The 550891-nt window shown below is 50.9% G+C and overlaps 2 protein-coding genes and 1 long non-coding RNA gene across 7 annotated transcripts; 2 read left to right on the top strand and 1 right to left on the bottom strand.

Moving 5' to 3' along the window:
* The first annotated feature begins 59238 nt into the window (after window positions 1-59238).
* On the top strand, window positions 59239-62061 carry TNFRSF17 (TNF receptor superfamily member 17). Its single transcript, XM_082714120.1, has 3 exons — window positions 59239-59501; window positions 59873-60004; window positions 61574-62061. The coding sequence occupies exons 1-3, from the start codon at window positions 59384-59386 to the stop codon at window positions 61849-61851; spliced, it is 528 nt and encodes a 175-aa protein (XP_082570246.1). The 5' UTR covers window positions 59239-59383; the 3' UTR covers window positions 61852-62061.
* Window positions 62062-64840: 2779 nt separating this feature from the next.
* LOC309854692 lies at window positions 64841-67322 on the bottom strand. Its single transcript, XR_014306354.1, has 3 exons — window positions 66894-67322; window positions 65109-66133; window positions 64841-64904 (listed from the first exon to the last, which is right to left on the bottom strand). It is a non-coding gene; the product is annotated as an uncharacterized lncRNA (long non-coding RNA).
* Window positions 67323-67340: 18 nt separating this feature from the next.
* Window positions 67341-545984, top strand: SNX29 (sorting nexin 29). Of its 5 annotated transcripts, none has more exons than XM_082714096.1 (21): window positions 67341-67468; window positions 86704-86768; window positions 88817-88869; window positions 110063-110187; window positions 127305-127485; window positions 130356-130426; window positions 132021-132269; window positions 134214-134589; window positions 141990-142108; window positions 148262-148337; window positions 149314-149396; window positions 185056-185119; window positions 187419-187547; window positions 250950-251032; window positions 314671-314777; window positions 380326-380442; window positions 411774-411829; window positions 415923-416004; window positions 464497-464637; window positions 501747-501886; window positions 541096-545984. In XM_082714096.1, the coding sequence occupies exons 1-21, from the start codon at window positions 67462-67464 to the stop codon at window positions 541223-541225; spliced, it is 2454 nt and encodes an 817-aa protein (XP_082570222.1). In that variant the 5' UTR covers window positions 67341-67461; the 3' UTR covers window positions 541226-545984. The 5 variants fall into 5 exon arrangements, with proteins under 5 accessions (XP_082570222.1, XP_082570223.1, XP_082570224.1 ...); XM_082714097.1 differs by lacking the exon at window positions 541096-545984 and adding an exon at window positions 514739-519954 and having other exon boundaries at window positions 67354-67468; XM_082714098.1 differs by having other exon boundaries at window positions 67355-67468; window positions 545159-545984.
* Window positions 545985-550891: the final 4907 nt, after the last annotated feature.

Here is a 550891-nt window from a genome sequence, read left to right as displayed (position 1 = left end):
GGACTGTTCTCAGCACACCTGAGGGCAGTGCTTCTCAGAGTTCAAGGCTATCAGATTTACCTGCGGGCTTGCTCGGAATGCACTCAGGCTCACGAAGAGGCTGGTATAAGGGAGCTCATTCTAGGGACAGAGTGTCAGGGAGGGAGTGGGGCAGAGAAGGGGGTGGCATGGGAGACAATGAGGGGATGAGGCAAAATCCAGCCCTGCAGAACCTCAACAGTAGCAATAGCTGTCTAGCAGAGCTCCCCCCGTGGCCTTGGCTTTCTCCATCTGTTCTCTGCACTGAAGCTATTGTCATCCTTAGTTATTCTTGTACTTAAAATGTTATGTGAGATGATTTCCCATTGCTCCCAGAGATGAAGGTCAAAGTCTTCATCATGGCCAATAAGGCCCTGCATCACTTGGCTCTAGGCTATCTCTCCGATCACTCTGTTCCCATCACTTGCTTGACCTTGACCATGTTAAGAGTACACTCACCTCAGGGCCTTTGCACTTGCTGATTTCTCAGCCTGCAGAACTTACACCCTCACTACCTACATGTCCCTAAACGATGACTTAGCAAAAAGGCCTTCTCCATAGTATTTATTATTGCCTAACATATAACTTATTTTACAGATTTAATTTCCTCATCATCTATATTGTAAAGGTGGAGATTTAATATCATGTCCCAGTTGCATGATGTAGTAGAGAGCCTCTCTGAAAAAGCAGGCTCAAACTAGGAGTTCTGTTTTTTTGTGTGTTTGTTTAGGAATTTTTTTTAAAAAGATTTTATTCATTTATTTGACAGAGAGAGAGACCACAAGCAGGCAGAGAGGCAGGCAGAGAGAGAGGAAGCAGGCTCCCTGCTGAACAGAGAGCCCGATGTGGGACTCGATCCCAGGCCCCTGAGATCATGACCTGAGCCGAAGGCAGACGCTTAACCCATTGAGCCCAAGCGCCCCTAGGAATTTTTTTTTAAGATGTTTTTATTTTAGAGAGAGAAAGAGCATGAATGGGAGGGACAGAGGAAGAGGGAGAGAATCTGAAGCAGACTCCGTGCAGAGCACAGAGGTGGCATGGGGCTGGATCTCACAACCCTGAGACGGCAACCTGAGCTAAAACCGATTTCTGGTTTTGTGTATATTTATACATGAAACATTATATTATATTTTATTAAATATATGCTATGTATAAATATGTAATATTTACATATACAATAGAGTATAATATATAACAATATAAAAATATATACATTTTAATAAATATATATGTATAAATATATATTTTAAGTAACTCTATGCCCAACATGGGGCCTGAACTCATGACCCTGAGATCAAGAGTTGTGTGCTCTGCCAACAGAGCCAGCAGGTATTCTGGAATTGTGTTTTTATAAAGACAACAACAGGGGCGCCTGGGTGGCTCAGTGGGTTAAGCCGCTGCCTTCGGCTCAGGTCATGATCTCGGGGTCCCGGGATCGAGTTCCGCATCGGGCTCTCTGCTCAGCAGGGAGCCTGCTTCCCTCACTCTCTCTCTCTGCCTGCCTCTCCATCTACTTGTGATTTCTCTCTGACAATAAATAAAAAAAAAAAAAAAAAAAAAAAAGACAACAACAACACCTGGATGCTTAAAATCTATAAATGTGCTTTCCTTTGCCAATCTTTTGAGGGAGGACAAACCCTTTCCTCTAGGACAGGTCCAGGTGTTTTTTTTGTTTGTTTGTTTGTTTGTTTTTTTGTTTTTTTAACAGAGAGAGAGAGAGATCACAAGTAGGCAGAGAGGCAGGCAGAGGTGGGGGTTGGGGGAAGCAGGCTCCCCGCTGAGCAGAGAACCCAATGCGGGGCTTGATCCCAGGACCCTGAGATCATGACCTGAGCCGAAGGCAGAGGCTCAACCCACTGAACCACCCAGGCGCCCCAGGGGTTCTTGATCTAGTCTGAGAGCTCTAATATCTACCACTGACTGTCTTATGCATGAGGACATTGCTTGGAAGGCTCTGTGGTGGTGGCTGAGTTGAGGGGAGCCTGGAGACATGGTCTGGGAATGGAAATGCCAGCGGGCTAAGACCTGGGAAATGCCAAAGACAGCCACTAGCCACTAGCATGGTCTGGCCAGCACACCCAGGTGGCTGTCACCTCTGCTCAGCTCACAGTTCAGAGACAGAGCTGCGGCTGGCCAAGCTCTTGTCACATGCTTCCCCCTCCCGCCCCGCCCCAGTGGCCCTTGGAAGGCGCTCATGGGGGACTGTTTGGCAGCAAGAGAAAGATTTCCCAAAAGGTATTTACTCCCTCAGCCTGAAATGGATGTGTTACTAGAAAGTGGGATGGATGTAGAATAAGGAAAAATAACAAATGCCTGGACACGGGCACAGCAGGACGAATGCCAGGACACGTCCACTCTGCCAAACCGGCAGAATGTCACCCTTCCTGCTTGGCCCTTCCTGTAACAAATGTTTAACTCAGATCTACCATATGCAAGATTTAAAGAGTATCTGTGAACCTTCGGTCATAAGCTGGATTCACTCTTGCCGATAACCAACCTTGCAAAAAGAATAATCAGAATTTTGATTCACCCTGTACAGGGCAAGGTATAGAGAACGAGATAAACCCAGGATATCGTGATGATCCCCAAAGAGAAGTGCCGAGAGTCTGTAGGTTTAAGAAGAGCCAGGGAGAAAAGGAACATAGTAGCAAGAGCCCAACTTGGAGTCAGATAGACCTGAGTCTGAACCTTTTTGCAGCATCGAGCTGTGTGACTTGTCAAATTACTTAACCTCTCTGAGCCCTTTTCCTTAAAGCATATTGCTTGTGCTCAGACAGTGGTAATTATCATATGTTAATGGACATGATCTTGATAGTAACTCCTCTATATTATTACTTAAGACAACAGAAAATGGGTTATTGCAAGACTGACTTGGGTCACACAGAAGAAAGAACTTTCTACTTGTTAGCATCTAAATGTGTGGGACTGAAGCCCTGGGGCTCAAGTGAGAGAGAAGGCAGGGCTTGGGCTACTAGGGTAACCAGGGGGGGATCACCTGAAGTAGGGGCTGAACATGGGGCCATGAGCGTGGCCTGAAGGGAACCCTTTGCCTAGAGGCACATCCAGGTTTTATGTAGGTGATGGGCCAGGATCTCCGTGGGCTCTCGGCACCAACCGCCCCCATACTACTTCTCCAGCTTCACCTCCTGCCTCTCTACCCATTGCTCTCTCTGCACTTGAGCAGCTCAGACCTCCTTTCTGATTCACCAGTTCTGCATGCTGGTTTCTCCTTCATGTCCTGTATCCCAGCAGCTTCCTCTGCCCCACCTGCTATGATGCCGGAAGCTCACACAGCAGGCTACTTCTCACCACTCGGGTTTCAGCTGAGATGTTACCTACCCCCTCCTCAGAGTGATTCCCAATCGAAAACTGTCCCCCCCTCCCCACTCGGCTGCGTTCTCCACCCCTTCATCCTGATTTGTGGCCACTCCCATCATTAGCATGCAGGTTCTGTATTTGCAAATCCGCCTACCCGCTGGAATTGATTTCTAACCCCCAGATCAACACTCAGAGCATTTTCAGTCACTGGCGGACAGACACAAAGTGGCAACAGATTTCAGTCTCCTGATGTGCCTGTTCCGCGCTGGTTTGCAGCAAGGCCATGTTCTGCCTTTTTTGCTTCTGCTGTTGTACAGTAAGCAAGTGTCCTTTTCCAGAGAAGAAGGGACACAGGCTATCTAAAATTGATTCATGTCTATGGGTCTTCTTGGTTATTGTTACTATTATTTTTTTTAAGATTTTATTTATTCATATGACAGACAGAGATCACAAGTAGGCAGAGAGGCAGGCAGGGAGAGAAGGAAGCAGGCTCCCTGCTGAGCAAGGAGCCCAATGCGGGGCTCGAACCTAGGACCCTGAGATCAGACCGGAGCCAAAGGCAGAGGCTTTAATCCACTGAGCCACCTAGATGTCCTATTGTTACTATTATTATTTAAAGATTTCATTTACTTATTTGGCAGAGAGAGAACAAGTGCACAAGCAAGGGGAATAGCAGAGGGAGAGGGAGCAACAGACTCCCTAATGAGCAGGGAGCCCGATGTGGGGCTTGATCACAGAGTGGAGCTTGATCCTAGGACTCTGGGATCGTGACCTGAGCTGAAGGCAGACACTTCAGCAACTGAGCCACCAGGTGCCCCTATTATTACTATTATTATTATTATTATTGCTCGTCTCTGGGCTTGGGGAACATACGTGCTCTGAGAGTCTCACCTTCCACATTCCTTGCTGTCCCCCTTACCCTACCAACCTCCTACCTGGTAGGCCCTTAAAATAAGTACATGTCGCATCAGTGAGTGAAACAAAAGAAAGAAAAGATTGGGCTGTCCCCATTCAGGAGGCAGGGTTAGGAGCCGGACGGGTCCACTGACGGGCAGGTCCACAGATGGGTGTGAGCCAATGGGAGCCTGAGTGATGAGGTGTGTGATGGGAAAGGACCAGGTGTGGCAGGGAGAGGCTAATCCAGAAATAGCCTTGTCCCTGTGGTTCTGCATACAGGGCCCGGGATGGAAGCCCTGCTTGGGTGGGCTTCTGAGCATTTACCAAGACACATAGGCTGTAGCCCAGAGGCAGGCGGGACCGTTGTCCCATCATTAACCTCCACGGAGTGGGCTGCTCTCAGGAGTCAGATGGCGTGCTGGTGTTTTGCCCCCCATGTCTCTTTCAACCACACAAGTATTGTACAGAGATGGGATTATCTCCTCGGACAGGCGGGAATCACTGGTGTGAGATCACTGAGCCACCGAGACCAGAGCTGAAATTCTTTTTTTTTTTAAAGCCTGTATATATTTATTTGACACAGACAGAGAGATCACAAGGAGGCAGAGAGGCGGGCAGAGAGAGGGGGGAAGCAGGCTCCCCGCTGAGCAGAGAGTCCGATGTGGGGCTCGATCCCAGGACCCTGGGATCATGACCCGAGCCGAAAGCAGAGGCTTAACCCACTGAGCCACCCAGGCGCCCCCAGAGCTGAAATTCAAACCTAGGCCAGACTGGCCCCAAACTGGGACCCCTTAACCACTCCTGATCTGTTTCTCACACTTCAGCCTTCCCCTGACTGCCATCAGCACTTACTATCTGTACTATTATTTGCTTTATGTTTTTTCTTTAAACCGACAGCCTTTCTTCATCAAATTTTTTATTTTATTTTTATTTTATTTATTTATTTGACACACAGAGAGAGATCACAAGTAGGCAGAGAGGCAGGGGGAAGCAGGCTCCCTGTTGAGCAGAGAGCCCGATGCGGGGCTCGATCCCAGGACCCTGAGATCATGACCTGAGCCGAAGGCAGAGGCTTTAATCCACTGAGCCACCCAGGCGCCCCCTCAAATTTATTTTAAAAGGAAATGGTTACTACCATTAAGGGAAAACAAGTGTCCCTTCTTAGGGAGAGAAGATCATTCTGACAGCATACACAAAGGAAACAAGATACGTTACCTGTTTGAGGCTCACTTACTTTGCTCACAGGGCAGGTTAGCAAGCCTTGGAGACGTATCAGGTGGAGGAGAATTCACCTACAGCTGTCTTCTAGAACTGATCAAACGGTATCTGAAAAGGGAATAATTGTCTTACTATGTGACTCGCTGTTATTCAATGCCACGCCTCTCCACCCGCCAGGATCTCCCTGTAGTCCTAAAATCAATTCAGGTGCCACCAGGCTTTGGGAAACCCGAAGGGGTAGCACATACCTGTGGCCTTCTGCCCTCTGCGCATCTCCTCTGAACAGCCTAAGGAGGCAAAGTTCACATGATGGAAAGCTGCGGAGGGAATTTAAGGAGCCAGCAATGCAACTCCTGGAGCTGACATTTGATCCAGGCCCAGGGAATGGGCCAAGGGGTCAGTGGCGTCAGACAGTGAGTGTTCTGCTGTGTTGGCTTTCCAGGGATGCATCGAAATGATGGATGGCTTTGAAAAGGGTCTTAAGGATCATCGGAGGGAATAACAATTCATAATAAGGGCAGAGTAGGGACAGTAGTCATTGAGGACTGACACACAGTCCTGAATAGGAGAGCCAAGGTAGAAGATTGTCTTCTTGTTTGTTTTTGTTTTGAGAGAGAGAGAGAGAGTGCAAGAGGGTGTTCATGAGCAGGGGCTGGGGGACAGAGGGAGAGGGAGAGAGAGAAGCCCAAGCAGGCTCCACGCTCAGCACAGAGCTGGATGCAGGGCTCCATCTCTCCCCTTTGAGATGATGACCGGAGCTGAAATCAAGAATGGAGCACGGCCCCATCCTTAGACATTTTAGAATGAACGTGCCCTCAGTTAATAGATGGGATAAGGAAAAAAATAAAAGGGCGGGGGGAGATACCTGGGTCACTCAGTCGATTAAGCATTTGCCTTTGGCTCAGGTCATGATCCTGGGGTCCTGAGATCAAGTCCCCCATCCAGCACCCTGCTCGGCAGGGAACCTGCTTCTCCCCTTCTCTCTGACTACCTCCCCGCCTCACCCTGGCTCATACTCTCTCTTTCTCAAGTGAATTAATTTAAAAAAAAAGAAAGAAAGAAAGAGAAAATGGGATAAAGAGATCCAAGGGGTCTCTTTCTACATTCCATTTATATTCAATTATTCAGCAAGCGTCACTTGTCCCTTACTACATGCCAGTCTCTGTGCTGACCCTGGGCAGCCAAACATGAGTAAGACAGTCCCTGCTCTCAGGGGCCTCATGGCCTTGGTGAAAAGATACTAGTAGTGACAAGCAGATGATGGTACAATACAATGTAATAGTTGAGACCAACGGGCTTGGGACTAAACAGACCCGCCTGAGTTTGGTTCTTGCTCTCCTTTCCAGTTGTGCAAGTTACTTTACTTCTGTGCATCTTAGTTTCTTTATCTGTAAAATGGGGAAATCCAGAGTACTGTTTTCGCGGGTTATTTATGAGGCTTAAATGAATTAATGCAGGTCGCCCTTGGCACAGAGCCTGAGAGACCGTAAGAGCTCCATATCTCAAAATTATTACTACTGATATTTTAATCAACAGACGAGTAAAAGGTGAAGTAGCATGCAGGAAGGAATAACTCTGTGGACAGCTGGGGAGGCTTCCTGGAAGAGGTGACAGTTTCTAAGTTGAGCTGTAAAGAATGACTGGGGGTGGGGGAGAATGACCAGAAGTTCTGCAGGGTTGCAAGGCATCCCAGGCTGACTGCATGGCTTGCACAGAAATGCACACTCCCTTCTTAGGTGCCAGTAAAGACACAAAAAGCAGTGAGCCAGGGACACAAAATAAGTTGTTGAAATAGTTTCCCATAACCTGCTGCGTTTCCTAATTATAGTGTGTGGAGGCATATAACTTCTTCAGCTTTCCAGCTCTTATTTTCTTCCTTTTGTTTCTTTCCTTCTTTTTTTTTTTTTTAAAAGGTAATTTTATTATTAAGTAATCTCTATACCCAATGAGAGGTTTGAACTCACAACCCTGAGATCAAGAGTCGCATGTTCTACCAACTGAGCTAGTTAGGGAGGCCAACCCCCTTCCCCAGCTCCCTTTTTCTAAGCAGTGTTCTCAAATGTTAGTCTACAAGAGAATCACTTCAGGAATTAGTGGATACTGCAGGGGTCCAGGCTCCCATCCTAGAGATCCTGGCTCAGCAGACCTGATGTGAGGTCTAGGGCTCTGCTTTCCAAATAAACGTCCTAAGTCATTCTGTTGCCAGGGTCTACCCCCGACACTTTGAGAAACCCTATCCTAAGGTTTCAGCTGTCAATTAAAAAAATACTCACCTAGATCTATGATATAGATAGAAATTACAACTAAGCCCATGAGTGAGGAGAAAAATGACATAAAATCATTTTTTTAAAGTAATTTTAGTGGGCTTCAACTATCTACTAAGAACCATCTCTTTGAGTATCTGTATATCCAGTGTAACTCCAAACCCATTATTTCCTTCAGCACTGAAAGTGTTTGCTGTTTCTTTGGTTCATGCTTGGCTTATGTTAGGGGGCCATGATGTTAAACAAAACAAAACAAAACAAAATAAAACAAAAAAACCACATATTTCTAAACCAGTACAATTTACTTTAAAAAAAATTTTTTTATAATCTTCTTAAAATTTGATTTATTTATTTATTCGAGACACACAGAGAGAGTGAGAACACAAGCAGGGAGGAGGGGCAGAGGAAGAGGGAGAAGCCAGCTCCCTGCTGAGCAGAGAGCCCGATGTGGGGCTCCATCCCAGGACCCTGAGATCATGACCTGAGCTGAAGACAGAGGCTTAAGCTACTGAGCCCAGCACAGTTTAGAAACTAGAACTTTCTGCAGTTGTGGAAATGTTCTGTATCTATACCATGACGAACCAGCACTCGAAATGTGGCTGGAGAGACTGAGGAACTGAACATTCCATTTTAATTAATTTAAATGGATTTAGATAGTCACATGTGGCTACCTCTCTGGACCGCTGGGTTCAAAACACTGCAACCATGCTCAGCATGGAGAACAGTCATGCTGTGAAAGTCCCAGGGGCTGACAGGACCTTGGGGATCAGTGAGGGCATGTCCCTCCTCCTGGGATCACCCTCTGGGTTCTGTGCTCTTTAAAGTGCATGGAAGGCAGACAGTCCTGCATTATTTAAATGGTGATTCTCTCTCCTCCTCACATACAGTTGGATGTACCAAATTAAATACATGTATAATATGACTCCACTTTTCCAAAGCATCCCTTCATGATCTTGTTTTTCTGTGACTTAGAAAAAATTTTAAAACCCCACAGGGTGGGAGAAAAATATTAGCCAACCACATATCTGGTAAGAGAGTATATCCAGAATGTATAAAGAACTCCTAGAACTCAATAGCAACCATGAAAACAACCCACCTGATTAAAAAACGGGCAAAGGACTTGAATAGACATTTCTACAAAGAAGATGTACAAATGACCGATGAGCACGTGTAAAGATGCTCCCCGTCACTAGTCCTTTGGGAAATGCAATTTACAACCACAGAAACCCCGCCTGATTGCCAAAAACAAACACAACAACCTCACGACAACCCCCAAGTCCACAAAATGGCAGAAAATTGCAAGCGTCGGGGAGCATGTGCAGAAACGGGACTCTTTGCACATCGCTGCTGGGAATGTCAAATGGTCTGACTGCTGAGGAAAACGGTGGGGCGATTCTTCAAAAATTACACGTAGAATTGGGCGCCTGGGTGGCTCAGTGGGTTAAGCCGCTGCCTTCGGCTCAGGTCATGATCTCAGGGTCCTGGGATCGAGTCCCACATCGGGCTCTCTGCTCAGCGGGGAGCCTGCTTCCCTCTCTCTCTCTCTGCCTGCCTCTCTGTCTACTTGTGATCTCTCTCTGTCAAATAAATGAATAAAATCTTAAAAAAAAAATTACATGTAGAATTACCAGAGGATCCAGCAATTCCAATTCTGGGCATATACCCAGAAGAAGTGAAAGCGGGGCCTCAAACAGATATTTGTAGACTCCTGTTCCTAGCGGCACGACTGGCGATTGCCAGATGGTACCAGGAACCAAGTGTTTCTGATGGATGGCTGGGTACACGCGCTGTGGTATGGAAAGGAGTAGATTTGGACACCTGCTACAACACGGATGACCCTTGAAGACATTATGGAGAGGGAGATAAGACCCTGACAAAAGGACAAACACTGTACAAGTCCCCTTACATGAGCTGCTTCGAGTAGTCAGATCCCACAGAGACAGGAAGTAGAAGGTGGTTGCCAGGGGTCAGTGGGCATGGAGTTTCAATCGGAGAGGGTGAAAACGTTCTGAAGAGGGATAGTGGTGAAGGTTGCCCAATAGTGCGAACAAACTGAATGCCCCTGAATTGTACACTTAAAAATGGTTAAAATAGTAATTTTTGTTTGTTTAAGATTTTATTTATTTATTTGACAGACAGAGATCACAAGCAGGCAGAGAGGCAGGCAGAGAAAGAGGAGGAAGCAGGCCTCCCCACTGAGCGGAGAGCCCGATGCGGGGCTTGAACCCAGGACCCTGGGATCATGACCTGAGCTGAAGGCAGAGGCTTAACCCACTGAGCCACCCAGGCACCCCCAAATGGTGACTTTTATTTTATGTATATTTTACTACTTAAAAAAAAAAAAAAAAGGCAGGAAGATCTTAACAATATCTGCCCATCTTTTTAAACCAGGTAGTTCACACACAACTATAAAAGATAAAGTCCAGGGCACCTGGGTGGCTCAGTGGGTTAAGCCTCTGCCTCTGGCTCAGGTCATGATTTCAGGGTCCTGGGATCAAGTCCAGCATTGGGCTCTCTGCTTAGCGGGGAGCCTGCTTCCTCTTCTCTCTCTGGCTGCTGCTCTGCCTACTTGTGATCTCTCTCTGTCAAATAAATAAATAAAATCTTCAAAAAAAAAAAAAAAAAAAGAGGGCGCCTGGGTGGCTCAGTGGGTTAAGCCACTGCCTTCGGCTCAGGTCATGATCTCAGGGTCCTGGGATCGAGTCCCGCATCGGGCTCTCTGCTCAGTGGGGAGCCTGCTTCCTCCTCTCACTCTCTGCCTGCCTCTCTGCCTACCTGTGATCTCTCTCTGTCAAATAAATAAATAAAATCTTTAAAAAAAAAAAAAGAAAGAAAGAAAGAAAGAAAGAAAAGAAGAGTCCTGGGAGTGAATGAGAAGGAAAGTATCTCTGTAGACAGCTTCTCTGAGGTAGGGGAGGAAAGCAGTAGGGGGTAGGTCGGGAGGGTTAGGGGGGTTGGGGGTTGAGGCGGGGGAATCCTAGCCGAGAAATTCCTCCAGCCTGATGTCCGTGCAGCTCACCTTTCCTAGTCCTCCCCCTTGGTGGACGTTACTGATTTACTTTTTGGGCAGACAGAGTGCATGACTGAAGATGAAAGCCCTTGAAAATAAACCACAGCTTAGAGTGGTTATTGTGGACCCTCTTGATAAACTGCTCCCTACACGAGTAATATATGCAAATATTGGAGCTCGGCTCACAATTACAATGTAATCACCTTATAAATACGTCAGTGCATCAAGTCGTTCGTGCCTCCGTTGGCACGATTTTTATTCATCCCTGTGGTTAGTCTGAAAACTTGATTTCTCTGATGAATCCAGTCACCTTGGTTTAGTCCTCTGTCTTACTCTGGTTTTGCTAGGTTGTTTTCTTGAATCTGTGAGTTTCATAGTGCTTATGGCAACTGTAAGGAGTATAATATGAAAGATTTTACTTTTTATAAGAAAGTATATCAATATATAGTAAAAAGGAAAGAAAAACTATATTGTTAGTTATACTTCAGTTAAAAAGAAAAAGAGGGGTGCCGGGGTGGCTCAGTCAGCTGAACTTCTGACTCTTGGTTTCAGCTCAGGTCATGATCTCGGGGTCCTCAGACCCCCACGTAGGGGTCCATGCTGGGCATGAAGCTTACTTGAGATTCTCTTCTCCCTCTCCCTCTGCCCCTCCCCCCACTCCCTTTCTCACTCTCAAATAAATAAATAACTAAATAGATTAGAAGAAAAGAAGAAGAAAAAGAAAAAGTTAGCTTGGACCGAGTAAGTGAAAATCTGCCTTACCACTCATCATTGGAAAGTTTTATAACAACCCTCTTTCTTTGAGTAAGCGCTTTCTTTGAGTAAGCGCTTTGAGTAAGGTTTATAAGGACTCTATGAGACATGTCGTAGTACTTATTCTTACCAATGAGGAAACTGGCCACAGAAACAGTAAACAACTTGCACAATATCACAACTCTGAAGTGGCAGAGGAAGGATTCAGGACAGACCCCAGACCCATATTCTCTTTTCTTTTTTACATTTTAGACTTACTGGAAAGTCGTAAGAGTATTATAAGAAATTCCTGGGAACCCTTTACCCAGATTCCCTAAATGTTAACATTTACTACATCTGCTTTATTATTCTCTTTATTATTATTGCTATCAGTTCTTCTCTGAATTGTTTTAGAGTACACCACTTTGCCAGTAAGTACTTCAACATGTGTGTTTCCTGAAAGCAAGGACAAAGCAAGGTCAGGAAATGAACGTTAATACAGTATTACAATCTAAAATACAGATGTCATTCAATTTCACTAATTGTCCCCCAAAATCCTATAGAGCAAACAAACAAATAAATAAATAAATTCTGGGTTGTGTTGCATTCGGTTGTTATGTCTCCTTAGAATCTTTGAATTTAGAACAGATAGATCGTTCCTTTATGTGTTTCATGTCACTGAACTCTTTTTTTAATTTTAATTTTAATTTTTTTATAAACATATAATATATTTTTGTCCCCAGGGATACAGGTCTGTGAATCGCCAGGTTGAACTTCTTGAAGAACAGTCTAGACTGTGATACAATAGCTCAAAGGATGCCGGCATTAATACCCTGAAGATCATCCCGCCATCACAGGGATCCCTCACCTTACCTTTCATGTTAAACAATTTCTTCTTCTTTTCTCTTTCTTTGTCTTTGAATATCCAGTTGCTCTAGCACCAGTATTTCCTCCACTGATCTGTCTTTTACACCTTTATTTTTTTTTTAAGATTTTATTTGTTTATTTGACAGAGAGAGAGATCACAAGTAGACAGAGAGGCAGGCAGAGAGAGAGGAAGGGAAGCAGAATCCCTGCTGAGCAGAGAGCCCAATGTGGGACTCGATCCCAGGACCCTGAGATCACGACCTGAGCCGAAGGCAGCGGCTTAACCCACTGAGCCACCCAGGCGCCCTGTCTTTTACACCTTTATTAAAAAAAAAATCAATCAGCCATGTTTGCGTGGGACTATTTCTATGTTCTCTGTTCTGTTCCATAGATTTCATGTTTTTATCCCTTCTTGAAAACCACACAGTCTTGATAACCATAGCTATATAGATGGTAGATGTATTCTCCCACTTTAGCCTTCTTTTAAGAACTTGTTTGAGCTGTTTTAGTCCCATAAGGAGTTTAGAATTATTGTATCTAGAACTATAAAAATAAATCTTACTTGGATTTTATTTATTTATTTTTTAAAAGATTTTATTTATTTTTTTGACAGAGATCACAGGCAGAGAGGCAGGCAGAGAGAGAGGAAGGGAAGCAGGATCCCTGCTGAGCAGAGAGCCCAATGTGGGACTCGATCCCAGGACCCTGGGATCATGACCCGAGCTGAAGGCAGAGGCTTTAACCCACTGAGCCACCCAGGCACCCCCTTACTTGGATTTTGACAGGAATTGCGTTATATGTTTATCAATTTGGGAGAACTGGCATATTTATTAATTGATATATTTTTAAAGATTTTATTTCTCTTTAATTGACAGAGAGAGAGAGTGAGAGAGGAAACATAAGCAGGGCGAGTGGGAGAAGAGAAGCTGTCTTCCCGCTAAACATGTTACCCCAAGAGGGGCTTGATTCTAGGACCCACGGATCACGACCCAAGCCAATGGCAGACGCTTACTGACTGAGCCATCCTTGTGCCCCAAAATTGATATATTTACTATGATGAGTCTTCTTATCCATGAACATGGTCTATCTCACCATTTTATTTAGATTTTCCTTGATTAGTTTTCAGTATAGAGGTCCTGTACAGTATAGAGGCTTTGTTAGAGTTCCACTAACTATCTCATTTAAAAAAAAAAGTATTATAAATGGTATTGTGTTTAAAATTGTGGTGCTCAGGGTACCTGGGTGGCTCAGGCAGTCAGCTCAGGTCATGATTCTAGGGTCCTGGGATCAAGCCTGCTTTTCCCTCTGCCCCTTTGCTCTTGCTTTCTCTCTCTCTCACTTGTGCTCATTCTCTCTCAAATAAATTTTTAAAATCTCAAAAAAACATTTTTTTTGGTGCCCATGAGTTCACTGATGGCCTGTAGAAAAGGCTTTAAAAAAATGTCTTGGTTTATAGCAGCAATGTCTACAATAGTCAAACTATGGAAAGTACCTAGATGTCCATCAACAGATGAATGGATAAAGAAGATGTGGTATATATACACAATGGAATACTATGCAGCCATCAAAAGAAATGAAATCTTGCCGTTTGCGATGACATGGATGGAACTAGAGGGTATCATGCTTAGTGAAACAAGTCAGTCGGAGAAAGACAACTATCATATGATCTCCCTGATATGAGGATGTGGAGATGCAACATGGGGGGTTAAGGGGGTAGGAGAAGAATAAATGAAACAAGATGGGATTGGGAGGGAGACAAACCATAAGTGACTCAATCTCATAAAACAAACTGAGGTTTGCTGGGTGGAGGGGTTTGGGAGAGAGGGGTGGGGTTATGGACATTGGGGAGGGTATGTGCTATGGTGAGTGCTGTGAAGTGTGTAAACCTGGCGATTCACAGACCTGTACCCCTGGGGATAAAAATACATGATATGTTTATTTCAATTAATTAATTAATTAATTAAAAAATAAAGTCTTGTCCTCCAGGTCCACCCCCAGAGATTCTAATCATCTTGTTCTAGGTGGAAGCTGGCACGGATGTGATTTTAAAGCAGATGATTCTAGAGTGAAGCCAGGGTTGAAAACCACTGTTTGAATGAGTATGGTTTCACATTCCCTCTTTTCAACTCCTAGAATCCTCTTGCCTTGGTAGCTTTGGCCTCAGGTCAAATAACACTCCTCAGAGAGACCTTCCTTGAACACGCTATCTGAAGGAGCTTGTCTCTTCCCTAAGATACTGTCTACCTACTACTTTTTTTAAGAAAAATTTTTACAGCATTTTTCACTGTCTGAAATGATCACTGCTTTATTTCCTGGGAATCCACCCCCCACTTATCCCCAAGAACAGGCATGGTTTCTAACCTACTCGCAGAGTATCCCCAGGGTCTGAATTGTGCCTAGCGCACAGTAGACACTCCATAAATACTGGATGAATCCATAATTAGGTTTCTTTATTCTCAGGGAGTAGGTAACTCCCTAATCACTTTGCCTAAACTTGGTATTCCCTATGTCTATATTGGTAACACATTTACAAACGATCTTTTGAGGTTTTTATTTTATATCTAGCTAATTGCAAGCTATATCTGTATTTTGAAAATGCTGAAAGTTGCACAAATATATGTTCATTATAGGCAAAAATAGAAGCAAAATCCTCAAGTTTAAAAGAAAAAACCCCCACAAAATTATGCTAGAATATGCATAAGAGGCACCAGGCTGGCTCAGTGGGTGGAACATGTGACTCTTTATCTTGGGGATGTGAGTTTGAGCCCCAAGTTGGATTAGATATTACTTAAAAATTATATATATAGGGGCGCTTGTGTGGCTCAGTGGGTTAAGCCATTGCCTTCGGCTCAAGTCATGATCTCAGGGTCCTGGGATCGAGACCCTCATCGGACTCTCTGCTCAGCAGGGAGCCTGCTTCCCTCTCTCTCTCTCTGCCTGCCTCTCTGTCTACTTCTGATCTCTGTCAAGTAAACAAATAAAATCTTAAAAAAAATTATATATATATGTATATATACATATATAATATATACACACACACACAAAAGTGGTTTTGTCTCCTCTTGGTCATAGTATGTATGTGTAGACACACACACATATACACACATACATATCCAAAATTTTCCCATATGTGTGTGTGTGTGTGTATATATATATATATAGGCACTTGCCCATGTATCTATACACATACACACACACACACACTTTACTGTTTTAACCATTTTTAAGTGTACAGTTTGTTGGCATTAAGTACATTCACACTGCTGTGCAACCCTCAACCATTACCACCACTCATTTCCAGAACTTTTTCATGATCTCAAACTGAAACTCTATCCCCATTAAACAATACTTCCCTGTTTCCTCCTCCCTCCAGCCCCTGGCAAGCATTATTCTGCTTTCCGTGTCTATGATTTTGACTACTCTAAGTACTAAATATAAGTGGAATCATACAGTGTTTGTCTTTTTGGTCTGGCTAACTGCACTGAGCAACAGGTCAAGTTCACCCACATTGTCGCGTGTCAGAACGTCTTTCCTTTTTAAGACTAAACAATATTCCATTGTTTGGATAGACCACATTTTGCTTAACTATTCACCCACCAAGGGCCATTTGGGTTGTTTTCCATATTTTGGTTCTTGGGAGTGAATATGGAACTATTGCTATGAACATTAGTGTAAAAATATCTGTTAGAGTCCCTGCCTTTTTTTTTGGGGGGGGGGGGGTTATATAACCAAAAGTGGAATTGCTGAATCCTGTGGCAATTCTGAGTTTAACTTTTTGAGGAGCTGCCATACTGTTTTCCACAGTGGGGACATGATTTTACATTCCCACCGACAGTGCCGGAGGGGAGGAGGAGCAAGATGGCGGAGAAGTAATATAATAAGATAATAATATAACACAATAATAATACTATATCAATAATATTATTAATTATAATTATCAATATATTAATATATTATATTAATTATATTAATATATTATATATTATTATAGAATAATAATTATATTATAATAATATAATATAATATAATAGTAAGTAGGAGACCTAAGTATCACTGGGTCTCAGGAGTTCAGTTAGGTGGTTATCAAACCATTCCAAACACCTACAGACCCAACAGGAGATGGAAGAGAGGAAGAGCAGCCATTCCAGAAACAGGAAGGCGACCACTTTCTGGAAGGTAGGATGCGCGGAGAAGTGAACCCCAAGCGCCGGGAAGACAGACCGCGGGGGGAGGGGCGGCTCCCGGCAAGCGGTGGAGCAGCGGGGCACAAAATGCGGCTCCACTGAGAGATGTCACGCCAGAGGCTAAGCGGGGGTGGAGCCCTGGCGGGGACAGTGTGGTCTCGAGTCCCGCGGGGTCACAGAAGGATGGGGGGGAGGTGTCTGGGTGTAGCAGAGCTCGCAGGTATCAGAGCAGGAAAGCCGGCTGCAGAGACGGAGCTGAGGAGGGAGCTCTCAGCTCGGGGTTACCTTAAACCGTGATCCGGGGCACAGTCGGGCCACTGCGCTTTGGGCAGGGACCCCACAAGCGGCAGATCTGGGGAGACGCACCTTCCTTCTCCGGAGGGAGGAATCTGCGGGGTTTGGAGACGCCAAAGGAGGGTGTATGTGCCAGAGACAAAAACGCTCAGTCGCAGGCCGGGTGAGCTGGGAGCGCGGCCGGAGACCTGGGCGACAGGAGGGACTGATGGCTTTTCTCTGAGGACGCACTGAGCAGTGGGGCCTGAGCTCTGGGCTCCTCCAGGCCGGAGACTAGGAGGCCGCCATTTTCCTTCCCGTCCTCCAGAGTCCTACGGAAAGCATTTGGGGAACAAAAGCTCTGCAGCCTGAACTCAAGCAGATTGCTTAGCTCGGCCCATGGCAAGGGCGGTGCAATTCTGCCTCCGGGCCAAGGCATTTGGGAATCACTCACTGCAACGGTCCCCTTCCCCAGAAGATCAGCAAGAACATCCAGCCAAGACCAAATCCACACATCAATGAGAACTGCAGAACGCTAGAGCCAGGGGAGAGCACACATAGAATTCATGGTTTTGTTTTTGTTTTTGCCTTTCAAAGTTAAATTTTTTAGGGACGCCTGGGTGGCTCAGTTGGTTGGACGACTGCCTTCAGCTCAGGTCATGAATCTGGAGTCCCGGGATCGAGTCCCACATCGGACTCCCAGCTCCATGGGGAGTCTGCTTCTCTCTCTGACCTTCTCCTCGCTCATGTTCTCTCTCACTGTCTCTCTCTCAAGTAAATAAATAAAATCTTAAAAAAAAAAAAGTTAAATTTTTTAAATTTTATTTTTTTCTCATTCTATTTTTTTTAAAAGATTTTATTTATTTATTTGAGAGAGAGACAGGGAGAGAGAGCATGAGCGAGGAGAAGGTCAGAGGGAGAAGCAGACTCTTCATGGAGCTGGGAGTCCGATGCGGGACTCGATCCCGGGACTCCAGGATCATGACCTGAGCCAAAGGCAATGTCCAACCAACTGAGCCACCGAGGCGTCCCTCATTCTATTTTTTTTAAACATTCTTCCTCTTTCCTATTTTAATGTTTTTAACTATTTTATCCTATCAATACCTTTTTAAAAATCTTTTAAAATTTTCATTATTCTAGTCATAGTTTATCCCTTCATTGTATTTAACCTTAATTTTTGTATAGATATAGGTTTTTCTTTCTTTAAAATTTTGGGATACAGTTTCTTCTAATAGATCAAAATGTACCCTAAATCTAGTGCATGGCTCTGTTCTAGTCTTCAGCCTGATCACATTCTTTCCTCCCTTTTTTTTTTTTTTCCTTTCTTCAACCAACTTCTTATGATCCCTCTGATATGAGATATTTGAGAAGCAGGACAGGGGGTCGGGGTGGGGTAAGGAGGAAAAAAATGAAACAAGATGGGATTGGGAGGTAGACAAACCAAAAGAGACTCTTAATCTCCTGAAACGAACTGAGGGTTGCTGGGGGGTTGTGGGGGAAGAATAGGGTGGCTGGGTTATGGACATTGGGGAAGGTATGTGCTATGGTGAGTGCTATGAGTTGTATGAGCCTGATGATTCACAGATCTGTACCCCTGAAGCAAATAATACATTATATGTTAACGAAAAATAAAACAAAAGAAAACAAAGCAGTGCACAAGGATTTCAATATCGCCACATTTTCACTAACATTTGCTGTTTTCTGTTGTTATTTTTGTTGCTATAATTGCCATCCTAGTGGGTGTGAAGTGGTATCTCATTGTGGTTTTGATTTCTAGTTCTCGAATGATTACTGATGTTGAGCGTCTTTTCATGGGCTTGTTGTTCATTTCTGTATCTTCTTAGGGAAAAGGTCTATTTAAGTCACGATTCTAAGTGCCTGCCCTCCCTACCTTCTTAATGTCTTTATGTGTTGGGGTAATAATATATATATATATATATTTTTTCCATTGTATAGATGTTCTGTGTTGACTTTTTAATCAATATTATTCATTTATTTTAGAGAGAGAGAGAGCCAGCAGGTGAAGCAGCAGAAGGAGAGGGAGAGAGAGAGAATCTCTAGCAAACTCCACACTGAACACACAACCCCACACAGGGCTGGATCCCAGGATCCTGATATCATGACCTGAGTGGAAACCAAGAGTCGGATGCCTAATTGAATACACCACCCAGGCACCCTTTCATTATTTTATTTTATTTTTATTTATTTATTTGACAGACAGAGATCACAAGTAGGCAGAGAGGCAGGCAGAGAGAGAGAGGGGGAATCAGGGTCCCCGCTGAGCAGAGAGCACAATGCGGGGCTCGATCCCAGGACCCAGGAACGAAGGCAGAGGCTTTAACCCACTGAGCCACCCAGGCTCCCCGCTTCATTATTTTAGATAATATGGTAATAACGCTCTTGTAGCCAAGTCTTCGAAGGCTTCCATAATTTCATAAAACTACATTTCTGGGATTGAACTTCTGGATCAAAGAATATATATATGTGTGTGTGTGTGTATATGAAATCAATTAATTAAATTTTAATATTAATATAATATATTTTACATAAATATTTTTATTTAATATATATTATTTAAGAATATAGAGCCTTTCAATCCACTTTGCCCAAAGCCCCTTGGAGCAGGAGTAATATTTATACTGCCCCCACGATGTAAGAGAGAAATACATATTGGTTTTGTTTGGTGTTCAAAAACACATTTTAAGTCTTTATCCCTTATAAATTATAATTACGTCCTATTTCTTTGGGCATTTAAATTGCCTTTGTCAGATTAGCCCAGCTGGTGGGTGCTAATCCTCATGGCTGTTCTAAATGCCACAATGTTACTAAGCTAATAAGAGAGGCAAGCTTCAGACTTAGAGCAGGTCCGCTTTTCATTTCCAGCCAGACGATTAGAGTCTGTTTATAATTGCTTGGTGGAGAGACTGGATGATTTCCAGTTAGCAAACCAGACAAATAGTACTCATTTGAAATTTTTGTTTGTGTACAAATTTAGTGTTTTCATAATTCACTTTCTAAAGTCAGAGGATGATAATTGCCGGACAGTTTCTGATACTTTCTGGGTAAATATTTGCACCCTTGTTATTTAATAATTGTCTCTGCAAATGCATTTGGTTTTTCTCCCCACTTGCCCGTAGTCTTTCAGCCTTGAAGTGTTAGATGTAGCAGGGACACAAAACACTGATCTGGGAAATGATGTTCAAATTGGAATGGAATGGTCACAGCGACCTGGCTATCACTTTTCTTTTTTTATTTTAGGGAGGGCGGGTAGAGGGAGAGGGGGAGAGAGAATCTTAAGCAGACTCCACACCCAGTGCAGAGCCTGATGTGGGGCTTGATCTCAAGACCCTGAGATCATGATCTGAGCCAATCAACAGTTGGACTCTTCACCGATTAAGCCACCTAGAAGCCCCCGGCTCTCGCTTTTCTCATGTCTACATGGCATTTATGTAATTCTGTCACATCGCCTGTTACAAATGGATGGTCCCATTCTGGGAAAATAGCGTAAAAACTAGTGACCTAAAGCCTGAGACTCAGAGACATTTGGCTCCACCAGGTATGAGCTGTGTGACCTTAGACAAGGAATCGAATCTCTCCGTGCATCAGACTCATCTTTAAAGAAGCGTTAAAATAATAGAAGTCTCCCTCTAAGTGGGAAAATGAATGTAAAAATGCTTAGCATCTACCAAGAATACAGAACTAGCTCCTCAGTAAATACTCAGTATCATTATCGCTGCCATTGTTTATCACTGCCTTCAAGATCTTCCTGTGGAAATTCACAGTGGAACCTTCGAGAACGAAACAGAGTAACAAGAACTGTATTCATAGTGACAACATTTGTTTCACTCTGTTCATGCTATTTTGGGTTCTAGCTTCCCTAGGTAAGGGGCTATGGAACTTGCTTTCAGTATCATCAGGGCTCTCAGTTCTTGCCAGAGATGTATCTTTTTTTTTTTTTTTTTTTTAAGATTTTATTTATTTATTTGACAGAGAGAGATCACAAGCAGGCAGAGAGGCAGGCAGAGACAGAGGAGGAAGCAGGCTCCCCGCTGAGCAGAGAGCCCGATGCAGGGCTCGATCCCAGGACCCTGGGATCATGACCCGAGCCGAAGGCAGCGGCTTAACCCACTGAGCCACCCAGGCGCCCCTGCCAGGGATGTATCTTATCACTCCTCGTCCTTCCGTGGGTTGAATCAGAATAGTTGAGCACTTGGCACTGAGTTTACTCTCTGGGGCAGTCACAGAGCAGGTGCTCAGTAAACACCTGTTGACTGTTGCCCAGGGACTTAACCATTGGGAGCTGTTGGTCCCACCATCACCATTTCATGTGTTCCCTTCTTCCTGTCTGTTTTGGGTAACTTCCCCCTTCTCTGGATGCCCCCCGCCCATGTTTCTGCTCTAGTTGATTCCATCCCCTTGCCACAGGTGGTTGAACTAACCCAATCACATCTGCAAGGACCCTATTTCCACGTAAAGTCATATTATAGGTGCCTGGGGTGGGATGGGGTGTGAAGGCTTCAACAACTCTTATTTTGGGGGGATACAGTTCAACCCCTAGGGAGGGGTTGTGTGTGCTGCTCTTTGGGGAACAACTGGAGGAGACCAAGGAATGAGGGCTCCAGTCCCAAGCTGATCCTGAAAAAGAGCATTTTGAGTCTAAGTCTTGGCGGGTGTCTTCATTGGGAAGGAGCTGGGTATGTCTGAGAAACAGCAAGAGGACAGCGTAGCTGGAAACGACTTCAAGAAGGAACAGAGTTCAAATAGGTTTTGGGGTGAGGGACCCAGACAGTGGAGGTTCAGGCTTCCCTGACAGTGTGGTGGACCCTTCCCCTTATTTCCCCATCATCACGCCATGGGGCAGTGTTGGCCAGGCAGGGCTACCCCAGTACCCATTTAAACAGAGGCTAGAGATCTAGATTTTTGAAATGGAAAATCTCCCAATATTTATTTTATTTTATTTTTATTTTTAATTAACATATAATGTATTATTAGACCCAGGGGTACAGGTCTGTGAATCGCCAGGTTTACACATTTCATAGCACTCACCCTCCCCAATGTCCATAACCCAACCACCCTCTTCCTATTCTCTCCCCCCCCAATCTCCCAATCTTTAAATGTTAATGATAAATTTACATAAAAAGAAAATTCGCTGGAGGCTGTCAGTTTGCAGGATAGAGTGGGAGGAGGAAGGGGAGTTGGCGAGGGCATTTCAGAGAAGGTTTTGGAAGCTAAGTAGGTATAAAAAAAAAAGGACATGTCAAAATACGGACTGAGGTGGCCCCTGCCTCCTCACCACTGGTCTCCTCTGCTCTCCTTTCTCTTTGGAAATCTGGCATTTTTTCCAGCATCCCCACTCACCAGCTCTGTGCTCTTACGGTTAAGCAATCCAGCTTCTCTGTACCTCCGTTTTCTCATCTGTGAAGTGGGGCAAGTCCCTTAACTTCCCTGGGCCTCCATTTCTGCTTTTAAAAATGACTGACCATGGTGGGAGCGGGGCAGGGCAGTAGGTGGGTAAGTTGTGTCAGTAAGATCCAGTGCCTGGTTCACAGTAAGTGGTTAATTACAAGCCAGTTCTTGGGATGCCTGGGTGGCTCAGCCATTCAAGCATCTGCCTTCAGCTCAGGCCATGATCCCAGAGTCCTGGGTTCGAGTCCTGCATTGGGATCCTCGCCCAGCGGGGAGCTTGCTTCTCCCTCTGCCTGCTGCTTCCCCTGCTTGTGTGCTTTCACTCTCTCTAATGAATAAACAAAAAAAAAAAATCTTACAGACAAATAAATGAGGGCCCGTTCTTATGGTCCTCAGTCCTCTCCACCTCACATCATCCCCCCTAGCTCACCTGTGGGATCAGCATCCCAGGCTCCTGAGCAGAGAGCAGCTCTGCCCCCATGAGAGGCACACAGGTACCGCCACAGGGCCCTGGCCCTGCTGGGCAGAGACTGCTGGAGGGATTCTTTTTTTTTTTTTTTTTTTTAAGATTTTATTTATTTATCAGAGAGAGAGGGGGGAGAGAGCAAGCACAGGCAGACAGAATGGCAGGCAGAGGCAGAGGGAGAAGCAGGCTCCCCGCCGATCAAGGAGCCCGATATGGGACTCGATCCCAGGACGCCGGGATCATGACCTGAGCCGAAGGCAGCTGCCTAACCAACTGAGCCACCCAGGCGTCCCTGCTGGAGGGATTCTCAACAGTCCCAGCGCTCGCCTTGTTTCCCCAGAGACCTGGCAGTGGTCCCAGCAGTTCTGCCTCGTGGGCAGATGAAAACCAACCATTCCCAGGTCAGAGGAGGGTGGGATCCCAGGATAGATGCCTGTTACTCCTCACTTCTGCCTGGATGACTCCAGGACTGTGACTGTAACTCTGTGTGTGTGTGTGTGTGTGTGTGTGTGTGTGCGCGCGCGTGTGCATGTTCTGTTGCTGAGTGGGGCCTGGAGGTGTGGGAAGAGGAACATGGAGATCCAACCACAAAAATGACAGGAATTTAGACGTTAAGTGCTTTTCAGGCATTAGGCACTCTGGGCTCTCTAACATCTTGGAAAGCTTTATCACTGATGGGGTCAACTTCATTGGTCAAGCTTTATCACTGATGGGGTCAACTTCATTGGTCAACTTCATTGGTCAACTTCATTGGTCAATATCAGGGCACCCAGATATTTGGCTAAACATTACTCTGAATGTGTCTGGAGAGCGTTTCTGGAGGAGAGAAACATTTGAACCTGTAGAGAGAGTGCACTGAATTGCCCTCCCCAGGGCAGTGGGCTCTTCCAGTTTGTTGGAGAACTGAGGAGAACAAAAAGGAGACTCGAGGGAGACGTTCTTGGAGCTGGGTCATCTGTCTTCCTGCTTTTGGACTTGGGACTCACATGGAAACTTAGGCCATCAGCTGTCTTGGGTCTCTAGCTCGCCAAAGTGCAGACATGAGGACTTCTCAGCCCCCATAATCACGTGAGCCAGTTCCTGATAGCAAATCTCCATTTATGTGTGTCTCCTGTTGTTTCTGTTTCTCTGGAGAACTCCGACTCATGCAGCTGCTTCACCATAACTGAAAATTTCCCCCCTTTCCACCTGTCACAATCCACAGGGAAATCTTCCAAATGAAATGAGTCTGTGGCTGGTTTAATTTGGGGAGTAAAGCCAATTCATTCATTCCTTTATTTAGCCAATGTGGGTAGACTGATGCAGTCTCCTCTACTGTGTACTCCTTGGGGGTAAGGTGTAATGGGTAGAAAATGCACAGGACACAGGTGCCCCTGGAACTGTATGGCTTGGCAACCCTCTACCTGTTATGTTAGGTCATGGCTGTGTGCTGGGTTCTGGGGATGTAGTCCTGAACAAATCTGACAGCTTCCTGCCGGTCAAGAAGTTCACCTTGACCTGTTGCGGAGTGCTGGAAACCAGACCAGTTTACCAGCCGCAGATGTGTCTAGCCTAAACATAAGGAAAATTAATAGGCTTGACCACAAACTGAAGGCTTGCAGATTTGGGAGTTTGTAGGGAACCACTTTGCTGACCCTCATACCCATCCCCTCAGCCTGGGTTGGAGGCCCCTCTCCTTGTTCCTTCTGCATTCTCGACTTCCCTGAGCACAGCATTTATCTTCCTGCTTGAACCTGCAACCAGACGAACCAGTTACCAGCACCCAGAGTAACTCTAGTTTTAGGAGAAGGCTGCCTGGCCAGAGCTGTGGCCTTTGGTGGAGAAATGCCATTAAGATGCTGTATCTGGAAAAAAGGGAGCTGGAGTATTAATACCCCAACCTCTTTCCTCTGGTGCTACTGTCCTGCTGGTGTCTCGCACTGGCTAACCCCCACTATAAGCAAGAGGGCAATGATGAACTAGTGTTGATGTAGCTTATACTCATCAGCTCCTCCTGGGGCAGAAAACTATGTAGAGGAGGTAGGAAGTAGATCTGGAGGCAGCTCCAAATGTCCTTTGCATGAAGGTAGAACTTCCTGACTATCTGAGAGAAGGAATGAGCCACTAGATGGAAGTGCACGGTGTTTATAGACATCCTGGTGGGGTCAGGCATCACCTGGGAGACTGGGGTACTTGACCATTCAAGTCCTTTACCAAGGACTTCAAAGAGTCAATGACCTTGTGAGATCCCCTGCCACCAGCTGCCTTTCTGCTTTATCCTAAATGGGATGACAGTCATAGTAATGGTAGTAGTAGTAGTAATGATCATAATATTAGTATTAACAAATCACCTCCACCACCACAGCAGACATGGAATTAATGGGTGGTGGGTGTTTGGTAGGCAAGACTCAGTGCTATGTCATTTGCACATTTCATCTTATTTCTTCCTCATAACAACTCTACAAGATTTTATAGATTCCATTTTGTAGATGAGTAAGTGAAGCTTCGAAAGAGGTTCAGTCACTTTCTGGGGGTCACACAGCTAGGAACTTCTAGAGTTGGGATTTGAACCCAGGCCTCTGCAGTGGGTTGGCACAGCCCAGAACCCAGGGAAAAGGAGACTCTTGCAGTGAAGCGTTGGGAGGATGTACAGAGTGTCTCTGAAAAGAACAGGACCCCCTGGAACACGCACCTCCAAGAGTGGGACCCAGTCTTCTGGGATCTCGCCTGGTGTACAGATGTATGGGCTTCGCTGGCTTCTAGAGCAGTGGAGATCACCAGTTTCAGTTCTTCCTGACTGTTCACGAGGCTTTTCAGTCTCTGGCCGAATCATCGCAACAGCTAAAAACACAGACAGAGCTTCCCGTCCAGCTGGGGAAAGGAGAACTATAAGTAATAAGCTTAAGGTTCCACGTGGAACCAGGGTCTCCTGGGAGGAGGACACTGGTGGCGGCCAAGGTCAGTCACTCTTCCTCTTTGCTGACTTCCAGGCTTGGTTTCTGCTTATCTGTGTATCTTGGCCCACTGAATGGGGATGATGCCCTCCAGGGGGCTTCCAACAAAGATCAGCAAATTCTTTGTGCCTATAGCCCATGGCAGAGCTGGGGCTCTTGTTTTTCTGAGAGTGGGAATACGGGCTCTGGGGCCACGTGACTCACAGTAGGGAAGAAAACGGTAGGATATACATCCATAAAATGGGGATCATAATGGGACCTACTGCATATGGAGGTAATAAGGGCTAAAGATCCCATGTAAGAAGCTCCTCTGGCACAGAGTAGTCAGTTACTCAGTAAGCATTGAATGAAAATGCCTCCCCTTCATTCCAGAAGGGGCACTGCTTTGTTATTTGACTTCCGTGTATAACATTATTGACTGAATGATACCAAAAGCTTTCTCTATGTGAAGTGTGATAATCATATGATTTACTCCCTTTAGCCTAATGGTGTCATGAATTACAATGATAGGTTTTCCTCTACTGAGCTATCCTTGTATTCCTGAGATAAACCCTACTTGATCACTTCATACTATTCTCTTAATACACTCTTGGGTTCATTTGGCTCATTTCCTAGGGAAGCTTTTTCCCTTTTTCTACTCCCAGGTTTATTGAGGTATAACTGACTATTAGGAATTGTATATACTTAAAGTGATAGACGTATTGATAGACGTATACATTGTAAAATAATCACCACAAGGAAGCTAATTAATATATTGACTATCTTCTTGCATGTGTGTGTGCAGGGGTAAGGACACTTGAGATCTACTCTCTTAGCATCCTTCAAGTATTCAATACGGATTTGTTAACTGTAATCACTGTCGTACATTAGTTAGATCTCCAGGACTCATTCATGTTGTGTAACTGAAAGCTTGGACCCCTTGACCATCACCTCCCCATTTCTCCCTCCCCTGAGCCCTTGCCAACCACCGTTCTACTGTCTGCTTCTGTGAATATGACCATTTTAGATTCCACATATAAGTGAGATCATGCAGTATTTATTTTCCTTTGGCTGGCTTATTTCACTTAGTATAAATTGCTCCCGGTTCATCCATGTCATTGCGGATGGCAAGATTTCCTTTTTTAAGGCCGAATAGTATTCCACTGTATAGATATATACCACATTTTCTTTCTTTTTAAAAGACTTTATTTTTAAGTCATCTCTACACACATCATGGGGCTTGAACTCACAACCCTGAGATCAAGACTTGCATGTTCTACTGATTGAGCCAGCGAGGCACGCTATACCACATTTTCTGAATCAAGAAGAAATAGAAGTCCTGACCAGATCAGTAACAAATAGGGAGATTGATCAGTAATCAAAAACCTTTCAACAAAAAAAGCCCAGGACCAGATGGTTTTGTGGCTGAGTTCTACTAAACATTCCAATAACTAATACAAACCCTTCTTACACTCTTCTAAAACTGGAAGAGGAACACCTCCAAACACTCCAAACTCCTCTTATGAGGCCTGATTCCAAAACCAAAGACACTGTAAGAAAACTGGAGGCCAATACTCCTAATGATCATAGATGCAAAAATCCTCAATAAAATACTAGTGAACCACATTTAGCCACACATCAAGAGGGTCTCATACCATGACCAAGTGGGATTTATCCCTGGACTGCAAGGATAGTTCAACACTAGGTAGGATTTTGGCCATCTACATTCATAAGTGAAATGGGCCATTAATTTTCTTGTGTTGATCTTCCCTGGTTTTAGAATCAAGATCACACCTGTCTCTGTTGTCTGGGAAGCTTTCTCTCTGTGTCTGTCTCATATTGTTTTTTGGTTTTTTTTTCTTTTTAAATTTTTTTAAAGATTTTATTTATTTATTTGACAGACAGAGATCACAAGCAGGCAAAGAGGCAGTGGAGAGAGAGGAAGGGAAGCAGGCTCCCTGCTGAGCCGAGAGCCTGATGTGGGGCTCGATCCCAGGACCTTGGGATCATGCCCTGAGTCGAGGGCAGAGGCTTCAACCCACTGAGCCACCTAGGCACCAGTTTTTTATTTTTTTTCTTTAAAGATTTTTATTTTTTTATGTATTTGACAGACAGAGATCACAAGTAGGCAGAGAGGCAGGCAGAGAGAGGTAGAAGCAGGCTTGATCCCAGAACCCTGGGATCATGACCCGAGCTGAAGGCAGACGCTTTAACCCACTGAGCCACCCGGGCGCCCCAATTAACTGGAGTTTAAATAAAATCTTAAAAACAGTGGACATGGAATTTTGGGGCAGTGGAGATCTTGGTGACTCTTCAGCTCCCTTAATGTTCAGTTTATTTTAGCACTCTTTTTTCTCATGTCTCTCTGTACGAATTCATCTATTTCCCAAGCCACTGACTGTTAATGGTTGAATAAGAGTTCATCTAGTTGAGATACATTTGTGTAACTCAGATATCAGCTGGAGAACTTCCCACCGCAAAATGCAAAACGTGAAACTGTCTTGGAGACACCTTCCATCCTATGCCCGAGAACCCCCAGAAATCCAAAGTCCTGCCCTTGACTTTTGCCTCTTCCTGGGAGGTTTCTGTTCTCCTGGTCACCCTTGCCGCTTGGGTTCCAGTGCGTTTGTGTGCTATCTCTTTCGCACACCACGCCAAACCCAGTGTGAATTCAGCTTCTTCAGTTTCTACAACAACAGGTCAAGTGGAGATTTTAGGAGATAGTGCGTAGCTTTCCACTGTCCCACTGGTTTCTCATTTCCTCTCCTCTTATCTCTTCTCCTCCTCCTCTCCTTCTAGAATTCCCCCTGGGAGCCCAGTTGCTTCTCTTTCTCCTTGTCTGTGTGGCTGCCCCGTCTCTGAAGCCTGGATACTATAGGAGCCTGAAAGCCTGGGGAGGAAGGGGAGGCTCCCTTTTCCAACTCAAGCGCTTACTGAGTCATCTTGACTGACAATTCCCACCCCAGCAGAAACTCTTATGTTGCTGTTAAAGCCACATAATTTTCCCCATTGTATTCTATCTAGCCGACTATTGGCTATCATTTATCCAATATCCTTCCAACATCTGTGCTATTGGGGCTTTACTGAGATGAGCAAAAGAGGACTGAAGAATGACGGATCCCGCGAAGATTCTGTAACGTTAATAACTGGGAGAGAAAGGCGCGTAACGGGCTGTATGTCCTGTACAGTGGAATTCATTCTGATGCGAATTTCTTGTTCTTTCTCACGAAGGAACCATTGCAAATTGCTTAGTTTGGGCTAAAATAATATTCGGTGCTGTTGTTCAGGTTGGTATCTTCTGGCCACTTGTAGTTCATTCTCTTCTTTCTACCTTTCTCCATTCTTATTCTTGGATGTCTGTGTTGGAGCCAGGTGTCTCCCTCCATCAACTCCTTTGTTCTACTTGAATTGAGTTCCCCCCCACCCCGAAGATTCTATTTATTTATTTATTTATTTATTTATTCGAGATGGAGACAGGAAGAGTATGTACAAGCAGGGGGAAGGGAAGAGGGACAAGCTGAGTTCCAGCTGAGCAGGGAACCTGACTCGAGGGTTGGTTGATTCCAGGACCCTGAGACCATGACCCCGGGGCGAAGGCAGATGCTTAACCAACGACACCGCCCCTGTGTCTCTTGAACTGAGGTCTTCGTCTTCCCTTGAGCAAACATGCAAAGTTCATCCCAAAGGCTCAGTCTCTGCACCAGCATTGATAAGGAAATTTGCCTCTTTCTCTTATACTCAACAAAGTGCAAGGAACAGAAAATCCAACTCAAACTGGCTTCAACTACAGGAAGGATTTATTGACTCCTGTCACTGAAGAAGTCTGAGGATTGGGTGAACTTTGGGTACTGTTCTGTTGGTGCTCTGATGCTGTTCCTTTGCAGCTTTCTGCGAGTTCTTCCCTTCTCTGGGTCATGCCCCCTAGGCTGGCAAAAAGGTCCCAGACCTCACATTTGTTTAGAAAGATCAAGGCTGGGAGCGCCTGGGTGGCTCAGTGGGTTAAGCCCCTGCCTTCGGCTCAGGTCATGATCTCAGGGTCCTGGGATCGAGCCCCGCATTGGGCTCTCTGCTCAGCAGGGAGCCTGCTTCCTCTTCTCTGCCTGCCTCTCTGCCTACTTGTGATCTCTGTCTGTCAAATAAATAAATAAAATAAAATAAAATAAAAAAAGAAAGATCAAGGCTGTTTCTTCATGCCTTGCTCTTAAGAGTGAGGAAATGTTTCATGAAGAGATGCTGAACAACATTCATCATTACACAAATGCAAATTAAAACCACATTGAGAGACCACTTCATATCCACCCAGATGGCTATAATCAAAAAAACCAGAATAACAAATGGCAAGGATGTGGAGAAACAGAAACCGGCACACACTTCTGGTAGGAATGTAAAATGGCGCAGTCACATTGGAGCAACAGGGTGGTAGTTTATTAAAAGTGTAAACAGGGGACGCCTGGGTGGCTCAGTTGGTTGGACGACTGCCTTCGGCTCAGGTCATGATCCTGGAGTTCCGGGATCGAGTCCCACATCAGGCTCCCAGCTCCATGGAGAGTCTGCTTCTCCCTCTGACCTTCTCCTGGCTCATGCTCTCTCTCACTGTCTCTCTCTTAAATAAATAAATAAAATCTTAAAAAAAAAAAAAAGTGTAAACAGAAACTTACCATCTGATCCATCAACTACTGTCCTAGTTATTTATCACAGAGAAATGAAGACATATGTCCCCACAAAGCCTTGTACAGGAATGTTCATAGCAGCATTATTCGTAATAGCCAGATGTAGAAACACCACCGGTATCCAGAAACTGATGAATGGATAAACATTGTTGAGTAATAAAAAGGAATGAATTATCGATACATACTACAGCACAGGGGAAAGTCGGACACATGCTAAGAGAAGAAGCTAATCATGAAAGACATTATTGATTTCACCCCTATGAAATGTTCAGACAAGGCTAGTCCATTGGGATGGAAATTGGATTAGTAGTTGCTTGGGGCTTGGAGTGGGAACAGAGAGGACCATAAATAGGCATGAGGTATCTTACTGGGGTGATTAAAAGGTTCTAAAGCTGTATTGTGGTGATGGTTGCACAACTAAATAAAAAAAAAAAAAAATCCCTGAGTTGGGGCGCCTGGGTAGCTCAGTCAGTTAAGTGTCTGCCTTTGGCTTAGGTCAAGTTCCACATCGGGGTTCCCTGCTCAGCAGGAAGTCTGCTTCTTCCTCTGCCCCTCCCCTTGCTTGTGCTCTCTCCTTCTCGAAAATAAATAAATAAAAATTAAAAATTAGGGGCGCCTGGGTGGCTCAGTGGGTTAAAGCCTCTGCCTTCGGCTCAAGTCGTGATCCCAGGGTCCTGGGATCGAGCCCCGCGTCGGGCTCTCTGCTCGGCAGGGAGCCTGCTTCCTCCTCTCTCTCTCTCTCTCTCTGCCTGCCTCTCTGCCTACTTGTGATCTCTGTCTGTCAAATAAATAAATAAAATCTTTAAAAAAAAATTAAAAATTAAAAAAATTTTAAAAAAATCACTGAGTTGTGTGCTTGACATGGCTTACGGTATGTTAAAGACGAAGAAGAAAAAAAAATGAATGAAGAAGTGTTTTTTCAAATACCACAAGCAAACCATGGCCTCGTGACTCACGAGCCCAGGTTGTGGCTTGGGGAATGGCATGCACTTACTGGCCTAGGCTTCGGTTCTGGAAAGGGGGAGCCCATCCCTGGAACTAGTGCTGTGATCACCTTCCTGGCAACAGTCAGAGCATGGTTGGGGATCACTATCACTACACAGAAATCAGGGCATCATGAGAACATGGAAGGGGAAGGTCGGTGGGGAACCACTAAGGTGTTAATCATACCCAAGATCGGCTGCTTAAAACCACAGCTCTATCCCAGCATTGTCTGATCTGTTACCCACATTTTGGCTCTAGGTTCTCCGTCCCATGCAGAGAAGGGAGGCAAGGGTCATAGGAAGAAGTGCTTCGTGAAAATGAGAAACCTCAGTTAGGGTTCCTGACTGTCCTGGTTTGCCGGGGTTGGAGTGGTTTTCCTGAGATTCAGGACTGAAGGCACCAACACTGGGGAAAATCCCAGGCCAAAATGGGCAAAATGGGAGGGACTGATCACCCAAGAACTCTTCAAATAGAAATACAGAAGTACTCGTAATGAGTTGGTGAATTCTGGGGTGCTGGCTGCTAACACCCCAGAAGGACAACGAGTCACTGTGTACCCCTCATGAAAGCACACTCAACACCACTTTTGAAAAAAAAAAATTGAAGTTTGTTTATTATTTTTAGTAATCTCGGTACCCAACATAGGGCTCAAACTCATGACCCCGAGATCAAGAGTCGCGGGTTCTACTGACTGAGCCAGTCAGATACCTGACAAATGAACTTAGTTCTTCAACAAATAAACTGGAAAGGGGGAAAAACAGAGGTAGAAGGGAACCTGTCGATGACAAGACACTTAAGAAACGTTATCAACCAGGGCACCTGGGTGGCTCAGTGGGTTAAAGCCTCTGCCTTCGGCTCAGGTCATGATCCCAGGGTCCTAGGATCGAGCCCCGCATCGGGCTGTCTGCTCTGCGGAGAGCCTGCTTCCTCCTCTCTCTCTCTCTGCCTGCCTCTCTGCCTACTTGTGATCTCTGTCTGCCAAATAAATAAGTAAATAAAAATCTTAAAAAAAAAAAAAGAAAGAAATGTTATCAACCAATTGCAATGCACAAATCTTAATTTGGATCCTGATTTGAACAAATTAGAGAGAGAAATTTAAACTCTAATAGTATATTAGGGGTTGTTAAGACGCTGTTGGTATAGGAGTGCCTGGGGTGCACTCTTGGTTGTGTGTCCGACTCTTGCTTTCAGCTGGGGTTATGATCTCGGGGTCCTGAAATCGAGCCCTGTGTCTGGCCCCACACTCACTGGGGGGGTCACCTCAAGATTCTCCCTCTCCCTGTGCCCCTTCTGCTTGTGTTGTCTCTCAAATAAATAAATAAATAAATATTAATGGGGCGCCTGGGTGGCTCAGTGGGTTAAGCCGCTGCCTTCGGCTCAGGTCATGATCTCAGGGTCCTGGGATCGAGTCCCGCATCGGGCTCTCTGCTCAGCAGGGAGCCTGCTTCCCTCTCTCTCTCTGCCTGCCTCTCCATCTACTTGTGATTTCTCTCTGTCAAATAAATAAATAAAATCTTAAAAAAAAAAAAAAAAGTAATCCACGGGCGAGAAGGTGGAGGTAGTGATAAAAGTAAACTTGGCCATTGGTGATCATTTTTGAAGCCAAATGATGGTATATTAGGGTTTATTATACTATTCTCCTTACTGTTTGAAATGTTGACATGTTCCCTAATCAGAACAATGAAAAGAAGATGGTATTCTCATCTTTCCTGGGTCCTAACCCTCCCTGCTTGGGATGGGGAGGGGTGCTGCCCTTAGTCCCAGGAGTAGGCCAGTGTCTCAGCAGAATTTTAGAATATCACACATCTGCGAATTTTCTAAAATTTTTTGGTGAAGGACAGAGTCAATTTTTCGCTTTGCTAAATTAAAACAAAACAGGGCTGGGGCACCTGGGTGGCTCAGTCCGTCAAGCGTTTGCTTTTTTAGGTTCAGGTCGTGGTCCTAGGATCATGGGATCGAGGCCAGCATCCAGACTCCCTGGTCAGTGCGGAGTCTGCTTCTCCCTCTCCCTCTCTCTCTACCCTTCCCTCCCCCACCCCCCTCCCCATTCATTCTCTTTCTCAAATAAATACATAAAATCTTAAAAAAGAACCTTCCATCTATGCTCAGCACCAATTCCTAAAAGCAAGAACCTATGAACACTGATGACATCATTTCAGAAAAGGTGCCTTTCAACTGAGGACGGACAGCCTCACAGACAAACTTGCTTCGGTAATCTTATTTTTCTCAGTTCACCCTGCACTGGCTCACAAACAGCCTGGGGAGGGGAAGGAAGACTGGGGGGCGGGGGGCGGCTGCTCTCACTTCCCTTTCCTAGTGAGGGAAGGACTCGGATGCTGTAGGACTTAAAACCCATAGCTACTCAAGGAGTGCAGGGGAGGGTCCCCCAGTACTCGTGGACCCACCCCCCCTTTCTTTTTTTTTTTTTTTAAAGATTTTATTTATTTATTTGTCAGAGAGAGAGAGAGAGCAAGAGTGAGCACAGGCAGAGTGGCAGGCAGAGTCAGAGGGAGAAGCAAGGAGCCCGATGTGGGACTCGATTCCAGGACGCTGGGATCATGACCTGAGCCGAAGGCAGCCGCTTAACCAACTGAGCCACCCAGGCGTCCCGCACCACCCCCCCTTTCTGAAGCTCTCTCTTTTTTTTTTTTTAATATTTATTTTATTTGACAGAGAGAGAGATCACATGTAGGCAGAGAGGCAGGCAGAGACAGAGGGGGAAGCAGGCTCCCTGCTGAGCAGAGAGCCCGATGCGGGGGCTCCATCCCAGGACACTGAGATCATGACCTGATCCAAAGGCAGCGGCTTAATCCACTGAGCCACCCAGGCGCCCCTCTGAAGCTCTTTTTTATCTACTACTTTTGAGTGCATAGGGGAGGGAAAGGAATTGCAGATTCAAGGCGGGCTTTCCTGCCTGGGGGCTCTCAGTGTGGGATATTTGGAAATGAGTTGCGTTTTTGCCCAAGCGATAAGTAACAGCAGGCCCCCAGCAGCGCAGGCCTTCTGTCGGTTGCTCGGCTGACACCGAGGGCTCCTTTGGAACCACAGCGGAGCACGGCCAGCCTTGCTGTTGGCATAGCTGGTGTGTGCGTGTGTCCCAGACACCCGAAACCCCCATTTCAAACACGGTAACTTGCTCTTCTCCCAACCTTGCCTCCTCGCTCCTGAAGCCCACCTCCCAACTGCTTTTGATGTCTTCCTCAGGGCAGCGTATTTCGGGATCAGATATGAGCCCGTTTTCCCTGGCAACTCAGGGGACGCGCGCGCGAGATCATTTGCGGTGGTGAAAATCTTCTGGAACTGGATAGAAGCTAGATTGGACAATGTTATGAATAGAGTAAATGCCACTAGTAGAAAATCATGTCATGTGTATCTTGAAATGAAAACAATAAATAGACAGACCGTCCCCTGGGTTCTCCTCTGGGCAAAGTCCTAAAGAAAGTTGTATGTGGTTCACCCCTCATTTCTTAGAGGAGCATCCTGAGGTCCACCCAGGGAAGGCAAGAGTTCAAGGACCCATCGCCTATTAGGCAGAGGAGAGGCAGGACTCCATATGTCCAATTTCACCCCCTACCGTGAACTCTAGGTCCTGATGAGACAGCCACAGGGGCCTGGTCTCCTTTCACAGTATTGGATTCTTGCCAGGGGATCTGGTCATCCTTGGTTCACAAGCAGGCACCAGACACGTTTCATTTGGCTGTGCTGTGTCTAATAGTCTTCAAATTAATTGCCAACATTTGAAATCAGGCAAGTTCTCATAAAAATCCAGATTTCCAGGGGCACCTGGGTGGTTCAGTGGGTTAAAGCCTCTGCCTTCGGCTCAGGTCGTGATCCCGCGGTCCTGGGATGGAGTCCCGAATTGGGCTCTCTGCTCAGTGGGGAGCCTGCTTCCTCCTCTCTCTCTGCCTGCCTCTCTGCCTACTTGTGATCTCTGTCTGTCAAATAAATAAATAAAAATCTTAAAAAAAAAAAAAAGAGGGGTGCCTGGGTGGCTCAGGGGTTAAGCCTCTGCCTTCGGCTCAAGTCATGATCTCAGGGTCTTGGAATCAAGTCCCACATCGGGTTCTCTGCTCAGCAGGGAGCCTGCCTCCTTCTCCTCTCTCTCTGCCTGCCTCCCTGCCTACTTGTGATCTGTCTGTCAAATAAATTAAAAAAAAAAAAAAAGAAAGAAAGAAAAATCCAGATTTCCAGCATCTTTCAAAGAGCAGCTGCTCCGGCAGCCTTGAACCCCCATCCCCATGTGGGGGTGATGGGAGCTGGTGGGGGGGTGTTTCCCGCTGCTCCCCACTGACTCCCACTTATCCCCAGGCCTCTGTTGTTTTTCTAATGCTCCCCTGCATTAGACGCTTATTCATTTCCACTGCCTGCTTCCTAAGGACAGGCACCCCTGCTTTGGCCCTGGGCTGGAGAACGGAGGGTCTCTGCACATTTTTCCTGGGTGGCATTGCAACGACAGGGCAGTGTTCACACACCTGGGGCTGTGTGTCTCAATCTTTTCTCCTCCACCTACACTGTGGTCCTGAGATGCTGCAGGCTAGTTTTGGCTACAGAATTTGCTTCTCTGTGGTGCCTGGCTTTTAAGCACCTTCCCCATTTTACAGATGGAGAAGCTATAGGAGACAGAAACATAGGGATATGTCCAAAGAAAAAACTCACCTGAAGCCTAGGGTTGTGTCTGAGGAGGTGTGGTCATAGAGGGGCATCTCCATGCAGTGGAATGTACTCAGCTGTGAAAAGGAATCACGTTCTGATACTTGCCACAACAGTGGATGGACTTTGAAAACATTTTGCTAAGTGAAAGGAACCCGTCACGGTGGGGCACATTGTGTGTGACTTATGCGAGGTGCCTAGAAGAGGCAAATTCAGAGACAGAAGGTGTAATCGAGGTTAGGAGGGGATGGAGAGGCAGGGATGGTGAGCTGGTGTTGCCTGAGCACAGAGCGTGATAAATTTTGGAAATAATGATAATTGTTGCATCATGCTGTGAACAGAAATGCCACTGAACTGTTCACTTAAAAGGATTTAGATGGGGTGCCTGGGTGGCTTAGTTAGTTGAATGACTAGCTCTTGGTTTTGGCGCAGGTCATGATCTCGGGGTGCTGAGATCAAGTCCTGTTTTGAACCCCATTCCAACATGGGGTCTGCACTCAGCTCCGAGTCTGCTTGTCTCTCTCCCAATGCTCCTTCCCTCCCCTGCTCTCTCTCCCTCTCTCCCAGATAAATAAAATCTTTTTTTTTTAAAGATTTTATTTATTTATTTGACAGACAGAGATCACAAGTAGGCAGAGAGGCAGGCAGAGAGAGAGAGAGGGAAGCAGACTCCCTGCTGAGCAGAGAGCCCGATGCGGGACTCGATCCCAGGACCCTGAGATCATGACCTGAGCCGAAGGCAGCGGCTTAACCCACTGAGCCACCCAGGCACCCCTAAAATCTTTTTTTTTAAATAAAATCTTTTTTTTTAAAGGGTAAAAATGGCACATTTTAGATGCTTTAGCACAATAAAAGAAATAAAAGAAAAATGTTACTATCAACAGGAACTTGGACGAGCTACCTCTGCCCCCTCCCCCGGTAGTGCTGCTAAATCTAGAGAAAGGGGAACACAATGTTTAAAAAGTTCTATTGTCATTAAAGACACCAGGGACAGGGAGAGTGAGCTTTCCCTCCAACTCTCAAGACGTGGTAACTCATGCTTGGTCCTCACACTTTAGCTTACATGTGGCTCACGCGTCTACCTGTGGCTCATATGTCCACCCGCGGCTGGCTCTCCTTGGTCTGCCCCAAAACATCCACGGAGCTCAGTGGACTTGTACTGTGTCCTCCTTCAGGGTGACGATCTGATTCATGTGTGTTCTGTAAGCATCACGGTATCATGTGAGCAGGGATCATGCCCAGTGTTTGGTTCAACATTATATCCCCAGCACATAGCCTGGAGCCTGGCACATAGTAGCCTCTCAACCAATATTTCATGAACACAAGACTAGAAGTTCATAAGACCCCAGTGTTACCCCGGAAGACCTGTGGTCAGCCTCCACCGTGTGGCCCAGATGGTTCTTCCTTGATGATTTCTCCTGCTGGGCAGGGGGGGTCACTCTCCCTTTCTGGCTTGCCTTATCCATTTCTGCTGTTTGCAACACCACCACCACCACCAACAAACCTTCCATGATGTAACCTCTCTGAGCCTCGGTTTCCTCATCTACAAGGTGGAGGTATCATAGCACCTTCCACTTATTCATTTTAATAAGGAGGACATGAGTGAACTCAGTTCCCCTTCACCATGATGAGGATGAAGAGGAGGAGGAGGAAGAAGAGGATGGGGAAGTTCGGACCATGCATGTCTTCTATTGCTGCTGTAACAAATGACCACAATTAAGTGGTTTTATTTTTTTTAATATTTTATTCATTTATTGGACAGTCAGAGATCACAAGTAGGCAGAGAGGCAGGCAGAGAGAGAAGAGGAGGAAGCCGGCTTCCCGCTGAGCAGAGAGCCCAATGTGGAGCTCGATCCCAGGACCCTTCGATCATGACCTGAGCCGAAGGCAGAGGCTCAACCCACTGAGCCACCCAGGTGCCCCAGTCCGTGTTATTTTTGGTAGAGCTGTCTACACGGACTAAGACACTGGTGTTTTTTTCATCTGGACTCTGGGGAGAAGGTTCTCAGTGTTAAACTGGTTTAGGGTCTGGAAGGTAAATTTTTGGTAAAATGGGGTATGGGACAGCGGAGGACACATACTCTAACTTCCCAGAGCTCTGGAGACATTGTATCAGTTAGAAGAAACAGGGTAGGGCGGTCCAAAGAACAGGAAATCAGCTTCCACGTTATATAGTTATATACCGTGGGAGCTGTTCCATGAAAGCATGAACCTTGCAGATCTTTCATCAAGATAGTAAAACGCAACTGCCAACAGCAGTAAAGACAGGCTGTGAGCAATTTAACTGAGTTACCTGGAAGAGAGACCTACCACTGTGCGTCTAGTTTCCAGGTAACTGACTCTGGGTCTGGTATGTTGGCTGGAACGAGCTGGATCATTCATTGGTGGGTAGTTACTTTTTCAACTGGTTTATCTGTCCTGGGATGTGGCCCATGCAACCCTTCCCAGACTAAAAATTGTGGTATGTGCCTCACAAAGCCTTAGTTGTTGTGTGTGAGCTATGTGACAAGTCCAGAAGTCTTAAAATTTACTTATACGCGGAATCTTTTCTTTCAAAATAGCTTCACTGGGGCGCCTGGGTGGCTCAGTGGGTTAGGCCACTGCCTTCGGCTCGGGTCATGATCTCAGGGTCCTGGGATCGAGTCCCGCATCGGGCTGTCTGCTCAGCGGGGAGCCTGCTTCCTCCTCTCTCTCTCCTCTCTCTGCCTGCCTCTCTGCCTACTTGTGATCTCTGTCAAATAAATAAATAAATAAATCTTAAAAAAAAATAGCTTCACTGAGGGGCGCCTGGCTGGCTCTGTAGTTGAAGCACGTGACTCTCGATCTCAGGGTTGTGGGTTTGAGCCCCCACATTGGGTGCAGATTACTTAGAAATAAAATCTTTCAAAAAATAGCTTTAGGGATGCCTAGGTGGCTCAGTTGGTGGGGCCACTGCCTTTGGCTCAGGTCTTGATCCCAGGGCTCTCTGCTCAGTGGGAGCCTACTTCTCTCTCTCTCTCTGCCTGCTGCTCTGCCTACTTGTGATCTCTCTCTCTGTCAGGTGAAGAAATAAAATCTTTTTTTTTTTAAAGATTTTATTTATTTATTTGAGAGACAGAGATCACAAGTAGGCAGAGAGACAGGCAGAGAGAGAGGGGGAAGCAGGCTCCCTGCCGAGCAGAAAACCCAATGTGGGGCTGGATCCCAGGACCCTGAGATCATGACCTAAGCTGAAGGCAGAGACTCTAATCTGGGGAGCCACCCAGGCACCCCATAAATAAAATCTTAAAAAATAAAAAAATAGCTTTATTTAGATATAATTCACACAGCCTACAATTCACCTATTTAAAGTAAATAATTCAGGGTCGTCCACGTGGTGCAGTGGGCTAAGCATCCGACTCTTGGTTTTGGCTCAGGTCATGATCTCAGGGTCGTGAGATCAAGCCCGGCATCAGGCTCTGTGTTCAGCCTGGAGTTTGCTGGAGATTCTCTCCTCCTCCCTGTTGTGTCACATTTCAGTACTTCGTTCCTTTATACGGCTGAATAATATTCCTTTGTATGGTGACCCCACATTCTGTGTATCCATTCGTCGGCTGACGGGCACTTGGATCATTTCCACCTTTTGGTTCTGAGCAGAGAGTAATGTGGGTTGGCGAGTAAAGCAGCTATGAACACATGCCTACACCTGTGAGTCGAATTGGAGGTCATATGGTGACTCTGTTTTAACTTTTTGAGAAATGGCCAGTTGCCTTCCAAAGCAGCTGTACCATTTAACATTCTCACCGGCAACGTATGATGGTTCTTTTTTTTTTTTTTTTTTAAAGATTTTACTTATTTATTGGACAGACAGATATCACAAGTAGGCAGAGAGGCAGGCAAAGAACAGAGGAGGAAGCAGGCTCCCCGCTGAGCAGAGAGCCCGATGCGGGGCTCCACCCCAGGACCCTGACACCATGACCTGAGCCAAAGGCAGAGGCTTAACCTACTGAGCCACCCAGGCGCCCCCGTGCGAGGGTTCTAATTTCTCTGCATCCTCTCCGACACTTGTCGTTTTCACTCTGCGGTTGTGGTGGGGGCTCTTTGATTGTACAGCCCTGCTGGGTGGACCAGATGTGGTATCTCATTATGGTTTCGATGTGCAGTTCCCTCGTAATTAATGAGCTTGAGCACCTTTTCAGGAGTTTATGGGCCATTTGTGTATCTTTCCTTGGAGAAACGCCTGCTTGGATCCTTCCCGTGGTTTGTCTTTGGGTGCGTTCACCTTGAACGGGCTCCATAACCGTTAAACACTGGAGGCGTTATAAAAACATGATTCATCCTGGACAGTCTGAAGCTGGTGACCTGGATTTGACTCCCAGCTTGATTGCTTGTTAGTTCACGACCCAGACCATTCTCTCTGGACCTGCTTCCTACATACAGTGGAGATAGAAATATTAGCTGATTCACAGGGTTGTGGTAAGGATCAAAATAGACGGTGTGCGTCAAAGGTTTCGTAAGGACTCGCATGTTCTCCGTCATGGTAATGACATCAACACTTACACTTACGAAGCTTTTCCTGCTTTATTATGTGCACCCGTGATCTTATTTAATCTACACGGCGATCTTGCGAAATAGGTATCATCGCCTCTGTTTTACCAGTGAGAAAACAGAAACTCAGGGAGATGAAGGAATGTGTGCAGAGGTTCCTACCCAGGAAGAGGCAGGACAGAGAGATTCCTACCCAGAGCTGGCAGAGCCTGGGGCCCTCGAAAACTGTCAGTCTGGGGAAACCTTTTAGCCTGAATTGCTGGCGTGTCCTTTTGTGGCTTCTGCTATTCCAATGCAACTGTAATTAAGCAAATGCCATCAGAAAGGAATCGGAGAAGAACCCGCTAATGAAATCATAAAGAGCTTCTGCAGCCAGAGAAAACCTACAGCAACCCCGAGAAAAATGTGCTCCTTTCGTTCCAGGCTGGCTTCTGTATCAAGGAGTTTTTCGCAGTCTTGGCAAGCGTTTCTTGTTTGGCAAAGGAGCTAGCGGGAAACCAGTGAAAGCCAAGAGTCCAGCATGGCCCACCCCCACCTCCCTGGAACCACGATTTGCAATTTCTGTGTAGTTCCCCTTGGCGACATTGGGTGTCACCTTTGAGTTGTCTGATGCCAATCGCCCCTGGAATGGACCAAATGCATTGTTTTCCAAGGGTTTTGGTGTGTGTAGGATCCAGTTTTGGAGGTATGCATCCCTAGCACGCCTGCCCCGGACTCATCCTGGATAACCTGGTTTTCCTCTTTGGGGCCAAGCATTGTCCAGAAAGAAGTGAAAGCCAAGGATAAGCTTTGAGTTTGAAAATGGTCTCCATGGTCATGACTTTTGCAACTGGCTTCTCTTCGGTTGGCGGAGGAGTAGTGAGAGACAGGGAATTAGAAGCCCAGTAGGGCCACCTGGGTGGCTCAGTGGGTTAAGCCTCTACCTTCAGCTCAGGTCATGGCTCAGGTCATGATCCCAGGGTCCTGGGATCAACCCCCGCATCGGGCTCTCTGCTCAGCTTCCCCCCTACCTCCGCCTGCCTCTCTGCCTACTTGTGATCTCTCTCTGTCAAATAAATAAATAAAATCTTAAAAAAAAAAAAATCGAAGCCCAGTAGCTCAGAACCCTTTAGTCTCAGACTTCTCCGCACCTTCCCAGAACAACTCATCTGCTCATACATCTGTGTCCCTGCTAGACTGTGAGTAACTGGGACAGCCTGGGGGCAGCAATTCTAATCCTCGCTCTCTCCCAGCCTCTGTTCCTGCATTCCATGCATGTTTCCGAGTAGGTATCATGTGCCAGAAACTGGGGCAAAATAGCAAAGTTCTCTTCCTGGAACCGACATTCTAATTTCCTCATTATCGTCATGTTCCCAGCACCTAGCACACAGCAGGCACTTAATAACTGCTTTAATGGCTTGTGGATATACTTCTCTTCCAGTCTTGTCCTATGCATATTTTTTTTTTTTGGCATATTCTTTTTTATTTTATTTTTTAAAGATTTTATTTATTTATTTGTCAGAGAGAGAGAGAGGGAGAGAGGGCATAGGCAGACAGAGGCAGAGGGAGAAGTAGGTCCCCTGCTGAGCAAGGAGCCCGATGTGGGACTCCATCCTAGGACGCTGGGATCATGACCCGGGCTGAAGGCAGCCACTTAACCAACTGAGCCACCCAGGCTTCCCGGCATATTCGTTTTTTAAAAAGATTTTAATATATTTGAGAGAGAGAGAGCATGAGTGGTGGGAGGGTTGGAGGGAGAGGGAGAAACAGACTCCCTGCTGAGCAGGCAGCCCCATGTGGGGCTTGATCCCAGGATCCTGAGATCATGACCAAAGCCCGGGGCAGGTCCTTAGCAGACTGAGCCACCCAGGCATCTCTCCTATGCATACCCTAACACATACACATGATATTTAAATTTTAGATGGAAAGGAGATTACTTTAATGCTATCCTGTGACCTTCTCCCCTACCTAATAGTATATTCTGACCATCTTTCTATGTTAGAACATAGAAATCGACCACAGTGTTTACATGTCCCCAAATGCTAATTGGGGTCTTTCTGCCCCTGGGAATCCAGAAGGGACTGGCTTGAACCCCAAGTCTATTCCCTGGAGAGTTTCGAGGTTAGGTTAGGACTGCTTGGGTTCTCCTGGTCACCTCCAGTCCCTGTCGTGGCTTCTGCTAAGTTTATCCCATCCAGGGTTTAACCAGTTGCCGATGGATGGACGCTTAGGTTGTTTCCAGTCTTTTGCTAATATAAACACTGTAGCAATGAACAACTTGTTTATCCTTCATTGTATGCACATTGAATAAGTTACTGAAGTACTGTTGGGTGAGTTTAGCAGTAGGTATTGCTGTAGATACAGATACAGCAGTATGAGCTCATATTAATGAATTTTCTTCACAGTGATGGTGCTAATTTTCATCCTGATTGGATGTCTTTGCAAACAGTGGTCTTTGTTTATCTGTGCAAACACACACACACACACACACACACACTTATTTTTCATATTCTTTGCCTTTTTTTTTTTTTTCTGGTGAACGGTTAATAGGAAGAAACGTTTTGTATATTAGGGAAATTATCCCTCTGTAATTTGAAATACAAGTATCTTTTCTTAGTTTATTATTTGTTTTTGCATCATTTTTCTAAATAGCTGGCTAGCATTCTATTAAATGGGCCTTTCTATTTGGTCTGTTTCCAATTTTTTGCTATTAAAAAGATTTTATTTATTTATTTATTTTACTCAAAGTCTCCAACCGATGTGGGGCTCAAACTTACAACCTGTTTTCGTGATCAAGAGTCATGTGACCTACTGAGCCAGCCGGTCGCCTCCCAGCTGTTGGGTCTTATAAATTGCACAGCTCTTTCCACCAATCTGCAGTGTCTCTGAATCTAGACTAAATTCCTAAAAGTGCAATTGTTTGGTTAAAGAATATGAACTTAAAAAAAGCCTTTTGATACATATTGCATGTGGATAGTATATTGAAAAAAAATTTGTTATTATTTTAAAACAACAAACATTCGTTGGTGTAAAAAAATCCCCCAGGTGCCTAGTCACCCGTCCACCCGGACTGGCTGGCTGGTCTGATCTATACTCCCACCCACTTCCGCTTCTTCCCAGTTGTCGTGGGGCAAATCGTCTGCAAAGATTGAAGGATTTGGAGAGAATCTATCTTTGGACGAGAGACTCACCACCTCTCCTCTTCCAGATGGTGGCAACGGAGAGTTACCCAACGCTGCTGTTTGGATGCCTTATGCCGTGGGGGGCTGGTCATGGGGTGAATGTGTAATCCCACCCTGATCGCCCCTTCTCTGGATCCCCGCTCTACTTTTGTAGGTGGGGGAGAGAAACGATCGCCCACGAGGATGACTCAGCCAGCCCCAGGCCATTTTGGTCCAAAGCAGAATCCCCACAGACCCAAAGGCTTTGCTTCGACCATAAGTTTTCACTTACTTTTGATTCATCCTGTCCCAGACAGGCAGGAAATAGTTGGTAGTGCATGAATCATGTAGGAGGCTTTTTTCTGTGCCCTTCCATTATTATTATTTTTTAAAGATTTTACTTATTTATTTGACACAGAGAGAGAGATCACAAGTAGGCAGAGGCAGGCAGAGAGAGAGGAGGAAGCAGGCTCTCTGCTGAGCAGAGAGCCCAATGTGGAGCCCAGGACCCTGAGACCATGACCTGAGTCAAAGGCAGAGGCTTTAACCCACTGAGCCACCCAGGTGCCCCATGCCCTTCCATTTCTATGTGGCTTCCTTGAACAATAACCCACCCCGGTGATGGGCAAACTCCCCCATGCTGTCTCATCTGGATGGACCCTGACATCTATGTCCTGGCTGGGCCACTGAGAGTCGGGGAGGGAACGGTCACCCAGCCTTGTAAGCGGGAGTGCCTGCCAGGGTCAGTGCCTGCCTCTGTGGGCTGTTTCCACTCTTTCCACCCCACACTGCATCTCAGAAACACTCCTCCCTGGGGAGGGGCTCCCTGTAGCCACCTGGAGGGGAAATGATGTCAAACAGTCTTCAGGAGCGTAAAACCTCCTTCAGGGAGTTTGTGACATCGCCCTTCATGCAGGCTCTCAAATGAAAAACAGGATCATCGGGGCGCCTGGGTGGCTCAGTGGGTTAAGCGTCTGCCTTCGGCTCAGGTCATGATCTCAGGGTCCTGGGATCCAGCCCCGCATTGGGCTCTCTGCTCAGTGGAGAGCCTGCTTCCCCCTCTCTCTCTGTCTACTTGTGATCTCTCTCTGTCAAATAAATAAATAAAATCTTAAAGGAAAAAAAAAAAAGGAAAGAAAAACAGGCTCATCTTCACTCTTCCCCACTCCCCACAGCCTGGCACTTGTCACTGTTCTTTCACTTTCTCTCTCTCTGACATTTCAGAACTTGCCGTGAGCCCTCCAAACACAGCTCACATCTTTTGATTCTTCTGCATGCCTGTGTCTCACGCTGGCCTCTCTTACTTGGGGAGTGACATTCCCCTCTTTTTTTTTTTTTTTTAAAGATTTTATTTACATATTTTACAGACAGACATCATAAGTAGGCAGAGAGGCAGGCAGAGAGAGAAGGGAAGCAGGCTCCCTGCTGAGCAGAGAGCCCGATGCAGGGCTCGATTTGAGGACTCTGGGATCATGACCTGAGCTGAAGGCAGAGGCTCTAACCCACTGAGCCACCCAGGCGCCCCGACATTCCCCTCTTAACTGTCGGTGGCTTCTTCTCTGTCTCTGCTGCAATCTATTCTCACAAAACAAGGCCGGAATGAGCTTTTAAAACCCACACCAGGTCTTCTCACCATTCTGCCTAAAATCCTTCAATGGCTATCTTCCCATCGTTTCAACGTAGGTAAAATGCAAACTCCTCTCCTTACCCTCCGTCAGGGAAGCTGGTTACTGCCTGGCCACAGGTCTCAGCTGCACTGTTTTTTGTTTTTGTTTTTAAGATTGTATTTATGTATTTGACAGAGAGAGAAGAGAGAGAGAGAGCATGAGAAACACAAGCAAGGGGAGTGGCAGAGGGGAAAGGGGAACCAGACTCCCCACTGAGCAGGGAGTCTAATGCGGGGCTCGATCCCAGGACTCTGACATCATGACCTGAGCTGAAGGCAGATGCTTAACCTACTGAGCCACCCAGGCGCCCCTCAGCTGCACGTTGTCGCAGGCATGTTGGCTGTCTTTCGTCACCCATCATTAGCACTGTCTGTGCAGCCCCAGCCCATTTGCACCTGTGGCTTCCTCTGCCTGGACTATTATGAATCCGGTCCTTCTCATCCTTTAGGACTCTGGCGAAGTGACTGTGCCCCAGAGACCCCTCCCTATCATCTGAGCAGATCATCCTTTCCCTCCTTTTATTTTTATTTATTTATTTTCTTTTTAAAGATTTTATTTATTTATTTGACAGAGGGAGACACAGCGAGAGAGAGGGAACACAGGCAGGGGAGTGGGAGAGGGAGAAGCAGGCTTCCTGCTGAGCAGAGAGCCCCATGCGGGGCTCGATCTCAGGACCCTGAGATCATGACCTGAGCCGAAGGCAGAGACTTTGAAACACTGAGCCACCCAGGCACCCCTTAATGTCAGCTTTTGTTTGGGGTTGATTCTAGAAGACCAAGGCAAGGCAAAATGAGCCCTTTGTTAAGAGGGGGAAAATCACATGTTCAAAGCTGGCTTGCCCAGCAACTGTTCAAAATGATGAAGAAGCAGTTTGCCTAGCATCTTAGCCTGTTGAAGCTTGGAGAAGTTTGAAAGCATGAGTCTGCCTGTCATTATATACACAAAACCAATACAGTAAGTGGAAAACTTAAAATAGGCTCACATTTATATTAAAATCATATAATTTGGCCCATAGACATAATCTTAGATATAGAAATATAGGGATTCATTTTAATCATGGCTCGGAATTGGTGTTCCTCATTTCTGCAAAAAACCTCTTAATCAGGAAATTCCAAAAAAAAAAAAATGTTTAAAATGCATGGGAACACATTTCAGAGCAATTCCAAAATTTAATGTGTGCAAATTATTCATATATTCATCATTTCATTATAGCACATCAGATTTGTGGAATCAAGTGCAGGGTAAAGAGAATATCCATTAGCTGCTTAAAAAAAAAAAAAAAAGACCCTTAAAAGCAATGAATTTAAATATTGTAACTACCGTCCTATTGGCGCAGAGCTCTCCCCAAAGCATTAGCCATTTAATAAGATTAGTACTTCTCATTGATTTGAGAGATTGGTGAGAAACCTTTCTTTTCAAGAAGTCAGGCTTCCTGTAGAATTGAACTGGGCTCGTACGGTCGGGTGCTTTGGTAAGAGTCATGGAACCTGACAGGGGGCTCCATCTCATGACCCTAAGATCATGATCTGAACGGAAACCAAGAGTCTGATGCTCAACCAACTGTACCGTCCAGGTGCTCCTTATTTGGGAAGTTTTTCTTTTTTTAGATTTTATTTATTTATTTATTTGAGAGAGAGAGCTGGGGGAGGGGCAGAAGGAGCGGGAGAAGCAGGCTCCTGAGCCTGATGTGGGACTAGATCCCAGCATCCAGGGATCATGACCTGAACTGAATGCAGATGCTTAGCTGACAGCCACCCGGGCTCCCCTCCTTCCAGATATTTCTATGCATTTACAAACACATATGTACATATGGAAATGTATAGAGATAATGCCTGATTTCTAATTTGCATCTTTTAAAATTCTAAGTTATACATGCACACAGCCTAAAAACCAAATTGTTATACAAGACCGTTTACTGAGTCCTCAAGAGCGCCAGGTTCCGGGCTGCAGTGGCATTCCAAGTCAATTCTAAGTGGTAGCAGGAGGTGACTACTGCTACCTTTGTCCCTTGGGGTGTACCACACCTACCTCCCAGTCCCCAGCCCTGGTGTCTTCAGTATTATCTTTTTTTTTTTTTTTTTAAATATTTTGTTTATTTATTTGACAGAGAGAGAGCACAAGTAGGGAGAGAGGCAGGCAGAGAGAGAGGAGGAAGCAGGCTCCCCGCTGAGCAGAGAGCCTGATGTGGGGCTCGATCCCAGGAACCCGGGATCATGACCTGAGCCGAAGGCAGAGGCTTTAACCCGCTGAGCCACCCACACGCCCCTCTTCAGTATTATCTTATTTGATCTTCGCCACCACTCCAGTGACAGGTGCTCTCCTTATCATCTGTCTTTTACAGACTAAGCAGTCCAAGCTCTGACCAGTTAAAGAACTTTGACCAAAGCCACATGACCCGTCATGGGGCAGTTTACCAGAATCTCCAATCAGGCCGTCTGTCTCCAGGACACCAGAACGTCTCCTGCGGTCTGAAGCCGCTCTAGGGTCTCCCTGAGGGCAACGCTGGGAGAAGGAATGTAGTGGAAGGTGAAGCATAACCGCCGTGACATGCTGCTTTGCATTCTGTGTCCCATGACACCTTGAATGGTGCCAGGACATCACACGTCCTCAGAGGCATCAGTCCTGCGGCTTTCTGTGCCGGGACAGGAAGCTGCCTGGAAGACGGTCATGCAGGAACAGCCATGCCCATGTCATCCCAGAACCCCGCCGCGCTGCTCGGACGGAGACCTGGGCTCCTTCTCCTCTAAGTCAGTGGCCTCCTGCGTTTTGTTCTTGAATCTTCGTCACGAGGAAAGCGAAGTAAGACAAGGGCGAGAGCAGCTCTTGCTTCCGACGCTTGAATGATTCCACTGCAAGAACTGAGGACCCTCAACTCATTCTTCGAATCCATTCATCACGTTGCAAATGGGGATGGTTTCAAGTTATTGATGGCTTAAGAAAGCCCCCCCTTTTTTTTTTTAAGATTTTATTTATTTATTTGACAGACAGAGATCACAAGTAGGCCGAGAGGCAGGCAGAGAGAGAGGGGGAAGCAGGCTTCCAGGTGGAGATGAATTTGGGGGGGCACTACTCAACCAATTACATAGCCCTCCTGCAGAAGTCCTGCACGTGGGACAGACAGCACGTGCTTTGTCTCTCCACAGTTCACCCCGAATCAGTAGGTGTTGAGACACTCGTGTATGGGTCTGCGAGGGCTGCCCCATTACACGTTATAGACCAAGGGCTTAAACTACAGGAGCTTCTCTTCTCACAGTTTTGCAGATGTCAAGTCCAAGAGCAAAGCATCACAGATTTGGTTTCTCTCAAGGACTCTTTCCTGGGCTTGCTGGCAATTGTCTTCTTACGTGTCCTCATGGGGTCTTTCCTCGCTGTCCTGGTGGCTCTTTTTATATGGGCACCGTTCAGATGGGATGAGGGTCCTACCCTGATGACCTCATTTTAACAGAATCACCTCTTTAAAGACCCCATCTCGGGGTGCCTGGGTGGCTCAATGGGTTAAAGCCTCTGTCTTCGGCTCAGGTCATGATCCCAGCATCCTGGAATCTAGCCCTGCATCGGGCTCTCTGCTCGGCAGGGAGACTGCTTCCCTTCCTCTCTCTCTTTCTCTCTACATGTCTCTCTGCCTACTTGTGATCTCCTCAAATAAATAAATAAAATCTTTGAAAAAATAAAAAAAGAAATTAAAAAAATTAAAGACCCCATCTCTAAATACAGTCACAGTCTGAGCTACGGGGTGGAGGGGTTGGGGGGGGTCCCAATTCATCCCATAACACTGCTTACTCGCAGTAAGCTTCACTCCCCTTGCCTCTCACCCTTGCTGGCTCATTGGCACGTCCCGAGTTCAGCATTAGCACCTTCATCCTTGCCTCCTGTTCCAGGAACCCGAGGCCAATATAGCATCATTAGGAAAGAAGACAAAATCCTGAGGTTTAGCCTCAAATCTATGTTCCCTGTCACAGTGGACTCAAGTGTAATAGTTTCTATGCTACATTGGATCAAAACACCACCTCCTGGGTAAATGCACCATTGACCTTCCTAATGACCTTGGTCTAAAACCCCCACTTCTACTCCTGCTGGACCCTGCCTAGGCTGTGCCCTGCTGACCTCCCTGTTCTCAACTCCAACCCGTGCCCTTTTTCAGGTCCTTCAGCTTGCCTGCCCCCTTCCTGGCCTATAGGGAATTCTGTGTCCCATGACACCTGGAATCGTGCCAGGACATCACACGTCCTCAGAGGCATTAGTCCTGTGGCTTTCTGTGCTGGGACAGGAAAGAGGGTTGTGCCTGGAAGAGAGTTGTGCTGGAATAGCCATGCCCGTGGCATCCCAGAACCCAGCTGCGCTGGGTTGTCTTTTGTCTTCCTTTCCCCAGAAACATTGTCCCCAGGTTGGCTTGCCCAGCTGCCTTTTCAGTCTGGTGGGTCTCAAACGGAATATTACCTTTTATATCCAGTTCCTAGGAATGCTATAACAAAGTGTCACAGACTTGGTTGCCTAAAGCAAAAGAAATGGATTGCAATGTTGTAGGTCCCAGTCCCCACAGGGAGTGAGGTGTTCATGGTGGTGGGGGGAGATGTCATAAGCCATGCCGGGACACTTCGAACACCTGTGCCCAGACCAGCAGGAGAGAAGGGGCATCACCATACTAGTGTGGGTCATTGGCCCAGTTGATAGGAAGTTGAGTGGGTCCTTGACTGTAATGGGGGCGGGGAGAAATATGCGTGTAACCAGGGGGTCTATTTGGGGGCACTCCCTTGTCCCCTCTGAAACTGGGAATGAACACATGCAGGGATCTGGGCCTGAGAAAGGAGTGAGTGGCTGAGAGTTCACACCTATCAGGAGCGAAAGTTTGGGCCACGTCACCATGTGAGCCCTCCAGAACAGCTCAGGTGATGGCCAAGGTAGGGAGCTGTAGGATGAGAAGTGGAGGGAAGAATGAGACCAGGTACAGTCCCAAGACCAACCGCAGTGACAAAGGCCTTTGTCTGAATCACTAACTTCCCTCAGGGAGAGAGGTCCATGGAAGTCATGGCGGGCTGCTCCCCGAACATGCATGGTTCCTATGATAGTGACTCTGTGATGTCCAGTAGGGAACACGATTGACGGTACTGGCTATTGTCGCTCACCACTGCTTCCTTAATATGTGTGTGTGTGTGTGTGTATTTATACTTACATATTTTAAGATTTTATTTAATTGAGAGAGAGAGAGAGAGAGAGAGAGAGAGAGATCATGAGCAGGGGTGAAGGGTAGAGGGAGAAGCAGACTCACCGCTGAGCAGGGAGCCTGATGTGGGACTCGATCCTGAGCTGAGCTGAAAGCAGGTGCTCAACCAACTGAGCCACCCAGGTGGCCCTATATATTTGTGTGGGGGAGAGGAGACAGCACGAGCTGGGTAGGTGCAGAGGGAGAGAGAGAATCCCAAGCAGATTCCATGCCCAGGGCCAATCCTGACTTGGGGCTCCATCCCATGACCCTGAGACCACGATTTGAGCCAAAATCTGGAGATGGATGCTTAACCAACTAAGCCACCCAGGGGCCCTGCCTTTATTAATTTTTGCTCTGTTTTCCCCACAAGACTGCAACCTCTGTGAGGGTAGGAACCCCACCTAAATGAAACTCACTCTAGCACCTGCTGCCTGGCACAGAGCCCAGCATGCCCTGGGCTCGTGGTCCGTCTTTATTGGATGGGGGGACTTCCTCTGTCGCTCTCATCCCTCACCGAAGCGGATGGCACTGTCAGCGTACTCTGGGCCTTATGGCTGTTGGTGTTTCAAGTAGGGACAAAAAAGCATCACAGGGAGGAGTCACGGATTTGAAAAACAAGAAACCTCCCTTCCCTGACGCCATGAGCCTGAGAACTGCAAGCAGCCAGGACCTTCTGGAAATCAGAGGGAAGCCACTTGGAGAAGTTCTAAAGAGCTGACAGGATGTGGCACTTCTGAGAGCGCCGAGGGAAAGCAGGAGTCCAGAGGCAACCGACTCTTCAAAGGGAATCTGCACCGGCCTCCAGCCTTGGCCCCAAATCAAATTAGCCTTTTCATGTCCGCAAGCAAATAAGGCTTCTGAGTGATTTATGGAGATCTGAGTGAGAGGAAGAGAAGGAGGGAGGAACATCTCTGGATTGGAATCTTCTGGCGCAGGGCTCCCTTTGTGGGGCTGCTGGGCTCTGAGCCCTTGAACCTCCTGCCTCTCCCCTCAGCGCAGGCCAACTCCCCCCAGGCTCTGTTTCCAAGCAAAGAAGAAATGAAGCCATCGGGCGTTTGTGGGCGCTCCAGTGAGCCCATGATCCTGGTTTGGGGGTTGCTGTTCCTTTGTGTCTGTGTTAGTTTTGTGTGCTTTTTGGGGTTCCTTTCAGTTTCGATTGTACAACTTGAGAAAGGGGTGGTTAGGAACAGTAGGTCTCATGACGAAGTTGTTAGCGGCAGGGAAGAGGCACTTCCGCCTGGTGGTTAATCCCATGGCTTTCCACTCTGTTTCAGTCAGGAGAGACGAAGCCATGTTGATGTAACAAAGACACCCAAATCCCATTCATGCTGTGCGTCTGGCTTGGTTCCGGCTGCTGTAACGAGGTGTCATAAGCTGGGCGGCTTCAACGACAGAAACTTATTTCTGACACTTCTGGAGGCTGGGGAGTCCAAGATCAAGTTGATGCCAGACTTGGCGTCTGGTGATAGTTCTCTTCCAATTTGTAGCTGGCTGCCTGCTTGCTGAGGGCTCCCATGGCATGAGATGGCTTGAGAGGTGTTCTCTGGTGTCTTTTCTTATAGGGGCACCAATCCCATCATGAGAGCTTCTGCTCATGACCTCATCTAAACTTAACCATCTCCCAAAGACCCCACTTCCAAATACTATCCTGTTGGGGGTGAGGGCTTCTACAAATAAAGTTTGGGCCCGTCGGGGTTTTGCTGTTTGGTGTGGCAGAGGGAAGGGAATGTGATGACTTGAGCACAGCCTCTGCATTCAAGTGACACATGTTTCTGCTGCTCATATGTTCTTGATCAAAAGCAAGTTACGTGTGTAACTTCAAGAGGGATATGGAAAATACAATCTGGTCTTGTCCTCAGAAGGAAAGAGCTGCATTATTGGCAATGGCTCTAATGATCACCAGAGTGACATGGTCTAGATGTTGTGGCGAGCGTAATTTTTAGATGTGACTAATATTTAAATCAACACACTTTGAGTGAGGCTGATCACCTTCTATAACATGGGTGGGCCTCATCTAATCAGTTGAAGGCCATAAGACTGGGGTTTCCCAAAGAAAGAATTTGGCTTCAGGAATGCCACATAGAAACCCTGCTCGGGTTTCCAGACTGCTTGGCTTGCCCTCTGAATTTTGGACTCGAGACTGTAACTATACCAAGTCTTTCCTGAATTTTCAGCCTGCTGGCCTGTCCTGTGGATTTCAGACTTGCCAGCCCCCACAACTGTGGGAGCCAATTCCTTAAAATATCTGTCTTGGCTCTTTTTGGGTCTCAAGGCTGCCAGTTCTTAGACTGGAATTTACACCAACACTATGGATTCTCCTGGGTCTCCTGCTTGACAAGGGCAGATCTTAGGACTTCCCAGCCTCCATTGTTGTGTGAGTCTATTTCTTATAATACATCCCCCTCTCTCTTTATCTATCTATCTTCTATCTATCTATCTACCTATCTATCATCTATCTATATGAATATATGCATATGTTTGTGTACACACACACACATACACACACACCCACAAACCCTGCTGGTTGTGTTTCTCTGTAGAACCCTGACTAATACAGGTGTAGAGTTCTCCTCCCAAGTAAAAAAATCTACTAAAGCCATTTGAAGAAACTGTGTACTTTTGTTTGGCGTTAAGAGCTAAAGGTCAGGGCACCTGGGTGGCTCAGTGGGTTAATCTGCTGCCTTCGGCTCAGGTCATGATCTCAGGGTCCTGGGATCGAGTCCTGCATCAGGCTCTCTGCTCGGTGGGGAGCCTGCTTCCCTCTCTCTCTCTCTGCCTGCCTCTCTGTCTTCTGTGATCTCTCTGTCAAATAAATAAATAAAATCTTAAAAAAAAAAAAGAGCTAAAGGTCAAATGTTGTGTTGATCATAGTTTGATAATGTGGGGAGAAGAATCTTCTGGTTGGAAGAACATGCTGATGGCTTTGGACGTCTGAGGCAGTGTCTGCGTCTTCAGAGCTGTAAGCAAGTGCAGAAGCTTGGGGTTGACAGGGATTGGTTTTCCTCTTGTGTTTTACTGTGTTGAGTGAGGTCAGACCTAGCAGTGTTTTGCTGATTTTATTTCATTGACAAACTTGGTCGTGAAACTTTCAAAAATCCTTATTTTAAATGTTGCTCTGCTAAGTCCCCAAATTACAGCCTTTGAGACCTGGGGGGAAATCATGGAGCTAATCTGGCCTCATTCTTCTCAAACTGTGTTCTGTGAAACATGCTCATAGGTGGTCCTTGAAAAAAGGGATTCCATGGCCAAGTAGGTTTGATAAAGACGACATATGCTCTCTCTAGGATAGGAAGTTAACACATTCAAAACCACAGAAGCAGATGAGATTACTCGGGAGAGGGCTTGGAAGGAAGAGGAGTGTGTGAAGTCCTGAGGTCCTGCAGCTTTCTTGTAACCATGAGGGGAGCCTGGAGGCAAGACCCAGAAGATGGCATTGCTGAATCAAATGACAGAGAGAAACCAGAATCCTAAGACAAAACTCAAGACACTAGAGCTGATTCTACGGATGGATTTCTCAACTGGATGCCAGTAAATTCTTCTTCTTCTTTTTTTTTTTTTCTCTTATTTTTTCTATAGAGGGAGGGAGAGGAGCAGGGGAGAGGCAGAAGGAGAGACAATCTTAAGCATGCTCCACACTGGGGCTTGATCCAAGCCCCAATATGGGGCTTGATCTCACCCTGAGATTATAAGCTAAAATCAAGAGTTAGACGTGTAATAGACTGAACCACGGTAAATCCTTTTTTTTTTTTTTTAAGAATTTATTTATTTATTTGAAAGAAATAGAGAGTGATACACACACACACACAGAGGGGGAGAGAGAGAGAGAATGAGTAAGAGTGGGGAGAGTCAGAAGAAGGGGAAGCAGGCTCTCTGCTGAGCAGGGACCCCGATGCGGGGCTCAATCCCAGAACCCTGGGATCATGACCAGAGCAGAAGGCAGACGCTTAACTGACTGAGCCACCCAGGCATCCCAGGAAATTCCTTTTTAACTAAAGTTTTATGTCATGTCTTTGAAAAAGAGTCCCGTCTTGTCTGACATCTCCCAACCTCTTCTCACTTATTTCTGTCCTCTCTTAGTGCCAGTTTCCTCATCTCCTTACCTGTCCTGCGGGGGAACCAGCTGACCCTAAGATTCAGAATTAATGAGTCGCTCCCATCCTGGGGAGCAAAGGGAAAGGCGTGACACCCCCCACTCATGGTCTGGTGTTGTCATTCGGGTGTGAGTTGCGCAATCAGCTAAACATCAGTTATGCGGTTCAAGATTTTATTTTTATTTTTGGATGTTTAGCAACCAACCCAAACTGACTCTGGCTCATGGAAGCCAGGAAACATTTACTGGAAGCATCACAGGCCTCCCGCCACCAGAATCAAAGACAGAGCTGGGACCAGCTGAACACCGGAGCCGGCAAAGGTAAAGCAACCAGAGCGGCCCTGGGGAGCCTCCTCAGGCTCTCCTTGAAATCCTCTCTGGGCTGACCACCGACAGGGTGCACTCTTGGTGCCGGCTTGAAACGGCTGGCAGATGGGTTATGTTCTAAGGATGAGAGGGAAGTGAGATGAACCTCTTGGCCCTGGTTCCTAGGGGGCCACCCTGCACATCAGAGAGGCTTGGTAGCCTGCCAAGGAGGGTCTGCCAGTCTTCTCTCAGGGTGGAGCCATGCCTGGGCTCCTCCAAGCTGCTCGAGGCCCCTAGGGGTTGAGGGACAACCTCTGAAGGACTTCGCAGCTCCTCAGGCCCAGGAGAGCGGCGGAGAGGCTCCCCTGGGTGCTTTTGGCTTTCAGGACTCTCATCGGGCAGGACTCTGCCCGTCAGGGGTCTCTCTGACATCTTTAATCTTTCTCCCTTTCGCCATGGTCTCTGCTTCTCATGCCTGTCACTCTGCTTTCTCTCCTCTTCCCAATGCCCCTTCTCCGACAGACTGAATATTTGCGTCTGCTGGAAGTTCATGTTGAGACCCAGTCCCCAGTGTGGCGGTTTTGGGACAGGGAGTCTTTGCCAGGTGAGTTAGGTCATGAGGGTGAAGCTCTCCTGAGCGGGATCCGTGTCCTTACAAAAGAGACTCTGGAGAGATTTCTTGCCTCTTCCGCCTTGGGGGATTGTAATAACAAGGTGGCTGTCCCTCCACCCTCTTGGCATTTTAGCTTTTCCCTTCAGCTTTCCTATTTGGAAATCCAGAATTCTGGATTCTTCCTAGGTTCAGGAAGTGGGCTCTCACCAGACCCCGAATTGCTGAGAAATATATTTCTGTTGTCTGTAACAGAATTATATTCAGTCTGTAGTATTTTGTATCGCAGCCTGAATGGACTAAAACACCACCCTTTAAAAAAAAAAAAAAAGATTCTTTGGGGTGCCTGGGTGGCTCAGTCGGTTCGGTGTCTGCTTTCAGCTCAGGTCATGATCCCAGGGTCCTGGGTTTGACTCTTGTATCCGGCTCCTTGATCAGCCAGGAGCCTGCTTCTCTCTCTGCCTCTCCCCTTGCTTGTACACACACACACACACACACACACACACTCTCTCTCTCTCTCTCTCTCTCTCTCTGATGAATACATAAATAAAAACTAAAAAAAAAAAAAAAAGAAGAAAAGGATAAAAAAAATTCTTATTTAAAGAATAATTATTCCAAAAATATTCAAAGAGTACCAATGATTTTTCAGTGATAGCTAAGTCTTTTTCTCCCCACCCTCGATTTCTTGTCTTTTGTCAGAGGTAGTAATTACAGTCCATTTTCTGGGTATCTGTCCAGATGTAACTTATGTCTGTATCTCTATATACTTATTATTTTATTTGTTTGCTTGTTTGTTTGTTTTTTTCAAGTACGCTCCACGCAGGGCTTGAACTCACAGCCCTGAGGTCAAGACCCGAGCTGAGACCTCCTGCCCCACCCAAGCGCCTCTGCCTATTACTTTATTTGTAAAGACAGAAGAACAGCTTACACACTTACTTGGTGACAAGCATTTTCCACTCAGTGACGTATCGTACACATCAGAACACAGCTGGTGCATTCTTTTTGATGGCTGCTAGTGTTCTACCGCAAGGCCCCACGGATGGACGGGCTTTTATGAATACAGATGATGAGGCAGCAAATACCCTTGACCCCTGACGCCAAGCACCCAAGCAAAGCACATCTGTCAGAAACAACAGTGCTTCCTTTCCCAGGAGATAGCAAAGCTTTGTTCTTCCGGCAGATTTCCTAGGCAGGGCCTACCTTGGCTGCTTTTCTCTCTCTTGACTCCGTAAGTACTTAGAATATGGCTTCTGCTCACGAACATTCTCAAGGGGCACCAGTGACCTCCTTCCTTAGGGGATGGCCTCTGACTCTTCCGTAGAACTTGTCCTCACGGGGCGCCTGGGTGGCTCGGTGGGTTAAGCCTCTGCCTTCCACTCAGGTCATGATCTCAGGGTTCTGGGCAGGGAGCCTGCTTCCTCCTCTCTCTCTCTGCCTGCCTTTCAGCCTGCTTGTGATCTCTCTGTCAAATAAATAAAATCTTTAAAAAAAAAAGGGGGGGTGCCTGGGTGGCTTAGTGGGTTAAAGCCTCTGCCTTCGGCTCGGGTCATGATCCCAGGGTCCTGGGATCTAGCCCTGCATCGGGCTCTCTGCTCAGTGGGGAGCCTGCTTCCCTCCTCTCTCTGCCTGCTTCTCTGCCTACTTGTGATCTCTGTCTGTCAAATAAATAAATAAAATTAAAAAAAAAAATTGACCTCACTGCCCACCCTGTCCTGAAACTCACCTTGGCCTGCTCTTCCTGTGACCTTTGTCTGCCTTATCACCCGGCAGGAGTTTGAGGGACTGGAACCAGCTGGGTTAGCCCTTGGCCCACACCCATTCACCTCACTGCCTGGACCCCAGGAGGAGTGGGAGGTTTTGATCCATATCTGAATTCACGACCTGTGCCCCTGAATCAAATAATACAATATACGTTAATTTAAAAAATCTGAATTCACACTCTTCTCTTTTAAGCTCCAACCCTTCATAAAAAAATGCTTTTAATTCCTGCACTTTATGTTATTATTATCACTATTTTAATATTTGCTATGTATCACTTAAAAAATATGAAAAGGTGTGGGGGCCTCTGGGTGGCTCATTTGGTTAAGCATCTGACTCTTGATACTGGCTCAGGTGTCGATCTCAAGGTTGTGAGTTCCAGACCTGAGCTGGGCTCCATGCTGGGTGCTGGGCTTAAGAAAAACTACGAAAAGGGGTTAATAATAACAACGAATACAACGAAAGAGGCGCAGAACAAGTACCAATGTATAAACCATTCTGCTTAATAAAATGTGACTGACACGAGCTGAAGTCTCTTTCGGACCCTGCCTGCAGCCCAGAGGTAATCACTGTACTGAATTTGGAGTTTGTCATTTTCTTGCATTTTAACTGAGTCCTGAATTTCTGAGGGACCTTCTCTGGATATCTCTGTGTGGGTATCCCACTCGGGTTAATGCAATGCATGGTTAAATGCAAATTCAAGTGATTCCATTTATGTAAAAAAGGAAAAATACGCGTGCCCTATCTTTCTATCTGTCCTCAGAAAACCTTCCAGAAAGATCTCTATTAGGGAGGGACCAAACAGAACACAGCAGCAAACCGGTTTGCAACTTCTGTGAGACATCAAAATTTAATTATTTCTGGAAGCTTGGCCTCGGGATGGTTTTTTTTTTTTTTTTTTTAAAGATTTTATTTATTTATTTGACAGAGAGAGAAATCACAAGTAGGCAGAGAGTCAGGCAGAGAGAGAGAGAAGCAGGCTCCCGCTGAGCAAAGAGCCCGATCATGACCTGAGCCGAAGGCAGCGGCTTAATCCACTGAGCCACCCAGGCGCCCCTCGGGATGGTTTTTGTATCTGCTCACTTGAGTTTTCTACATTTTAACAGTGGAGCATGGATTACTTTACTGCTTAATGCCCCAAACCTATCTTGCCTGATGAAGTTCTCGAACCTAGATGAGGTTCGGTGGGCTGAGGTCCGGAGCCAATGACCAAGAAAGAATTCTTGAGACATCTTTGGTGCAAAATGGTGGTTTATTAAAGCACGGGGACAGGACCCGTGGGCAGAAAGAGGTGCTGCCTTGGGTTGTACCGTGTGGTTGGGGGAAGGTGAGGGAAAAGGGGGGTTTCAATGGTGCCAGGATACCTTGCGGCTTGATCAATGTTGTCTTTTGGCCAGCCATTCACATCAAGATAGTTCGGAGATTCCTGTCCTGCAGGATTGCGATCTCTGCAAGTTAACTATTTGTTTCTTGTTTATGGCGGTCAGGGGTCATGCATATTACCGAGGGGAGCAGGTGGAGAGGGGGGTGCAAGGTGCCAGCTTTTGCTTTGTCCTCAGGCAGCCTCCTGCTCCCTCATCATCGCCCTCTACCCTCTTACCAATTTAGCTTTTACCCTAAACATCCCTATTTCTGTTGGAATTCTGCTATTCTTCACAGGTCCAAAACCTGGGAGGCATGCCTGATGCCCCTTTCCATTTCACATTCCATTGGTTCCGACTACACCTTGCCGCTGGGCGGATTTCTACCTCCCCTGTTAGATTTCAAGTTCTTAGGTGGCACAGACCTTATCTGTTTCCCTGGGGGCCCCTCACGCAGCACAGCTCAGACACAGATGGTCCAGAAGTGGTTATCGAACCTCTCTGCCTGATGCCTCAGGCTTGCCTACACACCTTGCAAGTGTTACCTGGCTTATTTATAGAAATTTCCTCTATAAATAAGACGTTTCTGTTTCAGGTGTGGTTTGCCTTTCATATTTACACTCCATCTCTGACTCTACCCCAGCCTCAAACTTAGAAACCGGAATTGGAGCTGGTATTCAAATCCTTAGCCACAGTACAAGTGGCCAGCCTCCCCGTAAGAGCTAAGTCATAGTGGTGAAGCTCGTTTTTTTCCCCCTCGACATTCTAGCTGCTGTCAGTACCTTTGCTGGGGAGCGCTTGACAAGAGTTTACTTGTCCTTCTATGCTGTTCTTTCTGGGGTTTCCTTGTTTCTTTTTGTGATCAGCTTCCAGATGGCCCAGCAGTGCATCCAAAACGAGTATTTTGACAGATTGCTTACTGCTTGCAAACCCTGTCACCTTCGATGTTCTAACACCCCTCCACCACCTTGTCAACATTATTGTGATGCAAGTAAGTAATACTGCTTGAACAATGAATTCATTGGGGTGACCTATTTTCTCTACATTGACTATTTATTCGAGGAATAGACATTCCGGAGGGGAAGAGGGTGAGATCTTTTCGAATCAAAAAAGAGAAAGGAAATAAGGCAAGTATTTAAATATTTAAATGCCAACGGAGCAAAGTAATTATTCAGAGCTGAACTCAATTCTATTCAGTGCTGTTAACAACCGAGATTTTTATCAAGTCTTCTAATTCATTGTTATTTAGAATTTACAAGTCAGTGCTGATGAATTAGGGGAATTGGATGGCCAATAGCCTTTGCTTTGATGTGGATATTATGTTGTCAGTTCATGATCTCTCCAATACTCCTTTTAATTCAGTGAAAGGAACAAATGCGGTTCTCTGGACCTGTCTGGGCCTGAGCTTGATCGTTTCTTTGACGGTTTTTGTGTTGATGTTCTTGCTAAGGAAGATGAATTCGGAACCATCCAAGGATGAACGTAAAAACACAGGTTGGTGTGATGGTCAGACTTTGAAATCTGTTTCCGAGAGGGAGCTGTTGTGAATTTCAGTTCCTTCAATCTCTCTCTCTCTCTCTCTCTCTATCTCACACCCCCCCATGTTGAGTAATTCATTTGGTTAGAGCCCTTTTGGGTGTGTTAGAAGACAGTTGTGTTAAATGAACTTTTGGGAAGGAGTGAGCTGTCTTCTTTTTGGTTTGTCTCTTTGCAGGTGCCCTGCATTCTTTCCTCAGTAATTACTTTCCTGAAGTTCTGAGATTTCTTTGGCAAACACCCATGTCTTTGACCAAAGTTAGCTCATTGATGAAACATCGTACTCCCAGAAACTGCTAGCCAGGTCTGCTGCTATCAGGAAAAATGTATTTGGCAAGATCCACGTGTATATTTTTAATACTCTTGTAAATGCTGTTTGCTTGGGTGATTCTTTTACCCAATTTACACGTTGCTAGAAATGAATTACCGGGTGTTCTTGGATGGATTTGAGCCGTCATTTTAAAGATTATTATCTTTATTAAGCAGCAGAGACCTAGTCTTGGAGAAGTGAATGTTCTTCTTAAAGGCTTTTTAAGATAAAAATATTTTTGTAGCACCTTGGCCCATGATCTGATTCCTGAACACTTCGCAGCCATTGGCCTTGATGCTTTTATTTTCCGTGTATAATCTGTAAAGCACCTCATTTGCAGTAAAGTGAGGTCGATGGCTGTTCCCCATAATTTACTCAAGGTTTTTTTTTTTTTTTTAAACTTGTGCCTGGGTTCTGAGAGACAGGTGGGGGAGTGATTTTAAGTGTGACATTTTGGAAGATGGAGTTATTCTGCGGGAGGCTGGGGAAGTAGTAAAGTTTACCTTCACCAGCATATAAATAGGGACATAATAGAGACTACTTCCTTATATGATCACAAAAGATTCATTATAAAAAAATTTTTGATTTGTTATCAAAAGCTCTGTAAGGGAAGCATCTTTACTTTGAATTCTAAAGTGTCAGCCAAAGGCTCATTTTGGTGTGCTGTAACATATGGTAATGGGTTATTTCACGGGCATGAAGTACGGTCAGTACTTCAATGTCTCCAAGGGCCAAGAGGGTAACCAGTGAATGCAATGGGCCGGGGGAGGTTTTAATAGTAGAGTAACCAATGCTCTTCCTCAAGGAGACAAGTGCTAGTGACTCCAGTGAATTGTTTCCATGTAGGAATGTCAGCTACAAGTTGCCACATTTTCTTTTTGTTGTTGTTGTTTTGTTTTTAAAGAGGCCAATTGCCTCGATTTGCTGGTGAAATCCCTTGAATTAAAAAAAAATCTTTTTTTTTAAAAATGCGGGCCAACATAAAACATGTAAGCAAACACTTAAAAACACTGTAGGGGCCTAAACAAAGTCTATCTTCAAATCCAGTGTGGCCTGTGGTCTGCCTGTGGGTGACATACTCATTTGTTTTGTAGGAAGAGCTCCCCCCCCCCACCCCGCCAACCCTGGTCTCTCGGAGCCCTAATGTGTACTGCTATGACTGTAAGGACCTCACCACCTGCAAGTTGAGGTTAATGGTTGTGTTTCTGTATGACCAGGCATGGCTCTCCAGAACAAGGAGAATGCTGACCAGGAGGAGGGCCGTGCTAGCAGGAATGGCGAGGAAGTTCTCTCGAGGGGCCTGGAGTATACAGTGGAAGAATGCACCTGTGAAGACTGTGTCAATTCTGAATCAAAGGTTGATTCTGACCATTTCTTTCCACTCCCAGCTATGGAGGAAGGTGCAACCATTCTTGTCACCACGAAAACAACTGACTACTGTAATAGCCTGCTGGCTAGTGTCACAGAGATGGAGAAACCCATTTTTACCAGATAATTAACCGTTTCAATGGTTGTAGAGCCGCTTTGAAAATTGTATGATGGAAGGATGATGATGTATCAGATCTCTTTAGGATGATTGTACTTATCGGTTGTCGATAGAGCTTTTTGTCCTGTAATTCTAGAAAATCTTTATGTTATATGGACTTCACTATCTTATTGAAATTGCCTTGGTTTCATGATTAAATTCTTGACTCACTGAAAAAAAGCGCTGCAGGGTGTAGAGCCCATGGTCCCACATTATTATGGCTAGTTCCCTGGTCTCCTATATACACACATAGATACTTCAGGTCAGATTGGGTTTTTCTCTCTCTAATGAAAGGAAATCAAGGTGATCCTATGTACTCCTGGAGATAGGAGATGCCTAGAATCAGCCACACAAATTTAGCGTGAGATGCATGAGGGCAAGGCTCCTGACCTTGTGAGTGTTTAGCTTAATGGAGACATCAGGCATTATCACTGTCCCATAAATAAATATGTAATTGCAAACCATGATAAAGGTATAGTAGATATCATTTTCAGATCCCAATGCAGGTAATAATAATGATAGCTAAAACTTAGCGTTACTAGGGGTGCCGAGGTGGCTCAGTTGGTTAAGTGACGCTTGGTTTTAGCTGTTTATGTTCTCATGGGTGGTGGGATCAAGTCCTGTGACTCAAGCTCTGTGATCAACAGGGAGTCTGCTTAAGATTCTCTACCTCTCTCTCTCTCCCTCGGCTCACACCACCCCCTGCTCACTTTCTTTCTTTCATTATCTAATAAGTAAATACATCTTTAAAAAAACAAACGAGGGGCACCTAGGTGGCTCAGTGGGTTAAGCCTCTGCCTTCAGCTCAAGTCATGATTTTGGGTTCCTGGGATCGAGCCCCACATCAGGCTCTCTGTTCAGCAGGGAGCCTGCTTCCCCTCTCTCTTTGACTGCCTCTCTGCCTGCTTGTGATCTCTGTCTGTCAAATAGATAAATAAAATCTTAAAAAAACAAACCAACAAATGAAAAAACCCCTTAGTCTTACTTATGTACCAGGATAGTTATTAATTAATTAATTAATTAAACATATAATGTATTTTTATCCCCATGGGTACAGGTCTGTGAATTGCCAGGTTTACACACTTCACAGCACTCACCATAGCACATACCCTCCCCAATGTCCATAACCCCACCACCCTCTCCCTCCCCCTTCCCCCCAGTCACCCTCAGTTTGTCTTGTGAGATTAAGAGTCTCTTATGGTTTGTATCCCTCCCAATCCCATCTTGTTTCATTTATTCTTTTCCTACCCCCCAATCTCCCCCCATGTTGCATCTCCACTTCTTCATATCAGGGAGATCATATGATAGTTGTCTTTCTCCGACTGACTTATTTCACTAAGCATAATACCCTCTAGTTCCATCGACGTCGTCGCAAATGGCAAGATTTAATTTCTTTTGATGGCTGCATAGTATTCTATTTTTGTATATATACACCACATCTTCTTTATCCATTCATCTGTTGATGGACATCTAGGTTCTTTCCATAGTTTGGCTATTGCGGACATTGCTGCTATAAACATTCGGGTGCATGTGCCCCTTCGGATCACTGTGTTTGTAACTTTAGGGTAAATACACAGTAGTGCAATTGCTGGGTCATAGGGTAGTTCTATTTTCAACTTTTCGGGGAACCTCCATGCTGTTTTCCAGAGTGGCTGTACCAGCTTGCATTCCCACCAACAGTGTAGGAGGGCTCCCCTTTCTCCGCAACCTCGCCAGCATCTGTCATTTCTTGACTTGTTAATTTTAGACATTCTGACTGGGGTGTGAGGTGGTATCTCATTGTGGTTTTGATTTGTATTTCCCTGATGCTGAGTGATATGGAGCACTTTTTCATGTGTCTGTTGGCCATCTGGATGTCTTCTTTGCAGAAATGTCTGTTCATGTCTTCTGCCCATTTCTTGATTGGATTATTTGTTCTTTGGGTGTCGTTTGCTAAGTTCTTTATAGATTTTGGACACTAGTTCTTTTTCTGATTTGTCGTTTGCAAATCTCTTCTCCCATTCTGTCAGTTGTCTTTTGGTTTTGTTAACTGTTTCCTTTGCTGTGCAAAAGATTTTAATCTTGATGAAATCCTAATAGTTCATTTTTTGGTGCCAGGGTAGTTCTATTGCTTTACCTGTACTAGGTCATTTAATGCATACAACAAATCACAAGGTAGGTGGACAATTATTACTTCCATTTTACAGATGATGGCAGAAACTAAGTCAGAGCAAGGTAACAAAAACCAGTAAATGGCAGAACCAGGATTTAAACCCAAACCTGTTTATTTATTTATATTTTATTTATTTATTTTTTTCTTCTCACATCAGTTTAAGTTCATTGAGTTCCCCATCTATTTGGGCTACAATTTTAGTCATTAGTGGGGGGAGATGGGGGTTCCCTTCCGGGGGTTGTACAAAGGTCCTGACGTGTTCCCCTTTCTGGGGTTATGCAACAGGTGATGTTGCCCTCTGATAATATGTTGACTTTGATCATTGCTAAGATGCCCACTGACACCACAGCACAGACCTCCAAGTCTTCGGGCTTTGTGGCCTCTGTGTCAGGTCTGGGATATGGGAAAACTTTGTGAACCCTTTTTACCCATTGGGGGCCATTCCAAGGTTCCATTCCAGGCCCTTGAGGACCACAGGAAACAATAAAGTACTAGGGTTAAGGTACTGGCTCTTGGAGCCAGATTGCTTGGACTTGAATCTTGGCTTTGTACTAGAAGACTTTGTACTAGACACTTCGGGTGACTGTGAGAGTTACTTAACCACTTGTACCTCAGTTTCCCAACCTGTAGAATGGGAATAATAGTATCTACTTATAAGTTTATTTTAAGGATTAAATGAACACACACAGACACAACCATTTGCATACATACACGTGTATGTATATATATATATATATATATATATGCATATATATATATATATAAATTTTTTCATGAAAGTATCTGGTTCATAATAAATACTTTGAGTTACATTGCTGTAATGATTTTTATTAATCCTCTTGAATTGTAGTCTGAAAGCAGACACACACTCCTTTCTTGTTCTTTTTTTTTTTTTTCCAAAAATTTATTTGAGAGAGAGACAGTGAGAGAGAGCATGAGCGAGGAGAAGGTCAGAGAGCGAAACAGACTCCCCATGGAGCTGGGAGCCCGATGTGGGACTCGATCCCGGGACTCTGGGATCATGACCTGAGCTGAAGGCAGTCGTCCAACCAACTGAGCCACCCAGGCGTCCCACTCCTTTCTTGTTCTATGGCTGTTACAGAAACAGCATATGGAATACTGCCCCTAGCTTCTCACATACCCTCTTCCTTCTCTCCTTCCCTCCACTAGCATCTCCTCTCCTCCTCCAAACTAAACGAAAAAGTTTAGTTTTTTAAGGCTAACAAGAGCTGTAGACTTTAAGCTTTTGATTCTTGTTCTTTGAGGACCTGGCGAAAATCTCAGAGGAAAGGAATTAGAGTGTTTCCTACTCTGGTTAGGAGTAGAATAGGTAAAACAAGCTCACAACACTCCATTTATCTTGCCTCAAGGGCCATAGGACGTACAAAAAGGTAGAACACATTATTCTCGCAACAACTCCATGAAGCAGGTGTGTGATATTCCACCAAGGGTCACAAGGCAGGAGGATCTAAACTAGGCTTCTGGGTGGGAGAGGCTGGGACGTCAATTTAGGCACATAGACTCTTTGAAGTAACAAATAAACAACAACTAGAGAGTATAATTTTGAAAATGGCAAAGAAATCCCACCAGCTAAACACACAAATACTTTCATCTCTCCATTCTCTCGGTCCATACACATGGCCATGTTTTGACACGATTGTAATCATAGCATACAGACCGTTTTGCATGGGACTTCTTTTTTTTTTTTTTTTGTACTTAATGCATTATCATTCGTCTTTCTCCATGTTTCCATCTTCATCATTAGCATTTTCAACTATTACAGGAGATTCCTTGTGAAGTGAGCAACGATTTGCTCAGCTCTTTTTCTGTAGTTGGGCTGGGGTGCTGTCCACTCCTTCGGTCTCATAAATAACGCTGCACGGCAAGCTTTTCCAAAGAGCTCTTGACTTCTGCTGAATCCAAAAGATACATTCCCAGGGGCCCAGAGGTTGCGTGTTGAGAGGCAGTGTACTAGGAAGACCATGGGACTGTGGGTCACACAAAACTGGGCTGGAATTCTGGCTCCATTTCCCTGTGGGACCTGTTCCTCAATTCACTGTTTTTGACTGCCGATCAAGAATTATTACCTGGATCAATCAACTGTCTCAGCACAAAGAAAAAAAAAGGAAGAAAGAAAAATGGAAGAGAGTACATTACCCATGGAATTGTTTTGTTAAACATCTCCTTAAATATATGCATGGGTATACTGGGTTGTGACGTAAAATGTATTTTTTTTTACTCATGCAGGCAAAATGCCCTTTCAACCTTTCTGGGTCCCCTTTCCCCCATGTAGAAAGTGGGATAGTAATCTCAGCTTCCTATTATGAACACAGGTTGGCACATCATCCATCCACCTTCATCTCTAACGCCACCCCCCTAGCCCCAAACATAAGTCTTGTTGGGAAACTGACTGCAATGGCTCCCTAACCAGGTGTCCTTTCTCCACCCTGCCCCACTACAATTCATTCTGAACCCAGGACGAGTGACGGTCTTAAGAGCTAATTCAGATCGTCTCATTCCTCTGTTTAAATTCTTGCAATGGGGCGCCTGGGTGGCTCAGTGGGTTGAAGCCTCTGCCTTCAGCTCTGGTCACGGTCCCAGGGTCCTGGGATAGAGGCCCGCATCGGGCTCTCTGCTCAGCGCATCGGGCTCTCTTCTCAGCGGGGAGCCTGCTTCCTCCTCTCTCTCTGCCTGCCTCTCTGCCTACTTGTGATCTCTCTCTCTGTCAAATAAATAAATCAATAAATCTTAAAATAAATAAATAAATAAATTCTTGCAATGGCTTCCCATTCCCTTACCCCACCACCCTCACCAGGCCCACAGGGCCCTCCACCCAGCTCTCCCACCTCCCCTCTCTCACCCTCCCTCTGGCTCCGTCAAGCCCTGAGGCAAGGGCCTTTGCCCTTGGTGATCCTTCTGGCACGTCGTTCCTGCGCATCTTCCCGGGCCCGTCTCCCAGCCATGGTCCAGGTCTCGGCTCAAAGATCGTCTTCTTAGGTTCTTCGGGGCGCCCACCGGTACTGTCCATCTCTCCGGTTTCCACGCTTTGGTCCATTACCCTTTTTTATTTCTCTTCTCAGCTCCTGCTGCTCTCTGGAACGGTGTCGACTCATTTCTCGCGGCCTGTTCACGGCCTCCCCAATACAGCTGTGGACCCAGGAGGGCACAGAAACGTCCAGTTCGGTCCCGCCCAAGCCGAGCCCACCCGCCCCGCGAGGGTCTCCGTCCTGCCAGGACCCTGCCGCGCCGGCGCCCCTGTTTACCTTCCGGGTCGGGGGGCGGGTCCGTGGCGGCGGCGCTCCACTTCCGGGGCGGGGCGAGGCGGGCGGGCGGGGCGGCGCGCTGTCTCCCGGCCTGTCTGGAGCCCGGCGGCGGCAGTGGCGGCAGTGGCGGCGGCGCGGCGCAGGCACCGGCCCGGGAGCGGCACCATGAGCGGTGAGTGGCGGCTTTGCCGCTGTCACCCGGCCCGGCTGCCCCGGCTCCCGCCGCTCCAACTGCACACTCCGGCCCCCGAGTCCCGCTCGCTCGCAGACCCCGGTCGCGTCTCTCGCAGACCCCCGGACGCGCGGGAGCCTGCCCCCCGGTCACCTGCACTTCTCTGGCGTCCCGAGTCCAGGCACTCCCCGTCCCCTGCGTCCTGTCCACCGCTTCCCACCGGCTCCTGGACACCTGTCCGCAGACCCCCCAGTCTCTCCCAGTCCTCTGACCCCCCTCGCCCGGTCACCAGTCTCCGCGTCCTCAGACCTCCCGGCTCTCAGTCCCTCTTAACTCAGGGACCCCCCCCCCCAACCCCAGACCCAGGTCCAGTTCCGGGCCCCCCAGCTCCGCTGTCATCCCCATTTCCCAGGCCTCTGGTGTGCAGTCGCTCCAGCCTGCACACGGGCAGGGTGTCGTCTCTGGACACTCCGAGTTGGCTGACCCCTGAACCCCGTGCCCCCCGTGGCTCTCGGTCCCCAGAGGACGGTGGGTTCTCCAGCCTCTTTGTCTTCCCCGCCCCTCCCATTCCCTCGTGCCCTGTCCCCCGGTGCTTTGCTGTGCCAGTCACCAGTGGTTCCCAGTTACGCTCGCAGTGTCCCTCTCTGGTCACTGCTTCTTAACATTTTGGTCCTTTTTTTTTTCCTACTCCCGCTCCTTTCAGTTCTTTCCCTAGCTCATTCGAGGTCTCCTTCGTCCAGTACCGCACCCCTTCCCTCCTTGTTCCCTACGGATCCCATCTGGGGACCATCGCGTGGCCCTCCCCGGCCCACCCTCCTCCCGCCCTCCGGGAGGGGTGTGGTCTTTGTGGGGGGGGGAGGCCGGGAGTAGGAGGGAGGTGGGTGTGGACAGCTTGTGCTCAGTGTTTCTGAAGTTTAGTCCCCAAACTTGGACGTGTATTCTCAGCCCTTCTCTGAAGCGATCTACGGGTGTTTTGGTGCTAAGTCATTCCTGGATGTTGTGTGTGTGCAGAGGGACTCCGGGAAGCCTCGCAGCCAGCCCTGACTGGGATCTAGATTTCCTTAGGAACACCCGCCTACCCTCACCCTGCCTGCTTTCCTCTTAACTGTGGAGTAGCCTCTGAGGAGTCCTTGCATCCAGCTCCCTAGGCCCTCGCCTTTCACCCAGGCGTTTCTGGAAGTTGAGGAGGAGCGGGAGGGCAAGGCGAAGGGGCTGTGTCTCTCTTAATTTTTAACTTTCGAGTTATCTCCATGGATTTTTTTTTTTTTTTTTAATTTACAAGTCATGCGCCTTTTGTTTTGATGTTCAAAGAGCAAATTTTGTGAACTTGTTGGTCCTAATGAAGGAGTTGGGAGGGGGGTTTCCTGGGAGATAGTCCAGTTTCTGTTGTCCGAGCACATGATTTTTGGCCTAATTAAATTTCTGGTCCTTGAACATTAGTGATCCTGCAACAAAGAGGTAATGAGCTGGTTTCCACCCAGAAGGTCCTACAGCCTGGTTGAAGTGCAGGCCTGGAGCCAGACAGCCTGAGTTCAGATCCTAACTCTGCTCTATAAAACTATGTGATACGGAGTGAGTTACTTGGCCATTCTGGAAATCCCAGCAAAGTGGGGGTAAATAGTCGTACCTGTCACCTAGGCTTATTGCAGTGAATAAATAACTTTATTTAGGTAAAGCTCTTGGTACTGTGATTTTTACATGGTATGTACATAGGGACTTAGACCAGTTGCTGTTTCCTAAGTATTGGGGCTCAGGTGGGTTTGTTTTCTGACTTAGCTCTGGGACAAGGGTTGGGGCTAAGTATGCCTAGAAAATTCCTTGCTTTTATTTTTTAAAAATTATTTAAATTCAGTTAATTAGCATATAGTGAATTATTAGTTTCAGAAGTAGAGTTTAGTGATTGCATATCACACCCAATGCTCATTCTATGAAGTGCCTTCCTTTTTTTTTTTTTTTTTTAAAGATTTTGTTTATTTATTTGACAGAGAGGCAGGCAGAGAGAGAAGGGGAAGCAGGCTGGCTCTTGAGCAGAGAGCCCCATGCTGGGCTCGATCCCAAGACCCTGGGATCAGGACCTGAGCTCAAGGCAGAGGCTTTAACCCACTGAGCCACCCAGGTGCCCCTATGAAGTGCCTTCCTTAACCCCCCACCCCCCACCTGCTTTGGCAACCCTCAGTTTGTTTCCTATAGTTAAGAGTCTCCTAGGGAAAACCTTTTGCTTTTTAATATGACCAAGGAGACTCTGCCTCAAGCTCAAGGTTCTGGACCATTCTCCTGCCTTGATCTTAGGAAGAAGTGAAATTGACAAGCCAAGGGAAATTGATCACCGCCTGCCTCCAGAACCAACTCCATACCAACAATAACAAAATATTAAAATTTGACTTAAAAAATCATTATAAAAAAATCATTATGAAAGGAAACCAACAGATGGCTTTTTTAGGAAAAAGCATTCAGGACGAAAGCCTTCTTTTGGAAAGTCTGTAATTGAGGCAGAAAAAGTGATTGCTGAGGACAGAAGGGAGGTCCAGGGTATTTTCAGTTTTTTCTTCCCCCTAGTTTTATTGAGAAGTAATTGACATGCATCACTGTGTAAGTTTAAGGTGAACAGCATGATTGACATATACTGTGAAAGGATTCCCACAAAAGGCCCAGCTAACATCCATCCTCTATGGATGCAATAAAAAGGAAAGAAAGAAGAAAGGAATGTAAGTTTTTTTCTTTGTGATGAGACTTTTTAGGATTTATTCTCTTAACTCCTGTGTTAGTCATCATGTTGTATGTGACATTGCTAGTGCTTATTTATTTTATAACTTGGAAGTTTGTGCTTTTTAAACTTTTTCCTCCAATTACCGCCTTCATGTGTCTTAATACAGTTGAAACAGGGTCTTCCCACCCTTGGGATTGATGATCAGCACACAATACAGTAATGTTGCATGGAAGTATTTCCTCTCTTTCCTCTGCACTTTTTTTCAATAGAAGATTTCAGACGTCTCCAAAGTGGAGAGAATAGTCTAGTGAGCATTTACCATCTCATGACCGTCCCCTATATAACTATCTTTCTTATCTCTGTCCCGAATTTATTTTTAAACAATTTTTTTTTTTAGATTTTATTTATTTATTTGACAGACAGAGATGACAAGTAGGTAGGCAGGCAGAGAGAGAGAAGGGGAAGCAGGCTTCCTGCAGAGCAGAGAGCCTGATGTAGGGCTCTGGGATCACGACCTGAGCCGAAGGCAGAGGCTTAACCCACTGAACCATCCAGTGCCCTCCAAGTTTATTTTGAAGCAAATCCTAGACATTGTATCCTTTCATCTGTAAATATTTTAATATGTATCTCTAAAAGATAAGGACTCTTAAAAAATAGCTCAATTTCATTATTATGCTTCTCAGAAATTAGCAGTAGTTCATTAATATCATCAGGTATTAAATGTTCAAATTTCCATAATTGCCTTATAATTTTATAGTGTGTTTTTTAGACTCAGGATCTAAATAAGGTTGAAACAATGCAAATTGGTTTGCTTTTTAAGTTTTTTAGTCCTCTCTCTTTTTTAGTTTGTTATTTTTTAGTGTTTAGTATATTCACAGAGTTGTGCACATATCACCATAATCAGTTTTAGAACGTTTTTGTTAGTCCAAAAAGAAACCCCTGTACCAGTTAGCAGTGGTTCCTCATTCTCCCTCCTCTTAGCCCCAGGCAACCACCAGTCTACTCTATCTTGCATTGATCGGTTTGGAATATTTCATATAGATTGAATCATACAGTACATAGTCTTTTGCATCTGGCTCTTTTCACTGAGTATTGTGCTTCTAAGCTTCATCATACTGTAGCATGTAACTATAGTTCATTCCTTTTTTTTGGAATACCGTTTCATTGTATGCATATTCTACATTTTGTTTAACCACTGTTAATGGTTGATGGACATTTGACTTGTTTGCACGTTTTGGCTCTTCTGTATAATGCTGCTGGGAACATTCACAGACAAGTGTCTGTGTGGAACTGTGTTTTTATTTCTCTCGGGTCGATATCTAAGAGTAGAATTGCTGGCTCTGTTTGAGGAACTGTCAGACAGTTTGCTGAAGTGGCTGCACCATATTCCATTCCCACCAGCACTGTATGAAGTATGAAAGTTCTGGTTTCTTCACATTCTTGTCAACAGCCTTTTTGATTATAGCCATTCTAGTGCAATGGTGAGATACAACCATTTTGTGGTTTTGATTTGCATTTCCTTAATGATTAGTGATGTTAAGAATCTTTTCATGTGTTTATTGGCTGTGTTTAGCTTCTTTGGAGAAATGTTTGTTCAGATCCTTTATCCATTTTTTTAATGTTTTAAAAAAGTTTTTATTTTTTCATTATGTTCAGTTAACCAACATATCACTTTAAAATTTTATTTATTTATTTATTTATTTAACATATAGTGTATTATTACAGGTATATTTATATGTATATGTATTATATATAATATATATTATATTTATATGTATATGTATTATTACAGGTATTTATTTAACATACAGTGTATTATTACAGGGGTACAGGTCTGTGAATGGCCAGGTTTACACACTTCACAGCACTCACCATAGCACATACCTTCCCCAATATCCCTACCTTTGTCCATTTTTAAATTGGGTTTTTATTGTTGAGCTGTAAGAATTCTATGTAATTTCTGGATATAAGTCTCTTAGATATATTACTTATAAAACTTTTCTCCCATTTTTTTTTCCTTTCTTGATTGTATCCTTTGAGGCACAAAGCATTTTTTTTTTAAGCTAATACGTTTCCCTTTCATCTCTTTCTTTTTACCCCTTGCAGTTTTTGTTGAAGGAAACCGTTCACCGTGGTTGTTGCAGGATAGGTTTGTTTCTTTGTGGGATTTTGCTGACGGTATCCTTTTGGTGTGGTTTGACAGGTCTCTTAGTCTCTTGTATTTCCTATAAACTGGCAGTTAGCGTCAACTGTATTTTGTAGTTGAAAATGATTGAGTCGTCAGAGGTCAGATGGTTTCAAGGCCAAGTGCATTAAGTGCAAATAATCAGGAAGTGGAATGCCTAGGTAATGCATATACAAGATAAATGAGTATCCTGAGGCCAGAAACAACTACGATGACCATTAACAGGGGAGATGATGTAAATATGTGGTGTGATCACATGATGAAAAACCTCAAAGAGGTTAAAAGGAATAAGATGGATTTATGCCCATCATTGTGGCTATATCTCAACATTAACCTTCTCTAAAATGAAGCAGAGTGCAGAATTATACTAAAATATATACCTTGATGCACCTTCAAACATGCACATGAAACAGTGTTTGTGTATTTGTACATGTTCGTAGAAGTAAACAAATCATCTGCCGGAAGGATACTTGCTACACGTGGGTGGTTGTCTTAGCAGTGATCCCTGTCATGATTTGTTTGTTTCTCTGTAAAGAATCCAGTAGGTAGGAATACTTGATTGCCAGCCTCTGTAAGATAAGGAATTATGAATTTCAGGTAATGTTTTTGCTCTTACTTAGAAAGTAGAACTTGAAGGGCTGGAAAGTGATTACGATTCTCAAGCACTGTATTTCCTAAGACTTTAGATCTGAACGTCCTTGATGCTCACTTCCATCAGTAATGAGTCTGTCAGGAATTTTTAAGTTAAAAACCCTGTTTCAGGGCGCCTGGGTGGCTCAGTGGGTTAAGCCGCTGCCTTCGGCTCGGGTCGTGATCTCAGGGTCCTGGGATTGAGTCCCGCATCTGCTGAGCAGAGAGCCTGCTTCCCTCTCTCTCTCTCTGCCTGCCTCTCCATCTACTTGTGATTTCTCTCTGTCAAATAAATAAATAAAATCTTTTAAAAAAACAAACAAACAAAAAAAAACCCTGTTTCAAGGGTCGGGAAAGCTTGGCCCAGAGAGGTCAGATAATTTGTAGAACCGTTAAGCTCTAGAGGCCTGATAGATCAGGGTTTGGGGCTTAGTAATTTATTGCTGTTTTTGGCCTGATGTTTGTGTACATTTTATTTTATTTTATTATATACAAACATAAATATATTTATAATCTATATCATATATTTATATATAATACATATATTATATATAATATATTATAAATACATTTGTATTTATATATAATTTATGTAATATATGTAAAATATATTTAATACATAAATATACATTTATTTAAATTTATTATTAAATTATTAAATCAAAATTATCAAATGTGTAAAAATATATTTAAAGATTTTATATGTAATATATAATATATATTTTATATATATATTTAAAGATTTTATTTGTTTATTTGACAGAGAGAGATACAGTGAGAGAGGGAACACAGGCGGTTGGGGGGGGTTAGTGAGGGAGGGAGAAGCAGACTTCCCGCCCAGCAGGGAGCCCAATACAGGGCTCAATCCCAGGACTCTGGGGTCATGATCTGAGCCAAAGGCGGACACTTAACAACTGAGCCACCCAGGCGCCCTGGTGTACATTTTAGCAGCTTTATCTTATTTTTCTGGAATGCTGAGAGTCATGGTTTTCTCTTTGGCATTGACTAGGTCCTTTCTAGCAGTAGCTTGTGTTTGGGATAAAGAATCAGCTGAAGCGAGAGAATGAAGAAAAGAATGTTTGTGGTTTTCATTCACAGCAGAAAAAGTGATGATATCAACTTTTTCCCCCCTAATGAAGGCACTGGGTTGATCTGTTGTGGCAGATTGTAAGAAGTAAGTGTTCTACCGTCAGCAAATATTTGACCACGTCTATGCTAGTAAGTGGCAATGGACTGAATCTCATTCACGTCACTTCTCCTGCTTTCTTGTTGTAACCAGTAAGAACTCAAGTTCTTAGCGCTCTTAAAATATGAAACCAAAATCCAAGATGTTATGGGCTTCTCTAAGTTTTGGCAATGTGGACAATAACTCCAGATAAAGTCCTCCATCCTGCCGCCGTCTTGCTTATAGGCTGTGCATTCTCAGTGGGAGCAAAAATTGGTTATTGAGGAAGAAAGAAATTTTAATGTTTTAATGTTGTATATGTGCAGTATGTAAAGAGATACACAACATACTTGTGTTATTAAAATTTCATGGAGGGGATGATCGCAAAAATGTCCAAAAAGGATCCCTGTGGGAAAGATAATGAGCAAAAAGGTTGAGAAACACTGGTATGAGCTGACGTCATGGTACCATTACCATATAAACTTGTGTTTTGCTCTTACCCTTAGCATTTTGGGATAAAACTGCCACATTGTTATGTGGTCTTCATATTGATCACTTTTACAGACCCTGTAACCCATTATTAATCCATCATTGTTGCATGTAGTATAATTTTAAAACGATTCGTTTCTACTTGTGGAAACTTAGCTTATTTTCCTCCCTTCCTTTTTTTCCTTTTTTTTTTTTTTTTGGTTCCTATTAAAAGGAGTGATGCAGTGACATTTTTTGTTGTTGTTGTTGTTTGTTTGTTTAAGGTAGTTTTCCTTCCTTTAGATTGATAGGTCTTTAGGATGATTTCCCTGAAATAGCCGTAACATGACAGTGTTGATAATTCTTGGTTGCTCTGGCTTTCACAGTGTTTGTAGTAGGTTAAGAGGCTGCTAGCAGGAGTGAGGACTCAAGTGGTAGCAGAGCCTGGCCAGAAATTCAGGGTTCAACATTCAGCATGTACTGAATGACAGTTCGGTGCTTCTAGTATCACTTAGCAGAGGGCTGTGCCCTCGGTGTCTGTTGAAGCACATTGAACAAATGCACCAAAAAATATTTTGTTAGAGTGATGGGTGTGTTAGCCACGACTCTTCAGTTGCATGTGGCAGAGTGGGAGCTGGTTTCAGAACCATTGGAGTTCCAAGTGGCTTGTAATGGAAATGTCTGGGGGTAGGGCTGTCTTCAGGCTCAGCTGCATTCAGGTGCTTAGAGAGTCATGAGGTCTATGTTTCTGTCCAGTTTGAAAGTCTGTTTTTGTCTCCGTTGGCTTCATCCTCCAGCGGCCTCTTCTCCATGGAGGCAAGGTGGCAACCAGCTGCTCCTGGGGCTCATCCTACAATGTAGCAACCCCTGAGCCGAGGGTGGGCCTCTCTCCCAGTCGCTCGGGCAGAAGTCATGAGGCTGACTCACAGCAGTCTGGCCGGCTGTGTGGCCATCCTCCCATCACTGTGGCTCTGGTTGGCCAGGTCTGGATGGCATGCCCAGTCCAGAGCCCAAGGGTGGCATCGGACTGCTTGTTGTTTGGATAGAGGATGAACTGAAGGGGGAATGACTGTTGTCATTCTGAGTGGAGCCATCAGGGGAGGCCTCCCAGGGGAGGTGACATTGAGCAGAGACCTGAGGGAGGGGAGGGTGTCTCCTGGGTTTTGCTACTGAACAGCTGCAAAGGGTAGGACTTGCCTCTCCCTCAGGTGGGAGAGGCTGTGGAACGTCAGTTTTGGGTGTGGGATGTAGCATTTGGAAGCCTTCAGGGGGAGTGAGGACTCTTTCCCAGGTCCTGACTTCCTGTGTGCATCCCGGAACCCTCCGGAGACCTGGTGGTGCTGCTCGTCCTTCTTGCCCCACCCTGTTGGGCCCAGACTCCCAGGCTTCCTACCCGGAGGGAACCTTGCCCACTGCATCTTATTTTTCCCTGCCTGTGCTGCATATTTTGGGATCTGCTCTTTCCTCCCCCATCTTTAAAAAAAAAAAAAAAAAAAGAAAAAACCCCAAAATGACATTAAAGATTATTATGAAAACATGGGACATCCCTATAAATATACCTCCCTAGAACATTAAATATTTAGATTTTTAGGTATTCCACTTCTGTCTTTGCTCAGTGTGTATGCATTTTACATAATTGCCTTGAGTCTACATCTGAATTAGTGTTTCCACTTACATTATAGCATTTATCCATGTGTCTTTCTGTCACAATTATTTAAAAAGGGTGCATAATGTTTCACCAAATGGATATACCATTGTAGGAAGAGAAAGTAAATTCCATTTACAATGTCCTGGGATGGAATTTGGCAAACGTTTTCTGTAAAGACGCAGATAGTAAATAATTTCTGCTTTGCGGGCCATCTGGTCTCCATTCCGACCACTCATCCCTGTTGTAGCATAAAGGCAGTATAGGCAATCAGTAAGTGAAAGGATGTAGCTATGTTCCAATAAAACTTTATTTAGGAGAACAGGCAGCAGCTGTTGGATTTGGTTGGATTTGGTTTGTTTGGATTTGGATTTGGTTTGTTTGCTGACCCCCGTTCCAGAACACAACCGGGAAAGTCTGTGTGCCCACCATGCCCTGTTTCGGCAGTCATTGAGGTGTAGAGGAAAAAGTTTGGGCTCCAACAGTCCTGGATTTAACTCCCCATGCAAGAGCCTGAGCGCGTTGTTGAGCTTCTCTGACTCTTAATTCCCTCATCAGAAAGTGGAAATGAAAGCAAGTGATGGACTTCGAGTCCTTACTCAGTGCCTGGAGGATGGAGAAACTGTGAAGTTGGGGCTTATTCCTTTTCTCATTTCCCCCCTTCCTCCCCTCTAGCTTAGTTTCCCAGGTGTCGGGAGGGTGTTTGGATATTCTGGTAGCTTTTTGTCTGCACTGCCATGTTGCCTTTCAGAACCCACCTCACTGGTGTGTTGTTAGTGGTGGTGTGTGCGAGTTGGCCCCTAGCTCTACCAGCATTAAATGTTCCTTGGTGAGTTGAATAGTTATATAATGATAACATGTGGCAGCTAATCTAGTAGGTTGATCATTTGCATTTCTCCAGGCTTGAGGGAAGACACACTTCTCCTTCAAAATGTTTGCACGGTGCTATTTTAGTATTTTTTCTAAGCAGAGATTGGCTAACTGTGCCAGCCACCTGTTTTGTGAATAAAGTTTTATTGGCACACTATTGTTTATGGTGGCTTTCACTCTACAATGGCAGAATTGAGTGGCCGTGTTGGAGACCTTATGGCTTGCAAAGCCTACGATATTTACCATTTGTTCTTTACAGAAAATGTTTGCCCAGTTCTGCTCCAGAGTAAATTCTTTGCCCGTTGATGAATATGCTGTTGACTTAGTCTTTGATCTTAGACTTCATGAGGCCACTTGGATGGCCTGAGGCCATCTATCTGCCTTGAAGCAGAGTCTGCCTCTTTCCATTGTGTGGCGGTGGACAGTCTTTCCTTTTGTCCTGGCCCAGCTGTGAGCTTTACCCCAGAGTACAGGGAATTAGCGCCTTGACTTTGGGGAAGAGTGGAGTCTGTTTTATCTGTTCGAATGCAAACGCTGAGCAGACAAAATTGCTGCCTCACTCAGCCCATTACACGCATGCACGAGGCAGCTGCTGTGTCCTTGATCATTCTGGGCCTCTCCCTTTGGAGCAGCCTCTTGGGGAGCCCCGAAACCTAGCCGCAGAGCCTTGATTCAACGGTTGTTGAGCTTCTGTGAGTCGGTGCTGTTAATGCTGGTCCACCCTGGAGAAGACTCACAATCTAGGATATGCGTGAGCCGTGGGTTTATAATTCCCCATATGTTTTCTATAGGGATCATACTAGGGGCATGATGTGGCTGGAGGGTCACGGGAGCGCCCTATAGAGACCACCGTATTGTGCCTGTGGCAGGAGGTTTTCTCACAGAAAGTGACAGTTGAGTCAGCCACTGGGAGGTTGGTTCATCTTAGTGGCCCTCTGCCATGTGGTCCCTGCCTGTAAGTTGGGCTGCCTGAGGTTAGCCTGGCCTTGTAGAGGTTGGCAGGCCTGGGCATTGGGGTAGAGTGTTGGGGTGCAGTTCCTGGGGCAAGTGATCAGTGTCTCTAGACTGCAGTTCCTTTAACTGTTACGATGGTGCCGTCAGCACACCCAATCTTACAGGTGGATATAAAGGTTTAATGTGTGCCTCAGGACAGGAAACTTTTAGCAGATCTGGCCCCTAGGTATGTCATATTTGGTTCACGCAGAGTTGGCTAAAACAGTGCTCTAAAAAGTATAATTAGGTGCCAACTAATTGACATGAACGTCTGGGTTTCTGGCTTCTCTTGAAAAACCAGAAGATGGGACAGCCGCTAGCTGGTGTTGCTGTGAGCTGTGATCCGCTGGAGCCCAGCAGCAGATTTCTAGAGAGACACCTGCCTTGGCCTCTCAGTCCCTCCCTCACCCTGCTTTTCCATTCCCGCCTGATCCTAGAGGTGTGAGGGTGTGGAGCAGGGGGGATGGTCTGATCTTGGTCTTACACATGCCTCTGGCCTATGCGAGGCCGTGCTTCCTGCCCACACCTCTTGCTTCTGCTTTGGAATAGTGGTGGATTTTGGTGGGGAGATGGTGGAAGTTACATAACAGAGCAACAGCACTGAACTCACCGTGGGGCTGAGAGCGCCAAGCATCCTGTGCCTGCAGATGGGACTGAGCATGAATTCTAGCAGATAGCACAAGTTGGTTTTTTTTTTTTTTAAGATTTTATTTATTTATTTGACAGAGAGATCACAAGTAGGCAGAGAGGCAGGCAGGGAGAGAGGGAAGCAGGCTCCCTGCTGAGCAGAGAGCCCGATGTAGGGCTCCATCCTATGACCTTGAGATCACGACCTGAGCCGAAGGCAGAGGCTTTAACCCACTGAGCCACCCAGGTGCCCCAGCAGCGATCACAAGTTGATGGTGTATCTGTCCCTTGCAAGGCGCCGGTGTGGGCTCCTGGTTCTAGGGTGAGGGAAGATGGGAACACGGTGGAGGTGTGGGTCTGTCTATGGTCTTCTGGGGATCTCCAAACATGTAACTGTCTTACTACATAGCGGGTGGTCGTAAAGTCTGCGGGCACAGACACTATTGTTTTAGTTTGTAAAACCCCTGTCTCATTAATTCTGCTAGGGCAGTGGTCGGCAAACTATGGCCTCTAGGATGAATCCAGCCCAAGGCCAGTTTTTGTGAGCAGCAATGCTCATTCCTTAGTGTATTGTTTGTGGGTGCTTTTGAGATTGGAGAGCAGAGTTGATTAGTTGGGACCCTATGACCTGAAAGGCCTAAACTATTTACCGTCTGGCTTTTTACAGAAAACGTTTGCTGACCCTGGTCCTAGGGCACGTTGAAGGTAGAGGTTTGATTCAGTGAAAAACAGAAATACAGGTCATCTGAGACAGCCCACTCTGCACTTTGGACTTGGTGGCAACCCAGTGTTCACTACAGTTTTGCAGGTTGCATGGAGGAAACAAACTCTTCCATCATCGAGTGTATCATGTGTTTGTTACATAGTGTCTGTAAGCCATTTGCTGCCACCTGTGCTTCCAGATGCCATGGCCGCTTGTAGATGATCAGTCAGTGCAGGATGAAGGCGGTGGAGGCAGGAGGGCACCGGGCCAGAGACCAGGGAGGCGGTCAGAGCAGCGGAGGCTCCCCTGGAGAGTCTGGCAGCTCCTGTGAAGGCAGAGCTGGCCAGGGCAGCCAAGAAGTGGGGTTGCAGCGGGAAAGGCATGTGCGCGCAGACGTGGCTTTGAGTAAACTTGGGGCAGATATTATGACATCCTCGTGTGCTGTAAGAATTGCATAGATGAGAAGAAAAAACGGACGGGGTGGGGCAGTTACTGGTGAGTGTCCTCGAGCAGAGGAGAGGAGATGGGATTCGGAGCACCTGTGGAAGTTCAAGTTATTTAGCCTCTGAGAACCTCAGTTTTATCATCTCTGAAATGGGATAATCACATGTACTTTAGGGCAGAATTCTCTAATTGCAGCACTGCTGACATTTCGGGCCAGATAATTCTCTATTTTGGGGGCCTGTTCTGTGCACTCACGGAAACATAGCAGCATCCCTGCTCACACCCTCTTGAGGCACCCTCCCAAGCTGTGCCAGAAATATCTGCAGACGTTGCCAAATCCGTGGTGGGGGCAGAATCACCCTGGGGGAGAATCACTTATCTGTACCCTCTTAGGGCCAGTCGTAACTACACCTCCCTGAACTCCCCTTATTTGAGTGTGTCCGTTGTTTCCTCTTAGTAGCCCCATGATCAGAAGTTAGGGACCTCTTAGCATCCCACTGTCTGGGTGTAATCAGAAATAGGATGTAATCAGAAATACGGAAGAGGATTGAGCCTGGGGGCTGGGTGCTATCTGGAGTCCTCCTGTCCACCTCCCAGCCCCCCAGGGCGAATCCTACTTGTCTCTTTGGCTTGGAATGTGCTCTGGGCCAATATTTGCCTCTGGCAGCCCTTCCCATAAACACATTTTTAAAAAAAATTGAAGTGAAATTAACATAACATAAAACCATTTATGTTTTTAATGCTATTAAAACCATGAATAATTGCTCAGTCATAGAATTAACAGTTAGTAAAACAACCATCTTAAAGTGAGAAATTCAGTGGCATTTAGTACATTCATAATGTTGTGGGACCGCCATCTCTGTCTAGTTCCAGAAGATTTTCATCCCCCCAGAGGGAGAGCCCTTTTCCATTAAGTAGTTGTGTTGTATCTGCATGGATTTACCTGTTCTGGTCCTTCTCATTTTTTAAAGCATAGCTCAAGTTCTCCCTTTTCCAGTGAGCCTCCCTTGGCCTCAGAAGAAGGGCAGCATGGTGTGGTGGAGGGAGCATTGGCCTAAGAGTCAGACAGACCAGGGTCTTAGCCTCTGATGTACGGTTTGCTTCGTCGTGTGACCTTGGGCAGAATTCCTGGCACGCTGTGGCGCCCGAAGAACATTGCCCTTTCTTTCCTTCCTTGCACTCGCGTAGTGAGTGCATTGTAAGGGTTAGCCTTCAACCAGAGAAACACCTGCCCTGGCTTCACTTCTGCCACTACAGAGAGGCAGGGAAATACCACTGTGTAAGTGTATATGTGACCTTGATCAGGGGCCCAAGTGACCTCTGTGGGTGGCAGCTGCATTCACTTTGACCTCCAGGGTTGTTGCAAGGATTAGAGAAGGAATATACATAGAGTTCCTGGTACATCTTGCTTGTTTTCCCCTCCCTAGATGCTACGGACCCTTTTTCACTTTTCCCACCCAGTGCCGCGAGCACAGAGGCCTGGACTGGGGAGCTTCCTTGTGCTTTAGGGAGAAAGCCAGTTGAAAGCATGTCTTAGAACCAGAGATTTTACATCTCTGGTGTATAGGGCTGCCAACCACAACAAGAATAATAAAAAATAACACGTGAAAAGTGCTTGGTCTAAGCTAGGTACTGTTGCAAGTGCACAGTCCACACTCACTTATTTAACAGACCCAGGAGGTACAGAGGGGGTCAGTAACTTGCCGGTGGTCACGTAGCTGGTGGTGAGGGTTTGAACCTGGACTATCCCATTCTTAACCCCTGCTCCGTCTCCTTAGGAGGTAACTGAAGGCTGGATGTTTGTGGTAAAAAGGAACGTAGGAGCCGAAGGATTCTAAACATGAAAGACAACGGGGATGCATGTGAGCTGGGTGATTAATTATTCACACGCACATGTGACTTCTGAGTTAGAGCCGCAGGGGATCACTGCATTTCTCTGATGGGTTTTGGCCCCCTGGGGATGCTCCCCGAGGGTGGGGGTGGGGGGGCACTTTTACATTTTCTGCTTTCATTTAAAAAAAAGTTATTTATTTATTTATTTATTTATTTATTTATTTTGACAGACAGAGATCACAAGTAGGTGGAGGCAGGGGGAAGCAGGCTCCCTGCCGAGCAGAGACCCCCAATGCGGGGCTCGATCCCAGGACCCTGGGATCATGACCTGAGCCGAAGGCAGGGACTTTAACCCACTGAGCCACCCAGGCGCCCGTCTGCTTTCATTTTTGATGGTGATCTAACAAGAAATTCAAAAGAAGCCTGTTGTGGCACATGTGGTCAGTAGTGTGCACTGAGGGCCGCCTTTGGAAAAGGAAGAGGCCGGGAAGGCTGGGGCTTCCCTTCACAGAGAATTACCGAGAAATCATCCCTGAGTGGCAGTGGGGCTTGACTGGAGCTTTTTGCAGGGCTGGAGAGCCAGCAAGATTTAGCAGACGGCCGAGCCTAAAGCTAGTGGACTTGACACTGAGTCTGTCCTTGGGTACTTCCCATGGGAATGGCCTTGGGTGCTCCACGCTGAGCCTCAATGCTCTGGTGAATGTGAGCCACGTTTCCTACGTCAAGGAATGTCAGTCACTTCATGGCTTCCCCACTGTTGAGGCTCAGTGGGTAGGCATTGCTTCCCTGCTCTCCTCTGGTGGTTGCAGCATTTGAGATTGAGCAGGGGTGCTGTCGTGTCCCCTTGGTCACTGGAAGGAGGCAGGAAGGACCCTGGTAACACAGATTGCTCTACCTGCCTGTTTGCACCGGGGCCCCATGTTCCTAACTGCGGAGCTAGGAGAGTATGATCTCATGCAGAAACCAGTGCCCAGAGAAGGGAAGTGACTGTCCCTGTCACATGGCCAGCAAGCGGCTTTGCTGGGACGACAACTCATGATGCCTTGTGACTTCCCACTGGTTCTCCTTCCGCTGCTCCTCATGGCCATGGCCTCCCAGGCACCTCTTGCTGGGTGCACATGCTCCCCCGCCCACCTGTGCTCCCTGCACCTTTTGAGCCTCCCTTTTCTGAAGCCCCAGTTAGGGCCAGGATGGCCCCTGGTGCCTCTGCTGAGGTCAGGCACCCTTCTTACCTGCAGAGGGACTGCAGCCAGGGACGGTGAGTGGAGGGCTGAGGGCTGTGCAGCCTCGGATCGTTCCTCTGTAGTGAATAGGCTTTTCTTCCCACCACAACAAGAGGCTTTGCCAGGTGAGGCAGGGGAGGCTGCTGACATCTCATCTAGAAAGAGCAGTGGATCAAGATACTGTAGACAAGATCAGGGATCATCTTGCATATCAGGAAGGGTAGGGTGCAGAATCCTTGCTGTGCGAGGGCGCACCTGGAACCAGCAGCTTCAGCAGCATCCGGGAACTAGTGAGAAATACCTAGCCCCAGGCCCCACCCAGACCGCTGAATCAGAACCTGTCTTTAACAAGAGCCCAAGAGATTTCATGTAAATATGAAAGTTTGAGAATCACTGCCCTAAAATTGATCAGTAATGAGATGATGGAGATTTTTCCTTTCTTTCTTTTTTTTTTTTAATGTTTAAAATGTTTTTATTTACTTATTTGAGAGAGTGAGAGAGAAAGAGCGAGAGAGCACACAACCGGGGGTGGGGGGAGCCTCACAGGGAGAGGCAGGGAGCCCGATGCGGGACTCGATTCGAAGGCCGGCGCTTAACCGACTGAGCCCCCTGGGCGCCCTGAGATTTTTATTTTCATTGTACTTGTTTTCCTGATTTAGAGTTATTCTTTTTTACACGAGTTACTTTTTTATTGTGGTAAAATACACATAACGAAATTCTCCGTCTTAAGCACCTTAGGCACACAATACATTCACACTGTTGTGTGGCCCGCATTGCTGCTCATCCCCTTGATTCTTTCCATCCTGTAAAACTGACACCCTGTCCTCATTAACACTAACTCCCCATCCTCCCTCTCGCCAGTCCCCGGAAAACACCATCATAATTTCTGTCTCTGATTTTGACTACTTCTTACAAGTAGAAGCATGTATTATTTATCTCTCTGGGCACTGGCTTATTTCACTTAGCCTAATGTCCTCAAGGCTCATGCATGCGGCATTGTGCAGAATTTCCTTCCTTCTGAAGGCTGAATAATAATGGTGCATCGTGTGGACAGACCCCATTTTGCTTATCCGTCTGTCTGTCAATCGACACTTGGGTTGCTTTCCCGTCTCAGCTACTGTCAATGATGCTGCTGTGAATGTGGGCGTACAGTATCTCTTTGAGAACCCGCTTTCAATTCTTTTGGGTGTCTGCTCATATCTGGAATCGCTGGGTCATATAATAATTCTATCACATAAATAACTTCTATGATCAAAAAAATATATATATAGCAAAGCATCTCAGGGTGAAAAACCTTGTCAGGTTTCCAGCTGGCGTTGCCCAAGGGCAGGTAGCGTTGTTGGATGCAGTGCTTGGAAGAAGGAAGAAAGCAAGTCTCACTTGTTCATCCTGGTGTCAAGAGAAGAGCAGAAGCTAAACCTGCTGAACCAAAAAGTAGGACGTACTGATAGTTATGGGCATCAGGAGAAGTTTGGGGGGCTTTGGGCATGGTGGGGGGGGGGAGTCTCCAGCCATCCTGAATGACACTCCAGAGTGGCCTTTCTCAAACCCCCTTTCTCAAAACCCTTCCAAGAAAAATAGCAATGACAGCGTTCGGAAAGTCACTTGCTGTCACTGTATGTCTGTGGCATGTCTATACCCTGGTTTCATCTGTGTGCCTGGAGCGAGGCAAGAGACTTGTGGGGTGACCCCCACACAGACTTTCAAGGGGCACTGTCTTGGGTAAGGATCACAGTTCCACCAGACAATATTCAGATTAGAACAAAACCTGTTATTTTGATTCACGAGGCCCTTTGTGACTGGCCCCTGTCTGCCTGTCTAATCTTTCCTTCCTCATTTTTGCTTTTTGCTCAAGTCACAGCAGACTTCCTTCTGGTCCTGGGAGACCAGAAGCCAAGCTTGTTCCTGCCGCTGGGCATCCGCCCTGGCTATCTGCTCTGCCTGGAAAGCTGGGCTCCCATGCCTTTCCGGGGTTGCTCCTTCTCTTTATAAAGGTCTCAGCTCACATGTCACCTGTGTGGAGAGGCCTTCCACCACTGCCCTGGTGAGTGGGGCCCTCTTCCTTCCTCCCTGTCTCATCACCCTGTTTGATTTTTCTTCCTGGTATGACTCTGACATCATCTCAGTTTAGGTTACTCAGGTGCGATTTTTGCGCCTTGGGAGGCTGGTTCTTCCATACCATTTCGCTCCCATGTCCCCAGCACTCAGCACATTGCCTGGCACACAGTAGAAGTCAAATAAATACCCAGTGGGTTCGTGCACACGCTTGCCATCGTCTCTGGGCTTCAGGTTCCCATCTGCAGTGTGGGGATCCTAATACTTCACTTGTCCGGGGACTGTAGAAATGGCACGACGTGATGCTGGCAGGGCGCTCAGGGCCTGGCGTGCAGGATGTGCTCCACACGTGGCCACTGTTGTGCTCAACTGAGTGGCCCTGATATAACTCAGATGAATCACTCACCACCTCTGCGGTGAGGCCCTGCTGGGACTTCCTGGTGAAGCCCACGGTAAATTGCCCAAGCGAGAAGCAGCTTGCTGGCCCTTCGGGGCCTGTGGTGTGGGGCGTTTGCTCTTGTGCTCCTGAATTGAGTCTCCTTGGAAATGACTGTGTTCTCTGTCCAGAGCCGTGTCTCTGTTGACTGAAGTCCCCGGGCCTCCTATTGGCCCTCAGGTGTAGCTGTAGAGCGCTCTGCTTGGTGCTCTGAAGTGTCCCTGCCTCACACCGTTTCAAATGGAAGTTCGGTGCGTGCCATGTGTATCGACTAGGAATGCTTTTGGTTGCAAGTAACAGCCTGGTGTCCAGTGGTTTGAGCAAACAGGGTTGCTTGCTCTGTGAGATGGGGGAGGTTTCTAGTATTGGCTCAGCAGTGAAATGGCGTGTCTCTGCAGTTCTCTTGGCCTTTCCAGGGGCTGTTGCTTATGGCTGCACGGTGCTGCTCTGGCCACCACCCCCGCCACCCCCAACCATGGTTATGATGAAGGTGTGAGGGGTGGAAGGAGGAATGAAGCCATTAGCGTGTTTTTGTTTTTTTTTTTTAAACTCAGGAAGGCATGGTTTTCCCTGAGCCCTCCCAGTGCCCTTCTCTTACATCTCGTCAGCTAGAACTTCTTAAGGTCAGCCTTCTAACAGAAGAGTAATTAGGCCTTTCAGCTTGTATCATGGGAGGTGGCATGGGGAAAGGATGCTGGAGTGGACGGTGAGGTCAGCCGATGGGCAGTGCCTGGCACGCTAGGGAACCGGCCTGGTAAGGCAGACTGCTGGTTCTCAGCTGGGGGCAGTTTTGTCCCCCAGAGGACAGTTGTGCAGTATCCGGAGACATTTCTGTAGCCACAGCTATGGGGTGTGTGCATGTGTGCGTGTGTGTGTGTGTATGTACACGCGCGTGTGCACGTGCGTGTGTTGCTCATGGTCTGGTGGGTAGAGGCCAGGGATGCTGTAGGCTTCCTGCACTTCACAGGGCAGCCCCCAGCACAGAGAGTGATCTGGCCCAAACGTCAGTGGCGCCAAGGTTGAGAAACCCTGAGTTAGACCTTTCTGGACACAGTTTTCAGATGTGGGGGACATGCATTGAGCTGCTTTCCTATGATGTAGCGATAGGCAGATGGCCAAACTTCACTGTAAGGGTGTAGATTTTTGGCGCCTTCATTACAGAGGAGGCTGATGCCAGTTGGGGACAGTGGCAGGAAGTCTTGGCAGAACGCTTATGTCTAACAGAACTAATGAAGCCTCGTTGCATTTTAGGATCACAGAACAATGACCTGAAAAGACAGTTTCTGCTGGAGCGTCTGTTGGATGCGGTGAAACAGGTAAGAGGAAAGCTCCCATTTGACTTGAGGTCCAGTAACACTTTCAGGCAGTGCATGTCCAAGTCCTTTCTGCCCTTCCCCATGTGCATGAACCTACTTCCACTTTTCTTCTGGGAGCTGCGAGGCTCGGAGTGTCCTGACTTTCTGATGCCTTTGGAGGACTCCGTCCTTTGTGATGTCCCTTTAAGAAGGGCATTGATGTCAGTTTCAGAGTCTCACTTCCACACAGTTGTGTTTTAGAGCAACTGTGCTATGAGGTGGTGGCTAGAGTTAGTGCCCTGTGGGCACAAGAACAGAGATGCTCAGGAGGAAGGAAGCCATGCCCGGGGGCGCGTGGTTCCTCCAGGGGGGCTCTGCTCTGATTGCTTGACGTGATTTTTGATACTGGCTTTTGGCTGGGTGTGGAAGCAAGCTGGGACACGAGGCTGACTTCGGTGTGCTTGCCTGCGTGTGCCAGACACGCGTCATTAACTGCACCTGCGGAAGTCCCATGCCAGGCTCTCTGCTAAGCGCTTGCCCTCTAATCCTTCCAATTGCCCTGTGAGATGGTTCCTGCAGTTCTTTCCAGTTTATGGACAAAGCAGCTGAAGCTCGGAAAGAGCCAACCATTTGCTTAAGGAGTTGGAGGCAATAAGTAGCAGAGCTGGGATCCAGCGCGGGGAATTCTAGGTCGCTCACGTTTTGGAGGGCGTGACTGACAGTGCTGTGTATGCAGTCAGCACATAGGGAGGTAAATAGTTTTGTAGAAACGCGTGTCCAGTGTTGATGTGAACTCTAAGAACTTGGCGTCTCCCGGGCCTCTAGGCATCCTGGTGTGGTGTGTGCTAGAAAGGACACAGGCTCTGGTGAAGCCGGAGCCGAGGACCAGCTTCATCTCAAGGCTGTGTGTCCTGGGCCAGCTCCTCCAGCCTCTCTGGGCATCCCCCTTCTCTGTCATCGGGTCGCTGCTCTCCAGAGGGCTGTCGAGGGGATTGCATTTGTTCAAGGAGCTAAAGGGCCCAGCAGTTAAGTACAGAGCCCACATGGATTTCTTTGTCCCAGAAGTGGGAAATGGAATAAGAAAATGAAGAGGCAAGTGGCACTGCTTCAAATGTAGCCATTAAACCAGAATACATTGGAGCCCATGCCCGGAGCTGCTGCTGTTATTATTGTTGTTGTTAGGATTTGGGGGGATGAAAGTGTTGCACACAGACCTTGTAGAAGTCAGTCTTCCTGAGGGATGACTGAGGCATACAATAAAATACACTAAAGTATGCAGTTCCATGAGTTTTGACATAGGTATCATTTAAAATCATTCATTCAGTGCTCGCTTCGGCAGCACATACATTAAAATCATTCGTTCATTCACTCATTCATTCATTCTTTGGAGAATAAGTTCTGGAATCTTGTGAGCCTGCCGCCCACAGAGGAGATGCCACATCTTTAAAAGACAGTGGTGGCTACTGCTGATGGTGATACAGTATTGCGAATTGAATGGTATATAACTAAAAATGGTTAAAAGGGTGAATTTCATGTTACCTGTTTTTTTTTTTTTTTACCACAATTAAAGAAGAAAGAATGGTTTGCTTTTATCTGTACCCACTGGGTGAACTGTCATTTGGCTCAACTGGATGACATGATTGAAGCTTGAATCATGCTGCCTTAATTTTATACGCAGTCATAACAACTTTGGGGCCCTTTCCAAAGGCACCCATCATCACAGATTTGTGTAAGTTTTAATTGTCCCTTTGGGAGCTCTCTGTTCAGCCAGCTGCTGACATAGGGAAGAAGCTTCCTAGATCATTCGCAGAAGGCTGTGTGCTTTTGTTTTCCTGTTGGTGTTGTTTTCCCACAAGGCTCCCCTCTGTATGTGTGGGAGATAAAGGCTTCCTGTAAGCAGCAGCTAGAAGGCTGGGTTGTCCACCATCTCACATCTTGGCTTGACACCCAGGGCACCTGGGGTTCGTGGCCCTGTGTGTCCCAGGCTCCTGAAAGTCTGTGCGGGCTGTGTGTGATGTCTCAGTGTCCTGTCCCAACTGCTGATCTCAGTGGCTTCTTTTTCCATGCAGTGCCAGATCCGCTTTGGAGGAAGAAAGGAGATCGCCTCGGATTCCGACAGCAGGTAAACACGTCCCTTCTAAAACCATTTACTGTCAAGACCAGATGGCGGCCGGGCATGACTAGTTCTGTGTTCTGCTTCTGCAGCCGCGCGGTGTGGTGATTCAGTCTGGGGGATCTGTACACCCACGCTGGCATTACCTGTCTGGAGTGTTTGCAGCTTCCGGTGATAACTCCCTCCCTTGAGCAGTCCATTCTGAGGGAATTACCTGAAATACCTTTCTGCACAAAGTTATTTTCAGGGTAATTGATCACGATGGCAACTCTGAAATCTAAGTGGTGGTTAATAAAGTGAAGTGGGTCAGTAGGATGGCATGTTAAGTAGCCGTTAACACTGATGTCGGGGGCGGCTGGGGGGCTCAGTCCTTCAGCGTCTGCCTTTGGCTCTGGTCATGATCCCAGGGTCCTGGGATCGAGCCCCGCATGGGGCTCCTTGCTCAGCGGGGAGCCTGCTTCTCCCTCTCCCTCTCCCACTTTCCCTGCTGTGTTCCCTCTCTCGCTGTGTCTCTCTCTGTCAAATAAATAAATAAAATCTTAAAAATAAATAAATAAATAAATAAATAAATAAAATTGACATCCATACAACATTTGTTTTAAGCAGAGAAATGCCTATGTGGTAATTTACAAATTATGTATGCAGTTAAAATGCAAAGAGTAAGATACAAAGTTCTGTGGATACAGAGTGATGCCTGCGATGTTAAACCACCACTCCGGTGAAACACACACCAGAGCGTGAACAGAGGTAATCCTGGGGTTGAGAATATTGGGAGTCCTTCTACTTTTTGATATTTTTCATATCTTTTACTGCGATCATGTGTTTCCTTTATGATTAAAAAAAGAAAAACGTCCTGAAAATCGCCATTGACCATGACCCAGGAAGGGCTGATGTAATTGCGTGAGCTTCTCACATTGGCTGGGAGGAGCCGGAAATGTTTTGGCAAAGGTAAGAGACACGCAGGCTTTGCTCTGTGAAGTCATTCCGGCCTGATTCACGGCGGCAGGAGGAGCGTTCCCGCAAAGGAAGGGAAGAAAGGGAACTCGCTTGCTCAGCATCTGGCTCATCCTGGAGCTTGGCCAACGGCCCCCCCGCCGCCCAGCAGAGCCAGTCCCCTGTCTGTCCTTTCAGACCCGAGTCTGCCATACTTGACCGGCCTCGAGCAAAGCCCGGAGTGCTACATGTTAATAGAAGCTGCTGGGACTGTTTGAACTGGTGCAGACTTAAAATTCTACCCCTCCTTTATTCTGTCTCTTTTTCCCTCTAGTTCTTCTCCCTAACACTTAGCACCAACAGCAGACTGTTAGGCTTTTTTATTTTGTTGATTTCTGCCTCTCTGTGTCATAATGTCAGCTCTCTGCGGACAGGGATGTTTGCTGACCTAATCGCGGCAGTACCCCTGGTGTCTGGAAGCATGGAGAAGGTGCTCAGGAAAGACTCACTGTCCCGGTGAATGTGAGCATTGCTTCGTGCCATGGTCAGGTGTTTAAATATCTGAGCCACCATGAGGTTTGAGCCCTGAGGGCAGAAAGGCAACTCCTCTGGTGTGTAACTCTCAGCATTTTGCATGGACATTTCATGCCAGTCACACGTTTGCTTCTCAGCACATCCTTGTGGCGTCAGCTCTCGAGTCTGTTTATTGCATCAGATTCTCCCGAGGCGCCACTCTGGGGCCCGGCCCTGGTCAGCACAGGGGTCCTGATTTGGGGATGCAAGGTCCCCCTGCATCAGAATTATCTGGGAGCCTTACTAATCAATAATGTAGCGTTCCATCCCGTCCAAGACAGCTGTGTGCACGTGCATGAGCGTGTGAGTGTGTGCGCGTGTGCATCCGTGTGGATGTGTGTGGGTGTGTGCATTTAGGACTTCTTCCTCACTTTTTTTTCCCCCATGATTGTCCAGTTCTTTTCCTGAGAGAGAGAATCCATCTCTAAGTGTTAGATTAATGTGTTTTTATATAATGGAATTTACTACTAATATTTTTATTGGGTGCAGCGATATGTTTTATAGTAGAAGTTAAAAAGTTAATTTCTTCAATAGGAGCTGTAGTTCAAGGCTAAAAGGAGATTGCTGCTTTATATTAATAGTAACCGCTATGGCTTCTTCTGGCCGCTCCGGATTCATGCTGATGCCTCGTCTTTGGGACAGGACTGGGAGGAGTGGTGGTGTTATTCCTTCTTTACAGATCAGGAAAGAGACACAGAGAGGTAGGCAAATCCAGCTTCAGTGGGGCATCTGAGAAAGTTAGACCTGCACGTGGGACCCCAGTTTCTAGGGCTCCAGAGTCTGTTCTCCCCATGTTACAGCACATTTAGTGATTTTGTTGATATTGAAGCTGGGTTTAAAAAAATTAGTTTTTCCCCTCACTTGAGGGTTCCTTCTCGATAACAGTCTTGGTCTTATCTTTGAAATGTGTTTGGGGAAAGGTGGCACGACCTTCATGTAGGAAAGGCTACATCACTGTCCTTATTCTGGGGGTTAGCTCAGCCTCAAGAGGGAAAGTCTGTGAACATTTTGTTGTGGGGTCTGAAAAGATAGTTGAGTCCCCTTTCTTCTCCACCGCTGACAACTGTCCCGGCCCCACAAGTGATCTCAAATGGATTCTCTTCTCTCCAGCTCCCCTGCTGTCCTCTTGTTTTAGGCACCACATCGCCCACAGGGCGGCTGCCAGAGACAGACTGCTCTTTTCCTTCTTGTCCTGCGTCCTCGGCACAAAGAGTCTTCTGCAGCATGCATGAGCCTTCCTGTCACCCCCGCCCCCGCCCCCCTCCCCGGGGGAGAGCCTTCCCCAGCTTCTCTTTGCTCTCTGGAAAAAGACTCACATCCCGAACACAGTCTCGCTCTTTGCTCCAGCTACCCTGGCCTGGCCTTTTCTATTTATGTCTTGTTTTATTTGTTTTTAAAGCCTTTTAATAATTGTTAGGGAAATCTTCAGATCTCTGACACCAATTCTCCATCCCCAACCCAAGTTCTGGTCATTTGGATCTTTTTTCCTTGCTCTATACCATGGCTCAGGAAGTATTTATATTTGTTCTTGGTCATTCTTGGCACTGAGCTCTAAAACCCCTGGAATTCCCAAAGTGATAAGAGCCATAAAGGTGTCTTTTGATGTGACTTTTAGAAACCGACTTTTAGAGAGTCCCAAAGGTTGGGGGCCGGTTGCCAGGAGAACCAACGCTGGGATCAGAAGGTTGGAACTTTCTTTCCCAGCACCCCCACCACTGGGGAGAGGAGGGAGGTTGGAGATGGAGTTCAGTTGCCAAAGGCTAATGACTTAATCAATCCTGCTTATGTAATGAAGGCTCTGTAAAACCCCAAAAGGATGGGGCTCAGAGAGCTTCCGGGTTGGTGAGCATGTGGAGGCGCGGGGACAGGTGTTCCTGGGGAGGGCATGGAGGCTCCATGTTCTTTTCCCTTACCTGGCCCTACGCATCTCTTCCACGTGCCTGTTCCTGAGTTACATCCTTTTATAATATACAGTAATCTAGTAAGTAAAATCCTTCTTTGAGGTCTGTGAGCCACTCCGGCAGATTAACCCACAGAGGAGTTTGTGGGAATCTTCGAGATACATAGCCAGTTGGTCAGAAATGCAGGTGATAACCTGGGCTTGCGACCAGCCTCTGAAGTAGGCGGGGATGGGTGTCGTCTTACAGAGCTGAGTTCTTCACCTGTGGGATTTGATGCTGTCTCCGGGTAGATGGCATCAGGATTGAGGTGAGTTGTAGGACACCCAGCTGATATCAGAGAACTGCTTGGTGGCGTGGGGGAAAACCCACACATTTGAGAAGGTGATCAGGATCACATCTACCCTGCCAGTTGGGAGGATTAAGTCAAAGACTGTGTGTCGAAGTGCCAGCAGGTCGGTGTTAATTTCATTCTACGGGGAAGGAAGTCTGGTGGGGACAGTCATCACTCAGCTGTGACTCCTGCCCGTGCTGCCTGGCGATGGGGCGAGCAGTCTGCAAATAGAAGGGAGGCTCAAGTGTGAATCAGTGAGCCTTATCGACGTTCTCTTTTGCTCTCAGGGAACAAGCGAAGATGGGAGATTTCTTTCCATGTAACTCTGGGTATCGTTCTCAGCCCCATTTGGAAGATGGAGCTCCTTAGTTTTGTCTTTTCCTGCATCGTTCTCCTGCAGGAAGCTAAGAACCAGTGTCCGCTGAGACATAATGGGTAATTGCAAGGGATTTTTTTCTTAAAAGGCCAAGTGTTATCTTTGAATGCCATTTTAAATTGACTGTCCTAGGCAAAGTTCTGTGCATGACTGGGCCTGGCGGCCTATGGTCACAGCTAAATTCCCGCCGGTTGAATGAACGTCAGTAGGAACCCTTGAAGGGACGGTCACAGCTGTTTCTGCCAAGGCTCTTTGGAAACAAGCAACAGAAATCCACTCCAGTTAAGGAACTTGTGAGCTTACAGAGTTGAGGGCCAGCCAGGTTTGGAAACAGGAAAGAGTCAAGACAGCTTTGGAAGGAAGCCTCCTAAGTTGGAAACAGAGGCCCAGAAATGGTCTTCTGGCAGGAATGGTAAAAGTTCTGCTGCTGAAGTGACCCTCATTCTGCTCAAGATTGACTTTCTGGGGAGGAAACACCTGCTTGGCCGGTCTCAGGTCACATGACCCCCTCCCCACCTCCGGCAGGAGGATTTCCCTCCTGGCCACCAGCAGGAGGAGTTGGCGAAGGAGCTTCCTGGGAGCCCACTGGCTTGCTCAGTGTAAGATGTCTACTTGGAGGGCACCTGGGTGGCTCAGTGGGTTAAGCCTTTGTCTTCGGCTCAGGTCATGATCTCAGGTTCCTGGGATCGAGCCCCGTACCTGCTCAGCCCCCTCTCTCTGCCTAGCTCTCTACCTCCTTGTGCTCTCTCTCTCTCTGTCTAATATATACATAAAAAAATCTTTAAAAGAAAAAGATGTCTACTTGGGTTCACCATCTCAAGACAGGATCCAGTGAGGAAGAAATAAACCTTCAAATTAAATCTGGGTGCTGTGATGAAGGTGGCTATTATGAACACGGGCTGCCCACAGTGCCCAAGAGCTGTCCCCTATTGCTACTGCTTTGTAGTGACAGTCTTTCTTGTGGCAGTACTGTGTGGTTTAAAAATGTTCATATCTCACTTGATCCTTGCAATGACCCTATAGACAAGCAGGAGCGGGGATGACTTCCCTACTTTTACCAGTGTAGAAACTTGGAGGCTGGTCAGTTATGCAGCATTAACTTAGTTCCTAGTACACTGGCGCTGCGGGCAGAGACTCTGCTTGGGTGGGTCACGTGGTTTGTGGGTCATATAGTTTGTGGGTGGTAGAGCGGGACTGGAGACAGGCTTTGTTTCTTGCTGCGGTGTTCATTCTCTGACACAACACCCCCTCCTGGTTTTCTAACACACAGTTTCCCTAAATGAGAGATTTGTTTCACTGCACGTGTAACATGATTTTAAGCGTTAAATGTCACGGTGTTAGATTCCTTTCAGTTGCCTATTGGCTCAGTGGTTTGCCTTTTCTTTTTCAGTCTCAATGATCTTGGTGGTGAGACTTTTTTATCGTTAGGTTGAATTCGATGAAATTGCTCATATTTGATCCTTCTGACCTACAAAAACAACACTACCCTCCACTTCAAAGTAGTATGTCTCCAGCACCCCCCTCCTCCCCTTTAAACAGAGGCTTCAGGCTCAGTCTTCCTCTGGCAGAGGGGCAGAGACAGAATTTAATATTTTAATTGCATTTATATTTACTCTGTGCTTACCCATGATGCTGGCTTTCCATGTATAAGAGTGGTAGTTTCCCCCTTTAAAACAGGCTTCTTGGGGCGCCTGGGTGGCTCAGTGGGTTAAGCCTCTGCCTTTGGCTCAGGTCATGATCTCAGGGTCCTGGGATTGAGCCCTGCATCACGCTCTCTGCTCAGCGGGGAGCCTGCTTCCCCCTCTCTCTCTGCCTACTTGTGATCTCTCTCTCTCTCTAATAAATGGATAAAATTTTAAAAAAGAAAAAAACAACGAAACAGGCTCCTTTATATGGAAAACACGAGGCAGACTCAAAACAAACAGTGCCTATCCTCAGATGAAACCAAAGCTGCCCGGCTGTTTGCGAAGAACTGAAGTCTGGCCCGTCTGAAGCAGTGTGTAGCGTCTGGGTCTCCACGATAAGCAGCACTGTTGGGCTCACGCCAGATGCAAAGCGTGAGGGTGTGGGAGGGAGATTTGTTTGATTTTCCGAGATTCCACAGCAAAAGGCACCAGTCCTTGTGTGAAGTGTCCATCACCCTTTACATGTGGGGACATTAGAGGCAGAGCTTGTTTCATCAGCTTCTGTTCTTAGAAACCTCCCCTGGAGGAAGTAGGGGCAGTCACTGGGCCCCGAAATGCACGCGTTTCTCCTGACCCCTCTCTCGGAGTTGTTCTCCTGCTCCGTGTTCCCCTAAGAGCAAAGACCCATTCCTGTGCTTCGTTACAATTATTCCGCAGACTGCCTGTCACGCTGGCTGATGACGAGGCTGTGACGTAGTTTTTGAATAATTTGCCTTCTAGAAATAATGGCTGAAGAACTCAGCAGGCACTGGAGGGTACCTCCAGGGCTAGATACGTTATTGTTCTACAGAAGCATCTTCTTCCCACATGGGGTTACTGAGCACAATCTGGAAGTTTCTCGTTGGAATCGTAAACAGCAGCCCCAGCTGCGGGGTGGCGGAAGGTGGCGTGGGATTTGAAGTGGGGAGTTTGAATCTTGGTGTGGCCCGTCCCAAGTGATGTCGGTCTGTGGGCAGGTTTTGTCTTTCTCGTGCTCTGACGTCCTCATCTGTAAATGGGTACAGCCCCTACCATCCTGACTTGGGGGGCTTGTGAGTTAGTTTATGTGGAGCCTTTCCAACAGCGCCTGGTGGCAAGTAAGTTTCCAGAAATTGCTAGCTTTTGTTACTTTCGCTGTAATTTCATATAAAGTATCTCTGCACTTCGAGAATATTCTCTGCACGCAGGGTCTCACTGCCGTTACAGGGAGGCAGTGGGCTGGTTTAGGATGCTTGTTTCAGAACATTGAGGACATGTACATTCTTGTGACCCTTTAGCTGACTGTGTCAGAAGAAGTCAGGAGCTTTTCCCCTCCTTTCAAAGCTTTCCAGGGAAGAGTGATTTGTTTTGGTGATTTTTCTTTACTTGTGAGGAATTAGAAACATTTCTGAACTTTTCAGGAAGATGTAAAACAAAACCAGCTGCCCTTTGCGCTTCCCTAATGTTATTCTCAGCATAGTTGAAAACGGTCGTATGTGTATTCCCCTGGACACTTGTGAAACCAAATGGCTTTTCCAAGCATTCCTTTTTCTCTTTTAAATGTCTCTGCATGTTCATCATGTGATTTTTGTCTTCAGTTTGTCATAGATTTCTTACCAATCTACTAGTCTGAGGTGTTGACTGGATATTCTAATTCTTCTCTTCCTGCAGAAGATCTTGGGGTTCCTTAGTGGGATTATCTCTCCTCCCTGTCCTGACCACTTCATTTCCACTTTGAGGATCTCTCATAGATAGTTCCACATTGCATATTCTTTTATTTTACTGTATCGATCAAATGAGTAGATTGCTTTTTTGGAAAAGATTATTTTTAGCTACTGGTAGTCCTAAGGCATTTAGCAAATCTGAGCACATTTCCTGGTTTGTAATAAATAGCTACATTTGTCTGGTTTGTAATAAGCAGTTATATTGTTTATTTTGATAGCTATGGGAAATAGTGCTTGGCCCATGGGAAACAATATGTAAGCACCCTCATTGCCAGGATCCTCCTGGTCACTGTCTTGATGGTGGAGAGACGGTGAGCATGAAGTATGAGCTTTGATATCAGAGGCCCACTCCAGCCACAAATCACTAATCACCAGCTGTGAAATTTTGGACTTAGCTTCTCCAGGCCTCTGTCATATCATCTGGAAGGCCAGATGATCATCACAGTCCCCACTTCCTAAGATGGAACAGTGTTTGATTGGCATAGCCGGTAGGAACTTACCAAGACTCGATACTTTTTCTTCCTATGACTGGACATACCAGTGTTTTGGCTAATTTGGAAACTGAAGGCTAGACTCCTTGCTCATTAATTCCGCCACCCAACAGATGTCTGTCTGTAGATCCCTACATTGGCATTGGGGATATAAACTGTATGAGTTGGGGCCCCTGGGTGGCTCAGTTGGTTAAGTGGTTGCCTTCAGCTCAGGTCATGTTCCCAGGGTCCTGGGATTGAGCCCCACATCGGGCTCTCTGCTCAGTGGAGAGCCTGCTTCTCCCTTTCCCTCTGCCTGCTGCTCTGCCGACTTGTGCTTTCTATCTCTCTATCAAATAAATAAATAAAATCTTCAAAAAAAAAAAAAGAAAAATTAATAAACTGGGTGAGCTGGTTGCTCTCCTCAGGGAACTCAGAATTCAATACAGCAGATAGGCATGTACATTGTGGACAGTCATGGTGGCCTGTAGTAATAATCACATAGTCCAGACGTGAGAGGTGAGTGTCGGGTCTTTAGTGGTCGAATGGGCAGGATGGGAGTTCCAGGCAGCAGGTGTAGCAATGGGATGGTGTAGGGAGGTGTGAGAACGTGGTCTGAAAAGTCAGGAGTTTCCTCTCTTACTGTCATAGGGAAGTGTTTGAACTTTATCCATTAGGGTATCCTTTCTTTTTTAGAAAGATTTTACTTACTGATTTGAGAGAGAAGAGGGCAAGAGGATGAGTAGGGGGAGAAACAGACTACCCATTGAGTAGGGAGCCTGAGTCGACTTGGGGACTTGAGTTGGGGGCTTGCTCCCAGGACCCTGGGATCATGACCTGAGCTGCAGGCAGACACTTAACCAGCTGAGCCGCCCAGGCGCCCCATAGGGTATCATTTCTTAAACCATGGCTGTTTGCATTCCATTTTCACAATGTTTGCTATTTCTGTATACCATCTGAGCCAGATACTGGCTTGCGGTGGAATGTGAAGGCCCTGTCTACTCTGGTCTTGTCATAAGTAACACTGTCAGTGAAATCAAAGACTGATGGCTGATTATAGTCTTTCTTGGAGCATTGAAATGATTAAACGTTCATCTCTGTTCCTCCTGAAATCGTGTCATGTCCTGTGCGCTGTGCGATGTGTAGTGTGAGTGGGAGAAAGAACAGAGAAGGACAGCGACATAGTCAGGGTTGGATTTCCGGAGGAGGGGCAGGGCCGGAGGGGGGCTGGGCAGGGTGAGATGGGGTCTGGCGAGCAGTGTGGGGTGGCTCAGTACTGTGGGCGGGCGGGCTGAGTGGTGGCAGTTGGGAGGAGAGACAGAAGGATTGAGAAGCCTTGTGACTGAGCCTTGATCACCCCAGGGCCGTGACAGGACTCGAAGAATGAGACATCCATTCTCTGGCTCTAAGGTGTGCCCAGAAGTCAGACCAATTGTGTGTTGTTGGTTTAAAGCAAGCTTTGGAGTGGAGTTTTCTTTCTCCCAGGCTGTGTGCCCCGACCAAGCTTTGAGAGCTTGTGGGCCATGGCTTAGCATCACTTCTGTTTCCTTGTTTCCCGTTTACTCACTCCTTCGGCGTCGAGGGACCTGTCGAGGGACCCGTGTTCTCTCCGTTCTCGTCTTCCTGTTTGGTGGAACCAGCTCCGTCTGCTGATTCCTTCCCGGCTGCCAACTCCCATTCCTGATTCTCCGAGAGAACCCCAGGCAGTGTTTGCGTCTAGACGCAGAGCTGGTGGTCTGTCTGCGCTAGGGAAGATAATCACTGGGCTGATACCAGTGACTTTGGAAAATGGTCAGAAATTGTGGTTTGACCCATTGAAGCGTTGCTTATTTTTTTTCATTTCTGACTCTTCTGATAGAACATTTATTTGATTTCTTTTTACACGCCTGTCTGCCACCTTCACACTGACAGTGTCTCGAAGACCAGTGCTTCGTGAGTTTTCACTGCTCTCCGGCTTGAATTCTTTCTCGTTCTTTGTCAACCTTTTTTTGGCCTCTTTTTTTCCCTATTTTATCTTCTCCCTCCCTCTGAGTACCTTGTGTCCATGACCCAAAATTATTTGGTCTGGCCACCCAGGTGCCCCATAAGTTTTCAGTGTTTTAAAAAGATCTACCCAATGTTATATTGTGCATGCAGTGTTTTATAAATTTTCTTGTGGGGGTGCCTGGGTGGCTCAGTTAGTTAAGCGTCTGCCTTCAGCTTAGGTCATGGTCGCAGGGTCCTGGGATTGAGACCCACATCGGGCTCCCTGCTGAGCAGGGAGCCTACTTCTCCCTCTCCCTCTGCCTGCTACCCTCCCTGCTTGTGTGCCTACTTTTGCTCTCCATCTTTCTGTCAAATAAAGAAAATCTTTTAAAAAAATAAACAAATGAACAATTTTTCTTGTAAGATTTTTATTGTTTACAGTTAAGTCTTTAATCTACCTAGAATTATTTTTCTGTGGCCTATGAGCTAAAACTAAAGCCAGTTTTAGTTTCTTCTAGTTGGTTGCTGTCTTTCTCACAGATCTTTTTGGTCCTTTATCTCTGGGCAGCAGTTAGCTTTCATTCCATTTACTTAGCACAGACAGAGCATGCTGTGGGCCACAGCACACAGCACTCATTGAGAACATCAGGCTGGCTTGATTCTCAGGTCCTGGGACCCCTGACCCAGCAAGGGATGGGGGAAGGGCCCTCGTATGCTGGTGCTGTCACACTGGGATGTGGGCCCTCAGCCTCAGTGCTCATGATTCTTGCTCTAGATGAATCTGCATGAATTTTCAGGGATGCTTAAGTCTACTCAAACGATGGTAGAAGGTTCCAGTGATTGAGAAAACATAATCTTTGGGACCCACTCCTTTCTCCTACTTGCGTACAAATGGGAGCTATACCATTTATATTACTCTATGACTTGCCCCCCCCTTTTTTAAATAGAGAGCATGTGAGTAGGGGGAAGAGGTAGGGAGGGGCAGAAAGAGAGGGGGAGAGAGAGGGAGAATCTTAAGCAGGCTCCATGTCCAGCACAGAGCCTGATGTAGGGCTCCATCCCCAACCCTGAGATCATGACCTGCGTTGAAATCAAGAGTTGGACGCTTAACTGACTGAGCCACCCAGGCACCTCAATGTTTTTGTTTTCAAACCTGGTATTACGGAGATTATTGCAGGTCAGTAAGTAACAGAATGGTGCAACTTACTGTCAATGGCATCTTCATGACCAAGGTCAACTTTAATCATATAATTTCATCAGTTATGAGGCACAGCTGGGTTTCAAAGATGTATGGGGGGGATGTGGTGCTTCTTAGGGTTGATTAGATGTGACCTCTCATTCTCTTTAAATTTCTGTGTAGTGTTTTGTAGTGTGGAGGTACTATAACTTATTTACTGTTTTCCTGTTAATGGATATTCAGGTTGTTTCTACTTCTTTTTTTGCTTTTGCTGTTGTAAACAGTGCTACAATAAAAATGTGTGTGTGTGTGTGTGTGTGTGTGTGTGTGTGTTTCTCTCACTGTCTTTGTCAAATAAATAAATAAATAGAATCTTAAGGTTTTATTTATTTATTTAAGAGAGAGAGAGCCCAAGCAAGGGGAGTGGCAGACAGAGGGAGAAGCAGGCTCCCTGCTGAGCAAGGAGCCCTACATGTTGCTTGATCCTAGAGCCCTGGGATCATGACCTGAAGCGAAGACCTTTGCTTAACCCACTGAGCCACCCAGTCTTCCCTGGTTTTCTTTTCTCCCAGTTTCCCATAGTAATAACACCTTATAAAACCCTAGCATAGATTTTTTTAGATTTCCCTAGTTTTGCTGGTCCTTATCTGTGTGTGTGTGTGTGTGTGTGTGCACTTGTGTGTGCCTGTGTGTGTGTAGTTCTTTGTGGCATGGTTACTGCATAGGGAGAGCTGTCCACCACCACCGTCGGGTAATGGAATAGTTTCATTGTCCCAGGATCCCCCCGCTGACCTTTTATGCCACAGCACCTCCCTCCTGTACCCTACTTCTCTGTCCCTGACTCCTGGCAACCACCAATCTGTTCTCCAGTTCTCTAATGTTGACACTCTGAGAGCATTATATTAGCAGAATCACACAGTGTGTAACTTTTGGGGATTGCGTTTTCCCCACTTGGTGTGATTCCCATTCCATGGTGTGGGGGACTAAACTCTGTTTCTTCATTAACTCATTGGAGGACATCTGGGTTGTTTCAGGTTTTGGCTACTGCAAATAATGCTGCTGTAAACATTCACGTACAGGTTTGTTTGTGGGAACATAACTTTTTCATTTTTCTGAGATACTCACCAAGAGTGCAGTTGTTGGGTAGGTGATATTTGCATATTTGGTTTGATAAGAAACTGCCAAAGTGCATTTACCTTCCTACCAACAATGTGAGTGATCCAGTTCCTCTGCATTCTTGCTAGCATTTGGTAGTGTCGTGATTTCCTCTTTTAGCCACTCTTACAGGTGTACAGTCATACCTTATGGCGGTTTTAATTTAAATGTCCCTAATGATGTTGAACATGTTTTCCCATGCTTGTATGCCTATATCCCCTTCGGTGAAATGTCTGTTTATGCTTTTTGATCATTTTTTAATTAGTAGTGCTTTTATTTTTATAGGATACATTCCTAGAAGTAGGATTCCTGAGTCAAAGTATATGGGGATTTAAAAAAAAAAAATTGTACTATCTAGGGCACCTGGGTGGTTAGTCGGTTAAAGCCTCTGCCTTCGGCTCAGGTCATGATCCCAGGGTCCTGGGATCGAATCCTGTGTCGGGCTCCCTGCTCAGCGGGGTACCTGCTCCTCCCTCTGCTTCTCCACCCTCTCGTGTGCGTTCTCTTTCTCTTTCACAAAAATAAATTTAAAAAATCTTAAAAAAATTGTACTGTCTGGTCTCTTTGCAGAAAGCTGAGTGGTTCATATTTATATTTTGAACAGTGCTTATTTACAGATATTCATGCTTGGTCTGTGATTGGTTTTAAAGCTTATATTCTTGAATTGGTATCTTAATACTGTGACACTTTCCTGGCCACTGGCGAGACTGAACATCTTTTCATCTGTTTATTGGCCAGTATTTCTTCCTTTCAGGATTTGTTCACTTGTTGAAAAGTTCATTATCATTTGAGTTGCTTGTCTTTCTCTTATCCTTTTGTAGACGCTCTCCATGTATTATGGCTTTTAATCCCTTTTCAGTAATACGTGCTATAAGTATTTTCTGGAGAAAATTTATTGTTTTACCATGTTTATGGTATCTTTTGCCATATTGAAAGTTAAGAATCTTATGCAGTTAATAATATGAACGTTTTTTCTTTTAAGTAGGCTCCATGTCCAGTGTGGAGCCCAGTACAGGGTTTGAACCCATGGCCCTGAGGTCAAGACCTGAGCTGAGACCCAGAGTCAGATGCTTAACTGACTGATCTGCCCTGGCACCCCGAATGAACCTTAAAAATTTTGGATTTAGAGTATCCTGTCCTGAGGTTTTTCCGTATGTTTTTCTATTATTTTTATAGTTTTATTTTTTCCCACTTATATTTTTCCTAATCTGTCTGGAATTTTGTTCTGTCTAGAGTTTGAAATACAAGTTTATTTTTCTTTTCTTTCAGCCTTGTAGCTGGCCACTTGTGTCATTGCCCCTGCTTAAACAGCCCATTTTTCCCATCTGAATTGAAGTGCTATTATTATTATTATATTTAATGTTTTCATATTTATTTGGATTTGGATTTTTTTTTTTTTAAGATTTCATTTATTTATTTGACAGACAGGGATCACAAGTAGGCAGAGACACAGGCAGAGAGGAGGAAGCAGGCCCCCTGCCGAGCAGAGAGCCTGATGTGGGGCTTGATCCCAGGATCCTGAGAAAATGACCTGAGCCGAAGGCAGAGGATTAACCCACTGAGCCACCCAGGCGTCCCTGGATTTGGATTTTTTATGACAAGTTTCCCTATACTCCATCTGTATGTTTATCCCTGCACCCAAAACCACACTGCGCCATACAATTCTCTTTGGAATTGTATTCAGTTTATACATTAATTGATATATGCACAGTTAACTTATGCATTAATTAATGAAATTTTTACTTTAATACATCTTATTCAGGAAAATGGTATTTCTATTTATTTTGACCTTTATACCTTTTAAGAAAATATTATGCTTTTCTTCATGTAGGACTTTTATCTTTCTTGTTTAAAAGTAGGATTTATTTTACTTTTGTTACTGTTGTAATTGAATTCCCTTGCCCCATTTTGTGTACTTAAAAAAATAAAATTTTAATGTTATAGTTTCATTCATTGCAATATTTTTTATTTGGGGGTTGGAATCACTTCTATATCTTTGAATAAGGAATCTTGAAAAAGATCTGCTTTTCTTGGCTTAACATAATCTAAATTTTTAAAAATTTGTTTTTTAATCTAAGCTTTTTAAAAAATGCTATTTCCTTTTTTAAAAGATTATTTATTTATTTATTTATTTATTTGACAGAGAGAGAGAGAGGTCACAAGTAGGCAGAGAGGCAGGCAGTGTTGGGGGGGAAGCAGGTACCCTGCTGAGCAGAGAGCCCGATGTGGGGCTTGATCCCAGGACCCTGAGATCATGACCTGAGCCAAAGGCAGAGACTTAACCCACTGAGTCACCCAGGCACCCCTCTTCTTTTTTTTAAATATAATTTAATTTTTTCAGTGATTCAAGATTCATTGTTTATGCACCACACCCAGTGCTCCATGCAATACGTGCCCTCCATAATACCCACCATCAGGCCCTCCCAACCCCCCACCCCCTTCCCCTCCAAAACCCTCAGTTTGTTTCTCAGAGTCCACAGTCTCTCATGGTTCATGGTAAAAAATGCTATTTCAAGTTCTCTGTAAACATTTAAAATAGTTGTACACTTCTTCCTCACCATAACCTTTATTTTTATTTTTAAAATTTTTATGTAGATTTTTTTTTTTAAAGATTTTTATTTACTTATTTGACAGACAAGTAGGCAGAGAGGCAGGCAGAGAGAGAGGAGGAGGAGGCAGGCTTCCCGCTGAGCAGAGAGCCTGATGTGGGGCTCTATCCCAGGACCCTGGGATCATGACCTGAGCCGAAGGCAGAGGCTTTAACCCACTGAGCCACCCAGGCACCCCTTAAAATTTTTTTTAAAAAAAATTGTATTTATTTGTCAGAGAGAGAGAGAAAGAGAATGAGCACAAGCAGGGGCAGCAGCAGGCAGAGGAAGAAACAGCTCCCTGCTGAGCAAGGAGCTTGCTTCAGGACTGGATCCAAGGACCTTAGGATCTTGACCTGAGCTGAAGGCAGATGCTTAACCGACTGACCCTCCCAGGCACCCTTCATCATAACTTTCAAATTGGATTTCTTCATTTGTTGTAGCGCAAGGTAGCAATATTTCTGGTTCTTGAGACATGAATACTTTTTTTTTTTTTTTTAAAGATTTTATTTATTTATTTGACAGAGAGAAAGAGAGAGGTCACAAGTAGGCAGAGAGGCAGGTAGAAAGGAGGAGAAGCAGGCTTCCTGCTGAGCAGAGAGCCCCATGCAGGGCTTGATCCCAGGAGACCCTGAGATCATGACCTGAGCCAAGGGCAGAGGCTTAACCCACTGAGCCACCCAGGTGCCCATGAATACTTCTTTAATGCTTGTTTTGGAAGGAAGCTAGGTTCAGAAAAGCATAAAGGCAAGAAAGACATCACCAGCAATTCTTTTACCAAGCAGCTCTTCGTGTTTTCACATAATTCCCTTTAGGATTTTTTTTTTTTTTTAAGCATAGTTGAGAGCATACTTGATATATATTTCATATCCTTATTTTTCATTTCATGTTACAAACTTGTGGGTTTTCATTATAAGCTCTTGGTATGAGTTTTAAGGGCTAAATAGTGTTCAATTGTAAGCTGTTTATTGAACCAGTTCCCCCAGTGTGAGATCCTTAGTGGTTTAACCTTTCTTCAGGTGTAGATAATGTTTTGAGTATCTTCATTCCTAAACCTTTACCTGTCTTGTAGATTGCGGTCCATGATTGGTATCTGCCAGGAAAATTTACAGGCTAAAGGAGGTGAACCTTTGGAAAATTTACTTTATTACACATAAGTGTAGAGCAGAGACCCCTGCAAATGGGTCCCCGTCTCTAAAGGCCAGTGGGGATTGTACTGTCCTAAGTCTGACATGTGGCTGATGCTGTTAATTGGCTGATTTTTATGGGTACAGTTGACTCCATTCCAGTTGGCATCAGAGCTTTCCACATGAGGATAATCTGGTCCATTTCCATGATGTGCTTAGTTTTCCCCCAAAAGGTTCCTGTAACACAGTGAAAGGAGCACTTTGAAATAGGCCCTTTTTCGTAAGGTTAATTTGATGTCGTTCGTAAAAATGCAGCTTTTATTGCTGATCCTGTCAGTTGTTCTGACATTTGCCATGAAAGGGTACAGGATTCTTAAGAACCTTATTATAGATTACTGTGGCAGGATAAGGAGTCTTGAAATACAGGTCAGAGCTCAGGAAAAACAATGCTTGCAGAATTTCTGCAGTAAACTAGTTAAGCTCATGCAGTGTCCACCTGGGTGGGTGTTGGTAGATAGTTTTAAATTCAGCAGGAGCAAAGTATTTAATTTTCCATTTCTTCGTTCCTGTATCAGGCTTTACTGAACACCTCAAGGGCAGTTTTTTGTAAAAGATTTACTTATTTGTAAGAGAGAGGGAGAGAGCATGTGTGCTTGATTGAGTTTGGTGCAGAGGGGCAGACTGAGAGAGAGAGAGAGAGAGAGAACTTCCAGTAGCTTCCCCGCTGAGCGCAGACCACAGCGTGGGGCTCGATCTTAGACCCTGAGATCACCACCCGATTGGAAACCAAGAGTTGGATGCTTAATTGACTCTGCCACTCAGGTACCAAGTTTCTTTCTTTCTTTCTTTTTTTTTTTTAAATTTTTGAGAGCTTTATTGAAGTCTAATTTACATACCATAAAAAAAACTACCTCTTGTGAGTGTACAATGCAGTGATTTTGAAAATTTTTTATTTATTTTAGAGAGAGACACACACACAAGGGTGCACATAAGGCGGTGGATGGGGAAGGGTCTTAAGTAGACTGTGCACTGAGTGCCGAGTCTACTGTGGGACTTGATCTCTTGACCCTGAGATCACCACCAGAGTGGAAACCAAGAGTCATCTGCCTAACCAACTGTGGCACCCATGCGCCCTCTGCAGTGATTTTTAAAAATCCATGTTGTACAACCATCAACACACCCAGTTTGAGAACATTTTCCTTATACCTATTTTCTATTCTGCAAGTTGACAGTTAATCCCCAATTCCAGCCTTAGACAACCACTAATTGACTTTTGGTTTTTAAATATGTACCGTCTCTCAACATTTCATGGAATCCTACAACATGTGGCTTTTGGGGTCTCACTTCTTTCCATTGGCATAATATTTTCAAGGCTTCTCTTTGTCGTAGTGTGTCAGTACCTCTGTTCTCGGTATTGCCGAGTAATAACCCATTGTCTTGACAATACCACATTTTATTTATCCGTTCATCTGGTCACCAGTTGTGTGCATAAAAACTTGAAGTGATTTTCTTGACTGGTGCTTTTATTTATTTAAAAAAATTTTAAGGAAGATTTCATTTATTTATTTGTCAGAGAGAGAAAGAGAGAGTGTACAGATAGGGGACGTACAGGCAGAGGGAGAAGCAGGCTCGCTGCTGAGCAAGGACCAGAGTGCGGGGCTCCATCCCAGGACCCTGTGATCATGACTTGAGCAGAAGGCAGATGCTTCACGGGCTGAGTCACCCAGGTGTCCCTTGACAGGTGCTCTAAAAAAAAAAAAAAAGAAAGAAAACTTTTGCTGTTACATTCCCCCACTTGATTACAAACATGCCCAGTTCACTGACTCACAGTAGAAGTTCGCTGTGATGAAATGCCATGGAGGCAGCTGACCCACCGTAGCGATGCCCACATGCGTTCGCAGAGAGCATTCTGGGAAATAGGAGAGACCGGAGGTGAGAAAATAGCCCCACTAGTACCAGGTGTTCCTTTCGCTTCGCAGGAATGATCAGACAACTGAGTAAAGATGAGAAGAAACGAAAACTTAAGCATGACGAGGTTATAAATCAGTGCCTGTCACGTGCCCACCTCGAGCTAAAGAGGTGTAGGTGCCTGTGGTTGCCAAATGTGTTCGGTGTGATTCCCTGGTCTTAACTGGCTTGGGTCCGGATTATAAATTCTATAAGATCTCCTGAGACGCATCTCTCCCCTAAATGTCCATCACATCGGTATTCTGCATGCCCCCAGGGCAGCGAGCATCTCAGTCCTCATGACCACGGTAGCCAGGCATTGTGCTAGGTGCTGGAACAACAAAGATGAATGAGGTCCGATCCCTGTTATGTGGGAGCTCCGGTCTCTAAAGCAGATCAGTAATGGGAGAGTTTGGTCAAGGGCTGCAGTAGAAAGAAGTTCAGAATAAGGAGGCACTCAGGAAGGCTTCCTGGTGAGGAGACCCTTGAGCTAAGTTTGGAATGACTTAGTATAAGCACACGTCCAATGGGGAAGTGAGAAGGGGACACGGGAAGGGCCATAAATAGCATGGCCTTTGGCAGGGTAGTCATCATAATAATTAATTATGCGATTAGTACTCCCCCTGAGTTTTCTGCTGTGGTAGGTTGGTCATGACCTGTCCGTATCTAGAAGATAATACAGATGATGTAACCCAAGCCTCGGGGGCTGGGTTTGTGCTGTTCATCTGCATTCCTTTCCCTTTAGGGGCCAGATATCTGGAGTTGGCAGGGCAGCTTCTGACTTGTACATTTGACTCAAGTAAACTAACAGGGATTGTTGATTCAATTTTTTATATTTGCAGCTCTGATTTGTTTCATGATCCAGGCTGTGTTTTTTTTTTTAAAGATTTATTTATTTATTTATTTGACAGACAGAGATCACAAGTAGGCAGAGAGGCAGGCAGAGAGAGAGGAGGAAGCAGGCTCCCTCCCGAGCAGAGGGCCCGATGCGGGGCTTGATCCCCGGACCCTGGGATCATGACCCGAGCCGAAGGCAGAGGCTTTAACCCACTGAGCCACCCAGGCGCCCCTTTTGTTAGGTGACCCAGCTTTCAGGAAGCCCTTAAATGTGGGCCTGTGTGAATGTGTAGAGAGAGTAGCATATGCACATCTCATATTTAAGAGTGACCTCTGCCTAGGAAAGAGGGATGTTTCAGTGTGCAAGAGTATTCTGGGACTCATGGCTCAAGATTACTCACTTACCTAGCCACAGAACAAGCATTTATGGAGTGTGTACTGGGTACCAGACTCTGAGCTCGGTGCAGGGGAGCCAAGGGAGGAGCTGAAAACCAAATTGTGTTGTTGAGGACAGGTGTTAGGTTTGAGCTGCCAATTAGGCTTCCTTCCTGTGAGGGCCAGCTTTTCTTTGGCAGTGGTGGCCTAGAAGGCTAGGATGGATTAGTGATATCTGTAGTGTTATGAGCACAGATTGGAGAGTAAACGTACTAGTGCTGGTTATTTGCTAACACTGTGTCAGGTTTTTCTGGTAAACACGGATGACTTGAGTAAAGGTGGAGTATGGGAAAGAGAGGGCATTTGTCTCAGAATCACCATGTTTGCCTTGGTATGGGGTGTATCTGGAAGCTGCTTTGGATCAGTTTGGGGTTGGGTAGGGCTGGAGTACAGATGTTGTTAATTATATAGTCTCACAATGCTGCTTATTATGTACTCATGTACTATCTCTTAAATGTATGTAGCCTGTTTCTTTAGGTGTAAAATGGAGATAATACCTGCCTCACCCAGATATAATAATGTGGGTGGGAGGAGCTAATGAAATAATGGGTATGAAAATAGTTTACTGCCCACAGAGCAGTAAACCCTTGGAGTATTATTACTACAGGTGTGGAGGTGAGTGGAACAGGAAATGCCTGAAGTTGGGCAAGGTTGAGCCAGATGGTGATGGCGTCAGGTCCTTTGCATTGGGTCCCTCTGCCTAGTCTGCTGTGTCTGTCACATCCAGGTTATGACTCCAAGTTACCTCCACTCAGGCCCCAGAATCTAAGCCTGTTCCTGCCGTGTCTTCACTTACCACCTCATCTGGTCTTATTTTCTTCAGAGTTCCCATTAACTGAAATGGTCCAGTTAGCATCTCTGTGCATCTCCCTCTGCTAGTACCATGCACATGTGGTGAGGCAGAGACCGTGCTCTCTGTATCCTCAGAGCCTAGAACAGTAGTGCCTGGTACATGGGAAGAGTTCAGGATTTATTGTTAATGTTTTTTGAGGGGAGAGGGCATGGGCGAGCACTAGAACAAGTGGGGTGGGAGGGCCAGAGGGGAAGAGAATCTTCAGCAGATTCCACGCTCAGTGTGGGGCCTGATGTGGGGCTTGATCTCATGACCCTGAGGTCATGACCTGAGCCAAATCAAGAGTTGAACACCTAACCGACTGAGATACCCAGGCGCCCCAAGGATTTAACACAGGTTATGTGAGCAAATGAAATGGAAGGGCCTTAAAGTCTACAGACTCAATGGGCCTAGATGCCCAGGAGCCCTGGGAGGATTGTAAAGAATAGAAGGTAGAAAAAAAAAAAAAAAAGAATAGAAGGTAGTAGCTCTGACTCCATCTCTTTGCCAAGATGTTTGTGAAGCTCTTATTTCTTTGGTTATTGAGAAATACAATTAATTGAATCTACAGTAGTAACTTAATTGAAAGTTCATTCCATCAAGTCTGGATCTGACTTCATACTATAATCCCTTACAACAAAACAAAGAACAAGATTCAGAATTCATATTCTTTTTTTTTTAGTGTATGTAACAGGGCATGAAATTATACAATGTTTCCAATTTGGCAGGCTGCTGCATTCAATCTCTTGAAAGATGATCTGGTTCCTTAAACTACATGCAATATGAATTAGAGTTGGAGTTTGTGAATTGAATACAATTAGCAGCCCACCCCTCCCCACGCCAGACTGATTTGTTTTTAAATTGGCTCTTGGTTTTTTCTCCTCTGCTGGCGGGCATCAATTCCATTTTTCCTCCTTTCTTGTGAGTTGTTACTATGCTTTCAAGAGTCTGATGAATATAACTAGGCTGTGTAGGGCTTCCTGCAGGTATGTGAAATGAACACACATGGAGAGGGGTGTAAGTCAATTCCATGTCAGTTACTGGCCCATAAATCCAGGTGTGTGTGTGTGCACCTACCTCAGGTTTAGAGATGGTGGGTGACTCACCCCTTTCCAGGAGGTGCCGGGGCTGCCCTGGTTGTCTCTCTCCCTGCACAGGTGGACTGATGAATCACTGGTTCTCTCGCAGGGTAACCTGTCTGTGTGCCCAGTTTGAGGCCGTCCTGCAGCATGGCCTGAAGAGGAGCCGGGGATTGGCGCTAACGGCAGCCGCGATCAAACAGGCAGCAGGCTTCGCCAGCAAAACGGAAACAGGTACTGCTTGGCCTGCTGCAGGGCGGAGGATGTAGTCTTTTCTAAAAGTTTTTATTTATTTTTTAAGAGCGGGCAAGGCAGGCATTGTATGGGACTGGGATGGGGTAGCCTGATGGTGCAGAGATCCATGTGTGAGGACGTCTTACCTGTTGTCCTCTGCAGAATTCTCAGAGCCCCATGTTCATCTCTGGGACCTCACGGTCCTGCAGCCAAGGTGCTTATGTCACCAGTGCCATGTGGCAGTTGCTGGGAGATTGATGATGTGTTTTAATTCCGTGCATGGGGATAGCAAGACATTTCGTAACTAAATCTGCCTTCAACACCAGCAGCAGGAAGAGCAGAATCAGTAGGTGTCTGAGCGGACAGCTTTGCTACTGTCCGTTTTAGCGTCACCCTAATAGTGTGCCGTGCTCCTGTGTCCAGAGGACAGAGACAGCGCTGATAACCTCTGCTAACACGTAGGAGCGCTTTGCACAAGACTGGAACTTCGTTAGTCTTTTATATAAATAAACTCATTCAGTTTTCATGACAGCCTTATGAGCAGTAGGGCTTTCATTTTCTCTACTGTACAAATGAGGAAGCTCTTTAAAGGATGTGCTCTGGATCTGGACCTAAAAGTGTATCATGTCATATAAGAAACATTCTATGTCCTTCTTCCCCAACATTTTTTTTTTTTTTTTTTTGAGAAGGAGCGTGAACGGGTGTATGGGAGGGGGGCAAGGGCAGATGGAGAAGGAGAAAGAATCTTAATTTTTTTTTTTTTAAAGATTTATTTATTTGACACAGAGAGAGAGAGAGACAGAGAGCGAGAGAGCGTGGGCACCTGAGCAGGGGCAGGGGGAGAGGGAGAAGCAGGATCCCCAGTGAGCGAGGAGCCTGATGTGGGACTTGATCCCAGAACCCTGGGATCATGACCTGAGCCGAAGGCAGGTGCTTAACCGACTGAGCCACCCAGGCATCCCAGGGAGAAAGAATCTTAAGCAGGCTCCACATCCAGCACACAGCCCAGTGTGGGGCTCAATCACATGATTGAGATCATGACCTGAGCCAAAACCAAGAGTTAGATGCTTAACTAACCGAGCCACCAGGTGCCCCTCTTCCTCAGCATTTTAAAGAGCAGGCTTTGGGGCGCCTGGGTGGCTCAGTGGGTTAAGCCTCTGCCTTCGGCTTGGGTCATGATCCCAGGGTTCTGGGATGGAGCCCACATCAGGCTCTCTGCTCAGCAAGGAGCCTGCTTCCTCTTCTTTCTCTGCCTGCCTCTCTGCCTACTTGTGATCTCTCTCTGTCAAATAAATGAATAAAATCTTAAAAAAAAATTATAAAGAGCTGGTTTTTTCAGACCCTGCTTGGGACTGCTGTGACAGATTCCTGACTCTTGTTATTGTGACGTCCGTGTCACTGTTAGTGCCCCTCGTTCCCAGCTGACCAGCCCTCTCCGTGTGTGGTGGAGGTGTCTGTTGGGCATTGTCTGCCAAACAAGCCCTTTCTGTTACTTGGGGCTGGTAGTCCGAGGAGCACCCGCATGTCTGTGAGGCGCCGCCAGCGTTCCCATTCTTGCCCTTTCCTGTCTCAGCACGATTTCAGCACCGCCTCCTGAAGAGAGGCTGACCAGCAAGCAGAGTCTCTTCCTTGTTTTCTGCTGTGGAGAGGTTCTGGGCGGCTTCCTTGCCAATTGGAAGCAGGGGAAAGGTCAGGCTAGCTTTGCTCTTGAGGGGGTTGCCGAGGGCTTCTGTCGATCTTTCCTGCGGTGCAGTTAACCATTCACTGGTGCTGGACGGTCCTTGGCTAATGAAATATCCCCGCTATGGAATGTTTGATTAAAAACCTCCTATGGGGAAGGGGCATGGGTAGGTTTTCAACTGCTAGGGGTTGGGAAAGATCAGATGAGTGGCTGCTTGGTTGCTCTTAAAGCCATCAGAGTGGCTGTGGCAGGCCAAATGGAGAAAATGAAATCGGAAGAGGAGGCGCGGGTGGGAATGGGCATGCCTGTTTTCCCTTGTCCCTGCTGGCTGCTGGCCTGGGCCCTTTCTGTAGCTTAGGACTTAATACCAGGCCCTAGAGTTGGGCGATGGGGTTGAAATCCCCTCTCCGTGACTCGTCACACATGAGCTCTCTGGGACATCCCCTCTCTGAGCTTCTGGTTCCTCACGCATAATAAAATAAGGCCACGCACAGGACCGGCTCCCAGTGTTGTGCTGGGGGCTTCCTGAGAAAGCACCTGCAAAGCCCAGGCCTCAATACAGAGCTCCTGGGGCTGGTGCTGGATAACATGGCAGCAACTGGCCAGTTGCTTGGATCCATTGCACTGAAGCCCAGATAAGTTCCTAAGCTGTTCAAGTTCCCAGAGCTAGTAAATGGCAGAGCTGAGGATTCTGGCCCAGGTCAGACTGATGTCAGATTCCTGGCTCTTCTCTGCGCCCCGCTCCGCCGGCGTGGCCCGATGCCCACTGCTGTTCCTCTGTAGACCACTCTCGCTCAATTAGCTGGATTGAAAGTGACAGGAGACCATAAGTAATGGTGAATTAATCCACAGGGCTGTTGCAGTAGCTCCGTTTACGGATGGCAAGCATTACCCTTAGAAGAGAGGAGAGCTGGATTCAAAGTAATGACTGAGCAAACGAGATTGTTGGAAATCACGCTGCAGTAGATAATACCGAGTCCGCCGGGGCGGGACTGTGGTTGGTCATCTGGGGTGAGGGTTGCCTGCATGGCTGAGTTCGGAAACTGGTGCCCTTGTACGGTGTCCACATTTATAAATTACGATATTTCCTGTTGAAATATGAATTTCTAGCTTTTGTTCCCCTTGAGGATCTGTGGCTCTGAGTCCACGTTTCCTGCTTGCTGTGGTTGGAACCCACCGCCCTGTGCAGAGGGGCCCCGTGCCCTAGTCCCCCACTTCCCGTACCTCTCCCTCCTGCCCCTGACAGCTTAGACGAATGCTGTTGTCATTTTTGTCCTGCTCTTGTTCTTCTCATTGTTCTCATGTGAAACTTAGCAGTTTTCAAGTGCAAACACCTCTCGCCTTTGAAGTCAGTTTCTGGAGCGCAGAGATGGTTATCATTTTTGTCTCGTTTTATAGTCACTTTCTGGGGAGAGGATCTGTTAACTTCCTCCTTGGATGTATAGCCAGGAGTCCCTTGTTTTTGTTTGTTTGTTTTTTGCTTTCATCTTGATTTTGAATCCGTCCTTGTCTTTGGCCTGTGCCTGGTGGTGGAGACCAAGTGTGGTGCTTGAAGAGTTGCGTGAAGCTCGCGATGATTCATCCTTCTCCGGGGGCGGGGGTCACTCCTGCCACTCAGGCAGGTAGGGTAGAGGAAGATCAGTTTACTCCCGTCCAGGATGGAGCCTTTCATACCTGGGCTTCAGCATTTGTGAGAGCTGACGTATTTCTGCTTTCACCTTATTGCCAGGATGTGGTCATTTGGGCTTTCCCAAGCGTATTCGTTTCTTAAAGCTGCCATGACAAATTGACACACCCTTGGTGGCTTAAGACAGCAGGGAGAAATTGATCCTCTCACATTTCTGGAGGCCAGGAGTCCAAAATCTAGGCGTTGGCAGAGCTGATTCCTTCTGGATGCTCTGAGGGAGAAAGCCTTCCCGGCTTCCGGTGGTTGTCAGCCGTCCTTGGCACCCCGTGCTTGTGGCCGCTTCCCTCCAGTCTGGGCCTCGGTCTTCCCATGGCCTCTTCCCTCTGGGCTTCTGTCTTCATGTCCTCTCTTCAGAAGAACAACAGCCCTGCTGGATTTCGGCCACCCTCCTCCAGTAGTCCCTCAGCTTAACTAATTACATCTGCAAAGAGCCTTTTTCCTAATAAAGTCACACTCTGTGGTTTCAGGGGGACGCTTCAATCCAGCACACCCTGGATCCCTGAGCTGTTAACCAGTTTCCGTCCTCCTCTGCTGGTTCTGAGCTCACGTTTTTTCCCCTTCCAGACCTCATGGGAATTCTGAAAGCCCTGCTTCACTTCTCATCAAACTCTGTAGCTGGAAGAAGCCCTGAGGGCCAAGTAAGGCTCTGAATGTAGGACTCCTGTCTGTGGGCTTGTCTTCTCTTGGGGATCTGGGTTCTTTGTTACTTGCCTTTGTAGCGCTCCCAAGTCCCCAGCTTTATTTTAATAACCATTTAAATAACTGTCCAGCTTTTTCCCTTGTTTTTGCGGGAGAGGTTGTCTGATCTGGATTCATCTTCCAAAGCTGAACGCGGCCCTTCGAGGCCAAACTCTGCATGCTTTTTCCTCTTGCTGCACTGCCGCCTGTGTGTGTGACCATGTCTGTGGCTTGTCTGGAGATCAGGTGGCAGAGTTTATCCTTCCGTGATAAACTGTAGCCTGGGGAAGGGAGCTTACAGGCAGAGTCCCTCCAGTTCTGGGAGGTTTTTAACTGGTGCCTGCATCCATCCCCCATTCCCAAGCTGGCTTGTTTGTCTGTTTGGTGTTTTTGTTTTGTCTTTGTTTTCACCTTAGCATTTGGGTTTCATATGTTTTTTTGTTGGTTGGTTTATGTGTTTTTGACTTGGGGAGTTTTTTTCCCTAACTCAGACATCCCTGAGTTAGGGAACATTGGTAGCATGGATGTGATTACAAACAGGCCACCAGCTCAGCTTTGTCACCATTGACGGTGGGCTTGGGAAGCGGGGTCCCTCCCCAGTTGAGATCCCGTTGAATCGATGGTGCCGACAGCTGGGGTACGCAGGACCCAGAGAGGCTTGGCATGAGGTTATGCAGTGTGTCTCCTTTGGGATCCAAGCGCCAGAAGCGAGAGTCTGCTGTGTCCTGGGGTGCTTTTTCCTCTTAGTTGGATGAGTGGCTGGATTTATCTCTGTAGGTGATTGATTTGGTGGTGGTCAGACGGGAGTCTGCGTTTCCAGAGTCTGGTCCTGCCGTCTTTGCGTGAATAATTACAGAAGGAATTGGTCATTCCTTACCCAGCAGCTCTGTCCCTTCTTTCTTGCTAATGGAATTCTGATTTTGTTCAGATGTTGGGTCGCCAAGTGCTTGAGGCTTGAAGCTCGCTCCAGGGGGAGTGAGTCTAGATCAGATCAGGCCAGCCATAATAATTATCAGCCTGCCAGTAGTTGCTTTCAGAATAGACACGAGACAAACTTCTGATCAAAGGGAAGGGAGAAGTCTGCTTCTTTTTTGTTTTATGGTGCTGGGTTGTTTGCGTGTGACTGTGGTGTTTGGAGCTGTGGCAATGATCTTGTGACTGTAAAGGAGGACAGGTCTGAGGACAAAAGCCAGTACACGAAGGACAGCAGCTCAGAAAGGTAGAAAGTACCTTGATAGCAGCACTGAGCTTCTGAATTAATGACGGCTAGACCTGCCGTACCTCTGGACTGAATGTTGTTTGGGGACAGTAAATTTCCTAATGTTGGAAGCCATCTTGAGTTGGATCTCTGTTTACAATCTTCCTAAAGCAACCTAACTTAAACAACAGAGAAAAGCAAGACAACTTTAATGGAAGTCAAAGGCCTGTGCTCCAGAAATGAGGGGACAATCATGACTAGCATGTTAATCTTGGATGTTTTCTGCTCCTTTTTGATAATTTGGCTGACCACAGGCCTGGCTTCCCTGTTTGCTGTTGACTCACACCGAGCAGCTCCCGTGAGCCAGGGCTTTCTTCGTTAGACCCTCTGTTCGTAGTCCCGTTTTATTTCTGAAGTGACTATGCGTCCGGAATGACAGTGTCCCCATTTTACAGATGAAGAAAATAAGGCTCAAAGAAATGAAATACTTTTCTTAATGCTCCAGACCTAGTAATTGTGACAGAGCCAGGGTTTTGACTTTGGTCTCCATGATGTGACTCAGAAGCTCTTCCTCTTTTAGTCATGAGGTCATGTTGTTTCCAGAGAGAGGGCTCTCTGGGAGACCATGACCCACTGCCCCCCCAACCCCGCCAGTTTAAATTCATGAGTAAATGAAGCAGCAAGTATTTTTTTTTTTTTAAAGATTTTATTTATTTATTTGAGAGAAAGAATGAGAGAAAGAGAGAGCATGAGAAGAGGAAGGGTCAGAAGGAGAAGCAGACTCCCCACCAAGGAGGGAGTCCATCCGATCCTGGGATTCTAGGATCATGGCCTAAGCAGTCGCTTAACCGACTGAGCCACCCAGGCGCCCCGCAGCAAGTATTTTAGGTTACGATCACTTAGAGCAGAGGTCAGCAAACCATGTCCTGCCACCTATTTTTATAAAGTTTTATTGGAAGACAGCCACGCACATTCATCTATGTACTGTGCGTGGCGGCTTTTAGGCAGTTGTGACTGAGACCATTTTTCTCTTAAAGTCTGAAGTATCTAATATTTGGCCCTTCAGAGAAGAAGTTTTCTCCTCCCTGTCTTGGAGAAGAAAGGACAGGGAATCCCACTTTACCTTCGAGCACCCTGCTCCCTTGTGAGTTGCCTGCCTACCTCACTTGATGATAAGCTTTGGGACTGCAGGGCACCATGTCAATGTCACTTCCTCTTGACTCTCCCGCTGCTAGCATAGTATCTGGAAATACATAGTTCTTCAGTAGAAGGACATTGATATTTCATGATTTCAGTTGGCACAGTATTGTATTGTATTTCATGATTCCCGAGGTACGTTATACCAGGGTCACTGCAGAGTGCTACAAAGGAAGTGATTAAGTTTGGAGGAAAAGAGCGGAGATTGATTTTTAAATTTACTAAAAATGAATTAAAAGTGACAGAAAGCTACATAAGCTTGGCTTGGAATTGGAGGGTTTTGCAGATGCTGGATGCCCAAAGTAGTCAGTACAGAATGCTGTGTGGAAAAATGAATGATTTTTCTTCCTGCTGGAGAAAGGAGAAAGAACCACCGCAGTCAGTGCCTGTCCTCGTCTGTTGGAGACTACCGTAACATGATGCCAAGCCTTAGGAGCTTATAAACAGCAGCCATTTATCAGGTTTCGGGAGGCTGGGAAGTCCAAGGTCAAGATGCCAGTGTGGTTGAGTGAGGACCCCTTTCCTGGTCCATAACCAGTGCCTTCTCGCTGTTCCTCACATGGTGGAAGGGGACAAGGGATCCTGCTGCAGCCGCTTTCTGAAGGACACTGATCCAATTCCACAAAGACCCCACCTTCATGACTAAGCGTCCTCCAGAAGTCCCCACCTCCTCATACCATCATCTTTAGGGGTTAGGATTTTAACATAGCAATTTTGGAGGGACACGTTCAGACCGTAGCAGTGCCATTTCATGAGAAAACCTCGTAATTGGATGCTCTTGTTAATAACTAATGGACCGCCATGCGGTGATGTGTGGGCAGTCCATTACAAGGTCATAGGCTGGTTCAGAATGGACCAGAGACACACCTGCTGTTACCCAGCTCTCTGTCCTGCAAAATTTAAGTCTGTTCAGCAGCCCTTGGCATCAAGGACCCTCTGACGTTGAAACACTGTTTCCCCCTCTCCTGGGGGGCCACAGCCTCCTGACATACTTGCTGGTGCTTTGTCGATCCTTCTTATGTATCATTTCTACGCCCCCAAATGGAACTATCGTTCATCTTCAGATTCTTTTGTTGCCTCTCGCTTCTATACACACACCTGCTGTCTGAGTTCTTCGGTAAAAATTGCTCTCCCTGTGTTGATTACGCGAAGTTCTGCCTGCAGCCCACATCACTCCCTGGGGCCCTTTCTCTGAACATGTCTCTATCCAGATGCACCGCAAGGTCCTCACAAAGACTGGATCCTCCTCTCCACCCTGGTTTTGCTCCTGTGTTCCTTGCTTTGTGAATGGCTCTATCTTTCACCCAGTTTTCCTGGACAGCCCTTGGAGCCTCCTTGTCCTTCCCCTCTACCCCGTTTTGTCCTTCTGCTGTCTATCTCCCTCCTCCCCAACCCACTCTGCATATTATGCCTGCGGGGGGGTTCTTCAATGACCAGCCTGCTCCCTGCCCCCTACTTAAAGCTCTGTCGTGGTTCTCTCTAGAGTTGGGACAGGGGACACACTCCTTGACATGGCTTTCATGGTCTGCCCTACCAACTTTGTCTGTCTCTAAACCCTACTGCACACTGAGGGCTAACAGGCAGTTGGCCGGCAAGGCATTGCAACCCTTCTGTCCAGTTGATAAATAAATCATGGCCTGAGTCCTCTGAGTTCCCCTCCGGCCGCAGCCCCTGCCTGGGGAACCCCTGGGACCTCTTCATAAGTCAGCAACTGAAGCGTTAATGCTAGATGCTCTTGGGGAGAAGGTTTTCAGTACCTCTATTTTGTCATTGCTCAGGGACCCGGTTAGGTGGCTAAGCCCTCAGTGTGGAACAGTGTGCCTGGCTTGTAGAATCCTGAAGCTGTCAGGTCCGGTCTGGAAGTGCTCTCTGTTCTTACCCTTCTGTGCCCTCCTTCCTCCTCAGCCCCTGCTCATACACTAACCACTCAAACGTCTGTTCTCGCTCTTGAAAACTGTGGCAAAGTACACATAACACAAAACGAGCATTTGAATCGTTTCAAGTGTACACTTCAGGCGACTGTCCCCGCCGCGCCTCTAGAGCATTTTCATTCCCTCATGTTGAAAGTCCGTCCGCATTAAACACGGACTCCCCGTCCTCCCTCCCCCAGCCCCAGGCACCTGCCGTTCTACTTTCCATCTCCATGGTTTGTCTTGTTGGTTACATCGTACAAGTCAGCCTTCTTATATGCCACATACCTAAGGCTTAGTTCCTTTACTCTAATGTCTTCAGGGTTCAAGCATTTGTAGTGTGCCAGAGTTTCCTTCTTTTTTAAGGCCGAATAGTAGTCCATCGTGTGTACACACACCACTTTGTTGATTTCCTCATCTGTGGATGAACACCTGGCATGCCTCCATTTATTAGTTGGCCATAAACATGGCCATGCTGCCATGGACACGGGTGTACACATAACTATTCGAAACCCTGCTTTCAGTTCTTCTGGGTAGTGCCCAGAAGTGGCATTGCTGGATCAGGTGGCAGTGGTACGTTTCACTTTCTGAAGACCCGCCAGACAGTTTTCTGTGGCGGCTGTGCCATTGTCTGTCCCCATCAGCAGTGCAGTGCACAGGGTCTCCAGTTTTCCACATCCTTGCCAATACTTGTTGTTTTCATGTTATTTCTTTTTTGAGACTAGCCATTCAAATGGGTGTGAAGTGGTAGCTCGTTGTGGTTTTGATCTCTTGTCTCTTGAAATTTCAGATTTCCCCCTCCTAAAGTCGTTCATAAGCTCCTCACCTGGTTTGGCTGTCCTGTGCTCCTCTTTTAGGTGTCTCCTTTCTGCTTACCCTCCCCCACCCCTCAGTAGTCCTGAGTCCTTCTCTCATCGAACTGATTTATGGCACTCCTGCTTTCTTGACTGTCTCTCTCGATGGTCAAGGCCTGCGTCCATTCTTGGTCTTCTCTGTAGCTCCGGTGCATTGCAAGGTGCCTGGCCACCAAACAGGACATTCAGAATAATGACTCCAGGACCCAGACTTGAGGACATGCTGCTTCTGGTCCTGGGAAGCCAGAATCCACCCTCTGCTGTCTGTCTGTCTTCTTATAATCAGCTGAGAGCAGGTGGTATTAATATACACCCAACTATAAAATTAGAGAAACTGACTTCCTTGGTTCTCAGTGGGGATTTTTGAAAACAGTTGATTGTATTTAACTCAAACCAGAATTTATATTTTGCTTCCTTGGGTCACTTTGGGTAACAATTTCATTTCTGTAGAAAAGTATTTTTGGAGGAAGCTTCATGTGCCAGGAGAAGACCGGGCCCATCCTTTTGCTTGTGAGGGGAAGTCCGCTCCCCCACCCTGCCATCCCTGTACGGCTTTCAGTTCCCTCTTTGTGTTTTTCTGTTGTATTCATGAACTTGCAAATCAGCTAGTCCTAGTACAAGAGACCTTGGAAGGATGTCGGTGTAAGATCCAAAGAAAAGACTGAGCCCAGCGGTGGTGATCAGAATGTTGAACAGCTGGTTGGGGACTGCTGGCTTTAAGGAGAGAGCCAGAACCACAGCGCTATCCCCCTCGGGCTAGGTGTGAGCCTGTGAGTTCCTAGATTATGGGGATGTCTGCAGGGCCCTGGGGAGGGTCCTCGACTGCTGGGGTGGCCGAGGGCTTGGGCCAGTGGCTACTTACGAAGGCACAGGAAACTGTCCTAGCGTTTTAGGATCTCATAGAGCCAACCTGTTGCCTCTTGGCCAAGGGTGACCTCTGGCTGTTTTAAAGGTGTTTGATCCTAAGGTCTAGTAAATTAAAACTAGTAAATTTGGCCTCAAAGTTGTCAGTTTTTTTCATAATTGTCTGGCTTTTTGGATTCATGGGTCTTTTGCTTTGTTCCCATCAGCCTGAAAATGACTCGTCAGCAGAGGATGGGGGTACATCCCTAAAAGGAAGCCAGACACAGCTTCTGAAGTCCTTCGTTTGGCACTAGAGAAGGTTCCTGCTTTGTAATAAAGGCGGGCTGTGGACTCTTTTAGACCAGGGGTGAATGCTAGGTGTGCTATGCTGAGTTGTTAGAACTCAGGTGCTCACTGGGGCCAGGCAGACAGCAGAGATAAGTGAGGCAGGCCTGCGGAAGGCCCCTGGGTTGGTGGAGACCGTGAGTCACCTGGCTCACGGGAAGCCTGGGAAGCATCCGGGGGTTCAGGAAGAAGAGAGATTTTGATGAGCAGTGAGGTCGGGGCTCACTCTTTTGTGCAGAACGGTGAGAGATTGTCTCTGTGGAACTTTTGAATAGAGACCTCAGGGAAGGAGGGAAGTAGCCTGGGGATGGAATCCTGTTCTGTTCAGTGGGTGGAAAAGCTTAGAGTCACTTGCCTCTTTTCTCAGATTTATTCTCTGTCCCTCCCTGCAGACTGTTTCCCAGGCTCCCTTGCCCACTGTCTTCCTGCTTGGCCAGAGGGAGGTGGTGATGAGTTTTGAAGGCGGGAGGCAGAGGGAGGCTGGAGCCTTTCCTCCACCTCCAGTGGCATGTCTGGCAGTGCCGTGCTCCCTCTGTGGTCCGTGGACGTCCTGTGTGGCCCACAGGTCAGGCCTCGGTCTTCTTGTTTTACTCTCCTCCTTGGTGCGTCTGCCACAGTCTGGCTGTTGCCTGTCAGGTCTGCGTTTAGGAGTGGAATTGCTCGATCCTATGCTAATTCTCTGTTTACCTTTTTGAGGAACCACTGAACTGTTGTCAACAGTGACCGTACCATTTTACGTTGATACTTTTTTTTTTCTTAAGTAGGGATGGAATTGCCTTTATTTCTCTGCAACTGAAATGAACTCTGCGATTAAATCCCCTTTCGGCGAGCTCTCACACGCTTGGGCAGCACCTTTTCCTTCTGTTCCTCTGGCTTCAGGGAAGGGTGGCTTTCTGACACTGGTACTCTCTGGGCGGTCTCATTGTCTCCTGTTTGGCTTTGTAGCTCTTCCTAAGTCTTTGTAACAGACGCCCCATGTTCAGTTCCTTCAGTGCTCTGCCTGGTGTGGTTTCTGTTCAGGGCTGGGCCGGCGGAGTGTGCTTGGCGTGTTGGAGCAGCATCAGGGAGATCAGCGAGGCTGGAGCAGGGGGAGTGAGGTGGAGCGCCGGCCGGGGTTAGAAGGCCACCGAAGGGCAGTGAGCGGCGGTGTATCTTCGGTGTATCTTCCTCGGCTGCGTTTGTTTTCCTGCTCTCCACCCACCTCCACCGAGATAATTGGCACTGTTCTGTGGAGTCAGCAGGAACATTTCGTTTTTAGATTTAAGCAGACTGGACTCTTCAGAGGTCACCCAGTATCTCAGATTATTGTGCATTTATTCATTCTTTAAAAATGTACCAAGTTCTGAATCATAAGCTTTAAAATGGTGGATTTTATGATAGGCCAAGTTTACCACAATTAAAAAATGAACCTGGAAGTGCCTCATTGGCAAGCATAAGGTTCTTTCTTTCTTTTTTTTCTCCCTAACTGAAAGGGAATTTAATAGCAGAGTTAATTTTAATTGCAGAGAAATAAAGGCAAAAAAAAAAAAAAAAAGTATTGATGTGAAATGGTGTAACCACCATTGACAAGAGTTTGGTGGTTCCTCAAAAAGGTAAACCTATAATTCCTGTATGATCCAGCAATTCCGCTCCTAAATACTGACCTAAAAGAACTGAAATCAGGGAGTCAAACATACTTGGATATGAATGTTCTAGAAGCATTATTCATAAGAGCTAAAAGATAGAAAAACCCAAATGTCTGTTGATAGATGAGTGGATGAACAAAGTGTTGTATATACACATAGTAGGACAGTATTGAGCCACAGAAACAATGAAATACTGATAAATACTAAGCCAAGGGTGACCCTTGAAAACGTTTCGGCTAAGTGGGAATAGCGAGACACAAAAGGTCCTATGTTGTACAATTCGACTTACATCAAGTACCCCTGAAAAGTGGAATGGGGGAGTTACCATTTCCTGGGTATGGAGTTTCTGTTGGGATGATGGAAAAGTTCTGGACATAGGTGGTGGTGATGGTCACACAACCTCGTGAATGTACTTACTGCTACTGAATTATGCACTGAAAAATGGTTAGAGAGGTATATTTTATTATGTCTATTTTACCACAAGTTTTAGAAAGAAAAAAAAAAAAGTCCAGATTACAGACTTTTTACAAGTCTTTATTATGTGGTATTTAATCCACACTTCCTGTCTTCTGGTTTCGGGAGGCAGTCCTGCGGTTGGTTGGGAGACGGCCAGGGGACGAGGTTACAGCCCCTTCTCGGGAACTCTGCTTTGCTGATCCGTTTGTGTCTTGTAGTCAGGCTCATCCAGATTTGGAAGTGACTGGGACTTGGGGGTACTTGTGCTCCCCTGTGTCTGAGGCTGGAATAGGGGACCACTTGGTGGCCTTTTGTTCCTGGAATTGCTGATAGCCTGTATGGGTGATTCTGTTAGTTTTTTACTTAAAATCCCTTCCCCGTTTCTTCTTTGGCTTAACAGAACCTTGATTTTGCTCTGGGCCGCGGATGTCCTCTAGGTAATGGATCGTGGGTGATGAAGCCAGTCTTGACATTCTCTATCTCTATTCCTCTTGGTTTTCTGGGATTACTTACCCTTGCCTGAAAAAAGGGGTAACAGAGCTGGTTTTATCTTGTCCTGTTTCTTCTCCGATTGTGGCTGTGATAACCAGGGTGGTGGCAGTCCTCTGGGACAGGGGGTGAAGGACAAGAGGTTGGAGATTTTGCCAGTGACAGTGCCTTTGAGCCAGCTGTCTACCTCCAGACGAAGTCCAGCCTTTCTTTGTTTACAAGGAAGGAGCCTAGTTCCTTGTAGTTGGGTTTTCTGTTTTCTCATTGAGCAATGCTGTTTTGTTTTTATTTCTTCCTGAGGATATATTTGCCACTTGTACGCCCGTAGGCACTGCCCAGTGCCAGGAGCATTGCCCCTCCTCTGAAATGATTGTCAGGTGACAGAAGAATGCACCCTATCTCACTGCATCAGGCTTCTGGTCGCAGGTGACAGCAAGTCACTTCGAAAACAAAGGGCATTTCCCAACTCAAGTAACTAAGAAAACTGGAGGGTGAACAGGATTCAGGGGCTCAGCATCCCCCGCATCTGTCTCTGTGTCTCTGCCCTGCCTTTGACCTGGTGGGTGTCCTATCCATGTGGGTGTGCTCTACAGGAAAGGCAGGAAAAGGGCCCGGTGGCTCCAGGCTTACATGTTTATCTGAGCTCCTGCTTCTAGAACAGTGGATGGCAAGCTGCCTTTTTAAGGGATCAGATAGGAAGTATTTGGACTCTGTGGGCCATGGGTGTGTGTAGCAGCTTCCCAGCGATGACTCTGTAGTGGGAAAGCAGCCGCAGGCAGTGTGTCTGCAAATGGCCGTGAGTCTTCCGATAAAACTTCATTTACAAAGACAAGTTGTGGGCCAGGTTTGGCCCTTAGACTGTTGTTTGCTGACTTCAGTTCTCAAGGGAGCCAAGGTCTCCCCTTTAGTGGTTCAGGTAGAAGTTGCGGGAAGAACCCTGTGGTCCTGGGTGGGGACCAGGCTGAGACCAGTGAGGCTCTCAATGTAGCCACGGAATGTATGGGAGCACCAAGAAACTCAGCAATCAAGAGACCTAACATTTTCTTGCAATATTTTTAAAAAGTCAAAATTAATGCAGAAAAAACCCAGTGGCACTCAAAATAACAAACAGGGTCAGGGGAAGGGTAGGGTGAGTGAGGCGGGTTGCCGCATACCCCTGCTCGGCCCGGTGATGGCCCAGAGTTTGGTGGTGCTGAAGGCAGGTTCACAGGGAACCAGATGGAACGCGGTTCTCCTAGGAAGGAGGGACGCAGCCCCTGGAAGAAGGGGGAAGGGTGCTGTTTGCTCGCTGTGCTGTCTCAGTGCGAAGCACTTGGCCACGGATGTTTTCTCATTTCCTCCCCCTCATCACAAACATCAAAAGTAGATACTGCAATCCGCATTTCACAGATAAGGAAAATGAAGGACAAAATAAGTTGCCCAAGGGCACACGGCGCCTGAACTAGAACTTGAGCCATGGTTTTTGTCCTCCAGAGTATGTTGGCATCTGTTATGCTGAGGCCTGTTAGAAACTTCGCCAGACTGTCAAATAAATAAATAAAATCTTATTAAAAAAAGGGGGGGGGCGCCTGGGTGGCTCAGTGGGTTAAAGCCTCTGCCTTTGGCTCAGGTCATGATCCCAGGGTCCTGGGATCGAGCCCGGCATTGGACTCTCTGCTCAGCATGGAGCCTGCTTCCTGCTCTCTCTCTGCCTGTTTCTCTGCCTACTTGTGATCTCTGTCTGTCAAATAAATAAATAAAATCTTTAAAAAAAAAAATAAGGAAAAAAGAAACTTTGCCAGAAGGCCTGTGGTGTTAGTCCCTCACCCCGTGAACAGGTGCCCCTGGAGTTGGCTGGCCTCAATATCCCCTTCACGGCTCTCGTTCGTGTGGGCAGATGGCGTTCGGGCGTCCGGAGAACCAGAAGCCCTCACCCTCTTCTGGAATGAGCCCCGGTTTCATAGCAGTAAGAGATTGGTTTATTGCCCCAAATTAAATTACGGACACTGCGAGTGTTAAGTGGCAGGTGAGCTGCACTTGAAACAGACCCCATTAGTGCTGGCAGTGGAAGCGGAGCCCTGCTGGGATAATGCTTATCATCACCGCCATCGCTTTGGCAGGCTGCAGAGGGATTCTGTGGCACTCAGCAATTTGCGAAATTGAAAGGTGAAAACACACGTTAAGTGTTTCGTGTGCACTCAAGGTCAGAGGGAGGTCACCCTGGTTCTCCAGAAAGACCCGATGCAGGTGAGAGTCACCTGCTTTGAGTCACGATGGAGATACAGGTGGTTGTTCGCGGTGTTTTGAAACAAAGCCCCCGTCCTGGTTTCTGAGAAAAGCACAGAGTGGAAAAAAGGCCGTGACACATTTGTGTGGTCTCGGCTGATCTCCTGGGCCTGGGAAGGGGATTCGTGTGGCATTTCAGGATTGAGTCAGAAGGTCGTCTTAAGTGAGCTGCCTTATTGGCTTTCCCAGTCATTCCCGAGCTGTTGATATGCACACGCGTGCAACCAGTTGTTGTTGACAGGGAAGGGAGAAGAGGAAACAGCACAGCTGCTCTCGTGCAAGATGGTCGTCAGTAAGCTGATGGCAGCCAGTCATCGTGGCCTGGCCTTTGTGCTCAGGCTCTGCTTCCCATTTCTCCAGTCACCCCAGTATCTCTGGGTGGTTCTGTACTTCGGGGCTCATTTGGAGGGAGAGGAATCTGGAGCATCGCCCGGCTGCCGGGGTCATTCTCTGGATTGGTCTCTTCACCCTCACCCAGCCCGCTGCATTGGAAGCTTTGTTACGGACCGACCCTCGCTGTCTGCCTGGTGGCCCCCAGCTTTGCCCAGTCTGTGGCCCCCATTAAGAATGCAGTCCATGCTAACTGAGCTGAACTGAATTATTCGAGGGAATTTACTAACCAGGTATCTAATTTATGGAGATGTGTGTGTTTCCGTTCTTTTAGAAGGAAGGTTGAAGGGTCTGTGAGCCTGTATAGCTTCTAGATTTGAATGCCCATCTGGCAGCAAAGACTCAGCAGTGTCTCCCTTGGGATATTGAGCATTTGTGAACACGATCATCTTGAAGAGGGTAGAGCCCTCCGTCCCCGCACAGGTTGTCCCAGTTAGTGCTTTGCAGTCAGGCAGCTCCCAGGTCCCATGCTGTCCTGCTGCTTAATCGTCCGTCACTGGGTGCAGTCACCTTCCTTGGCCAGGCCTCGGCCCTGGTCTTTGATAGGGAGCTGGCCTTGGTGCTTATGAGGACTGAGATCTGATGTCAGTTCTTGAGGGCAGGGGCGGGTATGTGGCTAGTGTTCCGCCCACAGTAGCGGGGCCTGCTGGTGGTACTGGTGTTGCCGGTGATCGTTGGCAGCCTGGAAAAGGTTTCATGAGCATATGTGAAGAAAATAGGTCACAAGATGAGGTATATACTAGAGTGAAAATTATGAAGAAGATCTCTGTGCGTGTGGATGAAAAAGGTGGGATGTGAGGAGATCCAATAAACTACCTTGTGGATAAAAAGAAACTTTTTTAGCTTTCCCTTAAAGGCTTAAATCTGTTCCTATTCTCAGGCATATGGACATCTTTTCTAAGGAACTAGAAATGAGGACAGTCATGGACAAGGAGGTTCAAAGCAGTAGTATATAGGGAAGGTTGGCAATACATCGTGTTCCCAGAGGTAGAGAAACGGTTAAAACATGTTTCATTGGGAGGCCATCAAAAGCCATGTTTTCAAACAGCTTTACTTTTTAAGAAAACTTTCAAAAGATTTTTTTTTTTTTATCGGAGATAGAACGAGAGTGAGAGAGAGGGAGCGCGAGTGGAGGGGAGGAGCAGAGGGAGAGGGAGAAACAGATTCCCCGCTGCGCAGGGAGCCCGACGCAGGGCTCGATCCTAGGACCCTGAGATCATGACTGGAGCCGAAGGCAGACGCTTAAAAGACTGAGCCACCCCGGTGCCCCCGTGTTTTCAAAGGTCTTTAAATGTTACAGGGAAACGTTCCTGTTCTAGACAAGTAAAGAAACAAACCCGGATGCAAAATTACACTCTTTGCCATCTTTCTTCTTTGTGCTAAAGAAGTAACTTTTTTACGCTCCTGAAAAATGCCTCGGGACTGTCTCTCTACAACCATGAGTATCGTTGCAACGATGTGCAGGCCAAGAGCCACCGTGCCCGTCCCTCTCTCCGCAGAGCCCGTGTTCTGGTTCTACGTGAAGGAGGTCCTCAGCAAGCACGAACTGCCGCGCTTCTACTCCCTGCGCCACATCGCGTCGGATGTGGGCCGCGGCCGGGCCTGGCTGCGCTGTGCCCTCAACGAACACTCGCTGGAGCGCTACCTGCACACGCTCCTGGCCGACCGCAGCAGGCTCAGGTACTGGGGCGGGCTTCCCGGGGGAGGCGCAGCCGACAGGCTAGAATCGCAGCGTCTGAGCGCCTCTGCTTGTATCCCAGTCTCCTTGTCGGGGGCTCGCAGGTTCCCTTCTTACAGTCCCAGCATGTTTGGCTGTGCTGGGGGCACAGAGGGTTTGAGAATGAGCGAGGGAATGAGTGCTCATAAAGGGCTCAGCGTGGCACCTGCATACGGCAGGTTCTCCGTAAGTGCTTGTGATTGAGTTGTGGGCTGTGGGGGGCGCTGCCATTCCAGGGTACAGCCTGCTCTCACTTGGTGCAATTTTAGTTTGGCCTCCTTTCAGACCCAGTTTCTTTCTTGGTAGAAATTGGGTGTTTAGAGCTCAGTTTTGTGTCTGTCTTAACTTTGTGCTGGGTTCTTTACGATTCCTTCTGTGTTTTTGAGGTTAATTCCGTCCCAAACTGACTGAAAGAAATAAGGAAACGTTGTGCTGGGGAGTAAAGTCAATTGTTATTTAACAGCAACAACAACAACAAACTGTTTTATGACGTTTCCTTTTTTTTCTTGATTGTAAGCATACAGCTCACCCTATCCATTAGTGTAGGTCAGTTTATGCTGCTACAACAAACAGCATAAAACCCTCCATGGCTCAAGACAGCCACCTTTTCTTCTTCCTCCTGATGCGTGTCTATCACGGATGAGTCCCGTCTCAGGGTCCCAGGCTGACAGAGGCTCCGTCTTGACAGATGCTGTCATGATTACAAGGTAGGAAGAGGGACGTGGTTGAACTGAGCACTGGCTTTTGAAGCTTCTGCCCAGAGAGATCCTTCACTTCCACCCACATTTAACTGGCCGCGAGTCACGTGGCCACAGCCCAGCTCCGTGAAGTGGGAGCGCGTGGCTGTCACCTAGCCGTGGGGGAAGGGCACTGATGACGCATCAGCCGTGGTACTGTCAGCCACGTTCCTTTCCGAAACATGTGACAGTGCTGTCATTTTCCTGTATTCGTGATGTTAGCAGGGACTCTGTCTCTGTCAGTGGCTATTACTTACTGCCCGAGAGTAGCGGACTAGACGTGTTGCTTTGTGTCACCCGACAGTGCAAAGTGATCAGTCCTGTGCTGGTTCCTTGAGTAGCTTCCACATTAGCAGTGCCCAGATCCTCAACAGTGAGGATTTAATTTCAGTGAATTAATTTAATTTAATCCAATAAGCTGGTATTTCATTCATGCCTTGATGCAGGCCCATGATTTTACATGCTGCTCTGCATTCCCTGGTTTGTCTCCTCTTCTGTTTTTTGTGCTGCTGGTGGTCACCTGTCTGAAGTTCTCCCATTGATGATACCTGTGGTGCCCTGTCCAGCTGTGTGCTCGGACTCTGGGTCTGACGTGGAAGGCATGGGGGCCGGGACTGCTGTGCTCACTGCACCCTGTGCTACTTGGGTCTGAGCCCCGAGGCTGGGGATATCTGGGTGCACCCCCTGGGCCTTAGGCAGTTTTAGTTGACGAGAACATTCTCCTGATTCTTACAATGAATTTTTTTTCTTTCTTTGTTTCTTTTCAAGATTTTATTTATTTGACAGAGAGAGAGCAAGCGAGGGAGGCGGAGACAGTGAGCACAAGCGGGGAGAGGGCATAGGGAGAGGGAGAAGCAGACTCTCCGCTGAGCAAGGAGCCCAATGTGGGGCTCGATCTTGGGACCCCGGGATCATGACCCAAGCCGAAGGCAGACACTTAACTGACTGAGTCATCCAGGCGCCCCTACCATGAATTCTCATGAAGCTCTTTCCAGTAGATCATTTGCAAGGAGTTCAGGGATGTACAGCTCAACACCAAGGTCGTCTAGAACAACGAGCTGTCGAAGTGAATCCAGATGTTATCACAGTAGAACTCACCCAGATCACTAGCCACTTACCTACCAAGATGTGGGAAAACCAAATTCATTCACATGCATGGAAATGGGCTCCGATTCTGAAAGCATCCCAGTCTTGGGAATTGGAGGTACAGTGGCAGTGGCAGTGGCAGTGCCAGCTTGAACGTGTAGTCTGCACTCGGGCCGACGCTCTGCTGGGTGAGTGCATTGGAAGTGGGGCGTTCCTGTTCTGTCAGTTGCTCTCAGTCACTTCCACAACGGATGCATCCTGTCCCCTGCTGCACTGCAAGTCCCTGACCACTGGCTGTGCTCTAGCCACGTGAGCTTTGACTGCATTGAGAGTTCTCTGACTTGGTAGGGAAGTCAGGGGTTGAAGATGCTTGCTTGCTACTGCTTAGCAGGTGTTGGATACAGAGCTGGGGAACCAGCCTGGGGCCCCTGCCTCGGAGCCCTGGCCGGACCGTCATTGTCGGCGAGCTTGGACAAGCCCCGTAGTCCTTGCTGACCCCTTTCCTTCTACTGCCCTTGAGATTCATGGGCCCCTTTGAGGTCTCCAGCCCTTTCCAGGGGTAACTTGGGCTTTAGGTCTGCAGCCCAAGCAGGTGTTACACACAAATGCTCCAGCTGATGGAACCATGGAGCTCTGTCATTGTTTCCGATTGTCTCTTGTGGTAGCCCAGGCATGGCTCCCAGGGGTCAGCTCAGATTTCCTGCCTGTGTCTTAGAGACCTTGCTAGACTGGATGCCACCTCTCTTCTCCTTTGCTGCTTCGTCAATAACTGCATTTACATTTCATGCCTGTTTCAGTTCACTCAAGCTGGGGACCAATGAGGAGGTTGTAGGATATATACTTTCAATCCTTTGTTTATTGCCGGAAGCTTTCGCTGGGCAGAGACCTTGGGTCTCCACTCTGGCTGAGCAGGCATGGATTTTCCAGGGAGCCCCGTGAGGGAGCAGTCTGGCGGATGGATGCTGAGAACCGCTGCTCAGAACTTTCCCCCTTTCTCTTTCAATTTGCAGCGCTTTTTATGAAGACTGGTCTTTTGTGATGGATGAAGAAAGGTCTAGCATGCTTCCTACCATGGCAGCTGGTAAGCCTGGTGCAGGCCAGGAGTGACGGGTCCTTGAAGCTTGGCGAGCAGAGTCGGCTGCCTGGGAGGGAATTTTTAGCTCCAGGAGAGGCTGTGATTTTTCCCTGTCGCTCCCCGACTCAGTGAGTCACTTGTCACTGTCCTTTTTTTAGTGGCGTGGGTCACTGAGTCCACTTATCTTGAACTGGATACCCTGGCAGGGAAAGCAGAGGGTTGGGGGGTTTTGGCTGTGGCTTTGCAAGACCTGGGGAATAGGAAGCGGGAGGCCTGGCTTTGAAGCCTGGCTCTACCCTTTCCTGGTTGGTGACCTGGGGGCAGGTCCTGTGAGCTCTGTCCCCCTTATTTCCCTCCTCTGCCGAGCGGTGACCCTGTTAGCATGGGACTCGCTTGTATAGGGCTGTGAGAGAATCAGGTGCGGTGAAGAGTCGCGTCCTCGGCTTGTCAGTGTGGAAGCCCCTGGATGGGTGTTAGTCGCTGAATCGTTCGGTGGTTTATCGTTTGCCTCTCACTCAAAGGGTGAGCCCCACAGAAGTGGGTCTCTCGCTTCTTTCTTTCAAGAAAGAAAGAAAAAGCCCTCCCCTGAAGGTTTACACTAAGTCCCACATAGCGAGAGTTACGTTCGTCTTGTCCACTGAGGAAGACAGAGGCTTTGATAGCGATGTCCTGGGTAGGCCATGCAGGGTTTTGCCCGAAGTGATAATAGTAATGATGCTGCGGCCCATGTTTGAGCGCTTACTGAGCCGAGTGTTTTGGTGAGTGATTGTCTTTAATACCCTGTGGAAGAGACACTCTTGTCCCCGTTTTACAGGTAAGAAAACTAAAGCTCAGGTTGTACGTGACCTGACCCACGTCTCCTAGAAAGCGGCAGTGCGGGGATCCCACCCAGGCCGTCTGAGCCCAGAACTTACGTCTTAACCTCCCTGGGGTTGGCCTCGTATTTGTCTTTGACCGAGAGGGAGAGGATTGGGAAAGACTCACCTGCTGGGATAGCTGCTGTCTGCTGACCCCATTCTGTGGGAGGTGGTGGTGTTTTTAATTTTTAATTTATTTTTATTTTTATTTTTTTTAATAAAAGATTTTATTTATTTATTTGACAGAGAGATCACAAGTACGCAGGGAGGCAGGCAGAGAGAGAGGGAGGAAGCAGGCTCCCTGCCGAGCAGAGAGCCCGAGGTCGGCTTGATCCCAGGACCCTGGGATCATGACCTCAGCTGAAGGCAGAGGCTTAACTCTCTGAGCCACCCAGGTGCCCCTTATTTTTATTTTTTAAATATTTTTAAAATTTATTCGACAGAGAGAGACACAGCGAGAGAGGGGACACAAGCAGGGGGAGTGGGAGAGGGAGAAGTAGGCTTCCCTGCTGAGCAGAGAGCCCGATGCGGGGCTCAATCCTAGGACCCTGGGATCATGACCCGAGCCGAAGGCAGACGCTTAACTGTCTGAGCCACCCTGGCACCTCTTGGGAGGTTTTTAAATCAGGGCTTCAGATCAGGGCGGCCCCTCTTGTGTACTGTATCATTTGCCGCTCACTTACCGTGTTGGAGGTGTGACCTCCTCGTGGCCGACGCTCCAGACTTTCCTCTCTTCTGGGCAGGTCTGAACTCCATCCTCTTCGCCATCAACATCGACAACAAGGATTTGAACGGGCAGAGTAAGTTTGCTCCTACCGTGTCAGACCTCTTAAAGGAGTCCACGCAGAATGTGACGTCCCTGCTGAAGGAGTCCACGCAGGGGGTGAGCAGCCTCTTCAGGGAGATCACGGCGTCGTCTGCCGTCTCCATCCTCATCAAACCCGAGCAGGACACCGACCCCCTGCCCGTCGTGTCCAAGCACGTCAGCGCCGGTGAGCGGGACCGGGTGTGGGAGTTTGAACCGAGGGGTCGGGTCCAAGGATGGCGGGCTGTGGCCGAGCGGGACACACCTTGTAGGCCGAAAGCGCCAAGGGAAGGCTCATGCCCTTGGGTTTTCAGTTTGCACTTGTGTTTATTTTTCTTCTCCTCACTCACTCCGAAAGGGACAAAGAGCCTTGCTGAGATGTGAAGACGATAGGGCTGGGAGCGTATTCAGCTCACCGACAGCAAAATGACAGTGACAGTTTCTTGGTCACATGAAGCCCCACGAGCCTCATCTCCGTTCGTTTGTTCCTTCCTCCATTCATTCATGTGTTCGTTTACTGCAGTCTGTGTGCTGGGCAGTGAACTAGGAAGATCTCTAGCGTTTAGCCTGCTTTGCAGGCTTTTCTGGGTTGGGGAACAATAGATATTTAATGACAGATTATACCAGATTATAAGTAATTATCCTTCTGATAAATGAGATGAAAGCCAAGCACGGGGTGCTGTGGAGATTGTGCACTGTGGGGGGGGGTGTGACATTTCAGTGGAGGCCAAGAGGAAGGGAAGAGTTGTCAGCTTCGTCTCTAGGCTGGGGATGCCAAAGAAAGTTGATTTAGTTAAGATCCATTTTGTGACAACTTCGTGATATGCCTTGAGCCTTCTGGGAGATCCAGAATGTTGCTACGGCAAAAGTGGAGATTTGGGGTTTAAGGACGTAGCGCTAGTATTCGCAGATCTCTTTAACAAGGTAGTCATCGTGGTCGTCTCCTTGGAATTATTAGTGATGGTGAAAACTCAGTCTTGTGGGGTCTTTATCCGTCTTGACCTCTCCTCCTCCATCAGAGACACCAGGCAAAGGACACAGGAAAGAGGACTGTGAGGGCTTTGTGTGACAAAGATGTTGGAATTTGTATACCTAAGAGTGTCCTTTTCACTGCTTTTGACACTGTCTCAGAGTCTGATACACAGACGAAGCCTCACCGTGTCATAGCTTGGCTTCGATTGGAACGGAATGTCGGGAATCAGCTCAAAGTGTCTCATGGCCAAGTTGGACGATTGCGATGGGTGAACTGGCTTCTCTAAGTACTGGTCACCAAGGCAGCATTGATTTCGGTTTCAGTTTAGTCTTTATTGTGTAACAGCTCCAAAATGTTATGGCTTGAAACAGCCACGATATATTATTATTTTCTTCATCAGTCTCTGGGTTAGCAAGATGGCTTGCTGACTCCCCGGACTCCGTCATGGGGCTGGTGGCTGAGCCAGAAGGTCCAAGATGGTCCCAGTTCCGTGGCTGGACCGTAGTGCTCACCATGGGCCGGACATCTGGTTGTCTGCCCCTGACCTCTCGTGCTCCAACGGGCTAGACTGGCTTCCTTTCCCGGGAGTTTCAGGGCCGTGTTCCGGGGGTGCATCCCCTCCTCGTGCCCGGGCTCGTGAGCTCACCGCGAACTCTGCTGCGAGCTATTGGCGAAACCCGAGCACCGAGCCAGCCCACACCCAGGCTGGAGAAGGAGGTGCGACCCTCAGTGGGAGCAGCAGCGGCGTCCCTTTGCAGACAAGGATGGACTGTGCCTGCTGAGCCATTGGCCGCCGCCCCAAACTGCTGTTGTTGGCTCCATCCATCAGCCAGGAGGGTATTTTCCCAAGTGAAAGTCACTTCCAGAATGGGAACTCCCTCTGAACCAAAGTGCTTGCAAGGGACGATTGTTATGTATGCTCTGTGGCACGTTGGTTTAAAGCAGAAGCAGAGTCCCACATCCATTTTGCTCAGTGTCCGGTAGACAGGTTGTGTGTGTGTGTGTGTGTGTTTTTCCCCAAGAATTAAAAAAAAAAAAATCTGAAATTATCTCATTTATTTTTCAGGAGAGTAGTAGAGGATTTTCCACACTCTAGAGGCAAAAATGGCTCAATCACGGCTTCGTCTGCTCTTCTTACACTGTATCTTCTTTTGCCAGATGCCAAATGTAGAAAGGAGCGGAAGAAGAAAAAGAAGGTGACCAACATCATCTCTTTCGATGATGAGGAAGAGGAGCAGAACTCTGGCGATGTTTTTAGAAAGATCCCCGGGGCCGGGGAGAGCTCGGAGGAGAACTCCGACCGCTCCTCCGTCAATATCATGTCCGCGTTCGAGAGCCCCTTCGGGCCGAATTCCAACGGAAGTCAGAGCAGCAGCTCGTGGAAAATGGACTCTCTGTCCTTGAACGGGGAGTGCGGGTACCAGAAGCTCGACGTGAAAAGCATCGACGACGAAGACGTGGATGACAACGAGGATGACGTGTACGGGAACGTGTCGGGCAGGAAGTGCCTGGGTCACTCGGGCTCACCCGAGAAGTGAGTGTCACTTGAGCTTCTAACGAAGGCTGGCGCGTTAATGGCTTTCTCTTTCCACAGCAGCGGGTGAAGTCTGAGCCTATGGTTCACGTGTGTGTCGGGCGTCGCTCGCTTTTCTGATCGGGACCGAGGCGGAAGGAGCCCGAGCTTACTGCTGCCCCTCCGAGAATGAGCAGGAGGGCAGGGCGTCTGTTGGAGGTACCGACTATGAAGTTGGTGCCAAGATGTGTGCCTTGAAATTCCTGCTTTCTGTGTTTCTTTGTTTTTGCTGCTTGGATATTCCTTGTATCTCCACTGCTCCTAGCACAGGAAGCTCTGGAGAGAGGCAGGGTTATTCTAGAGAACAGCGGCCCCCTGGCACTTTCTGTTTATCTTCCTGGGTGTGCACAGCAGGAACTCGCCTGCGTTTGCTGCTTTAACCCTGGCGGCGCAGTGGGTGGGTGTTCACGGAAGGGCCTTGATGCGCGAGAAGGCCTAAGGCACAAAAGCATAGTCTGGAGTGTGGGTCTTGGAATCAAGACAGCCTGGGTTCTTGCTGCCTAGCTCTGTGGCTTAGTTTGGACAAGCTTACTCCCAGAACCTCATCGGAGACCTGGGAGGAAAACAGCACCTGCTTTCCGGAGTCGTCATCGAATTGCCGGCATGATGCGGGTGGGGCCTTCGGCAGCACGAAAGAACACAGGTCGGCGCTGCTGCTCTCGCTGCTCTGGAAAAACTCCTGTGCTTGTCTTACTCGGAATGCCACGTGAGCGGCTGCCTCTTTGCCTGGGCCTTGCGGTGCCCGGTGCCATCCGTCACGGCCGGTGTCAGGCGGGCATCAGGCCTGCGTCAGACAGACCCAGCCGGAGACCCTGCAGCAGGGGGCAGGGCCCGGTGTCTCTGGTCCTAAGCTTCTGATGTTCTCGTAGGAGTCTTCTTCTTTCTCATGAAGCGATGCCTGTTTCTGATTCCTGCTGTCGTCGTCGTTCACGCGGGTACCCGTCCTGGCGGCGTGGGCTCATTGATCTTCTGTGGGAGGCGCCGCGCCTGCCTGTGGCAACAGCGGGAACTGGCCTGGGGGGTTAGTGGGCGCCCTGTCTAAATGGACGTAAGAAGGGGATTCCTCAGAGAGCGGAGGTTTGTCCGAGCAGGGGGCGAAGCAGGGATTGCGGGTAGCTTGTGCTGTGCTCCCGGGCTTCTGCTGTTAGATAGTTACTGTGTCTCTACATAATGGGGACTGTTGGTTGGTGGACAGATCAACACGTCATGCTTTGCTGACAGCCCCCCCAGCCAATGTTCAGTATGTAGCTCTTTGGCCTTTGCTGTCGTTCTTATTTTTGTTTTTTTGTTATCAGCCATTCTGAAGGGAATGTTTTCTCGCACAAGGCTTTTTTCTACTCCTGACGTGTGGGTCAGTGTCGCTTCCCTGAAGCATTGGCTCTGGCTCACGGGGTGAGTGTTTTCTACTGGAACCCACGTGTTGCAACCTACCGTGTGAGTCAGGGCCTCCAGAGAAGCAGAACCAACAGGGGGGACCCCCCCCCCACCTTATTCATGGGTCCACTTGCCATGGTTCCCTTTCCGTGGTTTCAGTTATCTGTGGCTGACCTTGGTCCTGAGCAGGTGCTGCTTCTCCTCGTGGATCATCACAAGGTCGGTGGTAGCCTGGCTCAGGTCATTCACCCCACTTTGTCCCACGGATGCTGGCAGGTGGGGTCCGAGGACCCAGAGGGCTCCCACAGGAACAGCCAGGGGGTTCCCCAGCTGCATGCAGGTTAGAAACCCAGTGCGAGCCAGCAGGAGGTGAAAGCAGAGTTCATTGAAGGCACAGAGAGTGTGCAGGTACACAGTGTGAGACCCAGAAAGGGTCTGGGGGTTTTTACTGAGGATGGTGGTCTGGTGTCTGCCACCTCTCAGGCATCCAGGAGCCAGAACAAAGATGAGGACCCAAAGATGAGGTGTTATTCCCGGGAGCCAGGGGGTCTCGGCATCAGGACGTCTAGTGCCTGTGGTGTAGATTACACAGATGATGACTTTCTCCGGTCACCCTCACCTGGTCCTTCCTTAGATGTTATCTGCTCTAAAGAAATCATTAACTCCTTGTCCCCTACAAGGAAGACGTGTGCTGTTTGCGTTAGGAGGCATGCGTAAAGTGGAGACCCAGGTCCAAGCAAGGAAAAGAGCAAAAAGCAGATTTTTAAAAAAAGATTTATTTATTTGAAAGAAAGAGAGAGAGAGCACAGAAAGGCAGAGAGAGAAGCAGACTCCCAGCTGAGCAGAGAACCCAGGACCCAGGATCATGACCTGAGCTGAAGGCAGACTCAACTGACGGAGCCACCCAGGCGCCCCCAAAAGCAGATTTTTATGGAGTCCTTCAGTTTCCCTGTCTCGTCATCTAATAGGCAGTTTGTCATCTCATGTCATCGCAAGAAGGGTGACTCCAATACAGATATTTTGAGAGAGAGAGGCCACATTCACATAACCTTTTATTGCAGATTATTGTTGTAATTGTTCTATCTTATTTTATTTTATTTATTTTGTTTGAGAGAGAGAGAGAGAACATGAATGAGGGGGCAGAGAGGTTTTTTTTTTTAAGATTTTATTTATTTGTCAGAGAGAGACTACAAGCAGGCAGAGCAGCAGGCAGAGAGAGAGGGAGGAGTAGATTCCCCATGGAGCAGGGAGCCCGATGTGGGGCTTGATCCCAGGGCCCTGGGATCATGACCTGAGCTGAAGGCAGCTGCTCAACTGACTGAGCCACCCAGGCACCCTGGAGCAGAGATAGTCTTAAGCAGACTCCACGCTGAGTGGGGAACCCGAGGCAGGGCCTGATCCCACAACCCTAAGAACATGACTCGAGTTGAAATCAAGAGTCGGGCATTTAACCAACTGCACCACCCAAATTCCCGTTCTATTTTCTTATTATTGCTGTTAATCTTTATAGTGCCTAATTTAGAAATTCAAGGTTATCAGAGGGGTGTATGGATAGGAAAACACAGCGTATGTACTGGGTTCAGTACTTGGTGCAGTTTTAGGATTTCAGGAATCCCCTGGGGGTCTTGGAGTGTGTCTCCTATAGATAAAGGACAGAACTACTGTCTGTCCATCTGTACCTGTCTGTCTAGATTTGTTTTAAGGAATTGGCTCACGTGATTGTGGAAGCTTGATGGGTCTGGAATCTGTAGGGCAGATCAGCAGCCTGGAGACCCAGGGAGGAGTTGCAGCTTGAGTCCAAAGGCCGGCTGTTGGCAGAATTTCTTCTTTGGGGGACCTTGGTCTTTTTCTGTTACAACCTTCAACTGATTGGGTGAGGCCCAGCTGTACTGGGGAGAATGATCTGATCTACTCAAAAGTCTAGTGACTGGAGTGTTCAGCTCATATAAACGTACCTTCACAGAAATGACCAGAAGGACGTTTGATCAGACAGCTTGCTACCATGGCCTAGTCCAGTTGACACAGACAGCCTCCACGTTCTGTGTATCTGTGGGTAGGCACGTCTCGGAGTCGATTCGCTCTGTGTGTTGTGGCCTCAGACGCAGTCATTTCTCTTCCTACCAGACTGTGCCATGGAGGGAGGCCTGAGGGGGAGGCCAGCTTGCGAGCCAGGGGAGCCGCCGCGGGCATTGTGATGTGTGATACACAAAACAGTGCAGGGTCACCTCTACAGGGCCCGGGCCCTTCAGGGCCACTGGGCCTCCTGCGGATTATGGGCAGCCTCTCCCTGGCGTAAGGGGGGATCTCAATCGAACATTCTGCGGAGCATCTTGGGGAGGAGCAGAGGAATGATGACATGGCCTACTGAGTAATCCTTTCATTTTGATTCTGAGCTAACGTTCGCACGCAAGGTCTAGGAGCCTGGAGGGGCCAGAGCCTGAGCAGCTAATAGCACCGCCAGGTTCGTGAGGGACAGGCGGCCCGGCCAGGAGACGCCCGCTGCGGATGCAACTGCTCTGGCCACGGCAGCGCGCCGATGGTCTCTGAAGTGCTCTGTTGGCCTAGAGCTGGGTTTACGTCTCTCTTCGCTGGCAATTAAAGCCCCTCCGATGACCGTGGAAAATCTAGTCCCTCCCACCTCGATATTTACCAGTGTTTGCTTTGCCTTTTGTTTTTGTTTTTCTTAAAAGAGGGTAATATCTATATTATAGAAAGAGGTTTTTCTGTCACTTCTTACGTGATCTCTGACACCTGTAGGGAAGTGGGTTGAAAACATGATTCAGGGTGCCTGGGTGGCTCAGTGGGTTAAAGCTGCTGCCTTCAGCTCAGGTCGTGATCCCAGGGTCCTGGGATCGGGCCCCGCATCGGGCTCTCTGCTCAGCGGGAAGCCTGCTTCCTCCTCTTCTCTCTCTGCCTGCCTCTCTGCCTACTTGTGATCTCTGTCTGTCCAATAAACAAATAAAATCTTAAAAAAAAAACATAATTCAAACAGAATCAGAAACATAGGGACAAACGTTACACCTCACTAGCAACTGAGCAAGGGCACAGTGCTTCTGGACACTGTATTTTGCCACGATTTAGAACTGGATGAAAGGAGAGCCCCCGGTTAGCACCTTGGGGGCGTGCTTGCTCTCGGCAAGTTATGTAGTATGGCGGGGCGCACAGGAGGCACCAGGGGGCGCCCTCACCCATCCTCGCTGCCGGCCTTCGGGAAGACAGTGTAATACAGAGTCCGGAGCCTCAGAAATGTTTATCCCACTTGATTTTGCCATTCCCCTGCTGGGACTGTGCCCCGAGGACAGAGTCTCGGGGAAAAAGGTGACTGCGCCTAGATAACGAAGTCCGCCTTTCAGGAAGCAGAACTCCGGAGCCGACCTGCCTTAACGGCCTACTGATGCGTACCTCCCTCTGGAACATTTTAACATTTCAGGTCGCAGACTTCTGTCTTTTTAAATTAAATTTTTCGTTTCATTTTAATTTTTAAATGTTTAAGTGTTGTATTTATTTGTCTGAAGATAGAGAGCGCAAGCAGGGGGAGCGGCAGAGGGAGAAGCAGTCTCCCCGCTGGGCAGGAAGCGTGAGGCAGGACTCGATCCCGGGACCCTGGGATCAGGCAGACGCTGAGGCCTCAGGCCTGAGCCAAAGGCAGACGCTTCACCAACTGAGCCCCCCCAGGCATCCCAAGTTTTTAATTTTAATCCCAGTATAGGTACCATAGTGGTCTATTAGTGTTGGGTGTCTACTGTAGTGATTCATCAGTTACCGGGACCCTGCGGGGTCTTGAACATTTGTAGTGACCTTTTAGAGTATCTCAGTAGTGTGAAGACCAGTTTAGGAATGAATATGGAATGACAAAAGCCAATGATAAATCCTTCACTGAGTTTCATTAGGACCTCCTAAAGAAACGTCTGTGTAGAAAGAGGGAAGCATGGGGTCTCCTGGGTGGCTCAGTCCGTAAAGCGTCTGCCTTCACCTCAGGTCATGACCCAGAGTTCTGGGATTGAGTCCCACATCGGCTTCTTGCTCGGCGGGGAGCCTGCCTCTCCCTCTGCCTGCTGTTCTCTTTGCTTGTGCTCGCTGGATCTGACAAATAAATAAATAAAATCTTAAAAAAAAAAAAAAAAAAGAAGAGGGAAGTGCTAAGGACAGAGTGTCTGAGTCAGTTTTGTTCTGGGTATTGTGGTTTTTGGTGTAGTCCCCGCCCCTCTCCTCTTTTTGGCATTTTCTAGGTTTTAAAATAAGCATCTCTTTTTCCTAAGGAAAAGCAACACCTGTTATCACTAAGCCGACTGGGGCACCCTGCTCGGAATCTGTCTTTGCCTTAGGAATCACTTCAGTGTAAATCATTTTGGGGGAGGCATTGGTCACATTTGCTTGGGTTCTCAAACCTCAGCTGATGCAGCCTGGCTTCACCTGTGCCCTGCCTGTGTTTCTGGAACGTGGCAAAATTTCCCCTCAGAACAAATGGTGGAAAATCCCACCCGCCTCGAGCAGGTCGTGGCCCCTGCAAGGACCGGTGGTTTTGCTGCCTTCTCCCAAGGGGCTCCCTGGGGAGTGACCTGTAGGATTCACGGACGGATTCCGCACAGGTCTGTTAGGGTTATTTCCCGTTTCTTGCTCAGAGCCTCACGTCTGACCAGAAGCTAGAAAGGACTGACAGGAAGATCTCGAAGTGGCCTCTGGAAGGCCCTGACAAAGCAGCCTCCAGGCCAGATCCGTCCCCAAGCTAAGAATGGTGGTGGTTACTCTTCAAAGGGCTGTCAACAGCAACCATGGAGAAGAGTACTTGTGTCCCTGAAGCCTACACTCTTTCCTGTCTGGTCCTTGATGAAAACAGTTTGTTGATCCCTGCTCTAAACCAAAAGAGACACTACACGCACCATGCCACACGGCGGGCAGCAGCCATGAAGCCCACTGTAATCGGACTTGGAAGGCATGGTCTCAAACCCTGAAGCCTCGGTCCCACCCAGGGTGCTGAACTTGGGCAAGTCCCATAACCTCCTGCACCGTGCGTCTCCCGTTTCCCTCCGCTCCGTTCCTCCTCCCTCCTTCCCTGCTTGCTCCCTCCTGTCTTCCCCTGTTAACTAGGTAGGACTGTGATCTGCTTTGGACTTTTTACAGCTGAGTTGCAGAGCGATTCTGTAAACTTTAATGTCCCCTGCAACTACAGCCTGGTATTTATTAACGGTTCCTAGTCGTCTAGTGGCAAACGCTTACAGTGGGCAAATCCTGAGCTGAACCAGCTAGCGTGACAAAGATGTCCAGGTCGCCTTTGTCCTTCGTGGATAAGGGGATGATGTAACAGGTCATATGAGCCAGGGTAATGGTTAACCGGACCCCCTTTCTTGGAAGGGAACCAGACACGATACAGTCTGGTTCTGCTGTTCTACTGACGAGGCTTTGAAAACCAGCGAGGTGATGGGACACTAACCCCAGGTCACGTGGCTGACATCATTTCAGAGCTGGGGACACCGTGCTTTCTCCTGCTTCAGAACTTGGCACCTGCTGTCCCCTCACCAGCGTCCCCCTTGTCCATCCTTCTCTTCCCTCTGCCCACCCCGTGCCCTCACCTTCAGCTCTCGCCTCTAACCTGTGGCCTTCCTGACCCGCTCCGCGACTCTGAACTGCTGTCTTACGTCTTGCAGGATTGTGTGATTCACGTCCGGGTCCCCCACCAGACTGTAAGCTCCCCAAGGGCAGGATAAACCCCATTTATTTGCTGGCGGTTTGGGCAGCACAGGATATATGTGAGCACAGAGCCTGGTCCGTAGTAGGTGCTCAGCGAACCCTGGCTGGAGGAATGGAGGCACACTGTCGGATCTGGACCGCACGCTCCCGCTCCCAGCCTGGGCCTCCCGTCTTCAGCCCCGTCACGGTCTGGTTGGTTCCCAAGAGGGAACTTAAGGGAGGCCTGGCAGATGCTTGTGGTGGTCTGAGCCCTCGGAGGCTCTTCTGTCTGTCACGCAGCTGTATTCTCTCATCTATAGGCCGCTGGATGGGGACACCCACCTCTCCCAGATGCACAGCTGGGCTCCCCTGCAGGTGCTCCACGGTGACGCCGATGTCCTCTTCCCGGTCAGCGGAGTGGGCTCCTACAGCCCGGCAGGTGGGTGCTTCCTGATTCCTCCCTCCCTCCATTCGTGTGCTTTGGCTGGAGTGTCTGGGTTCCATCTGCAGACAAAGGGAGCAAAGAGGCACGGGGCTCAGGGCAGGACTGAGGGTTTGGCTTCTCTTCTTGCTGACCCTGAGTGTTTGAGTTGCTCCCTCCCGAGGGAGGATTGGGCCAAACCAGCTGACAAGTCATGAAGGAGCCCCTGAGCCTATTTGTTTTCCTTACCAGTAGGTTTTGGGGAACTGGGCACGTACACACTGACCACAAGTGGTAACCATTAATTTTGCCTCTTAGGGAGAAAGTTAACAGAACTCATAGCTCGGAAGGCCCCCGTACCCTTTGCAGCACAGTGCTGGAGGGTCAGAGAGCAGCCTGCTTAGAACCTGCTGGTGGGGTGGTAAGCGTTTCCAGCACCTTCCGTTTGGTTGAACGTGCTCTCGTGTGGTTTGTCATTTTTTTTCTTGAGCTAGAGCAGGTCGCGGGGGGTGGCGGAGGTGGGGAGGAACGTACGTGTGGATGAGCCTGGTGTGCCCAGAGGGCGAGTGTGCAGTGCCGCCAGCGCGGTGAGCGGCACGGTGCAGCGCTGCTGGCCATCCCTGGCCCATGGCACCCCGCCCCCCACCCCTACACAGGCACCGCCACCCCCTCCCAGGGCCAGGGTTAAGAAACCTTCACGGTTTTTGGATGGCTCAGGAAGCTGTTGACAGTCTGATCACCAGACTCTCTGTTGATGGATGGTTGTTTTTGTCCCAGGCAGGGGATGGAAACTTGCTCAAAGAGCTGGGGTGCAGAGCAGGTGGGCCGCTGACCGGCAGCCCTCTCCAGTGGGGCTCAGATAGCCCCGCCCCAGGAGCTGCAGGAGCTGAGCAGGGTGGGTTACCTCTCCCGAGTGGCAGTGTCCTCGACAGACGCCGGGGCTCCTGCAGGGCAACATGACTCCGTCGGCTGGGCGCGTCTTTTCTCCGGAAGGTGTGGCTGCTGGTGGTGATGGCAGCTGGCACATAGCAAGCCTGTGGAGTGAGCCCCAGCCTGGAAGGTGGCCCGTCCGGACCAGGGCATCCTCTCTCAACCACAGCCTGGGAGGAAGGGCAGAAGGCTTTCCAGGCTGGCATGGGGCCAGGCACCGGCTAAGGCCCTGTGAAGCCTGCTGTCAGCCCTGCGGCAGTGGTGGGGCCCCTGCTGTGGGGTGTCTGTGGACCGGGAGCTGGTGGTCGGAACAGAGGGTGCTCCTGTGTCTCCCCTGCTGTGCGCCCCACACTTCCTTAGGGGGTCTGCCTCATCTCCTCTTTCCTTTGAGAGGCTTTGCTCTCTCTTGCCACTCTTGAGCCCTCCCCATTTGGCCTCGGCTGAATGGCCCCCCCCATACTGGCAGGAAATTCTTCCTGGGTCTCCACTGATGTCCCCTGGGGGTGCTGGGTTGGTGGCTCGAGCTGGTGTCTGCAGGCCAGGCCAGCGCCAGCTGCTGCGTTCCCCAGGGGACCACATGTGGCCCAGATGGCCAGTGGGTGGGCTTGGTTACCTTGCCAGGGCCCATCAGGGGCACTGCTCTCTCGGACAGGGTGTGTGAGAAGGGGCGGGGCTTGCAGAGAGCAGCCGGTCCTGACCCCGCTCCGGGACCACATGACTTCCACCTGCCGACCCAGGGCCCCAGTCGCCTTGTCTCCCTCCCCACCAAGGAGGCCACCGGTCGCTGGCATGTCAAGGTGCCTGCACTTGGTGTTCGGTTTTGTTCTTAGTAGCCCCTTCCTTTCTCAGCTGGGCTCCTCTCGACTGTCAGACCTGGGGTTGAGGGCCGTTCTCTTGGGTTTAGTCTTACGGAGCTCAGCGCTCTTCCTCCCTCTGTGGGCTCTCCTTCAGGGAAAGGAGCTGCTGGCCGGCCTCCAGCGTCCTCCTGGCAGCTTTCCGGCGGCCCCACCTCTGCCTGTCACCCTTCCAGACCCAGAGGCTTCATCTTGTCACTGCCGTGGGACCCCGAGCCCCCGCGTATCTTGAGTATCCTCATCAGAGATGCTGTGTGTGAGCCGGTCTGCCAACTTTTTAATTTACTGTAGTAACAAAGCTGCCAGGAGTCCTGGAAGCTGGTGACAGCCTCGGGGGCAGAGTCGCTGCGGGTAAGAGTTGCATAGGAAGACAAATGATGTTTGCGCTGCAGAAGATACTAGAATCCGAGCCGGGGGAGTCTGCTACCTGATTGGAAGGCCAGGTTGCTTCGAGTCCCTCCTGGCCTGATCCCCTTTTCCTTGGGGGGCCTTTCCCTGGGCAGCTGTGGGTGCACTGTCAGCATGTCTCTCTCAGACTGTGCTCTTTCGCTCATCTCTGACTGCTGTCCCTTCTGATCGATACCCTCCCACTCGATCAAGGTTAACAACTTATTCTCTCTCACTCTAGCCCAGGAGCCATTTGTGTGTCTCATGACAGCTTTGCACACAGAGGGCTCTACCCTTAGGAGACCTTCCCAGCATCTTTGAAAGTGCTGGTGGCCTTAGGGTTGCTACCCTGGGGGCATTTAGCGGGAGGGGGAGGGAGGCCCGTGGTGGAGGAGGAGGAGTGATTTGGTACCTAAATCTGGGAGGGAGAACGTGGCAGAGACGGGGGCTCTCAACACAGAAATATCTTCCTCCTGCTTCTTGGATAAGGAGGCTTTGTGGACAAGGGGGCCAGGCTTTGGAGCTGCGTTTCTGGGGTCCGAGGCTCCGAGAAGGAATACATCCGTCAGGGTCACAGGAGACCCGTGCGCAGGGTTCGCTCCAGTCACTCCTCTGGGCGTGTCCGTTACCTGCACACAGCAGAGGACGTATACCGTCATCTCTCTGAAGCCGCAGGGAGCGCACCCCCGAGGTTTCCCTCCACACGAGCACTCACTGGAGGTGGGCGGCCACCGCCTCTACCCGCAGCATGTGTGAGAACGTTACAGCTCCGCTCCTCCCTGGGGGTCCTGGGCTTAGTGTTGGGTTTCAGCAGCTTCAGAGTCCATTTGTTCATTTGAAACCTTGGGTCCCCTCACCAGGTGTAACGCTCCTCAGCTCCGTGTCCCACCGCGGGGCCAGCGGGCTTCCTTGGTGACGTTGGGGCAGCTCTGTGGCTGCGCTGCTCCACTCTGAGGTGGTTGATCTGGGCGCGTGCTCCTGGAGGGTGCTGGAACCGCCTGCGGTGGCAGGGGACTGTGGTGCCCACCCGGCCTGCGTGCTGCGGGGTCTCCGCCCCTCTCAGGGGGGCCCTGTGCCTCTCAGGGCTCATGGTTTTCTGTATGCCGCCGGCGGGGGGCCCTGCTCTGCGCCAGCACCGTCCTGGGCTCTGGGGGGATCCAGAGGTGACCCCCCCCCCGGAGTTTTGCAGGCAAGGGGGGGCCAAGGCACATCAACAACTCTCCCTGCTTCTACTCCTGCCCCCACCCTGGCTGTTCTTACAGCAACTAGAGGGATCTCTTAGAGCACACATCAAATTGTATCATTCCCTTGCTCCGAACCTTTCCGGCGCAGTGAGGATAAAATCCAGACTGGCGGCCCCCCAGTCCCCGGCTCAGTGCACAGCCTGATCTGTTTCTCTTTAGCTCCAGGCCCCTAGACACGCTGGCCTGCTTCCACTTCTAGTCTCTCTCCTCCTGCCCCCTGCGCACATCCTTCAGGAAGCAGCCCATGTGGTGGTGGCTCATTTAGGGCTCTTCTGTCCCCTCCTCTGGAAGCCAGGTCTCAAGTTCACCACTGCCAGAGACTTCCTGTGTCCCCTGTGCCCTGACCTCAGCTTGTAATCGAGTGTGTGGGTGTGTAATCACCTGGTAAGTCCTGTCCCCCTGCTACTCTCTGAGATCTGTAGGGGCAGGTCCATGTCTGCCTGGTTCCAGTGTGACCCTGACCCAGGCCAGAGCTAGGCGCACAGTGGGGCGCTCAAGGGTCCTTTGCTGAGTGGGTGAGTGGTGGGTGTGCAGAGTCCATGGGGATGGGGCATGCCGAAGGGAGCGGACACCTGGCAGTGGGAAATACGTGGTCCAGGTGGAGATGCAGTGTAGACGAAGGAATAAGGCAGGGAGTGCAAGGACCCGTGGAGGGAGAGGCTCGTAGCTCAGATCTGCTGTGAGAGAGGCCGTGAAGCGGGCAAGGACTCAGCTCTACCGCTGGGCACAGTGCGGTTCAGACCCTCGCATGTTACCTTGCGATCTTGGGCAGATCACTGAAGTCCTCCAGCGCCATCTCCACATCTGTACAATTAAGGCAGTAGCGCGCCCCTCAGAGGGCGCCTCGATGGTGAGTGACACAGCCTGTGTGAGCACTTGCTCTGTGGCCCCAGTATATCAGGCCCACTGCCGCGTCCCGGCTCACGGGCTGTGTTCTGGTGGGACGTCGCTGGGGCCGAGTAGGCCTGGGATCTGAAATGCTGGTGGGTGATGGCGGCCTTTCCTCCAGCTATGGAGTGCTGCTGTGCATGTTGGAGTCCCTGTTTTGCTTCAGGGAGAGGAATCGGACAGCTGTGAGTTGGATTAACAGGTGGGGCAGGACTGCGGGGACCCTCTGTGGAGACCCCTAGAAGGTATGGAGCCTCAGCACGAGGGTGGCGGTGGACACGACTGTGGACAAGGAATGGCGGACACGGGGCACCTTGAGCTCTGTGATGGGGGGAGGTGACGGCCCCGTGGAGAGGGTGTCAGACGGGAGTGCTCTGGACAGTCGTGACCAGGCGGTGGGCCCTGCAGGCATCCCGGTGGAGCTTCCAGGCAGGCAGCGAGCCCCGTGGGACGAGGATTCAGGATTGAGGTCCCAGCCACAGGCACGTGTTTGGGAGGTTGTCCTCTTCAGCCTGCTGGCAGCTGGGGCCAGGACCTTGTTGGGTTTGCCGAGGGGGACAGAGGCCTCTGAGCTGCGATCCAGAGATGTCTTCACGAGGGAATCCGAGAAAAGGCTGTGAGGCGGTGTGTGTGCGCGTGCGTGCATGCGTGCGTGTGTGTGTGTGTGTGTGTGTGATGGTGGCGGGAGCCTGTGGTAGGCGGGCGGCGTTCCCGAGCGAGTTGCGCTAGCAGTCCCCGAGCGTTCCCGCTGAAGCATGCGTGTGTCACAACACGAGTTTCATCACGCGTTGGTATTATGAAGATGTCGTGTGGTAGCCGCTGCGGTTAGCCCTTCCCTAGTCGAGGAAGCCGAGTCGCAGAGAGGCTCGGTTTAACGCTGGAGGCAGAGCCCGGCCCCGTAAACTCACCACAATGCTCAGAGGAGGGCAGGGGAGGCCGAGGGGGACACGCTTGCTGTTTTCCTCTCAAACTTCTTTAAAAAAAAAAAAGAGCAAGTGGAATAGCTTAACGGGGACAGCAGTGTCAAAGAGACGTTTTCTCTTGAGGGTTCCCTGAGTACAGTCCCTTAAGAACTGGGGGGTCTCCAGCAGGAGCAGGAAACTCCAGTGAAAACAGGAATGGCAGGGAGGCGGCCGCGGCGCTGTGGGCCCTGAGGTGTGCCCCCTTCCACCTCTGTGCCCCACCCCCCATCGTGGCCTGGCTCTGCAGTCGGCCTTGAAGCGGCGAGTGTCTCCAAAGGGCACGTGTTACCACGGCTGACCCCGGCCTTCATGTCACCATCCAGCCTAAGGGCCGTGGCTTTGCACTTTTTTCTGGAAAGAGACCTGAACAGCCGCTAATACGTTTATGAAAATCTTTAGTGCTTCTAGAGATTATCTGTGGGCTCCCTTCTTCCGAATGCCTTCCCCACACACCCCTCTGTGTGGGGAGGTGTCTTTCTAGAAAGCAGCAGGGCACTTGGTTTTGATGCAGACAGACATGGTCAGCGGTTGGACTGTGCTGCCCCCTTGTGTCTGTCGTGAGCCACTACAGCGAGAGCGGTTTTGTCCATCAGAAAGCTGATTATTATTCCCTGATTCTGAGGCTGGCTCTGAATATGGACTTCACGCACAATTCCAGGTGGCTCAAGGTCAAAAAGGTTAAGTGGGAGGATGGGGTCTCGTATCAGTGACTGCGGCCACATCTGAGATGATGGTCCAAAACACGAAACAAGTAGCAGATTAAAATCCACTGTGCAGGTGAGGAAACATTTTAAGTCGACTGATTTAGCAGATGAGGCAGTGTCTGCACTGTGTCCTTGCCTCACGGAGAGAATGAGATGAAAACAGACAGCTGACTTTCTCTCTGCGACTGCTCTCTCCGCACAGATGCCCCCCTTGGAAGCCTGGAGAACGGGACAGGACCGGAGGACCACGTCCTCCCGGAGCCCGGCCCCCGGTACAGGTCAGTATTCTGGAGCCAGATTGCCTTTGGGATTGAGTTGTCTTGTTCACAACTGTGCGTTTTATTCTCTTTTAAAGATCGGAGTACACCGGCCGGGTTGCAAGGTCAAGGCCTTATTTCACGTATATGTCCAGGTTTAGCTTAGATCATAGAACGTGAAGTTGCCAAGGGCGTCGGAACGGGAGGGACAGTGTTTAGCAAACTTCATTTGCATTCCGCCTTTGCTTTTATGGTTTTGGGGGTCATGCCTGGGTGCCTCCTCTCCCATTATGCTTGATGTTAGCATTTGATCACAATAAGGCACGGTTTGATTATATAATATCTGAGCCACCTAGCTCTCCTGTATTTGAGAAGTGCTGAGTCTGGAATATGGTAGTGAGCCCCATATGGGTTTTCTGCTTTTCAAACAAAAGTGTCTCAAAGGGAAACAGCTGCTCAAAGTCCCCGGATGTTGGGCAGTAGAGCTCAGATGGGCACTGAAATCTCCCCGATGCCCCGGAGCCTCGTTACTCTTCCAGTTGTTTTTCTCTCTGTGCTTTTAATTTGGTGCAAATTGGGTGAATAGGGATAGATCCCATCTGCATTTTCAGCCTTAGCTCCGGGGTGGGAGTCCCTGATGACCCCGAAGTGTGCTTGATATTATGGACAGGGCTCTGCTCCCCGACAGTGACAAGGCCTATAGATTCCCGAATAGTTTGTACACAGTCAGGGAGGACTGGGGTTACCAGGTCCCTCCAGGACACGGAGTCTTTTTTGCTGTTTATTTTAGACAAATACTGAGTATTGATCTCGGGGACATACACAGACTTCGGCGAGAAGGCAGATTTGCAAGTAGGGAATCCACACCTGATGAGAGCTGCCTCCCGGGCTTTTAGCAGGTGCACCTGAGTACCCTTACACCTGCTTGGTTTTTGAATGGTGAAGTTGTATATTTTGAGCGGCCGAGTGTAACTTCCTTCTGTCTGCCTTCTCCCAGTGTGGAAGCCAGTCCTCCCAGCCAGGGAAGCCCTCTGAGCAACCTGTTACCTTCCGCCTCCGTGCCAGAATCGATGACAATTAGTAAGTACTTTCTGAGTGTCCTCCACCAACACCGGGTGAGCCTTGGGCCTGCCCATCAGTGGAGTGCCTTTGCCCTTGCTCCTGTGTGACTGCGGACTTCATGCAATGCGGGGTAGAGCCAGGTGTGTGTGTGTACCTGGTCGTGGAGTCGAAGTGTGGTGTTCGGAGCTTAGCTTCCTGAGCTGCAGCTAATACTCGGTGCCTGGGTGTGTGCACGCTCTAGAGGACAGGCTGCAGAGACGGAGCAGCACTGAGCCAGAGGGAAACTTGTATTGTTTAAGGTTTGGGGGTTTGCATCCTGGAAGGTCATCAGCTACAGAGGAACTGTGCTAGTTGGATTTCCTTTGTAGCTCTGGAGGAATCCTTTTTGTGAGGAAGGAAGAGTATATCTCTATATTCGTCAGAGACTGGGACTCCTTCCATCTAGCCTCATGGTCCAAAATGGCTATTGTGGCTCCAACCATCCCATTCTCCTCCCAGGTAGCAAGAAAGGGGAAGGAGCAAAGGAGAGACTTCCTCCATTTCCATAGGTAGGTCTGAACTTTCTTAGGGAAAGAAGTTACAACTTTTTTCTCTAGCTTTTGCCTGAAATGTACATTGCCTTCAGTTATGAAGGTAGAAGCAAACCATAGAAACCATAGCAGTTTAGCAAAATGGGTGATTTTGCTTTGTGAAAGTCACAGGCGCCTGCGAGAACCATGACAGAATGTTGTTTCTCCTGGACAACAGTTTTCAGTGCGATAATAAGGAATTCTGTGTATTCCTATGTCACTTTAATTTTTTTACATTTTGATAGTTCTTTTTCAATAGAATCCATTTCCTTTGTAGTCTGGTGTGTTTTATGTGTTTTGAACTATTTTTTTTTTTAAAGATTTTATTTATTTATTTGTAAGAGAGAGAGAGTGAGAGCGAGCACAGGCAGACAGAGTGGAAGGCAGAGTCAGAGGGAGAAGCAGGCTCCCTGCGGAGCAAGGAGCCCGATGTGGGACTTGATCCCAGGACGCTGGGATCATGACCTGAGCTGAAGGCAGCTGCTTAACCAACTGAGCCACCCAGGCGTCCCAGTTTTGAACTATTTTTTGAGAAGAGGCCCATGACCTCACTGGACTGCAGAGTGGGCCCAAATAGGTGGTACAGAACAGGAGGCCCCATCGCAGGAAGTGCACACAGTAGCCCATCGGTATGGCCCGGATCAGCCCCATGGCCTCCCCTGGCTGCCAGGGAGGCAGAGTCCTCCTGCCCCCCAGTAGGGTTTTCACTGCTAGGGAAGGAAGAGTGGAGCTTGGGAGCTAGCCGGCATTCTCTGAGTCGGGGACGAAGAAGGAAGTGACCGGACTCTGTAGGGTGGCGCAGTGCGCATGACCAGTCTGTGTCTGTAATGAAAGTGTGTGGTTCGTCACGGCGGGAGTTCAGCCGTGTGGTTATCTGTAGATCGACACACATGGGGCACCCAGGCTAGAAGTCGCTGGCTTCCAAAGTTCTGTTACTTAATATTTCTTTAAAGATTTTATTTATTTATTTATTTATCAGAGAGAGAAAGTGAGAGAGAGAGAGCACAAGCAGGGGGAGCGGCAGGCAGAGGCCGAGAGAGAAGCAGGCTCCCCGCTGAGCAAGGAGCCCGATGTGGGACTCCATCCCAGGACTCTGGGACCATGACCTGAGCCGAAGACAGCAGCTTCACCGACTGAGCCAGCCAGGCGCCCCAGTTCTGTTACTTTACCACTGTACTAGTTCTTACCCTGCAATGTGTTTTTTTTGTTTTTTTTTTTTAAGTGGGTGCACTTAAGAAAACCTGAATGCCTTTACTGGAAAAGGGAACTTTGCACGAGTACAGTGAGTGGAGAGCCACTGTCAGTTGACGGAAATGGCGGGTAGCTGAAAATTAAGACATTGGAGAGGACCCAGTATGGAGTCGGCCTGGATGTCAAGGCCGGCTTCTGTCCGAGACCCCCTCCCATTGCCATAAGGAGAGGCAAGTGACTGAGCAGCAGCACGGGGGGCTTGGGGATATCCTAGTGCTAAACTCACACCTTTTTCTGGGAAGAAACCAGAAGGATTGAGAACACCCAGAAGCCCTCTTGTTGGGGGTCCCTGCTCCTTTCTGCCTCGTCTTTCTGCGTCTGCAGTGCTTTCTCTCCGAGTGGGTTACGCCCTGTGTCGAGATCCCAGACATGTTTCTGGCTCTCAGGTGTCTTTGCCCCAAAGAGCACCGGGGTTTGCCTTTACTTAGGTTTGTCTCGTAAAGAACGGCGCCCCCGAGCTTGCGGGCTCGCACACCAGGCCTCGCCCTTGTCCGGGTGCAGGAATCTTCGGGCGCCCCAGCGGTTACGCAGCGGCATGCTTCCAGGCGGGGTTCGTGCTCCCTGGGGAGGCGCCCCCTCCTGCAGCTGACCACCATGTCTGCTTTGTCCGAGGCTCTGGGGCCTCCTGGGCCACGTTGGGCTGGAGGAAGCAGGGGCCCTGCTTGGGCATCGGCACTGTGGTCATTCGTTGTGTGCTGATGGCGGAGATTTTGTCTTGTCTGCACTCGGATATCCCATCTTCCAGAATTGTCGATCTGGTTTTATTATTTGGTATCTTTGGCAAGGAGGGACCTACCCAGAGTTTGTCCCATGAATCTCCAGATGTGTCACCACACCCACATCTTGACCCTTGATTCTCTGTGTTAGTGGACTTTGTGGGGCGTGATGGTGCGCTGCCTGGGGCAGGGGCTGGTGGCACCGTGTCTCCTGGGTGTGCTCCGGATGAGAGACCTGGGTTCTTAGAAATTTGGGGTGGAAGGTGACTTTGATGTGTGTCTGCCTCGTCCTGCCTCTGCCCCTGTGATGTCCCAGAAAAATAAGAAGAGCCTGTCTGGGGGTCCAGGGTGTCTGCTGGGGTGGCCGTGACAGTACCACCGGCCGGGAGGCCTGAGCAAGTCTCTCGCGCAGTTTCAGAGGCTGGAGGTCCAGGTGAACTCGGTGCTGGTTGCAGGCGAAGCCGCTGTCCCTGCCTCGCAGGTGGCCTTTTCTGCCTGCTTCTGCATTCCTGGTGTGTCTTCTCTGCTTGCGAGGACCCCGGCCTACCGAAATGCGATCCCTCCCTCAGGACCTCATTTAACCTTAATTCCCTCCGTACAGGTCCTACCTCCAAACACAGTCCCTTTGAAGGTTAGAGCTTCCCATGGGGATTTTGGCTGGCAGGGGCTGGGGGGCTCATTCAGTCCTGGGGAGTCCTGAGAATGTGTCCCAAGAGCTGTGCGACTCCAGATGAAGAGTCCTATCCCAGCATGGGAAGCACACGGGCGTCGAGTCGGGAGATGCGTGACTCTCAGAAACCCCGCAGAGCCTGGCGGAGGGGCCCCAATTCTTCTCTACGACACAGAGAACCCTCCCTCATGCCCTGCTAGGTGCCTTCCCCAGCTGCACCCAGTCCTGGGTACGGGGGCTGCCCGGCACTGTGGTGGCACTAGAGCGGGGCTGTGTCATCCTCGGTGCTCAGGGATGACAGGCAGGTCCTCTGCCGTCAGCCTTCCCCTCCTGGGGGCCTCTGAAGTGGCACAGGGTGTGGTCCTGGGCTTTGTGGGTGTATGTTCTCGTCATGAAGTGCCCAAGAGAGGTTGGCGTGACCAGGCCCACATTCCCGTTCTTTCTCCGACGCCCTTTGGTAGTTAAGACCACGCAGAGCCTGTTGGGAGGAAGTAATGATTTAGCAAAGTAGTGAAGACAGTTGACGCTCAGGAGATCACCCATGCTTCTGCCTCCGGGCACTTGCCATTCGGGCAGGTGTATGTGTGTGTGTGTCTGCGTTCGGGGTGCGCGGGGCCGTCCGGGGGGTACTGCAGACCGCCTGGTGCCGTCTCGGCCCGGAGGGGCAGGCTGAAGGCCGGCTGCCCAGTTCCCCAGGCTCCCCCCGGGTCTCGAACCTCTCACGGCCTGTTTCCGTATCCAGACACCGGGATGCCGGAAACACCCGTTTGCTGAGAAGAGAATCTGCATCAGAGCGGAGTGTAAGTTGTGTAGATAGCGCTGCTTACCAACCTGCTTATGTGCATTCTGCTTTCTTAGCATTGTTTTCTAGCACTTTCCCCTCTTCATCTCCCTGGTCCTCCTGCTGAATGGCTGTGTAGTATTCCAGTTTGCTGGGGATTTTGGGGGGAGGGGGTACACCAGCCCCGTTCGTTTGTTTTCCCGCTGTCTTCTCTCACTGTAAGGAAAAATGAGAATCAGCACCAGGCTTGGAGGAAATTATTTTTTTTCTGCTCCGTGTTCCTTTGTGGTAAATTCTTGGGGTGTGGGGCGAGCAGGCCAATGGTGGGTCCTGTATTCATGGATTTGTTCTCAGCTGTCTCGTGTCCGGAGGGACCGTGTTGACAGCAGGATGACAGCTGCCGGTTCCCTTATCCTCCACCCTCCGTAGTCGCTAACATTTTTTTTTTTTTGTAGTTTTTTAAAAAAGATTTTATTTATTTGAGAGTGCACATAAGCATGGAGAGTGGCAGGCAGAGGGAGAAGCAGGCTCCCTGCTGCCTGACTCGGGGCTTGATCCCAAGACCCCGAGATCATGACCTGGGCAGGAGGCAGATGTTAGCCGAATGACCCACGCAGGTGCCCAGTTGCTGGCATTTTCATGCATCTGCTACTTTAAGAGCTGGGAAAGCGGCTGGGCGCGCCCTGGAGGGGCTGTCCTCTCCAGGCCTTTAACATTCGTAACCTCCCCCACACCCCAGTTACATGGGTTGCTCACATCCTTTGTTTTGGGATCTTCAGCCCTCCCAGCTCCCAACCCTGTTCTTCCTGGTGTGGAGACCACGTGGGAATGGGGCACAGAGTGCTACTTGCTGCTCCTGGCGCTGGTAGAGTGGCTCGAGGCCCCCTCCCCCCCCCCCCCCCCCCCCCGCCCCGTGCTTACCTTGGCCAGTGTGTTAGGCAGCAAGAGGCCAACAGCCTGCCCCGGGGAGTTGCCAGGCCAGAGGGGAGGACAGACACCGGTGACATGGACAGACACGTGAACTTGGCTGGTACATCGCAAGGGCTAGGAAGGTGGGGCACGGAGCAGGGGGTCTCGGTGTGTGTCATTAAGACGGGTTGGTGCGGCAGAGCTGAGGGTGGGGGGTGAGGGATTTTGGCGGTGGATGGAGACGGTGGAAGCGTGGCTGGGCAGAGGGGAGAGTCGAGCCGAGGATGCCGGAGAGGGCCCGCCGTCCGTTCCGATCCCAGCAGCAGTGGGAAGTGGGGTGAGGGTCTTAAGCCAGAGTCCTGGGGCCATGGCCACTTGCTCTTATGGCAGGTCCTACGGCTCGTCTGCTACCTGAAGTGTCCTCAGGAGCCTGCCTCCCGGTCCTTCCTGGAGGCCCCGCTGGCCCTTGCTTGCTCCAAGGCACTTGAAGGCCTCCCTGTGCCGCACAGGCTGGGGACTCCTGAGCTGACATGGCTGTCCCTACTCCTTCAAGCTGCCGGCAGCTCCCACGCAGTGCCCTGGGCCCCGAGCCCTCGCACGCGTCATGCAGGGACATGCTGAGTGCTGTAGGAGAGCGGGGGGAGGACGGCTTCATGTTGTGGGGGGCGGGGTGCGGCTCGGTGCAGCCACCCTGGGGTCTGGCCTTGGCTCCGGGGTTTCCTGGCTGGGTTTCCCTTCCTCTCTCTCTCTCTCTTTTTTTTTTTAACCTCCAGACTCTCTGGGACCCTGTTCCTCATATGTAACATGTCATATGTAAAGACACTTACTTCTGGAGACCTTTGGGGGGGATCAGTTTGGAGCCCATCCGGCAGCCCCAAGGGTTTAAGCTGTAAACCGCAGTTAGAGCCGAGACCCCTAGGATTGTGGACCTGGTCCCTGATGTTTCCATCCTGGTCCTTGGCCCGTCCATCTTCAGGTAGCAGGTCAGCTCACGAGTTCATACCGGTCTCTGGGGCAACTCCAGTTTCCGTCAAGGAGTGCCTAGAGGAGATTGATCGTATGCTCATCTCCATCGTGTCGCCTGTTGTGACCCAGACTGCGCTCCTGTTATCGCTCAGTTGTCACAGCATCCCTGCAAAGTGGGTGTGTTGGCCTCGCCTTCTAGTTGGAGGAAACAGGCCGAGGGAGTCTGTGGAAGGTCTGAGTGCCAAGATGTGGGGGAGCTGGGGTTTCCTTCCTCTCCTCCTCCTCGCTGCTTCTGGAAGCCCCCTGCGTCTGGGGTGATTGGCCCTCAGAGGGAAGTATTCAGGTCTGCAGAGATGTCCATCTTTTTTTTTTTTTTTTTAAAGGTTTTATTTATTTATTTGGCAGAGAGACACACACACAGAGAGAGGGAACAGAGCTGAGGGAGTGAGAGAGGGAAAAACCGGCTCCCCACAGAGCAGGGAGCCCGATGTGGGGGATCCCAGGACCCCTGAGCTGAAGGCAGACGCTTAACGACTGAGCCACCCAGGTGCCCCGAGATGTCCCTTCTTAAAGATGCCTCCCACCTCTGACCACACATCCTAAAGAGCTTGCCAGCACCACCCACTCTGTTCCTCCACGTCTGCTGATTGCAGGTTTTCAAAATGGTCCTGACCTGAACATACGGTCCGTTTTCTGTGTCCCCACAGGACGTGAGTTCCTTGAAGATGGCTGCTTAGCCTGCTCTTTCACTGCCTGCACCCGGTGCCTAAAATCCCGCCTGCCATGGCGCTGTGGCTCAAGAAATTTTAGTTGAGGGGGTGCAGGAACGATCCAGTGTTGATTCGAGTTCTAACAAGCCTGAAAACTTTTATTTATTAATTTTTAAAGTTTTTATTTTTTTACTTGTGTGAGAGAAAAAGAGCATGTGCAAGCACAAGCAGGGGGACCGGGAGAGGGGGAAGCAGGCTTCCTGCTGAGCAGAGAGCCTGATGCAGGGCTCCATCCCAAGACCCTGGGATCATGACCTGAGCCAAAGGCAGAGGCTTAACGACTTAGCCACCCGGGCACCCCCCTCAAAGCCTGGAAACTGTTAAAACATTTTTTTAAACTTAAAACACATTTTAAAAAATTTTCTATAACTTTAAAAAGTGTTCTGCAGGAATGACCCGCAAGCAAGTCCCATGATCACTGCTACATCTCTGGCTTGGTCTATGGCACAAGCCCAGGACTGTGAGTTACACGTGGGGGCAGGGGAGCGAGTGGATCTTCTACCTGCCCCACACCAGGGAGCAGGCAGCTGGTACTAGCAGAAGGAGCACTAGCTTGGGGATTGACAACTTGGTGCTGACACTGGCTCTGATAGCAGTGGGTCCCTTGGTCACTCTCTGCCTCAGTTTCCCCAACTTTAAAGTGGAGGAAGCTGCCCTCCAGGATTCCCGGCACTTCTGACCGTCTGCCCGGGAAAGGGGTCATCGTCCCTACATTCCCCTTTGCGACCACGGAAGAGCCAAGTCGTCAAAGTCGGGATGTTTCTTGTATCCTGCCTGGTCAGGCTTGTTGCTGTGTCACTGCAGGCCTCTCCTTCTCTCCGAGCCGACGGCCTCCTTTGCAGACGTGTTGACTGTTGAGCTGACTTTGAATGACCTTTGGCTCGGGAAGCTCGTAAGCATAAACCTACTGATACTGACATTTGGCCCGTAGTTTTCCGACTCCGGGCCAGGTGTTGGCCGATGCAGGAGGCATGGCTGTTTGGAGAGAGGCCGGGTGGGGTTTGTGTGAGTGCCCGGACGCCTGCGGACTGCTTGGAAGAGATGCTGTCTTACAGAGTTGGGAAGGGGCAGTTAACCTCTGTGAATGGCAAAGGCCACCTTTGGGTTTTGATTCTGGGGGGCCGGCAGCCCTTATCTGCATGGTGGCTGCCAGGTTTCTCTCACCAGTGCTGCTCGCTGAGACGTATAAGTTCTTTACGCATCCTTTATTTTCGCAGTATTCTGGCGTGGGTGGTCGCAGCTGAGTTGAGTTGTGAAGGCCGCCTTTTGGGGTGGAAAGAACACTGAGCTCAGGCCGACCGTCGTGTCGCTCTGCACGAGCTCTGTGACCTTGGGCAAGTGCTTTACCTGCTCTGACCTCTGTTACCCAGTTCCCGAAAGGACATGAAGTGTTAACCTGCTTACAGGATTCTTCACGAGGTCTGTGCAGTGTCTGGCTTGGAGCCCAAAGTATCTTGCTGTCGCATGTTTCCCTGGAAGCCGGTGGAGAGCTTCAGAGCCCGCAGAAGCCCTGTGATCGTGTGCAAGGGTGTTTTCGTGTGTTCGTGCTCACATGTGGATCTGTCCTGGGGAGAATTCCTTTCATCATTCTTCCTCAGAGGTTTCCGGACCTTGGGAAACAGGACCATGTGGATGCTCAGTTTGCGGAAACGGCGCATCGTGAGTCTGGGGGTGGTTATCCTTGCTGTGGGTCTTCCACGCCAACGTTCCTACCGGGTCGATCGCTGTCTTCTTACCCGCCTCCCTCCACAGCTGAGCAGTGGGAGCTCGGGCACGTTATGTGGCCTGCCTGTGCCTCTGTATTCTCATCTGTAAAATGGGGTGAATGATAGTCCACATCTAATAGGATTGTGAGGATGCAGTGAACTAACCCAGGACAAGTCCTGAAGATACTCCATGTGAATCATACCTTGGTAATAAACGGGAAAAACATGTCATGGAGAGCACCTGGCATGTCGTACGTGTGATTGTTGGGAACCTCGCTTGTAGGTTACATTGCTGGCTGACCATCGAAGGCAGTACCTGGGCCTTGAGCTGCCCCAGATGGACCCGATTTCCTGTTTCACTGGCACCCCCCTGCTGCACAGGCCGAGACAGTTCCCTCTGCCTGGCTCTTACTCCTTAACGTTTCCTCCTAGTTGAGAGGAGGTCAGTGTGTACCCTCTTTTCTGTGAGGCTGTAAGAATGGAAACTGAGGGTCAGATAGGACAGTGGTTCTCAGTGACGGGCACTTTCAGCCCCTGGAGGACATTGGGCAGCACCTGGAGACATTTTTGGGTGTCATGGGGGTGGGGATGCTGCTGGCTTCACCTGGGTAGTGGCTGGGGTGCTGCTAACGTCCCACCACACACAGGACGACACCACAGCAGGGGATGGGCCAGCCCCACAGGTCCGTAGTGCCGGGGCCGAGAGACTTCATGATAGGAAAGAAGGAGGCAGCGGGGCTGTTTTCCAGGAACCATATTTTATTTTAGACCTTTTCCTTTTTTTTTGACCACTTGCCTCCTGCTTGACTCAGGGAATGGAACTTAAGAGAAGGAGGAAGCCCAATGAAACCGACGAAATGACAGACCCCAGAGAGCGTTTGCTCTTGGGTGTGCCTTTGGGAGCCGCTTCGTTCCGTCATCACAGCGGGATGATTTAGCGAGGCTGGTGCATCAGAAGAGCACCTGCACAACACGCCAGAGTACATGACAGCCGGGTCATCGTCCCCATAGCTGCAGAGACTGTCAAAGGCAGCACGTGCGGCTCCTTGGGGCCCAGTTTCCTGAGAATTCCTTCCGTTGGTACTTACTGGCATTTACGTCAGCCGCACGTTCCTTCGCTCCCGCTGTACGAAAATGAGTTTCTACTCCTGAACTGAGCTCTTTGTTGGACCGTATGATCATTTGGGAGGTGGAAGGTGGAAGCAAGCGGCTCAGCCTTCCTTCGGGCGCAGTGCAGGAAGGGCAGCCCCGCGGCCACCAGGGGGCGCTCTGGCTCTTTCTCTGCCTCGCCCGGCCGCGCTCTCCTGCCGCCGGAGGTTGTTGCTGTTTGGGTTTTTGATGCCCAGCGCTTGGGCCCTGTTTTAACGGCGAGGTGGGGGTGGTGCTGGCCGCGGGAGCAAGGGCCCTCTCTAGCTGGAGAGCACTGGGCATGCACGGAAAGGTGTATCGGCCGTGAGTGCAGCGGCGGTTGCCAGTGGCTTTCTGTGGCGGTGTAGGTGTCTGGCCCTGTTTTGCAAAAGGAAAATAGGCTAATTAGAAAATATTTCTCCTTTGTCATTGCTTCTCATGAAACAGAGTGAATTATCCGTGGAGCTGTATTCATCATCGCAGTCCTAATCATTGCCTAATCTTTTCCCTTTTTGGGGGGCTGGGGGTGGGTTGGGGAGGGGTAGGTGGTAGAGAGGGGTAAGCCCAGATGCTCAGTGTGATGATTTCGTTTTGATTTCTCCTCACTTCTGATACTGAGCCGGGGCAGAGGGCAGGAAAAGCATTCGTGGTTGTCAGTGGTTCCTTTTTTGTCCCAGCTGTTACTGGACGGGATTCTCAATACCAGTGAGGAGGTCTGGCTCATTGCCTGGCAACGCGATTCCAAACATTCTGCAGCTTGAAGAGTGCCGTCGTAATGATTCTGATCCCGAGGAGGTGGCAAGGCCCCACGGCCAGCCCGTGGCTTGGCCCAGGGCTGGACGATTCAGATGGAGGCAGGGAGGGGGGTGGCCAGCAGGCCGCTGCTTTGCCTGTACAACGAGCCCCTTGCCCCCTTAAACACAAGGAGTGAATCCAGCTGGTAACGGCTGTCACAAGTTCTTGAGCTGGGCGAGTTTCTTTTAAGGGGAAACGCCTCACAGAAAGTCGCCTGCTGGACCAGCAGTCATGGTCTTGGTAGCTAGAATGTTCCAGATGGCATTTAGGCATGCCTCACTTCTCTGTTGATTTGTTTATTCCACCCACAAACATTTACCGAGTGCCTCTCACACGCTGGGCACTGTTCTAAGTGCCGGGGAGTCAAAGGTGTGGGAGATCCAGCTCTGCCATGCAGAAGCTCGGTGCCTCAGTTTCCCCATCATGAAAGTACAGGTTACAAGAGTTCCAGCACCCTGGGTTGCTGTGAGGCATTAACGTTACATGCTTATGGCAGTGCATTCAGCATTCAGCATGTGTGAGTTCTTGTTCTGTGGACCCTGCCCACAGGAACTTGAGAATCTCTTGGAAGTAACCGTGGTGAGAAAACCCACAAGTAAATGAGGAATGGCTGCACGGGGGACAGGAAGGCGGCTGGGTCATGTGGGGGGATGTATTCTTTGTAGCCTCTGGGCACTGAGTGACCGCCCCAGTGCTCGTCCCTCGCCACTACCTGGAATGAGTTCCCCTGGAGCGGGAAATCCCAATCGGAGTTTCGGATCAGGTAGTCCAGCTTCCCCTCCTTACCTGGAACTGGAGAGTCCTCCAGCCCAGTGCGGGGTGGTGTCCGTAGTGGACAAACATGACTGTTTCCCGCTGGTGCCGAGGGATGGGGGCTGCCGTCCAGGCGGACAGAGGAGGGAAGGGCTGAGGGGCGGGTGTGCGGCTTTAAGGCAGCCTTGGTGAGGAGGGGAGGGCTCTCCAGGGAAAGGGCGGCCGTGTGCAAAGGCTGTTGAACGGGCGTCCACGAGCCCCGCCTCCGAGCCCTGCTCAGAGCTGCAGGACACCCTGTGGGTCTAGAGGGGCTCGTCCCGCTGTCAGGAGGCCCTTGAGGAAGTGATGGCGATGCTACCTAGTCCTCCGTCCTCTGGCCACACGTACTCAGTCTTTGCAGGATCTTGAGTGTGGGGCTGCTGTTAGCCCATATTATAGAAGGGAAGTGACTGGCCCAGCATGGGGAGGTGAGGGAATGACTCACCGCCTGGGCTTGGCCCACGTAGGCTGTGCTTCAGCTGGCCTGTGTCCCAGGGCATGTCCAGGAGTCTGTCTTTCGGGGCGATCTCCCAGGGCATGTCCAGGAGTCTGTCTTTCGGGGCGATCTCCTGCTTTTGGCCGGCGTCCCTCCGCTGGGAAGCTTCCCCTTGCCCATCATAACCACAGGGTACTGTGAACTACCAGGACTTTCCAGGTCTCAGCATCCCAGGTCTCCTGGGTCTTTTGAGCCAAATGTGATTTTCGCCCTCTTTTGGAATTTCATCCTCCTAGTCTGAGGTCTCTTGTGTTCCTGCCGGCCCCCTTCACAACGCAGTCTCCTAGCTGGTTTACAGACTGCCGGCGCGGGTGCTTGTTGACCCTCAGCCAGGATTGATCCTTGGTCTGGAACCTCCTAGTGGGCTCTCGGCTGGGCCTGGCAGCAGCTTCTGTCATAGTCTGTTGTCCTTCCGAGCTGGCCTGGGCTCCTTGCTCAGGGGATGTAGCCCCAGTTAGTCTTGTTGGAGGTAGCAGCTCTGTCCGACCTGTGCCACGGGAGAGCCGGGCCAGCCCTGTTAGTAGAGATGTGCCCTGTTACTGGATTTGAAGTCGGGGTGGAGGTGGCAGGTCACCGGAGCACTGGGGCCCAGAGGACACGCCAGGCCCTGGGGGCTCATGTCCTAAAAGGGGGCGAGCGCCCACCTGTGAGAGGGCCTGAGCAGTATAGGGACGGGTACTTCTGCTCCGGCTCTGGCTTATTTCTTCCTTTTCTTCCACCTCGTCTCTCTCCTGTCCTGGATCTTAAATGTTACCCTTATTTATTAATTTTTTTTTAAAAGCTTTTATTTATTTATTTGACAGAGAGAGACACAGCGAGAGTAGGAACAGAAGCCCGGGGAGTAGGAGAGGGAGAAGCAGGCTTCCGGCCAAGCCGAGAGCCCGATACGGGGCTTCATCCCAGGACTCCAGGATCATGATCCGAGCTGAAGGCAGATGCGGAACAACTGAGCCACCCAGGCGCCCCTTAAATGTTACCTTTAAAGAGAACTGTTAAAATTGGTGCTGTGTATGTGAATATGTCTGCGTGGAAAAGCCCAGAAGATGGTAATGGGACACAGTAAAGAGCTTGCCTTCCCTCTGCTCCTACCCCAGCCTCCTCAGCTGCCCCCAGACCCCGGCCCCTAATCTTAGTGGGGTTCAGCCTCCGGAGGGAGACACTGCTGGACTTGGTCCTGGCTGGTTCTGATGGGACGGACAGGGCAGGCCGAGCATCTGCCCCTCCCTCCGACATGGTATCCGGTGGCTCAGCAGCGCTGGGCGCCTCAGGCCCCCGCGCCCAGTCAGCTTTCAGGGGCTCGGGATGCAGTCCTTGCTCGTCCTTCCCTTAGGAGCAGCCCCTCCCCCGGCATCCCCCTTGTGGCCTGGGGAGCGCCCCTACTTCTTTAGGACTCCGCTTAGGAGTCGGCAGACAGACAGCTGCGGATCAGAATGGTGGTCTCGTGGGCAGTAGAGCTGCCTGGAAATTCGTTTTAAAGCTGTGAGCCGGAGGACTCTCAAGGATGTCAACCCTGAGTTCACGGGTCAGGCGGAGGCCCCACAGTGCGGGGTCCTGAGCGTGGCCTGTGGGTAGGTGAGCAGCCGGAGGGCAGCGGGAACCTGCCGGGGGCTGGGCCAGGCACGCCCATTGCCTCCGGTGCGGCTCCTGAGCGGGACGTCACCCGTCCCTTGAGGGACCGTGCAAGAGGGGCAGAGAGATGGGGGTGGGAAGCTGGGGGCACCTCCTCCCCACGGAGATGGACGCTGAGAGACTCGGCGTCTCTCCAGCACAGAGCCCCTGCCTTGAGAAGAGATACAGGGTTCGGGCTGTGTTTAGGTCGGCGGGTGACTGCCCGAGGATCTGTTTCCTCTTCTGCAAAATGGGATCAGGAATCTCTGCCTCACAGGACTGTGGGCAGCCTTCGTGAGATGGAGCCTGGAGAATGGAGCCCGAGTGTGCTGGGTGACCGGCCGGGTGTCAGACCCACGACCCCTCTCACTGGTGGTCGGGCTGTGTTCCAGTGTGCCACCCTGTTCCTTGGTCCTTCTTTTGAGAGGCACATCTCCGGTTCTCCCTGAAGCCGGGAAATGGGAAGCAGCTGTAGAAATGGGGTCCATGTGTAGCAGGGAGGTTTGGTTCTGCTCCTGGGGCATCGGGTGACAGGCCGTAGCTCAGTATTTAGTGACCCTGACTTTGTACTTCCCGTGTGCTGGTGCTGGGGGCTTGTGGGGGGTAGAGCTGAGTGTGTGTGTATGTGTGGGGAGAACGCCGTGGCCCAGGTGGGTTTTGACCTCTCCCGCTGAGTTTTCTGATTTATTTAGCCATGAGCTTGGGGGAATGAGGAGGCCTCAGGGAACAGAAACGGATGTAGCCCATCTCGGGGTGGGTTGTCCCCTGCCTCTGGGTTCCTTCCACAGGGCTCTGCCGGTCTTGGCTCCCAGTGCGGGTGGAGCCCTCCTGGCCCCCGCCAGCCCCTGCCCTCTTGTTCTCAGGCCTGCACTGGGGGCTGGGGGAGTCGCCCCAGCTTCCATGCCCTTTGGGTTCAGGGCACGCTTACGGGTTGGGTTCTTCTGAGAAAGCAAGCGGGATGCCCAGATGTGCCCGAGCCTCCAGGACGTGGTGCAGACGTCGTGCAGCCCGCCTCCCTGTGCCCTCAGAGCCTTGCTCCTGGCGGGTTCTGATGGGGGCTCGGAGTAGAGGAGCCCGGACACCTACTGTTACGGACCGCCGAGGCCATGGGGACTCACACGATCAAGGTTGTACTCCAAGCGCTCTGTGTGGTGGGCTCTGCTCTCGGCGTGTTCCGTTTCTACCCCTCATCCCCGGCCGCTCTTCCCAGCAGCTCCGCGAGGCTGCTGTGTCGTTACCCCCATCTTACCGACGAGCAGGAGCTGGGTGTAGGTGGGGAAGGGGCCGCCTGTCTTCGCACAGGTGGTGAGAGTGCCTGTGTCCTGCTGCCCCTGGGTGCTCGTCGCTTATTCAGGCTTTCATTCACGGTAGGGGGCCTACTGCGTGCCAGGCGCTGCTCTGGGCTTGGGGGCAGGTACCCTCGGGTGGTTCTCTGCTGTGGGGCTCTGCTGGGCCTTGGAGGACTTCAGTAGCAGCCCCGGCCTCCCCCACTCGAGGCCAGCAGCACCTCCCCCCGATTCTGACGGTCAGAAGTGTCTCCAGACAGTGTGGATGTTCTGCGGGTGGGCACTCCCCCTGCCAAGGTGAAAACCACTGCCCTAGGGGGATAGCAGGCAACACGGAGCTTGCGTTTTAATGGAGAATTTCCGAGACCACAAAATAAATAAATCTATCAGGGGAGGCTCTGTCCTCAGAAGGAAGATGGAGCCGTACAGGACCGCAGATGGCCCGTGGCCGGAGGGGCTCTGTGGCCTGCTGCTGTCTGCGAGGGCCCTTCTGACGAGGGGCGGTGAGGAAGGGAGGCGGGAGCGTGTTGGAGGAAGAGATCCAGCAGCGGGGACAGCGGGGCAGAGGCCTTGGGGGTGCGAGGGTGCTGAGGGTGGCTTAGGCAGAATGAGCCAGGGGCAGCGTGACCGTGGGACAGAGAGGGCGGGGGTGGCTTTTGTGGTCACCCTGCGTGGAAGGGGACTCCGGAGCAGAGGAGGGCCGTGCTGGCCACTGGGTGGAGAGCGGATGGCCGGCAGACCGGGAGGCAAAGGAGAACAGCCGGTCGGGTCCAGGCAGCAGAGCCTGTGGGCTCTTGTGAAATTCAGCCCGTCGATGTCATTAGTGCCCTAGGTTGAAAGCCCGGGCCCGCTGCTGCCTGGCTCTCCCCACGTCTAGTCCTGTCCCTCCAAAACGAGTGTGTCTCTCTTCGTCTTTGAGCTGTTCCTCGCTGCTCAGGCCTCCTCTTTGACTGTGTTTCTTGACTCAGCATTTTTAGGCGAGCTCACTTAGCTTCCCGCTCGAAAGGGCAGGGATTGTGTTTCCCGACTGCCGCTGGGCTGAAGGAAGCGGCCTGTTCTGTTCCTCCTCCTGCAGGCCCCTGTTGCTTTCTCTCCTCGACATCCGGTTGCTCTCAGGGACGTTCCTGCTTCACGTTGCCTTTGGAGCCTTTTTTTCCCCTTGCTTCCCCTCGCGCTGTGTTTCTCTCGCCAACCACCAGATTATTGACCCCCTAATTCATTTTAATCATTTTATATTGGCAACTTTGTTGAGTCACAGCTGCCCCTTGGTAATAATGAAAGAGGAAAGTGTCTTAATGTGTCCTTGATCCCATTTATCATCTCTCCATGGTGTTCTTGTGATCATGAAATTATCGCTTAGCTCCAGAGGCCTGTGCGATTGGGGCCCTTCTGAAATTCACGGATAAAAAGATGAACTAGAAAAACAAAACAAAACAAAACAAAACAACAGTGACCTCTACTCACTTCAGTTTCCTGGAACTGGAAACCCACATCTAAGACTATCATTCAGGATGAGGACACAGGAAATTGGAGTGCGTTGTCTCCATCTGTGTCTATGACTTGGTCCCAGCCCTTCTGACAGGGGCCCGGACTGAAGAATCAAGGAGGTGGTTTGGTGCTTGTGGGCACGTAGATGTCAGGAGAATCTTCTCAGGGGAGACCAGATGCCGAGATCACCCTGGCTGGAGTTCTCTGGGGCCAGGTCTTTCTAAAATGTCCTCGCCACCCATGTTTACCTGGTCGTGTGGCTTCAGAATGGCTCCAGAATTCGCTTTGGGTTGAGGCCATCACTGTCACGTGCCACCGTCGAAGTGTTCTTTGTCGCGCAGGGAAGAGTTGACTCACGGATCACCATGAAAACTGGGAATCTGGTACATTTTCCTGTGCCAGTCTTTGCTAAATATAGTTGCTGGTCCTGGTCTTTCCTGCTGTATACTGTATTCAGAGCATCCTCTGCCTTCCAGAGATAGGTCCCAGTGGCAGAGTACGATGAGGAAAAGAAACTGGGAAGGATGCCAGAGGCTTGCCTTCTGCCACATCTGGGTGTCGGTGGGGAATGCCGGCCCGACTCCCACAGGTGGGATGAGCTAGCTCTGAACTTGGACCCTCTTGTGTCTGAGCCCTGCTCCTTTTTGCCGGTTCGTGGCTCATCACTGTAGGAGGGAGGTTGAGGCTGGCTTTGGGGGTTTTGGGGAAGTCAGCCTCCCTCCCCCTTCTTGTTTAAAAGGGCAGGTTTTCCCCAGTTAGTTAAACTCAAATATGAAGTTGACTGCTCTAACAACATGACTTGAAAAGAGCATTTTGGGGGGAAAAAAATCCATCAACATATCTTTAATGAAATGTGACCCTTTTAGTCTATGTTAGAATTTTTTCTCTTCTGAGTAGCCCTGATAACTTAGGGCAGCAGATTTCTTTTTTCCCAGGTGATAGGTGGGCCCTGAAAAACTCAAACACTGGTGACAAGCGCTGTCTGTCTGGGGCTCCCTGTCCCTTCTCCCCCTCTTCCCTGAAGCCTTCAGATTCGTCGTTATGGTCCTGTCACACGGATGAGTCACCGTCCCTGAAGTGACGAGATGGCTCTGGAGAGGCGAGTTTGCAGATTCCTCTCCGCGTGGATATTAGGTTCAGGTGATTGAGTTGAGAAGTTGGGCAGAAGCTGGGGCCAAGGGACCGCAGCTGTGTTTAACAGAGAGCTCCGCCGTGGGCGAGCGGCTCGGCCTAGCGCACGAGGAGGTGAAGAGCCACTGCTTTCCAGAGGCGGCCCTCCGCATCCCTCTTCCCGGAGACGGCTCCCTGGAGGGACGGGGCTCCGTCTCCGTCTCCATCACACTGGGGAGGAGGGAGACACACGGAAGCAAGATTGCCACAGCTTAATGCGCACTGCTCTCAGCAGGGCCCCAGGAGGTCCGGCTTCTGCAAATCTGCTCACTCCCAGCCCGTGTGGGCTGCGGGATGGCACTAAAAGGCCACCTTGCTAATGCGTTGGTTGATTCGTCAAGAAATGCGTATGGTAGCACACTAGGCAGGAGGTCACCGTGGCTGCTGTGACAAAGCCCCGCGGTAACGCTGGTTCAAAACCAGAGGGAATTTCGTGTCTTCCCACGTAGCAGCTTGGGACCTGCTTCCCCTTTTATGTGGCTGCCCCCGCCGTCTTTCACGCGCTGCCCTTGTCCGCGTGCCCGTGACATTCACCTTTCTTCCAGAGAGGAGGCATGGCTCCGCACTCCAGCGTGCCTTCCCGCTCCCCGCACCGCGGCCAGCATGGGTCCTGTGGCCGTGTCTCACTGAAGGAGACGGTGGGGCAGGTTTCCATTCTGAGCCGTCAAGTGGCCAGCTAGGGAAGCAGAGAAGGGGATTTGGGACAGTTGGTGCCTGCTCCAGGCGGATGTCCCATGTGACCATGGGACATTCTTTTTGTTGGCTTTAAAAAACTTTGTCTTGAAAGAATTTAAACCTCACAAGAAATGGTAAAAAATAGTAGATGATGACCATGTGCCCTTCCCCACCACAGTGTCCCCCACTGGTGCCATCTACGGAACCCGAGTGTGTTGTCAAAACCAGAGAACTGACATTGCTTGTGTGATCTCACCCGTTTTTGTGGGAGCTGGTGTGCGTGTGTGTAGCAGCGACACATGTTCTCACGTGTGTGGATCTGTGTGGCTTCCATGCAGGTGGTGCTTACCCTTCACAGGCTGCCCCCTGCCCCCAGGATCAAGTCCGGGATGCTGCAGGAGCCTTGGGTCCCTGCCCAGGCTTGAGCTTGGAATGCACACAGCTCACGGTTTGCGTGTTTACCCCGTGGTTCCTTCCCTTTCTGCCCCCACTTCTGCCCGTAGATTTCAAACTGGCCATCCACAGAGCGGTTTCATTAGGGCGGCACAGTGCTGGAAATACCTTTTTAGTGAGTGGCCAGCATTTCGTCACTGGGCGATTTTCTTGTTTAAAAAAAAAAAAAAAACACAAAACTGCAACAACAAACCAAACAACGTAACCTCAGTCGGAGAATCAGAACATCCCGTGACCTCGAGGCATTTTTTCCAAAGCATTCAGCTGGAGCCTAATGGTGGCTGCGTGGCTGCCTGTTAGCAGTCCCGCCTAGCCCCACCCGCCGGCTCTGCTCCCGTGTGCTTCCTGCCTGGCCTTGAGGCAGGTGCGGGTCCGACTGCTAACAGAAGCAGCTTCCTCTCTTACAGGGGGGTCTTATCTAATTTTGGGGAGCCGACTGCTCTAGTGGAGAAGCCCAGCACCCCAAGACGAGGAGGTTCCTGTGAGATGAGCATTCTTACAGGGCCCAAGATTTAACCTCTTCAGGTTCTAATTTCTTCATTTCTAAAATGGGAGTGATCTCACCTGTTTGGTTTCTTCCAAGTTTCAGGTGCTTTGAGAATGCTGAAGCTCATTCCCACGAAGCTCGAGCTGGCACCAAGTGCTGGGGGGAGGCTTCCTAGAGCCGCCGCTCCTGTGTTTCCAGCTGCTCCTGGTCCCGGATGGCGCTCTCCCCCCGTCGCTGCTTGGGGTGCCCCCCCAATATCAGTGGGCAGGTGGGAGATGGTGGTGTTAGGGGTCACCGGTGCTCAGTCAGTCAGTCCCGGCCCTCTTGGGGTCCCCCAGCCCCCACCCCTGCCCATGTCTCTTGCTACCCATCTTGGTATCTGAGCATTAGTCTCAGAGAAGACTAGTTTTTCATCTCCTAAGGTAGAACTTGGCACAGATTTCTCCAAATGAGTGGGCTCTGCCCAGATGCCCCAGGCCGTAGGCCGTGAGTAACAGAGAGGCAGCGTTCAGGGCTGGTGTCTGCCTGTTCAGGGCTAGTGCTTGCCTGCTGGGCTGGCGGCCAGGACAGGAGGGTGTTTCCCTGAGGGACACCGTGGGAGGGGTTGGGCGGCTTCACACACTGGTTTCCAGAAGGCTTAGGAGCTGGGCTTCCGGCACGCCTGTGGCCCAAGCTTTTGGAAACCTGCAGTCAGAGCTGACCGCCATTGCTTCTGAGGAGAAGCTAGTGTGGGTGGCCGCGGCTCTGCTCTCAGGCCCGGCAGCCACGCTCTGAGGTCTGCGGCTCCAGCCCCTTTACGACAGGCTGGCGGCCGAGGAAGCAGATGGTTCACACAAGGTGGCGTTTCCTCTAGAGCCCTCATTCTCTTCACGAGATGGTGGCTTCTCTGGGCAGAGGGGACGCGGGCACATCCAGACCTTCCTCTGCTTCTGAACCCTGCAGGGCCTTTTTCTGCACTTGGGGCAAAATCCGCATTCCCGTCAGGGCCTATAAAACCCTGCTCTTTTTTTCCCAAGTTCTGTGCCTGTCGCTCACTCTGCGGCCAGTCCCTCTGCCCTGCACGCTTGCCTCGGCCCTTCCTTCGGCCCGGATGCGCCCCCACCATCACCTTTCGGTTACCACCTTGCTTTCCCTCAGACTTGCCTGCCCACTCCCTCCTCCCAGGCTAGTTCTCCCCTCTGTTCTTTCCCTCCCCAGCCTGTTCGTGGCGATTTCCTTGGGGGACCCTGCCCCCCTCCGGTTGATGTCGTAGGGGACGCATGGCGGGGGCTCGGGAATGACTGCTGAATGAATGAATGATGGGTCTTGGGAGGGGCGGGCGCCGGACCGGGTGTGGGGTGTTGTGAGCCGCCCAGTGAGGGAGCTTGGGGCCGGCTGGTCCCCGAGGAGCTGCCCTTCCTGGAGCAGGTGGCCGTGAGCGGCTGCTGGCTTGTTCTTGTTGGAGGTGCAGGGGCGGGTGTAGGGGAGGTTGAGGCAGTCCATACAAGGGTCTCTTCTACCTGCCTCCCCCCCCCCCCGCCCTGTGGTTTTAGGAACTGTTGGCAGGTGTTTGGAAAGAGGCTGGATTTGGGCTCAGGGTGCTGCTCAGTTCTGTGTGGTGCTCATGGTGTGATGGCGGGCTGGCCCTAGGGCCCGGGTGTGTGCATGGGGGGGCAGTGTCTCTCCCCCTCCCGCAGGGCCCGGGTGAGTGCCTGGGGGGCAGCCCCGCCCCGGGTGCTGTTTGCTGGGGGGAGTGAGCCCGCTTGGTGCCCTCGGGTCATTCATAACACCTGGTCCCTGCCTCGTGCTCTCAGGTCATTCACATAACACCCAGTCCCTTGCTCACCCCCCCTTTTTTTTTTTTTTAAAGATTTTTCATTTATTTATTTGACAGAAAGCACAAGTAGGCAGAGAGGCAGGGAGAGGGAGAAGCAGGCTCCTCATCAAGCAGGGAGGCCCACACAGGGCTCGATCCCAGCCTGGGATCACAGCCCCAGCTGAAGGCAGACGCCCAACACCCTAAGTCACCCTGGGCAGCCCACCGCCTGCATTCTTAAGCCAGGAGAACGCCGGGCTTCTGGTCTGCGGTCTGAGTGCTCCATTGAGATCCGGGGTGTGCCCTTCTCTCTCCGCGTTTATTGGGTGGCGGCGTGGCGTCCGGACTGCAGGAATCCCCGTGAGTAACTAACACGTGGGCTCAGCATTTGGAACTCCCAATACAAAGAACGGCCAGACTGTAGGTTCGCATGGAAGGGAGCTGCAGTTGGGGGGAGGGTGGGGGTCATTCAGCCCCTGGAGGAAGTAGATGATGGAGCCGGTGGTCCTCATGTTCTGTCCCCGAAGGCCTCTGGGGAGGGGGCCTCAGACCCAGCTGCACTTTTGAGAGTAGGTGGGCCTTCCTTCTTTGGCTTCTTAGGTCTTGGGTGGTGGGATTTTGGAATATAGGTGAGGTTCAGTGCCTGAGGTCCGGAGCCAACAACCAAGAAAGAATTCTTGAGATGTCTTTGGAGCAAAAGTGTAGTTTATTAAAGCGTGGGTACAGGATCTGTGGGCAGAAAAAGCTACTGCACCGGCGTCTTGAGGAGTGGCAGATTATATACTCAGGAGCTGGGGGAAGTTAGGAGAAGGGAGGTTTTTGTTTTTTAAGATTTTATTTATTTGATAGAGCTAGACAGGGAACCCAGAGGTGGGTTTCTCTCTGAGCAGTGAGCCTGATGTTGGGGGGGCTCGAACCCAGGACCCTACCTGAGCCGAAGGCAGACACTTACCGACTGAGCCACCCAGGCACCGGGGAAAAGGGAAGTTTCAGAAGAGGTTTCATGGGCTAAAGGAGGACCAGCCCACAAGGTACCAGAGGACTTGCCGTTGTCAAGTTAAGGTTGTGTTCCTCCTAGAAAGGTGTCAACATGAAGATGGTTGGGAGACCCTTGGAAGACTGTCGCACATGTCTTGCCCAGGAGTGGGGGGTGGGGGGAAGATGCAGGGGGTCAGCCTCTGCTTTGTCCCCAGCTTGCCTTCTGCTCCCTCACCACTGGGGACAGGGATTCAGCAGGAGAGAAGGCAGAGCGTTCTGGGGCTGCTCATCTCCGGTGTAAAACCCCCAGACTCCACAGGGGGAGGAGAAGGCAGAACCTGCCGGGAGGAGGTTCTCCCCAGTTTGCTCTGTGAGTCTTTTCTTCCTTCTTCTTCCCTGCTCCTGTGGGGAAGGCAGCCAAAAGAAATTTGGCTGTCCAGATTTGGCTGCCTCAAGGGAAGGTGGTGGTCTCTCCTCACATCCTGTAGAGGATTTGATGTGGGGGGATTCTGCCCCAGGGTAGAGTGGGGGGGGAAGGGGGGAGAGGGGAAATGAATAGGTGGGGAGGGGGTTGGCTTTCCAGCTCCCCCTGCCCCCTGTTTTCCCAGGATCTCCTTTAATCCCCATAATGGCTGCGGGAGGTGCCTACTGCTCTGGCCATTTTACAGGCTAGGAAATGGCTTGAGAGGTTAAATTCCTCACCTGAGGTGACAGTCGGTCACTGATCTAAGCTCTTCTGACCCTCTACCTGGAGGATTTTTTTTTTTTTTTAAGATTTTATTTATTTATCAGAGAGAGAGAGGGGGAGAGAGCGAGCACAGGCAGACAGAATGACAGGCAGCAGGCAGAGGGAGAAGCAGGCTCCCCGCCGAGCAAGGAGCCCATGTGGGACTCGATCCCAGGACGCTGGGATCATGACCTGAGCTGAAGGCAGCTGCCTAACCAACTCAGCCACCCAGGCGTCCCACCTGGAGGATTTTTTTTTTCTTTGTTTTGTTTTTGTATTTTTGGCCATGTTGCGCTGTCTCCCCAGGACGCTGGTCCTTACTGAGAACCACTATGTGTGGGTGATGGTTCCATCCTACCAAGGACTTCATCTCCCTTAGTCCCCAAGGCCAGCGGAGGTAGTGGGATCCCCATTGTCCCAGACGGCGACTGGAAGGCTCTGAGAGCGCCACTAACTCCATTCTCGGCGTTCTGCGCGGGGTTGGGCTTCAGGTGGGGCAGATCCCAGAGAGGGCGGTGGAGGCCACGAGGGCATGTGTCCTTACGGTGCTCGAGGTGGGCGGGCAGGTAGAGTGCAGGGAGGCGTGTTTTCAGCGCAGGGCACTTGAGCACCCCTGTCACCCGTGTAAGCAAGCTTCCTTCCTTCCTAGAACAGGAGGAGGTCAGGAGGTCGGTGGTCGCTGGCATGGTTTCGGGGGCTCATTGCCACCATGGATTCCGGTTCTTTCTGCCCCAACTTCTTATCGTTAAGACTAATAGTGTCATATTCATTCCAGATGTATAATAGTCAACCCTTTCTTAGTGCTCCTTGAGATAACTGTACTCCTAGCCCCTTGATCTGCTGACCCCCTGCCTCACCTTCCCTGTGGCTACCACCAGCTCTCGGTTCCCAAGAGTCTGACTTTCCCTTTCGTTTCGTAAATTCCACATGCAAATTGGTGCGGCACTGGGGAAAAGAGTGTGGAGGTTTATCGAAAAATTAAAAGAAATAACCATGTGATCTACTAATTGCACGATTGGGTATTTATGCAGAGAAAATACAGACCTTAATTGGGGAGGAAAACACCCCCCCCCCCATGTTGATTGCAGCATTATCTGTAACAACCGGGAGACGACAGCTGCCCCAGACTTCTTCAGTTGTTGGTTTTCGTCCCAGCGTTTGCCGCCTTGGGCTTGCAAGCTGGTTGCTGCTGCTCTGAAGAATCACCTTCATCTTGTAGACTCCACAAGGCTTCCTGCAGGACAGGGTGTAAAGCTGAACCAGGAGTGAAAGCGCCCTCCGTCCAGGAACTTCCGAGGCCTCTGATGGTTCAGTGTCTAGTTGCGCTCTTCTAGTCTGGCTGGTTCTGGAAGTCCTCCTGCTCGTAGCTCACTGGAGTCTCCGTTACCTGCCCCGGGGACAGCCTCCCTGTATTCTGCCTGCAGTTAGGGATGACCCCTTGTGGGGAGCCTTCTCGGGGCTCGGGGAGGCCTGCTTCCCGGCAGCAGCAGCCGTGGAAGAACCTGGTACTCGGGACAAGGTGTTCGCGGTGTCAGGGGAGCCCATCGATGGCCGTTGCTCATTGGAGTCTTGTGTTCAGAGTGTCTCTTGTCTCTCTGCCTGTTTGGGCCTCCCGTGCCTTGACTGTAAGATTTGCGAACATCCTCGTGCTTCCCCTCCCTGCTGTTCGTGCGGAGGCCGCGGGTGGACGGCTGCTTAGCCAGACCTGAGTCCCCCACCCTGCATTCGTGGAGGGCCTCCTGTCTGCTCTCCTGTCAAGTCTCCTCACTTCAAAGGTGGGGAAACTGAGTCTGGGCCAGTGGAAACCCCGCGACTATGCAGGAAGTAAATGGTGCTGCTGGGACCTGGCGACAGGGAGCTCGTGTCCTGTAGAGCAGACCTCAAAGTGTCAAAGTGCGGGGCTGGACAGCAGAGAGCCGCTGGACCATCTGGTGTGAGATTGGCCCATGTCCTCTGTAGCTGCGGGCTTCTGATTAATTGCAGATGATGTGTGTGGACTGTGCGGACTGAGAATTGGCCATACGCAGGATATCACGGCCTGAGGGCGGAAGGAAGCTGTGCAGCTGATGTCTTAATTATTTATGGGTGTTTCACACGCAATTAATCTTCCTTGCCGTCAGTGAACCCCACCACTTCGCCATGCGTGAGGCCAATTGCAGCACATGTTGGTGCGGCTGCCCTCAAGGCCACGGAAGGCCGGGTGCTGCAGACAGGCCCGGGGCCCGTTGATGCTGTCCGCAAGGGGTGGTCCAGCCAAACACAGCTAGCCGGCCGAGAGGAGCAGAGGACGGGGATGCCCGATGCTCTGTATTTGTCGGCAGGAGGCCCCTCTGCTGTTCCCGAAGAATCCCAGCCTCTCAGAGCTTGGCAGATTCTAGAGGACTAGCCTGTTGAGCCAGCTTGTTTTATAGGTGCCGACTTTGCCGTGAGATGCCTCAAGCACCTTGCTCTTAAGCTGAACCAGCCGAGGACCTGGAATCCTTACTTGTTCCTTGTCCTGTCTCCCATCTTCGCTGGCATCCTTTTCCCATCCCATGTGTTCCCCGGCTGGCTGGCCGCTTTGTTGCCAGGGCCAGCTTGCTGTAGGCCCCAGATGGTGGCTTGTGGGGTCGGATCCATGGGTCACAGGTGCCAGGAACCAGCTTCGGTCCAGTAAGGGAGTATTCATTCCTTCTCTCCTGCCTCTGGCCCCTGGCAGCACCGTGGCATGTGGAGAGCAGTGGAAGCCCAGGACCTGGTGGTCCGGCCTCCCTCCTCCTCCGCCGGGAGAAGCGAGCCGAGGAAGGGGGGCTCAAAGCATGTCCACAACCTCTGGCCCAGCCGACTCCGGCTAGAACCTGCTGTGGCTTTGCTTCTGAAAATCAGCGATGTTGGCCTTTTTTGGGGGTGTGTGCGTAGGGATGTATACCAGAGCTGGTTTGGAGCCCTGGCCTCTTTCAGAGATGTGCCCTGGTTTTGGGGACCCATAGGTATCACGGGGTAGTTCTGGTTGTGGGTCTCCTTGTCATGTGGCCTGGGTTCTGGTCTGTGTCTCTTTGCTTATTGATAAAAAATGAGTTTGATTCTAGACCTTGCTTCATGAGACTGTTTGGTGGGCTTAATGAGAACATTCTTTACAGTGTTTCAGCCAACGTCTGGTAGGAGGCATGCGTTCTGCTGGCTGCTGTTACTGGCAGAGCCCTGATTGGTTTTCCCACCTTTAAGATGGGGGAGGACCCCATGAGCCCCATGAACTAAGGGATTCATTGATGGCGTTAGTATAGCCCAACCTTGACCTTCGTTCCATGGTTAGCAGTAGATACAAAATTGCCGCATGCAGGAGAAGGCTAGAACCTGGGGCCCTGTCTCCTGGGTGTCTGCTGTTTCCTTTTGGCTTGCTCCCTGTCGCCCTGAAACCCCAGGCTGCCTCTGGGGGCGCTGTGTCTCCTTCAGGGTCCCAGCGCCCACATGAATACCTGAGAGCAGGCTGGACTGGCTGATAGTTGTGTGAGTGTTGGGGCACATCCTGGTCACCTTTCTCCAAAGTGGCAAAGCTCCCACAAGCTTCCCCAGAGGAACCCTCACGATCTTTCAGGACAAAGGACCGAGACCTCCCCATCTGGCCCGGCGGCCTCGTGATTGGTAGCACAGGCTCCCAGCACAGTAGGCTTCCCAATCGCCTGGCTGTGGGACCCCCAGCAGGTTATTTAACCTCTGAGCCTTCGTTGGCTCATCTGAAAAATAGGAATGGTGACCTGTTAGACCTAGGGGGTTGTTGGGGGGCGTCTGCAAAGTTCTCTGGACAGTGGCTGGCCCCCAGTGGGAGCGTTTGGATGTTGGCATGTGCCACTGCCGCGTGCTGGGGCGCGTCCAACTGGCAGCCTGCTGCTGCCCAGGGCCGGCCGCGGGGTGAGCCGAGGAGCGTCGCATGGATACTGAGGACTGGGTGCCACCCCTGGAGATGCTGGGCCTGCTGGTCCCGTGGTGCAGTCACAGCTTGGTTGGGGTGTGTGTGTATGTATGTGCATTTTGTTTTGTTTTTGTTTTTGTTTTTCATAGCTTCCTGGGTGCTATGGTGTGTGTAGCCCAGCCAGGCTGGCACACCATTACTCCCCCAGTATCTGCCATCATCTGCTCTGCCCTGGGGTGGCTGAGGCCATCTGCCCTCACTTGGTGGGTGCCGCCTTACCCTGTCTAGGCTCTGCCGGGACCAGGCCCTGGGGAGTGACATCTGGGGATGGAGGCTTTGCTTTCCCCAGGGGCTGACGCCAGGAAAGCTGCTTCTGTCAGCAGAGACTTTATTCTCCATCCTCGCGCATGACTTAGCACCAGGGCAAAGCTCTTGGACCCATAAAAAAGCTGCGCAGGACAGAACAGAGTCAGGGGCGTCCTCTTATCTCTTCGTTGAAGGCGGTGCGCAAAGTCATGGAGACGGACTGGATCTGGGTCACTCCCCGGCCACCGTTTTCCAGAGAGGACCTACTGTTTTCTACATGTGTGTGACCTTGTGGGAGCAGAGAACTCTGGCAGCCCTGTCTCAGGAGTAGCGGGGAGGCTGCTGTGTGTGCTACCAGCATCGTGTTCCTCAGGGTCAGAAACTTCTATGGTAGGGACTGTGTTCTCCACATCAGAGGGAGAGCGTGGTGTCTCTGTTTATCCGGGTCTTCTAGACTGCTGTGGCTTTGGGAGTCGGGCCGGTAAAAGCTCAGGCAGGGTGGGGTCGGGCGGGAGAAGACCCCTCAGTCTAGAGAGCTTCAGAGGGATTCTAGCTGGGCCTCCTGCACAGCACGGGGCGTGGGGTAAGTGGCTCCTTTGGCGTCGTGGCAGGGTGGCCCGTGTTCTCATGCCCGTGTGAGCGCTTTGGTAGAAGGTACGGTTTCCTCACGGGCACCTGGGCACCTACTGATGCGCTGTGGGGCCGGGAAGAGCAGGTAGGCCCTGCTTCCTAAGCTTTGCATTTATTGGACACCTTCTAATGAACACCTGCATTTCACTGTTCACCTTAACACCAGGCCCTGGACTGGTTTCCGCTGTTTCTCACTGGGCCTTTCTCTGTAGAAACACTCCAGCCCGTAAGCAGGGCTGCCTGCCCAGTGGAGAGGAGCACAAGGTCCGTGTATGACTGGACCCGCCGCACCCCGGGTCCTCCCCGCTTCGGGGGCGGCCGTCTTCCACCCCGTCCGTCTGCACCGCCTGGTCCTCCCTGCTTCGGGGGCGGTGGCCGTGTTCTGCCCCGTCCGTCTCCACTGCCGGCCTCACCCCACGGTCCTCCCCGCTTCGGGGGCGGCCGTCTTCCGCCCCTTCTCTCTCCATCGTCTCCTCTGGAGTCTGGTTTTGAACTGGATCTGTAGTGATTTCTTGTTTTTAAAATATACTTGCCCTGAATTGGGATGGAAGTAGGAAAGGTTGGAATTGACCGCGCTGGGAGGGGAGGGCCTGGCTTTCTGTCACGCACATCTGACCCCTCCTCTGGGAGATGCGGTGAGTGTGAACCGCTCTGCGGCCTCCCCGCGGGAAAGTGGTTTGGCAGTACTCCAAAAAGTACAGTAGAATCACCCCGTGACCCCACAGTTCCACCCCCCAGATGTCTGCCCCAAAGATCTGGCAGTCAAGACCCTACCAAGTACGTGTACGTGACCGCTCGTGCAGCGCTGCTGGCCGTGTGCCAGGTAGCCGTGGCCCATGCATCCCATCAGAGGATGACGGGTGAAGGCCGTGCGGCGGTGCGGAGGAGTGAGGGCCGATACATGCTCCGATGTGGGCAGACCTTAGAAACCTCCCAAGCGGAACTGAGGAGGACCAGAAGGTCACCTGTCGGAGGGTAGGCCTTGGGGTCTGGCTGGGAGAGAAAATGGCCTGGAGCCAGAGAGCAGTCTAGGGGCCACCAGGGGGCGGGGGGTGGCGTAAACTGCTGCTGTGCTCGTTTTACTCCCGAGGGGGAAGGGTCTCACAGCTAGAGCGAGGTCCTGTCTGCTACCAGGTGTGTGCTGGGCACAGCCGAAGAGGTCACTTTCACACTGGTTTCACGTTCTGGGAGTTTCACCTCCGTACTTGATAAAGACCAGCCATGACTGGACCCACCCCCACCTCCCTTCTCGCCAGATACGTCCCTCTGTTCTGTGTCTTCTCCTTGAACCTTTAAAACCGTGTTTAGTTCTTAAGGCAGATACCTTGTAAACTAAATGCTGTGCTGATGGCTTTTTCTTTTTAACTTTGGAGAAGAAATGAACAGACGGTTCTTTTGTTCCTGCCCTAGGAGACCCTTCCCTCCCCGCCCGCCGAGTCACCCCTCCCGTGACTGGCACTGGCAGTGTGTGCTCTGGTGCTGTCGTGTCCAGGGATGGCTGGGTGGTGGGGAACGACGGGGACACTAGGACCCTTGTTGGTTCCCAAGTCCATCACTTTGAGGTTCCTAGGGAGTTTCCGGGGGGGGGGAGGTTCAGCCCCATCTTCGGCCCCCTTCCAACTCCTTACTTCTGACCACCTCTAGGAGACCTTTTTTTTTAACTTTATTTTTTTTAATTTTAATGGCTCTATGGACCTGCCCTACTTAGGCGGTTTGCCCGCTAATGGCAGTCAGGGGCTTAGCGTTGCAGCGGCGGGGGGTCACAGAGTGGTGACCCGTAGCCATGGTGTGTTGGGCCTGCTTGGTGAGAGCCTTGTCAGCTGCATTTAAAATCAGATGTACGTGAAAACGTGGTGGCTGGCTTCTCTTGACAAGTCAGAAGTGGTGGTATCCTGGGATGGTGGCCTGGAGGCAGGGGCGGCTGCCTTGCTGGGCCGTGGCCTCCCCTCCTCCCGCCGGCCCCACACTGCGGTGTGTTGACAGACGTAGGGCCCTGTCTGTATTTGCTCTGGGGATGCTTGCCTTAAAGTTTGTATTGAAGTCACTGTAAATGCACTGTGTGTGCGTAAGAATGTGTGTGTACGTACACAAATAAGAGAGAACCCCCACATTTCACATGGAGAAGGTGACGAAGATCTAGAACTTGATCATTGTTGTGTTTTTCTTCCCCTTGTGACTGTATTTTCTCATTTCTCATTGAGGTTCCCATGGGTTCCTCAAACCTTTTTCTTTTCTCGGGATGATGTAGAAACCCTGTTAAGGGTAGGGTGGGGTGGAGATTTTAATCAGATTCCTGACTTGTTTATTTTTTTTCCCCTAGTAGGCAGAGGTTGGGGGAGTGGAGGCCCTATGTGGGGGGGCGTGGGTCTTGAGTGTGCTCCGTCCTGCGGGCCGGCTCGGCCTGGTGCTGCCAGTGCAGGCTGGGGGCGTGCTTCCCAGGGAGGCTGGCTAGGGTTGGGCCTTGTCTGATTGGGTCCAGGCTCTGTGGCCTGTGGCAGGAGCCTTTTCTTGGGCATTTGTTTCCCCATTCATGGAATTGGTGTAATAAGCCTTGGTTCTCTGGAGGTGGCGAGAATTCAAGGAGATTGTGGATAGACGGTGCTGTGTTCTGGCTGGGCACACGATGGGAGAAGCTGCAGGGTCCCTGCTGGCCCTCCGAGCCCTGGCAGTACATCAGGGGGCATCCCTCCCCCCCAACCCCCAGTCTTAACAAATTGCAAAGTAGAAACCCTGGGTTGACAGGGGAGAGGGGGAGGCCGGAAACAGAACAAAAGGCAACAAGGGCCGGATGGATTCTAGAAGTTACGGAGGAGCTCGATATAGTTTATCCTTTCTCCTGGAGATGAGCGGGAGTGGGTAGGCAGAAAAAGATATAAAAAGCAGTAAGTTAAGTTTGAAAAATGACGGTGTAGGTTAAGTATATAGCCGTAGAAGCATATTATTTATTTCTGTGCCTGTGCCCTCGTGAGCTCTCTTTAAATATAACTGAGTATGGGCCCCAGGGGAGCATTTGTAAAGGCTCTTTGAGGTCTTTGGGAAGAGCTGCTATATAAAGGCAAATAATTATCATACAGATCTACGTATATGCGAGAGCGTGTGCGCGTCTGCACCCATACGTCCCGACAGACAGCGTTTAGTTAGCCTAGTGCTTGCGTTGGCTCCCTCTTAAAAGTATCTTTAACTCCTTTGGCAAAATTAATCTTAAGATCATTCCCCCCGCGACGCCCAGGGCCTTCAGTGGCTGAGCACGGGCCAGTGCTCCCCTCCCGCCACGGTCCCTGCCCCCGTACTTGACAGTGGGGCCTCTGACCCCTCATCCTTGTGTGAAGGGTGCTCTCTGTACTGTGTGTCTGCCTCTGGGTCGGTCCCGGCTCTGTTTGAAATCTGGGGTTTGCGAGGGTGGAGTCATGGGCCGGAGGAGGAGGGGGAGGGTCCGGTATTGGGTCCTGGTGGTGATTGCGGTATCTGTGCCCTCCCTTCCGTTCCCAAGACCCAGTGGAAAAAACTGGGTTCGATCCTGAATCCCCATCCCTGGGGCAGAAAATTACAGCTGTGACTGCAGTGGTTAGTGTTTTCTGGGGAGGTCTTGAACTTACCAAGCGCAGTTGATGTTTCTACCTGGCCCATCCCATACTCGGTTCCTGGAGATGGGCAGCCGTGGGAACCAACTGCTCGTGAATTCATCCCCCCTTTCACTCGTTCTTAAGGTCTTGGATGTACTGTGGACAGGGGCTGGCACCGGTTGGGGGGGCCCCTGCTTCTGGCCGCCCTTCCCCTGCTCTGGGCTGTGTGGGGACTTTGCTGTTTTCAGGCTGGTATGGATAAGGTGTGATGAGGCTTTAGGGAAAGGCCGGTCTTGGTGGCTTGGTTGGCTGTGCGGAGCTGGGACAGCGGAGGTTTGGGACGCAAGGGCGGGTTAGCAGGGGCCCCTAGGGCCCTGGAGTCAGGCGGGAGCTGGGGTGGCCCTTCCTCCATGTCCGTGTTATTCCTGTGGCTTTGTGATCTCTGCAAGTCTCTCTGAATGGTCTTGGCTACTACATTTGTGCACCTAGAGACCAAGTCAGCCAATGGTAAGTTTACCGAGACCATAAGGATTCTTCTTAGAGTTTGCGTTTCTCTGTGGCTCTGCCCTGGTGGCAGGTGGCAGGGTTCCATGGCTCGTGCTTGACACTTCAGACACCAGCGCCTTTACAAAACTCCGCGTTTTCTCTGCCCTAGGTTTGCCTGGACGGGTTTTGCTGGCTCTTCTCTTTGGCAGACTTCTGCCCCTGTGTCTTTTTGCTCCTTTGTCCCAGGCCTGGCCAGCTGTCCTCAGCTCAGCTTTTAGCACATGGGTCTTGGTGGAGCAACATAGATTCGTTTGTTCTTGGCCAGATGCATTGCTCCTACCTACTTCCCCCGCCCCTTTATTTTTAGTCAGAAACTGGCCTATTCCAGACTTCTGGAGAATTCCCTCTGATGGGCTCATTTGAAGGTAAGCAGCCACCCAATGTCTCCGTGGCTGCAGCTGGAGGCCTCTGTGGGCAGAGTCCACGGCAGGGGTAGGAGTATGACTGGGTGGGCCTCCTGGCTCTTTGGCCGCCCCTGCTGGTGGGGGAGGGTGTCACAGAAGAGGTGATCCCTGGCCGCTGCCCGAAGGAGGCTCTGAGTCCCTCAAGATAGCCTGTGCCAAGACCCAGAGGCATGAAAGAAGGGGAGTGGGTCTGCCGCGTGTCAGACAAAGTAGGGAGGAGTGCAGGAGCCAGTGGGGGTGCGAACCACACGAGGGGCCGGTGATTTCGTGCTGGAGCATCAGGCATCTGCGGGGGGCAGGCAGTGGTTGAGCCCTGGGTGTAGACACAGCCGCCCCTGGGGAACCCCTGGAGGCAGATGAAGAAGATCCAGGGCAAGAGGTTGAACAGGGACAGCTGGGGGGCCAGTGGCAAAGCCGAGGACATCCCCGGAGTGTCTGAGGCAGCAGCTGCTCCCCTGCGGGCTCACCTCTCTTGAAGCCTGGATGACAGTCTGCCTGCGGTCTGGCCGGTGAGCTCCACCGCCGGGCGTGAGTGTCCCATGGGTCCCCTACCTAACTCCAGACCCCTACCTCCAGCCCTGCACTGGAGGAGGCTGCTGGTGAGGGAGCGGAGGGCAGAGTGTCTAGATGTCCTCCTAAGACAGGCAAACCTTTTCTTTTCTTGTTAAAGATTTTATTTATTTATCTGACAGACAGAGATCACAAGTAGGCAGAGAGGCAGGCAGAGAGAAAGGGGTGGGGAAACAGGCTCCCTGCTGAGCAGAAAGCCCGATGCGGGGCTCGATCCCAGGACCCTGGGATCATGACCTGAGCCGAAGGCAGAGGCTTTAACCCACTGAGCCACCCAGACACCCCTCAAACCTTTTCTGTAAAGGGCCAGATGGCAGATATTTCAGGCCATGCGATAGGACCCTCCATTCCGGTCCCGACAACCCCGCTCTGCTCCTGTCATGCAGAAGCAGCCGTAGACCCTATGAGAACGGGTGAGTGTGGCTGCGTTCCAGGAAGACACTGTCGTCCCTGCCCTGCCCTGCGAGGCCGAGGGTGTGAGCAGCAGTGTGGCGGCTGAGGGGTTGACCGAGGTCCCGGAGGGAACTTGAAGGGTCTGGGATTTGATGAGGGAAACCTGTGTCTTTTTCCTGCTCTGTTGGATACCCCTGAACAGGGTCAAGTTTCCTGGATTAGTTTTTCGTTACATGGGCCCTCTATGGGCAGAAGTTGGAAAAACCAAACCAAACATAATTTCGTTCACGTACTTGCTTTCATGTTAAGGCCTCTGTTGCAAGATGGCATAAATGTTTGTTCCCATACTTCTAGTGTTTCAGGGCCGCGCTTCACAGTTAAATGATTCCCTTGGATATTTATTTGGGTACATAACAGAAGCGGGGATGTACGTCTTGTTTCTTGCTCCCCCAATGGTGACCTTTATGGACAAAATCACCCTTTCCACAGTGATTGGAAATGCTGCTCTTTATGCCAGATCAATTTCCTACGGTGAATATTTTTTTGCGTACTTGGCCGGATTTGCTTGTTGGGTCTCGGAAGCCAAGTAGGGAACCGGTTTTGAGGTTGACGGACCTCTGCCTTCCGCCTGGGGCGAGGGAGACCCCGGCTCAGCCAGGCTCAGCAGAGGCCGCACTGCACAGAGGCCACTCCGTTGTCACTTGAAACGTGTGTTGTGGCCAGTGATAAGGAGGAAGAAGGTGACAGAGACTGAAACAGTAAGGAGATGGGCGGTGCCAGGGAGAGGAGGGAAAATGACAAGTTAGGGAGTGCCCCCGCCGGCGTGCGTCCCCCGTGCTCAGAGAAACAGCATGCTTATGTGATCTGTGAACACCAACCCCGGAGTTACCGCTGGCTGTGCTGCCCGAGAAAAGTCAGCCAGGTGAACGCGTGTGGAAGTAAAGTCTGTCCCGGCGTTTGCTCGTGGGTCGCTGCCAACTTGGGGCATTTCCTGTGTCCTTGTGACCGTGACTGTGCGGCGGTGGTGGTCCGGGGAAGGCCAGAGGGATCGTCTCACAGCCTTGTTTATCCTTCTGGTTCCTGGTGTTGCGGTGGTGAGCTCAGCCTTGGTCATTGCACTGTCTTTCCATGGGTGGCCCCTGGGTGGTGTGGTCGGGTCCCTTCAGGGCGAGCCTGTGGCCCAGCTCTCTCATTCCAGCGACTGTGACTTTTGGCTGGAAGAAGATTCATGTTTTCTGGGACTTTCTGAGGACTGCTGCCTCCTCCTAGTTGTCCTTCCTCCGTGGAACACAGTTTCTAGCTGTCATGAAGGCAGTATCTGGGATCCCTTGGTGCTGTGTCCCTAGAACCCAGCCGCTCTGTCTCTTCCAAGTGACACCTCAGTCTTTGGGTCTGATTTCTCACGTTGCCCATGGTGATCTTGGTCGACACTTAGAGAAAGTTCTATTACTTAGTTTGCTGCTCTAGGGCTTAGACCCCTTTAAAAAAACTTTTATTTCCCAAGGTTGAGGTACACAGGAACTCTGTAAAATCTCCTCACTCCTGAAAATGTGCTTGACTGAACCAGTTCCTGCTTGTGTCGTCTCTGCTACCTCGTCCCCCTCTTGCTGTTGAAGGAACCGCCGCTAATTACAGTAACAGGTAACATGTTGAGTGTCGACTATGTGCCGAGCCTTTTCTAAGCACCTCGCTTCCATATTACAGACTGAATCCTCAGGACGCTTGTATGAACTAGTGACTATCGGGACCCCATTTTGTAGACAGGGAGCTGATGCTCAGACAGGTGGTTTAACTTGCCCAGAGTTAACTAGCTGCAGAGTCAGAATTTGAACCCGGGTCCTAGGTTTTAAAATTCAGGACGCTGAACCACTCTCTGCATTTGCTGCCGTGTGTCTGCCAGGCCGGGAACTCGGATTGCCTCCCGAATTCCTCTGCAAGGAATGTGGCGTTAATACCCCTCTGGATTTTGGCAGAGGTGGAAGCCCGCTTGAGGTTACCCGGCAGGAAGTGCCTGTGCTGGGGCTTGAAGTTGGATCTGCCCAGCCTGAGAGCCTGTTGAGGGCAGCTCTTTATGGATCCTTGCCCCCGTCCCTGGAGTGGAAGCTGCTGCCCCTCCCAGCTCCCCACTAAAGGGACTTCTCTCCGGCTCTTGGTCCTGCCAAAGGCCTTTTCCACCATTCTTGGCTTTGGGGCGTGGGAGGTGACTTTAGACCCTATGGCCTTATCCCAGTGTAGGTTTCCGCTCTGTACTGGGCGTCCTCATCCTGTGGTCGTGAAAACTGACACAAGACAAGTCAGGTACTGATAGTTTGCACGTCGGAAGTGCTTGTTACAGGGCAGCTGTTACTCCTGTTGTTCGTTTCCATGGTTTTGTAGTTGGGTGTGAATAGTTTGCATTGCTCATTGTCCGTGAACCTGTACCAAGCACCAAGCACCCACCGTGCTGGACTTCTGGGGACCCAAGGTGCCTGACCTGTAGTGTACCTTTAAGGAGCTGTAAGCTAATAGTAAGAGGAAGGTGGTTCATTCTTGCACGTTCTGCTGTTTGTGAGGGGTGGGGAAGTCACGGAGGGCTCCCTGGACGGTGTGCCTTTTCACACTGGTTGTGACCAGTGTTCTCTGCCTTTTCAGCTGGGCCTGAATGAAAGAGCGGCGTTTTATCAGACTGGACATTGGGCGTGAACATAAGAAAAGACAGGTTCTTACCATGAAATCCAACAATTTGTGGATAGGGTCAAAACAGTGCAGTTAAAACCATCTGGAGAGTCTGAGGACGGCCTCTGGTCAGAAGCTGCTGTCTCTGCAGTTGAGGCTAGGCAGAGGGGCTGGTGATGCCTGGTGACCCCAGGAGGGGGGGGGCATGACACACGTGTCACAGGGCTCATGCGTGTGGGTGGTGAGTGCTCCCTCCCGCAGAGGCTTGGCCGCGGAGTGTGCTGCCTGAGGAGAGCCCTCCACGCTCCTCCCTCTGCCGGCCCTCCTGCTTCCTGCGGCTAGGGAGGGATGCGCTGCCCCCTTTGGGTCTTGGAGATTCATTTTGACAGGGGAAAGGGAACTTGGCTAGACAGCCTGCCCTAAATAGCACATAAACGAGCTCGGTGAGGGGACAGTGAAACAGGCGGGATCTGCTGATGAATCTCGACTTTCTCTCTTCCCTCAGGTGAACTGCGACAAGCTATTGTGGCCATGATGAATAGGAAGGACGAGCTGGAAGAAGAGAACAGGTACTTGCTGATTTTTCAGGCTCGGGGAGGAGTCTCTCGGACTCACCAGCTCTGGGACAGAGTCTCACGGATGCGGGAGATTTTGCTTTGACAGGGTTGTGACCAGTGTTCTCTGCGCGTGTGGGATGTACCACTTGAGGACTGGCGGGGACTGAAAACCTCCCAGTCGTGGCTCTGCCTTACAACACAATAAGAATTTGGTAAAGCAGCACTCTCCAACATCTTTTTTTAAAAAGGGTCTTTGAGATATAATTCACACCTTATGTAATTGAACTGTTTCAAGGGTACAGTTCAGTGTCAGCAGACGTGCAGCCTTCACCAGGGTCCTCTTCTAGAATGTTCTCACCACCTCACAAAGACACCCCCCCCCCCAATACCTGTTAGCTAAGTTCCTCTGAGTGCTCCTCTCAGCGCCCACCCCCCGGGCCCCCAAGCAGTCTTCGGAGTAACATTTTTTTTTTTTTTAAAGTTTTTATTTATTTATTTGACAGAGAGGGATCACAAGTAGGCAGAGAGGCAGGCAGAGAGAGAGAGAGAGAGAAGCAGGCTTCCTGCTGAGCAGACAGCCCAATGCGGGACTCAATCCTAGCACCCCGAGATCATGACCTGAGCTGAAGGCAGAGGCTTTAACCCACTGAGCCACCCAGGCACCCTCGGAATAACCTTTTATTTGAGGGCCTATCTTCTTACCATGTCACAGGCACTCAGATACTTAGTTTCCTCAAATCAGGGATACCTAGGGCAAGATGGTATTTCGCTTCCTTTTGGCTTGTTCAGAAGAAGCCCGGTTACAGACCGTGAGAAGGTATTGTGCTGGGTTCCCCGTTGAAGACAGTGGTAGCTCTCTGCCCCGCACTAGCTCTGCTGCTCCCATCTGGCTGCCTTCAACGGGAGCTTCTCGACTGACTAGGGCTGTTGGTGGAGGGATTTGCCTGCGGTTGTAGCTTCTGTGAGCCTGATTGTCCTGCCTCCCTGGGGGTTAGCGACGGGCGCACATGTGCCTGTGGTGATGTCGTCATGTTGCTTTCTTACTCTTTGACTCAGAGCTGGAATTAAGTGTCCATGGTGACAGGCAATCATGAGTGTCTTTTTTAAACCTTATTTTGGGCCGTGCTTGACAAGCTTCTTCCTCGTCCTTAATGGAAACACGTAAAGGCAAACAGCATGATTCCTAAAACAAAGATAATTTTTTAAAAGAGAAATCTGAGACAGCACAATTTTCCAACTAAAATAAACTTTGAATGAAGGGCTTGTAGACAACACAGGATTCTTTTTCCTTGCTCTAGCTGGAGCTGCTCTCTTGGCAGAAGCCATAGGTTCCGTCTTACCTTGTGAAGAACAATAGTTCTGTCAATTCCTCCGAACCGATGGGGGAGATAATCGCACCACGTTTGTGTCTTGGGGTTCCAGGCCCCAAGAAGAGAGTTTTTCAAAGCTTGGCAGGAATGTGGGCCTTCGAGGCGAGTGAGTGATTGGGGGTGGGGGTGGGGTGTCTGCCAAGTTCATAGTCACACTTCGGTCTCTCTCCTGATGTCACCTGGCATATGTGCACTAGATTTGGGATGTAGGTGCCCCAGAGTGAGTAAATGTTCTCTAGAAAGAGCCTTTTGAGGTCCAGAAGTAAACGGGAAGTCTGAACCATGTTTGGCACACACCTTGGTGGCAGCTTCCGGCTCTTTCTGGAAGAGCTGCCATCTTGTCTGCTTTTCAAGACCAAGGATGACCAGTGGATGTGTTTTGGAGGGTTAACTCCGAAACATGACACAGAGCAGGATCGCTGTGGTGTGAGACCAGATAAGGCTATAGAACGCTACGTGGGCTTGTGTCACCTGGAGATGCTGTGACCGGAGGCCGGTGTGCTTGGTGGGTAGAAGTGGAAATGAGACGAGACCTCCGTCTCCGACCACTGCTGCTGCTCACGGGACCCTGGCATCCCTGCCCTGGTTCCGTCTCTTCTTGTGTGGCTGTGACAAAAAGGTCTCCTTTCTCGCGCCGCTCCTTGTGGTGGGATACCTTGAAAGGGGCTTGCCTGGGGGTCTCTCCACTACTTGTTTGCCTGTGACTGATGCTGCTCATGGGCCATGGGGCGGGGAGGCACAGAGCCTGGGCCACCTCCTGGCTCTTACTCAGAGGCTCTTGAGCAGACTTCGGGGTCTCTGGGTCCCCTTCCACGAGACAGACTGGAATGAGGGCTGTGCAGACCCTCATGGGAAACGAAGGGGTGCGGATGTAGATGAATCTGTGTTGTGGTGTGGCGGGCTCTGCTGACTGTGTCTGAACAGATGGTCCCTCTGCCCAGGTCTTTGCGGAACCTGCTGGACGGGGAGATGGAGCACTCGGCAGCGCTGCGGCAGGAGGTGGACACCTTGAAAAAGAAGGTGGCCGAGCAGGAGGAGCGGCATGTCCTGAAGGTCCAGGCGCTGGCAAGGTAGGCGGAGCAGGGGGCCTGACAAAGAGGCGTGGGGCGGGCCATGGCTTTGTGCGAACCCCAAGCACACCCTTTGCCCCGCTTAAAATTAAACAACAAAAGGCAGTGGAAATCTATGCATTTGAAATGTTAACTTAAGCTTTGCGCAGTGGCAGTATCGTAGCCAATGAGGTTTATCCGAGGCGCGATTATTGCTAATTGAAATGTTAACTTAATGGATAGTTATTGCATAATCTGTATGCATATGGTTCGAAATACAATGGTGCAGTCCCCTGGAAGCAGGCGGTGCTAGCTTATCCGAGCTGCTCCTTCGCCTCCCTCTGTCTTCCCTTCCTTTGACCCCGTGAACGACGGTCATCTGTCCCACACCCCCTCCCCGGACAGTGTGGAGATGGTTCCCTACAGGGCTACATGGGGCCGCCCTCTTTCTGATAGCTCATGATCAGGATTGCTGGTCATTGTCACCAGAGGGGGTTCAGCGAGGGTGCCGGTAGCCAGGCGTCGTAGGTTTGTAACGATGCCAGCGTGCACAGCCTTTGCGTTCCTCACTTGGTTCTCCTAAATTCGTTGGAAAAATTCCTGAAGGTAGAACTGATGTGTCAAAGTGCAGTGGTTTCCTAAGGTGCATAAAGGTCAATCCTTCCTCTGCCCTTCCCGCCGCACCCCCTAACCTTAGAGGCCGAGCTACTGTGTGTCCCGCGGCGGCGGATGGGAAGGCCTGCTTCTGCCCAGCCGTGCCTGCTGGGGTCCGGTCCCACTTCTGGGTCCCTGCTAACCTCACAGATGGTTTTCATCTGCATCTTCCTAATGAAGAATACAGTTAAGCCTGTTCTCAGTAAAGAGTCATTTTATTTCCTTTCCTCTGATTGAGTTTATATCCTATTAAAGAAAACTCACAATCTCAAGTCCCATAAAAATGTGTGGCTTTTCCTGCGTTTCTTCACATGCAAACATTTTTATGGACTGCCCTTAAGATCTATAGCCTGTCATTTCTTAGTCTGCTTCTCTGAAGCACTAAGATCTCATCTTAGTGGCTTTTATGTGCCTGGATGTGGTATTTCATTGAGGTAGTGAACTGCATGAAAATCACTTCCATTTGTTGGACATTTGAGTTTGAGTTTTTTTTCTGTTTTAGGTAGGATAAGCAGTTTATTGGTGGCTCTTTAAAGCTACTTTAAAATAAGACCAGGAGGGGCACCTGGGTGGCTCAGTCTGTTAAAGCGGCCGGCTCTTGATTTTGGCTCCGGTCGTGGTAATCTGGGTTGAGATCCAGCCCCGAGTTGGGCTCTGCGCTCAGTGGGGAGTCTGCTTGGGATTCTCTCCTCCTGCCCCCTCCCTGCTCGCATGTGCTTTCTCTGTAGAAAAAAATAACAAAAACCAAACCACCCCAGGAGCTGGGGTCCTGTGGCTATGCAGGGCAGTCCAGAGCTCGGGCGTTCACGCAGACTTACCGCCCAGGCACTGTCCAGTGACATGTGTGGCACTAGTGGCATTGTTACATATACGTAATCGAACGTGGTGCAAGGATCTCGTATCTTTTTTTTTTTTTTAATTTCTTATTTTTTATACACATATATTTTTATCCCCAGGGGTACAGGTCTGTGAATCAAGGATCTTGTATCTAGTTTTACTTGCAACTTCTCTGCATTCCTCATACTTTGAAATGCCCTCTCGAGAACGTAAGAAAGTTGAATGACCGTGATAAGTACAGTCCCCGGTGTTTTCCCCAGGGGACCACCATTCAGTTTGGCCATGCCAGGGTTTGGGAGTAGAATTGTGCGTGTTTACAATAAAGGCTAATGTCTGCTGAGACTGGTTCTGAGTCACAGGCTGCTTAGCCTTGAGCCCCCGCTCCGTTGCTTGGGGATTGTGTTTCTGGGTCAGGGCTGAAGGTGAGCAGGTGCGCATTTCCTCATTTATGAGATGAGGAGATGATCTTCTGCACCAGAAAGGACGAAATGAGAGCTGTGCCGGAGAGGACGGGAGGCTCTGGAGAGAAGCGGTTCAGTGCAGCTTCTATTAAGTGTGTTTTAGTCTATGGTAATTCTGAGGAGAATTTTAGCCCGTGAATGGAATAGAAAAAGCAGTCTCTGAGGCGGTTTTTAGCATCTGGAGTGTCCCCACTGGAACCACAGGTAGCTAAGAGTGGAAGGTGTGTGAAGGTTTGCGGTCTGCAGGTGTGAGGAACCTGTGTGAAGTGGCACGTACTTGAGCAGGAGAGAACAGGAAGGAGGCCGCCAGAGCCGCTGGATGTGTGTGGTTCTGATACCGCCCAATTGCTGAGCCGTTCCAGAGAGTTCCTGTGCCCCTTGGCAGAACTTTGATCAGGAGGCTGCAGTCACTTGAAGGCTTGGTTGGGACTGGAGGGTCCACTCTTGTTTGTGTGTTTGAGAGGGCGCACATGTGTGCACCAGAGGGACAGGGGGAGAGGACCCCCTGACTCCCCGCTCAGCTCCAGCACCCCAAGATCATGGCCCAAGCCGAAATCAGGAGTTGATGCTCCACTGATGGAGTCAGCCAGGTGCCCCTGGAGGGTCCACCTTCAAGTTCACTTGTGTGGATCTTGGTTCCCTGCCCCGTGGACCTCTTCAGGGGGCCTGTGCACAGCACAGCAACTGGTTTCCTGGAGCGTGAGTAAGCTAAGAGCAAGCGCACACGCCACATGGAGGACATGGTCTTTCACAGCCTGGTCTTGGGAATGAGACCCTGTCCGTTTCCCTGTTTCCTGTTGTCACACAGATCAGTCCCGATTTAGTGTAGGAGGGGGCGGCACAGGGATGTGCCTTCTGAGAGGCAGAGGTCTTTGGGGGTCAGTTGAGAGCCTGTTTTCCCGTGGCCATCAGGATTCTCTTTCTCTCTGGGGTGGACACTATCCCAGTCCTGATGGGGCGTTCTTCCTTCCTGTTCTGTGGGATTTGGCAGGACTGAGTCTACCACCGCCTACCTGGGCTGCAGAGCACGGCAGTGACGCAGGCTTGAATCGTCAGCTGCTTCTATTGCTTGGTCACGGTGACTGGGTCACAGAAGGTGTGCAGCCACGTTGACCGGTAAAAGGCAGTAAGAGCATTCTTGAGAGGATGGGCTGTAAGGCAGGCACTGTCGGGAGCAGTCTTTGCGGCTATGGGGGTGGATCCTGACCTCAAATGGCGACAACACGGTGGAGAAATGGGTGGGGCAGGGGTGGGGAGAGAAACAGGCTGGTGGGAGTTTTGTGTACCTTGAGCTCCTGGATCCAGTCTTTTCTTGAGCTGTTGTTCCTCTGGACTTAGCAGTCACGCGAACTAATAAATTCCCTTTGTTACTCGAGTCAGTTTGTGAATGGTCTTCGCTGTTACAGTCCTGAATCCTAACTAACCAGACTTCTTTGACTGTGTGAGAGGGGGGTGGAGGGAATTGTGTTTCCTTGGCGCCCAAGTAAAATTCCTCCCTCAGCCATCAGCCTGCCGGGTCCGTGAGGACGCGTGCAGCTGGTCATGATACAGGGCCAGGGTAAAGAGTGTGTCCTGCTGAGAACACTCTCTGGGCCTTGGCTTCCTGTCTCCTGTTGGGACCAGCCTTAGTGTTACTACTGTTGGTCACATCGTCCTCTCCTGTTGGGGAGCTTGGGTGTGCAAAGGAGAACAGAGTGGTTGTGTGATGGAACTGTATCTCTGACCCTCCGAGCCTCTGGAAAATTTAGAAGGTCGTGGGTCTTTTCTGTATCTCCTGCGAGATGACAGAAAGCAGGCCATGGTGTGGTGTGTGCGGTGAGTGCTGGCTTGTAAGGGCTGTGTCTAACCCTTGGCTATGGAGGTGGCACAGTGACTGGTCCTGGCTGGGCCACCTCGAAGTTTCTCACATCTTCCTTTCTTGGCCCGTGAACTGGTGCATAATAATCTGAACTAATATTAATAAGCTTTTTGCTGCAGAAATCAAACCAAATGAGCTTGGCTCAAGGGGGGGAATTTGATGGTGGTGGGGCCAGTCATTCTCCCCAGGTGTTGCTGGACCCAGGTTCTCCTTGGGACCAGTCATTCTCCCCAGGTGTTGCTGGACCCAGGTTCTCCCGTGAGGTCATTGCTTTCTCTTCCCTGCTCTTGGCTCTGTGTGTGTGTCCTTGGGTAGGGCCTCTGCACATAGCCTCAAATTGGTCTCTGGTAGTGCCAAGCCTTGTGCAGAACCAGAGAGGAGAGACTTTCTTATTTGTCCATGTATATCCTCTTAGATCTTCACTGTGGCCAGGAGTGAGCAGAAGGCCGTGATGGGCTGCCTTGCCAGGTCTCCAGGGCAGGCAGTGGGCAGATAAATCTCATCTGTTACACTTCCTCATAGGTTTGTGGGGAAGGTGACAGGAGCTAATGCTTCTGAAGCCCTCAGCAGATCTCCGGGCTCATCGTAAATGCTCAGTGGATGTTCCCGGATTTTGTGTGAGCTGGTATATTGGCCGTAGGTGGCTAGGGCTGCTGAGGCCTGGCAGAGCTAGTGGAGCTGTCCCTTGTCCTAGTTTTCCCCTGTAGTAAGCATCTGGGAGCCTTGGGCCACTGGCCTTCACTTGACCTTGAGCTCTTCCCAGTATTTTTTTTTTCCAGCCCTGTGTGCCTAGCAAGTGTCCCTTTGAGTTGTTGAGTAGTTACCTGCCGTGACCACGTCCTGTGTGTGAGACAGAATCGTACTGCTCAGTCTGTAGGGGAAGGCTCTCTGAGGCTCTCTTGGGCACCCACTCCCATCATTCTGTCTGGCCCCTCGGGAGACCTTCACTGGCTTTCCCGTCTCTGCCTTTTGTTGTTTTTCAATTAGTGAAATGCAGGAGGAGTATGCTTTTAGTGAAAAAGGACAGTAAATGTCTTCATTGATGATGGTTTTCATCCCAGCAGTCCAGTGGTCAGAGTGGAGAAGGTCAAACACAGTCTCTGTGTCCTCTTTTCTGTCTTGCCTTTGTTTGGATCTTAATGTCCAGTAATAATCTGACCTCCTTAGCAAGCACCGAATCTTGTAGACTTGCAGTTCCCAGGCTCTAGAAGAGTCTGTATTCTTTTTTCTAAAATAAAAATAATTGGGGGAAGAAATTTGGGTCACGTGCCATTTATTGTACTGAAACAAAATGCATAGCTACGATAACCTACGTGTAGAAGTAATTCTTAAACGAGAGTAACACTGTGATGGCTACAAAGGAGAAAGAAAAGGAACTGAATCCATGGTAAAAAGTAGATTTTAAAATCTCTTGGCTGGGTATGGCTTTGCTGGAAAACATGCAGTTAAGTGCTTGCCCCTACTCAGAATGCATGAGTTTGGATTAAAGCACTAAGAAGATCACAAAGCATTCTTTATAAGAACAGAAAACGGGAGAGCAGAGTATGGTAGGTTCTAGGGTAGAAACTAGTGTGTTGTGTGGATATTGAGCTAGATTGTCCGGTCAGACTAGAAACAAATTTTGCACCCACGTGAAGGGCCCACGATAATTGCAAGTACGACAGTATGTAGGTCACTCCTGGGTGCGGGACCGCCTTGTCCCTCTGGATAGCCAGTGTCTCAGGCCCCGCTGGATAAATGCTGGTGACGGCCGTAAGTGTCTCCACACTTTTGTGTTGCGCCATACATGAGTCATCGGGGAAGCTTTAGAAATGACGATATGCACACCTCTAGGAGACAGTGGTGTCCCAGTGAGAATCCCTACCTTAGCCCTTACCCCGTGTTCTCATTTTCAACACAGTTTGCAAATACGCCATCAGAATTGGGTGGGAGCCTTCTGGCCCATTTTGAGTTGGCTTAGTCTGATTGGCTTCGACTGAGAACTAGACCCTGACCACAGTGAATTGCCTGTTGAGCTCCCACTATGTGTCCTGGCCTACTCTGGTGCTTCTGGGCCTCACTTCCCCCTGGGACACGAAGCTTGCTTTCCGCAAGGTCGCGGCTCTTGCTGTTGGCCGAGTCTTTTTAGCTGATGAGCTGTGCCCTTCCTCATTCTTCACCCTGTCCTTATCAGCCACTGGCAGGTCCTTGATGACTTAAACCAGAGCAGTCACGGATTGTTAAGTGAACGGGGCAGGACGAGGAGGAGTAGAAGACGTACGCGTCAGGGTGGGAGACAAGATGCTTAGGGGGAGCTGGGTTCCTGAAGCTTAATGCTACTGAAATTGAGTGAAGAGTGGTTTGTACTTATGTGTTCATGTGTTGGGTCACTCCCCTGGCATCTTTTTTTTGTTAAGCATAGTCAGTCAGATGAACAAGACCGAGCTGACTTGAACCTGTAGGTATGAAAATTGAGGGAGGTGGGATACGCATAAACAAAGATTTTAACCCTTGGCTGACACTTGCTTATGCTCCAGTTGAGTTGGCAGGAAGTCAAGGGGAATGGTATGGGGCAAGCCTTGGATTCGGCCCAGCTTCTCAAGGTCAGGCATAGGGGAAGGTGAGTAAGAAACTCATTCTGAGGGTCCTGCCGGTGCTTCTGCCACTACTAGTTGGGGGCTTCCTGGTGGGAATTGTACCCCTAACGCTTCTCACCTAGAAAACTGGGACAGTCGTCTCTCCCTTCTAGATGCTGTCGAAGAGATGATGCATGGAAAGCGCTAAGCACATTGAGCGCCCTGAGTGAGTACTGGGTAAAAGCCAGCCGTGGTTGTTCCGGTTTCTTGCAAGTAAATTATTCCTCCATCCAAGCTTGCAAAGAGTCATTTTTTTGGAGTTAATCTAGCCTGCTGTTGCTCAGATGTAACTAACCTTCTAATAAAGAATTCTTTGGGTTGAAGAGCTGAATGCCTCACTTAGAATTGGCTATATACTATATTCACCAGGGGAGCTTTTAAAACTGTGTCCAAAACCCCAGAAAAACCAACGTCCAGGCTGCCCCTGCAGACCAACTAGGTCAGCCTCTGGAAGTGAAACCTGACCTGGTGCAGTGATTCTCATGCTCAGCCTAGGCTGACCATCCAGTGGTTCCCAGAAGCTCTCCTCCAACTTCAGTGTCTCCCCCGGGTGCCCCTGGTGATCACGGTAGACTGCAGACTCGGTTTTGGCAGCGCTGGGCAGAGCCCATTAGCAGGTGCTTCTCGAAAGCTCCAGGTGACGCTGATGCCTCTGGTTCTTCCAGACCCTGTACGGGGAGGTTCTCTGAGACTACATGGGCTTGGCCGCAGCTGATGGCACCTGTAATCTGTCTTTCACAGCCAAGTTAAGGCGTTAGTTTTGTATGCTGGTTTGAAAAACAACACGCTGATCCACTAAGGATTAGCACCGGTAACATCTGTCTTTGCTTTTGATGATATTTTTAAGGTTGATTTATTTGAGATAGCATGGGAGGGAGAACGGGGAGAGAGAAACTCAGGCGGACTCCACGCTGAGCGCGGAGCCTGATGCAGGACTGGGTCCTGTGATCCGGAGATCAGACTTGAGCCAAAGTCAAGAGTCAGGCACTTAGTTGATGGTTGTATCCAGGCGGCCTGATAGACTTTATTTTAGATGGGGGTGGAGGGGCAGAGGGCGAGAGAGAGAGCGTGCCTTAGGCAGACTCCACGCTGAGCACATAGCCTGACAGGGGCTCGATCTCCCAACCTTGAGATCAGGAGCTGAGCCGAAACCCAGCGTCGGTCGCCTATCCGACTGTGCCACCCAGCGCCCCTTTTGCTGATCTTTTTAAGCTGATGATCAGTACCAGGCAGGCTGGCTTTGGGTGGGTGTCGGAGGCTCTGCATGTGTGGTATTTAGCATGAACCCGTTGTCCTGCAGCTTGACCGGCTCTTCTGATGTTGACTTGGACACTCTCATGTGCAGATGGACGCACGTGGGGCTCCAGGGCAGAATTCTGCCATGACTAGTCAGCTGGAGAGCTCCTGAGAAAGCTCCTGTTTCTGTGCTGTTCAAAAAACAAACAAAAAAACCCCACAAATACCTTTTTAAGGTGTAAACGCAACATAACCCAAAATGGGAAAGAACATCCCAGATCTCCCAACCCTAGCATAACTATTATTTCCCCTCAGTCCATTTAAGGACAATTGTTTCATAGTTCTACCGCCTCAGTGTGCGCATGCTTTTTTTTTTTTTTTTTCATAACGTTTTCTTGTGTTGCTCTGTAGATTTCAAGTTACATTTAGAGATTCCCCTCCCCCGCCCCTTGGAATATAAAAGTAATTTACAAATTACAATCCTTGAGTCTGAGAATAAGAGCAGTTTAAAGGAGGAAGTCCCCTGGACACGACTACCATTAATGTGTTTTATTTCTTATTTATGAGGCATTTTATTCCAGTTCATTTTATGGATGTATTCATTTTACATAATTCAGATCATTCTGAATCTGTAAGTTGGTCTGCTTTGAAAAGCAATTAGCGTCCCGCTATGAACACGTCCTCGTGTTATTCCCTTCTGTGGCTAGCCCTTTCAGAGGCTGTGTGGAGTTCTGTGTTGGGTTACGTCCTTGTTTCTCATACCACTTCCTTAGCCACGCCTCTTCACTCTTCTCCCTCCTCATAGGAGTAGGATTTCTGTGAACATATATATTTTTTTGGTAAACCTTTTTGTCTTTTTTGTTTTGAAGTCTTTCGTCTAGATTTCTAGAGGTGGGACTCCACTGTTAGAAGGGCTCTGTAAAGGGATGTTTGGTGGCTCAGTGGGTTAAGCATCTGCCGTGGGCTCAGGTCATGATCCCAGGGACCTGGGATCGAGCCCTGAATCGGGCTCCCTGCTCCATCTGCTTTGTGCTGTCGCTCTTGCTCTCTCTCTTAAATTAATAAAAAATTTTTTTTTTTGAAAAAGACAGAGATCACAAGTAGGTAGAGAGGCAGGCAGAGAGAGAGGAGGAAGCAGGCTCCCTGCTGAGCAGAGAACCCGATGCGGGGCTCAATCCTGAGATCATGACCTGAGCCGAAGGCAGAGGCTTTAACCCACTGAGCCACCCAGGCACCCCTCAAATTAATAAAATCTTAAAAAGGGGTGGGGGTGGAATCTGTAAAAGCTCTCTATCCATATTGCCAGAATACTCTCCAGGGAAGAGGTGACATCTGATACTGTGGGTGGAGGACCCGCCTCTTTGTCCTTTGCGATGGCTGTGAAGGTCTCTACACTTGACTTGGTGGTTTCCACATGGGCTCGTGTTTGGGCTGCTTCTAGTTCTCTGCGATTCTAGATGCTGGCTGAGAAGGTGTCCTTGTGCCTGTCACTTGTTTTCCCGTCTGTGAACGTTTGTCTTCTGTCTATACCGGCAGGAACAGGATCACAGGGCAAGGGATATGAATGTTTTCACGGCCAAAGTGAGGGGTTGCTGTGGCCGCAGGGTGACGCGGGAGGACTTGGGAATCAATTTTTTCACCCTTCATCACCACTCGGCTCCTGCTTTGGGGAGTGTGGAAGGTCAGGGTGTCCTTGGTATGGGTGATTCCCCGGCTGGTTTTTCTTGAGGGAGGAGACACGGGGATCCTTGCTCCCCCAGACACAAAGGTGGAAAAGCCAAATGTGTTAACAACTGAATTTAAAGCTATGGCAGTACCTTCTGAGACACCAGGAGCAGCGGAGAGTCTCTAAGTTCCTTCACGCCCCTTTCAGAATTTCATGACCCATGCGAGTTTCCTAGATACCTATTCTGTATGAAAACCACGGACGGGGAACAGGGGAGCAGGAGCATCACGGCATCTGCTCGAGCAGTCACGTACGAGGGAGAAAGCATGTGCTTGTTTATTTTCTCTAATGCTCCCAGAATCCAATCAAAGACCCAGGTTTTGTTGATGAACTAAAATTCTTAGGGGGAGTAAGCAGCAAGGTATATTTGCACGAACAGCTGCATCTCGAAGCACGTGCCCACGTTGAGTGGTTACGCCTTAGAGCCATTAGTAGTCGGTGCCAGATGTTCCCCGCAAAATGTGCATGGATTTGGGCGGTTCATCAAGATGCGAAAAATCTGCAGCTGCCCGGGGAGTAGGGAGAAGGTTGCGTCTGAAACATTGCTGCAGCTCAGCCCGTCCCTTTTCCCACCAGAGCGCTGGAGCAGGAGATAGAAAGTTACCCAAACCAGTAAATACGAAAGAACTCTGATTTAAAGGTTATGATAATTATCCACGGCAGGGGGCAAGGTCCCGCCCCTCCCCCCTTACCATTCATTAATGCTCCATTTGCTGCTATATGCTAATGAGAAGTAGGTAGAGCAATCTGGAGAAGTGTATAAAAATAACAGAAGGGGTTTGAGGAAGACAGAAGAGCCAGGAAAAGGAGACTGATTGGAGGAGAGCGAGCCCACTATCCAAAGTGAGTGCTGGCACTGGTGCTACCAGAGAGAAGGGGTGGAAATGAACCAGTCAGACCTGGCTGGTCCTGGAAGCGGGAGCCCTTTGCTCCGCTGAATGCCCTGGCGTTTCCTCTTTGTCTTGGGAGAGGCAGAGCTTGGAACGTGGTTATTTGTAGGAAATTTTTTGAACCTCGCCTTTCCGGTACGGTTCACAAGGTGGCAATTTCCATGTCACTGAACATGAAGCCCGGCTCTTAAATAGAGCCAGCATGCGAATGCCCTACAGGCGGTGACAGTGGCGATGACATCACTGCCAAGCTCCTTCTGGTTATTTTGGAGTCCGGGAGGGGAGCGACAGGAAGCTCGGGGGAGGGGAGATATTCTTGGCAGCGGCAGAAATGCAGTTTAAAGAGAGACAACTGTCAAGTTGAGGGATTCTGGAAGTTGGCGAAGTTTATTTGCTCGCTGAGTGAATGAAAGTTCGTGAAGTTTGTTCTGGGTTCCGAACACACACTCACCTGCCATCATGCGGCTCCTACAGCCAAACCACCGTCACAAAAACATTTTAAGCCCAAGATCTGTTTCTCTATCCCCCCTGCCCCCTTAGTCAGTTAGCCAACTTATACATCATTAGTTTCAGATGTAGAGTTCAGTAATTAATCATTTGCCTATAAACCCAGTGTCGGTCGCATCATATGCCCTCCTCAGTGCCCAGCACCCAGGTTACCCCATCTGCCACCCGGCTTCCCCCCAGCAACCCTCAGTTTGTTTCCTGTAGTTAAGTGTCTCATGGTTTGTCTCCCTCTCTGGTTTCTTCCCTTCCCATTTTTTCCACTCTTCCCCTGTGAGCCTTTGCGCTGTTTCTTACATCCCACATGCGTGAAACCGCAGGATAAATGTCTTTCTCTGACCGATTTATTTTGCTCAGCTCAGTACCTTCCAGTTCCACCCACGTCAGTGTAAAAGGAAAGCTTTCATCCGTTCTAATGGCTGAGTAATATTCCGTTGTCCTTATACACATCTTCTTTATTTTTTCATCTGTTGATGGACGTCTGGGCTCCATCCATAGTTTGGCTATTGTGGACATCGCTGCTCTGAATATTGAGGTGCAGGCGCCCCTTTGGATCACGACATTTCTGTCGTTGGGGTGAATCCCTACTAGCACAGTGACTGGGTCATGGGGATAGCTCTGTTTTTAATATCTTGAGGCACCTCCATGCTGTTTTCCAGAGTGGCTGCACCCGCTTGCATTCCCACCAACAGTGTAGGAGGGTTCCCCTTTCTCCACATCCTTGTCAGCATCTGTCATTTCTTGACGTGTTAATTTTAGCCATTCTGACTGGTGTGAGGTGTGGTTTTGATTCGTATTTCCCTGATGCCGAGTGATATGGAGCACTTTTTCATGTATCTGTTGGCCAGTTGTATGTCATCTTTGGAGAAAGGCCCGTTGATGTCTTCTGCCCATATTTTGATTGGATTATTTGTTGTTTGGGTTTTGAGTTTGATAAGTTCTTTATTGATTTGGGATACCAGCCCTTTATCTGATATGTGATCTGCGAATGTCTCTCATTCCCTAGGTTGCCTTTCAGTTGTGTTGATTGTTTCCTTTGCAAGGTTGCAAGCCTCACAGGCAGGGACCATTGTCTCATTTGTTCTTGGATCTGTCTTTTGCTGTGCAAAAGCTTTTTATTTTCTTACTTGATTAAAACTCTCCACAGTGTAGGGACAGAAAGAACATACCCCAGTATCCTAAAAGCCTTATGCAAAAAGCCCCCAGTGAGGATTATTCTCAATGGGGAAAAGAATACAACAGGGAGGTTCATTCTCAGCACTGCTGTTCAACATAGTTACTGGAAGTCCTAGCCTCAGCACCCAGACAACAAAAAGAAACAAAACGCTTCCGAATTGGTGAAGAGAAAGGCAGACTCTCAACCTTGCAGATGACGCGCTCTTGTAGGTGGAAAACCCAAAGGACTCTACTCTAAAATTGCTGGAACTCACACACGAATTCAGCACCGTGGCAGGATATAAAATCAGTGCACAGAAATCATTTGGATCTCCATACACCAACAGTGAAGCAGAAGAAAGAGAAATTAAGGAATCAATCCCATTTGTAATTGCACCCAAACCTGTAGGATCCCTAAATAAACCTAACCAAAGAGGTAAAGGGTCTAGACTCTAAAAATTCCAGAACACTTACAAAAGAAATTGAGGAAAGATGGAAAAACATTCCATGTTCATGGATTGGAGGAATAGATGTTGTGAACATGTCTATGCTACCCAGAGAAATACACACATTCAGAGTAGTCCCTATCAGCAGTTTTCACAGAACTGAAATAAATAAGCCTAAAATCTGTATGGAACCAGAAAAGCCCCCCTGAGTACCCCCAAGGTATGCTGCGGAAGAAAACCAAAGCTGGGGGTATCACAGTGCTGGGCTTCATGCCGTTACAAAGCTGTAGTCCTCGAGACAATATGGCACTGGCGCAAAACACCTAGATCAATGAACAGAAGAGAGACCCCAAGAAATAGACCCTGAATTCTCTGGTCAACTAATCTTCGATAAAGCAGGACAGAATATCCAATGGAAAAAAAGACAAGTGTCTTCAACAAATGGTGTTGGGAAAATTGGACGACCACATGCAGAAGAATGAAACTGGACCACTTTTTACACCATGCACAAAGATAAACTCAACATGGATGAAAGGCCTCGATAGGAGACAGGAATCCATCAAAATCCTGAAGGAGAACACAGGCAGCAACCTCTTCAACCTCGGCTGCAGCAGCTTCTTACTAGACACATCTCCAAAGGCCGGGGAGAATTGGGACTTCATCACGAGGATCTAACTGTTTCTCCAAATGCAGTATGTCTGAGGTGCTCCCAGTGCAGCCCCACGGAGTGCGGAGCTGTGCAGGCTAGGGGTTGGGGGTGTGTGTGCCTGGGACACCACCTACCGAGCTGTGATAAAACCCACTTGTGAATCACGCTGCCTGAAAAGACAACTTGAAAATGATCACTTAGGGTAGAAGAGGTTCGCCATTGAGTCCAGTTCTGCCTTGTTTCTGCTCTGTGATCCACACATGGCTTACGCATCTCTTCCTCACCCGCTGGGGCTATAGCCCAGCGGGGTTCCCCCAGAGCCAAGTTAATGGCATTTTTTCTTAGTTACCATTTTCCCTCTTCATTGACTCCTCTGTGAAATTTCCTAATGCGGTCTCTGTCTTGCCTGTCTTCTCTGCTCCCTTATTAGCTGTTTATTTCTCCATAGCATTTGGCATCATCTAGCCCATTGCTTACTGTGTTCACGACGGCTGCCTTGTTTTTTTTAGGTTGCAAGCCTCACAGGGCAAGGACCATTGTCTCATTTGTTCTTGGATCTGTCTCAGGGACCAGCACAATGCCTGGCATGTAATAGGGCCCAGAAGTGTCTTGAAAGAAATGTGTGTTGGATAGTTGTTTCTATGTTGTTGCCCTGTTGCAGTTGGCTTGGCTTTCTAAGGTCCTTTCATGGGCTAAGAAGGCTGCCAGAGCTCCAGCTGTCACATCTGCATTCTAGGCAGCAGGAAGGATGAAGGGGAGTGGAGGGGGGGGAGAAAGTGTGTTGACGTTGACGAGTACTTCTTTTTTTTTTTAAATGTTTATTTTAAAGAGCATGAGTGTATGGGGAGGGGCAAAGGGAGAGGGTTAGACTCCTGAGCAGGTTCTATGCTCAGTGCCTTTCTTGCACACAGTCCTCCCTTATTGGGAAGTCACTTTTGTTTGGGTGAGTTTTAGTTTTGTGGTTATTGGTATATTTCCTTGCCCCCATGGTGATGAGTAAAATGGCTTTTTAAAAAAGACATATTTATTTCAGAGACAGCATGTGCAAGTGGGGAGGGGGCAGAGGGAGAACGAGATGGGAAGCAGACCCCTTATGAGCGGGGAGCCCAGGGTGGGGCTTGATCTCAGGACCCTGTCATCCTAACCTGAGCTGAAACCGGGAGTCACATGTTCCGTTGACTGAGCCACCCAGGCTCCCCGCAATGGCTTTTGAGTCTGAAAGACCTTGGCTCAGAGCTCTGTTCTGAGCACCTGTGTAACACACTAGCCGTGTGATACTTTATCTCTGTGAGCCTCAATTTAAAAAAATCTTTAGAAAGGGATAATAAAGAGCCTTTTCATGGGTGATGGTGAGGACTGAGGAACCTAACCAGGTGCGGTTCGGTGGCAGGACATGGTTTAGCAAGGTCATGGTTGAAGGCTGTTCTGTATCCTCCTGTGATCTCTTTCTCTCTCTCTTTTTTCCAATATTTCATTTATTTATTTGACAGAGAGAGATCACAAGTAGGCAGAGAGGCAGGCAGAGGTGGGGTGGGGAAGCAGGTTCCCCGCTGAGCAGAGAGCCCAATACGGGGCTCGAACCCAGGATCCTGAGATCATGACCTGAGCCAAAGGCAGAGGCTTAACCCACCCAGGCACCCCTCCTCCCGTGATCTTGATCACCATCGTAGCCAGTGATGTTTTCCACACGCCAGGGATCCAAGGATGACAAAGACATGGTCTCCGTGTTCTAGAAGCTCATAGGAGAGTCTGCTAGGCAGATGAGTCAGTGCACGGGGAGAGAGGCACGATTCCGGACGGTAGGTTGAGGAAGCTCCAGATAGCTTGGGGGATTGTAGTCTGGGGTCCTGCAGTCCAGGGTGTATTTGGGGAATGATGAAGGGACGAAGAAGGACCTAGAGACAATTCCACAGGTCCCACGGAGGGGTCTGGCCCTGATTCTGTGAATGGGGAAGAGCTGACAAAGGCCCTGAAACAGGAGGGTTCTTGATCAGGTTTGTCCTGTGGGCCGTTGCCTCTCCCAGGCCCTGTGGAGAGCTGGACGGGAGAAGCCGGTCTTGGAGGGATGAATGTGGGCCGGAACCGCACGGGCCAGTGGTGGTGGCCACATCTACGTAGGGCCAGCGATTCTGGAGAGATGACACAGCAGTGAGGCCGCAGTGGGGTCAACAGCGAAGGGTAGGAGGCTGGTTGGTCCGCACGTCGGTTAGGGCCTGTCTGCCCGGCAGCCTTCCTTCCCTGGGGGCAAGCGGGAGGAGAAACAAGCCGTGAAGGAAGTATAGCAGAGGACCCTACCCAGCCTGTGGCCTGGCTGGAACCAGTGTTCTCACTGCAATGTTTAGCTCACGACTGGGCATCCTTTCTAGTAGCGAGTGAGGCAGCGTGGGAACGCCAGGCCCGGTGCCGTGTGCGGATGCGAGCCTAAAGCCTCCGCTGACGAGCCCGTTACCGCGCAGTGAGGACGTCTTGAGGTGGGGCGTGCAAGCCTGTGTTGCCTGGTCGTTCCTGTGGTCCCGACATCAGCAGGCCTCAGGAGGAGGTTGTTCCTTGGTCACTGGGGCGGTCACAGCTTGGGAGTTGGACTCACTGGTGCAGAGTGAGCTAATGTGTTTTTGACTCATTTATCTGACTTGAAAATGGCTCTGCTGGGCAAGAGATGTGGTCCTGTAGCAGACGGACGTGCTGTGATGGTGTGCATCAGGGATGTGACCTGGATTTTCTTTCCGGGTTGGCTGCTGATGAGGTTGTGACCTTGGCTTTTTGAGGACCTAATCAGGCCAGGATAGCCCTGCCCTTCTCTGCCACATGGTGACGGAATGAAACTTCATATCTGTTTGCTCCTGTTTCTTGCTTAACTGTCTGATCTTGTTATTTGCCAAACACATGGGAGCAGAAGAGTCTAACCCACGGCACCCAGCCTCAGTGGTTACTAACATTTTGTCACTCTGCTTCTGCCCATCCCTTCACGCTGTTTGGTGTTAATGCCGGAGTGCTTCAAATGCTAGATACTAGATCACCTGTGAAATTGGTTGTGTATGAATCTCTAACAGATAGGGGCTTGTGAAAAAACATAGCCATATGCAGCACTGTTAACATCTATAATACCATTAGCAACAGTCTGTTGGTACTCTCGAGTTTCCAAATTCAAAGATACTTGGTTGTCTCCGATTCTTAGAGTGGCTTCGTTTGAATCTGTTTCGATTTACATTTAGAAGTATAAATCGGCCCACGCCCTTCTCATGATTGAAACCCTCTGCATTCAGGGAAAAAACCAATTCGCACCCTTGACCATGGCCTGCCAGCCCTGCACGAGGTCACCTGTGCCTACCTGCCTCCCTCTGGGGATCTTTGCTGTTTCGTGAGCCTGGAACATTCTGCCCGCCCCTCCCCCCGCCGTCTTGGCACGGCTGCTGCTCCTCGTGATCTCTGAAAAGAGGACAGCCTTGTCTAAGCAGGCTCCCCCTTCTCCAGACCTCTTACTACCTTCAGGTCCTAAACTGCTGTACACCTGTTGTTGGACATGTCCTTGTGTTCTCCGTTTGATGTCGACCTCCTTCCTACGGGTGTCTGTCCCCGAGGGCGGGGGCCAGGCCTCTCTGACTGCTCCATTGTCCCTGGTGCCTGTTACGTGAGTGGACACGTGTCTGGCACAGCCCCTCCGCACAGCGTGGCCAGGAAGCCTGTTACCCTCGTCTCTTGCCGGGAGAAGGTGTGTCTGTCTCTCTTTCCGTAACCGTGTTGGGACGATTGCTCAGGCCTTCAGAAGCAGATAGTTATTCGTTCTGTAATAACACTCTGTAGGTAACGCGTAGTAGAATCTTTGGTTTCTGTCACTCTTTTCTGTTAAGAGCAGGGCCTGAATGCATATTGACACCCTCAGCTCCTACGCCGAGTCTGGGAAACTGGTTAGCAGACTGGGAAGTCGGGACCCCTGCAGGTGGGCGCCTCAGGATTTCGTCTGCTGGCATCTGGAGAGGAGACGATCTAGCCTGGCGGCTTGTGCCCCAGACTTCAGAGCAGAGCTGTTTGGGAACCCTGTCTTTCCTGTGCTATGTAACTGAGTGCATCCCTTCCCCGAGTTGCATGAGATGGGGTGAGCCAGCATCTCCAAAGCAGTGGGCAGCAAGGCCTTCCTTGGTCTCTACGCTTGCTGCTCGGAGACTGACGCCTGCTCACAGCATCAAATTTGCTGACTGTTAGGCTGGGAAAGGAATAAGCACACACTGCTGAACAGAAAGATGCTGCCCATTAATTAGGGTTAAAACGTGGCTTAACATCTTTTTTCCTTTTTGTGGTTCTTTTTTTTTTTTTTTGGACTGGAGATTGCTTGTTTGGTTTCTTAGCAGCTCACTTACCCCCGACAGTGGCCATTGTGTTGGGTCCTGTGCTTCTGTGTTTATGGGAGAGAGAGGTGCCTGGATTGGGCAAGTTGCCCAGGGTCACACACACACAGCAGGCTGGGCCCAAGGCCAGATACATCACTGCTGGGCTGGGCTGGGATTTGAACCTCTGCCTGCCTCCTCACTCCGGCAGGTCCCCTTGACCTCCCTCTCCACGGTCATCAGGGTGGCGCTAATACCGTGCGATGGTCACAGTGTGTCTCTTGGGTGGTCTGCTTTTTGTGTCTGTCCCAGCCCTGGCTGCTTGCAGTCCATGATAATGACGGTTGATAAAGGGGCGACCTCCTGCTTTTCTTAGTTCCCAAATAGCATCTCATTCTGAACCTTCATCTTTTTGCCCCTCGAAGTCTCCTGGCTGGTCTCCTGGTATATGTGGCACAGGCTGAAAGCTTCTGTTGCCTGTGCCCATGGATTGGTTTTCCCCGGATCTTCATGGGGAACTCGAGAATGAAGCTTTCTCAGAAAGTTCTATGTAGCAAGACAGTGTGACAGGAAGACAAATTGTCGGGCTTTAAATGGAAGAAAAACAGGAGGCAATTTGTCTGATGTGTTCCAGTTCTGTTCTTTTTACCTTCTTCTAGCCTGAGTTATGGAGACAGTTTCTTTTCACTTTGAAGGTTAAACTGCTGGGAGGTGTTTTATCAGGGAATGTTCTGTTAAAGCATTAAGAACAATTAGACATGGAGTCCTTTTTTATTTTTTTGCAGATTTTGACATCTAAGTTATTGGAAACTTGGCTCTCTTTGGCTCTTCCTTAAAAGAACTGTGAGAACGCTGGAATGAGATGTATTTTGGTGGGGGAGTTTGGCAATGGGCTACTGTATTTGCCCAGAAGGAGAAAAAAAACATTTACTTCTGGATGTGGAGTCTCTTCCCCGGGCCTGAGGGGGCTTCGTGGGGCAGCTGTGCCCTCTCCTCTGAGACCTTTGAGATGGATCAGGCTCGTCTTCTGTAGATCTGGGAGGCTTATCTTCCTAGCCCTGACTCTGCTTTTTAATGAAATATTCGGGGCCTCTCTGAAGATGATCTGTCTCTAAGGGGCTCCGACTCCCTTGAGAGAGGGGGTCCCGGGTTTGGCCTCCTCTCTGTCTGTTCAGGTCTGAAGCCTGTACCTAACTTAACACAGGGCATGATTGGCATCTGGAGTATTTGAGGAATGAATGAGTGTAGCCTGATTGACCCTTGTCCTCTTGCTTCCTATTCCCCACCCTCGTCCTTGTACCTGTGACACCCTCTGCTGGATGCCTCGGTCCGGACGGAGCTCAGCCCCTTCCCACTACAAGGCCACTCTCCTGCCTGTTGCATCGGTGCTGAGCAGAAGAGAAAACTCTATCCCAGGAGGAAGTGAATTTGGTGGGAAGGCTTGTGACAATGTAATTAGATGTCTGTGACTGCCTGGAAATATTCTGTACATTATGTTGATAGAAGAATACTGTGTTAAGTCACTGAATTCAGAAGAACACACAATTTAGCAAGCCTTTGGGAGCAACAGCTAACAAGAAGAGCTCCTGAAGGTTTCTCTGCTTGAGAGCATGGGAACAAGGCGAGCCAAGGACACAGTTGCTGCCAGTACAGGGAGGGATCTAGTGTGGGCTGGAGGACACCAGGTCTCTCTGATGGGCTTGGTGTGAGACTGGTCTATGCTTTACTGGAAGAGAAGAGGGTTCACTGGGCTGGGGGGCTGCTGAGAGCGCTAGAGGGACCCAGAGCTTATCTGACTGCCCTCTCGGAGGGGCCACAGCAGCATGAAGACCCTGAGTGATCACCAACCCTTTGACCTCTTCCTGGTGTTCTCCGGACAGCACTGCAAGGACGGGACCTGGGCCCACAGGCATGACACGGTGTGCACTCAAGAGTTCAGTTGACCTGGGTGTAGTCATTTCCCTTTGCTTCATGCTGTGTGACCCGGGGCACCTTCGAACCTGTTCCTTCGTTTGTAATGTGGGGGTGTGAACAAGCCCTTAGCCTTGTGCTCAGTGCGTGGTTTTTGCCTACGAAATCCTGAACTCCAACCTGCTTGGCCCGGTGAGTGCCCAGGACGTTGTCTTCGAACACCTGCTGCTGGGTTGGACCGTCCTCCCGGCAGGGGGACCCCTGTTGTGGGTGTCTGCAGAGACCACCTCTTGTTCGCCGTCATAGTAATTTGGACAGATGAAGCTGCCGATGACCTCTGCCAAGGACACTCTTCCGGCTGAGGGCTTCTTTGGCTCCCAGGAGTGCTTGGCATCTCCACACGTGTGTTGGCGACTTTTTGCCGAGTTCATCCTCAGTTCTGCCAAATTGCCAGGTCCTGGCAGAGCCTCCAGAGAACTCCAGGGAGCTGGCTGCTGTCCCCCTTGGTCCAAGGACAGTGGCTCAGCTCTCTGTGGGTTTGAGCAGTCCCCGAACAGGAGAGCTGATTCCTGGCAGTCTCTGGGCCCAGCATGGGGCAGATCCGAGAGGACCTGGAGAACCCCAGTCATTCCCGGGGCTAGACTTTGGCTTCAGATGTTTGACTCCACCTGTATCCCTGTGGAGATGAGGAGTTTTCACCAAGCTGGAGACTGCCTCTCCTTGGAGCCAAGCGGAGTGTTAATTTGTGGTGGAGGAGGGTAGGAGCGTGCAGCTCCAGGATGCTGGCCAGGAGGGATGTCGGCATGAGGAGCTTGCTGCCACTGCTGTATCCTTTGCTTCTGGCAGACGTGAGCCCTCAGTCCCTGCCCTCCTTGATGTAGCCCCACGATCTTCATAGTCCCAGGTCTGGGCATCCATTCTGACCAGAGTTGGTCCTTTAGGGAATATCTCTTCTTTATCTTTCCTGTGTCTCTGACACCTAAGAAAGGCCCTTTCCAGAAAAGGTTAGAGTAGCCAAACATCTTCAACAAATGGGCCCAAGTCCACCCGGGGATGAAGAGCTTGACCCGAGCCCAGAGGAGCCCCGACCTTGTCATGATGAGCAGGCCTGGTCCCAGGGCCACGGCACTGGTCGAGCTGACGGTCCTGCGGGCCCCTGAACGTTGCCTCATGTGCCTTCCTTGCCGGGTTCGTGCTGTACGTGGCCGTCGTAGGAAAAAGTGTCTAGTCTTAATGCGAAGAAACTTGCCTGGGTGGAGAATGCTTGACTTTCACCTTGTTGGGGTTCATGACCTGTAGGAACCCGTGTCTGGGGGCTTCCGTGTCCTGGTGAGCAGCCCAGCCCACCAGCTTCGAAGGGTCCTAGCCAGAAAAATGTCACAAACAAAGCTCTGAACGATCACTCAGAGCTATTACGATTCTATATGTAGGTAATTCCAGGATAGGCAGATTTGTCAAGACAGGAAGTAGGTGTTTGGTTGTTGTTGGGTAGCTGTTGGGAATGACTGCTAATGGATACAGGGTTTCTTTTTAGGGGGATGAAAATGTTCTGGAATGAGTGCCCATGATATTTGGGCATATTTATGAACTGCAGAACTATACGCTTTCCAGGGGTGAATTGTGATTTGTATCTTAATGAAAAATGTGGGACAAGTGCATGGAGATTTTAAGCAAAACAGTCCACTTTTACGAAGAGCTCCTGTTTAGTGAGTACTTAAGACAGTAACTTGGTGATACAAATGCTGTGCCATTCCCTATTTCTGCTTCTCTCTGGACCCTCCCTGGGGAAAGAAAGATGGTGGGCTTTCCCTTTGCGGCCACAGGTAGTAGAAACTTGAAAGCTTTCGCATTACTGACCATGCACACAGGACAATTGACTACACCTGTGTGGTTTTGAAATATGCAAACTATCCTTTCCTCTCTTGGGTCCTCTTTGGAATGTTGACGCATTACAACTGATCAAAGTACACACTGGCTGCTTTTTTGCCAGAGCGGCTGTCATAACTTCATCTTTTGTTCCCACAACCCTTCTTTCCGCCGAGGAGCGCCTCTGTCTGTCACCGCCTCTGAACATCCCGTGCAGTTGAAGTTGTCCCCATGATGGCCACTGGAGTCCCATTTTCACCTTCCGACATCCAACGGCTTCCTTATCAATGATGTCCTCTCCTGTGGCCTTAGCATCCACTCTTCCCTCCTCGTTCTGCACTCCAGAAACTGCACGTGGATGGACTCCATACCTGTGCTCCTCTGCCCCCTACCTTCTTCCAGTGGGGGTTCGGTCTGCTTGGTGGATGGGAAGTGGTGGCATGGGGGAAGACGAGGTGGGGGCACTTATTCCTCTGGCTCCCTCCCTGCCAGGCCTCAGACTGGCGGTGACCGTGTGCCTGTCCTGGAGACCACAGGTCCTTAGGTGTCTGCCCATGTCATTCTGGGTTCTGGTCACGGCTATCTCCCGTTGACCTTCAGGCCTGTAGGAGTGTGGCATGGTGTTGCTTCCCACTATGGCCAGCTCCTGAGTCTGTGACCATCCCTTGCTGGTTTCTCTTCACCTTGCCCACGTAAAGAGCTTCTTCATTAAACCCCACGATCTCCCCCTTTTGACTGTGCTATCATCTGCTGGGCTGTGACTGAACTGAGCCAGGCCAGGTTTGATCCAGCTGCATGGCTTGGCACTTGGTTGTTCCTCTCCCAGAATCCGCTTTGCCCCAGATCATGGCAGATACCCAGGCTCATGGTAGATGTTACCACCTCGAAGGGGGACTCATCTGTCTACACTCCTACCCCTTCTGTTCAAGGGCCATGACTGACATACTTAGAGCACTGAGACTCCTGAAATCATCTTTTATTTCATTGGTTGGTCTTGCCCAGGGTATTCTGGCTCTCCCAGGCAGACAAGGGGTTAGCAGACTTTTCCTGTAAAGGGCCAGAAAGTAAATATTTTTGGCTTAGCAGGCTGGGCGGTCTCTGCTGCAGCCACTAAAGTCTGCTGTCCTAGCAAGAAAGCAGCCACAGAGACGAAATGGATGAGCTCGTCTTTGTTCCTGGAAAACATACGAAAAACCGAGCAGAGACTTGTGGTGGGTAAATGACCTAATACAGCTATGACCGAACAACACCAAAATAAGTGATGAATTTGGCCCGTGGGCCATTGTTTGAGAACTACCAGCTAGACTGAAAGCTCCACGAGCATTGGAACCGTATTTGTCATGTTCACTTTGGGCCCCAGGGGTTCGAGTGTGGACCGACACGGAGGAGGTGTGCGGCAAACGTTCACCAAATGCAGACACTTAACCAAATGCCTGCTCCGTGTAGGTCATTGTGTTGGACAGTGGGATCGGTGGTAAAGGAACACAGTCCTTGGCCTTGAGGTCCGTGGGAGACCGACAGACGTGCTTTATTGTGTAACCTACCTGTTGGTTCCAATGGAAGGGGATGGCCGATGGAGCCCGCAGGTCAATCAGCTCACTCTGTTGGGAAGGTCAGGGACCGGCCTCCAGGAGGAGGGACCCTCGAGGTGCATCTGGAAGGATGACAAAAGGGTTGGCAAGGGGTCAAGATGTGGTGTGTTTGGGGGACAGGGCAGAAGCCGGGTCATAGAGAGGCCCATTGTGCCGTCATTTGGTCATTGTCTTATAGGCTGCGGAGAGTCACTGGTTGAGGCTAAGCTGAAGGAGTCCCGTGATGAGAGGCTGCTGTTGAGAGCAGCGTGGAGGCTGGCCTGGAGGGGGCGGATGACAGCAGGAGGAAGCGTCTTGCCTGAGAGGGGGTGTGGGTCTGGGGCAGGGTTTCAGGAGGATGCATATGTCTTAAAGCTGAAGTGGATGCTTAGCCAGGTCTGGTGACAGGTCCCTAACGTGGTATAGGAGGGAATGGACGGGAGGCTGATGTGGACTATTTCTGGCTTGGGGCGTGGTGGTACTGCTCCCTGGTGCCGGAGGGGGAGCAGGTGTGGATGAGACGGGGGCGTGTTCAGAGTTTAGACAGTGGTTGGGATGGGGTGGAGAATGACAACAAGTAAGACATGGAAAGAAAAAAATAAGATTTGGGGGAGTGCACATATCAAGAAGACAAAAGATGGTTGAGATGAAGCTGCTGGGGATGTTTGGGGAAAAGCTTCCACTTTCCTAGTGAAAGAAAGCCTGTTGGTGGTTGGAGGGGGGGACAGAGGAGCTGAGGTTGGAAGGATGAGAGGGAGCCAGTTCTCTAATACCTGGGGGCAGCCCGTTCCAGGTAGAGGGAAGAGCATATGCAAAGGTCTGGAGGTACTAAGGGATATGTAACCTGTGCAGGAATGGAGAGAAGGCCAGTGTGACCAGAGCAGAACATAAGGGGAGTGAGATGCAAAATTAGACTGGAGTCACCAGTAGGAGTCCCATGATGGAGACCACTGTGACCCGTCTGGGAAATAGAATTTCTAGTTAATCGAGACTTGTGGTTTTAGGCCAGCTTCAGGAAAACCCATGCAGCAGTGAATTGTGTAACAGATTGATAAGATGTGCTCGGGAAGCCTTGACTGTGTAGGCTGGAGGCTTTCAGAAGTTTAGCCGCTACATCTTCCCTTCTGGCCCAGCGTGACGACTTTGAGGAGATTCAGTACTGTTTACAACTGTGTTCCTTCCCGGTTGATAATATTTTTTTAAACTTCTCACTTGAGAATGGGCTGGCGTTGGAAAGCTGTACGAGCAGTCTGAGCACTTGGCTTGTTTTTAGTCCTGGGATTTTCTTATTCGGGCAGTGAGACTCGGATGGAGTGTGTTTATTCATGCTTCCTTGACTGACTTCTCCCACGGCTCTCAGTGAATTTGCATCGCCACCGTAGGACTGAACCAAGGATTTGTCACATTCAGGCTTTTGAGGAAACAAATAAGAAACATTTACCAGAACTTTGGGGAAGGTATGAACTTTTTGCTAAGTGCAGAACAGACAGTTCCGCAGAGAAGTGAGGAGAACTGAGCAGGCCTCTATTTTGGCTTCAGAGTCATTGTGAGTCTGCCTTGCAAACGTGGTTTCCTCCAGGTGATCGTCCCGAAGGACAGAGGAGCTGGGGCTGCGGCCCATCCTCAAACCTCTTTTCCCGTATTGCACGGTGCTGGCTAACCGTTCAGTGGCACACACGTGGCTTGTCAAGCCATTCGGCAGTTCAGTGGCATGAAAAGATCCCTCGCCTGTCATTTTCTGTCTTGGGTCAGCTCCCTTATGCCTAAGGAAAGGGACAAAGTGATGTATGTAGTAGAAATTGTCGATCCTTCAGTTTCTGAAAGCTTACTCAGCTAAATGTTTTTTGTAAGCTTTCTTTATAGACCTATTTTTATCATTCAGACAATAAGAAGGAACATTGATTCCCTGAGCACTTCTGGAGGGGTTGTACATCATTTGGGGCTCTTGATGGGAAATGTCAGGAAATCTAATGCAAATTGACCAGAGCAGAAAAGGGGATTCCTGGACTCCTATGACTCAGCTAGATTTTGTCTTCAGGCATGGCTGGATCCAGGGTCCACCTCTGTTCCCCTCCCTGGATGGGCCTCATTCCTAGACCCAGTTTCCACTGGCAGGCATGGGACAGTCATAGCAGCCCCAGACCTCCCACGTTCTTAGTTTTATGTCCAATAGGCAGGATAGAGCTTCTTAGGTTTTTAGTAGTCAAACAAAAGTCTTAGGTTTGACTCTGGTTGGATCCTACTGGGGCTAAATGTGTGCCTGTCTCTGCGACAGTCCCTGTTACTGGGGAGACTGAGGAGCCAGCTCTGAATTTGGTCTTGAGAACGTGTAACCCATCGAGTGTGTTGACGTTTTAGATTCTATCGCTTATGACAAGATGCTGTTAAATGTGGGTCAACTTAAAGACATTGAGGAAATGCTAGCATGGGTGTCATAGAACATGGTAAGATGTTACAGTAGAAGCACAGTAATGGTTAAGAGTCGGGGTCTTTGAGCCAGACTGCCCAGAGTCAGCCAGCTGTGCTGCACACTGACTGGGTGACCTTGGGCTGGTTGCCTCACCTCCCTGGGGCCCCATTCCCAGCTGTGGACTGGGGCTGCCCTGGAGGGCTGTTGGAAGACATGTGGGAGAATTGCAGCAAGTGCTTAATCACAGTGTTGAACACGTGGCAAATGGGGAGTTGCTCTCAGCTGTTGTTCATAGCGGTAGCACAGATAAGGCTCAAGGTTAAAAATGTGTCATGGAGGTTTAGTGAAGTACAAACGTGAATCAATGAAGCATTTATTGGGCACCTACTGTGTGCCAGGCCCTGAGCAGAGTATTTGGGATAGAGAGTGAAGAGAGGCAGGGCCCTCACTTTTGAAGGTCATCTAGGCTAGCGGGAGAGACGGGGAAGCCATGCCGGGAGTGCTCCGAGGGCATTGAGGAGAGGGTGCTGTGCTAGCTCAGAGGAAGAAGCCTACCCAGAGGGGCAAGGGCTAGAGAAGGCTTCCAAGCTCTGCCTTGAAACTGCAGGAGCCAGCCAGGGAAAGACAGTGAGGGAAGGGCACTCTGCCTAGAGGAGCTGGGGTGTGCCAAGGCAAAGGGCCTCGACAGCCGATCTCAGGGTGTGCCGGGCAGACTCAAGTACTGGGGGCAGCACAGTGGGGCACTCAGTGTAGTTGGGGCTTTGTCATTTGGGGCATTCCTTCATTACATTGCTCCCTCCCCACCGACTTTGCCGGTGACTGCTTCCTGTTGGGGGAGTAGAAAGGGGACAGACTGTCCCATAGCCACAACTCACAGAAACTCAGAATAATTCTGTGTGCCCTTTCTCTCTTGGAGACCTGCCACCACTCGCTCCAAACCTAGAGTGTGGTGTGCACGTACGTCGGAGAATATGTGTGCGCTCACAATCAGGATACGGGATATGGCTTTATCGTGTGGATCCAGGGAACCCCTGGTCCATCTTAACTCTGTGAATTTAGTAACTGTGATTATTGGTCTGTTTGGGCTACTTACTGAATTTGCAAAACAGAACTAAAGCCCTACTTAAAAATATTATTTATTTAGAGAGTGTGTGTGAGCTTCGGGGGGCGGGGGAGAGTCTCTGAGTTCCTGCTGAGTGTGGAGCCTGACAAGGCGCTCAGTCTCACGACCCTGAGACCTAAGAGTCAGACGCTTAACGGACTGTGAGTCCCCCAGGCGCCCCAAAGCCCTGCTTGAAACAGTGTTTCCATCCTTGCTTCGGGTTGCTGCATGCGTCTCCCCTTACGTGCGGGGTCCGCCAGTAGTCCGCGATGGCGGTAAACCAGGGACAGTCTGGTGCAACTTTGCACATGGCTCGTTAGCACTGTCCCTGTCTCATTTGCATCCCAGGGATTTTTTTTTTTTTTTTTTTTACTTTGTGGGGGACCATGTGATGAAGTCTTAGGTTCGAGGGCTGTACTAGGAAAATGGATTTCCTGGCTGGCTCTCAGCCAATGAAGTCATTGTCCACATTTGGAAATGGAAACACCATGTCCTTTGTCCCTGTCTCCCTGCCTCTGGAGGAACTGGATTCCTGTGGCCTGGGACTGCACCTGATGATGACCTGGCCCAGAGCAGGAGGCCCCCAGGGGGTGCTTGTCTGCGCTGGCCCAGAGGGGACTGTGGTGAGCCGCCTGTCTGGCGTCCATACTGTCAGGGGGTCTGTGTGTCCGAGGAGATGTCTGGGAATCCCTTGCCTTCTCCGAGCTTACCCAGTCGCCTCTTTGCTCGTTAGGGTCGGCCTCGCGCTCCTCCTTGTTAACGGGCCGCCTTCATGGCAGCCGCTGTTCCTGAACCGCCGAGGGTGGGAGGCGTGGGCGTTGATTCTGTCGCCCCTAGCACGGTTAGCGACAGACAACCTTACCGACGACGGGGCTCCATTTGTGGAGTGCCACTGTGTCCCGGGCACTCACGGACCCCTCCCAGATCTCACTGAGGTCAATACCGGTATCCGGCCATTTGACTGGAGACTGAGGCACAAAGAGGTTCAGTGACGTGTCTTGGGGGCCATTGCCAGGAAGGGGCTGAGCCAGGATTGGAATTCGGTCGCTGACTATAGAGCAAGGACTGGCAGACTGTGGCCCACCGTGCTGCCCTCTGTTTTCGCAAACACAGTGCTCCTGTCGCACAGCCAGGCCTCTCTGGTGATGGACTGTCCCCGGCAGCATGGGCCCCCACAGCAGAGCTGAGCAGGGGCAGCGCAGCCGGCCAGCTAACGACACCCGAGGCATTGACTGTCTCACCCTTTACGGGGAGAGAAAGCGTGCTGACCCCTGTTCGAGAGCCCAAACTCTCTGTCACCAGCCTATACTGCCTTTCAGTTTGGAAAACAAAACCCAGGAGTTCCTCCGGGGTGCAGGGAGCCCTGGGAGTCCGCGATCAGCTGGCAGACACGTCTCACGTTCTGGTGGGGAGGCCGGCGGTCTTCGGGCACTCACCTCAGTAAGTGTCTGCTTGCGGGCAGAGTCGTGCTCTGAAGCGAGAGTGCAGGCCGTGTCAAGGCTGGAAAGAGACTTTGGTGCTGGTAACATCCGTGATGGTGGGCTGCTTCAGGGAGGGTGTTCTTGGGAAAGGGATGCGTGGGCAGATCAAGTCAAATCGAGGAATCCTCAGAAGGAGGCAATAGGAAGTGCAAAGGCCTGGAGGTGAGCAACAGGAGACAGGGAGAGGATAATTCTGGATAATTCTCCTTTAGATGAGGAAACGGAGGCTCAGAAGCCGAAGTAACGCTTGTCCAAGGTCACACAGCAAGGTCATGCGGGCATTTGGACCGACTTTGATTCTAAACTGTGTGTAGTTGCTTCTCTTCTGTGTTCCTCTGTGTTCCTGTGAAGTGTCCATCTCCTTATGTGCCTTATCCCGCCTGAAGCCTCTTCCCAGAATGGGATAGAGTGAGGGGCGTCACAGTGACCCTGCAGTGAGGCTTGTACCCTTAGCGGGCAGCTGTGTGGCTTAACCCGGGTTTGGAGACACTGGCGTGCCTTTTCATGGTTTCCTCCTTAGGAACGACTTCTTGGGGCTTCTTTTCATCCCTTTTTCACAGTGCGGCAATTTGAACACTTTCCTGAGTTCACCTTTGCTGCAGAATTTTTTTAATGATCCATCTTGAGATATTCTTAGATTGTTACATAAATTCTTATCAGTGGGTTCTGGTAGGTTGCCCTCTGAGGAGATCCTTTAGGAAGATAACAGGAGTTCATAGAAAAAGGATCTGAATGAGTTCCAGTTACTTGAATGCTGGTTTCTTCTTACCCCAGATTCTTGCTGGAAGAAGCCGAGCATGGCAGCTGGGGGCTGCCATGGGGGGGCGCTGGCCCACTTCTGACGGGTGCCAGTGGGGGCGCGCATGTGCGAGGAAGGGCCCACATCCGGAGAGACCGTGCCCTCACTGAAGGAGGGCTGCAGAGGTGACCTTAGCACCATGGCCACCACTAACGGGTGTGGCTTTGGGGGTGGTGACCTGCCCAAAGACGGAGCGTGGTGCTGCTTGCACTAAAAATCATGGATTTACTGTGGGCAGTGGGTATGCGGTATGCTAGGTGACTTGTATCTCAGTAAACCTTTTAGTGGAAACAGGGACTGGGCGGGGTGGGGGGGACCCCCTTGAGCTCATTCAGGCTCAGAAAAGGAGTTAGGGGGGCGTCTGGGTGGCTCAGTGGGTTAAAGCTCTGCCTTGGGCTCAGGTCATGATCCCAGGGTCCTGGGATCAAGCCCTGTATCCTGCTTTCCACTCAGCAGGAAGCCTGCTTACCCCCCTTTCTCTCTGCCTGCCTCTCTGCCTACTTGTGATCTCTGTCTGTCAAATAAATAAAACCTTAAAAAGAAAGAAAGAAAGAAAGAAAGAAAGAAGGAAAGAAAGAAAAGAAAAGAAAGAAAGCAAGGAGTTGGGGGCACATGAGGTTAGGGTTGGAGCCCTCATTGCCAAGAGGGCTTGTCGGGGACCTTGGATGGGCTCAGAGCCGGGGCCAACTGCTGTGTACACAGGCCTCCTGAGGCCGCTCGGATGTCAAATACACCAGAAGGTGCCTCCCATGTGTGGAACCCTTGGAGCATTTCCTCCCAGGAAAGAGCCCAGTGGGCACAGACTCACTGGGCCTGGACCAGGCCCTGGCTTCTCCGGCCTCCTACCTGAGAAACTGTGGTGCAGTCCCTTTCCCGTTGGGCTGGACATGTGCTGAGTGGGAGGGCACAGTCCGTCATCAGTGAGGGAGTCCCTCTGAATTGCAAGCCCCCCCTTACCCCATGCAGAGAGGGTCAGCTTCCCTGTGCTGGAGGATGTGGGGCAGCACGTGGGGGAGGGCGGTGGCCTGCGGGTGAAGGGCAGCAGGGCCTCGGGGAGCTCCAACACTCAGCGTGCAAGGTGGCCACTGGGAAAGCGAGCCACGGGCACAGCGGATGCAGGCCCTGGAGGGGGGTGCCCAAGGAAAGCCTGGTTCCCCCTGTTGTTTCTGGGGCCCCAGGAGCCAGTCTCGGCTGTGATGTGGAGGGGGCACCGTGTCTGCTCTACTGCCACGGGAAGGATAGGGCTGTGAGTGTGTGGCGCTCGGGTCGCCTGCCCGTGCCATGTGCCCGAAGCTGGCACGTGGAGAGATGGGGCCTCTGCCGCGTGGGGGAGCTCCCAGCAGGCCCGGGGCTTGGGAGGGTCTTAGGAGGACATGACCTTCGATGGATGGGAATGTGGGGGGATCGGAGGGAGTGGTGTTTACTTGCGTGTATGTGCTTGTGTATGTGCGTGTGTACACACACGCTCCTGCCTGCTTGGTAGAGCCTTAGGAGAAGGCCTCTCAGGCACACGGGTCATGCGAGGGGTGCCCGAGCCCAGAGGGACCACGGTATGTTTGAGCTGCTGCTTCTGGCTCCCTGCGAGTGAGGGTGGCCTGCTCTGCTCAGTGGGACGAGGCTGGCGTGGCAGTCGGGTGGAAGCAGGGAATCCGGGGAGGAGAAGGTGGTGGTGATCCTGGGGGGTCCTGTGGGCTGCCCCTAAGAGTGCTGGTGGGACACAGAAGGTCCTGTGAGGAGCTGAGGAGGAAGGCTCCGGGAGCTGGGTCAGTTAGGAGGAGGGAGCGGTGGAGGATAATGGGGTCTCTTAGGAGACAGTGTATGGGTGTGTGTAGGATGCCGGCCCGGGGCTTCGCAGGGAGATCTCCGGGACACCTTGATTTCCAGGTAGACAGTGGTGGGATCTACTTACAGCTCTGGAGCTCCGGAGAACAATTAGGTTTTGAGATGCTTTTAGGATCTTTGGGGAGGTGATGTGATTTTTTTTTTTTTTTTAAAGATTTTATTTGTCAGAGAGAAAGAGAGCGAGAGCGAGCACAGGCAGACAGAATGAAAGGCAGAGTCAGAGGGAGAAGCAGGCTCCCTGCGGAGCAAGGAGCCCGATGTGGGACTCGATCCCAGGATGCCGGGATCATGACCTGAGCCAAAGGCAGCTGCCTAACCAACTGAGCCACCCAGGCGTCCCGGTGATGTGATTTTTGAATCAGAGATTACTCTGGTGGTTTGGAGGAGAGCTGGGAAGACCTTTCACTCGGGCCAGGCTGCATGCTGGTGGTCTGTGGTTCCTTCTCTAGCTCCTGATAGACCCCGCAGGAGAACTCCAACACTCCTCCCTGCTTCAAGAGGCTCTCTGACAACCTGGTGGTTTCCTCCAGAAATGTATGACTGCTAATCATCAATGAGGGTTTCACAAAATTGCTTACATCATCATCACATTCTCAGTAAGAGCACCAAACTGATCCCAGTTCTGGAGCCTGCTGTAGTATCACTAAAGGCTTGCCAAAAGGCTAAAATTTATTTAAAAAAAAAGGGGGGGGGGACTGCTAGGAAACACTCAGTTACTTTCCTCTTGTAATCATCCTGAGTCAGGTAGAGGTAAGTGTATACTTCAGTTAGGTCTCTGCCAGAGCATGGGTTTTCTCCCTGCCCCCCCCCCCAGTGTTTTTGGGGGACTCTGGTTGTGAGCCTGTGTGTTTAAAACCATCTGCTGAGAGAGAAGGCGGGAGCCCCCCAGCTCTGGCTGTGGCGGTATTCCAAAGTCTCTGTGGTTTCTTTGCCAAAGAAGAGTGTAGGGTTCGGGGCAGTGGCCTGTGGGTGCTGTCCCTAGGAATGGCAGACACAGAGGAAGCGCTGTGTGTGAGGGTTCTGTGGATTGAGATTTAAAAAAAAAAAAAAAATCCAATTAGTTTACATACGACAAAACAAAACAAAAAACCCCCCAAGGAATCTATTGGTTAATGTACGTGGGAAGCCCAAAAGGATGGTGTCCACTTCTGATCTGGATCTGGGACCAGGATCCTGGAACTTTCTCATTCCTGGCCTCTAAGTCTTAGCCCTGAGCGCTCTCTGTGGACTCACAGTTTCCTCAGGTGGGTGTTCTTGAGAGGTGGTAGACGTGACCTTGAGCAGCTCCCGGCTTTCATTCTTCTCGAAGGATCTCTACAGAGTGAGGGACACCGTTCTTCCCCAGAAGGACCCTGGATCAGTCTTTGTGGGTCACTAGTACCTCCCCTGGCTTGGCTTTTAGTTCCAGAGGGTTGGGCTAGCCAGGGTGGGGTGCCCACCCCTGATAGGTAGGGAAGGTGGGGGTACAGGATTGATAGATCCACTAGAATCTCAGGAAGGGCAGTCTCCAGAAGGAAGGGAATGGGGTGACCCCCCAAAGCCGGAGAGTTTCTTCCACCCGGAAGCATTGGCAAATACAGGATCCTGGATTTCTGGCCTTTAAAGTGAAGAGTGGAGGAACTTGTCCTGGTCACAGGGCAGGGAGCCCAACTTTTGAGGCTTAATTACAGTCTTCAGGTCAAATTCACGTTTGTCTCATAATCCTCACAGGGGTTCACTGTTGACCTCAGCCTCTACTGTCTGTGTCCATAGCGCAGGGTATGGCGGTTGCCGTTGTTAAATCTGGCTGAGGACTTTGTCCTAATTCTCAGCTCTGCTCCTTATAAGTTGTGGTACTGCAGGCAAGTCTCTGGCTCTCTCTCTCCCTCAGTTTCCAATGAATGCCAAAGCCTACCTACGTCACGGTACTTTTGTGAGGACCAGATGAGAACCCTGACTTGGTGAACCGTGAAGTTGCTGGCAGACCCTTCCACGGCTGCTGCCCGCTGGTGGCGGTCTGGTGCCCACATGGGTTTTTTCCGCCGTCACTTAACCCCCAAATTGCAAATTTTTATTCTGGAAATACTACACTTTCTGAGAAGCTGTGTGCGCATGTGTGTGTTTAAAATTTTACTTTTTACATACTTAATACTGTGAATGTTGTGCAAGAGTGAATTTCCGCTTGGTACCTGAGAGGGCTCTCACACAGCTTGGCTTTGCTTACCTGCTGAGGGGAAGTAGGTCACGTATGTGTCTTAAAATAAAAGGTGGCGTATTGTTCTTGGCAGTTGAAGGGGGAAGGGAGTGGAAGGAGAGAGAGGGGCCAGGTCGGAGGAGGAGCGTGAGACAGGGCAGAGGGTATCAGGGTGGCCTGGGTGGGGCTGAGCTCTGTCCGTGCTCTGCTCCGGTGGGCAGCACCTCCACCCCGGCCCCTGGGCCTGCAAGAGAAGGGGGTGGCACGTGGACTGGGAGCTGGGGCTGAACCTTGGTGTCTAGACGAGAGGTGTCACCTTGGTCACCATTCTTCTCTGAGCCTCTGGTTCTTATCTGTAACATGGAATCAAACCATGATCTTCCTCTTAGGGCTGTTGTACGGTTTAAATAAAGTAATCGGAAGCAAGGCCTTAGAACTCTATGGCAGATAGTAAGGGCTAAGAGTATAATGTTAGAACGAATGAATGTCATTTTTAGACGGACAGTTGACCATGCAATTCTCACTTGAAGGGTAATGGACACTGCGATCCGGAGATTGAGAGTAACTTAAGTGAGGTGTGTCGCATGGCTCATGAGGCCATAAACTTCATCTATAAAGGACCAGATAGTAAAGACTTTGGCATCTGTCGGCCACATGATCTCTGTCGGAACTACTCAGCTCTGCCACTGTGCTGTAAAAACTGCCACAGGTGACACATGGGTGAATAGTTGTGGCTGTGTGTCAATAAAACTTTATTTACAAGATACTGTTACTAACAAAACTTGATATATGATGGTTGTGGCTGGTTTTGGCCTGACGCCTCATTTTGCGCTCCCCCCACCACGACCCTCCGCAAGGGGTATGTTGCCAGGTGCTGAGTTCGCTGGTCGCATCTGGGCCTTGAGCCTTCAAATTCCAGCCCTTTCCCACTGTGATGTGCAGCTGCCTCCTTGTGCTTATTCGGAGAAACTTGTCCGCCAACCAGGAGCCAAACACCTGCTTTTGGAGCCGGCGGGACCCTCTGGGAGAAGGGAAGGGTTCATTTCCCAACTTGGGAGATGCTGGTAGAGTTGTGTCCTCTCGAGTGTTTAAAGTATTTTAATTCCTTGGGTGCTGGCCCTGCTGCCGCAGGTTGATGGCTCAGCAGAGGAGAATGGGATTGATAGGAGTCTTTATCCGCAGTGGCAGGCTCCTGCTAACTGTCCCTAAGACAGCAGAGCCTCAGACTCCAGGTCAGCATCTCTCTGGTTGTCCCACGGCTACGGCGTGCGTCTCCTGGGATGCAGCGGGGCCATTGGCTTTGTGTTCCTGAGCTGCCCGAGTGACCACATCAGGGGGGTGGTGGAGCTGAGCCCCTTGGGAGAGCCCCTGGCTCTCGGTCATCCTGTGACTGCTCCACTCAAGGGGCAAGAAGTCATTGGAGTTTTTCTAGCCTTGGACCTCAGCTCAGAGGAAAGGGTGGAAAAATCGGTTGCTGCTGCCAGTGTCTGCTCTGGGCACGTGGGCGGCGGAGGGGGCTTGTCGTTGGAGTCCTGCTAACTGCACAGCAGGTTATGGCCAGGTGCCCGGGCTGGGTGGGAGCAGGACAGAGCGGTGACAGCACCCTGCCTCCTGCGGCATTCACCAGCAGGCAGGGCAGCCTCAGGCCCAGCACAAAAGAATCCTCAAAGCTCATTTAAAAAGCAAGGGAATGGGTGTATTTTCCACGTGATGACACTGTTGGTGCTTTATTAATAATGAATAGTAGGAAGATTAGGAGGTTGCACAACGAGATAAACATGGCATCTTTGCTGGGCAGCTTGTTGGAAAGTGGCTCAGTTCTCCCTCTTCGTCATAAACAGCATGTCGAAGGAGATTGTGTGTTCCGCAGTTGAGCTCTTCGAATTTTTGGAGGAGGAAAAAGGTTCTATAAATTGCAAATATTGTTCATCTATGGCAAATCTTAATTCTTTGTCCCTGAGCTAGGAGGGACATAGCTTAGTGTCCTCTCCTGAGGAGCCTAACAGGAAATGTTAATTACATTTCGTTTACCGCTTAGGTAACATCCAAAGGGAGACGGGCTTTGGGAATAATTATTTGGGGATTTTTCTATTTTTAAGGCTGATGTGTGGGGATTATCTAAATTGTTACTAATCTCACTGGGCTGCATGTTACTCCCTACCTTGCTTATAAACTTGCCGTGGCATTTCCCCTGTCAGAAGTGGGTCATTATTTGTTAAAGACCGAATTAGGTCCTCCCAAAATTCATATATTTGAAGTCCTCACCCTTGATGCGACTTTATATGGAAACAGGGTCTTGGAGTAATAAAGGATAAATGAGGTCATAAGGTGGGACCCTGATCCAAAAATGATGGATGTTGGGTTCTTAGGAGAGGAGAAAGAGCTAGCAGGAAGGAATGCAGGCACAGAGAGGAAGGACGGTGTGCGGACACTGGGAGAAGGCGACCATCAGAAGCTGAGGAGAGTGGTCTTGGGAGTGAACAAAACCTCCTGCACCTTGGTCGTGGTCTCCCAGCCTCCAGACTGCCGGGAAATAAATGTGTATTTTGTAAGCCACCCAGGCTGTGGTATTTTGTTATGGCAGCACTAGTAGACTAAGACACAATTCACCGATGGCTCTTGTCCCAGCTTCTAACAGGCGTGGGTTCAAAGCCTCGGTCCACGGCTTCTTAGCTGTGAGGACTTGAGGCAGCTTAATGAACTATCCTGTGCCTCGTTTTCTGTTTCTGTAAAGTGGGGATATGTCCAGGAAATGGTGTATTCTATGATGGTGTGTTGTTGGAGTGTGGAGTGGGAGGGGGTTTAACTCCATCTGAGCCTTGTTTTCCGATGGCAATCCATGTGCTGGTATTCCGTGTCCCCTGGTTTTGTTTTTTTGTTGTTGTTGTTTGTTTGTTTAGTTTCTTACACTGGGTTTCCTTGACTCCCATCTGTCAGTGATGGAGGCAAATGTCTCCCTAGCATTTATGGCCACAGTGGTGTGGTACGGGGAAAATCAGCTGGTGCTGGGATCAGGCCGTGTGTGTTGGGGAAGGGGCCTGTTCTGGCACACTGGTGTCTGTCTTATAGCCGTAGTCGGCTCAGCTGTGTAATGGGGCCAGAGTGGAGCTGGGCTGGCATTCTTGGGTGTTACACAAACTAGGATTCTGTGACGTCATTTTAATCCATGCGGGGCTAGATCCTGCGTGGCTGTCCTTGCGGTTTTTCTCCCCCTGTTGAGGGGGGGTGGGTTGTATTAGTCTGTGGAGGGTCTTAATAAAAGACTTTATTGATCTTCTTTGGAGGCAGGCCTTGTGGGTTTTATTCCTGCGCGTCCTCGGTGCCTGGTCTAAAGCAGGTGCTAGTTTATCTTTATTAAGTTGTGTCGATACGCGATTCCCATGTGATGGAATTCATCCGCCTCAAGAATGCAGTTCAGTGGTTGTTAGTACATTGGCCGCATGGAGTTATTTTCCTGGTTTTTATTATGAATAAAAATTTAATATGAATGCATTCGCAATCTGGTGCTTCACTTGGAGCACTCACTCATTCCGTCAGCGTTTGCGGAGTGTCTGGTAGGTGCCCGGTGAGGGCTAGTTTCAGCCCTGGAGATCCAGCAATATCCTGGGCAGATGAAATTGCGTGCCTTCATGCAGTCCACATTCTTGTGAATTTGGGACGACACACGCCAGGATTTGGCAGCGGTCGGCCTTCCCTCTCGCATGTAGCTGCTGGCTAGCTCTTGAACAGGGCTACCTAGCGATAACTCTGTCTTCCTGACCTTAGACTTCCTCGTGTTTGCCATTCCAGACATTGCTAATGTGGACTCTGTCATTCTTTTCATCTGATCAGTAATCACTGGATGTGGGGAAGAGACCAAGGTCAGGAAATACCAGGGTGGAGGTTCCATGCGTCAGTGAGCTCTGGAGATGAGCCGTGAAGGGCCCTTCCAGATGGACACCTGGTTACAGGGCGTGGCTGCCACGGGGGGTCGACAGCGCCGGTCTGGTGGTGATGTTCTCTTCCATCTGCCGTGATCTGTGGGTGGTTATTGTGTTGGAAGCGGGCTGCGGTAAGCTGTAACTACAGTGGGAGGTGATGAGAGGCTCGAATAGGGCTCATTTGAGAGCAGGGCTGGAGAGGCTCATTGGTGCTGTGGAACACAGAGCTCAGGACATAACAAGATCCCAGATTCTGTGGACTGTCCTGGCTCTGCTGTCTTCCTCTTTCAAGTCAACCCAGGACCACAAAGGGCCAGACTCCTGCAGAAAAAGGCCTTGTGGTCCTGGAAGCAACATGGAACCCTCAACGATCAGGACACTCATTTAGTAGACCGTTTTGTCATTTTATTTCAGAGAGGGGAATGGTAGGTGAGGGTCAGATTCACCAGACATGAGTCAGAACAGAGCTTTCCATTGTAGACCATGGGCTCCTTTCCTCCTTTTTAACTCTCAACTTGTGGCCGTGGTCACTTGTCTTTGTGGGTCCTGAAATAATATCCAAGAGCTTGGAATTTGAAGAGTGCAGATGAGCTGGAATGGTGTTTTGTTTTCTTTGTACAGTTCTGTAAGCATGTGGACTTGGAAGGATGGTATTTGGCTAAATGGACACAGGGGCTTCTTGAGTCCCACCCGGTGGTGGCGGTAGTCTGGGGCTCTTGTGTGTTTGCCGTCTTACGAAGCACAGGAGTTATTGTGGGCTGTCCTAATTCCATCATCCTGTGGATCCTTGACATACTTTGTATGAGGAGAAAAGCATATACGATCTAGAAGAAGGTAAGTAAACTCTGTAAAACTGAATTTGAATTGGAAATAGCAGTATAAGTAATGAGGTATTTTATCTTAAAAACATTAATGTATATATGTATGTAGTCCTATATGTAATTTGTGAAGGCTCAGAATAACACCAGTACTAATGCCACAGTATGATAGTTGACAACACAGGAGATTTTGTACATATACTTTCTTCATTCTTGAAAAAAAATCCTTCTGCATCGGCATTACCTGAGCTGATAGCCAATGACCTAGTTCTTTCCTTTCATCCTTATTTAGTCTTAGGTCCGTAAGTTGTTGTGAATTCCGTAAGTTTTTCTTCTAGTCCTTTGGCTGTCTGGCTAGTCATTTGGGCTCTTGCAAGTTCTCCGCCATTTTGGGGGGGGCTGGTAGGATGGGGTGGTGTTTCCAGGAACAACCTGCTCAGACTTCCTGCATGTTGCTACTAGTTTGTGTTCTTTGTACTTGAAAATAAACTTGGTGGATCCAAAAACCCTTAGATCACATTTTCTTGATGATCTTAAATAGGTTACCATGTCTTTCGGAAGGACTCCTTTGGAAGATGGATGATAACCTAATTTTCTTTCCTTTAGAAGTCACTTGCCCGGGGTGGGGGGTTCTTCTCTTCAGCCCATGCTCAGTAAGTTCACTAGAGTGCATCTTGGTGTTAGTCGCTCAGAATCCATATTCTCAGGTACGTGGCATGCTCTGGCAATATGTAATAGCAAATTTCTTGTGATAAAGTTATTTTCCTTTCCAGGGGCTTCTGTTTTCTCTATGTTGGATCTTACTTGTCCTGAGTTTTTGTCACTTTCTCTCAAATCACTTTGATCCCTTTATTTCCTTTTAGCTTCTTTTCTTGATTTTTTTAAGTTTTTTTTTTTTTTTCTTTTTTGACCTTTTAGATGTTCCTTCTAGGTTGGTCTTCATCTCTGAAGTGTTTTCTTTAGTTGACTGTGTTCTGTCACCTCATGACTGACTCTAATTCTGCTTCATGTTGTTGTTTCCTGTGTTCTGTCATTTCTGTGTGTCTTTGAGTGTAGTTCGAAATAGAAAGTTGCAGTTACGTGGGTATTTCTGGCATGCCTTCATTACCTGTAGATACATTCCACTTGGTCCTCTGACTTCCTAGAACTTTGGGATTTTATCTAGATCCTTCTCTTGCTCTTCATGTGTAGTCAGGAAAGTAAACTTCTGGAGGGAGGGGAGTTTGAGGGCTGCCTTTCCAACTCGGCAGCACTCCCTCTCGTGTTTTGACGGCGTGATCAGATGCTGCAGCCTTTCCCCTGATGCTTCCTCCCCTGTCCTGCCACCCTGCCTCTACCTTTGTTGTCTTCTCTCAATCCTGGTGTGTCTCTGCTCCGTTATGATTCCACTCCAGTGGGTGGTGTCTTCATTGCAGGGCCCTGCCTGGGGAGGAGTCTTAGTGGGCCCGTTTCTAGAAGGAGTGGAGGCTAGACTGCATGAGCCCTGCCAGCCTCTCTGTAGGTCCCTTGTGCTCACTGCTGCTGGGAGGAGGGAGACTCACCATGTTTCTGTTCTTGATGGTTCAGCATGTTTCCTTCCCAGGGGGTACCCGTGGGTGGTTGAGGGTTTTCTTGTCGTAGGGTATCTTACCAGATGCCCTTGTTGCTTCCCTCCGCACTCTGCTGTGCAGAAGCTGATGCCGTTGTGGCTGATGGTTTTACCTGCTTATTAGTCACCCAGCTTTACGTTATCCGTAAGCTCGTGGTTGGGGTATTGAGTTATTATTCATACATTTAGAGAGACTTAACAAATATGCTGCTGTCCCTACTGTTTTCCTAGAATCTCTTCCTGAGTAGACCTTTAGAAGAATCCTAATAAACCTCCTCCTCTCTAAATAATGATTCCACCAGATAAAGCACGAAGAGAGGAGTTGCCAATGGATGTGAAATTGAAGGTAAATAGTCAGCTAGTAGCAGGCTCATTGATGACAGTGGTTCAGAGCTCATTTTCCTTCACAAAACTAATTGTTTTAGGTCCTGAGCATTTTCATTCGTTCCCAGCAGTGCTTCCCAGTTTTGCACAGGACTTCCGGGGGCCAAGGCTGTGCATCCTTCAGCCCGTGACATTGCCAGAGGGACTGAGGTGCCAGGAGTCTCTGGCCAGTCACCTACAACCTGAGTGGCATCATCGATTCCTCCTCAGTGGGGCATAGAAAGGTCATTTTGAGTTCTGTTGAGTCACTGGTAACTAGCCTGACCAGTCACTAGAGTGACCAGTGGTTAACACTTAGCACAGTTATCTTCATTCCCACTTTTTAAAATTTAAATTCTAGTTAGTTACCATCCAGTGCGATATTGGTTTCTGGAGTAGAATTCAGTGATTCATCACTTACAATATAGCTGCTCATCGTAACAAGTGGAATCTTTAATGCCCATCTACCCATGTAGCCCATCCCCCACCCACCTCCCTCTATCAACCCTCCATTCCCTCTTAAGGGTCTTTTATGGCTTGTTTACTTCTCTCCTTCTTATCCCCCCTTCCCATAAAGAATTTTCTTTTTTAAATGCCACGTATAAGTGAGATTGTAGGGTATTTATCTTTTTTTGATTTATTTTGCTTAGTGTTATATACTCCGGTTCCATCCATCTCTTTTTGATGGCTGAGTAATATTCCATTGGAGATAGATATATAGGTATATGTATCTATAGATAGTGAAGTATCTATAATATATATATATAGTATAGTGTATATATATATATATATTTATAGTATCTATATATATATCTCACATCTTCTTCATTCATTTGTCAGTCGATGGACACCTGGGCTCTTGCCATAGTCTGGCTACTGTAAATAATGCTGCTGTGAACATCAGGGTGCATGTACACCTTTGAATCTGTATTTTTATATCGTTTGGGTGGATACCTAGTAGTGCAGTTGATAGATCGTAGGGTAGTTATATCCTTAACTTTTTGAGGAACCTCTACACTGTTGTCCATTAATGGCTGAACCAGTTTGCATACCCACTAACAGTACAAGAGGGTTTGCCTTTTTCCACATCCTTGCCAACTTCTGTTGTTTCCTGTGTTGTTAATTTTAGCCATTCTGACTGGTGGGAGGGGACATCTCATCGAGGTTTTGATTTCTGTTTCCCTGATGATGAGTGATGTTGAGCATCTCTTCATGTGTCTATTAGCCAATTGGATGCTTTCTTTGGAAAAACTGTCTATTCATGGCTTCTGCCCATTCTTTGACTGGATTATTTATTTTTTGGGTGTTGAGTTTGATAAGTTCTTTATATACTTTAGATACTAACCATTTATCAGAAGGTTGTTTGCAAATATCTTCTCCCATTCCATAGACTGCCTTTTGGTTTTGTTCATTGTTTCCTTCACTTTGGGAAGCTTTTCATCTTGATAAAGTCCTAATAGTTCATTTTGGCTTTTGTTTCCCTTGCCTCCAGTGATCTGTTTACCAAGAAGATGTTATGACTGAGGTCAAAGAGGTTGCTGCCTGTGTTCTTCTCTAGGATTTTGACAGATGCCTGTCTCACACTGAGGTCTTTCATTCATTTTGAATTTATCTTTGTATATGATATAAGAGAATGGTCCAGTTTCATTCCTTATGTGGCTGTCCAGTTTCCCTCACGCCATTTGTTGAAGAGACATTTTTCCCATTGGGTATTATTTCTTTCTTCATTGAAGACTAGATGACCATATAGTTGTGGGTCCAGTTTTGGCTTCTCTGTTTTGTTCCATTGATTTATCTCTGATTTTGTGCCAGTACCATACTGTGTTAATGACTACGGCTGTGTAATAGTGCTTGAAGTCTCAAATTGTGGTGCCCCTAGTTTTTTCTTCAGGATTGTTTTGGCTATTTTAGGTCTCCTGTGTTCCATACAAAGTTTAAGATTGTTTGTTCCAGCTCTGTGAAAAATGCTGAGGGTATTTTGATAAGGATTACATTTAATGTGTAGGTTGCTTTGGGTAGTGTAGACATTTTAATAATATTTGTTCTTCCAGTCCATGAACATGGGGTATTTTTCCCTTTTTTTGTGTCATCCTCAATTTTATGTGTTTCATGGTTTCCGGAGTACATCTTTTAACTCTTTAGTTAGGTTAACTCCTAGGTATCTTACTGGTTTTGGTACAGTTGCAAATGGGATTGTTTCCTTGATTTCTTTTTCTGCTTCTTCATTATTGGTGTATAGAAATGCAACATATTTTTGCACATTGATTTTATATCCTGTGACTGAGCTAAATTCATGTACGCATTCTACCATTTTTTTTGGTAGAGTATTTTGGGTTTTCTGTATAGTGTCATTTTAATCTGAAAGTTTGACTACTTCCTTGGCAATTTGGATACATTTTATTTTATTTTTTATGATTGCTAAGGCTTATAATGGTGAGAACGGACAGCTTTCTCTTGTTCCTAACTGTAGAGGAAAGTCTCTGAATTTTCCTCCACTGAGTATGATATTATCTGTGGGTGTTTTGTATATGACCTTTATGATGTTGAGGCATGTTCCATCTCTTCCTACTTTGTTGAGTGTTTTCACAAGAAAGGATGCTGTATTTTGTCAAAAGCTTTTTCTGCATCTATTGAGAAGATCATATGGTTCTTACACTTGGTTTGTAATATGGTGTTCCATGTTGATTGGGTTTTGGAGATAATGAAACCACTGTTGGAGCCCAGGAATAAATCCCACTTAATTGTGGTGAATGATTCCTTTAATGGACTGTTGACTTTGATTTGCTCCTATTTCATCGAGAATTTTTGCCTCCATGTTGATTAGGGATAATGGCTTGCAATTCTCCTTTTCAGTGGGGTCTTTGTCTGGTTTTGGAGTCAAGGTAATATTGGCTTTGTAGAACGTGTTTGGAAGTGTTCCTTATATTTCTATTTTTGGGAACAGTTTGAGAAGAATAGGTATTAACTCTTCTTTAAATGTCTGTTAGAATTACCCTGGAGAGCTATCTGGCCCCAGATTTTGTTTGTTGGGAGATTTAAAAAAAAAAAAAAGATTTTATTTCACTGATAGAGACAGAGAGTAGGGGAGGGCGAGGGAGAGAGAATATGAAGCAGACACCATGCTGAGTGCAGAGCCTGAAGTGGGGCTCAATCCCATGACCTACAAGACCATGACCTGAGCCAAAACTAGGAGTTGGTTGTTTAACGGACTGAGCTACCCAGGCGCCCCTCTTGGGAGATTTTTGATTACTGATTCAGTTTCTTTGGGGGTTATAATCTGTTCAGATTTTCTGTTTCTTCCTGTTCCGGTTTTGGTGGTTGGTTAGCTTCTAGCAGTTTGTCCATTGCTCCCCAGTTGTCCAGTTTGTTGGCGCATAGTTTGTCATGGTGTCTCTTAAAGCCGTATTTCTCTGCTGTTGGTCGTGATACCTCCTCTTTGATTTGTGCTTTTATCTCTTCGGGTCCTTTCTCTTTCATTTTTGATAAATCTGACCAGGGGTTTTATAAATTTTATTAATTCTTCCAAAGAACCAGTGCTTAGTTCACTCATTTGTTCTACTGGTGGTTTTTTTTTTTTTTTTTTTTTTGGTTGTTGTTTCTATATGATTTATTTTTGTTGCAATATTTATTTTTTCCCTTCTTTAGTTGGCTTTGGGCTTTATTTCCTGTTCCCTTTCTAGATCCCTAAAGTGTCACGTTAGGTTCTGTATTTAAGACTTCTCTCGCTTCTTGAGGTAGACCTTGCAATATACTTCCGTCTGAGAGCTGCTTTGCTGCATCCCAAAGGGTTTGGACTGTTGTCTTTTCATTTGCATTCATGTATTTTTAAAATTAATTTCCTGGGCAACCCATTTTGTTTTGTTTTGTTTTGTTCATCTCTTCCTGTCTTGTTACAGTCTTCGGTTTATATAATCTCGTTTGTCTGATTAACTATGGCTACTCCAGCTTTCTTTTGACGATGTGCATTGGCGTGATAGATGAATCTCCGTTCCCTTGCTTTGGATCTGCAGGTGTCTTGGGTCTAAAATTAGTGTCTTGTAAGCAGCATATAAATAGATCTTGTTTTTTTTTTTTTGTTTTTTTTTAAACCATTCTGATACCATGTGTCTTTTGATTGGAGCATTTAGTCCATTTACATTCTGAGTGAACATTCAAAGAGATGAATTTAGTGTTATTGTGTTGCCTGTAGAGCTGGAGTTTCTAGGGATGTTCTCTGTTCCTTTCTAGTCTTTGTTGCTTTGGGTCTTTTTCCCCCACTCACAGAGTCCCCCTTAATATTTCTTGCAGGGTCATGAACTCCTTTACCTTTTTTTTTTTTTGGTCTGGGAAACTCTTTATCTCTCCTTCTATTCTGAATGATAGCCTTGGTGGATAAAGAGTTCTTGACTGCATATTTTTCCCATTCAGCATGTTGAATATTTCCTTTCACTCCTTTCTGGCCTCCTGAGTCTCTGGACAGACCTGCCACAACCTGATCGGTCTTGTCTCGTAGGCTTTGCTTCCCCCCACCCCCTCCTCTTTCTGCTTTCAGGATTCTTTCTCTGACTGTGTATTATGTGAATTTGACTCTGATAAACCTTGGTGGTGGTCATCTTTTGTTGAATTAGTGGGAGTTCTCTGTGCTTAGGTTTTGGCATGTGTGCGTATATACGTGCACTTCCTCAGATCAGGGAAGTTTTGCTTGTAATCTGCTTGAATAAATAAACCTTTTTCTCTTTCTCTTTCTCTTTTCATCTTCTGTGACTCTTAAGATAGGAATGTTCGTCTGTCTCAGTAAGCCGCTGAATTCCCGAATCTGCCTCTGTGATCCATTACCTTTGTTTCCCTCTTCCTTTCAGCTTCATTACTGTTCCTGGTTTTATCTTCTTTATTACTGACGCCTCTGATTTCTCCATCCTCTTTTTTATGGTATCCGTTTGAGTCTGCCTCTCGGTTGTAGCATTTTTAATTTTGGTTTGACTAGATTTTAGTTCTGTCTCTGCAGTAAGGTTTTCTCTAGTATCTTCCATGCCTTCTTCAAGCCCAGCTAGTAGCCTTAAAATTGTTTTAAAATTCTAGTTCAGACATCCTACTTAGATTTACGTTGATTGAATCTCTGGCTGTCCTTTATTCCTGTTCTTCCTTTTGGGGTGAATGCCTCTGTTTTTTCATTTTGGAGGGGAGGGGAAAGGCAAAAGAAAATAATTTAAGAAATCAAAAAAAAAAAAAGGGAAGTACAAAACAGAAGTTAGATGCTAGGTGTGTTTTGGTCTGCTTGTTACAAGAAGCTTGTTAGATAAGTAGGAAGGAAGAAAAAAGAAAACAGGAAAAAAATTAAAATATGTAATATAGAAAATTTAAAAATGGCCTTTTCTGTATCTAATAAAAACAAAACAAACAAAAACCAAAGACAAAAGAAACCAACCCCCCAAAATGCTAGATCCTGTTTTCCCTAGAGCTGAAGCTTTGCAGCCCTCCGTGATCAGTAGACTTAGTGTGGGTGAGGGGTTCATGCTGGTCTTCTGGGGCAGGCGCCTGTTGTTCTGATTCTCAGGTGGAATTGCCCTATACAGTCTATTGCTTAATAAAAACATAAACATACACATATATTGTATATAACATTTTTTTCTGAAATATTGGAAAAATGGTTTCAGACATGATGATTCCTTACCCCTAACTCCTACGTTTATTTCCCAAGAATAAAGACCATATTCTATATTACCATAATATTATGATACCTAAGAAGATAAATTCACAATATTTAACCTGTAGCCTGATGTGGGGAAACAAAAGACAAAAGGAAAAATTAAATTTTCTTCCTATAATTTATCAACAAGCTTGAAACAAGCAGAGTGACATTTCTTTAGGAACTTAGATGCCTCGAGATTAGTACATTGCTAAGGGCAAGAGGCAATTTTAGCCCGTCCCCCCAGGATTGTTTGAGTCTTCTTTAATACATAAAGATTCTTTTGGGAACTTCCTTTATCTCTGCCCCCCAAGATACATGTTATAGCCATTCCCCAAGCATATGACCCACTGGTCTCCATCTGAAGGGTCTCATGACTAAGGTTTTATTAGACAGTTCTAAATGACTTTTGCTAGCATGACCTTTGGCTCCCTCCAAGTCCTGGAAACCCCACTTCCAAAATTCTGAGAATTTTTGTCAACTTTAAAGTATTTAATCAGCCACTCCTCCAGACACAAGTGCAGCTCTTTCTGCCTAGGGGTCCTGTCCCTGTGCTTTAATAAAACCATCTTTTTGGGGCACCTGGGTGGCTCAGTGGGTTAAAGCCTCTGCTTTCGGCTCAGGTCATGATCCCGGGGTCCTGGGCTCCAGCCCCACATCCGGCTCTCTGCTCAGCAGGAAGCCTGCTTCCCCCTCTCTCCCTGCCTGCCTCTCTGCCTACTTGTGATCTCTGTCTGTCAGATAAATAAAAACAAAAAAACAAAAAACAAAAAACCATCTTTTTGCACCAAAGACATCTAAAGAATATTTTTCTTGGCCATCAGTTCCAGACCCCAAAACACTCCAAAATGACATCACTCCCCATAGTTCTAATTCCTTTATTGTTCCTAAAATGTCTTCTTTTTTTCCCCCAAGTAATTACACCCCCCCACCCCCCACCTATTCAGGTGCTAAATGAAGTGGATGTTCATGACCTTGGGTTGTCAGACCCTCTCTGAGCCTGAGTTCCGTGCTGTGCGCTCCGTGCTGTATCTTATACAAGGCCAAGTTCCTGCTTCTCAGGAGCCCCTGCCTACACGCAGCCATGTTACAAATAAAAGCAAGGAGGGTTTGGACCTCTTAGAGTTTGCTGCTGGTTGCTGTATTCCTGAGTTGCAATCGCCTTTATAGCAAAAGGCCTCCAGTTCCCTCCTGGTCTGGAAGACCACGGTGCCTCGTCCGCTTCCTGAAGGGCGCACGATTTCATTCACCTGTGGCCACTGACCTCTATAAAGCCATTTTTCAGAGCTTTGCAGGCACATTGTTCTGGGCTTCTGGAATTTTCTGGGAACCTGGAGGCCAGAGAACAGACATTGCTTATAGTGTCCTTGATAGTTTCTCCTCCTCAAGGTGTGTGGTGGAATCGAACATGGTAGGAAAATGACAAATGACAAATGAAAACTGACAAGCAGCAGTGACAGACAACTTGATGGAGCCTGTTTTGGGGTTTGTTTTGTTTTCTTTTCTTTTCTGCTCAACTCCGGTCAACTTGCAGTCATTATCTGTTCAGGGAAAATAATTGTGTGTCCTCGGAGCTGTGTTTTAGTTGGCCACACCCTGTGAGCTGACTCTGCGTCCAGGTGAATGGGCCTGTTGGAGCAGGCCAGGGGAGAGTTGTGCTGTGGTCACGGAACCGTAAGCCATCGCGTGGGGAGAGCTGTTGGTAGGAACCTGGACGTAAAACTCTGCGGTAACCTAAGTTTTAGATCCCATCTTTGCTTTGACCCAGAAATTGCTGTCCCGCAGTGGTCTCTGGAATTGGTTGGAGTGCCACTGTTTATGGGCAGTGGGGCTGGGAGGAGGGCGTCTCAAACTGGAATTCCTCCAGGGGCCAAGTGGATAACGGAAGTGAAAAAAGCACGGCACAGGAGAGAATAGGGAGTGAGGGGACCCTGGGACACTGGAAAGCATTTGCCCTGCGTGAGGGGGGCAGCCAACTACTTGTTGCTACCCACGAGTGGCTCCGAGTGCCCGCAGGCCATCTGTGGTCACACACTGGCCTTTTTCCAAGATAAGTTGAAAACCTGGATCTTGGAGGGGATACCTGGATTTTTAATTACTTGAATCTAATAAAGCCACATCATGCGCACACGCGCATGCACGTGCACAAACACACACACACACACACACACACACACACACACACACAGACCCTCTATTCGTCCCCACACCCCAGCCCCCTGAGGGTCTGCAGAGCTGGTCTTCCAGCCACACAGCTCTGTATAGTGACCTTTGTCTTTCTCTCTCTCTGCTTCTTGGCCTCCATGGTTGTGTTTTGTTGTTCCCTATTACCTTTGGCTTCGTTCAGTATTTCCTGCCTGTGGTCTCAAGAGGCCGGGGTTTGATGAGACCATTGTGACTTCCTCACGAGCCAAAATGGGCGTTCACCTTGGCATTCAGGTGCAGGGTGCGTGTGCCTCCCAAGGCTTCAGCAGTGACACCAGGTCCTCCAGAGCCTTTAAAACCCCCAGACGCCACACCCCCTCCCTGAAGGAGGGCAGCGTTCTAGGCCTTCCCCCGCCCCCCATCATAGGCAGGCTGCACAGTGGTGGTGAGCACCCCTGCCCCCACACCCAGATGCCGCCGGAAGTGTTGGCTCGGTTCAGCAGCAGTGGTCCTGTTGGCGTTGGCACGAAGGAGGTGAGTGGGTTTCATGAACCGCACCCCTCTCAACTGCGTTATTTATCAAAGTAATAGTACTCGCTGGGCCCTGTTCCTCTCAGATCCTCTTTAATGTGCTGTGTTGATAAAGCACAATTTTCTGGCTTTTCAGGACCCAGTATGCGCTACTGAACCCTTTCAGCCCTACTTATTGGGTTGTTACTATAAACCTATGTTTTCATTGGTTGCAGGCCTGTTTCTTCTTCTTCTTTTTTTAACATGTATTTTTACTTTGAAAAAATATAAAAACTGCTGAAGAATTGCGAGCATAGTGGAAGGACTCCCATGTACCCTCCAGCCAAATTAACTAGTCGTTGGCATTTTGTCAGATTTGAAGCAGATTTCTCTCTATCTATAAAAATGTTTTCCTGATCATTTTTAAATGTTTGTGTTTCCTAAGAACCAGAGTATTTTCATGGATATCTATCATGCCAAGGTAAAATTCACGAATTATATCCCTGATCATGATAGTATAGTACGTGATGCTCATCTTCATGTCTAACCAGGGAGGCCAGTTCAGCCTTTTATGGCCATTTTCTTGGCCTGATTCAGAATCTGGTCCAGAATCTGGCATTGCTTTGAACTCTTGAATCGATTAGATCCCTCTTAATCTGGAGCCCTTCCACACGGTCTTTGTTTTTCATGGCCTGGACTTACGCATTCCTTTTCTGGCCAGTTGCTTTGGCGACCGTCCCTCAGTCTGGGTTTTTCCGCTGCTGCCTCATGATGAGAGTCAGGTTATGCATTTTTGATGTGTTCTTCCCGGGACCTTCTAAAGGGAACGGTTGGCCCTTTCATAGCTGTTCCTCCCTCTTTCGGGAGGGAGGTGGATTTACGTGGCTCTATTTACTGTTAGTGGCGCGGTTTGCATTCACTCTTACTAAAGGTGGCTCGTCACATAGAGGACCTTAGGGTGTCCCGGCCTGGCTCCCAGGGAAGCCGAGCTCAGTGAGAGGCTCCTTCAGCTCCCAGATAATGTGGGAAAGGCTCCAGCCCTAGAGGGGCCTGCCCCAGCCTGGGACGAGTATTTTGTGAGGGGGTGAGGTTGAACTGGTGATTCTTCCAATTAGGTTGAGGGAAGAGGATTCGCTGTCGATGCCTGACCATGAAACACTCCAGGGCGGACTTGTGTGTTATTGAAGGTCCTTCCCTTGCTTGTCGTGTCCACAGAGAAATCCTTTTTTTTTTGGGTTAGGAGACAGTGATGCTAGAGCTCCCGTGTATAGTTTGTAAATAACGATGACGGAAAAGAACAGCTAACATTTACTTAGTACTTACGTACTTACGCACCATACACCTGTCAGATAGTTATACTTACACGCACAAACACACACTTATTTTAATTGTGCCTTTACTATCTGGAACAGGTGTTTCTCTTCTCTTATTTTATAGGTGCTAAGCCAGGGCCCAGAGAGGTCAAGTGACTTGCCCAAAGTCAGAAAGAGGCAGGGCTAGTGTTCATGTTCGGCCTGTTGGACCTCCAGGCAAATACTTTAATGACCTAAAGAACTGAAGTTAACAGTAAGCTGCATTAAATCCGTGCCTTAAAGAAGTAACTCGAAAGGGTTTTGAGTGAATGTAAATGACAGTCAAGTATGATTCCGGCTGTTAAGTTTGGAGCCCTGTGATTTTCCCGTTGTGCTCAGGGTATTTTGGGTATGTGTCATCTGCAATTAATTACCTTCATGAGTTGCTGGAGCTCTTTGGGCTGTTTCCCTGGCTCTGGATATGAAATGTGGGGCCAGTGTGCCATTCTGAGTGGAATTTGCCAGGTGGCTAATGAGATGGGGCTTATAAAAGAAGTAGTGAAATGGTGGGAACAGGGAGAGAGCACAAAAAATCAAACAAGCTTTTTACGACTCCTCTCCCCTCCAGCTGACAGATGAGACCCCACACAGCTCGTCAGACAACCGTCAAGAGAAACGCAGGCTTCCTGGAATTCGGGCCCCCTGGGCAGTCCTGGCCCTGTCTTATTAAAGAAAATGGCCGGAAAGACCGAAGTAGTCAGATTTCTTTCTTTAACCATTTTCCATTTGTTATTAAAGACTTTATTCATTTGATAGAGCACACGAATGGTGGAAAGGGGCCAAGGGAGAAGCAGGCTCCCCACTGAGCAAGGAGGGAGACATGGGGCCTGATTCCAGGACCCTGGGATCATGACCTGAGTGAAGGCAGACGCTTAACTGACTGAGCCCCCCAGGTGCCCCAGTAGTCAGATTTCCTGTGCAAAGTGAAGGACCACTGTTTTCTGAACTGCATGCATTGGGGGAGTGTGGTGGTGCCTTGGTGGGCTCTTGTGCTGGGAGAGTGCAGTGTAGACAGTGCAGCGCAGGGAGTGGTGTTTGGGCTTAGGGGTGTCCCAGAAGTGACCTGGAAGCTGGTTAAAATGCAGATCCCAGGCCTCCTCCAGAATGCAAATGTTGAGTTCTACAGCAGGGCCTGGGAATCTGCCTCAAGGCAACTTATTATTTTTTTTTTTTTAATTTTAAACTCCTGAATACAGCTGTTTGCTAGAAACAGAACATTCTTCTCCATAATGCATGCAATCATCCTAATCAGAAAATTTACATTTCTACCATCTAGTTCTTTCTTTGCATTCAGCCTTTACCTATTGTCCCAATAATGGCCTTTCTTGTAAAATGATTGATTCCAGAATGACTTGTTGCATGTAATGTCTCTGGGCTGGAACAGATATTTCCCCGGGATTTCCGTGACCTTGACAGTTCTGAAGACGACAGGTCAGCTTACGGGGCAGAATACCACTCGGCGGGTTGGTGTGTTGTTTCTGAGACGAGCTTTGAGTCCGTGCATCTTGGTTACTGACATCACCGAGGCAGTGCGTTTTCTTCTCTGTGCTGCACGCCTTCCCTTTCTGCTGTAACTGACGGCAGGAATTTTGATCCCTTGATCGCTCTCGTGTCTGCCACCCTTCTCCGCTGGGAACACTTCCCCCATTGTGGCTGCTCAGTATTTTGTGGAGAGGTGGTTGGAGTCTATGTAAATACCTCATGATGCATTAAACTTTCCACTTACTGACAGGTTCCCAGATTTCTGTTTTATTCAGTGGCTCATCATCTATTATTATCAGCATTCTGATGGTCCAGTTGTTCTGGATTTGTCTAGCGGCAACCCTGATGAGTTGGCTTCCGTGTCCTTCAGAAATGACCCCATGAGTTGAGATGGCCGCCGCCCTGAATTCCAATCTAGCCCCACACTCTTGACCTCCAGTCTCCTGACTTTATGGATTTGTTACTCGTCTCTGAAGCAAGAACCCGGCTCCCACTGTCAGTATGTTTAGGTATTCGTTTACTTTTAATTAAGATACCAGAGTTTTTATTTCTATGTATTTCATTTTTCACTTTAAGTTTTTACTTTAATTCCAGTTACCATACACTGGAATAATTACTGTTCAGGCGGACAGTGCCGTGATTCAGCGGGTCCACTCATCCCCTGTGCTCATGATGATAGCTGTGCTCCTCAGGCCCCTTACCCAGCCCCCCGCCAACCTCCCCCCTGGTCCCCATCCGTTCTCTCTAGCTAAGAATGTTTCTTGCTTTGACTCTTTCTCTCCTTGTTTCCCTTTGCTTGTTTGTTTCTTAAATTCCATGTGAGTGAAATCATGGGGTATTTTTCTCTTATTTTGCTTAATATTCCACTCTCTAGCTCCATCCACATCATTGCAAATAGCCAGATTCCATTCTTTCTTACAGCTGACTAATACTCCATTGTATATCCACACCACACCTCTTTCTCCATTCATCAGTCCGTGGACACTCGGGCTGCTTCCACATATTTGCTACCGTAAACATCTGCATCACTGAATGATAGATACTCTTTGTCTGAATGCACCAGTTCGCTGATGCAGTCACTTCCGGAAAGATGGCTTGGTTGCTTCCATGCTCTGGCAGTTAGGCATAGGATGGCGAGCTTTTGTATGGTTGTAAGTTTCAGCTCGTTTGGGTAAATACCACGCCGTGTGATTGCTGGACCTTATAGTAGGAGTGTGTAAGGAACTGTAAGGAACTGCTAGACTGTTGGGGAGTGGCGGGTCCATTCTGTGTTCCCGCCAGCACCGAAAGAGAGTTCCTGTGGCATCACGTCCTCCAGGGTCGTCTGCTCTTGTCAGTGTTGTGGGTTTCTGCCATTCTAATGGGTGTGGCTCGTGTGAGCTTTTATAGTCCTCGTGGTCTCTGAAGTCCGTTTGCTGACTGAGCTGCACACCTCCCCTGTGAGGATCTTGTTTTCAGGAGGGTAAAGACCTAGTCTGTCTGGTTACGGCTACATTTCCGTTGCCAGAATAATGCCCAGTACGTAGTAGGTATGTGGGAACGAGCTGAATCAACGATAGGCTTTCTACGACATGCTGGGTAAGTCCTCAGTATTCTTCCTTTGTTGAGGTGCGTGAGCTGAAGTGCGGAGAGGGTCATCATGCCGCACACGTGTGGTTAGAAATTCCTCCCGTGAGACTCTCGCTCAGACAGATGGGAGATGGGCTAGGAGAGTTGGTCGTCTTGGGCACGCTGTCTTGTCACCTCTCACCTTGCTCTTACCTCTGTTTCTAGGCCTAAAATTGAGGCTTAAAGTACCTCAAAGAATGGTTAGGATTAAATGAATTAATACTGTATTAGTTCTCAACAGTTAATAAATTGCCCCAAAACGTAGCAGATAAAACAACATTCTCATTCTCTCTCTCTTTTTAAAAAGGTTTTATTTATTTATATGTGAGAGAGTTACAGAGAAAGCATGATTGCGGGGAAGACGTACAGTGGGAGAAGCAAACACCCCGCTGGGCAGGGAGCCTGACGTAGGACTCGATTCCAGGACCCTGGGATCATGACTTGAGCTGAAGGCAAATGCTTAACCGACTGAGCCACCCAGGCAACCAAACAACACCATCTTGTCTCCTGGTTTCTATGGGTCCGGAATCTGGGCACCACTTAGCTGGGTGCCTCTGGCTCAGGCTGTCAGGAGGTGGTGGTCAGGGGTTGGGTGGAACGTTTCATCATGTCAAGGGACCCCTTGGCCTGGATGGTCTTCCAGCCTGACTCACTGGGCTGCTGGCAGACCTCCTCCCTCATGAGGTGGGCCTCTGCACAGTGCCCTTCAGAGGTGGCCTATCGTGAAGTCTTGAGAACAGAACTGGGTAGTCAGGGAGCACTGTGTGAGCTGCTGCCCCTCTATCACCACCTACTATGACCACCACCACCGGGACCACCACTGCTGCTGTCCCCACTACTAGCTGTTGCCGCCCCATCACCTACCAGTGCTACCGCCTTCCTTCTGTGGGTGTTGTTAAAGAGCTGGTCAGAACTGGAGCTGAGAGTTGAACCAGGTTTGTCTGTTTCTAGATGTTTCTAGTTGCCTCTGCTACGCACAGGAGTTGACTTTTCTGCTCTGTACCTTGGTTGCCGGGGCCGGTCTTTTTGGGCCCCCCGGATTGTGAACTCCTGTTGGGTAGAGAGTCCTTGGCTCTTCTGGGCACCCTCCTGCCTTCTGCACCCAGCCCTTGTGGAGTAGATGCTTTCTGATGACCTTGTTAGTAGACCTCCAGCACCCTCCACCGAGTCACATGGAAAACTAAAATTGGGAAGTAGAGGAAGCTCCGAGAGACCAGGGGGTTGTGTCACTTTTGTTGACTGACGCCTTCCCTTCCCCGACCTCTTGCCTGACAACCAGTGAAGTTCTGCCGAATGAATGAGAACAGACTGAAAGCTTTCGGGCGCCGACACTCCAGCCCCTGTCTGGAAGGGGGGAAGCGATTGACCAGAGCTGCGGTTGACCCGGGGCCATGCTCAGTTGCCTGGCGATGCGCACACCCTGCTCTGTGGTGTACGGAATGGAAGGCAAGTGATGCTCTGAATGTGAGCAATTTTCAAAGAATTAGAAGGGGGCAATGAAATAGTCGAATCTAGACTTGACCTTGTTCTTGGATTCTGAAGTCAGGTCGGGATTTAAGAAGGAAACCTCCGTCTTCCGCGCAATCCAGAATAGTGACGGTGCTGCTCTTGGGAGGCAGTGTGGACCTCTGCGTGATGGGAGCCTGAGCAAGCCAGGCTCCACTGGGCTTGCCCTGCTGAGAGGTCCTAAAACGACTCTTATCCATGGGTCACTCAGTCTTCGGAGCCGCATTTCTAACTCAAGCTGTGCATCGGCGACAGACGGCCTCATGCCCCGAAGATGTGTTCACACCTGTCGTCCCGTTGATACTGACATTTGCCTGGTCTCCTTTCTTCAAACCGGAAGGGTATTTATCACAGAACCCGAGAGGAATGCAGTTCTGGGGACTGGTGGGGCGTGCGGTAGAGGTAGGAATGGGGACTTTTTGAATGGGTACAGTTTCCACCATGCAAGATGAACAAAGTTCTGGAAATGGCTGCACAACAGTGTGCATATACTTAATGCCTGCACTGTACCCTTGAAAAAGAAGAAGGCAGTCGATCTCAGGTGTATTCTATTAAAAAAATAGACAAAGGCTGAAGAAAAGGTACAGAGAGATAGTGGCAGGACTGCAACTTTGTCACTGTTTCTTTTCCTGTCCCCTGCCTGCAGTTGGCAGCTTCTGGCTTTATGACGTTTGCCTGTATTGTGGATGCTGGTCAGTGGGGATGCCTCCTAGGTGGGCACAGCAGTGAATGTGGCCCTATCTTCTCCTCTGTAACTTACTTTACTTTTTTTTTTAAATTAACTGTTTTTTTGGTTTAATGTACATGCAGTACAATTCACATTTTAATTATCTTTTTTAAAAGATTTTTTGTTTATTTATTTGACAGACAGAGATCACAAGTAGACAGAGAGGCAGGCAGAGAGAGGGGAAGAAGCAGGCTCCCCACTAAGTAGAGAGCCCGATGCGGGGCTCTATCCCAGGACCCTGAGATGATGACCTGAGCCGAAGGCAGAGGCTTTAACCCACTGAGCCACCCAGACACCCATGCAATTCACTTTTTAAAGACGTTAAGTTATAAGACTTAAGACCTGCACAGATGAACGGAACCCCACTATCGCAGTCAGCATGAACAACTGTTGGCTCACCTCCAGAAATGGTCACCGGCTTCCCCTTTGCAGTCAGACCCTTCCGCAACACCTCTTGCTTGTCTCCTGGTGGTCTGTTCCCACCCCCGTCATTTGGTCTTTTCTAGAACACTGTATACATGAAACCCTAGAGCGTGTAGCCTTTGGAGACAGCTTCTTTAATTTAGCAAATGTTTATGAGTTTCATGCAAGTTGTTCGGCATGGATTTTGTAATGATAAGTAGCATTCCTTTGTGAGAATGTGTCCTGGGTGGCGCAACCCTTTGCTCACCGCAGGGCACTTGTTCCCAGTTTTGGGGGGGGGATCATGAATAACATTGTTACAAACATTCATGTAGATATTTTGTACGAACAATACATTTTCAGTTTTCCAGGAAAACCTTGCAGAAGTGAGTGGCTGGGTCCCTTGACGAATGTCTGTTGAACTTGATGGAAAGCTCTTGTACCGTTCCCCAGAGTCGCTGAGCATTTCCACATCCCACGCAATGTTTGAGAGTTTCAGTTTTGCTGCATTCCCCCCAGCACTTCATAGCATCAGTAGAAAGTTTTTTTTTTTTTTTAAATAAGCTTCTAGTGCTATCTCACTAGATTTGATTTGCATTTCCTTAATGATGAATGATGTTCAGCATTTTTGTCTCTGTTTACTGTCTGTGTATCATCTTGGGTGAAATGTCTCTTCAGATAGGCTTCCCCTCCCTATATGAGTAGGCAGTGGTATTTCCTTGAGTTTGGAGAGTTCATTATATATTTTAGACACAGGTGTTCTGTTGTCTGTATGATTTATAAGTATTTTCTCCCCATCTGCGGCTTGTCTTTTCATGCTCTTGTCAATGTCTTTTGCAGAGCAAATCCAGCTTAGCTTTTTTTTTTTTTTTTTTGGCTATTACAAATCACGCTTCTGCTGTTAAATGTGAGAACTGTGTGCCTAACCCAGCTTAGGCAGGCAGAGTTTCTCAAACATTGCAGGCTTGTGTATTTTGCATTTATCTGTTGTACAGTTTGGGTTAATATTTGAATAAGGTGTGAGGTATTAGTTGAAGTTCACTTTTCTGCTTATGGATGTGCAGCTGTTCTGAAAACAAGCATTGGAAAGACCATCCATTCTCCTGAGTTGCCTTTGTGCTGTAGTCAGAAATCTCCTGTCCAGAGGGACCTGGCTGGCTCAGTCAGTGGAACATGGGACTGTTGGTCTTGGGGGGTGTAAGTTAGCGTCCCATGCTGGGTACAGAGATTACTTAAAATCTTAAAAAAAAATTTTTTTTTTCCACTTGGCCAGATTTGTGACTTTATTTCTGGACTCTTGGTTCTGTTCTGTTGGTCATTGTCATTCTGTAGTGCTCCATTCCCGGACTGCTGTACTCTTCTAGAGCCTTAAAATTGGGTAGTGCACATCCTCCACAACTGTGCTTCTATTTCAAAATGTTTTTTTTTTTGTTTTTTTCAAAATGGTTTTGATTATTGTAGTATCTTTGCCTTGCCATATAAATTTTAGAATCCACCAGTGCATATCTATGGAAGAAAAGCTGGCATTTTGATAGGGCTTGCAGGAAATGTGTGGATCAGTTTAACTGACATCCTGTTTCCAGTCTGCCAATCCAGGAACCTGCTAATTCTTGCGTATGTGGTTGTGTTTTGATTTCTTCCATCAGTGTTTTATAGTTTCCAGCATACACATCTGCACATTTTTAAAAAAGATTTTATTTATTTATTTGACAGAGATCCCAAGTAGGCAGAGAGGCAGGCAGAGAGAGAGGGGGAAGCAGGCTCCCCACTGAGCAGAGAGCCGGATGCGGGGCTTGATCCCAGGACCCTGGGATCATGACCTGAGCCGAAGGCAGAGGCTTTAACCCACTGAGCCACCCAGGCGCCCCTGCACATTTTTTTTTTTTTTTTTTAAATTGGAGTTACACCTATGCATTTCTCCTTCGGGAGCTAGGATGAATGACTTACGATTTTGCTTTTTAATTGTTCGTTGCCAGTGGGTAGAAATACAGTTTCTGCCATCTGACCTTTAAAAACTCATTCTTGGAGATGTTTGTGGATTCTTGGGATTTGGTGTGTAGAGTAGTCTGTCACATGCCAGCAGGGGCCAGTTTAGGTCCTTTCCAATCTGGATGCCATCCTTGTAGCCTCAGCGCACGGGGTAGGACCTCCGGTGCTGTGCTCAGTGGGAGTGCTGAGAGTGACTTCTTTGTCTTGTTCTCCAGTTTCCGGGAAACCATTCAGTCTTGCACCACTAAGCGATTCTAGGTAAAACCGTTCTCTCCCCCCTCCCTTCTCCCCCGCCCCATGTTAGATCTATCTAACCTTACTTTTTTTTTTTTTTTTAAGTTTTTAAAAGATTTTGTCAGAGCGAGCATACAGTCAGGGGGAGTTGCAGGCAGAGGGAGAAGCAGGCTGCCTGCTGAGCAGGGAGCCCAATGCTGGGCTCGATCCCAGGATCCTGGGTTCACAACCTGGGCCGAAGGCAGACGCTTAGCAACTGAGCCACCCAGGTGTCCTGATCTAACCTTACTCTTAAATGTACACCCCCTGCCCCGTTCACTGGTAAAGTATATTGTTGGAAAACTTGAAAGTGTCTTCTCATTCCATCATTCAGAAATGAACACTGTTAACATTGTGGTTTATATCTTCCTATTGCAAACCCATAGCAAACTGTATGTAAGGGGCTGTCTTAGGTCTGCACCTTCAGTACTCTGCTGCACTGACATAATGGCACCTCACAGATGTTCCTCACTGAAACACACGCACTACTCCCAGCTGTGTTGCTCCCTAGTGTCCTGCTGTAGGTGGATGCACAGGAGTGTACCCACTCCCCCGGCCCCCCCCCCCCCGCCCCCGACATTTAGTTTGTAACCAGTTCTTTTCGGATATATTCACAACACCCTCATGTGGGTGTTCTGAGACTTCTCATTCACGGGCTTTGGCTTTCTGGAAGTGGACTTGGTGTCCTGTTCTGGAGGCTGTCGAGTCATGTTTCCTAAAGCTCACCTCTGACCTGTGGTCATGGCTGGCAGAGGCTTGCACTGTGTGACTCTTGGAAGGTCAGCGTCCCTCTGGATGAAGCTCGCTGGTCACATTTGCCCAGGAGTCTACGCAGCCGAGGGAATCTGCACACCCAGGCTCAGCCGCCCTCATGGTTCAGTGGGGTCTTTCAGGGCCTTGCAGTTTTGACTTTGTACTTCCCTAAATGTATATGGAACAATGTGAGACTTTGGAGTTCATGGAAATGGGTTTGAATCTCTGGTTTGACTCCCTGAGCCACCACTTTCCCATCTGCAAAATGGGCACAGTGAAACCAGCTTCCCGAGGTGCTGGGGACCACGCGTGTGACAGAGTCAAAGAACATTGTGACCCTGCCTTGAACTCTCCGTGTGATCCCCCCCACCGCTCCCAGGCTGCTTAACCTCTTGCAGACTTCATTTCTTCATCTGCAAAGTGAAAGGTAATAAAATTTGGGGATAATACCAGCCCTTCCTGCAGTCTGCCCAAAGAGCCTGTGTATGACATCCCCCCACGCAGAGGCAAACCCGATGTGTCGTAGAGAGGAGAGGGGCTCGCCATTATATGTGTAGGCCCAGCTTTTACCTGTAGGAGGCCTTGGCCCTGAGCTGCTTCTCCCTTCTTAGCTACCACGGAGGAATTTCGAGGAAACCCTAAAGCTTCCAAGTGCCCACCTCTGCCAAGGTCCGTGCGGGCCACATTTTTGTAACAGAAACTTGGTTGTTTGCCACTAAAATTGGTCTCCTGGTCTTGGGGGCTGTGTCCAGTCTGAATAAGCCGCACTTCAGTAGCTGTAGGCTACCCAGTGTGCATGAACACATCAGCAGCTCTGGGAAGCCCTGGGGCGGCCGTGGGGTGCGGCGGAGAGAATGAGGCTGTTGAGCCCATCTCTCCCTGACCCTGTCCGCCTGCGGTCCCCCTTGTTCTCTTTCCGTGGCCTTTTGTCACCCCCTCGAATGCCGTTTAGGACGTGTACTCGAAAATACCTGCTCTTCATACCTTTATTTTAAAGCGTAGATTCTCTGCCCCAGATTTGGTCACTGTGCCCCGGCCTCATGGTTTGGGCCACGCCTGTGTCCCAGCTGCATTATTCTCTCTCTGGTGTTCTTTCCGTCCACTTGTGAAAACCTTTGTACTTCTTTTCAAAAGATTCTTCCTATCACGGCAATATATGGAAAATCAGTTTCTAAAAAATCTACTAGAAGAATATCTCCGTGTTTAAAAAAAAACAATAAAAAGGCAAGCCTCTAAACCCACATTTGGAGGGTTCTGTTTAAGTTCATTCTCTTTGTGTGCTTCTCCTCTTTGATGGAACTGTGAGGAAAGTTAGGTCCCACTGCCCGTGAGAGTGCAGAGAACTGGGTAAGTTCTCAAGGGTGAGTGGGGAAGGGGGATTTCTGCAGATTTGAGTCTGTGAGGTTGGTTTTCCACTGCAGTTGGCTTTGGCCATGACAGAGCGGGTTTGCCTGACGGAACCCCTACCCCTGCTCCTCCTTGTTCTATGGTTTTCTCGCCGCTGACATTGTGATGGCTGAAGGTGCCTCCCAGCAACATCTCCTCATTGGAGGCAGGTGCGTGAGTTACAGCCTGAAGGCCAGATCCTCCGAGAGGTGCTAGTGTTGATGGGTGGATCCCGACAGGTCGCCAAAGGGGTGAAGCCCGCAGCTGACCCGGAGCCCTGGGGACTGCGCTTAGGACTCGGCCTCCCAGTGGCCCACGTTCCTGGAAGGTCTGAGTGTGGGCGGTCCATAGCAACAGTAGCATCCCCGCCCCTGTTGTTCTAGGTGGTCTGTCAGGGTTTGGATATTAAATCAACTCTGTTGGTTACAAAAAGAAGCTAGATATGGGAGGGCGGTCTTCAGCTGGGCAGTGGCCTCCTGGAATCAAAGAAGGGGAAAATCCTGAGAAATGGAGAAGAGGAAGTTGCCCTAAGCTCTTCACGGATGGGGTGGCAAACACATGTGCGTCCTTGCTCGGAGCTTTCGGCTACACAGGCTCACGCGGCACTTATTGGCAGTGTAGACGGGGTGTGGTCCCCCCCCACCCCACAGGTGACAGGTGGCCTGCTCCGTAGCAGCTTCAACTTTCCTCCTCAGCGTTGTCTTTAATTGCTCTTAGTAAATTCTTTAAGTTTTACCAAAAAAACAAACACAAAAAACCAAACCTGAAGAGACTCAGCTGTAGACGTGTTCTTTGCCTGCAAACCTCACTTCGCTGTAGAAGATTAGGGAATGTAGCTGAGCAACCAGAAGAGAAAAAGGCTCAGAGTAAGACCTGTGACCTCATGGCTCAGAGGAGTCTGTTGGGATAGTAACCGCATGCACAGCTGACAGGGCCGTGTGGTGCGCACACTCCCTCAAGTGTGCACACACTTCGGGGGGTAATGAAGAGGGGAGGCCCCGTGGCTCCGAAGACCCAGCCTGTGAGCGGAGGCACACAGGAAATCACCCAGAGCCCTGCTCATCGGGCCCCTTACCTGTTGAGGCGACGGGTACCTGGTGAGGGGACCTGCGGTGGCGTGAAGGCCCTTGGTGGGGGAGGGGGTATGAGGGAGCCTGCACCATCCTGTCTGTGTTTTTCACCTGCTCAGAGAGCCTCGAGCCTCTCTATAGTCAGGATTCATTTAGTTAACTAATGCATTCTATCATCTCATGAGGTGTCAATTGAAAAGGCATTTTTAGATTTGCTAATCATAATAAACCTGTGTAATAAGAATGATGAACTCTCTTTGGCTCTCCGAGCTGCGGATTAACATCCTGTCAGCTGCTTGCAGATCAGTTGTCCAGAGGCTGGGAAGTATTTTGTTGGCCTGGTAATGTGCTTTTAAAGTTTATTTTTGTTAGCAATCTCTCCACCCGTCGTGGGGCTTGAACTCATGACCCTGAGATCAAGAGTCCCATGCTTTTCTGACTGAGCCAGCCAGGAGACCCAGTAATGTGTTAAGTTAAAAATTTTTTTTTTTGGTGGGGCAGGAGCTCCCTAATTTTCATAGCCTCCTGCCCCCTACTCACTCTTCATCCTGGTTGACTCTTCTCCATGGCCTGGCCTGTATGACTGCAGTGGCCACAGCCTTCCACATTCCGTCTAAAGAGACACCGTGTGGGAGAGGATGCTTAGGAGCCTCAGTGAGAGTAGTGGGCTGGACGGGACTACACACACACACACATACACAAACACACACACTTTGCACCCCTATCAGACTTCGGGTTTCGCTGCTGCCGTGTGGTGAGGTAAGCTGCAGCCATCGGAGGCCCGGGCCAAGGGCGGGGAAACTCTTGCTATCATCCTTGCATGTGAATCTCTGATCATTTAAAAAAAAAAAAAAATTGAATGCAAAGGGCCTCAATTAGGTGTTTGAGTTTCTTTCATAAAGCGTTCCAGTGCCCGGAAAGTGTTAACTCCACCCAAAAGACAGACACGTTCATGGGTACAAAATTGTCTGGGATGAATTTATGGTCCCCAGAGGTGCGTAGCCAGTAGTTGGATGTACTCTGCAGTTTCTCATCTTGATGGAGATCAGTTTATATTAAAAACCTTGGTTTTAATCTGTTACATCTCATTTTGAGATAGAATCTCTAAGACATGATTAAAAAATCCAAGCCAAAAGGAAAGCAGCCACGGGAAACCTGTCCATGGCAGCTGCAGAAGCATAGAGCACCAGGGCAGCCGAGGCCTGACCCGTGTGCTGTGAGCAAATCAGAGCCCGGCAGCAGACGTTGGCACGGCTCACCTGTCAGTCTGCCTCAGTGAGCCTGTGTGTTCCGATGCGTGGGAGCTGCCATGAACCCTTGTTAAATGAGGCCGTAGAGAAATGCAGAGAAATTGCTTTCTCTCATTTGCAGGCCCTATGTGACTTGAATTCACACGTAGAGATGAAGAGTAGGTTGGGATGAGTGACAAGACTCTGCTGAAGGAATCCAAGAAAACAAGCTGTACGAGCCACGTGTATCGGGGAGCATTCCCCTCCCCCCATCTTTCCAGGACTTGTTAGTTGCTTGGCTTCAGACGTTTGCTATTCACATCACAGATGGAGGAAGTTGCAGACAGCTTTACAAACATCCGTGAGAGGTGGTCTAGGAGGAGGGAGGGGGTGATAAAGGGGCTCCTCCGTGGCTCATTCTCTAGGGCTTCCGAGATGAACGTAGCATTCTCAGGTGACTCCTAAGTCCTGGGAGAGTCTCCAGCTGATGATGGTCTTTTCTGCCAAAAGGGCAGAAAAGCAAAAGGGCAAACAGGGCTGAGGTGTTGTCAGATGCATGGAAAATAGTACTGATGATGGCCAGTCAGAAGTTCATACCCTGAGCAAGTGTGTGGTGCACAGCCTTACCCAGGAGCGGCGTACGCATCCATAACTAGATGGAGTTAGAAACTGCCTGTGTGGTGAGTGTTCAAGGGGACAGCCCAGCTGCGGAAATATGTATAATACCCGGTTTTACAAAGTAACTGATACTCGAGTGTTTTGGGTTTGTAGTGACGACATGAGTGTGGAGGAAGGCTTGAAACATATATACTGGGTTTTCAGCGTTGGTTGCCATGAGAAAGGGGGGATGGTTAGTGGATCAGTGAACAAAGCAAGAGAAGACTTCAAACAAAAAAATGAAAGGAGTGTGAAAAATGTTTCATCCAGGGAAAATAGATTTACTTCACATGTGTGCGCACATGCCTGGAGAGAGGTATGATAGGATAGCTACGAAAATGTTGCTGGGTTGGATTTCAAGGTGTTGGGCTTTCAGCTGACTTGTCCTCGGACTCTTTTGCAAAGAGCATTTAAATTTTTATGGTTATAAAAGAACCCCAGTCTTAAAGCTGTTCTCATATTGAGGAAGTGTTCTCTCCTATTTAAAGGCACTCAGACTCAAGACCTTCCGGTGGGAGTAGTAGAATCAGAAAATGTGGAAGAGGCAGCACTCCCTGGGGACAGTGATGAGAAACCAAGTTTGAATCCCTAAGGAAACTGAGCAAAGCTCTTTGGGGCCTTGAGGACAGAGCAGCCTGGGTTGGTGTCTTGGCATTGTGCCTTTCTTACGACCTTGATCTTGGCCATGTGACCTTAGTCACAGACCTTAGCTGTGCCCCCTCTTCAAAACTGAGAATTCTATTGGGTCATTGTGCCTAATACATGACAGGCATTTAAACCGTTTCCCCATGAATGAAGAATGAACCAATGCTGCTTGATTCAGTGACGTCAGGAAGGCAAAGTCTCAGCTGTGTGGTCCTCAGTAACTGGTTGTTTTTTCCTTCTGATCCTTGTGTTTTTTTTTCCTCATCCCGTGTACCTGGGGGAGTGAATTGCGTAGAGCAGGACTTTGATTGGGCCTTGTATAGAGTCTTGTGTGGACGGGGGTGTGGACGAAGCTGCTGCTTCTCCATATGATTCAGTTTCCTCATCTGTAAAGTAGGTGTTGCCATGTGATGCCTGGCAAATACCAAACATTCAGTGCCTGTGGCCATTAATAAAAAAGTGAGTATTCCCCAGGCTGAATAGGTGGTTCTTGTGTGTTTTTCTGTAAATGGAGAGAATATTGCCAAGTGCCTACCACCCAATAGGCACCCAGCAGCTTGACAGATTCAGATAGTCAGAGCACAACCCATGTCCTCATCCTGACTTGGTGGGAACTGGAACCAGTTAACACTAGTTATGGATGAGCAGTTTTTGCAGGCATTCTGCAAACGTACCTTTCCAAGTGTAGTCTTCTCCAGTGAGGATCTCTAAAACAAAAAAATGTACTAATAAGGTGAACCTTATTCTTTATAAAGATTGCCCCCCCTTCAGTCTAAATTGCCAGTTTTTAAAAATGTATTTTTTTTTTAACGTTCTTGTACCTGCAGAGAAAACGAGGTGCTCAAAGTCCAACTGAAGAAATACGTAGGAGCTGTCCAGATGCTGAAAAGAGAAGGTCAAGCAGCTGAAGGTGAGGCGGAGACCGAGCTGGGGTGCGGAGGGGGCCCAGCTTTTTAATTCTTATTAGCCCGCGTGCCTGGTGCACAGGAGCCAGCCACTCAGCGCGGGATGAGTACTCATGCAGATGAGGTCGAGAAACCGTGCTGGTCACGATTCTGGAAAACAAATTAGACGGAACATCCTGTTGTGTGTTCTTGCTGCGTGCAGAACGAATGTCGTAAGACTTACTTGCTGGATCACTAGCAAGGGTTGTGTTAATTTGCATACTCAGGAAGTTTTTTATCTTGGGTCTTGAGGTACTTGCCAGGGAGAAAGCCTTGCAGCATGGTTAAGTCCTATCAGGCCAGGGGTGAAAGCAACAGAACCCCAAAGTGGTGGAGAACCAGAGCTGTGGAGTTGCGCTGACCTGGTCCCAGCCCCAGTTCTGGGTAAGCCCCTTTGTCTCTCTGTACCTTAGTATCCTCATCAGTATAATGGGCTTAGTTGACAGTCCCTACCTCGCAAAGTAATCCATCTAGAAATCATAGCATGATGCCTAGTATCGGGTAAGCACTGAATATATTTTAGCTGTTGATACTCTTAGTCAGAAATACAAGTTGATAGAAAAATGATCACTTGACCAAGATTGCACTAAAGGAGGTGATACCATATGCTTCCTCTCTCCGCATTTTGGCTGCAGTGTAATCAACTAAAAAATTCTCGTTTAGTTGCAGGAAAGGGTATTTCCCTTTGCCTGAAACGTCTTACAGCCTTCAGCCAATTTGCCATTAAGAGATTGACTTAAACACAAATGAACTCTTGGGGTGTAGACACTGTAACAAAGGGGTGGACCCTCCAGGCTTACAGGTCTTGGGAGTCTGCCAGACTTGCCTCTGAATCCAGGCGCACCCAGGGTCATTTGAGGTGTTGGAGTTATTTTGCCATCTGGAAGTGGCAAACCTCCCACCAATGGTAGTGGCGTGGATTGACCGAGACAATGAGTGTGAAGTTTGCAGTGTGGCACCTGGCCCATCATGGGCGTTCAGTAAGTGGTGGTTATGTTTCTGTGGAATAGAAGGAGGCAGCATTGGAATCTGGATGTGGGTTGCATACTAATAACAGAAAGGCTTGAATTTTGTTTCAAGCTTTTTTTGTGTTGATTACGGTCTCTGATCGGCTTCTCCGTGTTGGTGATCATTATTATTACTCTTTTATTACATGCCTTGCTTTGTTCGTAATCGGTCTCTAACTGTTACTGGTCTAGGGGTTATCACTGCAGAATTAATCACATCTTCCTCTGTGAGCTCGTCCCTTTTTCAAACAGACATTGCTGTTATGGTCCTGAATCTGTGTCACGTGTGTTCTGTGGGTGTTGGTCTTTCGACTTTCACTCCTCATCTTTGTCTCCCCAACACCTCACTTTTGTAGGTGCTCATTCCGTCCGTGATGTGTCCTGAATGAGCAGTATTTGTGTACCATTTACCCTTCCCGGGCAGCTTCTAGTCTGTTTCCTTGGGGTTTTGTCACCCTGTGAAGAGGAGGTATTTTTCCTGTATTTTAAGTTCTTGATTTTTCTTTATTTTAGAAAGTTTATTATTGGAGACTTAGGAGAGCTTAAGGGACTCATACGTGTATCCAGGGTAGAAGTGAACTCAGGGTCATTTTCCTCTGAATCCCTGGTTCTTTGCCTTACACAGTTCTTAAATTAGAGTCTGCTGAGGCCATCACCTGGGGAACACACTAAATACGACTGTTCTCAGGTAGGAAGAATGCTATTCTTTCCACCAGTGGTTTCGTGGATCTAGGATGGGCCCCACAGTTGCACTTCTAGATACATGACTCTAATGCCCGTGATCCGTAGATGGCACCCCACTGCCTCCTGAGAAATCCATACTTTGCCTTCTCAGAGCTAGGTTTCGGTGCACTAAGGATATTAAACCTAGGAAAAAAAGAAGCACTTGTTGGGCTTGTGTTCGAAAAACCTCAACATTATAAAATACCTTTTGGAGTATGAGCATTATGGGAGTCCTTACCCTGTGGGTACATGTTTGGATTTCTTTTATCCTGGCGTGTGCTGTCTGCTCCCTGTCTGGCCTCACCGTGATGGCATGTGGGGCGCTGTGTCCTCCGTGAACTGGCCTGACAGTTGAGCTCGTGGCGCGGCTCTTCCTGGGTGTTTCCTGAGTTCTTTTGAGCTCCAGCATTTCTGCTCTTTAGCACGCGGCCCTCTCCCTTACAGGCGGAGAGCGGGAGATTGCTCTCCAGACTCATGTTTCCGTCAATGGCTTCCCTGAAGTTTGAAACCTCCTACATCAAGTTGGCGTCTTGCCTGGAGAAGGCCTTCTGGCAGCTCCCTGAGGGGCCTGAGGGGCCTGAAGAGCCAGTAAACCCACTCAGATACCCGCTAGGTTGTGTGGACACGACTGGGTCATTCTCTCCAGAGACAACTCACGTCAGTCAAGCATGCAGGGAATGATGGGTCATCCGAAGGGCAGTTCATTCATTGGTAGTGAGAAAGCAGATGGAGATTGAACCAGGAGCCCATACATGATGCTCAGGCCCATCAGTCCTCTGGGTTTACCAAGATGGGGAGCTGGGGTCCCCCTGATGGTGGCCAGTGGAGTCCAAGAAGGGGGACCTAGTTGGCTACTTCATCAGACGAGCTTTCCAAAAGCTCCCACACTGAGTGAGGGGAAGGTCTCGGCCCTACAAGCCCGTAGAGATGCTGTTACCCTCGGGCTCTTTACATGGCCCTTTTTCTTTGGCCTGTGGTTTAATGGGGTTCTGTGCTAGTTCTGTCAGATGGTTGTTGATGGTGAGAGAGAGAAGGTGCAGGTGCGGCTCTTCTGTGAGATACTTAGTTTCTGCTTGCCTCGTAACCAGTGGTCACCAGATAACTTTGTTTCAGTTTAGAGATGATCATTCGTCAGGGCTCCTCTCCTTTCCCCTCTAGTTCCCTGAATGACGCAGACACAGGACTCTCCAGGACACCCCAGGGTAGCCGTAGCCTCCCTTCCCTAACACACTGCTGCCCACTTGTAGACCCAGGGACTCCCCTTGGGAGACGCTGTTGGGTCTGTAGAAATCTCGCGCAGTGTGTCTGGAGAGGAAAGAGAGTCCGTGGGTGTAGGTAGTTGACTTTTTAATCAACTCCACCCAGTTGAGAGTCTCACCCAGTTGAGGTATTAGGGTGGGGGGTGAGGCTGAGTGCGTTTGGCTAATGAACGTCTCCACAGGGAAACGCAGCCCCTGGAGGGAGGCTGTCTGCCTAGAGCTTTAAGGACGGCTGCAGAGGCCTCCTGAGCGAGGTCCCAGCAGGGCTGCCTCGGGGGCGTGGTGTGGCAAATGGGCACCCCCTGCATTGCATTGACTATCTGGAGAGAGAAGGAAGCCACCTGCTGTCAGGGCCGGGTGTCTTTGTCCAAGGGGCCACTTCCTCCTGCGCGTGGCCCATGAACAAGAGGGTCACGGCCACAACATCTGGGAGACCCAGCACGCTGCGTGATCCTAGCAGCTGACGCTGGATGTGGGCACGTGAATGACTTCCGTGGAAGGACACTGAGGACTCCCCTTGCACGACTGATTTAGGGGCCTGTGACCTTTCTGTGACTCCATTTCTTCCTCTGTAAAAAGCGAATTGCAGTCGTGACTTGCTCACGGGATTTTGGGGGAAGATGGAGGTAGGTTATACACGTGAAGCACTTAGCATCTTGTCTGACACTGGGCACTCAGTACGTACTGGCCACTGGTGCTACTGGTCGCTAGCTCTGCCTCTCTCAGCCCTTCTGTATGGTCCTAAAGTGAGGAGGAAAACCGTATGTACTTCACAGGCTCTTGCAAGGATAAATATTAATTAAGGGAGGTAGTTGAGAAGACATGTCCATGTCCGAGTCTGGGATCTAGAAGATGCTATAGTGGACAGAAGGATGGTCCCCCCCCAGCGACATTCATGTCCTGGTACACAGGACCTGGAGACACGCTTCCTTAAGTAGCAGGAGAGACTTTACGAATGTGGGGGAGTTAAGGATTTTGGTAAGGGGAGATGATCCTTCTCCACCCAGGTGAGCCCCAATGTAATCACGAGGGTCCTTACAAGAGGGAGGAGGGCCGGGGAGGGAGAGATGGGGCAGTAGAGTGTGGAGCGAGGCATGGCCCCAAGCCAAGGAGTGTGGACATCTTCCAGATGGTAGAAAGACCAGGACCTGGGTTCTCCTCTCAAGCCTCTGGAAGGAGCACAGCCCTGCTGACTATAGCCTTTGAGATCCTCAAGATTCCTGGCCTCCTGAGTTCTAAGAAGAAATTTGTGATGTTCTAAGCCACCAAGCTTGTGGTTGTTAGAGCAGCGGTGAGAAAGGAACACAGATCGTAGTTGAACCGAGACATTAATTTCACCCCTGATGGGCATGGGGACCATTGTCGTGAATGCCTTTCTTCCCTGTGTAGGTGGTTGAGGTTTTGAAGGTAGGGTTTTTAGTCAGAGATCCTGGGTGGACAAAACAGGACCTCAGGGGAGATCTGTGGCCTTTGAGTGGCTGCACATGCGAGACAGGAGAGCCCACTGTCCCTCGTGCACGCACATGTATGGTGTGCTTGTCTGGCCCAGCGTGGATGGTTGCCATCACCGTCTGCTCCAGACTCGGAGGGTGACGCCTCCGGGCTCTATGGTTGGGGCCTCGCTGTCTGGTGGACCCTTGGTGTTAGTCTTTCCGTGTGGTCAGTGGTTGTGTGTGTAGCTGCGGAGGCCGGTTTCTCAGTGTCCCACAGGAGGAGCTCTTAGCGTGCGTGCTGCCCAGCACAGGCTCAGCAGAACCTTGCTTGGTGCTGGCTTCTCTTGGCCTCGCCTGAGGAGCATTTCCCCAGGAATCAGAGCTGGCTTTTGGGACAGAGTTAGAGAGCTGGTCCTGCCGGCAGCACACGTCTTTCCTGTAGGGCTGGGAAGTCTGGGACCGCTGTCGTTCTCTTGTGTCCGAGTGAGGCCAGCGCATAGCAGGTGGAGCCGAGCCGGTGGCGGACAGGAGCTGAGCTGCTGGAGCGCCTGAATGCAGCTGTGCTGGATCTGACGGTCTGGCCCTGAGCTTTTGGTCACTAAGAGCGCTAATTCTGCCGATCTCCCCTGCCTATTTGCAAGCTTGCGTTGGGTTTCCGCAGCTCCTGTGCTCGTGACAAACTGGTAGTTCTTTCCTGGCTACAGAGCCCATCCTGTCCTCATGAGGGCCTATTCTTTGTTGGAGTCGGTCTTTCCAGATGATGCAGTGTCTGCTGTGTCGTGAGGCTCTTGCTCCCACTCTCCCCCTCGTTATGTACCTTCCGTTCGCTGTCCTCTCCCGCCTTGGCCCTTGTATCTTACTGTACCCTAGTGATGGATCGAAGGCGACATGCTCTTGTCGGGGGGCTTCATTTAAGTAATCTATCACGGGTTCAGGGACAGAGGGGGAATAAAATGGCCCATTGTCTGTGGCCATCAGAGTCATCAGCGGCAAGGCAGGTTTGTCGGAAGAACTTGACAGATGAGAGAAGTTGGGGAGCCATTTAAAAAAGCTGACTCTAAGAAACAGAAGAAGTTTGAAAACAAAAAGCCAGTGGCCCACTCACTGATCCCCTGTTCAACACTGTGTGCTTCCTGTTCTCAGGGGTCTCTGTTTCCCGGGGCTCCCAGAACGTAGGGCAGGACAGTTGAGACCCCCTGATTCTATGGAGATGGATGGCCACAGGCAAAGGGGATTCCTAGAGCCTGCATGTGCTTTGGGCATGTGGGGTGTAACTTGGGTGGCCACTTGGGTGGCCTCGAATTCCTGCTCCTGGTGAGGGAGGCAAAGCTGTCTTGGTCTGAGGCAGGCTTCTTGGGTTGCAGGAAAAACTGGCTTATGACTGTGCAAGTGCTTCTGTCACGTTGGAAGAGGATAAGCATGGAACTTCATGGAAACATACATCAGATCCCATCACTCTGCCTTAAAAATCCACTGCACACCTTCTGATGATGGCTTCCAGTGCAGGCTGTGGTCTGGCTCTTGTTGTGTTCCAGCCCCACCTCCTCCGGCCCCAGTCCTCCCCCTACCCCACGGTGCCACCCTGGCTGCCAGGCTCTTCCTCGGACGCCCCAGACCAGTTCCGACCTCAGCGCCCCTGCAGTGAGTTGTCCCTCTGCTGCAATGCTCTTTCCCACTGTCTGGACGGCTGATGCCAGCCTGTCGGGCAGGTCTCTGCTCAGCAGTCACGTCCTCTGACTACCTTGTGTCACACTGTGTCTTTTTCTTTTTCTTTCTTTTCTGCTCCCTTTTTATTCTGTTTTATTCTGTTACTTCGTCTTCCTCACAAAGATTATCCGTACGTCGGAGTGTCTCAATGGATCATCGCCTGTGATGTTTGCTGTCTATGCCCCCACACTGCCCTGTACAAACCCCAAGAGCAGGGACCTGGCCTGCTCATTGCCCTGCTGTATTCAGAGTGCCTTGAGCAGTCCTTGACCCGTGGTGTGTGCGCCACGAATGTTCATGATGTGAATGACGAGAAGTGTCAGAGGAGCCGTTAGAGGACCCGGCCTCACGGCATGTACGTGAGGGAAGCCCCGTGGCAGCTCTAGAGAGCGCGGCTGGGGGCAAGTGGAAGGTCTTCATTCCAACGCCACGCCAGCCGTGTGCCCGGCCCCATGTAACGCTCCTTAAGCTTGCACCTCGAATCGGGTTCTTCTCATCACTCGTAGTTTGGCTTTCTCATAACTACGGTTCACATATGGCTTCACCTTTCCTATGGTTTCGTCATTCAGAATTCTTGACTGCAAGAGTCGTAAAATCCAATTTTATTTGGCCTAAACAACGTGTTGCAGTGCCTGTCTTCAGAGAGGTCTTGATCCAGGGGTTTCAGCAAAAGCAGGAGGTTCCCCCGCACCCCCATTTCTCAAGTCTGTTTTTTTCTCTCCCCAGTGTTGGCAGTGTGTATGGGTGTGTGTTGAAGCACCAGCCCTCTAGGGAGAAGGGCGTGATTTAGGGTGTTTGCTGATGCTTGTGGTGTAAATGCCCCCACTGTGGCTGACTCCTGGCTGCCAGCACCGTGTCACTGAGGCCCGCGTTGGGAAGAGTATGAAGAGTATGCACGCTGGGCTCCTGTGAGCTGCTGTGCCCCAGCCCCTGCGCCCCACCGGGTGCCCCCTCTCAGGCAGGCATTCTCACGTTGGCAAGGGGCGCCTGAAGCTCTGGGTTTAATCATCTCAGCAAACCAGCCGAACAGTGTGCTTCTCTGACCCACTCGTTTCCTTGTAAACGTCTCCGCCATCTCCCCCACCTAGAGCACAGCAGTGGTTCTCCACACTGAATCCCCTGGGGAGCTGTAAAAACTCCTGTGCTCCGCCACTGGGAACCACTGCTCTGGAGGACACCGATTTCAAATTAATGAACTTCAAGATCCGCCAGGGTGCTACAGATGTGCCAGCCGTCTGATTCCTGGCCAGCGGGAGATGTCTCAGATCAACTGAGGCTCTGCCTTTCATCTCCGATCCAGGTTTGGCCTCAGAACCGGTCTTCACAGAGGTTCCACCAGTTAAGAAGACGGTGGGTGGAGGGGGGGAGGGGCATGATAGAAGGTTCTCGGCACTGTTGAGTTAACATGGTACTCGGACCGTACTCACCCTGGCCCCCCTCCAGAATCCACAGTGGGCGTCAGGCACCTCTCCTTTCTTTCTCTAGTCTTCCTCTTCCCCTGCAATCTTGGCTCTTTCTCCTTGTGCCCAGTGTGCCCTCCCTCTGGGCGCTGCTCGTGATTCTTCGGTGCCGTCTGGCCGTGCGTCCCCATCCAGACCACGTCCTGGTCCCGGCTCTTCGCCCAGCCAGTCTCCCTCTTCTGGGAATGCCCTTTCCCGTCCACCCGGTCAGGCCAGATGTTGCGTTTATTGTGAGAGTCACTCCTGTCACCAGAGAAATGTAATTCCACTGATCCTTGAGTTTGCCACACTCCTGTGCCACTTAATAAGCAACAACCGAGGCCTGGCATTGGATGGCTCACTCTTGGGGGCCTGTCATCCTGTCTTTTGGGTAGGTGGTCCGCCTGACCGCACAGAGCATCTGCGTGGTTCTTGTAGACTTAGTTTTGTTTTTGCGTGTGATGAAACTTGTTGCCAGACTCGTCCAAGTAGTCGTAGGAGTGATTTCAGAGGAATAGGCAAGTTGGTATAGACGGGAACAGAGTTACCTGAGAAAGAAGAGCTGGGTGAAGTGATTTTCCTTAAAGAGAAAGAGAATTGTTGTTCTCCCTTTTCCCAGGAGTGACTTACACCACTCTGCCCGCGGCCCGTGGCTGGTCCCACCCACATGCAGAAGTGTCTGGGGACTGTCGTCTCTGGCTGGTGGCAGAGGAGCCAGAGGAGCCAGCAGCCACCCACTCAGGGGAGCAGGTGCTTGTGCCACTCATGCTGGGTGCCCATTTGACGCAAGTGGTATCTGTCGGCAAAGCCAGTTTTGTGGTTCCTTAGAAAGAGATCTCATACTCTATGTGCTTATTTTGGGCCTTACAACCTTTAGAGTCTGGGAAGGAATGCTTGGTACCTTGTAAAAGTCTGTGGTAGAAAGACTATCCAAGGGCACCTGGGTGGCTCAGTGGGTTAAGCCTCTGCCTTCAGCTCAGGTCATGATCTCAGGGTCCTAGGATAGAGCCCCACATTGGGCTCTCTGCTCAGTGGGGATCCTGCTTCTCCCTCTCCCTCTGCCCCTCCCCCTGCTCATGCCCTCTGTCAAATGAATAAAATCTTAAAAAGAGGGTCCAAAAACATGGCAAAGAAGTGTCTGTAGGAAATACTGATTCCATAGGAAATACTGATTCCATTGTCAGTCATTAATTGGGATGAAGAGACCATGTTGTACCCACCCATTATTGAAAGATGTTTCTGGTGTCCCCTACACATCTTGGCTTGTTCATGGTAAGAAAGGATGCCCTTGGATTCACTCAACAGATAGGAGTTGAACAGTGTCCATGTGCCAGGCTCAGTTTTGGGAGAACTCGAGTGAATGAGAGATAAGAGCTCCAGCCTTGAGCTGACCACTTAGTGGGGGAGACAGTGAGAAGGTAGACAAACAGATCATTGCAAATGGTTCTCTAGGAATCATCCAGAGAAATCTTTGGTTGACAGTGAAAGAAAAGGTCCCATCTACTGGGTACCTGGAAGGTGCTAGATCCTGGGCCAAGTTCTTAGCTACAGCACCTCTGCAGGACTGGTGCTTGTGTCTTCCCCATTGGACACGTGTGGAGAAAACAGGGCTCTGAGAGATGGGTGTGGGCAAGGCCACTGTATTGGGGTGCCCTAGAGAAACACTGCGTGCACACACACATACTCTGCAACCACACGTGTGTGTACAAACAAGCATATGTAGAGATGTGCATCTGTGTATACACACCTGAGTCCACAGGCCTGCCTACACCTCTGTCGAGATGGGACAGATTTAAGGAATTGGCTCCTGCTGTTGTAGAGTCTGGGAACTCGCAGGGGAGACAGCAGGCTGGAGACTTGGGGAGGAGTTGGTGGTGCAGTCCTAAGTCTGAGACCATCTGGAGGCAGGAGTCCTGGGGAACTCAGTCTTTACTCTTAAGGTCTTCAGCTTAAGGCCTGCTCCCCTTTCATGGATTGAGGCACACCCACATTATGGAGAGGAAATTGCCTCAGTCAAAGCCTACTGTTAAAATGTTATTTTAACAGTATTTTAAATGTTATTTAAAACGAAGGTAAAGTGAATACCTTCATAGTGGTATTCACACTAGGGTTTGGCCAAGTCCCTGGGTGCCATGGCCCGGGCACATGGACATGTGAGATGAACGTGCCAGTCCTCTGCCTAGGAAGAGGCCAGGCCGAGGTTCTAGCCAGGCCTAGGCTGAGAGCGTGCTTTTCCCGCCAGCCCTCCAGCTCTGTTCTCCCGGTGCTGTCATTCGTGCTAAGGTCTCCTGCACCATCTTGGGCCTCAAAGGTGATGGTGTGCAGCGGCCGGCCAGGTACTGCCTGCCTGTGTGGGGCAGCCAGTGTGGGGGGCAGGGGGGCAGCATCTACCCCTTCACTTTATCCAGGGAAAGCGCTGCTCCCCTTGCCTCTTCTCCCTGGAAGACCGAAACCCGATGGTGTGCTGCCAGCCACAGAGGGAGCCGGCTCAGAGCAGGGGGGCCTCGGAACTGGCCGTCAGACTCGGGGAGAAACCACTTCTTAGTAGCCGTGGAGACCACACGTGCTGGGAACATTTCTTTCTTTTTCTTTTTTCTTTTTTTTAAAAGATTTTATTTATTTATTTGACAGACAGATCACAAGTAGGGAGAGAGGCAGGCAGAGAGAGAGGGAAGCAGGCTCCCTGCTGAGCAGAGAGCCCGATGTGGGACTCGATCCCAGGACCCTGGGATCATGACCTGAGCCGAAGGCAGAGGCTCAACCCGCTGAGCCACCCAGGCGCCCCATTTCTTTTCTTCCTCCATGAAGGCTCCTTCTTCCACAGTGAAAGGAGAGGAGGCTTGTGGAGGGAGGCCGCCCAGAACATTGAGGGAAAGGCAGACTTCGGTGTTCCAGCTGGTGGGATCTGGCTTGAACCTCTGTGCTTTTGACTAGTTCCAAATTCTTGGAGTAAGTGTGGTGTTTTGTTTTTCTTTATTTTAAGATTTTATTTGTCAGCCCAAGCAGGGGGAGCTGCAGGCAGAGGGAGAAACAGGCTCCCCACTGAGCAAGGAGCCTGATGAGGGACTCTGGGGACCCTCTCCAGGACCCTGGGATCATGACTTGAGCTGAAGGCAGAGGCTTAACCAACTGAGCCACCCAGACATCCCTGGGAACAAGTTTTTAATCTCAGAATTTAAGTATGTTCATTTGAGGAGCAGAAATGATACTGTTGGCTTGATGCAAGCTTTTGAAGTTTCAAAGGGATGACATATGTCAAGTGCCAGGCAACTGTTGACGTGATTTTGGATTAGAGATGCATTTTGAAGGGCATCCAAGCTGAAGAAGGTCAAGGCACATTAGCAGAACACCTGTACATAAATTTCTCAAAGTGGGTGAATAATTGTGATAATCATAGAGTAAATGTCCTTGAAAGCTTTATGGTGCTGGTAAAACAAAATTTGTCTGATCAGCTGGTTTTTTGACCTTTAAATAAATAACTGAACTGGTAGCTCAGGGTCCATCCCCAAGGCAGTGCTCAGTATGGCAGGACCCAGGGAACCATTCCTCGGACAGTGGCCTGAACTCAGATTTTTTTTTTTTAAATGACAACTTATTGGCAAAGTCTGGGAAATGATGTACCCAACACCTAGTGTGCCCCCCATGCAGCTGAAACTGATACTTTTCCGGATTGATTTCAGATCAATAAAAAGAGTTAATTTATAAATGTCACTTAGAATATTCTTACTGATAACATCTGTGTGTTTCCAGATGACCGCTGGTGGCCCAGTTTGGGTGGCCTGCCTCGCTTAAGCTAATCCTGAGGATTTCATGGGAGGGTTAGAACTTGGTTGAGACAAGCCAGGCTCCTCACGTGCCCCCTCCTGAAAGGGGGTGAGGTTGGAGCAGTGTCTCCCAACATACTGAACTGAGAATGGGAGGGGGGCAACAGCCCTGAGATAAGGATGGATACTGATGTTGGGGGTCAAAAACCCCAATGGCTCTGCAGCTAGAGTGATGTGGGAGATGGAGCACCTCTGGAATTTTTGTTGAGGAGAGGTTGGGCGGTTTTGTTGGGTAGGGGTTGGCAGACATTGTCTTGACCCTGAATTTGCACAGCATGCTGTTTTCATTGAATTTGTATGTTCGTTTGGGCTCGTGTATCAGGTGGACTAGGTTTGGCTGCGTTAAAACCAAACCAAACCCAAACAGTGACTTCCACAAATTTTTTTTCTCTTAGTTAACACAAATCTGGAAACAGAGTCTCATCTAGGGCTAGTGTGATGCTTTTATGATCATCAGGAATGCAGGGATGCAGGCTGCTTTTCCTTTGTGCTCCGCCGTCTTCAGGACACAGTGTTTTACCTTCTTGATTGCCTCATGGAACCCAGGTGGTGGCCGGTGTTCCAGCCATCACACCTGTATTTCAGGTAGGTAGAAGCAGGAAGTGGGGAAGGGCAGAGCGGGCATTTCACAGCTGAAGTCTATAAGGATTTAAAGCTTGGAGGATAATCTTGCTTTAAAGAGCTTCTCAGGAAACCCCTCCCCCCCATAACTTCTACATACAGCTCTTGGGCCTCCCCTAATTGCAAGGAAGGCTGGGAATCTTGACGGCTTAACTGGCACATGGATATTGGGTAGGCAGTCCCTGCCCCAGGTGACTTTGGGGAAGGTGAGGCTGATGGAAACTCGGGGAGAAGTTGGCCGGGGTCGGGGGTGAGAGGGTACCAGAGCTTCCCCACCCCCCAAAGCAGCCCTCAGTCCTGTCAGCATTGAGGAAAGCTTCATCGAAGGTACAGGGGTCGTCACTGCCAGGAGATCTGGTCCCGGTTACTAGAGGTGCCTATGTGTCTGGGGACTGCCATCAAGGATAATGTTTTATTTGCTCGACTGGATTTCATCTTCTGCCGGATACTTTCCCCTCCTAAGTCATTGCGAGAGCAATTGCCTGGAAATGCCAGGGATCGATTCGTGAGTTTTGTTCATTTCTTTTTTTATTGTTTGGTGGGAAACAAAGGCCCAGAAACAGAGCAGGAGAACTCCTGGGGCCTCCGCTCCCCCTGCGGAGGCAGAAGCCCAGGCCAGACGTCTCTTTATCATTGTCGCTGTTTCTTTTCAGGGCAGCGTCAGTGTTGGGATTGTTGTGCAGTTTGTCAGTCAGTGTCTTGTTTGGTGTCTGCTCTCTCCTTCCAGGACGCTGACAGGGGGCTTGTCGTGTTAAATGCCACTGCGGTTCTGAAAGCTGTTGTAAGTTTCTAATAATAGCTTTCATCAGGCATCCGGTCACTGTGCTTTGCTCGAGTGGGTAATGATGCCTTGTACCTCAGATGAGAGTGACTTGTCGAAATGTGTTTTCCTCAGACCGAATAGAAAAACAGACATCGCATGAAGGGTTAAAGCTGATCTCTCGGTCTGGGGCGATTTCACTGGTTTACAGCCTCAGTTTCACTCTGCGTTTCCTTAGAAATATGCTCCCTCCCCCTCCCTCCTCAGTGCAATGCCTTCTCACCTGTGTGCCTTCTGTTGACTCCGTCTCGCACCTCCCTGCTGCCCAGCACACCCCCATTCCCAGGCACCTCTGCCCCCGTCATTGCGTCCAGCTCTGCAGTGTTGCTGCCCATTTTGTATTTTAGAATTTTTATTTCTCCCTTTCTTTCATGAGCTACTCAGTAAACACGTGTATCGGGATGTGTGCTTCTCCAGAGTAGGGACGCACTGGGTTTTGATGCTGCTGTGACCCCTGGGGGTGGGGTGCAGCTGGCTGTTGGGCGAGGGAGGGAATGCAGGTGTGGATGAGGCCAGCGGCAGGCCCTGCTCTAACTTGGCTGGCAACCCCCCTGTGATGCCGGTACTGTTACGGGCCCCCCTCCACGGGTACAGGAAACCAAAACTTTGAGATGTCAGAGCATGCCCGCCGGGCCCGTGGATGTATTTGCTGTTCCTGGCAGCAGCACGGCCCGGGGCTTGGCTCACAGTGCGTGGCGGCCAGATGCTGGGATGGGCGTGGGTCCCGACACAGAAGTGATTGACACACAGTGTGTACCCCCTGGAGCCCACAGCCTGGGGTGACTGGGCGGCTGCAGGAGAGGGAGCACCCAGATTTCTCCCAGCCAGCCACGCCAGGGGGCACAGCAGGCTGGGATATGGACAGGGAGCCATGCGCCGGGCTTCCTGGGCGCCTTGGACCAGAGTAACTGGGAGGCATTTTGCGCTCGGGCTCTACATGGGACTTCTCACCGCGCCGCTGTCCCCATTACGCTTCCATTTCTCTCTCACTCACAGGCTCCCCTTTCCTGCGACCCAGTCTCTCCAAAACGCACCCTCCTTCCCCCAGGTGAAGCCCATTAGGCCAAGCTCCGCACTCTCTTCAATTACTTGTGCCTTTGCGTGCATCTGGTCTCATTATCCTGCCGTTAGCCGAGTGCGGGGGTCCCGCTGCTGGGCAGCCGGGAACGGTGCCTGCACAGTTGGAGGCCTTGCTTCTGTGCTCTTGGCTTCCTCCTGAGGGGTAAAATGAAGCATTTGGAATCGATAGTAAGCAAACATAGACCCATGGGCCAAGAGCCGTCTGCTGACCTGGTAGCTTGCCTAAAAATTGTTTTTCAGCAACTTTATGGTTGAGCAGCAGTTTGTGCTTTCTTGTTAAAAAAGAAAGTGTATTCATTGTAGAGAAGGTAAGAAGAAAAGCTAAGCAGAAAGGGAACAGAAAAATCACAAACTGTCAGGTGTCACCAAGAATCTGGAACCTTTCCTTGTAGACGGGTGCTGTGTGACTCTCCATGCGGAGAAGCCCTCCCCCACCTGAAGAGCCCAGTAATCTCTGACCCCGCTTGACACACGGGCCGCATGGGCTAAGAGACAAACTGATGGCATTCAAAAACCACACATGATAAGTAATTTCATAGTAAAGCCAGGCGGTTGTACAATACCGCTGTGAGTTACAGCAGGTGTCCGTCAGCGACCCGTCATGTGAGGGCCGAGTGCCTGGGAACGGGCTGGCTTTCGGGGCGCAGTCTGGCCGCTTGCTGTCTTTCCTCTTTTCTCATTCTTCTCCAGAGTAGAGTGGGACAGCGTTCATGAAGGCGGCCTCTCCTGGAAACTATTAGAACGTGAGAGCGAGACCATGGGTTTGGCCTGGAAAGTCCTAGCTTTGCGCTTCTCCAGCACGTGACCACATTGGCCAGCGATGTGACGTGGCCTTTACTTTTCTGTCCTTGTGTTTCATTTTGGGTAGTCTCTGTTATGAAGTCTTCAGGTTCACAAACAGTTTCTTCTGCACTTTCCCGCGACACGTTCATGGGGCCCCGCCGAGCCGCAGGAAATACTGGGAAGTAGTTCCGGTTGTCCATCCCAATGGCTGGGCACCCAGCACAGAACATTGGTGTTCTTGCTGAGGAAGGAAGAGCGGCTGTTAGGGGACACAAGCCATTTCTGCCCCGCTTCTGGACTAGCAGCCACTGTGCTTGGGGACTGGAGGTGCTGGCTTTGCCGGCTGCGGCCGTAATGGGGGCAGTGCCAGTGGAGAAACGGGAGAAGTAAAAAATGTGATGGAAGATTTCTGCTGGATACTTCTGAGCTGTCACCCTAGGAGCAAAACAGGAGTCCTCCTTCTCTTGGTGGTTAGGCAGTAACGCACCGATTTCTTTGTGTCCCTGCTTATTTCCGCTGTGAATCTTGGGTGGCCTTGTGGTGTGCAAGTTGGGATCAACCCATGGACAGATGGCCTGTTGATCAGCTACTGGTCATTGCCGTGTAAATGGGGTTAAAGTAGGGTTCGGACCCAGGTGTGAGTCCTGAATTAATGCTCAGCTGGTGTCAACTTTTGGACCGCATCCACTCGGTCACTCTATCTGTAGGATGTGGACAGTGACCGCCTGGTACAGTGAGCAGTCGCACGGGCTGGAGTCTGAAGCTAGTCTTCCAATACTCTTTCGTCTCCCTTTGGGAGGGGAGAAGCAAATGAATCCACTCGGTTTCCCATGACTTGGTGTTACTCTTCCCACATTTTTCTTTCTTTTTTGCGGAGAAGGGGCGTGGTTTGTAGCTGGATAGTTCTTTGTAGGACACTTGGCATCCAATTAAACATGAATAGCAGAATCCCTTCTCTTGCAGTAATAACAAATGGTTAAATGTGTTAGAGAATTGATTTTAGTGAAATCAATCATGACATACCTTGTCCTTCCTACCTTGTTTTTAAATAATTGAATATTTTGTTGGAATCCTAAAATTGAGTAATACTTTCTGAAACAAGGCCAGCAATACAGAGATGTACGAAGTTCATGTCAACCAGCGCTACCCATTTTAAACAACCAGAGTTCATTGACATATGTCCGCTTACATGGGTCCTGACAAAGGTGTGTCCCTCCCCACCACCAGCAGTGCGATTACAGTCTCTGTCGGAAATTGGCACACTCTGGTCCATGGACACACCGGCTATTGGTGTAAATAAAGGTTTACTGCGACACAGCCATACCCAGTTTTTATGTATTTTCTGTGTGATTTCTCCATAGAACAGCATGTTGAGGAATACAACTGAGAACAATAAGGCCTGAAAAACTGAAAATACTTTAAAGAAAAGGTTTGCTGACCCTTGATCTGCTTGGCTGTTCTTAGGTAATCTTGTATCACGTAACAGTCGAGAATCTTGCTCTAGGTCAGTTGATGCAGATCTAAATCTTTTAAAAAAATTAATTATTTTTAGTAACATATAATTTATTATTTCCACTAAATCTATGTTCTTAATAACTTCTGGTTAGAGTCCAGTTGAAAGTCTATTTTTTTTTAATTTTTATTTTTTAATTTTTATTTTTTTAAAGATTTAAGAGAGAGGGAGGGAGAGGGAGGGAGCATGTGAAGCAGGGTGGGGTGTGGTAGAGGAGAGAGAGAGGGAGTCTTAGATGAACTGTCTCCGGTGAGGGGCCAGTGCAGGGCTCCGTCCCGGGACCCCGAGATCGCGACCTGAGCCAAATCTACAAATCCAATATTCAACCGACTGTGCCCCCAGGCTCCCCAGCTTTGGTAGAATTTTAAAGCCCACTTTCCTTCAGATGGAATTTAGGTCATTTCCAGGTTTTTTTTTTTTTTATTAAGATTTTATTTATTTGACAGACAGACAGAGATCACAAGCAGGCAGAGAGAGAGGGGGAAGCAGCCCCCCGCCGAGCAGAGAGCCCGATGTGGGGCTCGATCCCAGGACCCTGGGATCATGACCTGAGCTGAAAGCAGAGGCTTTAACCCACTGAGCCACCCAGGTGCCCCCATTTCCAGGTTTTGCTACCACCAATGGCAACCCCGTCTACGTGTCCTTATGTTCAGGGGGCTTCATGTTGACAGGAAGGGTTTACAGAGGTCCAGTCACTAGGTGTAAGCCTGAGTTCTAAGCCGGCCAGTTGCCTTTCAGTTTAAAACCAATAACAGAAGAGGTTTCTCAGTCCTTTTCGACTATGGCTCATAAGAAGGATGCGTGTGAGTGCACACGTTCATGTATTAAGGCACTGAAGCAGTACCTTCCTAGAGCAATACTTAACCTTCCTTGTGTTTTAGCTCATGATGTCTTTATCCTTAGTTAAGGTGAGCACAGACCAGTTTCCCATGGAAGTGGCAGTTGTCCTTTGGTCTCCATGGTGCCCTCAGGAGAATGACTTTGGGGCTTTGCTCTAATGCATTGTCGGTTCCTGTTAGCCAGGCCATGTCACAGGCAACTGTCCTTGCCTGGGTCTTGCCCAGTCCCTCCTGCAAGGATCCTGACCACTGTCTGACCCCAGCATTCACACACACAAATATCCCCACCCCGCGCCTCAACTCCCCATGTGCCCCCCGTTGGGTACCCTGAGTTTTGACCCGGATCCCTGTGAGTGCTGTGATTTTGCTCTTGTCTCAGGGTCTCAAAGGTCCCCAGCCTTATTTTAGTAATAGAACATTCCCCCCCACCTTTGGCAGACAATAGAAACCAACCGAAGCCAGTAAGCAAGTATATTATCGAGTCAAAATAGGTCTACGGTGCAGGTCCGGCTGGATCCAGATACGCAGAGTTGACCGGGAGTGTGTCTCTCTCTGCCCCGTGGTTCTGCTTGCAGCGTAGGTCTGTGTCATTTCCCACAGGTGTTTTCTCCGGGAGGCAGGAAGAGGCACGAGATACATGGGGGTCAGAGTCAGCAGCACTCGTCTGACCTGTCGAGAGGTGTGGATTTTATCCTTAGGCTTGGGGGGCCTGGTGAAAAATTAAAAGCGGGAAGTGACATCAGCCAATTTCCCTGTCTCCTCCTCTCAGATGAAGATCTGCCCCACGTGTTGTGTTGTTTCTGTGCATGACAGAAATGACTCTGCCTTTAGAGGGCCGGTTACTTTTAGACACCTAAAATATTTTTCTTTTCCCTTTTTTTTTTTTTTTTTAAATTTTCTGACATTGTTTGAATTTAATGATTCATATTACGAATTATTCATGAAAATGATCTTTTAAGCTTCTTATAATAGCTGAAATTATCCTTCATTAGATACTGACAGGTCCTGTGATGGGTGTAATTATAAAAAAATATTCTTAGGCTAGCTATATTCTGCAGTGTTAAAATTACGCAAATGAGCAGGGGATAAGAATAGAAGCTGAGTAGGATGGTCAGATTTTATGGGAGCCGGAGGGGGGGAGGTGGCAGCTTTTCCAAATTTTCTAAAAAGGAATAAATATGTGCTGTACACAGTAAGTACGTTTCTATTACAGTCTGCCTCGATGCTTACCCTTTCTTCATCGGCAAGGGAGCGAATTAATTTTAGCGCCTTGAATTGTTTGTAGCTCCTGCCCATATATGAATCGCACGAAGGAGAATTTTTTTTTTTTTCCCCTCCCCTTCCTCCTTCTTTCCACTCAGCATTTTCTGCAGGGCACGCTGTAGTAGTCTGACGGCTGTGAGGAAAGGCTTGTCGCCGTGACAGAGAGCTGAACGGGGAGGGGGCAGCAAGTCTTGACCTCGGGCCCCGGGGTGGCCCCCGGGCTGATGGGGCCTGAGAAATCAGAACCTCCTCTCGTTCAGGCCCCCGGGGACGGCCACATGGGATGTTCATGCCTTCTATGGGGGTCCGCCTGCTTCTTGGAACTAACTGTGGCGACTCTGTAGGGAAACACTGGGCGGGAAAAGCACCAAGCCATGTTGAATTTGTTCAAAAACCACGGTGCCCCGTGTGACCTGGTCCTGCCTGCCTCTCTGAGGACTCTGTTGGTAAGGCCACCTTTCTACCTCTTCCTCGGGTGGCCCCACCTTTGTGGGGGGCTGTGTGGCAGAACCCCCAAGAGGGGGGATGGTTAGCAGGGTGTCATCGCGGATTGTACGATCTCCAACCAACTCGCAAGGAAAGCCGATAGAGATGGAGTGAACCCTTAATACCGCATCTTTGAGCTGGCTCATTCGACAAAATGTTGGGTAGAGAGAGTGGAAAAAAAGCAAACACTGAAGTGGTGTTTGCTCTGTGTCAGGCACTGTTCGAAGAACTGGCCTCTTACTCCGTCTCATCTTGGGTGGTAGATGGTGTTGCCATCTTTGTTCGGCAAATGAGGGAAATGAACAGAGAGCGCAAGTCGCTTGCTCCGGGTCACACAGCAAATTAGGAAGGCTAAGTAACGTTGGGGAATTTCTACTGACGGGGGTGGGAGCACGGGGAGAAACGCCTGATTTGCCCACCCAAGAGGTTTGCGGCCAAGCTTGGGTTCTCCTTTCTCTGTTAGCTCCCTTTGTCCGCATCCCGTCTCCCATCTGGGCGGTGAGCGCCCGCTGTGCGTGTCACCGTAGGAGGCACACGGCGCCATGCTCTCCTCACTTTGTACCTGCGTGCCCCTCCTTGCTGTTTGGGTTTCTTCCAAAATGTGCACAAAACCCTCCTGCTTTCAGCTGGCAGGAGGCGCGTGCTCACTTCCTGCTGTGTCTCAGGCCAGAGCTGAAGGCCCAGAAGCAGATACTTTAGGGCCTGGGGTTGGCCAGTCTCCTTGTCCTCGTCGACTTTCTGCGCTCTTCCTCCTAGAATGTGCGGTGTTTGCGGCACAGCGGACTTGAGGCTGGATCTCACCCACAAGGTGTATTTGTCAACCTTTGTGACAGACATTGGTGTTAAACCACCTCTTTAAAAAAAAAAAAACGGAGCTGTCCTTGTCCTTGCGGGTCTGATTTTTGCCTCAGGTTTTTCTTCTCCCCCTTATCATGTCGCCTCTTTTCCCTGAAGGGCTGTGGATCCACTTTTACGGTTCCCCCATTCCCCACTGATCCCCCCTGCCTCTCTGGCCTGTCCTTGTTTTGCTCCGGCCACACGGGTGCTCTGGAAATTTCTTAGAGCTACAGAGCTGGTGGCATGAAGGGTGATAGTGATTTGCTTTCTCATTCTTTTCTTTCTGTAGTTTCCATGGTAGACATGCATTGCTGATACCAGAAAAAAGTCTGCTTGATGAAAAGAGACCCACCCCCCCCCGGCCCCCCGCGCCAAGCCTCTGTGTTGGCATCAAAGGGATATTCATTTGGGACAGCTTCTCCCCAAGCTTCCAGTGCAGACGCGGAGAGCGGAGTCGGGCCGGCCAGATTCCTGGGGAATAAAGCTTTACGGGTTGCAGAGTGTTGTGCTGTCCTCGATCCTTCGGCAGCCTTGTGTCCTTCCTCCGAATCTGTGTGTGGGAAGACAGAGACACAGCTCACGCTTCTCCCGGCTAGCCAGGGGGCACAGCTGGAAATTGAGGGGAGGTCTTGGGATTCCACATCTGGCGTTCCTGCCGTTGTGTCCTCAAATCCCGACTAGTTCTGGAATGCTCTTTCTCAGTGTGGCTCAGGGCTGAGAGGAGGGTTTCTGGAGTCCGCCCGTGTGGAGGTGAGCCCGGCCCTTCAGCTCAGCAGCCGTGTGATGTTGGTAAAAGCACTTCCCCTCCCTGGACCTCTGCTTTCCCACGCCTAAGGTTCGAGATGATGATAACAGTGCTGCCCTTATGGGCGTGTTGGGACCGTAAGATAGAAATCAGTGAGACCATGCCCTTGAACAGTACTGTCACTGCTATTTCCTTTCATAAAAATTTTTATCTGTGTAAAATACGTGTAACAAAATTTACCATCTTAACCATTTGTTAGGTGGGTCCTCGGGTAACGTCAAACACAGTCACGCTGTTTCTCAACCAATCTTCAGAATTCTCTTCATCTTGCAAAACCAAAACTCTGAACCCATTAACCAATTCCCCATTCCCTCCCCTCCCCCCACCATCCTTGCTGTGCTTTTATTTCCCCATTCCCTCCCCTCCCCCCACCATCCTTGCTGTGCTTTTCTTTATTTTATTTTTTTTGCTGTGCTTAACACACACACACACACACACACACACACAGGTGAGAGCAGGGTGCCCTTGATGGAATTGAAAACAGCTCTGCGGGTGGACGGTGGTTGTGCTGTGGGGTGTGCTGTGGGGCGAGGCAGTGGCCGAGAGGGGCCTCTCCCTCCCCGGCTGCCCTGGCGCTCCCCGGGATCGAGGGCCTGCCCTTCCCCAGGCTGTGGGCTGAGCCCCTCGTGGTCTGCCCTGGCACAAGCCCTCACACAGGACTTTCCAGCGTGTCCGCCCAGTGGCCCTCTGAAGAAACGGCCTCCTGCGGGGACGGAGCAGCTTACTTGTGGTCCTGGGGCTCACAGGGGCCGAGGGACGGAGGGGTAGAGCCGGAGCTCTTCACCCTCACCTGGGGAATGGCTTCACTTTTGCTGGCATCTCATCCCCACTCAGTCTGTTGTCGTCAGAGAGCTGTGGTGAGATTTGTTGCTCATTTTCCCCCTGAGCCTGTGAAATACCAGTCCTCTCGAGTAGTAGGTGACGGGGGCATGTGTGTCAGACTGGAAGACTGGAGTAGGTGAGTAGGTGTGGCGAGGGGTGCGCCTCCCTCCCTGCGGCTCCCCGTTGCCTCCTTCCCCGTCCTTCGTGTTCCTCTGAGCCCCTGTCCTCGCGTCACTGAGCGCTCTGACGCGTGTACCTGGGACTGGTCGGTGGGGGGGACGACTGTCACACACCAGGCCTAGTGCGGGTGTGGGGCTGCGGACACGAGACACGGTCCCTGTCCTCGGAGCTCACAGACAAGAAGTGGGGAAGTCACGGTATGGCAGGCCATGTCCCCTGAGGTGACCCCGAGAAAAGGCCAGGTGTGACAAGAAGGGTTCCTGGAGAAAGTGCCGTATGTTTTTTTTGTTTTGTTTTGTTTTTAAAGATTTTATTTATTTATTTGACAGAGATCACAAGTAGGCAGAGAGGCAGGCAGAGAGAGAGGAGGAAGCAGGCCCCCTGCTGAGCAGAGAGCCTGATGCAGGGCTCGATCCCAGGACCCTGAGACCATGACCTGAGCTGAAGGCAGCGGCTTAACCCACTGAGCCACCCAGGCACCCCAGAAAGTGCCGTATGTTTTGAGTGTTGAAACTTGAAAGAAGTTCTGCAGATGGAAAACGGAGAGATGAGGTGGACAAGGAATTTTGGAGAAACTGCAAAATGTGCAAAAGTGGGAGGATTATCGCAACTTCCCCGTTGATCGGTTTCTCGCCAAAAGATGAATGTGTATGTGTTTGTAATGTAGCCAACAGGCACGGAACCAGACTGGCGTAAGGGTGTCCCAGCTCTGCATCCTCCTAGATGCTCCACGGTATTTCATGAAAGAGCCCAGGGACTGTATCCTGGGGGGGAGGATCTGTTAACATTAACCAGGGATTCCGATCGGGGGCTGTCCACGAGGCCAGTTCAGAGGCCAGCCTGGGCGCCTCCAGAAGGGTGGGTGCTGTCAGGTCTCTGAGATGTTCTGCTCTCACGAGCACCGAGTTCCTAGCTAATTCGTCAGCTTGACCCCCACTTTCTTCAGTGAGGAAGCTTTATGAACACCTGTTATTCTAACTCACACAGCCGCAGGTGGTGCTGAGAGGTAAAGATGGCCTAACGCTTAGTACACCTATCTTGAAAAGGCTTCTTTTGTCCAGGTTCTTGGAGGTGTCAGAAACTTGCAGTGGGCATCCAGGGCTGCCCCTGCCTGGCACGGGATGCAGGGTAGAGGCCGCATGGGACATTGAGGCTCCTTCCCCCGAGTTGTCGGAGCACTGGAGGAGCTGACATAGGTTCTGCCCAGATCTCAGCCAAACTGTCAACAAGTCTTGTTCTTAGGTCTGAACTCTGCTAGCTTTCTTCGATCTACAACAAGCGTAGACTCTCCAGCATTCAGCCCCTCATCTGCCTTGCCATCTTGATTTTAGTTAAGCCGACAGTAACACACTGGAGCTAATGAAGAGGGCCTCCTGCCTTTTAACTAATGTTCGTTAGACAGATGAAGCACTTGAGCCCTGCATTTTGCTCTTGGAAGCTGGCCAGCATCTAGCCCTCCTCCTCCCTCAGCCCGGCGCGAGGCAACTTCATCCACAGAGCGAAATCCTTCGCATACAGACGACTTCGTGGTCGTCTCACCCCTTACTAACAATTAATTCTGGTCATGGTTCATCTTTTCAGTCTTGCATTCTCCAACAGGCAGTCTTATTCTGTGTTTGGGAGGGCTGAAGAGTGCTCTGTGGGTTTAACGTTAATATGCACCTCTCAGAAAGGTGCAGAACTAACGGGATTAATATTGTCAGAGAGTTTGGGATGCTGGAGCCGGCGGAGGCCCAAAGTGAGGTGTGAGCTGGTGGGAAGCATGAATCACCTCGCAGCAACAGGAGAATGTTCTCATGATTTTTTAATGGCCCTCTGAAAATGAATGTGCACTATTAAGGTAAACTCTTTAAAAATTAAGGCTTTTTTAATTCTGTGAGTTTGAAAGGGAAAAGGAGAGAGAGAGGAGTCTGTAGACTGTACGAAGCGTGAGAGGCAGCCCTTGGGGCTCCCTGGGACTGCACAGAGCCGTAGAGGCTCTGTTTATTTTAGAAAGGGGCTTTGGTTTCCAGGGAAGCTGAATGCCTTGGACTGAGCCTCTAGGTTTGGGGAATATTTATATAACACCAAGTCAGCTGGCCAGCTTACTCCTTCTGCACACAGCTGGGTCTGGCTATGACTCCTGATTCCGAGCTGATTTAGAGCTGCCTTCAGGAGGGAAATTTGGACTTTAGCTGATGTTCCCAATAGGATTATGGGCCAGGAGTGTGGCTGGGTCCTAACCAGGGATGCATGCTACCGTTTGGGGCTTCTGTAGGAGCTGGCGAGGCTCTCACCATGCAGTGCGGCTGGCTTTCCAGCAGGGGGCGCGGTGCCGCTCCTCTTTCTTGGCTTACTGTATATCCCCGCGTTCGCGGAGCTTAGAGTTCAAGAATAACCCTGCGGTTAGAATCATTCGTGTTAGGCAGAAACAGATTTCTAGCCTTGCGATTTTTGGAGCCCTCTCCCCCAACCCCAAGCAAACGATTGTCCCCTTGATAAAGGAGCAGTGGCCCCACAAAATATAGACCCTACGTAGATGCAGTGCTGGTCATACTCAAGGGGGGGTGCTTTTTGGGATCAGCTATCCCAGGGATCTTGGGGCATTCTTTTTGTAGCAGTTGAGGCCTTGAAAATCTCTTTCTCTCTCATACACACACACACACACACACACACCTCAATTCAATCAGCATTTCTCGAGGGTCCTGTGTCAGGCCTTGTTGCTGGTGCTCAGTCCGTATAAATTCTTGGGACAAAAATGAGTAAGTCGTGTGGAGTAATGGTGCGGCCTCTGGAGCAGCAGTACTGGCATCACGGGGGGTGGGGGGCATGTCTGGAGTGCAGGTGCTCAGGCCCTCCCCGACCGCCATCCTTCCAGAACCTGCACTGGCACTGACGCTTTCCAGGCGAGTTGCCCACAGGTTACAGCGGGAGAAGCACTGCCTGAAGTTTCCGTAATTGGAGCATGGATACTGACCTGTGTTGCTCTCAGTCCTCCGCCCCTGCCTGGTGCAGACATCACTCGTCTGGCTGGATGCTGCTTCCCCCTGAACCCTATCTGCACTTCACGTTCCTTCTCACACAGGAGTCCGGGCTCCCCTTGGAGCTGCTCAGAGCAGGCCCCGGGGATCAAGCTCAGCCGCTTTAGCCCCCACCAACCCCAGTCCGCAGTTACCTCTCACTGGCCGCGGCCGCATCCTGTTCCCCCTGCTTCTGCTCTTGCCCCCGCACCCCCCCGCCTTTCCCTCCTCTCCGCAACACAGTCCTCTTCTCGAAACACAAAACAGCCCTGCCTACAGCCCTTTAGTGCCGTCCCACTCCGGTGACAATCAGACCCTGCCTGACTGGGCCTCCTGGCCCCGTCTTGTGTCCGCTCTCCCCCTGCCCGCTCTGTACTGCTTTCTGGCCTCGTCTCCGTTTTCTGGAGCATACCCCACTCTCTGCACAGCAGGGCTGGGATGAACGGAATGTTCTGTCTCCCTTTGTCTCCCTGTTGTTCTTGTGAGAAAGCCGAGGAGCCCAGTGCCCTGGTCCGCCTGGGGCCACCGAGCCTGCCAGAGCCCCAGTAGGCTCATTTCAGGCCTGAGCGAGCTGCTTATGGAAGTTAGCCCCCTCAGCTGACCGCACCAGGGAGCTGTCAGCAAGCTCTCTGAGTCTCCTGTGCTTCCTGGGTCTGCAGCGTTGCGAATGCTGCTCTCCACCACCCCCCTTGTGTGGCTCACCCCTCCTCTGGCAGGACTGGCCTTGGGCCCGTCACCTTCTTACAGATGCCCTCTCTGGCTCTTCCTGTCAAGGAGCCGCCCCTGTCCTATCTCAGCATCCCAATTGTGTTCTCCAGAGCACTTGTCATAATTCGTGATGAGTTTTATTTATCTGTTGTTTGGCTTGTTTTCAGTCTCTCTGTGGTGGTAGGAATTTTGTTAGTGTTATTGGCCCAACACCCAAAGCAGTGTCTGGCACACAGTCAGTATCCAGTAAATAGAATTTGGGCTTAGGCTTGAATGAATTAGGGAAGTGGGAGGAGAGCCCTAAAATTTTAGCCTTGGTCGGGACCCAAGAGAATGTCTGAGCCAGTCTCTGCATTATGCAGATGGGAAAGCTGAGGAACAGAGGTCTGATCTTCCCGAGGCCAAATGGATCTGAGCTCATCAGATCCAGGGTGATTTTACTTAAATACAAGGACCCTTTTGAAAGTTACCTACCCCCAGTGGACCATACCAGCCGCAAATGCCCTATTATTCATGCCCTTTTGAATTATTTATCTTTACAAAAAGCTTGCATAACACTTTAATTACCGCATATGTGCAGTTTATTTATGTAAAGATTGCCACAGAGGCAACAAAACAAAGCATTTATGTAAATATTATCTGGTGGCTTGGTATCTGAAAGCTCAGTGGAGGTTCCCTAGACAGGGACGTCTCAGACCTCACCGAGAGCCCCAAGAGAACACTCATCCCGAGGTAAGGATTAGTTGAAAGCTTTCGGGTATATTTCATTATTAAATAGATCTGCTGTGAAATTGCTTCATACCTTTTTTTTTTTTTTTCCCAAAAGATTTATTAGGGAGAGAGCATGTGAGTGAGCACGAGCGGGAGGGGCAGAGGGCAAGGGGGAGAGGCTCCTCAAGCCAACTGCAAGCTGAGCAAAGAGCCCAGTGCCGGGCTCGATCCCATGACCCTGAGGACACAATCTGAGTTGAAACCAAGAGTGGGATGCTCAACCAACTGAACCACCCAGGCACCCCCAGGCCCTTCTCATCTTATTTCCTTTGAAGAATGGTGTCTTTTTAGACTCTCACATGACCTTTTCCTCAGTCAAGTAGGATGCTTTCTGTGTTGTGCAGAGATGTTCCGTCAGTGAACTATGTAGAAGTTGAGGTAGGGGGATTAGCTTTTCTCCGATGAACAGTCTCCGTGGGGTACTGCCCTGAGCCAAATCGGAAGGGGTGAACTGTGCTGCCTCTGACTTCTGCAGCCATCCCTGTCTCATGCTGAGATCTTGACAGGTAGCTCAGACGTGTCTCATACGAGGTCTCTTGGGACCCATAAGGTAAGTCACATGAGTTACCTTCATTCTTCGTAGGACAGGGTTCAGCAAACTTTTTCTACAAAGGGCCAGCTTTGTTGGCTACATGAAGCTCTGTGAAAACTACTCACCCCTGCTGTCGTAGCACCGAAACAGCCCTAGACGTTCTATAAATATGTGGTCATCATTGTACATCAATAAAACTTTATTTGCAAAAACAGTGTCAGCCCTGATTTGGTCTGAGGGCCATAGTTTGCAGATGCCTGTTCTAGGATGTCCAAAATAAAAATCAAAAACAAAGAACTTCCAAAGTTAGCTTTTTTTTTTTTTTAATTATTTTTTTTTGACAGAGAGAGACCCAACGAGAGAGGGAACACAGCAGGAAGAGTGGAAGAGGGAGAAGCAGGCTTCCCGCTGAGCAGGGAGTCCAGTGCGGGGCTCGATCCCAGGACCCTGGGGATCATGTCATTAGCCAGAAGCAGACTCAGCCTTTGGCTCATGACTTAACGACTGAGCCCCCCAGGCGCCCCTGTTAGCTTTCATTTTTTCAAATCTGTGAAGTACCTTGAGATGGCTTTGAGGCTGCTGTTCTTTGGATCAGGACCAGGTTCTAAAACTTGAGAAACGTTGTTTTTGGCTTTCTGTTTGGGCAAAGAGTCAAGCAGTGATTTATCAGGTGCAAAAATAGTTTTATTTTTCAAATAAACAATCTCATTCTCCTCATTAGTAACCCATCTGTCGGGCCTGCAGCAGTGTTGAGGAAAGATTCCTTCATAAGCGTGGTAGAGAGCAGGATCCCATGATCCCACAAACCCTCATCACTGAGCAACAGCCCAGTTTTGGAAACTGGACTGCTCTGCAATGGGGTCCATCATCTTTGCCCAAGTGCTGGGAGGGCCTGTTCATCAATTAGCGAAAGTGCCAGTCCCCTTTGAGATAGAACAACAACAACAAAAAAGGCTGCACGAATAGACCAATGTCAGCAATTATGTTTTTGACTCAAGAGCAGTTGGCAATCCTTGGATGCCCCAAATGCCTTTGCGTGGGGGAAAAATAGTGTATCAAACCCAAAGTGAGAATTATTGTTACTTGTTCCCCTAGAAAAGATTGGGGCTGTAAGTAACTGTGTTTTTTGTTTGTTTGTTTTTGTTTCTTTTTTTGTTTTGTTTTGTTTTAGAATAAGAATTTATTTTCCCTTGGAGCAAGTCATTGAGAAGTTACACTGGCCAAGGAGGACACTGTTTAACCACATTGCTTAAATAGGGTCCAAAGTTGACTCCCTTGGGTTCCAAAGCTTGGTCTCTTTTCGCCACACTATGCCGGTTCATTAGAGAAAATAAAACAGCGTTTCCTTCAGATTTTTCAATTTAGAAAAATGTAGAACTCAGGCCGTGTATGCATTTTTGTACCTTGCTTTTCCCAGTAATTGTCCATCTCAAGACTTACAATCCTTTCAAGGAAGCCTAACTCCAGTTTGTAACAACTGCGTGACATGATCTAGTCCATTTCCCATTGTTAGCCTTTTTTTTTTTTTTTAATTTTTAAAAAAGATTTTATTTATCTATTTCACAGAGAGATCACAAGTAGGCAGAGAGAGGGGGAAGCAGGCTCCTTGCTGAGCAGAGAGCCCGATGTGGGGCTCCATCCCAGGACCTTGAGATCATGACCTGAGCCAAAGGTAGAAGATTAACCCACTGAGCCACCCAGGTGCCCCTCAAATGTCATTTTACTGAAAGATGCAGAGAATGTCTTTTGTATACAGAATTTTCCCGTGTTTCTAGTTACTTAAGGAAAATGTGGTGCCGTGAATATATTTGTGGCTTGAAGTGCTATGTTTTTTCTGACTTCCGTGATAGATTACCAGGTTGCTTCTCAGGGTCACATCCATTTGAAAGTGTCCCCAAGCCAGCAGGACTGGTTGGCTACTCTGTCCAGCATTAACGAACGGCTACCATTTAAACACCACTAGGCAAAATCTAACTGGTTGTATTTGATTTGTATTTCCAGAGTTGCTATGGAGATGGAATACTTTTTTTTCTATATTTATAAATTGAATTTCCTTTCAGTGAATTATCAGCTCCTTTCTTTGGCGTGTGTGAGAATTTCTCCTATGGGTTATATGAGGGCTTGGCATCAGTAAAGATGCTGGTTCTGTTTTGTCACCAGCTGTGCCTCCTCTGTTCATTAACCCTTTAGCACCACAGTAGCTGGCTTTGTTTTAGTGCGTTCCCAGTTCAGACGTCTTGGCATAGTTCTAAATTCTCCTCCCCTTCTCGAGTGTCCTGAGTTTGGGTGTTGAAGCAGCTGGCCCGATACAGGCTCTCTGACAGTCCATACTTTGAGAATGGAACCTTCAAGCCTTGGTTGGAAGGAACTTAGAAGAGCTCAGGGTCATTAAGGGGGAAAAGCATCTCTAAAACCATGTTGAAATTCCCCTGCAGTCTTCCCTATGGCATAATTGCTTTGGTAGTGGATGTGGTTTAAAAACTTGAGTCCTGGGCTTACTTTTCCTTTGGTAAAGGAAAGAACAGCTCTGGTTCTTAATCTCCCAAAAAGCCTCACAGTGGGTAGCTGAAAGTTCAGGAAACCTCCCTAAGCTTCTCCGAGCTAAGCTAGGAGGAGGCGATGCTCCGTTACTGTGCGGAACCCTTTACCCTGGGAACAAAGCAGGGCTTTGAGCAGCCTCTGCCGGAGTGTGGATGGCCGACGCTCTTTGATGAGCCCTTGCTGTGTGAGCCCTGGAGGTGCTGGAGGAAGAGGCTCCCCGGGTCAGGCTGGCTGCCCAGTGGGTCCTGGCCACACCCCCTTCCCCTTTTGTTGTAAGAGCAAGACAGTGAGTGTGTGAGGTTGGGGGTGGGCCGGGCAGGGAGGAGAGAGAGAGAATCCCAAGCAGCAAGGTCCATGCTCAGCGCAGAGGCCAACATGGGGCTCGAGCTCAAGACCCTGAGATCACGACCTGAGCTGAAATCAAGGGTTGGATATCTGGGGCGTCTGGGTGGCTCAGATGGTTAAGCGTCTGCCTTTGGCTCGGTTACAGTCTGTGGATCCTGGGATCGAGCGCCACACCAGGCTCTCAGCACTTGGGGGAGTCTACTTCTCTCTCTCCCTCTGCCCCCCAATGTGCCCCCCCCCCCCCGGCCATGAGCACTCTCTCTGTCTCTCAGAAGTGAGTAAATAAGGGTGCCTCAGTAGCTCAGTGGGTTAAAGCCTCTACCTTTGGCTCAGGTCATGATCCCAGGATCCTGGGATGGAGCCCCGCGTTGGGCTGTCTGCTCAGTGGGGAGCCTGCTTCCTCTTCTCTCTCTGCCTGCCTCTCTGCCTACTTGTGATTGCTGTCTGTCGAATGGATAAATGAGTGAAATCTTTTTTTTTTTAAATTTTTAATTTTTTATAAACATATATTTTTATCCCCAGGGGTACAGGTCTGTGAATCACCAGGTTTACACACTTCACAGCACTCACCAAAGCACATACCCTCCCCAATGTCCATAATCCCACCCCCTTCTCCCAAACCCCATCCCCCCCAGCAACCCTCAGTTCGTTTTGTGAGATTAAGAGTCACTTATGGTTTGTCTCCCTCCCAATTCCATCTTGTTTCATTGATTCTTCTTCTACCCACTTAAGCCCCCATGTTGCATCCCCACTTCCAAATGAGTGAAATCTTTAAAAAAAAAAAAAAAAAAAGTCGGATGTCTGACTGATTGAACTACCCCGGTGTTTCCGCATACCCTTTTTGGAGCTGTCTACCCCAGGCAAGCCGCTGTTCTCAGCTTTATGTTCCTCGTCTGCAGGGTGGGCACCAGTAATGTTTGCCTGAGGACTGTCCTGGCCAAGATCCAGTGAGGGGAACCGCTGTCGGCCCCGTACGGCTGGGAGGGCCTCTGCTCTTCCGCTGCCTCCCGTAGTCCATTTCATACCACATGCCCGGAGTTCATGGTGTCCATCGCATCTGCCACCTGCTCGGGTTGTGCAGATAACGTCATGGGTTCTGGTCTTTGGAACCTACAGGTCGAAGAGACCATCCTGTTGCTGTGTCAAAGCCTTCATGGCCCCTCATCGCTCTTCACAGCCCCTCTCCTCAGCAGAGGCCGGCCCGTGGTCTTCGCAGCGCCCTCCCCATGTCCACGCCCCGTTCCCTTCTCTCTCTGCTCCAGCCACCTGGGCTGTCCGTGCTTACACTTGGCAGAAGCACGTCCTTTTCCTTTTGGGGGCTTTGCATTCACCACGTTCTTCGCTTGAAGGGCCCCATACCCTGACCCCGAAATAAGATACTGCCAACCTCTTCCCCTTTCTGACTCGCCTTTAGGCCCCAGCCAAGGGTACAAGGCCCAAGGGGCACGGGGATGGGGCAGTGAGAAGGGGTGGGGGCAGATGATTTCTCTTACCCTTAGCTGGATTGTGGTTAAGCCTTTTACGTAATTCGGGGCTCCGGTTCTGTCTTCCTCATGGGAAGCGGCCGCTCCTTCCCCTGCCCCCAGCCCCGGCAACCGCGCATCATCTCTCTGGATTTGCCTGTGCTGGCCATGTCCTAGGATGCGAGTGGTAGGATGCGTGTCTGGCTGCTTTCCATTTGGCGTGCGTTTTCAGGATTCATCGAAACTGTAGCACATAGTCGTGCTTCGTTCCTTCTCCGGACTGATAGTAACTGGTTGTACGCAGGGACCACATCTTGTTCATCCGGTCTTCTGCTGTGGGACGCCGGTGCTGTCCCTGACTGTCGTGGGTATGGCTGCTTTACACATTCGTGCACAGCTTTCGTGTAGACATGTCCTTTCTCTCGGGTCTGTGTGTAGGACTGGCCTTGCTGGGTCACATGGTAACTGACTTTCTGAGGGGCTGCCCCACTATTTCCGGAAGGTTGCCCCCCACGAACAGCGAGTGAGGATCTCAGTTAGTCCGCATCTCTGCCAGTTAGTGGCCCTGTCTGTCCCTCTTACCATAGCTGTCCTAGTGGAGGTGAAATGCTACCTCATTGTAGTTTGGCTTTGTGTCGTCCTGACCGCTGGTGATGATGATGATTTCTCTCTCCTCATTCGCATAACTTCCTTTTTTTTTTTTTTTTTTTAAGATTCTATTTGTTTATTTGACAGAGTTCACAAGTAGGCAGAGAGGCAGGCAGAGAGAGAGAGAGAGAGAGGAGGAAGTAGGCTCCTTGCTGAGCAGAGAGCTCGATGCGGGACTCGATCCCAGGACCCTGAGATCATCACCTGAGCTGAAGGCAGAGGCTTAACCCACTGAGCCACCCAGGTGCCCCTGCATAACTTCTTTAGAGAGCCCTCCCTTCAGAACCTTTCCCTTGGGTCGAATTGTTTGTCCTTTATATTGTGTGTTATTTGTGTGTTCTGGACAAAGACCCTTACCAGGTATGTTATGTGCAGATATTTTCTCCCACTCTCTAGGTTGCCTTTTCATTTTCTTGCTGATGCCTTTGGAGAACAGTTGTTAATTTTGGTCAAGTTCAATTCCTCTTACTTTGTGGTCGGAGCACAGGCATTCTGGGTGTCCGACCTCATTGAGTTTAGTTTGATAATTGGTGTTGCTGTCCATTTCATGCCTGAAATTTATTTACTTATTTAGGCTTAAGTACTCTCTGGCTCTGGCCCAGTGGTTTGGGGTTATTTTGGATGGAGAATTGCTTGTTTCCCACCCGAACTCACCACTGTGCTGCCTGGACACACCCCTCACAGTCTGGCCTGCTTTGGGCACCTCCGCATCCCCACTGAGCACCGTAGTGGGTGTGCCCAAGACAGCTGCCGAATGTGCGGCGGGAAGCTGAGGTGCTTACTCCGCTCCTCGGGTCCCCACCCAGCCCGTGCGGCTCCCTTCTCTGTTCCTTGGGTGCTTTTCACAACCCCACTCCCCTTCTCCTTCTTCCTCTGTGGCTCACTGTCTTTAGGTGATGGCTTGGTCTCTTTATTTACCTCAAATCTCTCTGTCCTCTCTTCATTTTTCTTCTGGTTTTTCTTCCGGTTTACCCCACCATGATCTTGGCAGGTGATTGGAAGCAGATCTCTCTCCCTTTTTTTCCTTTCTGCCCTGGATTGTCTCTCCTGTTGAAATAAGTTTGGGGAACATAGATGCAAACTGTTGAACTCCTCATCCTGGCTCTGCCCCCCGGGTTGGCAGGTGTCGCTCCGAACCAGCTGGCACAGTGCTCAGGTCGGCAGCAGGCCATGGGCGAGCTGGTCCCCCAGGCCTACGTGGCTTAATTTGAAATTTGGTTAGGAAGCTGCACAGCTGCAGCCCTGGCACACTGCGAAGTCCATCTTTGGCCTGTCGGACGGGAGCAGTGCAGGCAAAGTTTCCCCCGTGCGCCACTGTTGGAGTGGGGAGCTCTATGATGGAAATCTCTAGTTCTGCCTTTCCATTTTCTCGAGTTACTCTCCTGTATTGGTGCATTTTTACCTGCACGACGTTGGGATATTCTTCGGGCCTCTTGCTTTCTGATTGAGTGGCAAGCCTCAAAACAACACAGGGGAAAGAAATGGAAAAAGCCTCTGGGTAACACAGATTTGCACTCCATGCTTCTCTTATTGAAAGGAAAATTAATCAGTGTTTGGAACAGGAAACCTTAAACACAATAAAAGTGGATGAAAACCCAGGTTGTAAATTTGATCTGGGTGTGTATGTATATGTTTGGAGGATAGATTTTGATTCATAATCACAGTTCTTTTTGGCAGGATATAGAAGCCTTAGAGAACTAAGGAGAAGCAGGTAAGGGTTTGGAAATAAATAACAATTAAGGGGTTATTGGAAAAGTACAGTTTGCTATTTCTATAGGACTTGTTTCTGCTCTGGGGAGTATCGGAGGGGACATGTGTGACTTAAAACCTGATCTTTCTTTTTAATATATGCTGCCTCTGGTTGCATAGATAACCCAGAACTGCTTTACATAAATATTTCCCAGTGCTGCGGGTTTTGATTTTATATGTCTAGTTTCTTCACATCAGTCTGACACAAATCTCATTAAATAAATGTCCATCAGCTGTGTTCCAGCAATTACTGCACGCTGTGGTTTAACTGAAAGACTGGACGGGAGAAGAAAAGGCAGTCAGTTTCAGTCTGCGGGTATTTATTTAGAAAAAAATCTTCCTTTGAATATGGGTCTGCATGAACAGGGCTGACGGCGGCTGTCTGTCCTTTGGTAAAGGATAGCTTTCTCCGAGGCCCCATCTAACAGCTTGGGTTTACAGCTTCCTGTCTGGTCTTAGGTGAGGGAGGAGCGACCTGGTCTTTTGGCCTGGAGCGTGGCCTTCCTGCGTATGCCTGGGCTTCCGCCACGAGGGAAGGAGGAGGCAGTGGATGCCAGGCAGGTTGCCCTGCCTGGGCTGTAGAGCTCGTGCTGGTGGTAGGTCGTGTTCATTGAGTGGTGCTGGAGGCCAAGAAGTCCACCAGGCGCGGGAGACCTGTTGCATCTCGGTCACCAGATGGAGCTGATCGATATCTGCCTCTCCGTGTAGGGTTTGGTTGGCTCAGAGCCTTGTTCATCGTTAGCACCATCTCCTGGGTTGTCTCTAGCTCGCTGGACTGGAAACATCCTGAGGACAGGAGTCCTCACATTTGTTCCTGCAAGAACACAGCGAGCTCAGTGCTGTGTGTCTAGGAAGTGTCCACCGAATGTTGACGTGCTAAACCAAGGCTATTTCTACTGAAGTTTGTGTGGATTTTCTTTCTTTATCCTTTTCTTTTTTTTTTTTTTTTTTTTTAAGATTTCATTTATTTCAGAGAGAGAGAATGAGAGAGGGAGAGAGAGCATGAGAGGAAAGAAGTCAGTGGGAGAAGCAGGACTGCGGGACTCGATCCTGGGACTCCAGGATCATGACCTGAGCTGAAGGCAGTCGCCTAATCAACTGAGCCACCTAGGCGCCCTTGTGTGGATTTTCTGACTGTAAAGAGCTGTCTGTTTGTCAGAGATGAATTTTAGAAGCAGGCACTGGGACGGAGAAAGGAGAAAAACAATCTCATTTCTCCGATGTAGCCACTGCTAAGATGTTCAAAGTACCGGTTTTCAGTCTTTACTCTTTGTGTGTCTGTGTAAAACAAATTTGGATCATTCTATGAATATCACTTTGCGTTCTCCCGTTTCACTTGGGATTACATCATGAGCTTTTTTGCAGGTCGTTAAACACTTTGCCTCCTCAGTCTTGGTGGCCACATAACGTCCCCTCCTTGCTACGTCCAGGCATTGGTCGTGTTTCATTGTTACGCGGCTGTGGTGACCATCTTTATGTGCACTTATGTTTTGATTCTCATGACTTCTCTAGAGTCCGCTCCTACAAAGAAAATCACTAGGCCGTTTCAGGCTCTTGGCAATGATGGCCAACACGTGTCTGTTGTGGCCTTGTGGGTGCCCCTGAGGAGCTTCACTCCCGCTGGTACCGAGTGGTAGCATCTTTGCTCTCTGCTAATGGCATGACAAGAGCTTTGTTTCTGTAATGGTGGGATTTTCCCCAGGTTTTAACCATTTGTGCTTGGCTTGTTGCTATGAAGAGTCCATTTGTTGTCAGTCTTGCTGTTTTTTTCCCCCCATCAGATTTTTAGGCTTTCCTATTTTTGTTTTGGTTGTGCTTCTTGTTGATAAGAATTGTAACACTTGGCCGTATTTGTGGCAAATATTTATTTTCCCTTCATTTTTCCATGTAGTGTTTTTTGACGTATAGCATTTTTAAATTTTCACCTAATAAAATTGGTTGACTTCATTATTTTGCCCATTGATGTGGAAAGTTCTTAGAGCTCCCGAGAATGAAGGTTTTCTTCTTTGACCTGCTTTAAGTTTTTAAGGCTTTTTAGTACATTTGGAATTTATGTTAGTTTAAGATGTAGAGAAGATGTAGAGATGTAGAGGCTCCTACTTCGCTCCAGTCTCCCACACCCACTCACTAAATAAGCAATTACTTAGTTCTGCTTTGTTTAGTAACACTTATGCCTTAGGTGACTTTTAAGAGGATTAATGATTATTGACTAAAATTCTCATATGGACTTGGTCTGGTGGTCCTGTAGAAGTCACTTTTGTAAAAAAAAAAAAATGGGGGGAGGAGAAAGGAGAGGACAGTTGATTTAGTAATTGAGTCAAGGAATCCTGAAAATAACTAACACTCTTTTATAATAAGAGGGAGTTTATTGATTTAGGTAAAAAATTTCTCTGGCTTCAGGCAATGTGTCATCAAGGTCTTGGTTATTATTAGGGCCTAATCTGTTTGTCTTTGCTTGTGTATCTGCCTGTATTGCTCTGTTTCTCTTTGTTTGTCTTTATTTCTCTTTCTCTCTTCAATCTTCAGACAGGTCAGGCTCCCCCCATGGCAGTAGGATGATTACAGGAGCTTTGGGACTTGGATGCTTTTTAGTTTGGGTCCAGTCTGGAAGACGGGGGAGAGCCTGTGCTTCCATGTCACAGGACCGTGTCCCTGTTTCCTGGGCTTGCGCTGACTCCAGCATGCCTGTTTGAGAACCAGTAGCTGGCGAGGAAAACTGCAAGGCTCTTGTTTGCCCAGCCCTGGAGCCGGGGCTAAGGTCAGCCCTTGGGTGGAGTCAATGGTGAGTGAAGGTTGGGGGAGAACTGGCTTCCCAAACCAAAGTTGGGTGCTCTTTCGCAGGCCGAGGAAATGGAGTCTAGGCTTCTGCTTTGTAGTGCATGTCCACAGTAATTCCGTGAGTGTTGGGGTGTTCACCACAAGGCTATCTAGAGAGTGCAGAGGGCAGACAAGAGCCCATTGGAGGGAGCTAGCAGTGCCCTGACTTTTTCAGGAGAGGGGGTTATTTTCAGTCCTGACCCCAAATCCTACGAGCACTGATACTTGCAGCCCCCTAGTCTCCTCTCTGGAAAGCTGCTGTATCTTCCAGTCCTGGCCAGAGGAGCACGAGGCTGCTCAGTTTCCCGTAGAACAGCATCGATCCCAGGAATTCACTTAGGTCTGCTTTGGCTGCCGTTCGTCAGTGCCTGAGAATCCACATCACAGGTAGCCCGCCAGAAACTGCAGACACCCTTGGCATTTTGGGGCTCTCCAGCAGCTGATTTCACAGAGGAGGGGAGTGGAGCAGACATGAATGATGGTGTTGCCGCAGAGCAGGCTGCCCGTGGATGGTCAGCGTGAAACCCCACCAGGCCCTATTAGGTTACCCGCGTACTCAGGAGGAGGGACAGGCGCTTTGAAGAAGGCAGTCCGTATAAGCTAAAGCAAGAGGTTTCATAGAAATTTGTCACGTTGTCAAAAAGCAAAGCTAATTGTTGGGCTTTTTTCCTTGTCCTTTGTGTTTCTCCAACACATAATTCCATGGCCTTTGTGTTCCTGTGACAGGTCTTGCCAAGCTTCCCAGTAAGGGACTCTGTAATTGAGTCATTGGTGGGCTCAAGGGACACCTCTTGTATGCTCAAGAATGATGATACCCTGTTTGGACCTTCATGCTGGCCCGGACACCTACTGGGCATTTAATTGAGTTAAATAATTGTGTGGTTGGGTTTTGGGTCCATCCATTTAGAGTACACCAGAGGCCTTGGTTCTGTCCTCATGGGGTCTGGGCAGGCTCTTCAGCATCCGTAGGTAGTACTGTTCTGCTGCTCGAGGAGAAGGGCTGCTGGAGGCGGGCTACCATCTGTGGAGGCTTTGGATCTGTGTAAGTCCAGCAAGTCCGCGTCTGTTACCTGGTATCACAGAGCTCACTGTGGCTCTTGTAGAGGCTGGGCTCTCACCAGTCGGGATGGTAAGAGTCCCCACTAATTAGAATTACTCTGGAAAATGCCTTGGGGCAGGTAGCATTTCATGGATGCTCCTGCTTCCAGCAGTGGAACCGACTGTTGATTGTGAGGTCAAACCTCGCCCCCAGAGGCTGGTGGGCACGGAAGAGCAAGGTTGCTGATAAACAGCCACACTCTTTGTTAAACCCTCCGGCCTGTCTGTTGAGTAGGAGACCCGAACCCTGAGAGGCACGTGGCTGGAGACACTCCTGGGGGGTGGTAGTCCACATGTGGGCTTCGTGGGTGTCCTGGCCCGAGGGTTCAATGGGTGGCATTGTGAGGGTGGCACCCAGTGTTGGGCTGTTTTTCTCCTTTATCTTTCAGCGCAGGCCGGGTATCGCATGTCCACACTGGTCCGTGCACCCAGCTGAGCGTGGATGAACTAAGGGTGTACTTGCTGCTCCTCTAGCAGCACATGCTGCACGGAACCAAAGCCTGGGTCCCCGTGCCCAGGTGGTCACGCAGCTTGTGAAGTGGGTTCCTGGGACAGGTTTCCTGTGGGGCCTGGCTGACCTCCCAGCCCCGGCTTCTCCTGCTCTGCTGCCTGGCTCTTGGCATCTCCTCTTGCAGTGGGTGATAACCTCTGATGCCCTGTGCTGAGTTTATTGAAGGGTAAAGGAGGGGACATCAGGCTAAGTGTCTTATGGGATCACTGGGTAATGGAACTGGGATCCTGGTGCTCCGTCTTCTTCCCTCAGGGTGATAAAGTGGGTCTCGAATTCTGAGAATGGAAGAAGTTTCTGTTTTTTCCCTTTGTATCCTCACATAAATCACACACGCTAAACAGAATTTCTTACGCTTCTTAGAAGCAAAGTCCTCTTCTCAGTACAGATGGGGACAGTGTCACGTAAATGGAGGATGGTTTATGTTTTTGAGAAACCATTCCACGGCTCTGGGAACTGGCTGCGGCCCACGGGTTAACGCGGAGGATGCCGGTTAATGTTCCAGCGCAGGTGTGCCTAGCTCCTGGAGCCCTGTGTCTCACCATTTGTTGCTGTTACTTAATTTGAAATGACAGTTTTGTGTTCTCTAAAGAACAGTCACGTTTCTCCCTCCAGATCTGTTGTGGCAATTTATTAGCGGATCTAATTATAACGTTTTATTCCGTGCGGCCTCAGGTATCGACCCCCTAAGTGGTAACAGCACCGCTTTAAAACTAAGTCTGAAAGGGCATGTTTTTCTTCCAGTGATACAGAACAGTGATTTTATTCCCCCTCCAATAAAAATTGCTGGTGGGGACAGAACTAATCATGATTGGTTACAGCTAATCCCTCCTCCTTTTGGTGTGGGTCACAGCTCGGAGGACCTGCACCAAAAACAGTGCTAAGCTTGGTCATTATTATTATTATTATTATTTTTTATCTATTTATTTGATAGAGATCACAAGTAGGCAGAAGGCAGGCATAGAGAGAGGGGGAAGCAGGTGCCCCGCCGAGCAGAGAGCCCGATGCAGGGCTCGATCCCAGGACCCCGAGACCATGACCTGAGCCGAAGGCAGAGGCTCAAACCACTGAGCCACCCAGGCGCCCCAAGCTTGGTCATTAATGACTGAGTCTCAGAATCGAAGGGTAGCCTTTCGGTGTCACCAGCACGGAAGGGCCAATTTGTGATTTCTGAGAAGGATGACCCCAGCCCACTGGGGTCACTGTCAAAAACCACAGCTGCAAAGCATCTGTTCGGGTCTGGGGGTTGGGGTGTGGGTCAGGCCTGGCTCCTGTGAGGAAGAGATGTGGGAGCTCAGGCCTGAAGGGAGGAAGGCGTTGCCCTTCCCACCTTGTCTAGTCGCCTCCCAGGTGGAGAAAGCCCCCTGCAGGAGGGGGCAGCCGGCATCAGAAGAACTGAGGAGAGGCTGGTGTCGTCAGAGCCGAAAGTGGGGGCATTGGGGGGGCCCCAGAGCACTCAGGGCCTCCCTCCTATGTCCCAGGAAGGGGTTTGATCTTTATAAAAAACGGAATGTCTTTGAAAAGTCCTAAATAGGGCTCCGATCTGCACTTTAAGTCTGTCACCCCCTCCCCACTGTGGAGAGAGAATTGAGCAGGGCGGAGGCCTGCGTGGGGTGAGCCGTTGGTTGCGGCAGCTGTCAGCCACGCCGGCTACCACGGTCGGGTCGGCACTCGGGGTGGGGGTGAGGGGATTGAAGGGAACAGGAAAGGGTTTGGGAGCGGGAGGGGACAGGACCAGCAGTCCCCAGCTTGCACGTTTGGACCGAGCTCTCTCCGACCAGACTGCATTCTTCCTTTAGTCTCTCTGCCTTTGCTTCATTTCCCGATGGCCTGTGCAGTCCATTTCCCTCCGCTTTGCCCTGGAAATGATTCTGTGGGTAACAATAACCTTCCACCTTCGAGCAGCTCCTCTTCCCGATGAAGCGAATCAATGAGTGACTGAAACCCACAGTGATTTGTAACGAGGAAGGAACCGTGACCCGTGCTTTGACACAGGTGCAGGCTTTCCTCCCGGAGGGCCATCGGGTCCGAGACCCCTTTACCAAATGCGCAGCAGGGCCCGCGTTCTGTAGCGGCCTGACTCAGCTGAGCTCTACAGTATCGTTTAGTTTTCTTTCAGTCTCAATTAAGGCTGAAAAAGTCCCCCTTGCAAGCGGTCTCCAGACTAGATAGTGTTCCTAGGATGGTGTGCTCAGGCGGCGCCATTAGAGCCAGGCTTAAAAAAGAACGCCACCTGTGACGGCCACATGCGCCGTGACTCGTGGCTATTCCAGCCTCGTGGCTGTGGAAGAGTGACAATCGAATTTTCATCTCCAGGGAAGGCAGACGAGAGTGAGACCACCAGCTCTGGGCCAGCTTGGCTCCTCAGCAGCTACTGCTGGGGCCCCGCGTCTGCCCTGGTCACCCTGTCCTGATGGTTGCATCAGGTTGGGCCCTGTCCCCCAGGCCTCTTGGGCTTCGCTTCCTACTTAGGACACAGTTAGGCCCTGAGCGCGGCCCTCACAGCCCCACACGGTCTGGCCATTCATTTTCCTGTCTTCCCTCCCGCCGTCCTGCCCCAGAACCTCCCCTGCTCCTCCTCTGCCATGTGTCACTCTCCAGACACTTGTTCTTGCCGGCCCTTTGGCCTGGAATGTTCTACTTTTGTGTGCCCTTCTCCCCTTTCCTTCAGGTCTTCCTTTAGGTATCCCTTCACCCAGAGGCTCTTCTGTCTGTCCTAGTGCCCCTGACACGGCTTCATTTTCCTGTGCAGCTCTTGGCCCTGCTTGACGTGAACACGGATTTATCTGGAATGTGAGCTCTCCGGGACCTGGGGCTTTCTGTCTCTGCTCCTCTGCCGGCTCCTGGGCCCAGACCGTGCCTGGCACACAGTGTGCTCCGTGAACATTCCCGCTAGGGACTGAGTGGTCACCGCACAATCCTGTCTGGGAGAGCAAGGCAGTGTTTCTGTACTGGTTTTTGCTTCACAAATCACCCCTAGAATTAGTGGCCTGAAACAATCACCCTGTTATTTCCTCCCATTGTGTGAGACAGATTTAAGCAGGCCGCAGCCGGGACGGCTCCTCTCTGCTGCCCTGGGCCTCAGCTTGTGCCTCTCAGAGGACAGGGGTCCGGGTTGGGGGTGGCTGGGTCCGGGACAGTACCGCCAAGGCCTCTGTGTCGTTGCCAGCATTCTGGCTGGTGGCTGAGTCCCTTAGTTCTGCTTCACCTAAAGCCTCCACGTGCCTCACTGGGGCTCAGGCACACCTGGGCATCTCAGACTTCTAGGGGAGCGTTCCCAAAAGACAAGCCTGTGTGCAAGGCTGTTGGGCCTTTCCTTGTCTCATGCCTGCTTATGCCCTGTTGGCTGGAACAAGTCTCGTGGCCAAGTCCAAGTTCGTGTGGAAAGTGCCCGCACAAGCGCAGGGATATTGGGAGGGGTGGTTTGTGGGGGGTCTCTGCACACGGTGTGCCACTGGCCGTGCCATGTGCGGCTGCAGGGGCAGAGTTAGAACCAACCTGCTGGCCTTGCATCTGTGCTTATCTACTCTCCAGTGGCAGGACTTCAGGTAAGTCCCCTGATTTTTCTGTGCTTGTTTTTCTCATCTGTAAAATGGGGCAGAGGCAGCTTCATTGGGTTGTTACTGTTCTGAACATGCCTCCTGAGCCGTAGTCGACACCAGGTAAGCCACCGGGTGCCCTGCTGCCATCTGGGTGCTGGACTGTTCTGTGCTCCCATGTCCCTGTTCTGTTCTTGGCTCACTCTTCATTTTACTTCTCAAAAGTTTATTAAGCACCTGTGGGTACCAACCCAGTGCCAGAGCTCTGGGATGCAGGAGGTCCTCGTGGGGCTTGCAGGAGGGCGGGGAGGGCCAACGAGGAGGCCACGAAGCCACTTCAAAGCGTGAGGTGAGCCGGGTTGGCGAGCTCCAGAGCTCAGGGAGCCCCGAGTGGGAGACTCCCACGTAGGCAGTAGTAGGGATGGGCACGTACGGCTTCCTGCGGAGAATCACTTAAAACAGTTTCTGCAGGATAAGACATGGGCAGCAGGTTCAGGTGGGTGGAAGGGTGTGTGCAAAGGCCCAGAGACAGGAGGAAGCAGGTAGACAGAGGACCTGAAAGAATCAGGGCAGGAGGGGCCATTGGTCCTGTCCCCAGCACACACCTGTGGTTCGTTTCTTCATCTCAGTCCGAGGAGGCTGGGCGGCGAAAGAAGAGATGTTGGGGAGAGCCTCAGGAGAGAAGCTGCAGTGGCCAGTTGGCTCTCAAGCTAGAAGGCCTTGCAAAGAGAAGAGGTTTCTAGAAGGAGTGGAAGTAGCTGTCAGCTGGCCAGGAGCTAGCCTGAAGTACAGATGGGTTAGGTGGCTGGGGGCTTGTCGGGTGTCTCCTTGTGCCTGCTGGTCGAGGCTGGTAATGCATCGCCTGCTCGCTTCGTTTGCTGGGTGCAGCCTCTTAAAGGAACTGCAAAGGGACCCACACACGTCCTTGGGCTGTGTTTGGGGGATCAGATTATTGTTTGTTGCCATTCTGTACATCCTGACTTGCCATAAAAGCAGATCCACGTACGGATGGCTGGATTATTGGGTTGCACTGAGCCAGTTGTACCACACGGAAGGTAGAGAGAGCAGAGAGACAGGCTGCTTCCTGGGTAGGTCAGGGCAGGCTTCCTGGAAGAAGTGACATCTGGGAGGCCAGCTTGTATCCATTGACACGGTGGGAGGTTCTCTTCCACGAGCACTCAGGATCACTCTTGGCTTGGCAAAGCACATGGACCGCAGAGCTGGGGAACTGCAGGTACTCACAGAGACGACAGGGTGCTGGGGGAAATGGTGCAGTCGGGGGCTGCCCACGGCCGCCTGCTGAGAGCTGCCGCGTCCCTGGCCTGACCTCTAGGCCCTTGCCCATCTATAACGTGGGGGCAGTAATAGCTCCTGCCTCGTGGAGCTTTGCTCAGGTTTAAATGGGATAGCGAACTTAATATAGTTGTTATTGTGACTGTTGATACAACACATCCTCAGCAGACTGCTTTTTAGGGCTTTTCATGCCTAAACTCGATGATGCAGAAGCCATTAGGTAAATATTTCGAAAGATAATTGCAGCCCTCCCCCAGCTCCCACTTGTTGTTACAAATGATCCGTAAGGATTTCCAGAAGCAGTTAAGTGACACAGAAAAGTGTCCACAAGCCCCCCATCCTCAAACCCGGAAGTGACAGGTGTCAAGGAACCTACTCCCACCAGGCCCCAAGGTGTTTGACCTTCCCGGCTGTCCGCTGGCAACCTGGGGGCTTCCAAGAAAGACTGGAATGGGGGTTCCCATTTAGGGATCTTATCCAGGTACCCCTGGAAGCCTCAGCCATACCTGGCCCCCTTCCCCACCTGCTGGCTTCTTGACTTCTTGGGAAATGCGTCTTCCAGTCTCCACGATGGGGGACTGTGCATCCTTGAGAGGAGTGATGAGGGCGTTAGATCAGGTAATGTAATTGCACAACGATTTGTGCTTACCGGCTCTCGGTGAACAGGGGCTCCTCTCTGGTTCCGCCAGCGCTGTCTGTTTGTCACGCCTGTCCATGGAGGGCCACCTGCCACGCCGGCGTCAGAGCTGCCTTCAGGTGCTGGCGGCCGTGCCTTGGTCCTTTGGCATCTCTGGGAAAGCTCTCCGCTTCCCTGGCTCACACCTCTGAGAGGCAGCAGCCCCTGGAGGGGGCTCTGGGTGCCCAGCCCCACAGAGCCTGTGGACCACCAACCAGCTGCTTCTCCGAGTGCCATGGTGCCCACATCGGGGAGCAGCTGCCTTTCCAGCTGTCTAATTGCTCACCAGATGCACTCGAGCGCCGGCATAACCAGTCTTACTCCTTCACCCCGGACGTCTTTCTCAGGACCTGAACCACCAGCTGGGAAGGAGGGGTGGAGGAGGGTTGGTGTGTTGGGTTTGAGGAATTTTCAGACCCAGATGGAAAGCTGGTGGTATCGGGGTCTCTGAGTCTTGTCTCTGGGTCTGACGATACCAAAGAAATGGCCACGTGTTCATTCAGCTGGGGCCCTCTAACCCTGCCACGTGCTGGGCGTGTTGTGGGATGAGTGATAGAGAGATGGTGGGACACAGTCGTTTGGGTCCTAAGCCCCTGGTGACCGAGCACTTGCCTAGAAGTACTTGTTGATTATTTTATTTGTCTTTCATTCACTTACTCCTTTTTAAAAAATAAATATTCATTAGCTGGTTATCATAGGCCACACTCCTCTTGGAATTGGAGCTGATGGTGAACAAAGCAGATTTCCAGACCCTGTCTTTATGGAGTTACATTCTAGTTGGGGGGAAACACTCAGTTATCAAGAAATAGGATAAAAAGTGTATGTCAGAATGTGATAATTGCTATGGAAGAAAAGGAACAGTAGAGGACACTAAGGGGGCCTGGGAGTGTGGGAGAGTCCGACGTTAAACAGGGGAGGATGAGCTTCATTGGGAAGGTGGTGTTTGAGCCCTGCCTTGAAGGAGGGAGCAGTGGCCATCAGGTGGGAGAATGTCTGAGGCTGAGGGGGTGGCCTGGTAACAGCCTAGGGCGTGAGTGTGCCCGGCATGCCCAGGGGCAGTGAGAGGTGACTAGGAGGAGGTGAAGGCACAGAAGCTTCCAGTGGGTCAGATCCTGCAGGGCCTTATGTGCTGCTGTGAGGAGGTTGTAGTTTTTCTCTGTGTGGAATGGGGAACCACCTGGAGAATTTCGAGAGAGCATTGTCATCTGACTTAAGTTTTTGAGGGTCACTTTGGCTGCTGAGGAGACCAGAGTGCAGGGGAGCAAGGAGGAGCCCAGGTGGGAAGCGATGGCCCAGAGCTCGGGGGGCGGTCAAAGTGGTAAGAAGTGTCTGGGCATTGACAGCAAACCCAAAAGGCCTTCTTTCTTTTTCTTTTCTTTCTTTCTTTCTTTTTTTTTTTTTTTTTTTTAAGATTCTATTTATTTATTTGGCAGAGAGGGTCACAGTGAGGGAGGAAACATATGCAGGGGAGTGAGAAAGGGAGAAGCAGTCTCCCTGCTGAGCAGGGAGCCTGGCACAGGGCTCGGTCCCAGGACCCGAATCATGGCCTGAGCCAAAGGCAGATGCTTAATGACTGAGCCCCCCCACCCCCACCCCAGGCGGCCCCTAAAAGGATTTCTTGGAACTTGGGCTGTTACATGTGAGTGAGAACAGCAGAGGATGGATGCCATCGCCATTCACCAGGATGGGGATGGCTGTGGCAGGGCAGGTTCTGTGGGGGCCAAAGAGGAGTTCTGGTGCAGAGATGCTGAGTTGGAGATAGCAGGACAGGCTAGAGGAGACAGGCAGGAGACCTGTCTATCCTGGGCTGCAAATACAGACATGGAAGGTGTGCTTAAAGCCCCAAGACTGGAGGAGATGCCTGGGAGACTGAATGTAGACGGGCGGGACCAGCCCTGGGGCCTCTCACATCTGGAGCTTACAGGGAGGAGGAGGGACCAGCAGAGGTGATGGAGAGGGGAGTGCGTGGGGAGGAAGAGGGACACCAAGACTGGGGTGTGTGTGGGTGGGTCGGTCCTGGAAGCCCAGGGAAGATCGCGCTGGAAGCTGGAGACTGAGCAGCAGTGTCAGATGCTGCCGACAGGTCCTATGAGATGGGAATAGTCCGGCGCGCTGGGGAAATGCCATGGCCTTCGGAGTAATCTAGTGGCAGCCGGTGGTGACATTGACAAGAGCCGGTCCGTCAAGCAGATCGGGGAGAGCCTGGTGGGAGACCGTTGAAGAGAGGAACTGGGCACAGCTGGTGCAGGCAGCCCTCCAGAGGAGGCTGGCCGCGGATGAGAGCAAGGAGTGGGGGCAGTGAGGGCAGGGATGAGGAACGAGAACTTTCTTTTAGTAGTCATCACAGCCAGCGTGCAGCCCAGTGTGGGGCTCGATCTCACGACCCTGAGATCAGGACGTCAGCTGAGATCAACAGTTGGGCGCTCAATGGTCAGAGTCACTCAGGCATCCTGAGAATAGTTTTTCTTTTCTTTTTCTTTTTTTTTCTCTTTAAAATACACCCTACTGTTGTGTATTCACTCCACCTGCCTTGCCGCTGTCTGACTTAGAGTGGGGAGCAAGACCCACTTCCGGAGTATGTGGGCTTGACATCCACTGGAGTTGATGGTGGAGGAGGCAGGTGTGACCCTTGACCTCTGCATGTGTGCGCGGCCACCTGCCCTCTGGTCCGCTGGGCTGGGCTTCTGCTCACTGAGCCAGAGCACTTGCTCTCCCCACCCGGCCTTGAATTCCTCCCCCGTCTTCCCAGTCATCTTAGTTTCCTCTTGCCGTGGTAACAAAAGGTCAGGACCTTGGTGTGCAAATGTATTAGTTCACACTTCTGGAGGTCAGAAATTTGACACTGATTTTCTGGAGCAAAGTTGACATTTTGCCAGGATTGTGTTCTTTTCTTGAAGCTCTAGGGAGAACCCATTTCCTTGCTCATTGAGATGTTGCAGCCGTCACTTTCGAGTGGTTGTAGGACTGAGGTCCCCGTTGCTTTGCTGGCCATGAGTGGGGCCACCCCTAGCTCCGCGGCAATCTTCCAGGTCCTGCACGCGGCCCCTGCTTCTCTAGACCAGCAGTGGCCCACCGACTGCTTGTCATGTTTGCAATCTGACTCCCTTCTGCTGCACCTCCGCTGTCTTCCAGCCAGAGAAAGTTGTCCTCTTCTGAGGGTGTCTGTGATGAGAGGGTCCCACTCAGGTCATCCAAAATAGTCTCTTCACTTGGTGCTATGCTGGGTAATGCGTTCACTGGAGCTGGGGATTCACCTCCCATTTCCACAAGGAGGTCTTGTGTGTTCCACAATACACACCAAAGATAAGCAGAGGTTTCTGGTCTCGCTGCCATGAGCCTGGCTCAGGCCACCACCAGCCCTTGCTGGAATGTTGTAATAGCTCCCGAAGAGAGGGTCTCCTCTCTTCCAGTTGTCTTCTTTTACCATCCATAATTCACATGGCAATCAGAGTGACTTAAAAATAAGCAAACAGATCGTGTTATATGACCTCCCTGCTTGGAATCCTCCACTGGCTTTGACTGCTCATGAGAAGATGATGGAACATTCTTCTTCTGGCCCCAGAGGGCCCTGTGGGATCCAGCTGACACCCGCCTTCTGTGCTTCTGTCCCTGTGCTCCTTGTTGATCATGCTTCAACCACAGTGGCCTTCTTTCTGTCCTTGGAGAGGCCCCCCCACATCCTGTGCCACAGCATTCGCCATTCCTTTGCCAGAATATTCTCCCCTGTAGTAGTTCCCAACTGATCTTGTCTCCTCCGAAGGCCTAATCTCCCCTGTCTAAAGAGCCCTTCCCCCAAGACACTGCCTTCTGGTTATTTGATTGTGCCTCACAGTTACTACCATTGGAAAAATATCTCCTTTAATTGCTCATTGGCCACAAACCAGATGTTAGTTCCTGGCAGGCAGTAGCTTGCATGTCCTGCTCCCCATGGGGTTGAGAGTCTGACCCATGGCCACCACTCGGTATGCATGTACTGTGTGAAAACATGTGGTTGCAGCATTAGAATTCTAGAACGCTTTTGGAGAGTGAGTTGTGTCTCTAAAAGAAAAAATGCTTTCTTCTACTTGATTTGCAACACTTCTACTCAACACTTCTAATGCCGAACGTGTACGGACTTTCTCTGTTCCAACCGATCCCCAAATTTGGGGTCCTACCGTGTCCTACAGTGCAGTTCAGTTCTGATAGACTAGAGTGAGTGCAGACAGCACAGCCTAAGGGCACAGTCCCAGCAGATGGCCTCCATTTCAGACCTCGGTCTCCAGCCCTAGGTCTCTGCCTGTGCTTCTGACCAGCGGGCTCTGAATTAGAGTTCCACCACCCCTTCCTCAGGTTCAGCGGTTTGCTCATAGGATGGCTCCTCGGACTCAGCGAAACATTTATTTACATTTACTGGCTTTATTATAAAAAATATTACGAAGACTACAGTGAACGGCCAGATGAAGAAGTACACGAAGTGAGGTTTGCTCAGGTCCTGAGCACAAGGGCTGCTGTCCCTGTGAAGTTGGGGCTCATCCCCTTGCTTGTACGTGGACATGTTCACCAACCCTGAAGCTCTCCGAACCCTATAGGTTAGGGATTTTTGTGGATCGTTGATTGCATAGGCTTGAGGGACCATGAGCTCTGTCTCCATCCCTCTCCCCTCTGTCATGGAGAGTGAGTGGGACTGGAGGTTTCACGCTTCTAAGCATAGCTTGGGCCTTTTGGTGGCCTGCCCCCGTCCTGTAGCCCACCAAGCAACACCTCATGAAAACAAAAGATATTTCTGTCAGGAAATTCCAAGGGAGCTCTGTGTCCAGAACTAGGGTCTAAGACCAGGGTGTGTGTGTGTGTGTGTATGTGTGTATTTTATATTTCTTATTATACAATTTATCTGTCTTTCCACCTCAGTAGCTAAGAGGAAGAACTACTCTTTAGCTGCCCATGTTGCATGGGACTTGTAATAGTTGAGGAGTTAGTTCATGCATCCGGCATCTCCTCAGAGGTGCCAAGTGTGGAGAGTGGTAATTTTTTCTTTTTAATCTAATATACAATCAGACACCCTTGGGGACTTCTAATTTGCTTTGGGAAATTTCCTTGACTCTCGGGAAGGGGGAGGACTTCATTCTTATGTCGTTAGGTCACTGTAATAGTCAAGTACAAAGAGACACCCGTAAGCAGACCAGAAACATCCCGTCAGTACAGAGAGGTGGATTCAGCCCTCCGGCTTGGAATGTTCCAGTTCCTTTCCCAGGTTCCTCCTCCTCCTCTCCCTTCTGTCCTCTGCTTACCCCAAATCTTCTTTGCTTTGGCTTCTTAGATATAATAAAGATTTTCTGGGAAATTGTCAGGGTTGCAGAACATCTCTGTGGGCCTTTAGAAATAGCCTCCTGGTTTGTCATATATTATCATGTTGTTCCAAATATGTCAAAGTCTGTTTCTCACGTGGGAAGGAACCACACTCAGCTTCCAGGTGTCCAAGGACTTGTTTAGAGCACAGAGTGATCACAGCTGGGCCACCGGGACCTTCTGCCCCATCTGAGCAGAGGCTGCGTGGACTCCTTCCGAGCTGGGTTGGGTTGGTGGGGTCATTGGCAGGCATGGCAGCCTCTCTCTTTCTGCATGCCTTCACCTAGACCAGGCCTGAATTAAGCTGCCTATGGGGAGTGCCGTGGTGCTCTGGCTTCCCTCCCCCAGCAGCTGTGCTGAGAGCTGTGACCGAAGGCCCCCTGCCCGGTGAGCTTCACGGAGCCCTGGGGAGCCGGGTTATGGGGACGAGCCTTGGAAGGTCATGTGTGGCCCCACAGGGTAAGCACTTGGATGTGCTTGTTGTCCTGTTTCCTACTTAGCATCTATAGGACATTCTTTCATGGCTTAAGGCATTGGTTGTCAGACTTAGAGTGTGCTTTGAAATCCCCTGAATATGTATTAAAATGCAGCTTTCTAACCTTCCCCTCAGACCTGTTGAATTAATTCTGGGAATGGGGCCTTGGACCCTGCATTTTAATGCTTTCCACCCCCCTCCCATCCCTGTCCAGTGATTCAGAGGAGGGTGGCCCATGGTCCACCCTTAGAGTGGGGCTGGTCTGTTGGACCTGCCTGGGAGGTCACGACATTGTCCGTGAGCGAGCACCTCTCCCTCCTCCCTCCGGGGGTTAGCAGCCTCTCCGGCCCCTGCTGCACTTGCCTCTGTCCCACGTGGACCTTTGCTCTTCCCCACAAGCATCCATTTTCCTTGTTCTTCTGTCACCTTCAGAGGCGGCCACCATGTTGAGACCTTTCCTGGGCTTTCTGTGTGGCCCCTTTGTTCTTTTCATAGTGACTTGACCTCATGGCATTCTTTAGAATTCATAAGGGACGTGAGCTTTCAGCAGGATTTTTCTTCTCAACCAGCCAGCCATGTCCCCCTACTCCCCCCGCCTCCACCTCCCTTCTCAGAACATCAGCCATGACCTTGAGTCTTAGGGATAAGGATTCTTCTTTTATGCTTGTATTCTGGGCGTCCCTGTTTCAGCCTTGACATTGTTCTGTTGTGGGTGCTTGGAGCAGAGACAGATTTTGAGCTTTCAACATAAATTGTGTGAGCTTTAAAAAAATCTCCGCTTGACAAAATTCTCTTCCTTAAATCTTCTGTTATTACGGGCTTCTGTTGACCGGCTTTGTACTTCAGCTTCAGGTGTGAATGTCCTTGGCCCCTGCTTGAGGTGCCTGCTGGCGTTACCTGTGGGTTGGATAGGTCACTGCTAAGAGCCCGGCCTTAGGTGCCTCACCTTGGGGATGTGGGTCTGTCCTGCAGCTTGCCAGCCTGGCGGCTCGAGGACCAGGCGCATTGAGCACGTACGCTTCAGCTCTCTGGCGTCCCGGTCCTCTGGCTTGCCTACCTTGGCCTTTCTCGGCCAGGTGCCTGGCTGCAGTGGCTGTGGGGTGAGCTCAGGTTTGCCATATGCTCCAGCCCCCGCCGCTGTTTCTGTCATGCGTCCTCTGGATTTTGTGGGCTACAGAAGGAACGGTAGAGCTGAAACTGACACCGAGTCTCCTGCTCAGTTTCACTGCCCCGGATACTGAGGCCCATGGCAGTGAGGCGGCAGTTCCAGGTCACAGAACACTCTGGCAGTCAGGGGGAAGGGGGAGCAGAACCCTTTTTTAGGTAACCCTTTTTTAGCCACGCTTACTCTTCCACCCATTAGCTCTGGTCCCAGGAGTTCGAAGAAAAATCTCTACGTATGCCCAAAGACAGGCACCAGGCTGTGGATTGTGCCCTCACTGGACGTGGGGCCTGTTCCATAGACTAGTGGAAGCGATGGTTTTAGTGCCGTCTGGTGTCGCAGTGAGGAGGAAGGAAGCTGGTCCGCCTGTGCTGGCAGGGTGTGGTCGCCCAGGCTGGCCGTGGGGTGACAGGTGGCTCTGCAGCCACTGCCATTTAGGTAATAAAAACCCAGCCCTGCAGGGATGCGTATGTATGCGTGTACCTGGGCGTGTAGTGAGGGGACAACAGTGAGGAAATGGGCATCGATGGGGGGTGGTGCAGGACCCTCGCGGTGCCCTCTGCTTGGGCACTGGAATTTTTTGATTGACCTAGAACTTATGTCACATACAGTTCGCCTGTTTCACGGGCACGGCATACTTGCAGTATATTCACCAAGACGTGCTCCCATCACTACTCTGAAACTCCGGAACGTGTTCTTTACCCCCAAAAGAAATCCTTAGCCCATTATAGACCACTTCCCACCCATGGCAGCTACGGAACTACTTTCTGGTCTGTGGATTTGCCAGTTCTGGACATCAAATATACCCCCTCCCCCCATATCGGAAAACAGGATGCTCTGGGGAGCCTTCTGTAAGCAGAAGCAGTGTCAGGTGCAGAACTCACCCTGCCTTCTAGAAGTTTGTGTCGTGCCCATTGGCATTCACAGCAGATCTGCATTTGTACAGCAACAGCTTTTTTTTTTTTTTTTTTTTTAAGGGAAGACCTATGGATTTCTTCTACTTAGCAAAAACAGGTGGTAATTTAAATCTTTTGTGGACGCGAAGTGGCATAATGAAAACTTGGGGAAAGCGGGGGTACCTGTGAACAGAAACGTCCTGTGTGTGGACTCTGGCCTCTGGTGTTTTCACTTAGTGCAATGTTCCCAAGGTCTATCCTTGCAGTTACAGGTATCAGTACTTTAATTCCTTCAACAATTTTTTAAAAAGTTTTTAATTGTGGTAAAATATAACAAATTGACCTTAAAGCATCTTGAAATGTACAAATGGATGGTATTAAATACTTTGAATCGTGTCACCTCCCCCACGGTGCCTCTCCAGAGTGAATCCTCCCAGAGTGGAACTCTGTAATGCCCCACTCTTCCTCCAGTCGGTGGAGACCACCTTTCCTCTTTCCAGCTCGGTGAGTCTGACTGCTGCAGGCACCTCATGTAAGCACACCCCTGTAGCATTTGTCTTTTTGGACTGCGGCTGGCCTCTTGCCCCGAGCTCAGCATCCCCCAGGGTCATCTGTGCTGTAGAGTGTTAGGCTTAATAACTTCCTTCTTACACTGGATGTGTAGACCGTGTTTTGCTCATCCATTCGTCCATCGGCGGACACTTGGGTTGCTTCCATGTTTGGGCTCTTGTGAATGAGACTGCGGTAAACATACGAGTTCTCTTGGGTTGCATTTTTTAAATAACACGCTTGTGCTCATGTACTTTTAATTTATAAGGAAATGGGAAGTAGAAAATCCATGGTCACCTCTAGAATTTAAATGTTTGTGGTTTCTGAGTGTCTCTGCTGGTATGGGGCACTGGCATGAGGGGAAAAAAACATCTTAGGGAATAGCATCCTTAATTTGTCTGAAGCTTCCTCAGGCCTTCCCTCTGGAGTCAGGAATCCTGTCAGTCTCTGCCAGGCCAGAGTGATGGGGTGACAGGGAGAGGGGCTGGAGTTCTGTGGGGTGGTGTGATGTGGGGTTAAGATGTGCCTCCCCTGCTTGCAGACGGGGAAGGAGAATGAAATAGGTTAGTGCTTGTGATGCGCTTACAGTAGTGCGGGGCCCTCCGTAGGCATCCCTGCCGGTTACACCTGCTGTGAAGTTACTGATGTGTCTTCCCTTCTTGCATAGTTGGCCGTCCATGAGTAGAGAGTGGGAGTGGGTGTCTGCACTCCTTTGAGAGAATATAAACTTTCTAGAAATACAGTGGCTTAGCCTACGACCTGCTGGCTGGGTTGAGATTTATTCCATCCATGTTCCTGTTTCTTAATTGTCTCAGGTCTAGTGCATCTACCACAGGGGTGTGAAACTACAAAAACGGATTTTTTCCCCCCTGCAATGGACATGTGTTACTTTTACAATTTGAGAAAACAAAGTTATTGAAGAAACGGAGAGAAAACACAGAACAAGACCAAGAGCCATGCTAAAGGTACCTTGTCAGTTAGACGGCTTCTCCAGTAGGAGTGGCCAATGTTGGCTGACCGAAAGTCTTGGTAAGTTGGTACATTCAGATTCAAAGACGTGTTGGCCAGCCAGGCAGGAAGTATTGAGAATCCGACTTGTGCCCCATCTGATTTTGAACATTTTGTGTGTTGAGAGAAACAAGATGGAAACTTGAAGGAGCTTCTAGTCTAGGTGGACAGACAAGACACACACCCTTGCCACATCCAAAGCCTGCTTTTGGTGGCCCTGCTGGCTGCTTCACCTGCCTCCTTAGATCCTCCCCTGGTACCCTGCAGGGTGGATGTGATGATCCCGTTTACCGACCAGAAGGCCCGGCTTCGGTCAGCTAAGTTCCTTGCAGGAAGTGGCCAGGTTGGGGTCGGAAACCAGCTGTATCTGACCACAGCTTCTGGGTCATTTGCTCTGTTATGTCTCTCTTCACTGTACTGGTGTGTTCCCTTCCTAAGTGCATAAGATGGAATGGCTTAGGATACGACACTAAGTCCTAGGATTGAGGCAATTCAAAGAAATTGTCCACATGGGCTTTTGAAATTCCAGGAGTTCCTGCTAAAGACCATGTTGTGCAGTGATTACCCAAGGATGCTTCCATCCCCATGAATCCAAGCTTTACAGGTAACCCATTTCTGCCTTTGAAGTACGTAGCCATGCTGTTTTAAGAACAAATTACAGAAGTCATACGTGATTGTTTGAAATAAGATGATTTAAAGTCTTAGAATGAAAGTACTGATTGCTCTCTACTGCCCCTACAGCCCAGGTTTCCAAGGTCGACGTCTTGGGTGTGCCCTTTGTCCTTGCTAGGATAACCAGGGGTGCACCTCGGTGGGGTCTTTCCGAGCTGTTCCTTCTACCAAAACAGAACCATCCGTATTTCTGTGACTCAGTTAATGCTTGAACGTCAACACATTTGCATTTTAAAATGAGCAATTTTAAAAGCTTTGGAACCTTCCATGTCACCTTGTCTCATTGCTGACAAGTGGTCTCCAGATGAACCTCCACAGAGGACGGTCTGGCCCAAAGCTCCGTTGAGCCAGCACTCACACCACTTAAATCAGGGAGAGAACTCATTGTGTCTGGCCTGCCTAGCTGCGTGTTTCACTCCAGCAGAAGTGGTTTCCACTGTCAAACTGCTTTTCACTTAAGGGGAGGAAACACAACTCTCACATTTCTGTCCGAGCCTCTGCTGGACTCCACCACGTGAGCGGGTGAAAATGTGCTTGGCGAAGGGTGTGAAGACAGTTCTGGTTTCTGCCGCCGTCGTCCCCAGCTGTCCCCGTGCGTGTGATATATATTTAGATGATCTCTCGGAAAAGAGCCGCGGCTTCTGAACAGGTGAGCATCTTTCTCTGGAAAGACCTATGCGAGACAGGAGCTTCTGCTGAAGACCTTTCTGCCTTGAAAGAAAAGGCACCCTATTTTTAATGCTCGGAGTGAGAATATAAAACACTTGAGCCTTTTCTCTCGTTGAATCTTTGCAGGAGGTACCCTCCCCATTTTACAGAGGAAGAGACGGAGACTCATAGCAATGAAGTCCGAAGTCTAAGGTCTCGCTCTCCTTGGTGGCAGAGCCAAGATTTGAACCTAGGGCTGCCCTGTGTGTCTGCCCACTCTCCTGATCACACATCAGTCCTCGTCTGATACTAGAAACAATAGCCCTCTCAGTCCCTTGGCTCCTGGTCCGTATGTTGAGGGTGCAGAGGACTCTGTCCTCTTTTGATAGATCTTGTTGGCATGGCCATCCCATACGAGGCTGTTCTTTGAGTAACATTTCTCTTGGCTTGAGTCTCACCACACAAGCCCCTTGCCTCATTTTTTTTTTCTTTCTTTTTTTTCTTTCTTAAACCAGTGAATCCTGTCTGTGAGGTGGGTGGGTTTTTATCAAGTGTTTGAAGAATTTGGTTTCGAGTTCTGGAGAGCTGGCAATTTACAGTATTCTTACACCATGAGGCAAACAACAGTGTCCCGGGGGGGGGGGTGTGTGGTTGCATTTAAGATAGTAGGTCTCCTTGCGAGTTTTGGCACAGGGTCTTGGAATTCTGACATCGTAGGAATTGGTGCCGTGTCGGTGAGGCGGCCCTGTGGGGCAGGGAGGCACGTGGTGAGTGGGGAACGCTGTGGGAGCTTGACACCAGGGAGACTTTGGTCTGTATAACTTGGTCCATCATTTACAGTGTTATTAAAAAAAAAAAAAAAGGCAAGAAAGAAACCCACCCAAACCTCTCTTTTCTCATCTCTGAAATGGAATTTGGTGCAGTGGTGTTTTGAGCCTTAAATGGCTCTCCCTCCTCTGGGAGGTGGGGTGTCATTAGGGCTCAGTTCTCAGGAGCCCATTCAGCTCCTGATGGCTGCCACACAGGTGTTCTGGGCTGCAGCCTGTGACTGTGACCGCACTGTACGGTTCCCTGCTCCCGCACGGAGCCACCATTCCTTCTCAGTGCACCATTGCCTGTCTGTCGATGCCACCTTCTTCCCCAAGGACTGTGTCCCGGAATCTTGTTAGAGACTCTATATTAGATAAAGGGTTTTTTTTTTTGTTTGTTTGTTTGTTTTGTATTTTTTTTTTTTTTGCTTTTGGTGACCTTCTCCCCACAAGAGTGAAAGTAGCTGAATAGCAGCTGTGGTCATCGGTTGCCCCATCGCTGGCAAACCATAACATGTTGAGTGCCAAAGGGAGCCAGCCCGCCATGGAAGCTCCCTGAGAGATTCCAGAAGCTTGCTGCCCAGGGGGCACCAGGGTGGTGATGCTGGAGTGGGGTGGGGGCTGGTGGCAGTGCCCCTGTCTCCTGTCTGAGTCGCAGCCCTGGGGCAGGGAGAGGAGCACTGTCCCCTCCCAACACGTCCCCCTCCCCCGGGCCACCATCTGGCCCGAGTTCTCCTTAGCTTTTGGACCCCCTGAATTCCTGCCGGACCAAGATCTGAGCAGGGAAGTGAGGGATTCTCCATTACTCAGCCGCTGACGCTGATGGGGACGTTGTTCTAATTCTGTCACTTGATAGCTGTCTGCCCTTGAGCAACTCAGGAACCCCCCTGGGAAGTCAGTTTTGGGGGCTATCACTCTGTCCCTCGCACGTGTATTGTGAGGACAGGAAATACTGCAGTGGAGCTTGAGTCCCGTGCCGGGCTGGTAAGCACCGCGCTTGGCTGGTGAGTGCCCCTCGTCCAGCATTTACTCCTGGCCGCACCGGGACATGCACTGGGCCGCGTGTTCGCCTGCGTCGGGTGGCTCATCCCACAGCTCGTGGAGGTTGGCCTGTTACTGTTTTACAACAGGAGGAGACTCTGCTTCCAAAGGATGGGTGATTTCACCCAGTCCTGCTGTTTCCTCATCGCTGCCCCCGTGACTGCTAACTTGATTTCCCCAACTCCCCTCTCCCTGGAACTCAGGCTCCCATGCTGCTATGTTCTGGCTGCTTTTCCTCAGACGGTTGTGTCAAACCTCCCTTGTCTGCAAACCAGACTCACTCCCTCCTCCCTGTCACACCGCCCCTTCCCCAGCTCAGTACAATGGTAGCTGTGCTCTTTGAGGTTCCCGAGACCAAAATTATTGGCGTCAGTGTGACTCCTGTCTTCACCCTATTCCCACATCAAATACATTAGCATCTTTTACACATGTGGGGGGTACTCTAGCTGGAGGTCGTCTGCTAACTGCACTCCTTGCAAAGAACGGGCAGTTCTTCGGTGAGGGGAGAGCTGAGCCGTGCCCCCTGCCCCTGGCCACTCCACCCGCTCTCTCTGCTTCCCTGCTTACGCTGCCTTCATGTGACTGGTAGAATGATTTTTCAGAAAAGGTCTGGTCATCCTGCCTTTTGTTCTGAACCTTTCAGGGGCTTCCTGTTTTGCTCAGAATAAAATAAAATATCCTAGCCTCCCACCCCCTGCCACGGTCTCAGTTCTCTTGTATCCATTGTCCTTCAGCCTCGTGGCTTCCTTGCTGTTTCCAGAGCACCCCAGGGCCTTTGTACTTGCTCTTCCCAGGAATGCAGTCCTTCAGCGCTTGCATGGGTCTCACCACCACTTTATTCCGGTCTCGGCTCAAATGACATCGCCTTTGTGAACCTTTCCTTGCATTAATTAGCACGCACACACCCTCAGTGCTCATGTTTTCACCGCCCCTGTTAGCACTTCTCACAGCCTGCTCGAGTAGATAGTTACTTCTTTATTTTCTGAGGCTCCACTCAAGGGTGAACTCCATGTTGGCTTTCACAGTTTCCCCGCTTAGTACACCCCTCTCTGTGGTGCCTAGTGCCTGGTGTAGAACGAATCTTCAGTTGCTAGTTGTTGCGAGAATAAATAAAGACCCATTCAAGGTCACTCACGGGGGAGCGATGCAGCCAGACTTGGCACTGGGTCTGATTGCAGAGCCCACGCTGCCTTCTCGAGCGTGCTCTCCCCTTGCCACAGCCGGCACATGGAACATTCTGGACGCTGTTATTATGAAGAGTGTTTCCTTGGCTGGAACAACTGTGGATCCCTGCTGTCTGGTAGGGATCGTTGTCACTGCACCCGGGAGGGACCTTTCTTCTTTAGAACCTTTGGATGTCCCAGATTTCCCCTCCCGCCAGAACAGGGCTGCCGTTCCAGGACCTGGCACACTGCCTTGTGCCGTCAGGACGTTCAAGGGAGCCATCTCGGAACTCAGAGTGGTTCTTTATCTTCTTTAGCCACCGGTGTCTCTCTCACACTGTTTGCATCTAGGGTCGTGCTAAGCTTGTTGAAATTGAAAGCAAAACAGTAACCTTATCATACTGTTTGCCATGCTGCTCTCCATGGTCTTGGAAGTTTTGCTTAAACTAATTTAGGCAGAAAACCCCATGTGTTCTCTGGTGCCTGCCTGTGAGACCAGCACAGTGTCTGCTGCTTTCAGATGACTTATCTCAGACACCCCCCAACAGTAATGGCCAGCTGCAGGGAGGGGAAAAACTGTGTCATGCTCGCTAAGTTTAAATGACCTGCTAACGCAGCTCACAAACCCACAGCTTTTCTGGAACACGAAAAATAGTTCTGATTGAAAGTAAGTGTTTCTGTGCTCCCACCAAACACAGTTTCGGTGTCTGTTTGGATTAGAAAAGAGAAGGCCTCCTGGTTGGACCAAATTTTTCCATTTGGAGTCTAAGCTACCCAAAGGCCATAGACCTCTTGCCCTCTGGCCCGGGCTTGAGACAGCCAGATGGAGTCGTGGACAGAGGCTGCAGTGAGATGGTGCCTTTGAAGAGGCACGGTGACTTCTCCTGTGCTGGGTCCCCTGCAGGGCTGTCACCGTTGAGTCTCCGTGAGCTCCCGCTGTCCGTGGACGTCGCTCTCAGGTTTTGTCCAGCACGTGAAACATGGCTCTTCCTTTCACGTTTGGGCCTGTCTCTGCACTTGGGCTTTTTCAGTACAATTTCAGTTCCTTATCTGAAATGGAGATACCCAGCCCTGTAGATGGAAGCTTCTGTCTTATTGGGTCGGGTCCTGCCCGCTGCCCTTGGCTCGTGGGCCTTGACCGGGGCAGGCTGTGGAGGTGCGGATGCCGGCTGGTAACTCCGATCACGGGCCAGAAATGTCCACGACGGGACTGTAGGCTGAACACTGCCCCGCGGACCAGTTTTCAAGCCTGGCGTTCTTGAACTCAGGAGCGGCTATAGCTGATAGGAACACGGAGCTGTGTGTTCCTCTTGGCCGAGTAAGTCGGCGTTCTCTGCCTTTCAGACCAGTAGATCCCTCACAGGAGACGTGCGTCTTTAAAGCCCCCATCACCGCCTTCCGCTGGACCCAGCGCAAGTGTTTGTGTTGGCTGTGGAGACTGGACTTTCCGAATTCAACCACAGCTGACCCTCGCCCCACGGAGGGCTTGGTTGGGGGATGTGCACAAAGTGTGGGATGGGGGTGTAACGTGCCGTTTTTGGCTCTCAAACAACTGGATGTCACTTGGGCTTTGACTGCGTTGCCTTCCTTGAACACTCAGATGTTCCGCTGTTCCCACGGCAGGTGAAATCTTTCTGGCTGAAAAATGAACAGTTGAGACTCGGTGCTTGTAACATTTCAACTGATGAGATGACCGGCCTCTCCTGCCTCACCACGTGCTCGCCTTGCCAGTGGAGAGGTGGAAGGTGTCTGACCAATTAAATGGCTCCTTTCAGTTTCCTAATAAGCCTTACGCCATGGAGATAGTTCGGCCAAGTGCACCTCTGCGTTGTCCTTTCCATAAGCGTCATCCGCGCGGAACTGTGCCCTCGTCCTTGCAACTCCAGGGCCCGAGTCAGGGGCCCGCCCACAGTGCTCCCTGGGGAAGTACCCGTCGAATGATTAAAGGTACTGTGTTGTTAGTCTTCTGCCGTGTAACAAATGACCCCCAAATTCAGCTGCTTGATACCATAAACACCCACTGACTTCCGTTTGTGAGGGGGAGGAATCCCAGGAGCGCTCGGCTGCATGCTCTGACTCTGGGTCCCTGCCAGAGCTGTGGTTATGCACTCAAGGCTTGGTGGGGGAGGGTCTGTGATCACTCGGGGGGCTGCTGGCAGACCCCAGACTGAGTGGATACACCGTGGGTCTCTCCATAAGGCTGCTCCTGAGATGGCAGCTGGCTGTGCTCACAGAGTGGGTGCGGGCCCCAAGACAGAGGCTTGTAAACTTGACCTTAGACGCGACGACTCATTTGCGGTGAGTCCAGCCCATGCTCACCGGGATCACTGGGAGCCGTCGGAGAGGCCGCCTTCCGGGGTGGCGGGGGAAGCCTGGTACAGCTGGGGTTCGTTACTTAGCATTTTATACACGGGATGGAAGTTTCTGGCCTGCTTGTTAAAGCTGTGCGAACTGAACCCGGGCAACAGGAGGTCACATAGTTGGGGGCGAAGGTCGGCTGGTTAGTTTCTAAGAGACCTTTTATAAATTCATGATTGTCTGGGGTCTGTTCCCTCGTCTTGAAGGTTAAAAAGCTTCCTCACGCATCCGCCTCCTTCGGCGCTGGACTCTGTGGCCCTCTCTTAGAGGCGCCTCCAGAGGGCCTGCTGTCTGAGGGGCGAGGGCCCGCGGCTGGCTTTCAGACCGCGAGCGGTGCAGACGTGAAGCAGGTTAGATGGCTGTGTCTTGCCGATCAGCAGGATCTCCTGGTGGAGGAAGGCCGCCTCGCTCAGGCACAGGTCAGGTCACTGGGAGCGCACCGGCCGGCAGGCCCTGCTCTGCACACACCTGTCACGCCTTGGATGTGTCCTAGCGCCGGGCTTCTCGAGTCAGCCTCACATAGCTTCGTGCTGGGGTGTCTGCCCTGCCTTGGCGGGCACTGCTGCTGTCCGGCCAAACTTTTCTAAGTGCAGCCTCCTGTCAAATTCTGTTTTCCTACTTAGAATCCAGTGCGATGTTCTGTTGTTGAAATCCAGCGCTGGCGCGTCGCCTTGCCATGGAAGACCCGATGCTCCCAGCCGCCACACCTCTGCTGTGTCCCTCTCCCCGCAAGCAGCTGCTTCCAGCCTTGGAACAGGTGGTTCTGGGAGCTCTCTTGGTGTTTCTGAACAGTATTGTCTGCTGCTGCTTGTTCTTTTCTCTGCTGGATGTGTTCTCCATTGATTTCTGGCTGTGGAACTCGAGGGGTCGCTTTTCTGTCCCTCCAACCCTCAGCATAGGCACACCATCATTTTGCTTTGATTCCTGGGCCATGAATACATTGCTAGGACTCGGAAAATGTCCTCCAGCTGAGCTGGGAGGTGTGTGAACACTATTTTCACACAACTTTTAAATTTCTTTTGAGTTGATATTTGAAAAAACCATTTTGGTTCATGTTGTATGAACTCATTAATAACTCAAATGCAGGTGCTCTCTCACGGAAATTTCTGTTAAAAACAGGGCACCCGTCCATTCGATCCTGAAACAACCTCTCCTGTAGTCCTAGGACCACTGGGACTGGAGGAGGTCTGGCTGCTCCACAGGCTGGTTCCTCTGGTTCGTGGCTCCCACTGCTGCTCCTTTATTTCAAGAAAGTTCTTGGGCTCTGTAGTCCCCCCTTCTGGAGTGCATGATCTGCACAAGGTTGTGCCACACCCCACCTCTCTCCGAATCCAGTGTGTTCTGTCACCTCAAAGAGCATCCCTGTCCCCATGAGGTCTCTCCCCCTTCCCGGTTCTTGGAAACCAATACGTGTTGTTGACACTGCACACGAATGGGGTCCCGCTGTCTGTGGCCTCTTGAGGCTGTTGTGGCGTCTTCCCCTTCGCAGTATGCTTTCCGAGCGCAGCCGTGTTATGGCAGGGCTCCGTGCTTTGGTCCTTTTATGGCTGAGTTCTAGTGCATGGTAGGGACAGACTGCAGCGTGCTGACCTGCCCATCATCTGTGATGGCCGTGGGGGTAGTGTCCACTTTTTGGTTGTTATTAGCAATCTTCTCACTTTTGTGTTGTATCCTCTATTTCTTAGAACATCTGTTTTTTCTTAGATTTCTTCTGTTTTGTTTGGGGGCAGGTGAAGATTTTGGAAAGTTTGCACGTCTGAGGATGTTTTCACCTTCTTAGCACTGGGCTTAGCTTGGTACAGAATTCGAGGTTGGAAATACTTCCCCTCCTGATGATGACAGGATCACTTCGTTGTTTTCTAGTGTATGGCGATGGTGTTCAGAGACCCCGTGTCCTTTCTGGTTGTCCTTTGTGAAAGGGCTCCTCTGCGTGCCCCTTGTCACTCATGTTCGGACACTCCCCTGCGAGGCCTGAGCGTGGCTCCCCCGCTGCGCCGTGCACTCGGCAAGTTCCTCTGTCTCCACACTCCTGTCTCTCAGTCCTGGGGCATTTTCTTGAATTAAGTTTCTGATTTCCTTGTCTGTTAACTCCCCGCCTCCCCCATTTCTTGGGTTCTTCTGAAATGATAACTCTCCATTTACCTTTTTTGTTTTCCGTCTTGTTATCCGTTGGCTCTCTTTTCTGGAGATTTTCTTACCTTCTCTCCTTTGTATCCAGTGTTCCATTTCCTCTATCACAGTTTTGCTTTGCAGAAGAGGTTTTTTTTTTTTTTTTTTTTCTTTACCCTCTCTGTGTGTCCTCCTTTTTCTTCTTTTTAAATACCTCTCTGTACCTTTTTCAACTCTACCATCTTCTCGCTCTGGGATTATTACCGATCGTTTGCTTTTCGAGTGTTCTTTTTCCCTAACTTGGGTCTTTTTCTTAGAACTTGTTTTCCTCTGTCTTTCCTCCATCGATTCTGGTCCCTGTTTCCCACCTTAAGAGCCCATCACAGCCGTGAGGTGCTTTCCTGCCAGTCACGCAGAGCTAGGCGTGGGACACTAAGAAGCTGATGTCAGGCTGTGCTCAGCTCCTGGTGGGGCGAGCCGGCTCTGCCATTTCACTGGAGAGCGCCCATGGGTCCCTTTGGGCCTTTTTCTTAAGCCTCTTACCTTCCCAGGACCACGTTGTTCACTCCCTGCTTAGGTGTGTGCTGATGGACAGCTGCTCTGGGCATTGGTGAAGCATGCTGGTTCAGCAGTCTTGTTTCCTCTGTTTCCCGTCGGGTACCCAGACCTCAGCTCGGTCCAGTGCTGCAGGTTTACTTTCTCCGGGGAATAAACCCCTTGTTTCCTGCAGATGGCTTCTCAAACAGACTCTGTATCTCTTCACTTTGAGCACCATGTGTATCCCCACGTCTAGAAGTGTCTCGTATCTACCGTTTTCAAGTTGCCGCACGTTAATCAGACGGAATGTTGCTGCGGCCCCACTGGAGCCGAGAAGGAAGCTTTCGCAGGCCTGTCACGCGCCTTTGACCAGTGATCCGCCTGCTTCTCAGCTACTAGAATTTTGTTGTCTCGTTTCCTCTCTCATTTCTTGTTTTTCTCAAGGGTGATGCTACGAGAGTTTTAAAAGTGGGTATTTTAATGGGACTCTGAGAGGATGTGAAGATGAATTAATGTATCCAGGAGGTCTGCTCTAACGGGAAGCCTTTGACATTTTCTCTTCATACCTATTTCGGGTTGTGGAGGGTTCCTGGGGCACAGTCCGCAGCCGTGCCTGCAGCCTTTGGGATTGCTGGGGTGGGAGCGTCTTCAGGTTGGTTCCAGCATCTTGGATGTCATCATTCAGGGCCGTGCTGCTTTTGGGCTTCGCGCTCATTGTGACCTGATGGAGGCTTAGTGGAGGGAGCTGACAGCAGAGCTGCAGGAACCCCATTTCTGCTCAGCCTTGGCCCACTTGACCGTTCTCTCCAGGCCCTCAACTCCCTGTTGCGGGAGGGCCGGCCTTCATGACCATCTGCTCACGCTCTGGGGGGCATCTGGGACTTTGCTCTCCCGGAACACACAGGGAATGGAATCTGCTTAGTTGATGCTTGTTTTTGGACTGGGGGCTAATCCCTCTTCCAGATACATGCCACTGGGGGACGTCCTTCCTGCCTGTGTTCCCCTGATTTTCTTGGAATTCGCCTGCTCACTCCCGGTCCTAACTTCCTGCTCTTCCCCACGAAGTGAGCATGTGTGGATGTGTCCCTGAAAGGAGGAAAAACCACCCACTGGTGTCTACTGTGCTAATAATTCCCACATTGATCTGGGAGCCAGTCTCTTGTTAGGATGTCCTTGTGTTGTCATTATGCATTGATTTTAGAGTTTCTCCCGAAGCTGCCTAGCTTCCGCTCAAAGTATGGTTTATAAATGGCAGTTCTTAGCGGCTCTACCCGTACTTTGACCCCCCTCTGCCATTGACGTCTGCTGTGGACAGACGATGCTGCTCTGGGGAACTTTCTCGTTAGAGAGAAAGAAATTGAACCACTGCAAAAGATGGAAGCGTAGGCTCTTCTGTTAATGTGTCGTCTGTTGTGCCCTGGAACTGGAAGTAGTAACAAGATTATTCCCCAGACTCACGTGCATCTGTCTCTGTGATCGTTCTTCCATTTGTAAATACAGTTTATTATTCACTTCGTTGTACTCGGGTGAAAATGTCGCAGAATTGAAGTCATTAGTAGCATGATCGCTGGGCTCACACCCCCTGCTCTCCCCGCTGCCCTAAAAAGAGCTTTTCTCATTGGAGAAAACATTTGGCAAGAAGAAAAAAAAATTTTTTTACTGGGAGAATAACTTCCAATGACTGCTAAAACATTTACGGGGTTTCCTTCTTTCTTTCCCTAAAGTTGTGCCGAATCTTTGGAGCGTTGATGGCGAAGTTACAGTCACCGAGCAGAAGCCAGGCGAAGTGGCAGAGGAGCTGGCGAGCTCCTATGAGAGAAAGCTCATCGAGGTAAGGCTGGCGCTGGCCGGTGTACGTTTGCTCCCAGGGTCGGCTGCCTTCGGGACGTTGTGGGAACAGGTCCAGCCCGTTCTGCAGATGTTAGCAATATGAATCAGACACTAGTCCTCTTGCACCACCAACGAGACAAAACACAACCAGGTAAAAAACATTAAACTTGGTGAAGAAAACTAAGAGCTGGTTCTTCAGAAAAATATTAAATTAGAGACTTCCGGTGCCTATGGCAGGGAAATAGAGAAAACACAAACATGTCATGTTAAACAGAGGAAAACAAACGCGCTCTTGAATTTGGAGGAGATGAAAAGCGGGAGAGGCTGTCACAAACAGCTTCGATGCTGATGAAAGTACAAATATGGGTGACATGGGCTCTTTCCCAGGACAGTGTCTGTTTATCACAATTAATTGAGGGTGTAGCCTACTTACCTGGAGAGCATCCAGAAATGGGAAGGAAGGTATAAAAATAAAGCTGGTGCCCTGGGAGGTAGCAAACCTGAGTGATTTCATAGCGGTTTCTAGAAAGTCTTTCAAGGTATGCACAAACAGCCCGTTGCTCTTTGTACCTCTCTTAAAGCCTTCTCTGTATCTTTACGTATATCTGTGTCTCTGTATCTTGGTTTCAGTATGCGTTACTTCAGAAGAACAAAAACTGCCAAAGAGCCTAGAAAAGAAACCGTGGACCAGTCTCACCTGTGCATCAGGGTATAAAAATTCTAGCAAGGTATTGCCCAGTCAAATCCAGTTATATATGAAAGGACCGATCCCCATGAAATAGGGATTAATTTAGGATTTCAGGGATGACTTAACGTTAGGAAATTCATCAAGTCAGCTCCGTGATAGATTAAAGGCTAAACGCCAGATAGAGATCTTGCTTGGTACCAAAGAGTCATTTGATAACATTTCTCATTCCTACCTAACAAAATACTTTTTACTGAAGTAGAACTGACACACAGCGTTGCATTACTTTTAAGCACACAGCATACTAATTTGATAGCTCCCTGATAAACATATTCTTGATAAAGGGGAGGGGCACCTCTTTGATAGGATAACGTGGTGTTTTTTTTTTTAATCAGAAATCGTTAATTGCTGCCATACTCCGTGCTAAAGCTAGAAGGCTACATTTTCAGATAGGCAACTGATCGATAGAATATATATGTATACGTCAGTGTGTGTGTGTGTGTGTGTGTGTGTGTGTGTGTGTGTGTTGTGGTCACAGGTGTGGCATTCACGACGAATTGTGTATTTTTGTACACGTACGTGCAGGTGTCTACACTTGAGTCCTTTGTGAATATTCTGCAGTATATTTGATGTGTGGAATCAGAAACATCCCTGCCATTGCCATGGAGACATAGCTGACCTCAGGTTAGGTTTTAGAGGCCAGGCCCTTTGCAGCGGAGCCCCCTATGCTTGTTCCTGGTTCAGCCTCACAAGCTCACAAGCTTGCTGTCTGTTTCACTGGGTTCCTGGTTACCTCTAAAGAAGGGAGGCGAGAAACAATTTGAATTCTAACTCAAGGGAGCCCAAAGGGGCATGAGCTGGGGTTTGGTCTTAGCATAATAGGCAGATAGGGGAGGAGTGACAAACCAGGATGGAAGGACCCGGTCCCCTCCTGGCCTGTCCCCCATGCCGAACCTCACAGGCTTACCCAGTGGCATCACTGATCGCAGTCGGCTGGGGCCGGTGCCAGGTGCTGGATCTACATTCTGTTCTCAGAACGCCTGCGTAGAGAGGGGAATGGGCCATGTACCCTCAGGGTTGTGTCAGCCTGTGTGTCTCCCCTGGGACCTCTAGTCCCTGGAAGGCAGAGACCATGTCTTTTTTGGCTGGGTATACTCAGCTACCATTTCTTGGCAAATGGTAGATGCTAAGTAACCCTCGAGTGCAAGTATTTTCACGTTCCCTTAGGACAGGTTTGCTGAATGAATGCAGAGCTGATGAGCTCCCATGGCCAGGTGCTTGGTTATAAGGACTCGGGCAGGCCTGCACATAGTTCGGAGGCTGGTACTCATGTCCTGGGGCTCCTGTGAGCATGCTGAGCCCTGGGTGGAGGGTGGGAGGGGCAGTGATCCACATGTAGGTTCCCCCAGGTAGGAAGCCGATGGGCTCATCAGCCACTCCGGCTCTGGAGGGCTCGAGAAGACTGTGACTTGCCCCTTGACCCACTGAGCAAAGCACCATAGTTCATTGGTTGGGTGGCAGATATGTCAGATGATCAGGTGCTTTTTGAGTTCCTGCTCTCTGCACGGGGAATGGCCAGGACAGAGGTCCTGCACAGGGAGAGTCAGCACATTCGAGGAACAGAAAGGAGACCTGCTAGGTCTGGCGCAGAGCAGGTGGGGAGAGCAGTAGCTCTGTGGCTGCTGTGATGTGGGTGGGCCAGATGATGGTGCCTCGGAGGCTGTGTAATGGCTGTGCTACCGCCCTCTTTGATCGTGACAGAGTCTCAACCATCTCCCTACAGACTTGAGTGATGCAGAGAGGATGATGGCTTGATGCGAAGCGACTGTCCTATCCCCGTGCATTGGTGGTGTTCTTAGCTGTCACATCAGAGGGAGTGGTGGTTGGGGTGTAAGGATCTCTCCTGTTTGCCTTCCTGTCTGGTCCTCCGGGACCCCCTTTCCCAGTAGTAGAGTGGGTGGCTGTCGTCCAGGAGCTGAGTGAGATGGGAGCCTGAAGCAGAGGTGTTCTTTGGCATTTACTGCCCCGGGCTGATTTTTCATTGCTTCCTGATAGCAGAGTGAGTGGCCAGTGATCTTTCCTCTGTGACTGTTATTAGCATCTCATTATCCCGAGACCTGTGTGGAACACTTCAGGTTGGCAGTAATCAGGCGCTTTCCAACGTTCTTTGTGAGGCTTATCTGTCATTTAGTCAATGGTTGGTTTTTAACCAAGGGCTTCTAACACCATTGGCTGGAGTAATGAAAGCCTGTGGGGGAAGCATTGATGCACTTCCTTCCGTAGCAGAAGGGCAGAAGAAGAGGCATTGCATTTTATGTCATAGGACTATTCAAAGAACCCCAATAGTAAATTATTCTTTTGTGATTCATCCCAATGAAGACGGAGTTCCTGAACATTCTTTCTCTAGATGCCTCTCAGAGCCCTAAAACCACCTCATGTACCTACACACACACAGGCTACACACGCCACGTGAGTGTTCAGTGACCTGACCCCTAGATCCCCGACGGCGGTGCCCAGAGTCAACAGGATGTAAGCCATCCTGTAGTGGCTGGAGAGCGTCGGGGACCAAGGACTGGAGGTGGAGAGATTGTTCTTGACACCCTATGATGGTTCACTTTTGAAAAAGAGAAGGAAAGAGTAGTGCTGCTGGTGGAGGTTCATCTGGCAATAGCCACTGTGTTGGGGCAGCCAGCGGTCAGGTGCACACCCGTTTCCAGGCCTTGCACTCAGGCTTCCACGTGGATCAGCTCACATGGTGCTCAGCAGACTTTCTCAAGGAGGGTGCCGTTGCCAGATGGAACTTTGAGAAACTGAGTAAAGTGCCCAAGATTTCTCGGCTTGGGTAGGAAGCAGGCAGGGCTGGGTTTGATTCACCCAGGCTGTCCAGCAGTATAGCACGAACCTGGATTCTGTCTGCCGGCTCTGGAAGGCCACGCTCATGGGAGACATCAAAGGTGGACCTGGCAGAGAAAGGACCAGCACTGGTCACGGTGGAGGGCATAGGTGCAAGGAGGAAACCCAGCAGAGAAGAGGGAGGCTGCGGCCCGGGCAGAGGCCAGCAGCGCCGGGAGGGGCACACCCCGAGCTCTGAGTTACAGCAGAAGGGAATCAGCTCCCAGAGGCCGGAATTACCCGCTTCTGAAACAAACGTAGTAGAATGCCAGGCTGGGAGCTCCTCGAGGGAACTGTAGATGATAACTTTTTAATTGTGTGTTAATTGCCTAACACGGTTCCAGCATCCAGTAGGCGCTCAATAAATATTGAACAGAACGACCGTCTCCTGAGAGGTTCGGCTCTTCAGTGTCATGTTTAATCGAGTGGCAGATGGGACTTGGGAAGTCCTGGACGGAGCATGCGTAGTACAGGGCCCCGTAGCTCAGGGTGGAGGGCTCAGGGTGGGGGTTCGCTGGGTTCCTCAGAGGAGGCCGGCTCTTCGAACACTCAGTTTTAGGAGGAGTTTTAGCCCGGAGAGTCTGGAGAGCACCACGAGGGACTGATGGTCAGTTCCAACAACTTGAGCATGTGTTTATGGAGGACCTTCTAAGTTAGCCCAGCTTTGTCTTCCTTCCTTCCTCCTCTTTTCACGGTTCGCCCCCCCCCCCCCAGCAGCAGCTGAGATGATGCTTCCACGAGGTGAGTCACGGAAGATGGGAGTCGAGGCAGCGATGGTCCGGAAAGCGCATTTACCTGCCTAGATGGATTTTTCTCCTTTCTCGATGGCAGCGTCAGGGGTGTTGCATCAGTGGGTAGCATTAGCTCCTCATTGCCCCCAGGCTGGGCGTAGGTCACAGTGCTGGGTGTGAGGCAGTGCCCGTCTTGGGGAGGCTCCCAGCCCAGAGGGTGAGACAGACCGACTGAGCAGCGTCCCGCAGCTGGGCTGAAGTGCAGACATGCAGTGAGGCCTCGTGGGGTCCTTGGTGAGAGCCATGTCCTCGCCGTTCTGCAGAACTCAGGCCCTTTATAGGAGCTTCTAGAATATGTTCCTCACTTTTTCTTTGGGGCTGTTAGTACTGAAGTTTGGGATTTTTGCTGTAAACTTCCCCATCTGTCTTGAAGATGCAGACATCAGGGGAATTTGTTGTCACCAAGGGTTTTGAAGAGAAAAGATAACAGATGTGCCCATGAAAGCCCTAGGATTCTTCTTTACCTGTTTTAGTGTAATTCCTTTGGTTTAGACTCCTGGCAGAGATGTTCCCATTCTCCTCCAGCAGTTGCTGTCAACAAAAACGTAAGGGAGTTGAGGGAAATTGGAAGGGGAGGTGAACCATGAGAGACTATGGACTCTGAAAAACAATCTGAGGGTTTTGAAGGGGCAGGGGGTGGGAGACTGGGGGAGCCAGGTGATGGGTATTAAGGAGGGCACATATGGCATGGAGCACTGAGTGTGGTGCAAAAACAATGAATACTGTTACGCTGTAAAGAAATTAAAAAAAAAAAAAAAAGATACTGGGAAAAAAAAAAAGTTAATAATAAAAAAACCCAAAACCGTAAGGCCCTTCTCTGGCCCGGGGGCAAGAGTGTGCCAGATTGCTCTTGTGGTTCTTCTTGAACTTGACAGAGCTGTTCTGGTTCCAGTCCCTTCTCTGAGCCAGTTTCTCCCAGTTCTGTTTACAGTAATTATTGTTTCTTTATTAAGTTCTCATCTGTTTTCTTTTACTAACATCCAAAGTGCCCTAGCTCATAGGAAGCTTTCTATCTACATACAGTTAACCCTTGAACAAAATGGCCTTGAACTGAGTGGGTCCACTCACAGAGGGAGTTTTTGGATAAATACAGTATCATACTGTATTTTTTTCCACACTTTTTCTTTAGAGGACTTTAAGTATACAGCCCATACAACATACACAATGTATGTTAGCTGACTCTATTCTCGATAAGGCTTCTGGTCAACAGTAGGCCATCAAGTTTCGGGGGAGTCAGAAGTCACCTGCAGATTTTTGATGGTGCGGAGGTTGTACCCCCAAAGCTCCTCATTGTTCAAGGGTCAAGTGTGTGTGGGGGGGGGAGAGGGGAGACAGAATATGGTTAGTAGATGATGTCATTTCCCCGTCTGGCCTCTATGTGCTGGGGCTCCTTTACACCTGCCTTCTTCTTCTTCTTCTTCTTCTTCTTTTTTTTAAAGATTTTATTTATTTATTTTTTGACACACAGAGATCACAAGTAGGCAGAGAGGCAGGCAGAGAGAGAGGAGGAAGGAGCCTCCTTGCCGAGCAGAGAACCCCATCATGACCTGAGCTGAAGGCAGAGGCTTTAACCCACTGAGCCACCCAGGTGCCCCTACACCTGCCTTCTTTGTACCTAAGTTTTGATCTAGAGCCGCATGTCCGCGCTGTGGAGTCACCTGGGGGCCCCGTGTTGCAGTACTGCCTCTGCAAACAGATCTGTGCTTCCTCCCATGTGCCCGGACTCAGCGAGCTATTGATTGATTTTTCAAATTACAGGATACTTATCATTTACTGTATGAGTGTAGTTAGTCCCTGAATTTTTGCTCATGGGTGAAATAAATGGTATATTAGCAACATTTATTCTCATTATAATGGCAGGTTACTATTAATGGGAAAGTAAGCCCAAGCTGGTAAGGAACACATTCGTAATCACATGCTGCAGATAACTGTGAATGTGATCATCATTTCAATAATATGTAAAAGGTCCTGAGGCAGCCAGGACCTTGGGAGTGGTAATACCAGCAGCGCTTGCTTCATAAATTGGCGCCAGCGGCATCCATCGTGCCTGATGTGTCAGAGTCCTCTTTATATAAAAGAAAGATGAGCTTTTGAATAAAGTATTGGATTCCACGTAAGGACTCAAGCTAAAGAACTCAGAGTTGAGATCTACATTAAACTGATGCTCAGAACGAAAATCGCGATGTGACTTTGTTTTCAGTATTTTAGTCGCAAGGTGCTGAGTGATGGAGACCAGGCTCTCACCTCCTTGGGCAGGGGTTGGGCAGGGGGAGAAATTTTCTCATGAACCCAAACAGTTGAAGTGCTTTTTAGATATGAGTGAAAACTGGTGAGGAGTTGGGGTAGGTGTAATTCTCACTAAAGTATGAATGACTAACAAGACTAAACCTCCAGGGAATTCTTAAAATCTTCTTATGGAAAAGTCGAAACATGTACAAAGCCAGAACAGTCTCATGAGCCTCTGTTGTTGTTGTTGTTCTTCTTCTTCTTCTTAACATTTTATTTATTCATTTGACATGGACAGAGAGATCACAAGTAGGCAGAGAGGCAAGCAGAGGGCAGGGGGGAGCAGGCTCCTTGCTGAGCAGAGAGCCGGATGCGGGGCTTGATCCCAGGACCCTGAGACCATGACCCAAGCCGAAGGCAGAGAGGCTTAACCCTCTGAACCACCCAGGCGCCCCAAGCCTCTGTACTCCTTACACGGCTTCAACAGTTAGACGTAACTGCTGACCGTTTTTCCTTCATCATGATCCCAATCTACTCCACAGTCTCTCGTGGTATTTTGAAGCAAACCCAATTTCATTCTGAAGTATTTCAGAATATACTTGTAAAAGCTAAGAGCTCTTAAACAAACAGACCCACACAGTCCCCTTAAAAAGACGTATAAAGGAGGCCTCTGCCAGTCCTGGTGAATCTCAGATGGAAATATCAGTAAGGGACTTCTTTGAATAGGGCACCTTTTAGGGGGTCTCTTGCTTTTGTAGATCCCCTTCTCAGGGGAGAAGGAACTAGGTCACTAGAGAAGCCTCTAGGTCATGCCCTGCCCAGCCCGTTTCTTCCTCTCTACTCTGCCCCTGACATGGCTCGTACGGTGCTCGCAGTTGGTTTTAGCCATAGCTGTGTCAGCAGAGCAGCTGTCCTGGCCCTTGGGGGTTGAGGAATTTGAAGATGAGGACGAGTAACCACGGCCCGCAAGTTTTTGCTGGCGCCATGTGTTCCCAGGCCGCCAGTGTGCTGTGGCTGATAAGGAAACTCCTTGCCTCATGATGGCTTCGGGAGAGTCAGGTTGTCTCCCACAGGTGGCTCCATCACTGTTTTTTTAAAAGGATGTTTTTACTGTGCACACTTGAAATAAAGGTAAGAGTAGACAGAGCAACATATGAACTTCTGTGAACCCATCACCCAAAACCGTCGTGAATCAGGGCCAATCTTGCTTCATCCGAACATCTTTCTGCTTTCCCAGCTTTTCATAGTCTTGGAAGCCAATCCAAAGCGTGACTTGATTTCATCCCAAGGTATTTGGGGAGGTATCTCAAATGAAACATAAGGGCCCTTTATTTTATTTTTTTTTAAAAGGAAAACACTCTATAATATCGCTACTGTACCTACAAGCCAGCGATAAGTTCTTGATATTATCAAGTATCTGCTGAGTGTTCACATTTCCAGTCCAGATGGATTTTTAAAAAAAAAAGGATTTTTTATATTTATTTATTTGACAGAGATCACAAGTAGGCAGAGAGACACGAGGGGCAGGGGCTGGGGGAAGCAGGCTCTCTGCTGAGCGGAGAGCTGGATACGGGGCTCCATCCCAGGACCCTGAGATCATGACCTGAGCTCAAGGCAGAGGCTTAACCCACTGAGCCATCCAGACGCCCCTCGAGACGGATGTTTGAGTGAGGTCCACCTGGGGTCCGTCCACACACTGTGATTGGTTCACGCACCCCTGCAGTCTCTCTCAATCTACAGGTGTCCCACCTGTATCTTCCCGGCCCCTTTCCTTCTTCACTTGTAATTCATTAGTTGCAGAAACTGGAGAGTTTCTCCCATCAGTGTTTTTTTGAGGGCTTATAATGGACCTTGACTTTTCAAACTACAGGATATTTATCATTTTCTGTATGAGTGTGGTTATTCCGGGAATGTTTGCTCATGGGTGAAATAAATGGCGTATCAGCAACATTCATTCTCATTATGATGGCAGCTTACTGTTACTGGGAAGTAAGTTCCAGCACAAAGCTCACGCAAACCCTCTGTGATCTGGCCGGCTTTTGGTGACATTCTGGTACAGAAGAGCAACCGGCAAACGATGATGATGGCGATGATGATGGTGATGGCAGTTAGCATGCACTGTGGGCTTACGCTTGTTTCTAGGCCGTGTGCCGGCGGGTCATCTCGTGTGCGGGGCATCCTTAGAGAGGAGAGTGCGGGAGGCTTAGAACACCCTGTCCAAGGTCACAGGGCTTGCATGCATGGAGCTAGCATGCGACCCTGGCCGTCGGACTCCCCACGTGCTTGCTGTGACATGTGTTTTGTGCCCGTCCCGTGGCTCCAGTCTGCTCCTGTGGGGGCCGGGTGTGACCTGGTGCAGACGGAGAAGTTCCACTTGTCTCAGCACCACTTCTCACTCACAGATCTTCCTCCTTCCCTTCGTCTCCCTGGCCTCCTGGTCACACATTACTCTAGCAGGGGCACGTCCAGCCACAGGTGACGCTGGTGTCCCCGTGTGGCCTGCGCCTGCTCCAGAACTCATTAGCGGCTGTCCTTGCCCACCTTCTCATCTCTCCGGCAGACCTCTGCATCCCTTGTTCCCATTTCATGGTGGGCCTGGTGCCCTCGGGTGACGGCGCTGTGGGCCCTGCTGTGGGCTCAGCGTTTCTACCCTGCGTGGTCCCGTCGTCTGCCCGTGTTGAAGCCTCCTTCCTGCTCGTGCCTCTGCTCCGGGAGCCTGGAAGACCAGACAGCCAACAGATGAACTTCCGTAAACGTCAAGGAGAATGATCCACTAGTCCTTCCTGGGCTGTAGAGAAAAGCAGTTGTAATTAGGGTGGCTGGTTTTTAGCTTTTCAGACCCATGCTCTCTGGGGACTCTTTTATATTCACTTTCCTCTTCAGAAGTGGGAAGTGGCTTCTTGGAGCTACTTCGGGGTCTTAGGAAGAATGTTCTTGTCTCTGGAGCGGTGGGCATGGGAGGTGCTGTCCTGTCGGGGCTGGGCTCAGTGTTGAGAATACGGCCGGTGAAGGCCCAGCAGTGTCCCAGCCCACCCCGAAGGAGGAGGAGGCATCACTTGTGGATGGAGCCCTAGCAGCGGGGGAGGGGGTAAGAGGTGGGAGTTGAGACCGGGAGGAGGGAGGCATTGACTTTAATGCTCGTGGACCTCATGGGGAAACTGGCCATTGTCCTGCATAAACACGAATGGCTCACCATTGCATTTAGATTCATGGAAACGTGACACTTTTTTTTTTGTATGTTGACATAAGACACTGCATGTTCTCGCTCCCTCGCTCCCTCTCCAGACACAGGTCTCAGCTCCCTCCCGGTTCGTTCCCACGCCCAGATGCACATGTTCTCCCCAGGCTGGTCCGTGGGCTGGTCTTTCCGCGGATCCCTGCCCTGTCTCCAGCTTTCCTCCCCGTTTCCCCCGGCTGCAGCCTTGGATCCTTGAGATGTGGCCCCACAAGCTTTCCCCGGGCACCCTGCTGCCCTGCTGAAGGCCGGGTTCAGTTCCCCAGGTGGCTTGCTGCAGCCGTGTCCCCTGTCCTCGTCCCGTCAGTGCCGTGTCGTGTGCTGCCTGGCCTGTCCGTGTCTTTGTGGCCCTCATTCCTCCTCGCTTGTTCTCGGTCATCCTGACGTGTGCCGCGATCCCTGCCACCGCAGTGCACCGAGGAACCTTCGGGCTGCAGGCGGCGGCGTCTCTGCCATGCGTCCATCAGGCCTGTGTCCCTGCTCTCGTCTGCTACCGAAAGGATGGAGGCGTTCCTCTGTCTCCCTTATGGTCAGGTCGGGCCCCTGTGACTGCTGCTGGCCGCTGGGCTGTCAGCAGACGTGAGGAGCGACATCCGAGAAGAGGTGGTGTGAGTTTTCTTCGTGTTTCTCCTGCCATGGTGCCCTTGGAAGCAGGTGACCAGAGATGCGTAGTCTGTGTGGCCTAGCTCTAGGATGACACGAGCCGGGGACCCTGAGTCCTGGCTTGGAGGGTGCTGCTGTGCCGTCCTGTTGGGGCCACTGCAGGCTGTGTGACAGCAGGAGCAGACAGAGATGTGTTCAGTCCCTGAGCTGTCAGGGTTTGCTTGTTAACTGCATCAGAGCCCCGTATACCCGGACTGTTCCCTGGAAGAGAAGTCCTTTATTGGAGGGACAGTCTGGCTTTGGGTGTGGCTGAATCCTGGGCTGTGAGCATGTTACCAGGCTCCTGTTACACTCTCTGGCCCCTTCTTCTACCATTTCTGGGTTGACAGCATTTTCCTTGGCCCTGCTGCCCTCTGCCCACTCACCCCCGTCACACCAGGCTGTGATAACCCCTGGATAAAGCTTCTTCTGCCCCGTCCACATTCGGAGCACAAAGCACAAGAGTCTGTTTCCTTTCCCTGCAAGAGCCTTGAGCTGACTCCGAGACAGCGGCTTAGATCCCAGCCTCCCTTTCCAGCCCACCGTGGGGTCTGGTTCATGCACTAGGCTGAGGGAGGGGCCCTGCTCACACATAGAGAATGAAGGAGGGTTGGTGGGGGACAAATGAACACCAAGATCATTGCTAGAAAGGAAATGGGTGCCGGAGAGGCGATGCCAGTACCAACGTCAGTGTTCAGTGAGGGTTTGTGTGAATGTATGAAAGCACGAATGACTGAGTGCGGATGAGTGGACGCGTGGTTGAGTAGACCCTGGCTCTTCCCCTAGGGGCTCGCAGCCTGTGAAGGGGGTGAAACAGTAATTTCTAGCAGCAGGGGGTCAGTGAGCCAGAAAACCTAACACAGAGAAGAGGGGGTGAGCTGTGAGATCCGCTGGTGGGAGGGCTGTGGTTTGCCATACCCTGGGGAGAGCACTCCGCTGCTCTTCATTTCTGAGCTGGGTTTTAAAGGCAGAGCAGGGATGTACCAGAGAGCCAGAGAGGAAGGGCAGCCCAGGGCCATCTGAAAAGCCGGTACAGAGGTCTGAGCGGGTTGTGAGGAGGACACGGAGTAACAGGTGATGGGGGCAGAAACAGCCTGGGCAGAGTTTCTGTACCAGTGCTAGACATTGGTTGTGTCTGTTAGAGCCGTCCTCCGTTCAGTTGCTACAGTGAATGTTTCTTTTCTTTCTTTCTTTCTTTTTTTTTTTTTTTTTTTTTTTAAAGATTTTATTTACTTATGTAACAGAGAGGCACAGGGAGAAAGGGAACTCGGCAGGGAGCCTGATACGGGGCTTGATCCCAAGACCCTGGGATCACGACCTGAGCTGAAGGCAGATGCTTAATGACTGAGCCGCCCAGGCACCCCGAATGTTTATTTTTCTAAAGCGGTGTGATTGGAAAATGTTCTCTTTTCTTGGCCTTCTTCGGTCTGCTTCCCCCAACACAGGTGTCCATGGGCTGCCACGCCTCCCACCCCTTGGCCACTCTTGGCCCTTGGATAAAAGCCCCTTATGAAGCCCAACCAGCCATGACTTGTTCAGGAAGATGGTAGTTTTATGGATCAAGTCAGTGCTGTCCGAGCCTTTGGTTTCATAAAAAAAACCCCTGCCATTTGGTCCTAAGGGACTACACCGAAGACTCCTAGCTTGAACAGTGCATCGCGGTCTGGCTCAGTGGCAGTAACTGGGAAACATTTTGTGAAAAGTGTTGCCGGAGGGCGCCCTGTTCATTTTGGAAGTGGGACTCAGCTTCTGATGGCTTGATGCTCTTGTTTGTTTAAAGCAGCTAAAACTGGGTATCACCTGCTTGCTGTTTCCCCCCGAGAGGCTGACACAGCCCCGTGATTCTGGTGATAGGTTTGCAAAAGCTAGAGGTCCAGCCGTCTTCGTGTGTGTGTAAGTGCTGCTAACGTTTAATCTGAGCACTTTCCCATGTGGAATAAGTAGAGATTTTCCCCAAAGTGGCTCACTCACCTAAAAATGGAGGAGTAAATGAAAGAAAGATTAAATACAAATGAATACAATTGTTACCAGTGAATATACTCCTTTTTAATGTGTCAAAAATCGGACTGGGGCATCACACGATCCTTTCATTTAACCAGTAAGCAACAGGTCAGGAAACAGGCTCCAAAAAGTTGAGCAGACGGTTCTGAGTCTCACTACTTGGGAAGTGGCAGAACTGGCATTTTCACTCTGTTCCAAGGCCAGCAGGGGCTGCGACCCCCCAACCTCACCATTCAAAGAGAACTTTTATGTACGAAGGTATCCCTGGGATTCGACGGCCCTTGCTGGAGGCTTAGCTTGCCGTTTGTTTCCTGACACATTTTATGACTGTCTTCTGGTGGAATACTTTCCTGAAACTTGAAATAGACCCGAAATTGGACTGGGAGCAGCTTTGAGGTTTGCTGGCCGCTTCTTGCTCGTCACAGTGCAAATTAATCAAATGAATTATGTAGCTCAGCTAATAACTTGCTTTGATCCAATAGCTCTGTAGAAAGAACGCGTTGAACATTTTTATTTAATCCACTTTGGGGGCATAGTTGAGTGGATTAAAAAAATTAAAAGCACAAAGAATCCTTTTTATCCATTAATTTTGAGTCTTTCTGTTCTTCTGGGCGGTGTCTTCCTTCATAATTGTTAAGATCTTTGTCAGCCTGGCTAGCTTGCATGTGTTCAGTGTCCAGACTGTGCTGGGTGTTTTTCTGAGCATTTTGTCTCATTCAACCCGTAGAGTCGCTTGCTATGATGATAATACTCTCATCCACATTTTCCAGAGTAGGAAACTGAGGCGTGGTGAAATGACTCATGTTAGAGGTCCAATGGACACTTGGTGGTAGAGTTGGGATTTAAATTCCAGACCTGAAGCTTGTCACCAGTCTCTACTGGAAAGAATCCTTCCTGAATATTCATTACAAGTAATGGTGGAGATGGTCTGTCTCCGGGTTGGCCAGAGTGTGAGGGTTCCAACATGGCCTTATGTGTGTGCCTTGGCCCTTTTACCCATAGCCTCTGGGAGCCTTGGCTGTACTCATCTATGGTCTGGGAATCATCATGTCTGATGTGTTGCATTTACACCTTGAATGAGGAATGGTGGGCGTTGCTTCCTGCTGGTCCTCTTCTCCGTGGGTGGTGAGAAGGAGACTGGTCTCATTTACCTGCTGGGGGATCGAGAGTGTCCCTCCTGAGTTGAACAGCCTTGAGCTCCACCCGTCAGGGAGTAGCTAGGAGTCTAGTCTTCGTGGGCCTTTCTCTACTGATGGGCTGAGAATGACCCGTGTGCTTACTCAGGGACCATGAGCTGTTGCCGGTTTCTGAGGATGCACCCGTTCCCCCTGAGGCCAGGGACGTCCCCAGGGCTCACCTCTCCACAGTCGTTGCAGGATCTGGTTGGCTGTGGGCTCCTGCTGCAGCCACTGTATGGCGGAAAGGCTCATCTCTGCACCCTGAGAGCTGGTCCTGGCTTCCTGCCCTGTCTTCTTCTTGGACGTCAAGGCTGGTCTCCAGGCTGACTCCTCCCTCCATCCCAGCTTGCCATCTTGTAGCTGAGGGCCACTTGGTCCAGCCCTGGCACTGCTCTGTGGCTCTCTGGGACTTCAAATCCAGGCCCAGCGCAGGCAGAGCCCCCGGGAGAAGACGTCTCTCCGTTCCCACCTCCTTGGTACTCCACTTCTCCTGTCCGGACAATGATGGATGAGGATGAAGAGTGGTGGGGTCTCTAGTTCCCTTCAGGGAGACCCCCAGCCACACAGGGCCCCCTGCTTCACTTCCCGCACTGTTCCCTCTTATAGCTTCCCCAGAGCCCTCTCCAGGCTTGCTCCGGGATAGGCTGCCCAGATCCCTGGCCACTCCTCCTCTCCCTACCGACCTCAGCGTGTTTGCTGGCTGGGCTGCCCGGCGCTTGCTGTGTTCTGCTTTGGCCCCAGCAGCTCTGTCTACAGCTTCTCGGGGGGCTGATGTCACCTGTGAGGTTACGAAGGTAAACGTGACCGGTGGTGTGGGCGCAGCGAGGAGCCAAGTGGGCCCTGCCTGCTGCCTTCTTCCGTGTGAGACACACGCTCCGTTTCCAGGGAGGCTGACTGAGCTCGGCCCGGGCGACTGTCAGCCCTTTTTGCACCGTGACAAGTCCTTTTTAAAAGTCTTTTTTCCACCTTCCCAGAGCCTTCAGAATGCCCCCCATTCACTTACTTCCCTGGGCCGTGTACACAACTCCGTGGCCCGTTTTGCACGAACAATGGTACATGAGCAACGGAGATTGAAATTGGGTTTTGTTGTGTTTGTGTTTTTTTTTTTTTCCTTCCCCCTTCTCAGGTGCTTTAGAAAATGGGTTTTTAACAGCCTGGAGAAGGGAGATCAGTCTGAGAGAAACTTGAACTTGTGTCCTACAAGGAACAACTTCTGGGCACCAGCTCTTTGACTTCCACGCGCCCGAGATGAATGCTTCAAAAAAGCGGCCTTTAAAATTCATTTCTCCTCCTCTAAATGGGATGCGTTCGGTGGGGGCGGCCCCGTTGCTACCATGTAATATGTAGAAATTATTTTCCCTTTGCGAGGAAAACCACATTTAAACGCTAAAACATTACCTTTTTGTTTTCTTGAAAGATCTTCTCTGCCTTTGGTAGAAAAAGCTTTTAAAATTAATGGAAAATTCCTCCATCCATTTTCTGGAGCTCAGGAGGAGGGCAAGATACCGGCTTCTCTGTAAGCAACAACTGCCTTCCCAGCGTTTGAGGTTTGAACTGCCTCAGCGTCATGTGTTCTAAAGCAAGGTGGTGGTCCATTTGGGGGAAAGTGATAAAACTGAGTGGGTTAAATTGGCTGTCAGCCATTAAAATGCCAGTTTGCGTCTGAAACTTGATGGATGCAGGGAAAGCAATGTAAGGTGCCCACAATTTTTTTTTAACCCATAAGAATTAGAACTCTGTGTGTGTGTTTGTAGCTCTTGACAATTTCTAGATCATGGTTCTGTACACCTTTTCAGTAAAGGGCCAAATGAGAAGTATTTTAGGCATCACAGGCCACATGGTCTCTCTTGCACCTTCTCAGCCCCCGCATAGGGGTGCCCCAGGGCAGCCCTACAGGGTGTGTGAGCAGCTGGGCTGGTGAAGCTTGATTTAGGAAGTCAGGGGGCAGGGTGCTGGTCCCTGATCTAGAAGGTTCTGCTCCTTCATGGTGGTGGGGCTGCCGTGATGTGGAGCTCACATGTTAGCATTGCCCACCATCACGGGTCAGGCATTGGGCGTGTTTAATGCTCTTAAATGCTTGAAGGAGGGGGGTGGTTGTTGCCACTTTATAGAGGAGTAAAGGGAGGCTCATCGATGTTCTAATAAAACTTAATGAGTGCCACGAAAAAGTAAAAATCTACCAGTGCAGTTCAGAGACCTACTCTTGGAGATCTTGTGCACAGACCCTGTAATTTTCCATTGGTGTGGATTGTGTTGTCTGCTCTGCGGTCATTCTGGGACCTTTCCGTCAGGGGTAGTACCTTTGGCCCAGCATAGTAGACTGTCTTGGAGACACTCAGGGTGAACACATTTTGAAAGACCTCTCACTATTTTCTTAAAAAGTGTTTCTTGTTGGAGAGGATCCATTTTGGGCTCTGGAGGACAAAAGCCATCACAGATGAAGGGTAATTTGATTAGTCCCATTTTCAGGTCACCAGAAAAGAAATAACATGATCGATCATTGGGAGGAAAAACCCACAGATGAGTAAAACTTGAGAAAAAGATAATCGTCTTGAAGTTCTTCTCAGAGATAGTCACTGTAGACACTTGGGGGTTCGTTATGACAACATTTTATTTCCATGTATAGATATAGTTACCTGTATCCATGTATAGATCTATAAATAGAGGTATTCTCAGTCACATAATACACTTACTTTTGACTGGAATATATTGAATTTTTCAAACTTGGAATCCTACTCTCTGCAGAGTTGTATCACTTTAACGTTGAAATCAGATAACCTCTCTGGAGGCGTTGGCAGCCGTCGGTGTATTAATAGTGCCATTTCTGAGCGCATAATGTGGCCCCGTAACAGCCTGTCCGATTTCCTTCCAGCTCATTTGGCTTTGCAAGGGGGTCAGGGTCTGTCCTTGGTCAGTTGCACATATGTCTTCCCTCTGGGTTTGTGGGAATGAGTATAAGGTCAGACTTTCTGCTGTCCAAAAGTCTTCAAAAGCTCATTCTTAAGAAGTGGTATTCACCAACCCTGCCCGAAGGTCGTATGGTCTATCCACGTGAGACCCTTTCGTCCTTGAGTTAAGCTAGATCATGGGCAGGAGCAAACGGGATCTGAATAGCTTTACTGCTGAGAGGACTGACTCACAGTTCACCACGGAGCTTTCCGCTGCGCTGAAGACTACAGGCCCGCAGCTGACAGCGTCCAACCCATAAAGAGTCAGTCTACATAATGTTCTTTTTTTGATTGGAAGTAGTTTGTCCATTACTAAAACCTAGATTTTAGCCCCATCCTAAGGAAGCACTTGCCCACACGCACTAGGAAAGACACATACGGCCATGTCCCTTGTATTGCTTATAACGGCAAGATGTTCGATGCAACTCAAAATACCCACCAACAAGAGGATAAATTTAGAAAGTAATGAAATGTGGCCTAGAAATCAATGTAGCAATGAAAATGGATGATCGTCAGCTGTGTACCTCATGAAGGTGGGTTTCCTGAATATTAGTGGCCTGAAGAAGGCAAATTGCTGCAGAGCTTATTTCTAGAAAGACGAGAAAAGTGTAGAATGGAACAGGAGATAGGTTAGGAATTCACACTTTGGGGTAAACTATACAGAAAACCAAAGGGAGGACGCATTTTTAAAATCAGGGCACGGATAACGGGAAGAGGGTTTCCAAAGTACCAGAAGGTTCTGGATCTTAAGTGATACAAGCAGGGAGTTGGTACATTCGTGTTTGCTTTATTTCAGGTCCTGTTTCCCAGAGCTCTGTGTTCTCGCACACCGGAAACATTCCATAATTGAAAACTGGATTCTCTGGAAGCTCTGAGCCCATATTCCCACACCGTGGCCGTTGGCTGGAGTGGACTTAGACCTTCCTGTTTCAGATACTGCACAGACTTCCCAGCAGTTAGTCCTTAACTACCTGCTGTCCCTTCTATTCCCCTGGCTCAGTGTCCCCAGCCTGTTTTCAGTGGCACTTGAATTTTAATCTGTGTCCTTGTTTTGGTGTTCAGAGAATACAGTCTGCTGAAAATCCTCATTTTTTCTGCAACTTGTGGATAAGGATATTGTGGGTTGCTCACATTGTGTGTAATTTCTATGTCACAGAAATAGCTCTCGGTAGAAGGTACCAGGAATGATTTTCTTGACTAAGTAGTCTGTTCTTTTGGGTGCTATGAATGTCGTCATTGACGATATTTCCTTCTTTGCCTTGGCTTCTAGGAAGCTCAGAGGCAAGTATGGGCTCATCCCTAGATAAACTGGAAGTGTTGAGGCATGTTTTCGATTCTAACATTACTGTGGGCTTCTTCTGTTTTCCTGCTTCCTTTATCTCCTCACTTAAGGTAAAATTATGATTTCATAATATGCCTGTTCATAAGTGGCCGTATTCTTTTTTTGGGGGTGAAAAAGGGATATATATCATAAATTCTCACTTAGTATGATGGCAGAATATGGGTTTGTGAGAACATTCTGGAAATCTGAGCTTTATCCTGAATGTTTTATTCACAAAGCTGCCTTGATGATCTATTTCAGCCGTGTGGGTTACTAATTTTCCACGAATGAGAATATAATTAAAATACACTTAACGCTAAAATGCAACTGAACATAATTTGATCTCCGATAATTTAGAAGGCAGTTAAGGAACTTGCCTCGCCTCAAGGCCATAATTACAAACATCCATTATCATAGTGTGACACTACCAAAAAAAAAAAAACCTGGCTATTTCAGCTTTCTGATTATTGGAAATCTTTCGGCAGTAGAGTTGAGAGTCCGTGTGTGGTGTATGTGCAGGTCTTTTGAACGCCCCCCTAGGGAGAGTTCCTATGTGATTTCACGCCAATGAGCGTTAGTAAAGAGGAGGTGCATGGGTCACAGTGGAAAGGGTTCCGTTCCCCACTCATACTAGGTAGTGCCTCCCTGAGTGCTGGGAAGAATCCCTGCCTTTCGGTTGGGTGCAATATTTGAGAACATAAATAGGTGTATGGGTCAGAAGCGGTGAGTGCCTTGGCGGCACAGGTTGCTGTCCTACCTGTCCCTGAAAGGAGTCACCGTCGGGAAATAGCACGTCCACTGGGAGGCAGAGTGTGGATGGGTTGGGGATGTGGATGGATCTATGAAGGCCTAAAACAACCTGGTTTGTTTAAGGGGCTTTCCTCTTCTTTCCTCCTTATCCTCATGGTGCTAAGGGGGTGCTGGAGGGGTTAGTGCCGGGGAGGGGGCAGGGAGGGCCACGGGGAGGCTGGTGTCAGCCTTGATTGGGTACTGCTGGGCCAGGCACTGGGCTGCGCGCTCCACACTCACTGTCGCATTCAGTCCCTGTAGCGACCCTGTGAGGTTGTGTATTTTTTGTGGTCTCCATTTTGGAGGCAAGGAAGCCAAGGCCATTCCCCGGGAAGTGGGAGTGACCAGGCGGTGGCCAGGGGCTCATTTTCTCTTCTTCGGCTGGTCACTCAGGCCTCCACGACCCAGAGGGCCCCTCTCGGAACCCCTGGTGTTGCTTTGGCTTTACCGAGGTCACAGTGACGTACGTAGACCTTAGGTCTGGGTCAGAGGCCTATAGTGTGACAATTCGCTGCACGTGTATATTTTGCAATGGCCTGCACAATAAGGCTAGTTCACACCTCCATCCCCTCATGTAATTACTGTGTGGAGGGGCGGGGGGGGGGGACTTTTAAGATGGATTCACCTAACACCTCTCAGGTAGGTAATACAGTGTCTTAATCCTAGCCACCGTTCTGTCCATCGGCCCTGAGAACTCCTCTTACAGCTAGATGTGTGTATGCCGGGGTCAGCTTGTCCCCGTTACCCACGCCCCCTGGCAACCTTTACTTCTGGTTTCGTTGAGTTCGGCTCTTTGAGATTCCACAGAGAAGTGAGACCGTGTGGTATTTGACTTCCGCTGTTTGACTCTTTTCACTTAGCATATCGCACGCAAGGTAGATCTGTGTCATCACACGTGCGGGGTTTCCTTCTTTCTTGGACCTCCCTGTTTAAACCTGCTTCCCTCTCCCCCACGGACCACTGCTCCTCTCTTACCCCTGCGTTGCTTTCTTCCATAGCCTCTACCTTCTGGCTTACTCTCGGTCTCCCCTCTTCCGCTGTGTTTTCCCCCCGGAATGTGAACTGTGTTAGGCTGCATGGTTTCTTCTGTCCCCTGCCATGTGCCCAGGGCCTTAAGGAGCGCCCTCCTGCGGAGGGGCTGATGCTTGCCGCAGACCTCTTGTTTCCCCCACCTCCTCGTGGGAAGATGGGCGCGCTGTTGCAAAGACACTTCTTTAAGAGGACTCAGACACATCTGGGTTTTTTCTGAAAGCTTAATTTCAAAGTGCTGGCAGCCGATATTAATTTTAAGTACCCAGGGAGTCCGACAGAATCCAGTTGCTTGCTGAATTCAACTTACAGGCTGCCCGCTTGCCCCCGTCTGTCAGTCTGGGAGAGGCACCTGCCGCCTGGAGGCAGGGGTGCCCGGACAAGGTCTGTGGGTAGCGCTGTGACATCAGGACCGGAGTAGGGGCAAGGAGGCTGGGGCAGTAGCCCCACCCTTAGTGACAGGGCTCCCGACAGCACCGTGCAGAGGCCCTCAGGACCTGGACATTTTAGTTACCACTGACCTGGTGACTCTGGCAGGTCCCTCCCCCTTTCCGGGTGTGTCTTACTGTCTGCAGAAAGAGGAGCGGTGCAGAGCCCAGCAAAGTCACAGCCGGGGCTCAGCCAGAGAAGACAGCAGTACTGATCCTGTCTGTGTTTATAATTCTGCTGTTTCGTTCGTTAGAGATTTTTTTTTGCATTAATTTTGGTTCTTCAGAATATTGCATTAAAACATTATTTGTCACGATGAGTGAGGTTTTTGGCACCCCCTTAAGTTTCACACCTGGCTCCTGCTCACCCCGGTCCCACTCCAAAAAGCCAAACCAGATTGCTTTTGACGTTGGGGCCCATCAGGGCTCTGAAACCTCGGACACAGTACAATTACGGTTTTCTAATTATGGGCCTTGTGGCTTTCAAGAGGAAGAGACAGCATTTCCACCTAGAATTCTGTTGACTCGGTTGTCCTGTGATGTGGCGAAGCCAGGTACCAACAAGCCTTTCTAACTGTCCCGATTTATGGTCTGCCTTGAAATACGTTTTGTGATTTGTTGCAAGAGCCAAATCTTCGACTGGGGAATTAGATTATTATGGAGCGTTTGCAGTCTTTGTCCTGTCCTGGCAAAGGCTGAGTATGTGAATATCTTTGAAGGCATATTTCTCCGCCTTTACAACCATGTTCCTTTCAGCCGAAATCGAAGGCAACTTCTGTTTAATGATGATTGCTCTGCGTTAGCCCACTGCTAATGGCAGAGCTCCTGCTGCAGTGGCCTGGCCTTTGGGGATAATGGCAGAATGTTCGATTTTGCTTCCCCAGCATTTTGGAACTTCTTCACAAAAGTTATTACGGATCTGACAGCCAAGGGTAGACTGTTTGGGCGAGCTGTCCTGTTGAACTCACTGGAAGTGGGATCCCCTAGTTGAGGCAGAAGGTTCGTTGTGGTTGGGGTTAGATAGAACCATTGCTCTTCAAGGCTTTGTCTTAAGACAGCATCGAGGGATTATGGGAACACGCCCCATGGGCCCCCTGTGTCTGTGGGGGGTGAGATAGGGGAGAAGCAGAGTGGTGTCCTAGAGAGAGCATGACGTTCGGAGGGACCCAGGCTGGGTTCGCAGCCCTGGCCCTTTCGGGTGGGGGTGCAGGTGACTGGAATCAGGCCCCTCCCTTCCCTGCTCCTGTTTCCTCATCCTTCAATAAGGGATGAGTGGGCCCTTCTAATAATGGACTGCAGAAGGGAGCTCTCTAAGCTGTAACAGAAGGATACAAGTTCAGAGTCTGGATGCCCTAAACTGCTTGGAGTCAGAAGTTTCTCCTCCATGAAACGGAGTAGTGATGCCAACTGCATACTGTCGCGAGGATGAGTGAGTCCGAGTGTCAGGTGCCTGGCAGACAGGGTGTGGGGTGGGCAGTGTGTTGTGCTGTTGGGACTTAGGGAACGGTTTGCCCTTGGGTGCGACGAGGATGCCTTTCCTGTCACCGCATGGGGTGACGTTATGAAGAGCGTAAAGAGCAGTGTCAGGCGTGTGCAATTACCCCGCACGCACATCGCGTGAATGGTGGATGGGGGAGCGGATGCGTCAAGTCCCTGCCTCAGGGGTCCGGTCCGGGTCTGTCTTTGTCCTCTGTCTGTTCTATCCGTGTGTCTGGCACAGAGTGGGGCAGCTTTTAGTAGGTATAAGCGTCTGCCAGATGCCATCTAGGCCAGGAGGAGACCAGAAGCCATCACTGGTGGCATCCCCGGAGGCTTCTGGGGCTCCTGGGTGGTCTTGAGTGTATTCGAGGAGAGAGTTGCTCTGGGAAGCCTGCAGGCCTGGCTACATGTAGTCCGTACCTGGCTGCCTTTTGTCAGGTACTGATGGAGCCGTGCTGGTCGTTAAGATGGCGAAATACGTCCCCCACCTGTTGGCGGAGTGCTCCCACGAACTCCCCATGTCATCCCTCACTTCCCCAGGGACCTTGACTCTCTGGACTCCTGGCCTACCAGCCACCTCTGCTCAGAGGGATTTTTACAGCTAGCGGTGGAAGTGCCCCCTCACTGGCCATGCTGGCCCTCAAGAGGCCGATGCCTGTGGCTCCTCTGTCCCCGCAGCTGTTGTTCTACCCCGTCTCCTTTGGTAGCAGCTTTTGGGACCTGCAGCCTCTGCTCTGTCCCATACCGATTATTCCCCACAGGGACTGGGATGGTCCCAGGTTTATTTTTTTATTTTTTTAAAAGATTTTATTTATTTGAGAGGGAGAGAGCATAAATAGGCAGAGCTGCAGAGGGAGAGGGAAAAGCAGGCTCCCCACTGAGCAGAGAGCCTGATGCAGGGCTCCATCCCAGGACCCTGAGATCATGACCCGAGCTGAAGGCAGAGGCTTAACTCACTGAGCCACCAGATTCTTCATCCCAAGCACCTCTGGGCTGGGTGCTGTCATCGACTCTTCTTTGTATTCCTTGCGGTACTCTACAGGCTCTTAGTGCTTGTGGCGTGCAAGTCTCTGTTCTTGGGTGTCAGGGATGGAATGAGCAACACAGAGAAGGATCCTTGACTTCATAGGTAGAAGGCAGATTGTTGAAATGCATGTATAATATTCCCTGTTGCTGTTTACACATAAGTGATATTCTAGATGGGCCCAAATTATAGACCGCTCCATCAATTTCTCAGCTGGAGAGTCTTGACAATATGTAAGGACTTACTTACCTAATGAGCGGAAGCAATAAAGAAGCCTACAAGGTACGACAGTCCTAAGCGCGATTATGTAAGCTGTCGATTATGTCAGCATACATTAGGAACCTATTAAACCTGTTGGACACAGAGAAGAGAGGAGTGAATCAGGGAAATGCAGGTCACGGATGGCTGGGGATAATGGGACCAACATGAATGCTTATAGCAGACTATTTAAGAGGAAGCCTCGCTGTGATGGAAAGGTTGTCTGTCTTTAGGGGCTTAGCGTCGACAGAAATTTCTCTAAGATAAGATTATCCACCAAGTGTGTTTGGGAGTGATCTTGTTTTCGGAGGCCCTGCTGTGATTTCTGTGCATCCTGAGATGGGGATGGGGGAGATCGCAAACCAGCGCTTCCTCCACGAGTTGAGGGGCTCTTGGAATCGTGTTCAGCTCCTTGGCTGTTCGGTATGAACAGAGGGTATGTTACTCTTTGAGCAAGGAGACCCCTTCTGCCCCCGCGCTCGAATGGGGGAGATGTGGAGATCCACACTAACGTCCAGCCGTTTATGGATGGCGGAATAACAGGTGCCTGCAGGCATTGCCTGGTCTCTCTCCTGACGTCTGCCTCTTGGCAGGTCCTTCTTCATCCTCCTTTCGGAAGTGACCTGCCTTCTCCACCCTCCGCCACAGACTTGTTTTTTGTCCCCACACCTGGCACATACGTTTAATTGTGTCCCCTCTCTGTTTTTGTCAGCTTGCCTGTCTGCGTGGTGTGCGTGTGGGGACCGCTTTGCTCACCGGGCTATCCCAGAGCACCCCCCCCACCCCCCCCCCTACCCGCCAGGAGTAAAGTACCCCCTACTCCCGGCAGGTAGTAGGTACTTGGTAGATGTGGACTGAATGAACACACTCTCACAAGGACTCCCCTGAGGGGAGGGCTTCCAGTGTCTGCAGTGACACTGGGGCCTGGGAGCTGAGTCACACCGTCAGTCTCTCTTCCCAGTGCTTATGGGGCTGGAGGTGTTGTGCGGTATGGAGAAAACTGGAAGATTGCCCTTAGAATGGCAGGGGGGTGGAAGGTTCGGCCGGAGCGTGCCATTGGCCTGAAACTGACGTGCATCCCCTTCAACTACACGGCCTAAGTCACAGCTCAGTGCCAGTTGATGCTTTGTCTGCATGCTTCTTGAGCTAAATGTGCAGGAGTCAGGGTTTAGTCAGAGAAGCAGAACCACTAAGAGATTGTCCACGTATGAGGCATTTGATACAGGACCTTGGGCGGACACAGGAGAGGTAGACCAGAAGGTGGAGGATTTGGAGGGTCGCCGCACTGAGTGCATAGTGCGAAAAGAAGAGAAAGCCCTGAGAGGCAGCTGAGCATTTGCTGGAGAATGTGGCCCCACAAGCCAGGTGGTGGGTTCCGATCCTGCCTCTCCATGCGCACCTGCTGTGTCCTTCATCGGGGGCGGGGTCACTCCAGACCGGCCTCTCCTTGTCCTCAGTGTGGCTACGAGAGTCATAGCTCCTCACAGGACTTTGAGCGGATTAATTCACGTAATAACCGGGAGGTGCTTAGCATAGCCTGAGATTCACAGGAAGTGTTCAGAATGTCAATACCACAATGAAAACATATACCTTTGCGCTCTTCTGGGATCCAGCCTCCCTCTCACGTCCAAGATCATAGTTGGGCTGCATTTGGGGAGAGCCAGCTAAATGCTAGTTCCAGTGCTGGAGCCTGAAAAGAAAGACGCACCAAAGGGCTCCGGCTCTACCTGCCAGGACAGGGCTGTCTTTGCGCTCTGAGGTTTTTATCCATGAAAAAAGGAAGTAGGTGTCCTTGCAAAGACTTGTGCACCGGTGCTCCGAGCACCTTCAGGTGTGGTAGCCCGAGGCTGCAGACACCCACATAGCCATCACCAGTAGGTAGATGCATGAAGTTCGGTGCTCCCGAACCAGTGGTATGCTCCAGGAACACGAGGGGTCCCAGTTACGCTGAGTTTAAAAAAATAAATAAATAAATAAAATCAGACCAGAAAAAAGAGAATATACAGTATGATTCCATTTGTAGAAAATTCTAGAAAAGGCCAACTACTGTGCAGAGTGCGAAAGCAGGTTCGTGGTTGCTTGTGATGAGGGCGCGGCAAGGGGCTGGAAGGGAGGGGTTGCCAGAGGGACTATCTGGGGTTCACTACTTGGGTTGTGGTGGTGGTTTCGCGTGTGTCAACCTAGGTCAGGACTCCCTGGTTACACACTAGGTCGACGTGTTGATTGTCTGTCAGACGTACGCCAGTGAAGCTGCTTTAGGGGAAGACACGGTGAGGTTCGTGTGGCCTCGGCTGTCCTCGCACGTGGGGGAGCAGCGGCCTCACTGCAGGAGCGCTGGGTCGAGGGGACATCTCGGGGAGCCGGCGGCGCACTCGGCAGAGGAAAGCCCGTTATTCCGTAGCCACGGTGCGAGGAGGGAAGGGGAGGAGGAGACCGGGGTGAGGCCTCCCTGGGAGGACCGCAGGCTCGTTATGAATTGCAGCAAAAAGAGAGGGAACAGGGATTCCTCCAGCAAGCCGGGAGGGCTGGTCATGAATGATCCCCACCTTGGGACGAAGCTCTGTGGCCACGGAACCAGGTTGTTCATCTGAAGCGCTGTGGGGGACGTGGAGAGGGCTTGCTTTCCGAACTGCTGCTGGGCGAGGCGGCTTCCTTCCCTGCTCTTCAGTGTGGGCTCCCAGAGCTCGCTGGACCTGTGTTACGGTGTCGGCCACCCGCTTCTGTTACCAGGCGGACAGGAGCTGAAGGCTCGGGGGTGTCCCCCGCTCGCCCTCTGTGACCCGCGGTGGACGCTGGGACCGCGCCCGGTGCACCTCTCAGGAGTCCTGTCTTTCCGCTCGTGCATCGTTTCAGATCTTCGTCGCTGGTGGTTTGCGGGAGCTTTTGGTTTTCTGTCCATTTTCCTGCCGGACCACAGAGCCCCACCTCGCCGAGTCCCTGGCCACTGCTGGTTGAGGGAGCGAGTCCCTGCGCTACGGGTACGCAGTAAACGGAGCCGTGTGAGTTGAATCCCACAACTGGGGCTTCCCGTAACACAGAATATTTGTGATCTTATGGCAGTGGAGGCCTGGGGGCCGTTGACGGCCGACCCCAGACTCACGCCCGTCCTCGGTGTGCAAGCTCACCCTGTTCTTTCACACCTCCCTGCCATACTTGTTCTGGAAATAGGTGGTGTGATCCAGAAGTGTGAGCTGTCCACGTCACTTGCTCCCGACAGGGAGGGAGGGAGGAAGTGATGGTTGGGTCACGAGCGCCGGAGACCATGGGTTGGAATCTTTGCTCTTTGAATTCATAGCTGCGTGACCTTTGCTGAACTACTTAGCTTGTCTGTGTCTCCCTCTGCTCACCTGAAGATGGAGCTCAGGACAGCGGCCGTCTCCGTGAGTGCCAAATGAGCTAGTGGACCTGAAGACGTTTAGGGCAGTGCCCATGCCCAGAAAGTGCTGGGTCTTTGTTTAAAAACAAAAAAGTCTTTGCTTTAAAAAAAAAACTAAAATCAGGTCCTCAGCATCTTCCCTGTGAGCTTTGGAAACCAAGGCTCTTTGACACTAATTGAAATTGTGGTTGAATAGAAAGAAAAAAAAAAAAAACCCATGAGAGGTCTAGAAGCCAGTCATGTCTGCAGCCTGAATAGATCTTCATGGAGAAAAAGTGACACATAAGACATCACTCTGTCTGGCACCAGAAGGGCTGGAACAGCAAAGTCTCTTGTCTTGGGAACAGTCCTTAAGTGGTTTCTAGATTATGAGAGGGCTGTTAGCAAGCCTGTGTCCTGTCAGCCTGCGCTGGGGCTGGCATCTGGGGGCTAACTGAGTTCCCTAATCCCCTGGGTATATCTCCTTGTGACTGGGGGCTTGAATTTATAATCTCAGGCTGCATGTTCCAGAATCTCGGGAGCCTTAGTGGCTGACGGCGGAGGGACCCAGCTCGCAGTGATTGTGAAGCAAAGTGACAGTACCCAGGTGCTGTGGACGGGGCTTTAGGTGGTGTCCTCTAATGGAGAATCCTGGGGACAGAGGAGGATCATTGTGACACATTGAACTTGATGGGGCTTTGTTCTGGACTGGAAATCCACAAACTTCTATGAAAGCCTGGGTAGTAGATTTTTCATGCTTTGTACATCGGATGCTCTGTGTGGCAGTGACTCAGCTCTGTCGCTGTAGCATGAAAGCAGCCAACGACCCTATGTCAACACACGTGTGCTTGTGTGTGGCTGTGTTCTCTGAGGGCTCAGCTGTCTCAGTTGTGTAACCTCCCCTCCCCCCACGTGCTGATGTTGAATCCCTAACCACCCCCGTGTGACTGCAGGTGCAGCGAGGGCCTTCAGGGAGGTAATGAAGGTGAAATGAGGTCATAAGAGTGGGGCCCTAAGTCAGTAGGACTGGTGACCGTAGGGGACATTTGGCTACGGAAAGAGCCATCAGGGCTGTGTGCTCACGGAGGAAAGGTCACACTAGGACCCAGCAAGAAAGTGGCCATGTGCTGTCCACAGAGAAATCAACCTTGCTCATACTTGCGTCTTGGGCTTCGAGCCTCCAGAGCCGGGAGCAATACTTTCAGGGTGTGTAACCCCCAGCCTGTACTATGGCATCCAGGGGGAGGCTTCCTGCAGGTCCAGTAAAGCTTGGCCAGAACAGACGATGAGCTGCATTTGGCCCACCCTCTGTAGTTGCCTGGCCCAGCTCTAGAGGACGGTCGGCCCTAAAGAAATCAGTAAGAAGGTTTTGAGCACACGCCCTGAGCAAGGTGCTGGGGACCTAGGGGACTAAGAAATTAAGCACAAGTTATTTGCTGGAGTGGAGTTGACATTCCCAGGGGGAGACCGACAGCACAGCCTGCAAATGCACAAAAGTAAACCCAAGCTTTATTTATTTATCGGTTGACTTACCAAGCTTGTTCCTGCTCCTGCAGACAACGGGTGGGGTGAGCAGGTGACTGCTAGGAGGTGGGGGTGGAGGGAGGATGGTCTGGGGGCTCTGAGACGGTCATGTGTCAAGTGCAAAGGTCAGGAGTAGTGTCACAGGCACAGAGGCAACCACAAAGGCCAGAGGCAGGAATGAGCTACTCAGCTGGAGGGACTGGCAAGAGCATCAAAGATGGAAAGATTCGGGCGAGCTTCCGTGGGGATGAGACTGACCTGCATCTAGACTCTTGTCACGAGGAAATGGTGGCCCGTTTTTACCAGAACCCAGGCGGTATTCTCTGTCACCTCTGTCTCTGCCCTGCGGCCCCTCACTGCTGCGTCCCGTTCCCCACCTCCGAGTCCTGCTCCCTGTGGGCTCAGAGCGGGCGCATCTCCTTCTCTGCCATCTGTGCCTGCCTTCGCCCCGTTGCTCTGCGAGCTTTTCCCTCTTGGCTCTTTCCCATAGCCCTCATGGGATAGAACGGTGAGGACAGGCCTGGTGCCCAGTAAGCTGGGAAGGCGGCAGAAAGTGAGGTCCTCCAGGCCCTATGGGAACGCACTGGAGTGTTTGGAGCAGAGGCAGGTTTTAAAAGGCTCATTCAGGCTGTTGGACTGAACACAGACTCCAGAGTGGTGGCGAGTGCAAAACCCAGGTCCCTAATTCCTGGTTTCCTAATTCCCAGGTCCCTGGGAATTAGAAAGGATGCATTTCATTTTTTTATTTTTTATTTCTAAATTAAGGAATTTTGACTTGTCCTTTTCTTGCCCAGCTTGTTTCTTAACCTGCTCAGTTGGAGGAAATCTAATCAGTCATTTTTGTTCCTTTTCCCCCAGAGAAGTTTGTCTTTCCACTTGGCCTTCTGCAGGAACCCAGGGCTGCTCTAGGGAGGGCACTGGTACGCAGGCTTCTGGTCGGATGTGCAAGGAGGCAGCTGCTCCCAGCGCTCCATGCCCAGGCCATTTGCAGGCAGGAGCTCTGCTGGGGACTGCTACTTTCTCCAGGCCACTGGGCCCTAGGGACATTACCACAGGCTCTTAGTGTGGGCTTCTTTTACATTCCCATCTCGGGGTCCGGCCCCCTGAGCTCGGAGGGGGACCTTTGCTACTATCCCCTCTTTCTTTCTCTTGGTATCTGTCTTGGTTCTATCCCCAGATCCTCACAAATAACCTATCTTTTCTGGCCTTGTCCCTTCAGTGATGGGGCTTTGTGGCTCATCCTGAGGTGGGGAGTGCCAACAGCTGTGCTGTGGAGCCTAGGACCTCTGAGAACCCGGTGGCCTTTCTGGGGTTCTGTCTTCAGTATCAGTTGCCTCTCATCCCCTAAAGCTGGGAGCACGCTGCTTGTAAAGCCACAGAGAACAAATCACAGGGTTTAGATGCCCACACTCTGCTGTATGACCTGATGACTTCCTTGCCTTGGGAGCAGCTCCGCGTACATTTAATTCCATGACGGGGTCCATGAAGGGCAGGGGACTCTGTGACTCTGTGTGTATTGCGAACCATCATATGTACAGTGACCTGCATACGGTGGATGGTAAACATGGAGTGACTGTGAAATGAGTCAAACATGCATCACTAACTGGGCCACCTTTGACATGGTCCTTAGCCTGTTGAAGCCTTAGCTGCTGTATCTGCAAGACGGTGATGCTCCCAGCACACCCCTCTCCATGCTCGGACCCAAGGGGGTACACCGGGCACAAGTGTTCTGCAGGAAGAGAATGGAGTTTACGTTCTAGTGGGAGAGACCGACAGCTCCTCCCGGGTTGAAATGAGGTATTGTAGATGAGGCATCTGTCCCAAGACCTGCTTCTTGGGAGCAGTTTCTAGCTGCTGTGGGTGGACCACACGTGGTTTTCACGGTAACAACAGCTGGGTCAGTGGTAGAACTCCCCAGTATGGCCGTGCTCTGCCTGGAGTTCTGACCTCCTAGGAGGCTCGGAGCTGGCCGTGGGCACCCTTGGCTCTCAGCAGTCCTGCGATGGAGGCATTGTCAGCCCATTTCGCAAAGGAGTATCTGGGGCACTGAGAGGGTGAGCCACTTCCCTGGAGTGTGCCGTCCGAGTGGCTGGAAGGCAGTCCCATGTGGCAGAGCCAGGACAGGAATTCCCATCTTGGAGTGTGCACACACTTGGCAAGCCTCATGGTCTTGCTGGAATCAGCAGCAGGTGGGGCCTGGTTGGACCGTAAGCGGCAGCCTGGCTCAGACGGCTTTCTCTGCGCTGAGATCCTTGGATGTTGTTCCTCTTGGTTTTCTGTGGTGACAGAGACCCCACGCACACTGTGTTTTGTCCAGGGATGGGTACATCGTCTGCTCAGGGTGGAAGGAAGTGGCAGGTAGAGAGCATCTGCTTTCCTTCTGCCTCACGTGGGAGATGACGTGTAATTGAGACTCCACATGGAGGGAAGGCAGCCTGGGGAGCTCTGGTCCTGTTGCGTTAGATAAGGCATGGGATCCAGCGGTTAGCATCTGATTTCTCAGGATGTGCACTTTCTCCCAGCACATATCAAAGGGCGCAGAGTGTAAAAGTTTAGGGCTCCCATCCCACTGCTTCAGAGGGTCCCTCGTCACAGTAACAGCAGTGTTTTAGCTGTCCCGGCTTGAGTGCTGTTGTTCTGAGAACCAGGGAGACAGTCGGCCTGTGATGCTGCTTTTACCCATCCCGGAGCCAAGAGAGGTAGTAATCGGGTACCCACCTTATAGATGAAGCCGACGCCGCAGGAGAAGGGGACATAATGTTGGCAGCAGGCACACGATGGCTCTGCTCTTCCCACACGGGAGCTCAGGTCTCCGCAAGAAAGCTGAGAGATCTGTGTCCTTCCTTGCATTGCGAATGGTGGAGGCATCAAGTCAGGAAGAACCTTCTCTTAGGAATTTCCTGAACAGCAAGGACTGCTGGGGCTCAGCCATAATTAGCTTCCAGGTGCAGGTTTCTTTAACCTCCCCCATAGGAGAACTCAAAGCGTAGGGTGACGGTGCACCTTCCAGCCAGCTCCAGGCCTCTCTCTCCACCGGCTTCCCCTGCTCTCTAGGAGTGGAGACCTTTCGTCCGTACCCGCCCCCGACACAGTGGGTAGGACCCCGGGTCAGCACAGTGGCTCCAGGCTGACTTGTATTTAAAGGAGTATTTGAGGGACCAGTGAATAGAGCAGATGGGTGGATCATACTTTTTGGCGGAATGGACAGAGGACAAGTGTTCATCCCTGCATTCCCAGCGGAGGAGCTGAGACAGGTCTCCTAAGGCCGGTCACACTGCTGGTGGCCGTGAGGGAGATTCCGGAACATGAACATGAACCTCCATCCCACCCAGAGCTGGGTGGGGTCACTAGCCCAGAATTACACGGGGTCCCTGCTGGAAATTGGAAGCCATCCCTAGGAAGGGCAAGGAATGGATGCCACCAAGTGACCACGATAGGTCCCCTGGGGTTCTGCCCCCTGGGAAAATGCAGGGAGTCTTGTCCTGGGGTGGACGGGCTTCCTTGATCACAAATCCCCCTTCAGAATAGGAATCTGCAGTATAGGTGTTCGTTTGCAATCTACCTTGTTAGATAATTTATAACTATAATTATAGTTTATAATTTATAAAGCAAAACCAGAAACTTAAAGGCGATGAGTAAGAATAACTCTACATTGGAGCTCTGCTACTTTTCAGTGCCTCAGAGAGCTGCCGGGAGCAGGCTGCTCTGCGGGACCCTGGCGTGAGGCCGCGAGGAGGTCTGAGTCGTTTCACGCGCCTGTGTGTCATGCCGTTGCCTTGAGTCATTCCCGATTTCCCGTCAGGGCTTGCGCTGTCTCTGCCCACCAGCGCTGATGGAATATTTTCCTTAAATTGGCTCCTGCTTTTTTAACCTAAAGTCAATTTATTTATAAAGAAAAGCAGTATTGTTTGCCACTGGGAGAAAAATTTCCTGCAGAAGCTCCATGATGAACACAAAACAGTGGTTAGTTTCCAGCCAGAAGCTGTCGGCTGCCCCAAGGTGAAAAGAGAGACAAGCACCGAACCAAGATCGTGTTCCTGAATCCTCAGGCTGGGCACGTCCGAAGAAGAAAGGGGCTTTGTCTCTGGGACTCGGCATGGCCTCTGGTGTCCAGATAACACCATGTGCTTGTCCTCCGTCCCGAGATCTGTCCCGGGAAGGGGGTGACACTTGTGGGGTTAAGAGTGTGGGGAGGTTAAGAGCCCTGGTGAGGGATGGACAAGAGTTTGAGTATCACTTCCCTGCTGTGCCTCTGTTTCTCCATCTGGAACATGACTCTCCCTCACCACGTTGTTGGAGTAAATGGAATCGTATTTTGAAATCTTTTTTATGTCGTATGCAGTTGATAAACACAAGGTTTTATTATTATTGGTTTGAATTATTTGAGCTGCCCCATGCTGTTTAGGAACCACTTTAGTTTAAAAACATTAAAATAGGGAGGGATTTTAAGTGCTCTTTGAGCAACCTGACCAAACCGAAGGATCTAGTGAACTTCCTCAGTTTCCCCATGGGACCTGAGATCATTCTGGTTTTCAGCAACCCGACTCAAGCCATCACTGGTGTCTGTTTCTTTTCCCATGTAAGTATAACTTTCTCAGGGGAAACCAGCATTCTGTGGGCTCTTGGGGGTGCCCATAGTTGACTTGAGAATGACGTCCAGGGAGCCTCAGGAAATGAGGCAGCCCCTCCCCAGCTGGGCTTGGGGTGTTGGCAAAGCAGGCCCCAGTACTGTTGCGAGGGTCCAGGCTGGCAGCATTCAGGACGGATGGAGGACAGGGGGGACATAGGAGGGTCGCAGTCTATCTGTCTGGGAAATGACCCTCCCCCACTGCCTTCAAGCAACCTAGACACCTTTCTGAAGTCCCAGGAACTCCATCAGGTGGTGAAAGATGCCCAAGGAAGTTAGTACACCAGCGGCAGCAGCAGCAGAGTCTCACCCAGGACCCAAGCTCAGAATGACTTCACTTCACAGGCTCTCCCCTCCCCACCCCGCCTCTCCTGGCCCTTTGTATGACCCCCTGTAACGGTAGCCAGATGACAGCACGTTGCAGAAGTACTGCCTCGCAAAAGGTACTGAAAACACGCAAGGACTCCAAAGTTTGGACTGCGTTTCCCTTCCCGGATTTGCCCTGCACGGGCTGTTTGTCCCGTCGCCGGTGGGAAGAGGGCAGTGGAAATCTGAAACGGTCGCCATTCCCATCTGCCCCCTCTGAAAGGCGTTCTCAAGAAGGAGCCCCACTGCTGGAAGGCCGCAGGGCGTGCTTACGGTTTCATACCAGATCTCAAGCTGACAAGGCGACTGTGCCTACCAGGAGGGACTGGAGAGCCAGCGCGAGGTGATTCGGAGAAGGTTTGCTTTGCAACAATTAGTTAAATGCATTCTGGCAGCTCTTCTTTGAAGGGTAATTGTGATACTGACTGTTAGGGAAAACCTAATTAATAATAACAGGGAAAAAAAAAACTACATTTAAGTAATATTAAGGTTGTGACAAGCACTTTATAAAACCAAGAATTCAACATTAAGGTTTAGACTTGATCTTCCAACCTGTGGCCCATTGTTCCCAGGTGGTGAAGCAGATAAAATGCTTTAATTAAATATTTGGAAGGCACTTTGCTGGTTCTTCTTATTTATTATCTTGTGCAAGGTTGACATCTTGGCAATTTTTGAGAACAAAAGAATCCACAGAAAAATTGGTTTGCTCTTTGTTTCATCAGTAGGATTATATTTAAATAGAATTTTTGTCTTTTTTTTTTCTCTTCTCTTTCTGGGTGCGAGGGGGCAGGCAGGGTTGGGGAGAGTCCAGAAGCACTGAATTGGATGGGCAGGGTATGGGGTCAGTTGTCTAGAATGAAGTGAGTGGACTTCGTGGAAAGGGCCAGATGTTGAGTACGTTCGGCTCCATGGACAAAAGGTCTCTCTCGCATGCCCCTCACTGTGTGGGTGCGGCTGTAGACGGCCCAGAAACAACCAGCCACGTGCAAACACAGGCAGCAGGGCTGGGTTTGGGTAGCCAGCCCCAGCCGGAGAATCTGGACTCCGGGGACCTGGGTTAGGATTGAGGTCACTCCTGAGACTGTGATCTTGGAGAAGTGCTTTTGGTTTCTTGGTGGAAAAAGAGGTTATAATAGTACCTAGGGCATGGAGGCTTGTAGTGTGGGGGGCTGTGTGCGAGTGACTGTGCCTGCTGGCAGGGGGCTGGGGGGCGGCCCCATGTAGGTGGAACGGAGGGCATTTGTCCCCAGGAGCCATTGTCCAGGGAAATGCTGGACTCGGGGTGCAGTGCCCACTGAGGCTGGGGGAAAGCCTTGCAGCTCCCTGCTGGGCTGTCTGAGCTCTGGGCTGCTGTGTTAGAGAACTGGAGGGCTGGTCCTGTAGGCCTGGCCCCTGCAGGTGGCCCCAATAACTCCCTGGAGGAGGATTCAGGCTCTTCTATTAGTGGCGATTTCCCTTGGTTGGTGTTGATAACAGCCCCTTCCTCTACAGGAGTTCAAACACGTTGGGGTCTTTCCTGGTTTCTGAGCGGCCTTCAGCCTTCACAGCAGGGTGGGAGCTGCTCCAGCTGAGGAGCTGGGTTGGTAGATTCGTCTGCTCGGGCCGCCATGACAGCGTATCAGACTGAGAATGTGGGCCCATTCCCATGCGCAGGGAGGATGAGGAGGAAAGGTCTTCAGCGGGGCCACCTGCTGGGCGCACTCCAGTGAGGCGACCATTTGGGATTGGGTCTGAGTGACACTCACAGAATACCAGGTAGCCTGAGCCCTTCACGCCACCTGTCTGGGTAACGGCGTCATTCTCCCGATGTACCCAGCGCCTCCCTGTGTGCGCACCCCACCCTGGGGACCTTATTCGGACCATGTCACGTGGCGGCATGAGCTGCAAGTATCCTGGGGTCCGAGTGGCTGGCCTGTGGCTTGCTGCGTGCCCTGGCGCAGGCCGCCTGTTGGCTAAGCCTCCCGTCCTCCACCCACCTTAAAGTACTGGGGACGTGGAGGAAAGCGGCCATGAGAAGTGTGTACCTCTGTGCCTCCCGCTGAGAACCTCCGTAAGTGTTAGCTCTTTTTGTTGTTAATTCCTGCTTTTACGGTTTCACTAGTGTTACTGTTTCTCTCAAGCAGAGATGTTTCTGGCTTGTTGGCGTACCCTTGGTCTTTCAGATAAGAAGTGTTTGTTAAAGCCGCTAACCCTAGAGCGGGCTCAGCGATGGGCCCACGTGTCTTAGCAGGGGTGAAGGAAGCTCTTCGAGACGCGGAACAGCAAGCCCCTCATGTCCCCAGGGACCGTGACTCCTGTGCTGGGAAGGGCTCTCGGAAGACAAGCACGGGCCGTGAGCCTGGCCCCAGAGCACTTTGCTCTCGGCCCGGGAGAGGCTGCAGCCAGCAAGGCTGCGTGCAGCTGACTGATTCCTGACTGATTCCCTGGTGCCTGTCCCCAGAGGACCCAGCTCTCTGACTCATCTGTCAGTCGCCTCCTTTGTCTTCCACGCTCAAGCCTCTCTTGAGAAAGATGGTCGGTCCCTTCCCTCGGGCACCCTCTGGATCAGAATCCCTTTCTAAAACCGTTCAGCCGAATGTGCTTGTGTCTTGCTCTGTACGGTCGCATCTCAGACATTGGGCTACTTTTTTGTTAAGATTGCACGAGACCCGTCTTAAAGTGATTTGGGCCTTGTTTTAGCCCACTTGATTGGCCTCATGGAAGGGTGGTGGTTGGCCATGGGCGCTAAGGGGCTGGCTGAGGACGCTACCGCCCTGTTTCTCTGCCAGCTCCCCTGCCCCAGCTTCGTTCCCAGCAGGCTTCCCTCCTGAAGCGCAGCAAGTCCAGCTGATGGCCTGGGGTGGGGTCTCAGTGGCCCCTTGGTGGGAGGGGGCGGGGCTTCCTGGACGGGTGCGAGCCTGGAGCAGGTGTCCGCCCCTGGAGTCACACACGCCGGAGGTTTCCCCAAGCAAAGTCTCTGTCCTGTTGGAGCAGACGGGAAGGAGATGCCCGGCTGTGGCGGCAGGGGACATCCTCCCCAGCCTCTCAGGAGGCGGGAGCTCTGGCTCCCTGGCTTTTGTTGTCCCCGCCCCGTGCAGAGCCAGTGGCTGGTGAATCAGAGGCATTGAACAGAGTGGTCGTGTGAAGATAATTGGGAGCCTCTATTGGACCTCGTTCTGCCAATGGCTCTTGTGATTATTTCAGTGGCATAAATGACTCGAGAGTGATTTGTGCCGTCAACAGGCCTGTGCAGCAAACAGGGATGTGTATTATGTTAGCGTCTATGCTTGCCAAACGCGGAGCCCATTTCCCGGCCTTCTCAAGTTCACGGTTCACTGGTACCGAGTCCTGCTTTATGTCCCTGGAGAGGCGGGATAGAGATGTTGGTACATGGGCAGTGGCCGTTCTCCGTTCAGCCAACATTGAATGACTTCGCTGGTGTTTCTCCTTTGTCCTTCCTGCCCTAACACAAAGGACTCTTTCCAAAGGGAGGGAGCTGTTTGCAGTCATGTGTGTCTGTGTGTACCGCGGGGCTGCAGTTTTGAAATGGATCATGTGCCAGGGGTCGTCTGGAGTCGGGTTTGTAGGCTGCTGTGTAGGCGGTGCCTTTTCCCACAGACAGATGTAAACGTGTGGTCTGCGTAGACAGGCCTACCTTGCCCCTCGGACCCGAGCAGATTTTCCTGAGAAGCACGAGCCAACTGCGAGGAAATACATCTGCTCTGTCTCCCAATGAAAAGGGATAAAAATGCGCCCAGTAGGTGCCTCCAGTGGCCTCGGCTTCTTGTCTTCAGATGCCACCTAGGCTAACCTTTCCCAGTCACCCATCACAACAGATGAAGCACCCCAGGGTCAGGGCCTGTGCAGAGGGGCTCCAGCCCATCCCAAAACCTGGGACAGGCCAGCCTGGGGAGTCTCCATGTGGTGGTGGTGGTGGTGGAGATACCAGGCAATGCTGGGACACAATTTCGGTTGTCCCAACTAGGAGGGGATGCTAGTGGCTACATGAGTGGAGGCCAGGGGTCCTGCTGACATCCTGCAATGCGCAGGGCGCCCCTGCAGCAACGATTTACTGACCCCTCAAAGTCTGTGGTGCTGAGGCAGGTACCCCCTGGGCCAGTCTTATCCCTGGTGCACATGTGAAGAAACAGTGAAGGACGATGAGATGCTCAGTCATTTCCCTCCGGTCATGCAGTGGGAGTGGCGGAACCCCAATGGGACTCAGGGGCGGCGGCCTGGTGCCCGAGTTCCTGCCATCCCCTGCTGTGCTGGCCTGGGTACCCTCATAGTGGTGAGCAGTTCCAGCCTCCTCCTGGTATTCTGAGCTGCAGAGATTGATAAAGGTCTCTGGTTTCTCTCTCCTTGAGGCATCTTAGGCTTTGCGGGCCCTCAGGTTTCAGGCATTGTGATGCAGAAGACGCCCTAAACCAGATGTAAAGGGAGGGCCATGGCCCTGTTCCAGAAAGGCTTTGCGTGGAGATGCCGGCCTTGGGCAGAGGGCTGTAGCTTCATCCCCCCAGGCTCCCACCATGGATCCTAGGCTCATGCGAGCTGGGTAGGGGTAGGGCTCACTTGCCGGGGCCTCCTGGCCATTCCCCAGAAAGAGAGAGCATCTTGGCCTCAGCTGCTCGGGGCCAGCTTCCCAGGCAGCTGGCCTTGGCTCTGCTTCATTCTTGGGACCTCCTGCTTGGAGATGGAGATAACAGGACCAAAGGAAAACTAGCACCCTCTCCCTGTGCTCTGGGTTGGTCTCCTTGGGCACAAGTTGCTTTGGCCTTGCTGTGCCAGAAATGGATTGGAGGCTGCCCAAAACTTGATTCATTCATTCCTCCTCTGTCTTGTCCTGAAAAGCACTCGAAGCAGCCTGTCTTACATACGGGTGCTGGAAGCCTGAAGTGTCCCGTCAGGTATGCTGTGTCCTCGTGGACATGTTGCTTTGCTTCCTCCAGCCTCAGTTTCCCTCGCTGTGAAAGGGGAACAACAGAAGACCTGTTACAGGTTGTTCTGAGAATGACGTAATTGGTAACACAAGTTGTTTTTGCTGCTGTTATTGCTGCTGTCAACATCATTATTCTTCACCTCTGAAAAGAAGATGATGGTCAAGGAAGATGAACTTCTGTTCTGGCTCAGAACAAGGGGTGTGTGTGCGTGCATGGGTGCTCGCATACGTGTGCGTGTGTGTGTGTCCCCCGACCTCACTGCCAAATGGTCGCATCAAGTTTTTCTTTGATAAAGCGCCGTCATCTTCCTTGGATTCTGAGCAACACTTACGTTTTGCTTGTAGCCGAGGTGGCTCGTTAGCAGTCATGCTTGTTGGGGATGTCTGGTTAAAGTGGCTTTAGGGGTGACCCTTTAAAAATGTGTGTTATTCTCCGTGTATCTCTTTGGCCTTGTTGGAGTGATGCCCTCAGATCGTCTCCCGTCCTGATGGTGTTTAAGGCCGTGGTTCTCAAAGCTCGAGAAAGACTTGGCACTTGGTGGGACGACTGTGGGCTCCCCCGGGATCCTTCAGCCGGTGCTTCGGGCGGGCGAGAACTCCATCTTCAGGCCTGCCTTCTGGGTTCCTCTGCATGGGCAGCCCCTGATGGACGCCCTGCCTCTGATTGCTCGCCCAGCCTGACCTGTCGCCCTTCCCTGTTGTCTTGCCTTTTCCCGCAGATGCTTCCTCTGCCCTCATAGTCCTGTCCGTTCTCCTGTGGTTTTTCCACTGGCTTCCGTCATCCTCCTCCTCCTCCATATCCGCTCGGGTCATTCAAGCTCAGCTCCACCCTTCGGAGCTCTTGTCCTAGGCCAACTCTGAGACCCTCCTGGCAGCTCTGCTCCTGGGCGGAGTGTGTGCTTATGCACGTGGGCTGCTGGCGTTCACGCGGGAGAGAACAGAAGGCCGGAGGCGGAGAGGAGGACCGGGAGTCCTGGGAAGGAAGGACCGGGTGCCGTGTCGTAGGGTCACCCAACGTTACAGCCTCTCGGAGCGCGGTGGCGGCATTTTTCCTGTTGGAGGAGAAGAAACCCAAAGTTCAGAGAGGACATTGTTTGTGACATGAGATGATGAAGCGTTGAATTGAAGCTCTGTTCATTTGTTCATTCATGCACAGCTTTTCGTCAAGCACCTTTGGTGGGTCTGGTCTTGTTGCAGGTGCTGGGCTTGTGGCTGTGAACAACGGCTCTCCCCGGGGGGGCTTACGGTCCAGATCCAAACCCAGTCTGTCCGAGTCCGTGTCTGCGTATTTTTGTCACTGGGTCGTCCGGTGAGGATTTCCTCCCAGGCAGGTGTTAAGGTCCTCCTTGGGCCACTGCATACACCCCCCTCAGAGCCTGTGTTTGGGGGTCTGCACAGGAGTGGGGAGCTCCCATGATATTTCACGACAGATTAGGGAGAGAGCATGGCACGCCAAATCCAGCCTGGTTGTCCCCAGGGACCTGCCTGAGCATAGTGGCAGCAGCCGCTGACCTGGATGTGTCCGGCCTTTCTATGTCCCAGGCTTTTGTCATGTGACTGCATTTCATGCAGCTTCCTGGGATGCTGGTTTCCTTCTGGAGCTGGTTGGTCCATTTCTTCCACATCTGGGAGATTTGTTGTCTTGGGTCATCTTTTAGGAAAGGTAAAAACAGTGGAATCCCCCCTTTCATCGAAAAAGAAATAAGGACAAAATCACACTTCAGCAGCAGTGTCCCTTCTAAAACTGCCCCTTGCAGATCTTCAAGTTGTGGCTGAGGCCATTGTGCGGAGATGGTAAGTGTTGATTTGCAACCCTCATGTGGAGATACTCCGGATGGGTAGTTCTAAAACCACACACAGCGCGGGTGAATCCTTTTCCTTTGGGGCATCTCTAGTGGTATGTGCTTGTTGACGGGCTTTTCGGTGGAGAGACATTGGAGACCGAGGTCTGGGGCTTTTCTTCTAGCAGGCTCCATCGTCTTCTGTGGGGAGTCCCACCTCAGGGACAAGCAGGACTAGGCTGGGCTTGAACATCACCGTGTGCTGGGCACCGTGTCAAACACTGTGTGGACAGTCTTTTCCATCCTCGTGGGCACGCAGATGGCTGAAGAAGCGGTTGCTCTGATGACAAAGGGTTCTTGCCCTTTCAGAATCTGATTTGCCAGACTCTGTGCAATCAGAGATTCCAATCTGGCAAAGTTGTCCGCATCTGGCTCCCAGATCTGTTTCATTTGACTGATACATTTTTTAAATTGATTTTATGGACAGTGTTCAACAACCAAGACATTCTCCATAAAATCTTTGATTTCCAGTTTGTCTTAAGAGAAAAAAAAAAAAAAGGAGAGAGATCCGTCAGCACCAGGTCTGTGCTTGCCTGGGGCTGGGTAGTGGCCACCCCTTTTCCAGGAGATGTGTCCTCACCTGGTCTGTCTCTCATGGTTTAGCCGCCCGGACCCTTTGGGCATTTAAATTGGCCCTTCTGCTTTAAATGATCAGCTTTTCCAAGTCCTTTTAAAGCAACAGTTTCTCAGATTCGATTTATTATACAGACTGGGAGGTGCGTCATTCATTCAGCATTCATTCGGCAAGTACGTCCCAGAAAACAGAATCTGCCGAGATGCTCGTAAGGGGAGATGGACTGTTGCTTGCCGACTTTTTCTGTGGGGAATGACTTCAGTTGCAGCGGGAGAGGCCAGTGGGACCCGCAGCAGCACTTCCCATAATGATGTCCCGTGCAAGCGTGGTTTCTGTGGGCATCTCTGTGTTTCTGTTTGGCTGTCATCTTACATGGGCTGGGTCGTAGGTCATAGATCCCAGAGAGCCTAGGACTGCAGGCAGGGCTAGGGCGCAGTGAGAAGCTGCTTCTAGACATGGAGAAGAGTCTGCAATTTTACTTGAAACTGTCATTTGTGGAGTAAGAGAATTCACTTCATCCATCAAAAACGGCTCTGTGCGGTCGTGTTCAGTAGTAGCTAATGCTCCGGCATTTGTCCTGTGTGCCCAGCACCATGCTAGGTATCGTACCCCAGTTGCATCCATTCCTTCTTAGGGCCCCATAGAATGGGGACTGCCATGATCCAGGTTTTATTAGTGAGGATGTCAGGGCCCAGCGAGTGTCGGTCCTGCACAAGCTCATACAGCCTGCTGCTGGCAGGAACGAGGTTTAACCCCAGGGTCGGACCTGTGCCTCCACCTTCTCCTGCCTCCAGAGGAGTGGGAAATCTCCAAGAACACCACACTGTAGTTCTGGGTCTGTGTATGTAACAGTGGTCAAGACACTTTGTCTTCGTTGGACCATTAAATCCCAAGAAAAACCAGTTGGCGTTTCGGAAGGTAGAAAAGCAATACTTAGATTTCAGATCAGGTCAGTGAGACCATCACCAGAGACCCAGAGGCACTGACTGTTCCTAGCAAAGGCAGCAGAAGGTTGAGATTACTGAATGTTGCCATCTTGCAGCTTTCAGGGAGAACGTTTTGGTTTGGAACTCAGTGTCACACAGGTCGGGGCAAGCTACTCAAAGCAGAGTCTCTACTCAGTGTCCCATGATGGTGTGGGAGCCATAAAAAATTTTGACTGCAGAGCTGTTCATGGCAGGACTTTAAAACACACACACACACACACGCACACACACACGCATGCACGCACACACACGCACACAAAACTTGCAGCGGGGGACTAAAGCTCTGTTCGCACTCTCCTGTATCTGTCGTGACGCCGTTCAGATGGGCTTGGGCACGTCCCCTTGGCTGCTCCCGGTGTTGTGTTTCCCATTCCTAACTGGAAAGTGATGGGGATGCTGTGTTCTCTGTCCAGGTCTTGCGTTAGAACTGATGACCTTTTACTTCTTGGGTCCTTGAAAGGGTGGCAAGTGAGCAACCCTTGCTTCTCCCATTCTAGAGCTGGAAGACCAAGGTACAAGGAGGCTCCGTGTCCTGCAGCCGTTCTGAGGCTGGCGCTAGAGGAAGCCATAGGAGGCAAAGGGGCTGAACATTAATGGAATATGGCACCAGCCAGGGTCTTGAGAATTTTTTTCTCGGCTTTCCCTTCTATTTCCTCTTCTTCTTCCTCTTCCTCCCCGCTTCCTTCCTGCAAGCATTGGGGGAGGGATGGGAGAGGGGGAGAACTGTAAGCAGGCTCCACACCCAGGGCAGAGCGTGACACCGGGCTTGATTTCCCAACCCTGATTACCTGAGCTGAGATGAAGAGTCGGACCCTTACCCGACTGAGCCAGCCGGCCTTCCCAACCAGGTGTTGCCATCTTGACTGCTCCCTGCTGCCTAGGGTAGTTGGCTGTTGTGCAGACAGGAGCGGAGTCCGTGACACTGAGTGTAGGTGATGTTAGCTGTTCAGGGTCAGCTAGCAGGTGATGGAGCTGGGAGGCAGATCTAGATTTTCTTGCCTCTGTGAGTCCTGTTCGTGGTGCAGGGCCACATTGTCCCTAAAGCTATTCAACGGAGATCTTTCAAGGGACCCACCGAGGGTCTACCTTTCCCAAGGCACCAGTTTGACTCTGGGCTTTCACGGCAGTCCTGGAAAGGCAGCTGCAGATGAGGCCCGGCCCAGCAGCTCATAGGTGGTCACAAAGGACCACATCCTCCCCCCTGCCCCTCGAGCTCCCACGTGTGCATCTCTGTCTCCGTTTTTGCACCCCCTCGCCAGCTCGGGAGCTCGCAGCCTCCGGTCATACCCCCACGAGGAGGCAGAGCCAACCTCTCCTTCCAGAAGCCTCTGCAGGCATCTCCCTGCCCCCTCTTGTACACACTGATGCTGCTGTTCCCGAACCAGTCACTTGGGGTGGAGGGGCATCGATCCTGCCAAATGCCTGTGGTGTGAAATGGGAGAGGGACCCTTTCATTTGATAATTTATAAGAGCCCATTGTCACCTGTGTTATAGAACTATTTCCCTCATATCTGTCATTTGCCTGTCGCGTGGCTGGCTGTATAATTTGCAGGGCCCAGCGCAGAATAAAGTGCTGATCTTTGTTGAAAAAACAAGATGAAAGTGTCTTCCTCCCTTCCACAGTCTCTCACTTGTCCTGTCAGGGTGTTTTAAAAAATTTTTATTTGCTCTTGGATGTCATGTTCCCTTGGGTATAGGGATAGTCGCCGGCCAAGTATGTCCCCTCGCAGGCACCAGGAGCCCGGGGCGTTGGCTTGACCTGTGCGGGCACGTGCATGCCCAGGCCCTGGTCAAGAGAGGATCGTGGAAACACTTCCTCGGTGGGTACAGGGAGGCAGGCAGCTGAGAGCCTGTGTGTTCTCTGTCCTTTGCCCATCAAACCTCACTTAGAAAGCACTGGCTCAAAGGTAACGTTATGAAGGATTTCAAGATGGTGAACATGGAGTGTTCAGCCCCAGTGGCAAGGCCACCCCTTCGGGGCACAGGTCTCTGTGACCACACTGGTTACACACCCGTGAAGCTGGCCCTGGACTGTTGGCTTTGTGTATCTGGTCATTTCCATGCAAAGCTAAATATGGTCACTGTTCATTTTATTTTATTTTATTTTTTATTATTTTTTTTAAAGAATTTTTTTCTTTTTTTAGATTTTATTTATTTATTTGACAGACAGAGATCACAAGTAGGCAGAGAGGCAGGCAGAGAGAGAGAGGAGGAAGCAGGCCCCCTGCCAAGCAGAGAACCCGATGCGGGCCTCCATCCCAGGACCCTGGGATCACGACCTGAGCCGAAGGCAGAGGCTTTAACCCACTGAGCCACCCAGGCGCCCTGGTCACCTTTCATTTTAGTTTCTGGATTTTGCAAAGGCAACTCGAAGCTTCTGTTGTAAGGGGGAGTCTGGGCTGGGCAGTAAGTAGCAGAGTCCACTGCAAGGAGATTGCTTTGGAAGGTCAGAGCTATGTGTGTGTGTGCGAGCGCACGGTATTTTCAGAGAAGGGGTGAGACACAAGCATGTTGGCTCTTGCCACCGTACTAGCTCAGACGTGCCTGTTTCAGGTGAATGTCGTCCCCTCAAAGGCTTGGTCTTTGCACAGTGAGTATTTTCTTCGACTACAGCTGCTCTTTCTACTTGAGACTCTCCATCCTTTCAGGGGGAGAGAGGCTCCTACCTCCCTTTGCAACTGAGCAGGTAGACAGCCAGCCCGGCCCCGCACATTCCCGGGCTCCTGAAACCCCTTCCCTTCAGGCAGGGCCCCGATGGGAAGTGAAGAACAGTGAGTCCCACCCCCCCCCGCCCCCCTGCTCAGCCTGGCCCAGCACCCAGGTGAGAGCTGCTGCAGCCACATCCCCGCCCCCAGTCTCTCCTTGGGATGATTCCTTTTGGCTGTACTGAAGGCAGTGGAAGTTTGTGTTAATGCTCCTGGCAGAGCAGCGAGTTGTTTTTAAAGAGCTGTTTTGTTGTTAATTTCCGGCGAAATTTACAGAGCAACGTATGCGTCATTCTAGTCTGTCAGGACTGAAATCCCATGCCCGCTCCTTCCCAGGAATGAATGGCTCAGAGACACGGGACATCTGCAGAGCTGTCCTGACTTTTCAGACTAACTTGACCGAGGCAGTCGTTTGGTGGTCGGGGTAGTGTGGCGAGAGGAGCCCTGCTTTGGGAATCAGATGGACCTGGCTTTGTATCTGAGCAGCAGGGTGACCTTTGGCCAGTTCCGGCAGCAAAGCAGGGGCTCCCTTTGCTCATCTGTAAAGTGAGGGGCAGTAAGGCCTGCCTGATGGCGAGAGGGTGAGGTGAGCCAGCTCCTGAAGACCTGCGTGTTACCCGCAGCGTCTGCCGGTCCCTCTGACTCACCATGTACAAATGTCCTCTGCAGCATGTGCGGCCCCCCAAGGAGGGGGGGTTCCAGCGGACAGTGTCCCAGTGTGACTGATGTCACGGAACCCTAACACTGGAGGGAGTGGGATGCGGAAACCTCCTGCTCCGGCCCAACTCGTGTGGAAATTCTGTTGATGCTGTAGTTTTCTTTTCACAGACACTGAGCGCCTTTGCCAGATGTGGGTGTGTGTGCCCTTGGGCCCAGGAGCACACGGGATGGACTTGGTCCTGCCCTTGTGGAGCTTATGTTCTGGCAAAGGGACCAGATGAAAAAGCTGTTAGTGAAGAAGCTTGTGTAGACCTATGAGTTGTGGTTACTGTGTTTTAGGGGGAAAAAAAGCCTGCTAACTGTGATTGGTTTTTTTTTTTTTTTTAAGATTTTATTTATTTATTTGACAGACATCACAAGTAGGCAGAGAGGCAGGTAGAGAGAGAGGAGGAAGCAGGTTCCCCGCTGAGCAGAGAGCCCGATGTGGGTCTCCATCCCAGGACCCTGGGATCATGACCTGAGCCGAAGGCAGAGTTATAACCCACTGAGCTACCCAGGTGCCCCAAATGTGGGGTTTAAAACAACGTTGTGGATATTTGCAGCAAAATTTGCCATCCCAGTTGTGGATGTGCTGGTCTGTCAGTGCTGCGTCACAGGCCGGCTCTGCTCTGGGTCTTAGGTCTGCACTGGTCGGGGGCCGTGGACAGCCCCTGGCTCCTTGTCACCAGGTGTCTCCTGAGGACGGCCCACACATGGCATCGGCCTCCCCACCACGCCCGCCGAGGGAGCCAGTGAGAAGCAGAGATGAGGGACCGAGGGGGCGTCTGTCTCTTCTCAACCTGGTGTCTCATTGTTTTTGCCGCTTGGTTCAGCTGTAGTCACGGGGTTGGGCCCACACTGAGGGGAAGGGATTTTGCGCAGGCAGGAGATGAACAAAGATGGGTGCTGGGAGGAGGCTCTGTGAGCAGGGTGGTCAGGGAACAGCATCCTGAGAAGGCGACAGCGCTGAGCTTCCGGTGAGGGGAAGCAAGAAAAAGGAGGGCCGACAGCAGGGCTCCTCGGAGGGGCTGGGAGACTTGCACCAAGGGCGGAGGGAGTTTAAAACCAAAAGTGTGAAATTAGGCTGAAGGGGTTGGCGGGACCAGTCTTTGCTTGTTGAGATCTTGTACTCAATGGGGAGCTTGTGACCTTCCAGAACGGCCTGTCCTGTTGAGGGTTAAATGTCAACGTCAGGAGTTCTGCTGGGACCGGTCGTCTGGCCCTGGCCCCCAGTCCCTGGTCCTGGTGGCCTGTACTTGAGCCGTGAAACTTCTGGACACAGCAGGCCACCACCGTGTGGTACAGTGGGCTGGGCATCATGGCATTCCTCCTGAGGTCAGCGTCATGTCATGGCCTCCCTGAGCTCGGGGAGCTCACAGGGCTGGGAAGAAGGGCCCCGGCTCAAGGCAGAGGTGGTAGTGCACCCACCCCAAGGCCACCTGCCTCTGAGCCTGCCTCCTTTCTGCTGGCCACATACCTTCTTTCACTTTTCCAAAGACTGGGGCCAGAAAGCGTCACTGGTGTCCATATAAAACATCCCCAAAGAAGGTGCTGGAACCTAGGAAGCAGGCATAGAGGCGGGCTTAACCTTTCTGTGGAAGAATGTTAGAGACACGGGATCTGCTGAGGGTTGAAGGGACTAAGGATGGCTGTTGGATGGGTGTGTAGAGGCTTCTGGAGCAAAGTGCCCTGAAGGCATCTGGCGGGTGGGGTGCCGAGGGAGAGCCAGTATGTGAAAGGAGCGAACCGTGACCTCAGAAAAGCCGTGCACCAGCCACTGGTACAGAGGGTGATGGAGCCAGACGTGGTTTGTACCTGTGCAGGCCCGGGTCCGTGATCTGGGGTTGGGGGGCAGTTTGCTCAGCTGTGGGGGATGCCTCAGAGGTGATGTCGTATTTGGAAGTTCAAGTCACGTCTGTTGGAAAGCTTTCCTTGAGTTTCAGAACTGGCCTTTCTTAGTGTGTGCCCTTGGGGAAGCCAGCAGCCAGCAGCCAGCAGCCAGGGACTGGTGACCCCTGTGGTGTTTTCTTCTTCCTTCCTCACTCCTGCCAGATGTGTGTTTGCTGTATCCCAGGAGTTCCCTGGAGCCTTCTGTGAGCAGTTGGATTATTCACACCCAGCGAGCGGGCATCAGTGCCGTCTTTTCGGGTGGGACCTGAGGCCCGGAAGCTCAGTCAGCCTGTCCCAACCCACAGTGGGCATCGTGGAGGTACGCCCACCCCGAGGCCCCCTGCCTCCTAGCCTGCCTCCTTTCTGCTGGCCACGTACCTTCTTTCACTTTTCCAAAGACTGGGGCCAGAAAGCATCACTGGTGTCCATATAAAACATCCCCAAAGAAGGTGCTGGAACCTAGGAAGCAGGCATAGAGGCGGGCTTAACTTTTCTGTGGAAGAATGTCCTGTGAGCAGATAGGAATGAGGGCAGGCATTTCCTTCACTTCTAGATGGTTCCACTCTCTGGGCTGTTTGACCCACCAATCGCTTTGTTGGTGATTTCTGAGCATGAACTGTGTCAGGAACCACGATTTGTCCCAGAGATCCAACAGCAAACAAGACCAGGGTCCTTGCCTCAACCACACCACCTCTGGTCTGGCACGAGACTGCAGTGCACAAGAAGGGTTAAGGTTGTAGGCTCAGTGCTGCGACCAAGGACAGTGGAGTAGAGCCACCATCTGCGTTCCCACTGGTGATTCAGTGAGCTGAACTGACATTCGGCGAGCTGGACAGGACCCAGGAGCCCCAGCACCATCAGCGGGCGCAGTGTGAGCTGGGCCAACCAGGGAGAAGTCTGGCTGTGGCCTGAGGCTCGTGGTTCTCGTCACCTGGGAGACCCCCCTCCTGTGCCCCTGACAGAGGGGTCTGTTTTGATCTGTTCAGGCGGTTGGAGCAGTAGCACTGTGTGGGCAGCGGACACCAGAGGCTGGAAGGTTCCAGCAGATCCATGTCTCAGTGAGTGCCTATCTCCTGCTTTGCAGATGGCTGTCTTCTTCCTGTATCCTTATAAGGTGGAGAGAGTGAGCAAGTATTCTGGTCTTCTCTTAGAAGGGCATTGCTGTGGTCTGAATGTTTGTGTCCCCACCACATCCATATGTTGAAAACCTTGTGCCTGAGGTGATGGTATTAGAAGTGGGGCTTACGGAGGGTGGTGGGGTCATCAGGACAGAGTCCTCAAGAGTGGGGTTAGCGTCTCAGTAAAGGAAGCCCTGGTGCCTTCCCCCCTGTGAGCACAGAACTGTAACCTCATGTAGGGCTGTCACCAGAGCCTGACCATGCTGTCACCCTGCTCTGGGACTTCCAGTCTCTGGAACAGTTGAGAAAAACATTTATTTCTGATAGTTGACCTAAATTTTGTTAGAGCAGCCTGAAGAGACCAAGATAGGCATGAATCCCGTTCACAGGGGCTCCACCCTGGTGAGCTGACCACCTCCCGAAGGCCCCGTCTCATAAACGCATCATGTCGTGGGTAGACTTGAATCTATGAATCTTGACCAGGGGACACATTCACTCCGTACACTAACTTGTATCACGGCCAGAGGTTCTGGGTGCAGATCGCTCACTGTGGAAGTAAATCTGGGCTCTAATGTTTGCTTTTCTAACACATGAACATTTAATATAACATTTAAAAAATGCTTAGAGGTGATTTCTCTTCCTCTCTCCCCATGTGCTCCATTCACTTACTGAGCACTTACTGTGTCTGAGCCCGTCTGGGTCACTGGGGTTATGGCAGTGGACATAAGACCAAAATCACTGCCCTCCTGTTGCTTACTTCTTGTGGGCATGAAATGAGTGTGAAGCAAAGTAGTCAGCTGGTAGGAAAGGTTATGCTGAAGTCAGAACAAGGTTGGGGAGTCTTGGGGGTAGGGAGAAATAGTTTGTACAGTGTGGACATGCAAGTTCATACTGACATTGGCCAGGAATAAAGACCTGTGGGTGGGGGAGAGGGTGAGCCAGGTGTGGTCTGTCATCTGGGGGAGGAGAGTCCTGTGCAAAGGACACAGCAAGTGCAAAGGCCCTTGGTTTAAAGAACAGAAAGGAGGCAAGTGTAAGGCTGGTGACGGTGTTGAGGGCCATGGTAGGAGGCAAGGGCAGAGAGGAAGAGGTTGGTCACGGTGGGCTTCCTGGTCATGGGCTATGACTCTGAGTGACAAGGGAGCCACTAGTGGATTTTGAGCAGGGACAGGGCAGATGCACTGGATGCTCTGTTGAACACAGGTGGATGGTGGGCAGGGCAGAAGGCAGCGAGCCGTCCTGGGGACTCTCGCAGGAGCCCGGGGGGAGACTGCTTGGTGGGTTGGGCCAGCGTGCTGGTGGGAAACAGTGAGAGGGCGCTCGGGTTCTAGACTCACTGTGGGAGGAGGGCCATTGGATTTTGCTTTGGGATGCATGCGGGGCTGTGAGAGAAGGAAGGTCTGGGACGATTCTGGAGTTTCTGGCCCAAGCACAGTGGCAGTGACTTGTCATCTGGTGTAAGGGGGACAGCTACAAGGGGAGGAAAATCAAGTTTGGTTTTCAGGCCGTTTACCTTGACGTAAATGAGTGAGCAGTTGAATATGTGCGTCTGGGTTCCCAGAAGGAGATAGACATTTATTGGTTCTCCACGTACACATGATGTTTAAAAAGACAGGACTGGCTGAGGGCACGTAAAGAGGTTTTAAATCTCCCTGTCTGAGCAGAAGACATGCAAGCATGTCTTCACCCATGCACCAGATGTTGAGCGGAGAGGTCGATAGCCCCTCTCTGTCAGGTGGTGAGGGGTGGCCTGGCTCCTGGAGGGCCCCTGGGACCTGGCCTTCCCCAGCCGGCAGCTGCCGTGTTCAGCATCTTCCCTAGCCATCCCGGCTCTGGCCCCATCCGGTCCCGTCCAGTCCTGGGAATGAAAGCACCAAGTGAGCCTGCGGAGTTAGCCCTGGAGCTGACACAGAGTGGAACTGCTGAGTCATGCTTCCCTGCCCGCCCTCGGCTGTGTCAAGTGGGACAGGCTGCATCCTAGAGCCAAAGTCTCCTTTCCCCGCAGCGCTTCTCCTGGAGCCGGTGAGGCTCCTGCCCTTGGAGAACCTCCAGTCCGTTGCGTGATGAGTTCTTCTTCTTGGCATAGTCAGAACGCCACACACATGTGCCCGAGGTATTTGTAGGCACTGAGTCACGGTGAGGGTCGGAGGTGGATGAGTTGTTCGGGCCAGACATTGCCTTTTTTATGTGCCAATGGCGAGGCTCTGTTTCCTTTGAGAAGAAGAGTGTTGGTGTGCAGGCTGCGTCCTTAACCGGGTTGGAGGTTCACGTGAGGCCAGGGGTTGCAGGGAAGGAGGGGTGCCCTCTTCAGAAGCTGGCTTGGAAATCCTAAAGCTGTTGCGTCATTTCCGGAACGGGGCCAGCCGAGGAGCCATCCTTCGTTGGCTGCCTGCCTGCTGTGATATGTTCCTAATAACGACACTCTATGTTTTTACACCGTCGTTATGTATCAGGTGCTATGCCTTGGGCCTCACGTTCTGTTTACAGCTCTGGATAATCAGTATCATTGGCATCCCATTGGATAGATGGAAAAACCAAGGCTCAGAGAGGCCATGTAATTTGTGTAGGGTCTCACGGTATGAGGACTGCCTGAACCCCCAGCCCATGTTGTACCCCCATGGCTTCTTTCTGAATAAAGGACATTGTCCTAAACCTCTCGATTTACCCAGTGGCAGGGTCTGGGAGATGGGACTGTATCTAAGTCTTTGTACCCCAGACCCTCACCTTACACATGGGAGGCGCACGTGTGTGGCCCAAGACCATGCAGCATTTCCCAGGGGACAATTCGTGATGCTGTCGTGATGCCTAGCGAATCCCCTTAAGTAAGAAGATACTGTGGTTGGAGGGATGGCGCTTTTCCCCAACCTGATTCTCAGGCTAGGTCCTAGGACTGTAGGCAGAAAGGAGGAACGTGCCGTCATCACTGTTTGGAAATGAATGGTAGTGAATTTCTTGTAATGGCGTTTAAGCAGAGACTAGACATTACTTGGTGACTCTGGGAGTCAGGACTCTAACAGGCAGAAAACCCAGTACAAACTGGGTTTTAACAGAAGGTGAAGTCTTGCGGTTCATGGAAACCTTAGGTGCCCACCCAGGGGTTCATCTGACCTTGGGCCAGGCAGTGTCCAGGTCAAATGATCCAATGTGGGTGTGCTCTTCTTCTCTTGCTTGTCTTTGTTTTCTTCTCTATGGTGTTTGCTCTCACGCAGGCTCGCTCGCTCGCTCTCATTTGGTTTCTGGCAGGTCCAGCTTACAACCCGTGAGCCTAGCAATTCTGATGATGAGCTTTTTTTTTTTTCCATTATCTATCTCTAAGATTCTTAGAATTGAGCCTCCCACTATCCCTGAAGCAATAGTGATACTTACTGATGGGTACCGTTGGGGCAAATGCTGACTGGGACCAGGGGTGTATGGTCAGCCGCCCAAAGCTACTTGAGCTCACAGCGGAAGAAGGGTAGTTTTCCAAGAAAACACAGGGTTGCGTTGGCTGAAGAAGAAGGGAGTGGATTCTGGGTAGAGAAAACCAGGGACCATTTCAACATGAGGGCCTCTGGCAAGAGGTCTTCGAGCATTAAATGCGGAATATTGGGGATGATCGCTTTGAAAAAACTTTTTAATCTAAGATGTAATGATCAGCTTGATTTCTTAGCCAGAAAGTGTTTGCTGCTGCTGCTGCTGCTGCTGCTTTTCTGTGTCACCTCCGTGTCCTTCTCCTTTTCTGGGATCACTATGAGGAACAGAGTCCGGCAGCCGGGAGACCTGCTCATTGCCTCCGATATGCAGTCAGAACCCTGCAGGATCCCACTGGGAGCTGGATCTCTTGTTTGTAGCTCCATTCCCCATGACAGGGCACAGACACACTGTCTCGTGGTCAGTAAGTGCTTGTAACCGTGGGCCCTGGGAGGCAAGCTCGCGGGAAACAGATTTGGGGGCCGTCTTTTCACTGCTGTGTCCCCAGTGTCTAAGACAGTGCTTGGCACCTAGTAGATGCTCTGTAAACACAGAGCATCTGTGGGAGGCAGAGTGGGAAGAGCATCATTTGAAACTGGACAGATCTGGGTTTGAATCTGGAGTTTTGGTGGACGTGATCTTGGATCCACCTGATAACGAGTGACGACAGGGGGACATGGCGGCTGCTGTCATCCCAGGTTCCTGGTGCCCAAGAGATGAGAGGCTTCATGCCCCCGCACAGTTGGGAGGGCCCAGAAGGGGTTATCTCCCCACAGCCCCTCTCCCTCCTCGAGGAAGGAATGTGTCTCAGAGTGTGATTTGAGGTGACCCTGACTGTGTGGGCCCTTGAGGGCCAGGGATCCTCCAGTAAAGAGTGTTGCTGAATCTCCCATTCCATAGCTGTTTGTGGGGAATATCTTTCTTGCCCTCCGTTAAAGGAACCCGTGCCCTCTCCCCTTCTGTGTCCACATCCCTGTGCAGCTCTGCCTGTAGTCTCCATAAGCCTCCGTTTCCTTACCTAGAAGACGAGACCGTGTCTCGAAGAGAGGTGAGTATTACAGTGGAGGGATGTTGGTAATGGGCCTTGGACCGTGGAGCATGAGACGTGTCCAGCCTGCGGTTCCAGTGCTCAGTGGAGCCCACGGAGGACCTGCATTGCGTTCAGGCCCCCCCTGACAGTATGTGAGACAGCGATGGAAAACACTTGCTGGGCCCGTGAAGCAGACACAATAGAGACCTTGGGGAGGGGAGATGTGTGTTCAAACTGTGGCCTCACCACTTGGTATTTGTATGGCCTTGAACACGTGGTAGAACTTGTCTGAGTCTAGTTTCCTCTTTGAACGGGGAATGTGATCGCTCCTTCCCATGGATTTGGTAAGACAGCCTGTCCCAAACTTCTCCAGACTCTGTGCCATTCTGCAGACTTCCAGGCCCTTGGTGAGAAAGACCAGGAGAAACAGGGTTGTTTCGCTGAAGGATGGTGTCTGTCAGGATGGGCTTGGCTCTACTGCACTGAGCAGCACCCCCAGTCCCAGTGGGGTAACACAGTGAAAGTTGTTCCCATGCTGTGTGTCCGGCATGAGCTGCCCAGGGCCAAGGGTGGGAGTGGCCTCCGGCCAGTAGTCACTCGAAATCCTGGGCCGACCTGTTCTGCAGGCACCTCAGGGAGAACGTGGCCTTGGAGCTTAGTGTGGTGGGGGCAGAGACAGCTGCAGGAGCCCAGGGCAGAGCCCCTTGCTGAGACTCGGGAATGACATCTGTCACTTCTGCCTGGCGCCCGCCGGCCAAAGCAGCCAGGTGCCTGTGCCCTGCTGAGCACAGGGAACAGGAGACACGAGGGACCAGAAGGGTGAGTGCTCCTGTCTCAGCCACAAGGACTCCTTTGTCTCTGTGTCGTTCCCATGTCAGGGCCAGCGCAGCTGTGGGCTTGTGACTTCAGTCCACGACCAGACCCGTGCTTTCTGCTAGGAGGGAGAGATATTGGAGTCCTTAGCCTCTCCTCGCCCCCAGCTGCATAGGTGTGCTGAACACATGAACTCCCTTTTACTTCTACCAGATTTGGGGGACGTGGGCGTGCTCTCACTGGGTGACTGATTGCTTGAGTCCTAGAAGGCAGAGGGAAGTCGCATTTGATGACCCCTCTGTAGGGGTTGATTGTGGGGAACCGCTGTGCTACTGTTGCTTTTATCCTCACTAAATCTGTCGTGGGGCTGCAGTGACCCAGAGGAAAAGTTACGTCCGTAGCCCTCTGTGGGAGGAAGAGGGGAGAGTGATGTTTGCACAGTGCTGCCGCGGGCCGGACTGTGTTCTTGGTGCATGCCCACAGTGTCCTGGTGGCATGGCACCGTGCCCCTTGCAGGAAAGAGAGTTCAGCTTCAGCAGTGGGACTTAGAAATGTTCAGCACTGGGGAGAAATGATAGCTGCTTCTGTTCCCCTAGTGTGGCCCCAGGATCAGACCCAGTCTGTCTGCCTCTAAATTGCATGCTTTCTGTTGGTTTGTTTTCTAAACCATTCTACCCTGTTTTTGTATCCTGATGATCCTGGGACCTCAAGAAATGTTACCAGTACACACATTTTCGTGTGTGACCAGGAGCTACAAGAGTCAGAATCCTAGTTGGGGCACTGGCGATTGAGCCATCATTGTGTAGGAGCTCCGGTCCTAGTGGCCCTGGGACATAAGTGCTTTTTGGTCAGCATTTTAATGACGCAGAAGTTGAGGCCCAGAGAAGCTGAGTGACTTGTCCAAGGTCACCTGGCAAGTCACTGGCAGGTGGGGTTCCCCATCCTGGATGTCCAGCTCCAAGTACATCCTCCAAACCACTGTTCCACACTGCCTCCTTCAACGTGAGCCTGACCTTCCTTCCATACAGGTGTCTGTGTCCCCAGCTCACTGCTCGGCAGGGCAATGGTTACCCGAAGGGGGCCCCTCTTGTTTGAGGCGAGTGCTGTGCGGTACGAGAAAGGGACTCTCTGGGGAGAAAAACATTTTTTTGATGCTCATAAAATGTAATGTTTTTCATTTACTGTCTTTGTTTTGAAACTTGGGCATAATATATTGAGCCATGTCTGAAATATTCAGGAGGTCTCTGTATTCCTTCTGATGGAGCATGATTAAGAATGCATGCTGGCCTCCCTTCCCTTCTAGAAGACATTGGAATATGACAAAGAGCCATATAATTTCAGAATTTACATCTTTATATGAAATTCTGTGCTTTCCAGCACTGCACAATAAATGTAAAAGCAACACTCCAGGGTGAAATAATTTCTGAAGAAACCTCTGGAATGGGGAGCGGGTGTTGGGTACGGGGTATTCTATAGCTTCCTGGGTCTGGCGACCAATTCTGTGGAATAAGAAGCAGCTGTGCCCTGGTGAGCGCCTCCACGTGCCACCGTGGGTGCTCTGAAGTCTGTTCCTGTCCTGCTAGGTTGTCCCAGCAGCCCTGCGTGCTCTGTGACAGATGGCCACTCCGCAGCTGAGGAGACCGAGTGCAGGGTGCAGGGGCTTGGCGGTGGGGCCTGGGTTTTACCTGGTTTTCCTGCCTTCTGCTCCCTAACCTCCTCCCACCCTACAAGCTTCAGCTTGGTGGAACTTCTGGAATGCTCCGCTGGGCCTGGGCTGAGTCGGGCCTCCCCTCCTTGTTCCCGCTGCGCCACTGGCCACACTGTGTGGGGACTGTCGGAGTCCGAGTCCCGCGGAGAAGGGAGCTCCCTGAGGGTCCCTGCTGATGCCCAGCACCCAGGACAGCACCTGGCACACCCACGAAGGGCCAGAGACGCAAATGTAGGGACGCACACCGGACCTCAGGAGGATCTTTGTAGAACACTGACCCCAGAGCTGCGAGAGAGTGTACGTACCCCGTGGTAGTCAGGAGCACGGGCTCTGAGCTCTGATCCCAAGTTCTCTGTTGGTCGGTCTTGACGAGCACTTAGCCCCTGTAAGCATCCAGGTGCTCACCGGTTCTGGGCCCGGTAGCTGCCATGTGGAATCCCCCCGCGCAGGGGTTTTATCCTTTCGGTGGGCCGCTGTATCCGCAGTGCTGAGTTACAGGCCTTGGGGGAGGGTAGATGCGCCGCGGAAACTTGTCGAACGGATGAGTCCGAGCGTTCTCAGCTCCAGCAGAGGGGTTTTCAAAGAAGGGACTGTGCTGTGCCTGGGCTTCCCGTGCTCTCCGTGCATGGGCCGGTGATGGTGGGTAATGCTGAGAACTGGGTTGGCGCAGAGCACGTGCCCGGTGGATGCTCCCTCCTCCTGATGAGGGCTTCCCCTTCTCCTCCTCCACTGCCTTCCCTGCCCTCCCTGCGGGCTGGGGAAGCTTTCTGTGCTGGGAGGTGGGTGAGGCCACCGGCCCGCTGCCTTCCCACTCTGCGATCCTCGGAATCAATAGTCTCCGTGAGCCAGCCTATGCTAGTGATGCTTTTGAAAGGAGAGGCCAGCAAAGCTTTCTAAAGTAATTCGTGACCCATTTTCACAAGCTCAGCCAAACACAGTGTGTTGTACTCGTAATGGGTTATAATTACAACCATTGTGTGACGCCCGGTAAACTGCATTATCTCCCGTGTTAGCAGAAGGGAGACTTTGTCCTCCCCTCCACCGTTGACCCTCCTGTAACTGATCCGGCAAAGAAAAGCCCGGAAGTGTCAGGTTTTGTTGCTGACTTTGGCAGTGATAGCAAGTAAGATGTGTGGAGATGGGTGAGATCCTGTGCTTGGTTCCAGGACTGTGAACTGTGTGGGAGACAGCCTTGTCTGCTGGGTGCACGAAGGCTGGCCATGGCATGGCCACACCACCTTCTGCGGGAGCTCTTTGTAACAAAAAGAATGTGGATCTGTGTGTTAGCTATCGCAATAACCTCTCGGTGATTGTGGGCAAGAATTCTAGATTCTTCGGCTCTCATCTTCCTCCCCTGTGAAATGGGAACAACGGTAGCACCTGGCAGAATGTGTAAGGCCACTATGTACAGTTGTGCAGGTTGTTCACTGCATAAGACTCACTGTCCAGTAAGAGCTGTATCCAATCCATGCCCCACTCACTGAGCTTAGGCCCTGTGAGGCTGTAATTACCCAGACTGCACACCTTTTGCACAAATAATCATTTGTGCAAAAGATCCTCTATCTGTGGCCCTGCAGATGTTTGATCTGTATTAAGTGTTCAGAAAACAGCAGCTGCTGTAGCTACTGCTGATTCATCCTTTATGGAGACGATGTATGAATGGATCACAGGAGCTGGGGAGGGTGGTAGACTGAGATTGGAGTTAAGCTTTGAAGGGTAGATGGAGTTTTAGGAGGTGTGTGGGGGGAGGGAGTTGGAGGAGGAGCCCATAGTCCCATTTGGTCGGTGTCAGTCTTTCCCTTGAAATGTTTCCTCCTCTCCCCTTCCCACCTCATCCCTCCTTCTACCTCATCCCACCTTCCATTGCTTGAATCCTATGTCAGGGAAATGAACGGGAGGCCGCTGAACGCTCTTAGTAAATTTTGGGTTCTGGAGAAATTTCAGAGTAGACCAAAATGGTGTTCCATCTCTCCCTGCGCCCATTCCAGGCCCCGCCCCCCAGCTCCTCTCCAGTACCAGTCCTTCTGTGTGCTAGCCCTCCTCTGCCCCCTCCTCCGTGTCATCTTGAGGTCACTTGCAGATGTAGTGTCACTGTGTTTGTCAACGTCGTTGACAGGTGTCAGGCTGAACAGCGTGTGATCTGGGTTGGGGCTTTGAGGGGGAGCTGTGGGAGTATCAGCTTGGGAGTGGGGTGGAGAGCAAGACAGGCAGTGGGGCTGTCGGGTTTGTCCAGGTGGGAGATGGGGATGCTTCTGACCCAAGGCTCGGCTCGCCGGTTGGAGAAGAGGGAGCGGACCTGAGAGAGGTCAGCTCTGTACATGGTCCAGGGCCGGGGGCACGGATGCTTCTGTTGGCGCCTGGTTCACAGCACACAACGCCTGTGACGGCGTGGAGTTCTTCGTGTGCGTGGTGCTCTGAGCTAAGCATGTCTTACATCTGAACTCCCTTCGATCTCATAGAAGCCCTGTGAGATGTATACTGTTAGCAACCTTGTTTTATGGATGAGAAACTGAGGCCCAGAGAGGTAAGAGCGATTTGGCTGTAGCCTCTGCTAGGAAGGGGGTGGCGGGCTCCTGACCCCAGGCACACACGTGGACACCGTGCCGGGCGGCCTCCCTGCAGAGGCTCCAGCAGGAGGGGGACAGGGGACCGGACCTGTTGGACAGCCTCGCAGCTGCATCACGCCTGTGTTGCTCTTGTGTGAACGCGTCTTTCACAGACGGCTGGAGCTCAGGGTTTTGTTTCGCTCTTTCCTTTTTTTTCTTCTCTTGTCATTGCTCATTTGTCTCAACCGCTGGGAAGGTGTTGGCTGCACCTTGATAATCACGCTTCCTGTATATCCTGCCTTTGCTCTTTAAGGGCCATTAGCAAAGGCAGGAGAGGAAAGGTGTTATCTAGGCTGTTCACGGCTGCTGCTCGGCGTGACCTTTCTGCACGGCTTTGCCGCGTGTATTCTCCGAAAGGTCACGTGTCAGGAGAACCGAGGACCAGCACTGGGGACTGGGAGCCAGCAGCTCCTTGCCGGGGCTGTCACAGTTACCGGAACATCTGTTTCTCAGAGGCATCCCATTATTAATTGAGCTGTTGTTTGTTCTGGGTGTTTCTTCCCCCCATTAAATCGTAATCCCAGCCAAATGTTTGCAAGTGTTACTTCTCTCAAGCTCGGCAGTTCGGAACACAGGGGCGCACTACAGAGGCGATTAAGGGAGGCTCTTTCAAGTTGAACTTATCAGCAGGGTTGCCTTACAAGCCTCTACTTATCTCCAAGCCCACAAAGCCCTATCTCCGTGGCACCTGAAGATGGGTCTTTCTCAGGCTTTGGCTGAGCGTGTCACTTGACAGCTTTATGATGTGATGTCGAGGGGGACAAGCCCTGTGTTCGCAGAGCTGCTGCCTCATCAGGGGTGGGGAGGGTCGTGGGGAGCCTGAGCAGCTCCTGGGCTCAGCACCCCCCCCACCCCACTCCATCCTCTGCCCAGCAGGATCACAGCAAAAGCTGCCTGGAATGAAGGAGGAAACTGGAGAGGCTCGGAAGACAGGAGGCTCAGGGTCATGAGCTTTGGGGTTACTGACCCCCCCACCCCTCCTGGGGTTACTGATCCCCCCCACCCCTCCTTATAGACTTTGGACAATTGCTTGCCCTTTCTGAACCTTGGTGTCGTCTTCTGTGAAATGGGCATAGAGCTGTACTTCCCAGATTGTAGTATGTGCAAATGAGGAGAGGTCCTGGAACGCACCTGACCCTAGAAAGGGCTTGTCGTGGTTACCGAAGGATTGTTCACCAGGGTCGGCCCTGGGGAGCTCCCGAACTCTTTCTTTGCTCCTGATGATGCACCTGAACGATGAGGGACAGTGTCCTTATTTGACAAAGAAGATAGTATGAATCAGAGATGTGAAAATGCCTACTCACGGTCACACAGCATGGAGTAGACGGATCCTGGATTGGGCCTCCAGACCCCTTGTTTTTCTGTACCCTGTCCTGATTATGACTGTCCGGAAGTAATACCTGACAGTTCCTTGGGATGTCTTCATATTGAAATTGTCACCTAGAAACTGGTTTCCAAAATGTCTTCACATGAAATAAAAACCACTTTGTAGAAGGCCCCTCCTGGTGCCTGCATACTGCCAGAATGTTCTCTGGGCTTTTCTCCTTTGGACCCTGAATGCCACAGTAGGGCCTGCCTTAGCAGAGGTTCTTGCTTGTTCTGGGGACTGAAGGTGGGTGTCTGTACAAACAGCCTGGGGCTGGGCCTGTGGAGGCTCTGAGGGCCATGGGAGCAGTCGGAGCCCAGACGGCTGTATTCCGCTGCCCACTGGTGGCAGCCGCCCCCTGTAGGGTTGACAAGACCTTTTCGTCGGTGTGTCTCTGCTCACATGCATGCACACCCGTGTACCTGCAGTGTTGCCCTATCCTCGGGGGTGTGTGCACCTGTGTGTGTGACTGTCGCTTTCCTGGTGTGTGTGTACGTTACTGTGTGCACCAGTGTATGGGTGACCGTGCATTGTCCTGGGGGTGGGGGAGGGAGTGTGCTGGTGTTCCTCGCCTGGGGCAGTGCTGAGTCCTTGAGCCTAGGTTGGTCAGCCCTGGCAGGCCCCGTGCCGTTGAGACAGTGGCTCAGCATCCTGGTGGTGGTGGGTGGAGAGGCCTGGTAGAGAGTCGGAAACATGGCCTCGGAACTTTGACTCTTGCTTGCAGTGTGGCTGGGGGAAGGTGCTTATTAGCCTTTCTGGGGCTCCGTTTCCTCAGCTGTGATATGAGGCAAAGGAAGAGCATTCACCTGCTGGGGAGCCTCAGTAGGGCTTCCTGGGGAGAGTGGGGAGCAGCCCTGGGGCAGAGGAAGTACCGTTGTTCTCTTCCTCTCCGAGCCTAGGCTTCCTCTCACTCCAAGCGGTCCCAGTATTTCCCTCGCTGGGTGATTTATCCATCACCCGAGGGGTTGAGTGATGGAAAGAGTATGGGGTTTGGAGCCAGGAAAACCGGGATCAGATCTCAGCTGTCACTCATGAACTCTGTGGCCTGAGACTTCCTCAGCCCCCGAACCTCACCTTCCTCCCCTGGGAGATGGGCAGGGTCAGGAACCATAGGACAGGGTCAGCCTACCAGGGTCAGAGAGGGCCATGGCCGTGAGAACTTTTCCAGGACTTCTGAGACCTGTGTGTCCTGGGCTGGGGGTGGATACTCAGTATTTTACTTACTTTTCCTAATTGTCTTAGTTTTCCAGTCCAGATTGACACTATACAAGAACACGATGTACATCCATCTAAAGGAAGGACAGATATTGATAGCATCGGTGCTATCTCGCTTTTTAAAAAATCTCTCAAGTCTTAAAACGATCCTATTTTGGCTTTCTTTTTTCATCATCATTCGTCACGGTTTCTGATAATTACCCTAAGACGTCGTTTCAAATACAGCATCTGTGTTGTAGATGGAGGCCTTTCAAACTACCGGCGATGAAGAGCTGGGTCTTTAAAAACATTTAAAACATTTAAAAACATTTCCATGTCATTGCAGACTGACATGTACAATTAAAAAAAAAATCTAGAAAAACCATGGAACTCGTGGATTTCGTAGCAGTATGAAATTGTGGTAAATGTTTGTAGATATTTACTGTCAACTCCTGTTCGTCCTTTGTCCCAGATTGGTAGCTCCGCCCACTGTCTGCATCTTGGCACGCCCGCCCCCCCTTAGCCTGGCTGCAGATGGGCCGCACCGTTCCAAGCGTCCCGCTGCACGGCTGCTGTCTGTTGTCAGCCCGTGGCTTGAGGTAGTTTGTCTCTGGCTTGTAGCTTTGTTCATCTCAGTGAGAAGTTGGAAGCAGACAGCTGACAAGTGGAGAAGCTTCTGTGACATCACTGTTTTGCAAACTTGCAAAACCCAAATAACTTTTCCATAACTTGGGGACTAGCCTACCTACACGTCATAGCTTAGCATGTGCAATGCTTCCCCTTGGTCTGTTCAGGTGACTCCCAGATCTAAGTGAATCGTGGCCAGTGGGTCTTTTAAAAGCATTTCTTTGGATTCCCTGCCCCACAGAGTCAGCTTTTGAGAGTGAGGACCGGAAATCTGTATTTTTCGAAAGCCCTCCAAGTGGCCAATGATGAGCTCGTTTGGGGAGCCACTGGTCCACACTGCACTACTTGCCTTCGCTCTGAGGGGTACACTCATCTCCTTAAGCCCCGAAGGGCTCAGCTTGTCTCCCGTAGCCCAGGATGGCGTGCAGAGAGCATAGACCGTGGCCATCGCACCCCGCCACTTCCTGACTCCCATACCTCAGTCTCACAACCTGGCGCCTCGGAGCCCCAAGGCTCATCCTTAGGGAGACAGGCCCAGCCTGCGGGAGGGATACGAGTGAGGGTCCTGTGAGTGGACAGATAGAATCCCGGGAATAAAGGGCTGGAGCGCAGTTGGTGCCCGGAAGTGGATTAAGAAAGATGGGCACTGACAGGGCCTTAGTCTTTACCTGGTGCCGTGTCCTCATCACAGGAAGAGGTTCTCCACTCCTCCCTGCAGCTTACGTATGTGACACCAAAGAGCAGCCTCTGCATTTTATAAGGCTTAACGATGCCGAGACCTCGACGTGAATGTTCTCGCGTGATTTGGGGCATGTGACCAGAAGGACCTCACTTGCCGTTAGAATTTGGGGGTTGTCTTGGTCTAGTTAATCAGGGAAGTGTCTAATTAGGTAGCTGAGGGAGGGAGTAGCATGATTTGCTTGAATGTGATTAGATAGAATGTTCCGATATCAAAGGAAATGCTAGAGGCTTTTTTTTTTAAATTTATAATTCTTTCGTGATTTGGCAGGTAATTATGATAATTCCTGGGATTTTCACAGACTTAAAAGCCTTTTTCACAGCCACATTATTTTTGGAAATCGTCTTCTCTGATGCTCCAGCTGGAATGGATTGCTCAGTCTTCTGAACTTCCAAAGCTTTCGTCTTCCAAAGCCCAACTCAAATGTCACCTTCCCGATGACGCTTTCCCTCATCGCTTATGCCAGGGATTCCAAGTCTGTGTCCTCCAGGGGCCAGGTCTCTGATCACCTGGGAGTGGCTGCCTGAGCGTATCTTTGAGGAAGGAGTGCAGCAAGCGACTAGTGATGTCTGCCACGGACCAGAGGTGGGAGAGAGGGGGGTGAGTCCGATCAATTTTCCTGATCCCATGTGGCTGAGCATTTAGGTGGGTTCCAGCCATTTGGAGCTAAACCAGTGCTTTGGGCACAGATGCAAGTGGAGGGGCTGGGTAATTCCCCAACAGAGATTTGCCAAGTCACAGGGGAGTGATTTTAAAAGTTTGATCGATGTTGCCAAACAGCCTGTGACTTAGAAGGGTCAGAGGTCTACTGTCTTCTCTCCAAACTCGGAAAGTGACTGAGAAGCACCAGGGTCATGAGCTGTGCACTTGGAGAGGCTGCCTCTCCCAAGGGCCCTGGGCATCATGCGAGGGGCTGGGGGCCGGGGCTGGGTGGAGCTGCCAAGGCTGAGGGGAGAAGTGAGGGACTCCTGAGTGTTCTGTCTTGGGGGAGGCCTTCCATGATGTCCTGTCCTCTTTCCAGTTCTCCTCTCTTAGTACGCTCTAAGTTTTGTCTCTAGGAGCTAAACCCCATGATTTGCCTGCCCTGCTCCCCCACCCCCAACCAGGCCTGGCGTATGGTTAGCAACTCTCTTGGTGACATTTCCTCACTGGGGGACAATGAGTCTGTCTCCACAGCGGAGTTTAGGCACCTGTGGCCCCTTTCCATCTGGCTGCTATAGACATCCCTGTCCTCTACTCCCCTTTGACGTGATCGCCCACCCTGTACACCCAGCTCTCCTTCACCGAGCACTTGCCACACCCAGACCCAGTGCCCAGCCAGTTAGGTGCAGCCGCTCATGTCGGGCGCACAGTGGCCCCATGCCCCAGCTAGGGTTTTGAATCCCCATTTTGTAGGAGAATGGCTCTAGGCTCTCCAAGGTTGAGAGACTAGTGCCAGAGCCAGCTGTAAGTGATCGAGTGCAGGCCTATCTTGCACCAGAATCTGAGCCCTTAACTGCCTGTCTCAGCTGCTCCCCTACCCCAGCCCCGGCAACCTCTGGGCCTTTGCACCTGCAGTTTCCTCTGCTGGATATGCCTTTCTCTCTCCCATCTCAGGGTGACCTCCTAGAGCTCACCACGTTTGTGGGACATAGAAGACCTGTGTCTGAGTGACTTTACATGCGGGGGCAGGGGCAGGTGATGGGGTCAGAGAGGTGGGTGATCATGAGGGTGTTTGGGTTTTACTTATCCTTAGGACAGTGGGAAGCAGTGAAGGTTTTAAACAGCAGGTGATGATACCAGATGTTGCTTTGGGAAGATCATTTCATCTGCTTGGCCAAGAATGGACTGAAGGGTAGGTAGTGTCTGTCTGTCTGTCCCACTCTCTGCGACTCTCTGTGGCTGCTGAAAACAAGGACTGGTCAGGCAAGACCTGTAAGTGCCCCCAGAGCCTAGCAGCATCTCCAGCCAGCAGTGGTGGGGCTGCCTGCCTTTGTTTCTATAATCTCTACTTCCTTTTCTGAGGCTCTCAGAGTCTTGAATCCATTTCTGGTTACACTAGACTTGGGAGGAGTTATTCAAGGAACAGTAAGCTCAGCATGGTTTATGTAAGATCAAAGCTGTTGGTCTCAATGGCTGTCTGTAGGGGTATCTAATCTAGAAACTCAGTTTCAGAGTCTTGCTGAGTAACAATGAATATTGCAGTTTTAATGGTTACTTGGAATTATTTCATCAATTTATCTCCTTCCTTCCATTGGATCCCCAGCCCAGCCCCCTATTTTCCAGTGAAAGGAAAGCTTTGTCGGACGTGGTCAAGTCACTCTTTGGCTGCAAAAGAGAACCAGGGTTTTGACAGCTCATGATAAATACCATTGCAGGCTGGGATGTTTCGATGTTTTATGCATTTATGGAAAATCGTTTTAACACTCTGGCTTCCGCTGCAAAACAAAGAAAAACAAAAACAAAGCAAACCGTTAGCTTTGCTTTGGAAATGCCGGTGGCATTTGTTGAAAGCTCTGTCTCGTGGGGGTCCAGTAGCAGACATTCAGCACTAATACTGGCAGCGGTGTGTTTCCTGCTTGCCGTGTGGTAAAAGGATTCTCTGCCCCGGGGAGGCTCATGGCGGATTTGGGTGGTTTCTGTGTGAAGGATCCGCATGGGCCTTATTAGGAATATTGTACTTGCTTGCGAAAGACCCGAAGAAGATCGTCTTAAGCTTTTCCAATACAAAAGGAATAACACAACTGGGAAATATTAATTTGAGGTCTGTACCAAAAGCTGGTAAAAAAACTCAAGTGACTTATTCTGCCGTTGTTAATTGCACGGTACTTGGAAGATCTTCTGTTTTGTTCTCACTTAGCATTTCACATGGGTTTGAAAGAGGTGGGCAGCTGGGGGGTGGGGGGCTGCCACGAACAGGGTGGAGATTCACAGAGCAAGCTGCAGGAAGCCTCAGGATGTGATTGGGAGCCCCGTGCATTTTGTGCTGATAGTACCACAGCTGCCTTTAGTTTCAGGTGAAGAATTTTCACTCCTTAAAGGGCCCCAGTGGTTCTACCCACTGATAAATGGAAGAGTGTTCATTATCGGCAAACTAAAAAGTAAGGAAAAGTAGAAAAAAATGCCAAGAAAATCTGTCCCTTGACTATTGTTAATATCTTGTGTATTTCCTTTTATGCCTTTTACCTTGTATATAACATATCATCAAAAAAAAAAAAAAAAGGAGCCCCTCCCTTTACTCCTCCTGAGGCCCCAAGACTTAGGTTAATGATCTTTTCTTTTCCCACAAAACGTCTCCTTATACCCCTTCTTGATTCTGACATTATGTTTTAGATTTCATATGTAGTCCTTATTATAAGGCGTCTGATACTAGGTTTGTCTTAAATAGAATATAAAGGAGAGGTGGTCTCTTGGGAAAAGCAGCGGGGACAGGGCTGGGGAGACTCTCTTGACCTCTAAATTCTTGAGGGATTCTCTTTAAGATGGTAGCAAGGTTCTTGCAAGGTTCCTGAAGAGCATGACAAGATGACATCTCACATCTCTCCAAAATGTTTAAATAAATTGTAGTCGAATTCGATCTTAAGCCACAACAAGATCACTCATGTAATCAGAGAAATTACTCTGTTTTGCCCATATAGGGTATCATTGGTCTTTCCGTAAGTTGATAGGTGGAAAGACTTGGGGTCCATTTTGTACATCAGTGATAGACTGCTTTATGCCGGCCTCTTCTTATTCCATTCGGATGAGCCAAAAGTATTGAATAAATGTGCCCAAATTCGAGGGCTTACAGCAGGCCCGAGCGGGCTGCACGTGGGCAAGGTGTAAGGGGTAGAATTGTGACGTCTGGCCCGGTGGTCGAGAGCCAGGTCCCCGGAGTCAGCCCTCCATTGGCGGTATGACCTTGAGCTAGCTGCTGCTACTCTGACGTCGTTGCCCTTGTGTAAGGCAGGAATACCAGCACCTGCCTCAGGAGCAGCATCTTGAAGATGCGGGGAGCACTCGGAAGGGATGTCCCTGGCAAAGATGAGGCGGTGACCGAGGGCTCATTATGCCGCTGCAGCAGGCTCTGTCACCATCACTGTCACCATTGCCATGAGGCTCTTGCTCTGTGTTCCCAGTTTGCAGAACCGAGGTCCTGAGGAACAGAAGCATGCCATTAGCTGAGTAATTCTTGGCAGGCACAACTCAGATGAGGAAGAGAGCCTTTGCTAGAGAAGTGTCCATGAAGGATAAAAACCGAAGGCCCCAAATGGCCTGGTAGGGACCTCTCCTGACCATGAACTTCAGACCATTGGTTCTATAGTATTCACATCAACCCAGTCACAGATATATTTGGCCTAGAGCCAGGTTTGCACAGTTCATAGGTAAGCAGTATTGTGTCTCCCGCCCGGACAGCTTCCTGCGGCCTCGCTGATGACTGGCAGCCCTGGAGAAGGTGGCTCCCATGCCTGGGGGTGGGGCGCGGGTCTGTCCTCTGAGCCTCACCGTGTTTTGCTTGTGTGTTCCAGGTGGCGGAGATGCACGGCGAGCTGATTGAGTTCAACGAGCGCCTGCACAGGGCCCTGGTGGCCAAGGAGGCCCTCGTGTCCCAGATGAGGCAGGAGCTCATTGACCTTCGGGGACCGGTGAGTGCTCCCACCTGGGAAGGTCCCCGACTCGCTCTTCTACCTGTTTTCCGCAGTCACACTGTTAGGTTTGCTCAGTGCTGGCAATGTCAAGGGGACCGAAAGAGTGAGCTGTCAGGTACCCACCATCCAGATTTTGCATGCATTAACCTTCTCTGCGCTGGGTTTGCTTTGGGCGGGAACGGGAAGAACAAACACCATGATACCAGTTCTGTTAGGAGCCTCCCCTTTCCGATGTTTCATGCCCCACCACATCCCATCGTCAATATTCTGAAATCTGTGTATAGCCTTCTCCTTCCTGTTTTTATATTCACTACTTAAATTTCCCTGAGCAGCAGGCTTGGATTTTGGGTAACCTGTACTAACGTAATGGTTACTCATGTTGTAACCGTTACTGACGTAGTGCTACCTGTTTGTATCTCCCTGACCCTTGTTTTTAAGTCAGTATTGTGGTTTTCGGACTGTCTCACACAGATCTAGTAGAGGACTTTAACACTGTAGCTCCCTTCATTCTTCGGGTCCCTTAGGCTGGTCCCCCAAATCTGTGGTTCCACTTGCCACGATCTGGAAGCCGATGACCCTCCTTCTGACGACTTGTCAGAAGGTCATCGTTAGCTGACCGCTGCGTGACAACGCCTCCGTCACTCACCTCCGTCTCCTCATGTCGGCGTTGTGTCCTCTCACGTCACCACGAGCAAGGAGGGAGAACAGAGGACAGTAAGATATTTTGGAGACAGGCCGCATTCACATCTTGCATTACATATATTATTAAAATTATTCTATTCGCTGTTGTTGCTGATCTCTTAGGTGCCGAATTTACAAAGTAAACTTTGTCATAGGCATCACATAAAGGAGAAAGCAGGTTGTACGTAGGGCTCAGGGCCGTCCACAGCTTCAGGCATCCACTTGTTGGGGTTGTTCTCTGCTTTCTATAGATGTTCAGCAGCACCCCTGATTTCTACCCACTAGAGGCCAGTAGCATCCCACGCCGTGACAACATCCAAGAATGTCTCCAGGCATTGCCAGCCGTTCCCTGAGCAGCGGGGCCAAACCCCCATGGTTGGCGGGTCGGGGGGAGAATGGGGGGGAGTCCGGTCTCGTTCATTCAGTTCCTAGACTCTTGAGTTCCATCTTGAAGGAAGTACCATGATAAGCGAAACCCAGTCCCATTTTAATGGATAGTCAGGTTGTTCACATAATTTTGCTTTTGCAAGCCATGATGCTGAGAGCATTTCATCCTCTTCTAGGGTTTATAATACCTTCTTCATTTCGAAGGATTCTTGTGTGCTGTGTCAGATGCCCACAGATGAAAGAATCTTACGCAGATTCGTCAAGTAGAGCTGTCCTCGGTGATTGTCTTGTTTGTGTGACCGCACCTGCCTCTCCCCTCTGTATTGTTTTCATTCAGATACTAGACATTACTTCCTCTATAGACCACTCTGTATAGATCTTAAAATCTTTAAAAAAAAAAAAAAGGAAACCATAAATATATCACCATCTCTCCATTACCCTCCATTCTTTTATACCATCGGATATCTGTGCTCAAACTTCTTACTGTTCCATAACTTTTTATAGTTTCTTAAAGATTGGATCCACGTGAGGTCCGTGTGTTGTCATTGGTTATGTCTTTTGTGTTTTGTGTTTCATTTTAACACGTTGTTCTGACTTGAGTAAAACAGAGGCTGAAATGTAGCATCCTAGCCAGTCTTCAGTGCGAGGTGGTGTGGCCTTAGGTGTGACCCGCATCGCCCCTCCGTCTCCTGAAGCTTGTCCTCTGCCCCTGATGTCCCGTTGCTCCCTCCTCCGACCCCTGTCCACAGCCGTCACAAAGCAGAGCGCTCGCTGATGTTTCCGTCCGTGCGTCGCGCCCTCCTCCGGCTCTCCTTCCGCTCTCTTTCTTGCCACGTGTTTGTGGGAGACCCTGGGTCATGTCCCCACCCGGAACTGGCTGATGGCATCTCACTGCCTTCTTTTCACGCCCCGTGGTTGCTTGTGTCTTCTTGGATTGGCACTTGGCATCGGGGGGCTGGGATGGAGCTTTAATTCTCCTGTGAACATCGCTGTCTCTGGGGCGGTGTTTCTCTTGGGACGCGCACGAGCTCTGCCAGTCTCTTGCCCATCGTGGCGGTCCCGTACTAGCCCTTCCTGCATCGCTGCACGGCGGTTCCCTTGACACCTGCGCCCGAGGGCGAGCTCGCTGAGCTGCGCGGGACGGTATTTTAAGCGTTACTGAGCTTTACTTGTTTTTTGTTTTTGTTTTTTCTTTTTAAATACCTGTTTCTGATTCCTCTGTCAGCATGCAGGGGTTCCTGCCAACACTTAGACATCCCTACCGACACTTCTGGGTGTGAGGCGGGTTTTAACTTGTGTTTCTCTCATCGCGAGTGAAGCCGACCACCTTGCCGTTGGCCAGCTCGTTATTTCGGTTCCCACCTCTGTGATTTGCTGCCTGCTCCTGTTTCCTGTCGGGTTGCAAGTGTTTTCTTGCCGATTTCTAGAGGTTTTTTACCTGTCTTTTTATTTATGCATGTTTTGAATATTCCACCAGACTATGGCTTATTTGCAGCCTTTTAATAAAAGGGGGACATTTTGTGGAAAAGGAGAGAATCATTAAATGAAACCCCATCATCACTCAGCTCCAGCAGTAATCAACTCCGGGCCGTTCCTGACTCATCCTTACTGGGGTCAGCCCCTTCCCATCTCAGATTATTGGGATGCATATCCAAGTTGCATTATTTCATCATAAATATTTCAGTATTTATCACTAAAAGATATTTTCAGTACCATCATCCTACCTAAAGAGTTAACGATGATTCCTTAATATTCTCAAATGTCCCATCAGTGTTTGGTGTTCTTCATTTGTCTCAAAATTTTTTTTTATTTGTGCTCAGCAGGGTTTTAGCGCCGTGCAAACAGTGCAGTTGGGTGATAATCTTTTCAGCTTCCTAATTGGTACCGTACCCTCCATGTCCTCCTCCTCCTGTTTCTGCTAATATGGAAAAACCTGGCCTTTTGAACTGTTTTCCTATTTAGTATTTTGTTGGCTGCAGCCCCACGGTAACCCTTACCATGTTCCTCTGTCCTTTGCCTTTCCTTTGAATTGCTCATTAGCTGTAGAATCTGGATGCGAGGAGGTATTTTGGGCAGGGGTGGGGGTACCTTGCCCTCACAGGTGGTGGTGTGTACTTCCTTTATGTGACATCAGCATGTGACTGTCACCGCCTGTGCTTACTGCCCTGCGGTGCAGTCCCCGACTGAGTTGGTTTCTGTCACCCCTCACATGTCCAAAATGTGTACAAGAGCTTTGTAGATTTCTTTCATTAGGGAGAAATGCACCTTCCTAAGAAGGAAGCACATTTCCTAAGTACCTGTTTTGTATGAAGAACCCTCCATGGGAGTTATTTCATCTTCGTCTTAAAGCTTGACTGAGGCTTGGAGAGGTCCCGAATCTTCCAGACAGATGATGGAGCTGGAGTCAAACTCTGCTTATCCACAAAGTCTGTTTTCCTTCTCCAGTTCTGCCGGCTCTGGGGGGCTGGGGAGAACAGGTATGGGTGGGTTCCCTTGGGTTACGCATTGCCCTTCCAGGCAAGGTCCCGAGGGCCCCTCTCTGTGTCCTTCCCAGCTGTGTCTCATGTAACAGACTTGGGCAGTGTGGCTTCTCACTTTCCTGCCATCAGTGGCCCCTCGCTGAGAAGGGACAGTGGGGCGGCAGGAACAGGGAACTCGCTGTGCTGACTTGTGTTTCGGTCTGTGAGTAGACCTGGTGTTGGGGGCGGGCAAGTGGCTCCTGTGTGTCTGCCTCCTGGCATACTCCAAGGCCCGCCTTACCGGAGCGGGACTTGTTGGCAGGCGAGGACCAAGGACTGGTCCCGTTCCTGAGGATAGGTTCAGTGTGGACCTTGGAGGAGTGCCTGTGTGTCCTCTCTGCTGGAGGGAGGTCAGTGACTCCTGGCAGGTGTGTTTCCAGAAAGTGCCTTCAGTGTGGCATTCTCCTTCCGGGCGATGAAAACAGTGAATCAGCAGTTCCAAGTCAACAACTCCTGTTTTAATAGGTTGCATGTATTGAGCTCTGCCCCAAATTGAAATACTTTTAAGGTTTTAGTGCTCCATTTAATCATCCGTGACCCTGGAGGTAATTGCTATTATGATACTCTTTCGGGTAAAAGAAAACTGAGGCTCCGATATGGATTAACTCAGCCAAGGTCCTACAGTGAGAGCTGACAGATCTGTGTGCCTTCTAGGACTGGAGTTTTCTTTACACAGTTGCAACCTGGAAAATTTTGGACATTTGACAAATCTTGGTAGACCCATGCTAAAAAGCCAAGTAACCTAAAAGAGCTTGTAATGAAAAGTACGTGAGTCTCTCTCCTATCACTGGCCCCCCAGGATTCCCCCGAGAGTCAGTAATGACCCCTAGTGTTGGGTTTGTCTTTCCAGAAATGAGTGATGCCGGAGTGAGTTGTGTACACGTTCCCAAATGTTTTAGTAACCAGTTGCCTGTTCTAGTTACTGTTTGGAATACGACTCCCCCCTCTTCCTCAAGTTAATAATGTAGTTAAGACATTTTTAAATTTTATTTTACATACAGGTCCGCCTCATTCTTTTAAAGAGCTACACTGTGTTCCTTTGAACTGGTAATCCAGTAATTTATTTAACCAGACCCCTGTTGATGGATACTTAGTTTCTCATTCTTATTTTTATGATAACGGGGAGCATGACATTCTTGTGAAATCCTGCATTTGGATTAGAAGGTTGTCTGGCAGTCCGTGGGACTCCGCTCAGCTGGGTGAAGCCCCAGAGATCGTGCCTTGGGAGATTTCCATGGTCCTGGAGAGGATGATCACCACCTTCCATTCTCCTCCACCTATTGGAGGAAACCCTTTGGTGGGGCGGTGGGGGAGCCAGCATCCATTGCTAGCTCAGGATTTATCAAGTTCCCGACAGTGTGTCAGGTGTGCACTGGGTCTTCATGCTCATTCTAATGTCACTTAATTTTGAAGAGAAGCCTGTGACAAATGGGGGTGTTACTGTCTTTTATAGATATGGTAACTGGGGGACACCGGGTGGCTCAGTGGGTAAGTGTCTACTTTCAGCTCCGGTCATGATCTCAGGGTCCTGGGATGGAGTCCTGCACGGGGCTTGGAACCTCCTTCTCTCTCTGCCTGCCACTCCCCCTGCTTGTGTGCTCTTTCTCTCTCTCTGGCAAAAATAAAGTCTAAAAGAAAACTATGCGGCAGATGAGACAGAAGGGTTGAGGCCCCCGCCATGCCTCATTATGGTACCACATTGATTGTTACCTGTCTTCTCTGCTCCATGAGAGCAAATTCTCTGTCTCCTACGCCCTTGGAAGCCCAGTGATTCCTGTGCTGGGTGCGAGGTAAGGTGGGCTGGCTCACTGAGTAGAGAATTGGGCAAATGAATGAAAGTTGCAGGTAGGAGGTGGTCGAATCCAGATTTTTCCTGGGCCCCTTTGACATACACGCTTACCTTCTCTCGGCCAGGCCACCCTCCTTTTGCTTCGAGTCTGGATGCCCTTAAGGACAGTGACGTCCCTTCACACAGAGGCGGTCCTGACCGTCATCCTTCCCCGCAGGCAGGTTGTGATGGCCACAGGGAGGAGAGAGGAAAGTGGTCATTAAGGACCTGAAGGCTGTGGGAACGGCGTGCCATTTGGTCAGTGAGCCCCAGAGGACACCTTGACCTTGTCATCATTGCCTCGGGCCCTTCTGCTTAGCTCCCCAGAGTCAAACAGCAGGGGCCAAAGACGGAGGAGGTTGGAAGCTGGGTTTCAGTTCTGGAGGCTTCTCTTCGTGAGAGGCATGTGTTAGGGAATCTCAGCCTCTCCTCCCTTCGTTTCCATGGGGTCTGGCTCTCTGCTGCCCCCGGGTTAGACTTCCTCCCACACCACCCTGGTGTTGGAGGGCCTCCGGGGCAGCACAGAGTCAGCTTTATTTGGAAACTCCTATTTGCTCTTCTCTGAAGTGGGGAGTAGTACGGCACCCCTGGGGACTGAGCCGGAGACCGCTGAGGCAGGGCCTGGGCGTTTTCATCTCTGAGCACACAGCGCCTGGCGGCACGGTGCACCCAGTAGGTTCTCCGTGACTGCGCGGCTCCATCCGCGCAGAGCCCGAGAGCACTGCATGGACCAAATCATTTTTTGCAAAGATAGGAGCCAGGACATGGTTTGCTCGCAGCGCTATCTTTTTGTGATATTACAGACTTCTAAGCCAAGTCACTTATTTTAAGAATGAGTTTGGGATTAGGGGTTGAAGTTTTTTCATTTTCTTTTTTTGAATGTAAGTATTTTTAGGACTCTGCTCATTATTCTTTCTCCCCCTCTGGTGTAAGATGTGAATGAGTGCCGGAGTTTTTTTCTCTCTTTCTTTTCTTTTTTTTTCCTTGAGCAGGATTTGATTACAGCCCTGAGAATTCTCTGGGAGCACAGCTCCTGCTTTGAATAATAAATGGAGACAGAGAAATAGAACCTTGTAAGATTGTAAGGCAGGGAGGTCAATTAAAGTCCTCAGCGGGGAGAGCTGAAGGCCAAGCGACTCCTTACCTGCGAGTTTGTCCCCGCTCGGGAAGCAAACTTGGTCTCACTTTACATAATTGAAGCTGGATTCCTCTTTGTTTCTGCCCCTATGGTGGGTCTCTGTTTCTCTGTCCCAAGCACCCTTAAATTGAATCCCCTCTCCTGAGGCGGAAGAAATGACTGTGGGGTCTGACTCCAGGATGTGTGACGTCACTGCCCCGTTCCCCCTGTCCCCAGCTCCCTGCACCCCATTACTGCTCTCTTACCCGTACCCTCTCTGTCTGTTTGGAGAGGGGACTCCCCCTTGGTTAGCCATTGACCTTGTGCTTGGCGTTTCTGTGCATTTGTATCCTCTGCGCCTGAGAGATGCAGGTTTTCCGCCCGGCTAACAGCAGGGGGCGGGGTGGGGGTGCTGGGGTGGGCAGAGAGGTATCATGACAGCCCGGGGCACGTGGCTCCGTCGTAGCCCCAAACGCGGACCCCATCCTTTGTCTTTTTTTAATACCATGCCGCTCACTCTTTTATTTTATTTTACTTTTTTCCTTTTGTTCGTTTCAAACAAAATGTGGTGTCTGTTGCGCTCTAGGCCAACGCACTGGGTGGTTTTAGAGACGGCCCATTCCTCTGTGGTTGAAGCTCACACGGCCACCGCCTTCCTGCACAGTGGATCTCTCCCTTCCTTGTCTCCCCGTCTCTCTTTGTACATCAAAGTGGTTTTCTTTTTTTAAGCCTCCTAATCCGTTCATCCTGATATCAAAAGGGCTCTTTTGGAAACTTGGAATTGAGAGGAGGCAGTTTCCCAAAAGTAGAACAATGATTCAGAGGGTGTGCAGAGTTGGTGCCTATAGGAAAGGGGGGCATGGTGATGGAATTACCTTGAAAAATGTTAGCCTAGAGCATGTTCCGTGGGTTTCTCTGCTGTAGCACTTCTCACCATGGGGCCTCCTAGCTCTCCAAAGGGGGTAGACAGAACATGCGCTATATGCGTTATTTCCTAGCATTATTTCCCCAAGGAGCATCTTTGCCAAGATGTTTTTGGAGGAATGCATTTGGGAAGGTTAGGGCCACTTTACCCTCGTACTAGCTAGCGAGGGGATCATGGACGTATGGTTTGTCTCATGGGACTTCCCAGGCAAGGAGTCCCCAGGGACTGGAGGGGAGGCGGTGATGCCTGTGGCTGTGGGGTGCAGCGGGCTGGCTCTGACTCACCTTCCACATACCCCCAGCTGGCCGGGCCCTCGGCCACGTGAGCTGCACCGTAGCCGGGACACCCACGGCCTCCTCCACGGTGGCCCTCCAAGAGCAGGTGGTCCTCGCTCTTGCTCTCCTGTTCTGTCCGTTTCCTCTCCAGCCCCCCTCTCTGCTCCTTCTTCTGTCCATTGTGCTTCTCTCTCTCTGTTCCTGCGCCTGTGTCTGCCGCTCTGCCGGCTTCTCCCTCTCCCTCTCTGCTCCTCTCTTTGTCCCTCGGCCTCTGCCTTTTTCTGCAGCTGTCTTTCTCTGCCCCTTCCCATGTGTGCCTTGGTCTCTGTCTGCCTGCCTGTCTCGTGCCCGTGCCTGAACCTTTGTCTGCAGCTGGCTCGCTCTGTCTCTGCCCTCCCTGCTCCTTCCCACGTGTTCTCCTCCCGTGAGCACTCACGTTGCTGCGTGGCATGGAGAAGCTCGCTGTCCGTCGCAGCTGTCTTGACAAACATTCCACTTCCTCTTCCTCGGCCAACTGGTGTGGTTTGCCCAGGGCCCCCGTGAAGCGACTTGCCTTAGAATCAAGTTCCCTGAAAGCCTGTGTGAGCTCTCCCCTCTTGGCTGCAGCCCTCCCAAGCCCCTGTTGAGCCCCTAATCGGTCTTTCCATGGCTCTTGGGGTGTCAGCGTTTGTCACACTCTCTTACCACTTTGTGCTGAACTTTGTTACACCTGGAGACCGCTAGCTTCCCTGAGACAGGGGCCCCGTCTTCCTCTCCCTCTTCTCGGGCTCGTGCATGGTGTCCCTCCTGGTGCATGTGGTGTGTAAATCTGACCGTGCACCTGTGGTTTCCATGGTAACACTGTTAACCAGGAACCTTGATTATCCATTAAGGTGCCTTCCTGGCTCCTACTGGATAACAGACTTGCTCTTAATCCTTGCTCTAAGCTGCTTGGTGTTTCCACGGGACACCTTCCTCTCCTGTGGAAATGACTGAGCCAGTGGGAGAGGAAGACAAGTAATTTAAAATTCAGGGGCGAGATGGATGGAAAAAAAAAAAAACCCTCATCCGAAGTTTTTTAATATGGCGTACTTTGAAATGAAATGCTTCCTGGGACTTTCTTGGTATCGTTAAAGCCTTCAGAGGGAGTGATCTCATTTGGGGGCTGATGCTATTTAAGTAGAGAAGCTTAATAAGAAATATATTTTTCAGCTGGGTGGCACTTGCAGAATATCTAATGATCAAGTACCAAATTGTCTGCAGCCCCACAGCAGCTCTAAACATCGTGTCCCAAATTATAAGAGGCTTTTAAATTCAGTACTTGGACCATCAGTGTTTTAATCGTCTACCGTCTTGAAGGAGATTATTTTTAAAAGTGCCATTTAAGAGAGGCTACTAAAAATATGTCTCACATAGAGGCTTAGCTTAGAAATGTTAGTTTTTTGACACAAAATCATCCAGAAAGATGCTTGCAGAACCTGCTTTAGACCTCTCTGGGCCCCAGAATAAAAGCCCCTCTTGGAGCCCAGCATCTCTGTCCCAGGCAAATACCCTGAGTGAACACGTGCTCCTTGCTCTTAAAGCAGAGGGCCCTCCAGACGGCCAGTCTGTCTCCCCCGACGTGCTAGGGTTAAACGCTGGGCCCTGCATTGTGGCTGGCTATTTTGTCCCCATGGGTGGTTGGGTTTCATGGGGGAGCCCCAGAGGCTCCAGCTGACAGTTCGGGCAGTTAGCGCCTGCCTACCCAGGGCTTATGGGTACAGAACTTTGAAAATACATTTTCATGAAGATAAGAGTTTTGTGTCTGTTGGCAGATGCAGCATGTGCAAGTTTTGCCCCAAAGTGGGTCTCATATTGATGCAAATAGGAAACACTGGCGAGGTACAAAACAGTCCAGATTGATACACCTCGTGCTCTGTGATGATTTCAGCTGTGCATGGAGAAGGGGAGTGGCGTCCCTGGCTTCGGCTGCTTTCGGTTGCTCACGTGCGGTCTGGCTGGCTTACACAGAATGTGGCCACGTGGCAGGGCTGTGGTGGACATGCAAGATGCGGGCTCTGCCCTTGGGAAGGTCAAAGACGAGAATCTGTTTTACCTGATTTGCATCTCTCTGGTTTGACTGCTTTGTGGTTTGGTTGGAGATCGAGGTCTAGATGGGATAACTTGGGCACCTTTCCTGGCCCTGATTCTGAAGGAAGAGAAGCCAAGGTCAGGAGGCAGCGGCAGGCGGTGGCAGCCAGGATGCTCTGGTGCCCACGGGACCTGTGCCCTCTTTTATTTACCAGCAAGCCCTTCCTGAGATGAGCCCGTTCTTCCGTGTTTGTTTTCACGTGACCCAGATGCTCATGTTCGGGCGAACCAAAGTTCTGTGCTCAAGACCGCACACAATGTTGGTGCCAGCAGCACCCGTTCTGATTTATGTCTTAAGGTAGCTGTGATCTCACTCCACCGTCCGTGGAAGCGGCTCCCAGGCTACACTTGGTCTTCTCCGGGGCGGGGGGTGGGTAGCAACCTGCAGACCCTGTGTTGCTTTATTCCCGACAACTGTGTGTGTGTGTGTGTGTGTGTGTGTGTGTGTGTGTGTGTGTGAAAGATTTTATTTATTTATTTGTCAGAGAGAGAGAGAGTGCACACAAGCAGTGTGTGTGTGTGTGTGTGTATGTGTGTGAAAGATTTTATTTATTTATTTGTCAGAGAGAGAGAGAGTGCACACAAGCAGTGTGTGTGTGTGTGTATGTGTGTGAAAGATTTTATTTATTTATTTGTCAGAGAGAGAGAGAGTGCACACAAGCAGGCAGAGTGGCAGAAAGAGAAGCAGGCTGTGTGTGTGTGTGTGTGTGAAAGATTTTATTTATTTATTTGTCAGAGAGAGAGAGAGTGCACACAAGCAGTGTGTGTGTGTGTGTGTGTGTGTGTGTGTGAAAGATTTTATTTATTTATTTGTCAGAGAGAGAGAGAGTGCACACAAGCAGGCAGAGTGGCAGGAAGAGGCAGAAAGAGAAGCAGGCTGTGTGTGTGTGTGTGTGTGTGTGTGAAAGATTTTATTTATTTATTTGTCAGAGAGAGTGCACACAAGCAGTGTGTGTGTGTGTGTGTGTATGTGTGTGAAAGATTTTATTTATTTATTTGTCAGAGAGAGAGTGCACACAAGCAGGCAGAGTGGCAGAAAGAGAAGCAGGCTGTGTGTGTGTGTGTGTGTGTGTGAAAGATTTTATTTATTTATTTGTCAGAGAGAGAGTGCATGCACACAAGCAGGCAGAGTGGCAGGAAGAGGCAGAAAGAGAAGCAGGCTGTGTGTGTGTGTGTGTGAGAAAGATTTTATTTATTTATTTGTCAGAGAGAGAGAGAGTGCACACAAGCAGGCAGAGTGGCAGAAAGAGAAGCAGGCTCCCTGCTGAGCAGAGAGCCCGATGCAGGACTCCATCTCAGGACCCTGGGATCATGACCTGAGCCGAAGGCAGCGGCTTAACCCACTGAGCCACCCAGGTGCCTCCATTGTGTGTTTTATTGACTCGTAAGTTCTCAGGATCATGTCATTAGCATGGAAGAGGGGTTCCTGTGATCGAGCCACCCAGCGGCGTGCTGTGTTTGATCTGTGGACCTGGGTCTGGGCTGGGACTTCCATCCCACGTGGTTAGACCATGGCTAGCACTGTCTGGACCGCTTTTTGTCATCCTTGAAACATAGCTCTGACCTGTTCCGTTCTGTCACTCCATGTCTTACTAGTCTTTCCCATCAAGACAAACCCATTGATCCCTAACTTAATCCTGTTTCTGCTAAGTTAACACACACAGTATTTCTAAGGGTACATAACCACACGATAATAATTGTACAAACCCTGTCACTAGATCAATTATATGTACTTATTCCTTAATTTAATAAATTTCCCTCTGTGCTTCTGATTAGTTCTAACTTCTTTTCTAATTGCATGTGACTTTCTCCTTTTTTAAAAAAAACCTTATTTCCAATTTTTATAATCTTTTTCTTTCTTTCTTTCCTTTTTTTTTTTTTTTTTTAATAAAGGCCCATCTCCATTTCTTGTCTCCTGGCCCTTTATAAACTCAGGGCTGCTGCATTGGGCAGTAAGCAGTTTTAACTCAGGGGCATCTAGGTATCAGAATGACCTTACAGTTTCCTCCGGAAGCTTTCCCCATCTTATTCAAGTAGATTTATGTTCTTCCAGAAAAACAAAATACTGTTTTTGTTGTAGGTGTCATAGAAATGGAGTCCCTGGCTGGTTGTTTTGTGGGATTGAGAGTATTTTTTGCCCAGATATGTTGTGGTGTCTCTCTTCTGGGATACCAGCAGATTATGTGATTGGATTGGAACAGATGCATCTTGGTTAAAGGGATCCCTGACGAATTGGGAAAAAGTGGAACTGCTGGCTCCGTTAGTCTGTTCTTCTGGAAATGACCTCTTCTTGAAGGACAGGCGCCATCTTGGCCTTGCCCACCATGTTCCTGAGCCCCTCTGCCATGGGGACTGCAGAGTGGCTGATCTTACTTTGAAGGAAAATGATCTTATCCACCAGGATTCAAATGGTTTTCTACCAGATACTCAAAAACTTGTGCACACCAACATGAGTGGTTGTGGTTTGAGGTGTGCCTTGTGTTGTCAGTTGGACATTGAAGATCTGACTTGGCCGAAGTTTCTGATGACATTGGAAAAGCCCAAGTCCCCCCTTGGATTTTTTTTCCCCTTGGGGAAAGTGGTTTTCTTCTCTTCTGGCTGTCCTGGGAGTATCCCTCCCTTTGACAGCATGTGTGTGTGCGCCTCTCCTGGGCATCATCTCCTGCCATCACAGCAAGGCCCACGACCATCTGTCACGCCCAGCACCCTGACACGGTGCTGATGTCTCTTTCAGCTTTGTTGTAAAAAGAATCTGGCAGATGCCGAAGCAGCACCTGACTCTCACCTCCTTCCTCGCCGCTGACTGTTGGCTCTTGGCTCACGGAGCTCTGCCCCTGCATTTATGTGCACCTGCTCTTCAGACTCTGTGCCCTGCCTTGCTTCTCCACCTTCTGTCTTTCAGAAGACATGCTTCTAATTTTTTTTTTTTCTAACTTACATAAACAAGAATATATTTGGGAAAGAAATGAAATAATACAGACATAAACTGTATGTTGAAGAGAGGACAGGATACAAGTGTCCCTCTCCTAGAGATCTTTCTAGGAGGTGGCTTGTCTCGGTCCTTCCAGATGCACTGTGCGTTTACACAAAGACAGAGGTATATTCATGAAGCTTCCCTATTTCTGACATTTGGCTGAGACATGGCTTTCTCCACGCATGAACATGACTTGGCGTCTCCTTCCTTCCTGCTCTTTTAGATCTTTCCCTGGGGGTCCAGCTTGTTTTCCAGCCCTTTGTGGCCCTGTCAGGACTGAGTTGTTTTTATCCATGACCCCCTCTGAATTCCTGTAATCCTTCTTTCCCCACTGGGCCACCGATTGTGTGTCTGCCTTTCTGGTGCCCTCCTGCGTTTATGAGTTGGTTCTGTTGAACTCGACCTGGTTAAGTTTTCTGCAGCTGGACGCAAGTTGGTTGGGCAGTGGAGGGGACCCAGAGACAGCTCACATGCATTTGTGATGGAGTGTGATGATGTGTGACAGGTGGTTGGCTCCCGAGACACATTGGTTGAATGAATTTGTGAACAAGAGACGGAGTTCTATAGAAAGGCCATCCATGGTAGTAGCGCAGTGATGGGTTAAGTGATTGATGGGGCTGGTAGGGAGGGCTTCAGAGGGGAAATGGTGGAGTTGGGGTTTGAAGGATGAGTAGGAGTTGGTCAGGAGGACGGGCCTGGTAGGCAGAGGGCATGCTGGCGTAGTTAGCATGGTTCCTTTATACGTATTATGCACCGGTTTGGTGGGGAGTGTCTTCCTACTTTGGCATCAGGTGATGAAGTCCTTAAAAAAAAAGGAATGGTGGTTATACTGCAGCCTACAACAGTAGGTAACATTTATTGAGTATTTAGTATATACCAGATTCTTTCCTAAGTATTTCATGTGCGGCAGTCTGCCCACAAAGGTAGGTACTCTCGTGTCCATTTTAGGGACGAGGAAACTAAGGCACCAGTACAAGAGGTACTGCCGCCAAGTGCTTGTGAGCAGGAGGTGACGGGGTAGATAAGCAGCGTTCTTTTCCAGTCTTCACATGCTCGTCTGGAAACGGGACTGGGGGTGCCCACCAGAGAGAGTTGTATGAGGTTTAAATTAGATGAGCTACTGTATCTTAATTATCCACAGTAGGGGGTCAGATGCCGTCTCATCGTGCTTCCATAAAATAGCACCCCCGTGCTTTCTTCTTCCCAGCACTGACCGCTAGCTGGCATGGAGGTGCTGGTGCGCTGTCTCCCTCCTTCATCCTTTTCTGCGCGCCTGTGTCCCCAGTGCCAGGTGCAGACTGTGGGACACTTGCTGCACGAATGACTGGGCGTTCCCACTTCTCCCTGGAGCGGCCTGTGCATGGGTGCCCAGAAAATACTGGGTGAACGTGACCGACACTACACAGTCTGTGCCGGTTCCAGACGCCGGCGAGGGACCACGCGTGTCGGTGTCAGAAGACGATCAACATTGCTGTTTTCTTTTTTTATTTGCTGTCATGTGTAAGGAGCTATCATATGTCTCCCGCCCCTGATTTTCCTGATGTCTCGATTTAAACGGTTTCCAATTTGAGTATGAGATTTTTCGTCCGTCACAGAGAGAACTCGTGCTTTCCTTGGGGGCTGTCAGAAGAAGCCAGAGCTTTGTTGGGAGAAATAGTTGTTGGGAGAGCCGGGGCTGGCTGGAGGAGACGGGCCCCCTCTGTCCCGGGCCGGCGTGGAGAATACCGCCTTTTCCCCTGCCTGCTGGTCTTGGTTGTGCCCACCCCCCCCGATCCAGTGTGGGGGACTCCTCGCTGATGGGTTCTGTAGAAAGGCCATGGTAGTAGCATGTCCGCATTCCCTGGGTGTCAGGCCCCCGGAGGGCCCAGGCTGTCCCCTGGGCCCTCCGTCTGTATTAGGGAGGGAACCGCGTGTGAGACACCCACCCCATGACCCAGGGGTGTCTGAGGCTCAGAGATCCGGTGATCTTGTGAAGGAGTCCCCTGGGGAGGACTGCCCAGAGAGGAGCCTCGGCATGGTCCTTGGATCCACACTCCCACAGTGGGGTTCTGTGGTCCTGCTGTTGGGCAGGGCCATTTCCGGTGGCTCGAGTCAGGTGTTAAGCTCAGTGGGCCTGCAAGGGAGGGGAGTTGTTTTCTTTTTAGGGGGTTGGGGGGCACTTTCAGCAGCACTGGTGCAGCTTTCCTGCCTTTGTCACTCTGGGGTCCCTACCACGGTAGGTGTGGGCCTTGGGTCAGGGTGCTGGTCAGCCACTGTAGCTGGAAGTCTTGAGGCCGTGGTTGCGCCCCCCAGGCCGGCTGGAGGGGAGCCTCTGGACTGGGGCCAGGGCCTCCCAAGGGAGTGTAACACAGGCCATGTTCAGAACCACAAACACATCGAGTGTCCTACAGTTCTGCACCCGTTGGGTCCGTTTTGCTTTCTGTGTATAGCCGGTAGCGCTGGTCTGCTGTTTGCTGGAGTGGATCCATTTTTAAGTAAATCTTCTAAGTCAAATAGGTATGTTGATTTAAGACAGAACATTGGTAAACACCAGTGCAAGTGGTGGATGGATGGAGCCCCTCAGCCTGGAGCTGGGCTGACGTGCGTGACGTCCCCGGGATTGACCACAGTCTCAGCGTGTGAGGGCCCGGGACAGCAGCTCCCACAGGCCCCTCCAGGCTGACTTGGCGGTGTTCCAGCTCTTCCTTAAGGGACGGCACCAGCAGCAAATAGCGCCCACAGCTCACCAGCCCATTTGTTCAGGGATTGTCCTGGTTCTTTTATTTCTGCGTAACAAATTGCTACAAACCTTAGTGGCAGAAACAACTTTCTGAAATAACCGTCCTGACGATCTTATGGTTGCTGTGGGTCCAGAAGCCTCTGGCTCCCAGGCCACAGTCAAGACGGTGGCTGGGTCTGCAGGCTGCTCAAGGCCCGGCCGGGGCAGGCTCTGCTGCCTCGCTCACCTGCCTGGTTCTTGCACGGACGCCTCCACTCCTCGAGGCCACTCAGTCTGGGAGCTTCAGCTCCTCTTGGGCTGTTGGCTAGAGGCCCCCTCTTTTCTTTCTACCTGATTTCATGGCAGCTGTTTGCTCAATCAGAGTGAGCAAGCCGTGAACGCAGAAGAGACCGGCAGGGGCAGAGGAGCTGACCTCCGGAGGCGGCACCTCATCGCTTCGACCCCCCCCCCCCAGTAGGGCAGGCCACCGGGGCTCTCAGTGCACTCAGGGCAAGGGGACCACACCAGGGCAGGAAGGCCGGGAGATGGGGACCACCGGGAAGTATTGGAGAAGGCTGCTTAGCACCGGGGACTGGCCGAGCACATGTGCTCCTTCACCTGGCTGTCCCCTCGCGGGCACCATGGGGGAGGCTCTCGTCAGTCCAGCGCCGGGAGAAGCTACACCGCTTCTGAGCAATCCTGGGCTGTTTTGTGGACAAACAGGATCTTATAACTGGTTCTGGTTTACTCTACGTAGACTCTGTCTACGATGCATCGGAGTCAAAATTACTGCTTCTCTCAAGTCGATGGTATAGAAAAAAGCAGTCAAGTGTGTAGGAATGTGTGGTATGGGACTTCTGTGGCAGGGCTTGACTTCTGTTCAGGACTTCTGTACCAGGACTGTACTTGGGCCTCCCTGGTCCGGCCCTCAAGTCCTCCTTCTGTCTCTCCCCTCCATCCTTGTTGCTTGCTGTATCCTACCCCCTTGGAAGTAGTCTCCAGCCTGTGACTTCCCCCGTATGGGGGTTGGGGGAGCCAGGTGTGTGGGATGTGGCCGTGCTTTAGGGCAGAATGTGGGCTTCTGAGACACAGAGGTGACCAGCTGCTCTGTTCTGGTGCCTGCGGTTTCCAGCCAGGAGCCCTGTGGGCCCGGCTGGCAGGGAGAGCCCCATGCTGGCTGGCCAGGAGGGTAGGCACAGCTCCTCAGAGCCCGAGGAACAAGGGCCAAGGCTTCCCGTGTTCCCACGCCTCTCTGCCTCAGTAACAGCATGGTTTCGGACAAGGTGTGTCCCCTCTTTGAGCCTCAGTTTTCCCATCTATAAAATAGGGGTGGGTGTGTAGGATTCAAGAGTATGCTGGGTTATGTTGCAGTGACAAACAGCTCCAAAAGGTCAACACAGAAAACAAAATAGTATGTCCCATTCGCATTACGTGTCCCTTCTGGGGGGCCTGGGCTTCTGCCATCTCTTCACCTTCCACACCCAGACCCAGAGGGAGGGGGAGGAGCAAGAGAGCCAGGCCACGCACACTCTGTCTCCAAGCCCCCACCCAGGTAGGACACACATTGCTTCTCTGACATTGCAGTGGCAAGGTAAGTCCCCCAGATGCATCTCAACACAGGTGGAAGCGGGAGTGCGGCCTCGCCAGGCATCTGGAAAGAGCAGAGTTCTTTGTGGGCGCCCCTGGGGACCTCCAGAGGTGGCACCTTCCTTCTCAGAACAGTTGTGAGGATTCCATCAAACGGTATGTGCTGAGCTCGAAAGCCTGGCGCCTCCTTAGTGCTCCCGGGCAGTGACGCCCAGACATGGTCATGGCCGTGACTGCGTTGCTGATCACAGAAGTCCAGCTTATCCGGGGGCCCATGGATGAAAAGCCTTTGTCTTCGTGATCTGGTCCTTCAGTGCCTGTGTTGGGAGGATTTGGGGTTCCCGAGTTCCGGGTACTGTGCTTTGAACTGGGAATCAGGGGTGACCCTGCCGTGGTCTGTGTCCCCAGCCAGCTCCCAGGCCCTCCGTGGCAGCAGGGGCGGAGGGAGTTCCTTTGGGTTTTCCTCGTTAGGGCCGGACCTCCGTAGGAAGGCAGACAGAATAAAAGAAATGCTGGAACCTGGAAGGGGCCATTGTCTCTGTATCAGGATGCTTTCAATGAGAGAAGCCCAGACCCTGAGCCGAACCAGGGTCAGCAGAGCAAGGACGTGAGCTGTCAGGTAACTGAAGAGCTTCGAGCCTGGTAAGCGGTGGTGCCGGGCTGCTCACCCTCCCAGCCGCCGTGAAGAGAGAGAATGCGACTCTGTCCAGTGTGGCCCCCCGAGCGCCCTGCATTCTCTCCGATGAAAGCGACTTTGTGCATGGACCAGTGTTGAGCCAGGCACTAGCACCACGAGGACAGAGTCTGCGGATGGAGCTGAGGTGCCCGGTGCTCATCCTGGGGCTCATTCCGCACACAGCTCGCGGTAAGGGGGTACCCCAGGCTGCCAACAGCCACGGTCTCCCCCTCTATCTTGCCCCTTTGTTTCCTTGGGGCAAAAACGAAGCCCAGCACAGAGAAGTGACCTGGCTGCTGTCACCAGCGTGTGAGAAGCAGAGTTGGGGGCGGCTGTGGGTACGGGGCTGTGCGCCCTTGCTGCTTTGACGTACCTCCAAACGCATCCTTGCGAAAAGTCGTCCACTTCAGAGGGTGTTGGGGAAACATCCCATGTTGCAAAATGGGATCATAAAATGGCTTTTAAATGGCCCCGTGCCTGGCGTCTGTTCATTAGCAAAACTTCATTATTTACTGCCTATTGATACAAGACAGATTGAAAATCAGGCTGATTTCTCGCTGGCAGCCCTGCTCCTTGTGTTCGATCTCTGTGGTGACAGTTTGGGGCTCTAATTGAGGGTTTCGCTGATTGGCTTCCTCAGTCATCAGCGCCGGCGAGTGGGCGCTGCCCAGTGGTGATGAGGCCATTGTGTAGCTGGTTGTGGGAGGCACTGGTGTGTGTTGGGGGAGGGAGGGGTGAGGTTTCCAGAAGGTGCTGTTCGGGAGTTCTGGCTAGTCTCCAGCGTTGACCATCACAGGGCAGGCTGTCCAGGAGGTAGGTTCTGGAATGTGCTGTTTTGGTGTTGGTGGACAGAGAGCTCAGTTTCAGTTCGTTCTCACTTTCCGTTCTCAGTGCCATAATCCCTGGAGTCCTGCAGCCTGGACTTTGAGGGCTTTTCAGATGCCTCAGCTGTTCTCTGGGACTGATGTGCTTACCCCCCCTGCCCCACCCCTCCCTCCCACCCATCTGACATTTCCCAGAGCTGACAGCACAGCGGGCCGGCTTGGGTGAGCTGAGGAAGTGATTTGCTGCTGTAGTCATCCTGTTCCTCGTGGACGGGTATGTCTTCCAGCCAGCCTCCACCCCCAGCTTCTGAAAGGGCTGTCCCTAGCAGCAGATGACACCGGCACCCTCTCTTGCGTATTCCTTCAGGCGCTACTTGGGAGCGCTGCATCTGGGTGGGGCCTCGGGAGATGACAGGGCAGGATTTAGTTCCTCTCACGGACGTCGTGGGGAGCCTGGCAGGGCGCACGTATCCACCTCCTTGGTGGCGACGGAATGTGAGGCTGGAGAGGCCCAGGCTCTGGCCAGGATGGCAGGGTGGCGGGTGCAAGCTTGGGCCTGTCTCACCCCACGGCCGTGCTCTTTGGGGACGGTATCCTACCCTGCTGTGGACTCCGGAGCCCACACTACCTGGTTCCCTCCCAGCTCTGCCGCTTACAGCCCTGAGCCCTTATGCAAATCAGGTCGCCTCTCAGAACCCGCTTCCCCATCTGTACGTGACGTGTGTCACACAGAGCCTGGCACGGAGCAGTACAGAGCAGATACCCCCTACCCCAACATGTGACACAGGACCACAAGTCTGGTGACTTGCGACAACACAACACATACTTGTCCTCTCACAGTCATGGAGGCCAGAAACCAGAAAGCAAGGTGTCGGTACCAGCAGGCCTTGCTCACTCTGGAGGCTCAGTGGGGTGGGGGCGTCCTTCCTCGATGGGGCTGGCATCTGGCGCTGAAGGGGCAGCTGGCTCTCCTGTCCCTGCTCTTCATCCCTTCGGCTCCGCACGGAGCCCCTCAACCTGCGGCCATCACATTGCTGTCCGGTCGGGCAGCTGTGGTGCTGCCAGTAATGTTGCGGTTCTCGGTCAAATGCTACCCACGGGGCTCCTGGGGCACGCAGTTGGTTAAGCGTCTGACTCTTGGTTTCAGCTCAGTTGTGATCTCAGGGTCATGAGATCAAGCCCCGCGTCAGTCTCTGTGCTCAGCGTGGAGCCTGCCTGGGATTTTCTCTTCTCTACCCCTCTCCCTGCTCGCTTTCTCTCTCTGTCTCCAATCTTTAAAAAAAAAAAAAACCCACCATTCAGGAAGTGGGGGCTGCTTTAAAATCAAGGGAAACCACGAGGCTGTAAGGAATGGAAAACGCATGGGTCCATTTGTAGCCCGGGATACATCGTTCCCGAACATGTGGCAAATGCAGATGCCGGCTCACTGTAAATGACAGAGATGAAGGCTGAGAAAGAAAACAAAAGCCTTTGTTCCAGAAGCAAGGACAAGGCAAAGAAAAGGGAGCAGTGCCTGCGTGTGCATTCGGAGGCTGGAGAAGGGGTCACTCGGACCTTCGGTGCCCTGGCACCCGTGGGGGAAGGCGGGCGGTGTCGGGTCTCTGCTGCTCACCGCAGGGCTGAGGGGCTCTGAGGGGCAGGGACCTGGGAGAAAGCCGGCCGCCTGCTGGAGCATCCCAGCCTCTCCACGTTGTGTTTGCGGTGGCTACTGAGCAGGCGTCAAGATGTCCCAGAAAGAGGAGACAGGGTGGCTTCTGGATCCTGATCAAACATAAACTAAAGGGGCAACTATAAAGCACGGAGCGGCCTGCACCTGCCTTCCTGCTGTCCTAGTGCGGGGGGCAGGGCGGACAGTGTGGGGTGGCGGGGGGAGCAGTGGCCGTTCCTGAGCTCTTACTAAGCCGCATGGGCAGCGTGCTGGGCAGCTTGCAGACCTGACTAGGTTGTGAGCGCTGGCCCCATTTTATAGACAAGGAACCCGAGGCATAAGGAGTCACTGTTAGTACATGGCGAGACCCAGGACCTCCTGACCTTAAGACACCAGGCTCTCTGTCTTTCCCTGAGGACCTCTGCAGCCAGAGTCATCAGTACAGAGCTGATACCCCCTACCCCAACCTACCCCAGCGGCCTGAAGCAGCATCCAGAATGTGGCTTTCTTACTGGTAAGCTTCAGAAATCAAAACCCTGCAAGAGTCCTGGGAGGAAACCGTCCGGAGCCATTGCGCTTTGATTGGAGAGGGAGCACGCCTGCTCATCTGCAGACGTAATCATTGCACTTGAAATGGTGAAAAACCGTCCATGTGTGTTGTTAGCAGACAGCGCAGGCCGTCCCGTGGTCTGAGGGCCCGACTGACCCCTTCTCCAGCCCGATCTGGGGCCTCCTCTTGTTCTTCAGACTCTGGACCTCATCTCACGAGGCTGTGGGACTCAAACATTTCTTCCTCCCCACCAGGAAGAACTGAATGTTACCCTGAAATCACCCATAATTTTTCTGTAGCTGCTCCGCTGTCCGTTGGAGCAGGAGTTGGCCAAGTTTCTCCGTAAATGACCTCCAGGTCATACGTGTTTGAGGAAGGGGGGCCACGCTGTGGTTGTCGTGTACCCTCAGCTCTGTGGATGGAATATGAAAGAGCCGCGGGTGATAAATGTTGTGTACATTTCCCTGTGTTCAGTGAAAATCCATTCACAGAAGCAGATGGATTCGGCCCCTGGGCCATGGTTTGCTGACCCCTGATCCTAGAGTAGGCGAGGGGCTGAGTTCAGGGCTGGAGGTGCTCGCGTGGAGGGTTTCCCCAGTGACACCCCTACCCTTGCATGCGCACGGGCTGGGGGATGTCCTGTTTGCAAGGAGACGGTATTGGAGGCGACAGACAGGACGGGTTCCTTCCGTTTGCTTGGCAATCTGATGTCTCCAGCAGGGCAGTCTCCAGCAGGGCAGCCCTGATGGACCCACATCTGTTCCCGTCGGTGGTAAGAATTGCTTAGACCTGTGGCTTAAACATCCGTCATACCTTTTCCTGCTATTAAATGCTGTGTGGCAGCCCCTGGCAGGGTGCCGACTGGACATTGTGGTTGGCAGGCACTTTGGGAGATCCTACATGGGCGCCCCTCTTAGACCGCGGTCCCAGGGAGAGTGGCTCTGGATGCTAGGGTTCGCACAAACCCCAGATGGCTTTGGTGTAAATGCTGTTGCTGCAGAAAGGGGTGTGGGGGCAGGGGGGCCTGTGGCCATGAAGCTCTGGAGACGGCTACTCAAATCCCAGGAACCTTCCAGAAGCCAGTAAGAACCCCGTGCGTGGTGTGAGGTGGTAGGAGCCTGCAGCTAAGAGACACAGTCCCCGCAGGGCCGTTCCTTCCTCCTCAGGCCTCTTGGTCCTCGTCTGTAGCAGGAGTGAGCTTGGGTTAGTTGGTGCTCGTGGTGACAGGCCTCTGTCTTTCCCTAGAGTTTGGCTGAGGATTCTTGAGAATCGCTTCACATCTTAGTAAGCTAAGTCTGGAGACACCGGAGACCGTTGTCGATCTGTGCTTGCCCACGTCTGCGGGTGGATGGGCTGTGGGCAGAGAGCTTGGCAAATCCCCTCGTGTGCCGTCGAGATGGGGGGTGTGTCCGTGAGAAGCGCGCGGCTCCTGGCTCTCCCCGCTCGCTTCCTTCCCAGGCACTGCTTTGCAGCCGGAGGGACTAAGCAACAAGCCAGCTAGCCCGGGCTCTCCCCTGCTTACCTCCCCTCAGGGGCTTCTCGCTGTTTGCGGAAGGACCAGAGTCCCGCTTTTTTCCCTTGTTGCTTCAGCCTCCTGTCCAGCAACCTCCCTCCACGAAACTTGGCCCTGTCTGCCTCCCAGACGCCGTAGCTGCCCCTTTCTTCTCCACGGACTTGCACACCATAACAGTGTTGGTAGATCGTCTGAAGACAGTCTCCCCTGCTGGAGTGGATGCCACGTGAGCCCCAGGCTTTCTGTCTCCCATTGGCTGCCGCCCCCCTGGAGCCAAGGTGTCTGACCCTTAAGAGGAACTTCGTACAGTTTGTGGACTCAGTGTCTGGGCGGCTGGCAGGTGTTTGCCTCCATGGGCTGGAGCAGTTGGCTCACTTGTGGGGCAGAGTCTGCTGGGTCTCAGCCTTCTCTCTGTGCAGCACCCTTGAACTCCACCCAGGGCCGACGGGAGCAGGTGCTGCTTAGCAGGCTCTTGTTCTCTGCCAGGCGCTGGCGGGGTGGGTCCTGAGAGGGCCCCTGGGACCCCTCACAGCTGTCCCATGGGAAAGACTCGGTTGCCCTGTTGTACTGGAGGAAGGGGGGCTCAGAGAAAGCCGGTGACTTGTTTGAGGCAACACCATGAAATCAGAGCTCAGTCCCAGCCAACCGAAGTCCCGATCTAGCCCTTCTTAAAAAATTATTTACTGATGAAGAAATCACAGCACGTTTTCATCTCTAAAGAGCTGATAAATACTGCTATAACTCAGAATCCAGAAACACAAAGTAGTTTTCCTAAGCATCTGACACACTTCTCTAATGCTGCTTCTCCCACATGTTTTTTTTTTAAAGATTTTATTTATTTATTTGACGGACAAAGATCACAAGTAGGCAGAGAGGCAGGCAGAGAGAGAGGGGGAAGGAGGCTCCCTGTTGAGCAGAGAGCCCCATGTGGTTGTCGATCTCAGGACCCTGGACCATGACCTGAGCTGAAGGCAGAGGCTTTAACCCACTGAGCCACCCAGGTGCCCCCCACCCCACGTTTTTAAGCTGGATCCTGTGATAGGCTCTTTGTAAGACAGAGACATAGTGTCATTTTTCTGGGCAGAGGCTAGAAAAGTATTTCAGTCATTCATTTGATCATTCGGTTGATCAAAACTTATTTTTTCTAACATTCTACTGGAAAGTTTTGAAACAGCTCTGTTAATTTCACCATGGACACCTGCGCACCCACCACGAACATTCCGCCTTTACCAGTTCACTGTCCTTGCTTTTCCCTCCGTCCCCGGCTTTCCCTCCCGCCCTTTATACCCCATCAGTTCATCTTTTAAAATGCATCTCACAGTGAAGTGCAGGTATCGGTACACCCGCATGGCATGCTCTCTGCGTTCTGACAAGTGCCTGCACCTGTGCGGCCCGAGACCCAGACCTTTGCCATCACCCCAGAATGTTCCTTGATGGGCCTTCCCAGTCGGTCCCCACCTCCTTCCTCAGACTTAGTCACTGTCCGGCTTTTCCCCCCATCACAGACACAATAAGTTTCCCCTTTAGTTTGAAATCTCCAGGTTGTGACGTTTATTTTTGAAAGGGTAACTACTCTTAAACGTAGTAAAACTTGGTAAGGTATAAAGTTGTACTGTGAAAAATACCTCTGCCTTCCTCACACCCTGGCTTTTCAGAGCCATCCCCGTACAGGCATCCACGGTTGGCCATTTCTGGTGTCTTTCTGGAAATGGTTAATGCAAATGTGTGTCTGTCTTCGGCTTCTTGATGAAAATAGGACTTTATCTGACCTGTTGTTTTGGGTCTTGCCCTTGTCACTTGTTGTCATGTCCAGGAGGTCGTTTCATGTTAGCAGAGGAGGTCCGTGCCGTGCTAGTACTTGTGCCGCCGGGATCTGCTGGTACCATCTTATGGAGCCGTTCCACTGCTTGCCCGCTGGCTCTTACTGCTGTCCGCGGTGCTGCCGTGTCGTCCTGGCAGAGCTGGGCTGCTTCTGTCGCCCGCGCATCTCCGTTACTCGCAGAGAAACTTGACGTTCATTCTTAGTCGACTGGGTACTTTCCTCTCCCTGAAATTCCTTTTGCTCCAACATTTACTGAGCAACTAGTGTGTGCCTGATACCGTCGTGGGCTCTGGGAATACTGTCCTTGAGACCCTCATAGTCTTTATGGAGAAACTGACCCGTCAAAACCTAATTCACAGAAGTGTTGCAGTCCACACTGGTTCACGTTTCCGGGGCTCTCAGACGATAGTCTCAAAAACTCCTAAAAGGTCTTGTTAAGCCAGTGGTTTACTCACAATGGAGAGTCTCGGACCTTAGCTGATTTCTAAACCACACGAATGCCTCTCATTGTTCATAGAACAAAACAACAAATGAACAGATAAACCTAGAAGCCTGAAAGTGGTCCAGACCCAGATTGGGTGTCTCCTACAGGCCCAGAAAGCCCAGGCTGACCCAGTGCTCAGAACACAGGCTGGGGCCCGTCTGTCCTCTGCCTTGGCTCGCCATTCTGGAAGACAGCCGTGCCACTGCACATTTTGTTCCTTATTTTAAAAAATGAGAAATTGGGGTGGGGGAGCCGGGAAATAGTGGTCGTTTTTGGCAGTGCAAAGTGAGGGCTAATTGCTTAAGGAGAGGCTATTTGCAAAGATCGATGAGGGAGAAAGTGACCCTGGAAAGCATAAATCATGGGTGTCATTTCATGATTGGGACAGAGATTGGTTGCTCTGTGATATCTGCCTTTTGCCTTTTTTTCTGAACTGTAAATCTGGGAGCCGTGTAATTAGAAGAGAGAGATGACAATTCTCTTCCTTTGATTTTTTTCTTATCTTCAGACCGAGTTATCCTTCTCATGCGTGAAGATGGTGAATTTGCTACAAAGCAGTTTCAAAATAGATCGACATTTCAGTGTGGAAATACAGCTTGTATCATCATTCATTTCATCGGTCACAAATACCGATTCCATGTCCACGCTGGGCCAGGCACCGGGCCAGGCCGCTGTGTGTCATGGGGCATGCATCCTCCCGCTCCCAGGGAGGGCGGCTGGCTACATGGCATGATCTGGAGATGATCGGAGAGGTGGCTGTAGGGAGCACTTAGTTTTGCCCATCGGGGCAGCTCTCTCCTAGGAATGTGTATTTTAGCTGAGTCTTGAAGGGTGAGACAAGGGCCGGCTGTACCGACATGTTGGGAGAAGAGAGTATGGAAATGTGACTTGAGAGAATTCTTACTTCCCACGCTATCTGAGGATTAAAGGTGTGAATACGTTGGCACATGGTAGGTGTTGAACACACGTTGGACGGGGGTCCCCTCATCTTTGTCTTTCTAACAGGGCACTCAGAGGTTGTCAGAGATAAGGAAGTGAGGAGGAAACCAGGGTTTGTTGAAGCCGGGTGACATGACGGTCAGTGGGAGCCTCCCTCATGGTCAAAATGCCCAATTTTCTGCTAGTCCATGGAGACATGATGTGTTCTGCTTGGAGTCTGTAGGCTGACGTGTATATCCAAACATGGGAAAGGACCTGGGCTTTCCTGGGGTGAAAGCCAGCCACCTTGGACTGGGTCAGGCCTGTGCCTTGTTCCTCTAGGCTTGGTGCCTGCCCAGAAATCACCCTGTGGTATCAAAGAAGACAGGCAGTAAGAAAAGCGTAGGGTTTTAGACGCATGTGTACACCTGTGCACATCTACTCTTTTTTGTTTTTTTAAAGATTTGTATTTATTTATTTGACACAGAGAGAGATCACAAGTAGGCTTAGAGGCAGGTAGAGAGAGGGGGGGGGAAGCAGGCTCCCTGCTGAGCAGAGAGCTCGATGTGGGGCTCGATCCTAGGACCCTGGGATCATGACCTGAGCCGAAGGCAGAGGCTTAACCCGCTGAGCCACGCAGGTGCCCTGTGCACATCTACTCTTGAGGGGCTGAGACTTCGCAGACCTTCTTCACTGCATCAGAGCTCTCTGCACCAGCAGAGCCTCCTCACTGTGGATCTGGGTTACTTCAGTTTCTGTGCTTCCCAGAATGCAGAAGCACAATGCAAAGACCCGGGACTCTGGCACAGGAGGCAGCATAGCTTGGTGACAAAAAGTGTAGACTCTGGAGCCAGACCCACTTGCATTTGACACGCACCTCTGTCACTTACCAGCTGAGTGGCCCTGAGAACGTTGCTTTTTGGGCTGCCTGGTGCTCCGCTGAGTGGTTTCGCTCTGACGGGTGGGGCTGCCGCCATCCGGGGCTCCACTGCGCTGAACATCCAAGATGGCACACCAACTCCTCTGGCAGTTGGTTCTGACCTCACGGCATCTCTGATTCTTCCATTCATCCACACCGAATCCTCTTGTCCTTGCCTGGGAAATGGGAGGGATGCCTGTGCTCACCGGGCTGTGAGGAGGAGGATGTAGGAAGAGTTTGTAAAGCAGGCAGCCTTTGACGATGCCCGGTGGGGGTGTGAGTATGTTCGCAGCCCCCCAGGCCTGGGAGTGAGGGCAGCTCCAAGGAGGGGGAGTGTCCACCTTGGCTGCCCCTGCTCGGATCTTGATTCTAGAAGTAGAAGGAGGGAGACTTTTTCCTGTGGTGCGGGCAGTTGCCTGATTAGTTCTTACCTCTCTTCCTCCTTCCCTTCTTATTTAAATAAGCATTTACTTAGCACAACTGTCATTCTTTTTAGCAGAATCTCTGTTATCTGAGCTCTTACCCTAGGCTTGAAGAGTTCCCAGTCAGAACACCAGGGTAAACCAGTGTCTGAATTCCATGTCGGCATCCATGTGAGGGGCTGTGGTTAGCTGTTCCCACCATCCCCCCCCCACCAGAAAGCCAGGAAATCCTGAGTCAGGAGAGATGGGGGAAGCTTCTTTGCTGATGTACCCCAGAAGCGGATTCTCTGCGAGTCTCACCTGTCCCTCCCCATCCATGGGTCTGTAATACCTGAGCTATTTGTCCAGGAGGACCTGGGAATCATGGCTTCTTTGTTCCTCCCAGAATGGACTCGGCCTTTCCTGTCCCCACGTACTGCTGTGTGAGTCCCCAGGCCACAGGCTGCACAGGAACCTGCCTTGCCTGCAGGGAGGAGGGAAGGGGGGCATCCATGCTGCTCACCCCTTTTTTATGTTCCCAGCTGAGGGCGAAGCAAACAGGCTCAGTCCCAGGTCTGTCCTCCAGGATCGCCTGCAGCTTCCGGGGTGTGACAAGGGGTGTTTGTAGCCAATGGCAATAGAAAGTTGATTTTTCTTACAAAATACTCCCTGCCCCACACTTTTTTCATTCCAGACTGTGGAGTAAAATGTGCTTTCTGGATGAGGACTGTAAGCCCCAGAGACCGGTGGTACCGGTCCGGACAGACAGCATGAAAAGACAAAATGGTAGAACCGCTCTAAGTTTGGGTATCAGTGATCAGCACGCAGGTGCTGTCGAGCTTGGCCTGATTTGCTAGAAATATTCCGGAGTTTGGAAAGGTGACAGCTTCTGTTCCATCCAGCCTCCCCGGAACCCACCGAGACATGTCAATGTCTCCTGGCTCGCTGATGCCGATAATGCTGCATAATGAGAAGAAAAGCTCCTAATTCAGGAGGGTTTAACGTCTCCCAGCCACACAGATCCATTGTCCAAAATGTTCCCTAAAAATCAGCACCCCTGAGGGTTAACTTCTCTGTGAAGAAAACGCCTTCTGGGAATGGATGGTTTTAGAAGCAGCTTTTTTGTTCTTAGCATCGTAAAGTGATGTCTGTCCTTAAAACCCTCACCTCTTGAGTCCTCCTGGTCACCCTTTCCCTTCAGTTCTGTGGGGTCAGCCCAGTCAGAACCTTCCCTGTTCCCTCAGGCGATTTCCTGGGTCCAAGCTCTGTTCACGTCCAGTCTGAAATGAGGTAGAGAGAAAGGTGGCGGCATGATGTGCGTTAACAGTGCGGCAGGTGTCTTCAGCCCAGGAGCCCCTCCCCCAGTCTGCTTACCTGCTTCTCACATCATGCACAAACAACCTTCCCCAGACCCAGGTGCAGGCAGGTAGGCTCAGAGAAGAGAGGCCTGGAGCCGCCCCACAGCCATTCAGGAGAAGGTGCTAGAGTCCTGGCCACATCCACGGGGCTCTGCGAGGAAGCGCCAAAGGGAAGGTGATGTCTGCTCCGTGAGGTGCCTTCCGAGCCTCCCCCTTGTCCTTTTCCATCCTGCCTGAGAAAGAGAAGAGCGCTGGAAGGCAAAGTGTCTATTTTCTGGCTTTCTGCACTGCAAGTGCATTTTTGTGGCGGGGGCGGGTTGGAAAGAGTATCTTGTTTACTTTACACTGTAATACGAGAGATACTTAGTATATAATAGATGTCTGTTTATGGTTGTGCGAGTCAGGCAAACAGGCGCTTCCATCCGAGACAGCGCAGGAAAGTTCAGGTACATCCCACACATCTGTCTGCCCTCTCTGTCCTGAGCTCTGCCAGGGTCATCCTTCCGACCTGCTTCCTTCTCACCTCACTGATACGGGGACATCCTAAGTCACAGTGGTACCCCCCCACTGGGCATGTGCAGCTCCCACGGAGACCAGGAGCTGTTTGCTGTGCCATTAAAAATGTATCGGAAACCCTCTTTTGGTGAGATAATAGGTTTTTATTTAAATGTTTAATTGGCAGTACATTATTTCAAAGCTCCAGTGATGCAAAGGAATGCTTAATAAAAAGCTTCCTTTCCAGTGTGTGCACCCGCTGTGGAGGCCGCCACTCCCACCCCCTGGTGCCCACATGGTGCCCCTTTTCTAGGTGTCTTCAAGGTCACTGCTAATGCTTCTCTATGTAAAAATGAACACAACTTGATAGTCTTAACTCTCTGCTTTGGCGCCCCAGGTAGTGTGTTAGACTTGCCATCTGCACCCTGCTTAGGCTCTCACTTGATCTGTCCTGGCGATCTCATTACAGCACACAGAAAGCTGTTTTGTTCTTCAAATCACATTTAACATTTTTTTCTAAAGCAATTGATTCAAAAGATACACTTTTAAAATCTTAATGGAAATACAGCAAATGAAAATTCAGCCTCTTTCTCTGCATTCCCACTCCTCCTGCATTAGCAATGATGGCCTCTGTTGGTTTTCTTATGTATTCTCCAGAACTATTATTATGCTTGTACCCTCAAGGGTGTGCATGTGTAACTCCTTTTTTTTTTTTTTTTTTTTTTTTCAAATCTGGCCATCTCATACAGACATGTTACAATTTCCTGAATCATTTCTCTATGGTCGGACCTTTAGATTGTCCGAAAAATTTTTTTCAACGTACCTGAACAATGGAAAGAGGAATGGTTTTTGTAAATCCTGGTTCGTGTCTGGGATTATTTTCTGTAGATAGATCCTGGGAGTGAGCTGTCTGGGCCAGAGCATGTTGATGTAGGGACTGTGGACACGGCCTCATGGCTTCCCTGGTAGATGAAACCACCTCTCACGCCAGCCGTCCACGGGAAAAATGACGCTCACCCTCACAGCAGAGCCACACTCAGCCCCAGCCCAGTTTTTTTTTTTTTTTTTAACTGTGCCTGTTTTGTTTTTTTTTTTTAAACCTGAGCTTTTCTCAGGTTGGCAGTAGGCAGGTTTTATCCTTCCTGGGTTTGGAGGAATCGCTCAATAGCGGCTCGCTAGCAAAAGCTGCTCTTGGACCCCATTGTAACTGCTTAGCTCCACACACGAGGGGCTCGGGTGGGGTGCTTCTCGCTCCAGGCTGCCGTATGTGGGGTGAGAGATACCCTTGGGCTGATGGAACAAATTCTCTGTTGGTGTCAAGGGTAATAGAATGCCCTGCTTTTCTCAATAATTGCCAGGTGATTTGTACAGTGCACAGTTCCTGAGAATGTCACACCTGCCAGGCTCTATTGTGCATAATCTGCAGATGGCATGTTTTATGTTCAGAACGATCCCATGAGCTGTAGGATCGTCCTGCCTATTTTACACGGGAGGACAGTGTGGCATAGAGTGAGCAGGTGTTGTCTCCTGGCCACAGGGCCAGAAACAGCTGGAGCGGGGGTTGACCCTGAGTGGTGTATCCCCTGAGCACAGCCTCCATGACCATGGCCTTCTCCTGATTCAGAAGGGGGTTACCTGGGAAGGGTTCAAGTTTTACCACCTTCAACCTTATAGCTGGCTTTCCCTGCCTTTGCTGAGGGTTTGGAGCAGAAGACCCTTTGAAGTTGGACAGACCTGAACTCAGATCCCCTTCCTGCAGGTGTGGCCTTGGGCAAGGTCTCAGCCTCCCTGAGCCTGTTTCCTCATCTGTGAAGTGTGTTTGTGTGTTGGGGCGGAGGGGGCGGGACCCTGCCCCTCCCTGAAATTGTTAGGGAAATGGACGAACATGGCAGGTAACACGGAAGTTCTGACAGGTGCAGATTGAAGTGCGTGCTCTTGCCCTCGAGAGCCCCCAGCCTCCCTCTGGTCCTCCCATCCTTCCAATTGATGAGAAGCTCTGTCCCCGGACATGACTGTAATGTCACCATTTCTGGAGCAGCTACTAGTGCTGAGCATTTGGCGATCTGCCTGACGTCGTGCCTGCCATCCGTCTTTCACCCAGTCCCGCTCCCGTGGGGCCCGTCTGAGTCAGCAGCCACAGCTGTGTGCTGCCTTAAATTGCTCCCTGCATCACGGGCGGCAAGGGGAGAACCGTCTGGAGCCGACACTGGCCTTTCGTGTTGACGTCCTAGGTGTGTCTGTGTGTGTGATGTTCATCACGGGGACAGTTGGATATCTTCCCACTGCTCATTTGATCCCTCGCATCTCAGACCCTAATCAGGCCTTTAGAGCTCCAGAATTACATGCTTCTGCAGGCCTACTATTATCTCAATAGGATTAGCGGTCCTCTCTCCGCGAAGAGAACGGGACCCCTCACCGGGCCATGTTTCCATTACCAGAACACCGTCTCTAACCGTCCTTCCACAGAATCACTTGTGCTTTCCCAGTGACTGCGTTTTTACCTTGGTCTGAACAGGGAATGTTCAGGGAGCACTGAGAGGCCAAGTTCTTGCATGATGGTGCAAAACCGCAGTAACCAAGATGCGTTTTTCTCTCCTCCTTCCCCCTCTCCCAATGGCAGGTTCCTGGAGATTTGAGTCAAACGTCTGAAGACCAGAGTTTGTCGGATTTTGAAATGTAAGTCCATGGCATCTGCTCACCAGGGGCCTTTAGAAATAGGACTCTGTTGTTTGGCTTGTGTCCCAGAAGACCACAGGAGGTACTAAAATCACTGTTGCAGGGTACACGGGCTGATTTGATATCTTAGAGGTGAGAAGTTGTTCGCCTGCAGCCCAAGTCTGGCCTTCAGATGTGTCTTGCTTCTGTTGCTGGGTATTGGAGAACAATTAATTTTTTGGGTCAACATTTAGGATTTGGAAGCTATCATATAACATGTACATTTCACTTAAAAAAAAAAAAAGTCTCCGCTCCTTAGCAGGCGACAGTGGGAGCTGAGTCGTGGCTGAGTCCCTCACACGGGGACACACTGTGCTGGGGAATTGGAGTTTACAACCCCTGAGTTACTGGAAACAGCAGTGGTTCGGGGCATGGGTCTGATCTGTTACTGGATGTGATTCCGTCGGGAGTGTTTGACGGTAAACTCCTGAAGTACTCAGTTGGTCTTCAGATGAGGTTGCCTTGGGGTTTGGACAGGTTGTCCCCTTGGATTGCTAAAGCCAGTGGAGCGGGTCCCAGGTTAGGGCCCAACAGAGCCTCCCTCTGCTGTCACTCAGTTGTCCTGAGCAGAAGGTGGCCCAGCCTGAGAGAAGGTGTCATTGGGGCTAAATCTGCCTTTGGAGGGCTAGGACCAGGCCTCGGAGCATTGACCAGAGCCAGGCTGACCTTCCCTGCTCTCCTGGCTACAGGTCTTACACCGGCATGACCTTGGGCCAACCTCTAGACCTTGGGCCCAAGTTGCTCGTTCGTACAGTGAAGGTCACGCTACCCTCCTCACAGGGCAGTGGCGGCAGTGACAGGGAGGTGATGAAAACACCGAGGGTTCAGGAGGCTGCTCAGTCCTTGGGCAGCTGTCAGGCTGGTGTAGGGTGAGGGGGGTGACGTGAGGTGAAGCCATGAAGGATGGAAATCAGGTGTGAGCTTGCCTCCCATGCGCCTGTGGTGGGGGGTACAGCGTGAAGAGGATTATGGGATGGCAACCCGGTGGGGGGCTGGGGTCGGGACAAGCTGGGCAGAGAGGTGAGAGCTGTGGAGGAGGGTTTCAGTGACCGTTGTGAGGCAGAAGGCTCACCATTACAGCTAAACCCATCAGGCACTTCCTGTGGGGAGGGGTCCTGCCAGGTCCCTGATGGAAGCCATGAGCAAGCCACAGTCCCTGCCCTCAAGCAGCCACTGCCTGGTCCGGCTCCATCATCTCTCTCCCGAAGATTCGCAGCTTCCTCCCTTGGGTTTGTGCATCTCCACTAAAGCCAGAGGGAAGCGCCATTTTTCTCTCTCAAGATGGAGGCCAAAGTCCCTCACGTAGTTTGCACAGAGGCCACCGCAACTCCTCTGACTCATCCTGTCTTCCCTGCTCAGGATCATTCCTCCCAGACCAGGTCCTCTGTGCCGGGCATTGTTCTCACCCACTGAGTCCCCTTGACAGCCCTGCGACATGGGTGTCGTCCTCCACATGACGCGTGGAAGCCAGGATTCCAACCAATGCAGACTTGATCTGGGCTGTGCCCTTCACACATGTCAACTCCCTGCCCGAAGCACCTGTCCAGCCTCAGCCTCTGTGATGCCTCGGACCAAAGCGACACCTCAGCCCTCCACCCCACCCCCACCAGTGCCTGTCACTGTCCTGGGATCCAGGATTCCTTGGTGGCACTAACAACAATGATAACTAAATGATGTCTCTTATAATTAGAAACATGTAGGTACCTAACAATGGATCCCCAAAACTCAGAATGTTAAAGTTGACAGAAACGAAGGGAGAAGCTGGAAACTTGAATACCCCACTTTCCGTGTGGAGTCCCAACAACTGGAAAGAAGACCAGCAAGCGAAGAGAGGACTCGGGCAACCTGTGACCCAGCTCGATCCAACAGGCACATGGAGATCCCTCACCAGAGGACACTTTCTTCTTCAGTGTACTGGAACATTCTCCAGGCTAGACCATACAGTAGGCCTCAATACAAGTGTCCATAAACTTAAAAACATGGCCGTTACACAAAGTGTCTTCCTCGATCTTGGTGGAATAATCATTGAGGGAATGGTCTCTCTTCCTCTCCCTGAGGGTGGGGACTGTGTCTGCCTGCTTCCTTGTTCCGTCTCCAGGATCTAGAGTAGTGACTGATGCGTAGTAGGTGTTCAGTAAGTGCTTGCTTTATGCACGAAGAAACAAATGAAAGAATGAACAGGTGAATTAATGTCTAGGAGACAGATGGTCATGTATATCATTCCTTTAAGATTTTATTTATTTGAGAGAGAGAGAGAGCGAGCATGAGCAGGGACAGAGGGAGAAGCAGATTCTGCTGAGCAGGGAGCCCGACACAGAGCTTGATCCCAGGACCCCGGGATCATGACCTGAGCCTTAGGCAGATGCTTAACCAACTGAGTCACCCAGGCGCCCGTCTCTTTTTTTTTTTTTTTTTTTTTTAAAGATTATTTATTTTAGAGAGAGAGAGTACACAAGTAGGTGAAGCAGAGGGAGAGGGAAAGAGAGAATCAGAAGCAGACTCTGCTCTGAGCGTCAAGCCTGAGGCAGGGCTTGATCCCACAACCCTAAGATCATGACTTGAGCTGAAACCAAGAGTCAGACTTTTAACCAACTGTGCCACTCCAGTGCCCCCATCATGGAAACAATGCTCTGAAAGAGAGAGATGCCTAAGGCAGCCCAGGGTGTCTCGCCCTGGCCAGTCAGGAAGGTTAACGAAAAGCAGATTGTTTGGTCCATTTTTGCACTGCACCCATCCCCTTGACAGAAATGTAAGGGGAGCACTTAGGCCCTGGTACAATCTAAGGGACCTTTCTAGGAGGCAAGCCATTACAGGTACAAGCCAACTTGATGGCTCAGAATTGCAGTTTTTACTTGGAGCTCTGAGGAAGTGATGAATTATTTTTGTCCCCTGAAGGAGGTCTGCACCTTGTCTCAGAGCTTAGAAGGAAATGCTGCTTCAGGGGAGAACCATTTCTTTGTGAAACTGAACTGCTCCCCCCTGCAGAGATGGGGAGGCCACTGAGTCACGGAATCTTCCACCATCTCAAATTGGCTTCTAAGCACAGGAGGCTGGCGTGTGGCTCTGAGCTGCTCTTGAGAGAGGAGGACAGTTCAGGAAAAAGCATTTAGCCCCGGAATGACTCTTAAGTAGAGGCCAGGACTGGAACCTCCCAGCCCTCCCAGAATTGTGCAGTACCGTTTTGATGATCGCCAGGGCTGATTTTCAAGCTTTAGTGACAGTCGGCACAGCTGTCCTTAAGCCTTGGATTCCGCTGGTGGAACATGAGCGGTGGTGGGTGTGTGGACCCAGAGACTCACAGTTGGGTGAAAGTCATCTCATAAGACAAAACTCGCAGAACTGACAGAACCAAAGTGACCCTTGAAGACCCCTTAAATATCCTGTGAGGACTAAAGGGGTTACTGTGGGTAGAAGCGTGGAGTCCTACATTGTAGGTTCTCAGTAAATGATTTGCACTTGAATTTAAGTCTTGGCTTACTGGAGCCGTACACAGTGTTTCTGGAAAGTTGCAAGAGGGGTGTCTGTGCCTGCCCTCCGGGTTTCCCTTTCCCCACCCCAAATAGCTGCTGCTTGCCTAACTGTGGACGCCCACCTCCTGAGCCCTTTTGCAGAGTCTGATCTTAAAAATGGGTGCCAGGGTCTAGATCGAGCACAGGCAGGAGGGGGTGCGACTCCTCTGGGTGGTCATCCGCGCATGTGACCCTCATAGCCGCCTGGGGGCTTCCGATTATCAGCCCCCTTTTCAGATGAGGAAATGGGTTTAGGTAAATTCTGAGTCACGGTGACTCAGTTGTAAGAACGGAACGAGCCCTTGCTCGTTCGGAAGTTCAGATTGTGATTGTAAAGAATACACACGCGCGCACGCACACACACACACAAGTCCCCGCAGAACAAGGCTAGGGGCTGGCTACGCACGCCCACACTGGTCCCACGGGCTCCTGTGTGCACTGGCGTTGTCGTCAGTAGCTTGCCGGTAACGCCTCTTAGAGAAGATGGTTTCCTCTCACTTTCTCAGCAGATTAAAATGACAACTTGGGATCTTTCCTTTGGGCAGATCAACGCGGGCGCTGACCAACGTGTGGATCCCGGCGGTGTTTCTCCGGGGCAAAGCGGCCAACGCCTTCCACGTGTATCAGGTGAGTCCCGGTTTTCGGGTGGGGGTCCCTGCTCTGGCGGGATGGATAGCTGTTGGTGGCGCTGTGGTGCGACTGCCTGTCGGCGGCGGAGTGCTGTCCCCAGGCGGCATTCCGGCCGCCCTGCCTCCCAGAGGAAGCGGTCCTTCCCTCGTCCATACAGGAGCGACCGGGTGCGGCTCCTTCCAGCCCATCAGGCCTCTCGGTGTGGCCTCTGCAGATCTGAGCTCGGACTGCTGGACCCAAGATGGGGTCTGTCGACTTGTGTTGTAGCCACGGGGTCCAGGTATCGGTGCTGCCTCGGGTGTGCTAGGACCTGTGGCCGGACATTCGCCACTTGGATCCCGTGCTCAGGTGTCCTCTTGGGGCTGGTGTTCTCTGCAGCTTGACGGATGACACTCTGCCTACCTGGAGGGTTTTAGCATCTCTCCAAGAAAAAAAAAAAAAAACAGTGAACTTGAAAAGAGGAGCCCTGGTTTCCATTTTCATAACCTTAAGTGAATCTCTGTTTCCTCATCTGTAGGTTGGAGACAGCCCTACCACTTAGCTTGCAAAGCTCTTGTCAGGTTGAGGGACGTCTGGCACCCTACATAACCTCCGTGTTCTCATCTTGATGCTTCTCAGTTCCCAGATGCTCGGCCTGTGTGGTCTTTGGGGGCAGGCCTGTTGCGGGGGTATGATTTATAGGCACAGGCATCAGCCTGACACATGCATCTCAGCACCTCACGGACTGATGCGCTGGGGTAGGGCAAGGCAGCTCACGCCAGAGTGACCTTAGTTTACGTGTTGGTCTGGACAACAGCAGTTAACAAGTAGCAGGTTCGTGAGTGTTGGAGAATCTGAGTGTTTGTGATGCTCTCAGCTCGGGCTTGGAAAGAGAATTAGACATGACGGACTTCTGTGGGTCCCCTTTGTTGTCTTTCTTCTCGAATGCCAAAAACCAACCAAACACCTCTTCCCTGAGTTCTCCGTTCGAGTTCTGCTTTGCGGTCATCAGAAAGCTGGGAGGCGTTGCCCGGATGCTGGAAGGGGTGAAGCCGACAGCTTTGGTTCGGAGCAAAATGAAAATGTGATCTCACTTGAGAGGTCTCCTTGGCCTTTCATGTCTGCCTCTCCCCACCCCCTCTCTGCCCCCAGCCCAGGATGGGGTCTGGCAGGTTGTAGCGTCTAGAAGTCAGTTATGAAATGAGACGGACACAGCCCATGTGCCGTTGCCTGGGAGATGGTTGCCACGGTGGTCACAGTGGCATCTGTGCCCCTCTGCCCCTGTCCTTCATGGCTTTGGAGCTTTCCTGGGTGCAGCCCAGGAGTCGCCCACATCAGCCAGAGCCACTTTGTCTCACACGGCGGGCTCTCCCAAATCTTCCCGATGCTATCTCTGGAATGCCGCTGTTTCTCCTCTTCGCTAACAGTGCTTCTAGCTGGTTTCTTAAGAGCAAAACCCGAGCTTGTGTTTGGAAACATTATAGAAAGCTTTTGGTTTGTGGTGTTTTTTGTTTTTTTAAGATTTTATTTGTTTATTTGACCGAGAGATCACAAGTAGGCAGAGACGCAGGCAGAGAGAGAGGAGGAAGCAGGCTCCCTGCAGAACAGAGAGCCTGATGTGGGGCTCGATCCCAGGACCCTGAGGTCATGACCTGAGCTGAAAGCAGAGGCTTTAACCCACTGAGCCACCCAGGCGCCCCTGCGGTGTTTTTATCATAAGCGATACTGGATAGAAGGTGACTCATTTAAAAATGAGGATACCATTGGACATTATTTTTCTTAGTTTAAAAAAGTGCATTCTGTATATCTCTTCTAAAGATTTGAGATAATTTCCAAAGAATTCCTGTAAAAGAATGATAAAATAGAAGTAAAGAGAGGAATAACAGGGTTCAGGAAAATGTGAACTAGGAGAACTTGAATTAAGGAAACTCAGAATCACACATGTCTGTCACGGGCCCCTCTGTGATTATTCTCAGAGGTTGGTGAATTTCCTGTGGGCTTCCTGGCAGTCTGTGTGAAAATGGGAAGGTGGCTCTTTTGGATAATACCATGGCTAATGAGAAGAAAATAAGTCAGCTCCTCAAAGGAAGCTCCAAGAGAAACTTGTGCGTCAGATTAAGCAATACTGAAGGATGTAGGAGACAGTCCCCCATTACATCCCTGTGACAAATCGCTGTCACACTTCATCAGATCCCCCTCACAGGGGCCAAGGGCATAACCTACAAAAGGAAGCAGTTCATTTGATGAGCCAAGAGGAAAGGCTCCTCCGCACGTATGATTCCCTCGGTAGATCTGGGCTTTCCAGTACAAGAGCCACTGACTACGTGTAGCCATTTAAATTCACGTGAACTAAAATATAATAACATGAAAAAGGCAATTCCTCAAGTCTGCTGGTCACATTTGCGTGCTCAACAGCCACACGGCTCAAGGCCACTGTGCAGGGCAGCGCAGACACAGGATATTTCTGTCACTGCAGAAAGTTCTCTGGGGCACTGGGGGCCTAGAACAGTGTCTCCGGCCCGAGCAGGCTACGTCAATGTGTGCTTGGTCAGGCTTTAGAAAGACAGAGGCTGGACAAGAGCTACCAAATCCTGCAGGGAGGAAGCCATTTCCTTTTCAGCTGTTCCCAGGTGGGTTAGGAGGAGACCCGGAGCGTGGCCCCCATGCCCCCCGCTCTCTTCAGTCTTGCTGTTGAGCAGAGACCAGAAGGCCCCAGAGGAGAGCCTCAGCAGGAGCATACTTGAGCCTGATCGTACACGTTGTTTTGTTTTTACTGTGTTTATTTATACATTTGCCTTCTAGTTATGGCACAGAATCCTGTTTTCCACCCACCACGGTGATGCATGCAATTTTAAAATAAAGTTAAGAAGAAACAAAGCGAGACTGGTTTAAAAAAAAAAGAACCAAAAACCAAAGCAACACTATGTGAATGATTATGTAAGCAGCAAGGGTTCAGGGCAGCGCTACATGACCAGTCGTGTTTGGGAAACGTGAAGCGGAGGGAACGGACAGCGTACGGTAGCTCACTGATGGTGACAGTCCCCCCAGGAAGCCACAGTGGCCGCTACCTGTGGCTGGTCTGTGTGCGTTCTGTCCAGGAGCTCACTGAGCCCTCACACCCACCCCGAGCACAAACGCTTCTTACCACCATCTTATCAAGGAGACAGCGAGGCACGGACAAGCATCTCCCTCAGTAACACGTTTTCGCCCAAGTAGCATTTTTCTCCAAAAAGGTCCTAGTTGGCAGAGGTTCTGAGAGTGAGGGTGGAGCTCTTCAAAAATTCAAGAGGTGAGGGGATCATGCTGGAGAGCCTGCCGTGCGGTCTGGAGAAGGAGCTCACGGGTGCCAGTGAGCTAAGGGTGGCGCCAGGGCTGTCACTGCGTATTGTGAAGGGGTCGGGAGTTGTGTTTTGCGCAAGGATTTCTGGGGAGAGGTGCCGTCCTCGGACACGGTTGAATGCAAGATCTTAAAAAATGGTTTGTGCCTTCGAGTGCTGTGCTTTCTGCACTTGGCCCCCACGTCCGAGATGGGGGCCCGGCATGTTCAGGCACTTGGAGGAAATGGCAGCATTTGAACAATTCTCAGAACACCAGTAAAATCCATGTCCAGAACTTTCACCCATGAATATTTCTGACGCTTCCGGCCCCTGCTAATGCTTGGCTGCCAGCGGACACCAGCCAGGGTACAACGACTGAACCGCAGCAAATAAAATGGCAGAAACTGTTTACTAACCGGTCTTGCAAGGTTTTTGTCTTTCTCGCTGTGTTAACACAGCGTTGCGCTTGTGAGCTCCATTTTCTGTCACTTCTGTGTGGAAGTTACGTTTATTGTTAATCAGTTCCTGGTTTATACCTTTGCAATTATTTGATCTTATTCCCCAAATGGCCTGACCTCCAAACAAGATTGAGGTCCACTGTCTTTAATATTCTGCTGTTGGGTTTATAAAGGGAGGTTAGGCCTTTAAAAAAAAAAAAGAAGAAGAAGAAGAAGAAGAACCTGCCTATTTTTCTCCTAAGCAAATATTACAGCCACTAAACTGGTATGAAATCATCCACCAGTACCCTTACTTTCTGAACCCTCAAGTCTTCGCCTTTGAAAAGAACTGTGAGCTCTAAGTACAGCCGAAACCTGTCCTCTATGTGGGACTAATTTCAGCCTTTGAACTTAACCACCGGCAGCACTGGCTACTGGACAATATTCCGTCTGCACAGCCCAGCTAATTAGGTCTCCTTTGTATTAAAAAGGAATGTCGCTTTGTTTCAGCAAAGCTCTTCCCTTCTTGAATACGTCCCCTTTCCTGGAGACCACAGGGTGTCCCTTGGCTCAAAGGAACGGCAGTGCCTGGGAAACTCCCATCCAAAAGGAAACCGTGTCCCCTGGGCAGCCATTCGGAAGGTTTCTTCCAGCGGAGCGTCGTTTTTTACACGACACGGGGAATCCATTGTTTCTCCTGTTAGATCACAGGGCCTGGGAGGGCTGGGAGGCCGCAGGTGGCGGGGAGGAGGGCGACATGGTGGCTCTCAAGGTGGCGGACTTCTCAGCTGTTCCTTTTCAGCCTCTTCCCCCAGAGGCTTCGCCCGTGGGTCCTCGGGTTCCGTGCCTGTGGCTCTGTGCTTAGGCTCACTCCGTCCTCGGGAGCTTTTAGGCTGTGCACCGCATGGGCTCGCCTCCGGAGCCAGCTGTGTGGAAGACACCTTTATACCAGAGTTTCTCTGACGGGATAATTCTTTGTGCATGGGGGGAGCTCGCCTGTGCTATGTTTTTCTGTTGTTGATCGTAAATGGGACCCTATGATGCATGCCTTCCTCCTGGGTACACAAGTCTCTCCCTCCCTTCCTCCTTTTAAACTTCTGCACGTTATTTCCTAGAATGAGGGAACCATTACTCACTATTCTGATGCTGGACATTTCGATTTTCATTTCCTGGCCATAGCCTACAAAGCCGCCAGATTGTTCTAGTACAGATCTCTTTGTACATACTGTAGGCATGTCTTATGGGTAAGTAGTTAGGGAATTTGACGAGGGGGAGAATGTATACATTTTTTATCGTAATAGGCCTCGGTAAATTGCTCGTCTGAAGGCTGAATCACTTTTCAGTCATACCAACAAGGTGAAAGAATGTTCTGTCCGCATGTCCTTGCCATCATCGGCTATTAGCAATCTTGAAAATTTCACCATTCTGATAGAGGAAAAAAATTACATTTCCTTGATGTTTGAATTTGCATTTTCCTTACTGCTCAGGAGGGTGGGCTCATGTCTTTGCTTTAATTTGCCCTTCGTGTTTTGTGTGTGTGTGAATTGTCTGTGGATGTCTTTCCTGGTTGTTTCGCGGCATCGTCCATCGCTTCATTACCCATGTGTAGGAGTGCTGTGGGCAGCAATCCTTCATACCCTACCTTTCAGTCTTTGGCTTGTCTTTTAGCCTGACGAATGAGGTTTACTGAGTCTTCCTCTGTTACCCGGTCTTCTCATCTTGGGAAGCAAGGGGTTCCTTGACTGACCCGCTGGGGTCTACTCTGCCTTACTCAGTTGTTACAACAGCCCCGAGATCTTACAGATGTCTTTGCCCACCTTTAAAATGGAAAGAGCATGTTCAAAATGGTGAGTTAATAACTCGTCCAAGGTCTTAGAGTAGAAGCATCCGAGCCAGGATCACTACTGGTCTCTCTACTCTGAGTCTAGGGCTTTTTCCTAGATGCCCAGGCTTCCTCCAGAGGACAGAGTGGAGACCAGTGAGCAGAAGTTGGAGAGAAATAGGTTTTGGCTCATCTACTGATCCCTTGAACTGACTGTTCATCTCTCTTTTTCTCCCCAGCCATCCTGCAGTAGGCTGGGTGCTGGGGATGTTGTGAATGACAGAGATGTAGTCTTGGTCGCTGACTTCTTGATATGCGGAAGATTGAATGTAGAGAGCCCATCAAAGGCAGAGTGGTCTTACCAAGTACTGATCTTGACAAAACCCTGCCCCCTGCCACATTTGACCCTGTTCTATGCTAGAGAGACCAGATGACCTCTGAGGCCCCTTTCCAAGTTTGTAAGAACTGACACATATATCTGGTCTACATGGGCTAAAAGGACTTTTTATTTTTTTTTAACTGTCCTGGCATGAAAAGTGGATACACAGTTACTCCTACATCTGACTCTTCCATTACTACCCCCGGTGCAAGAAGCAGCCAACATACTGACTGCCCCCAGCCTTGGATTTCTTGGAGGGGGCTTTGTCTGGGCCCCTCGCTGCCAGCAGAGTTAGGACAAGAGACCGAGACTTGCCCCCAGAGCAGGGTGCTGCTACATTCCACACCTCGGGGGCTCAGCAGAAGCCAAGGGCTTAGGTTCTCACCAGGGTTCTCCCGTGGTCGTCATGGCTGTGGCTGCCGTGTTTACATCTCTGGGTCTTGCCCTGAAGCCTAGGCCCAGGTGCGCAGTGGGCCCTCCAGTACAGGCTGTGACCTGCAGCTCTGGGAGGCACTGCTGCTCACCGGAACACCGGTTGTTCACCTGCCGGAAGGTCGGCTCCACGAAGCCACAGCTGGGTTGTTTTTGCTTGCTGCTGTATCTCCAGTGCTTAGAATAGGGGAGCAAGCTCATTGCATGACGAATGGATGGATGGATGGATGTATGGACCGAACCATTTTGACTCCAGTTCTCCACCCGAAGTAAGATTCTGCTAGGCGCCTCTCATCAGAGTGAGAAGTTCTCACTGTGTTGGTTCTATCAGACTCTTCTCTAAACTCCCCGGTCCTTCCAGATTATTTCTCTTGGCATCATTTCAGCCCTGCCTCAGTTTTCTCACTGATGGGAACCACTTTCCTCCGTGTTGATAACTGGCCCGGTTGTGGTTGAGGAAGTTTCACCTGCCGCAGGTACTGCGCTGCTTTGCCGTGGAGCAGTGGTTTAGTTCTCTAGAGCTCAGCGGCCGAGGGTGGCCTGGATCGCCAGCCATAATCCCCAGACTCTCCCATAATCACCCGTAGGCCGTCAGGGCCCCCGTCCCAGCACCTGCCCCAGGATCTCAGGTACTAGGAGTAAGAGTTCAAGTTTGGCAAGGTGGGGGCCTTTAAGAAGGTCAGACAATAAGGATTCATTGACTTCTTGTGAATCAGGCACTGTGCTAGGCCCCCTGAGGATACATTCGTGAACATTATGTACATGATACCCACCGCCCCACTGGAGTTTATAGTTCTACCAGAAAAGACACCTTGAACCTGTTAATGTACATGTAACTCAGAGATAAATACATCATTACAAACTGTGGATGTGCAATGAACGAATACTACATAGGGTTCCAGAGATTATAAGAAGGGGCCCACTTAACCTGGGGGTAAGAATGGGGTTCTTTGAGAACATCCGCTCATCTTCTAAAGGACAGTTCAGAGTTAATGACGTAAGTAGAAGAGGGACAGTCCAGGCTGAGGGGGTTGCCTCGAAGCAGGAAAGAGCTTGGTGCGTTAGAGGAGCTGGGAGGCTGATATGGTAGGGGTGGGGAGAGAAGGCAGAGAGGCTCAGGGTGCGGCCCCCAGCTGGGTCTTCCAGTGAAGCCTGCCTGCCTGCTTGCCTGTCCGTCCACTGCCCCATCCACCCATGTGTCCACCCGCCCAACTCTCCAGCCAGCCAGGCACCCACGCACACAGCTGTCTGTCCACCCGTCCACCCGCCGCCACCTGCACACCCAGTCGCTATTGCAGGAGCCCAGGGGAGAGGGAGCGCCGGTGGAGACCTGCACATTGGCCACGGAGAGCAGAACAGGTGATGTGTCTGAGGTGTGGGTTCATCCGGCTTTCCGGTACCCGGGGTGGGGAGCAGGCCAGATGTGGACTCTAGAGTCAGTCCCAGTGTAAACCCCCGTGTGCCTCTTTGTTTCTAGTTGGATGACCTCTTACGGTGGGGTCTTTATCATTCTGCTAAGGTCCCAGTGTTCTCACCTTGAGAGAGATTATTTCCTTCATAAGGTTGTTGAGAGCTTTAAATGAACACACGTCTTAGAAGTACTTAGCGCAGTACTTAGCCTACTCGGTGAATGGGAAGGACCCAGAGAATGCAGCCAGTCTTTTTTTGTTGCTGTTAACATATAATGTATTATTTGTCCCCAGGAATACAGCTCGTGAATGGTCAAGCTTACACACTTCACAGCAATCCCCATAGCCACACCCTCCCCAATGTCCATAACCCCACCACCCTCTCCCTGCCCCCCCCAACCACTTCTGGCAACCCTCAGTTTGTTTTGTGAGATTAAGAGCTGCTTATGGTTTGTCTCCCTCCCCAGCCCATCTTGTTTCATTTTTTTCTTCCCTACCCCCGACGACTGCCCTGCACTGCCTCTCAAATTCTTTGTATCAGAGAGATCATGTGATAATTGTCTTTCTCTGATGGACTTATTTTGCTTAGCATAATACCTTCTAGTTTTATTCACGTCGTTGCAAATGGCCAGATTTCGGGTTTTTTGATGGCTGCATAGTATTCTTGTGTGTGTGTGTGTGTGTGTGTGTACCACATCTTCTTTATCCATTCCTCTGTTGATGGACATCTAGATTCTGTCCACAGTTTGGCTATTGTGAACATGGCTACTATAAACATTAGGGTGCATGTGCCCCTTCGGATCACTGCGTTTATATTTTGGGGGTAAAAACCCAGTAGTGCAATTGCCGGGTCGTAGGGTAGCTCTGTTTTGAGGAACCTCCATGCTGTTCCCCAGAGTGGTGAGTGCAGCCATTCTTACCATTGCCCCACCAAACAAGTGTGTACCTCGGGCACACACCTGTGCCTAGGATTTGATATACACGTCTGTGACATGAGTCTTCACACCCGCACGTAGGCTCTCTAGACACACGGTGGCCCACAGCCTTAGAAATCTGTTCCTCTCCGGGAGGGACCCAGAGCCCCTGTCACCCTCTCCTTGATTGCACCTGGTTGAGCACCCGGACTCAGGGTCTGCCCGTCCCTGTTCTGCTGACACTAGAACACCCGAACTGGACCTTCCAAACCGGGCGACGCCATACTGCGGGCTCCTCACTGGGAAACGGCGGGACGGTGCCCCCCCTCCCCTGCCCCCCTCGCACCCCACACTGAGGTGGAAGGGAGGCGGTCCGGGGAGACGGTTGATGAGCAATTAGGCAGCTGCTCGAATGTCAGCTGTCACGATTTATGTTTGTGTGACGAATGTGTTCCCAGGCCCTAGGGCATGGGAATAATAACTCTTTTATTTCTGTGTTTAAAAAAATAACTTGAGGGGGAAGAAAAGCCCAACTCGGTGCACTGGTGAGTAAATGCCTTTGCTAGCACGGGTGAGCCCTCCTGGGATCTGTAGGACTTGAACTGCGCTGGTGTGGGAGGGCTTTCCCGTCCCCGTAGGTGCTCTCCGGAGCCCCCGCACCGACACCGGCGGGGCTGCTGGGTTTTGTCCATGAGCCGGGCTTTCAGAAGCGCTGGGCTCCGAGCAGAGTACGAGGGGTGGGGCTGTTGCTTGAAGCTTTGGATTTTTTTCTCCCCACCCTACACCATCAGATCCAGAAAAGCATTTTGAATCCAACCTTTAAAGGTTATCTCCTTGTGGCGGCGGCAGACTCATCCCGAGAGACTGTGAATTCCAGCTCGTTGCCAGACTTGCCCGCAGAGTGAAATTCTGTCAGACCGCCCTGGCTGTCTGCGGCAGGAAGCAGCCCCGCGAGCTGGCGGCCGTGTGGAGGCTGCTTTTCGGGGCCGGGGGGAGAGAGGAGTGTGTGACAAGTGGGTAGCGTGCTGGTGGGGGGGGCGGTCTCAGGAAATCTCGAAGGATGGTGTTAGGACCGTGAGCGTGGCATGGTGGAGACGGAGAGCGGGTTGCATCTTCCCTTTGGGGTTGTGTTGCCGCTGGTCCACTGTGGCCCAGATGACAGGAGGCTGGTGTGGAGGCAGAGGGCCCGCAAAAGATCGACAGGGGGACGAGCTTCTGACACCGCAGTTGCCAGAATCCTAGAAAGGAAAACAAGCTGCACTTGGCAGCGTGTGATAGAGAAGATGCCGCGTGCTAGAACCGTGGAAGTCAGTGCGTCATGTTACCAAGTCTGCCCCTCCCCTGCCTGCTTTTCCTTTAATCTATTTATGAGATGCTAAATACGGGAAACATACAGAAGGCCACTGTGAAAAGTAAGCACTGGTACCTATTAAGCCTTTCCCGTACCTCCTTCTGATCCGAGAGGAAGCATTTTCCACCGCTGTTGACAGATGGGGACGTTGAGGTCAGAAAGCGCAGTAAACTGCCCAAGGTACCACCAGTGGGTGGCTGTCAGGGGGACACCGCAAACCTGAATGACTCTCCAGCTCTGGGTTGTTTAAGAGAAGAATGCCGCTTTATTCTTGTTAACTGAGTGTCCCAAAGAGGGAGAATGTGAAATAAAGAGACTGAGAATGGGGATAGTGGTGATGGTGGCTGATTGTTGGTGCTGGAGGTCGGTGAGGAGGAGGATGGTTAGAGCAGAGGGTGGCTGGTGGTTGGTGAGGGTGGCGGGTGATGGTGCGGATGGTGGTTGTGAGGAGGAGGAGGGTGGCTGGTGGTGGCAGCAGCTGTGTTTCCCATGTGCTAGACATTGTGCCAAGTTCTCTCCATGTTTTGTCTCCTTCAACTCACAAAACCGATGGGAAAGTTCTAATTATAGCTGTAGGAATAAGAAGAGCCCCTTGTTTTCCTCGAATACCCCATTTGTGTTAAGGAAAAGCATGTCAAGAAAGATCCTGGAATCTTTTCACAGCTGAGAGAAATTTGTCTACACATTACAGCTGGTTTTCAAATACTCTTCATTAAGGGCCTGGCAGTGCCTGGGGGACTGAAAGCCGTGGTGAGTCTCCAAACTCCCTGACGAGATGTTTGCCTGGACGTGCTGAGCGCACAAGTCAGCTACTCCTCATTTCCATCCCCTTGACTTTGAGGACTAACACTCAGCACTTTGGGTTTTTAGCTCTTTTAACGTTGACAAAGGAGTTGTGGCTGGCTTGGCTTCCATCAGCCCGTCTTCCAGACACCTGGGCCTTTGCAGCCTCGAGGATTGGAATGTACTTTACCCACCTGTGTTACTCACCAGCTGTGTGTGCCCACCAGATGGGTTCCTCGTCTGCACAGTGTAGCTCCCGGGCCTCTCTCGTGTGGGACTGGCATGAGAAGTAAGCGAGATACATAGGAAAAGTGCCAGGCGCTGTTCCTGGCCCACAGTTGATGCTCGAGCGACCCGTGTCTCCGTGTCCCCATCTTACTATTGAAATGCGGTGCTTAATCTCCACGTGTGGGCTTGCTTATTTCTCTCGTACTTTCTCCGTGAGCACTAGCTTTGTTTCCTCCTGCATCCCGGGGCCTAGACCAGTGCCTGAAGTTACTGGCTGTTTCAGGGGACTGGTTGGTCAGGGAGGAGGACCACAGGCAGCCTCAACCATGCGCGTATCTCAACTAGGGCCTCATGGGTCTGAGGCTTAAAAGGAAGGAGGACATGCACTTTTCAGATTCGGGGAGCCAATTTCTGTTCCTGGCGAAGCAGTGACTCTCAGTGACTCTCCAAGTCACTGGCAGAGCAGTGACTTTCTCCCTTTGGTCTCTACCAGAGGTAAAAGCAAGAGCCCTTCAAGACCTGGTGTGGAGACCATTCAGGGTGGCTGCCCAAGGCCTGAGTCCCGCTCCAGGAGGCCCGGTGCTATAGCACATCATCTTCTCCGCCTTAGGCCCGAGTTTGGTTTTGTGTTTTTAAGTTCCTGCCAGTGCATATTTTACAAAGAAAACTGAAGCGGTAATTAAATTGTGAATGGTTTTATCTCTTGAACGTGCTGATAACATGAAGATGAGAATGTTCTGTCTTAGGGCCTGTCCTCAGGCAAGTAGAATCTTGATAAGCTCCCGATTTTAAGAGCCCGAGTCTTCTAGTATCTGTAAATTTTTACTAATAACTAAAAATCTTCATTGGCGGTAAGGGGCAGGAATCATATAAGAGCCTCGGGGCGTAATTTAATGTGAAATATGTAGGGAGAGAATTTTTATAGCAAGCAGGACCTGGGAAATTACTTGATTGTTGGAACAGACCTCACCCCGGGGAGTGGGGTCCTGTCTTTGGGCGCACTTGTAACGCGCACTCCTTCCTGTGTGCTCCCTCCCTCCGTCCTTTCCTCCCTTCCTCTCCTGTTACGGTCTGGCCCTGTGCTAAGGAATGAATGATGGTGATGAGAAAGTGTAGGCCGGCCCCTTGTCATCACGGGGCTACAGTCTAGGGAGGGGAAAACAAATACTCATCAACCACAGAAACAAGTGCAAAATAATAGGTATGACCTGTCGGTCCACGGGGGAATGGCTCCGCAGACCGTGGCGTGTTTTCATAATGGGACAGTGGTCAGCCAGAGCGAAGCTGTCCGGCTGCGGCCGCGCGGAGCGCTCTCACAAACGCTGTTGAAGGAAAGAAGGTAGATCAGGAAGAATGAAGGAGGTGTTTGTGTCAGGCGATGGCGTTCATCTGAATACAAAGGCAGGTGAGATGAATCCGTGCTGTGGGAGGTGCAGGAGAAGCAGACTGGGCCGACGGGGCCAACTGGCCATCCTGACTCCAGCTCCCGGACCACCACCGAGTCAGCCGTGAACATGACAGAAGACAGCAGCGTGCTCGCACTCCCTGTGGATGTCGAGGCCAATGAGCATGCGGCCCCGCAGGACGTGAGGGAGCTCTGAGACACTGCCCTGGCTGAGGTCAGCCCTGTGGTCGTGCCTTGTTCCACCTCATCCTCACTGTGCTGCTTTGGATGTTTCCAGCAAAATTGGCATCTTCTTAACACAAAACAAAGCAGGGCCTATGGGGTCTTGGTAGTAAGCTGTGGCTGATGGGGGTCCCTTAGGTGAGTGGGGCACTTAACAAATGCCCTAAGGTTACAGGGCCTCCTTGACGACTCCAGCCTCTGGATTATCACTGTATATTTATTATTTGGTCAAGGGAGAGCAAGTTGTTTTGGCTCCAAGACCAGAAGGCCCTTGGAGAAGAACCAGAGGTCTTGGTGCCTCAATGCACAAGTTCAGTTAGATGAAGTTTATTGACAAAACCATTAAAAAAAAAAAAAAAGGTGGGGGTGGGATAATGGAAAATGTAAGCAGGTGTACAGCGGGGAGAGAGAGAGACCTGGTCCAGTTTGAACCCGAAGCAGGCGGCTTCCCCTGCCCTGAGAGCGTGAGTCCTGGAGCGTGTGAGCAGGCAGGCGTCTGCTCTCCCCTTGGTCAGTCTTCCTTCTGGGTTCTTTTCATAAGCATCGTGCTGCTTCACAGTACTTGCTTTTGTTACTGCCTTCTCGTACCCTTGGACACAGTGACCCGTGGCCGCTGAGACAGATAGCTACCTATGTCTTGGCCATGCGCCCAGCTGTGTGACCTGCAGGGCCGGCTGGCTGGTCCCAGGCTACAGCAGCAGCGGAGGGGACACGGAGCCACTGCCCCCGGCTGTATCCTGCCACTCCCCGTGGGGCAAGGCTTGGGCACGGGCCAGAGATCTTCGTAAATGGCTGTTTGGAGTTACTTTCAAAATGTTTCAGTACTGGGACGCCTGGGTGGCTCAGTTGGTTAAGCAGCTGCCTTCGGCTCAGGTCATGATCCCAGTGTCCTGGGATCGAGTCCCACATCGGGCTCCTTGCTCCGCAGGGAGCCTGCTTCTCCCTCTTACTCTGCCTTCCACTCTGTCTGCCTGTGCTCGCTCTGGCTCTCTCTCTCTCTGACAAATAAATAAATAAAATCTTTAAAAAAAAAAAAAAAGAATGTTTCAGTACTTGAGCGCATCAGTCAGCTGAGGCTAACTTCTGCGGTTGTAACAAACAATCCCCAGATCCCAGCACCTTATAGTGTTGTGCTTACTACATGTCTGTGGAGGGTCCCTGACTCAGGATGGTTTGACCTGGGAGTTTCCAACTTCCTGATGGCGTGCAAGTGACACGCACTCAGGAGAAGCTGTACTTTGCAATTTGTGCTAGCGTCTACTCTTGGCTGGTGGTTGGTACGATCCTTTTCCGTGTCGCAAGGCAGCAGCACCTAGCACAGCTCCCAGTCAGCCCTGAAGTCAGGAAGGTGAACTAGCGATATGCTGAAAATCATTCTGTAGCCATACAGTTGTCCTGTCTTGTCACTTTCAGTGCAGTATTCAGTAAATCACCTGACACAGCCAACACTTAATTCTAAAACAGGCTGTGTGTCGGGTGATGTTGCCCTGCCGTGGTGGGCTGGTAGAACTGCTTTGTGGTTCACGTAGGCTATGCTAAACTGAGGCATCCCGTAGATGAGGCGCCTTACGTGCATTTTCCACTTGAGATACTGTCGCTTAGATTGGGTTTACTGGGGCCTAACCCTATCCAAGTCAAGGAGGATGTGTATACCCACTTGTGCTACATGTCCATAGGTCAGCGATGGTTAAGCTCCGTGTTGAGGAACCCAAGCAGAGAAGCAGTCCTGAGCTGGGACATCCCTCCTTCTCATGGTAGGGGAGAAGTGAGGGCAGCAGACCATGCTTGCTTCTGAAAACTCATGCTCGGAAGTGGCAAGACACAGGACAGGGCAGGAAGAATAATCCTCTTACAGACAAGGGACCTTCACAGAGGACAGTCTGGTGGAGGAGTAGTAGGACAGACCTCAAAAAGTAATGCTCCCTCATTATGGAAAAAACCAGGAAAGGTAGATAAGTACTATATAGCCATGAAAAATGATAACACAGATTTTGTATCTCAGCTTGGAGATACAACTGTGATAAACTAGGAAAAAACAGGTAACTAAATAGAATACATAGTGTCTTTAAAAACCTAACCATGACAGACTGTGGACTCCAGGAAACAAACAGGGTTTTAGAGGGAAGGGAGTTCGGGGGATGGGCGAGCCTGGTGGTGGGTATCAAGGAGGGCACGGATTGCGTGGAGCGCTGGGTGTTCTACGCAAACAGTGAATCATGGGACACCGTCTCAAAAGCTAACTGATGTACTGTTGGGTGACTAACATAACATAATAAAAAAAAAATTTTTTTTAATCCTAACCAAAAACTTGAAAAATGTATACATTAGTTTAGAAACATGAAGTGGAAAGATCTAGACCAATCGTAACAAACCTCCGTGTCTGCAGAGCCCAGGCAGGAAATGAATCAGGTCAGCTGCTTCTCAGTGTCCACTGGTGGTCACTACACAGGAATTGGGGCTTTGTTTCCCCTCGTCTTCCAGGCTTTTTAATTTCTGGAACTCTGGAGTTAGATGTTAAAAACTCTCATTTTTAAATGTTGGCAAAGGAATGAAAATGTTGAACCTGCAAACATTATTGGTTTTGCAGTTTTCTACTATGAACCAGAAATGATTTTCTCTGGGCGGTGGGGATTTTGCATATTTTCCCCCGTCCTCCTTACCTGTTTTCTAACTTTACCTCAACACTGGGCATTTCTTTGTGACACATCATGCGAAAACAAAATAATTACTAGAAGGAGAAATACATTGTAGTTCTAGGAATTGCTCTTGACTTTGTAACTCTTTGTTCAGCTGATAGTTGGTGGTTAATTAAAAAACAAACAAACAAAAAGCACGGGTCATCCTCGGAGCTGCTCCAAGGATACAGTCTGGGGACCCATGTCTGTGATCAGGAAAAGTGAAGCCCCAGGAGGAGGTTGCAGGAAAGAAAGCTTGCGGTCCTTCTTGCGGACCATAAGTATCAGGAATCTCCGCACTGGCTTGCCCAGACCCAGAAAGATGGCAGCTGTCTTACTGGGAGGAGGGAGAGCCACTGCGAGGACCAGCTCCCAGAGCAGTTGCTGAAGGAAGTCCGAGAAACCCTTAGACTCCCGCCTGGCGGGGGATTTCAAGTACAGAGTTCCTCCCCGCACCACCCACCACCAAAAAAAGGAGATTGGCTGGGTGTGGGCCTGCACGTGGTAGGAGGCCCGGGGTTCCGAACCTGCTGCTGAATATTCAGGAGCGGTTTTCATTTCTCCTTTTCCCCAACTGTGATTCCCTGCCTCACCACCCATCATGCAAATGTGATTCTCGTGCATTTTCTAGTGTTACTCTTTTCCTAAACAAGTAATCAAAACAAGGTTTTGAGCTGTATTTGAGCTGCAAATAAGTTTAGTATAAAATGCAATTATTCGCCTCAAAAAAATCAGAGACAATTTGGACATTTGAAAGGACTGAATTACCCTTAATCAGAACTCAGAATGGCATCCATTCCAAGGATTAAAATAAACTAGGACTCAGCCCTAGTTGATAATAGCCAGTTTCTTTAAAAGAAAAAAAAAAAAAAAAAACTTTAAAAAAATGCTTAAAGTAGTATATGCTCATTATAGAAAAATTGGAAAATAAAGTTAGAAGGAAGGAAAACAAATGACTCTTGGCTCCAATATACAGATGCAATTAATGTGTCTTTTAGTCTTTATGTATTCTCTCTTTAGATGGAAGTAGCCCTTGTGTGAACTGCTGTGTCCCGCTCTTTAGCATAAATTTTGCCCACGTTCCTCTATACTTTATGTCAAAACCCGCTCTCACCGCTGTGTAATTCCACCACGGTGGTGACATACACTTTCTTGGATCCCTCCCTTAAAAGGTAAACCGTGTCCTGTGAAAAGTTGTGAGAGTTTCTTGGAGCAAATGTGGATGCCCATTGAGCAGCACCAAACCAGAAGGGGTCAAGAGCATCCCACGGACAGGAACTGGGGCAGAGTTTTTTGGTTTTTGTTTTTTTTTTTAAAGATTTTATTTATTTATTTGACAGAGAGAAATCACAAGTAGACGGAGAGGCAGGCAGAGAGAGAGAGAGGGAAGCAGGCTCCCTGCCGAGCAGAGAGTGGGGCAGAGTTTTTATGGGAGAAGATGTAGAGGCAAAGCAGAGAAATGACTTGGTCAGCTGTACCTTGAGTTATTTGCATTGTTTGGGAAAGCCTGGTTGGCTGTTTGAGATCGGTGGTTCTTAACCCCGCAGCTTTTTCAGGAATGGACTCTGGCGGAGGTTTTGGTGTTCTTACGCAGGCTACCGGGGCGCAATGGCCACCTCGGTCTCCTGGTCTTCTTGTTTCATGAATTTAACAAATGCTTTTTGCTCAGCGTTCAGGTGTTTTCTAAATTCTCACTGTCCTAAACAGTGAGGGAGAACCATGTTATTGTTATCCTACAGGCACGTCAGGGACTGTAGCTTCTGTTTTTTAAATAGGTCTGCGGTTGGAGGAGGGGCGTAGCCTCTCTGGAGTCCTGAATTCGAGTGGATTCAGATTCCAGTCCTGATCCTACTGTGGGCGTGCTTTGTGGCCGCGGGCAACTTCATGCACCGCAGGTTGGGGGCGCTCTCCTGGAGCCACTTGTGGGGTCATCATGAGGTTGAGAATCATGACTGTGAGCCACCGGCCACCTAAGGGACACTTAGGTAACTCGATATGCTATCGGCCACAAGGAGCAGAAGACCCCATCGGCCGTGACCTTGAAGTCAGATGCATCAGCTTTGGAATCAGGTCATTCAGAGTTTACATCTCGGTTCTGCCCTGAGAGAGCAGCGACCTTGCGCGGGTTCCAGGACACTCCTGGGGCTCAGTTTATTTTGTGAAAGACTTTTTATCTATTTATTTTAGAGAAGGAGAGAGACAGAAAGAGGGGGGAGGAGCTGAGGGAGAGACCATCTCGGGCGACGCCCCGCCAAGCGCGGAGCCCGACTATGGGGCTCAGTCTCACATCCCCTGACATCATGACCTGAGCCGAGATCAATAGTCAGACGCTTAACATCCTGAACCCCTAGGCTCCCCGGCTCTGTTTATTTCTTTGTAAAATGGGCATAGTGGACCAGAGCTCACAGTAGGCTTATGAGGATGACAAGGAACTGACAAAATGAGATGATGTGGATATTTCATATTTTCGCTCGGACCCTGCTGGGGGCACAGTGGCCGTTAGAGCTGCTCTCTTAGTCCTTTCAGCACTGCGAGGGACCGCTGCAGAGACTGCTGTGGGGAAATAGGGACACCCTTCAGTCTCTTTGCAAAGGGCACATGGGAGGGCACAGAAGCTTCCAGAGCCAGTCCTTCGCGCTGAGCTGGGGCAAGCCAGGTGGGCGAGAGAGGCTCCCAGCCCCCAGATGAGAGCCGACAGGGGGCTGGCCGGGAGAAGGGGTCCAGATGCAATGTCCAGGACTCCCCCCCACACACACATGTCTGATCAGTGCAGACCCCAAGAATGTCACCCCAATGCACGGAGCCAAGAGGGCTTTGAAGAAGAGAGTATTCTAGGGTTTTATTTTTAGGGGCCGGAGCCTTTCTCTTGTTCTTCTCACTGTTACTAACCCACAGTGTTTAAGAGTGCTGCTCCCCAGCTCTGTGCTGTAAGGAAGAAAACTCAACTTTGAGGCAACACAGTTGGAAAGTAAAATACTCCTGCCCTCCTTAAAGAGAAATCTGATGTTTGGCAAAGTTTCAGAAAAACAAATCTCATCCGTGTTACGTAAAGTGCCCTCGGATTTTCTCCCTCAGTTGGACAAAGTCACAAGATAAGGACATAAACCATTTTCTGCTTCGCAGTGTTGAAATTTCAGTGCCCAGTGTCTTCTGAGCTGTGACCTAAAGTCTGCCCCATGAGAGCCATCGGCGCTCGCAAGCTCCTTTATGGAAGCTTGTTTCATTCGTTCATTGATTTGTTGATTCTGTGAAGCAACCAACCGAGGAACCGACCAGCAGTATCTGTGGGAGCCCCTTCTGTGCCAGGCTCTGTCCTAGGCCCTGGGAATATACTAAGGAGCCCAGCCAGGTAAGATCCCTGTGCCCACAGAACAACACATTCTAGCGAAGAGGGTCAGTTAGCAAGTAAGCAAGTACTACAGTACTTGCTTATTTGTTCAGTGAGCGCTAGGAGGCAAATAAAATGGATATTTGGGGGAGGGGATGTAGAAGTTGCTGCACATAGGGTCAGCCCAGAAGGCTTTCATCATTGGTTGGCTTGGAGTATACGTCCTTAAGCCTATTGGCAGCCAAGTGAATTGGTCCTCCCCATTCAGAAATTCAACAGACGGTTATTATTACTGTGTCCTTCTGTATTCTTTCTTCCAGGCTGGCAAAGCCAGTGGACAGGGAGCTCTCGCCTGTGCTGTGACTGTGTATCACTTTAGGGAAGGACTTAGTGGGGGCTCCTCTTGAGTGAACGTGGCTGGCCTCTGGACATAGGGCATGGGATGGTGGGCCGGGCCTGGGACTGTGTCCTGGAGGCCAAGTTGTGGGTGGAGGGGCTCTGCTGGTGCCACTGGGATGATGTGGAACAGTGTGGAGGTGGCTCTGGAGGAAGGGGTGCCAACTGGTCAGAGCTCACCATGCTCTTCTGAAAAGCGTGTTTGCCCCATTCATTTTGGACCTTTGCAGAGATCTGCTCCCGCCTTGAAGGATGGCAGGTGTCCCATCTGGGTTAGCTGTGGCTCTGGGCAGTTCTCATCAGTTTGGAAAAAGAAAGAAAAAGGAAAGGTGTGGGGTGCACTGTCATGGGGGAGATAGTGGTCTACAAAGTGAGCCTCCTCCCTCTGCGGTCAGGTGCACTTGTTGGAATAAATCCCTTAGTGGGTCTTCTAGGAGAGATGTCATGAGAGTGGTAGAGCTCAGAGGCCCCACCCAGCTTTCTGGCATTTGCATGAAAACATTCCCACATCCCGGAAGAGAAATCGACGTTTAGCAGTCCCCGTTATCCACTCTCTTAGGACTTTGATTCCAACCATAGCTGCTTTGCTTCTGAGGATTGTCTCCTCTGCTCGACTCATCTGCCAGGGTGTGTGTGTCCCATCCCTAATTTTGAAATTCTCTTACTGGGCATCCTTTTTATACCTCTTATGCTCATTCCCCGGTCCGGGGTGATGGTCAAGTCTTCCAGGTGCCATTTCCTTCCTGTGTTCTGAGATGCTGGGACAGCAAGACCGGGCTCCGGAGGCAGACACCCGCTTTCGAGTCCGGAAGAGCCTTGGGCAGCTTATTTGACTGCTCTCGGCCTCAGTTTCCTTCTCTGTAAAATGCAGCATGGCTTTGGTTTCTCCCATTTTGGTGGTAATGAGGACAACTTTGTAAGATGGTATGAAGTATTATGTAAGATAACGTATAACATAGTTTCTGCAACGTGGTAAGCTCTCAGGGACCACCTTCATTTCTTTGTCCACAGTGAGAATCGGTGAGCCCCAGGATTGGTGGGCCCTGCGTTCTGCCTGCGCCCTGAGGACTGCCGAGTAGGGTGTTCGCTGGCAGGAGGGGGTAGGGCCACGGTGCGGGGCAGCTAGTCTTTTACTTAGTCTTTTGTTCCCTGTCTCCGAGCTAGAACAGCATGCCCTGATGTGCCCTCCGGCCCAGGTCGTAGGATACCTCCCTCCCAGAGCTGGCCCCCACTGCTGCACACCCTTGAACGGCTCTGTGGTATGCTGGGAGCTTTCTGGGTCCTCTGCCCTGTGACTGTGCTTTCTACATCTGGCATCAGGGGACCTGCTGACCTGACCCTGAGAGAGGAGGGGGTGTCCATTTGCTCCAGGCCAGTGAGAACATCTGTCTGAACCTATAAGAAGGGGCTAGAACGGGATGTTCTCCTGGGTTGGCTTTCCCACTGTGCCAGCGACCTTTTTGTTGGAGAACTACATCGGGCCCTGGTGGTCCCCGGAGAAGGGAGCCATCCCTGGGTGTCTTTGCTGTCCACCCTATTGGCCATAAAAGGCAGGTGGCGGTGAGCCTTTTGAGGGAGAGAGACTGTGTGTGACAGGGTTCCCGTCGTTCGGCCCAGGGTAGGGTTGGACGAGTCCTCCGCTCTGTCCTGGGGCCCATGCAGCTCCTCTCTCACCATGCCGGCCTCTCCGCCTTGAGGTCCGCTCAGGGAACCACCGGCGGGACTCACCTTGTGGTAGCTGGGGCCCAGAATAAAGACTCTCCGTGGGAAGACCGCCTGCCTGGCACGTTTCTTAGAATGCTGAACTGTTCGCGTGCTAGCTTAGAGAAAGATCCCACTTACTAAACTGACGAGTGCCAAGGTGATGGTCAGGGAATTTACTTGATCGAGGAATTTTGGGAACTGCCCATTCCTAGACGACCCTTGTGGAGCCTCTACAGCCAAAGGCATAGACGAGGCCCTGGGAATGTGCTAGAGACCCTGAGCATGGCTTGGATTTCTTCCGTTTTTGTGAATACCTTTTGCCTTCTGTGAGCCAGCCGATTCAGGACACTGTACAGAAGACACTGGTTGAGGCAGAGATTCCCCCGACCCCCAGTCCCCCCCTGATTGACAGTTCTCTCGAGTGGCTCATCCAGGAGCAAGGGAAGCCGGGAAATGGAGCGTTTTCCACTTAGGCACATTGCCCTGGGTCCTCTGCCATGAGCTTCTCACTTCCTTTGTTCCGGCGAGGCTCTGGATGGAAGAGTAGAGGACCCTTGGCTGCTACTGTCACCTGCTCCTGGGGCTCCCTGCGTGAAGTCCACTGTCTTTTGAGGACATGGGAGTCCAGGCCCCCGGGCTGGTCACGGGGTTGCAGATTGGCCTTCTTCACTGGGCAGCTGGCAGGCTCAGAAGAAAAAGGGGTCCCTGGTGCTCAGCCAGGGCTCACGTGTCACCCCACGACTTGTATACTGAGACGCAGCCCTCTCTCCAGACGTGTTTTCCAGAGGAGTCCGGGCTATTCATTGGGAAGTGGCTGAGCACGCCGTCGCGCTCAGCCCCAGCTGTCGGCGAGTGGCGTAGGCGTGCTGGAGGGCCCGTCTCCTGCCTGGGCCCAGGCGTCGGGCTGGGGACAGGAGGCGGCGGGTTAAGGAGCTCACAGACTGATGTTTCTATTCAGAGAGTGGGGAAGGAACGAAGACAGGAACGCGGCACCATTTTTAGTACAAGGAGACGTGACAGCTTGGCGTCAGCACGATGCACGACAGCTCCGTGTGTAAGGTGCACTGCGGCCTGGCGGAGCGCGGAGCGAGCACCTGGCTGCTTTCCTCCCTGCCAGCTGCCACCTCGGGACGGCGCCTGTGCTGCTCAGACAGGCGTTCACACCCCCGACTGCTCAGCCGCTGACCTGGCTGAGGGTTCAGGGAGGCTGAGGGGGCCTCTCCGACCTCCTGTTGGATCCAGAAGGACTCTAGTGGGTCCCGGGTCCCTGGCCCCTGTCCGCCGTGGTGTGGCTCTTGGCCCAGGCTGCATTCTGTTCAGGTGACCTTGGCCTGGCCCTTCCACTTCTCTGGGCCTCACTCTGCCTTCCTTGTCTGTGAAGGTGGGGTTGGCCCAGGGTGACACCTATGAATTCATGAAAGGAAGGTATCAGACATTCACCTTTCTCAGATGTACAGTCAATCACTTCGTAGTAGATTCACAAGATGGTGCAAAACTGTCCCACAGAACATCCCAGAACATCTCATCAGCCTCCAGAGAAACCCTGGGCACGTTAGCGGGCAGGTTAGTGGGCACGTTAGCAGTCTCTCTCCACCACCGATCCCCCCGCCACTTCCCTGAACCCCTGGAAACCAGGAGTCAACTTTTCTTTCTTTCTCTTTTCGTTTTTTTCTTTCTTTCTTTTTTTTAAAGATTTTATTCATTTATTGTAGAGAAAGTGCATGAACAAGCGGGGGGAAGGGCAGAGGGAGAGGAAGGGAGAATCCCAAGCAGGCTCCACTCTGATGAGCTCTGATGCGCACGGAGCCTGACGCGGGGCTTGGTCTCCCACCCTGAGATGGTGACCTGAGCCCAAACCCAGACTTGTCTTCATAGGTTTCCCTTTCTTGTGACATTGCACGTTCATGGAGTCACGAAAATCACACATCACGTGCCTTTTGTGTCTGGCTTCCGTCACTCAAGGTAGGGTTCGCGGGGTTCATCCCCATCACAGCCTGTTGGGTCCCCCCCGGCTTGTGACAGCTGACGACAACCTCGTGTGGGTGTGAAACCTCTGTGTGGACCCAGTCACCCACAGACGGACTTGCGGGGTTCTCCTTTTCAGCTGCTGTGAGTAAGGGACCCGTGTTTGTATTCAAGTTTTGTGTGGCTGCTGAGTTTAGTTCCACTGGGGACGACACATAGGGCTGCAGTTCCCAGCTCGTGCGTCCCTGTCGTTGGCTGTAGCCATCCTGGCGGTTTGAAGGAGCCTCACGATGGCCCAGGTGGCGACTTTCACGTCCTAAAGGTCGACGAGGCGGAGCGCCTTTTCACGTGTTCACGGGCCATTTGTGTAGCTGCTTTAGAGGAATGTCTGTTCCAGACCTCTGCTCATTTTTAAACTGGGCCATTTTTTAAATTTTAGTCGTGAGTTGTAAGAGTTCTCTTCTCTCTTGTGGATGCGAGGTCCCGTCAGGTACACGTTTTGCAGACGTTTTCTCCGTTCTGCGGTTGTCTTCCCACCGTGCTGATGGTGTCCTTAGAAACCCAGAAGTTCTTAATTCTGATTGCTGTCCAATGTATCTAGTTTTTTCCCCCTTCTGTTGTCCAGGTAGGTAAGAATTGATCCATATAATATTGATTTGAGTCTTCAGGGTGTCCAGGACGAGGCTAGGCCCCAGGAGAGCTTTTGTTCTTGAAATTCAGAATTCCACTGTCAACAAACACCCACTAAGGCAGACTTCGGGCCATTTACAGAAGAAAGCCAGGCAGAAAGGCCCCTGCAGTTCCTGCTGATGCCCCGTGGGCTTCCTTGAATTCCCTGTATGCTTCGGGAATCCTAGATTCTGTTCAGGGAGTGGTGCTGGACTGTGGGGTTTATCTTAGGTAACCATTGGAAGCACGTTTTCTAGAAACCTTCCCGTAGTTGCTTCCTGACAGCTGAGTAGAGACTCTCCTAAGTCTGTCCGGAGGAGCAGGACACAGGGGACGGAGGTGAGCGTCAAAGTGCCCACGTATTTCGCACTGTCTGTGGCTGCTTTCCTGCCGCAGCACGAGAGTTAACTTTTGGTGACAGGACCTGTATTTGTCAGAAAGCCTAAAATATTTACTCTCCGGCCCCTGACAGAAAATACCCCCTGCTCCTGCTCTACATGTCCCCCTTCAGGACGCTCAGACAGCGGGGAGGCTACGTCCATTCAGCGCTGCGTGCTGAGAGTCTGATCCCATGTCTGATCCCAGAAGCTCCTCGAGGGCACTGGCTCTTGCCTCCCCGGCCCCGTCTCTCATGACCCGGATGCATCAGCTTTCTCATCTGCAGAAATGTGGCCTCCGTGTAGACTTGGCGCAGAAATTCCCTGTCTGCTGCCCATCAGCTCCCTCCCCAGCTCTCAACATGAGTAGATGTCCCCGATCAAAGCGGCCGACACTCCACATGGTACCTCCTGTGAGCCTGACCCTGTACCGAGAGCCCGATGGACATTAAGCAGCCCCAGCCTCCGGACCGCCCTAGGAAGGAGGCGCTATTACTCCTTTTCTGCGGGGAGGAAATCGCACACTGGGGCGGCTCAGCGGCTTCCCCAGGGTAGCCAGCTAAGAAGATGCATGTGGTGGGGGGGAGGGGGTTGCGTTCCAGTCCACGTGGTGGGGCTCCAGAGGGCACGCTTCTCGCAGGGCACATCCTGCCTCTTCCGCAGCCCTGAGTGTGCAGCTGAAACTGCAGCTCCTCGTTGTGCAGCTGAAACCGCAGCTCCTCGTTCCGTTTGCTTTAGGACAAGGAGCTCCTTTCAGCTTCTCCCCTTCAGATCTTAACCGCATAGCACAGTCGGTAATTGTTCCTCGTCATCTGCTGGCATATTTAGCGCATTAACCTTCTCTAATTGAACGAGTAATTCAGGATGGATCTAGCGCTCCGAGAGGCACCCATTGTGTGCTCAGTGAACAGAAAGGGGAGCTGGAAGAGCTTGTTAGGAATATTCTCCAAGTAGGAGCTAGCAGTCAGTGCTTGCCTCTGAAGGAGCCGGCGTGGGGAGCGGGTTCCTGGCAGGCTCGTGTGGTGGGGAGCCCCTCGGATTCCTTAGGAGCTCTGGTCTTGCCTTTCTGGGGGTGTCGTCGTAGGCTGGCTTCAAGGTTAGGGGAAGGGACCCTTAAAGCGAGATTGGGATGCTGTGGCCCTAGGAACATAGATATACTGGGAAGGAAAAGAAAAGCCAAACAGACGAGAACATGGGCTCCCGTGGTTGGTGACTAGATCAGGAACTAAACTACTGTAGTGTGTGTGCACGCACGCGTGCGGTCTTACTCTTTCATTCACTCATTCTCTGACTCAGTAAATAGGCTGATACTGTTAGGTGCTGAGTAGACACTCATGAGTGGAAGGCTCCCATCTGCTGTTTTCATGGGACACCTGGCCCAGGAGGACACCTTGTGGCCCGGGGAGCAAGCCGCTGGTTAGAATCTCTTCCATATTCCAGGGCCCGGGGACTGCGGGAGGAATTACGCAGTGACGGGACTAAGTTAGGGTGGCCGGATGTTGGCGTCTCCCAGTAGGGACAGTCTTCCCAGTGCAATCCGAGGGACATCCACGCTAGTGGCAGAGAGTCTGTACCCCTGGGACGCTGGTGAGAGGGCAGCGCCAGGCCTGCTTCCTAAAGCTCCGCATTGTGCCTCTTACACAAGGATTTGGATGAATGACATGAAAATGCTGTTTTGGGGCCCACCTTCAAAATGTGACCCAGCCTTAACAGATGCCTCTCTTCGGGTGCCAGGCTGAGCTCACAGGCTGGTGTCCCCTCCCTTTCTAGAAGGTGTCCCCTGTTCGGATCCATTAGGTACGGCTTCTGCACTTGAACTTCTGAGGACAGCCCCCTCCTCCCCCCTCCAGGTTCCTGAGGAAGAGTAGCTCATGTTGCCTTCGCCTGCCAACTAGTAACAACTTCACTGGCACTGGGTAGGCTAGGTGTGCGCAGTGGTTGCACGGACTTGCTGGGAGCCAGAGCCCAGGACACGTGCTCCCCAAATCCGTGTGAAACATCAGTGCCACGTTCCTCTGATTTTAGCCAAACTGTTCTCCAAACAGTTCCTCTCACGTCTCGGGTCTCTTCAGAATTCAGATGTTTGTTCTGCTTCTCCCTGGTCCCTCCCTGTCCTCCAGCCGGCCTCTAAGACTCTGCTGGCGGCCTCTGGCCTGGCAGGTTGTCACTTGCTCTCCTGTCCATCCCCGTGGGACTGTTGGGACCCGTCTCACAGCACGACCCACAGTCCGTCTTCAACGGCACTGATTTGGGCATGTATGCCAGGACAAGGCAGTTCGGGCTTTGGGGCCTGACCGCCAGGGTTCTCTCGCTGTGCAACCTTGGACAAGTGACTTCACCTGTCTGTGCCTCAGGTTGTGAGGATTAAGCTGTGGAAAGTCCTTTGAATCAGGACTGATGTGGACTAAGCTTTCAGAATGAAATGGCTCTTTATGATATCCTGCTTTATTACATGTGTCACTGCAAGTTGGCCTACATTCTTTATTTTAATAGGACAGGAGATAAACGCTCGGAGTACCACAGACTAGGCTCTTTCTTTCAGATAATGACTGTGATTCCCAAAGTATTGAGGTAGGTGAAGAAGGCCCCCACGGGCGTCAGCGTGAACCTTGTGTATCTTTCTACTGGGCCTTTTTCTAGAGATGGACAGAAATACAGATTCGTGGCTGTTTGTTGCTAGCAAATTCTAAAAATCAAAAACGAAAGCCTGGTGCCCAGCCTGGTCCTGAACAACCTGAAGACTCTCAATTGAGAATTTATGGGTCAGTTTTTACCTCCTGTCAAACTTCATTTTTAAGGCACAAAAATGAAAGTCTAGAGAAGCCACTTGGTCACGGCAGAGATTTCGTGAATGGGGAAGAGGCGGTATAAACCAGCAGCCCCTCTCCTCCCTCTTAAAGCAAAATCAATTTCCTCATATTGTTGTAGCGAATTCATGGAAACCAGTTGGTCAGGAGGCCTAATGGGGTATGTTCTGGAAATTCTCCATTCTGAGTTGAAATGCAGGTTAACAGACAAGGCTGTCAGCTCCTGCGTTGTTTTTCAGAGCTCACCCAGGAGATTGTTTTTGTGATGTGACTAATTAATAGCGCTTGCTTTTACTGCACAAAAGCTAGAACAGCGCTGCCACTCAGAGAGCCGGGCCTTCCCCGCCCCACTTGACAGAACGCAGAGAGTCTCCATGGGTGGCAGGGGTGGACGGACGGGACTGGGGGGGGCTGTCAGAGAGTGTGCTTCATGTAGTTACCTAAGAAGAAAAACCCCTCCAGCTCCGGGACAAGTGCTGAGGCTGCTCTCACGTAGCCCAGGGAAGCCCGGAAGCTGGGCCTGGGGAACATGAGGACAGCAAAGCTGTTGTTCCTACTGCTGGTCATCCTGAGCATCTGATCCCTTTGCCTTGCAACGGCTCTGCTGGGCACCGACAGAACATGTCAGAGAAGAGCACCGAGGTCTAGAGAGGTCAAGTGAGCTGAGCAAAGCTGCACAGCTTGTAGATGACCAAACCAGGGCTCGAAGCCAATCTGTCTGTCTTCAAAGCCTGTGCATTTCCAGTGAACCAACCCCAACTTCAGCAAGTCACCCCAGTTCCTGTTGCTGAAATCTCGTCTTGGTCAGAGGTGACAGTGACCGTGGCAGATGCCAGCTAAGCCTTTGACTATGTTTTTCCATGATTCCTCAATGCTGTAGAACAGCTTTCTTAGAATGCAGATTATTAAAATTGTTCAAGGTCATTGGACACTCCTTTCTTAAACCACCAGCCAGTGATCCTACTTGACTGCTGGGTGTCCTCTACTGGGGCATGTCCTGTTTGTGTTGCAGCTCCATATCTGGAACGTACTTAAGGTTCTGAGCCAATGATGGGGAGAAAGGAGGTCATTTTTCCAGATACTGCTCTGGCCACAATGCTACCTAGCAAAGCCTCACCCCACCAAGGACCTCATGCCATTCATTTGGGCTTTGGTACGTGGTGCTAATTACAGCAGTGGCTACGCAGCGCCCAGAGACAGAGCTGAGACTTAGCATTAAGTGTCTCGTTTAGGGTTGTGTCTGTCTGTCTGTCTTTCTCCAACAAAGTAGGCCATTCCGATGAGGTGCTTTGCATATTCGACCTCGTACCAACCCTATCCGTCATCTCATTTTCAATTAAGTATCTTCCTTTCTCTTTTAGACAATAATGACTTGCTGGGCTTACACAGTCACTGGACTGTTTGCTCCCCTGTGATGAGTAACCCAAGGTATTGAAATGCTTCCTTGCTGCCTTGAGGTTTCCAGTCTGTTCACATTCAAAAGACAATGTCCGAGTGGCCTACTCCCTGCTAAGAGTGATGCTCAAAGCAAGGGGTCGAGAGATGAAACATAGCTCCTTACCCTGGGTGGCGCTCAGTCCAGCTAGGTAGACAGCACACAGGCCCAGCAGCAGGTGGGGGGCGGGGAGGGTCACAGATAGAGGGTAGCCTAGAGCATCATGGGAAATGGAAATGGGATACTCCTGGGAGCAGGAGGAGAGGAGGGCAGGTTATTCCAAGGAGACAATGCTAGTGGGCAAAGCTAGCAAGAGGAGTAGGATCTCACCAGGCAAAGAAGGCAGGGTGGGGAGACGTGGGGAGCATAGGCTGAGTAGAAAGGATGTGGCCCACATGGGGATCTTGAAATTAGCTGGTTCAGCTAGATTATGCAGTGCAGAGTGGGTGAGGTTTATATCTGGCACTTCCCCTTAGAAATGGTAGAAAGCTCAACCCAAATTGGCTTCAGCAGAAGGGGAATTTATTAATCCCTGTAGGTGACTAGCCTTGGCGTAGGGCTGGCTTCAGGCACAGGTTGATCAGGGGCTCAAGCAAGGTCTGCCTGCTCTCAGCACCTCTTGTGTTCTTCTCTCTGGGCACGTTCTCAGGCAGGCTTTCCTCTCACCAGCAAAAGTCAACTGTGGCAGCTCCAAATCTGTTCTACTTTGGGTCAGTGATAAAAGAGAAAGAATCCCTTTGCCATTGTTCCCAGCAAAAGCTTCAGGAAATCATAGGCAGTCACCAGCCCATTCTTGAACCACTTGCTGTGGCCAGGGGACTGAAGGCGGGAGCTGATGGGCTTACACTTGGGTCACAGGTACCGTCCAGAGCATGTGGCTTGAGAAGGCAGGTTGCAGCTTGTGAAACCACGGATGGGCTACAATAACCAGAGGGACCTGTGTGAACCAGGTTGCCTGAGGCAAGCCACCAGCATGGGCTGGCGAGGGCACTTTATCTGCCATACTGGACAGCTCGGACATTAGCCAGCATGTCAGGAGGGCCCTGGGAAGTGTTTTAGAGGGAGTGACACACCTGATGGGTGACGGAAGCCAGTCCTTGTAGCAGTGGAGAACTGGGGTTGACGGCGTGCCACTTGGGGGTCCTGGCAGGAGTTGATGAAGGACTGAGCTCTGGAGTGGAAAAGAGGGAGTAAACCTAAAACACACGAGAAGGCAAAAGGGGCCACACTCAGTGTGCGCCTTTGTCCAGGGAGAGCCCAGAGCGGAGCTGTCCCGAGCAGTCCCATGGTGGACGTAGCCCTGGGAATTAATTAAGGCTTTTGGTCTTGGAATTGAAGCTGATTGCTTAGCTCATGCAAGCAAGGGGGAGAGTCCGTGTGCTGTCAACACCGTGGCCTCTTCCTCCTTGAGTCGAAGGTCTCCTGAGAGACCCAGTGCTATTTTTGTTTATCCAATAATCCTCTACCCAGCGGCCCACCAACCCTTGAGATTTATGTCCTCATCAGTCCTTACCACATTGGTCTGAAGCACATACTAGGTTCATACACACGATTTCAGATCTCCGTGAGAAGGAGATGTGCTGTGACGGAAAATTAGCCTCCCCGCCAGCTCTGCCATGCTTCAGATTCCATTTCCTTTGACGGCAGTATCGTTGGTGGGGGGCAGGAAGGCGCCTTCGGGTTAGAAGTGTCAGGGACGACTCACCGAGTGGTGGCCGCCTCCTGTAACCCGTCATTTACCCGTGCGACAGTGGCCCAGTGTGTGGGACAACCCGTGACCCTCCACGTTTCACTTACCAACAAAAGCTCTCCCAGGCAGCAGCCTTTTGACGCTAGGAGACTTCCCAGAGGCCGTCATGCAGCCATCATCTTGCTTCAAAGAACAGATGGTTTCCGACTCAAAAGACCTTGTTGGGCATCCCCCGCTCTCCCTGTCCTAAAATGAGGAGCTCGTGTATCTGACCACAGGCCAGCAGCTTTAGCCGTCCAGGTCTTTTGGTTCCAGTTCTGGGGAAGGGCAGTTTTCAGCTGTGTGGGTCAGCTGTTGAGCTCCTCTGAGCCTTAGTTTTCCCATCTGTAGGTTGGGGGTGGCTGTACCCACCGCGGCCAGTTATTGGCAGGTATGAATGAGCTTTTAGAACAGCTGGGAGGAGCTTTGCCCCAGCTTAGTACCAGCTGTAGGTCTCTGGGCGAGTTGCTGGATTTCTCTGGGATAATGGCCTTCAGAGATGACCGACCAGGAGTGGTCTGGCCCTTAAGGCAGCGTTTGGCAATGCCTGGAAGCACCTTTGGGTGCTTGGGGGCTGCTGCTGGCCTGCAGCGGCTCGTGCCTGTCCTGCAGCACATGGGGTGATGCCCTCAACGGAGAATGGGCTGGGGTTGCAAAGCTCTGATGTAATAAACAAGATGCTTAGTATACTATTGGCTGCAAACATTTCGGTAACGAGTAGCTATCCAGTGATGGGTGCCAAGGGCCAGTGACCGTGCTAAATTTAGCCAGCCAGAGACGGAAGATGGACGGCTACTGGATGGTGGTGAGGACAGTGCCAGAGTTCGGAGGAGAGTCACCCAAACCACCCGGGGCAGTGGAAGGACTCAGGGACCCTTTTGGAGGAAGGACACTCGAGCTGAGTCTTGAACTTGGCATGAATCCTTTTCTCTTCTCTCCTCCATTTGGCCTGGCTCATGTCAGAAGAGGGACACCAGCCCTGGGCCCTGGGATGTGGGGGCAGGTGGCCTGCTTGAGTGACTCCTGGCCCCCTGAGTGTCTGTCCCATGGGCCTGTGGGAGTGAGAGGAGGGCCCAGGCGGTGAGGGCGTCGGCAGGCATGGCACGCCAGGATAGGAACTGTTCCTGTTGAAGATCGTGGCTCCGTCCTTTTAAAGTTGGGTTTTAAAATAAAATAACATCTTGTTCCGACTGTAGCTGTCACTTCTTTTGTTACTTTTGACACTGTTAGAAAGAGACATAATTTAGGGCTTGGCAGCGGCCTTCATTTTGGCAAGTTGCTGAGCACCCACTTTCTCAAGGCACAGGGGCCCTAGATGCACAGAGGATTCTCAGCAGCAAGACCTGGGGCCACCTCCCCAGTGGCCGCGTGTGCATCCCCTCTCATCCTCCGCATATGGGGATGTCAGAGTGCAAATGCCGTGTTTCTGCAGCACCTAAGTAGCCTCTCAAGCAGGAGCCTTGAGCTCAGGCAGGCCCCAGGGCTTGCCCCATTACCGTGTCCATGGCAGGCATAGCTAATCAATCACCACCTTGCTCAGCGAGCTCAGTCCCTTTCTTAGAATCCATCACACAGCACCTCCCTGATCTAATGGATCAGAGTAGGCAGGCAACTCTAGACGAGGCAGATCTGCCATCCCTGTTCTAGCTCCTTACTGGCCAAGTGGCCCTGGGCACATCACAGGGCCGCTCTACGTTTGTGGAGGCCGCTCCTCTGCAAAATGTGGATCATATTACCTAATGTGCAAGGTTGTTACAAACAGTAGCGGGAGATATAGCTAGATTAAAGTGCCTAGCATAGCCCCCTACTATATAGTAGGTGCTTGGTAATGATTAACTGCTTTCCTGTTTGCATCAAACTTACCCTTCACAGACTGCAGTAGGAGTTGTGGCCCATTTTTTCCCCACCCGATAATTGCCTTTTATCTTTTCAGCTGTATTTTTGTTAGTTCTCAGACTGTGGGCATTCACAGAGCAGGGGAGCTGTCTTAGGATTCGTCTTGTCTTCTGGCCTTCCATCAAGATGTGGTAGTTAAATTACAGGACTATGGTAGAGACTGCTTTTTGTTTGTCCACAATAGCCCTTTCTCACTTCCCTCCTAGTAACAGAGCCCTGGACAGTGTGCCCAAGTGGGAAAGACCGCATTTCTCTGCTTCCTTTGTGGCTTCAGGTGGCCATGTGACTGAAATCTGTCCAGGCAGATAGAGACAGACATGTTGGGTGTGGCTTCCCGGGAGACTTGCTCAAAGGGGGGAGCCTCATCTGGGTGGTTCATGCCTTGCCTTTTACCTCTTCCTCCTTCCTGCTGCTTGGAACTCAGACGTGATAGCCGGAGCTCCAGCAGCCATATTGGCCCAGGAGATGATCTTGCAGGTGGCAGAGCAGCAGGATGGAAGGCACTTAGGGACTTCGTGGATTAGCCATAACAAGTCCTGGACGGACATGAGAAAATAAACCCAAGATGATACTCCCCTGCTGTTTGGGAGCCAAATGGAATTCCTAATAGCTACAAAGATTTCTTAAAAGGGGTTGAGAGGATTGCATGCCCAGAACCCTAGAGGTGCTAGGCACACATTTAGAGACCTTGAAGTTTAATTATTTTGACAGCTGTTTGAGTTCCCACATGTCCCAGGCGCTGCAGGGCAGTGTGGCTCATTGCTGGGTTTAAGGTGGAGACAGAAGAATCTGGAAGGAGAAGTGGGCAAGGGAAAACCATGCTGTGCCCTTGAAGGCAAGGGCAGGAATGTAGACTCACTCTTGAGCATGATGGAGAGCCACAGAAGGACCTCTATATGTGCTTTGGAACTGCTGGTCTGGCTGTGGCATGGAGTAGGGGTGGGAAGGGAGAGAGCTGACCCGATGCATGCTGACAAGGGTTGCTTCTCCCTCCTCGAAGACCTGAGCCCCATCTGCCATCTATGAGGACCCCTCCCCCCCCCCCGCCAGTCTTTCCACACTGGAGCCCCGAGTTTTACTTTAGTGACCAGTCAGGTCTTGGTATATTGGTATATTTCTGGCATTTTCTAACACCCCCACAGCTCTAGACATGGTGGGCTGGGCCTTCTAGACCTTGGGTCTGGCCCTGTCAAACTCTTTAATTGAGAAGCTCATGGTTTCCTGGCCAGCCACCGGCAACGGCTGTTTGCCCAGGCTCCGCTCTGTCCGTGACTGACCTCTAGGTGGCGGTGGCTGCCTGCTGCTGCTCCGGCTCCCCTGGCCATGGCCACCGGAAGTCCTCCTTCCTCCCCATGAGCTGGTGTTGCCTGTCTCTGTCCTCTCTGAGTTTTGGATCCAGACACCTGTTTCTCTCTGTCTTACATGCTGTCCTTTGACGTCACAGTTTCCAGTGCTGTTAACATCATGTGCCTTCTTTACAAAGTCTCTATTTGTCAGGAGGGCTGGATGGGGCGTCACACACATTAAACAAAGTTGCCATATGTAGACTTTGGTCCTGCCTGTTGAAGACCTCCATCCGTTGCTCACTGTCAGATAGTCGCCAGCGAGGATGGGCGTGTTTACCTGTAGGTGAATGATGTGCCCGGCCCCCCGCCTGCTTTCCCCTAGTCTCCTGCTGCTCATCCATCCAAACATGCAGCCCTCTGTCCATTCACTCCTATGTCCTTTGAGCACCTCTTTTGAGCCCTGAGGATTCCCAAGAGCATCTCAATCATGGGTTGTTGCCCTCAAAAAAAATGTATCCCCTGCTCGAGGTAGAAGGATTTGTAAAGGTCCAAATGGAGGGAAACATTCAGGTGACGTTCATTTGTTCCTTCAGTCACTGAGCACAGTTTCCTGGGCATCTGGGTTCCAGGCACGGGTCTGGGTCCTGGGGCACAGTGAGTAAGATGTGGGAGCTTCCCTTTTCGTTGAGAGGAGGCAGAGAGCATCAGGAAGTATGCAGAAGGATTGCTAGTTAGGCCACATGCTAGAAAGAAACCGAATAATAAGGGTAGAGGATGAATTTCGGGCGTGGTATTGATAAAACCTCTAGAATCCAGTGAGGGGACCCATTGGGGAAGGTAGAGAGTTGGGTGAACTTGAGTCTTGGGAGGTGTGTAGGGTTTACCAGGCAGACTGACGAGGGAAAGACATTGCAGGCAGAGGGCCTGCCGTAGAAGAGATCCCATGGAGAAGAGCAGCTGTGTGGGGGAGAGAGAATCTGGGGGGGCGGGTCGTCTCCGGGGACAGCTGAGCATGGTGGTGGCCCAGCCTCCCGATGCCTTTTTCAGAATTTCAGGATGCTCGCAGACTAACATACTGGAAGGTCTCTGAGTTGAGTGTAGATCTTAGCCGTCCAGGCTTTCACGCTCAGGTCTGGCTTGCTGTAGCTCTGTTTGTCCGTCAGAGAGGGACAACAGTAGTACTTCCTCTTGGAGTTGCTACGAGGCTTAAATATGGTCCGCAGTCAGCCCCGGAGGCGGGTGCGGGGCCAGTGCTCAGGGCGTGCTGGCTGGTGTTGGCGGAGCTGGAGCATTATTTCTCCCACACCGCTCAGAGTTCGGGAGACACAGCTGCCACTCAGAACGTTAGTGTCGGTTGTCTCCGCTCATCCTTCCGCCCACAGTCCTGTGGTGGCAACAGAGATCATCTCTCTGCTCCTCTTGCACAGCCCCCGGTCATGGAGGCCGAAGGGAAGTCAGTATTCCACGGTGGCTGGAAGCTCAGGTTCTGAAGCTGGGACAGCCGGAAGGAGCATCTCGGCTCTGCAGCTCTCTGGCTGTGTGGGTTCGAGCAGGAGCTCATTCTCAGACCCGGCCAGCCGCCGCTTCCTGGCTGTGGTGGCCGGCTGGGCTCCTGGACTCCATGGAATGCCCTAAGATGACTTGTGCAAAGTGCGTGTGCACCTCGTGGGGGTACCTGTGATTGCCTTTTCTCAGAAGAGAGTCCATAGACCTTCATGAGTGTTTTCGGGAGGGTCTGTCCCCAGGAAATATGGAAAGACTCGGAATGCTGGCCTGCTGGGACACAAGTCTGGATAGGAGAGCTGCGCGGGAGCTCCCCTGCCCCCCAACATGCAAACTCCTGCAAGGCAGGGCGCCTCCACCATCTTACTGCCAAAGGTTTTGAGAAAATGCTCTGTATATCTCCAGCCAAGGGAGTGTTGGACTCAAGTTGCTGGAGTTGACTGTGACAAGTCCTTTGCCCTCGTGCTACCTTCCTGGGGCAGGGCCCCGAGACCCGCTCTCCCTCTTCTTCCTCCCCAGTTTGCAGTGGAGCCCTGGAGAGTCCGGTCCTGTCTGGGTCCCTCTCACAGTCAACAAGAATCCAACCCCTCATTGGATTGCTGGTGATATGATAGATGTGTCACGCACTGTCACTGGGAGGTGACAACAACCAGGGAGATGCGAGCGTATCCCCATTGTACAGATGCTGAAACCGAGGCTCAGGGTGCCCAAGGCACCCTGCGGGAGCTGGATAGAGCCGCGGGGCTTTCACGTCTGTTCCCCGGAGAAGGCCCACCCCACGCTGGGTGACCAGAAGGTGTTGACCCAGTGTCGCTCTCTCTTGAGATGTTGAAGAAATATTCATCCCAGCCCCATCTCGGATATCAGGAACTTTTTTTTTTTTTTTAATGACTTCTTATGGGTGTCATTCTGAGGGAGAAATGAGGACATGGAGCAAATTAACTGTGTTACGGTGTTTGCGGCCAGCATGCAGGCAACATTCGGTTGTGTGGGGAGCTAACAGAGGGTTCCTCCTAACGACTCATGTGTCCCCTTAAACGTCCATGAGAGAGAGGTGCACAGAGAGCTCACATCACATCGGAGACGTTCTATTGTTCTGTTTGTTTTTCATTACTCTGAAATGATTACTGCAAAAAATTCTTAAATTGGATGCTTTTCAAAGAAGAAGATTAAAGACCATAAGCAGAGGCTTGCAGCTGTGCGGAAAGGAGGCTGCATCTGTGTTGCTCAGGGAGGCTCTGGGTGGAGTCGGGCGGCTTCACCTTGGGCTCTCTGCAGGGGCTCGGGGTGCGTCTGCCAAGCCCCCCCTCCACGACCCCTGGGCCTGCATGGAGCTTAGGGGGCATGTTGGGCGCTTCTTCCCCAGCCATCCTTTGGCATGATGTAACTAAATGCATTTCGGTGGGGGACGGGCCCTCATGGTGCCAGTAAGAAGGGTGCTGAGACAGACTTTTGCTTCACCAACTGCCGGAGAATTTGTAGCTCTTTGACTAAGGATCAGTTCTAATTAGAGAGTCTAGTACTCATCATCCGCATATTTTGGTGGTGGTTGGAAAGTCTTGTTTCTTGAGTGAGGAGAGACGCGTTTGTACTCCTGGGGTTGGCTGCAAGATTGTCCCTGGATGGCGGGGCTAGGGTACTAGAGAAGCTTTGTATTGTTGTGCAAATAAGTTAAAGGGCCCCTTAAACTCAGAAAGGGGAATACTTGGGGGAAAGGAGGGGCAGTGTCCTTTAGAGTGCTTTATCAGTCTCCTTCTCTGAGAATTGCCCCTTCCTCCTACATACACAGGGAACAGATGACCAGAGGCAGACATTCATCAGCTCATTGGTCCACAGTGGACGACACCCAACTAGGGGAAAACTATCTGGATAGAGGCCTAATCATATTCTCTTTTGGTCTGAATTTTTTGCATGTGGGTGGCAAAAACTTCATCTTAAAATGACCTAAACACCACAGTTGATTTATGGGCTTCTGTAGCTGAGGAGTTTAGGTATGGCTTGATCTAGGGGCTATGCCCACCACCCTGTTCTGCTTCCCTCTGTGATGGCTTTATTCTCTGGTAGGTTCCCCTTCTTGTGGTCAGCAACAGCTCTGAGCTTATATCCTTCCAGGGAAAGAATAACTAGAAATAAACTTCTCAGTTCTTCCCTAGTCACACAAACTCCAGATTGACTTGGCTTGGCTGAAACACCTATACTGTGATGCAGGTGGGGCTTTGACTGGCCATGCCTGCCTGTAGGGTCCGAGCTGGCGTGGGATTCACAGGAAGCTTAGAGACGGAGGTTGGCTGGGGCGTGGGTCCCTGGAGGAGAATGAGTTGTTGATGCAGGCACAGAGGAATAGCCATGTTCATGTGCGCTCTCTCCTGGAACATTTGGGATTGGGCAGGCTTGACAGGTCTGGCCTGAATGTCTGTGGGGCTGGGTTTGAGAGGTGTCCCATTTGGGCCATGAGCTTGGAATTCGAGAAAGAAGCTGTGGAGAGAATGAGCCGAATGGAGTGGGCACACAGACAGCAGCCACCTGCCCCCTTCTGCGGGGCTTTGCGGCTTCAGATCCAGCCCCACAGGGGCCCCAGCAGCATTGCCAGCCCATGGCGCTCTGAGATGCCCTTGTGTCCTTCCAGTAAGTCCACATTTCCTCGAAGGCATCATGAATCGGATTCTCTTCCTGGGCATAGAGAGTCCATGACTAGGAAGACAAGGGCCAGGGACACCGATAGACCAGTGTGCGGGCTTTCTGTGTGGGAGAGAGGCACCCAGCTCCTGATCTCGGTGGGGACGGATGGGCCCAGAGCAGAAGCACGATGAGACAGACTGAGTGTGGTATGAGTATATATTGGAGGAAGCTGTCAGTTCGCTAATGGACAGTTAGCATCAGTAGGAGAAGAAGGGTCACTCTTAATCACATTAGAAAGTGACATGTTTTCCTTGCTGAATTGATGGACTCCCTGCCCCATTTGTTTCTACAAGAGCTGCTGGCCTGTGTGACACATGGTCACGTGGCCCACATCCTAGAGGGCAGATGCAGGGACTAGCTCCAGCGTAGCTAAAGCTCTTGAGTCAGAAGCCCTGAGACCTTCTCTGGGGGGCATCCGTTTCTTTGCTGCCTTCACAGTTGAGTGTGCTGCTTGTTCAGGTGCCCAGTTTTCTTAAAACCATATCTGTCTTACCCATCTCCTCAAGAAAATTTGATGTGGAAAGGTCTTGGTGTAGGAATCAAGCAAAGGTGAAAACTCATCCTCTGGCTTTGGCCTGGACAGCTCCCACCTCCCTCTCCCTGGGCCTGCTAGCCCTCTTCCTTCAAGGCTTTACTTAGACATTATCACCCCCTCCAGGAAGCCTTCCTTGATGCCTTCCACACTGATTTATGTGCCCCTTCTCGTCCCCTGGCCTCCTGTGCTTCCCTTTGTCATAATTTCCTCCACCGGACTGCAGTTTTGGTTTATTTTTCCGTCTGCCTTGCAAATGTGTAACCTCCTTGAGAGCAGGCACCTAGCTTTCGCTAAGAACAGCTAACTTTTATTAAATATTCACATGCTGAGCATAGTGGTTGATCTTAGGCACAACCCTAGAGGAGGGTGCTAGAATCGTCCTCACTTTACTTAAGAAATGAGGGCACACAGAGAGGCTTACGAAATTTCCTCACGGTCCCATGGCTCCATGGAGAAGGTGAAGTCAGTATTGAACCCAGGCCCTCCTTGTCCCCAGACTGTGCTCTTGGTCATCACTCCAGCCGCCGGGCCACATCTGTCTCTGTGTTTGCAGCCAGCACAGGTCCTGGACGTAGTAGGTGCTCAGTGAGCACGGGGTGACCCGCAGGAGCTCAGAAGTCCTGAAGCTGGATGTGTTGTGAGTGCACTGCTCCGCGGGAGGACAGTGTCTGTGGCCGCGGGGGTGGGGGTGGTGTGTGTGTGTGTGTGTGTGTGTGGTTTGCTGCTTTTATCCTTAAGAGGAAGAGGCAGGTTGCGTGCCCACTGAAGCAGAGGCATGCAGTCAGAGAGCCTGTTCTCGCCATGGCCCTTCCCCTCATCAGGGCAAAGAGAGTGGCCCTGGCTTTAAAACTGATTTCCCCCAAGGCTTTAGTTTTGAGCATAGAGTAGGGAAAAAAACAAAAACAAAAACAAAACACCCTTCCAATCTATCCTAGCAATATCCCAGCTGTTGGGGACCAAAAACAAGTTTGGAGCCTCAGATCTTGCAAAAAGGCTTTTACTTTAAATTAGCCTGTATTGAATTCAGGCATGTATGGCGATCAGTAGGTAAGTCACCAGACCCAGCTCTGGCTTCCCACAGGAATGGGCCACTCTGCTGGGTCTCCTGCCCCTGGAACAGCTGCCCAATCCCTAGTCTTCAGTGAGCCGTCCCTGCCTGGCTCCGTAGCCCGGCTCCCAGCCCCCTTTCCCCGTTGCCTCGGGAAGGTTTCCTCTTTCTTCCTCGGTGAGATCGTCCTTTGGTTTCTGGAGGTGGCCATACACGGCAGAATGTGTCTGTACTTAAAACCCGGTCCAGTTGTGTTTGGAGAAGAGGCGGGTCAGCTCTGCGCTATCTCGGTGTCCACCAGAAGGCCTGCTTACTTGAAAAAGTCACTGAATTTTTCTATTACCAAAGTCAGTATTTCAGTAGAGGCAAGAAATCTGGAAAACTCCGAAAACAGTAAAGAAACCATAAAGGTAATAAAAATCCATCACCGTGAAGAAAAAACCACTGCAAATGTTTGGATTTGAATCCTTCTGGTCTTATTTTCGGGGATGTAATGGCACACATTCATACATGTGATTGGAATCTTACTTTTCAATGCATCATAAGTAGGCCCTGAATGAACTTATTTCAGAATAAACAGATACCCAGCTTCTGCTTCCGCCTCTCCCCCACCCCAGGAACACTTGGCTGGTATTAGTATCTGGGAAGAAAGAAGCAGAAGACTTCGCTACTTTCTGAGTGTGTCTAAAATGTTACCCCGTCGTTTCAGTGCTATCGAGTAACCAGCTTTCAGCAAGAGACTGTGTCTGGCAGAGCACACGGCTTGGGGGGTACACTGTGCATGACTCAAACATCTAGGCTACAACATGTGACCAGCGGATGAAGTCATGCTTCCTTTTAAAATTCCCGGAATATGATCACCGGAGCCCCCCATGGCTTGATTGCCGGAAATTAGCTCCCATCCGGATGGCTCCAGCTGTTTCTGACTTCTCCAGGGACTGGCTCATGTGCCACTCGGGGACACGCCCCTTGTGATATTCTCCGTGGTCCCTGTTGTCACTGCCCGTGCTAAAGATGACCTTCCTTAGGCAGCCCGGCTCCGCACCCAGCCGCCCACCCAGGATCATGGCCCCTCTGGTTTGGGGTAGGGAGGGGGTTTGCAGGGCTTTCCCTTCCCTGCTCTTCAAACCCAAGCATGGCGGCTGGGCTACTCCTTACGTTCCTTCGGCACATGCAAGACCAGGCTAGAACTTTCAGTAAGACCCTGCCAACACTGGAGGGATCGGGGCCGAGAAATATGGCATGAAGCGGGACTGTCAGTTCCGGCTCCTAGACGTAGCTCTCCTCAAGTCCAGGCCCGTCTTCAGGGGTTCCTGAAGCCCATCTCCCTGCTTTGCTTCCGGTGCCCAACTTCCTTGAAAGGGCTGGCTTACTGCCCCACTGAGGCAGGGTTCCACGTGGCGCCCAAGGCCCACCACCAGGAATCCCAGATCATGGGCAGCTTTATGCCAGTCTCCTCCTTAAGTCTCTGGCCGAAGCTGGGTTTCACAGTGCTTGGAACTGTAGGGAGCTGTGGGGGCCATCCTGTCAAGCAGAGGGTCCTCGGTGGGCTCCGAGGGGACTGGAAAGTCCATTTACTTAGCAGCAGTGGCAGGACGTGGAGACCGGACCCCTGAGTCCTCCGTCTGGCCCTCATCAGAAGTGGTCCCGCCCACAATTTTGTCTCAAGCCAGGCTTTATTTTTGAGATGAAATTGTGAGTTAACGGGGTCAGGAACTCGGTCATGGGAACCAGAGTCGCTGCCTTTTTCACCAGCATCCCTTGGTCTTGGCAGGGGAGGGCAGGGGCTTGAAGGGAGAGTGAGTGCCCTGAACCCTGGGTCCAGTTCCCATCGGCACAGAAAGAACTCAGAGGCAGTCCGGTGGGAAGGCTGACCTTCGGGCACTGCCAGCCCTTTTGCTTATGGAACTGTCCAGACTGCTGTCCTCTGTCGGCAGAGCCTGGGCTGGAGTGTAGTGAGCAGGGTCTGTGCTCCACGACTCTACCTAAAGCAAGCTGTCCGCTGTCCAGCCGGGGTCTGTGCTCGTGGGGCCAACATGTTCCCCCTAGCACAGAGACTGGGCTGGGTCCGGTCCACTGGGAAGGTGCCCCTTCATTTTCCTTCTTTGAAAGGCATGTGGGGGGCTTGTGCCGGCCACTCTCAGTAAATACTGCTTCCTGCTTGTCCAGCCTGCCGCCTTTGCATAACCTCCTGAACTAAAAAGTCGTTTTTCTCCTGCTAAGTTATTAATCTTTTTCTTGGCAGCGGGGTGCCGTGATATCACTCTATCAGTGTGGTCATATGGTAATTCAGGCATTTGGTTCCAGCAATGAGGACACTTCGAGTTAATAACACATGAAGCCATTTCATTAAAACGGAAGTTTTGTTAGGACACATTAACACAGGCCACCAACCAAAACACAAATCATTTCATTCCTTGGATATTAAGGAAGCAAAATGAACTACAAACCTAAAGCCATTTTTTAAAAAAGACTTTATGTATTTATTTGACAGAGATCACAAGTAGGCAGAGAGAGAGAGAGGCAGAGAGAGAGAGAGAAGCAGGCTCCCTGCTGAGCAGAGAACCAGATGCAGGGCTCCATCCCAGGACCCTGGGATCACGACCTGAGCCCAAGGCAGAGGCTTAATCCACTGAGCCACCCAGGCACCCCCCTAGAGCTGATTTTAAAAGAAGCTTTGTTATCTGAGTGTCCTCTGACTGTCTTTGCATTTAACCATGTGCCAAAGGGGCGTTGAAATTCAGAGTGGAGGGGCGCCTGGGTGGCTCAGTTGGTTAAGCATCTGCCTTCAGCTCAGGTCATGATCCCAGAGTCTGGAACGAGCCCCGCATCGGGTTCCCTGCTCAGCGGGGAGCCTGCTTCCTCCTCTCCCTCTGCTCTTCCCTACACTCATGCTTTCGCAAACGTGCTGTCTCTCTCTCAGCCACTCTCAAATAAATAAATAAATGATCTTAAAAAAAAAAAAAGGAATCTATTCTACACCGTCCCATCCTTTGGTCACATTAGGCATTAGGTGAAATCCATGGCATGTGACAGGTGTCACTAAATGTCGCATCATTTCCTGTAAGTCCAAGGAAGTTCTCCCCACGAACGCCAACTTTCAGTCTTGACTAGCACCCAAAAAAGAAGTGTTTGGTGGCTTGGTGTGGGAGCTGGGCACATTAAAATGTGGCCTAAAGTTGGAAATGGAGAGGCCCGCCTTGGGCTGATGCTGAGGAAGGCCGGGCCACCTGGCGTTCTGTTTCCCAAACCAGCTGCGTGGAAATAAATGCGCCTTCATCCCCGAGCTCTCCCTGCCCCCCCATTTGCGGTTTCTCTGCAGGATCTGGGGCTCTCGGTAACCATCAAGTAGCTCCTGTGAGGTCCTCCTCCTAAAATAGCACACTCGTGCACGACCCCTGGTGCTGCCGTGAAAGGGCCCGTGGAGCTGCCAGGCCAGCCCGCAGCAGGGCAACGTCCTGAGCTCCGCCTGCAGTGGCAGCCCCGAGATCGCATCCCCGGCTGTGTTGGAGGACTTGAACACCCACCCGAGAGGGTCGGGCGCTGAATCTGCTGTTCCTGTCGGCCGTGTTCTGGAAGCAGAGGAGAGGCTTGACTGCCCAGCCCACAGGCTCTGCATTATGTTTGCGTTTCCTCGCCTGCCTAGCATTTGACAATTAATTAGGCATGGTAATTACCTGCTGTAATTTTGTGATTGCACATCCTATAATTACCCCTAATTCTGTAATAGGGGAGTTCATGTACACAAAGGCAGATAGCGACGAAGGTGATGGTGTCACCGTACGAGCAGCTGCCACTGCTCCTTGCCTGCCAGGCCCAGGCCGGGCCCAGCGTCGCACAGCCACCCGGCAGAATTGCTCTCGTCCCCATTATACAGATGGAGAAGCTGAGTCCTGAGATGGAGTGCCACGCCCAGGGGCACCCCTGGCCAGGGGAAAGAGCCGGAATTTGAACGCAGGCAGCCTCCCTGCACAGCCCGGGCCCTTCTGTGCCATCCTGCCTCTGCAGGGGAGGCCCCGGGCGTCCCCGACGTCTGCACGTGCCGATGCTTGGCAGAGTCTCAAAGTAGATCTGGAACCTCAAGCCGCTGAAAAGCAGCTTTTAAATCTTCACTCTCCCTGTGCCCTCGTCCTCCTTTGTGTGCGTGTGTGTCCATGTATCTGTATATACGTCCATACGTGTATATGTGTGTGTAGACTGTTCTCCACATATAATCGAGGCTTGACGGTGTGAATGAACCTACCCAGGATCACTGGGTTAGCAAGAGGTGAAGCTGCGATCTGCCTAAGGCTGGAGTCTGCTCTCCGGACCCCTCCCCCCGACACGGACCTCTGATTCCTTGTCAGGTCCTCGTGGATGCACCCCGACTAAGACATCCTGGGAATGTGAATTTGGGTAAAAGCTCCATCTCCTGAGAATAGTGAAGGCGTGGCTTTGGGTGGGGAGAGCTTTCGCTTTGAATTCTAGGCTTAATATAAATATCAGGGGCATAACTCCTAAGTTGACAGCTCCATGAATCTAGACTTCTGTATAAATCTGTGTAACTACTGCCCAGAGATACAGGCATTCCCAGCGCCCAGAAGGTGCTTTGTGCCTTCTTTGGGTCTCGCATAGAATCCTTGCCGACCTGTAAGGTCTTGAGGACACCGTCGTGGTTCTCTCCTCGTATCTTTATCGTTTTACCTTTCCCATCGAGATCCGTGATCCCAAAGGGCAGGAGCGCCGAAGCCAAGTGTGTGCGCGCCCACGCCGCCTTACCCATGACATCCCCAGCGGGGAACACCCCGAGCGCCTGCCCCAGCCCGGCGGGTACGCAGACCGCGCCCGCGTGTTCCTACAGCGGTACTGTACAATGGGGAACGACACGCAGGTGCTGTGCCCTGTAGCATGGATGCCACACAAACACCATGTGTGGCGAAGAGACCAGACAAAGGAGCAAGTTCTGTATGAGATGAAGTTCAAACACAGGTGAAAACCGAGGGGGGTTGCCGTGTGCAGAGTGTGCTCCGCAGAGGAGGCAAGTGGCGTTGGCTGGATGGGGGTGGGCGTGTGCCTGCGGGGGCTCCAGCAGATGTTGCTAGTCATCTCAGTGGAAGAGTTTCTGGAGGCCCCGTCTACGCAAGAATTAGTTGTGGGTTCAGTTCCCTGAGGGCCTGAAGTCCCCATCCCCTCCTTGCCTATGTGGTTACAGGCATTGCTTGGGTAATTCCTCCCCATAGAAAAGAAACCTCCAGAATCAAACTTCTTCTTAAAACAGAGAAGACAGGGTTTGCCCTGATTCCCCCAATGGCAAATATTACCCTATTTTATTTTTCTTTTGCTGAGCCAAGATTACATGTTTTGTGGCTTTTTAATGCTTATTTTAAAAGGGAACTTGCTTTTGCTGGAAGAGGTTAGTTCTTGTTATTCCTCCAAGAAGTTATTATCTTTGCCGCTCAAGCAGAAGGAATTGAGACCTACCAAACTTAATTTGGAGGGGGGAGCCCTTAAAATAAAAATTAAAATCCGAGCAGTTTGGGACATAAGCACTTTACATTCTTGAGTGAAATAAATGAACAGTTGGGTTCAGTGTAATTCAGGGACGAGTTAGTTTTCGGAGAAAGTTTTCCAGTTGTGGATGCTAAAAGCATTGCTGTTGAGGAAGGACCAGTGAGGTAGGTTGGCAGTTTCGATGGCATTCGATTTCTGAAGGAGGCGATATAGGAAGGCACAATGGAGGTGTCTGGTACCAAAGGGCCTGTTCCAAGGACATCCGGTCTGCCTAAGAAAGGGCATTTGGGCCACAGAGCGATGGGGTAGGGACCTTCCTTGCCAGCTGCTGTTCCCAGCTGCCTGCGTGACTGCCTGGGGGTTCCTGGGATCCTGGGGAGCCCCGAGGACTGCAGAATGTGCTGCAGCAGAGAAGTGCCAGACCTCAGTGTCAGGCAGACCCCCGTTCTCCTGGGCGAGCGACGTACCTTCTCTGAGCCCATACCCGCATCTGTACAAGGAGCACATTCCCCATCTGCCTTGCAGATTGAGATGAGGATGGAGGGTGAGGCCTCCACAGTGTCCGGCACAGGACCCGGCTCACAGTAGGTGCTTCATAAATGGCAAGTGGTAGTGCTGGAGATAATTCTATTTTATTGGAGTTATGGGGGAGAAAAAAAACAAAACTTCCTTGGGTCTGGCTTGCTGAATTTCTCATAGAGCTCCATCCCTCTGACTGCCAGCCAGGGAGGTTGGGACTGACCAACGTCCAGACAACAGTAGAAACGGAGAAGGGTGCTTCTAGAGAGTACCTAGAGACCTGGTGCAGTGGCCCAGGCAGAAGAGTGGGCTGGCAGGCCCTGTTGTTCAGTACGTGCACGTGTGGGTGAAAACACGACCGGTCAAAGGTGATGCCCAGGTTTCCGGCTCAGACAACGCGGGTCCATTCACCAACAGAGTGAGGTCCCAGGAAGAGGGAGGAGCAGGTTTGCAGTGCAGGTCGTGGGTTCAGATGGAGACATGATGAGTTTTGTTGAGACTGGATCTGGGGTTCCTATCAGAGGCCCAAACTGGAGAGACAGATTTGACCTAAGAATGACGTGTGCAGACCAGAGTGGGATGTTCATGTGGGCAGAGTAGGCAGTGGGTGAGAACCCCTGTCTCTGGCCTGGGCAGAAGAGAGGGCGTGCCCACACGGAGGAACAAGAAGGAGCTGTTGGAGAAACGAGGGCTCCCCACTTTGATGGGAGGAAGCCATTGGCTCTTGAATGTATTGGGAAGAACATAGAGCACAGTTTATTCCTCACGTTAGAGATGCACATTTTTCCCCATTATGATACAGGCCTTTATCATGTGCATTGATGCTCGCTCCTTGCAGATTGTACTAGCTCTCTGTCATTGGAGTTTCTACTCTCCAGGCCCTTCTTAACTCATACAGTTCTTAAAAACGCGTGCATCCACTGTATTCCCTTCCAGTGTAATTGCTCAGTGTTTCTGGAAGGCATTAGGGCCTGTGAAAAGAGGAAGGAAGGGCCCTTACAATGTGTGCCCCAAGAATGTTCTCCCGACAGCCCCGTCTTGGTGAAACTAAGGAAGCTTTATGCTCCCCTTGCGCCTGTCCCACCTGGACATGACCTTCCATCCAGTTGGGTTGATGTCAACCCTGGCCCCCCGCACCCTCCCCAGATGGATTTCTTCCTCCTCCTCCATGTGGTGTGGTCTGTGTGATGCCAGGTAGAGCTCCGCTGCCCAAGTGTGCCTGGCACACCTGGGAAGAGGCACAGTCAGTCGGTTCCATGGTAAAGGTGAGGAAACCATAGTCCGAGTGGAGGCGTGGCTTGTCTGACCCTAAGTCTGTGCTTTACCTCAGGGTTCCTCCAGGGGCCCGCGGTCTCCATCCATTCAGTCTGCTCTTGCCAACCCTGTAGCCTGAAGGGCTTAAACAGCGTTTTATTGCTCCCGGTCTGGAGGCTGGGGAGACCAAGATCATGGCATCAGCAGCAGGTTTGGCTTCTGGTGAGAACCTTCTCTCTGTTCAAACACAGCGTCTTCTCACTGTGTCTTCACATGACGGAAGGGGTGAGGGAACCCAAAGGATGCCCAGAGGTATGTGCAGGAAAGTCCCCTAAGCCCCGCTGGGTTTATTTGCCAACTGATCTGCCGTGTCTCTGTTTACAGAGATTGTGAATGCCTGAAGTCCCTTTTCCCCACAGCTAGCTAGGCCTTTCCAGATGCTTCTGGAGTCTTACAAATCATACACTCACATAATCCGGATAACAGTCCCATCCGTCATGCCGCGGCTTGGACACCCCGTGCCAAGTAGCCTTTTGAGCTAAACCTTTTCTTCTTGGCAGCTTTTCCCCTTTGAAATCTGTCTTCTTCTCCTTTGTATCTGCCAGGTGTCTGCCTCCTCGGGTCATTCAGAACGCATCACGGTGGTCTAACCTCTGAGATCTCTGCCCCCTGCACCCTGGGGGTTACCCTTCACTGCCTGAGTTATGATTTGGCTGCAGATCTGCTCGGACTTACAGTGTGTGAACCACTTGGTTCTGGCTCTGAACCGTGCGTCTGGGTAAGCCCGAGAGGCTGCCTTCCTGGGATGCCAATGCCGCTGGCGCGCAGACAGCCCTTGGAGTATCGCGTGATCTAGGTCTTCCTGAATGTATTTCCATTCATGTTTTAGCAGGTGGCAACCGAAACCTAAGCAAGTTGGTATGGTCGATGTAGAATAGAGGAAGATTTTCAGCCCATTTATCCCAGCAGTTATCCTGTACCTTTCAACGAGGTCTAACGATTACCAGGCCTTGTTGGTGCTTTCCTACGTTATTCCCTTAGCTCGGATTTACTCAAGTCTGTTCGTCTCTGTCCCCCAGGCCTCCCCTGTGCCACACTTCCCCGGCTTTTACTTACGGTGTTGGTTTTTCAGATTCTCTTGTAAAACCTGACACTCCTCTTTTTGAATGTCAACACGATGGATTAGATTCATCCCTCAAGACCAGGGGGATCGCTGGGTATCTGTCACCCAGCATATGTATCGTCTCTCTCAGCTTGGAGGCTTCCGACTGACTTGACAGGCCTCTGTTTCTCTATCTCATTCCCCTGGAAACTTCGCATCCGTTCACTGGAGCTCTTCATCCTCCCTCTTGTTGACAAGAGTATTACAGGAGACCGTGATGGTCATCTTGCCGAAGCTCAGATACGTGACGTCTGCATCTGGGAATACTGGATGGTCTTCTCGTAGAGGCAGAACTCCCACTCACATCACCGACGCTTCTTTTTAATTACGCTGGGGGCTTTTAAGATGGGTGTCGGCATTTACCGATCGCAGATCGCAATAGCTGTTTATCAGAGGAACCTCACTCTGGGATATTCTGGCGTAATTTTCTACAATGCTTCGATCTCTCTCCCACTTCCGTTTTCCCTTGCGATACAATTGCTGTGTGTCCCTGGAGGGTGTTAGGGCCTGTGAACAGCTGAAGAAACAGCCCTTACAGTTGTGTACCCCCAAAGAATGGTCTCTCAAGAGTCCCATCTCGATTGAAGCTGGGGAAGTTTTATGCCCCCCGGTGCCGTGACTGTCCATCCAGTTGGGCTGATGTCGACCCTGGCCCCTCTCCCCCTCCCCAGATTGATTTCCTTCTCCTCTATGTGATGGTCTGCGTGGTGCCAGGCAGAGCCACGCTGCTCGTGTGTCCGAACATTCCTGGGAAGGAGATGCTGTCAGTCAGCTCCATCTTACAGATGAGGAAATGCATAGCCTGAGAGGAGGCAGACTCTTACCAGCCATCTGTCACCGCTGCAATCGGCATGTGACAGAAGTGTGAGGACCGTCTCTGAGATCAGCTGGATGGTTGATCTCTGCGGACACTGGGAAGTGGCGCACGGTGTGCTCTTCCCGTCACCTGCCTGATTTTTTTTTTCATGTACCTCTTTTTTGACTCCGTACCGCTGAGGCCCTTCTTTGCTAGGTGCTGGGCATCTGGTGGCTTCGGAGATGGGTGCGGCCCCTTTCTCTTCTGTGGGTGAAGCATGACCCAGATCCCACGCCTTTGTAGTGAGAGTTTCTTTAAAAAAAAAAAAAAAAAAAAAGATTTATTTTAGAGAGGTTGGGGCAGAGGGAGAAGGAGAATCCCGAGCAAACTCCATGCTGAGTGCAGAGCCCGGCGCGGGGCTTGATCCCACCACCCTGAGATCAGGACCTGAGCCGAAATCAAGAGTTGGACGCCCAACCGACTGAGCCACCCAGGCGCCCCTCTGATGAGAGCTTTGAGAGAGACTTACATTTTCGCTCTCTTTCCCTTTCTTGCCAGGTCTACATCCGGATAAAAGATGACGAGTGGAACGTCTACCGGCGGTACACAGAGTTCAGGAGTTTGCACCACAAGTTACAGAACAAGTACCCGCAAGTGAGGGGCTACAACTTCCCACCCAAAAAGGCCATTGGAAACAAGGTACTGTCACCACGGGGAATGGGGAAGCTCATGCGCCAGGGCCTGATTTTATACACACGTGCTTCTGTAGACCTGTGACTCAGAAGTTGGCTACCACAAGAAAAAATAGGGACAAAGAAAGCAGTCTTAATTCCCTCACTCAAAGACAAGCACGTTGTGTTTTGTTTGGCCGTGTCCTCTTAATTCTCTAGGGCGGGGGTCGCCAAGCATGTCCTGTTAAAGGGCCAGAGAGGAGTTATTTTTGGCTTTTGTGGACCCTACCTCCTTAGCTGAAAATACCCGGCTGTGCCCTTAGAGTGTGGAAGCAGCCACAGACGGTGTGGGCGCAGGTGGGCGTGGCTGTGTGCCAATAAAACTTTATTCGTAAGAATAGGCGGCGGCTCGATTGGGCTGATGTTTCATGGTTTGCTGACCCCTGTTCTGGATCAAGGAGGTATTTTCCGGCTTTTGTCTGTAAATTGTCCTGATGCTTATCTGGACTCATGAATATGTGGGGTTATTTCCCAATAAAGCTTTCTCAGAGGACCTTATTTTTGATACACCGTTACTCCCCTTAGGAAGGTGAAAAATTGATGGTGGTGTAATTTGTTTGCAGAGAGTCCCGCAGGCACCTGGAGAAGGGAGGTGCTAGCCCTCTACCAGTGGTTGATGAGTGCTCGTTCCTCCAAAATGTGTTTGGCAGCTTTCTGTATCACGGTACCGAGGGCGGGAGCCCAGGGCCCTGGAGGACAGGCTGGGCCTGGTGCGGAGACTCACTGTGTGCGTAAGCCCGCGGGCACCATTGTGTCATCCCTCACAGTTACCCCTCTTGGCCGCGCTAGGAATCATGTGGGATGCTTTAAAAACTTCTGAGATCTGTAGTGCCCCCCATTGCTGTTAGGATTTAAGGTCTGCAGTGAGGCAGGGGCCCTGAGGAGTCGCAGACATCTCCGGGGGTTCCAGCATGCACCCCAACTGGAGAACCCCTGGCTTTGAGCCCGGGACCAGGCGGTGACAGGTGCACAATTCCACTATGTTAACGAGCTCAGCAGGGACAGTTTGGCCAGAGGAGGTAAGGTCTTGACGCTGCCGAGGACCGGTGAGAAGCTGGGCCTTGTCGTAAGGGGAATCTCTGTACTACCGCGCTTCGCAGAGTGTGGGCCCTGACCAGCAGTAGCAGCATCATTAGCAATGCTGATTTCCAGGCCCTGCCCCAGACCTACTGAAATACACGCTCTAGAGCTAGTGGCCCAGAAATCTGGGTTTCGGTCTGTGTGGTTCTGGTGCCCAAGCAAGCATGAGGGTCAGGGTACTCCCACGTTGACGGAGCTGTGTGGCAGCTTCCACATGTGATGCATTTCCTAGATTTTTGAAAGAGGCACCTTGCTACGGTCTCCTTAGATCTTTATTGCCAAAAACCAGACCAAGAGTTTCCATAACCGCTCCCAACACTTGGCAGTTCCCCAGGGAAGATTCTCACTGACTGTTCTGTTTACATGTTCATGGGTTTCTGGGCTCAAACCAGATTAGAACCCTGATCGTGTCAGGGTCTGCTAGATCTTAATTTCAACAGTTAGAAAGCAGGTTTGTCTGAGGCCTAGGATAAATGTGTCATGCCATTTTGTTTCCTGCAGATAAGTAGAGTTCAGCCCATAAAAACAGACGACTAAGAAATTCTACACTTGTTCGTAGCAAGGAGGACAATAATTCTTACGAAAAGAGGGGAAAAATTATATACTGATTTAATCTAATGACTTGCGAGCTCATACAAATCTTGGGACCCATCCAGAATGTCTTAAAATGTCATAAAACAAAACTCTGCCTAAGCAACGTATTACCGTTATAAGATGCACTCATTTTCAGAAAACATTATACTGAAGCAGCCTTTCCGTGACACCTTCTCAGGGGAACGCGGCCTGTCTCTATCTCACTAAAGGAGGTAGTACAGGGCTGAGCTGGGAATATTCTGGTGGTGAGACCTCTTGTGTTTTTGCCTCTAGTGGCTGCCGTACGGCAGTGGCAGCCACGGAGTGGCCTAAAACTCAACTTTTGTTATCTTGCCATTCATGGAGGTTGGAAGTCAAGAATCCATCTCATTGGGCTGAAACTCGCAGGGTGTTGGGAAGGGCCTCCTTCTTTCTGGAGCCTCCCGAGGGGAATCCCTTCCTCTTCCAGCTTCTAGAGGCTGCTCTCATTCGTTAGCTTGTGGCCTCCTGTGCCTTCCAAGCCAACAACCACGTGACTCTGGCCTCACCTTTTGTCACAGAGCCCCCTCTCCTTGTGTGACTCTCCCTTTTCTAAGGACCCTGGAGATGACGGTGGGTCCACCGAGATAAGCCCCAGTAACCTGCTAGCTCAGGATCCCTAACACATCCGCAGAGTCCTTTGGGCACGTGAGGTGAGATACTTTCAGGTTCTGGCCTTGGGCGTCTTTAGTGGCCACACATTGCCACATGCTCTCTCTGCAGACCAAAGCAACTCTCTCCCCACCTGGGATGTCGAGGCAAGCCATAGAGTTACTGTAAACTTACTGAAGACAAACCTCCCCCACTGCCACCATCCAAGAGCAGGGACTGCGCTGACTTTCCCCTCTGGAGTGGGCTGTCCCCAACCCTGCTTCTCCTTCTCCCATCCTTATCCGTCCTGGGACTGACTCTCAGCAGCAGTGGGCCTTTGCCCTGTGAAATCCATGCCAAAAGGGCACTGTGTGTGTCCCCCCTGCCACCCGCCTGCCCCATACCGTTTGTGGATATGGGAGCTTGGGAATCAAAGGTACGGACTTGGTGGGTGTGGCCCAGTGATGGCCGCCTTGTACAGATGCGCTGGCTAGCTGGTTCTTTACCAGATTGGGGTCCTACTCCCCGCGGTTAGGAGTGGACCTGATGGTTTCCTCTGTGGCTCAGGGACCTGACAGCTCATGAGCAGTGCTGGGGCCTCTGTCTCTTGTCTAGCCTGCGTGGCCGTTTGCCTTTGAATTGGCTGCTTGGCGATGACCGTGCTTTGATGCCCTCTCTCCCTGCACATTTGGCTGACTGAGACGTACCCGTTTCCCTTAAGTACACTTTGGCTGCTGCCCAGGACAGATCTGAGGGTTTATCTGATTTTCAAGGGCAGATTAGTCAGCGTACAGGACTGCAAATTCCAGCAAAGGCTCCTGATGATGTCTGTTCAGAGTCAAAGCGCGCACTGGCCCCAGCTGAGCCTATGGTCTCAAGGTACCTGCCCTGATAGACCGAGGGCATGTTTTCTAGCGAGTTTTCATTCTAAATCGGTCCAAAAAAGTCAACCGTGTCCTCATCTTTTCCTTGATTGGGTCACTTCAAGAATGTCTCACTTGCCACTTGTACCATTGACGTACACAGACATGACTTCTTTGTATGGATTGAGTTCTATCCATACGGAGTTACAACCTTGCTACCATAAACCTTGGACCCATTAAGTGATTCAGTCCAGACTCCACAGAGCTGGACAGTATTCAAGGAAATACTAAGCAGAGTTTAGTTTTTTCATGTTTGCCATGTGAGTATCTTTCTAACCTGAATTTCTAGGTATTTCCCTAACACTGCCACCATGGTACTGTTCAGCTCTCATGACTCCCATAGGGGTGGCACGCGTCTTGAGCCACATTTCTGAGTGGGGTGAGGATAATAGGAGGGGAGAGTTATACCAGTTCAAGACCAGTATGCCAGGTCCTGTGGGTCTCCTTTCTTAGAGAGTCCCAGTTCAGGTGCTTGCCACCACCCCAACGCCAGCCTGGTCCTTCCTGGTGTGGGCATCCGCACCTTTCTGCTCTTGCCTGCCTACCCCTCCACTCCCACGCCGTGGCCACGGTGAGGTTTGTGTGACACAGACATGGTTAAAACCCGGCAGCTGCAGCCCTGGTGGTCAAGAGTCTTCGTGACCTTGGCGATGTCCCCGCATCTGTCCCACACGTCTCTCCTGCTTTATCTCCTGCCCCGCCCTCCTCCTGTACACCCAGTCACACCGACCTCTGAAACTTCCATGCTCTTCTCACTCTCTGGCCTTTGCACCTGCTATTCTCCCTGCTGGACTGGCTTCTCCCCCTTCTCTGCATGGACGGCCCCTGTGGTTCATTAGATCTCAGCACGGACTCCGCCCCCCCGGGGCCATCTTTCCAGACTGTCCTCATTAGTGCTGCCCCTTTAGTCACCCTCTGACCCACGACCCATTAGTCTGCTTTAATTGTCTCCTGGCACGTACCATCCATCCAAGTGATGGGCTTGTGACCTTGAGTAGTGTTGTGTCTGCCCTGGAAGTGGAAGCTGAGGACAGCAGGGTCTTGGTCTGCTCACTGCTCTCCCCAGCTCCCGGGATGGCACCTGGTGCCCCAGAGAGACTCGTGGTCTGAGTTAAGGAATAAGTGAACAGGCATTAAGTGGAAAAATTTCCCCACTCTTCTCTTTTCCACGTCACTGGGTCTCGGTGCAAATTCAAAAAAAAAACCTGTATTCCCAAAGTAGGTAGAATAATTTCAAGGGTGACTTGGCAGGTTGCTCTCACCCCACTTGGAGCAAATGTGGTTTTTTCCGCAGAGTGGGCCAGACGCTGGCAGGCCTTTGCAGACCAGAGAGGTGGCTCTCTAACAACTTGGGGGAGTTGCCCGGCAAGCTCCCCCTACAAATGGACTTCACCAGCATGAGGGCTTGGGAAAAAAGACTCGTGTTTGGTGATTCTGCTCCAAGTCTGCACGACTGCTCGGTGAGAAATAGATTTGAGAGGCTGTCATTTCTTCTCAGGATAATGGAGTCAGTCTCTGAAAGTTCATTTGACATTAAGGCAAGGCAAATCACTTTCCCCGGAGCCGTGGATAATTCAACTTGTTGGAGAAATTATGCATTAAAATCCTCATTAAAAACACGTACACCAGCATGTGCTGGTGGAACTGAGCGGGGCTCACCGAGCCACTGAACGCATCTTTGCAGCTCGAGAGACACAGACTTTCATGCTACCCTGAGGGAAGCGGGCCCCCAGCAGGAGGGCCTTGCAGTCATGGGAACCAGTGGGGATTTGGAAGAACGTCGAAACTGCTGACTTTTCTCCATTTAGAAACACTTCTGGAAGGTAGGGGTGTCGTGTCAGGTGTCGGGGGACTGCGATGTGTAAAGTAAGGTCTCAGTCTTCCCAAAGTTCATGGCCTCCTGGGGCCAAAGACCAGTAAATGTTTCTCGTGGAAGAGTCCTGTGATGGAGGGGAGGAGGATCCCTCGTGCGCTCTGGAGGGGGTGGTGAGCGGGGCTGCCTTCCTCAGGGGCAAGGTACTCAACAGGCCAGCAAGACCCTGGCGATGTCTTCCAGGTGGGAAAGCAGGGTCAGTTCAGGGGCTAACCTTTCCTTCTCTGGACGCTGTGTCAGCTTTGCGCTGCCGCCAGCAGAAATTACTGCAAACCTGGCAGCCCTAAGCAGTACACACTGTATTACAGTTGAGGAGGCCAGAAGTTGACATGGGTGTCACTGGCTTGAGGTCACGGTGTCAGGGGCTGCGTTTCTTTCTCGAGGCTCTCGGGGAGAATCCCTTCCCTTGCCTTTTGCAGCTTCGAGAGGCTTCGCACCTACATCCCTTGGCTCTTCCTCTCTCCAGTGCTGCGGCTCTGTGGCCATCCTTGCGTCGTGGGGAGAGGTTCTCCACTTAGAAGGCGTGGGATTAGCCTAGCCCCACTATACCGAGCGTGCCGGATCTCACTGGAAGATGTGGGATTAGACTGGGCATGTCTGGGTAACCCAGGGTAATCTCCCCGTCGGGGACCCTTCACTGAGTCCCCTGGGCCCTGTGCGATAGCTCACTCACCGGGATTAGGGTGTGGAAAGGGGAGGGATGTTTCTGCCCGCTTCACGCTTCTCTTTCCTTGACTGGGGTATGGGAGCGATGAGTATTACTTTACCGACAGGGAGAGGGAGGTGCAGGGAGGTGAAGTGCCTTGCCAACTCTGAGAATCAAACCCAGAAAGGAAAAGGCTCCTCCTGCTTCACTAGCTGTATGGCCTTGGGCACGTTACTTCATCGCTCTCGGCCTCAGTTTCTCCCCTCCCTGCCACTTCCCTCTAGCGGCATTGTGAGGGCTTGCGGTAACCTCGGCAGAGTACTCGTGGCAGTGCCCGCACAGGGTAAGAGCTGGGGGCGTGTTTGTGGAAGGGGCGCACAGGCTGGCAGTAAGGCAGAGCTGGCCGACAGAAGCGGGTCGTCGGCCCTAAGGATGCCGTGGGCAAGGCTGACACGGGGGCCTGTCCGGAGCCCTCACCTCCCGCACCTCCATGTACAGTCTCACCGGCCATCGCGTGCTGGGTGCGTGCACTGCGGGGCCTCAGTATTCGGTCCCGTACCGTGGGACTTCTGTCCAGTCCCATCCCGGATGCCTTCAAGATGAGGAAGCCGGATGCAGAGGCTGGAAGCATCCTGCCCGAGGTCCTGTAGCTGCCGTCAGGAACGGAGTCGGACGCCTGCTAATGAAGCCCCACAAAGCGGCGCCCAGCTCTGGGAGGTGGTGATGCACGAGGCACACATGACAACGGCTCTCTCTGGGGAGACGGAAGACAGCAGGAGACTCTGCCGCAAGCTCCGTCCTGGGGCAGAGGATCCAGAAGGCACTGCAGATTTGGGAGAAAACAGAAGCTCCAGCCCATTGAAGCCCTAACCTCACCCTTGCTTCTCATTTGACACTCTGCCAAGCACTGTGTAAACAGTCGTGGTACTTACTGCGTTAAGCGAGAAGAAGAGGGAAACTAGACTCATTATACATCACACATTCGTGTATCTCTTTAATACAGTCAGGACCCCTAAAGATCTTTTCCAGGAGAGCTGTTGTTGAAGTCGTCTTGCCGGAGAAACCGTCTCAGGAGAGGAACCTCGGAGAGCCGTGGACTTGGACATACATACATATGCAAACACGTCTGTGTATTTAATGAGGTGGGCTTCCTTGGGAGTACTACTTTGAAATATCAGATTAAAATCCAGTAGCAAAATCAAGGTCATTTCATGAACAAATAATCCAGAGCCGGCAACGAGAAGTGTATTTTCTCTCTGTTCCCATCCTGCGTGTTCTCTGCAGGTAACGCGTGAAGAAGTTGAATCCAAGTTAATCATTTTAGTGACTGGAGCCAGATCTTGTAGATGCCACTGCCTCCAGGAAGCCCTCCAGAGTGTTAGCTGTCCCTCTGGAGGCTGCCTAATGGCAGCCGCCTTCTCTCTCCCCACCAACCCCCGTGGAATTAGAGCAGCAGCCGGCCTAGGGAGCCTTTGTCTTTCCAGCATCTCAGGCAGTGCCTGGTGCACAGTGGGTGCTGAGTGAAACGTGTTTGATGAACACCAGAACTCACGCCGCCTAGAAGCTGCAGGGCAATGCCCGAGTTGTACAGTTCCCAGTTCCCTTTCTCTCCCCCGCCCCCGCCCCCTTCTCACATACCTGTCTCTCTGGTCATTGTTCAGAGGAAGAGTGACACAGCACAGCAAATATTTGCATGAGACTCTGAAGAAACTTCCCATTCACCATGCCTGGTGACAAAGATGAGTTATCCGACCCATGGGGAGCCTGGCCTTCCCCGTTCCCCAGCCGGACGGGGCGGGCTCCCTGTCCTTTGCCGGTCTCAGGCTGAGCGCCAGGCCTGCCTCCAGCGCCGCAGCGGGGAACCCACTGGTTTGGAAACTGACACGAATTACAAGACCCTTGACTCTCCGCTGGGCATTAAGTGTTGTCCAAACTATTTCTGGGGCTGTTAAGTTACTCGTATGTCATTATTTAATCCCTCTTTCTAGCTCTGAAGGCCTTCTGATTATACTTAACCCCACGTTACATCTGTTATTTCCCTCACATTTTTGGACAACTGATTAAAATCGCAACCTAGAAGAGTACTTGTCAGCTCTTACTCTCTTCTTGAATAATTGAGAATAATTGCTACCTCCCCTTCACTGCTGCTATTAACATGCGACAACTCTGTATTACGGTCTTGATTCATCTTCCGCAAGCTAGAGCAAACCTTTTTAATTTTTCAAGTTGCCGCCATGGGTCTGCAGGGTTCCAGAATCCCTCGTGTGTGGAGGAAGCAGTCCCCTTCCCTTGACTTCCTCCCAAGCTGTTTGCATTTTTAGGAGCCCCCAGCACAGAGGTTGGGCGTTTGGGCTTTGGCATTGCACCGGCCTCAGTTGGGACCCTGTCTCTGGTACACACCAACCGCGTGACCTCTGCATGTCATCCTGCCCCTGTGATGCTCTGTTGTCACAGCTGTCACGTGGCTTGAGGGTGCTTGCATCCTGGGATCTCGTGATAATCCACCCGGCGCATCCTAAACCCTCAACTGCTGGCTTAAAAAAAAAAAAAAAAAAAGTCTGCAGAGAAGGCTCTTCAATTTGGTGTCCATTCCCTTGTAACTTGTGATGACTCAGGCGTGGGCATTCGTTCCTCCCCTCTCCTTCCTCCCCTCTTCATTCTTCTTGATATGGCTCGGTTTTCTTTCTTTGCCTTTGTTTTCTTCCCTTTTTTTTTTATTATTTCAAAAATTGCATTATAACTGCCTCTGTCTTCCATGAACAGCACGGTGGATTTGCACAGAAGGAGCGCACCTGTGTGAACAGCACAGACAGCAGGAAATAAATCACTGGCAGGGCTCCCGGCTTCCGTCTGTAACTCTCCCCACCAGGGGGGCCGTCCTCCTATCCGATCCTTGAATTAGTTTTGCCCATGATACGACTTGACGAAAACGAGATCAGAGAGCATGGACTCCTTTTTGTCTGGCTTTTTTTTTCTCAGTGTTTTGTCTGTGAGATTCAGCCACATCGTTCCAAGTAGCAGAGGGTTCGGGCCTTTTTCATTGCTGTGTAGTATTCCATCGTAGGGATCCATCGCAGTGTATCTTATACACAGATGGGTGTTGGGCGGCTTCCGGTATGGCTCAGTTACACATACCACTGTAGTGGATGTCCTCTCCTGGATGTCCTCGCTGGCTTCTGTGGGTCTGTCGGCGGGAACGGAATTGCTGGGTCCCAGGGCTCCTGTTCGTCCTCTGTGTCTCCAGGCTGTGCTCCGATGAAGGTGGCTGCCGCCTCGTGGGGCCTGCTTGCCTTCTTTCCCAGCTGCTGCCAAATTGCTCTGGAAGAGGGTGGCCCCAGTTGTTCCCTCCCAACCACGTGCACGAGGGATTGTACAGTCTCAGCAACATTTGGCATCACCAGACTTACAACTTCCTTATATTTTGCTAACACGACATGTACAGAGTGTCCGCTCATGGCTTTCACTCCCGTTGGCCCGATTACAGACAAGGTTGATGATGGGTTTATGTCTCGTGGCCCCTCTTCCCTTTCCTGCCTGTCCGTACTATGTGGCTTCATTCCTCTGGAGATTTTGTTTCACGAGTTTTAGGATCTTGTTACGTTTTCCTGATGCTAACCTTTGTGCATTGCTTTAAAAAGATGTAACTCCCGCTGCCTCCTCCAAGAAGCCCCTCTTGCTGCCTGCCTCTCCTTCCATGTGCTGCTTCTTCCCTTCACAGTCCCCCCAAGGCTTCAGCACATACACTAAGTGCTGGCTTTCCTCGCTGGACCGATTTTGTGGAGCAGCAAAACCCCTTGTCATATGCCACACAGCACGACACTGGCACGGCGTCCTGGATCCACGATGGCCCCAGCCATGGTTATTTCCATGAGAGAACACTAGGCCCTAGCTTGTGTTCCTCAACATGGCCTCACAGTCCCCCCACGCCAGGGCTCCTCTCTCTGAGCTGGGGCCCCGAGAGCTTTGAGCCCTGCTCCTGAGAGCTGCTCATCCCTGCCAGTTACCAACTACATTAAGCTTAGCTGCCCCCTTGGAACTTTGTCACTGTTTAATTTCTCGGCTCTGCTGCCTTTGGAGGGAAAGGGAAGTTCTTTTTTGTAATGAGTTTAGAAGCTTTTTTGAGTTAAGTGCCTGATCTCATAAGCTCATGAAAATGGAACTGTTTTGTATTATAAAGGAGCCCTTGATACTGGCTTTTAGCTCTCCCTGGCGAGCTGGGCAGCCTTCTTCCTAGCAGCAGGAAATAAACAAGCCCTTCTTCCCATCAGCACTGCCATCTTACTAAGAATAGCGGCTGTTCATTGAGTGCTAACTACATGCCAGGCGAGGTGCCAAGGACTTTGCCTGCGTGCTCATTTCGTCCCCCGGCATCCTGGTGGCCGAGGAGTTCTTATCCCTTTCTCACCTCCTGCCGCTGTGCCTGTCCCCGTCTTAGATCGCGAACCCTCGAGCTCCTTCCTGCCTGCGGGCTTTGCTTACACAGTTCCTTCTGGAATGCTGCGCCCTCCCACCGTCCCACGGCAGGGTCTTTCCTTGCTGGCCAGCCTCAGCTTCAGTTCTGCCTCCTCAGAGAACCTTTTCCCCACTACCCACATCAGCGCCCCACCCTTCCCCGCCAGCCCCCCATTCTGGGCTTTCCTGGCCCCTTCGTAGAATCCGCTGTAGTTCTTTGTTGAAGCGTGTCGGGGGACGGGGTGGGGAGCCACTGAAGGATTTTAAGCACGAATGACAAGCTCTGTGTTCTGGAGACCTTACTGCCGTGTGGAAGATGGCTTGATAGGGGGTAAGTAGGAAGACCCTTGCCAGAGCGTGCGTGGACTATCTGTACCCGGGGCCAACAGGTTTGGGTTAGCGCAGTGCCATCCAGTCCTGTGAGAGCATCATTAGCAGACCTGGCGCAGTGGGCTCTGACCAGAGACAGCGTCTTGCAGAAAAGACAGACATATGTATAGGGAGCTGTTCTCTTTGGTGTCGTGGTCCTGTAATCCCGCCGTGGGCAAGGCCCCATCCCCAAAGTGGTCAGCAGGCAGTCCACAGGTCACAGGCCGCCTGAGATGAGATAGGTGTTTGGCGATGATGACAGTCACAATGATGGCAATATAATAAAGCCCTGCCTGCAACTTGGAGTCCACATGCTCCCCAGCAAGGGGAGCCTGGTCTCTCCCTTTATCTCAGATTTCCTTGTGGCAACCGCTGACGGCAGCCAGCTGGAGGCTGGCCCTTACGTGGGGCCTGTGAGCCCCAGGTCACCAGCCTACCTTGCTTCTCTCATTTCCTAGCTCCTGAAGGCTTTTGAATTTGTCACCCCTGAAGCTGAGGGTAGACTTTCTGGAGGGGATGATTTTTCATGTGAGCTTTGAAGAAATAAGTAGAGAAGAAAGGGAGGCATGTTCCAGTTAGGAGACAAACACTGGCAGAGGAGCAGAAGCATGAGAAGTTAATGGGTTCAGGTGTGTTGGATTCTTTGTGTCCCGGTGCTCCAGCCCATTACCAAGGCAGCATCAGGGTCCAACAATGACTTTGGCCTTGGTTGAGGTCAAGGTGAGCGAGGTGCAACAGTAGTTGGATCCTGGGTCATGTGCCTTTCTCAACACCCTGGACCTGACCCTTCATATTACCTCTACGATATCCAGCTTTGGAGAACTGAAAAAGAAGCATTCAGGGGAGTAGAGCATACTGGCAATGGTCAAGAACCTGAGGAGTGTGAGTTCTTATGAGAAAGGCCCTTAAAGTATAATGAGGTACATGGAAAATTTCTTTAAATCCCAGATAAATGTTCTTTTCCAGATAGATGTAACTTTATTACTTTTTTTTTTTAATTTCACAAATCCCTTTGGGTATTTATTATACAAGAAGTCTTGGGACTGCTGAGGCAAATAAGATGTGAGATGTGTTCCTTGCTTTCAGGGAATGCACAATCTAGTAGGGCATCTGGCAGATCACCCCATCCCTCATTAGGTGGTTGAGGAAGGTTAAATCAGGATTCTGTGAGAGCACAGGGAGGAGTATATCATCTAGGATGCTTTCCCCTACATATTTTAAAAACCAGAATCCAATTATTTTTACTTTTAAAAAAGAACTAACTGGCTTGTATAACTGAGAAGTTTAAATCTGGCTTCAGGAGTGGCTGGATCCAGGAGTTCAGTGACATCCTAAGATGTCCTTATCTCAGGCAGTCTCTTTATCCTTTGCTCGCTTACTCGCTTGCTTCTTATTTGCCTGCCTGTCATTTTCCTTTCCACTTAGTGTTTTTCCTGAGCTGGCTGCGTTCTCAGAGGTGGATCAAGGGGCGGAATCAGTCCCATCCCAACCTCATGGTCTGAGAATGGGAAAGGTTGATTGCTCCGGGGAGGATGGTAGTGCTGTCACCATCAGAAAGGAGAACGGGGTGCTGAGTGGGAGAAACAAGGGGAGCCAGCCTGGGGTGTGCTGAGGGGGAGAAGGGAAGGAGAAACACCAGAGAAACCTGAGGAGGGAGGTAACACCTGAACTGAGGGCAGAGCTGGATCCAAGTTCTTGTGTGAGACGGGGAATTCTAGGCAAAGGAGACAGCCCTTTGGGGGCCAGAGTTTGTGGAGCAGCTCTACCTCCTCAGGCCCATGATGCCTCCTGAGAAACCGTAGGCCCTGCATGCTGTGGGCGCATGTGGCACAGTGTGTGGCCTGTGAGGGACGCGCTCAGAAGAGCCAGGTAGGGACCGTTACCTCTCTTGCCAGGCTGAGGAGTTCAGATTCTCATTCCAAAAGAAAGTTACTTGGTTTTTTGTTTGTTTGTTTTTAAAAAAATCGTTTTGCCATTTTTTAAAAGGCCCACTGGGGAAGGAGTATGGAAGATAAATACCAGTAGGAGAGACTGGCCCTGAGGGCTACACACATACCAGAGGGACGTCATTCACTCTGTCATCCATTCATCCCGCAAGTGTTCCTTGAACGCCTCCTGTGTACCAGCCACTGAGCAGACAGCAGGGAGCTAAGTGGGTCAGGTCCTGTTTGCATAGCGCTCCCAGTCTGTGGCTGTGGTGGGTGGCTGGTGGAGCAGACGATGTGCACGTAAGCAGACAGCCAGCCAATTTCTAACAGTGTCGACTAATGTAAACTAGGGAAGAGAGTTGACTCGAGATCTGTCCTGGATGGATTACCCCAATCACAGAAGGTTTCAGCTTATGAGGTGAAATTAAGAAAAAAAAAAAATTTTTTTTTTCTCCATGCCACCAACCAAAAGTAAAAGTATTCAGCTCTCTTTGAAAGATATGGGTAAAGACAGAGAGGTGGTGGGTTTTCAGTGCCATGAACCATCATTTGCGCTTGACCTTCTGCCACTTGATGTTCGAAAGTGGCTTTGTGTGCTGGATAATGGATCTGTAGTTGGTTTTGGACAGGTGCATAAATCTTTGAAGGAAGTTAGAAAAATGGGCCAGCCAGGCGGACCTGGCATTCGACTTCATCTTCATTCCCACCTTTAACATTCCCCCACCCTCTTCCTCTGTTCTCGCCTCCCTCCCATGGCAGGAAATCCCCACAAGAAGCACAAACCGCACTCTGGCATAAGCATTTTTCAAACTAGAGCAACAAATAAGAATGGTTTTGCTGTCTGGGGCCTTCCCCTCAGTAATACCATTAGTGTTCAAGCAGGTCCAGAGAGCCGTAAATCAGGCCTTTCACCATGCGCTTCAGGGACTCTGCCAGATGCCTCAGACGCATTGATTTTGGAAATAATTGGACATAACTACTTTCCCTTTGCCAGTGGGTTAGGCTTCAGGGCTATGCTACAGGTGACTGATGGGTATACCAATAATGCCGGCACCTAAGCAGAGCAAAAATGTCTGCATCTTTTCCAGATTCTGAAACAATGTGGTGAATTATCTCCTCCCAGGGATCCCCTAGGTGTGTTGAGGCCACAGTCCAAGTCGCCGGTCAGCACCACGGACAGCTCCACCGCGGCTGCCCTTTGTCCGCCGGTTTCCTGGTCTGGATGCAGATGGGAATCGATGGTTTCCAATAGAATGAGCCTCTCAGAGCACACCCCAGACCTGGTGATCTAAAATCTCTCTATGGGCGAAGCCCTGGAATCTGTGTTTTTGAAGAGTTCTTAGATAATGCTGACACAGCTGGTTTGCATACCAGTGATTGGTGGCACTAACCCGAGGCCCAGGAAGAGGAAATGACTTGCTTGGTGAGGTATTCAGAGAGCCAGGACTTGAGCTCTGAGTGTACTTCTTCGTGATCTCCGCAGGCTCATTTCCTCTCAGTCTTGGGCTTCTGGGCAGAGGAGCAAAGAACACAGGGGTGGAGGTTTTTATGAGTTGGTGCTGGGCTTTCCAGCCCTAAATCTAGCTTGAAATTAACAATATCAAACAGGACCTCAAAGACTTGTAAATTTCTGTCCATCTATTCTTTCCCAAGGTCTTCCCACTTCAAGTGTGGTTTGGACAGGCACAGGAGCCTCACCTGAGAGTTTGTTGGAAATGCAGATGCTCAGCCCCTCCCCTCCCCACCCCCACCCTTCTGAATCAGATTCTGCATGCTCCACATGAGTTGTACACATGTGAAATGTCAAGATGCACTCTTCTGTGTGCTTTTTGTGTTCCTCTCTAAGTGGATGGAACAATACGCTTTCCCATCTCCTCCTCGTGCTCACCCTGATCCCCTCCAGGGGCCAACGTGGATGCTCAGGCTGTCAGGTAGTCAGGCTTTGAGCCGCACCTGTGGGTGGGCAGAGTCACCGTGTGTTAAATTGGTCCATCAGGGTGTGACCCTGTCCAGGCTCGACGTCCCAGGCTGCAGCAGGACACGCCCCAGCAGCCAGCTGGCTCAGTCCCTTGTGGCTTTCTTTGCTTTCCATCTGATATTTAATTCTGTTTATTCAGTTCATGCAAGCTGTGTTTAAGATGGTGAGGAAAAACAGATGTGGGTCCTGCCCTCAGGGAACTTTTGGTTTAGCAGAGACAGACATTAAACAAATCAACCGAAAGTAAACATCGAGGGGGGCCCAGTTTCCAAGCACAGTTTCTGTGTAAGCCCCAAAGCTATAACACAGAGGACCCGATGCAGGGAAGGAATTCAGGTAGGGACGTTGAGACTGAGAGGGGGAGACTGTGCAGAAGCTGGTGGGCATACCACCTGGAAGGGGTGTTCTGGGCCAAGGCAGGCCTGTGGGCACTGGATATCCAGCCAGAGGCTCGCTCACTTGCTCTCCCTGCTTCCTGGGGCTTTTCATCTTGTTCAGATGGAAAGGTGTTCCTTCTCGGTGCCAACTCAGAGTCTGCTTTGTCTCCAGGCTCAGGACTGCCTCTCACCCAGGTAGAGCACAGGTTCCATACAGATGTGCAAGGTTTGGAAGGGAGACCTCTAGCTCAAAATCAAGGCTGACTCAGCTTCTCTTTGCCTCCTCTGGGCACTTACCTCCTTTGGGACTCTGGGGTGTCTGGAGGTGGGGGGCTGGAGTGAGAGGCAGTGAAGGACGGCAGGGATCCTGGGGTTAGTGTACTTGGGTTTGAATCCTGATGCCAGGGTAGGGTGGCCTGTCACATTGCTGTGCCTTGGTGCCCTCCTATGTGAATATTCTGGCATCTTTCCCAGGAGCTTGCTGTAAGGATTCAGCGAGGAAATGCAGGGAACAGGCTAAGAATGCAGCCTATCTATAGTGAGTGCTCAGAAGCCACTGGTGGTGGGAGGAGGCCACACTTCCCTGTGAATGCTATCCCCCCCCCTCCAGCTTCCTCCCCTTCCCACAGTGGGCAGTGCGCCATCCTCACTCCCACTTAACAGCCCAGAGGGGTCTGCTTGGGACCTCAGCCTGATGCAGCCCTCAAGTTCCTATTCTAGGGTCTAAAGAGGAGTCCTGGCGATCGATGAACAAGAATTGCACGTTCTTGCCACATCTTTTAATTCATGAACTTCAAACATGAATTTCGGCCGCAGTCTGTAACAGTCGTCCTAGAAGATGTGACTTTGCCCCCACTAAACATCAGTCTGCTTTTCTTCATATCCCCTGACAGTCACCACAGATGGCTCCACATATCCTCAGAGGAGATCTGGCGCGTTTGGGGTGGTGTGGCCGTGGGCACCCGCTAGCCTCAAAGCTCATTCCTGCCTTGAAATTACAGTCACGATAAGACCTGCCACTGGGTCTTGTTATCTGAAGCCTCTGCAGAGAGAAGCGTGTATTGCTTCATCATCATTTTGATAACTGTGCTTAAATCTAAGTGCTTTTCTGTCTAATCGTGTGTAGCTCGTTTCATGCATTTTAAAACGCAGCTCTGATTAGAGGATGATAGCCTCCAGCAAGACCACACAGTGAACCCTGCCAGTGCCCCTCCCGGGGGTCCCCTTTTGCCCCACGTCACATGGCTCCCTGCCCTGGCTGGGAGCTACCGTGCACCACCGCTGTTTTTGGCTGCCTTGCTCTTTCCAGACTTTTCTCCCTATTCCTCCTCTGCCGGGTTCCTTTTTTTGTGAAGCAGGTGCTAGATAAATAATTAATAGGGTGGGAAAACTTACTGGAAATAACTCAGCTCATGTTTATTTCTTTTTTTTTTTTCCCCAAAGATGTTATTTATTTATTTGTCAGAGAGAATGAGCAAAGGCAGACAGAGAGGCAGGCAGAGGCAGAGGGAGAAGCAGGCTTCCTGCTGAGCAAGGAGTCTGACGTGGGACTCGATCCCAGGATGCCGGGATCATGACCTGAGCTGAAGGCAGTCGCTTAACCAACTGAGCCACCCAGGCATCCTTCGTGTTTATTTCTAAGCAGCAGAGTTTGAGAGCCCCGCTTCAGGTGTATTCCAGGTCGGGAAAGTGTCTCTGGCTGAAGGCAGCTGCTGGGACGTTGAGGGGAGACCTCTGCCAGCGGGAGGGAGAGGATTTTCAGAAGAGCCTATGCCCTGGGAAGATGGGGTATTGGGCAGGGAGGTGCCAGGCTGGGAAGCTTAGGGAGTTGGGGGGTGGTCTGTGACCTGAACAGTGAGTAGAGGATGCCACGGAAGAATTAAAATTTGAGTTGAGGAACAGATCCAAAATGCTCCCACACTGGCAGAGTTCTTAGAGGAATTGGATTTATGTGACTGCAAAGAGCAGGAATGGATAGCAGCTTCAGGCATGGCTGGCTCTAGGGCTCATGGTCCCATCAGAGCTTGATCTCTCCCTCCTTCCCTTCCTCCTTGGCTTTCCTCTTGTGGGCTGCTTTCTCAGACGGGCTTTTTTTCACAGGACAGAGCCTCTGGCGGTCCCAGGTTTCTGTCACCCTGACAGCAGCTCCAGAAGAAAACCCTGCCTTTCCCAGCAGTTGCAGCGGACGTCTGAGAGTAGATTTCACTGTTCTTCCAGAGTCATGCACCCTTCTGTTTTCATGCTGTTGTTTGAAACAGCTGTCATCTACTTCCTGTGTCTGTAGACTGGCCTAGTCTGGAAATTTCCTGTAAGTGGATTCTTCCACTGTGTGGTCTTCCGTGACCTCACAAAAGCGTGCTGTTTCCAAGGTTCGTCTGTGCTGTAGTCTGTATCCAAACTACATTCCTTTTTTATTGCCAAGAACCGTCCCATTATACAGGCAGACCACGTGTTGTTGGCCTGTTGGTCTGTTGACGAGTCTTTAGATTGTTGCCGCTCTTCTCTGCCGTCCTGCCCTGGACATTTGTGTGCAGTCTTCCGTGTGGACACACACTTCCCCTTTTCTTCCAGTTTATTCTTTTGTCTGATCTCATCCCATCTAGGAGTGAAGTGTGTCGGGCCATGGGGTAGCTCTTACGGAGCATTTTGAAGTACTATTCGTTTTCCACAGTAGCTGCCCCATTTTCTAGTCCTGTCAGCCAGGTATGAGGAGTCTAATTTGACCACATCTGATTACTGCCTGTGTGTGTGTGTGTGTGTGTGTGTGTGAGAGAGAGAGAGAGAGAGAGAGAGAGAGATTACAGCCACCATAGTGGGTGTGAAGTGCTGTCACATGGTGGTTTTCATTTTTTGTTTCCCTAATGACAAACAATGCTGATTGAACATCTTTTCATGTGTTGATGCAGATCCTTTGTCCATTTTAAAACTGGGTTGTCTTTTTATTGTTGAGTTGTAACCATCTTTTTTTTTTTTTTTCTATTCTGGATAAAACACAAGTCCCTTATCAAACAGATGATTAACCAATATTTTTTCTCATTCCCTGCATTGTCTTTTCACTTTCACGATGATGTCCTTTGTAGAAGCAGAGTTTTTAACATGGATAAAGTCCATTGTGTGTATTTTTTTCTTCGGTTCCTTATGTTTTCTGATGTTGTATACGAGAAAGCTTTGCCGAATACATTGTCGCTGAAATGTATTCCTGTTTTCTTCTAACCATTTTACAGTCTCTATGCTCAGATTGAGTTCTGGGATGCATATGGAGGTAGTTTTTCTGTATGTTACGGAAGAAGAGGTCTGATTTCCCTTTGTACGTGTACACTCTTTGTTGAAAAGGCTGCTCTTTCGCCATTGAATTATCCTGGTGAAAAATCAGTTGTCTGTCAGTGTAAGAGCCTATTTCTGGACTTGAAGTTCTTTACCATTGATCTAAATATCTACCCTTAGGCCAGTGCCCTTCTGTCTTAGTTACAGTAGCTGTTGTGGTTAGGTTTTAGAATTGGGGAGTGAGTCTTTCACCTTGGTTCTTTTTTCAAGGTTAGTTTGGAGTTTTAGGATAAGGTTGTAAATTATGTTAAAGAAAAAACAAAAACCCACCAGCAACTGAGATTTTGACAAGGCATTACGTTGAATCTGTAGGTCAATTTCAGAAATACTATCATTTTTATAATACCTTCCCTCTTAAAAATGTTTTTCCATTTTTTTAGATCATCTCTAATTCTTTTAACAATACTTTGTAGTTTTTATAGTTTTGTGCTTCCTCTGTCCATATGTTCATTCTTGAGCCAATCTCTGTGTCCACAGGAATGGAACATTCCAGTTGGGGGCCTGACTCATGCGTCTGCTTCTGCAGCTGCAGGGAGTAGCCTCCCCCCAAGTTTATGGACTGAAAACAGGGAATAGAGATTGTTGAAGGGATTAGTGTAGTGCTCCTAAGAGCGGCACAGAGGAATTGGCTGCTGGGCAAGCAAGAATAAGAAAGAAATTGTGTTTTAATATCTTCCAATCAAGCCTTCGGGAAAGGCATCGAAAGGAATGTAGAGGCACTGAAGCCAAGGTTTAAAAGGCTCTAGTCCACTTGGTTGCCCCATAAAAGAAGAGATAAGAAGAATTCCCTGAGGTCTGTAGCATCTTAGGTTACAGGAGTGGGACTGTAGAATCTCATTATGACAAGGCCGCACATAAGGGATTTCCGGCAAGGCGGGTTTGGGAACATCAGGTCTGGTCGGTGAATGGAGGTAGCAGAGACTTAGCTGGGGAAGAGGGATCTCCCTGCCTGACGGCCAGGACTGACCACACCCTCTCGCACCTAACCCACCGCCTTCACTGGAACCCCACTCCTCAGGAGCCTGTCCTAGGGCGTCTCCTTAGTGCAGCTAGTGTCCGTTCCTTCTCCTCTTCAGTTTTGTGTTCTCTGTTTGCAAAGCTGCGGAAAAGCCAGTACCGTGTCTTGGGTGCGTCTCAGCCGGTGGAGATGATGACTGCTGGAGGCCCACAGGTGGTGTTCAGAGTGAAATGAGCTGGCCGAGGGGGAACGCCGATGGGAGCAGTAGCCCAGACTGAGTGTGTACTCCGGGCCGGTGCCGCAGCCACTGTTGCGATCCGTCTTATAGGGACTATAAAATGAAGTCACTTTCCCAAGGCCCCAGCTCTAGTAAGTGGTAGAGCTGGGCTTCATCCAGGTGGTCTGACTCCCCAGCTCCATCTCCTTACCAGCCCGTCACAGTGTCTAGCAGAGTGCCTGGCACACAGCGGGCTGTCAGTATGCGTCAGCTCCCATTTGCAGTTGGAGAAGACTTGACCATGTTGAGTACCTGGTCCTCGGCCCCGTTGTCCCAGGTCTGCACAACCAGTGACCAGTGCGGGATGGGGTCCTCTGCCTCACCCATTTCTCCACACGTTAGTTAGGGTACAGCTAGCCGCTGCCACACATTTACACCCCAGACTTGAAGTTTGCTGCTTGTTGATGTTGTCGTTGCATGTTTGTGGTCAGTTAAGTGGCTTCTGCGTGGGCCGAAGCCCTTTATGTCCTGAGCGTCCACTTAGGGCAGAGATCAGCAAATCTTTTATGTGAAGGACCTGACGGTGAATATGTCTGTCTTTGCACACCATACAGTCTCGGTGGCAACTACTCCTTTCTGTTGCTGCGGCGTGAAAGCAGCCCGAGGACCCATTAACAAAAGGGCGTGGCTGAGTTCCAATAAAACTTTATCCACAAGAACTGGGGGACCAGCGATGTCAGGCTGGGGTTGGCCCTGGGGCCTTGGGGGAGAGAGGGAAGGAAAGAGCGTGAAAGAGACGCATCCACGTCTCAAATGCCTCAGCCGCGAAATGCAGCCCCACATCTTAAATTTGACCGGCAAGATGGAGTCTTGCTGAGATGCAGGAGGGTCTAGGAAACAGAGCCTTTGGCTGGACCCTGCTGTTTGGGAACACATCTGCCCCCTGGGCGGGGACCATGCACGTGGGTGCCAACCTGCGGGGTCTCTGCCGCATGCCCTCGAGGTGCCGCCCGTGGTGCCCTGAGTGGACTGGGAGTATCCCTGGGCCCAGGCTTGAGGTTTGCCTATTTGCTCCAAGTAGCTTGACATTTTTTAAGTTATTTCACATCAGCTACTCACTTGCTGACTGGAGATGGAAGCTCTTTTTGTAGAATGGCCCCTTGGACATCAGCTGCCTCAGCAACTGAGGTGTGTTCCGTGTGATCTGGTGGAAGGAATTCCAGGCTAGCGATCAGAAGAAGTAACCACGCTGGGTTTTCGGGTCTTCCTCTCTCGGGGGGGTGGGGGGGGTGGGCATCACAGTTGGATTCCATTCATTTTGGCAGTGGCACCCCCATGGGATGGGAGAGCGTAGTGGGATCTGTTGATGCTGAAGTCAGGGGCCAGGGTTTGACTTGTGGCTCCATTGTCCAAAGGATGTTTGCCCTTGTGCAAGTTTTTTACCTCCATACCTCAATTTCCTCATCTGTAAAATGGATAAAGGCCCAAAGACAGCTGCCATTCCCTTACAGATGAACCTGTGAAGACCCCCAGCTGTGACATGTCTTGACTCTAGCTCAATTGGATCCTTATTTGACTCTGATTTTATTTTTACTTTCCTTCCTACAGAAAAACTCCAGGGTCTGTGGCCAGGGTAGATAAAGCTCCCGAGTAGAACTTGAAAATAGTCTCTTTATTGTTCCTGCTTAATCTTACCCATTTGGGTTTTTTTGATCTTGTGATATAATAACAAATGGATGTCTAGTCTTTGTCTCTGGTTCCTGGCACAGAAGCCCTAAAACCCTTGGAATTTCCTGGTGGGGTGAGAGGAGCATCTTTTGGATACATCCTGGGACTAAGTCTTGGCTCCTGACCCTGGAGCTTCTCAGACCCTTGCAGTCTCCCGAGGCTGATGAGCTGAGCGGTGGCGGGGGTCCCAGATGGCTTCAGGATGGGGCTGTCCTCCAGAAGGGCCAAGACATGATTAGAGGGTTGGAATGTTCAGCCCTAACCCCTGACGTCTGAGGAGGGAGAAGGGCTGGAGATTAAGTTCGGTCACCAACGGCCAGTGACGTACTCCGTCATTCCTCTATAATGGAATCTCCCTAAAAATTCTAAATTATGAGACTCAGAAAGCTTCAGGGCGGGGGAACACGTTGCGGTCCCGGGAGGGGGTGTGGTCGGGCAGGGCGCCTGCCTCTCACATCTTCTCTTGCATTTGGCTCTTTTTGAATTGTATGCTTTATGATAAACCAGTGATGTTAAGTAAACTGGTTTCCTGAGTTCAGTGAGCCATTTTGGCAAATTATTGAATCTGAGGGATGGATCATGGGAACCCCGATGGGTAGCCAGTCTGAGTATAGGAGGCTGGGACAGGATTGGCATCAGACCTGAGGGCAGGCACAGGGGACAGAGCCCTTAACCTGTGTGGTCCGGTGCTGACTTCCAGCAGTTAGTGTCAGAACTGAGCTGAATTGCACACTGGGTAGTGTCCAGAAGGTTGGAGATTGCTTGTCAGTGTGGGAAGAAACCCTTGCATACTCGGCATCAGAAGCATTGTAGATAAGCACAGTTCAGGCTTGCGTTAAACTCAGGTGTCCTAAAAGGTAGGTCTCCTGTCCTTGGCCGTCCCTCCGGTGCCCAGCGTGGCATCAGGCACACTGCAGAGGCTTTCTGAGTTGAGTGGAATTTTTATCAGCTTCTCCTGTGTAACCTGGGGACAGTGAGGGACGACAGAGTAGCCAGGCCTGCACGTTGGATGGACCATGCTTGGGAGCATGGACAAGTTAACACATCTCTCCGGGTCTCAGCGGCCCTGCCTGTGCAAGGGAGATCCACCCCCTGGCTGGGAAAGGTGTTTCTGAGGATTCGGTGAAATGCTACTTTCTGAACACTCGGCCTCCGGTGGGTCTGCTTGCTCTTGAGTGTGTAACACTGATGGTTGAGGGTGGGAGTCACGGGAAGGGGAGCCCTGTGACAGCCCCTGCTTCAGCCCTGATCTGGTGGTTGAGTTGGGCCCTGCCCCCCTCCCAGGGCTCCTGGAGTGTTTGTGCAAAAAGTCGCTGCGTCTGGAGAAGCCTGGAGCTGGCCCCTTGCACGAGCCCAGCTTGATGGACTCTGATCGGGGGTGAGAGGATGAGCCCGTCTTGCGGAGATCTGTTTTTGATGACCTGTTGATTTTGGATGGCTTGCAGATCTATTTCCTTCGGTCTGCAGCGTGATATTCAAGCATTGGAATTAGCTACCGGCCGATTTGGGAATTGAGAGATTGTTGCTTTCATTATGCTTCCCTTTGTCCATCCAGCCGCTTCAGCCCACACCACTAGCTGCTGGGAGTGGATACTCATCACTACAATTAGGCTACAGTTAAGACAGAGATGGTCATGGGGCGCCTAGGTGGCTCAGTGGGTTAAGCCGCTGCCTTCGGCTCAGGTCATGATCTCAGGGTCCTGGGATCGAGTCCCGCATCGGGCTCTCTGCTCAGCAGGGAGCCTGCTTCCTCCTCTCTCTCTCTCTGCCTGCCTCTCTGCCTACTTGTAATCTCTCTCTGTCAAATAAATAAATAAAAAATCTTCAAAAAAAAAAAAAAAAAGACAGAGATGGTCATGTATAAACGCCACCACCACCCCTGTTAAAACCCTGGAGCATCTCGAAACCAGAGCCCATGTGGCCATCACACTTGCAACAGACCATGACGTGACCCAGAGTTTTGGAAGGGCGCTCTCTTGCCGGTCACGAGGGAGTGGCTCTGTGCGTGGGCCATGTGTCAGCCTGGCATCACCTGCCCAGTCCGGGGCCGGCACAGCCACGGGCTTGCGTGGAGGAGTGGGGACGGGAGGAGAAGGGGGCCCAGGGCATGGGAAGCGAAGACCGGAACATAAGGGACAGGAGAGCGCTCTGAATTTCCAGTTGGAGTGTTACAGCTCTGGCTCCGCGTCTGCAGCTTCTGGACTTGGAGCTGCTTCAGGGCAGAGCACTCGTGGACCCAAGGTCCTGCTTGGGTCTTTGAGTCTGATGGAGGCAAGTCTTGGCAGCCAACAGGGGCAGACACAAAAATACTGCTGCTCCCCTTTCTGTGTTCCGTCCTTGGACCTTGGGTACAAAAAAAAAAGCATGTTAGCGCTGTTCTTCAGCCCGACAAACTGACGCCATCGGTCACCCCAAGCCCTCCAGCCCTGTGTCGCTCATCTCTTTTCCCGTCCGCCTCCCCTTCCCCTGCCTGTCACAGGCTCCTGGGTTTGGCTGGAGCTGCAAATAGGTTTGTTTCCTTCTACACTGTGTTGTGTTGCTGTGTGTATTTTGTATTTATTTCCACGGTGCTGGGCTCTAGTCTCTGTTCCTTTACTTTGCATACTCAGCGTCCCATGGGGCCGTGTCCGTCTGTGCCTCTGTAACTGCTAGTTGTAATTTCACGTGTGCCTCGCCACGTCTCACTCCTCCTCTTCCCCAGAGGAGCCCCCAAGTGGCTCCTGACTCCAAAACCTTGCAGCAGTGAATCTCCTTGTCCGTGATCCCGACAGTCCTGCGTGAGCATTTCTCTGGACTAGACGCTCAGGATGGAACGGCTTGGTTGTGTCCTCTACCGTATGTAATTCGACCAGATACTGCCAGATTGCTCAAAAAAAGAGCCGTTCTACAGGCGGGAGGAAGCTGAAGTGGGCTCTGCCGTAAAAAGGAAATTCGTTGTGTCGTGAGTGCGTGCTGTGCACAGAGAGCAGCCCCAGTTTCTGCTTTACAGGCACGACCTCCGTGGGTCACACAGTGATCCCTGAGTCTGCCATTCTCAGTGTCTGCAGCCGCAGAAGCCGCGGGCCATGGGCAGCTAGTGACGCGCTCCCGACCCCTCCGCTAAGCCATGGCTAGAGCTGAGCCCGGCTCTGAGGGACTTTTTGGAACACATCGTGCCACTAGCCTAGAGTCCCAGGTCCTGCATGGTGACTAACATAACATAAATAATAATAATAATAATAGCATCCCAGGTCCTCGGGCCGGCTGCCGTGAATCGAGGAGGTGCTCTAAGAAGTTAAGGAGGGTCTGATGAGATCATATGCGTCATGTTGCAGCTTTGCATGGCCTGCTCTTTGTTTTTACAAATCTCTTTCAGCATCTTAAAATCTGAGCTCTCACTTAAAAATCTAGGTGATCTGGCCATGGTGGGCCGGCTTTTGCACCAGGCAAAAGGATTAGAGACATGCTGCCCCCTTCCCAGCTGGCCTGTCCACGCTCCCTCCAGTGGCTCCTGTTACCTGTGGCCCGGATGGCGCTGAGGTTGGTAAAAGAGACATTTCTGTGGGTGAGCAATGCCCTGTCTTTCCCTTTGGAGCTCTTCCTGATAAATGCACGAACCTGCGGTTATGACCATGAATCCTGACAGGCAGGGTGGCCTCGTGCTTCTGAGCTGAACTCAGATAAAGGTGGCTGCGAAGCCCAGCTCCTTTTCTCACCGGCAGGTCCCCGTAGAAAAGGCACTTCATCTCACAGAGTCTCCATTTTCCGACCTGCCCACTGGGGCTGTGAGGGCCCGGTTCCTAAAGCCCTTGAGGGGCGCACTTAGATAACACAAGCAGACACCTCAGCCAGCTTTATCTGGCCCGTACTGAGCTCGCAGGAAGTTATTGTTGTTACTGTTGCTGTTAGAAGGGCAGAGGATGTGCCTTGGGCCTGTGTGGGTTTACTGTTGCTTCTCTGAGAGAGTGGCTTTCTTTCTGGAATTGGCAGTCAGGCGCTGGCACGGGCACACCTCCTACAGGTGGCATTGGGGTTTGCTGGCCCTTCTGTGGCTCGGTGTCCCCCACGGACAGCGAGTGAGTGCTGACGGACAGCCTCCTCGCCGCACCTGCTGGGCTCCCCCTGGAGCTGCCCAGCCCTGGGCGGCTGATCTGCCTCCGTTTAACGTAAGGTCTCGCCACGACAGGGCTTACCACAGCACCCCCCGAGCCGTGTGAGCAGGGGCAAGAGGGTCTCTGGGACCCAGGGGAGGATCGAGCTTGCATTCAGTATGGGTACCAAGCCTTGGCCTTCTCCAGGAACAAAGCACGGAAAGGATCAGGTCCGAGAGGTCCTCTTCGGTCTGCCCTTTCCCACCAGAAGCGATATTTCACCCCGGGGCCGCCAGAACCCAGCCTTGGGCTGCCAACAAAGTCCTAAATCTACCTGTGCATTGTGCGGGAAGCCCTGACTCAGATATGGTGGGGCAGGGTGGGGGTGAGGGGGGCGCATCAAGCCCTTGGCCTTTCCATGCGGGTGGCAGCATACACTGTTGGTGGGGTCGGAGGACCTGGTTCGAGTCCCAGCCGTGTAAATCACTGAATCCAGGAGCTTGGGCGTGGCCCCTCGTCCCCCCTGGTCCTGATGGCTCATTTGAGATGGGCACACGATAGAACCTACCTCGGAAGCTCGATTTGAGGCTGAACCAGATAACGGGTACAGAGGACGGACCCCAGAGCGGCCCAGAGTAGGCGCGGAGAGGCCTGCCATGATGTGTTTTATCTGCTGCGCAGACGTTTGTAGTTTCTTGGGAGTTCGTGTTACCTGTCAGACAGGCCAAGTTCACAGTCTCCTTTGCCTTCCCTACGTGAAAATTCTTCACAAAATGGGGGAGGGGCAATTTAGGACAGTAGCAATGTAGTGCAAAGACAGAGAGTCCAGATTCTAAATTCGGGCACTCCACGCTTTGCGTGGCTTTGGGAAAGGAAATGACCCTGAAGGTCCTCAGTCCCCACCTCTGTCATGGGGCTCGGCCCTTCGGTGGTGTCTGCGAGCTCCCAGCTGCACATGGGCCCAGCTCTCTGCCTCTGAGACCTGATGCTTTCCTTCTCCTTCAGGTGGATCTGGTTGAAAATACTGCCAGCTGGTTGGGAGCCGGACTCTGGCATTGGACAACCCAGGTCCAGATCCCAGTATCGCTGCTTTCCAGGTGTTGCCCTTGGGCATGGCGAGTGACGTCTCCGGGCTCAGTTTATACCTGTATCCGGGGTGATGGTGATGGCAGTGACCCCACCTCGCCACCTGCCCTTGAGGACCGAGCACAGGCCCGGTGCTCCCGCCATCTGATGACCCTGGGCTCCCTGTTGCTCTCCCTCAGTCTTCCACTTCCTCTTCTCCCCAGGCCAGAGCAGCGGAGGCCGATTTCCCTGGAAGCTGGGGAGAACAGTGTGGGATGGGTACCAAGTACGGAAGGGCCTCCTGGGCCCAAACACTAAAAAGAAGCCAAATAATGAAAAGGCACCGGGAGATGTAAGGGTTGCAGGAGATAACGGACTGACGGGTGAGCTCGTGCCCTTTGCTCTCTGGTGGCGGCCCCCGTGGCGGAGCCCAGAAGTGTTAAAAGGCCTGCGGTAATGCAGGATCCCACGGGTCTTCACTGCGTTGATTTTGGAGGCTACCGGACCATCGTGCGTGTTCCCTTCAACACACGCCGAGTCGCCTCCATCTGGGGCTAGGTGTCCGCTGGGCCGTGGAGAAGCCCTGTCAGCTGCGGGGAGTAACGCGGGGTGAGATTACTTAGGGACGTCTCTGTCTTCTCTAATTAGTCTCGATGCTCGGAATGAAAGGAGCTACCGCCTGACTAAAGCAGGGGTTCTCACGTGTCCGCCCAGGAAGGAAACTGAGGATTCCTCAGACCCATCCACTCCCTTTGCCTGTGAGAGAACTGAGGCTCTGATGGGACCCAGGGACACGCACAGGGTGGGGAGCAGCACGAGACCAGGCCCCAGCCCGCAGCACGCAAACACAAGTAGCGTTGGATGGCTGTAGGCTTGAGGTGAAGAAACGGGTCTGTCTGGTGTCGCCTCATCGCTGGACAGGTCTGGACACTAATTTTTCGTGGCCATTTACTTGGAGGATTTGCCAAGCCCCTTCCTCTAGAGCTCATGGCAACTCCGTGCCGTGGGAGGACGGGCACGGGATGGGGACGTGGCGGGGAGGGGTCCTCTCTGAGAACCAGCAGGCTCTGCAGAACAAATCTCTTCAAAAGTGCAGGCTGGAGAAAAGGTAGAGCAGAGCTGACCCAAAAGGCAACCCAGAATCCTACGAGAGTTGACCTGGGGGTACCTCTAAGCGTGGGTACGGTTAGCATCTGGTAATATCCCCACCAGGGCCCCAGGAGCCTGTCCTTCCGGGTAACCTAGGGGGCCAGCTCTCACGAGTGGCCACTGCCTACTCTTCCAGGAGTAAGATCTGCACTTTAACAAGGACTCGAAACCCCAGCTAAGTGGTCAGGGTCTGGGCTCTAGAGTGAGCCGCGAACTCGGCCTCGACTCCACTTCCAGTCTGCTCATCACCACCTCTGTGAGCACAGGCAAACTCCTTAGCGTCTCTGTGCCTCAGTTTCCCTAGCTGTGAAGTAGGAGAGGAGCAGAAGCGACCGTAGAGGGAAGAGTGTTGCAGCATCCGGTCAGTCAGGGAGCACTTACCAAGCACCTGCTGGATGCCAGGTACTGTTACCAGGCATCAGAGCCACATACGGTCATCACTGCTAAAAGTAAAGGGGTAGGGAGGGCCGCAGAATGGACCGGAGGGTCTCTTGTTGGAGCAGAAGGGACTTTGGGCAGAAGTGGGGAGACAGGGAGTGACGTGAATCGTGCAGGTAACCGGAGGGAGGGCACTCCAGACCAAAGCAGCAAGTGCAAAGGCTCGGAGACCGAAGCCGTCCAGCTCCCTCCGCCCTGCTCACCATCCCCCAGGCCCACCCTCCCAGTGCCTCCCCCGACCACCGTCTGCAGAAATCCTGCTCACCACCCCCTGCACCCCAGACCAGGGCCCATCGTGCCTCCTGCTAATGCGCTCCCCCACCGGCCTGGCTGCAGAGGCCGCTTTACACTAGAAGCCCCGGGCGTGGTGTACCCTAGAGTTTCGTTGGTGATGTGCCTGCCTGTCATCCACTCCCAGACCGAGAGCTGGTGCTGTGACTTGTCACTGGTCTCGGGCACCCAGCACGGCACCTGGCCCAGCAGCCTCCGGCAAACATGGCCTCCTCTGGGGCAGCCCTCGTGGTGCCCTCCTCTGGAACCCGTACCCACAGGCCCCAGTGCAGCCTGGCATCCCAGGAGTGCAGATGGCGAAGGGACTCTACCCTGGTGCCCGCTGGCTCCTTGGGTCCGTGAGCGACACGTGCAACGTACACGATTCCCTGGGCTCCGTAATGTCAGAGGGGGAGACCGTGACCTCCGAACGGTCACTTCTGTTTCTTGGTTTGCTCCGTCCTTCCGCGTTGATGACCGACTACGTGCTTGGTAAAGGGGGACGGGCTAAGCCGCTGGGGTGGAATCATGACAGGACCTTGCTTCCCTTGTCCCTTCAAAGGGCAGTGACTTAGGCTCCTGAATTCGGGGGTATTTGTAGAGACCTAGGGTGTGACATTCTCACTAAGAGTCCTTTAGAGACCCTTCTCAGCCTTCCTCCCCCGCCCCCCCCCCAGACTCGGCAGACAGAGCCCCCTCCCCTCCTCCCTTCACACGTGGCACATTCCAGCCGCGAGCACCCAAGAGAAAAGCTTGTTCCCTGAGACTTGGTGAAACCAGCCAGTCACTCGTCCAGAAGTGTGCACCTTTATTATTTCCCCGCGTTAATCAAGTGAAGATCTTTGAGCAGCTTTGCCGGAATTACCCCATCGGAAGCTTATACAAGGGGCTCGGTGGCGTTTGGGAAGCGGATGAGGGTCCATCATGCCTGGCAATTCATTGCTCTCAGATGCCTCCGTGGAGAGCGTTGGACGCACCAATTGCCGGGATTGTGTCTCCTGGCTTCCCAGTTTGCGATTACATAACGGTCTCCCTGGAAACAAGGGCTCAGGCATCACACCCGTGAGGGAGCATGGCTCGCGGAGCTCACCAATGTGAGTGTGCAGCATGCGTGCAGTGCGGGGCGGCCTGTCCCAATGTCCCCGGAGGGCAGGCCGGGGCTCGTGGCTGAGATCAGCGGCATCCGCGCCTCGCAGCTGACCCATTCGGGAAGGAGGAAAGGCTGGTTTTCAGTGCTCAGAGGCAAAGCAGAGAGACAGGGCCCGAACGGAGCTCTTACACTCAGGAGTCTGAACTCCTTCTCTGTCTTAGGGAAGGAACAGCCGATTACGTCTCCTGCTTAAGCACCGTTGCCCCAAGGGCAGAGTCCACGTTCTCTGCATGACCTCCCCGGTGTGCCTCCGCCAGCTGCACCCGCTCTGCTCCTGCCTCTGGACTCCCTCCAGCCGTGGCCCTTGACGCGTCTTGGCCCTTCCCTGAGCAGCGCCTCTCTCCCCCGTCTCAGAGCGGAGGGACACAGGTGCCGGCCCAGGCCGCAGGCTCCGTCGCCATGAGCTTGTGGGCCCTGGCCCTTCAGCCTCTGCCTCCGCTTCCTCCCGTGCAAGTGCCTGTCTCAGTGGGCTTCTGGGACTGCAGTGAAACCGTGCCCAAGTGTGCGCAGCCTGGGGCCCAGGGAAGAGTGGCTCCCTGCACGTGCGGAGTGCCAGGCCCCTGCTGCCGCTGCTGTGATGCTGGCGAGAGGACAACAGCCTCTGGGGAAGCTCCCGGGGCCCCACAGGAGACCCCGTGCACTCCTGTCACAGTGACTGCCTCGCTGACTTCTTCCAGCCGACTGGAAACCCCATGAGGTCAGGACCCAGGCCTTGTCCCCCTGGGTATTCGCAGTGCCTGGCTCACAGTAGGCCCCGAGCAGTCTGTTGAATGAATGAATGAACCAGGGAGCAGCTGGATCACTGAATCAGGAAGCGAGTGAGTCCAGCCCACCCACAGGTCTGACCGAGAACTCGAGCGCCTTTGCTTCCCTTCGCCCGTGGCAGCCTGGGCCACGCCACCAGCACCTCTTGCCTGGGTGACCACAGCAGCCTCCCCACCAGTCTCCCTGCCTCTAGATCTCCCCTCCCCTCTCTCCTCCGGCCTTACCTTTGAAGCTACCCCTCCCAGGGGCCTTCCTTTCTCCACCACCCAAGCCAGTCCGTCCGTTGTCCTCCTGTCTGTCCCACACGCAGCTCTCCTGTAGCACTTACCGTGATAGGTTCATGTACCCACTTCTTGTCTCCTTCCTCTACCAGCCCGGAAGCTTCTCGAGGGCAGGGGCCGTGTCTGTTCACCCGTGTACATTCTTTCAAGGCACACTGCCTTGGACACAGGCAGGTCTGCAGCAGATTGCCAGAGAGCGTGCCCGGTGGGAATCTGCAGAATTAGCAGGAGGACCTCTAACAGCACATGGTGGAAATCTGGAAGCCTCTGGCTTTCGGCAGAGAAATTAATTTCTCATTCAGCTAATACCCAGTGCGGGCGAGGAGAGTGGGGGAAGGTGGCGTCCTCTCCAGTGGCTCTGCTGCCTTCCTGTAGAACCACTGCACTCCCAGGGGAAGGGAAGGGGGAGGGGAGGGGCACAGGGTCCGTGCATTCTCCTGGCAAGGCCTGGATGTGGTTGGCTCGTGCAGCGTCTGCCAAGCCTGGCCTGGGGCTCCCACCTCACAAGGATGCTGGGAAGCTCATCCTCCTTGTTCCCAGGGAGAAGAAACGGGGTGGGTGAGCCAGTCTGCTCAGAGTGGGGAACGGGAGGGGATCTCATAGCCAGGGTCCTCCTGCTGGGCTCTGTGGGAGTCTAATCAATGTTCCAGAATTCTCTGGCCGGGGACAGTGTGACAGGTCACCTGACTCTGCAGTGGCCGTCCCTCCACAGGGCCTGAGCAGTTCGCCGCTCCTGATGGAAGCAGACCTCCCATTTATTTTATAAAACCCCATGGTGTTCTTCGATGAGAATGAAAAGGAACTCAGAATTACAGAGTCACCTCTGCCCACCGGCAGGCAGCTCACAGGAAGGCCCAGCCCCCGTGTCAGCGGGGTGGGGCTGGGGGGGTCTGGGGCTGAGCATTTGTTCTAGAAAGCATGCCTGACGGTCTGGTTTACAGTATTGCGTCATTTATAAAGCTGCTCCTTTTTGTTTTTTAAGATTTTTATTTATTTATCTGAGAGAGTGAGCATGAGCAGGAGAAGAAGAGGGAGGGGCCAAGCAGGCTCAGGGTTCTGACCCCAAGATCACGCCCTGAGCTGAAGTCAAGACTTGGATCTCGGCCAGCCGAGCCACCCGGGCGCCCCCCTCACAGTTGCTCTTCCTGATGTGACGGCACCTTTATTTTCCTGAGGCTCGAAACAAAATTCCCCTTTTCCGGAGGGAAGAAAATACTCCCATCCAGAGAGCCCTGGGTGTTCTTTCCCAAAGTGAGGCCTGACCCCCCGCACTACTAGCGGCCCTGGATGCCAAGTGACGGTAGCATTGTGACGGGAATGCTGCAGAAATGACAGTGGGGCCACGGCCGCAAGAGCTCACAAGCAGCCCCCGGACGGGTCTGGCAGGTTCCGTGAGCTCGGCTTCCATCCACTACGGCCGATTCTTGTGCCATGTTTAGGCTGCAGCCTGGAGCCCAAACAGTGAACTCAGAAATACCTCAGGGCCCTTTCAGCACTGACCCAACCCTGTGGGGCAGGCTCCCAGCGGGACACCCAGCTCCTCCCCGGCACCCCATGTGACAAATGGGGTCTCTGAAGGACCAGCTCCCTGTCCTTGTGCATTTTATTACCCGTCTTCGCTTGCTGCCCGAGGCCGTGTGGAGCCGGCCTCCCTTCCTCCATCCTGCTCCTCTCAAGGGTCTTTCTCTTCTCTCGTTGGACTTGGCCACAGCCTTCAAACCGTTCTGCCTGGTGCCCTGCCTTTCCTCCCCTGAGTTCATCCCCTGCATTTATTCATTCTTGCAGTAAGTGTTTATGGGGTCTCTTGTGATCTCCAGGCACTGTGTTAGACTCTGATGATACCGGGGGGGGGGGGGACTAGACAGGGAATGACCCGCCTCTCTGGAACTTAGAATCAATGAGGGGACGTGGAGAAGCCAGCGAGACCGTTCCAGGCAGCGGTGAGGACCTCAGAGAAGAAAACCGGGCATCCCTAGCTAGTGTGTCTTGGAAGGCTTCATGGAGGTGGTGGCACAAGAACAGAGACCAAAATTGCGGGGTACTCCAGGCCAAGGGAACAGCTCTGGGAAGGTCATATGGCTCCAGGAGGGGCTGTGTGTGATGCAGGGGGCGGGGCAGACGGGTTGACAGTGTTGGGTGGGTGCTGGAGGGGGAGCGGGGAGACGTGAAGTGAGGTCGGCAGGGCGTGCTGTGGCCACATTGTGCCGTTCCCTCTGAGCCGTGCTAACAGTTTAGCTGCGCGTGTTGGGGGGATGGGTAGAGTTCACGGGGAACCATTGTAGAATTCTGAGCTAGGACAGTGTCGTGACCGTTGAAGGCTGCCTGTAGCCTGTGTCCCCCAGAGCTGTATTCCTAAGTGCGTGTGAGATCCCGCGTCTCCTGCATCCGTCCTCCGGCCGCTTCCATCTGCGATGGTCTATGAGGCTGTGCACAACCCACCCCGACCGCCGCTCGTCTGCTCTCGCGCAGACGACTGCGCCCAGCTGCGGGGCCCGCCCTCTGCCGCCCGCCACACCTCCTGCCTTTGTCCTTCGCATCTGCTCTTCCCTCTCCGTGGCGTGTCTGTTCCCCACCCGAGGGTCCCCACTAGACCCTCTGGCGGACGTGTCTTTTCTCCAAGAGATGCCAAAGGACTGTTCCAGGAGTGACTTCCTCTGACTCCAGCCCTCTCTCCGTCCCTCTTGCAAACTTCCTCGAGCTTCGCTGAGCCCCCGTGGCTCACAGCTTCGTAGCACTTGCCCCCTGCCTCGACACCCACCGTCTGCCTGCCGGTCGTCACCCCGTCCACACAGAAATGCCTCGAGGGAAAACATCCCGGCGGAAATCCACAAATCTTCATCTCTCGCCGCCCGGCCAATGACTTCGTCACCTGGGCTTAGCCTAGGTTATCACCAGTGAAGTAGGCTCCATCCTTAGCCCCATTTTACAGATGAGAAGCCTGAGGCTCCCCCTCCCCAGTTTAGGCACCTGACGGTGGAGCTAGTAAGTGGCAACGCAGGTCGCTCTGCCTGCCGCAGGGAACGTCATCAGGTGCTCTGCCTGCCGAAGGGAACTTCATCAGGCGCTCTGCCTGCCGCAGGGAACGTCATCAGGTCGCTCTGCCTGCCGCAGGGAACGTCATCAGGCGCTCTGCCTGCCGCAGGGAACGTCATCAGGTCGCTCTGCCTGCCGCAGGGAACGTCATCAGGCGCTCTGCCTGCCGCAGGGAACGTCATCAGGTCGCTCTGCCTGCCGCAGGGAACGTCATCAGGTCGCTCTGCCTGCCGCAGGGAACGTCATCAGGCGCTCTGCCTGCCGCAGGGAACGTCATCAGGTCGCTCTGCCTGCCGCAGGGAAAGTCATCAGGCGCTCTGCCTGCCGCAGGGAACGTCATCAGGTGCCATCATCCCACAGTGAGGTCTCTCGGATGGTTTCATAGGGGCCAAGGAGGCCAGGCAGGGGATCGGGCTAAGGGGGGCAGCTAAGGATGGCAAGACCGCTCAGTTTTTCAAGGGATGCCAGGAATCTGGGTTTTAGGCTGAAACACCCTGGTTTTAGTGTTTGGGGGCCATACAGGCCACAGTAGCTTGTGGGAAAAGTAGGACTGTCTTCACCAGCAGGTCAGAACGTGGCTCTCCCTGAGCGGGGGGTCTCTGTTCTGGACAGTGTTGCTTCCAACCTGCTGGAGTCACCAGCTCCCTTCTGGGATGGACCACAGCCTCTCTTTAAAATATTCCGGAAGCAGTAGGCACATTTGAAAACTGGGATCTTTAAACCTGGGCTACGTATGAGATCACACCAGCAAATCAGCATTCGTTTTTTTTAGAGATGCTGGTGGAACTGTGGTTAAATAGGAAAATGTTCTTCGGGTTTCGGGAAGGCGTGCCACAGCCCCCTGTGGTGAGATGTCACGATGACTATAATTTACTGTAAAAGACCTCAGCAAAAAGGTAGTAATGATGAAGTAAATACAGAAAGGGGTTGTGACTTTTTTATTAGAGAGAGGCTTCTGGGGATTCATGATACGATTTGCTGTGCTCTTTGCCATATTTGAAATTTCCGTAATAAATTAAGAATGAAATGACCGACAGGGAACAAAGGCCATCTCCCACGGAGAGCTCTGAGCTCCTCCCTGGCCCACTGCAACCTCTGTGGGACTCTGGTTGCCGGCACCTCCGAATCAGAGACCCGCGGGAGAGTGTGGCCCCTAGGCACTGAGGTGACATGGTGACGGGCTTCCTTGTCATCGCATGGTCACCAGCTTCTGCTAGTGCTGACCCCGAGTGAATCCTGGTTCGGGGAAGCCTGTGGTTTGGAAGACTCGCAGCTTTTTCTTCTGGGAGTCGAAGAATGTCTTCCGGGCGGCGGGTGGCTCCCACTCTGGGCGGGTTAAGGACCCAGGACCCTGCTCGTCCACCTCCGGACTCTGAGCTCTCGGGCACGTTCCTTACCCTTTCTGAGCTTCTGCTCAGGCACGAGTAAAGATTCCAGATATCTTCACTCTGAATCGCTCCGGGAGAAGCTGCCCCCTTGTCAAAGTGAGATTGCTGCCGCGTTGGGTGCGGCCCTCAGGCAGAATGAGTCTGTGCAAGGGGGTCGGCTTCTCCCAGGGTGATAGCCTTTCTGCCACCTCCCTGCGGCCAGGCCCGTGGGACCGGGGTGAGAGGAGGCTCTGAGACAAGTGAAAATGGGTGTTTTGACCCCCGGGTGGCAACCCCCCACCTCCCTTTTGAGTGTCCTCACCCCCTGGGATCCTGTTGCCCGCCCAGCCCCACAGGCGCATGAGGAGTCTCGGTCTCTGTCTCTGTGTGTTGCCTCTGGAGTGGCCTAACCCTCTGTGTGGTGGGAGGGGAGAGACCTCCCTGAGCTCAGCGGGGGCCGATGGGCTCCTTTGTTGTCCTGCCAGATAGTCTCTCTGGCTGGCCTCTTGGGCTTTTGTGCCGATGAGAACCCAGGCCTCAGGAGCTCCATGGGGCACTCACCTGGCACGTTCTCCGACTTCCTGAGGAGGAGAGGCTCATGCTCCGTGATGCAGGATGGCGGAGCAGCACCTGGTGGTCAGACCAGGGAGGGAGCGCAGGCCCAGGGCGCTCCGTCCCCCGCCCCGGTGGCTGCAGGAGATCAGAATCCCTCCTGGGGGCTTCGCAGTGGTCAGTGTTCTCACCCTCCTGAGGAGAGGAGGAGGGTCACACTGGGGTGGCTTGCGGGGGTGGCCCTGGGCGAGACCTTGCTGTGGCCCGGAAAGAGCCTGGGCTTGGGGTGGGAGGCACTTGCCACCATCCACAGTTCTGTGACCCTCCCTCCCGCCTGGTGCTCCCGGAGGGCTGCCCGATGAAACACGGCTGCCGGTGAGATCTGGATTTCACATCAACGATGAATAATTTCTTAGTTCGAGTATGTCCCAAATACTGCACGGGAAGTTTTATTGTGTGGTACGTAGTTGAATACTGAGAAATTATTGAGTCATGAATTATTGAATACGGAGTTATGAATACTAGAAAATTCTGCATTGTTTCTCTGAAATCCAGCTCTCACCCAGCATCCTGTAGTTTTGTTTGCTGAGTCGAGTAGCACTTACGGACTCCGCCTGCCGTGCTCAGGGTTTGGCAGGGCTTTGTGGGCGCTCTTCTCTCAAGATCAGGGCAGGTGCTGGGCAGGTCCGTGGGCGCCTCTGAGAGCAGCCTCGTTCAGCACACTGTTGCCAAGCTCCTACTGGGGTGAGCTCTGTGCCGGCGGGGGCCGGGGGGAGCGCCCCGCTCCGTCTGTGGGACCTCATTCGTGCCCACGCTTCCCAGACCCTCTCTACATGCCGCTCCCTCCTCTGTCATGTGACCTGAGTCCGAGTGTGTCTCCTCTGGTGTTCTCATGAGGACAGATGACCCCGTTCCCCCTCCTGCCCTCTCTCTACTCTTCCTTACCCCCACGTGGCTCTGAGTTTCCCGTCTCTCCCGGTGCTGGCCAGGGTTTCCACGTGGTAAGCCAGGGCCCCCAGCGCAGATGGGAATGAGCAGGGTGGGCTCCAGAAGTGGTGGGGACTCTCATTTCAAAATGCTTAGGGATGTCGACCTGGGGACAGTAGATCGTCACACAGGTCCAAGTCCTAGTGCCCAGAAGGCATATGTGGGAGGCCGGCGCTATAATGCTGAGAGGCAAGAGGACTCGGGGCTGGGGTGGGGAGTGGGAGCAAGACAGTCAGGTGCACGGAGCCCGGGAGCACCGAGGGCTGGAGAGACTGCATGGACCTGGGAGCCCGTGCCTGCTGCTGGAGCCCTGCTGCCCAGCCACAGCCCGGTGTGGCCCCACGTAGCCTAGTGTTGTAAGAGAAGGCACAGTTTACAAATAAAACCTTTCTTAAATAGCGGCGACTGATTCAGATTTTGGAAGATTCCCACGTTGGCAAATTAAGCACTGTCTCTGGAAGGCGGCATTTGGTGGGACGGACAATTACCTGGGCCTGTGTGGTCACGGGTATATTGGCGTGTCCCATGCTGGGCTGTGACCTCTGCCAGTGACACAGCAGTGAGCGTTGGGATCATGGTTCGGTCCCTAGGCCCCATCATCACGTGGTAGGTGCTCATGCATAACAGCCACAGTGGTAAGACTTCATTCAGGGGCACCCCGTAGGGGGTCGTAGGGACCCACTGGGCCCTTCTTAGTAGGAATATCATGAACATGTTCCCTGGTGCTCAGCGTGATCACCCAGGGGAAGCCTTAGGCACCGTCTGCACGCGGCGGTCGCTCCGTCCACATTAGCTTGCTGCCCGGTGGTGACTGACTGCTGGGTCTTCTCGGGCTGTTTCTGGACGGGCGGAGAGAGCACACCTGAGCGTGCCGGCATGTGTGTGTTTCCTCAGGAGGCCAAGTTTGTGGAGGAGCGGAGGAAGCAGCTCCAGAATTACCTGCGCAGCGTCATGAACAAGGTCATCCAGGTGGCCCCCGAGTTCGCCGCCAGCCCCAAGAAGGAGACCCTCGTGCAGCTCATGCCCTTTTTTGTGTAAGTACGGTTCGCGCGGGCCCTCCGCCCAGAGCTTCCTCCTTCCCCTCCTCCGAGGCGGCCAGCGAGGTGTGTGCGTGCATGCGTGCGTGCGTGTGTGTGTGTGTGTGTGTGTGTGTGTGTCCTCGCCACGCTGGGGCCCAGGTGCTCCCGGAGCCATGGGCCACGATATTGCAGACTGCAGGAAGGGCTTGGAGACCGCGCGTCTGCATTCGAGCGTGGTTGAGCTGAGGTCTGCAACTAAATTAGGCCGGTGCGGTTTTCTGCTTCATGCCTTCTGATCAAAGGAGAGACTGATTTTCTCTGCAGCTCACAGAATGTTCCAGAACCAAATAGGTCCGTCGCTGTTGCCTCGGTGGGTAACTGATGCAAGGAGACATTCTCGGACTCCCTCTGGCACTGACTTAAGTCATAGTACTATGAAAATAATGTAACTGTGACCTAACTTAAAATCGGGTATAAATTTTTTGTTCTTCTGTCTCATGAAAATTGGAAAGAAAGTGGAAGGCGTTGTTGACGTGTGAAGCACTTCCTAAATCATGACGCTTCTGAATGGTCAGCACATCTGAAGCCAAAGCTTTGCTCCCATAGCACACACCAGGTTCTTTCCGCTCGCCACGCGCGGCGCCCGGGTGTCCTTGCTCCCTCTTCTCCACTTCTGTTGCTGGGAACATCTGCGCCACACCTGGGGGCAGGTGGCCGTAGGTGTCGTCACTGGCTGATCACCCATGAGTCCGCTCTGTGCTGTTAAGTCTGTCTCTAGCCTGACCCACTTACACCCTGGGATCGGGACCGAGGTGACGGAGCAGCCTTTGGTTTTTTGTTGAGCCTTCAGATGCTATAGAACATAATCATATCATTTCTAGAACATTAGCATCATATGGAAACACAAGATGGAAAATCCCATATGGCAAACCTGTGGATCCCTTAGTTGAGAAGCGCTGGTCTGGGTCTGTGTGACGGGTCCGGGTAAATCAGTTTCTTTGTAGTCTAGCTCTCGGTCAGGGCTTGGGGGCCTGTCCTGGGGACCAGTGATGCTCTCACTTCAGGCCTGGAGCTTTGCTTCTGTCCTAGGGGAGCGCCTTTCGGTCACACTTGAACTCCCAACCAGACAGACTTGGCCTGACTGGCCCCCTTAGTGCTTGCAGCTTGCTTTTGTTTTTCTAATTGTTTCAGGGCTTCTGTGAGAAGACAAAGCCTGTATTCTGCCTCGGGTAAAAGGCACCTTTGTTTCCTGCTTGCATTGGATGGGAAACTGCATTTTTCTCTCATTCCCTTGTGATGCTGGGGCCTTGGCTTTGGTGTTTCAGAAGGGCTGTAATAGCTCACAGGGGGAGCTCCCATTCTTCTAGGGGCAGCCTTCTGGCTGGGATGGTGTTGGAGATTGACCTGTCACTGAGTCCTGTGAGTTTGGGCTAAATTTTCTGATGAAAACCGAGTTAGACAGTCGTAAGACCCTGATCTGAGAAGGAAGGAAGACTGGTCACAGCAAGCTGGTGTCCTTCCCGCCGGGTGTGTGCAGCCCCGGCGTCTTGGCTGAGTGTTTGCAAACACTGGCCCGTGGGGGGGTGGAAACTGTACGTGCATCTCCGTGTGGGGCGAGCTCAGCCGTGCCAGTTGCCATTCACTGGAGCTGAGGGAGAAACCTTTTATGCTTAATTAGCACAGAGAACGTAGGGTTTGATGTCACAGGCTTTAAAAAAAAATACAAAGAATTTCAGTAAGAGACTGGAGCACATGACACACCATTGACAGCAGGCATCTGAGTAGACACTAGTCTAGACCCCGCTTGGGATTAGGCGTTTCGGTCCTTCGGCTTCTCCTCGCCGTCCACATGATGCTGCCCCGGCCTCCTCCATCTTTACTGAATTGGGATTCTGGGTCCGAGTCTGCCCATTGGTTTGTTTTGGGGCAGTGGAAGCCGACACTGGCCCAGTGCGGGCGCTGGTGACGCTCCACGTGGGAATTTCCTATTTGTGTGCGCCTGCAGAAAGCTGCGTCTGGCCTTCTGCTGGAGAGTTCGCCCTGAGAAATTTCTAGTTAAAAAAAAAAAAACAACAAAACAAAAAAAAACCACAACTCTCTTAGCTCAGGAAATAAACCCCCCAAAGCGTAATGATTCTTATAAATCTTGGCACATTTCTTCAGTCCTTTCAAGATTCGAGAAACCCCCTTCGGCTACTGAACGAGGTGGGCTTATCGACAAAGGACGGGCCCACTGCCTGTCCCTTCCGTTTCCTGAGCGCTTGCACAGGCACCGGCTGCCTGTTCCCCTCCTTGATCTCATCCAATCCCGAGAACCTGTCAGGAGGAACCTTATAAACTTGCCAGTAACCTGCCAGTTTGACGAGGTCCCTTGGAAGTGCTGAGGGGAGTGCTGAGGCCCAGAGAGGTTTCCTCGTGACCCCAGGACTAGCCAGCTAGCGCATGGGGAGCCTGGGCTTTCTAGCGCCATACCCCATGTTTCGGGACAAACCTGCAGCCTGTGGACCACGCCTGCCCCTCTGAGCTGTTTCGTTTGACCAGTGCAGTGGGCTTTTGTTATCTGTGTGTCTACATTGACGTGACACCAACATCAAAATATTAGATGGTGTCAGGAAAGATGAGGTGTCAGAATTGGTCATGTCCTGTTACGGGCTGAACCCTTGTATCCTCCCAGAATTCATATGTTGAAGCCCTAGCCCCAGTCTGATCGCATTCGGAAGTAGGGCTTTGGGGAGGTCATTAGGTTTGGGGGAAGTTATCAGGGGCACGGAATGGGGTTAGTGCCCCATACGAGGAGGAGGAGGGGAGGTACTAGACTCCTCTCTCTCTCTCCGCCCTATGAGGACACAGTGAAAGGCAGACATCTACAAGCCAGGAGGAGAGCCTTCACCCGGAACCCAGTCTGCCAGCCCTTTGATCTTGGACTCGTAGCTCTCGAACAGTGAGAAATCAGCCTCTGTTGCTTAAGCCCCCCAGTCAGTGGTGTTTGGTGGTGGCAGCTGGGGCAGACGGATCCCCAGCCCAGCCCAGCCCAGCCCGCTCAGCCTTGCTTGGCCGGAGTCGAGCCGTGCTGGCCCGCCCTCACGGAGACCCCCGCTCCTGTCGTCTTCGGGACTCTGGCCGAGCCTCCCCTGCCCTGGCTGTCGGCACTGGGCTGTTGGCTTCATACACTCGCTTGCGTTACCTGCCTGGCCCCCGCTGGAGGCTTGAGTTTGCAGCCCTGCCTCTTCGCCACCACTCAGATGGCTTCTCCGCTGAGGCGGACGTGGGACCGGACTATTACTCACGATGCGTTCCTCGCACACTCTGCTCCCACGCGGGTTGCGTGAGCTGGTGCGCTGCTGAACTTCCGAAAGGTGGTCCCGCTCCATCTTGGAGGGAGAGCGCCGGGGCGGGGGAATGGAAGCAAGTGGGTAGCACTGGCCCATTTTCCTTCATCCGTCTTCCTTAGAACCTCAGGGCTTGTGCAGCCTGGAGTCCAGTATCCAACGGGGCCCGCTTTTGCACGCACGTTGCTATGTTGTTGTTTCTCTCTAACGTGTCCGGATCTCACTATGTTCTGCGAGGGCCGTCATGACTTCCAAGTACTCTGCCATCTGCACAAATCCGAGAGCCGGAGAATCAGCTGGTTGAATTCGTTCTCCAAATCTCTCCGCCTCCCGTTGCCTGCCTTGCGAATGCCGGCAGAAAGCAGGATGGTAGAAAGCGGGCTGTTTCTTTGCCATTTTGAACTCTGTGCATCCGGTGGGGACCAGAGTGTCCCTCAGATGCTGAGCAGATGAGGGGCGGCCCCCGTAGCGGCCTCCTTCAGAGCCCCGTGTTTCAGGGAAACACGCGCTTCAGGGAAAGGTGGGCGCCAAGACACGGCGCGTGGCAGATGTCACCCCGGAGACCTGGGCCATGTCAGGTGCTCTTTTGAAAGTCTGTTAATGAGGGAGGCTCGGAATCCAAAAACTCATTCCACGGACCTGGACCACAAAATCGGTGGAGGCTTAAATGATTTGTTGTGCTGTCATTTAGCACATTATTAAAATGTTTTCTGCAGAGTAATTCATCTCTGGGAAATGCCTCGTGTTCTGCTCTTCCTGAAGGGGAGAGGAAGAGTTGTGGGGGTGGAGGCTGGGGTTAGAGTGTGGGTCACAGCACAAATTCCCAACAGAATTTTCAGCAGAAAGTACGGTCGGTGTTTGCCCAAATATAAATCAAATTTATATTTGATATTCCCTCCACCCCATCTGCTGCTGCATTTACTCATAAAGCCGTTGGACGTATTTCTGGCTGAAATTCGAGTGGTTGTGAGCAGGGGTTTAGCTTGGGGAGGAAACACCACAGCCCGTGCCCCAGCAGGAAGAGCCTGAGGCTCAGGTTGAGAGCTGTGACATTGCGAGTTGAGCATCCCCAGCCTGGCACCTTTCCGAACACCCTGTCTGGCCTCTGCCCTTGGCTGGCTTCACGATGTACATCAGTTCGGGGGCCCTCAAAGGCAGAGGAGTTTGAAATCGCTGATCGCCAAATACTAAGGGTAAGGAGTTTGGAGTCCGTAATATTCGACTCTTCGGCAGGGGAGGATGGCGACCTCGGGCAAGGATTTGGTCTTGTGTGGTAAAGGGAAGAGTCGCCAGGGTCACTGGCCCGTGGGGGTGTTCCTTGCGGGCACGTGAGAGCGGCAGCACCGCGTCTGCTCTGTGACGGCTGCTGTTAATCACGAGACTCACGAGAAGGAGGAGAGAATCCTGATAAAACCCCGGGGACATTTCCCTGCTTGTCTCTTCAAACAGCCAGCCAGCCACCCATCTATCCCTGTAAGTAAGACACTGGAGGCTCGGAAAATTTAAGTGTTTTGCCTAAAGTGATTCTGAATTATTCCTGAAGCCAGCCTCTCCGTCCCTTTTTCCCCTGCTGGGGATCTCCGCTCCAGACAGTGACTCGGGACCTGCCCTGGGGAAACCGGGTGCGGCGGCTCAGCTCTGGGTCTTCAGAGAGCCCGAGGGGTTGGCCCGGGTGCGGGTGGTTGTGCTTTTCTGGAGGGGTCAGGCCTGTCCCATAGGAAGGCTCCCCGTTGCGTGGAAGCTCATCACCAGAGGCCCCTCTCTGGGTGCATCTGCTACCCTGTTGCTCCGCTGGAAAGATGATGGTTAAATGCCATCCGGTCCCCTCCAGCCCAGCCGGGCCACTTCCGGGGCTGCTGTTAAGGGAGGTGGAGGAAGTGGTGGCCCGGGGGCGCTGGCCCCAGGAGACGGGGAATAGGTCCCTCTGTCTGAAAGTGACAGGGCCACCCGCTGCTCTGCTCTAACACTCAGGGGGCCTCTGTGTGCTCCAGGCATCCCACCCCGGAATCATGTTCCTCCTCCGCCATCTCTTTCTGCTTGGTCGGGACTGGGGAGAGGCCACGTTCACAGAGGAAGAAGAAATGGGAGGAGGAAGAGGATGGTACAGCTCTAACGAGTTCTCGAGAGACTGGGGGACCCGGGAACACCTTCAGGACACACACTCTGCTGAGTGGATACATAGAACGTCCCTGTCCAAGGAGACTGCATTCAGCAGACATTTTCTTCCAGTCACTGAAACAGAGCGCCTACTAAGTACTCAGCAAGCACTGAGTCATAACAGAGATCTTATGGGGCCATAATAGAGATATAATAGGTCATAATAGAGGATATTATGGGGTCATAAAGAGAACAAAACAGAAAAAAGATTAAAACAACAACAAACCTCTGCCTTTGTGGAGGGAAGTTGAAAAATAGACAAATGTATCTGCTATGAAGGTGTTTGAGAAAAGGTAGTGCAGAGTCAGAGCCTAGAGTCACACAGTGTTGTTTTCCATCAGATGATCAGGAGCTCAGGGGCCTGAGGGAAGATCTTGCAGATTTCTGGGGGAAGGTGTGTAGTCAGAGGGAAGAGCGAGTGCAAAGGCCCTGGGGCAGGAGCAAACTGGATGTGTCAGATGAAGGCCAGAGTGGCTAGAACAGAGCGAGCAGGGGAATGGGACTGAGAACTCCAGAGAGCCAGACCGTAAGGGGCCTTGGAGGCCCTAACAATGACTTTCAGCTTTATTCTCAGTGAGTTGTGAACCTGCTGAAGGGCTTAGAGCAGAGGTGTGATAATGACCTGGTTTGCATTTTCAAATGCTTCATTCTAGATGTGGGGTAGAGAATAAAATTGGAAAGGGGAGGGTAGTGAGGCTTCTGTACGGTCTGGGCAGGAGGAGTTGGCATCTTGGCCAGGGTGGTGAAGGCAGGTGAGGAGGGATGACACCCCGATGTGTCCGAGGACTGGCTGTCAGGTAGGAGAGTTCTGGATGACACGCCCAGCACCCCCCCAGGCCAGGCAGATGCAGAGATGCCCCGAGTCGGCTCTGTGTGGAGTCAACACACATTTACCGAGTGCCTCCTCTGTGGAGGCAGGCCCTGGGCCAGCAGAGGGGTTGGCAGGGGTGTCGCACAGATGACTAGGTCATGGGCCTGGGCTCGGGGGCCAACACGTGTGGGGCACGACATCACCAGGCCGCATGTCTTCCATTCATTCATTCATTCATTCATTCATTCATTCAACAGGAGCTCGTCACGTGTCCCACTGCCCGGTTTGTGTCCCCACTGTGCCCCTGACGGGCTGTGTGGTGTTGAGCGAGTTGCAAGCTCTCCCGGGCCTCCGTGTGTTCATCTGTACAATGGAGGTATTCGTAGCCTCCATGTGGTTGGGGGTGGGGCCCTGAGGGCGCCAGGAGCGCGTGTGTGTCAGGCCCTTAGCACAGTGCCCAGCGCGTAGTAAGCGTGTACGTGTGTCCCTATTTTTACCAGCAGAAAGGAAGCACGGGGGAAGGGGAGTCTGGGGAGCAGACGTTTTGGAGGAAGTGACAAACTTATGGTATTAAAAAAATGAAATGCTACAGAAAGCGAGGAGATGAAGCAGCACACGTCACTGGACTGAGTCCTGTGCCCACCCCCACGCCCCGCCCCGTGGTCCCCGTCAAGCCGCTTATGCAATCTTGTAGGAACTGTTCATGCTTCCGTGAGGCAGAGCCAGATTCCGCGCAGTGTTCCGTGGTTTGCCTCTTTCATTGACTGGAGCTGCCTCGTGGCTGGCGAAAGCCACGTAGTATCCCCCGCGCCGGCTCTTCCGTGATTTATCCCACCCCTGCCCTCGCGGAACACTGCAGAGGGTTCCAGAGCTTTCCTCCTCCAGCAGTGCTGCCCGGGGTGGTGCCGTGGGTACCCATTTCAGCACGCGGGTGTGTAGCGTTGACTTTCAGAAGCCACACTGGCTCAGAGGACAGGCGCGTTTACAAATTTTGACGGATGTGGCTAAGCCCCGCCCTCTTACGCCAGTTCGGTAGGCAGAATTTCTCTTAATTTAAGAGAATGATGCCCTCGCGGTGTAACCTCAGGGAGGGGTGTGGGTCCCGCCTGAGAGGGTCAGCCTTGGCTCTCCGCGGCGGTTATTAGCGTGTCCATTGGCCAGTGGTCACATGTTCGAATTCTACAGATGGCAAGCTCCCTGCGCTCAGTATAAAATCGAGTTCAAAATTAGCTGTCACCTCCTTTGTGTGGTGGCCGTGGGTGGCCTCTTGTGTATCAGGAGGCTTCTAGGACGGACCTGTGGGGCACACGAGGAGACGCAGGGTGGAAGGAGGTGGTCACCCCTTTGATCCCAGGGGACGATGACGGCCACATCCTGACCAGGGTCGCTCTGACAGCCGGCCCTCAGGACACAGCAGCCCCCACTGTCCTGACGGAGGTCCCCTCGGAATGGGTCACTGGAACGGTGCACAGGCAGGGGATGCCTGCCCAGCTTCCAGGCGCAGCCGCCTTCCCCCCAGGGGCAGGTTCTGAATCCCCAGGAAGGGCTCTGTCACCAGCCGTAGGCTCGACTCTTGCCAGCAGAACGCCTGCCTGAGTCTTCCCCACCTTCTCTGCGGCTGTCCGTCCTCACCGTCGCTGCGTGCCTGCCGGCAATGCATGCTTACCTTGGGAAAAGGAACGCAGCCAGGCAGGAGGGGCTTCTTCTAGAAGCTCGCCGGGAACTGCAGGTCCTGGGAGGGCACTTGTGTCTATTCTGGGGAACTGGACCCCGGTTATTAGGGTTACAAAGGAAGTCTGATGTGTTCACCTGTGAAGTTCAAGGACCCGCTCTTGTTCAGGAGTCGTGCTGGCCTCATGGGGTGCAGCCACGCCCTTCCGCCCTGGTCCACTCACGGGCCGCGGCCCCTGCTCGTCCTTCATGAATCTGATAGACCCGGGCTGTTCAGCTGGAGTGGAAGGGAGAACCCGTGTCCTGGTTCGGCCCCAGGAACACTGTCCCCGGATCGCACAGACCTCTGGCTTAGCCAGCATCGCTCAGAGGGTAAAGCAGGTCATGGACGGACAAAGAACAGTTCCTTGTTTTATTTCTCTTTTTTACACAAGAGAACTTGCTGTGATGAGGCCACGGATGGTTTTCTCTTGGTTTTCTCTGGGAAGGCAGGTTGAGAAATGACCAATGCCCCAGGAAACAAGGCATCGTGTTGGAGTCTGGGACGTGCCTTGTTTTAGGACTTTCATGTTAAAGGTAGGAGCACAGCGGCATCATCGTTAAGAGGCTGCAGGCCCAGAGGCCAGCTGGGTGGTCTCACATTAGGCATTTTAATGACTCTGTGCCTCGATTTCCAAGTCTGTAAAATGGGAGGGTAAGAGATGCTCCCTCAGAGGGCTATGCAGAGAGTCAACAGGACGGGGCTGACGCGCCAAACGTGGGGGTCACAGGCGGCGCTCTGGGCTGTGGCTGCTGGAAGACTCGTCACGGCGTCAGCCCCTCTTGCGGTCTACGCGGCCGAAGCGTGCGTCCCCTAGAACCGGCACAGGCCTCGGAGCTCCGGGGCTTTCCGAGGAGCACCGAGCAAGTGCACTCACGGAGCGTTGGGGGCGGCGTGGGTCTGCCCGAGTCTGCCCGCCACAGTTACCCTTTCTTAGCAAACACCAGTCGAGCTGATCTGGGGAGCTGAGGCTCTGTGTCCTTGTCGGCATGAAGGTGGCGTGCCCATGACCAAGCCCCAGACTGCCGAGACCAGCTGCCACGTGCCCTCCTCCCCCAGAGCAGCAGACCTTTCCAGTCCTGTAGACTGTGTGTGTGATGGGCAGAAGGGGTAAGCCCACGCTCTGTTGGGAGTTTCTCACCAGATGAACAAGAAAGAACAAGACCTTGGATCAGTCCAGTTCACGTGCCAGCTGTACTGCCTAGCGGGCTTGTGCTATGACTGCTGCGTGCCTCAGTTTCCCCACCTGTGCAACGGGGCCAGGAGCACAGACCTCGCGGGTTTGGGAAGAGGATTCCATTTGGTGTCGCCCAGTAGGGGCTTCTCTGAGGGGACTTATTTTAGCTGTGGTCGCGTTTCACTTAATCCTTTGTTCAGACTCTCACTTCCGTCCCCAAAATGATTTCAGTTGGCAGCTTAGATAGTATTACAGTTGCCTGTCCTACTTCCTGTCTTTTATTTTTAAACATTGGAGCATCTGAAAATTCAGTGTGGAGCAAGGGAAGCAGATTAGGTTATTTTGGGCACAATAACCTCCATCCTATTTTAGGGTTAGTGAAGAAATAACAAGTAATAGAAGTTCTCAGATACCGGGGAGGCGAGACGGCAGCCCGCAGGAAGCCGGCCCCTCTCTGCCCAGCCCCCGCCCTGCTGTCTCGTCGCAGAAGTATGGTCAGTCCGTTGTCCGCGTCCTCAGTGGGCCAGCGCGCTGCTCCCTGTGCTCTGCCCACACTCGTTGGGAGGTCTGTGAGGAATACCTGGGGATGGAGACCATTGGGTGAGGTAGCCCAGATCTGCGGCCGTGGGGATACTGCGTGGCGAACCCCCACGGTCCCCTGGTGGCGCTCAGTGAGCCTGGCGCGCTGGGCGATGGGCCAGGAGGCCAGCTGATCGGGGCTGCATTGGCTTCCACATCTGTGGATTGGCTGGCTGGCGGCTGGTCCAGAATGGCCTCGCCTGGGAGTAATGGGGCAGCGGGGGCCGGGGAGGTTCTGAGCCAGAACAGGGAAAGCCCAACCCCCAGACCCTGACTGCGTCCTGTGTGCTGACAGCCCTTGGCCACGGCATTCCCCACCCAGAGGCCAGGGTCAGCGGGAAGGCCCTGCAGAGGCACAGGGCTAAGGGCCAGGCAGAAAGCAGCAGATAATCGGGGCCATTTCTGCAACTAACCCAGATGAGTAACTTGTTCTAGGTAGGAGGTGGCAGTGCATGAGGGGTATGGGGGGTACAGGGTGCACAACTGTGAGATTTGGAGGAGGGGGAAGGTAGAAGGAGGCCAGGGGTGACCTTCCCCGTCGCCATGAACCAGCAGGGGGACTCACTCCACTGTGCTCCAGGAAGGACCACATTAGGATCTTCACTGCACTGATTGGAGTCCTGCTTGCCTTCGGAGCCAAAGTCTGATTTCAGTGCACATATGCATTTGGGCTCCCAGCACACACACACACACACACACACACACACACACACATCCATCGCCACCAGACTCTCCCTCATGCTGTCCCTTCATGGTCACACGCTCTCCCTGGCCCTAAGCCCTGGCGACCGCGGATCTCTTCTCCATCACAATGGCTGGGTCTTTTCCAGCCATTGCGGGGACTGACGCGGTGACCTCTGGAGACTGGATTCCTTCTCTCCTCGCCGGTCCTTTGAGATGCGTGCAGGTTGGGCGCACGGACGGTCTGGTCCGTCCGGTGCTGCGCGTCCCACTACGTGGACGTGACACACTTGATCTGCTCACGAGACGCTTGGGCTGTTCCCAGCTGTTGACAGTTTCAAGCTAATGTAAACATTCGAGTGCTTTTCATGGGGACTACGGTTTTCGCTCCTTTGGGGTCAGTACCGAAGAGGAGGGTGCGTTCCCGAGGGGCTGAGTTCCGGCCCTCCGCCCGCTCTCGGTCTTGCGCTCCTGTCGCAGTGTTCATCCCCAGCCGTTGAACAGCAGGTGTGGGTCTGGCCGTGGTCTGAGGGGGCATTACCCTCCCGGCGGGTGCTGGGAGCACCTTTCCATGTGCTGACTTGCTCCAGTATCTTTGTCTGGGGAAGGTCTCTGCAAGTCTTGGGTCCATTTTTAAAAATCGGGATTTTTTTTTTTTTCTGTTGAGTTTTGACGGTTCTTAATATATTCTGTGTGTAACCCTTTGTTAGATGGGTCATTTCTATGTAATTCCTCCCAGTCTGTAGCTTGTCTTTCGTATTTCTTTTTTTAAAATTTTTATTTATTTATTTGACAGAGAAAGATCACAAGTGGGCAGAGAGGCAGGCAGAGAGAGAGGAGGAAGCAGGTTCCCCGCTGAGCAGAGAGCCTGATGCGGGGCTTGATCCCAGGACCCTGAGATCATGACCTGAGCCGAAGGCAGAGGCTTAACTCACTGAGCCACCAGGCACCCCTCTTTTCGTATTTCTTAACCTTTCTTGTGTGTAACAAATCTTTTTAATTTTGATGAAATCCAGTTTCTTGGTTTTTTCCATTATGCTCTTGGTGTTCTAAGAACTCTTTGCCTAAACCAGGGTCATGAAGATTCTTTCTGGTTTCCTTCTAAAAGTTGTATCATTTTACACTTAAATCTGTGATCCATTTTGAGTTAACTTTCCTATAAGGGGTGAGGGTGTGGTCAAGGCTAACAGACTCTGTGTCCAGAGCCAAGGGGAGGGGACACAGAGGAAAAAGCACCGGGCATTCACCCCACTGTCTTGGGATCATGGCGCTTCTTACACTAGAGGAAGATTCTCCCCTGTGTGAGGATCCGTGTCTGCTGAAACTAGTGACCACAGACCCACAAATTTGTCCTCTTGCGGTCCTGGAGGTCAGAAGTCTGGGATCAGTCTTGGGACACTAAAGTCAAGGTACCTGCAGGGCTGGCTTCTCCCCGGGGCTGCTGGGCAGGATCTGCTTCCTCGCCCCTTCCAGCTTCTAGATCTGTCGCTTTGGGACCCCTCCGTGCACCACTTCTGTCGTTTGCTCGGTGACTGTGCCCTCCTGCCTCCCTCTTACAAAGGCCCTTGTGACCACTGTGGGCTTCTCCAGAAAATCTGGGATCATCTCCTCATCTCGAATCTGGAAATTTGCCATCTGCAAAGTCCTTCTTGTCCTGTGAGTAACAGGGATCAGCCCACGGACATGTTTGGGGTGACTCTTCTCTTACCACACCCTTTCTTGGAGTTCTGGGTGCGTGAGGATGGCTGCAGACTGAGGCACGAGAGACCCGCTCCCCTTCCCCACCGCTGAAGGTGGGGAGGAAGCAGAGGGCTTACCTGGAGCCCTGTCCTATCCCGCCCATTCTGGCTGTCAGTCTGTCTGACTCTGGGAGGGTCCTAGAGGGAAGGGCAGTAAACTTAATTCTGATTTTCTTCCCCAACTTCCCAGTAATTTCCTGTCCAGAGCCCCTTAGCAGCTGCCCCATGCATCCTCCACATGGTGCCTCGCCTCGTGTGGCGGTGGCACTGGTGCCATCTTACCCGGACCTGGGATCCCTTGTTCCGTGTCTCCTGCAGCAAGCGTTGCTGGCTGGCTGTGCGTGCAAAGAAGGGATGTGCTATGGGAACAGGGGTTAGGTGGGGAGTGAACGCTCAGGAATGGTATCGGGATATCACCAGTCGTTACGCTGTCGGCATTTCTTGAGCACTGTCTGCCAGAATTAGCTCACTAATTTCTATAATTCTCCCTATGAGAGTAATTGCCGTGTTGAGGCACGTTTATAGATGATGAGACTGAGGCTCAGAGAGGCTGATGAACTTGGCCAGGGATCCATCCTTAGTGAGTGATGGTGCCCAGTTTTCAGACCAAGATCATGTGATTGGAGGTGTGGGGACGGGCCATGACCCCAAAGTCTTTGTTTTTAACCCCCTCCTGTGTGCAGACCTTGGCTGTGTCTCTGGACTCACGGCGTCTCCTTTGGCTCCTGCCGGCCCATTACCACTGGCCTCAGATGGGGACGTGCGTCCTGTCTGGATTCCCATCACCCTCCACGCGTCCCTCCGTGACGGAAGCCAGGGCCCTGTGCTGACTGACATGTGGATGTGTGTTTCCCGCTCCCCCGAATGGGACTGTCCAGGGGCCAGGAACCTACCTCCTCCCCTTTGGTCCCTGCGTCAGGCCCAGCGCTGGGAAATGTTGGCTGCCCGGTGAATGCCAGGTGAATGCCCGGTGAATGCTTACTGTCCCGAACCACAGCTATTTTCCGTGGATTCCCCGACAGGGATGACCCCTGATGGGATGTTTTCTGACCCATTTCAGGAGACTTCGCTTATCTGAAAAAAGTTTGCAATTCCACTTTGGTTTTCTTTTCCTTTAATTTTTCTCTCAAATCAGTAAAGCAGAGCTAGACCTGATCCCCAGTTCACTTCAGTCCTGCAGTACTGTCCCCTTCCAGATGTTTCCCTAACCTAAGCCACTGTTTTAGATTCACCCATGGCCCATGGCACCTGGGCTCCTTCTGTGTATCAGGCCTTTCCACTAGCATTTAGACACGGAGCCCACTGAGTCGGCAGCTCTGAGAGAGGGGGGGACGTGTCTGTGCTCCCACTTCCTGGAGAACTTGGGGCCCAGACGGAGGGGAGGACTTGCCCAAGGTGGCAGAGCTGGTGGGTCCAACAGCTGGTGGTGGAACTCGGGCTGAGCCCTGCACTCCCGCTGTTGGAAGGCATGGTGTTGCAGGGACAGCCTTTGAGCCCAGAAAGGTCGTGGTCCCAGGTTTCCCTGGTGAAAGTCCACACTTGAAAGCACTCTCCTTTTCCCGCTCTTCTAGAAAATAAGTTATTAGCTAGATGGCAAACTTTGGGGCAAAGGCACCTAGTAAGCCATCAGGGCCCCTGAGAGGCACGCAGAGTGCTACCCATCAGAGTCACTGATGGTCACCAGGGACGGTGGTTTGCAGAATCTCAGAAACTCACACAAGCGCGGTTAAGCTGAAAAGAAGCATTTATGAGCTGAAGTCACTGTAAAGACTGGGAGAGTGGTCACCGTGGAGGCTGTGCCTCATCTTGTTTGAAGAGGCTGAGTTCCTCTCAGGGTCCTCGATGGACTTTTTATGTGGGGAGTTCTGTGGCACAGAACTCAGTCCTGGGATATTCCATTAAGGGATTCCGTCATTCCGCGGGCTCTGTTTCGTCCGTTGCCATTCCTCATTCTGTGTCAGATCCCGGGGTCGGTGGCTCATGAGAGAGCCCATTGATTTGTCCCCACAGCTCTTAAGAGAGCCCTGTCTATAATGATCTTCACTCACCAGCCTTCCAATGGTGCCCAGAAAACCAAGCCCAGAGAGGTGCATTGACTCACTCTGGGTCACACAGCTGAGGAGTGGCAGAGCCCAGATTCCAGAGCTCCAGCTCTTCTCCAGGCCAGGGCCTCACGCCGGGGAATGCAGCAGGTCCTCCTTGGTGGGATGCCCACAGCTTCAGAGGGAAGGGCGGCAAGGAACCCATCTGCATTCCTTGTGAAGAATTTCAGAGCTGCACGAGTCCCAAGGATTAGCTGTAGCAAGGGGTGTCCGTCAGGCTCAGAAATCCAGACCGTGGGGAAGGTCACAACAGATGGTTCTTCAGGGAATAATCCTGGTGCTGACATGTCCAGACGGTCCCTGGCCCATCAGTCAACAGCTGTTAGATATCCCCACTGCCCACTTCTGTGGGTATTATTTACAGATGAGACAGAAGCTCAGAGGAGGTGAGCTGCTTGCCCAAGCTCACACAGCTAGAAAGCATCCAAAGTGGGTTTCAGTAGCCAGCTCAGAGACTCCGGGGCCCAGGCGCACTCTCCCCCACTCCCCGCAAGAGTTCCTAAGTGCAGATGCTCCGTAGCCTTCAGAGAAATAAAAATGAGCAGCAGCAGAAGAAGGGGGAGATGACAAGGAGGTGTCCCCTGCTTTCAGGTGGCTTCATGGAGTTCCACTGAGTAACTGGCTTGCCGCGCGGATCCCTTTAAACATGGACGACCTGTAGCCTCCTAAGGAGGGGACTCCCCCTGCATGCGGGGGGTCAGCCCACTGTACACACCGTCCCCTTCCCACCCCGCCCTGGCTGGCTTCTTCCCACGGGGACCTTCCCTGCCGGGGCTCATGGACTCATCTACGACCTTGAGCGAGACCTTGCCCTCCTGGAGACTGTTTTGAGAGAGCAGTGCTCAGTTCCCAGTTGGAGCAGGTGACGAGGGCCTTTGCCAGCAGGGGATTTTTGGAGAAGCTCGTTTGAAACAGACTGAGGAGCCCCTTTCCTCTAGAGTCCATACATAAAGCAAAGATCAGGCTGCTTCCTTCTGTTCTCTGAGCCCAGACTGGCCCTTTCCCAGCTTGTAGCCTCCAAATAAAAGAGACTGGACGGTTCAAAAGTGGCCCCATTATTGTCTAAAGTAGGAAATCCACAGATTACAGCCTGGGCAGCAGACCTGGCTTGCTCCTTATTTAAATAAAGTTTAATTGGAACACAGCCATACCCATCCGTTACACTCTGTATCCGCTTTCACTTTGCGACAGCAGAGTTTGTAAGCTGCTGAGCCTATATGACCCTTAAAACCTAAAATATTAACCGTGTGGCTCTTAACGGAGAAAGCTTGCCAACAACCTCTGCACTACGCAGGTCGCGACCACGTCCTCCTGTGCCGTCAGTGTGGGGAAGGACAGCTTTGTGATTCAGACTGGAGGTTAAGACGAAGGTTGGTTCCCACCTTGGCAGACAGTATCGGTCCGTGACCACGGGCCTGGGAACCCTTACTAGCCATCAGACCTTGAACAAATTACTTCATCTCTTCCAGACTCGGATTCCTGGTCTGTCACGTGCAGTTTACGGTAGCAAACGCCTTGTTGGGTGGCAGTGAGGATTGCCCTGAGACCAGTGCCTGGCCCGTGGGGAACGTGATACACACTCCCTCCCGGCTCAGTGGCCGCTTCTGTGATTACCGTGGTCTACCTGGTGGGTGTGGGTCCAGGCATGGTCCAAGTCCTGGTTCTGTTGCTTAGCAGGGGTGTGAACCTGGGGACCTTACTCTGGGTCTCAGTTACCTCCTCTATCAAATGGGTACAATGTCGTTCCCCCCTTTTGGGGTTGCCAGGAGGATTAAGAGGGACACATGCTGCAAGGTGCCTGCCTCGTGGCCAGGCCCAGGGTCATGCTCCAGAAGCCAGGGGTGCGAGGGTGTTTTTATGGTAAAAGTGTTGAATTTGGTTGAGTCCTTTTCCTGCATCTCTTGAGAGGATCTGTCCCCGCCGCCCCCCTTTCACTCTGGCAACATGACCCTGAGTAACTTTTACATGTTGAACCATGCTTGCAGTCCAGGAGTAAATCCCACTTGGTCACCGTGTATGATCCTTTTAATCCGCTCTTGAATTTGGTTTTCCAGAATTTTGCTGGGGGATTTGACACCTGTGTCCATCAGGGATTTGGGGTTTATAGTTTTCTTGTAGTGTCTTTGGCCTGGTATCAGGGCAATGTTGGCCTCATAGAAGGAGTCAGGAAGTATTCCCTCCTCGGATTTTTGGGAAAAGTTTGAGAAGGATGGTCATGACTTCTGTAAATGTTTGGCAGGATTCACCAGTGAGGCCATCGGGTCCAGGCCTTTCTTCTGTCCGAAGACTTTTGATCCCAGATTCAGGCCCCTTACTAGTTACAAGCCTCCTGAGATTTTCTGTGTCTTGGATTCAGTCTTGGTAGGTTTGGGGTTTGTAAGCACTGGTCCTTCTCATGAAGGTCACCCAACTTACAGTGTCCTCTCGTTCATCACATCCTCGTGATCCTGTCTCATTTCTGTAGATTCTGTAATAACATCCCCATTTTCACTTCTGATTTTAATAATTTGAGTCTTGCATTCCTTAGACCATCAAGCCAAAGGTTCATCCGTCTGCTCAGCTTTTCAGAGAGCCGGTTTCTGGTTCCATTCATTCGCTCTCCTGCTTTTCTGTTCTGTTTTCTCTCTCCTCTCTCATGTCCTTCCCCCCGCTCGCTTTGGGTTCAGTTTGTTCTTTTTGTAGCTCCTTCCGGTATAAAGTTAGGTCGTTGACTTTAGATTTTTCTTCAGGTAAGCATTTACAGCTAGAAATGTCCCCCTTAGCACTGGTTTCACTGGATCCCATTGGTTTTCATCTGGCGTGTGTTCATTTTCGTTCGGCTTGAAGTATTTCCTAATTTCCCCTGCGATTTCTTCTTTGATCTGTTGGTTGTTGAAGAGTGATGTTAATTTCCACAAAGAGGTGAATTTCCCAGCTTTCCTTCTGATAATGATTTCTAGCTTCATCCTGTTGCAGTCAGAGAAGATACTTTTTTTTAAATCTGTTGAGACCTGTTTTGTGGCCTGACACATGGCCTATCCTGGAAGGTGTCCCCTGGGCACGTGACAGTCACGCGCACACTGTCGTTGGGTGGAGTGTTCTGTGCGTGTCTGGTTTGTTAGGTCCTCGATTCCCGTACCTCTGTCTGCTGGTTCTGGGCGGTATTGGGATCAGGTAGCTCAGACTTCAGCTGTCATCCCAGAACCGTTCCTCCTTTCAGTTCTGTCCGTGTTTGCATCGTACATTTTGATGGACAGTTAGTGGCAGGTGAATGCTTATAATTGTCCGATCTTTCTGCTGTATTCAACCTTTCCTTAATATATAACATTCTTCTTTGTCTGTTGTAACTTTTTTTGATTTAAAGTCTTTTTCTCTTGTGTATTAGTACAGCCGTGCCAAGGGTGCCAGAGTGAAAATGAGACTTGTGGTTCCCTGCTTTTGAGGTTCATTCCTTCATTTAAAAAAAAAACACTTGCGCCACCTCTCACCTTGCAGGCACCGTCTCTGGAAAAACAAAACCAGCAGCCCGTGGCCCTAGGGAACTTGCAGCTCAGCCTGGAGGCTTGGTTGGGGGATAAGAGCCGCCGTGAGTGAAGGGCTCTGTCTGCCTCTCGCTGACACCACGGGGGAGGGGGTCTTGTGGGCTGGTCCCCTGGGACAGCCAGCATCACAGAGAGCAAGCCATGAGCCCCGCGCCCAGAGAAGGGTAAGCTCTTTTCTCCAGTCGGCACACAGGGCTCTGTGGCAGGTGTCCTCACTGGACATGGGGCCCCCGCTCTGTGTGGCCTGCAGCTGGCAGGGAGCCCGCTGTCCGCTGAGCCAGGCAGGTCCTTGGCCACTCCACCGGGCTGTCCCCTCCCGCTTCCTGCTGTCTCAGCAGGATACGGGGCTCCTCAGGTTCGGCTCTCCAGACTCGGGTTGCCTGGAAGCAGAGGTGGGAGGTCTGCGAAAGGGAGGAGTCTCGGGGAGCCTGAGCATCCCAGGTGTTTGGAGGAGTCTGGCCAACTAAGGGCAGGACCTCCGCTTTGGTGGGGATATCCACTCAGTGTGCACTGTGGGGAGCAGGCAATCTCTGGGTTCGGGTTCCCCGTCTGTCTCCTAGCTCAGGGATGAGATGTTCTCTGCTCTGCGCCTGCTAGTTCTTCTGGCAGAGGAAGGAGCTCATGCCCCAGGCCCACAGCGTGGCAGTGGGGAAGGCCGCAGGGAATACGGAGCCGCTGGGCACAGAGTAGGTGCTCAGCACTACAGCGGACAAACGCTGTGCCCCTCCACGCTTCGTTCAGCCCAAGCAGCATAACACAGTACAGACTGATCGTTATAAACAGCTAGAACAGAGAGTCTTTATTTCTTCCTCCACACAGAACCACTGCAATTAAAGCTGTTGTGACTGGAAAACTAAAAACACAATGAGGAAATTAGAGACATTTATGCACCTACCTTCTACGCATGTACATTTTTTAAAGGAAATTTTAAATATAACTGATTAGGATTGCTTTCAAAATACATAAAAATAAAGAGATTAAAATGAGTCTAAACACGAAAAAGTGTGATCAGGCACCGGCGTCACCCGGGGCGGGACGGAGGGACAGTCCTCAGTCCCTCCGCCCACCCGCAGCAGGCACGTGCTGTGCACCTACTACGTGCTGGGCATCATCTCGGATGGTGGTTGCATTTATTCAGCGGTGAATAGAGTCTGTGCCTTCTGGACGTTCTGCTGGAGGAGACAGACATTAAACGAGCAAGTAAATGTGTGCATGGCAGACGGTGGTTGCTGTGGAGAAAAATGAAAGAGCAAATGATACCCTCTGGGGGGGTGTCGGGGGAGGGCCCAGGCAGCGGTGGTTGATGCCTGGGAAACACCACCGGGATAGGGTGGCACAGTGTGTGGAGACCCGAGGGATGTGTCGGAGAGTAGAAGCAGCAAGTGCAAAGGTCCGGAGGCAGAGCTGGCTCAGCCCACTGGAGAAAGAGCAGGAAGCCAGTAGAGCCGAGGCAGCGGGGGGGGGGGGGCAGGGCAGAGCAGAGGAGGGGAGGGGAAGTCAGTAGGGGCGGCAGGGAGAATGGCCCTGTCCCAGAGGGCACTGTAGCCAAGGGAAGACTGCGGCTGCCACCATCAGAGGGAAGAGCTGTGTTGGAGGGTCAGGGCCTGGGAAGGAAGCAGGGGGGCGGGTGGAGGACGGTGCGGTCTGAGGAGGAGGAGAGCGGGCCGGGTCGGTGCGGGTCGGGTCTGATTCCAGATGCACCTGGGTGTCACGCGGGCAGGGTGCGCGGCAGAATCCACGTGGGCGTGGACAGGGATGAGTCGGGATGGTGCCCTGGGGGTCGGGGTGAGGAACAGGAATGAGACGGTTACCATTTATACAGGGGGCACGGCCCAGGGCAGTGGGGGAAGCCAGCGGTGGCCTTGGATATGCGGCCGCGGAGCTGCTGGTCACACATCCCGGCAGAAAGCGGGAGGGGCCCGGAGCCGAAGAGCCTGGCCTTGGGGCTGGAGGGCTGGGCTGGGCCAGTCCCAGTCCCCACGTGTTGGCTGCTCTTAAGGCCGGGAGCCTGGGCCAGGTGCCTGGGGCGTGAGGACAGAGAAGGGCACAGAGGCTCATCTACCCTCCTTGTAGAAGTTGGTCCCCGAGAAGGAGCAGCAGAGGGAGCGGAGGAGGGAGTCAGGAGATCCGAGATGCCTCCCGGGTCGAAGCCCTGGGAGGGTGTGTGCCAGGCAGGAGGGAGGCACTTGGGCCAGGAAACAGCCTCTGAAGTCCGTCCACAAGGCGGCGACGTGTGGAAGGGACTGTCTGCGAGTAGGTGGCCCTTTCCGGCGTTGTGGAGCCCCAGGGTACGTGCTCACCCTCTGAGAGCCTCTCCTGGAACAGGATGCTGACCGCCTGCTCGGGGCTCTGGGAACCTTCCTCACTTCCTCGGTCCTCTCTGACCATGGCCCACAGCTCTTGCTGCCCAGGACCCATGCAGGGGCCATCTCTGACCCTCTGCAGGAGGTGGCAGCCTCCAGCAGATGCCTCCTGGAGTGTTGGAAGCGTAGCACGAGGGCCACACACAGCTCCTGCCACGCGGCTGCCTCGTCTTGGGTCACCTCTGCAAGGAGCTTGGTCGGCCTCAGCCTGGAGTCCTCCTGTCCTTGTCAGATCGGTACCCTTGGTTCTGGAAGGGTGGCAGTGGTGTCAGTAAGGCGAGGTGGTGCCACCAGCACCGGCTCTCGGGGGCCGCATGACCCCATGAAACATCCTTCCCCCAGCCAAACCCCAGGCACCTTCTGCCACAGGTGTTGTGCTCCCCTAGGCCCCCTGATGTCAGGCAGAGAGCTCTGGGCTTGGCTGAGACCAGGCAGCTGCAGGAAAGACGGCTCCAGGCTAAAGGGAAGGCTGGCCTTTGCAGGAGGGAGACAGAGCCCCATGTGCCCACCCTGAGCCTCAGTTGCTCACCTCCAAAATGGGTGTGCTGTGCTTGGGAGCTCCGGGACCCTCCCCAGAGCCCCACCAGGGGCAGGGGCTTGTGGTGGGTGAGAGGAAAGGGCTATGTGTGGGCTGGTGCACCAGTCTGGCGGACTCCCTGGAGGAGGCGGCTTCCCCTCAGCCATGTGGACCAAGCGCGCAGAACGCTTCTCCCTCGGGGGCCTGCTGCGGGAGACATGGGCCAGGCCTGGCTGCACCTTCCCTGCTGCCGCCACTGCCGTGCCCCCCCTGTCTGCTCAGCCCAGAGGGGACAGCAGCCTGCACGCTCTTGGAGCCCAGGCTCGGGCCACCTCTTCTGTGGGAGCGGGGTTGGGGCTGAAGACGGACCGCAGGTGTGGTTCTCTCCAAGTCATTCCAGCAGCGATCGTGGTCCCCCTGGCTGCCAGTTAGCAAGGGCCCTCCACCCTGATCCGTGAAACCAGGGGAACCACGTGATAGGACGGCTCTGGTCCCCAACCCGGGGAGGCAGCTACTGTTGTTTCTGTTGGACAGGGGAGCAGGTTGTGGACCCAGAGAGGAAATGACCTGCCGAGATTCCCAAGCCGACCTCGTGCCTGCAGAGTCTAGGCCTGCCCGTTTTAGCTGCTGCTGCCCTTCCCAAGGGCCGCCTCAGCGGCGGGGAGGCCTGTCATGTTGCATCAGGGCTCAAAGCAGCATCGTGGTTGTACCGTGTTCTGCCTGCTCTGTGGGGTTGGGGGGGGGGCGGTGCGGGCAGGGACACCGGGGCACAGAGAAATCCACTCCTTTCACGCCTGACCTAGAACGTCCACTGGGGTCGGGGTTCCTGCACCGAGCGTGCAGAAGTGGGGCTGGGGGCTGCTGCTGGACGGGACAGTGACGCTAGCATGCACCTGTCCTGGCTGCTCACGGGGCCAGCTGCTCTGCTTGCTCTCATGGAGGTCATGAGGCTTTCTAATCCCCATCTGTGAAATGAGGAACCGGAAGCCCTGGTTGCAGGGGTGGCTTGCACTGGGGTCCCTCAGCAGGTGTTGGGTCTGGGATCTGGACCCAGGGTGGTGGCTGCTCGTCCTGGAGCCGTGTTTGGCTAGCTCTGTGACCTTGGTGCTGCCAGAGGAATGGTCTGAACAGGGAAGACTGAGTGGGGAGCAAAGGAGCTGACCCAGACCCGAGGACAAGGCCGGGTACCAGCCGCACTGCAGGGCCTCGGCTCAAATTTGCTTCTCTCCCACGAGTGAACTGAAGAAGTGCCTGAAGACTGGGGGGAGGGAGGGGGGGTCGCCTGTCCAGGGCCGAGATTTGTCTCCAGCAGTGGTCTTACTCCTGTGACACTCCTGTCCCTTGTCGTCTTCCCCTACGGCCTTGGGCCTGGTTCCTCATCACTCTGCGTCTCTGGGGCGGGTGAGGCACTTCTGGCCCACATTGTCACGGTCCGGCTCCTAGGGGATGGGGACAGGTGCGTGCCATTCGTCTAACCTCTGACCTGTGTGCCTTCAGGAGGCTCCCCAGGCAGTAGGACAGGGGCCGCCCTACTCTCCTGGCGGTTTGCTTTGACCGGGGGTCGGGGATGGCAGAAAATTGAACAGGTGCTTCTAACTGTAGGCAGGGGGACAGGACAGACATCCCTGAAGGAGGGAAGTGGACCACGTAAGGGCCCCTGGGCAGCTGTCCCAACATGGAGCAGAGAGAGGATAGGGGAAGGAGAGACGGGCCCAGAGGGGCGAGCGATCATGGAAAGTCCTAGAACTTACAGCCTCACTTGGAGTTGGGTATTAATTACAGCATTTGGCTTTATGTTCAAAACAAGGTCAAATTTCTACCCCAGGATTTTCCATCTGTTCTGTCCCCAAGAAACCATCACTTAACGATCTGCATCATCGTATTTGCCATTCGAATGTCTATGTGCCAGGCCCCCGCACGCTGCTTCGTGTTGGTGTCTTCTAGACCCCACACAGCCATAAGGGACGGGAGCAGGGCTTAGCTCTTTGCTCCTGGACCCCAGCCCTAAGGCCTGTGCCTCTGCCACCCGCTCCCTTCTGCAGCTACAGAGTTCTTGACCCCCACCCACATCTCTAAAAGGAAACCAAGGGAAATAAGTCAATCAGAAAGACAGTTACCATATGGTCTCACTGATAGGTAGAATTTAAGAACCAAGGCAGAGGATCAGAGGGGAAGAAAGGAAAAAATGAGACAAAACTGGAGAGGGAGACAAACCCTAAGAGGCTCTTAATCTCAAGAAACAAACTGAGGGTTGCTGCGGGGAGGGAAGGGGAGCCTGGGGCATGTGTTGTGGTGAGCGCTGTGTGCTGCTTGAACTTCCTTGATGTGTCCCAGGGCATGGCATTTAGTATCCTGGATGCTGTTTTGGGGGGTGGTGGCTGGAGGGGGCAGGAGAGTCACCTGCGAGCATGTGTCCCAGTATTTGGCTTACGACGGGTTCGGGGATAAGCAGGAGGAGGATTTCTGTGCGCCGTCAGCGACTCCTGCAGCAGCGAGCCCTGGTCTGCTCCCTCTACAGGCGTTGGGCCCACGGGCTGTGCTGTCTGGGTATCACGCAGCCCTGGGCAGATACAACAGAGGCCAGCACCCTGGGGTCCACGGGCCAGATCCCACCCACTGCCTGTTTCTGTGAATCATGCTGGAACACAGCTCCACGCACTTCTTCATGTGGTCTGTGTTGTCTGCATGCTGTGAGGGCTGAGCCGCATGTGTGCCCTTGGCCCCCGCATGTGTGCCCTTGGCCACATGTGTGCCCTTGGCCCCTTCAGGAGTCTGGTCCCTGGACTAGAACAGGGGCGCTGACCTGCCTGGGGGGTGTGGAAAACTCTCCACGGTCCATCTGTACGAGGAAAAAGCAAGATGCGGCACCGTGCGTAAGTTTCCACTTTTAGAGGAAGCAAACTATACGGATGTGCACGCGCGCACGCCCGTGTTCGTGGGAATGCTCTGTGTGCAATGGAGAGGCCTAGAAAGATACGTCGGAAAATCATCCCGGTTGCCTGGAGAGTGGGGATGGGCAGACTCACTGCGTACATTTTTCTCTCCCCGCTTTTTTATCTTGCACCACTTTATGTTTTCTATTGAAGAAAATAATTTAGTTCACAAAGTATATTGATGCTGAAGAGTGGAGAGAAAGGAAGACGGAGAAGGGAGTGTCTTGGGCCTTATTTAACTTCCGCAGGAAGATGGAACTACGGTCTTTCTATGCACGAGACCCTTCTCATTTGAATGTTAGCGTTGTAAGAATTGCTTGGGGGAAAGCCGCACGAGAAACTGCAAATTGCCTGTGATAGCTTGTGATATTGAAAGGGAAATAAGTTTTCTGTTGAACCCTAGAGGTAGAGAGGTTTGGGGCGCCGTGGAAAATGATTAAGCTTGTCTTCATCTTGAGCTGAGTGAGCCATGCTTATAAGGAAGATGCTGTCCTAGTGAGGGGAGCAGCACTTTTAAATATTCTGATAGTCGCCGTCTGTCTTGGATGAGGCCCGACCTGGTCTGGAATGGTGAAACCAGGACACACATCTGCCAGGAAAATACTAGAAAATCTTCACTATCATCCATGCAGATCCCACAGCTGCCAACCTTCACAGCCTGTGCTCAGATCTGCCCTCCTCCAAGGAGGGTTTAAAACTATTTCCCTAGGGGCACACGGGTGGCTTGGTCTGTTAGTGTCTCACACTTGAATGCGGCTCAGGTCATGATCTCACGTCCGTGAGGTTGAGACCCACGTTAAGCTCCGCAGTGGCTGTGGAATTAGATTTTCTCTCTCCTCTCCCCGCTCTAAAACATCAGATAAAATTGTTTCTCCAGAAGGTCTGATACAATCAAATGTCCAGCCACTTGGCCAGTCCACCAGAATGCCCGCCTCCGAGCGCAGAGATTAATGGAAGAGGTCTCCTTTTAACTGGTCTTCAAATTTGCAGAATTGCCCGCAAGTGATACAGTTGCTTTAAATTCTTTGGCCCTCAGCCCGGGCTTGCACACTGGATCGCCTGGCGTGAGTCTGAGAAGTACAGAGGCCAACCCCTACCCGGTGCAGTAGGGTTGCTGCTTTTTAAGTCCCATTGGGGAGTTTAAAGGATACCCAGGGCAGAGAACCCCAGCTTTGAAAAGGTATTGGAGGGGCTGGGAAGAGGAAGTAAGGGAGACCCCTCAGCTCACCCTGTCCCAAGGATAGAACCAGACAGCTCTCGCATCAGCATGAGTAATCCAGAAAGCAACCGGAGACCGGCAGAACAAATTTCACAGGCACAGGCAGAGAAGAGGGCGCATGAAGAGGGTAGGAAGGGCAGAGACGCGGTGGGGAGGGGAGTTAGTGGCTACAGCAGCAGGGAAGGGTGAGAACTCACACCAGACAAGACAGATTCCCGAAACATTTGGCTTCCAAAGTGGGAGGGGCCAAATCTCCTGCCTTCTTAACACCAGAGGGACTTAAAGCCGGGCATTCTAAAACCAGCAGGCTCAGCTCCACTGGGGAGGTAGTCCCGAGTCCCCACCCTTACGGAGACAGCAGGACCCACGCCCATGGAGATTCAGCATACAAGCAGCAGTTTGCAAACTGCCTGCGAGGCACTGCAGGGAGAGTGACTTCCTCGCCTCAGAGCCTGTCCCAGGGAGCCTCCTTGAGGAAAGAGGAGCTCCCCCACCCCCCAGCATTAGCTCCGGGTCACCTGCTGGAACCAGTGCAATGCCAACAGGTACTACCACCTTGCTTACACCAAGTCCTGCCCCTAGCACCACAGTCACACTTGCTTCAGTCCCCACGCTGGGGGTCCCCTCCCCCAGAAGACCAGAGCAGACCTTGCTGACAACCTCCCCACCCACATGTCTTGCCGGGGCCTTTTCCTGGCGGCCATGGTGGCCAGTCCCTGCGGAAGCCAAAGGCACATGTAGTTGAAACTACACGCCCCACCCGGGGACCCAGCATCGCCCACAGCAGGCGAAGAGACGCTCCACGGGTGACGGAAGGACAAGCAGCAGGGTAGAGGGAGCACGCGCAGGACACAGTGCCTGAAACGCCGGGTTCTGGGGATCAGGGGACACCGCCCTGCAGGGCACGACAGGACCTCTTCGTGAGGCCATTACTGTCAGGAGTGGGAGATGGAGCGGACTTCCCTAGCACACAGAAACCGAGGTAAGCAAAACGAGAAGAAATGTCCTCAAGCAAAGAACAGGTGTCTTTTTCTGTGCCCGGAGACCTAGGCAAAATGGATACAAGTATAATGTGTCCGTGGAGAATCTAATGATCATAAACGAACTCACCAGACTTGCAGAAACAGCGGAAGACAGCTTAACAAGGAGATGAAAAAGAACCAGTCACGGATAACACAATAACACGAAATTAAAAATACACTAGATGGAATGAACAGCGGGCTAGCAGAGTGATTTAATGACCTGGAGGACAGAGGAAGGGAAAGTCATCAAGCTGAGGTGAGAGCAAAAAAAAAAGTGTGCAAAATGAGAATAGACTTACGGGACTCTGTGACTTCATCAAATGGAATAACATTTGTATTATAGTGATCCCAGAAGAAGAAAAGAGAGCTGAAGACTTTCCAAATCCGGAGAAGGAAACCAATACCCAGATCCAGAAGGCTCAGAGATCCTCCAGCGAGACCAGCCGCAGGAGGTCCGTACCAGGGCCTACAGTAATTAAAATGGGGAAAAGGGGAAAAGTAGTGATAATTGGTGTTTTTTGTTTTTGTTTTTAGAGATTTTTAAAAGCAACAAGACAAGAGACAGTTACACGCCAGAGGAAACCCCCTCGGGCTATCACCAGATTTTTTAGCAGAAAGTCTGCAGGCCCGGAAGACAGTGGCACAATATATTCAAAGTACTGAAAGGAAGAAAGTATGCAGCCAAGAATGTTCTATCCAGCAAGACTATACCATTCAAAATAAAAGGAGGAAGGAGCGTCTCAGACCAAAGCTAAAGGATTTCCTAACCACTAAGCTAACCATACAAGAAGTGTTCGAGGGGGCTCTCTGCGTGGAAAGGCAAGACCATAAGTACAAACAGTCAGAAACACAACCCCAGTAAAAATAAGTATATCTGTAAAACTCCGTTCGGGGACTCACACAATAAAAGGATGTAAAATAGGACACAACACACCTAAAACGTGGTGGGAGAGGAATAAAGAATGGATTCAGACTTAAGCAACCATCAACATAATATATTCAGAAGACGTAGAGATAAGCCTCATGCTAACTGGAAATCACACACCAGTAAGGGACAAAGAATAAGAAGAAAGGAATCCCAGTATATCACTGAAGAAAGCCGGTAAGCCAAAAAAGAGCAAAAGAAGGATCAGAGAAAAACTGTAAAACCACAAAACAAGTAACAAAATGGCAATAAACACGTATACTATCAATAATTACTTTGAATGTAAATGGATTCAGCATCCCGATCAAAACACAGAATGGATTAAAAAAAATAAATAGACCATCTATATGCTGGGTCTATAGGAGACTCCCAGCAGACCTACAGACACCTGCAGACCGAACGTGAGGGGACGTGGAGGAACCTCTCTCATGCAGGCGGATGTCAAAAGAAAGCTGGGGTCCCGGTACTTCCATTGGACAAAACAGACTTCAAAACAAAGACCATACCCAAGAGACAAAGAAGGCCATGTAATTAAAGGGACAATCCAACAAGAAGATATAACAATTATAAATATTTATGTGCCCAACATGGACCACCCAAATATGTAAAAAAGTAAATAACAAACATAAAGGAACTAATTAAGGAGAGTAATACAATAACATTAGGGTCTTTAACACTCCAGTAATGTCCACAGACCTATCAGCCAAGCAGAAAATATCAAGAAGGCAACAATGGCTTTGAATGACGCACTGGACCAGATGGCTTTAACAGACACAGTCAAAACATTCCCTCCTAAAACAGAAGACTACACATTTTCTTCAAGTGCACACGGAAGAGTCTCCAAAACAGATCCCATATTAGGCCATAAAACAAGTATAAACAAACTCAGAAAGACTGAAGCCATACTGTGCACCTTTTGACCACAATGCTATGAAACTAGAAATCTGCCCAGGAAAAAGTCTGGAAAGACCTCAAGTACAGGAAGGACAAGTAACACACTACCCAGCAATGAATGGGTCAATCAAGAAGTCAAAGACAAAATCAAACATTACATGGAAAGAAGTGAAAAGGGAAACACAGCAGTCCAACATCTCTGGGACACAGCAAAAGTCACTCTAAGAGGGAAGTTCATGGCAATACAGGGCTACCTCAAGAAGCAAAAAGAACCTCAACCTAACCTTACTTATAGGACCTAGAAAAGGAAAACCCCAAACCCGCAGAAGGAAATAAAGATTAGAGCACATCAATGAAACCCGAAGAGCTGGTTCTTCGAAGGGACCAATGAAATTGATAAACCTCCAGCCAGATTCATGAAAACAAAACAAAACAAAACCACAAAGGCAAGAGGAGAAATTAACACCACAGAAATACAGTCAGCATAAGAAAAATTACATGCCTTGGGGCACCTGTGTGGCTCAGGTGGATAAGTATCCAAGTCTCAATCTTGGCTCAGGTCATGTTCTCTCAGGGTCATAAGGTCAAGTCCCACGTCAGGCTCTGTGCTTGGCATGGAGTCTGCCTCACTTTCTCTCCCTCCCTCCTCCTCCCCTGTTCATGCTCGCTCTCCCTAAAAAAAAAAATTATATGCCAACAAGTTGGGCGACCTAGATGAAATGCATAAATTCCTAGAAACATATCATCTACCCAGCCTGAAGCAGGAAGAAATAGAAAATGGGTACAGACCAATAACCATCAGTGAAAATGAGTCAGTAATCAAAACCCCCCAACAAACCAAAACCAAAGTCCAGGACCAGGACCAGATAGCTTCACAGGTGAAGTCCACCAAACTTCTCAAGAAAAATTAAGACCTAAAGATACCATAATACCACCCCCCCCAAAAAGAATCCCAAGTGGGATTCATTCCTAGAATGCAAAGGTGGTTTAATGTTTACAAATCATCATCCACAGGATCCGTCACACCAATAAGAGAAAGGATAAAAGCCACATGATCGTCATAGTAGATGTGGAAAGACCACGTGACAGAGGACAACATCCATTCATGATTAAAAAAAAAAAAAAAAACACCTTCAACACAGTAGGTCTAGAGGGAACACACCTCATCAAAATGAAGGCCAAGTATCAAAAATGCACAGCTAACACCCTACTCAGCGGGACAAAAGCGGGAGCTTTCCTCCTGAGGTCAGGAGCAAGACAAGGATGTTTACTCATCACTTCTATTCAACATAGTCCTGTGACGTCCTGGCCACAGCAATCAGCCAGCCAAAAGAAATGAAAGGCATCCAGATTGGTAAGGAAGAAATAAAGTGTCCTGTATTTGTAGATGACACGATACTATATATAGAAAACCTGAAAGACTCCACCAAAAATGGCTAGAACAGACACATGAATTCTGTAAGGTTCCAGGATATAAAACAGACAGAAATCTGTTGCTTTCCTACATGCTAATCATGAAGCATATTAGCTTCATTTTCAAAAAGAAAAATAAAACAATCCCATTTACAGCATCACCAAAAGAATAAGTTACCTAGGATTAAACCTGACTGAGGAGGTGACAGACTTACTCTGAAAACTAGGAAACACTGATGGAAGAAGTTGGGAGAGGACATTAAGAAAGAGAAAGACATTCCATGCTCATGGATTGGAAGAATAAATATTGTTAAAACCCAAAGCAATCTACAGACTTAATATAGTCCCTATCAAAGTAACAACGACGTTTTGCACAGAAGTAGAACAGACAAATCCTAAAATTTGGATGGAGCCACAAAGGACCCCAAGTAGCCGAAACAATTTTGAAAAAGAAAAACAAAACTGGAATTATCACAATTCCAGCCTTCAAGTTATATGACCAAGCTGTGGTGATCCAAACGGTATGGTACTGGCATGAAAAGTAGACTCACAGGTCAATGCATAGAAAACCCACAAAGAAACCCACACTTATATGGTCCATTAATCTTTGGCAAATGAGAAAACATGCAGTGGGGGAAAAAAAAAGACAGTCCCTTCAACAGATGGTGTTAGGAAAATTGGACAGCGACGTGCAGGAGTATAAAATGACCATTTCTTCACACCATGCACAAAAATAAATTCAAAACGGATTAAAGAGCTAAATGTGAGACCTGAGACCATAAAAATCCTAGAAGAGAACAGAGGCAGTAGCTGCTTTGACATCGGCCATAACAACTTATTTCTAGATCTGTCTCCTGAGGCAAGGGAACCAAAAATAAACTATTGGAACTCTATCAAAATAAAAGGCTTCTGCACAGCAAAGGAAACAGTCAACAAAACTAGAAGACCACTTGCTGACTGGGAGAGCCTGCCTGCCCGTGACCTGCTAAAGGGTTGGTATCCAAAAGAGAGAACGGAATAGCAATTTAAAAACAGGCAGAAGACAGGAGAAGACCTTTCTCCAAGGTGACATACAGAAGGCTCAGCATCACTCGTCACCAGGGAGATGTCAGTCAGAACCACAATGAGGTGTCACCTGACACGGATCAGAATGGCTACAGCCGCCAACACAAGACACACATTGGTGAGGATGTGGAGATAAAGGAGCCGTCATGCTCTGTTGGTGGGAACGCAGACTGCTGCAGCCACCCCGGACACGAATATGGAGGTTTGTCAAAAAGTTAAAAACAGAATTACCCTGTCACCTAGTAGCGGCTCTACTGGCTGTTTACCCCCGAAATACGAAAACACTCATGGAAAGGGATGCGCGCCCTCCTGTGTTGACAGCAGCACGAGTCACGATAGCCAGGTTGTGGAAGCGGCCACGTGTCCATCCACAGGGGACAGAGAAGGAAGAGAAGGTACGTGTGCATGTGCACACGCAAACATGCACGCACGCACAAACACACACATTATCACGCAGCTGTAAGAGTGGAATCTCACCGTTTGCAGCAGCATCTCTGGACGCACAGAGTGTACTTCTTTTTTTTTATTATTTTTTAATTTTTTTTAAGATTTTATTTATTTATTTGTCAGAGACAGAGGGAGAGAGAACAAGCGAGCACAGGCAGACAAAGAGGCAGGCAGAGGCAGAGGGAGAAGCAGGCTCCCCGCCAAGCAAGGAGCCCGATGTGGGACTCGATCCCAGGACCCTGGGATCATGACCTGAGCCGAAGGCAGCTGCTTAACCAACTGAGCCACCCAGGCGTCCCACAGAGTGTACTTCTAAGCAAGACAAGCCCGTCAAAGAGAAACACCATATGATTTCCCTCCTGTGTTTAAGAAACCAGTGGAGGAGAAACAAAGACACAGAAAAAAAACAACTGAACTATAAAGAACACATGGGGGTTCAGGTGGGGGTTGCGGACGGGGTGAAACGGGCGATGGGGGTGAAGGGCTGTGACGCACCCCGGGCGACGGGCAGAAGCGATCACGGTCTCATACACCCGAGATTAAGGTGCATGTTAACGACGCTGGGATTAAAATGTTAGAACAATCAGATGCTGACTCTGATCGTCGGCTTTGCGTCCTGCTCTGTGCCCTGGGCCCTGTCGTCGTTTCTGAGCCTCAGTCTCTGCTCTGCCGTGACAGCAGGGCCCGACCACTGCCAGGCCCCTGCTCTCCCGAGCCCAGTAAGCCGACTGCCTACGGAGCAGCCGACCCCAGAACGCTGCCTGGCCCTCTGGCCCCCAGAACCACGGCCCCGCGTTCTGGGTCTGCTGTGGGGTAGCACGCAAACCCTAGTGGGTCCTCATCCCTGCTGGGCCCTGCAGGAGAAGCCACTCGCCCTGCCTGAGCCCCTGGGATCCTTCCTCCCAGCCGTGCGCAGACTCGGGGAGCCCATGCCTGGACCACGCCCTGCAGCCCCTGCCGTTCTGCCTGAGCTCTTGCCCAGGTCTGCAGCTCTCGAAGGCTGGGAGTCAGGGATGGCAGAGCAGAATGTTCTTGGCTTTGCACTCGGGCTGCTCGTCTCCGCAAGGGCTCCACTCTGCCATGCAGCGTGAAAGCACCGCAGGCGAGAGCCAAAGCCCTGCTCCATGTCCGTCCCCAAGTTTCGCCTTTCTCTTTAGTTCAGCCTTGCAAGCTCGGGTGGGAGTAGTTTTTTTTTTTTTTTCCTTAAGATTTTATTTGACAAAGAGAGCACAAGCAGGGGGAGCAGCAGGCAGAGGGAACAGACTCCCCACTGAGCAGGGAGCCTGATGCGGGACTCGATCCCAGGACCCCGGGATCATGCCCTGAGCTGGAGACAGACACTTAATCAACGGAGCCACCCAGCAGCCCTGGGGTAAGAATGTTCTTGTGAATTTTATGGCAAGGGAAATAACTCCAGGATGAGGCGAGTACCGTACGTGGCGAGGGGCGGGAGCCGGGGACGCGAGCCAGGGACGCAGGCAGCTAGGATCCTGTCCCCTCTGTACCCTTAACCCTGGGCCAGTTAACCTCGCCATGCCTCCGCTTCCTCCCCTGGAAAGGGGGTACGCATGGGCTTCCCTCCCTCCCTGGCTGCGGCGTGGATTACAGAGCACATGCAAGGCAGTGAGGACCGTGCCCGGCACACAGCAAGCACCCCATAAAGGTCCGCGATTGCACTTGGAGTACAGAAGTGAGACCTCTGGCCGAGCTGCCCTCGGCTCGGGGAGCGCGCCGTCTCGTGGGGAGCCCATGAAGGGAAGACGGAATTCCTGCCACGGGAGACACACGCCTGGAAGGGGACCTAGAAGTCAGGGACCGTGGTAGGTGAGGAACAGTCTCTCTAGGGGGACAATTTGCCAGCGGCGACAGGAACCCGTGAGGAACAGATGGGGCCACATGCAGAGTCTCCCTGGTGGGGGGAGCCTGGCCTCGGCCGCAGGTCGTACAGGCTGTGAACTTGATTCGCTGTGCAGCGGCCGCCCCTGGAAGGCTGGGAGTAGGGGCCTGTGCTGCGATCAGCTTTGTATTTTAAGACACACGAAGGGAGACCATCCAACGCCATTCGTGCGGTCCCCGGAACCACCACGGAGTCATTAAGGCTTGGTGGAAAATGGGGTGGCTGAAGGTTGGGGAGCCTCGGACGCCCGGCTCACAGCTCCGAAACCTCTCCCGGACTTGCACTCCCTGGTCCACGCAGGAGAGCGCTTCCTGCCTGGAGCAGGTGCGGCGGCTGGCCCCAGACTCATTCCTGCGGGGGGGACCCTGCGCAGGGCGCACGCAGACCCAGCCTTGGTGGCTTCCCGCAGGCGAGCTGGGGTGTCCAAGCGGTCACTGGGCCGCGGAGAGGGACCCAGGGAGGCTGCGCCTTGGGGACGTCGGACAGCAGCCGACGGGCTCCTTCCTGCAGTGTTCTGGAGTCTGGTGTTCTACCGAGCGAGTGACACGGGAGGAGGCCTAGCTACTGACGTGTGATCCGCGACAAGCGCATGGTCCTGCGGCTCCTGCTGTTCTGCCTTTCCACGCACGTGCTCATTCTCTCGCGGGAGGGTTTGTTCTTCACGGCGGCAGGGTCCTACCCGGTCTTCCGTAACCTGTTGTCTTCACTGACCGTTATGCCGAAGTACGCGCCCGCGTGCGTGTCCTCCTGGGTGACGGTGGGCAGCCGTGCTCATGCCCGGTCAGCCGTGGACTGGGGGAGTCGCCCAGCCTAGGGGCGGGCACATTGTTGCCAGGCTTCCCGAGGGCAAGCCTGCGTGGACCGAAGCGGCCCCCGGACGAGGAGCTCCTGAGGCAGGACTCGCGGAGGATACTATAGAACCTTTGCCCACAGCTCCCTCGGTTTTCCTAAAATGCATCCCCTGTTTGTCCAGCCACCTCCTCTGACCACTGTCCCAGTGCTGGCCGACAGCGTCTCCGGCCAGCCTGCATACTTCTGGGGCCTCAGAGAACGGTCTGGGGCTGCGCTGGACGCCCCGTGGGCTCGCTCATTGCGCGCATCTTCACGGAGCACCAGGTCTGCGACCCTCCCCCATCCCCCGCCACTGTGCTTCTGTGAACCAGGCTGACCTCACAGCAGCACACGCCGAGGGCTCCTGCAGGGGAGGCCGCACTGAGACCAGAAGGGGAGGAGGAGAAGGGGGAGGAGGCCAGGTGGCCTTTCTGTCTTTGGGGACCGGCAAGCACAGAAGCATCGGTGCAGGAGTGTGCCCAGTGCCCACTGAGGAGGCTGGAGGGGGCGGGTGGCAGGACCGCCGCAGGGGTGTTCGTGCGGAGAGCGGAAGGGCTTCGCTCCGAGGCCGGGTTTGGAGCCAAGGCCGGTCCCGATCGGCTGGTTTAGCTGGGTGGTTCCAGCCGCGACGCCCCTCCCAGGCTTCAGCAAACACTAGCAGCATCACTAACCTGTTTATCGTCCCCCATGAAGTGCCCCGTGTCCTTCCCCTGCTTGTCTGTCAAGTTGTCCTCTCGCTCGTGGTGGCTCCCAGGAGCCCTTCACCCACTCTGGGCCCTCTGTGATCTGCTTCGGGACGCCCGTCTCTTGGTGCTTCTGTGCTCCTGCGTGGGGCTTTCTGTCTGCTCACCTCACACCGTCTTGAACCACCACCACCCTTACCATTTTCTAGGCTTTTTATTCTCTGCACGCTCAACGTTAAAACCACGGAGCTTCTACCGACGGGCAGATCTGGGTGATGGCTTTGGAGGGTTGCCTTATTAAGAGTCTCGGAGGTCCTATTACCACCACTTTCTCTAGGGGAGACATGAATACGGGTCCTTACTCCTGTTTTCTCAAAGTAAACCTCAAGAGTGTTCATGGCACTCTTATTCCAAGGTCTACGTTCTGGGGTCAAGCACGGCCACCTCCACTAAGCTGGGCGTGGCCACGGTCCCATCCAACTGGAAGGACAAGGCTCAGTGCAGGTGAACTTGCCGTTGGCAGCTCTGTGGCTGTCCCTGAACGACTGAGTGTGCCAGATGTAGTTCTAGGTGCGGGGCGGGCGGTGGGGAAGGGGACCAAGTGGCAGTTGCCGTAAGGAAACCAAAGCACAGTGACTGGGTGGCCCAGGAGCAGAGGCGACTTTGGAGCTCAGATCTGCGCTCAGGGACAACTGAGCAGAGCCGGAGGAGGGCGTGGGCTGGACCCGAGGGCAGCCGGAAGCTGTAGAGGAGGGACATGGAGGAGGACTTGGGACGAGACGCAGAGGAATCCACAGACACAGGGAGACCCTTTAGAAATCTGTCGGGAGTCCAGGCCAGAGGCCGTGGTGTCTGGACCTGGGATGTCACTGGTAGAGGGCAGTGCCGGTGTTGCACGCGCGTCCAGACGGACACCCCACCGGGCACTTCGGTGAGTAAGGCGTGGAATGTGAAGGGAAGGCCAAGGCGGTGGGGTAGGGTTTGAGCCAGGATGCAGATAGTTGTTCCATTTACGAAAGCTGAGAAGACCAGAGGAGGAAGAAAGGTGCAATGGGGAAATTCAGAGTTTCTGCGTTGGACAAGTTCAAGACAGGGAGACGGGCAGTGGTTACAGTCAAGCCCAGGGTCCCAGCTAGGAGGAGAGGTGGGGCTGAGATGGGGCAGTGGCAGGGTCCAGGGAGCGGGGCCTTGAGGACGCACTGGCCGGGGGTAGGGGGTCCCAGAGGCGGTGCGAACCATCCAGCCTCTATTCAAAGCAGCCCTTTGGGGCAGGGGTGTCCCAACATAGCAGATGGGTACAAAGCTGGAAGGTGGGTCTCAGTCCGCTTGGGCAGCTGTGGGACACCCACTTGGGTTAATGAACTCTACTTGAGGTGCCCAATGTCACCCCAGCAGCATTGGGGGTCTCTAATGATCAGAAGCCTGTCCACGGGGGCACCTGGGTAGCTCAGCCGTTAAGCATCTGTCTTTGGCTCAGGTCTTGTCACAGGGTCCCGGGATCAAAGCCCTGAATCGGGCTCCCCAGTCAGCAGGGAGTCTACTTCTCCCTCTCCCTCTGCTGCTCCCCCTGCCTGTGCTCGCTCTTTGTCAAATACATAAAGTCTTTAAAGAAAAAAAAGCCCATACATGGTTCCAGCCCATGAAATAGCGAAAGCCGGCGTCTCTGGGGGCCGCAGTAGACAGAACAGTGTTTCTATGGACTGACTCGCACCTTGTACGCAAACGAGACCTGACACCATCTGTACTTTCTCCCGTAGCGTCATTTACCACAGGCACCCCCTCCAGCTCTGCTGCACCCCCCACCCCAGTCCAGTGTCCAAACACAAATAGAACCTGTTTTCACTCCTTCCCCGGCCCTGATTGGCCGCTGTGTCCGCGGAGGCTCGCCCTCCAGCACCCCTACCCCTGCTCCGTGCCTGCTCCCCCATCTATGCTCTGACCTCAGGATCCTTATCCTGGGAGCATACCAACCCCATGGAGCGCCCTGGGCCCGGGGTTCCGCTCTGTCACTCTGGCCCCACTGTAAGCTTTAGAGGCTGTACATCCGAAGCGGGTGACGCTAACAGGGTGCCCCATGATCCTCGGGGTGAGGGGCTCACATGGCTCTGCACGATCCAGCCCCCTTCCAACCTCTCCAGACTCAGCGCCCACCTCCCGCTGTCTTCCCCAGACCCTGGAGGTCTTTTTCTCTACAAGTATCTGTCACCTGCCCCTTAGCCCAGAGGATAAGAAGAGCTGGGTCTCATCAGATGGACCCAGGCTTGCGTCCTACTGTCACACGGGAGACCTGTGCCCTCCGCTCAGTCCCTGCCCCTCCACGTGCCACACAGGACACTCCCATCACGCCCCCGTGCATGCAACAGCACCCCCCCCTCCCAGCAATCACCCTGTGACTGTCGCCGTAACCTCCACAGACCGGCCCCGGCCTCTCGGCTCCCCAGGCCTCATCAACAATGTCCGTGGCATCCCAAGAACAGAACAGCACAGCACAACCCAGCCCCCACCCGCCATGAGACCACCGCGCCAAGATTATATTCAGAATCATTCTATCACGGAGACCATTCGGGATTAGGAATTGGGATCTGAAGAACCACCAGAACCATCTGTGGGTCATCTGCAAGGGCAGAACCACTGGGCTCCAGATCTAACCAGGGACAGGAAACCGAGGAAGGGCACGGAGGCCACCTTCCGTCAGGCACAGCCATGGCACTCCCAGAGCGAAATCTTCAGGACTGGAGTGGAGTGACTGGTGCTTGGGTCCAGCTGGGTCCTTTGGGTCCCATCACAGGGCCTGGAGCCCTAAATTCTGCCCACAAGTGAGTTCAAGGCTGTGTAGCTGGTGCACCCAGACCAACCCAGCCGCTCGTAGCCCTCCCTCTGCTGGCTGTGGGCATAGAGCAAGGCCTCCCCAGCCCCCGCAGTTGGGAGGGCAGCCCTTCTTCCTGGTTTGCACACCGTGCAGGCAGAACGCAGTCCTAACTCGCGCACACATGGCCCTCCCCAGTCACTGGCTCTCGGGAGACCGTGGTCTCAGCTTCGGTAAAGAGAGCTCAGTCCTGTGCGTGCCCCGGGGTCCAGCCCGGCAGCTGGCCTCACCCATGTGCAGCCCCCTCCAAGCTACAGCGGGTGGCCCCCAGCAAATGGGGTATCGACCGGCTCTCTGCACCTGGTTTACGAGCCAAATGAAAAATAATTCTCTCCCTGTGGCCATTTTTCACTGCTGAGTGGCTGAGACCTTTGGATCGATGTCACCCACGTGCTGGGTACGGGGGTGCCACCTCTGTGGCATGCTAACAGGGCTCCCCATGATCCTCAGGGTGAGGGGCTCACATGGCTCTGCACGATCCAGCCCCCCTCCCAGCCTGTGGCACCCAAGAGGTTTAGTAAATGAACAGTCTCCCCGGGGCTCCGGGCCGGTGCTGCTTACACAGACCTGGTTCCTCGGGCGCCCCAAGGGTAGCCAGCAGCAGGCACAAGGGGAGTTTCTGTAAGGGCTGCCAAGCTGGTCGCCCCGGAAAGAAGCCCCAAGAGCTCGAGGAGGAGGGCCCTGTGGGACCAGTGGCACATGTGCGCTGTGTCCTGGGTGAATGGCCGTGCTCAGGAGGCTGCTTCTCCCACCTTCCAGCTGAGGGCTCAGGACAGGTCCCAGCTGTGCGGAGAACCAGTGCCCAGCGTCGGTCCCGGGGAAGTGTCGTCCCCACAGGATTCCCTGTGGGTCCCTAGAGCTCGGGAAGTCCGCATCTGCATCCGTCTGGCCCTTGCTTCCTGCCCACTGGTTCAAAGCCTGAGACCATCCCCATGTGGACCTTGAGGAGGTGAAGCCGTGTGGGCGGGGACCAAAGCCAAGTTCAGCAGCAGGGGGAGGACAGTTGGCAGGCCCCCCGCACGGGCCTGCCGGCGAAGACCCTGCAGCGCCCCTCCTCGCTGCCTCGGCTTGGGCCACTTCCCTCAGTAGCCTTGTGAGGATAGAGCTCCCCGCTGAGAGCGCAGCCGCTCCGGCAGCTCCGGGTCCAGAAACACACGCGGCCGGCCCCGTGCTCCGGTGTATTTCCATCACGGCAGAAGAGAACCCCGGGTCTCCCCTGCCCCAAGCAGCCACACACTTCTTGTTCCCCCAAACGACTCTATTCCGGACCCTCCCAGGAACAGAGTCAGCAGGTGCGTGGACTGGGGAGCCCGGCGTGTTTCCGCCAGCTCGGGGTTCGCAAGGCTGCCCCACGCCCGCTAGCAGCAGCGGTCTCCCCGGGAGCCTCCAGAGGGAACTAGTTGTGCCAGCCTTCCGACTTCAGCTCCGTAAGGCCCGTTGCAGACTCCAGACCCCACAACTCTAAGATGGGATGTTTGCATTCAAGCCACTAAGTATGGGGTCATTTGTGAGCAGAACCGCAGGAACCCAGACAAGAGTTCAACTCGGCCTTCACAGCCGCAGGCCAGCCGACGACTGCGCCGCCCCCGCCAGCACGCCGCGCCCGGCCCTGCTCAGAGAGCCTTCCCACCCGCCCCACACGCCGTCCCGGGCCCCTTCTGCCCTGGGAGGCTCAGGCTGCCTTTACACCAGGTCCTGCCTATGATGTCCTCTCACCGGTGGCCCGTGAATCTCCCTCAGGCCTGGGACAGCCGGTTTTGCTCACCACTGTTTCCAGGGGCTGCAAGTGGGCTCGGCCCTCACGGGTGCTCAAGAACATCATGGGAGGAAGGGACGCACCGCCCCCTCCCGCAGGCTTTTCCGAACACCTGGAGGTGTCCCCACCCTGTGTTACCTTCGCTTCTCACCGTCTGTCCTCCCGGGGCGCTCTGTGCCCCCCTCCCCCACAGCCTGCCACGCTCCCGCCGGCCCGCTGTGGGGACACGGGTAACCCCCTCGGTGGGACTGCTGACTCGTTGTGCTATTTCTGGCTCTTTCGCACAGGAAAGTCCTAATTAGCCGTTGGCCTACATCCTGGTTATTCTCTTAGGACGAGTGCCACAGGCAGTCCCCCATTCCTGCTACACCTCTTCTGACCCTAAATGCAGTGTTCTCCACAGCGTTTTCTCTTCTTTCCTCTTCCAGCAAGGGCACGTGTCAGTGACAATGGGGGAAGAAAGCCACGGCCCCGCGCGCGCTCGCCCCTCGGAGCTGGAGAGCCATGGTCCCCCCCCCCCCTAGAGCGCTCCCGCCCCCACTGGATGCCCCGACTTAATCCGCCTCTTCCCTGCTCTGTCTTACAGGGACGTCCCCCCTCCTGGAGAACCGCTGACCAAGAACACCCAGCCCAAAGTGGCTTCCCGCTTCCCCAAGCTGTCCCGCGGTCACCCCAGAGAAACCCGCAACGTGGAGCCCCAGAGCGGCGACCTCTGACCTCTGCCGAATCCCAGACTTGGGCCCTATGTGCTGCGCCAGCTGCCTCGGCCCAACTACTCCGCGCCGGCCAGGCCCCAGCAGACGGCCCCTTCCCCCCAGGAGTGCAACGACCCCCCCCACCCCTGCCCCGGAGTCCCGGGACACTGATTAAACTGGGCAGTCTCAGAGGGCAAGGCAGCAGCTCGCAGGACAGACTCGGACACATGGACAGCCTCCCGGGGCCGGCCCTTCCCAACTCCCTCCAGCTCGGGGGCGGGGGCCCGCAGGAGGGTGGGCACCAGGGGCCGTGCACAGCCCCTTGCTGGAGAGGCACAGCTCGGAGGCAGATCAGAAACCGCCTCCTGACTCTTTCCCACGCGGGAATTAGAATGATTGTTACCCTTTTTTTTTCCCTTGTAACGTAACTGCCTGCTGTAGTCTATGGACACGTGGGACCCGAGGGGGGGGGTTGTGTTCCTTCCCCTTCAACTCTCTCCCAGTGGTCCTAAGACCCCCTGGTTGTACAACCCACGGCCAGCGGTAGCTCATGTGGCCTCCTCGAGGGAGACATGCCAGTGGCCTTCTTGCTAAGGAGCCACTAGGGACGCTGACCTGGGGGGGGTGCACATAGAGCACTCCCCACCGCCTTCTGAGGCTGGATTCTGGAAGGACTAGCCCCCGTCAGAAACTGGAGGCCGCCTGGGCCCATATGCACACTGTGAGGCTTGGGTGGACTGGGGCCATGACCTCCCAAGCCAAGAGGCCTCAAGGTCACGTGAGAGACTGTTCAGGGAACTACGGTGGAAAAGGCCTCACGCCCTCAGGCTTGCAGACCGTTCTCCGGAGCCCTGCAGAGCTCCGTGGGGCTCCCTGGTACCTGGGACAGTGCCCCGCCTCCAAGTCACCGTCATTCCCTTAGGATGCATTCTTGCTGTGCCCTGTGCCCCCGCCGTGCTCTCAGTGTGTCCCCCGTGGCCAGCGGAACAGGAGGAGGATGAGCTGCCTTCCTGCATGAGGTCGCCTCCCAGACCCGGGGCCGTGGGCCGGCTCGGACCTCCAGAATCACGGACCCGGCGTGAGCTGCGGTGGACAGATACGAAGGGCTTGCCCGTCCGGGGGAAGGACGGAGGAGCTAGACCCACGCGGTGCGGCAGAGCACATGGGGGCCAGACTGACGCGAGGAAGTGGGAGCGCGTCGGGGGCCTGTGGGCAGCGGACGCACAAGCTTCCCAGAACCGTTTGAGCCTCCCCAGGCTTGCTGAGCCACTGCGCGAGCACTAGGCCTCTGCTGGACAGACGGACGCTCTGGACGGCATCACCCGGAAGGTTTCTGCCGCGAGTTCCCTGCTGCCAAGTGAGGGTAGCAGAAGCGACTCAGGGCCCTTACCGAAGGCTGAGGTGCAGCCCACCCCGCCCTCCGGGGGGAACTGAGGCAGCCCGAACCACCTCAGAGGGAGCCGTCGGTGGGGGAGCAGAACCAAGCACCGTTCCCCGTACAGGGGCCGCGTCATCAGCTCGTGGGGGTCAACAGGACCCGAGACGCTGTGTCCCAGGAAAGCGACCCGGGGCTCTGCCTTGTTTGCCAAGGTCCCCATGGCACTGCGCTTCCTTCGAACTCGAGGCCCACCGGACAGCTGGCCGCCGTCACTGGCAGTGGGGGCACACTTGTGCCAGACTCGCAAAGCTCGGGCTGGCCCAGTCCTGCCCCCATCAGTCCCTGGGAAGTGGGGTTTGCAGCGGACACAGTTGGGAGCCTCCCGCGGCCGACGTCACCCGGGGCCGAGGGCTCCGCTCCGCCAGCCCGTTTGGACACCGGGCCCGAAATGCGTCTGCGTGTGAACTGACCTCACCACCTCCAAAGTCTCCAGCAGGAGCCCACCTGGACATTCTGTGCCCGGAACTGTGACAGACGGATGCTAAGCCTTGAGAAACAATTACACACTCGGCCTGTGTTTACAGAAGGAGAAACTCTGCCTATTTTTTAAAGCTTAATTATTCATGGAAAGCTTGCCCTGCTCTCCTGATACTCCGACGGAAAAGCCCATTCCTGGGACCACATGCGACCCATCCAGGTGGCCTGCTCTGTGCACCCCCTTCTCGTGACGCGGCAGGAACCTGGAGCCATCGTTGGCGTATGGACCCCCCCCCTTTCCACTCAGATCCGCACGTGACATACACATGACAACCACTCCTGAAAGCCTGCACTCCTGTGTCCCCTAGAATGTTCTGTAGTGGTTCCCCCCCTGCCGCTCCAGATCCTTGCCCTGCTCCCCGGCGTGCTGGGACGGACAGAGAAACAGTGGGTCTCCAGCTCCTGGAGAAGGAAGCACAGGCCCAGCCATTGCAGACAGAGACCCGAGGCACAAAACGCCACCTCCTGGCCAGAGCCGTGTCCTCTGCTGGCCTTCCGTCCTGTCCCGTTGAGAGGCCTGGCCGGCCCCAGCCCTGCACGACAGACACCCATCAGCCCCAGGACCCACTGGAGAGAAAGGCAGCACGACACAACCCGTAGAAGGCAGTCCTGTTCTCCTGGACCCGGTCAGATCCTTTGGCACCTCCCCAGCTGGCACCCGAGGAAGTTAGGGGGCACGCCTCGGAGAGGGCATTCTATCCCGTGACGGTCACCTTTAGCAGCATGACCCGGGTACGACCAAGGGCTTGGGTTACAAAGGGATCCCCTGTGGAGTCGTGGAGATAGGACCCAAGAGGGAAGGATGGGGGTCAGGGGCCGTGCACGAGAGGCACTTAGAAGCCGGGCTCCGCTCCACAGCGGGAGCCTCCCGCGTGCTTGGCTCAAAGTGCTCGCCCGCAGCGGGGTACCGAGGGGCAGTCAGAGCTGCGGACAGTCGTCGGTTTGACTGCACAGCAGGAGCTCCTGCCAAGAGCCAACCGGCACGGGAGGCCTCACACGAGTCCCGTGCTTGGGCCCGAGTCGGGAGACCGGAGCGGAGAGCTGCCAGCCAGCCGCGTGCTTGCTTCCCGGCACCCTGCACAGGGTCCCTGGGCCCGGGCTACGCGAACCATCCTCCTCTTCCCTCGGCTCCACATGGGCGAGTTCCCCCATGAACTTGGGTGGGGGGCTCTAGGCCTCACTTCCTCCCGCGCCTGCCCACCTTCACGGGGGACCCGGGCCTGCCCCACACACGGAGGCCAGGCCTCGGCTTCTGGGGTCCCCACAGGTAGCCCCGCCAGTCCCCTCCAGAGGCCTTCATGCCTCCCCTGGCACCTTGGCACCAGCCCCAGAGCCCGTTCCCGGGAAGGCGCTCCACTCCGTGGGGACTGCTGTGCCTGGAACACCGGCTCCATCTGCAGCCCGGAGCGACCCTGCCAGGGCCCACCCAGGAACAGCAGACGGCACCGAGGCATCCCAGGAGGGGCACACGTCCCGCCCCATCTCAACCCCAACGGCAATAATCCTCGGCCTTCCCTCCCGGTTTGGCGCGGGACCGTGCCCGGCACGCTGGGTTCTGTCCCCGGCCCGGGCTGCGGCAGACGGAGGGGGTGCTTCTGGCAGGCAGGCCTCCGCTGCGGGGCGACGCCTCCTACAACCCTCCTTTTTCTAAGTATTTTGCATTGTTTCATTAAAGCGAACATTAAATATTTGCTGTTGGGCTTGGCTTGTGGGCTAATTTTGCACAACTGTAGCACTGTATATTTTATCTAACGTTTCTGTGCCAAAAAGTTCGTTGTCCTGTTTCTGTAACACGTGGTTTTGATGAGGTTCCTTAAACGGATCAGTAGGGACGGGGGGGACACAGGTGCACTCGTCCTGCCCGGATGCACCGCTCAGCTCAGCCCCGCGGGGCTCCCCTGCCCTCGGCCGTGAACCGCGGTGGGGCGCGGGCCAGCCTTGGAAGGCTCTCAGTGAGGGCCGGGAGCCTCTCCCTGTGGGTCTACATCCTCACAGCCACCGAGCATGGGCTTCTGTACCTACTGAATCCGTTTCCTTAGGGGGAAGCACCCAGTCTGATTTCTGGAAAGGACGGTCGAGCCTGCAGTAAGGAGACCGAGTTCACTGCTGCTTCGAGGTCCGGGGTTTCCGTTCGTACGGGCCCGGCTTGGCCATCGTGGCTGGAGCTCCACGCGCAGACCTGCTCGGGTCACACCCTCCTCCTCCTCCCCGGGGCCTGATCAGGTCCGCTCCCTGCCTTCCTGACCCGCAAGCCAGGAGGCCACTCTTCCCACTGCAAGACTCTGCACCATTAGTAGAAACCACAGAGGGGAGGCCTTTGCAAGAACCAGGATTGCGGCCACAGAGGACACAGGCCAGCAGACCGCACATCTGTGCCCGGAGCTGCTGGAAGGAGCCCGGAGAACAGGCGCTTCCAGGAGTGAGGGGGGCCGGAGCTCACTAGGGCACGTTCTCAGCTGGCATTAAGCCTGGACTTCCTGGAGGAGGGGCACCTGTGAATGCAGGAGCCCTGGTGTCCCAGCGCAGAGGCTACCCACCTCCAGGAAAGTCCCCTTGCCTGGCCGGACCGTGTGAGCCCTCTGCCGGGGAGGGGGGAGCACGGCAACAGACGGCGGGTCTGGTCGGCCGCCGGGATGGATGTGGGGTCGAGCTGTCCGCAGATTCGCTCTGAAATGTGTAGTAGTACGTTAACTGCCCTCTTATGTTAAGGTTTACACAATAGAATTTTTAAACAAATGTGTTTAATTTTCTAAAATCTCTTGTATTAAAGTTTTCTTTTGGAATAAGCTGTGGTAATTTTGTTACGATCTGGTTGAGATACACCTCTTTACAATGACAATAAAAACAGTCACATTTTATAAATTAGCCCAGTTATGGTCTTTCTGTGCGTTCTTTTGCCGCTGACTAGCTCAACTGGCATTGCACGCATTTTAAAGATTTCCAGAAAGCTCACCCACCATCTCCTGGAAGAGCGTAGAGACCAGCATTCCCTGAGCCCAACCTCGGTGTTACTGGAGCTGAAACGGAGCGGAAGTCCCACCGTGCGCTGCGAGCCCTGTAGAACTGGGCACGTACACTCAAAGCGCCACAGAAATCCCCTTGGGGGACACCTGGGTGGCTCAGTTGGTTAAGCAGCTGCCTTCGGCTCAGGTCATGATCCCAGCGTCCTGGGATCGAGTCCCACATCTGGCTCCTTGCCCTCCGCAGGGAGCCTGCTTCTCCCTCTGACTCTGCCTTCCACTCTGTCTGCCTGTGCTCACTCTCGCTCTCTCTCTCTCTGACAAATAAATAAATAAATAAAATCTTTAAAAAAAAAAAAAAAAAAGAAATCCCCTTGGTACAGGTTCCTATTCATCCACATCGTTATTGGGCACCTACTGTATACCAGGCATCTTGCCTGGCGTGGGCACAGAGCAGCAAACAGGACAGAAGCGCCCCAGCCGTCTCACACCCGAGTCCAGGTGACACAGGTGGACCAGAATGATCTGCAGAGGCCGCCATCCCCGGGGTCACGACCTGCTGTAGGTGCTGCGGAGCAAGCAGCTGGGTTCGGGAGCCTAGAATGGGACCGGGACCTGCTTTGAACCACAGAGGCCAGGGTGTCTCCCCTGTGGCTGCGCGGACACTGGGGAGCAGGTATGGCTGCGGGTTGAGGGGGGGCGCGCACACAGGGGGTTCACAGTGTCCCTGGGTTCGATCCACGCGATGTCTCTAGCACCATGCAGCTGTGACAACCAGAAATGTCTCCAGACATAGCCATGTACCTCCTGAGTGACAAGACGCCCCCGGTTGAGGACCGTGGGGTGAGGCTAAGAGATACTTTTGGCAGAAATGATGTTTAAGCTTCAGCTGGAGGAAAAGAAAGACCTGGACGCTGTCCTTCCCCACCGCTCCCAAGTCCCATTGCCTAGAAAACCCACGCCACACAGCCAGGGGCTTTGCCGGTGTGACGTCCTTATGGGAACAGAGGAGAAATGGGTTCTTGGGGTAAGGGCCTAGGCGGGAGGTCATTCTGTGAAACTCCTACCATCCGATCTGGCGGGGGACCTGACCAGGGCCCCGAGGAGGGTGCCCTCCGGGCTGAGGATACGGGGTGGGGGCGGGACAACCGCTGCTCGTTCGGGATGTGGGTGGACACTTGCCGCACACGCTACGGCCCCCACCCCTCACCCAACCCCATGAATCCTGTGCCTTCTGTGTATTTCAACAGGTAAGAAAACTAAGCTCGGGCTGCATGTGGGCCCCAGCTCCCCCAGCTCAGGTTGGAGGAGAAACTGGGGGGACTGTGAGCATTAAGCCCACAGCCTGGACTGTCCCAGGGGCCCCTGCCTCGCGTCCATGTGCCACTGTCCTCAGGGAGGGCTCAGCTTCCGGGCCGCCTCCAAGCACAGCTCACCCCATTTTTCCCTCAAGGGTCCTCAAGTGGAGGCGGCTTCTCCGTTTCCCTATTTCCAAACACTTTGTCTCCTCAAAACCAATTCCTGGGGTGCTCAGACAAGCTACTGGTAACAGCCTTGCGCGGAGGCTGGCCTCTCTGACCTCCATGTGCCTTCTCCTCAGTCGCTGGCCATGAACACTCCAGCAGCATCCCTGCATCTCACTCCTGAGTTACTCCCTCCCTGAAGGCTTTTCCTCTTGGCCACTTGTGCCTCTTCCAGACCCACACACCAGCCATGACCCTGCATCCTCTGGAGTCTTGGCTTGAGGTTCTTCACTCTGACCCCACTATCCTCCTGGTACATTGCTCCCATGTCCTCAACAACAGTTCTTCCAATACTTTCAAACCCGAAACCTGTCATTTTCTTAAAACCCTGTCCTCCTCACTTTCTGGCCAAGTCCCCTCCTTCCCGGCACTGGTTCCTTGGGCATGACGATCCCCCCTCCCTTCCAGACATCCGTTCTCTTGCCCTTCTTCCTACTTGCTCGGCAACAACACACCCCTGGTCAAGCCCAGTCAACAAGCCAGTATTACAGTAACTTCGCTTTGTGACTCCACACTTCGCTTTCTATTAATTTGAGATGAATATATTTGAAAGACTTACTGGTTTATGTTTAGGGGCACACAATGCATATAGATCAATTTTTTTTTAAAGATTTTATTTATTTATTTGACAGAGAGAGAGCACAAGTAGACAGAGAGACAGGCAGAGAGAGAGAGAGAGAGAGAGAGGAAAGCAGGCTCTCCACTCAGCAGAGAGCCCGATGCGGGACTCGATCCCAGGACCCTGAGATCATGACCTGAGCCGAAGGCAGCAGCTTAACCCACTGAGCCACCCAGGCGCCCCTTTATAGATCAAATTTTATAATATCAGCAACTAAAAGGGGTGGAGACAGAGCTGCAGCATCTTGTAGGCTACTGAAGGGGAGCTGGATGAAAGCACATTGGAGTGCGCTAAGTAGAGGATGTTCAGTGTAACCCCGTGGTAACAGCAAAGACGATCACTATATACACAAAAAGAAATGATCAAGGAATTTCAACATGTCACTACCCCCCTCAAAAAAAATTAACACAAAAGACAAGGAAAGCAAGAAATGGGAGACAGAAAGCTGTTAAGGCTTATGGAAAACAAATAGCAAAATGACACAAGTCCCTGCTTATCAGTGATTACTTTAAATGTAAATGGATTAAACTCTCCAGTCAGGATAGAGATTGGCAGAACAGATAAAAACACACGATCCAACTATATATTGTCTACAGGAACTCACTTTAGATCCACACTGTCTTTTTACACAGACAGTAAAAGCCTGGGAAAAGATATTCTATGTCAATGGTAACAAAAGGGATGAGCAGCTAGTATATGTGCTGCCGAAGCGAGCACAAGGGATGAGCAGCTAGACTATCAGACTAGACTTTAAATTTTTAAAAAGGTTGCATGAGACAATATAATACAAAACTTGACAGAGCAAGAAGATAGAAATATAAATAAATGCACACTTAATGATGGACCACCAAATTCTAGGAAGTAAAAACTAAGAACTAAGGGAGAAATAGTTTGACAATCAGAGCTGGAAACCTCCACCTCCTTGATAATGTATACAGCTACCACACAGAAGGAAGGAGGATATAGACTCAGTAAACCAACTATATCTAACACATGCACAGAACGAACACTCTACCCAGGGACCATGTGCACACAATTCTCAAGTGCACAAAGGACATTTTTCTGGGACACTATATGTTAGGCACACAACCAATCTCATATTTAAAAATACGGGTATCATACAAAGTATCTTCTCCAACTGCAGAAGGATAAACTTGGAAATCATTAGCAGAAGGAAAACTGGAAAATTCACCTATTTGTGGGAACTAATACATTCTTAAACAACCAATGGACCAAAGAAGAAATTATAAGGGATATTAGAAAATATTTCAAGATGAATGAGAATGAAAATATAAGATACTGAAGCTTACAGGATCCAGCGTAACTGGCTAAGGAAGAAATGTATAGCTATTAATGCTTTATGTTGAAAAGTAAGATCTAAAATCAGTGACCTAACTTTATACCTTAAAGAACTAGAAAAAGAATAAACTGAACCCACAAAGTAAGCAGGGAAAAGAAAACACAAGTTAGAGCAGAAACAACTGGAACAGAAAAGAGAAAAGTGATGAAACCAAAAGTTGGTTCTTTGAAAAGATCCAGAAAATTGACCAACTTTTTTTAGGTAGGTAGACTAAGAAAAAAGACTGTAAATTCAGAAATTAAAATGGGGACATTATTACTGATCCCTGTGAAACAAAAAGATTTATGAGCATCTGTGAACAACTGCATGCCGTTAAGTTAAATAACCCACATGAAACAGACAAATTCTTACAAACACAAAACCTTGAATCACTAAGTTCTGCACCTAAAACTAGTATTACACTGTATCTTAACTGGAATTTAAATAAAAACTTGAAAGACAAAGAAGAAATACACAAAACCTACCAAAATCAAATCCAAAACAAGAAAATTTTAAGAGACCTATAATTGAATCAGTGATCAGAAGTCTCCTGACAAAGGGAATTCTGCCAAACATTTCATGAACAAGTGCCAAACCTCAAGCTTTTCCCAAAAAATGAAGAGGAGGGAATACTTCCTAACTCATTCTATGAGCACAGCATTTTCTTGAAACCATGACACCCCAAGAAAACTACAAATTGTGCCTGGATAAATGTAGATGCAAACATATGAAAAAGTGCTCCACATCACTTGGCATCAGGGAAATACAAATCAAAACCACAATGAGATACCACCCCACACCAATCAGAATGGCTAAAATTAACAAGTCAGGAAATGACAGATGTTGGCGAGAATGTGGAGAAAGGGGAACCCTCCTACACTGTTGGTGGGAATGCAAGCTGGTGCAGCCACTCTGGGAAACATCATGGAGGTTCCTCATAAAGTTGAAAATAGAACTACCCTATGACCCAGCAATTGCACTAGAGCTACCCTATGACCCAACAATCACACTACTGGGTATTTACCCTAAAGATACAAATGTAGTGATCCGAAGGGCCACATGCACCTGAAAGTTTATAGCAGCAATGTTCGCAATAGCCAAACTATGGAAAGAACCTAGATGTTCATCGGCAGATGAATGGATAAAGATGATGTGGTATATATACACGATGGAATACTATGTGCAGCCATCAAAATAAATGAAATCTTGCCATTTGAGACGACGTGGATGGAACTAGAGGGTATTGTGCTGAGTGAAATAAGTCAATCAGAGAAATACAATTATATGATTTCCCTGATATGAGGAAGTTGAGAGGCAATGGGGTTTGGGGG

This window comes from Mustela nivalis (assembly GCF_964662115.1).
Source record: "Mustela nivalis genome assembly, chromosome: 19".
Classification (NCBI taxonomy): domain Eukaryota; kingdom Metazoa; phylum Chordata; class Mammalia; order Carnivora; family Mustelidae; genus Mustela; species Mustela nivalis.
Note: the sequence above shows the minus strand (reverse complement) of the source record. Positions and strands in the feature narration are given on the sequence as shown.

Coding starts and splice junctions, on each gene's coding strand:
- TNFRSF17 (XM_082714120.1), top strand. CDS start 59,384: ATGGCCCAGCAGTGCATCCAAAACGAGTATTTTGACAGATTGCTTACT. Junction 59,502..59,872: donor TCAACATTATTGTGATGCAA/GTAAGTAATACT, acceptor CTTTTAATTCAG/TGAAAGGAACAAATGCGGTT. Junction 60,005..61,573: donor GGATGAACGTAAAAACACAG/GTTGGTGTGATG, acceptor CTGTATGACCAG/GCATGGCTCTCCAGAACAAG.
- SNX29 (XM_082714096.1), top strand. Junction 134,590..141,989: donor CACTCGGGCTCACCCGAGAA/GTGAGTGTCACT, acceptor TCTCATCTATAG/GCCGCTGGATGGGGACACCC. Junction 187,548..250,949: donor AAGGTCCAGGCGCTGGCAAG/GTAGGCGGAGCA, acceptor TTGTACCTGCAG/AGAAAACGAGGTGCTCAAAG.